Here is a 545,057-nt window from a genome sequence, read left to right as displayed (position 1 = left end):
ACCTGGTCTAAATCTTAAGCTAAATTGGAAAATTGCTACCCAATTCCAACCAAGACTCCAAACAGCACCTTCTTGTCACATCACAACTCTCTTTCATACTGACTAACGTTCTCTTTTGGAATTTTTTTAGTCGTGCCTTTGGGTGTTGAAGCAGATTTGACTGATGAGAGTTGGGATGACTTACTCCTAAACAAGAGCAGTTCCTTATTTAAAACGCTGGAAGCCAAGATAGAGGAAAACGTAAGCTTCCATCGTTAAAAATGATGTTAAACGTTTAACACTAAACAAGCAATAATGAGTTGCAACATAAGCATTTTTCTCCTTCTTTACATTATGTAATGTAACTTAAACACTGGTAAACTTCATCAACCTTAAAATGAAAAACTGAATGAAGCACGAGTTCGAGACGAAAGTATAACTTTATCCAAGCATAAATTGGTAAAAAAGTTTGACAGTAACTTAATATATCTAGCAAGCACTAGGTAAAGGCTAATCCACTTTCATCCAAATTAAAATCCACTTTATTATCTGTCAGTATTTTAGTAAGTACAGCAATTTGGCACTTATTTCTCTGTCACTTTGTACTATCTAGATTAAAAAAATGTATCCTGGGAAAGTGGTGAACATTACTTTAAATCAATGCAGGTAAGATTTGAATGAACCTATTCTAAAGAAACATCATTTTAATGAAAAATCGAGGGTCGCAATTTTTAGATACATTGCTATCTCCTCTTTTGAATACATTGCATTTCTTTTTAATCTTTGCAGAAAGGGAAGTGTTATTGTACATTTTACCATCACATTTCGTGAATTGGACTCTGATGAGTTACTCATATTCACGGATACCGCTGACGAAGATGGCAGGATAGCAGACTTAAAAGTTACATCTGTCTCTCTTTTGATAGCAGGAGGTGAGTCCTTTCCCATGGTTTTGATTGACTTGGTGTTGTTTGCGCCTGAGCACTCGTATCAATATAATTCCTCACCAAAATAGCTTTTAACTGCAAAATATCTAGAGGGTAAATCATCAAGTGTGATTTAATATGTGCGACGGTGGTACTTCACTCCACAATTTACGGCAAACTTAGTGCTATGAAAGCTCATTATCATGTCGTAAATCGAAGTGCTTTCGGCTGCCTTAATGGTTTTTTAGCACTGTTGGTCGCATTATGTTGACGCCCAATTTTGTTTGTTTATTTTTCTATCAAACGGAGGATATAAAACGTCGGTTTTTATGTAAAAACAGAAACAGCCGCGTATTTTAAAATGTAATTCAGTTCCTAACCAGGTTCCTGAAATAACCAAGACTTACCTGACAAGTGCCACGAGTGTTAAAGTTTTCTGGACACCAGTTACTGACGGCCCAATAGATGGATATCGGGTTGCCTTTCGTTCAATCAACGAGGGGAGCTGGAGGAAAGTCGCTGTTGATCGCAACACTACCACCCTACATAAAACGAATCTACAGGAAGGAAAAGTGTACAGGATTAGAGTAATGGCATTCAACAAAAGTTGGAATGGCCTTCCGGGAGAAGCTGAAGAAATTATGATGGAAGAGGAGGGTAAGCTTTTGCTTTCATGTTCTGCAAACGTTTAGGGAAAACAAATACCTCTTTATTCGGCACTAAAAATTTAACAAACACGGTTGCGAAACGGTAACATGAAGAAAAACAAAATCGCAAGAGTTTCCTTCTGGTTGCTTATTTACCCGCCATCCTTTAAGCCCAATCAAATATAAAAATGCCTTTCTAGCTGGTGCAAGTAACAAGCGAGCTGAACTTTGTTTGCATTGGTATTTTCTTATCAGTACCGAAGGTTGCTCCGCTTGTAAGTGTGGAGGACATGACATCCCCGCATTCGTTTGCAGTTTCATGGACACCTTTGCCAGAGGAGCATGTCATGGGCAGACTACTTGGCTACCGTATCACCTACAAAGCAGTAAAAGTGGCTGATGAAAGAGTATATAGCGAAGAGATGGCCACCATGACTGTTGATGGTCCAGACGTTCTTCACGCAAACATAACTGGACTAAAAAGTTACTCCTCTTACGTTGTTCAAGTAGCTGGCTTTACATCCAAGGGAAATGGCTTATCATCAGTCAAGGTGACGGGAGGTAATAAAAAGTGTATAATACATCAAAAATCGGTTATTTCCAATTTTCTGGGGGGAAGCAGATCCCCGTCGTTTGTTCAAACGGCTAGCAAAATTACATCGAAAGATTCCGTTGATAAGTTAAATAATGGAGCTTTTCCCAAGCAACATCCATTAAGTACTTTGAAGGCGAAACCTTGGTCAACAAATGGATGAACTATCCTTCAGCCCTATCGCAACCCAAATGTATGTCGTATACATTTTTACAGGAATTCAAATAAAGTAGTGCTCCTTTTTTTCAATCTAGAAATGAAAATATAAAAAGAGAATGTTGAACAACTCACTTTTTGAAGGCTGCGTGCCTTGCACTTAGCTCTGGCTTCACTATAATTGACAGTCAGTGACTCAAATTCATTTCTTAACAACAGATACCTGTCGTTGCCCAGCAGTATTCAACACCAACTGGGCGGAACTTCCTCCGTACGTTACCAAATCAGTCCACAGTCAGTCACCGCAAGGAATTATTGGCACTTTCGTGGAAGAAATGCTGTTGGAGTCCTGTGATGTATGTAAAGCTCATGGACACACGTCTCTGAATTTTAAGACTAACGACAAAGGAGGCGCAGCCCATAAGACCACTTTGAATGAAGTTGTCTCGGACGTTAACAATAAGACAGCGATAAGCTTTCCTGTCACAGGGGCCATGGATGATGACAAATTTCAAAGGTATTATGTATTTGTTCCAATGGTAGAGTCACCAGGAATCGCCTTCATCACAGTTGGCCAGAAGGATGGAAGTAAAAACATAGTCATATCGACACTGTTGAAGTATTTGCCGCTACACCTGTTTTGTTTAATGATGGCTTTCGTGGCTGGTACCATCATCTGGGCCCTGGTGAGTAGAGCTGGCCTTGTGCCTTCTTTATCCATGATGTGATCTTCATCCAAGTCACACGTGATAGTCAAACTCTTTCTAGTTTCTAGAGCTCCTTCAAATGGCGATAACCTGTCCACCATTTTCCCTCAAAAAAAATGGTCAGGTTGTTTTCTATTCGCAAGGAGACACGTTGTGAATTTTGGGTCTTTCTAAGAAAGCTTGGAATTCTCTGTAACAAACTGGAAAGACATTTAACTAAATCTATTATTGGGCATGTTTTTTCCTTCTTCCCTTACAGTACCTTTGCTTATTTTGCGTTTTTCTTTGATTTGTAGTTCCCTCCAGGCCTAAAGTAGATTTCCGCGAGCCTAAACGGATTTAAATTGCGTTATATAGTTGTGTCAGGTTGTTAAGAACTACTCTCTTCATAAGACTAAACAAAATAGCGATAAAAACCTCCCTAATGCCCCAAGAGTGCTTGCATTGAGTAATTCATATGCATTGCCCCAGTGGACGCAGTCTAAGTTCTTGGAGAGTCACACAAAGTACTTGCCATTTAGATATGCTCCTGAGCAATAATTACCAAAACCCACGTTTCTCATGTTCCCTTTTTTGTCATTTAGGAAACAACCCGGGATGACGGTTTCGCCCACTCATTCATCAAAGGGGCTTTTGAAGGATTTTGGTTTTCCTTTACTTCCATGACAACTGTCGGGTAAACCATGAAATTATTATTTTCACGATCACCAAATAACGAATAGAAAATTATCAATTTCGTTTTAGCCGTTTTGAAAAGTGACGAAGCAGAACATGAAAAAATAAATCAGTAACTTTCACGTTACTAAGAAGACTCTGAATTCAGTAAAACTATAAGATGATTTAGTGCATGCTCATATCATTTCGGATGCCTGCGGATATTTTGCCCAATTTAACTGTTCGGACTATTGTCACGTAATCTTTAAAGATTTCACAGGATTGGGTGATAGATTAAGTGTACGCGCAGGGCCACGTGCAATGAGAAAGTAACTCAATATCACGAAAGTTACAACGTTGCGGAGTGAGGAAGTTGCGTTCAAGTTTTTCTTGCGTTCGTTCCATACGGCACAAATAAAGGAACTCGAACAAGGTCTTCAATTACTTTCAGATCTCGACAGGAAGCCAAAATGAAGAGCAAAGTCTGTTGAGTTTGTTTGCTAAATCTCATAAATGTGTGTTTATTATCATTTATTTAGTTACGGAGATAAAGTGCTTGTGGGGTTCTGGTCAAGACTGTTCGCGGTGGCCTGGATTTTAACTGGCCTAGTTGTGGCTTCTGTACTTACAGGAGCACTAGCTGCCTCGCTGACATTCTACACGATAGAGAAAGATGTAATGTTGTACGGCTCAAAGGTATGTTAGATCTGAGCCTTTGTCATTACAATAAATAAATAAAAACAAATGAAAATCAGTGCACTCGAATCAACTACATTACAAGCCACAGAAATATCCTCTAGGTCCAGACCATATTAAGATAGGTGTTTTGGTTTTTATGGAGGGAGGAAATCGCTAAGTGCGGCAATCAAAACTCAGTTGCAACTGAGGAAACCAAAGGCTGTCTCCATTTGGCTTCTACTGTCTTGTTACCCTGCAAAGCCTGGATTTCAAAACATTAAACTACTTTTTTTCTAGTGAAGCCTGCGCAACAAATATACTTTCTGTTTCACAAAACCTTAATGCTGAGAGCATGTTCCAACAATAAGGCAGGTTTTCTACGAACAGAAATGACACCTTTAGCAAGCGAAATTACATTACATACGAAGTACAATGGAACTTACCGACTGTTTCGAGTTCAGAGTGGCCATAACTCAACAATTTTGGTTAGCAAAAGATGCCAGTATAAACATGGAGACTTCTTTTTTGACAAAGCACATGGCCGATATCCCGGATCTGGACGTCAAAATGTAGGCAAGCAATGGGAGCTACACTTGATGAGCAAATAATATAACATTTTCCTTTTTAGTTTTTTTATTTTCTTCATTTGGGGATTTTTCTTTGGCTTTCTTTCACTCTCACTTATCTGCCGCAGACAACGAACAGGATGAAATTAATAACTTTGATTTGAAATTTTCTCAAGTAAAAAAACAAAGGGAAACAAGCACGTCATTTTATTATAAGGCACCGTACAGGATTATTTAGAAGATGTAGCGGGGAAATGGTTTTTGACATATCTTTTTGGATTGCATTCATGTCAAGGTGACGGCTCTAACTGATTCACCGGCCCATAGACTTGGCGTCAGAAGAAATGCTCTCATCAGTGAGTAGAAAAGGTGTAAAATCTAAAGTTATGATACACGATGCGTGAAAACTGTGGAAAAAATAACGTATTTCGCCAACTAGTCGTTAAAAGGCAACATTACTTCTACAAAATTTTAAATTACGTGCATGGAGATCAGATGCCTGGCCACTGATACTATCAAACACTTTTTAAAGCAACAAAAAAAAAACTCAGAAATAATTTGCAATGTATTTTGGTTTAAATGCAATGGAACTTGACATTGAAAAAAAGTTGCAATTTAGTATTGACTGTTAAGTGAAAGGTACCTTAAAAGTTTGCATTTGTTACCTTCAAACATAGGACACCTCAAGATTCGTCTTCTAGAGTTCTAGGGGTCTCCATTTTATTGAGAGTTTGAGAGTTTGCCATTGCCGTTCCCTTTGTTTCACCAGGGCCACGAGACACTCTACAGGAAGCATATAAATCTCTTTGGCAGGGTGAAGTCAATGGACTGTTGTTAGATGCCTATATCGCCGGAAGTCACTCCATCAAGGATCTCTTTGCCCAGCAACTACGGGTCAAGGAAGTTATAAAGCTGCCAAAAGGGTTTGGAGTTGTCTTATCAGGAGAGGCCATGAGGCTGCAAAAGAGAGTTCGTGACTACATCAGAAGTAAGGCTGGACTTATCACCAAAATGATCGAGAACAGCACTACTCCATTACAGGTATACTTCAAACCTTCTAATTTCTAATAGCACCTTGGCATGTTTCCTTGTTGCTGGTCGCTTCATTCTGCTATTTAAGAACGAAATACACCAATAAGCTGTCAATCTTTGTTTCCTAGCAACCAGAAAAAAGTGAGGCCGAGGAACGGACTACAAAGCTGTTTTCTGTTGAATCCCTGTTATTTCATGAGGTACTTTTTGCTCTGTTGCAAGCACTTGGGGCTGCTGTCCTCTGTGGCCTCGTTTGGGAAGCCATCCATAAACTTCGAGCTCGAAGAAAAAATGCACTTCCAGGTAAGTCAGTCAGTCAGTCATTCAGTCAAATTGTTTTGATTTAACAATCAAACTGGGTGATCACAAATTCAGTTGACTGAGGACAGCTCATAAATCAGTCTTTGAGGCAGGCTTTTGGTCTGTCGCTCGATCGGTAAAAGAATCATACAATTAACTAGTCAGTCAGCTATTGGTTGGTTGATTGGTAGGTCGGTCAGTAAATGATTTAAAGGTTTCGTCATTCAGTAAACCATTCAGTCAAGCAGGACGTCAGTCACCCTTATTAATTATATTAATTTTCATGAGTCAAAACAGTAAGCCCACTTGTCAGTCTCTACCACTTACGGCAGTTTGTCAGCGAGTTAGTGATCAGTTCTATTTTACGATTGATATTAAACTAAAAAAGAAAGACTAGCATTCTTATTGATTCCTATCTTGTTCACTCCTCTAGAGGGGCATGGCCGTGCAAGACTGATGGCACAAAGAAATGAGATGCTAAAGACAGTGCAAAATTTTCATGACAGTTTCCGACAACTTTACTTGGATTTAACATATAAAAGTGTTCAGGAACTTCGAAATTTTGAAGAAGAACGAAACCGACGAAAACAGAGTCGGAAAAATACTTGCGATGGAAAATCGACTTCTTGTGTATGTTGAGTCATGACTAATAAGAACTCGAGCTGAATATTGAATGACAAGTTTATAATTCTCCCTGCTGAATTAAACTATTTATTGAAGAGACATCTTAGTGGGACTTTGTGATCGATGTTTGCCTTAGTTTAAAGCCATGATTGATGCCTCGATTTAACTTAGAATTCATTGTTTTTTTTCGGTTTAAGAATACTTGGTGGGTATTCACTCAAACTAAAAGTAAAAGTTGTCCTTTCAGACAAAGACAATATGTTCCTTTCCCACGGTTGACAAAAACATCGCAACGTCATCTTTTTACTTATTGGTATTGTTTTGTATCTTTATTTCTGAAAAGATTGTAAACAAGACTTTTGCCTTGGATCTAATCTATCTGAATGTTTTTCAATACGTATTTTACAGCGTAAATATTAATAAAAGTTTGATGAGATCAACTTGCATATTGATTACAGTAACCTATCAAGTCACCAACGTAGCGCATAACTTTACTTGGGAAATTCGCATGATTTTGTCTATCTTTATTTTCCTCAACCGTGTCGATGATTGATAAGTTTCGTCTTTTGGCAAATAATTCCAAGTTCAGTAATCGACCCTGACAACTTTCATCTTTGAAATTTTAATCCAATTGACTGTCGCACCAGAAAAATCCTAAAAACACGTACTGTTTAGTGCTGAATTCTTCTGTCCTCGAGGCTGATTTCAACGCCCGCCAAAACTGCATGTATACTGGAACATCAATTTTAGTAATTTCTGATGAATTTTCATTTCTATATATAAAATTAATTAACAAGAATACATGTTTTTATTCTGATGTCTGAACAATTTATTTTTCCAGATTTTTAAGTGGTTTCCACATTTCATACTTACATTTCTCCTCGAGTTTTCGATAATTCTACAGATAAAGGGTAAGTTTGTATAAAAAAGGAAAGTTTGAGTGTTAAATGAAAAATTTAACCAGCCCTTGTCAATATAAAGTCGTGTTTCAAAAATTAGTACAAACATCTGGCTAGGAACAATGGATAGTTTATTTTCATGAGTTTTTTTTCATTTTACCCGAAACCGGCTTTTGAAGCCAAAAAAAAAAGTGATGTAAGTTACCATTGACAAGGATCCGCCCATGTATGATATATATATCGGTGCATAAATATCTCGTCTTTTCTTATGATACCTTTTCTTGGATAAACTTGTTGGAAATATCGAAAAAAAAGTGAGTTAGAGTGAAATTATAATTAGGGCCATGCAACATGTATATGTCTTAGGTTCGTGCAACTATTTCACTTTATCGATGCTTTAAAAGGCAAGTAAAAATCGGCAAATGTTAAGTCCTAGATGGCTTTTATCCGGATACGCTTATCCTTTAGAGATGATTTCAGCTTTCTGAGCAACAATTAGGCATTTATTTAAAAGTATCTTCTAAAGAAAAGGATTGGAAAAAATCTTAGAAACATGAACAAATCAACAGACACTTAATTCTGCAAAAATAAAAATTCCCTAACTCAAACAATTATACTAAGTAACCAATACCACATGCAAGCTGCGTTTAAAAGCTATTAATGAGACGACTTCAAAAAATCGAAGGTTTACCAGTTTGGGGCGCATTGGTTAGAGTTTGTATTAAGCACTGTTGTCCAATCTTAATTTTTGTGACCCTTCCAAAGTTTCCAATAGATACACTTTACCAAGTTTATCTCAGTTTACATTTTGAGAGTCACCAAATATTTCTAAAGTCGGGACTCAAAATCTGTCTTGAAAATCAATCATAAGCACATAACGTCGGTTCACTCTTTTCTCGACTGAAAGGCCAACCATTTCCATCACATTTACAAATCTTTGTTACTACGGTAACGCATATTGTGTATAGAAGTGTTACCTTAGGTGTGTGTTACCTAAGTTATTTAGGGATAAACCTTTTTGCAGTTTCAAATCCTAGCTATTCAAAAGTAAACTCGTTTTCCCAAAAGATTTAAGAATCATTAAAAAAAATGGGACGGGCCGGAGACAGAGAACGAGAAGCAAAGTTTCCTAACACATGACCCCTCCGTCCTCTATTCCTCGCTTGCTCGGGGAAACGGATGGAAAATAAAAATGTGAAAAGGGGAAATTCTACCCTGACTCCATTCAGAATTTTACGCAATTTGATATTTCGTTGGCCATTGGATGTCAGTAGGCCTTCCCTAGGTTGCGACAGCACCCTTAAACTTCCAATCGAAGCCTTTAGAGTAATAAAGGAATTTTATTTTACCTTCCTAATCAACGACGAGTGAGAAAGAAAGAGGGAGTAAAATTGTTGTCAGTTTTATCTCACAGAATAAAACTTCCTCCCCAGCACCCTAACCTCCTACTTCCCTTTCCTTACCCCCTTTCACAACAGACCAACTCGCGACTGACTAAAGATTGACATAGATTGCAAAAGCCAACTTGAAAATTTGGCCTGCATTTGTTCAGGAACATAATTATATCAACAATGATTTAATCTGAAACCAGATTTCCTAGGACAAATGATCTGGATGGTTGTAAGGCCCCCAGGAACGTGCCCCTTCCTTATTGTGGTCTAGATGACCTTTGTTTGGCCAAGAGTATTCTTGCCTGTATTTATCAGAAACTTCAGTTAAGGATGCTGTTAGTTTTTCATCTGGAACTACCGTTCGATTTTCAACTCCACAAGGTTGAGAGCAACCTTAAAAGCAAGACAAGAAGAATTGACCTATACTCTTAAGCTGACTGAAAGCAACCTTAAAGAGGAATTTTCGATCTATTCATTGATAGTGCAAATTTAAGTTCAGACAGCTAGCTCAGATAGTTTAGGTAATTATCTTAGTCTTTTAAAACTACTGACCAATTTAATATTATTGATAACATGAAAATAGAATAAAGATGTGGATATTTTTTTGGATAAGTTAAATGGCTTAAGAGCTTTTTTTCCCATTTTATCTAATGCACAAACCTGCATCACAGGAATAAACTTCCATTTTTATGCACTGTATTGTTGTTTTATTAAGATAGAATCGGACCTTAACGGCTTGGAAACATGGAATGAACGCTTCCTTTATCACAAACCCAGCTGATGGAAAATTGGAGCGAAAAACCTTTAAAATAAATTACATGGGTGATACAGTTAACGAAGTAATAAATTAAGCTTTCAAAACGTTTTCAGACTTTATGGTCTGATCATCGAAACAAATTTTCATTGTTATTCAATTAAAAACCGATCTAAAAACAATATTCAGTTTAGTAAAAAAGGTTGTGGTTATTCATCGTGGTGAATAACAATAAAAGCTAAGTTTTCCGTTTGTCTCACGATGTAGTCACGTGTGAGGCAAACGGAAAACTTAGCCTTTCATATTCGGTTTAGTTGAGTCTTTGATCTGAACATTTCTTTTTGTGATAAGCGTTGAGAGTGCTGAAAGCTGACGGTGGAAGAACATTTATTTTATTGAATCAAACCTCTTTTAGAGAAAGATTGAGGCCCACCGATTGCATAAAACCATGGTTTTGGTGAGACCTCCGGTAAATAAATGGCCTCATAAGTAAAGGTGGTATTGGAAGAACGCAATAACAACCAATAAAACAAAACAAAAGTAGGAACGAACCAAGAAAAAGTCAAAATAAATACAAGTGAATTACCCGAGGCGCTTTATGGCCAGCGGTAGACCGCCGATAACTGGCTTTCGGACTGTGTCCCCGTGACAAATAGTAAGAGGCCTTGTTGGCTGCAGTAAAAGATAACCAATGTTTTTTGAAACCCCTGCAACAACGGCATCAAGCAAACCTTAGGAATTTCTTTTCCGTCAATCTCCTTGATATAACTTATCCATTTGGTTCCATCCTTAGTCTTTTCCGACTGAACTTTCAATTCCGATACGTCCACGCCTCCGCCAATCGATTGCAGTGCCACATGCGTCAAAGTGTTTTGTTTTCCTAAGAACACGTCCAACCATTTACTAGAGCCGGTTGAACGCCACGCCTTGGAGTCGTGTTGTTCGTTTAAGCGAACAAGATAAGGACCAGTGCTGCTGTTGAGTTGTGATGGGTTACTCAGGTAGTTGTCGGATAATATTTGATTTTCTAGACCTAATGGCGTAAAAGGAACGAAAGGTAGAGAAACATTATGCATTAGCTTATCTCAAAACGCTTCAAATCTCTATGAATCTCTTCATGTTTTGTTCAAGCTTTTCTCGAGTCGCCTTACGAAATATTTACTTTCGTAAGCAACAGTTGTATAGCGCATGTGGCGCGCCACTCAGCTATAGTTTTCGAGTATCGTTTGATTTTATGAACGAATTGGCTTGAATGGAACCAAAGAAAGAAAGTTCGATACTGCCATAACTTCTCTTAAGCCTCAAGTCACCTTAACTCGGATAAAATCCCTTGACTTTTTATCTAATTATCGACTTAGTATCCATAAAGAAAGTCGACCTTATTTACATTTTGCTTTATCCATTCTTATTGGCTATGAGCTAAAAGCCAACAAAGGTTTAAATCGGTTAATTTTATCGGAACTCTTATTCTACGAGGTCTCAGAGTGTTCCTCAAGTTTCCTCAGCGACAAAACTGATCTTACGACACCTTTTCAGCACTAACTCACCATGGTAATAAAAAACTTCCACCTGGTTTGATTAAAAATGCTAAGAGCCCGCTAAGTAATAACGAGTTTCATAAGACAATGAAACATTCCTCTGATCAAAAGAAGCCTCCAAAATTAGTTTAACGACTTACGGAATTTTGGTCCTCAAACAGATTGTAATATAATTAAAGAATGCCCACCTCCCCAACTCTGCTCAACAAGGCCTCCAAAAAAATATTCTCGGACACGTACGATAGTTAATGTTGGTCCCATACAATCGCACTCGGTATGAAATTCTGTAGTGCTCCAGGATGACTGGTTAGCGTAGTAACAACGTTTCCACGTTGCATGGTCGCGAATGAAATCAGGAAATACTTTGCGGAGCACCTTAAGAGATTTAAAGTCATCCTTAAGTATGTTTGAGGCTAAGACTGATAGAGATTAGAGAAAAATCACATTAAGATTTTAAAGGAAGTCGCCTTTTCAACAATATAAATGAATTCCGAAGCAAAAAACCTTGAAGACGTGAATGTTGCCCAGGCTAGCATTAGTAGATATTCCCAGGTCGCAAAAAACGTCTCCTATAACCAAGATTGACTTCTTGGAGAAAAGAAAAAATACAAAGTTTGAAGGGGAGGCTTGATGTAATTCAACTTCATGTGTCCTACACACTTTAACATAAGGTTTGTTACGCTTTTGTTTTTCTTTACTTGGCTTTGATACTAGTCTAAAAACATGTGCCACCCAAATGTAATACAAAAATTAGATGGAAGCCAACACCAATTGAGCTTGGCTTAATGGATTTTTCGCTCTGTCGAAGGGCTAACGTTGGCCCGGTCGATATAACAATTATCTTGTTTAACCTTTCACTGACGTAGCAACACAGTTTCTCACTCTCCATTAAAAGAATGTTTTCCGCGAATTCACTCGGCTTTACCTTCTTCACGTTCACATGGGTTGTCTGTTTTATGTCTCTTGTTTCTATTGTAAACAGTTTTTCTCCTTTTTTGTCGAATGGCGATAAAAAGTACCCTCGATCAATTTCACTGGGGTTAAAAAGAGTTCTGGCTGATCACAAGCGTTTAAATTTTTAAAAGAATTTGGAAGTTCTTTCCGGGATGCATAGGTGTCGTTCAACTTGACATGTTATGAAATGGCACCCATCTAACCTTCCTGTCTGCCTGGCCGAGAATGAAACCGTGAATTCATTTTCACCTCTAAGTTCTGAGGTCAAATTTTCCGCCAGAAACTTTCCTTGATCTTCGATCACAAAATATTTTTGGTCAGCTGATATCTGGGCTCCAATTAACCCGGCGCAGTGATTTTTGTTCTATTCGAAGCTTTTCAAGGAACTTGATTTGGTTAAATTTCCAGTAATACATCTCTAGAACAGACAAAAAAAGGACGATTCTTCAGCTTTTTTCAAAATATCCCCGAATTCACAAGTAGAAGAAAGCCTCAAACGAAACAAAAAACAAAACAGCTAACAAAAAAAAGGAAGAAAGGAAGAAAGAAAGGAAAAAATTGAAATATATCATTAATACATATATACATTTTTGGTAAAGAAAACTTAAGGAGAGAATGATGTTTAATATAGAACAAATGATACAGGCCTGATACTCCGAGAAAAAGAACTTCGAGTGTTCCCAATAGGAGTCGAACCTATGGCCTTCGATTAGTAGTTCGGACGCCCTACTTCTGAGCTATAGTTGGGGCTGGGCTGTTTAACGAGGTCCATGGGTAAACACTTCCTGCAGTCGCTTTGCTTACTCGTGAGCACTCGAACTCCATGCAGCTGTGTATTATCCTCTTTGTATTCGGCGTGACTTTTTCGCCAACGCCTATTTTTAATTTGTCGTCAGAAGATGCCAGTATATGAGCGACATTTGACACTTAATTTTGCGTTGGCAATAGTTGTAGCGCATGTGATGCCACCACCTGAAAGACGCATGAGATCTACGTAGGTAATATTTATGTTTCTATATTACGATTTTAATAAAAGGACAATGAAATGCTGGTGTCACCGCTCTTACCTCGCTAATCCATCAGATATCAAAACTCGGCTGGAATAGAGTGCGTACATGAAAGGGAAGTGCATCAGATAAGTCTCGAGGATTAGTACATTCAGTTCTTTTTTGCTATCGAAATATTTTGGAGGTAGGAGACCTCTATTCTTGAGAGTGATCCGTGTAAACTGATTCTTCTCTTTTGATTTACTTCAATGGCTAGTTTGAATAATCAATCAGTTTTCTCTCATGTCTTTAACTTATTGATTATTGAGTCTGCTTTTTGTTCAAATTTGTTTGTATTCGCGAGAATTTCGTCTTCGATAACAGAAATTCAATGCGAAACAATAATAAAAAAATGTATTTATTTAGTTGACTTAGTATAAATGTGCTCATGTTTGTATTCCAATTTTATCCTGTCATTTTTGTTTTCAATTATTTTTAAATTCGTTATATTTTTTTCAGATTTTATCTTCATTTATACCTCCACATTTACGCTATTCTTGTCTTCATACGAGTTTTTGCTTTGTTTGAACAAATATACTCTCTACTCGACGTGAATTCGCAATTCATTATCGGGCAGGAAATTGAACACAATAAGGCTGTTAATTTCTACCTCATTGTTTTGCAAGATTTTAATGATTAATGTTCGTGTCGAAGCAATACGGATTCAACACGATGTTTGCACTTTTATTAATCGAATTTACATAACGCGCGCATGCAAACCGTCAAAGGTCTTAACAGCATGTTTAACGCATTGGCCAATAGCAGGTGGCCGAGGCCCTTCACTGGTTAACATCTAATTGTCTCGGGGGAAACCAGTTTTTCCTTTATACATGAATAATGAATGGTTGGGGTTGTTTTTAGGCATCGGTAACGTACTGAAACAAAGTTAATTTCGAAGCTTTCACTTCACTTTCACTCAATCATCTTGGAGTATCGTCGTTTTTCCTTCTCCCAGCTTTCATGGTTGCTCTGGTAGTATGGAGGAATGAGTGATTCCACCTAATTTTTGCTAGTTGAAGACTATATAAGTGAAGCCTAGGTGAAGATTTTTGACCCGAGAGGAACACATCATGCCTTTGATAATCTCCAAATTGGTCACTTTGGTAAGTAGAGACGGATGCTACCTTTTTTCTTTATTACTAACAATTACAACCCAAATGTATAACTAATGAACATATCTTTTGCTACAAGAACATTCTTTCATATTTTCCTTATCAACTTAGGTGTTGTTTTATACCTTCTCGAAGATCTCCGCGACTGGAGGATCATTATGCTCAGGTATTGTTTTGTTTAGACTAAGACAGAATTTATCCTTACAGTATCAATACAATATCAACCAGATGAGTGACGAGAATAAAGAAAAATATCAGTTTGGGGATAATTAGTTGATCCAACACTAAATTTTCTGAACTAACATTATAAGATTTGTATGGTTGAGAGTAAGGAGAATTACAAATTTCATCTGTGAGTTAAAGGGTAAACATTAAAGTTTTTTATCGCTGAGGAAATATCAAATGTTCCTTCTATGAAATACAACTCGAAAATCTCATTTTTCAGATGAAAAAAAATCCAAATTTTTTTTTTTAAAAAATTGATAACAAAGTTCAATTTTGAGGTACACTTTAAATAACCATCTTTCGAGAAAAATTCATGATCCATTATCATTGTGAGCATATCTTTTCATGTCTATCAAAACATCTGGTACTCGGCATGATAAAAGCGATCGTGAAAAGAAAAAAGAACAGATTATTCAACAAAGAACCTTCCTAAGTTTATTATTAGCTTTTCAAACATGTTTGGTTTCTCCCTGTGCTTCTATGATTCAATAAAGGACATTGAGTCAAATATCACCTAAACTGAAAGTCTATTCTTCAAATAGTACTGTGCAAAAATGTTGGATGGTATCTTACTTATGGTATTAATATAGGCTGTATTTTGAGGGATGTTAGGTGGATCATTGACAAAATTGAATTTTTAGCCTAAAAAATGAAAATCCACGCACCATAATGGAAAACAGATAATTGCTTCCAGCCCAAACAAAACTGAGCTCTCCCTGTCAGCAATTGCCTACTGGAGTTTTTCGTTCTCGTTTATCATTCTTGACTAATTAAAAGATCCCAGGCGACGAGACTTAGACGCCTTTGTTCGTAACTGCATCGCCCTGATGCAGATAAAATAATGCCATATTTCCACACTTAGTAATACTTATCGCGTTAGGGGCCCCGATCTTTTTCAAGGAAGCTTAGAATTACAATTTTTCCAAAGGCACAAGTCTTAATTATCGCTAACATGGAGGCAAATTTCTCATTTGTCATTGATTATCAATTACTGGTCTTTTCTTTCAAACGTGACATCTACCCTAATTCTATGTAGAATGCTTAGAGCAGAATCTTCTTCCACCAAGAATTCTGTAAAATTCCAGAAATTAACTTCAACCATTACTCCATGGTTTTGGACCTGAAAAACTGACTTTTCGTCTTCGCGTAATACAACATTCTCATTAATTTTGCAGTCATCTTTAGTGAAATAATCTCTTGATATGGATTTCTTTTGGGGAAAAAAAAACATTTTCCAGAGTGATAATCGAACAAATTTTTCCTTACGCGTCAATTTAAGAACAGCATGACCTCTTGTATTTGCAATATCGTTAGTTCTGAAGTTGGTTTCACCGTGGAATATCAGTTTTTATTTCATTTTCTCGTATGTTTAGGGTCTCACCCATTTTACCAACTCAAAAGAGTCTTTGGTGCTATAGAGGGTTAAGGATTACCTCATACAATGGCATGATTTTAATTAGATATGAAGATTGCGGGAAGTTCAGAGAGCACAGAAGTGGCGTTTGAGTTGCCCGAGGTGCAGCCGAGATTCGCTTTCCAACAGAACTTCGGACTGTCAGGCGTGACATACACTGCAATCCGGGTCATCGTTATTTCCAAACGCTTGTATTTGATATCCGCTTCATCTTTTACAAAAATATTCGCGTACGAGCGTTTACCCTAGTGACTCAAGCTTCCACTGATAATGTCGAAAGCAAATGCAGCTTTTCCGAATTCCTCCAAGATCCTAATGAACACTGAATTCAAAATTGCCTGTTTTTTTAGATCATGACTTCAGTCTAGAATTTCCAAGCCGTCAGAAGTCTAAATCAGCGTATTCTACTGTCAAGATAAATGGAGACAAAGACATCGATGCTCTCACGATTTGCTTGTGGTTGAAACCGTCCTTGGGCTCGGATCTTGGACTTCTACGCTATTTTGATGAAGCGGGGTCCGATGTATATTTTGCATTGAGGCTAGGTTCTGTTGGACAGATATGGCTTTCGATCCACGGTGAAGATAGGTAATAAACAGAAATGTTTTTGCCACCTATACCTTGTCACATCACTTTTTTTAATTTTTTTTTTAATCCCTCTGCTCTCCGATTTAGTCTGTATTTACATTGGCTAATACTCCTGTGTAAGTGCATTAGCCCTGGGCTATTATTGTAAATTCCCTTGGACTTCTTTTCAATTTCCGTGGCAATAGTCATTGTCGGGCTCTATATCTCTATCTTTTTTTATCATTTATTTCTTGGGGGAATGTTTGGTCTCCGTCTTTAAAAACAAATCAGCTCGTCGTGGTTTGGACAAAGGTACTCTAGCCAAAACGAACTTGTTTGTGTTGATGTCGCTTGCGGACTCGATATGATGGCAGAATTGTCAGTAGCTTGTATGAATTTTTAATACATATATAGTATTATTGTAGAAAAAGAGTTTTCAAGAGTCAAAAGTTTATGAGAGGACCCAATCCATAAGCTGTTTTACCAACGCACTAATAATCTATTTTATAATAAAATGCTATAGCAGAAATGCTTCCTGCAAACCCACTACAATTATTTCTCACAGCAAAATACAGAAATTAACGCAATAAAAAATGGTTTGCCCTGAGGGTGAAATAAAAAATGATGACAAGGGTATACAGATGTCTCACAAAAAAGCATCCCTTACCAATTAATGTATTTTTAAATATCTCAGTCATATCTAGTTAGGTATAGCAAAGGTCGTAGTTTGAAACTCTCTAACCTTTTTTTTTCTTATGTCTTGTGTTCATAACGTGAAGCAAAGGAAAATTGACAATAGGCTGGTTTAGAAAATTTTGAATTAAGGACTCATTTACTTTTCTGAGATGATTTTTTTCCGCTCAATAGAGAACTAGATATCATGCCTCAAATCCAGAACGGCGAATGGCATGGACTATGTGTCACATGGAACAAAGATGATGGCCATTTTCTGATTTACTACGATGGTCGGTTAATTAGAAGTGAAAGTGATTTCAAATCCGGAAAATCATTTTCCTCGAAGAATACCTTTACTTTGGGAATCGGAGCGGAGGAAAAGTTTAACTACACCGGTATGTTAGGGCATGTAAATATATGGCCACGCATTTTGGAGCACCCTCTCCTTTCAGTTCTTTCTTCCAAGTGTGAGGTAGAACGCGGAGGACTTGTTTCTTGGCCTCAGTTCCAGAAGGATCTTCGTGGTGTTAATTTGGGAGAATCCTGTTCTTCTAATGGTAAGGGCAAACACAGTTAATAGCTCCTGCTTAAGGAGCACTTGATTTAACGTAAGGGTAGAGAGCTGGTGACTTGCATTATTTCTACCGACTTCTCTTGCGTACTGATGTCCTCTTCCTAGGCCGCGAAAATGCCAATGTATCTGTAACAGATCTCGACAGAAATATAAACAATATACTTCACTAACCCAAAACACTTTCACGATAGCTGTTTGATCTCCAGGAAAATAATTCAGTTTATAAAAAGATGTTAGTAGATTTTTTACTAGCGCAGGCCAAATTAAAAAGAAAAAGTATGGATCCTTACGAGAATCGGTCCCATTCTTTCCGATTCCGTGCTTTGTGTTTATTAAAATTTGTTAGCTTGTCAATAAAAGATTTAACAGCTCGTTTGCTCTAATTTAGAAGTTCGTATAACGCATGAAGTGAAGCACTGGAAGCTTAATGGAGAGGATCAAGATCTGAAGTAGGTTTTCTGATATATGCGAGCTTGACGTTATCCTATCGACGTTGTAGTCGTAGCTATTGACACCGCAACAATCTTTATCATTATAATAATAGTCGCCATCATTGTCCTCATAATTTTCATTATCACCATGATCATCATCATTATCAAATCATCTTTGCCATCATCTTTAAATTCGATGTCATCGTTCTCTCTATTTTCCTCTTCTTCCAGATCCTCTTTCGCTTTTGAATGCCTGTTTTCCTCCTTCCTCCTTACTCTATCTAACTTAGCTCGACTTCCCCGTTGTCGCTCCGTAAAAGCTGCTAAAATACCTCGTCATTTATAAATCCTCCTCTTTATCGTCGTTTCCTTTCGTATCCTTCCCTTTGCTATCAGTGGTTATTTAGTTTGGTTAATTTTTTTTCAATTTGCCATCTCATAAAACTCAATGTTGGAGGGGACATCTACCATCACCAAACTGGCACTTCGGTGTTAATGCAGAATGAATATTTCTCGTATTTTTAATCTCCATTTTTCTTATTTGCCAAGGAAGTTTACATCCTAAACAATGTTTCTCTATAGCCCGCAGTATAGCACTGTATTCTTGGAAGGTCGCCTTAATGGTCACAAAGCTGTTTATCTTGATCAAACAATGGCCTACATTGAAGCCCCACCTGTTTCTTTTGGCATGGCATTCACCATGACATCCTGGGTAAAACTTCTTTATTCCGCCCCGATCTACAGACCAATTCTCAGCGTCGAAACAAACAGCACAGATAAATTTTCCATCGGTTTTAATGCTGATAATCAGCTGCTGCTCGACAACTGGTCCCAGGGAGTTTACAACATCACAAAAAGCTATGCCTTACTTCCGGCGAACGAGTGGATCCACGTGACTGTAACCTGCAACCAAGATAGGGTGTTGTCGTTTTTTGTCAACGGAATGAAGGATATATCTGTAGCTGACGTATGGCAGGGTCCAAGAAGCGGCGCGTTCGAAATAGGCAGATACAAAAATATTAGTGAAGACAAGCATCGGTATTTTCATGGTTTTCTCAGTGATCTCTTTGTTTTTTCGAGAGCTTTGAAAGCAGATGAAATCGGACGATTGATGGGTAAGTGAGACCTGTTTGAATGTTGTTGAGAAAAATACCTCCAGGGCAAACGAACGGCACTCTACAATCCGACTACAATAAGTAGAGTACAAATAACGCGCGAATCGGATACAAATATCACACAATACTTGGACAGTTGGCTATTTCGCACTTTAAAAGAAATCTGTTTAACCGGTCGGCTGAGAGCGCTGTGTTTCTCTATCTGCTTCGGTTTTCCTGTCTTATAGTAAGTTCATATTATCGTTGTTTGTATTTTAACTCTGACTACCTAGCTACAGATTAACATGGCGCGATACTACACATAAAACCGTTTATCGATATATCTATGCACGAGCGACTTAGAAAAGCATAAAAATTTTGATTCTTTCGTACTCTTATCAAGGCTTTTCGAATCCTTGTACTTTCTCGAAGTGGAGCTCTGATGCTTTGACACCGCAACAAACACCAGTAGAGAAATATCGTTACAAATATTGCCCAGGCATTGGGGAATGTAAAGAAGTGCGAAAGTGGAAACCAGGTTTGTAAGAATAGAAACTATTCTTTTTTCATTTTTATATTGACCCATGCCTTGGATAATTTAGTAGAAAACTAAGGGTGCCTGAATGTGCTAGAAATAATTTCGAGCATTTTTAGCTGTTGTTTTATTTACGCGTCACAAATTAAGGCGAATACTCTGATTTATTTTTCGCAATAGTGTCACCGACTGGCCGACTGGCGGATCTGACAAACTGTCCGCCATACTGACAAGCTGACTGACTAATAGACAGATTGACTATCTGACTGACCGACTAACTTTCTAAATGAATGAACTGATCGATCCATTGATTATTTACCTGTAAATATACGTCGGTCAGAGGGTAGATCAGGGCGCATTTATTACGCTTGATTTCTCTTTCTTTATTGTTATTTTATACACAGCTGACTGTCGAGAAGTGCTGTTGTCGGGAAATAAGACCAGTGCTAAGTACGCGATAAGCCCCTTAAACAACCACGAAGAATTCGAAGTTTTCTGTGACCAGGAAACGCAAGGTGGTGGCTGGACAGTCGTTCAACAAAGAATTAATGGGTCACTGGGCTTCGATAGAACATGGGATGAATACAAAGCTGGTTTTGGAACGGTAGGCGGCCAATCAGAAATGTGGCTGGGTAATAATAGAATTCATAGCTTAACGACCCAGAAAACTGAGCTTTTGATCGAATTGAAAGCGTTCGATGGAACTGAAGGATTTGCCTACTACGGCCATTTTCACGTGGCTGGTGAGGATCTTTCGTATAAGCTATCTGTTGGCGGTTTTTCAGGGAACATTCCTGATAAACTAGGATTGCATAACACTTTTAACTTTTCGGTGACTGAATGCGGAGATGGAACTTCATCTTCGGGTTGGTGGTTCACTCCTTCTTGTGGCGAGGCTCTGTTAAACTCTGAGTATGGACATGAAACTGGTTCTATGATCTGGAGTGATTTTCCGTATACTGACGCGCATAAAGGCAAAATAAAGAAGACCACAATGAAAATAAGAAGGAAAGAAGGTAAAGTGTTATTTGAAGTTAGAATTCGTGATATACTTGTTACACTTAACTGTTTCTGTTATGAAATGAACACTTTAGCCTCTTTTGGCTAAAATGTTAAATTCCTGGTCGATGTTCGATGTAACCCCCGCCCTCACTCTACTAACTATTTCATTTTTTTAACAAATCCTTAGGGTATCCTGTTTTTATCACAAACTGGACAACATCAGCAATGCGTTCTCGCCAACTTATGCAATGATTAGCCTGTTTTAATTCATTTCATGAGGTGTTCAGCCGAAGGTACATGCATTTACCGAGAAGTCTATTATTTCTTTCCAGATCATTTTGGAGACTACACTCTGAAGTTCTCAGAGAGGAGAGAAACCTTAAGCATCGTCACCTTTCCAATCATCTTGACAGAGTTCCAGGCCTTTACCTCATGTCTCTGGTTAAAAGTGCGACCTCCAACAGTTCCTAGACCAATGAATCTGCTACGATATGCAGAACAGGACGGAAACTTCAGTATGGACTTAAGACCCGATGGCAAGGAATATAAGATCATTTTATCGATTTGGCCAAGGTAAGGAAAAAATTAATCAGAAGTACTAACATAATCCAGTAAAACTTGAGATGAGGAGCATGTTCATTCATCTCCTAGACATAAACAGTTCAAATTATTTGGGATTCGGGTGTCAGTGTAATGGGATGCAACTATAGCCAACATGAGATTGATTCATGTTACGTGCTTTCCCCCATCCCGGATTGTAAATGGATAATAGCACACTGTCGCGGTAACACGTGAAAAGAATTTGAAGGAAAAAAGAAAAAGGGGGGGGGGGGGAGGGGGCTGGAGAATAAATTGTTTATCGATATCACAACGTATTCGTGATCGAAACTTGGTCGTTAAAGTTGACGATAAATTAAAATTAGGGGTTAGCGAAAACGTCGCGCCGAATACAAAAAGGATGATACTTGGCTGCACGGAATTCGAGGCTCACGAGTAAGCAAAGCTACTGCAGGAAGTGTTTACCCATGGAACTGGAAGTTTCCTATAACTCAGAAGTAGAGCGTCCGAACTACTAATCGAAGGCCATAGGTTCGACTCCTATTGGGAACACTCGAAGTTCTTTTTCTCGGAGTATCAGGCCTGTGTCATTCATTTAATATTGAACATCATTCTCTTCTTAAGATTTCTTTACCAAAAATGTATTTTTATCCGAGAAAGTTGAATTCAACCTGAGAAGTGTTCTTAGATTGAAACCCTTAAGGAATTGTTAAACCGCTATGTATGTGTAAAAAGGTCCTTATGTTGTTAAACCTGGTAAATACGAAAACGTTCATGTCTGGGCATGTCAGGATAGAAATATTAAATTTATTGTGTGCGTTGAAGAAATCCTGTTTTCGAAACAGGAGAGATTGTGTTATTTCGTCAATATCGTCATATTAAATCTCGATATTTGCAGCACCCAAAGGTTTAATAAACAAGTCAAATATCCTTCTCTGGATGGAGGCTGGCATCATGTTTGCACATCCTGGACTTGCGTAGATGGACGAGGTGCAATTTACATAGACGGTTCTCAAACATCCTTCATTGACATTGGTAACGGGACGAAGTTCCCTGGTGGTGGGACAGTTTTCATTGGAAGTATAAATGTACTGGACCCGCCTCAGCTAGAAGGGGAGATCACATACATGAATTTATGGGATAAAGTACTGTCGAATGCTAGGATCGAATATCTCGCGCTCTCTTGCAGCGCTGAAGCTGGGAACGTTTTACAATGGAGTCTTTTCGCAGCCATGTCGGTGGGAAATATACAGGTCGTTCCCTTTTCTGCGTGCAGAGAAAAAGGTATTGTTCTAAAGTGCATTATCGTAGTCTTTTTATGTAACACTTATAAATACGCGCCACTGACGAAGCAAATAATTAGACGTCGAATATTCGTTCTTCTATAAATCAGAAAACAATCTGCTTCGTTTTACTCTCTGTAGCTTCAAAGCATTTGTACTAAGGAACAGAACCACACAGACGCCTATCCATAGTAAGCTCGTTTTTTCAATGCATCTCACCCCTGCGGAGTGTACTTTTCATTGTGCCTTTTTCTCAAAATCACAGTGAAAGCATCTGACTCCAGAGTCACTTGACACTGAGAATGGCTTTCATTCAGATTATAGGATTTCTGTTCAGGACTACCCTTACCACTAGGGCCGACAGTCTTAATGATATATTTCTCTTTTTTTCTTTCTTCCTTTCTTCATTTTTTTGCTGGCTGTTTTGTTTTTTGTTTCGTTTGAGGCTTTCTTCTACTAGTGAATTCGTGGATATCTTGACAAAAAACTAAAGAATGTCATCTGGTATTTCTAGTTGAAATTATTTCTTCCGCCATCATCCTTGTTTCTGTCTGTTCTAGAGATGTATTATTGGAACTTTAACCAATTAAGTTCCTTGCAAAGCTTCGACGAGAACAAAAATCACCGCGCCGAGTTAACTGGAGCCCAGATATCAGCTGACAAAAAATATTTTGTGATCGAAGATCAAGGAAAGTTTCAGGCGGAAAATTTGAGCTCAGAACTCAGTGGTGAAAATGGATTTACGGTTTCATTCTCAGCCAGGCAGACAGGTGGGTTAGATGGGTGCCATTTCATGCCATGTCAAGTTGGACATCATATGCATCCTGGAAAGAACTTCCAAATTCTTTAAAAAATGTAAATGCTTGTAATCACTCATAATTCCTTTTAATCCCAATGAAATTGATCGAGGATACCTCTTATCGCCATTTGGCAACTAGTGAATGATAATAATGGACAAAAAAGGGCAAAAAATGTTTACAATAGAAATAAGAGACATAAAACAGACAACCATGTTCTTTTATTAGGGAGTAAGAAACTGTGTTGCTGCGTCAGTGAGAGGTGAAACAAGATAATTATTTTATTGACCGGGCCAGCGTTAGCCCTTCGTCATAAAGCCAAGCTGAATTGATATTGATTTCCATCAATTTTTGTAGCACATATTGGTGACACATGTTTTTAGACTTATAGCAATGCCAAGTAAGGAAAAACGTAAGTGAAACAAACCTTATCTTAAATTGCTTAGGACACAATGTTGAACTACATCAAACCTCCCCTTCAAACTTTGTATTTCTACCTTTCTCCAAGAAGTCAATCCCAGTTATCGGAGACATTTCTGCGACCTAAGGATATCTACTAACGCTAGCTTGGGCAAAACTCGAACCTTTTTTTTTTCTTTCTGGAATTTATTTATATGGTTGGTAGGGAACTTCCTTTCAAATCTGTGTTTTCTCTCTAATCTCTTTCAGCTTTAGCCTCAAACATACTTAAGGATGACTTCAAATCTCTTGAGGTGCTCCGCAAAGCATTTCCTGATTTCCTTCGTGACCATGCAACGTGGAAACGTTGTTACTACGCTAACCAGTCATCCTGGAGCACTAAAGAATTTCACACCGTGTGCGATTATAGGGGACCAACATTAACTATCATACGTGTCCGAGAATATGTTTTTGGAGGCTTTGTTGACCAGAGTTGGGGAGGTAGGCATTCTTTAATAATATAAAAATCTTTTTGAGGGTCAGAACTACGTAAGTTGTTCAAAAACTCATGTTTAGCTGAAAGCCCAGAGGCGCTGTCGTAGCGCGTGTCGTTAATGCAAACGAGGTCGTTTGTGCCGTGTTTTACAAAGCAGTAAAGAGGCGCACGCTGCCATATCTGAAGAGCGAAATCATCTAAAAGACTAAAACTATTCTCTTGCACGGATAAACAAATGAATATAAACTTAATCAAACAAGAGCGTGCATGCACCCTTTAACAAGCATCTTCCATAGGAATCAAGTACTCTGGAAATAGTTTCATGATTTTTAAACGATTTATTGCCTACAGATTCTAAAGAATGTGTTTGTATAATATTTATGATGGTAAATTAATGATGAATATGTAAAAAACATGACTAACCAATGTAGCAAAAAGGGACCAGATAAAAACGCTCATGCTTTATCAAATTGTATTTTCGTCTTGTTCTTAGGAAAACCAGCAGACATTGGACGTCAGATAGAAGGATTCCTGTTCAGCCTGTCAAACCCGTTTAACCTGGCCCCTCGAGTCCTATCAATCAAGCATGACAAAGCATCCGGAAGAACAGATCCACTGCTTGGTCCAAGTTTTGGAGAAAGGGAACTTGAGCTCTTTGAAGACAAAAATGGCCGAATCATGGGATACAGCAGTTTGGGTGCTTCTTTTGATCTGAGGAATGTTTCATTGCCTTCTCATGAAACTCGTTATTACTTAGCGGGCTCTCAGCATTTTTATCCAAACCAAGTGGAAGTTTTTTATTACCATGGTGAGTTAGTGCTGAAAAGGTATCAAAAGATTAGTTTTGTCGTTGAGTAAACTCGAGGAACACTCTGAGACCTCATAGGAAAAAAGTTCCGATAAAATTAATCGATTTAAACCTTTCAATTTGATGGCTTTTGTCTAATAGCCATTAAAGATGGATAAAACAAAATATAAATGAGCTCGACTTTCTTTTTGGATAGTCAATAATCAGGTAAAAACTCAAGGGATTTTATGCGAGTTAGGGTGACTTGAGGCTTAAGATAAGTCGCGGCAATATCGAGCTTTCCGCTTTATTTAGTTCTATCTAAACAATTCGTTCATAAAATCAAATGATACTCGAAAACTATAGCTGAGTGGTTCGTCACATGCGCTATACAACTGTTGCTTTCGAAGGTAAATATTTCGTAAGGCGACTCGAGAAAAGCTTGACCGAAACATGAAGCGACTCATGGAGATTTTAAGCGACTTGAGATAAGCTAATGCATTGTGTGTCTCTCTCCCTTTAGTTCCTTCTACGCCATTAGGTCTAGAAAATCAAATATTACCCGACAAGTACCTGAGTAGCTCATCACAACTCAATAACAGCACTGGTCCTTATCTTGCTCGCTTAAACGAGCAACGCGACTCGAAGGCGTGGTGTTCAACCGGCCCTAATGAATGGTTGGAAGTGTTCTTGGGAAAACAATACACCCTGACGCACGTGGCTCTGCAATCGATTGGTGGAGGCGTGGACGTATCGGAATTGAAAGTTCAGTATGAAAAGACTAAGGATGGAATCAATTGGACAAAGTATAGCAAGGAGATTGACGGAAAAGAAATTTCTAAGGTTTGCTTGTTGCTTTTGTTGCAGGGGTTAAAAATCTTTTACTGCCGCCTATAAGGCCTCCTATTATTTGTCACGGAGCCACAGGACAACCGCGGTCTACCGCTGGCCATAAAACCTCCAACTGCCGTCTATTGAGCCTGCACGCAGGCTCTCGTGTTTCGGTTTCGCCTGAAAAGCTCTTTTTTAGCCCCAGCTGCCTGTGCTTTTCAATTTTTTGCTGTTTTTTTCCACTTTTTTGTTTTTCGTTCTTTCTTTTATTTGAAGGTAAATACATAGGGAGCTTTGAAATTGTTACAGGATTGATTTAGTTTTGCTTTAGCGTTCTGTGATCTTTCAGGAAACTCAAACCAGCCTCTCAACCAATCAGAGTCAAATCTAAAACCGACAGAGTCACTCACATTTTCTAGCGCCTCGGACAGTTCATTTGTATCTATTTCGACTTTTCTTGGTTTGTTCTCATTTTTCTTTTGTTTTGATTGGTTGTTCTTACGTTCTTCTAATATCACCAAAGGTGATACTGGAATAACGCAAAATAAATTATGGAGGCCGGTTATTTACACGAGGTCCAACCAAAGCCATGGCTTTACGCAATCAGTGGGCCCTAATCTTTCTCCAAAAGAGGTTTAATTTAATTAAATAAATGTCCTTCCGTCGTTAGCTTTCGGCATTTTGAGCACTGATCACAAAAAGAAATGTTTAGACAAAAAGATTCAACTTAACTGAATATCGTTTACGACAGGGTTTTGTTGAATAACGGCTAAACTTTGTTTAGATAATTAGACCATAATGTCTGAAAACATTTTGAAAGTTTAATTTATTACTTTTATAACTGTATCACCCATGTAATTTATTTTAAAGGTACTGTATTGCGCAAAATTCTAATTTCTTATGACGTAACAGATATAATTGTTAAGATTTTCTATCGCTAGACAGTGTTATGGACACCTAGAACCAATGGGTAAATATTTATCTTGATTTCTTTTGATATTATCGATATGAACTGAAACTAATTTGTTAACGCATTACTTTACAGATTTCGAATCTTCGATCCATATCCATGAATTTTGTCATAACATTCATCCGTTATTTATTGTAATAAAATATCGAGGTTTGGAACCTTTGGTATATTAAGAGAGTGTCTCTGTAAGAGCGGTCCGGTCGATTTTGCTTGAGACACTGATTTCGCTCGTTTCTTGTATGTTGTAAGACATTCATGTACCTATACTAAAACAACAATCAGTTTGATCGGATCTCTTTACTTTTCGGAGTTTTACGGAAATTAAATTTCACTCGAGAAAAGGCTTGTCGTGACACTTTTCAAGACTTTAATTTCATACAACTTTGGAGAACAATTTACAAAAAACTACGGAACTCAGAAAAAAACAAATACCACAGCCATATATATTAACTTTATCTTATCTATCGAGGCGACTTTCGTAAACATCACGTATCAATCAAGGAAACAGGAAGACTAGAATGACACCTTATCGGTTCGCCCAAATCACACACGCCAAAGCCGATCAAATTCAAGGTAAATTTTTGAAAAAGTGAGGCGTTCTTAACTGATCCAACTAACATAGCTAGGAAATAGTTGTCGTAGAAAAGGTAACTACGGAAAAAAACTTTGCGGCCCGACCTTTACGAGAACTTTATAACTCCGTGAACTTACCTAATTTTCGGTAATTTCCAAGTTTGGCCGCCATTTTGAGGGACTTGTCAACATGAAGCGTAACCGATATAAATCAAGCAGGTAGATCTAAAACCGTCAGAAATACATACGAAAGCAACTCAAATGAACTTTACTTTCAATTCAAGATTTGAAATTGTTCGTTAAACTTACCATCCCCATGCGACCATTTCTTCCAACAATTCAAACACTACGACCAGTGTTCGAATTCCCCTTGTCGATTCCACCGTAAGAAATAACCTGTGCCACCCAAGCTTCGACTCGAATGTGAAGTACGAATCAAATAACACAACTGCTTCATGTTCGCGGCAATATCACGCTGATATTTTGATTTTCCGATCGACAAGCACGGTGGTCAGGAATCGATCGGTGTGTTTACCTCATAAACGTGATCGCTGACCAGCCGCTGAGTGAAAACAGTAAAGCGCGGGGTGGGGTGGGTGGCGGGCTTATCGCCATAAGATATTCGAATACATGCTTAAAAAGCTTTAGGACTATCAGTCTAAACAATAAAGGCATGCTTCGTGGTACAGACAACTTTTATTTTATTTTCATAACTTTCTCCTTTAAATTAGAGCTGGTATTAAATAATAGAGTTAACAATATATTTTTAACCGGGGTACCCATGTAACCTTTTTGCCTGTCATCAGTGGTATAAAATAAAATGTCTTTTCCACCAGAACCTTTTATTTATGCCCCATTGCACGGAATGAACACTATACTTAGAATGTTTGTATTAAGTAATTTTTGCTGTTCCCACGAATGTATGCAAAATAATAGAGATTTGATTCATTCCACTGACACGTTCCTTTAAGTTATAGCGCGTGCAGGTTTTTCCTATCAAAAGTCGCGCGTGCAACACACCGGAATTGAAAATTCGTCGTAAAATCGCACGAACCTTAGAATGAGTGTAGGCAACTTTGACCTCTGGCGAGATGAAGTGGATGGTTCAAAGGACCCCCTGAGATTTTTTTCAGGACTAGAACTGAGATTTGTTTATAACTATGATAATCGTCATCAATAGCGGACGATGCTTTTCACCCATTGTTGTAATCATTATCGTTATCACGCCGGAAGAAGTATAAAGCCGGCATGTCGCCTTACCTAACTACACAGAAAATTGTTCTCTCTTTTGCTCCCCTTGGATCCTGGAAACTGTTACTATTAAGACGATCAACAAGAAAGCCTTAATAATTATTGAAACTTTTGATTAACAGAATGTAAGAAAAAATCGGTGGGGAGAGTTATTCGCCTATCTTATAACCTGAACGATAGTTTTCAATAAAACAAATACCCCTTAATTCAATTACCTTAGTTGTCTCGTGTTTAAAAGTGGCGTTTCTGGGGACCGAAGATTCTTCTCTGATTCTTCTTGTCTCAGCCAAGACTCACTATCATGAATGTCCTGAGACATATGCAAGGTAATTACATCTCTGCCTTGGATACGCTTCCTGACACCATCATGATCAGGATACTGACATGTTACCTTTGCACTTCTCCAAAACTTCCCCAAAGTGTGGCGATACCTATGGCAAATCCACTTTTTTTTTGTTTATCCTCCTGAGCGAGGTGAAATAGGCCAATCCTTGCCAAGATTAGTTCATTTTCACTTAAGACCTCTTTAGACAGGTGGCAGCTTATCAAATGATGTTTTACTTCGTCATTGCATTCAGACAGTCGTACCAAACCACTTAAGCCACGCGATCAACCAAAGTTTTTTCCATCTTTGCTATTCAAAAAGCAGTCCTGAGACATAATGAACGTCTCGCTAACGAACTACTTCTTCCTGTACTTGTAATTGTTTCCAACGCGATACAAGTTCGGGATCTAAAGGAACTCACTATAACTTTGTATACTCGATACGATTTCAATTTCCGCGTCAAAGGAGAAGCCTACTGTGGTCAGTGGCTACGCTCGTGAGGTAAAGAATGGGTTTGTGACCTTCTCACTCAATTGAAAGACTCGCGTCACTCTTATGAAATGGTTGAACGGAATACAGACTTCGAGCAGTCTCTTATTTTTCTTAAAGATAGTGAGGTCACGCGTATCCTGTGAGCATGGAGAAGCCGCTCCACGCGAGAGTCGTGTCTCGCGTCTCTGCCGCTCCACGCTCTCAGAGTTGGGCGAAGAAACGACACGTTATTTCTGGTGCGATACAAGAGGTTCAATTGTTATCTCGATTATTTAAACACATTTATTTACGTGGTAAAGATTTGTTTGTAAATCTATGAATTGATGCCAGTCCTATTTGGAACGAAATGTATTTGAAAGAAATCAAAGTGCTCTGTGAGCAAACTCGTGAATTGACACATGATTTTTTAGATTATGTTTAATGTTATCTGGTTTAGGGAATTTTGTGGTTGATTGTCATATTTAGAGTACGAGCAGTAGTTCAGTGTTCGCTAATGTAGCAAAGAAACAAAGTAACGTTGGGATAAGAAGGCATTACTATTGAAATGATCATGCTATTACATTTGACAAGGTGGATGATGTCATGTGTTTTAAACGTCTATCATTTTTGTTTCTGGTTCAAAAGAAAAGGTTGGAAGTAAATGTGGGAAAAAAGCGAAATTTACTGTCTTTCGTTGTAAATATTAGAAAATCAAGGCAATACTGTCTTAATGAAAACATTAACGATTCCCTCTTTATCAAATGAGACAAACGGGAACGAGTTTTGAGTGATATAACTAAGCCAAGCCTGCCACCGCCATTTTGGATCTCCGCCTGGGTAGATTTAAGTCACGTGCTAGGCAACGTATAATCAATAACAAGATAGAATTTCATTTCAGGCCTATTTCTCAATTTTGTGGTGTGTAACTTTCGCATTTTAGTACGTTGTATGTATGTTCAAATTGTCTTGAAACTTAAAAGAAAATTGTTCTTTAAAAATTCACTGAAAATCGGTAGCTAAAATTGTTTGTTTAGGTGTTATTTGATTTTCGTGTTGACTTGTTATTTCGTCAGTCGCCGGCATCTTTTGTTGCTTCACACAGGAAAAACACACGCGACCAAACGTAATGATCAATTTTGTCCTCAATCTCACGCCATAACAGAAAAAGCTTTTGAACATCTGTAAACTCCGAGTGCTTCGCAGTAAGTGATATTTTCAATGAATCTTCGGATTGTTTTCAAGTTCAAGGATTGTAAATTACAATTTTATGAAAAAACGAAGGTTGTTCTGTTATTTCAGTGTGAATCCTTGCTTGCCTGCCAGTCGCTGGCGCCGCTTGTTGAAACTAAAACGAAAAAAAAAAACTCTTTTAAGATTATCATTGGCTTCTTTTTCACCTCACCACTATTCTTAGCAACAAAGGTCGCCATTTCGTATGTTTATTGCTCGCCAAAAACTATCAAATGCACTCAAAAGCCTAAAATCTAAAAAAAGTTTACAGGTATCGACCAATCGAGCGAGCGAATGCCATTCCCCACATCGTATCTATAACTCGCTCTTGCGCATGCGCGCAATTCACGAGTTAAAAAGGAATACTAAGTAAAACAAAAGTTGTTTGCAACACGAAGCATGCCTTCACATTAAGACTGACAGTCCTAATGTTTATCATGATACTTTAATGCATATGTTCGAATGTTCCCAAAAATCTTCTGATAATCTGCCCGCACCCACTCCTCACCCCGCCCTCACCACTGAACCGTATTGTTTTCATTCAGCGGCTGGTCAGCGATCACGTTTATGAAGTAAATATGGCGATCGCTACCTGATCACCGTTCTTGTCGATCCGAATGTCAAAATACCATCGTGATATTGCCGCGAAGATGAAGCAGTTATGCTATTTGATTTGTACTTCACATTCGAGTCGAAGCTTGGGTGGCACAGATTATTTTTTACGGTGGAATCGACGAGGGGAGTTCGAACACTAGTTGTAGTGTTTGAATTGTTGGAAGAAATGGTCGCATGGGGATGGTAAGTTTAACGAACGATTTCAAATTTTTCCGCTTGAATTGAAAGTAAAGTTCATTTGAACTGCTTTCGTATGTATTTTTGACGATTTTAGATCTACCTGCTTGATTTATATAGGTTACGCTTCATGTTGACAAGTCCCTCAAAATGGCGGCCAAACTTGGAAATTACCGAAAATTAGGTAAGTTCACGGAGTTATAAAGTTCTCGTAAAGGTCGGGCCGCAAAGTTTTTTTCCGTAGTTACCTTTTCTATGGCATCTTTTTCCTAGCTATGTTAGTTGGATCAGTTAAGAACGCCTCACTTTTTCAAAAATTTGCCTTAAATCTGATCGGTTTTGGCGTGTGTGATTTTTGCGAACCGATAAGGTGTCATTCAAGTCTTCTTGTTTCCTTGATTGAAACGTGATGTTTAGGAAAGTCGCCTCGATAGATAAGATAAAGTTAATATACATGGCTGGGGTATTTGTTTTTTTCTGAGTTCCGTAGTTTTTTGTAAATTGTTCTCCAAAGTTGTATGAAATTAAAGTCTTGAAAAGTGTCACGATAAGCTTTTTCTCGAGTGAAATTTAATTTCCGTAAAACTCTGAAAAAATAAAGAGATCCGATCAAACTGATTGTTGTTTTAGTATAGGTACATGAATGTCTTACAACACACAAGAAACGAGCAAAATCCGTGTCTCAAGCAAAATTGACCGGACCGCTCTTACAGAGACACTCTCTTAATGTCCTAACACACCGTCACATTCGAAATCCATTGAGACGTGAACACGAAGATAATGGATCCAGAAAAAGCGAAAACAGACCGGAAGAATGCCAGAACAATCTTCACAAGGAAAAGGAATGAGCTGCTGAGATCTGTCCGCGACAGAAGAATAGCAGATGTGATTGAAGACGATTATGCTGAGCTCGTCAAAGCATGGAAGGAATTAGAAGGTAAACACAACGCCTATATAGAGCTCCTGAAGGATGACGAGATGAACACAGCAGAAAATTGGCTCGAAGAGCTACAAAACCTCTACACGGACGCGAGAAATTTAAAATTTGAATACATAGAAAATGAAACAAGAGCGCGCGCAGAAAAAGAACGCGACGAATCCGCAAGCAAAGAAAAGGAATGCATTCTCAACAAAAGGAACACTGCGCGCGCAGTCTTTGATGCCTTATATGGTAATGCTTCCCATACGATGGAAAACGAAAAGGTTACAACGACGCACATGAAAAGCTTGCAAAGTCAGCTTGAAGAGGCTTTTGTCGACTGTCAACAAAAACACGAAAAGTTAATCGAGCTCATTGATAAAGACTCCGCAGAACGAGACTTGCGGTGGATTTTTGACGTTCAACAACGCTACAGTGAAATTTCAGAGTTAATGGAAACCCGCGTCGATGAAAATGAAAGCAAAACCTTCATCAAATCCAATGACGGAGCAACCCTTAAGCTTACCACTGATGCCATGAAACCTAACAATATTCACCTAGAGAAGATCAAAATGCCGAGATTTGATGGCGAGTTAAGAGATTACCCCCAATTCAAACGAGACTTCGAGAAACAAGTTATGCCCAATTTGAATATTAATACCGCACCTTATACGCTAAGATCCTGCTTAGGAATGGAACCCCTTGCTCATGTAAAAAGCGTAGACGACGACATCCAAGCAATGTGGGAGCGACTAGACTCCAAATACGGCGATCCTGCAAAAGTCGCTGATGCCATCATCAATTCCATTCAGAATGTTAAATGTATTAAGGAAGGTGAGCACAAAAAGTTCATTCAATTCGTCAATGTCATTGAAGAAGGCTATCGCGATCTATGCAACCTAAAATTGGAGAAAGAGATAACTACAACTAGCTCGATCAGCATCATTGAGAAACGATTACCCCCTGACGTAATGAAAGAATGGGCGAGATTAGTCAGCAACGACACGAGCACCATTGATAAAACTGATAAGTTTCCAAGTCTATTGAGATTTCTCCTGAACCTGAAGAGAGCTCTTGAATACCAGAACGCAGAGTTACGCCTGAGCAGTGAAAAAATTAAGGGTTCCGTGAATCATACTGACAAGAAAGATGACAATCCAGTTGAACAACAACGAAATACCAAACAAAACAGGCAATGCCTAATTCACGAAAATGGTAACCACTGGACAAACGAGTGCCGAGTATACCTCTCCAAACCGATTGAGGAAAAGGAGAAGATTGTCAAGGAGAAGAGTGCTTGCTGGTCGTGTTTGAGACGTGGACATCGCTCGCAACAATGTCGAAGCAAACGAATCTGCAATGTCAATAATTGCAAAAGAACACATCACAGTACACTGCATCAAGAGAAGAAAGAAGAGCCCTCGCCCAAACAAGAAGAAACGCCACCTTCAGTTTCTGGCACGACAAGTGTATGCGACAGCACTGACGTTGACACCTGTTTACTTCAGATACAGAAAATACGAGGTCCAAAAGGTTGGGTTAATGTCTTGTGGGATAATGGAGCATCCCTTTCCTTTATTACAAATGCAAAAGCAGAGGCAGAGAAACTGAGAGGAACCAAAGTTCAGCTATCTCTGGTTAAGGTTGGAGGAGAGAATGAAGCCCTGATTTCATACAAGTACAAACTTCCTCTATTTGACCTACAAGGCAATCGGATTTACTTTGACGTGTACGGGATAGACAAAATCACTTCAGACATCCAGAACGTTAAGATAGACGGGATTGCAAAACACTTCAATAACATACCAAAAGAGGATCTTGTTCGACCCACTGGTACCGTCGATGTTTTAATAGGCTATGAATACGCCAACTATCATCCTCAGAAGGAGAAGAACGTCGACCACCTCCTACTCCTAAAGAACCGTTTCGGTAGATGCCTTGGCGGGACACATTCTTCAATCAAGAATATGAATGAAGAGCAACCTCTTAGAAACATCAGAGCTCATCATGTACGAGCAGTAAGAATCGAAGATTTCTACAACATCGAGAATCTCGGGATCAATTGCAATCCGCGCTGTGGAGGCTGCAAATGTGGCAAATGTTCAGTCTGAAGTAAAAACTACAGCATCAAAGAGGAGAAGGAATTAGCACTAATCGACAAGAATTTGAAATACGACGAAGAAAATAAGGTATGGATTGCTGGGTATCCATGGATCAGAGACCCTTATGAACTTCCTGACAACAAGCGCGTAGCATTCAGCATGCTCATGTCAACTGAAAGACGACTCATGAAAAATAAAGCTCACGCTGACGTCTATCAAAAGCAAATAGAAGATATGATTGCTAGAGGTGTGGCAAGAAAACTCTCCCAGGATGAGTTACAAAGCTATAAAGGACCAATCCACTACATTTCTCACCACGAAGTCCTGAAACCTGACTCAAAATCGACCCCCGTGAGAATCGTCTTCAACAGTAGTGCGAATTATATGGGACACGTCCTAATTGAGTATTGGGCCAAGGGTCCAGACTTACTGAACGAATTACTAGGAATCCTGATACGATTCAGAGAAAATGAAATCGCCATCATCGGAGACGTAAAGAAGATGTATCATACTGTCAGAACTCAGGAAATTCATCACCATACTCATCGCTTCCTATGGCGTGACTTCAATACAAGTCAACATCCCAATACATACATCATACAAAGGGTTTCCTTTGGAGATCGCCCCTTTGGGACCATGGCGACGCTGGCATTACGCAAGACAGCAGAGCGACTCAAACAGCAATACCCTGAGGCAGCAAACGTAATAATCAATAACACCTACATGGATGACCTTATCGAAAGTGTTCCTACGCTGAAAGACGCCAAAAAACTTGCCTCAGACATGGAGAAAGTTCTGATCACAGGAGGATTTCAGATTAAAGAGTGGATGTATTCCTATAACGCAAGCCATGTTCAATCAATCCTACCAGTTACACCCAACACAGCGACGGAAAAGGTCCTTGGTGTCGAATGGAATACTAACCAGGATGAACTTTGCTTCAAGGTCAAGCTAAATTTACAAGGCAAAATGAAAAAGAAGAATCCCAAGCCCATCGCTTGTGACGCTTTGACAAAAAGGAAGATCCTGTCACAAGTGAACAGCATATACGATCCACTCGGACTAGCAGGACCAGTTACTGTCAAAGCTAAGATCCTCATGAGACAACTATGGATAAGTGACCTCACCCTCGACTGGGATGATCCTATACCATCAGATCACACGAAAGACTGGATGATTTTCTTCGATGATCTGCCAGGAATGAATGAAGTGAAAATAAGAAGATGCATGAAAGCTCCTAATACCGTAGGAAATCCTATCCTCATCATTTTCTCTGACGGGTCGACAAACGCGTATGGCGCATGCGCATATGCTAGATGGAAACTGACAACAGGAGAATTTGATAGTCATCTCATCATATCTAAAAACCGCTTAACACCTGTAAAGAAAATATCCATCGATCGTATCGAACTTTGCGGAGCTGTACTAAGCAGCAGATTGAAAACAACTGTAACATCCCACTGTAGATACAAGTTTGAAAGAATCATCTATATTGTAGACTCGCAGATTGTCTATGCCATGATCCAGAAGGAGAACTATGGTTACAACACATTCGCAGCCGTTCGGGTGGGAGAAATCCAAGAAAACACAGATCCCGAAAACTGGTATTGGACAGAGAGCAAAAATAACATCGCCGACTGGCTGACCCGCGGAAAGAAGTCAAATGAAATTGGCATGTTCACTTTGTGGCAAAAAGGACCGGATTTCCTGAAGCTACCTGAATCTGCATGGCCAATCACACGTACTTATACACAACGGCATGCAAACGTAATCACTCATACCAAACCAGATGAAGCTGTAAACGATTCACTCGCAAAACGAATAATCATTGATAGGTTCTCAACCTACAATAAGCTTATCCATACAATCGCTCGAATTCTAGCAATGTATAATAAGACACACAAGATGACATTTAAAAATGCCTCAAGACCGCTCACACCAGATGATATCTCGAAGGCAGAAACATTTTGGATTCATGAAGCTCAAAAATCAATGCAACGTGACATAGATAAAGGGAAATACAAACGACTTTTTCCAAGGAGGCGCGATGATGGCATATACGTCGTAGGTGGCCGCGGTGAGAGATGGATCGAGATGAGTGATAACAAAACCGAGGTAATACTTCTGCCATATCAACATCGCCTCTCACGCCTTTATGCTGAGCATATTCACAGAAGAGGCCATCTCGGATTCCTCGCGACGGCCAGCAAGGTGAGATCAAGATTTTGGATCACGAAGTTGTTGAAACTAACCAAATTCATCAAATACAACTGCATTATCTGTAGAAAGCTTGAAAGAAAACCAGAAGAACAAATTATGGGAAAACTCCCAATAGAGAGGCTAAAACCCGCACCCCCGTGGAATTCCACTGCGATTGATTATTTCGGACCCTTCAAGATTAAAGACGAAGTCAAGAAAAGAACATTTGGAAAGGGATATGGAGTACTGTTCAACTGCATGGGAACCAGAGCTGTCCATATCGACATAGCTCCTGATTACAGTACTGACAAATTCCTAATGGTACTAAGAAGATTTGTATCGATCAGAGGATACCCTTCCAAATTGTATTCTGACAATGGCAGCCAATTAGTAGCAGCAAGAGCGGAGCTAAAGAAAGTCATCAACGACTTAGATAAGAAACCGCTATTAGAGTTCGGAGTAATGGAAGGATTTGAATGGAAGTTCTCATCAGCAGATGCCCCCTGGCAAAACGGTGTATCGGAAGCACTTATTAAATCCGTGAAAAAAGCAATCACATTAGCTATTGGTGAAAGCGTTCTAACCTTCTCCGAGTTACAAACCATTTGTTACGAAGCGGCAAATCTTGTAAATGAACGGCCAATCGGTAGACATCCTACATCAACAGATGATACCTATCTTTGTCCCAATGACCTCCTCCTTGGTAGAGCAACATCAAGAGTACCAAGTGGACCTTTCAAAGAGCCGTCCGACATCAAACAGCGCTTTGAACTTGTACAACAACTAACTGACTCATTTTGGCGGAAATGGACTCGAGACTACTTTCCAAGCTTATTAGTCCAACAAAAATGGCACACGGCCCAGAGAAACCTTGAAATTGATGACATTGTTCTTATCCAAGATTCTGACGCGAAAAGAGGACAATGGAAACTTGGGAAAATATCAAAAGTTTACAAAGGGGAAGACGGAAAGGTCAGACGAGCCCTCGTCGAATAAAAAAATCCCAAGCCTGGCGAAAAAGTGACCGAATACAAAGGGAAAGGCTTTACAACTATCGAACGACCAGTTAACAAGCTGATAACTATCCTACCTGCATCAGAACACAAATGAACTATCTCAAAACATTTTGGCAATAATAACTCTGAACTATTATGTGTAATTCTGAAATGATTTTTACCGAAAACTTTAAACAGTCTGTAATTGCCGGCGGGGAGTGTATTGCGCAAAATTCTAATTTCTTTGCGCATTATAATTTGATGACGTAACAGATATAATTGTTAAGATTTTCTATCGCTAGACAGTGTTATGGACACCTAGAACCAATGGGTAAATATTTATCTTGATTTCTTTTGATATTATCGATATGAACTGAAACTAATTTGTTAACGCATTACTTTACAGATTTCGAATCTTCGATCCATATCCATGATTTTGGCATAACATTCATCCGTTATTTATTGTAATAAAATATCGAGGTTTGGAACCTTTGGTATATTAATGTCCTAACACACCGTCACAGGTACTTCGCTTCAATTTTCCATCAGCTGGGTTTTTGATGAAGGAAGCGTTCATTCCATCTTTCCAAGCCGTCAAGGTTCGATTCTATCTTACTGAAACGAGAATACAGTGCATAAAAATGGAAGTTTATTCCTACGATGCAGGTTTGTGTATGAGATTAAAAAATGGAAAAAAAAGCTCTTAAGCCATTTAATTTTCCATAAATATGCACACTTTTATTCAATTTTCATGTTATCAATGATATTAAATTGGCCAGTAATTTTAAAAAGCCTGAGATAACTACCTAAGCTATCTGAGCTAGCTGTCTGAATTTAAATTTGCAATTTCACTATTAATGAATAGGTCACAAATTCCTCTCTTTAAAGTTGCTTTCAATCAGCTTAAGAGTACAGGTCAATTCTTCGTGTCTCGCTTTCTCTTTAAGGTTGCTCTCAGCCTCAGGGAGTTGAAAATCGGACGGTAGTTCCAGATGAACAACTAACAGCATCCTCAACCGAAGTTTCTGATAAATACAAACAAGATTACTTTTGGCCAAACAAAGGTCGGCTAAACCACGATGAGGAAGGGGCAAGTTCCTGGGGACCTTACAAGCATCCAGTCCATTTGTTCGAGGGAATCTGGTTTCAGGTAATCATCGTTGATAAGTGTTCCTGAACAAGTGCAGGCCAAATTATCAAGTTGGTTTTTGCGATCTTTGTTAATCTTTAGTCAGTCTCGGGTTGGTCTGTTGTGAAAGGAGGTAAGGAAAGGGAAGTAGGGGTTAGGGTGCTGGGGAGGAAGTTTTATTTCTTGAGATAAAACTGAGAACAATTTTACTCCCTCTTTCTTTTTCACTTCTCGCTGATTAAGAAGGTAATATAAAATTCCTTTGTTACCCTGAATACTTCGATTGGAAGTTTAAGGGTGCTGTGGCCTTGTCAGGATTTCATGCATTCGAGCTGATTGTGATACGTTTTATTTCTAAGGTCGATTTAAAGGAAGAAACAGAAGTAACATGTATTGCAACCCAAGGAAGGCCAACACACATCCAGTGGCCAACGAAATATCAAATTGCGTACAGTTATGAAGGAAATGACTGGAAGTATTTTGAATATAACAATGGAGTAAAGGTAGCATTACCCCTTTTCACATCTTTATTTCCATCCGTTTCCCCGAACAAGGAATGCGGGACGGAAGGGTCATGTGCTAGGAAACTTTGCTTCTCGTCCCCTATCTCCCGTCCCTGTTAGCTTTTTTTAAATGATTCTTGAATCTTTTGGGAAATTGAGTTTATTTTTGAGTGGCTAAGATCTGAAACCGCAAAAAGGTTTATTCCTAAATAACTCTTAGCGCGACATTTTCTACCTTAGGAATATGATGCAAATTCAGATCAACACATGGCAGGTACAAACTGGTTGGTTCCATCCATATATGGGAGATTTTTTCGAGTATATATCACTCAGTGCAATAAGGACTGCAGATTGCGAATGGAATTGTATGGTAGAAGAGATTCGAGCAATAGTAAGTCATCCAATACAATTTTCAAGCTTTCTGTACATTCTTTACCAAATATAGCGCTAAACAAAGAAACAAGAAAAGGACATTTTTGATAATTTTCACTAATCAAGGTAGCCTTTTTGCTTTCGACTTGGCCTCTGTCGTGACGACTTATACTGGCGTGGGTTTTTTTTTTTCTTAATGCAGATTGTGTTAAACTTTTCCAGCACTGGTGCTTTCCATATATGTTTGCGATTCAGATGAATGACGGTTATGCCATAACGAATTGCATCAAAAACCTTAGAATAATCTCAACTTTATCACTTACACCACGAATTCTTAAGCAAATAGCTGACACAAGTCATGAACTGCGTGATTGTTGCTTCTGCCATCTTATCAATTCAAGATCTTTTTGAAAAGAATTAGATGCATCACAAAAATGTTAGGAAACTGGATGACAGAAATTGATAATTTAACTATGTAACTGACCCTCACTAGAATAGGAATGCTGTTGGTTGCTACCTATGAGTTATCGTATGTTCGTTTGCCACAATTTCCTTTTGAAGGCATCTGCTGGTTTAAGAATGGCCTATGTTTCATCGTCCGACGTGGGCGATACCACATTTTCTTCGCCAAAGAAAACTATCGATGGGAAATACGCCATAAATTGATTGTAAACCAATGGTTCGAAGCCACTGTCACCTGGAAACCTCAAGAGGGTCTAAAATTTTATGTCAACGGTAATCTGGTAGCATCACATAAGAATCCAATGCAAATGAGCGTTTCCCCTGACCATGAACCGTTCAAGCTTCTCATAGCTTCAAAGGAGAATGGAGGTGGGTGGAGCAGAGCGACTTCTATTGATGATGTCGCGGTTTGGGGAATGGCGATGACCAAAGAGCAAATTAAACGCAAGTCTGAAGGTTTGTTTATAGTTTTCACAACCGCAAGCTTTCATTGAACGTATTCCCTCCTTTTCAAAACTCTTATCTGCCAATTGTCATGGAGACTAATCAGTTCAGGACAAATGTATTAGTATTGGCAGTTTGTCAAAGAAAACTTAAAGGTTTCTTACAGACTGATATTCCATCGGGTAGAAGGTCTCATACTACCGAGGAGAGTATAGAGCGCTTCTCGCTCGAGTTCCATAACAAGAAGTAGATAAAGTAAAAACATGCACACTGCTTCGAGCGAGAGAATGGAAATGAAAATATCATGATCGGCTTCAGTTTTTCTGCTAAAACCTACTAAACATGTTGAATTAAATAGCTGTCTACTTGCTATTTAATCTACTCTTGATATCATCATTCTACTGTTCCTAGTTCATTTCGACTTTGACGATAACTCTAGAGACTGGAAATCTTTACTAGATGGCACCAGTTCCTGGAAACTACACCAAGGATGCACTAAAACGTCGGGTACAGGGCCATGCGACGATGTTTCTAGAGGAGGTATCATGTACACTTGTTTGTTTACTTCTTTGTTCTTGCTTGTTTTTTGTTGCTGTTGTTGTCGTTTTTGTTTCAGATAATTTCCAGCTTTATCTGATTACGTTTTTCCACTCCTCTACTAAATCTCGCAGTTTTCGATTGTGCTGCTTTTAACTAGCTTGGAACGGGCCATATTTTACCGTGCATCGAAGCATTGAATGGCTTGCGTTTGGAGGGATTTTATCTATTGTATGGCAAAAGCCAAACAGCGAGGGGAACAAAACGTAAACGTAGGAATTTTCTATAAAGCCTCCAAACTGATGCACACATTTATCTTGAACCTCAGTTAACTTTATTTTGTTTCAAACGGTCAATACCAGTATAGTCAGGGAGGCAACGTCTTGACTGTCACAGGGAAACAAAATAAGGGCTCACTTTCCTTACCATGAAAAATGTAAAATTTGCATAACAGAATGAAGCAAAAAAACAACGACAGATTTCGCTCGGTGCGAGCTGTCTCTTCATGAGGATCAATCGGTACCATATAATTGACTTCGTTCAGTGTGTTACAACTGGTTTCTTTGTTTATTTGTTGTCTACAGGTCGCTATATTTATTTTGATGCCTCGCAATCTAAAGGAAAAGCCAGGTTTTCTACTCCCTACAGTATCCACTCTCATACGTGTCTGAAATTTCATTATCATATGACTGGTATGCATACAGGGAGGCTAAATGTTTATACGACAGATATCAGGGGTAAAGAACAATTGCTGTGGAGGCTCTTTGGAGAACAGGACAATATATGGAGAGAGGCCAGTATCCCAGTCAACGGTATTCATCAACAATATCAGGTACATTTTTTCGATTGTTACACTATGAAAGTGTTAACCACTGACCAATTAGGCCTTAGCTCAATTTTGGCCATTGCTTTTACCTGTTTAGAAAGCAGTTAAGATACTAAACGTACTCTCATTGGTCGATAGTGGCGTTTAGATGAGAGCATTTGAATGCGGTTGATAGGTTTTTTAGATAAATTTCTCATAAAAACGAGTGACAGGACTTTTCCTGTAGACCATTTGCCCAGACGAAGGGCTAACGCTCTAAACATCCAAACGTCAACTTTAAAAAAATTTTCCGGTGGCCAAATTATATTTTCCTGTCTAGCTTCACTGAAACACAAGGGGTGTTGAGAGAGTTCGAGAAAGTCCTGCTAGCCCACGACTGCCCATTGAGTTCGAAAAATTGTCCAGAAGTCTCCCAAATTTTGTGAGTCTAACATAAGCCGACCTGAATATAGATATTTCAACAAGTGCGTATATTCCGTCTTAGGTCATTTTTGAAGCGGTTGGTGGTCCAGATCACTTAGGAGATTTAGCAATAGATCAGATTGTGTTTACCAGAGAGTCGTGTGTCTTCTCGCCTTTTTCAGCAATGCCCCAGAATTCGTATCGCTCAGGAGTGGGTAAGTCACGTGTTGCTCTATTTTCACTGCATTTCTGATGTTTGCATCGTCTTATTTAGTGAGATTATGTTCTGGGAACGAAGAACCTCCTAAAAGTTGACTTTCTCCTAACAAGTGGTAGCTCAGTTAATAGTAGCGCCCGAGTATTATCTTTAAGACTTGGGTACGAATCCCTCAAAGCCTGAATTTCCTCAGGCTTTTCTCTTGCAATTCCTTCTATCGCTGCTCTTCAGTGAGGTTTCACTTTATCCTCTCTTTGTTTTTCTGTTCCATGGAAAATTCAAGATATTTTTTCATGTGAGAGTCAGCCTTCTAAACTAGAACTTCTTTTCCAAAGCGAAACTACTGAATCCCTGAAATAATGTATACTCAAGAACCCATGGCAGCTTATACAAAATTGTACGTAGGCTTGTCATGAAAATAAATAAAAATGGCCTAAAAATTCTGGCGTCTTTAACACACTTTTACTGTTCTCGTGATTTCATTTTTCGTAGTTATCACCTCCTCTATAGTTTCAATGGACACTATTTACCATCAATATCTTGGTTTGATGGTGGAAGAAGAAGGTTATGGCTCTTCCCGTTGGATTCCTTGTTATCGCGCTCTTGATAATGGCTGGAACGTTTCTACCTTTCACAGGCTCTGTGACGATAAAGGTCCTACCATGACCATAATCAAAAAAAGAAATAACGTGTTTGGGGGCTTTACTGAACGAAGATGGAGTGAAGGTACTTCATGAAGATTTTTTTTTTGGCCCTCTTTTAAAAAAGTAATTGTTGAATCATTTTTAGAGCAATTAAAAATATACCAAAAAAGCACCCAAAGAAGCTAATGTAGTATGAGATGAGACCACTGAGCCTATAAGACCTTCAGGCTGTCAGCCTGTGCCCTCACTGCCAGAGAACTACTCCCATTTCCAATTTCTAGGGGGAGGTTATGAGCACTGTTATTCCCCTTGGATGGGATGCAAGTCCCGCGTAACCTCCCAGCATTTATCCACTCCTTGGTGGAGAGAGATACTAATGGAATAAACTAAATGACCACTAAATGACCGCCATTAAACTCTCGCGTTGCAATGTTGTACTCTATTATTGTGGTGTCATTGTAACAAAATATGTTTACGTTATGAATTTTCAGGCCAGGACAATGACCACTCCAGTTACGATTTCCATTTTTGGCGCAAAAACGTTGCGGACTGTGTCAAAACCGCTATACTACCTCTCACGTCATCGCCAATTTCTAGTTTCACAGCCTCGTTTTGGATTAAAACCTCAGTTAAGTCACCATTAATAGTGTTCTCTATTAAGCAAACAGGCAGCCGCATGCATTTAAAACTGGATTCTACCGACTCATTCTCTCTTTGTTGGATCATTTCCGTTGGTAAATGCAAGTAAGTTGAAATTCCCTCATTGTTGTTTTTTTTTTTTGGATAACGTGACATGGCGAATTGTCCGAATTGTAGCAGCGACAGGGTCATATATTGTGTCGTAGCTCTTGAGTTTGAGACATCACTCTCCCAATGATTTCCTACACCCAAGGATATTAATAGGTACCAGTGAGTTGCCAGAGAAACCCAGCTAAATGTTGTTTAGTTGTGGTCTAACAACAGGGAAGGGAGAGTAGAAATATTTCTGGCTTCTGTATGTATGCAAACTGGGATACACGGCGACAGCTACGTATGTTGCTGTTTTGTGCCGACAAAAAATTTTAGCTGTTCTTTCATGAAAAAAGTTTCAGAATACGTCAATAATATGCCACAATTTCTACGTTACGCGGGCGTGCGATATCGTTTTTTTTCCTTTCCACATGAAGCCTTGCGTTTGACTTGCATCTATCTCATTTTTCACTCCTTTTTTGCAGTACCAACAAAGGCAGCATCCCCTTTGTGATTAACGATGGCTCTTGGCATCATATCACGGTTGTATGGCATGGCAGTTCAAAATCGTGGACGTTATTCGTAGATGGTGTGAACCGAGGAAGACAAACTAAAAACAATTGGAACGAATCCCTTGTGTTAAGCTCGGCTACTCTATTTATCGGAAGGAAGCCGAACAAAGATTCATCCAAGCTATTTTCTGGCAGAATTACTCAGTTTAACATGTGGGACCATGAGTTGGAGGAAGAAAAGATCACAATGTTAGCACGCGGTTGTAAAAGTGAACCGGGGAATATGATCCAGTGGAGCAACCTTAGGAGCAAAGTTGAGGGAGAGCTGAGGATTGTGGAGCCGTCTTCGTGTACGTATTCAGGATCCTATTCGCACCTTGTGCTGTTAACCAGTTTTACTGTGCCCCTTTGCTATTTCTCATAAACAGCCATTTCTACCAGCTACAACTCCAGGATGATCCATTTTTACCCCTAAAAGATATCACATTCAATATTGTTCCCTCGAGAAGCTTCTACCAATAGATAATTTCAATTAATCAGCCATTATCCTTAATCCTTTCATTAAAACTGTTGGTTCCCTTTGACAGTAATCCCTGTATTATATAAGATTTCTCTCCCCTAAACAGGGAATCCCTTCGGGTGGGCCACCCTGGGATATTCCGTCAAAGTAAGTTGCCTGAGGTTGCTACGATCTTTCTGAAGTAACCGACAAACCTCATCTACATGATTTGTAAACAACTATTCCATTTATAGGAAACATTTTAGTATTTCCCCGAAATTCAAAAATTCTGATAAGCAGGATACTTTTGTTTTTCGCCTTTTTCCCGTAATGGCATTGACATACATACTCCCAAGTACTATTGTACATATACTTTCATACTAAGTAATGGTATTTCATTGATCCTTTAATGAAACTCTTTCTCCCTTGAAGGGGTAGAGTAAGAATTTGATTCCAAAAATTCAGGAAACCTCCAAGCTTAGGGGAAAAAGATGAAATTAGCGTAACAGTAAACGGCCTTTCCCCATAAATCCATATGGCGCAATGTTCACGCCTTTGTAGGCCAGCAAAAGTCGGACAGCTGTAGGGTTAAGGCACATATCAATCTCCGTGTACAGGTTCGTCCTCGAACTACAGAACGGACACCAAAGCGTTCATCTTCTTATTAAACTACACATCTGATAGGACCCTCTTCAAAAAAAAAGTAAGCGAAGAATCATCGGCCTTTGCAATCTACAGCTCACCGTTCACTGGTCCAACCTTCGGAGAGTCTCCGTTTGATTTTCAGATAGGAATCCATGGCGACGTGAAGCAAGGGACGAGTCAACACGCTGTTTCTTACAAAGGAGATGGAAACTTTAACGGATCCAAACTGGAAACTCTACTTGCTGGGGCGTCAAATTTTAATGTTAACGATGTGGAGGTGTTATTTATAGCTCAGGGAGGTAGGGTTTCTGATGGATTTTGACTCCGTCTTTTAAACTGCTAATGATTGATCATGGCATAATTACATAGGGAGCACATGCATAAGAATAGTCCTTCACTGGCGCCGACATGTACTCTGGGAGCAGACTGAGATTAATGATTTTGTCAGTCTATTCTATAATGCCCCGATTTAAAAATTTTAGGCCTGGTTTTTCTCCATGGGTTCAAGCTAACAACATGTTTTCTTGAGCTACCCACATTTCAAACTGTCCTTCAACATTGCATTGCTTTTTCGTCCAATAAAAGGGAAATATTTTTCTTATTAAGTCACACGTGTAAATCAAGTGAGGCCAGGTATGCTACGATAATTTAGTTTACCGAGCCTTCGCCGATCTACGTCATCATCAGGGAATATAGATGGAAGTGAAGAGTATATTGGGCGAGGTGTTAGGCTAAATAAGAGGGGCTCAGCAGACAACAGGACAGGACAATGGCAGGTGCCGGTGTGTGGAAAGAATAGATAATGGTAAGATTTTAACTAGTTCGTCAAGATAAGAGAAATATTCCCTCTTTGGTCATGAACGCGAGATAATGTAAGCGAGGTTGTACTTTCTAGTAATTTATTATTCATGTAGTTTTTCATCGTTTTTCTTAAAGCGTCCCTGTGCTCTGATCATTGTCCAGTTTACCATTATTGTGACGAAATAACAGGCATTTGTCAATGTACAAACAAGGATCCTGAATTATGTCAACTCGGTAAGTAAGTGAGAGAAAGTGAGTGGAATCAGAAATACTTATCGTATTCACAGTTTTACTGGTCAGTACTTTTTAGTTTTTGTTGTTTTGGTTTTTTGGCTTTTCAATATGTTGTCGTGGCGAGAAAGGTTTGTTTACATGCATATAATAGAACTGAGATTAGTGAAGATGACAGTGATCATTACGGTTATGAACACTACCTATCAAAAAAGGATCCAGTCTTACATTGCGTTGCCACTGTTGTCATTTGGAAACTTTTAATCATGCATTATGCCTATATTTGTATGGGAGTTTGGATTTTGTTTACAAATTTTTGGATAAACGATTTTTCATCCTAAGTTGATCATTAATGATAGCGCAAGCAAAGACCAAATACCCTGCATCTGAAAATAAGCTTCGAGCTAATATTTCGAAGGTTCAACGTCACGTGGAGTGTTATTACCATCATCTTTATCGTTTCTATGCATCGTTACTGAAATTTGTCAATTTATCTTGTCGTTTCAGTAAAGTTTTACGAGAATTCTTCCCATCTGTGGTTGCTTGAATCAGTGGAAGATATCAAAGATCTCCGCGCACCTGGCTGGGGGCAAATTAAGGGAGGAGTTAGTTTTTCTGGCGATGGCTTGGTGACAGATGGAGTCAACGGTGAGGTGCTACTGAACCATGAGGGAGACACTTGCGCAACAAAGTCTGCTTATGCCAATTGTGATGATCCTGGTTTCACCGTATCGTTGTCATTAAAGCCTTGGTACAAAACCGACGGAGCGCGACAGACTTTTTTCAAATCCCGCGGCAAGTTCATTGTTTATCAGGAAAGAGGGAAGAAATCCTTGATTATCCGTGTGCAGGGTAGTGCTCAGTATTGTCTGAAAGAAATAGCGATGCCTGAAAAAATCTGGTCTCATTTGGCTTTCACGTACAAACCATCTGGGCCAAAAACACTTACAATTTATAGGAACGGGAAAAGAATCGATGAATTTGTCAGAGATGAAGGTTGTGAAATGGACGGGAAGCCAGAGTTTTCTTCGTCTAATATGTCATTGGGCTCTGAAGGAGGAGTGTTCGCCAAGGCTCATTATTTTCTCATTGCCATTTGGAGACAGGTTTTGTCTCAAGAAAGAATAGCACAGATTTATCGCCGCATCCAAGGTGAGAGGATCTCTTTCTACCCCAATAAATACTCTATTTTATTTTTGATATTTCTTTATAATTTGTTTCTTTGTTTTATCTTGGTGCTCTCGAAGAATGCTGATTTTTTGTTTCGAAATAATATGAAATACTATGAATATTAATGGTCACAAGTACTAGTCATGCGAGTAATCTGATAATAATTTTTTACCTGAAAGCACCTGTGAGCAGCAGTGGTAGCCGTGATCGTATAGTGGTTAGTACATTGCGTTGTGGCCGCAATAACCCAGGTTCGAATCCTGGTCACGGCACTTCTTGTTTTTATATATAATACGATTATCATTTTCTGGTCTTTGTTTTCTATTAATTTTTTCATATATTTCCAGCTGCGGTTATGTCTTCCTTCGTTTTGATTTTTGATGTCATGTTTCTTAGTTCTGTCTTCGGTCTTTTCCATCTTTCTTCCCTGTACTGCTTTCAATTTTCGCTTGTGACATTGCATCAAAAACGAGAAAACCATGAAAAAATTAAAAGTTTATTTTCTTCTTCTTTTCCTAATTTCATTTTGATTTATGTAAATTTTTGTGCATTAAAAAGAACATTAAATAGCATAACAAGGAAACAGTCTTTTTTTTTTATCTTTGACTCTCTTTTTCTTAGCCCTGTGGTACTTCATTTCCTACCTACATTGTGGCTTTGGTGAACTGAGTCCTTTCATAACGAAACCTTTAATCCCAGGAATATTTCAAATAAAAGAAAATCAATAGTATTCTGAATAAAAAGAAAAGAAAAGAAAAAAAGAGAGAAATAACACAACAATCATATGCTATCTTAATCATTACTTTGTATGGATCCATCGAGGAAACATGCTTTTTAAGCTTTTAAATTTGTGGAATGAGGCAGTTGGGACGAAAATTTGCTACCTCTATTCTGTCAGCACGAAGTTTTCATTTTAGTAAACCAAAACATGGAAATAAATTATTCCGTGTCTAGCCAATGCCCATTATTAGATTCCTAACCCAAATTTCACTGCAGATTTGGTTCCGCTACGTTGCCGAGTTGTGGCTCGAATAAAAAATCAGCCTTGGAATGAAGATCTTACCTCACCAGAAACAGATCCATACAGATCAATGAAGAATTACATCATAAGCAATGTGAGTTGAACTAAAAACCGCCCCATTCTAAATTAAAGAGCCTCGTACCTCGTGAAAGTGTTGTTACTTAGCAACAATTTGTATGGTTATCTACTCGCTTTTATCAAAAGAATTTAAAGCTAATGCAATCTTGCACATGCCGCTTAGAAAACATTACGTTATGCATAAAAGTGCAACGCAGAAGCTTTCATTTGAATCGTCACACAATGCACGGTTTTCCTATAATTCTATTTAATTCCCTATTTTATTTGTTCATAGGTCACCAGGTTTTATGAGGGAGTCCGGGTTTCTGTTAACGTAAACGAATTTAGGTTCGTATGGCTTCTCTACACACACGTGTGCATGCCATTTACTTATTTGAATAGGTACAACTTTAAATTTTGGCTAGTACAAGGAGGCTGCCGGCTAGGATAGGGTAAACAGGATTAATTCTGTACTCGAGCCAAGTGGCCCTCCAGGTTTCCCTCGCATGAAGCGGCTACTTGGAGCACTACTCCCACTTGGTTGGAATGCTAGTCCAAATTTTGGCGAATAGAAGGGGTCTGCCGGCCAGGATACTGATACTTTTATTTTTCCATGTAGGAACGGTAGCGTGATTGTAGATTTCACCATCGTTTATAACATTAGCGACTACAGATGGATTGAAAAACTTAAACAGAGCATATCATCCACGGGTCTTCTGTACAACATGCCTCTGGAGCTGGAAGAACTTACAGCTGAAAACGGTTAACAGTTGTATTAGTCAACTCAAAATTCCTGTAAAATTTTACTTTAGAGGTAGAAGGTCGAAGTGTGCTAATGTTTTAACGCCTTGGGGCTAACCTGCTCTATTTGTCGCCTCTTATGTCACGAAGCATAGCTTACATTGATATACATTTTGCGGCATTTTAAAATTACAGCTGATGAAAGTGCTTCAACAGACAAAATAAAAAGGAAAGAGATGACAACAGGCCATTGAGTATTAAAAATAACAACTTATTGAACCAAGAAAATGCGAGCAACTTGCTAGCTTGCCATTAGCTATAATAGTGCATCCGATTGGATGAGGTGGTAGAACGAGTGTTTTTGACCAATCCAAGAGCAGTTGAGAGAAACTGATGCAACGCCAGCAACAATAGATTTAAAATAGTTCAAGTAACTACAATTTAAAATAATTTAACTCCGACAGCGATAGTTTGATGCAGAACATTATATCCTTTCGTCAAGACGATATCACTTATAAATCACTTTTCGAAAGCATGAAAGAAGTAGATATTGTGTTCTAAAACTTTTGACTTGGATTACGCTGACTTTTTTCATGGACCGGCACTCAATTCAACGTGGCAGAAATGTGAAGAAATTATAATCAGCAGTATCACTAGCTTTACATTTTCTTTCTTCAGTTCCAGAAGTTGCCCCTACAAATGTAAGCGTGTTTCTTGTGGAAGATACAAGAATTCACATCAGATGGAACAATCTTAGCCTCCCACCGAGTATTTCCGCCATATTCCAGGGCTATAAGGTTTTCATCAGACCAGCGGGAAGCGCAGACGTCATAGTTACCACCGTAAATGACCTCGTTAACTTCGTTACTATAGAAGGACTAGAACCATTGGTAACGTATAACCTAACTGTGGCTGGATACACACAGAGTGGAGTTGGAAGGGAAAGCGAGAGTCTTTCTGTAACCACCACTTTAGGTAGAGTAATAAGTTTGGGGCTACGCTGTGCGCGTTTGAGCTCTGCTATTAATCAAATTATCCTTTCCCAATTATCTTAAATCATTTGTTTCGCTATTTAGATTTCCTTTAAACGTTTGGCCCCTAAGAGTGACTGGCTTCAAATTTCTCCTTTCAATATCACCTTAGAATCAAATATAAGGAATAAGGGAAATGATCACAAATTTTAAAGAAGTTCCTGAGTGTCCAACACATTTTCCCTGTCAAAACCATGGGAAATGTAAGTAGAACAGTGGGGAGAATATGAACACTAATACTACGGTGTAAAGGGTGAACGTGGGGAAGTTGTCGGTATTGTCCACTGTTCTTTATAAATGGTCCTCAAAGATGGCCCATGATCACACTTGGTTGTAGTATTTCGATTCCCTCAGCATGAATGGTCTGAATGTTTCGTGTTCAGGGTGCTCTTTCAATGAACGAAAAAATGTGCTCTGCTCGATATAAAACTCAACATATCCCAAAATACACATGTACTTACCACTTTTTTTTTTTACGAATAGATATGGGGAATACGAGTGACGTTAAATACTTCACAACAGCGGGGCGTAAGTAAACCTGAACTGATCGTATGGGCAGCTCGAATTAGCTCTTTGCGCTGCGAATTAGAATGTCAAAGCCCTGAATTACAAAACATTGCTAAATTTTGTTTCCGCTTGCGTCAGTATAGTTAACAATCCTCGCTCAAACGCGCGTTCAATATGCGATGGTATATAGCCAGGTTCGTTCTCTTCCCCTCTCCCGGCCAACAAACTATATTTCTATGCTGGAAAATAAGATCCTGTCTCCCTCTCCCCTCCCTTTCCTTGAGATTCATTCCCTACTCTTCCGAATGCCTTTAAAAAACATTGATGGGCGCACTGCATCCTTTTGTTAAATGATCTTTCCCTTAAATAATGCAAGGGCGAATATCAAAGGCTGTTTTGAAATCATAAATAATTGACTCCCGAAACTTTTCTTACGCTTCAACTCATGAAATCCCTACTTGTACAGAATGTCAAAGGGAGCATCTCCTGGGGTTCTCTTTGTTAAAGATGGACACCAAGCTCATCAGCCGATAACAGCTACCTCTTTAATCAGGGCAGTTTTGATATACAACGGGGTTTTGATAAAATGAAATAAAAAAACAAGGAGCTCCTTAGAAAGAAATTCAAAAGTAACGGAGAAGCGCAATTATGAAAGAACGTGTATCAGTCATGGTAAAATAGGACATTCAAGCTTTTGGCTGATCTTCTAAAACCTCTAGAATTGAGTTGCTTTACGATAAGGCCTCATTGGTGCGAAGGGTAAGCTAATGTCATTCTCTAGTTTAATATATATCCAGTGCTAGTTTTTTAAAGAACTTATTTATAGATATCGTCATCTGCTTTTTGAAAAATTAGGCCTTGGTATCTATACATTCCCTTTTATAACTTTCTTCCAGTAATGCGCTTTCCACCGATCGATGTGGTATGCCGCAATACCAGTTCCACTTCTATCGAGGTAAAGTGGGAGCCACCGTCTGCCGAAGTCAACAGCCTCGAAATTATTGGTTACGAGTTACATTTCAGGCCTCGCGGCCGTGTATCTGAGCTGTGGAGGACCTTCCGTACATGCAAAAGTATCTTGAATGCCACGGTAACATCATTGGAGAAATTTATGGAATACGACATCAGGGTGGCTACCTTCGACACAAATGAGCGCGGAAATTTTAGCAAAATTGTAAGGTGCTTTACGGATGAGGACGGTGAGTAAATATTTCATTGTTTTGCATATCGGTTCAAGTGACGCGTGTATTGCTTTTTTATCTCCCTTTTTTTGTTCAGTTTATTTTGCCATTGATTATATGCTGGTTTATTCACTCGTTAGCTTCGTCGCCCTTTGGCCGTTTTATTGCATATCATTTTTCTTCGTTCCTTTGTTCCTCCTTTAAAACTTGTTTATTTATTTCTTTCACCGTTTTTTTTTTCTTTCAGTTCCACTTGGTAGCCCTGTTAACATTTCAGCTCAAAACACAAGCTCTACAAGTATAAAAATCAGTTGGAAACCAGTCTCCGAAACTTTACGTCTTGGAATAATCAGCAAATATGTATTCAACATAACAAACTTATTGACAGGTGACCTAAGAACGGTAGTATTTGATGGATCAAGCTTGAGCGGTGAAGTAAGAAATTTGTCCAAGTTTCAAGAATACAGCATCCAAGGAGCTGCAGTTAACAGTAAAGGCCAATCAAATTTCACGAGTGCGATAACATGTCGCACGAGCGAAGATAGTAAGAGTGCTTCATTATTCAGAATCTACTTTAAGGAACCATACCCACTTGGTGACTAATGCGAAGAGAAAAAAAAAATTCCCTCCTAACACAAAATGAACAATAACCACCATGAAGACAGGAGGCTGAGCTCTCTAGCGTTAAAAAAAAAAAAAAAAGGAAAAAACAGTGGGGAGCAAGATATGATCAGTTTTACAAACCATAATCTTCCTCTGACGCCAGAAGTATTTCATTAATCTTAAATGTCCAAAAAAAGAACAAATTTGAATTTCTGACTTCTTTATCTTTAAATTTCAAGCCCCAGACATCCCGCCGGCAAACGTGACCGGGTACAACATAAGTTCTACGTCAATTGCGGTCGAGTTCCAAATCTACTCTGCTGAGCAACTCAACGGAATCATCCGCCATTATGTCTTAAAGATTTTTAAAGCCAATGCAGTGAATTCTACCGTGCGAACAGAGTTCTTTCCCACTCAGACAAAGAGAAAACAAAGAGAAGTCTCCAACACCACTTATAGTGTCAGGGTAACACTGGAGGATTTGGAAGAATACACCATGTATTCCATGCAAGCAGCCTTTTTTACTATCAAAAAAGGACCATATAGTGCTGTTTTCAATGTCTCTACGGATGAAGGAGGTATGATTAACTATGATGAAAATGTACAGTAGCTGTCTCTTGCCGGTACAGTGACACCAATCGAATTATTGTCATTTATTTTATTACTTATCTATTCTTTATCATATGCATTCAACTTCCCAGTTCAAAGCTTTGATGAGTACTATCCTCTCAGACCCTTAGATCCCTTAGAGTGACAATATGTAATAAAATAAATGACAACGAGAATCAGGGAAATGATCACCAACTAAAGAGGTTCTTGATTGTCAAAATGTATAGAGAACAGTATGGACAATATGCATATCGATGTTAAGGTCCGTTTCTTGTTAACAAAAGTCTTCAAAATTAACCCAGCTGTTGAAACATTGTTACCATTCACTACGCTACGTGTTGTCCTCACGCCCTCAACTAATCAAGTAACAAAATAAAACCAACTACATCGTAGTCACCCGCCTTTTCCTACGCTTCACGCAGTCAACTTGTTTTCGCTTATGTTCTCATTGCCTTCTTTTTATGGTGTTATCAGTTATTCTGAAATGCCCTTGTGTTTATTGTGTTTTTGGTTTGACGACACACTATCAAACTGAGCTCTGTATGAACGTGGAGTGGAGGCAAACGGCTCATCGTATAGTGAGGCAAGCATATTCCAACCTAATTTTATTCTCATGTTGTCGCAGTTCTTAAAGCTCCTCCCTATCGATTAACGGCATCCAATAGCAGTTCATCGAGCATCATGGTTCGATGGGAGCTTTTAACGCCAGCAAGTGTTCCTGGGATTTTACTGGGTTATGTGCTGCGGATAGAAAAAGCTGACGATTCAGATACATCAAACTTCACAGTATTTAAAATCGACCCCTTAATCAACCAAAAGAACGTGACAGAGTTAGAAGTTTATACACTGTACATTATATATGTAGCGGGATATACACGGAAAGGAAATGGTTCCTTTCGTGCGGCACAGAGCTGGACAGACGAGGGAGGTCAGTATAGTGCGACTCATAGATGAAATTGTTAGAATGACTGATCTGCTTATTATTGAACTGACAAATTACGGTCGTTTCAGCTACAGTTCGTTTCGCCTACCATCTGTTCGCCTACGTCCTAAACCCCGCACCATGACAATCATTGTATAAAACAGTTGATTCAATTGAAACAAAAATTGATGATATTCGAAAATTATCGCATGAAAATTTGATATCACAACAATGAATTCTTTAGTATAGGCCGCTCAAGTCGCAAGTCTGCACACATAACGCCTTAACTGTTCTCTACATTTTTAATTTATAAAGTCCCACCTCCTTTGGTATAGGTCGCCCGAGTCACAAGTAAACACAAAGCCGTAAACGGTGGTTTATTTCATCTTTATACTCAGTTTTTCTGCGAGGTTCAATAAGGACTTTTAAACAATTCAGTTTTAAAGCGTTGACATATAAATCGTAGGCGAGCTGACATATTGGACGTAGGCGAACAGACGGTAGGCGAAACGACCCGTAGGCGAGACGACCGGTTACCGAACTGACTAGCCCTTTGACTCTTAATTGATGGAGACTCGCTGAATTATTGGCCGATGAACAGACAAACCCGATAAATAACTGATTGAATGATTAGCCACCGACATCCAGTGAGCGAAAATACAGTTACTGATATCTTAGCGACAACACAAATATCGATGGTCATCGCTAACAGGATATTTGAAAAGACAATAAAAATAAAAGAGGTAATTCTGAACGACTTAATTTTTATGTGTAGCCATGACTAAAGTGCACTGTGGCTAAACCAGTCAGAACTTTAAAACTGCACCCCTGAGTGAACCTTATTGAAAAATTTCAGTGCCTCAAGGCCCTCCTAGCAACGTGACAGGAAGTCCTACTGGCACCAACAGCATCAAACTTTCTTGGCTGCCAGTGTCGAAAGAACTTCAGAAGGGCATAATCCGAGGTTACCAGGTAAAGATTTACGATGAAGAGGGAGAATATTTGCGAAATTCTACAATACTCAGCCGTAATCTCTCCGCATCTTTCGCGGGCCTTTACCAATATTCCAACTACAGTCTGAAGGTTCGAGCCTTCACCAGGAAAGGATTTGGTCCTTGGAGTTCATTGATCAATGTTTCCATCGGTGACCCAGGTAAGCATCAATCACAGATTTTCCCGAAAAAGGGGAAGAAAATCATGAAAAAGGGAAAAATTTTCTGGCGTCTCCCCATAAACATTTTTCATAACATCACCACCTCCGAGAAGAGCATATTACTATTTTCACGATAACAATCCGAAAATTCATTTCTTAAGGCTTCAAAAGCGTACAGAAGCTTGGCCAATCTTGGGACGCAGCCAGGGGGATCCTGGAATACCAGTGGACCTCCCTTCCCAATTTGTGAGAAAATGTTTTTTCCAAAGTAGATGACATACAAATTATGCTATCATTCAGCTTTTCGAAAACGCGTGAACTTAAAGAGTGTCGGCGGTATAAATCTAAGACATTTGGCTAACTCTTCTCGCTGCACGGTAACCAGCCCGTTGATACATAAGCAAGAGGATTAGTGCAAGTCTCTTCAAGGAAGGCGAGAGAAAATTTTTATCTGCGACCCTTCCTCCCCCAATCCTCCTCTTTGAGGCTGAAATTGAGCCTAGCTATCTTCTTAGAGGAGCAGACCAGGATACCTGAACGTTTACTCACCTACCTAAGCACTCAGCTTAAAAGAATCCAAATATTTCTGTCTTTCAGCTCCCCAAAAGACTGCCACGGACGTAAAGGCTCTGGGTACGAGCGCCTCCACAATTGACGTAACCTGGAGTCCAATCTCTGGGTTAGATGCGCAATCTGTTCAAGGTTATCGAGTTTTGCACTTCACCAGAGCTTCTCCGAGTCAAAGTAAGGTCACTGCAGTGGGCAGGAAGGACACTCATGTCACTATAACTGGCTTAAGTCCCTTTACTGCGTACGGGGTGCAAATTGCAGCTTTTAGCATAACAGACGGTAATTACACACTGCCAGTTTACGCCCAAACGTGGGAAGGTGGTAAGTATAGTTAAAATTAAATAATTTTGTTGGTCAGAAATGTCGATCAACCCGGTAAAAAGATTACCTTTTAAAACTAAAATCGCACTAATCAACCAGCCCAGAACTCTCACAAAGGATAAAAAAAGGAATGTAAATATATGAAAATAATATATGTGAACTGCAGATAAGGACGTGGATATCAAAGCAATCTTCTTGTGCAGTAGTAAAAATATGGCCTAAAAAAAAATCAGACTTTTACGGAATTTGAACCCATGACCTGTGCTATACCGGTGCATTGCTTTACCAACTGAGCTAGCAAGCCCACTGGGAGCTGGTCACAAAGGCTGTGATCAGTCGGGTTGACGGTCTTTATTATTCTGAAGTGATCCACAGTTGATATCATCACCATTATGATATTATTATTTCATTTGTTATTTTTCGTGCTCAATCGAATTTTATGTTCTTGCCACCCGCACATAAAATTCATATCTTCTTTCCGTCGTGTAATATCCTCCATTTATTGGCTGAGTGGACATTCCCTAATATTTCCCTAGCGGACAGGAGCGATATCCGATCCTGCATGTGTGCCATTAACAATTGCTCTTAAATCAGTTAACAAGTGAACAGTATGGTAGACTTTGGGTTCTAAGCTCGATATGCTACAATGTAGACATATGTTTCTTTAACAGGGTAACGAAAAACGCGTGTAGACAGGTTTAAAAACTTAAAGGTCTCCGCACATCTCCTTTCGAACTTCCAATGAATGACACCCCACTCCGCCTGCAGTCGTTTGGATACTAATTATTTCCGAAATTTCTTCGTAGCCCCCTCAGCACCTCCCTCCAACATCCGCGTGACTGCCTTCCATTCCCAAAGTCTCTTGGTGTCATGGCTCGACGTCCCCACAGAACACCGCAATGGCATAATCAGAGGATACCGCCTGACATATGCCAACGTCAGTAATAGAACTGGCCCAGTGATAACGGAAAGAGCCTACTCAGTGGTTTTGACTCAGTTGAGAAAAAAAACGGAGTACAGAATTTTACTTTGGGCGTTTAACAGTGCTGGAGACGGGGTGTCGGGCTCAGTTGTTGCAAAGACAGGAGAAGATGGTGGGTTTAAAAATCACCACCACCCCCCCCCCTCACCAAAATAATTTTTCTTCTTATAAAGAGTTGAAGAAGTATTTTCACACACACACACACACACACACACACACACACACATATATATATATATATATATATATATATATATATATATGTATGTATATATATATATATATATATATCTCTGTGAGTGTGCTATTCCTATCACTTACTGATATAGAAATGAAACGTAACCCGTCATGCACCTTTCCGTTCTTAGTACCAAGTCGACCGCCTTCAAAAATAATAGCAAAAAACCACACGAGTCTTGCAGAAATTCCCATTTCCTGGGAACCAGTCCCTCAAGAATTCATACACGGTCGTCATGTCGGTTACCGAGTAACTTATCAAGCTGTTTCTATTGGAGACCTGCCCGCGTATTTCGAGCCAGTGATGAGCATCGACGTTGGGAATGAGAACACTTCAATGATACTTCGAGATCTGGAACCACTTGTAGTGTATAAAATAACCGTGGCAGCCATATCGAACCAGGGACCTGGACCCAAGGGTGTCACATTTGGAGGTAGGTGGAGATAGACTTTATATATTTGTTTACCAGTCCCCTTCTGACTAGTAAAACATGGGTAAGGAACTCTGTAATAGACCCATCCCCACCCCCACCCCCTACCTGCCTTTTATGGGTGCAACGTCCATGCAATCAATTCCCCCTCCATCGTTCACTGGTGAGCTCTGACTATGAAGAGAAAGCCACCGCGCTAATCACGCGTGAAATTATACATAGCAAGATTGCACAAACGCCTTTATTTTCGCTTCCTTTGTCTCCATAGAAACATGCCGTTGCCATAAGCATCTAACGACAAACTGGAGAAATTACCCTCCCTATGTCAATCTGATCTCTTTAAGCAGTCCTGGCGTTATCATACCACGCCTTCTCGAAGAAGTAATCAATGAATGCTGTGGCGAGTGCCGTGCACATGGAAAATCAGAACTGGACTTCAGCCGCAGTGGAAAGAATGGGACTTCGGAGCAAAACAGGTCAGAGTATCTTCTGGAAAATATTGATAACCAGACGGATTTTTCCTTTCCGGTTAACGGCTACAGGTTGCAGAACAGTTACAGGGGAGGATTGGGGTATTCACCGTTTGTTGAGTCTGCTGGGGTGGCGTTTCTGACTTTCCAGGATTCCTCTGATGTGAAGCACGCCATGTTTGTAACGCTCATGGCGTGCTGGCCTGTTGTGGTGCTATCTTTGGTGATGGCTTATATTGCGGGGCTGATAATGTGGTTACTGGTGAGTTTTGACTAGTACATAATTTGATTCATATTGACACACATGCAGTGCTCCTTGTAAACGAGAGATAAGATTACAAAATTATTTCAACATATTGCTGCAACACATTTTTTTTCCTATTTTATTTGCATTTATTCAATTGTTTTTTTTTCATATTTTCATTGTCCGTTTTTTTATTTATTTCAAGGATACAAAATCTAATAATCAACATTTCCCTACCTCTTTTATCCACGGAGCCTGGGAAGGAGTGTGGTGGTCGTTCGTATCTATGACAACCGTTGGGTATGTTTCAGATCGACTGGTAATAGGAAATGATATAGTAATTGTTAGCAGGCTCAAATCGTTATATTGTCTAAATTGCATAAATCAAGCCTTTAATTCTATGACTGCATCCGCAATTTTCGTTTTTTATCCGTTGGGTAGTAAGTTAACCATTTAATAAATGTGCATGAAGATAACAGTTGTGACCTTTGGCTGTATTTTAGCGCCACACACAGCTACGTAGTGGTTGCAGATAAATTTACGATATTCAATTTGCATACAGCTAATAATGGCCAACTTTTGAGGGGGCCAAGATCCATGCACACTTTGTTCCCCATACTTGGGAAAGTTTAACTTTACATGTGGTTTAAAGATTGAGCCAAAACTATGTGGGGGTTTTCATGTCTCCCTCGCAGGGAGTTTAGCCTTAGATCTTGCCTACATAAGGTTTACTCAGTTTCCCATGTCCCAACAAATTTAAAGAGAGCCCCAGTGAAATTGTTTTTTTTTCCTTGTAGCTATGGTGACCGTTCCCCAATCGGCCAATTGGGTCGCATTTTTGCTGTGGGTTGGGTGTTGACAGGTCTCGTCATAATCGCAATAACCGTGGCGGCTTTAACAACAGCGCTGACAGAAATAACTGCACATAGCAAAACCACAATATATGGATCCAAGGTAGCTACTACCAGATTTAATAAGTCACCTTGTCACCTGGAGGAGTGGGGGTGAATAATTTATTTGGAAGGATCACACAGTTTTCAGGGGGGACGGGAGGGGATCAATCTTCGCCAACAGAGAATACTAGGGGAACTATGGAAAGTTGATGGCCAATGAGGGGTCACAAATTTCATCATGGCACAACCAAACCCCCTCTTTTCCTCTCTTAGGCGACAACTGTGACGGTCGTTAGTTCATGCAAGAGAAAATTAAATTATGAGACTGTGTCCATTTAAATACCCTTGTTCCACGGATAACTTGTCTCAATATATTTTGCAGAAACAAGGAATGTGCTCTCCGGGGGATGCTAGAGAACTTACAAAATAATGCAAAATCTAGTTTGATATTTCATTAAAATTATGATCTTTTAATTTTAGGTTGGAGCAATTCAAGGTTCTCCTGAATACTATCTTGGAATCAGACGAAATGCGATTTTAAACAAAGGTTTGAGTTAAAATCAATGTTTGGATTAACAAATATTCATTAACTTAGTAATTAGGAACTGCCATAGACTTGTCATATTTTTGACACACGAGACAAATCTTTTTTGATAGTTTTGTTCAAAAAGTTTCAATATAAACTGCCTGAAATGCTGAAAATGAGATTATATATAGTTTCGAATGATTGTTTTAGAGGATGACTCAAGTATTCTTATCAAATCACAGAGCGAAGTGAGCCAAAGTTTGTGTAATCACACGTTATAATTGCTCTCTCGAAACTTAAATAAAAGAAACCAGAGAAATACCCATGATCAACAGGTTGCACGCAGTCTTAATAAAATCTTGATTTGTATCGTCACTACGACCTAGCTAAAAAGAGTCTTATCTTCTCTCTTCAGAGAAAAACTATCACTCATTAGAAGAACTCTCCGACGCTCTCATCAACAGAGAAGTCGAAGGTATCCTAGTAGATACATACGCCGGTGGAATGCGCCAAGATCTCTTTTCTAAGCCTTCAATTCGAGTGACCCAAATCGTTGATTATCAAACCGCGTATGGGGTAGTCATAAGTGGAGATTCGATGCGCCTTAGAAAGTGTTTCCATGGTTACATGCGCTCGCATCAAGCAGAGATCTTTAAATATGTTGACCAACTTGTCGAACCTATAAAGGTAAGTATGAGTCTTAGTTACGTCTTTTACTGGGCTTTATTGAGATGCTTTTTAGCATCCTTTTAATAGCTAGAAAACTGTTACCTGCCCTTAATTAGTAAGCCTAAAAGAGGATGGGATTGCTTTCTAAAAGATAATGACTTCCAACACCATCATCTGCCTTGTCCCGCTTTCTCGCTCAACCGTTATTTCAATCATCCAATGGATATAAGCAACTTTGAAAACGATTTCCTCGTTTAACTGTCTTCATATGAAACCAAAATTTACAATTCTGTTTAAGAAATACTTCGAGGTTTTAGACGGCGATTTTGAAGACGATTTTTGTTCGAAATCAGAAGCCAAAATATGCACAGGAAAGATTCGCAATGCTATAAATGAAATAAAAGGACTCATATCAGCATAATGAAATCCCCCAGCGTTTTCATTTTCTTTTAACGGTAAGCATAATTTCTTTGGCGGTAATGAACAACTTAAATTGTTCTTACGCCACAGGGATCGGGACTGAGCGACAGGGAAGATATTCAAGATATCTCGACTGGTTTGTTTGACAAAGAAAGTGACCTTTATCAAAGCACACTTATCATTATAGCCGCTTGTGCAATAACAGCTGCTGCCCTGGGGCTGCTCTTTGAAGCAATCCGGAGACTACGAGAGCGGAAAAGAGTTCACGCCTGCGGTAAGCGATAACCAATTATACTGATTAGAACACATTTCGATTTCAAATGTTCTGAAACCAAACGCAAAATAATGTTAACTACAGTCGCCAATCATAACAAAAGAAATACCTCAAAGAGAAAATGGGAACTCAAAGTAGATCCATAAAACACTTCGCTAAACGCGAAAGGAGGCGAGAAAGTAATAACTCCTTAACTTTAAAGCTAAAAAAAATGTTTCATAGCTGTTAAACACGGTTAAAACGTTTTTCAATCAACAAAGCTGCTTAGATAGATGTTTTTCGACGTCGAATTTAGCATATTGAAAGGAAAGTTAGTGATTACTCGAATCCTTCGGAAAATTCAGTTTCCCAGTCACCTGTTTCTGATTTTCATTTCGTTAAACTTGGTTGACTTAATATGTTTTGCAAGTATGAATGGGTTGTGAGTCACAATCTATTTTTCTTACTTATTCTCGGTTGAGAGAGAAGGGAGGGAGGGGGGGGGGTGTGTTTCGAAACCAGCTGATTGAAGAGAATACGAAATTATAAATCCAACACAATTTAGATATATCTCCGACGTGCGCTTGGAATAGTGAGCGCTAACGCTTACGATCTTCTTACGCTCCGTGTTTGATTTGAAACCAGGGAAATTTTTTTTTAATGTCAAAAAGAGGCTACTTAGAAAATATCTCCCCTGCCACTCCCTTCAAGACAAAAATCGTTAATAAAGTAACAAAGTTTAGCTCACCGTTCAACGTTGTTTACAGGTTTTTCGACGGTGAAGGAAAAAAATATTGATGAAATGAAGTTACTTACGGAAAAATTCGTTCAACATATGGTAAAAACTCTAACTGAGATGAAAGCAAGACACATGAGAGAGTTACTGACCTTTGCAAAACTTACGCCACAGAGGAAGACCACGAAGTTGAATCGTAAAATGACCGGTTCTGCTACGCTGAGTACCAAAGACGTCGATGATATTTCGACGCTTTAAAGCACATGATGGCTAATATCTCAAGATGTTCAGCTTACCATGCATATATTGATCTAGAATGGAGAAAAGATAAACTAAAGTGTATTACTTGGTAGACGAAAATTTGCTTGGAATAGTTGCAAGCTAATTAAAAATGAGAGTCGAAATTTTTTTCTGCTTCCCTTCCATTCTAACTTCTGCAATGCCCATTTTCACCATCTTCGTTTACATCATCGTTGGGCATAAGCATTACATATTCACATTCCTATCTTCGCAGTATACAGGAAGTTTGTCACCACAGACCTAGATAAACGGCCTAGCCTGTCACTAGTCTGTTATAGCTCAGTGGCAGAGCATCCGAATACTAATCGGAAGGTCGAAGGTTCGAATTCGATTCCTATTCATCCCTGGGGACCCAGGAGATGTGAGTACATTTTAATTCAGGGCGGGAGAGTCCTTGGGGAAATTTTCTTACTGGGGCTCTTTTTCCCTGACTTAAATCGACTTACAACCCTTGAGTCTCGAGGATGACTCGTACAGAGAGTATTCGGAGTTCTTTTTCTCCGAGTATTCCTTTCTCATTAACTAAATAACACCTTTCTTTAGCTTTCATAAAATCAAATTAACTAGCTCTAACAGTAGTCTTGAACGTGATATTCAGTACAACGCAAAGGGGCAAACAACAAAACCTAGTTTGAAAACTGATGTTTCAGCATACATCGAAGATGCTCTTGGAAGAATGTATCGTTACATCGAATTTAGTTATGACGTATTTAATAATCAATATTTCAGGAAAATCGATCTCCTCATTCCTGTTTCTTAGGTATCCACATGTACGGATGTAATTTCTATATATCTTTCGCTTAGAACATTTAAATAAATATCGTTTTCGATAAAACAGAAGGAGAACAGTTGCTAACATAAACGGATTTTGTCCCTCTATTGAAGTAATCCTTTTAAGGTTTTCTGTAGATCATTCCATTGTGAGGAATTGGTAATCAGCGGTGTTCTTACTCCTTTTTAAAGTTATTTCAGGTAGTTATACATTATATGTTTAAAGCAAACAGTGGCGAGAACGATAGATTACCTCTGAGGCTGAAGCTTAATTCAAGAGTAGACTGAGGCTCAACAAAAATCTTTCTCTGTTATTCTTTTATTGACACACTGTCGAAATAAGGAATCGACTCGGTATTTTTTTTTAAACAAGTTCCAACCCCGCGAGTAACACTTACTGGCTAACCCCCGGTTCAAACCATTTACTGTTTTAGCACTTCCGGTTTCAACGGCCCGTCATGAACTTCAAGCTTGCGCAGAATCATGGTCTAGGGGACTCCCCCTTTTATTGCAAACAGAACCTAATACTTAAACAATAGCAGAGTCGGCACGTTTGCTGCTTCTAATTGCAATTTTTCGTTCCATAACATACCTGTCGAGTCTTATTTGGTACTTTATCAGTTATAGTGACTTTTATCAAGACATCTGTCTGGCAGATTGAGGAAGTAAGGTCTTAACACAGTCAAACGTCGCGTCCTTTTCGAATTCCCCTACAAATCTACAGGTATAAAGATCTACAGGTATAAAGAACGTTTCCGTGGTGTGACAGATTTTGAGTATGAGGTAAATATTCGAGCTTCTCCGTTAATATTTTCTCCTATTTATGTTATTAATATGTCCCAAGTTTCTCTGATTTCCGGCACAAAAGACGTTCCTGCATTTAACTGCTTAGAAATCGGATAGCTTTTACTTGAATCTGGCTTGCAGTTTATTGCCGATTCGCTGTACTGATATGCTTAAAGCTTAGCTTACATGTTACAGCTGTCCAATTCACAAAAAGTCGAAAATATAATTTGTATTAACCTCGGAAGGGGTTGAAAGGATTATTCAAAGTGTCGATTTAATGTGGTGATCGCGCTGATGATCGAAACATCAGTAGCGTTTGCAATCCATTTAAGATAAAGCATGATCGTGTTAAGAACTAGCTTTCGTGTAAGGCTTACTTTAAATTGTTTTTGTATTGTCGTTCACGATAGAGCTGTTGTAATTCCGCACGACGTGAGCATGACCGACAGTCAAATGCCCGTCGGTTGCTCGGGGGAAGGGGCGAGGGATATTGAAGCTTCGAATTGTCGGTGCATTGGTCGCCAGGGAGTTAAATGAAATAATAATTCCTAAGCATGCGTTGGATATGAGATGGTAGATAGCCCACGAGGGGTTAATTGGCTTTAATCATCTCATATCCTATAAGCGCGATTGGAATAATTATTTTATTAAAATCACCCTTAAATATAAATGAATCTTCCCAACTTTAGTGTGTAAACTTTATTTCTTTTAAGCCTACACTTGACTTCCAGTTGATATTATTGTTCGAAGCAAGCAATTAAATATATTAATTACCAAAAACTTAATTACTGGTATTTCATATTTGATTGAAATAAATTCACTTATTGAATTAATTCTTCCAAAGGTGAGTTGAGATGGGAAAATTTTCAAGAATTTATCAGCCAATGACTACAGAGGTATATCTTACAATCACTCATTGTCTTGGATTTTTGTGCTCAACTTGGCTAACTGTACTGTTTTTAATAAATGAAGTTTTTAAGGTTTTGATTTCTTTCTGCTATTATTATTGTTTTATTTATTTATTTTTTGTTGTTGTTGGAAAAGTATCCTTTCATTTTTTTCTCTGCTGATGAATTGTAGGACATTGAAGTCATTAATCCCCATTCGAAAATCAACAGTTGTTTTGTATAATGATGTGTCTCTAAGTATATAAACCACAAAGCAAAAATCCAAACAATGTTTGGGACAAACACAGCCTCTATTATTGCAAGATTACTAATTAACTTACATTTTCATAAATACACACTTCCTATATGATATATATGTGCAAATAAGAAAATAATACTCAAACATAATATTAAACTAAAAAACAAAAGGCTGTCTAGAAGAAACCCTGTGAAGATATTATGACAAGCAAAAAAGGTAATAGAGAGTTTGGAGGGAAGACAAATTGCTTCTAAGAATGCAAATGTTGTTTGTGTGTATCCCTTGCGAACTGAATTCCCAGTTTTCTGGGAATTCCTAGGAATTCCTAGGAATTCCTAGGAATTCTCAAAAATTCCCAATTATGCAAATGACCCTTGCAAACCGAATTCCCAGTTTTCTGGGAATTTCTGGGAATTCCTAGGAATTCCTAAAAATTCCTAGGAATTCCTAGGAATTCCTAGGAATTCTCAAAAATTCCCAACTATGCAAATTAACTCTGATTTAAAAAGCTTGGAATTACTGGGAATTTCTGGGAAAGGAAGACGCCAGTTTTGTGAGGACTTGGAATCCCTAGGAATTACTAGGAATTCTCAGCTTTATTTGAAGCAATTTTAATACCCTGAGGTCCACATAAATTCTAAGAAATTCTCAATACCTTGAATGTGAAGGTTTTAAGAAAAAGAGTAATTTCAGAGGCTTAAAACTTTGGCTCAATAAAAGGTATGCTATACAAAACTTACCAAGAGATATACATACATGTACATGTTTATAACTTAAAGATCATGAAATTTATTACTCAAACTAAGTTTTAGTAAATCTTGACATTAATATGGATTTTCTCATGAACCAGCTGTCAGTTATGTTAAATGGAAATTGCCAACTTCCACAACAATTAACAATAATTACATTGTTATCTTACTTCCCTAACCTACATTACTGGTTGCCTTTGTTAGAAAACCTTGGAACAGTCAAGCTCAGTTGCCTCAAACGCTGTCAGAGACTTTTTGTTGACAATACTTTTAGTAGAAATTTCATGCCTTAGACAAACAAATTCAACACCTAATTAATCTTTCTTTTTTCATGATTGTTGTTGCTGCTTTTTTTTCAGTTTTTTGCTCTATTTTCATGACTAATTGCTGTAATTTGTTTTGCTGTTTTTATTCTTACAAAATATTTTTGTAAGAAAAGGGGAACATTGACTACCTCTGTCCTGTCTGCATGCCAAATGTTTGCAAAGTGTGTGGATGATCCACAAGTATTGGAACTCTTACAAAAATGTTTTGTATATGTTCCAATACTTGTGGATCATCCACACACTTTGCAAACATTTGGCATGCAGACAAGACAAAGGTAGTCAATGTTCAATTTACTTTATTTGAAACTCTGATCTGAAAATATTTGTCAACAAGACTTGTTAGTAGTGAGAAGTACCAACCAAGTTTCCTTTCATAACTTAATTTCTTAAATGTCCCAATCACTGGATCTCCCAAAAAAATATTACATCTTTTTATTTTTGGTGCAAATTACAAGTCCTTCTTTATATAAAAATGAAAAGTGATAGTCACACTTCAATAATAACAGCTCTTAAGTTTACTTGTTGTTCTTCTCTGTCTGTCAGCTATCAACAAGATTGTTTTATACTTCGGGCAGTGCATAACTATTTGTGGACCAGAGTTCCAACGCACCTCTGTAATTGCATATAGCTACTCCTGTCTCTTGTACAAATGTTTCTCCTTTGTAAGACGCACTCTACTCTGTTGTCAATACTGCTTTAAGTTCATTGGAAACGACTGACTGAGGAATCGAGATGGCGGTGTTGGAACGTGTTGCTGAACGCTTGCTACGGTCAAGCTTTGTAGATTTAGGTACTGGTACACTGGGATCATCTATGTATCTCTTATACTTCCGAATGTGGTATCCTTCTTTTATAAGTATGAGGGTAAAAGACGATTTGTAGTCGCATTCAAAACTGTGATTGGCTTGTGTTATTTCTCACCTTGGCCATTAACACAACTCAAGTGAGTTTCGAGTCTTTGTTTCCTCGACAACTTTCGGCCACAAATCGTGCATTTGTAATACGATCGATTCTTTTCGATTATTTCTACATAGAGTGAGCTCACATCTTTATTTGTATCACCAAGCTATCCATCTTCTAGAAGCAGAGAACCGGTCGGAGAGGTCAGAATAAAGTTAGGCGCTTCTCTTAACACTGCAATCGGCAAGCCAGCGGATTCACTTTGCTAGCCAATGACAAGTCCTAAAAGATCCACGTGATCATGCCCGTGATCGGAAACAAAGAAGACTCCATTTGGCGCTCATCTTTGAATGTACTTTGGATCGGTTGATCGCTTTTCTCAACTGTTTTGCTTAATATAACATTTCTAAAGATAGCTTTTATTGTGGTTCAATGGGAAAACGAGAATAGCGTGAGTGTTGTAAAAGAAAAGAAAGTCGTTGGCGCCGTGGAGTTAAAAGAAGGGACAACAGTTGACATATTGACTGGTACAAACAAGGGTCGAGTGGCCATCTGTAAAGCTACGATTTTGAAAGTTTGTGGTGAGTAAAAATTGCGATATTCGTTACGTGATCAAAATCTTATAAAAGAATAGATGTAGCGGGTTGAATTAAGCTTACGTAACGCTCGGCGCAACTGAAACTAGAATAATTCTGAGAATCGAATCGGTCACTTGCATGCCGCAGTTTCTTAAGCTTATGCTTTATAATGAAATAAACCTATCAGTAAGGTTTCAAGATTCCTCTAGTCACGTTTGGGAACATTCAAGATTCATAATAGGAACTGTTATTAAACAAACCTTAGTACATAAAGAAGCCCTCCTTGGTAAAAACAAAATAATGTATTCAGCCCTTTTTTAGTAAAATCCATGAGAGAGATGTACTAACTCCAATATAAAAGTCACTCAATATAACAGAGATTTCTCAATTTGAGAATCCAATGAATGCCCTTTTCCTCATAGCCATCTTAAAAGCCTGGTCTGAGCTTTAAATATACATATTTTAATATATTATTTTTTTTCAAATTCAGATGTCAAGGAATCCAGATACAAAATGGTCAAGGTTCTTGTTGACAACCTCATTCAAGGCCAACTCATTGTGAGCCCAGGAAAAAAAATACAAACAGTACAAACAGCAGCTAAGTTTGCAGTTTAGGATAACTTTATTCTAATATATTGTTACAGTTACAACAAGATTTAAATCAAAAAATCAATTTTATTGGTCTGTAATTAGCCCCTTCACTCCCAAGAGTGCTTGGTTTTCAAATATAACTTAAGATATTGTATTTTATGGGAAAGAATCAACAGATTTTATTCACAATTTGTGTCAAACCAAATTTAATGATTGATTAGAACTATTTTATATGAATAGCTGTAATTGAGGATTAATCCGTATGAAGTTTTCAAGAAAAGAAAAATAAATCAAATCCCATCCTAATATTACCACACATTGATGTTATTTAATCAAAAATATTTTACATGTAAGCCTTAATTAAGCTTCTAAATAAATTTCATTGAATACTTGAATTTTAGCTGGGTTTTTTTTAATTTAAAGTATTTATTTTATATCATTAGCCTCAAATTTTTGCTTAAAATTCCCAGTAATTCTTAAACATTCCCAAAAATTCCCAGAAATTCCCAAAAATTCCCAGAAATTCCTAGAAATTTTTTAGATTTACAGCTTTTCAGGGAAAGTCGTTGGTTCTCTGAGTTGGAATTCCTAGGAATTCCAAGTCCTGTTGGCTATAAACTTGGAATTTCTGGGAATTTCTGGGAATTTCTGGGAATTTCTAGGAATTTCTAGGTTTTTAGAACCAGAGTTGTTATGGTTGGGAATTCCTAGGAATTCCTAGGAATTCCCAGTCCGAATTTACCGTGAAAATTCACACCTTTATTCCTAGGAATTCCTAGGAAAATCCTAGGAATTCCTAGGAATTCCAAAAGCCATTTCGCAAGGGTATGTGCTAACAAACTGGGCCATTGATCTAGGTTGTTGGTTCAAATCCCATTGAGGCCTGAATTTTATTTTTTTGCCTTATTTTCACCACTGCTTAAGTGGTGTTCATGACTGTGAAGATTGCTGTCATATTTACATCCATGATCAAGCTTACTATTTAGCAATAGCTGAATGCATATGTGTGATGTAACTCTCAGCAGTTTTTGTGGTCAGATTTACTCACCATTTGCTCAACCAGTAGTGGTTGAGATTTACTGATCATTCAGTGATCGATCATGTAGTAATTGAGATGCTGAATTAAACCTTTTGTGTTGTGCAATCTTGCCTATTTTGTGCCTCGACATTATTTCAATAACTTAACATGACATCATTGTACTTTTACTTGCAATATGGAACTTAACTAGTAGGGTAGGTCTGTTGATGCTAAATTGCTTGTACTTAATAAGCAAGCTTGACCACAATAGGCCATTTTACAGTTGTGTACTTTGATTTGATTTGGAGTGAGGCTAAAGGTAACCTTGTAGTGATAGAAACCAGTATCTAATTAGCATAATAACATGGCAGTTTCCATTTGAAAAGCAGCAAGATTTGTATCATAACAAGATCACCCTAAGCCTCACTCCTGTTAAAAGGCTCAGCAACCATTAGCCCACAGCTGTAAAATGGACTATTACAATGCAAAACTGTCCTTGTACCAAATTACTATTTTCATAATTTAAAAGAACATCACCCTATAATGGGTGATATTTCACATAAACTTAAGCTTGCAACATGAGATCTCACCTCAGCCTTATAGTATAGATTATTTAAATTTTTGCTGTAAACTATGAACTTGCTCCACACCATTGTTGAACTTTTGCCCATATCAGTCAAGAATGTATTTCATAAATCTTAAAATTTAATTGAATTTTGTTTGATAAATTATCTATCCTTAATTCTAGTGAATTGATCTTTTTTTAAAATAATTGTTTTGCTCCTTTCTCAGTCCATCAGATTGTTGTTATGGGTAAAATTGAATGTATCTTTTCCAATCTTAGAGGAAATTAGAGATACTAATAATAAGGTACTTAAATTAACTAATAGTATGTATTTAAGTTATTGAAATAATATTGAGGCACAAAATAGGCAAGATTGCACAACACAAAAGGTTTAATTGAGCATCTCAATTACTACATGATTGATCACTGAATGGTCAGTAAATCTCAATTGCTACTGGTTGAGCCAATTAGAGCTAATAGTAATTAACTATAATTGAGCAAATTTTTGCCACCTTTCTCTTTCTTCAGGCCAGAATAATGTAAAACAGAAACTTAAATGAACAGTAAGAAGCATCCTCTCAGGTTTGCAATGGCTATGGAAAGAAATCTAATCACAGTTCCATGTGAAAATGAGGACAGACCTGAAAAGGAAGATGCCCTGGACTTTGACGAGGACACCCTGCAAGGTACTCAGTCCTTGTCACAGTTAACCTTCAGATATCAATTCCATTGGGGAATTACTTTGAGACACAGAAAAGGATTTAAGACCATGCAAGCACTCAAAAGAATATTTGGGACAGTTCTTCACCCTTTGTACCCTAACATTGATGTGCAAGTTCCCTATACTGTTCTAAATGGTCCTTCCCTATAGTACTTAAAAGCAGAATTTGTTGAACAATCAAGAGCTTCTTGAGTTCACATTCATTCCTATAATTCTCATGACTTATTTAACGTTTGATAGAGGTTAAAGGGCCAATGCTCACTTTAATTAGTTGGCTAAATAAGTATAATTAAGGCCTTGAGTTGTCACCTGGATATCTGTTTTAAGAACTGTCTGCCTCCCCTTTTTGCATTAACTGGTCTACTCTTTTCCCCCAAACTCAGAAGACTCAAATTAAAGTCTCTTGTCAAGGTTTTGTTTGAGTAATTTAGTTTCTGATCTTTGTTCTTTACCCAATTTGTGAGAAGGTGAAAACTTTTACATGAATAAACTACCCACAGAACAAACCAGATGTCAAGACATTGACATAAGTCTTTGCTTATTTTTTATTTATTTTTTGCAGCCATCGCTGATGTTCATAGGAACCAGGGTAACGAGGCCTTCAAGAAAGGAGATTTCCTCAATGCTATCCACTTCTACATGGAAGGAATCAAGGTTGAATGCAATGACAAAGAACTACAAGCCAAGCTGTATAACAACAGGGCAATTTCACATTTCAAACTAGGTAAGAAGCTTAAATACACAGTTTTTTAGGGATTTAGTGGTTTCTATAATCAGGAATTAGTTCAAAAATAAGGTTTTTCAAAACAAATTACACTAGGATTGAGCCCTCAAATATGCATAGCAGTATGGTTACTTAATTCTTATCATGGCTCAAATCAATGAGTGCAGATGCACCACATTAGTACATTTTTAACAATTACCTTACATTTTTTGGGTTTACTTAACCTAAATAGCAATATTTATTTAAAAACAGGAAATTATCAGGATTCACTGAGTGACGCAGAAGCTGCCACTAAGTTACAGCCAACATTCCTCAAGGCAATTGCTTCAAGTTTTAAAAGACTGTTTTCACTCAACATGTATGTATTCAAAGGATGTTTGTAGCTAACCAATATCAATTTTGGTCTCTGTTTCTCTTCTTGGGCACTAATGAAAACATCATGTTGCCTACAGGAGCCACTGTCTGTGTTGAACTGAAGAAATTTGAAGAGGCCATCACTTGGTGTGATAAGGGATTAGCTGTATCCTTTGAAAAATCTTCAGTTCAATTTCTTGAGTAAACAAAGAGTCTTAATTTTCGACCTGACTTCTTATGGCAGAAAATACGAAATAGGGAATTACCGTAGTCTCTCAGTTATAAGGCGCACGGTTTTTACATGTGTCTTTTGGTGGCAAGTTAACGCTAAAATTGGGGTGCGTCTCATAGCGGAGTATCTTCGCGCAACAAAATATATCAAAAGATAACAATTTTAGCAGCTAAACAAGAAAGGAAAAGGACACTAAATGTTAATCATTGACTTTTCTTAGATTTGGTGGTTCTGAAAAGAATCGGGTGGCTCTAAAAAGAGCCGTTGAGTATGTTCGAAAAGAATCGTTTTTCCTGTTCGCTGTCTGTGTCGAACTCGTTCTCGTGTTCGTCGTCTTCCTCTCCTAAAGCTACAGCGGTGGTTTTAACAATATGTGTAAGATATAAATCTATTTTGTTCCTTAAAATTCGAACCAAAGAGAGGTTTATATACCCAATTAAGAAGCCCAACAAGTCACCGCGCTGACCTCTCGTCTCTGATGTGACCGTTGATTTTAAAAGCTGATATTGATTAAGTATACAGTAAGTACGAAAAGAAGATATTCTTAGATAAATTAGATTTTAGGATTATGTTTTCTAACTATTTATGTTAAGACAGGGTAATTTTCATGCTTATAGTTCCTATTCAGCTTTTCATTTTATTTTTTTCTGTTCAACAGTGCGTATTTCAATGAAATATTTTTGTTTGAAATAGTTGTTTACCTCATGTCTGTTAAATGTTTCTTATACACCTTAACGTAAAGAAGATCGACTACAATAACAAGATCCTGTTGACGTTAAAAACCCAGTCTGTCAAAGAACTAGCGGGAGAGTTCGTGGACGAAAAAGATCACGGTGGCCCTGATATTGCCTTCAACAGTTCAGGTGATATCGAGAAAGTCTTTAACAATTATCATGTAAATCTTAAAATTGCAAAAGAACGAGAAGACAAGGCTGGGGAAGGATACGCCTATGGGAGCCTCGGAAATGCTTTCGAACAAGTGGGAGATTTAAAAAAAGCTCTCTACTACTACAATATGTGTCTTCATATTGCAAAAGAAGTTGGAGACACGCCTTTGAAGGGTAAAGCTTGTGGCGGTCTCGGCAATACTTATCAAAAGCTGGGTGATTTCAAAAAAGCCGTAGAGTACCACAATTTGTGTCTTAAATTGTTTAAGGAAATGGGAGATGAGCGCAACGAGGGTGGTGCTTACAGCAATCTTGGAATTGCTTATAGATGTCTTGGTGATTTAAGAAAAGCCATAGACTACCACACTCTTCATCTTGAAATTGCCAAAAAAGTAGGAGACAGGCATAGTGAGGGTAGAGCTTACGGCAACCTTGGCAATGCTTATCACAATCTAGGTGATGTCAAAAACGCAGTAGAGTACCATAACCTCCATCTTGAAATATGTAAAGAAGTAGGCGATAAGCATGGGGAAGGTTGTGCTTATGGTAGCCTTGGTATTGCCTACGACAGTGTGGGAGATTTCAAAAAGGCTTTGAATTACCACAACCTTCATCTTGAAATTACCAAAGAAATAGGAGACAAACATGGGGAAGGAAATGCTTATGGAAATCTCGGCATTTCTTATTTCAGTCTGAGCGATATGAATAAAGCTATACACTGCCTCGAACTATGTATTGAAATTAGTAAAGAAGTAGGAGACAAGCATACGGAGGGCTCTGCTTATGGCAATCTCGGCAATGCTTATAAACGACTGGGAAATTTCAAAAAAGCCACACAGTATCACAACCTACATCTTGAAATTGCTAAAGATGTAGGAAATAAGCATCAGGAGGGTAGTGCTTATGGCAATCTTGGCAATGCATATGAATGTCTAGGGGATATGAAAAAGGCCATACAGTACCATAACCTAGATCTTAATGTTATGAAGGAAGTAGGAAACAAGCTTGGGGAGGCTAGTGCTTATGGAAATCTAAGCACTTCCTATAAGGGTCTGGGAGATTTCAGAAAAGCCATAGAGTACCAAAACCTACATCTCGATATTTGTAAGGAAGTAGGAGATAAGCATGGGGAAGGTGGCGCTTATGGCAATCTTGGCTCTGCTTATAAGAGTCTGGGAGATTTTAAAAAAGCCATAGAGTACCACGACTTACATCTTAAAATAACCGAAGAAATAGGAGACAAGCATGGTGAGGGTATAGCTTATGGCAATCTTGGTAGTGCTTATCAAAGTCTAGGGGATTCCAAAAAAGCTGTTGTGTACCACAAGTTACATCTTGATATTACTAAAGAGATAGGAAACAAGGATGGCGAGGGGGGTGCCTATGGTAGTCTTGGCATTGCTTATTTTAGTATGGGCGATCTCCAAAACGCTATAGAGTTCCATAAACTACATCTTGAAATTACCACTGAGCTTGGAGACAAACGTGGAGAGGGTGAAGCTTATTGCAATCTTGGCAATGTGTATCTCAGTTTGGGAGATTTCACAAAGGCTATAGAGTACCACAACCTTTTTCTTGAAATAACTAAAGAAATAGGGGACAGGCATGGGGAGGGTAAATCTTACGGCAGCCTTGCAAATGATTATCTAGCTTTGGGCGATCTGATGAAGGCCATAGACTTTTGCAATCGACAGCTCAACATTGCCAAAGAAGTCGGGGACAAATCATTAGAGGGAGCAGCCTACTGTTTATTAGCTTCCATTTTCGAATCTCAGGGCCGACTGCCAAAAGCCGTTGAAAATTACAAAGCCAGTATAGCGCTCTACGATGCTATGAGAAGCCTTCTCAAATCGAAGGATGAGTGGAAAGTTAATTTTAGAAATAAAGCTCAGATAGCTTATACGGGCTTTTGGAGAGCACTCGTGAAACAAGGTAATATAAACGAGTCCTTGTTTGCTGCGGAGAAAGGAAGAGCACAAGCTCTGATTGACCTCATGGAATACAGTTTTTATGATGGGGTAGGCCCGTCTGAAGAAGGTAATAACGATTTAGCAGTTTTAAAGAACCCTGCCGAAGAAGAAGATGAACTTTTGGAACTTTTAAGTTACCTTCCATTAAACACTGTTTTTCAGGCAGTAGACTATCCTGACGTTAGTCTCTGGGTAATCCTTCAAGGAAAAGAAATTCACTTCAAACAAAGCAACGTAGAACGCACGGTTTCAGAGAATGGTGGTCCTTCCCAGTCCTTTAAGGCTGTCATCCTAAATGCTTATGCAGCAATTGGTGTTAATGTAGATATAGCATGCGAGGATCGATCTTTGAATGCTGTGAGAGAAAGCCACTCAAAAGAGAACGAGAGGACTGAGGAGGAAAGCCCTCAACCTTCTGCCCAACAAGAAGATTGTTTGAGCACTTTGTATAACCTCATTATTCAACCAATCACTGATCTGGTTCAAGGCGATGAGCTAGTCATTGTTCCCGATGGACCCTTTTGGCTTGCTCCTTACGCTGCATTCAAGGATGCTGATTCCAAATACTTGTGTGAATCGTTCAGAATCCGACTTGCTCCATCTCTGACAAGTCTCAGACTCATTGCCAAGTGTCCAGATGATTACCACAGTAGAACTGGTGCGCTGCTTGTTGGAGATCCGTGGGTAACAGACATTCCATGGACTTACCCCAATGGAGAAAAAATCTTCAAGCAGCTCCCGTTTGCTGAAAAGGAAGTAGAAATGATCGGTGAGATTCTGAATGTCACACCAATCACTAGGAGACAGGCAACGAAGCGTGAGGTGTTGAAAAGACTCAGTTCTGTTGCTTTAGTTCACTTTGCAGCCCATGGGAGCATGGATACTGGCGAAATTGCTCTAACACCTGACCCAGAGAGATTATCCTCGCAAATCACCAAGGAAGATTTCGTTTTGACAATTGCAGAGGTGATGAACGCTCAACTTCGCGCCAAACTTGTTGTACTCAGTTGCTGTCACAGTGGTCGGGGCGAAATCAAGGCTGAAGGTGTAGTCGGCATAGCGCGCGCCTTTATGGGTGCTGGAGCTCGATCTGTTCTGGTGTCCCTGTGGGCGATTGATGACAAGGCTACTTTTGAGTTCATGAAATGCTTCTATCATCACCTTACGCAAGGAAAACGTTCAAGCGAATCTCTACACCTGGCCACGAAGAGTCTGAGGGAATCCGAGAATTTCAATAAAATCAAATTCTGGGCTCCGTTTTTGCTGATCGGCGATGACGTCACTTCCGAGTTCAGTGCATTGGAATGAGGAAATTTTGAATTGAAATCGCTGGTCGTTGAAACTGGAGACCTTCCAAATCGGCGGACTCAAAGGCGTGTAATATATAGTTTTTTTTCCTGTATTCACATTTTGTTTATTGTACTCACTACTTGTCAAAGCTTTAGTGTTTAACTTATAGTAATTTGATCGTGTCAATAAGACATTTATCCTTAATGTTGTGAAGAAATAAAGAAAGACCAACTCTGTGGACCAGTGGAAGTGTAACTATTTTTTGTTTGCTTTTTTACTTGCTTGCCAAGATTGCAAAATGTACCATGGCTCCTCTACCATGTCACTGACGATGTCTGTCACCAAAGAGACAGTCCACTCCTTTCCTCATTTTCTTCTTTTATAATTATGCATTACTAGGAATTTGGTCACCTTGCTTTTATTATTACTTTAGGGCCTCAGATTTTTCCCAAGCGAAGGAAAGATCCGCCATTTTTAAGAAAAGGGGCCGTGCACTAAACCTTGATGATTTCTCTCTATAGCACGTATGAATGACGTTTTCATATAAAGTGGTATTATCTTGTCAAATGGTGGGTTGTTGCTTTTTTTTTTTTAAGTAGAATCTAGTCCTTGTAAATTGATTCTTATTCTGTCATTGTCGAGATTGCCATTCTAAGATTTATTTGAGGAACTAACTACCACTGTTAATGTGACCGCATCTCAGACTTGTTAGATTCACTTAAATGAAAAGTATTGAAAATACAGAGAGTAAAATCTTAGAAACGAACACAATGACTATTAATTGCCTAGTGAGAAGACGAGAGAAATATTTCTCAAGCGTATTTACATTCTATTAAGGCTTGCCTAAGAGTTCATTTATATTCGATTTACTGGGCTATATTTTTTCCGATCCGATAAAGTATTGTGAGTAGTGATACCGTAGAAAAAAAAATTGTTACAGTTCCGAGGGATATTAGCTGTTTCGTTCAACCAAAAGGGGTTTGAAAATTTTAAATGTTTAATCAAAAACTCACTCATTCACAGTGAAGGTTTGAGAAAAAACTAAAGCAAAAGGATATAGGGCTTCTATCTATCTTTCAAGATACATAGATCCTGTTAAAAAAAAATTGTGCTTAAAGCCTGCCCAAGTATAATTTTAGAAATTCTGAATGTATCTTATTCAGATTTTAGGTTTTATGTTACACTGAGATGCAGGGGCCACGATGTGCAGGTAGGCCTGTTCTGTGGTCTAAAGTTTCAGATTTGCTGTATCCCGGCTGTTTGAGGGGAAATAATCTTAATATCAATCTCAACTTTGCATATTTTAGTAACTAGCATTTGTGTTTCTCTTGTAGTTAGTCTACCTTGTGTAAGTTTGACTATTATGTGACGTAGGATTTGGCAAATAAGCCTGGAGAGTTTAAACTAATTAAGCTTGTTTAACGTCACTGTATTAACGTGTAAAGTTGGATTTTCTTGGAATAATACTCAGTACAACTGCACAGTATATCAGTCATAGCTTTCGATTAACCCTTTTACTCCCGGGATCTCAATAGAAACTCTCTTCTCGTTTGATTAGAAATCGTTTGTGTTGCTATATTTATCAAACTAATATGCCCTAGTTAACATACATGAATACACCCATACACATATACATTCATATAACATATATATATATATATATATATATATATATATATATATATATATATATATGATCGCGTAAACGTGAAACTTAGAGTCAGAAAAGTCTCATTGATTTCTCCAACTTTCAGATATATAAATATATATATATATATATATATGTATGTATGTATGTATGTATGTATGCGTGTATGGGTGTATGCATGTATGCATGCATGTATGCATGCATGTATGCATGCATGTATGCATGCATGTATGCATGTATGTATGTATGTATGTAGGGAGGGAGTGAAAGGGTTCATCTTAGTTTCTTTATTAAGGGATTAGTCTTAGTGCAAGTGATTGCAGTTTCATGTTTTACTTAATTCTTTAGTTTAGTTACATTATACAACTCTCCTGATTATAACAGTTGTCTGATAATTTTGGTGTCTTAACAAATATACTGTCATTGTATTATTCTAATGATGCACAATAAATGGATTTAGAGAGAAAAAATCTTGAATGACTCCTACTGAGGAGGTGATAAAGTCCAGAGGCCTTAAAGCGCTAAGAGGTGCCACGAACTTCTTAGCCATGTTACGAATGCTCTACACCTGTTACCGCAATATTTTTTCGGTGGAGTGAGATGTGTGACGGAGGGGATTTGACAGAAACTTTCCTGAAAACTGCAACCTTATCTGTTTTAGTTTGGGCCTATCCCCGCGAAATGAAAACAAACAACGTAAATTTTAAAAAATACCGTAATTTTGCCTCTCTAGTGTTAATATAGAGGCAAAATATTGTCGTTCCTTCTCCTTTGTGCTTGTAAAATTTCTCGTTTGTTAGAAACATGCGCATTCATTTTGCCTCCGTGACGACATCCGTCTTTCGAGCTTGCGCTGTAACACACAGCATCATGGCCACTCACACGAGCAAATCGTTATGGAACTCGTATTTTTCCTTAAGTTTCAAGCTGATGGCTTCCTAAGAAATAGTTGCACCGAGACCTTCGTTGATTCTGGTCAATTGTTCAACTTTGAATTTATTTCAAGTTTTTCAGCCAACACTTCACGATTAACTGCTGTTAACTTCCGCAAAATACCTGGGGCCTATGTATAAGTATTTTAAAGGTTGAACTACGATCAAAAAGATCGAAAGATAACACAGCCTTCCCGTTCGCCATTCCTGTTCTCCATAAAACCGGAAGTTTTCCTTATAACTGAATTGTTTCCGGTTTCGTGACGCCCTGTTCGAATGTTCTTATCTTACCCTATTAAAATTTGAGAATTTTTCAAAAGTCTTTCCTAGCCATCTTTCGGTAATCAAGCACTGGCTAGTTTCTTTAAGTGCCTGTCGTCTATCTGCCTCGTATTTCTGTCGTTTCATTTCCCATTCGCGATAATGAAGCCATCGAAAAGAGGTCGTCCTGCAGGGATGGAGGGCTGCCAAATTATATGGCTCACTAAATAAATTTTTAGAAGCATGGAATGAGCGAAAGACAGCTTTAGAATTTGGCAAATAAACGAACAGCAAGTTCGCTGAGGCCCTGCTACACAGTATTTCGGATAAAATTAAAAAAGATAGCTCCTCTCTGCACTTATGTGGCCGTCAGACGGGGAAACGTTTACAATCAAACACACGCCTAATCCCATATAATTTTTGAGTGACCTTTCTCTCCCGGTGAAATAAAATTCAGAGATTCTTTTCTACAAAATTTAATCTCGGCAATGACACGAATAAAAACTCAAGCATTCGAACATCTCCGTCTCTCTGCGATGCGTTTGGACGTCCAGGGTCGATTCCATGTTAAACCTTTCGCTTTCGTATACTTTTGTGTCTGAGTAAGATATTGTATCATGTTACAATAAACAGTTGCTGTTGTCCTGTCTTACAAATTCTTCTATTTTGTCTTCGCTTCTGCTCCACAGACAGGAAACGTCGTCAATATACCTTTTCCAAACTAGCGGTTAAGTTCTACTCTAGGTTATAATACCCTTTTTTTGTTTTTCCATGAAAATGGTGGCAAAGGTAACTGCCGTTGTGGTATTCTTTGCCGCTTCGTGGGTTTGTGAGAGAAGGTTTTGAGCTCCCCGAAAATAACACTAACAACGGCGCGCAAAACACACTGACTGAGGGTGGCCCTTAAATCGTTTTAATCAATTCTGATTAGCTAAAGAGAACTTTTGGGAAATAACTAATTAGCCGGCGTGAAAGTCTTTTTCTTAGCCGAGCAAGAGAGCTTAACTTCTCTAAGTAAGAACGGAAAAGGATGCTACACATGAGGAAATAGAAAGGGGACGATTCAATATAAAAATTGTCTCAAGAGGAGGCCGTCGATTTCAAATTCTTTCATAATTAGACGGACCCATCCAAAGTAAGAGGCTAACAAAAAAAAATGGATTCAGGATCAAACAAGGATAGAGAATTGGGTTGAAGACCTCGAATTATAATCTTGAAAAATTTTAACTATAATTTTCGGATGGAAAACCTTGAGCGTCACACGTCATAACATGACAAGTTTGAGAGTACAAAAGAAGGCTTGGAGTGATTACAAGGGGCGGCATCTCATTATCATTGAAAACATACCAATACTTCATGAGCGAACTGGAGCAGTTCAAAGGATGTGCTGTTCATCTAACGATATGCAAGAAATTTAAACTAACCAAGATTTCAAGGGGTTGGTAAGGCGAGAAGAGACAAAAATGGGTGAATTTGATGAAGTAAATGTCATCGTGCTATCGTTCCGCTACCATTACGTCAAGAGCTTTAAAGTGAAAACATGGTAGTTTATCCTGTGTGGGGACATAATTATCTTAAGCTAGGAAATCGACGCCTCATTAGTCTTTTTATTGTATTGTTTGCAGCACCCGAGGGCAAAATGAAGCGAATCCTGTGCTCTGTTTGGATGGGCCCCTCTTTGCATTCGTGATGCCTGCTTAGATCCCGCGCAAGAAAAAAGAAATAATTCCTTCGTGAAAGCACCGTTCGGGAGTTTGTGCGGCTTCTTATCAATTTCAACTGAGATTTGGGACGTTGAATCATCGTCGTTTATTGTAAACCAATCAAATCAACTTATTTTTAAAGTTTTCGAATGAAGAACGAGCAAGCGTCAGTATAGTTACATCTCTTTCCCAACACTAGGAAGGAAAAGAGGCATGGCTCGTTCTTGATTCTTATTGGAGCGAATTATTTTTGCCCTACATTAAATACGTTATTGACTACGCTTGTTCGGTCAAGATGGATTGATATTGCCTCGTTCTATTGTGTGTCTTTGATAACCGATAATTTGTCTCGGTCCATGAAGACACAAAAAAGATTGAACTCGGCCATATCCAACCACTTAATTTGACTTCACGCTTGGTCAATAGCGCATATGCCTTGTTACTTGCTTCGTTTCGTGCCAAGCGGCGCGATTGGTACTAGTACGTTGTAAAATTAAAAAAAACCAAAAAAAAAAGGGTGTGCTTTTTTCCTTTAAATTCTTTTATTTATTCGGCGGAGAGTAAGATGCGATGTTACGAATGCACTACAAAAAAAATAGTTTATGAACTGTTATGAGAAATCGAGTCTCACACCTTTGGGTTCCTCGCTGCGATGTTTAGAATTCGAAAGGAGGCGAATGTTAACCTCGATTAAGAATTAAAGAAAGGCTTGAAAAATTTCTTCGTTATACTGCAGTTCTTAGAGAAAGAAAATGATAGCGAAAAAAATAAGTCGCCTTTGGGGATTACGGTTTTGTTTTAGAATAGTCTGGAGTTAAATGAACACTACAGTAAGCAGTGGTTAAGAAGATGTCTGAAGAAAAAAAATAAGGCCTGTACGGTAGTTTAACCCATGAACTCTGGGATACCGTTACTGTGCTCTACAAACTGAGCTAACAAGTCCATTAAAACCTAGTCATTTGCATGGTTCTTTATAAATCCGTAGAGGGATGAAGGAAAAAGAATGGAGTTATACGGAAATCTTTTTGAAAAGCTAAACCAGCTGTACACTTTCCAACACGCACGAATATTAGCATGGAAATAAAATTACAGTCAACCGTCTAAGGGTGGGATAATACATTACCATATGGACAACCATATTTTTGCAACTGCTTGTTGCTTCAGGGTTGTTTATTCTCGAGCATACGATCAGAGAATGTCGCACGAGCCAAAATGTCTACTAATGTGAACTGAATAAAGAATAAGTCACTGTCAGAGAATGTTGCACATACAATCCTACATCACAAGATGAGCTGAAAAATAATCAATCCGCTCGAGGATTCTACATTTTTTGCAGTTTGCTTGAGATCATTGGCGGTTACAGAATGTGAATATATGAATATGTTATGCATGAACTGTCGATGATTAATGAAGATGAGAGTGATCTTTGCAGTAATGAACACTACTTAAGCAGTAATGGAAATAAAGTCCGAAATAAGACCGGAAAACACTCAGGCCTGAACGGGATTTGAACCCATGACCTCTGCAATACCGGTGCAGTGCTCCACCAACTGAGCTAACAAGCCAACTGGGAGCTGGTAATTATGTTGGTTCGTGCAAAGAATAAAATGAGATCCACAAACACCTCCAAATATTCTTTAATCTTGATGATTCAGAAATACAGACTAAGATCTAAGGCCCTCCAACGAGTGAGATTTTCTAGATTTTTCCAAGACTCCTAAATCTACTGCGAAGTACTTTTCCGAATCAGATCAATCAAAACATAACGCGCTGTTATTACGAAACTAGATGGAAAAAGAAGAGAAACAAATCACGTGCGAGTAACGAATTCTCTTTTCGACAATTCGTAATAAAATGTACACATATGAGGCTCTCCGTGGGGTTCACCATAAGCCGTAAACGGCCAAAAATTCAGCCGTTAGGCGTAAAAGGTAACCGTTAGTCTTCATGAAATTTAACCATATAAATTTTTCATTTCATCGGCCAACAAATTTAGCCGTTAGGCGTTAAAATTGACAAATTTTAACCGTTAGTCTTCATAAAATTTAACCATAAAAACATTTCATTTCTTCGCAATCAAAATAAATAAATAGTTAGCTGTCAAACGCCCAATCGCACCTCATGGTTGACTTCCCATAACAGAAATTGTACAACGTCCCAATTAAGAGGGAGACATCACTTAAAGCTACAAATATTGATCCTAGATTCATGAGTACTTTGTTTTCAAGATAATGTTGAGCGCGCGCGCAATATTATAGTCTTTCCTAGAACTTCTTTGTTGATGCAAGATTCCCTTGATAATCATTTTATGATCTTCTGATAGATAATTTAAATTTAGTTTTTGGTCACCAAAATATTTTGCTCTTCATAATTTACTATTTCGCGCGCACGACATTCTATGCGTTCCTATGATTTCTTTGCTAATGTAAACTTGTTTTTTTCAAATATTCCCACCCACATTCCCCTTTGAAGCCATCCATGGAGGGACCATCAAGTACTTATTCTGCTAATAAGTGTCCTTTGAATGCAAGAAAAACGTTGAATTAATGTTGGGCCAAGTTACCATCTAAACAAAACAAACTTTCCTTGTAAGGAATTGAGTGTTTTACTAGTTTACAAAGATAGTTAAAGAGATAAGAAAAAATAAGAAATGTTCGGAGAGATGTGATGTCGTTTATACGTGCGCTCATTCGAATGTGGCAAGTCTTTATTCCCAATAAGAAAAAATAAAATCATTACGCTGACATTCAAAACCTGAATTATAATGCCTCATCAGACTATCAATAGTTGTAACGTAAACTCACATATAAACTTAATTAAAAATACTTACAGTTCGTTGAGGTCGTAATTTAAAAAAAACAAAAACAACCACACTGAGAAAAAACTAAATTCGAAACTATCTACCAGCTAGGACATGATAAAATATTTCACAAGGGGATCTTACATTAAAAAAAAGAAAATTCGATGTAACTTATCAAATGTCGTGCGCGCGCTCAACTGTAACTTGAAAACAAAATACCTAAGAATCCACGATCAATATACATAACTCTTTGTGATGTTTCCTTCCTGTGTGGGACATGATATAATGTCCATCATCAGCATGGGATGATTAGGCATTAAAAATGTTAATAAGTATTGTTTGGTTGTTATAAAAACATTAGATACTTGCAGCATTCCCCATATCACTATTGGCTCTCACAAGATCCGGGAATACAAAGTCTCGAATTTTTCTGAAAGTAACTTCACTAAGAGTGCAAGGTATTTCATCAATTCCACATCATCTTGGCAAGTTAAATGCAACTAGTCTACAATTTTAGGGCAGGTTCAATTTAGTTCAGTGACATTTCATCCTTTTCCTGAGCTTTCTTTACGTTGTCATGTCATAGTTCTTAGACAGAGTGGGTAATGAACGTAACTTAGGACTAATTCCGTGTTTAAAGTAACACTTTGTTTTGCTCCGATTTTTTTTAAAAGAAAAGCAGAAAATGAAGTGCTTTGTTGCGTTTCTGATGACTCTGGCGGTGGTGAATTCATTTCCCTTGAAAAATGATGAAGACTCTTCGTTGAAAAGGAAGGTAATGGCGGTAATACAAGAACTTAGTGTTTCAAATGGAAGCGTTTACGATACTTTTTTTTTATTGGAGTCTCGTAATCGATCTAGGATTTCCTTGGTGTTTATTCCTTACTCTTTCTTATGGATCCAAACAACAAGCCCTCCATATTTTTTTTTGTTTTTGGTGTGTCTGTTTTTTTGTTTGTTTTTTTTTTTTACTTTTTTTATGTGAGTCAAACTCAAACTTACTCACTCGATCGCAAAGAGCTCTGTCATGCTTAATACTCGTTCGGTACTCGATCAAAAGCCTTTGCTACAATCCTTCTTCGGTGTTGATTGCTTTTTACCACATTTTATTTTTTTTTTTAAAGATTTTGCGCCCAACTGCTTATCGCAGAGTATTAATTGGTAAGTGCAATTTTTCAACATTTTTTTAATGCTTTTTGCAAAGTGTGTAGATTTTTGATGTTTAACCAATGATGAATTCTCTCACTCTCTTGAATTTTAACTAACAGTTCTCGTTTATTGAATCTATTAATAAAACTGAGATAAACTTACTTTGCAGAAGCACTACACTGATGTGGGTTTGATGAATGCTTCAAAATTTGTGCAAAATGCGCGCAGGCCAGAAGAGCAAACTAATTACCCATATTTTATCTTGTATTACGTCAATGATTTGTTTCCTATTGTTACATTTTTCAGTGTAGTGCTATTTACTTCAACTCAACCTGATAATTTTCCAAGGAAATTAAAAAAAAAAGTTAAACTACTGATTCAGATAATGTTAATTACTTTTGCAGCGCCACGTCCGAATGACCCCAACGTTTACGGTGATTGGCCATGGACCAATGGTGGTAATACTATCGGTGGTTCCCACAACAACGGTAACTCAGGTTGGGGCTATCCTCATAACAATGGTTATTACGGGAAGAGGAATACTGGTTCGTGCATTCATTGATCGATAATTCTAATGGTATCCCTAAGTCGTTATGTTGTTGTTGTTGGTTTTTCCATACACAACCAGGGAGTTTTTTTTGCCCTAATACAATGCAGACTTTTTCCTGCTCTTAGAATGTGGTGGACAGCCTCTGGAGTTTTGTATGAGATGAACTATCCCGCCACCATCCCCTCCTCCCCTACGTCGCCTCTCCTCTCCCTCCCCCTTCACTTGCTTGCCCATACATCCATTCACTCGATTAATTAGTTATATTTCATTCTGTATTACGTCAGTAATTTGTTTGTTGTTGTTAGATTTTTCATTGCAGTGCTATTTACTTCAACTCAACCTGATAAATTTAAAAGGAAATTTAAAAAAAATTTTAAACTACTGATTCAGATAATGTTAATTACTTTTGCAGCGCCACATCCGAATGACACCAACGTTTACGGTGATTGGCCATGGACCAATGGTGGTAATACTATCGGTGGTTCCCACAACAACGGTAACTCAGGTTGGGGCTATCCTCATAATAATGGTTATTACGGGATGAGGGATACTGGTAAGTGCATTCATTGATCGATAATTCTAATGGTATCTCTAAGCCGTTATGTTATTGTTGTTGGTTTTTCCATACACAACCAGGGAGTTTTTTCGCCTCAATATAATGCAGACGTTTTGCCTGTTCCTATAATGTGGTGGGCAGCCTCTAGAGGTTTTGCATGAGATAAACCATTCCGCCACCATCCTTTTCCCCCTCCTCCCCTCTCCTCTCCCCCCTCCTCTCCTCTCCTCTCCCCCCTCCTCCCCTCTCCTCTCCCCCCTCCTCCCCTCTCCTCTCCCCCCCCCTCCCCTTCCCTTCACTTGCTTTCCATCTAACGATCCACCGACCCACTAGTCTGGTAATAGTCTGAAACGAAGTCGACCTCTTTATGTCAACAGGGGTACTGATAATTTTTTTTAATGGGACATTGATTGATATTTTAACTTGTATTACGTCAGTGATTTTTTTTCCTGTTGTTAGCTTTTTCAGTGCAGTGCTATTTGCTTCAACTCAACCTGATAATTTTCCAAGAAAATTAAAAAAAAAAAGTTACAGCAATTGATTCAGATAATATTAATTACTTTTGCAGCGCCACATCCGAATGACCCCAACGTTTACGGTGATTGGCCATGGACCAATGGTGGTAATACTATCGGTGGTTCCCACAACAATGGTAACTCAGGTTGGGGCTATCCTCATAATAATGGTTATTACGGAAAAAGGGATATTGGTAAGTGCATTCATTGATTGGTAATTCTAATGGTATCTCTAAGTCGTTATGTTGTTATGTTTTCCGTACACAACCAGGGAATCTTTTTGCATCAATACAATGCAGACTTTTTCCTGCTTCCACAATGTGATGGCCAGCTTCTGGAGTTTTGCATGCGATAAACCATCCCGCCACCATCCCCTCCTTCCCTACCTCCCTTCTCCTCTCCCTCCCCCTCCTTCCCTTCACTTACTTTCCATCCAACGATCCATAACCCCACTAGTCTGGTGATAGTCTGAAACGAAGTCGACCTTTTTATGTTAACAGGGGCACTGATAATGGGGCATTGATTGATTAATTTTAAATTATCTTTTTTGGTTTCTGTTTTGCCATTTCAGCTCTGTAAAGAGAATTCTACTTTTCATATCAATCTCTTACTTTTGCGAATTCTCTCACATTTCAGTTCCAGCCATGAACGACTTCGGAGAAAGAAAAGGTCAAGGTTCGAACGATATGGAAAAATATGAATGAGACTCGCCCTAACTTGTTCAGCTCCAATACGGAAAAAAATACACTTTTAAACTCGGTTTTGCAACAGTTGTTGATAATTATAACGATTCAGTTATATTCTGTAATTGCAAAGAACTCGAATAAAAGATTAAAACTGAGCGTAGCTCAATGTTTGCGTAGTTATTTTGTCCTCCTTAGAGGGAGAGTCTTATCGAGCTTGGTATCGGAAGGAGAGGTCAAAAAAGTTAAATAGAGATTATAGTTTTAAAATAGTATTTGAGGGCCAATTTCTCGTTTAATATTATACATGAACGCGCGCTTCTAATTAGCTGAAAACGAATGCATTCTCGTGTTATGCGAGTGCCAAGTTGTAACACGAGTGCAAATTACAAACAGTGCCCGCACGCTTTCAAACTTTCGACTGTGCATGTCTTGACTCTCTATGAAGTTTTTTCATGTGGATTATTAACAAGTAATAACATGATTTCTCTTGCAAGTTGGTGCAATAAGCACTTTTTCAAAGGCAACAAATTTCACTTCCCCTGCGGGCTCGTGCCAAAACATCACAGAGAGTCAAGACAGTGATACCCTCATCAAAAACTTGACTTGTTAGCTAAGTTCGTAGAGCACTGTACCGGTATCGTAGAGGTCATGAGTTCAAATCCTTTGTAGACCTGAATTTCTTGTTCCTCAGGCCTAATTTATCACTGCTTAAGTAGTATTCATTATTGCAAAGATCGCTTTCATATTCACCTCTATTTTTGTTGCAATTTTCAAGCTTCACCCGTAAATTAATGGTTGCGATGTAGTGTTAACTTAAATAATATTTAAAATTACAAGAGAGCTAATTGATGAGGTCTTGATGTAAGATAAAAACATATATTCAGTCGTCTTGAATTACGATATAGTTTGATGCCCAAAAACTTAATTCAAAATTGCCTTCAGGGAGGTCGTAAAACAGTTTACAAGGGGATTTCATATCAACAGACAAGTCGCAGAGAATGAATCGAATGTCGAGCGCTCTCAGCTGTTCCATGAAGAAAAAAATACTTGTGAATCCACGATTAACATTTCCAGTTATTGTTTTGTTTCTTTCCTGTGGGACACGATGTAGTTTCCATCATGAAAGGTGAAACTGTGGGATGATCTGGCAGCTTTGAGTGGTTTTGTACCCTCGGACGTTTGGAACTCATTCAATTCGTACCCACACTGTCATCCTCGATCATCCAGGTTTTTCGATTATTCGGATTTGCTTCAGAAGAAAAATTGTCGCTGGAGGAGCCCATCGATTTTAAATTCTTCTATAATTAGACGGACCCCTCCAAAGTAGGAGGCTACCAAAAAAAACAAAACAAAAAAGGCGCAGGATCAAACAAGGATGGAGAATTGGGCTAAAGACCTCGAATTATAATCTTGAAAAATTTTAACTAAACCTTTCAAATGGAAAGCAATGGGCGTCATATGTCATAACATGACAAGTTTGAGGGTCTATAGGAAGGCTTGAAATAAATGCCGGGGGCGGCATCTCATTATCGTTAAAAACATAGCAATACTATATAAATGAACTGGAGCAATGCAAAGGATTTGTTATTCATCTAACGATGTGCAAAAGAAATTTAATTTAACAAAGATTTCAAAGGGTTGGTAAGGCGAGAAGAGACAAAAATGGGAGGCATTTGATTAAGTGAATGTCATCGTGCTTTCGTTCCAATACCATTAAGTCAAGAGCTTTTAAGTGAAAACATGGTAGTTTATCCTGTGTAAGGAGATAATTATCTTAAGCTAGGAAATCGACGCCTCATTAGTCTTTTTATTGTATTGTTTGCAGCACCCGAGGGCAAAATGAAGCAAATCCTGTACTCTGTTTGGATGGGCTTGCTTTGATCTTGCGTAAGAAGAAAAACATTACTACGTGAACTGAAGCACCGTTCGGGAGTTTTTGCAGGTTCCTGTTGATTTCAACTGAGATTTGGGACGTTGAATCATCGTCGTTGATTGTAAACCAATCAAATCAACTTATTTTTCAATTTTTCGAATGAAAAACGAGCAAGCGCCATTATTGTTACATCTCTTTCTCAACGCTCGGAAGGAAAAGAGGTATGGCTCGTTCTTGATTCTTATTGGAGCGAAATATTTTTGCTCTATATTAAATGCGTTATTGACTACGCTTGTTCAGTCTAAATGGCTTGATATTAGCCTCGTTCTATTGCGTGTCTTTGATAACCGATAATTTGTCTCAGTCCATGAAGACAAAATAAAGATTGAACTCGGCCACATCCAGACACTTAATTTCACTTCACGCTTGTTCAATAGCGCATGTGTCTTGTTACTTGCTTCTTCTCGTGCCAAGCGGCACGATTGTTACTAGTACGTTGTAAAATTCAAAAACACGTAAAAAAAAAGGGGTTTGCTTATTTCCTTTAAATTTTTTATTTATTCGGCGGAGAGTAAGATGCGATGTTAAGAATGCACTACAAAAAAATAATAGTTTATGAACCGTTATGAGAAATCGAGTTTCACACCTCTGGATTCCTCGCCGTCATTTTTACCGCAGTGCATCCTACATGCTGAAAGGATCAGCGATATTCAAAGCGTCGGGTGAGCAGATAGAATTCGAAAGGAGGCGAATCTTAACCTCGATTAAGAATTAAAGAAAGGCTGGCAAGATCTCTTCGGAGCCCAATGCTTCGTTATGCATTCAGTTCTTGGAGGAAGAAAATAATCATGATGGCAAAAACAATAAGTCGCCTCTGGGGACTACGGTTTTGTTTTAGAATAGTGTGGAGTTAGATGACTAAGAGGGAGATTTTCGCAGTAATGAACACTAACAGTAAGCAGTAGTTAAGAAAATGCCTGAAGAAAAAAAATTAAGGCCTGTACGGTAGTTGTACCCATGACCTCTGGGATACCGCGGCTGTGCTCTGCAAACTGAGCTAACAAGTCCATTAAAACCATTAAAACCTAGTTATTTACATGGTTTGTTATAAACCCGAGGAGGGATGAATGAAAAAGAATGGAGTTAAACGGAAATATTTTTGAAAGGCTAAACCAGCTGTAAACCTTCCAACGCGCACGGAAATTAGCATAGAAATAAAATTACAGTCAACCGTATAAGCTTGGGATTACACATTACCATATGAACAACGATATTTTTGCAATTGTTTGTTGCCTAAGAGTTTTTTATTCTCGAGCTGACGATCAGAGAATGTCGCACGAGCCAACATGTCTACCTATAGACTTATTCTTTATTCATGTCTATGAATAAAGAATAAGTCATTGTCAGAAAATGCTGCACACACAATCCTACATAACAAGATGAGCTGAAAAATAATCAATCCGCTCGAGGATTCTACCCTATTTTGCAGTTTGCTTGAGATTAATGGCGGTAACAGAATGTGAATATATGAATATGTTATGTATGTACTTTTGATTAATAAATAAAGAGGAGAGCTTTCCCTCGACTTCCTCAATCTACTTGTGCGAAGTACTTTTCCGAATCAGATGCCAATCAAAACATAACGCGCTGACGAAAAAAAAACAAGCAACAAATCACATGCGAGTAACGAGTTCTCTTTTCTACAACTTGTAATAAATTGTCCAACAAGTACACATATGAGACTCTCCGTGGGGTTCACCATTAGCCGTAAAACAGCTAACATATTTAGCCGTTAGGCGTAAACATTGACAAATTTTACCCGAAAGTCTTCATGAAATTTAACCATAAAAACTTTTCATTTTATCGCAGTCGAAAGAAATAAACAGCTTGCCGTTAAATGGCCTATGGTTCGGCAGTCCACCCATCGAGCCCCTCAAATCTACCTTCTAAATTTAGTAACAATGCGAAGATATGAAGGCGGTCCAGTACCAATTATCATTTCTAACGCCCAATCGCACCTCATGGTTGGCTTCCCATAACAGAAATTGTACCACGTCCCAATTAAGAAGGAGACATCACTTAAAGCTACAAATATTGATCCTAGATTCATGAGTACTTTGTTTTCAAGATAACGTTGAGCGCGCGCGCAACATTATAGTCTTTCCGAGAACTTCTTTGTTGATGCAAGATTCCCTTGATAATTATTTCCTCTTATTTCCTCAATTCCTCTTATTACGAAACTAGACGAAGAAAAAAAACAAGTAACAAATCACATGCGAGTAACGAGTTCTCTTTTCGACAACTTGTAATAAATTGTCCAACAAGTACACATATGAGGCTCTACGTGGGGCTCACCATTAGCCGTAAAACAGCTAACATATTTCGCCGCTAGGCGTAAACATTGACAAATTTTAACCGAAAGTCTTCATGAAATTTAACCATAAAAACTTTTCATTTTATCCCAGTCGAAAGAAATAAACAGCTAGCCGTTAAATGGTCTATGGTTCGGCAGTCCACCCATCGAGCCCCTCAAATCTACCTTCTAAATTTAGTAACAATGCGAAGATATGAAGGCGGTCCAGTACCAATTATCATTTCTAACGCCCAATCGCACCTCATGGTTGACTTCCCATAACAGAAATTGTACCACGTCCCAATTAAGAAGGAGACATCACTTAAAGCTACAAATATTGATCCTAGATTCATGAGTACTTTGTTTTCAAGATAACGTTGAGCGCGCGCGCAACATTATAGTCTTTCCTAGAACTTCTTTGTTGATGCAAGATTCCCTTGATAATTATTTTATGATCTTCGGATAGATAATTTAAATTTAGTTTTTGGTCACCAAAATATTTTGCTCTTCATAATTAACTATTTCGCGCGCACGACATTCTATGCGTTCCTATGATTTCTTTGCTAATGTAAACTTGTTTTTTTCAAATATTCCCACCCACATTCCCCCTTTGAAGCCATCCATGGGGGGACCATCAAGTACTTATTATGCTAATAAGTGTCCTTTTACTGCAAGAAAAACGTTGAATTAATGTTGCGCCAAGTTACCATCTCCATGAAAAAAAAACTTTCCTTGTAAGGAATTGAATGTTTTTCTAGTGCATGTACAAAGATAGTTAACGAGGTAAGAAAAAAAAGTGAGAGAAGTTTGGAGAGGAGTTATATCATTTCTACGTGCGCTCATTCGAATGTGGCAAGTCGTTATTCCCAATAAGAAAAAAGAAAATCATAGCATTGACATTCCAAACCTCAATTATAATTCCTCACCAGGCTCTCAATAGTTGTAACGTACACCTATATATAAACTTATTAAAAGTACTTACAGTTCGTTGAAGTCGTAATATAAAAAAAAAAACTAATTTCGAAACAATCTACCAGGGGATCTTACATTAAAATTTTTTTTTAAACAAATTCGATATTACATATCAAATGTCGTGCGCGCGCTCATCAACTGCAACTTGAAAACAAAATACTTGTGAATTCACCATCAATATATACAACCCCTTGTAATGTTTCCTTCCTGTGTGGGACATGATATAATTTCCATTATCACCATTGGTTGATTAGGCACTTAAAATGTGAATAAGTATTGTTTGGTTGTTATAAAAACATCAGATACTTTTAGCGTTCCCCGTATCACTATTGGCTCTCACAAGATCCGGGAATACAAAGTCCAGACTTTTTCTGAAGGTAACTATCAATAATAAGATTGCAAGGTATTTCCACAGTTCCATACCATCTGGGAAAGTTAAATGCAGTTTGCCTGCAATTTTATGGCAGGTTTAATTTATTTCAGTGGCATTTCATCCTTTTTTCCGAGCTTTCTTTAATGTTGTCATTTCATAGTTCTTAGACAGAGTGGGTAATGAACACAACTTACGATCAATTCTGTGTTTAAAGTAACACTTTGTTTTGCTCCGATTTTTTTTTAAAAGAAAAGCAGAATATGAAGTGCTTTGTTGTGTTTCTGATGACTCTAGAGGTGGTGAATTCATTTCCCTTGAAAAATGATGAAGACTCTTCGTTGAAAAGGAAGGTAATGTCGGAAATACAACAGCTTTGTTTTTTTCAAATGAAATCCTTAAAGATACTTTTTTCACGTTTGGAGAATCTTTATTGGTGTCTCGTAAACGATCAAGGATATTGTTGGTGTTATTTATTAATCTTTTCTTATGGATCCAAACAACAAGCCGTCCGTACTGTTTTTGTTTTTAAGCTCTTTCACGCTAAAAGTCGGATCGGTACTCGATCAAAAGCCTTTGCTACAATCCTTATTCTGTACCGGTGTTGACTGCTTTTTGACCATATCAGTAAATTTTTTTGTTTTTTTAAGATTTTGCGCCCAAATGCCTATCGCAGAGTATTGATTGGTGAGTGCAATTTTTAAACATTTTTTAGTGCTTTTTGCCAATCGTCAAAAAACAGATTTTTGATGTTTAAGCAATGATAATGATGTCGTGAAGTTTAACTACATATACAGCTCTCATTTATTGAATCTGTTAATATAACTGATATCAACTTACTTTGCAGAAGCACCACACTGATGCAAATTAATTAGCCAAATTTCATCTTGTATTACGTCAGTGATTTGTTTGCTCTTGTTAGATTTTTCAGTGCAGTCCTATTAACTTCAGCTCAACTTTACAATTTTCTAAGAAAATTTTGAAAAAAGGTTACAACTATTGATTTCAGATGATGTTAATTACTTTTGCAGCGCCACATCTGAACGACCCCGCTCGACCAAATAAATGGAGCGTCAATGTTGATTGGCCCAATGGGGGTGTCAATGTCGGTGGAGGGCACAATAATGGTAATCACGGTTGGGGCGTCAATGTTGATTGGCCCAATGGAGGTGTCAATGTCGGTGGAGGACACAATAATGGTAACCACGGTTGGGGTGTCAATGTTGGTTGGCACAATGGGGGTGTCAATGTTGGTGGAGGGCGCAATAATGGTAACTCAGGATAGGGCTTTAATTTTGGTTCACAAGGAAAAAGGGATATTGGTAGGTGCATTACGGCATTTATCGATAATTCTAATGTTATCTCTCTGTTGCTATGTTGTTGTTGTTTGTTTTTCCATACACAATCAGGGAATTTTTTTGCATCAATACAATGTAGACTTCTTCCTGCTTATATAATGTGGTGGGCAGCCTCTGGAGTTTTGCATGAGGTGAACCATCCCGCCACCAACCCCTTCTCCCTTATCTTCCCTCTCCTACCCCCCTCCCTCCCCCCCCCCCCCTTCACTTGCGTGCTTATCCATCCATTCGATTGATTAGCCATTGCAGTCCCATTTACTTCAACTCAACCTCATAATGTTCCAAGAAGATTTTTAAAAAAGTTACAACCATTGATTTCAGATAATGTTCATTACTTTTGCAGCGCCACATCTAAATGACCCCAACGTTTACGGTGATTGGCCATGGACCAATGGTGGTAATACTATCGGTGGTTCCCACAACAATGGTAACTCAGGTTGGGGCTATCCTCATAACAATGGTTATTACGGAAAAAGGGATATTGGTAAGTGCATTCATTGATCGATAATTCTAATGGTATCTCTTAGTCGTTATGTTGTTCTTGGTGGTTTTTCCATACACAACCAGGGATTTTTTTTTTTTGCATCAATACAATGCAGACTTTTTTCTGCTTCCATAATGTGATGGCCAGCCTCTGGAGTTTTGTATCAGATAAACCATCCCGCCACCAACCCCTCCTCCCCTACCTCCCCTCCCCTCTCACCCTTCACTTGCTTGCCCATCCATCATCTACTAATCCCTAATCCATCCATCGATCCATCAACCCACTAGTCTGGTAATAGTCTGAAACAAAGTCGTCCTCTTTATTTCAACAGGGGCACTGATAATTGATAAATGGGACATTAAATAATTTTTTTTTCGGGGTCTTTTTCGCTATTTAAGCTCTGTAAAGAGAAGTATACTTTTCATATCGATCTCTTACTTTTGTGAATTCTCTCACATTTCAGTTCCAGCTATGTACGACTTTGGAGAAGGAAAAGGTCAAGGCTCGAATGATGTGGAAAAATATGAATGAGACTTTTCCTGACTTGTTCAGCTCCAACACGGAAAAAAAACTTTTAAACTCGATTTTGCAACAGTTGTTGATGATTACAACGATTCAGATATAATTATGTAATTGCAAAGAACTCGAGTAAAAGATTGAAATGGAGCGTAGCTCAATGTTTGCGTAGTTATTTTGTTCTCTTTAGAGGGAGAGTCTTATCGAGCTTGGTATCGGGAGGAGAGGTCAAAAAGTTAAACAGAGATTATAGTTTTAAAATAATATTTGAAGGCCAATTTCTCGCTTGATATAGTACATGAACGCGCACTTCTAATTGGCTGAAAACGAATGCATTCTCATTCAAATTACAAATAGCGCGCGCACGCTTTCAAAATTTCGACTGTACATGTCTTGACTTTCTATGAAGATTTTTCATGTGGATTATTAACAAGTAATAACATGATTTCTCTTGCAAGTTGGTGCAATATGCAATTTTTCAAAGACAACAAGTTTCACTTCCCTCGCGGGCTCGTGCAAAAACATCACAGAAATTCAAGAGAGCGATACCTTCATCAGAAACTTAGCTTGTTAGCTCAGTTCTTAGGGCACTGAATCGGTATCGCAGAGGCCATGAGTTCAAATCCTGTATAGTCCTGAATTTTTTGTTCCTCAGACCTTATTTTACAACTTGCCTAAGTAGTATTCATTATTGCGAAGATCGCTTTCATATTCACCTCTATTTTTGTTGTATGATTTTTCAAGCTTCACCCATAAATTAGTGGTTGCAAAGCTAACTGATGAGGTCTTGATATAAGATAAAAACCTGAATTCAATCGTCTTGAATTACGATATAGTTTGATGCCCAAAAACTAAATTCAAAAATTACATTCAAGGAGATCCTAAAACAGTCTACTGGGGGATCACAAATCAATAGACAAGTCGCAAAGGATGAAATGAATGTCGAGCGCTCTCAACTGTTGCATAAAAACAAAATACTTACGAATCCACAATTAACATTTACAGAGATTGTTTTTTTTTTCCTTCCTTTGGGACACGATACAATTTCCTTCATTAGAAGTTAAAACTTGGAATGATCTGGCGGCTTTGAGTGGTTTTGTACCCTCGGACGTTTCGCACTCATTCAATTCGTACCTATACTAACATCCTCGATCATCCAGATTTTTCGATTATTCGGATTTGCTTCTATGCTCCAATTTTCTTTTAAATATTAATCTGTCACATTCAAGTTCTCAAAAAAAACCTTTTTTTCCCCCATCAAACAAAACATGGGTAATGAAACTTCCGTTGGAACTGAATTTCTTCCGGTTTCGGAAGCTGTTGATTTTGTCAGAAAAAGTTTGACTTGAACTGAAAGAAAAGACAATGTCGACGCTATTTCATTGATGCGGCTTCGAAGAAAGATAGAATTGCTAATTGCTGCTAAATTCTGTTCAAATTCAAAGTAAGTATGCCAAGAAGGCATTATATTTCTAATTGAAGCTTTTTTGAAAATGGGTGAATAGTCATCAGTCTTTTATATTTGTAAATACATATGCATATAAATATGTTTTTTCTTCACATTGTTTCGTTTTTGATAACGTTTTTTAATTATTCTATTATTATTTCTCTAAAATATAAGCTAGTTTTACGTGGCTACTCTGAAATTCGGGTGTAAATAAATGATATGCATGTATCACAAGACGAAATCACATGTTTCCGTATTTCTGAAACGTGGCGGAAACATGCAACTCCATGTTTCCGTTATGTTTAACATGCACAAAAAGTGGTCCGGTTCCGTTGTATACGCAGCAACGGAAACGCGAGAAAACGTCACGAAACCGGTAACGGAAACACAGGTTATCCGTCGTGTTTCCAGAACGGTTTAACATGTTTCTGCCACGTTTCCGTTTACGGATTCTTACAATTTCGTCCTGTGTATATGCTGCGTCATTATTTTACAAACTTGATTTACCTGCACAATCAATATTTATCTTCGCTGGTTATTAATTTGAAGTTAGGTTCGAATTGTCTGAGTACGAAACTTCCCTCGGTACGAAACTATTAGATACCTTCAGGCATTAATTGTGCTAATTAGTAGTGATTGTCTGTTATAAAAGATTAGATACGTGTATAGCAATATCCATATTCAGTCCGTGCTCTTACGAAGCGGGATAACAGCGTCCAGAATTCATCACAAGGTAAGATAACTACTGGATCTGCTCTTGCTCAAGGCCAAGTACCCAGAGATAAATATATGTTATTTGCCGGCTGGGAGGTCCTTATGGTGAAAAACTGTGACCGAGGTCTTGAAAATGCTGCCCCAGACCGTAGGCCGAGGGCAGCATTTTCAACGCCGAGGTCACAGTTTTTCACCATACGGAGCGACCCTTAGCCGGTAAATAACATATTTTTTTTTTTTTAACTTGACGAAATTCATTCCGAAAGAACCCGAATGATTGAGGACTGTAAATACAGCAAAATCTTCCATAAACTGAACAGTGGGGGACAACATTTTCATTTGCGTAATGATAAAAGTGATTTAAAAGGCTCCTAAACAAACTTTGAAACGCTATTATACAAATATCTGTCACAATCTGACACCTTTCAATTAGAGAGCGCGTAAGAAAAGAAAAAAGCGCATGTAAATTTTTAAAAAACAACGAAACTAGTTTGGCAAGGACTATCACCACAATGTTTTCTTCTTAAACAGTCAATGACTTACGGAAAGTATTATTCACCCTCATCGACGATTAATTCATGTACGAAGATTGACCTTTTTTCATTAAGTAATCGGCGAGGAAAGTAATTGTAAGTAAATTCATATATTTTGTGTTGAAGTTGTGAGAGTTTGCTCGTTTGTTTGCTGCAATGGCGTGTGAAAATCTGGTCTTTCCTCCTCAAAAACTAAATTCGGATGATATACTCCAACGAGACACAAGGGGATTTCATGCGGCCTTTTCTCATTTAATTCCTTAAGTTTCTGTTGTGCAATTTACAATACAAATTTCCGAATTGAACGGACTTGAAAAGACTCACCGAGAGCGTATATTTGTTGCAGAACTGAAATTAAAACTTCGCACGCCTTTTCACTACGAACAAATTGTTTGAGAAAATTTAGACATTAAATGAATGAAAGTTCCATCGATCAGTTCAACTGAAGCCAAAAACCTTACGTTTTAACTCTCTAGGTACTTTTTGTGAACGATTAAAATCAATTGCAGACGGTTTTTAGGCCGCCTGTCAACCGACGTAATGACATTATTGCTTATACAAAAAAGTCATTCTGAAACGAAAATTTTTCAGTCGACCAAAGTGACTTGAGAGAGAGAAAAGAGAGGATTAATAAGTTATTTATCGGCTTGAGGTAGTGACCGACTTCTTTGCTTAAAAATACTGCCCAGCCGGTAAAACGAGATATATTTATGAAAAATAGCAACGAATGAAGGGATGTACTCGGCGACTCACGAAAGCGTTACCGTTGCCCGTGGGCAGAGATAGGAAAATACTGACCGGATAAAGAACCAATCGGATTGCAGGATTCGTTACCGTGCCCTCTGAAAAAAAAAAAAAAATAAAAGTGATTACTCATCTGACGTGTTTTATTATGATTTTAGTTTTCATAAACAGAATATGAAGCGCTTTGTTATGCTGCTGGTTACTCTGGCGGTGGCGAATTCATTTTCCTTGGAAAATGAGGAAAACGCTGCGCTGAAAACGAAGGTAATGTACTACCCCAAGAGCTTCGTGTGTTTCAGATGAGCTATCACGTTCATAGCGTTAACGACATTTATTTTCACATTTGATGCAACGTCAGAAATAATGCAGGAGTGTCTTATATTATTTCAACGGGTCTAAAAAAAACTATTGATTAATTTTTGGCCTTTTATTTCATGATGTAAACTGAATCAATCAAAAAGCATTGCGGTTTAAATGGCAACTTGGTTGTCGAAAGTAATCAGGTATTGCGTCGACTCTGACGAAGAGCTAACACTCGAAACTTCAGCTTTAGAAACTCTTTATGGAGATCGATTTCCATAAAACCAATTAATCATGTGATATCCCTCACCAACGCAGCAACACAGATTCTTTAGAAAAATTACCGTCTTTATTCGGGGATTGCATTAGCTTTGCTTCGCTTCTCCTTGTAAGTGGTCTAAGACATTTACCACAATCTATCAACCAATCAAATGCAAAACTAAAACCAATCACAACTTGTTATTTCCCGTTTATTCCCGCATTAGACAGTTTATCTGTTAATACCTCGAGTTTTCATTGTATTGTGTTGTGTTATTTATGTTGATTTCCTTTTTTGTTCTTGTTGTTGTTCCATGATACTCAATCAAGACATCTTCGCTTTAAGTCTTTCTTAGTGTCGATAGCTTTTAGATGATATCACTAAATCGTTGTTTATCATTACCACTAACATTGACAAGACCATTTTAATTTAAAGGTTCTGGGTCCTAGTGTACTAGATGCTGGTGATCGCAGGATCTTACCGAAGATACTCAAGACTGGTAAGTGCATTTCAACTTTTTTTCTGACACGGAGCAGATTTTTTTTTTAAAGTCAAAGTTGAACAAAGATACCCCCCTCCCCCCCCCCCCCCCCCTCACACACTCACATGTCGTTTAAGTGCAGTTCTTCTGGATTTGCAGAAGAAAAATTGGATCTATGAATGTAGCTGAGATAAACCTTCTCTCTAAAAGCACTGCACCGGTGTGAGTTTGACGCATAGATATCAGTGCTCCAAAAATTGTGCGTAACTCGCGCGGGCCAGAAGAGAAAACTATTAACCAATACTGCTACATCAGTAATTAGCTGTTGTTAGATATCCGTTCAAATTTGTTATTTTCAAAAAGAAAAATGGAGCAATAACAATTTCAAACGTTATCAATTACCTTTGCAGAAACACCTATTACCCGTTTCGCTCGACAAAGTAATGAGGACAGCAATGTTGGTCGGTCATCAATGGAAGCCAGTGTCAGCGGAGGACAAAAAAATAGTAAACAGGATTGGGGCATCAATGGTAAACGAGGTTGGGGCATCAGTGGTAGTTATCATCGAGGCAATTGGGGCGTCAGTGGTAGTTATCAGCGTAACAATGGCAAATCGAGAGTGGGCATCAGTGGTAGTTATCAGCGTAACAATGGCAAATCGAGTGTGGGCATCAGTGGTAGTTATCACCGTAACAATGGCAAATCGAGTGTGGGCATCAGTGGTAGTTATCAGCGTAACAATGGCAAATCGAGTGTGGGCATCAGTGGCGGATTGGGGAGAAACAATGGCCGACCGAATTGGCAAGTCGGTTTCAATTATCGAAAGAAATTTGGTAAAAATGGTTGTTGTTGTTGTTTTTGTACGCTACAAACAATCTCTCCTTGCGACGAAGTCCGTTGAGCGAGTCCAAAAATTTCAGTGAGACAAAAAAATGAAGTTAGCGCGCCGCGGGCAGTTTTGGGAGTGTGGTGCATCACTCTTTAAAACTCCCTTAACCCCACCCCCGTTGTTTATCTATCCATCCATCCATAAATCTTTCCATTCATCTACTAATCCATCCTTTCATTCATGCACCCAATATTCTGGTAATGGCTGGCAATTTCGTGATAAAAACAAGAAATCAGGGGTTTAGATAAGTAAGACCCCTTCTTATGGTTGGGCGCACTGATAATTGTCAACGCAAATTGAGTGCTTTTTTTGGCATTTAAGCTTTTTAAAGAGAGCCACACTTTTCAGGTCCGAGTCCCTCACGCTAGCGATTTTTTTTTCATATTTCAGACCCACGGGTGAACTACTTAGGAGGAAGTAAAGGTCGACGTCAGAACGGTATGAGAAAATATGAATGAAACCTGTGTTGTGCTGTGTAAATTAAATTTTATTTTCTTCATAAATTTCCAGTTCCATATCGATCTCTAATTTTGATCAATTCTCTCACATTTCAGGCCTACCTTACAACATTCGGAAGAAATAAAGGTCAACGCTCCAATGATATGGGGAATGTAAAGAAGAAAGTGTCTTAATTTGTTAAGCTTTAGTAAGAAACATAGCACAGACTCGATTTTGTAACAATACTTAATAATTCTAATGATAAAGAAATGGCAAAAGAAGCAAAGAAAGGATTACAAAGGAGCAAAGTTCGGTGTTTGCGTATTTATTTAACCCTTTATACCTTAGTATCAATATTCATATTCTCCTGACTTCTCTCTTTACATTTCATATGGTACCGACAAGGAGAATTTTATTGACAATCAGGAGCTTCTCAAATTGGTGATCATTTCCTTTATTCTCATGACCTTAATGTTTGATTCAGGGGTGAAATCGTAAAGAGAAATCAGACACCGGTCACCTTGAGGGGCAAAAGGTTAATGCTGGTTTGGGAAGGTCTTCGCGTATCTCCGAATTTAAAGGAACGAATGAACAAGTTAAATAGAGGTTAGGGTTTCAAAAATGGATTTGAGTGTAAGTTTTCGCCTTAAGGTCTCCGAGAGTTGCTTGCAGATGCTTATGAGGCTCTGCGTACTGGTTTATTCACAATTATGCCCCTCGATAAAAATTAAACTGATAAATATGGTTTTTCATCAGGGTTTAAAAGGCTTAATAACCGTATTTATTATATAGCTGGCGGCGCCCCTGGGAAATACGAAGCGAATCCTGTTTCCTGATTGGCTGCCTGAGTGGGTAGGATGGGCCCATCTTTCCCACTTTGATCTTGCCCCAAAAAAAAGCGCGTGGAGCGGACTTACAATGTTCGCAACCTTTGCACAATTTCGGCGCAAAAAGCGGCAGAAGACAGTTAAATGTCGCATATCGATGTTCAGTCCCATTACATTTTCTGCGCTGTTTCCCTCTAGCTGAGCATCATTGATCGTTATCTTTATGTCCCACATTTCCACAACAAAAACATTTAACATTCCTTGTGCTCGGGCCTCCTCTGTGATCCACCTTTCCACCCATACCATTAACCCTGTTACTTGCATTGCTTGCTCCTTCAATCGAACGGGCCTGTTACTCAGACTCTTCCATAGCACGGGCAATTTCTCTCAATTGTGGCAGAGTCAAGGCTTAACTCTTCTGAAGTAACTTTCGACGAAGTTCGTGTGACAAACTTACTAATAGCTTGATCACGAATTTACTACTCTACAGCGTTTGCGTCTCAAAATTCACAGGTTTGGGCTTTCTGTCTCAATCTGGTCACAAACTGTTTGACGGTTTCGTTAGTTTCACGAAAACAAAGCCTTTCGTACGGAACATTCGCTTACGCTTACGGTTTGAAATATTTATTTAACGTCGCCGTCGCTTTCTGGTAGTTATCCGACCCTCCTTCTTCGTTTAACATGAAATAAATATCTTGAACATCTAATCCAGCAGTATGCAGCAATAACGCCTTCTTCTGATCGACATTTCGAACTCCTCTTCCCTTTGCAAACCACTCAAAAGCTCGCAGTCATCTTTCCCAGCGTGCGGAGATACCAGCAGTTTCAGGGCAGTCAAATGGCTTTAAAAACTGTATATCGCTTAAATATACACTTGACATCTCGAACAAAAGCTACTTACGACCGTCCTCGTCGCCAAAATGTAGTGCATTTACGGATTTGACACAAACAGTAAAGAACACCTTTGAAAGGAATCCAACAAGTTGTTTTAATTATTAACATCGCAACACGCATGCTCCGATATACAAACAAGGGGGTGGAGAGGGTACAATTAAACATTGGCCGTTTTTATACTAGAGGACGCATTATCCGTCCAGACGGATAATGCGTCTCTTGTGGTATGCGTCTAGTGTAAAGACGGGACGAATAACAAGACGAACAACGAAAGACGAACGAGATATTCCGCGCGGCGAAAAAAAAAAAGAATGGGCACTAGTGTGCCTTGTTTGGCGGTAAAATTTAAAGATGGCGGCCGCGCTTGAACTTCTCAAATTTTTTTCCCGTAAGAGAAAGGCAGAACAAGAGTTTTTAGGTGACCAATATAGGCTAAAGGAAGAAATGGCAAAGAAACGTTTTCGTAGGGAGATGGAGTTCGAAACTGAAGCTTCACAGCCCGCTGTTATGTCAGCAATCGTGATTACAAAAAGCGACAGAAACGAGCGTGGTCCTGATGAGTTGAGGAACGGAAATTGGTGGACAGACGGATATCAAAACTGGGATGAAGAATCTTTCAAGAAAAGGTTAAGGGTGTCTCGAGACACTTTTGAATTTATTCTAAGCGAAATTAAAGACCTTATCGTGAAGGAGCCCACTCGCATGAAGCCTCACCCTACTCCGCCTGCTACCCAGTTGGCTTTATGTCTATACAGACTAGCACACGGGTGCACGTTTTTGACCGTTGGAGATCTCTTTGGGGTTGCAGAATCAACTGCTCACATCATTTTCCAAGACGTTTGTAAGGCCATTGTGGGATGTTTGTATGACAGATTCGTTTACCTGCCAAGAAATCTACAAGAGTGGAGTCAAGAACTGGAAAATTTTCTGGGAAATTGGGAGTTTCCTTGTGTTGGGGCGTGGGATGGGTTTCATGTTTACGTAAGCACTAAACTTAAGAACTTTTACAGTTACAAGAAGAGGTATTCAGTTACAAACATGGGATTCATTGGTTATAACAAGCGTTTTATGTGGGCTGCAGTGGGCGCCCCAGGATCCACACATGACTCTAGGCTTTTAAGAAGTTGTGGTATTTATTCTGACATCGAATCTGGTCACGTGCTTCCTAACAGGTCTTTGAATCTTGACCCTCATGGGGAGATTCCGTTTACCACTGTGGGTGATTCAGCCTTTCCCAACCATTCCTGGCTTCTAAAACTATACAAAGATGGGACAAGGGTACCTAAGCAAAGGTATTTTAACAGGAGACTTTGCTCTGCAAGGGTAGTTTCTGAACATGCTTATGGAATGTTAAAGGGGCGGTGGAGAATTCTCTACAAAAAGACAGAATGTCATTTAGACAACATTTCCCTCATCATCATGACCTGCATTGCTCTCCATAATCTTTGTATCCACCGAAGTGATCCCTGTAACCCCAGGTGGAGACTTCAGGTCAATGAACTCAATCTGATTCGAAATGGAGATGCCCAAGCTGATGATGGAAATACAACAAGAGAAGCCGTTGCCAATTGGTTGTGGGATATCAGAGAGGAAAGAAATGCAGCCCCTTGATTCTGTATTCAAATTAATAACAAAGGCAAAAACTGAGAAACTGAACTTTACTTGATCCTTAGCAGATTTGATGGAAAACAGGTTTTGTTACATGTAAATAGATTCAAATTTGATATTCAAAATATTTTTCAAACATTTTCCCTTCACAATAGATATAGGAAATAATATTTGTTGATACATTAAGTATGAACCAGAAGTTTTGCTTTCCTTTCATCCATTAGTGTAAAAATTACTGCTATTTCAAGTTATTTTAAGTAATCTGGAAGTAAAATATTCTTTGCTAAAGCAACCAAACAACTAGATAAACTGGTAAAAAGGGGGGAGTAGGACAAAATCATAGGGAGGGGGGTCAGGTTTATTTTTTTATATGAAAGGGGATGGATTATTCTTGAAGGCAGTATAAAATGACATGTACATGCTTAAGTAGTATTCATTATTGCAAAGATCACTTTCATATTCACCTCTATTTTTGTTGCAATTTTCAAGCTTCACCCGTAAATTAATGGTTGCGATGTAGCGTTAACTTAAATAACATTTAAAATTACAAGAGAGCTAATTGATGAGGTCTTGATGTAAGATAAAAACCTGTATTCAATCGTCTTGAATTACGATATAGTTTGATGCCCAAAAACTTAATTCAAAATTGCCTTCAGGGAGGTCGTAAAACAGTTTACAAGGGGATTTCATATCAACAGACAAGTCACAGAGAATGAATCGAATGTCGAGCGCTCTCAACTGTTGCATGAAGAAAAAAATACTTGTGAATCCACGATTAACATTTCCAGTTATTGTTTTGTTTCTTTCCTGTGGGACACGATGTAATTTCCATCATGAAAGGTGAAACTGTGGGATGATCTGGCAGCTTTGAGTGGTTTTGTACCCTCGGACGTTTCGAACTCATTCAATTCGTACCCAGACTGTCATCCTCGATCATCCAGGTTTTTCGATTATTCGGATTTGCTTCAGAAGAAAAATTGTCTCTGGAGGAGCCCATCGATTTTAAATTCTTCTATAATTAGACGGACCCCTCCAAAGTAGGAGGCTACCAAAAAAAACAAAAGAAAAAAAGGCGCAGGATCAAACAAGGATGGAGAATTGGGCTAAAGAGCTCGAATTATAATCTTGAAAAATTTTAACTGAACCTTTCAAATGGAAAGCAATGGGCGTCATATGTCATGACATGACAAGTTTGAGGAAGGCTTGAAATAAATGCAGGGGGCGGAATCTCATTATCGTTAAAAACATAGCAATACTATATAAATGAACAGGAGCAATCCAAAGGATGTGTTGTTCATCTAACGATGTGCAAAAGAAATTTAATTTAACAAAGATTTCAAAGGGTTGGTAAGGCGAGAAGAGACAAAAATGGGAGGCATTTGATTAAGTGAATGTCATCGTGCTTTCGTTCCAATACCATTAAGTCAAGAGCTTTTAAGTGAAAACATGGTAGTTTATCCTGTGTATGGAGACAATTATCTTAAGCTAGGAAATCGACGCCTCATTAGTCTTTTGACTGTATTGTTTGCAGCACCCGAGGGCAAAATGAAGCAAATCCTGTACTCTGTTTGGATGGGCTTGCTTTGATCTTGCGTAAGAAGAAAAACATTACTACGTGAACTGAAGCACCGTTCGGGAGTTTTTGCAGGTTCCTGTTGATTTCAACTGAGATTTGGGACGTTGAATCATCGTCGTTGATTGTAAATCAATCAAATCAACTTATTTTTCAATTTTTCGAATGAAAAACGAGCAAGCGCCATTATTGTTACATCTCTTTCTCAACGCTCGGAAGGAAAAGAGGTATGGCTCGTTCTTGATTCTTATTGGAGCGAAATATTTTTGCTCTATATTAAATGCGTTATTGACTACGCTTGTTCAGTCTAAATGGCTTGATATTAGCCTCGTTCTATTGTGTGTCTTTGATAACCGATAATTTGTCTCAGTCCATGAAGACATAAAAAAGATTGAACTCGGCCACATCCAGACACTTAATTTCACTTCACGCTTGTTTAATAGCGCATGTGTCTTGTTACTTGCTTCTTCTCGTGCCAAGCGGCACGATTGTTACTAGTACGTTGTAAAATTCAAAAACACGTAAAAAAAAAAGGGGTTTGCTTATTTCCTTTAAATTTTTTTTATTTATGCGATGTTAAGAATGCACTTCCAAAAAAGTAATAGTTTATGAACCGTTATGAGACTGATCGAGTTTCACACCTTTGGAATCCTCGCCGCCATTTTTACCGCGGTGCATCCTACATGCTAAAAGGATCAGCGATATTCAAAGCGTCGGGTGAGCAGATAAAATTCGAAAGGAGGCGAATCTTAACCTCGATTAAGAATTAAAGAAAGGCTGGCAAGATCTCTTCGGAGCCTAATGCTTCGTTATGCATTCAGTTCTTGGAGGAAGAAAATAATGGCAAAAACAATAAGTCGCCTCTGGGGACTACGGTTTTGTTTTAGAATAGTCTGGAGTTAGATGACTAGGAGGGAGATTTTCGCAGTAATGAACACTAACAGTAAGCAGTAGTTAAGAAAATGCCTGAAGAAAAAAAATTAAGGCCTGTACGGTAGTTGTACCCATGACCCCTGGGATACCGCGGCTGTGCTCTGCAAACTGAGCTAACAAGTCCATTAAAACCATTAAAACCTAGTTATTTACATGGTTTGTTATAAACCCGAGGAGGGATGAATGAAAAGAATGGAGTTAAACGGAAATATTTTTGAAAGGCTAAACCAGCTGTAAACCTTCCAACGCGCACGGAAATTAGCATAGAAATAAAATTACAGTCAACCGTATAAGCTTGGGATTACACATTACCATATGAACAACGATATTTTTGCAATTGTTTGTTGCCTAAGGGTTCTTTATTCTCGAGCTGACGATCAGAGAATGTCGCACGAGCCAACATGTCTACCTATGTGAACTGAATAAAGAATAAGTCACTGTCAGAGAATGCTGCACACACAATCCTACATAACAAGATGAGCTGAAAAATAATCAATCCGCTCGAGGATTCTACCCTATTTTGCAGTTTGCTTGAGATTAATGGCGGTAACAGAATGTGAATATATGAATATGTTATGTATGTACTTTTGATTAATAAATAAAGAGGAGAGCGATCCTTGCAGTACTGAACACTACTTAAGCAGTAATGCAAATAAAGTCCGAAATAAGACCGGAAAAAACTCAGGCCTCTACAGGATTTGAACCCATGACCTCTGCGATACCGGTGCAGTGCTCCACCAACTGAGCTAACAAGCCAACTGGGAGCTGGTAATTATATTTATTCGTGCAAAGAATGAAATTATATCCACAAACACCTCAAAGATTATTTAACCTTGATGATTCAAAGATACAGACTCAGATCTAAGGCCCCTCAACGAGCGAGATTTCTTAGACTTTTCCTAGACTCTCCTCAATCTACTTGTGCGAAGTACTTTTCCGAATCAGATGCCAATCAAAACATAACGCGCTCTTATTACGAAACTAGACGAAGAAAAAAAACAAGTAACAAATCACATGCGAGTAACGAGTTCTCTTTTCGACAACTTGTAATAAATTGTCCAACAAGTACACATATGAGGCTCTACGTGGGGCTCACCATTAGCCGTAAAACAGCTAACATATTTCGCCGCTAGGCGTAAACATTGACAAATTTTAACCGAAAGTCTTCATGAAATTTAACCATAAAAACTTTTCATTTTATCCCAGTCGAAAGAAATAAACAGCTAGCCGTTAAATGGCCTATGGTTCGGCAGTCCACCCATCGAGCCCCTCAAATCTACCTTCTAAATTTAGTAACAATGCGAAGATATGAAGGCGGTCCAGTACCAATTATCATTTCTAACGCCCAATCGCACCTCATGGTTGACTTCCCATAACAGAAATTGTACCACGTCCCAATTAAGAAGGAGACATCACTTAAAGCTACAAATATTGATCCTAGATTCATGAGTACTTTGTTTTCAAGATAACGTTGAGCGCGCGCGCAACATTATAGTCTTTCCTAGAACTTCTTTGTTGATGCAAGATTCCCTTGATAATTATTTTATGATCTTCGGATAGATAATTTAAATTTAGTTTTTGGTCACCAAAATATTTTGCTCTTCATAATTAACTATTTCGCGCGCACGACATTCTATGCGTTCCTATGATTTCTTTGCTAATGTAAACTTGTTTTTTTCAAATATTCCCACCCACATTCCCCCTTTGAAGCCATCCATGGGGGGACCATCAAGTACTTATTATGCTAATAAGTGTCCTTTTACTGCAAGAAAAACGTTGAATTAATGTTGCGCCAAGTTACCATCTCCATGAAAAAAAAACTTTCCTTGTAAGGAATTGAATGTTTTTCTAGTGCATGTACAAAGATAGTTAACGAGGTAAGAAAAAAAAGTGAGAGAAGTTTGGAGAGGAGTTATATCATTTCTACGTGCGCTCATTCGAATGTGGCAAGTCGTTATTCCCAATAAGAAAAAAGAAAATCATAGCATTGACATTCCAAACCTCAATTATAATTCCTCACCAGGCTCTCAATAGTTGTAACGTACACCTATATATAAACTTATTAAAAGTACTTACAGTTCGTTGAAGTCGTAATATAAAAAAAAAAACTAATTTCGAAACAATCTACCAGGGGATCTTACATTAAAATTTTTTTTTAAACAAATTCGATATTACATATCAAATGTCGTGCGCGCGCTCATCAACTGCAACTTGAAAACAAAATACTTGTGAATTCACCATCAATATATACAACCCCTTGTAATGTTTCCTTCCTGTGTGGGACATGATATAATTTCCATTATCACCATTGGTTGATTAGGCACTTAAAATGTGAATAAGTATTGTTTGGTTGTTATAAAAACATCAGATACTTTTAGCGTTCCCCGTATCACTATTGGCTCTCACAAGATCCGGGAATACAAAGTCCAGACTTTTTCTGAAGGTAACTATCAATAATAAGATTGCAAGGTATTTCCACAGTTCCATACCATCTGGGAAAGTTAAATGCAGTTTGCCTGCAATTTTATGGCAGGTTTAATTTATTTCAGTGGCATTTCATCCTTTTTTCCGAGCTTTCTTTAATGTTGTCATTTCATAGTTCTTAGACAGAGTGGGTAATGAACACAACTTACGATCAATTCTGTGTTTAAAGTAACACTTTGTTTTGCTCCGATTTTTTTTTAAAAGAAAAGCAGAATATGAAGTGCTTTGTTGTGTTTCTGATGACTCTAGAGGTGGTGAATTCATTTCCCTTGAAAAATGATGAAGACTCTTCGTTGAAAAGGAAGGTAATGTCGGAAATACAACAGCTTTGTTTTTTTCAAATGAAATCCTTAAAGATACTTTTTTCACGTTTGGAGAATCTTTATTGGTGTCTCGTAAACGATCAAGGATATTGTTGGTGTTATTTATTAATCTTTTCTTATGGATCCAAACAACAAGCCGTCCGTACTGTTTTTGTTTTTAAGCTCTTTCACGCTAAAAGTCGGATCGGTACTCGATCAAAAGCCTTTGCTACAATCCTTATTCTGTACCGGTGTTGACTGCTTTTTGACCATATCAGTAAATTTTTTTGTTTTTTTAAGATTTTGCGCCCAAATGCCTATCGCAGAGTATTGATTGGTGAGTGCAATTTTTAAACATTTTTTAGTGCTTTTTGCCAATCGTCAAAAAACAGATTTTTGATGTTTAAGCAATGATAATGATGTCGTGAAGTTTAACTACATATACAGCTCTCATTTATTGAATCTGTTAATATAACTGATATCAACTTACTTTGCAGAAGCACCACACTGATGCAAATTAATTAGCCAAATTTCATCTTGTATTACGTCAGTGATTTGTTTGCTCTTGTTAGATTTTTCAGTGCAGTCCTATTAACTTCAGCTCAACTTTACAATTTTCTAAGAAAATTTTGAAAAAAGGTTACAACTATTGATTTCAGATGATGTTAATTACTTTTGCAGCGCCACATCTGAACGACCCCGCTCGACCAAATAAATGGGGCGTCAATGTTGATTGGCCCAATGGGGGTGTCAATGTCGGTGGAGGGCACAATAATGGTAACCACGGTTGGGGCGTCAATGTTGATTGGCCCAATGGGGGTGTCAATGTCGGTGGAGGACACAATAATGGTAACCACGGTTGGGGTGTCAATGTTGGTTGGCACAATGGGGGTGTCAATGTTGGTGGAGGGCGCAATAATGGTAACTCAGGATGGGGCTTTAATTTTGGTTCACAAGGAAAAAGGGATATTGGTAGGTGCATTACGGCATTTATCGATAATTCTAATGTTATCTCTCTGTTGCTATGTTGTTGTTGTTTGTTTTTCCATACACAATCAGGGAATTTTTTGCATCAATACAATGCAGACTTTTTCCTGCTTATATAATGTGGTGGGCAGCCTCTGGAGTTTTGCATGAGGTGAACCATCCCGCCACCAACCCCTTCTCCCTTATCTTCCCTCTCCTCCCCCCCCCCCTTCACTTGCGTGCTTATCCATCCATTCGATTGATTAGCCATATTTTATCCTATATTACGTCAGTGATTTGTTTGCTGTTGTTAGATTTTTCAGTGCAGTCCCATTTACTTCTACTCAACCTCATAATGTTCCAAGAAGATTTTAAAAAAAAGTTACAACCATTGATTTCAGATAATGTTAATTACTTTTGCAGCGCCACATCTAAATGACCCCAACGTTTACGGTGATTGGCCATGGACCAATGGTGGTAATACTATCGGTGGTTCCCACAACAATGGTAACTCAGGTTGGGGCTATCCTCATAACAATGGTTATTACGGAAAAAGGGATATTGGTAAGTGCATTCATTGATCGATAATTCTAATGGTATCTCTTAGTCGTTATGTTGTTCTTGGTGGTTTTTCCATACACAACCAGGGATTTTTTTTTTTTGCATCAATACAATGCAGACTTTTTTCTGCTTCCATAATGTGATGGCCAGCCTCTGGAGTTTTGTATCAGATAAACCATTCCACCACCAACCCCTCCTCCCCTACCTCCCCTCCCCTCTCACCCTTCACGTGCTTGCCCATCCATCATCTACTAATCCCTAATCCATCCATCGATCCATCAACCCACTAGTCTGGTAATAGTCTGAAACAAAGTCGTCCTCTTTATTTCAACAGGGGCACTGATAATTGATAAATGGGACATTAAATAATTTTTTTTTCGGGGTCTTTTTCGCTATTTAAGCACTGTAAAGAGAATTATACTTTTCATATCGATCTCTTACTTTTGTGAATTCTCTCACATTTCAGTTCCAGCTATGTACGACTTTGGAGAAGGAAAAGGTCAAGGCTCGAATGATATGGAAAAATATGAATGAGACTTTTCCTGACTTGTTCAGCTCCAACACGGAAAAAAAACTTTTAAACTCGATTTTGCAACAGTTGTTGATGATTACAACGATTCAGATATAATTCTGTAATTGCAAAGAACTCGAATAAAAGATTGAAATGGAGCGTAGCTCAATGTTTGCGTAGTTATTTTGTTCTCTTTAGAGGGAGAGTCTTATCGAGCTTGGTATCGGGAGGAGAGGTCAAAAAGTTAAACAGAGATTATAGTTTTAAAATAATATTTGAAGGCCAATTTCTCGCTTGATATAGTACATGAACGCGCACTTCTAATTGGCTGAAAACGAATGCATTCTCATTCAAATTACAAATAGCGCGCGCACGCTTACAAAATTTCGACTGTACATGTCTTGACTTTCTATGAAGATTTTTCATGTGGATTATTAACAAGTAATAACATGATTTCTCTTGCAAGTTGGTGTAATATGCAATTTTTCAAAGACAAAAAATTTCACTTCCCTTGCGGGCTCGTGCAAAAACATCACAGAAATTCAAGAGAGCGATGCCTTCATCAGAAACTTAGCTTGTTAGCTCAGTTCTTAGGGCACTGAATCGGTATCGCAGAGGCCATGAGTTCAAATCCTGTATAGTCCTGAATTTTTTGTTCCTCAGACCTTATTTTACAACTTGCCTAAGTAGTATTCATTATTGCGAAGATCGCTTTCATATTCACCTCTATTTTTGTTGTATGATTTTTCAAGCCTCACCCATAAATTAGTGGTTGCAAAGCTAACTGATGGGGTCTTGATACAAAATAAAAACCTGAATTCAATCGTCTTGAATTACGATATAGTTAATGCCCAAAAACTAAATTCAAAAATTACTTTCAAGGAGATCCTAAAACAGTTTATTGGGGGATCACAAATCAATAGACAAGTCGCAAAGAATGAAATGAATGTCGAGCGCTCTCAACTGTTGCATAAAAACAAAATACTTACGAATCCACAATTAACATTTACAGAGATTGTTTTTTTTTTCCTTCCTTTGGGACACGATACAATTTCCTTCATTAGAAGTTAAAACTTGGAATGATCTGGCGGCTTTGAGTGGTTTTGTACCCTCGGACGTTTCGCACTCATTCAATTCGTACCTATACTAACATCCTCGATCATCCAGATTTTTCGATTATTCGGATTTGCTTCTATGCTCCAATTTTCTTTTAAATATTAATCTGTCACATTCAAGTTCTCAAAAAAAACCTTTTTTTCCCCCATCAAACAAAACATGGGTAATGAAACTTCCGTTGGAACTGAATTTCTTCCGGTTTCGGAAGCTGTTGATTTTGTCAGAAAAAGTTTGACTTGAACTGAAAGAAAAGACAATGTCGACGCTATTTCATTGATGCGGCTTCGAAGAAAGATAGAATTGCTAATTGCTGCTAAATTCTATTCAAATTCAAAGTAAGTATGCCAAGAAGGCTTTATATTTCTAATTGAAGCTTTTTTGAAAATGGGTGAATAGCCATCAGTCTTTTATATTTGTAAATACATATGCATATAAATATGTTTTTTCTTCACATTGTTTCGTTTTTGATAACGTTTTTTAATTATTCTATTATTATTTCTCTAAAATATAAGCTAGTTTTACGTGGCTACTCTGAAATTCGGGTGTAAATAAATGATATGCATGTATCACAAGACGAAATCACATGTTTCCGTATTTCTGAAACGTGGCGGAAACATGCAACTCCATGTTTCCGTTATGTTTAACATGCACAAAAAGTGGTCCGGTTCCGTTGTATACGCAGCAACGGAAACGCGAGAAAACGTCACGAAACCGGTAACGGAAACACAGGTTATCCGTCGTGTTTCCAGAACGGTTTAACATGTTTCTGCCACGTTTCCGTTTACGGATTCTTACAATTTCGTCCTGTGTATATGCTGCGTCATTATTTTACAAACTTGATTTACCTGCACAATCAATATTTATCTTCGCTGGTTATTAATTTGAAGTTAGGTTCGAATTGTCTGAGTACGAAACTTCCCTCGGTACGAAACTATTAGATACCTTCAGGCATTAATTGTGCTAATTAGTAGTGATTGTCTGTTATAAAAGATTAGATACGTGTATAGCAATATCCATATTCAGTCCGTGCTCTTACGAAGCGGGATAACAGCGTCCAGAATTCATCACAAGGTAAGATAACTACTGGATCTGCTCTTGCTCAAGGCCAAGTACCCAGAGATAAATATATGTTATTTGCCGGCTGGGAGGTCCTTATGGTGAAAAACTGTGACCGAGGTCTTGAAAATGCTGCCCCAGACCGTAGGCCGAGGGCAGCATTTTCAACGCCGAGGTCACAGTTTTTCACCATACGGAGCGACCCTTAGCCGGTAAATAACATATTTATTTTTTTTAAACTTGACGAAATTCATTCCGAAAGAACCCGAATGATTGAGGACTGTAAATACAGCAAAATCTTCCATAAACTGAACAGTGGGGGAGAACATTTTCATTTGCGTAATGATAAAAGTGATTTAAAAGGCTCCCAAACAAACTTTGAAACGTTATTATACAAATATCTGTCACAATCTGACACCTTTCAATTAGAGAGCGCGTAAGAAAAGAAAAAAGCGCATGTAAATTTTTAAAAAACAACGAAACTAGTTTGGCAAGGACTATCACCACAATGTTTTCTTCTTAAACAGTCAATGACTTACGGAAAGTATTATTCACCCTCATCGACGATTAATTCATGTACGAAGATTGACCTTTTTTCATTAAGTAATCGGCGAGGAAAGTAATTGTAAGTAAATTCATATATTTTGTGTTGAAGTTGTGAGAGTTTGCTCGTTTGTTTGCTGCAATGGCGTGTGAAAATCTGGTCTTTCCTCCGCAAAAACTAAATTCGGATGATATACTCCAACGAGACACAAGGGGATTTCATGCGGCCTTTTCTCATTTAATTCCTTAAGTTTCTGTTGTGCAATTTACAATACAAATTTCCGAATTGAACGGACTTGAAAAGACTCACCGAGAGCGTATATTTGTTGCAGAACTGAAATTAAAACTTCGCACGCCTTTTCACTACGAACAAATTGTTTGAGAAAATTTAGACATTAAATGAATGAAAGTTCCATCGATCAGTTCAACTGAAGCCAAAAACCTTACGTTTTAACTCTCTAGGTACTTTTTGTGAACGATTAAAATCAATTGCAGACGGTTTTTAGGCCGCCTGTCAACCGACGTAATGACATTATTGCTTATACAAAAAAGTCATTCTGAAACGAAAATTTTTCAGTCGACCAAAGTGACTTGAGAGAGAGAAAAGAGAGGATTAATAAGTTATTTATCGGCTTGAGGTAGTGACCGACTTCTTTGCTTAAAAATACTGCCCAGCCGGTAAAACGAGATATATTTATGAAAAATAGCAACGAATGAAAGGATGTGCTCGGCGACTCACGAAAGCGTTACCGTTGCCCGTGGGCAGAGATAGGAAAATACTGACCGGGTAAAGAACCAATCAGATTGCAGGATTCGTTACCGTGCCCTCTGAAAAAAAAAATAAAAGTGATTACTCATCTGACGTGTTTTATTATGATTTTAGTTTTCATAAACAGAATATGAAGTGCTTTGTTATGCTGCTGGTTACTCTGGCGGTGGCGAATTCATTTTCCTTGGAAAATGAGGAAAACGCCGCGCTGAAAACGAAGGTAATGTACTACCACAAGAGCTTCGTGTGTTTCAGATGAGCTATCACGTTCATAGCGTTAGCGACATTTATTTTCACATTTCATGCAATGTCAGAAATAATGCAGAAGTGTCTTATTTTATTTCAACGGGTCTAAAAAAACTATTGATTAATTTTTGGCCTTTTATTTCATGATGTAAACTGAATCAATCAAAAAGCATTGCGGTTTAAATGGCAACTTGGTTGTCGAAAGTAATCAGGGATTGTACCGACTCTGACGAAGAGCTAACACTCGAAACTTCAGCTTTAGAAACTCTTTATGGAGATCGATTTCCATAAAACCAATTAATCATGTGATATCCCTCACCAACGCAGCAACACAGATTCTTTAGAAAATTACCGTCTTTATTCGGGGTCTGCATTAGCTTTGCTTCGCTTCTTCTTGTGTGTGGTCTAAGACATTTACGACAATCTATCAGCCAATCAAATGCAAAACTAAAACCAATCACAACTTGTTTATTTCCCGTTTATTCCCGCATTAGACAGTTTATCTGTTTATACCTCGAGTTTTCATTGTATTGTGTTGTGTTATTTATTTTGATTTCCTTTTTTGTTCTTGTTGTTGTTCCATGATACTCAATCAAGACATCTTCGCTTTAACTCTTTCTTAGTGTCGATAGCTTTTAGATGATATCACTAAATCGTTGTTTATCATTACCATTAACATTGACAAGACCATTTTAATTTAAAGGTTATGGGTCCTAGTGTACTAGATGCTGGTGATCGCAGGATCCTACCGAAGATACTCACGACTGGTAAGTTCATTTCAACTTTTTTTCTGACACTGAGCAGATTTTTTTAAAGTCAAAGTTGAACAAAGATACCCCCCTTCCCCCCCCCTCTTTCCCCCCCCCCCCCCCTCAAACACTCACATGTCGTTTAAGTGCAGTTTTCAATTCTTCTGGATTTTGCAGAAGAAAAATTGGATCTATGAATGTAGCTGAGATAAACCTTCTCTCTAAAAGCACTGCAACGGTGTGAGTTTGACGCATAGATATGAGTGCTCCAAAAAATGTGCGTAACTCGCGCGGGCCAGAAGAGACAACTATTAACCAATACTGCTACATCAGTAATTAGCTGTTGTTAGATATCAGTTCAAATTTGTTATTTTCAAAAATTAAAAATGGAGCAATAACAATTTCAAACGTTATCAATTACCTTTGCAGAAACCCGTTTCGCTCGACAAAGTAGTGAGGACAGCAATGTTGGTCGGTCATCAATGGATGCCAGTGTCAGCGGAGGACAAAAAAATAGTCAACAGGATTGGGGCATCAATGGTAAACGAGGTTGGGGCATCAGTGGTAGTTATCATCGAGGCAATTGGGGCGTCAGTGGTAGTTATCAGCGTAACAATGGCAGATCGAGTGTGGGCATCAGTGGTAGTTATCAGCGTAACAATGGCAGATCGATTGTGGGCATCAGTGGCGGATTGGGGAGGAACAATGGCCGACCGAATTATCGAAAGAAATTTGGTAAAAATGGTTGTTGTTGTTTTTGTAGGCTACAAACAATCCCTCCTTGCGACGAAGTTCGTTGAGCGAGTCCAAAAATTTCAGTGAGACAAAAAAATGAAGTTAGCGCGCCGCGGGCAGTTTTGGGAGTGTGGTGCATCACTCTTTAAAACTCCCCTAACCCCACCCCCGTTGTTTATCTATCCATCCATCCATAAATCTTTCCATTCATCTACTAATCCATCCTTTCATTCATGCACCCAATATTCTGGTAATGGCTGGCAATTTCGTGATAAACAAGAAATCAGGGGTTTTTAGATAAGTAAGACCCCTTCTTATAGTTGGGCGCACTGATAATTGGCAACGGAAATTGAGTGCTTTTTTCGGCATTTAGGCTTTTTAAAGAGAGACACACTTTACAGGTCCGAGTCCCTCACGCTAGCGATTTTTTTTTCATATTTCAGACCCACGGGTGAACTACTTAGGAGGAAGTAAAGGTCGACGTCAGAACGGTATGAGAAAATATGAATGAAACCTGTGTTGTGCTGTGTAAATTAAATTTTATTTTCTTCATAAATTTCCAGTTCCATATCGATCTCTAATTTTGATCAATTCTCTCACATTTCAGGCCTACCTTACAACATTCGGAAGAAATAAAGGTCAACGCTCCAATGATATGGGGAATGTAAAGAAGAAAGTGTCTTAATTTGTTAAGCTTTAGTAAGAAACATAGCACAGACTCGATTTTGTAACAATACTTAATAATTCTAATGATAAAGAAATGGCAAAAGAAGCAAAGAAAGGATTACAAAGGAGCAAAGTTCGGTGTTTGCGTATTTATTTAACCCTTTATACCTTAGTATCAATATTCATATTCTCCTGACTTCTCTCTTTACATTTCATATGGTACCGACAAGGAGAATTTTATTGACAATCAGGAGCTTCTCAAATTGGTGATCATTTCCTTTATTCTCATGACCTTAATGTTTGATTCAAGGGTGAAATCGTAAAGAGAAATCAGAAACCGGTCACCTTGAGGGGCAAAAGGTTAATGCTGGTTTGGGAGGGTCTTCGCGTATCTCCGAATTTAAAGGAACGAATGAACAAGTTAAATAGAGGTTAGGGTTTCAAAAATAGATTTGAGTGTAAGTTTTCGCCTTAAGGTCTCCGAGAGTTGCTTGCAGATGCTTATGAGGCTCTGCGTACTGGTTTATTCACAATTATGCCCCTCGATAAAAATTAAACTGATAAATATGGTTTTTCATCAGGGTTTAAAAGGCGACTATAACTGGTTAATAACCGTATTTATTATATAGCTGGCGGCGCCCCTGGGAAATACGAAGCGAATCCTGTTTCCTGATTGGCTGCCTGAGTGGGTAGGATGGGCCCATCTTTCCCACTTTGATCTTGCCCCAAAAAAAAGCGCGTGGAGCGGACTTACAATGTTCGCAACCTTTGCACAATTTCGGCGCAAAAAGCGGCAGAAGACAGTTAAATGTCGCATATCGATGTTCAGTCCCATTACATTTTCTGCACTGTTTCCCTCTAGCTGAGCATCATTGATCGTTATCTTTATGTCCCACATTTCCACAACAAAAACATTTAACATTCCTTGTGCTCGGGCCTCCTCTGTGATCCACCTTTCCACCCATACCATTAACCCTGTTACTTGCATTGCTTGCTCCTTCAATCGAACGGGCCTGTTACTCAGACTCTTCCATAGCACGGGCAATTTCTCTCAATTGTGGCAGAGTCAAGGCTTAACTCTTCTGAAGTAACTTTCGACAAAGTTCGTGTGACAAACTTATTAATAGCTTGATCACGAATTTACTACTCTACAGCGTTTGCGTCTCCAAATTCACAGGTTTGGGCTTTCTGTCTCAATCTGGTCACAAACTGTTTGACGGTTTCGTTAGTTTCACGAAAACAAAGCCTTTCGTACAGAACATTCGCTTACGCTTACGGTTTGAAATATTTATTTAACGTCGCCGTCGCTTTCTGGTAGTTATCCGACCCTCCTTCTTCGTTTAACATGAAATAAATATCTTGAACATCTAATCCAGCAGTATGCAGCAATAACGCCTTCTTCTGATCGACATTTCGAACTCCTCTTCCCTTTGCAAACCACTCAAAAGCTCGCAGTCATCTTTCCCAGCGTGCGGAGATACCAGCAGTTTCAGGGCAGTCAAATGGCTTTAAAAACTGTATATCGCTTAAATATACACTTGACATCTCGAACAAAAGCTACTTACGACCGTCCTCGTCGCCAAAATGTAGTGCATTTACGGATTTGACACAAACAGTAAAGAACACCTTTGAAAGGAATCCAACAAGTTGTTTTAATTATTAACATCGCAACACGCATGCTCCGATATACAAACAAGGGGGTGGAGAGGGTACAATTAAACATTGGCCGTTTTCATACTAGAGGACGCATTATCCGTCCAGACGGATAATGCGTCTCTTGTGGTATGCGTCTAGTGTAAAGACGGGACGAATAACAAGACGAACTACGAAAGACGAACGAGATATTCCGCGCGGCGAAAAAAAAGAGAATGGGCACTAGTGTGCCTTGTTTGGCGGTAAAATTTAAAGATGGCGGCCGCGCTTGAACTTCTCAAATTTTTTTCCCGTAAGAGAAAGGCAGAACAAGAGTTTTTAGGTGACCAATATAGGTTAAAGGACGAAATGGCAAAGAAACGTTTTCGTAGGGAGATGGAGTTCGAAACTGAAGCTTCACAGCCCGCTGTTATGTCAGTAATCGTGATTACAAAAAGCGACAGAAACGAGCGTGGTCCTGATGAGTTGAGGAACGGAAATTGGTGGACAGACGGATATCAAAACTGGGATGAAGAATCTTTCAAGAAAAGGTTAAGGGTGTCTCGAGACACTTTTGAATTTATTCTAAGCGAAATTAAAGACCTTATCGTGAAGGAGCCCACTCGCATGAAGCCTCACCCTACTCCGCCTGCTACCCAGTTGGCTTTATGTCTATACAGACTAGCACACGGGTGCACGTTTTTGACCGTTGGAGATCTCTTTGGGGTTGCAGAATCAACTGCTCACATCATTTTCCAAGACGCTTGTAAGGCCATTGTGGGATGTTTGTATGACAGATTCGTTTACCTGCCAAGAAATCTACAAGAGTGGAGTCAAGAACTGGAAAATTTTCTGGGAAATTGGGAGTTTCCTTGTGTTGGGGCGTGGGATGGGTTTCATGTTTACGTAAGCACTAAACTTAAGAACTTTTACAGTTACAAGAAGAGGTATTCAGTTACAAACATGGGATTCATTGGTTATAACAAGCGTTTTATGTGGGCTGCAGTGGGCGCCCCAGGATCCACACATGACTCTAGGCTTTTAAGAAGTTGTGGTATTTATTCTGACATCGAATCTGGTCACGTGCTTCCTAACAGGTCTTTGAATCTTGACCCTCATGGGGAGATTCCGTTTACCACTGTGGGTGATTCAGCCTTTCCCAACCATTCCTGGCTTCTAAAACCATACAAAGATGGGACAAGGGTACCTAAGCAAAGGTATTTTAACAGGAGACTTTGCTCTGCAAGGGTAGTTTCTGAACATGCTTATGGAATGTTAAAGGGGCGGTGGAGAATTCTCTACAAAAAGACAGAATGTCATTTAGACAACATTTCCCTCATCATCATGACCTGCATTGCTCTCCATAATCTTTGCATCCACCGAAGTGATCCCTGTAACCCCAGGTGGAGACTTCAGGTCAATGAACTCAATATGATTCGAAATGGAGATGCCCAAGCTGATGATGGAAATACAACAAGAGAAGCCGTTGCCAATTGGTTGTGGGATATCAGAGAGGAAAGAAATGCAGCCCCTTGATTCTGTATTCAAATTAATAACAAAGGCAAAAACTGAGAAACTGAACTTTACTTGATCCTTAGCAGATTTGATGGAAAACAGGTTTTGTTACATGTAAATAGATTCAAATTTGATATTCAAAATATTTTTCAAACATTTTCCCTTCACAATAGATATAGGAAATAATATTTGTTGATACATTAAGTATGAACCAGAAGTTTTGCTTTCCTTTCATCCATTAGTGTAAAAATTACTACTATTTCAAGTTATTTTAAGTAATCTGGAAGTAAAATACTCTTTGCTAAAGCAACCAAACAACTAGATAAACTGGTAAAAAGGGGGGAGTAGGACAAAATCATAGGGAGGGGGGTCAGGTTTATTTTTTTATATGAAAGGGGATGGATTATTCTTGAAGGCAGTATAAAATGACATGTATTAAGGCAAAAATAGGAGGACAAACAACAACAACAAAAATGAACATGAAGTTCTTATATCAACTAAACAAAAACAGCACAAAAGAAATACTTAATTGTCATTCTTAAAAACCGAGGTTGGTTAAAAGCTTGAGACTGCTTAACAGTCTGATATGAATTATTGGCTTGAAATATTATGATGAAAGACTTGAACTGGTATTTTTACCTACTTGACATAAGTTTTTACATCATTTCAAGTCTTTCAATGGTATTTCCAACCAATTCATGACAGTCCAAAGCAAAACAGCCTTGGTTTCAAAGAATAACAAGTATTTTTGCTGCTTTTTTCTTGTTTATTTGTTGTTGGAACTTCTTGTTAACCTCATCCTCATAGAGGGCATACTGGGGCGGGGGTGGGGGGGGGGGGAGTCATAGCCTAAAAAATAACATTTATTTGAGGGGTGAGTCAAAAAGTAAATGAAAAATTTTCAGGGGTGGGTCAAGAATAAAACTTATAGCTTAAAAAAAATTCCCTCCCCCACCCTTTACATAAATAATGACCAGTCCCTAACCAATACATCCAATTCTATAGAAGTGTTATAAAGTTGTTGTTCCGTTAAACTTTGTAACAATGGTTTGTTTCAATTACAGAACAGTAATGATGTTAGTGTCTGGATTACTGGTTACATTTTGGTACCTTTATCACAACTGACAATAAATGGATTACAAGTAAACACAACTGCCTGTAATAACATGTCTGAGGTTTCAAAATGCAAGAGGGAAGCTCATGCCCCCTTAAATTCACAGTATTGCTCAATAAAGATAAGTGTGATAGAGGACCCTGTCTATAGAAAAGAAAATTCCACCACCAACTCCTCCATAAACATGAGTCCCCCACCGTTAATGGAACTCTTGCTAATACCAACGCATGGATCTTTGATCATTCTGGCTATCCATGTCTAAAATGTGGCTATCTTGGCTACCACTTGCCACTTGATTGGTTGGAGGGGTATGGCTATATGGCATTGGATTGTAATAAGGTACAAGAGGCTGCACAGGCATTGTTTGTTGCTGGAGATGCTGCCGTGCTCCTTGGGGTGGAGGATTTGAATATTTCATGATGATTTGAAGCATCTTTAGCTCATGCTGCCTATTCAATTCGGCTTGCTCTTTCTGAAAAGCAAGAAATTCAGCATGCCTTTCTTTGTCTGCTTCCATCATCTTTTCACAACGCTTTTGCTGTGATTCTCCAAGTGCGTGAAAACTCTTTGCGATCTCATTTATGGCCTGGGACTGACTTCTTACTCGTTTGTTACGACCTAATGGTTTTACGTCCAATGAATTTTTTAAAACTTTCCTTTTAACACCTTCGGTTCCACTCTCACTTGCGGAGGTTAACTCTTCCTCACCATCATCTTCCTGATAACTGCTATGACTTGTTTCTGTCTGCTCTTCGTCACTGTCTGTGTCTGAATTCTCATGAGACAAAACATCTCTTGCTTTGGAAGCAATTTCCAGGTTACCATGGGTGTCCGAAAAAATTGGATTTATGATTTTGTACCACTCAGGCTCTTCAATTGGTGACTTACCACTACCTTTCTTGATGCGATCCGTGTATTTACGCCATTGATCTTTTATCCACTTAAATTTCACTCGAAGCTTTTCAACATCAATTCTCAGATGAGTTAAAGCCTTTTTCGATTTAGACTGACGATGTTCTCTGTCATTTTCTTCTTTAAATTCTTCGGAGGATATGCGCTCCTCAAAGGCTTTCTTTATATCCTCGAAGACAGGTTTGTTTGCAGTCTTCTTCAACGCAAGCGTGTCCAGTTTGTAAGCAAACTCGTTTGTTTCGTCTGCCAGAACAAGGGCGAAGTACTTGAGCTCTGTTTCTGTCCATGGTCGACTTCGCTCTTTTGCACTTGGGAGTTACTACATCACGGGCGACGAGCGGGGATAGAAAAAACGACCCAAATACGAGTGGTCAGCGGTAAAACAACTTCAGTACCTCATATATAGACAGATCATTTGTAGTATCAGGAAACAATCGTGTTGTAAAGCCGAAGTGTAAACAGTCTACTTCGCTCACAGGCGGCCCAAGCTCCAGCTGTGAGATGATCATCTTGCGCAATAACAGTCATGGCGGAATTATAAGAGTTTGTATGGGAATATTTACGACCGCTCTAAGGTATAAAATAATACGTCAAATTCTCAAAAAAAATACCTCACCTTACTTTCACAGCGTATCGCTTGTTATATGACCACTTACTTTGATGAAAAGAACGCATTTTAGCGAGTTGTCCATTTCGAGGTTTTCAACGTTCATAAGAAAAGCCCAAGGCTGAACACTCCATTTCCGAACGCCTGATCCGAGAAGCGAAAAATCCAAGCTCAAAATGACCGGGCGGCCACAAATCCAACGCAGAATCCAAGCACATATACTGTAGTTTCATTCCAATTCACTAAAAACTCAATCTTCCCCGTGCAACCGACACTAAGTCGCAGTTTGCTTCAAAAATTTCCAGTTTAGAGGTTTCTAACAGCCCGCGGCCACATCAACCTTGACACACGACCGTTGAAAACCAGCTCGGTAACCCTACCTCCTTTTTGAACTGAGCCTCGCCGGGGACCATACCGTCAGTTATCGTCTATAAATTGTTTTAGAACCACGGGTCCCCTCAGTAGAAATCAATCAAGAGGCTATTGTTTCGATCGGCCAATCGGCCAATGATTATTTTCGGAGTCAGAGGAAAACCTTGGAAGGATTTGTTCCAGTATTCAATTTAGCTCTATCTGGACATACTTAGTTTAATGTTGCTAACAAGACAACTGTTATTTCGTTTCGTCCGCACAGATATCCAGCAACAATACTTACCACGATTTCCATTTCAGATACGAGTTCGAATTGATTACGTCCCTGCTGCAACCGTGGAATAGACTATTTTTTACCGTGGACATTTTTTCTTTTTGAAATTGAAAGGAAATTATCGAGATTTACGAGATCAGCTGTGCGGTTTGCAACTATGCCTGTAAATTATTTTGAATTTGTAAACATTTCCGGAGGCGAATTCGATTGGCCGATCGAAACAATAGCCTCTTGATTGATTTCTACTGAGGGGACCTGTGGTTCTAAAACAATTTATTGACGATAACTGACGGTATGGTCCCCGGCAAAGCTCAGTTTGAAAAGGAGGTAGGGTTACCGATCATTTTGAGCTTGGATTTTTCGCTTCTCGGATCAGGCGTTCGGAAATGGAGTGTTCAGCCTTGGGCTTTTCTTATGTACGTTGAAAACCTCGAAATAAACAACTCGCTTAAATGGGCTCTTTTCATCAAAGTAAGCGGTCAGATAACAAGCGACACACTGTGGAAGTAAGGTGAGGTTTTTTTTTTTGAGAATTTGACGTATTTTTTATTCCTTACAGCGGTCGTAAATATGCCCATACAAACTCTTATAATTCCGTCATGACTGTTATTGCGCAAGATGATCATCTCACAGCTGGAGCTTGGGCCGCCTGTGCTTCGCTAAATAAAATGTTAAGCAATTCAAAAGTGTTGATTATACATATATCTTTTACTGCTTTAATAAACAATGAAGGCATCGGTGGCATCCGAAAGGTACCAAGAAGAATTAAATGTACGTTTTGTAGTTGCAGAAAACAATCGTGTTGTAAAGCCGAAATGTTACCAAGTTACACTTCGCTACTTAAAAAAATAAAACAATTTTCCTCAAGCTTTAACTGGAACAATACTTTTAATGCTCTATTAACCAACGGAAGCATCGGAGAAGGCATTGGTGACACCGGGAAAAGCATCAAGAAGAATGATATTAACGTTATGTAACTTGTTGTGTGACGAAAAAAAGGTATCTTGACTTGTTCAAAGCATTAATCACAGTTGGCTTCCTTTTCACTTGAATTTTGTATCCACAACCTAAGATGAGAAATTTAAAATTTCTATCAGCTGAAGTTCTTTTACTGCACATTATATCTATTCAATCGCCCCCAATTCACGTGGAAAAAAGGCAAGTAGGAAAACACTGAGCTTCGAGAAACAGCCATGTTAAGGCTAATGTATTTACCATTCCTTAAATATTTATAATCAAGACCGCTCGTTTAGGAGACGTTTTCTCAAAAGATCCACACGTGCAAATAATTCTGTTTTCCGTTTGAAATGTTTTTCTTCCTATTCAATTGAACAACTGACTTAGCGTTTAAGCCGAGAAAAAAATCACAAAGTTTGAATTCTGGGATGTTGTCCACTGTTGGCTCCATCAAGTTACGATTCTGCACCATTGACGCTCGTGAAAATCTATCTACTACCAAGGACTGTATTTCTTATCTTACAAATTAAGGTCTGTACATGACATTAAGTTCATCATCTGGTTCATTGTTATAGTCAGCTTTAAAATTTAAACTCTACTTTTACTGACAAGAAGCCACCCTAAGGGCAGGTGAAATGTTGCGTAAGCGTCTCCGCGAAAGGCACATCCAGACAACTTGCATGGAAAAACTGGCCACAGCTATCGCACCCAAGCCAATCCTCTCCATCGTCGTCTTTGCAAATCTTACAGACCACGGTATTTCTCCTATAATTGAACAAAAGATATGGGACGTCAAAGAGAGTGTTGCGACGTTTAAGAAACAATGGTATTTGACACCATCAAAACTTACCAATCAAGGTCATCATAACACGAGCCAAATATGACAGACGTTATTCTTTCCCTTTCCATGTCCACATCGTAACTTCCATTGATATTCAACCCCTCACACAAACACCGAGCAAACTTAAAACAAACAAAGAGAAATTTAATACATTCGAAACCAGGAAGCAGTCCTATTAAAGTGAGCTTTAGCAAGTGATTATGCTACTCACAAGACATACAATCACACCACAGTTATAGCTATCGGTCTGTGTGTAATGTAGTGGTTCAACACATAGCCATGACTTGCAATTCCATCCCGTTTTGAGATCAGTAACGGCACTGCAGAGTCAAACAAAATACAGCAATTACATAAGTATGTTTTGTCTGCATGCATCAAAATAAAAAGGAAAACACTGAGTTGAAAATATTTCACCTGATGTCATCGATCAGTTCTATCAGTTTGCTCTTAGGAACTGAGTTGCTCAAAATGGTTTGTACACGTCCATTCATGGGATCGAAATAATATCTGGTTTTCTGCTTTCGACCCAGAACCTTTAAAACATAAGCAAGAGAGCGCTTAAAGATTTATTTATAATGCAAATTCCAGTTAAAAGGTTCTTGATTAAAGTGCGTTTATATTCAAAAAGATTATTATCGTAAGGTCCTAACCAGAAGTGTCCAGTGATTTCCCAGACTTGTTCATGGGTATAAATATTTTAGAAATCTGGGTAAAGTTCTCTCCTGACCAAAGCAAGCGAGTGCTGGAATGTCGCTTTACCATTTCAGCCATAGTTTTGTCTGCCACAAAAATATCTCGGTGGATTAAGGTCAGGCGCCACAGAACTGCTTCGATAACCTTTGAAAAAATTAAAAAGGAGAGCATTTCATGGAGGAAAGTTGTAGGGAGAAGACACTCTATGTTAATAAAAAAAAAAAAGCACCTTGTCCACAAGCCAACCAGGCTGAAATCCCGCTATTGCACTGTTAAAGTTTATATTTCTTTTCGTAACCTCTGGATGGATCAACCGGAAATCATGATACTTTTTTTTCGTCACGCACGTCACGCAGCTAGCTACAAACCATATATATAATTATTCTTGGTGCCTTTCCGAATGCCACTGACTCCCTCTCCGAAGCCTCCATTGTTTATTAAAGCAGTAAAAGATATGAGTTCAATCAACACTTTTGAAAAATTTCTTAAACTGTGAAGTAAACTGTTAACATTTCGGCTTTACAACACGATTGTCTCTGGAACAACAAATTATATGTCTCTATATGAAGTATAAAAGTTGTTTCACCGCTGACCGCTCATATTTGGGTCGTTTTTTCTATCCTCGCTCGTCGCCCGTGATGTAGTAACTCCCTTTGCACTTGACTCCGCCATGTTGTTTTCTTGGGCGGATAACCGCTGGCTTTTTTCCGACACGGTCTCATTTCTTAACGTTATTCGTCCGTTGCCCGTCTTTACACACAAAGACGCATTATGCGTCCAGACAAACTACCTTTCGAAGTGCGTCGTTCAAGACGTATTTCAAATGAAAGTTCGTCTAGACGTATAATGCGTCTTATGCCCGTCTTTACACGAGAGACGCATAACCGGACGAACGAACTACAAATGTTTGCCCAAGTTCGTCCAGACGGATAATGCGTCTCTAGTATAAAAACGGCCATTCAAAAACTCTACAATAATACTTTCCGTTCGATCATTGACTGTTTTTGAAGAAAACACTGTCGTGACAGTCTTTGCCAAACTAGTTTCGTCTTTTTTTAAAAGTGAACATGCGTTTTTTTTTCTCTTACGGGCTCTCTAATTGACAGGTGTCAGATTGTAACAGATACTTATGAAAATAATGTTTCAAAGTTTGTTTTGAAAGCCTTTTAAATCACCTTTATCATTATGCAAACGAGAATGTTTCGATGGAGCATCTCTCTTTAATTTGCGTCACCTCTATGACTCGCTCAAAAATTGTTCAGTTTATGGGAGATCTTGCCGTATTTACAGCCCTAAATCATTTGGGTTCTTTCGGACAGAATTTCGTTAAATTTTAAAAAATAAATAAACATGTTATTTACAGGCTAAGGGTCGGTCTGTATGGTGAAAAACTGTGACCTACGGCCTCGGGCAGCATAATCAAGACCTCGGCCGCAGTCCATACGAACCTCCAAGCCAGCAAATAACATTTACGTATTTCTAATAAAGTTCGGATATAACGCGTGCAGTCATTAGTTGAAAGAGCGTGCTCTATGAGAGTATAGAGCATAGAGCTGAGCTAAAGCTGTCACCCCATCTGCCAAATTGTACTATGTTTGACCTTTTCCGGGACTTCTCTCTGGCTTTTTTTCGTTAATTGAAAGTGAAATTTCGGAACAAGCGAGCCGGCAAGTAGCAACAGAAGAACCAAACAAAGGTTTTTAAAAAGGCCAAGCGCCGTAATTTACGTTATTATAACGTGAGCAGGGACAAAAATCCTCAAGGAGAAAACGAAATGGACAGTCCGAGTTTTAGAGGTTTTCACGCTTAGTTAGATGGCAAGCAAGCAAGATGGACAGTCCGAGTTTTAGAGGTTTTCACGCTTAGCTAGATGGCAAGCTTATGTACGGTAATAAAAATCAAACACAGCTAACACTCGTATAGTATGTAAAGTTTCCTGATCAAAAACAAAACAGAACAAAACAGGAATGATGAAAAAAATAACCAAACTGGAATAACTGTTAAAATTCATACTAATCATGCCGATGTCAGAGCGACTGCGATCACGCCGAGGTCCATCGCGGCTAGCTCATGATCGCGATCTTCGGTCATCGCAAAGCAAGCAAGGCTCAGGAACTACATCGGGCGCATTTCGAGTGAAAGAATAATAGCCTGCTCTGATATCCTCTCCGATGCGCTGTCATCCCGAGCGATCTTTATGTTCCGGTGAATTCGGCTGTCGTTCGTTCATAAAACACTCGCCTTGATCTGTTTGTTTTCTACTTGTCATGTGAAAAAACTTGCGTGTTTTTATAAGCCACAATTCGGCTGAGTTTCATTAAACATTTCACTTTAAGATTCTGTATTAGAGACTAAAAAACTTTAGGCTGAGGTGTTAAATTAGACCTGCCAAACTATTGAATTTAGTTTGTAAACTATTACAGAATGTGAACTATTGATGGTTTTTGAACTTTGATGATTTGACATTTTTGACAGCTTTAGTCTTGTACAGCCAATCGGATTATTTGAACCATTCTAACAAGGATTCTGATTGGCTTATTGTAGCATGCTTTATGAGAGTATACAGCATGCTGACGACACTGTTGTTCGCTTTGGAAATAAAGTTTGTTTTGAAAATTGAAAGTAATGCATGGGAGTTTGCTTGGGGAATTTAAAGAATTCTTTATTATAAAACAAATAAAGAAGCCTTAACTGTGCTGTTTTAAAACACTTAGGAAGCCAGTAGAGCACTCAAGAAGTGGAGAGAAACACAAGACGTAGTCGAGTGTTTCTCCCTACACTTCTTGACCTTTGTACACAAACGATATTTGTTTTCGTTGGTTACAAATTGCCTAAATTTATGTTCGAACCGTACAGGTACGAAACTATCTTATGTACGAAACTATTAGATAAGTGTTTAAGAGGTTCTACTAAATATTGTTTTCCATGTCAAGTATGTTTAAAGCAAGTATGATGAAAAGAATATTTGCATATATATTTCCAATTGCAGCATTTTTGAAAATAGGAGTATAGCTATAGGCCTTTTATATATGTTAATATATATATGCAAATAAATATTTTTTTCTTTCGTTTTTGATAACATTTTTATTTATTTCATTATTATTTATTATTATTAAAACACTTAGGAAGCCGGTAGAGCACTCAAGAAGTGGAGAGAAACACAAGACGTAGTCGAGTGTTTCTCCCTACACTTCTTGACCTTTGTACACAAACGATATTTGTTTTCGTTGGTTACAAATTGCCTGAATTTAGGTTCGAACTGTACAGGTACGAAACTATCTTATGTACGAAACTATTAGATAAGTGTTTAAGAGGTTTTACTAAATATTGTTTCCCATGTCAAGTATGTTTAAAGCAAGTATGATGAAAAGAATATTTGCATATATATTTCCAATTGCAGCATTTTTGAAAATAAGAGTATAGCTATAGGCCCTTTATATATGTTAATACATATGCAAATAAATATTTTTTTCTTTCGTTTTTGATAACATTTTTATTTATTTCATTATTATTTCTCGAAAATATTTGCTAATTTTATATAGCAACTCTGAAATTCGGGTTTAAATAAATGATATGTATGTATGTGTTGTGTCATTATTGTACAATCTTAACCTACGTACAAAATCGATATTTGTTTTCGCTAGTTACAAATTGTCTGAATTTAGGTTCGAACCGTACGGGTACAAAACTGATACACACTATCAGGCATCAACAGTGCTAATTAGTAATGTTTGGATGCTATAAAAGATTAAATACGTACATAGCATTATCCATACTCACTCCGTGCTCTTACGAAGCAGGATAACAGCGTCCAGAATTCATCTCAAGGTAAGGCAACGACTGGATCTGCTTTTTTTCTTGGTTCTGTATTATCTGACTTAATTCATGACTCAGTTCATTAAGTTATATTACGAACAAATTTAAAGGAGGTCAAATCTATTTCCATTCCTTCCTCTATTTTCTTCATACCTAATTCTTCGCCGTAGTCAGCCATATAAGAATTTAGGACTAATTCTGTGACTTAAGTAACCTTGGAGCCTGTGGTTTAAAATCAAGAATTTGACCCGTCTATTCCAACAAAGCGACCAAGAATGTTGCCGCTGCTCCCACATGGAATGTAAGTCTGTTGAAAGTTATCCCTTTCAGTTTTTTGGGGGTTCCAATGTTCCATATCTACGGGTAATCGATTTGTATTTAGTATTATGAAAGCGCAGAGCATCACTAAAAGGGATGTCTTCCCCATAAGCAAAATTCGGGATAGATGATCACATAGTCCTGGATACTTCAATGGTCACAACTTCAGTGAGAACTAAGTCAACCAAGTACCCAGAGATAAAAGTGATTACTCATCTGACGTGTTTTATTATCATTTTAGTTTTCATAAACAGAATATGAAGCGCTTTATTATGCTGCTGGTTACTCTGGCGGTGGCGAATTCATTTCCCTTGGAAAATGAGGAAAACGCCGCGCTGAAAACAAAGGTAATGTACTACCACAAGAGTTTCGTGTGTTTCAAATGAGCTATCATGTTTATAGCGTTCACGACATTTATTTTCACATTTGATACAATTTTCAATTAAGTGTCAGAAATAATGCAGGAGTGTCTTATTTTATTTTAACGGGTGTAAAAAAAACTATTGATTAATTTTTGGCCTTTTATTTCATGATGTAAACTAAATCAATCAAAAAGCAATTGCGGTTTAAATGGCAACTTGGTTGTCGAAAGTAATCAGGTATTGCGTCGACTCTGACGAAGAGCTAACACTCGAAACTTCAGCTTTACAAACTTTTTTATGGAGATTTCCATAAAACCAATTAATCATGTGGTATCCCTCGCCAACGCAGCAACACAGATTCTTTAGAAACTTACCGTCTTTCTTAATGCTGATTGCTTTTAGATGATATCCTTAAATCGTTATTTATTATTACATCTATTATTAACGAGACCATTTTAATTTAAAGGTTTTGGGTCCCCGAGTACTAGATGCTGGTAATCGCAAGATCCTTCCGAAGATACCTGTGATTGGTAAGTGCATTTCAACTTTTTCTACCGCTTTAGTTGTCACTTATGCAAAGTGTCACTTATGCAGTTTTTTTTTTTTTATGTCAAAGTTGAACAACGATAATCCTCCTCACTCACTTATAGTTTAAGTGCAGTTTTTAATTCTTCTTGATTTGTAGAAGAAAAATTGGATCTATGAATATAGCTGAGATAAACCTACTATCTGAAAGCACCGCACTGATCAGTGTGGGTTTAACGCATAGATATGAGTGCTCCAAAAATTGTGCGTAACTCGCGCGGGCCAGAAGAGAAAACTATTAACCAATACTGCTACATCAGTAATTCTTTGTTGTTAGAGATCGGTTCAAAGTTTTCATTTCCAAAAAGAAAAATAGAGCAATGACAATTTCAAACGTTATCAATTACCTTTGCAGAAACACGTCTTACTCCACAGAGTGCTTGGGACAGCAATGTTGGTCGGTCATCAATGGATGCCATTGTCAGCGGAGCACAAAAAAATAGTAAACAGGATTGGGGCATCAATGGTAAACGAGATTGGGGCATCACTGGTGGTTACAATGGAGGCAATTGGGGCCTCAGTGGTAGTTATGGGAGTAACAATGGCAAATCGAGTTTGGGTATCAGTGGCGGATTGGGGAACAATGACCCACCGGGTTGGCACGTCCGTCTCGGTTATCAAAAGAAATTTGGTAAACGTAATTGTTATTGTTGTTGTTGTTGTTGTTGAAGAGTACGAACAGTCCCTCCTTTCGGCGAAGTCCGTTGAGCGTCTCCAAAAAATTCAGTGAGACAAAAAAATGAAGTTAGCGTGCCGCGGGGAGTTGGGGAGTGTGATGCCTCACTCTTAAAACTCCTTACACACCACCCCCGTTGTTCAGCTATCCGTCCATCCATCCATCCTTCCATTCATCTACTAATCCATTCATCCATTCACGCACCCATTAGTCTGGTAATGACTAGCAATTTGTAAAAACGAGAAATCAGAGGTTAAATAAGACCCTTTCCTATAGCTGGGTGCACTGATAATTGGCAAAGGATATTAAGTGCTTTTTTCGGGTGTTTAAGCTCTTTAGAGAGAGCTACACTTTTCATGTCCGAATCTCTTACACTGGTGATTTTTTTTTAATATATTTCAGACCCACAGGCGAATTACCTATCGGGAAGTCAAGGTCGACGCCAAAACGGTATAGGAAAATATGAATGAAAACTGTGCTAACTTAATTGTTTCTTTTTTCAATTAATTTCCAGTTTTATATCGATCTCTAATTTAGGTAAATTCTCTCACATTTCAGGCCCACGTTACAACATTCGGACGAAATAAAGGTCAACGCTCCTATGATATGAGGAAATATAAAGAAGAAAGTGTCTTAATTTGCTAAACTTTAGTAAGAAACGTAGCATTTGGACTCGATTTTGTAACAATACTCAATAATTTTAATGATAAAGAAATGGCACTAAGGAGCAAACAAAGGATTAAAAAGGAGCAAAGTACGGTGTTTGCGTATTCATTTAAACCTTTACACCTTAATATCAATAATTATATTCTCCTGACTTTTCTCTCTAAATTTCGTATGGTACAGATAAGGAGAATTTTATTGACAATCAGGAGCTTCTCAAATTGGTGATCGTTTCCTTTATGCTCATGACCTTAATGTATGATCCAAGGGTGAAATCGTAAGGAGAAATCAGAAACCGGTCACCTTGAGGGGCAAAGGATTAGTGCTGGTTTGGGAGGGTCTTCGCGTATCTCCGAACTTATAGGAAAGGATGAACAATTTTAATAGAGGTTAGGGTTTCAAAAATGATATCTTAGTGTAAATTTTCGCGTTAAGATCTCCGAGAGTTACTTTCAGATGTTTATGAGGCTCTGCGTTCTTTAAGGTTCATACACAATCATGCCCCTCGACAAAAATTAAACTGATGAATATGGTTTTTCAAGCAAATCCTGTTTCCTGATTGGCTACCCGAGCGGGTAGGATGGGCCCATCTAGCCCACTTTGATCCTACGCAAAAAATAAAGTGCATGGAGCGAACTTACAATGTTCGCAACTCTTGCACAATTTCCGCGCAAAAAGCGACAGAAGACAGTCAAATGTCGTATATTAATGTTAGGATTCGTCCATTTTTAAACTTTCCCAGGCCTTGAAAATGATATTGTAAGATTGCATGACTTTCGAGGTATTTCCTAAACCGAAGAACCCTACATGATTTATATGTAAACAGAAGTGTGCTGTTAATCTGTTATAAATTGCACCTTAAAAGAAAACTGAGGATGGTTCATCGCGGGCTGGTAGGACAAATTCTAAACAGCTTTGTCTCTGCCACAATAAGGTTAAATACTTAAAAAAAAAATGTCTTTATCTGGCCTTGAATCATTACACATCCTAATTTTAAAAACGTTGCCATGGAAAAGAGCTAGTAGAAATAAAAACACAAAAAGGCAAATAAGGAGTCATTAGCATATAAATAACCTCCTCATGATCTAAAAAGTTTTTTTTTCTCTCTCATTTTTATTTTAAATCAACGGTGTTATCGACAGCAAGGATTTATTTCTCTCTAGGAGAAAGTTAGACTTCCTTAATCAAATTCCTCTTTGGCTTTTTCCCTTTTTTTCCAATACATTTCTAGCTGTTAGCTTTTTTCTTTTTCAACAATCAACAGTCACATTGTTATTCGAAATTTCCTCTAAAGATTGCCTTATTAAGTTCTGTGTGGCTTATTCCATTCTTTGAAATGTATTTTTTTTTAATTTCTGTCGTTTTCCATGACAAAAACGTTGAAATTTGAGGTAATTTTTCGCTGTTACAAAAAATCCCGTCTAACTGGCCAATGACGATGGAAAATTATGCTCTATAAATAAAGGCGAAAACATGAATAGAAAATTATGCAATGCTTGAAATTTCACACTTGTAATTCATTGAATAAACAGACGCTTCAAGCTGTATTGGGAGAAAACAAATAACTGCGTGTTTTCCCGCTGCTAAGCGAAATATTTTTTCCTTTTACCTCTCCAAGTCCACGATATATAAGATTGATTCATAGAGAAATAATAATTTATTCTTTGTTGCATGCAAAGGTTTCGTATAATTTCATATAAACCCAGAGACCTCAGGCTAAGTAATTAAGTACCTTGTATGACATGTTTACGGGGCTGCTGTAATACGAGTAGAACTCCTAATTTGGCCTGAATTTTGGGTTCACTATCTAAATCTTGGGTGTAAGAAGTCACTATTTATATTCTCTCGACACTGAAATCTTCAACATGGTGCGGGCGTTAGCGATACGCATGCAATTTCTATTTGTGCTATTAATAATTTTCGCTGTTCTAATTTCATATCATTGATAAAGAGGTAGCGCCCCAAGAGGAAATTAGATTCTCCCAATCAACTCCTGGTAGCCTGGCTTTTTTATATCTCTTAATTAATTTTTGTTTTTAACCTTTCTTTTTACAACATTTTTGTTAAGAGCAACTCTTCCCATTATCTATTGCAACATCGTTCGACGACCCAGTGATGGAATAATTGTGCACTGCAAATATTGGATAGCAAAACCAAATATGCAATGTAAATGAAGAGCTTCAAATTTCTCATTGTTAATTCATTGAATAAACTACATTTCAAGCTTTTGAAGCAAATAACTAGCTGTTTTCTTACAAGATGGTAATGCCTCGCTGGTGAAATGGTTCCTTTTTCCATTTTTTTTTCTCTATAAGACTGAGCCGTTCGGAACTTTATCCTATGTAGTAAGCAAAAGTTTAAAAAAAAAGTTCTTAAAACCCAATTACCTTGAGCCAAGAATAAACCTCGCATGAAATACATATGGGGCTGAAGTATGAGACGGGGGGGTGGGGGAATGGTGTGGGGTTCTTATTTGGCCTATATGGAATGTGCTGGAAAACTATTACGGTCTCAGGATACAACATTTGTGATTGATAAGCGGGTGTATAGCATTTCACTAAATAAAGCCTCTTGCAAATGCAACATCATTATTTAAAAAGGAAAAAAAAAGATTGACGGCGCAATCGTACTAAAATTGTTCTTAAGTGTCTCCCTACACCTTCTGTCTTGGATCCTATAATTAAAACTCTCTTTCGAGACCTGCTGTGTCTATTTTGGCCCCGGCGCTGATCGACGAGAGCATTTGTTGACCCATTGAGTAAAAACTGGGAAAGTTTACCATTTGTAACAGCTTCTCTTTAGAGTAAATTCATATCAATTGCTCGACAAGACTTTTATATTCGTTTAAATAAAATGCCACCTGCTGGCAGACAAGAAAAGCCACTTCAAGACACATCTGACAGATTTTTATTCGAAAGAACTTCCCCAATTCAATTAACAATTAATGTATTCGGCTAACGTCACCTCAAGGAGTTACGCTAAAATTTTAACTACCCGCTCTCCTGGTTAGAATTAACAATCTAGCTGCGATTCAGAAGAGGGGTTTTATATAGCAAAGATAATCTATTGAAATTTATAGACGATGTAACATCATAGATATGGCAATTTGCTGCCTACTCGAGGTAAGGTTTGTAACAAAAAATATGTTATGCAAATGTTGGAGAAGAACTTCCCGTGTCATATCTTCTAATCAGTCCGCCTTCGTGCGTCTTTGTAAACTAATAGACACACAATTCCATGGAAGAGTATTTCTTATCTCTTGAATCTTCGAAGGAGAATGTTGGCTCGACTATGTTTCATCACTCATTTACAATTTTTCTAACGTTCGTTTAGAATTAAATCCGAAAGAAAATTATTTCAATTAATTAGTATTAAAAGATAAGGTGTAACGAAAGTTCATCTCGATTCAATTTCTTTGAGAAGTAAAAAGTTGATAAATAGGCCAAGTTTTTTGTTTGTTCCTGTAAGAAATTGTGTTCCTTCCACCTTAGTTTTGCTTGTTAAATTCGCGGGAAAATGTTTATGTAGCTCTTTTTAGGAACATAAAATATTAACCACACGGAAAAATATCATCCTTTTCTTATGAATAGTTTAGAAAACTCTGCAATAATATGAAAGCAGTAGGTCGCCCATGTGGGTGCGTGCAGTATCATGGTATTACTCTGAGTATTTATGAATAACAAAAACCGTTGGTGATTTTAAGCTTAGGGTTAAATCATGCAATCTTTTCGAGGAACACAAAATGAAATCAGGCTTTCACAAGGAATATGCAGGGTGCAAACTTCTTAATTTTTATACCCCAAACTTGAATTTGTTTGACTCGACCGAAGACTGACGAACAGAGTAGTAAATGAAATTGATTCCATACAAAGGAATCGCTAAAGAAGTTTCAGGTGCAAAATCGCACGAGACCATTTCATCCACCGACCGTGAGCAGCTTTAGAACCAATTTTCAAAACGTAATAAGTGACGACTTGGAAATACGCAGTAGCTTTCATTTCAGTGCTCAAACTTTGGCGTTTCATTTGTTGTCTTAACGGTTTACAATACCTTGGACAACATTATAATCATCTCCATCTGAAAGGCATACACACTGAGTAGCTATCATATCATTGCAATGGCCACACATTGGGTTCCCTCATCAGACCCAAAGTGAGAACTTGAGCGCGTTAGATGCGACCAAAACTGCAGGTGGATCACCATTAACATAATTGCGATTAAGAGACCCGCCAAAAGCTTTACTAAAACACTTGTTCGACGGACTAGAATTATCATCCATTTCCCATTTATGCACAAGTTTCAAATTTCTTGCATTTTCAATAATTTATCTCCTGAACGAGTCTCTAACTTCATATTTTCAAAATAAAAGACAAAAAAAGTTATACTACTATTCGTTCGCCGTGAGAGTCTTGTAGAAACTTCCTGAAGAGAGAAAGAAATTAACGAAAAAATAAATATGCTTTTTTTGTGATTGCAATGCCAGAAACAAACTGAAGCTCATTTGCATCAAGACTAAATGTTAGGCAAGTTAAAAAAAACAGCCTTTTGAATAAAACTGATATTTTACAATGTTTGACAGAAATATATTTATGCAAATTTGAAATGTTGAAAGGCTCAAATTAAGTAAGCGCCAAAGACTATACATAACAGTCTTCCAATTCGCTCGTTCTAATTTTGAAAACCATGCCAAAAATTGAAATATAATACGCTTTGATTCGCAACTGTATCTCTTCCTATGGGAAAATTTTTGTGCTTCATTAATGTCACCTTTTTCAGTCATGGAAAACCTATTGCATGCAAATAAGAACTCTTTTTTCCGAGTTTCGAACGTGCGAATTGCTTTTAGGTGTTTTGCGAGACAACCAAGAACTCCTATCGCAACAGTCAAATTAAAAATACTCGCAATTAGCATCAAAATTTATATTTTTTACGTAAACTTATTTGAAAACAAATCTTTCCCATCAAGTTAGGTAGTAGGTCGTGCAAAGCACCAAAAAAATTATTTTTGGGCCCCGAATACGAAGGGCAAGATTGCTTAACTTAGAATTTTGGTTTCAAATTATACTTGAAAAGTCAACAACCTTTGTGTCTGCTTAAAAGCAGATGGCGCTCTTTTGCACGCTGGTGATAAATATTTTAATGACTCGAGAAGTTCGCTGACAAAAACACCTTCAATTTCGTTTGTTCTCAAAGAGAATTTTCACCATCCCTTAGAACGAATCCTTTGGGATCTATGTCTGGCCATACTCAATAAGTTTGTAATAATTTACTTAGCTCATCTGCATATAGGAGAGAAAATTTTAATAATGCTGACGTCTTTAGGCACTGACTTCGACATATACATTACTTAGCATTTTAATCGAGGAGGTTCGCCCCGGATAAGCTGTTTCAGTTAATGGTAGAAGGAAAAAAACCTCTATCCAAGAAACATCATAACTGCATCAGCTTGAATCAACTGTTAAAGGCTCAACGAAATATGATGTAAAGAAAACAGTCTTCACAGAGCTGGGTACAATAACAAAGATGCCGTTTACATACAACCTGCTGTTGCTTAAGTAACGACAGGACGGAAAGTTGGTTGAAATTTATAATGATAAGAATATCGTTATGACAAAGATGTGGCAGCAACTTATAGTTCTGGTAATACACTTGTCGATTGTTTTTGTTTTTTGTATAACCACAGAATGTTACGCCAATTTTTCCTAGAATATGATGAAACTCAGTTGTATATTTGCTCTTGACAGATCACCGCTTTTTTCGTGGTTATTCATCATGGCATTCAAGCTGAGATACAAATTGCCGGTAAGTTTGGCGTAGTGTAGTTAAGAACTGAAGCACAGTCAGCTTTTAGAAGAGAATGGCATTCTAGAAAGCCACATTAGCTTCCAAAACCAAGTTATTAACTTAGTAATATTGAGTCGTGGGTGAATTATTTATAACCTCAATAAGGTCTAATCTAAAATATGCAATTTTAGTGAAAAAGTTTCTCGATGCAACTAACTTGTAACCAAATGTTTCCCGCTTTTTCCATAATACTCTAGAAATTTTTTTTTCGCTGAAAATATTATGTGACTGTCTGACGTTTTCATGTCATTAATAATGGATAATTTTCAACCCTTCTTCACAAAGAGCATATAAAAGCGAATACAAGAAAGGTTTTTGATCTACAAAACCACTTCTATCACCAATTAAAACTAAAAACATTTTTACTTAAATTCGTGCTCGTCCTTTTATCGTTTTGTTGTTTGATCCTACTGAAATTCTACGAAATGAAATGGAGAACTTGAGAATTGTCTTTGCAATTGTTAATTATTGATTTTTTGCACTCTCGTGGAAATGTGTTATTTTCTACCAAGTTTTAACTCTGTTATATATCGGAAGGTAAACTTTACCTTCCGATATATAACAGAGTTATATGTACTCTTTAAAACCGTTTGAAACGGTTTTAAAGAGTATCCCCAGAAAATTCTCGAAAATTTGGCGAATTTCCAGTTGGTGAAAACGTCACTTCTTTTAATTAAAACGTCCCGTATTTCACTTTGGGTCAATACTAACAGGTTGTTTCATTAGTGACAGAAGATAATCGCTACTGTCTCTTCAATTGACAACACCTCAAACATAGCTTTTTCTTGTCGCTCTCAAAATTGAATTCCCTTGAGACCGGAAACGAACATATTTCAAATCCAAAGAGTCAATTAAAAAAAGAAAAGAAAAAAAGCGGGATATTGTGGAAAAAATTCCCCTCAAGATTTCAGCGGTTAGAATTTACGCTACTCTATGTCAAAAGTTAAATTTCTGCCTGTCCTTGATGAAAAATTTATAACTGTTAGCACATAAAAATGATTCACGGGAACATCACATCCCCAAACGATTGCTGGGTCCTAAGGCTTCTATTATACTTGACAAAGTCACGTTTCACCATGGGAAAATAGCCTCGTTCAATCTTGTGTTTTACGCGTAATGCTGTTAAACTAATTTTACACTTAATAAGCATGATCCCAAATCATGATCTTTATTTTTGCCATTTTAAAGTAAAGTTCTTAAGTCCTGAAAAGCATCTGCTTTTCATTACGTTCAGTTTTTATGAAAATTAAATTCATTATGCCCGCGTAGGGGCCAACATCACTTTTAATTTCGGTAATGAGTCTCTTTGCAAGGAAATATTGTGATATTTCGGATGACAGTCAATGCAAAATTACCCTCGCTCACTCAAGTGCTATTAGCAAGTATCCACCGCTATCAAACAAACAAATCGCCACATCGTCGCCTTAATTTTCGTAATTGAAAGAAGATAGTAAAGTAAACCGTTAAAAGTAAATTTTTCATTTTGTGTGCCACGAGCTAACCATTTCAATTTAAGCCGAGTCGACTACGAAAATGACATTGAGGATATTTCAGTGGGTTCTCGGCAAACTTGAACGGCACGTATGTCTAAAACACGTTTTTTATCGGGCTTCATTAGGCCTTCTCTGGTTGGCTAAACCTCGTGTTACCATCTGCTACGTGAGTAAACAACACATCCAAAAATGCAGAAAAAATATCTTTGACAGATGATGTAAAATTATTGAACACTGTTAAGGTTTGAACCTGGGAATATTATTGAAAAAAAGTAGGATATTGTGGAAAAAATTCCCGTCAAGATTTCAGTGGTTAGAATTTACGCTACTCTATGTCAAAAGTTAAATTTCTGCCTGTCTAAAACCTGGTGTTACCATCTGCTACGTGAATAAACAACGCATCCAAAAATACAGAAGAATATCTTTGACAGATGATGTAAAATTATTGAACACTGTTAAGGTTTGAACCTGGGAATATTATTTAATCGCAGTTCATCTAAGTCTGAGATCAGAAAAGAAAAAAAAAATCCCGATGACTTTTCTTTGAGGAACAACAACATCCGGAGCGGAAGTTCTTACCAGAGTCAAGTAAAAACCGTTAGTCGGTCAAAATTATAGAGGTCTGGGCCGGGTTGTTCAAAACACGATTAACTTCATGCGGGGTTAGTGTAAATTCTGAATTTAGTTCTGTGGCTTTGCAAAGGGTTCTGTCTTTTGTATTTTTCGATTCATATTATTCGCAATAATATTGCGATAAAAACTCAACAAAGTCTCAGTTCTCGTGCGCGCTCTTTTATATAGGAAATTGTAGCCAAAGGCAACTTGTAACCGTAGATTATAAATAATCCCCTTCCCCTAAAGCTATATTGTTTTCATTACAGATGGGGGTTTCCAAGGTTTTGAAAACGATACAAAAAAACTATCAGACAAAGAAACGAATTAGACCGGCTATGGTACCAGAAACTCTTTCTCTATTGTTTAAATTCTGATTTTAAAACATGGTTTCGGGCTCCGTTGAGTTACCGACACTTTCGAGAAACGGCCCCCTCGTTCGATGAAACTAATCGGTTGGTTTTTCCGAATGTTCTTTGACAGAGGTTAACCTATAGAAGTGTAACGGCAAAGAAAAAATTAGCCGTTAGGCGTAAAAAATTGACAAATCATAATTATTATTCGTAAAAATAATTTAACCGTCAAAATCTTTCCGTGAACTTGAACGGAAATAGATTAACCGTCAGCCGTGTAATGACCAGAATTTTAACCGTTAGCCCTAGAAGTCATCACCCCAGTGAGACCCTTTGGGTCTCTTATCGTTATATTTGTTGCAAACCTAGAGCAACATTCGACAGATGTATTTGGTTAGTTTCAATCCGTTGGCAAAGCAAACGTTTAGGCCTTCTGTGAATGATTCAACTGAGAGACAATTCTCCACTTAACTTTCATAATGAGCTTCGTTCAAGTTATCGAAACATATAACGTTGTAAACTAAAACAATACTTTTACATTCTTATCCAAAGGAAGCTCACTCGACCATCAAACATGCCCTTTAACTCCCATGAGTGACCAAGACAGAATTTCTCCTTACAATATCAATACAATATCAAGCAAACAAGAAATGAGAATAAAAAAAAAATATTAATTAAGGGATTATAAGTTGATCCAATACCAAATTCTCCAAACGAGCATTACAAGAATTGTATGGCAGACAGTAAGAAGAATTGCTAACGAGATCTTGGAAGTTAAAGGGTTAAGCAGACGATTTTTTTCCGTTTAGTTATTCTATACAGAAGTTAAGACACTTCAAAACTCTGAACTTTTTAATCAGGAGGAACTTTTTTAGCCAAAGTGGTTAGTAAAAACGCAAAGACCCTCTCCATTTGTGAATCGAGAAGAAGCGTTTGTATTTTGGACATTCCTGAAGTGGTTCTCTCAGTATGGGCAGATACTGACTAAAACTAATGACAAAATATAGACTTTCACCAAGTACGTCTGTTCCTGTGCGAGAAGAGCAAGGATATTCCACGGTTCCGCGTAAATAGAATGTTCCATCTTTATTTCAATCGATACAAAATTCCTCTATAGACCGTTTGAATATAGCCTTGGATTTAATTACATAGCTTTAAGGGGGAATAGAGTTGGGATCCGAGTCTCCGCCAACAGAGCATGAAGGGGGAACTAAGGAAAAGTCACTGCTTATTAACTGCTAATTAACAATTAACTGCTAATGACGGAGATCATAAATGGGGGATCAGGTACCCGACCTCCCTCCGACTTCCCTTCTCCCTTCTCCCCCTCCCCCCCCCCCCCCCCCCACCCAGGCGATAAATGAAGACCGACCCGGAATTGAAACATTTCACTCTTCTTCCCACTCCGATCTTAGCACCAAGCAATGTGACGGTTTACAACAAAACAGGCGATAGCTTGGTCGTCCAATGGAGTGAGGTAAAAGGAGATATCCTTGGTTACAGAGTGCGTCATCAGCGAAATGATACTCCTGTCGCCCTTGGCAAAAATGGAACATTGAGTAATAACAGCTCGATATTTGTTTGCAAAAAAGTAACGGCTGTGAAAATCGAAGAATTGGAAGTATATACAGACTATCATGTCGAAGTAAGAGCATTTAACAACGCAACTTTTGGGCCAAATGCTACCATTGCAGTTTTCCGTACAGATGAAGGCGGTGAGTAAGCACGTCCATATGTTGTTTCGCCCTGTCGCGAAAATCATATTTTTTTGCGTTATTTATTTATTAATTCATTTTTTTTAAGATAGAGAGTGCTTTCATTTTATCTGTTAAAAGTTTTCCTCGTGTAGCAATGCTTGTAATACACATTTGTTTGTTTGTTTGATCACTTGTTTCTTTTTCTGGAAGTAATGCAAGGCAACTTTGAGGACACCAAGATAAACCAAATAAAAATAACACACTTAATTGGCCCAGCTATCTCTTCTCAATATTTTACAATTTTAATTATTTATTGATTCTTGGTTTCAGTACCGACAAGTCCACCTGTTAATGTTAGTGCAAAGGCAGACGAGAAGAATGCTACTTTGATTTCGGTGCACTGGGGACAAGTCCCGCTAGCAGATCGTCGGGGTGAAATTTCCTTCTACTCAGTTGCTGTTATTGAACATAAAGGAGAGGAAATAATTATTCATGAGCTCAATGTGACTGGTTTCAACGCAATTATATCTGACCTCAAACCTTACACGTCTTATGACGTCACTGTAACAGCGTGGACTAGCAAAGGAGCGTCAAACGCCAGTGAGAAGAAACAAGTCCAAACCGCAGAGGCCGGTAAGGAGATTTTTGACAATGATAGCTAAAAATAAAACCAATATCAGGATCACGGAAAGCGGAGTGGAGAACGGTTATGGGGATTGAAGGACCAGAACCTAAGGGGAAGGAGAAGTAGCCTGCGTTGCTGACGGTCTGCGATTTTGGGAGCGAAGATTTTTGGTGGGTCTTTTATTTTACTCTCCGCCCTTGAAACCGCAGACCGCCAGCAACGCAGGCTACTCCTCCTTCCCCCTTGGTTCCAGTCCTTCAATCCCATAGTTTAAAAAGCGGACTATGGAAAATTGACCGCTGCCAATGAGGAGGAATCATTAGATAAGAACATAGCCTTAAGGGAGCATTACATAAATTTTATTGTGACACAAAGAAATTCCCCCGAACCCCAGGCAATGAAAAATTACCAGTCCCGAGGAATAGGACATGGGATAGGAGGAACGGGAATGGGGAACAAGAAACATGGAATACAATACAGGGAACGGCAAATAGATTAGAAAACAAAAATCGGAGAATGGGTGTGGGTGGAAAAAAAATGGAAAACGGTGATAAGAAGTAGAAGAATGAGGAGCGGGGATCGTAGAGCAGGGATCCGCAACGGAAAATCTCTTACTTTGATCATTTGTACTTGGCTTTGCTCCACCTTTATGACATTCGATCAGAATCCGCTCTCATTACACTTAGTCAGCTGTAAAACTCCCGTACCATTTCCATAGGAAATGAGCTCCCTTGGGGGAAATTAAACTCCCCCGTGGGCTTTGAGATCCCCATATAGAGCTATCACGATACAAAATCTTGAACTAAATCTTTAATTATAGGGAATTTCTATTAACTAAAACTAATTTCTTTGTCAGAAGTTTTCGGAATGTACAAACGTAAAAAAATATAATAATAATATAAACACCGATTTAAAATAACGAACTTGAAAATCCTAAGGAAAGTTTTCAAGATGGACAAACTGGGGTGACGGAGCGGGAGGGAGGATCTGCTTTGGGATACAAAACAATACTTTATTCAAGAGAAAAAAAAATTGTAAAAAGTCACTCGAAAGGGGATATTCTAGAGGTTAACCCTATACAAAGATTCCCCGTCTTAACTTTATGATCATTTTTTTTTCCTTAGCTCCATGCAATCCTCCGACGCACGTCAACATGTCGTATGACCCCTTCATGTTGAATGATATTTTTAACTTTACGTGGGAACCAGTGGAACGAAGATTAAATGGAATCCTTCGTGGTTATAAAGTGCGCTGGGAGCAAGTGAAATCGAGTGAATATTATATCAGAAATATTACCAACAGTACAACAAATTCATCAGCTTCTGACATCATAAGAGAAATCCGGCTAACAAATCTGAGTCTTTACACCAACTATTCTTTTGAAGTGGCAGCCATAACAGTCGCTGTGGGGAAATTCAGTGACAAGTATTATTTCATGTCACAAGAAGGAGGTAAGCATTTTCTAATTAATTTAGCAATTCATTTCTGGTGAATTCTTTTGTGTTTTGTCGTCTTGGCCGCGATGCGGATTTATCAAATCCGGTCGTATGGACTTCAAGAAAATCATAACGGCGAAGGCAACCGTAACCTGATAACGCCGGTAACAACACAGAAGATTTTTTAGCACATCCTTATGAGAGTCTTGTAAGCCTTAGCTTGTAATGTGTTGCATGACCACACATTTATTTTACCCTTTGAGTAATGTGTCCTTGACCGTTGTATGGGACTTAATTCTCGTCATCGTTAGTCGTGTTTGGGTTTGTCCTTGACCTTGCTTACAGTCCTTAACAGCGAGTTTTGTTCAAGTTTTAGTTCTCGAAGATTGGTTGTTGATCAACCACTTTGTTATTCATTTCTAGAAGAAGAAGCTAGAGTTGCTCTTGGCTACGCCTCGGGCAACTCTTACACATCTTTCGTGTTCTCCAAACTTCCTGCGTGCTTCATATCTCGATGAACGCACAGCTGTCGTATGAACCAATTGTTTTATAACATTTTCAAACCAATGGAAAATTTTTTCTCGAGGGATATGATTGCTGACGTCATGAGCGTGCACAATAGGAGTATGAAGCACGCTCGCGCAATTGAATTTGATTAGACAAATTTAATAGCTATGTTATGATGTCTTTTGAGATTAATTTAGTAACGTTCTAGAAAATATGTTTACTCTGCCAGGGTCAGTTGCCCCGAAAGCTCAAACATATCTACCGATAGGGTATTAAAGAGCGTGTACCTAGGGCTAAAAATAAGAGAAAGGAAGAGAGAGAGTCTCAGAGTGTGAAGTAAAGTTCATGATCAGACTCCTGGTACCTCCGTTTGTGCATGGTGTTCGAGCCGGTTTTTTCCCAACTGTCCAATATAATTCTAATGATGTTAGTTTGTAGAATTTGGTATCGGATCAACTTATAATCCCATAATAGATATCTTCTATGTTCTCATCACTTGTTTGCTTGATATTGTATCTATATTGTAAGGAGAAATTCTGTTATGATCACTTGTGCGAGTGAAAGGGTCAATTTGGCGTTTGTGTTTGCACCAAACTGCTGTCCAGCTGGCTGAGTTTATAGAGTGCGAAACGACTGGAAGGTCGAAGGTTTGAACCTTGCAAGGGAAAACGCACAGGGGCTCAAGCTTATCAACGAAAATGTATTCGCAAAAACATCTGTAAATGGTGAGACAAGTTAAACTTTCCGGCGAGGATCAAAACCCACCCGTTAAATAAGAGAGGGCGAAGCTCCCCTAACTCCTTCCCCCTGAGAAAGAGGTTGTAAAGTCAGCTCACCTCCTGTATCGTCTTTGGAGACCTCAAAGAACCCACACACTTATTCCAAAGAGCAGTGACATTTCTCTGCATTAGGGACATCTTCAGAAAATTGCCTTCAATTCTTCGAAGTTGGAAACCAAATAAAATTGAATAATCACTAATTCATCATTGTTTTCCTTCTCACAATAGTCCCAACAGCACCTCCAGGTAACGTACGATCTTACAACACAAGTTCGAGGTCAATTTTTGTATCGTGGACACAGCCCAACAAAAGCGAAATTCATGGGGTTCTTAAAGGTTACGAGATCTCTTACACCCCAGCTGATAACGCAAATGCCACGCGGAAAGTGATGCTATGTCATCTGAATACTTCATATGAGCTGACGTGTCTACGCATATTTACTTTGTATAACATCACGGTGGCTGCTTTCACCATAAAGGGGATAGGAAATGAGAGTCAATTGCTTCAGGTCTATACCGCCGAGGAAGGTACGTTTTAACTTTTATGACGTATGAATCCAAGTGATGTCAATTATTTGTAGCGTAATTCTGTTAAAGAGGTTACAGTATGCTTAGATTAATTCAGATGCAATGACATTCAGCTAAATTCACGCAAAGCAGAACAATATACGTACGTGGAACAAACAATGAAATAATTCTACGGGGTCTATCTTTCTCGTCTCCTGCATCTTCGTTGTACTAGTTGCCAGGGACGTTAAAGAAATTACACTCTTCGCGCAAAGAGAAGGCAACTTAGCTCCCAGTGGTGAGGTCTAGCATCGTTATCATTGATACAGGCCCACATTTAAACCGGCTTTAAGTGCCCATGACACGAAATTTTCTGTGTATTTATTTAGTTCAGCAAATGTACAAACCAATTCCGATAGAAAAGAAATTTTAAAAAAACTTAAAACTCAGTTTTGGCCCAAAAGTGTCACGTAGACCGGTGACTAGTTAGCGGGTGATGACGTAGGAAACTGTGAAAACTCTCGGTCGACACGCATAAATTACTCACATATCTTGTAATTTTGTATCAGTCAGCGGTGAAACACTTTTTAAAATGATGTTTGATAGCGATTTATAACTATCTTCAGCAAGCTCTACTCAGAGTTGTGACACTCACTTTCCAGCTTTCCTGACACTTTATTCCACGAGGATATTTTTATACGACATGTTTCATCAGGTTAACGGTCTGGCTATAATAAAGTTGTTAATGGTTACCAAGCTCTCTTTAAGTGATATAATGGTGTATTCAACACGAATTGTAAGTTGTAAGTGCTCGGCCGTAAATGCTTACTGTCTAGGGTTATCTGTCTTTGTAGCACCACAGGCACCCCCAGAAAACGTGACAGCAGTTGCTGTCAACGGCTCTAGTATAAGAGTGAGTTGGGGTCCTGTGCCAAAGGACAAACGTAATGGAATCATCACGTGGTATAGCGTTAAATTTAGATCAAGAACTCTTAAAAATGTCCCCAATGGAACTAGGCAAGTTCGTGGAACCCAAAATTCTGTGGTGATCGGAGACTTGGAGATGTTTGTCACCTATTCCTTCAGAGTGCAGGCTCGTACAAAAATTGGCAGAGGGAACTTCAGTGAACCTGTAAACCAAACGACTACTCAGACAGGTAGGAAAACCATAGTTTTAGCGCTCTACCGCTGAGCTATGTCACGGTTTGTGACTGAATTTACGTGTGGGTCTTCATTTCTGCTCGTGTGAATCCTACCTATCCTTAGCCATCTTTGTTCCTTCATTGTTTATCATTATCTCTTTTGAGTTTTTCCAATATCGTAAAATAATATTCTGTAGTCTTTCCAAAGTTGAAGGTACTTTTGCAAAGCGCAAAAAAAAATAGGAGGTGGAATATCGAAGCATATCACGCTCGCTTAAAGGCACTCTACAGGCTCAGTAGCTTAACGATGGCTATACCGATTTCGTTTTCACGAACGAAAAAACCAGTCATAACGATTAAAAATGGTAATAGGACTGAATGCAGCCCAATGCGGTCGGTAATCATACAAGTGATTAACAAAGTCGAACGACCCCGATTCGGGAGTCCGATCTGTTAAGCACGGGTATGATTACAGATCGAATTAAACGACACGAGATCTTGTTACCAATCAATCGAAACCATGACCGTTTTTTGGAAAGACTAATTAGACGTCGGTTTTATACATTTTCGTAAAAACAAAAACAAAAACAACCGTTAAGTCGGCGAAATGCGCGTACACGAGGCACACTGTCCACTTACGCAGGCAAGACGCTTAACTGGCCCATCACATTGTCCAATTACAAGCATGACGTGCACACTGTCCTATTAATGACAAAATCGGGCTGGTGGTAGCCAATCATGTTCGAGAATTTTGTTGTAATTTTCACTAATTAGTGATGAAATGAATGAAATAGATATGTACGCCATCGGTTATCTAACTTCTTCGGTGCCTGCGGTTCATGAGGGCCTACCGCAAACATGGTAGTCTTTCAGTTTCGCTTATGATGATTTTGTCAAATTACGTTGAGGAAAATTTTAAAATTGAACAGACCACGACAACATTTAGCTTATCATCAATCTTTACCGCAACAGCTAGAAAAACCCCAGAGAAGTGCTTGTACGTTTTTTGTAATTGCATAACTGATTTTATTTCGATACTTTTGCCTTTTAGTCCCTAATATTATCCTGCATCTCAACGGAACTCCTAGTAACTCGTCTATTAACGTGACATGGAAGGTAATTGACAAACCCTTTGGGTTATATACGCCTAATAAGTATGAGATAAAGTGCACAGTCAATGATTCATGTCAGCCTGGCAGCTGCTTAACAAACATCACATCAAAAATTTGGCATGAGTTTACAAATCTTCGTGGTGGCACTACACACAAGTTCAAAGTCAGGCCAATAGAATTATCTGCAAAGGATAGCACGGTGGTAAAGTATCGTAATGGAAGTTTCAGCCAACAAATCAACGTAACGACAAAAGAAGGAGGTAAGGATATTAACTGGAAAATAATTTGAATTTGATATTTATGATACTTGGTCAGACATTGGAGACCTTGGTTATAAAGATACAGTAAGAACAGAACACAGGCAAATGTAAGCAGTAGGCTACCTTCACTTTAAAACCCTTAGAAAACTAGAATCTAATTTCTTCTCAAACAATCATCCATGAATCATGAAATGTTAACTTCATGAACAAAGCGGATATGATAAGCAACATAAGAAGCTCTTGTTTCTCCAGCCAATTCTCCGAGTCATTACCACAGGAAATGTTCCGAAACAATTTGGATAATCTGAGTACAAGGAACAAAGGGTGAACACAATGGCGGCGTAGATTGTGCTTTGCTGATAATTCAAATTGTAACTTTCTTGTGAATGAGCAATGTGATAACTTTTTTGCTTCGTTTCTTTCTTTTTAATTTGAACTGAGTGTTATTTCGATCAGCCAAAATTTTCGTCTTTTTTGAAGCCGGTAACCTTTTGATCCCTAAAAGTGACCAGCATCTAATTTCTCCTTACAATATCACCCCTGAATCACACTTTGAGGTCATGAGAATAAAGGAAATGATCACCAACAAAGGAAGCTCTTGATTGTTAAACAATTTCTCCTCGTTAGGACCCTGAGAAATGTATGGAGAACAGTATGGAGAATATACATACTGATCTTCAGGTGTAAAGGCTTAAGAAAAAAGTTGAAGGGAGGAGTCATTCATATTTGGTCAAAATAGCCCATAACAAAATTAAAATTATTTTAGGGCGAGAATTGACCAGAAAATTGTTAAAATGTATTTTGCGTAATATCAAAGATTGAATTTCAAAATTAAGCATTTCGTTTACAGCGTCGTGATTTCACTATTGATCCGCAGTCTCTTTTCCGTTTATTTTTTTCCTCTTATCAGGATATCCCGGATCATGCCCATTACTACTTGGGTTACCATAGTAACACATAGCTACTTAAAAACACCCACAGTTTGTCAGTTGTAACTAAAAAAATGAGTTTTTTAGTTACAAAATCTCTATTATCAAATAAATGAACAGAAATAAGAGTAAGGATATTCCTGAAAATCTTCACTGTTGCTAAGGGGTTCCCATAAATCAGCCAGAGCTTAAGATGGACTTGTCTTGCACGCTTGAGATTCCAACTTTTTTCTATCAATCGTTTTTAAACATCAGGTTTTGTGCTATCAAGGCGCACGTATTAGGAAACGAACGTGTTGAAGACAGTTTCGTCTATTTACATTGCCAGGGCGGAAATTTTTTCTATGCAATCTTTTCCTGAATACAATTAATTATTTCTTGTTGCGTACTGTTAAAATGCTGTTAAACATTTTTTTTTCACCCAGCTCCAACAGGATCACCTTTAAATGTCACTGCAATCCCTCACAGCCAAAGCAGCATCAACATTACATGGAATGAAGTTGATCCATGCCACAGAAATGGGAAAATAACTGGATACAACTTAACAGTGTATAACAGCAGCTGGCATCGAATACGGGCTATTGATTTCAACGATACAACTCCGCGTGTAGGGATAGTGAAAAACCTCGTGTTCGCGAATTACAGCGTTCGAGTCAGAGCCTTCACAGCTGCCGGGAATGGACCTTTCAGCCAGTGGAAGATTACGACAACACATAAACCAGGTACGACCTGATAAAAAATGATAATTGAACTGAGTGGGTCATCAGGTGATTTTTTAGGGCATCGCTTGGTTGTTAAAGGGGGTGCAGTCGTCGTCAACAGAGTATAAGGGGGGGCTAAAACCAATGACAAAATATAAACTTCAACGGAGATCGTCTGTTCCTGTGCGAGAAGAGCAAGAATATTGCACAGTTCCGCGTAAATAGAATGTTCCATCTTTATTTCAACCATTACAAAAATGCCTCTATAGACCGTTTGAATATAGCTTTGGATGTAATTACATAGCTTTTAGGGGGAGTGGAGTTGGAATCAGTCGTTACCGACAGAGTAAAGGGGGAAGAACTACAAAAAAATGACTGCCGATGAGCGGGGAGGGGAAGGGTCGTTGGAATTTATAGAACCTTACGGGGGAGAGGGGGGAAATCGGGTAAATTTCCTCGTGACACAACCAAAAAAACGTGACGCAACCTAGTCCCCCCTTCCCCCCCCCTCCCCCCCCCCCACTCTTAGGCGATAAATTATGACCGATCTTTTATATACACATTTTACAGTGGCTATGAAGCAGTGACAAGCCACAGTATATCTTAAGTTAAACCAAGTTATACATCTTTGTTGTGGCTGGTTCTGATTTTCGACAACGTAAAAACGTAAACCGTATTTTGATCCAAGAATACAATTACAATAAAAACGATTATAGGAATAATGATAATTTGATTTTGATTGATCTCTTTCGTCTATTTTTAGCACCGAACTTTGTTCCACAAATTTTAAATGTCACAGCCACAGGAAATACAACCATCAATGTGAAGTGGAATTGCACAGGCATCCCAACTAGCGATTTCGCAGGATACCGTGTACAGTGGTACAACTCTACAACTTACCCTGAACCGAAAGACGTGGGCCGGCAACCCTGCGAAACAAACTTAACTGGACTCAAACCATTCACTGACTACATAATCAGCGTAGCAGCCCGTACAACACAACCCGGAAACTATAGCAAAGGGCGATCTGCTAAAACTCTCGAAGGAGGTACGTAGAGAATCTACTTGTTCTGGTAAATCTTGGTTTAGACTAAACAAATTCCCAATTAGTTACCGGAGGTAACCCAGGACGGCACTGATTTTGCTTCACTACACCCTGTGATTGACACGCGCCACTCTCTCAACCAATCAAAGGAAAACTAGAACGCCTGAAGCGCGTTAAAACGCACGTGACCAACATTGAGTTTCCATTAGCCCCCATCTCTCTTTTAATTGGCCTTAGTTAACTCGCACAAGTGATTAACTCCCCAAAGTATCCATACATTATTCAGTAAACAGGTAACGAGAATACTCGAACTTATCAGGTGGAAGTTATCTTGCTCTGACGCCAACTTCTCTTAACTACTTTGTAAGGAAATGTATAACAGCTAGAGGGGAGAATTGACAATCAGATCTTGAGAGTTAAGTGGTTAAGGGCCCAGAAATGTCTTCCTTTGATTGACACGAAGCCAAAGTTTCGAAATACCCCTAACCTGTTTTTTTTTTTTCTTTTTAAGTTTTAGTGTTAACTTAACGTCAATTAAACACGTTTCGATGACTTGACTTTTTTTTGTATTCACTCAGTGCCTGTAAAAGAGCCAGAAGTCAAAGTGGAAATCCTGGAATCTTCTTCAGTCTCCATCACTTGGAAACCAATTCCCGAACGTTTCCGCAACGGCATAATAAAGGGTTACCACATAGAGTACCACCCAGAGGAAGAAAACAAAACTGCAGTTCCGAAAGTAAACGAGTTAAATGAGAACTTCACTTTTCATATTCTCAAATCGCTGAGAAAATTTACGACTTACGCGATTAAGGTGGCCGCGTATACCAAAGCAGGAATCGGCCCGCTATTCATTAACACATTCAAGACGAGTGATGATTGTAAGTCCGTAGATTAAATGTTAGAATGGGGAACGGTAACTCGGGACAAGGGACAGGGGACAGAGGACGAGAGGGGAGAGACAGGAAAACGGTGGAAATGTGAAAAAAAGGGAAGCAAGGAAATCTGGGAACTCGAATTCGAATGATGGAAAGGAAAAGATTGAGAATATGGAATAGGAAATTTGGGACATAGGGAAAACAGAACCCAACACCCAATGTAAAATAGAGAACGGGGCTTCGGGGGTTCAGTGATGGGGAGTAGGGGACGAAAAACGGGAAACGAAGGGCTTGTGGCATACAGTTAAAATTAGTATTTTGAACACATTGTACATATCCCCATACCTAACCGTAATTTCAAATACCCTAATGATTCAATTTAGTGCTCGGGGCGCCTAATTTCTTTTAGTACCTCAAGGGAGGACGCTTACTCGAAACAGGGCGCATATTGGGACAGGGCGATTAGTTGGACAGCCCACTTATTTCTTTTTCGAGAAACAGCAGAATGTGAAACAAACCTTTGATGTTCAGTTAACTACGGACCACCTAGACTGGAAAACAGACTTGTCGTCCCTGGATCCTTCCCTTGCTAGAACCAATAGCCAAGAAATCGTCGCAATATTTTAAGACGGAATATTTCGTTTGATGGATCTGTGCACCTACGGCGACACGATAGTTGAGGGACCGAGACAAGGACCACTTTTTGTTAAAGGAGGATAGAACACGGTTGACCTCAACGTTCATGCACTCTAACAATAATAGTACTGAAACAGAATTGGGGCGTTGTTGGAATAGGGGCGCTTATTGGAATGAGGGTGCTTACTCAATAGGAGTGATTGTCAGAATAGGGGCGCTTATTAGAATAGGCGCGCTTATTAACGAAAACAAACTCGAGGGGAGGGCCCTTATCAGAGAGGGGGCGCCTATTGGAATAAGAGCGCTAAATCGAATCATCACGGTAAATTAACAACTAAATTGGCAAATAGCATAAAAATTAATATATAGGTGTGGCCATTTTCTGCTCGATGCTCTTGAAGGACAAAGAAAAGGACGGGGATTGAGAAACGAGAAACGAGAAATTGGAAGCGAGAAACGAGAAGCGAGAAACGAGAAACGAGAAACGAAAAAAGAAAAACGAGAAACGAAAAACGAGAAACGCAAAATTGGTAATGGAGAAATGGGTAACGATATACTTAGAAATTATTAATGCCTTAAACGTAGTTTTTATAGCATTCAGTTAAAAGGATTTCTCGTAAAAACTTAATTGATATGAGGATTCTTTAATTTATTCTTCCATATTTCATAAACCGGCATTCGTAAACGAGTAAATAAATGATAAGGATAAACATATCTTACCATCTATCATTTTCTGGACGATGCTCATAAAGTGCTGCTCAGACAACAAGATTGAAAGAATTTCTACATCCTGACCAAATCTTTTTTCTCATTAGTTCCCAGTGCAGCTCCTATAAACCTAACTGCTATCAACTCAGTCTCCCCACACGAAATCAAAGTAACCTGGAAACCAGTCCCCGAAGAGTACATGAACGGGGACTTAGTTGGTTATCAAGTGACGTATCAGCGAGTGAAGATTGGAGGTGTACCAATAGATTTTGAACCTGTTGGGTCCGTCTCTACAGGTAAAAATAATTCGTGGACTTTAAAGAATCTCGACCCTTATTCTGAGTACGAGATTACCGTCGCTGCCGAGACGAAGAAAGGACTGGGCCCCAGAACGTCAGCTTCATATGGAGGTAAGAAATTGATTGTCACCCTTCTTTTACTCATGCTCAAGCATGCAGGGTATAAAATAAAAAATAAAGATAAAATTATGATGATTTAAGCGTTGAGACATCAACTATGTAGCGCCCTTCTCTTCCACTATCTCCAGGGGCTCGTTTCTCGAAAGTCATTCGATAATAGCTGGTCTTAACCCTCTAATAATGTACATGAAAAAATTATGCACTTCTGATTGGCTGAAAAAGGGCGCATTTTCATATAACACGTTTACAGAATATCAATACCACTCATGATAAGGGTGTTAAGTATTATTATTTTCAAAACATCACAAATAAAACTACAAGGAAACAAACCAGAAAGGACTGGTTTGTGATCACGTCCGAACACAGTTTTCGAGCCATTTGATCACTCGTTTCATTCTCAAAATGCTGAAAGCATTTAATTTATATAAAACGAAACTGAAACTTAAACGATTCACCGTGAACCGTTCTTCTTTAAGTGCAATCACACTGTTACTACAAAAAGTCCACCGTTAGCGCCAACAGCCCCCCTTAATTTTCTTCCCTTTGTTCCTTTTTCCACTCAGAAACTTGTCACTGCGAACAAAATTTCACGACAAGTTGGAGGCGATACGAACCCTATGTTAATTTCACAGAAGACAATGAACCTGGTGAGATCATTCCGGTAGTTCTTCGTTCCATGGTCCAGGAATGTTGCGGAAAATGCCAGAGTTACGGAGAGGTAAAACTTGACTTCAAACGCAACGGCAGATCGAACACATCGGAGCGCCATTCTTACATGGATCTCCTACAAAATTTGGACGAAACCACTGATTTTACTTTCCCTGTTTCTGGTTACAAAGAACAAGACAGTTATAAAGGAGGCTACGGCTTTGCGCCAATCATCGAGTCCGCTGGTGTTGCTTTTATTGTTTACCCAGACACGACGCAAAACCAGAACACTATGTACCAATCAGTGCTTCTTTGTTTACCTGTTATGAGTTTGCCAATAGTTTTAGCTTACATCGCCGGTGTCATGATATGGTGTTTGGTGAGTAAAATTTAAAGCTAACTCTTCACGTTTTCTAACAGTGTTTTGTTATGGAACACTCTCTCAGAGGAAGCTGACGTGTTGCGTGACGGGACCAAATTACGGTTATCAAGGAAATCATCACTATCCGGTGCCGGGGAGGGCGTAGGGTATTGTTAAACATAGAAAAAAAAACATTTACAGGTGTTAAAAGATTGAACCGACATTTGGGACAATCCGATAATCCGGTTCTGTGCATTGTTACCCAGTACAGCTCCGGTGCGTAAACTATTGTTTCGGTGGGTTCAAAAAAATAGTTTTTTTCACAATTTGTTTCCTCTATCTTGGATTCAGTGGTTTGGGGTAAGTACGGTTTGACCTGTAGAAAACTTCATCATGCGTCCAGTAATTAAAAATTGTAGCAAACTTTTCAATCTTTATCTTAGTTATCGAGCGTACAGGTATCATTCCGATCATTACCTAAAGTGATTTGCTTTCTGTCATACATCCATTAGGAAAGAAGACATAATCCACAAGATTTTCCACCCTCGTTTCTTCTTGGGACCTGGGAAGGAATTTGGTGGTCGTTCGTTTCCATGACAACACTTGGGTGAGTTAAAGTCCTGGGCCCAGTTGGGCGAAGGGTGCCCAGTGGGGCAAAGCATGGAGAAACACTCTATTACGTCTTGTGTTTCTCCCTACACTTTTTTCGTGCTCTAGCCGCTTCCCACTAGCTTTACAACGGAACAGAGCACAGTCAAGGCTTCTCTATTTGTTAAATAGAGGAGGAATCCAAAATGAAACTTTTTAAAATTTCGGATTGGCGCCATCATGATCCTACTTCTGAGCAACTGCACCCAGATTTGTAGGAAGGAATTTGCAAATGCTGATCATTTATGTATATATATATATATATATATATAGGAAGTCTGCAAGTCGATTTTCGCGTGGAACAGTGCTCAATACGTTGAAGCAGAGCAGAATAAATATTATGAGAGGAAAAAACGACGCAACTACATATCCCGACAAGCCTGTTTCGTGAATCGCTTCACTCTTCAGGGGTTTAATTAAACGAATTATTGGAATTTACTTGCACGAGTTTATTAACTAACAATGAACGAGCAATTTTTATTACCGACGGGGCTTTGCCAAAAATTTTCTGTCATTTCTCTTTATAAACGAGTAAAAGTGCCATAAAATAGAAGGAGAGGTCGACTTGATGGCAAAAAATGTTATTACTAGATGCAATGATAAACTAAGAGGGAACAAAAAAGGCTAAGGGGGAGGGGGGTGGAGAATATTAATCCAATTAGCGCAGAGAATTAAATGTAATGGCAATGGTTTTCCTTGAATTCCTTAGGTATGGCGACCGCGCCCCTCTGAGCCACAAGGGACGGTCTTTTGCTATGCTTTGGACACTTACCGGACTAGTCATCATTTCCCTAACCATGGCAATGATCACCACAGCACTCACATCAATTACTCTGCAGAGTAAAATAAAGCTGTACGGAAGCAAGGTAATCAGCGACTTTCCCATTCTTGACAAACCTTTTATGTAGAACGCACCGATACATATAGCTTCCTATCATAATTGAAAAGGTTGCTGATAAAGATTCGTTCGAGCATCTCATCGTTTTTTAAGTATCACTTTTTCTCTGCCGTTCGCAACTCTGAGGAGAGCAGGAAAGGTAGTTCGTAAAATAAAATAAGGAAATTTCAGCTGCCTGTCGAAAGCCTGAACCACTAGTCTCAACAGATTCTTAATTAGGAGACCATAGAAAACACTGACAGGAGCCAAGTAATGGGCTCCTGCCAGTGACTAGATATTTTGCATCATTATGCTCTAAGATTGATTTTTAAAAAATCGCATAATCCTCTAATCCAACCAAAACCAATGACAACTTGGTCAACGGCATTTTCCCGCCCTTCAACCAGTCACATGGTCTAACTTTAAGTTGTCATCGGCCGTTAACATTTTCCTCTCTCCCTATTGGCCATTCTGATAATTTTGGTCTTCTTGTTACGTTTAAACCAGGAAAGATTTATGACGTTTCGGGGTCATCGTGACTCCATTATCAAGAGACTAGTTTAAAAACATGCAAATAAGGAAAGGTACAAGAATAGCATAAATTAGAATGAACGGCTTAAATAAACACCTTTGCGCGGATGGAATCCGTTTGCACGTTCAGTGTTGGCTTACGCATGCGAATATACAACATTTCATTAACAAGGCAATCAAATTTGCCGTTACATTTCGCGATGACGTTGAATTGCTCGATCAAGCGTTCAGGTATTTCACTATTGTGCTGGAGGTGGTAGTGTTTGTAGATAGAAGATGATTTCCTTTTGTGCCCTTCTACGCGATCGTGTAAGTGACCACGAGTATAGCCCACATACCCTGCATCACACAGGTTACATTTAAATTCATAAACGATACATTGTTGGTTAACAATAGGGGGCTTAATTTCGCGTTGCTTAAGCTGTTGATCGAGCTTAGGGCTAACGAACACTGGTTGGACAGTCACGCTTAACTTCGAGCTTAGACTGTTCAGTTGTTGTTGTACCTTTCCTTATTTGCATGTTTTTAAACTAGTCTCTTGATAATGGAGTCACGATGACCCCGAAACGTCATAAATCTTTCCTGGTTTTTTCTATGCCTTTGCTTTAGCAAATCCCTGCTGATCAAGTCTTGTTACGTTACTCAATAATCAAAGTAACTGAGTGATGATTTGTTTGAGTCTGCCTTCATTTCACTGGGAGGTTGGCAGGACTTTTCTAGACCGATCACAAAGCGAAATAAAGTAAAGTAAACACAGTGCAAAACGGATACCTATTGTTATTCTATAGTTCCACTAGGATACCATCCCTATAAAAAACAAAGTTAACGAATCATGGTATTAATCTTCTTCAGGTCGCAGCTGAGTTCAATTCTCCCGAATATAACGTGGCAACGAGACGAAATGCTAAGATTGATCCAGGTACCTTATCACAAAGTTAAATAACTATACATATCGGATAAAATGTAGATAAATGATATGGGATGGGTAACCGGTTCATCGCAGCCCCCCCCCTCTCCCACCCCCCCTTCGAAAGTTCATTGGCCTTCCCTGACGGTTCGCTGGTATGTATTTGCACTTCAGTGTGGAAAGAGGCACCACAATGATCCGAACAGGTCACAAACACGAACCTTTCAACCCAGAGTCCAGCGCGCCATGTGTTTAGCTACCAAGTTTTCACCAATCTTACTTACTTGGCTGTTCTTCGTAAACTTTCCAACTTACTTAATTTACGTAGGAGTAAGAATAAGCTAAGAATAGATTCAGAAAAATTATGTTGCGACAAAATTGTAACGTAAGAAAAAGATTGAATCGGATTGTAGAGTTCGAAAGTGGAAATTTCGGCAAATAATTTCGACGTGTTCCATTACAGGAGAACTTGTCTTTTTTGCGGAGAAATTTCAAAACAACTTTCTACGTATTGGGCCCTAACATCGCAAAAAATAAATTAAAAAATCATTCAAGTTTAGTTTTGATCAAACGTGAGCGTAAATAAAATAACAGTTTTTTTTATAACAAAACACAAGACACCTGATCTGAGGCCACAAAGAGTTACGAAGCACCATGTAGCATGAGTATTGTTTCCTTTCTCTTCAACATACGAGACTAGAGAACCGCCCTGTTCATTAAGAAATTGCATTTACCCCCCCTCCCCCCACGACAAAGCACTCCCTTTCCGACCCCTTCACCAAATAACTAAACACCATATGTTTTTGTTTCACTTTGAAGGGAAAGAATATAAAGGTGTCGATGACATAACGGAGGCACTTTTGAACAGAGAAGTCGAAGGGATTCTGGTGGATACTTATTCTGCGGGCTTGCGAAGCGATCTCTTCAATCGTCCCGGGCTACAAGTCAATGAGATCCTTGACTACAAGACCGCATACGGCGTGGTACTCAGTCCTAAAGTGACCCAACTTGGCAAGTGTTTCGAGCGCTACTTAACCTCTCACAGAGCGGAGATTTTCGAGATGATCAAAAGAAAAGCGAAGCCGATCGAGGTGAGCAAGAGATAGTCGCATAAGAATCGAAGCAAAGCTCTTTGAGTTGCGGTTCATCCCTTTTTACTTGATAAACTAAATTATCCCTTCAACCCCTTGGAGTGATTGGTTACTATTTTCTCCAATCAGTATCACCCCTAAAACAAAGATTGAAGTCATGAGAACAAAGGAAATGATCACCCACTAAAGAAGCTCTTGATTGTTAAACAAATTCTCTTTGTCAGTAACATAGGAAATGTATAGAGAACAGTATGGAGAAAATTTATACTGACGTTAGGGTGTAAAGGGTTATGGACGCAGTTTGACTGGTTCTTGCTTATGACGCCACTATTAACAATGTTTTAAAACAATTGGATTCCATGGTACCATAGGTCTGTTCCGTTGTTGATCAGAAAAAACGTCAAGATGTGATAATGACATCATTGACACTCAGCTGCGCCTCGTGTGAAACTTTTTATTCCCGCTTTTTAACGTCATCTGTGATGCAACACTGAACAAACACCCGGCAACATTGAGTCTGTTAGTTTAACTCCTTACACCCTAATATAAGTACAGGTATCCTCCATACTGTTCCCCATACATTTCTTATGGTGCTGACAAGGAGAATTTGTGTAACAATCAACAGCTTCTTTTGGTGCTGATAATTTTCTTTGTTCTCATAACCTTACTGCATGATTCAGGGGTGATCTTGTAAGGAGAAATTAGATTTTAGTCAGCCTTAGGGGTTAAAGGGTTAATTGTTGTAGTTTGATATAAGGTAAGGGTGGGAAATTCCAGGAGAATCATTTTATGGTAAACATACTTAGCATAATACATCCGAAGGTAAATAAAATATTGAAAAGCGTAGAATAGTCCCTAAAAGGCGATATTTCAACCGAGATAGGAAATCACTCATAAGAACTGCCCCTTGTCGCGTGTGGTATAGCCACACCTTTCATTTCACCCAACGTTTTACTAGAATTTATGTTTGCTCCGAACCGACTCAACAGTAATAATAACAACGATGACAACGATAACGATGACGATGTCTTTTTCAATGTTTTTTTTAGCATGAAATACTTCATTCCCCTTCAGGCCAATTTTAAAAGATTATTTTTGATAGTTTCGCAACCTTTTTTTTCTTTTTCTTTTTTTGCAAACTGGAGGTTTCTTTCAAGCGTACTCTGTATTGAGAAAACACCCTATCCCTTCATACAGTGGAAGGGAGAGCAATTTATCTTAGTGCAAGCTTAATCCAGGTTCCATTATAAACATGTTTTATTATGTTTCACTCTAGACTTCTGGCGCCAAGGAAACGCCCGAAGAAGAGGCATCAGGCGGTCTACTGGACAGTGGTTCTCCCACCTTCCTAAAGGCATTGAAATACGCATGCGTGTCGTTAGGAATTGCCCTTGTCCTGTCGCTCATATACGAGTGCATACGTCGTATAAGAGCAAGGCGAAAAGTTCACCAAAAAAGTAAGGATAACGATATCTTCTTCTGCCCTTAAAGGCAACTCTTAATTTTAAACTTTAATTTTCAATATTTTTCGGAACACCAAAAGGGATTTCGCTTTGCATGTCGCAAAGTAAACTGAAGAAAGTCGTCCTCGTTTACCACAAAACAAACAAACAAATGTAACAGACTGGTCATTATTTATCTCTGGGGGAGTCAGAGGATTTTATATGTGTCGCGATAAAATTTACCTGATATATGGCTCTCTTATAATCTTATGACCCCCCCCCCCCTTCCCCATCCCCTCATGGACGGTTAGGCGGCAGTCTATTTTCTATACTCCCCCTTTATACTCTGTTGACGACGACTGATTCCCCTCCCCATTCCCTCTGAAGACCATGTGACCCTGTCCGAAAATCTCTGTCTCACCCCTCCCCCCCTCCCTGCTCCATGCGATAAAAAAAGTATTAGTCCCTTAACCGAAAAGAATGAAAAATAGGCTCATCTGAAGCAACAAAACTAGCAATTAAAATCACTACTTTTTCTTCGAAGAGAGCCATAAAGCAAAGCTTCAAGAAGAAATGCAGACCCTAGTGGAAGAGTTTAACCAGCGCGTGCTGAAAGTTAAGATGAAATTGAGGGAGAAGCACATCAGACAAATCATCAAATATTGGAAGCTGCAGAAAAAATCGATGTGCTCGGCTGGGATGGAACATGAATGGCTAAGGATTTCCACTGCGTCCCCACACAATGGTGAACTCACTATATCTGAGATATAATCATCTGAGCTTTTTTAGATACGACAGAGCTAGTGTGACCCCTATAGCTTCCTATTCAAGAGAGTAACAACACGATGTTTTACGTAACTATTTTCTGACGTGCAAAGCTAGCTTCAACCTGAAAGTGGAAAATATTAGTTGGGCAAGACGGCTAAGGACGGAGAAAATTGCCACGGATTGCAAATATTCAAATCGAGTAATCATTAAGGACATTCCCTTGTTTCGTATCACGCGTCGTTACAAAAATATTGCATGTGCAAGAAATGGCGGGTTTCTGTTCGAGGCCATGGTTTTCATTTCTTTGTGTGGGTGTGTTTGTGTGTGTACGAGTGTGATGTTTCCATTTTTCACTGTAAATTGATAATCCTTCCTAAAAAAAAAAAAAGAAAAAAATTGCTCTATGAATGGTTGCGAGAAATCAAACCATTCTCTCCACCAACAAAACCAACTGTTTGACCACTAACGTTTTCCACATCGAGTTCTCACTGGCTTTTCAAAATATTAACCTTTCTTCTGGACAGCTTCAATGACGACTTTGATTCCTTATTTATGATGCTTCATTGAAATTAGAGCACTCTGATAACCAATGAGCAGAAGCGACTAACACATCCTGCGTGTGATGCGCTGTTTATCTTGATCAAATACTAAACCCAGTTTGATTCACATTCAAATCCCTTTGAGATAAGCAACCAACGAGTTTGGTACAAATTTCGCTGAAAGATTTACTTCAGATTAATGATATTTTCCGTGCAACTTTTGTCAAGGCTGTTGCTCTCATTTTACTTACGTAAATCAGATAGTTCTCCTACGTTTGTTAAGCATTCATCGCGATTGACTCGCGAGCAAGGTAAAAAAAGTATATACATGATTATCTTCCAGGAGGAGATTTGAACGACATTTTCCACTGAAAAACCTTAAAATGGTCTTGAATGATGAAAGATGACTCACTTTAGATAATTATTTTTAAATTAGCAAGAATCTGCTCAAATACCACATACCTCCCTTTTCCACATTCATTATTGTAGACAGTAGCTTACAGTCATTAATTAATCAATACGTGTGTCGTTAAAACAATAGAGAGTGATTACTACGGTTTATGTACATTTAAAAGGTTTAGTTGAGTTGGTAAGGAATAAGCTTTGTACAACAACAAGACACAAATGAACCTTTGTAAAAAATGTACGTGCAGTGTGACGTTAAAACAATACAGAGTGATTTCTAAGGTTTTTGTACATAAATAGGGTTTAGTTGAGTTGGTAGGAATAAGCTTTGTACAACAGCAAAACACATAGATGACACTTTATAAAAAATGTACGTGCAGTTAGTTGGAAAACAAACGTAGGATAAAGCCAAGTTAAAGTTGGGTAAAATAAAGTTATTTTGTGCTCAGCAAAAAGTGATTACTTTGTTTTCGCTGTTATCTGAGTATAGTTTACCAGAGACACGCCAATCAGTATTTCACGTTTTTATTTCCCAGCGGGTGGGGGAGGGGGGTGGCATGGGGTGGTGGAAGGAGGAAGCAGGAGGAGAAGAAACTAGCCTCAATATTTCCTAAATAAGGGGTGAACACGTAGAAAAAATAAAGCGAGGGTTTATTTCCACTGTTAACGAAGGGATAACACACGAACTGGACAGAATTTAGCTTCCAAAAGTTTCCTTCTTAGGGCATCGTAAGGATGCAACACAAAAACGAACAACTATAATAATAGTAATTGCCAAACAAAACAGAAAAAGGTAAGAATGACAAAATAAACAGCAAATACTTTCTTTTGTTTATCCCGGTGCTATGTAGCAATATTTCGGCTCTTCTTTATTAAGTGTCAATAAATAATTAAATTCAAACAAAAGAAACCTAGAAATGATAGTCTACTACAAACACTACAGTCGTGGAAAATAAAAAAAAAACAAAACAACAGGCATAGTCAAACATTTGGGTTCAATCTTTCTGCAGTCTACTTCGCAGCAAATGTTAAGTGTCGTCACGCAACGCCCGTTGCGTGGCAAGACCAACCAACGCCTACGCCTGCGAAAGAGACTGAACAAACTTGGACCTTAGTCCTCCGAGGAAAAGCGCTCACTTAAACTATTTAGACGTGAAAAAAGACTGAATTGTAATGCGTTGCTTTTTCTTCGGAGGCTCGTTTGTCGAGCTACCTAAATTTGAAGTCACGGAAGAGTTGCTTTCTCCATTTTGCAACTCTAACGCAAAATGATAGTCTAAATGTTCCGGCATGATGCATTCTGGAAACGTTTCCCCACATTTCTCGCATTTGCACAAATCTGTTTTGTCCCAGTCTACTTGGTTACAAAGATTCGCGCGGGTCCCACCAGTGGCGGACCCACCAGCAATCGCGACATTCTTTGATGTTTTTCTTCCTTGTACTTCATTGGTGGACACCCTTGAATCAGAGAATGAAGGATTTCCTCTCCTCTTTTCATCTTGCTGATTGTTTTTCAACAGTGACCGTTCAATCTCTTGCCGAATTTCTTGTGGTAAAGATTCTAACACCAAAGAATCGATCTGACAACCTAGGTAGGGATTGCAAGATCGTCTCTCACTATTTTGCTGCTTTCCTTGACATATATTCTTTCCTGATAAAAACACCTCTATGCCTTTCTTTTTTGATAGGCTACTACCACTAAGCTTTGATTCATCCACTTTTTTCTCATTATCTTTGCCTTCTTTATTATCATATCTCCGAACTCCGTCACACGAATTTTCCCCGCGCTGGCTCTGGCTAACCACACTGCCAGAAGCAGAAGTTCCATCACATCCCTTGTTTCCATCTAAACTCACGCCAGATAAATACTCGTCCTCCACGTTTTCAGAGATGACGTTGTCCGCTGAATTTTCCGCTTCTTCCAACTTGTTTTTCTTACTGAAAAATGAGCTTATTGACGGCGTACTGTTATGATCACTTATTTCTTCAAATTTGCTGGCTGACACGTGTAAGGTGACAATAGCTGGATACCTAAAGAGTTTAAGATACTTCCATCAAGCCAAACACCTCGTGTGGAGACTCTGATTTTGATTGCTTGTTTCGAGCAAGTTTAAATTGAATATCGAACGTTATGCGACATTGCATCGATTTTGCTTTACTTCGATCTGTGATTGGTCTAGAAAACTCGTGCCACTCTCTCAACCAATCACCTATCCCACCTGCGTTTTCCCGCGCTTTTTCGAGTTCTCATTGGCTCTTAAAAGTAAAATGTCACGATAAAATCGACGTGATCCCCACCCCACTCCATGGGCGGTCAATTTTCGATAATTCCACTCTATACTCTGTTGGCGTCAACTGATTCCCCGCTCCGTTCCCCTGAAAACCATCTGATCCTTACCCACCCTCCCCCTGATAACTATTGACAGTTCGCAAAATGGTTAAGAAATAAATAATTTTAATTTAATTTTTTACTTACCATGCATCAGTTTTGTTTTTCTTTAAAGAGTTGAATGGCAACAGCACATTATAAAGGTCCTTTGCAATTTGATCGGCAGTTGAATTTTTCATGTGGCAAGAACGAGTAGCAGAGGAGTTATTCTCAGTCTTGAAGCCGACACCCAATAACTTGGCCTCCCGTTTATTCTGTTGGGGAAAATAATGAATAAAATTTAAAGCGTACGCAAGATGATAGGAGACTTAACTAAAAATTTTAAGTTTGCAACTCTTCTGCTCTGAATATTCTCAGCAATTTTCAATAACTCGCAAGAGAAAGAGGATTGCTTTGATTTTGCTTCACACTGCTCCGAGATTTGTCCGAAAATTCGCTCCACTCTCAAGAACCAGTAAATTGCTACGATAAAACCAACCGCTCCGTGTAAACCATGACTAAAGATAACACGACGACCAATCCGAACAAAGGCAATATCACCACGAGCCAAAGCGAACGCAAAGCCAACTGCTTGAGGCACGTAAATCGCAGGAGATCAAACTGCGATTGGTTTTTCAATTTTGAATCGCACTGTTTGTAAGTTTTTAAACAAATTAAAGAGCAAAACAAAACAAAGTCAATGTAAACGCGGATGACGATCAACAATCAACTGAAATTGTTTAAAACAACTTTGTTTATTTAACTAATGTTGGGTCCGACGATATGAAGAATAATATTTTTTCTTTACCAATTCTGATTCTTTTGTGAGACGCTCGTGGAGTTCACCAGCCAGCTGATCCAACCAGTATTTTACCTAAAACGAAAGAAAAATCAGATGAAACCTCTAACATATCTCATGTTTAAGGCCTGGTCACCCACAGTCACTTTTCAGCTGGTCACCAATTCGCACCCTGCAAGCTACTCAGATTGTTGAAATTTGTAAATTTATCATTACTAATGAATCACTGGTTTTCAAAAACATTTTCTTAGAATTAATAAATTACCTTTTCTCCTGTTGCAAGCTTCCCCTTTCCGGGGAAATTCTTGCCGCATTCGATAGACTTCGGCAGCTGTCGAGGCCTAACAGGTTCGTGATCTATTCCACGACTTATTTCAGACAGCCACTCCCTAGCAATAAAAAAAAATGAAGGGGTTTTCTTCAATAACGCAAATAACAAATGAGAAAGCAGAGAGGAAAGAAAAGTCTTAAATTTTGACGACAAGCTTGTTTGATACCGTGGTATTAAGAGTGCCGATTTGAAGGATACATTTTTGTTCTAAAGTTTTGGGGCTTTCCGGACTGCCTAGATGTAGAGAAAGGCCGCAAACTACCATATGCTGCTTCTTAATCCACTCTTAATCCCCACGGTATCAACGAGCGCTAATTTATTCTTGTTTTCTCGTCACTATATTCCCACCAATAGTGTAGCTCCATTTTCTACATATCAACAAACGCACACAAACCACAATTCCTCCATTCGCTCTAACGAAGGGCAAACGCTCGAAACGTCAGCTTCGAAACTCTTTACGGTGGCCAATTTACGTTACCAACTCAGTTGTTATACTCTCCCACCGACACAGCACCACAGTTTCTGTAGAAACTTACCCACTTTGTAACATGTTAAGTTGCATTTCATTTGTTTTCGTTTTTTTACATGTACATGTATTATGAAAAATATTTACCCTGTCTTATCTCCAAAACGACCCTGTAACTCACTAAGGGAGTAGTTGGCCAAATCACTCATCTTTTCTGCATGTAAATTTGAGCGCACTTCCAAGCCAAGTTTGCCTCCCATATTACGGCTGCAAATGCACCAAATAAATTCAATAAATCGCTATCATTATTAATCGAAAATGTATGACTATTTCACAACATAGTGACTAAATTGACACTTCAAAAGGTCTTCTACAAAGACACAAAACAAAATTCCTAATTTGAAAACATTAATTGCTGTGTTAACTACTAATGCAACAAAATGGAATTCTTCATTGAGAACAGAGAACTCCTTGAAAATGCTTCTCACAAATAGAGGGAATCTCCCTCAGAATTACATTATGTATTGTCATCTTTGAAAAAACTCAATGGCAATATCTAAAAACAGTCTTTATCACCTAGGAGTGACTACCATATCATTTAAAATTTCAACTTAAAATCCTGTGAGGGAAGCCCCCATGCTCAACAAGATGCTAAGGATTTTAAATGAATGAAGAAGGCTGTCAATAAATTTTGAAGCTGTTACATTGGAGATTTCACCCACAGCAGTCTAAACCTTGCCCAAGTGTAACACTGCAATCAACATTGTGATTTTTAACATCAAATGAGCCCAGCCATAACAAGTATAACAGGCTACAGCACTTATTGAGAGCCCTGGCCTGGGTTGTTCAAAGCTGGGTTAAGATAAGCCAAGGTTAGTGTGAAATTTGATTGCAGTTCTGAAGGCTTTAAAAGAAAACTCAGTTCAAATATTTTTGCTCGCAACTTGATCATTGAATGGCCTAGAAAGGAATGGGGAAACTTTAACCTAAAAGACTTTTAAACAAAGAAATAAAGAGACCTGGATTAAAATTTAACACTGGGTTAGCCCTGATTGGCCTTCGAACGACTGGGCGCTGAAGAATTGTATAGAGAAAAGCCTGAAGTGACTTAATGGCTACATTCTGCTTCTGAATTGTCATTTCATCCCTTAAGCCAGACACAGAAGAAGAAATAAAAAGTTCTCACCAAATTAACCTATGTATTATTTCAAGCGCCCCTTCATATGATGCTACAACTCAGATACACCAGAGGTTGTTGGCTGAGTGGTCTGCAGCAAGCAGGAAAAGGGAATATATGTGAGGGGCTGATACAAGGGTACAGTGTGAGTTTTAAGATCTGGGGGAGTTACCATTCACATCCTAGTGTTAGCAAAAAGTACCCACCTCCCATTTACAACTACAAAGGATAGGAATTCTTCTCCCTGAATTTGTTACACTACATGTACATTTCAACTCAAATAACAATGACTAAATTCGCATCTAGCATATGTAAGCATTTTAATTCTTACACTTTTTTTATGGGAACTGTTTCATACAACTTTGGCACTGCACTCTGGGGTAAAAGAGTCTGCTTATCTGGTTTGTGACGTCCACCACATAACTTTGCCAGCATCTGATAATGAAAAAAACAACATTGATTGTTGATAGCAGTTGATGATAAATAACAATCCACAGGTCAACAAAAGGAGCAAATCAATTTTCTGAGAGTCATAAAGAATCTATTTCCTCCTCCGTTACATCTTCAGTGCAATTTATCTGTGTCATTGAGCCATGGGCTAAACCGCTGGCATTTTTACACCGAGGGCTCGGTTAATTCCTTGGGGTAATCTGTTCAGTGACCACGAAAGTCAAGCCGAAGAAGGTTCGGCTTCATTCGTTTCTTTTGACTTGAAGAAAGGTGCGATGTTTGCGGGAAGGACATTCAACCGATTTGAAAAGGGAAGGACAGTATCACCTCTGAATCAAATAGCGAGGTTAAGAGTACAATGAAAATGATTTTCCACTCATGAACTGCTGATTGTTTGGCTAATTCTCCTTTTCAGAACCATCAGAAAAGTAAAGAGAACAGTATGGAGAATATGCATTCTGATGCTAGGGCGAAAAGGGTTAAGAAAAAAAAGAAGCAAGGAAAACTGTAAAGAAACAGTAGAATATCTTCCATGTCTTAAAAAAATATATACCCCAGACAATCAAAATATGGCCAAAATATTCTGTGTATATGCTATTAATAGAATTCTCCAATATCTCTATGCTTTTAGGATACCCTTTCACTACCAGATCTCATTAGTAATTCTCCGCACTGTCTGCCAGGTAATCAATTCTTGTGATGTTTGTTCTGAGAGAATTTGGTATCTGGTCAATAAATAATTCCCTAATTGACATTTTGTTTTATTCTCATTACTACTCTGGTTGATATAGTATTGATATTGTAAGGGGAAATTATGTCTTGGTCACTTGTGAAAGGGTTGAAGCAAAGGGTTGTGTGTTCTGAATTCAGAAATAAAATTGGGAAATCTTTTTTAGGTTGGAACCTAGCAGAGAATAGCTCATTTTTGAGAGGTAAATTCAATTTCTCTGTTTGTTTTATATTGTTTTGTTCAGCAATTCTTGATATCCTACAGAAGAAGGGATCATGTAACCAAAAAAACATTTGTTTATAGAAGCCTCTAACCTTATTATGAGCAATCCCTGCTGAGCATGTGAATTGTGTCTCTTTTAGCACAGCTTTCCTCATTTCTGATACAATAATTGCACCAACTGCCAGCCTCCTAATGTTCCCATCATTTTGGAGAGAAGCTCTCCAAGCATCAGTATCTACATGTTTACCTTCCTGTTCATCTGCCATAAAACCTTCCAGAAATGTTGTTTCTGCAGACTTTTTTGCAATTTCATCTAGGCCCATTGTGCACATTCTCCTGTAAATCAATATGTGCATGCATTTATCACAGAGTGGAACACTGGATATTATGATTCAAGAGATTTGATTGGATCAGCCACTGGGATGGCCTTTTTATATTCACACACAAGACTTACATGTTGACATTTTCAGTCAAGTCTAGGTATGCTTCATCCACACTTGCCCTCTCACAATTGTCACAGAAGCGAGACAGCACTGCTATCACTTCTGCCCCTGCCTCACGATAATGCGTCAAGTTGGCTTTCCCACGTGCCTCTGGGACTCGCACCAAATTTATCTCAGGACACTTCTCTTTGGCCTCATCCCCTCGCATGCTTCTTGTCACTCCAAAATGACGTGCCTCGTAGCTAACAGCTATAATCCTGTTATAGACATACAGTCATGAAGTTAGTAAGTGTCAGCGCTATTTAAGAAATAGATTCCGTGTGGCTGTGCCTCTGTTCAGTAATGGATCACTGATAACATAAAAATGCAATAAGAAACAAAAAGTGTAACTCATGAAGTGCAGCTGATTATGTCACTGATGTTCTAATCACATTTTTTCATCTCCTGCAATTTTATATCATTTATATAATAAGCTCAGTTATACACGCATTCTGATTGGTTCTCACTTATGATCTATTGGAGGACAGAGGTAAAGATGACATCATCATTAAAACTTTTTTTAATTCTTTATTATATAAAACGAATAGATTCCAAGTTGCCGTGCATCTGTTCAGTAAAAGATCACAGAGGATGTCAAAATGTCAAAATGTGGTAAGAACATCAGCCTGTGACACACTTGGCTGCGCCTTGTGTGTCACTTTTTTGTTCTCACCACATTTTGACGTCATCTGTGATCTATTACTGAACAGACACACGGCAACTTGGAATCTATTTGCTAAACAGACCCATTGAAACATGGAATCTATTTGTTTTAAAAAATAAAAATGCTGTTTATTTTGTTAATGGTGCATTTATGCATCTGTGCTATAATAGATCATAAGCGAGGACTAATCGAAATGAATTTATTATTCAGCTTATCATATAGCAATATTGTTAAATAAAAGATCAATTTCTATTGCCCTTCATGAAATATTTTCATGTTGATAGTACACTGATGACTTTGGATATGGTGCGCTGTATAATCCTCAATTAAGTTTTTAATTATTCGGTTCCTGTTCTATCTGGTATTGTGTAGTTAAAATTACAGGAACTGGGTACAAGCACCCTTGAAAGCATAGTCCTTAACACAGACAGATAGGTAGAATGATGGAAAGAAACTCCATCAATAGGGCACTACCTTACAGTCTGGGAATGAACCCACACTACCTTCAGGACAAAAAAAGCTGGAGACAATAATCGGAGAGAAAAACAAAAAAAAATGGTTGATCACACTTAGACAAATTTAACACTAATCGTACACATGATGACAATTCACAAATTTATAAAAAAAGGAAAAAAAAACAATAAACCATATAATTATGATGAGTTGTCACAGTGTCTCTTTTTTATAAATGCTTTACTTAGCCCTTTACACCCTAACATCAGTAAACATTTTCTCCACACTGTTCTCTATACATTCCTATAGTACTGACAAGGAGAATTTGTATAACAATCCTGAGCTTCTTTACTTGGTGATCATTCTCTCTATTCCCATAACCTCAATGTTTGTTTTAGGGATGATACTGATAGGAGAAATTAGTTGCTAATCAAAAAGTGCCATTTATTGTTTTAATAAAACTCCATAAACTTCAATTTTCCTTTGGATTACCGGTGCTTTAACCCTTAACTACCATAAGTGACCAAGAATCTCTCATTACAATATCAATATATTATCAAGCAGACAAGTGATGAGAGTGAAGAAAAATATCAATTAGGGGATTGCAAGTTGATCCAATACCAATTTCTTCAAACTAACATCACAAGACCTGTATTGGCAGACAGTAAGGAGAATCACTAATGAGATCTTGGGAGTTAAAGGGTTATACAATATGTTTTTGACCAATCAGGTCACTTGTAGTATCTCAGTTATTGCATAAAAACTGTAATAACTTGATGTGTGCAATTCAGTTGTTAGTGCCAAAACTACACTACACTACACAAAAGCTGATCATTGAACTCATCAAAGGATAAGTTGTATTGAAGTGAATTAGCCAAGCAGCCATACTGTCCAACAATCGCCCTTTTTTGGCTAAATTGGATCAATACAACGCCACTTTAGAGTCGACGCACAGAATACAGACTCCGTCTTAACGTGGTCAAAAGGAGCGCTGTCTCAGTTCTAATATAAAAGGCTAATCCTTAAAAAACAAACACAAAAAAAAAAGACACAACAAATGGTAGCGAAATACCTCAATCTGTACTATATTGTGTATTGATACTGTTATATTGTTAAGGCTAATGGAAAAAATGTCAAAGCTATCATATCATATTATGTAATTCGATCGAGAAACTTCGAGGCAAATTTCTTATCTATCGAAAAAATTAATACGCAACGCCGCCCAGATGTATCAATGTATTGATGCAAAAAGGCTCCCAGATTTCACGGTTCAATACCACGCGAGGAATACTTAATCAAAAGAAATCTTTAATTGAGAAAATTTAAAATTCGCTTACCCTCCACCTTTCCATGTTTTATACTGAACCACAGCGCAAGGTTTGCCTCGCAATTCTGGATTTCGTCTTTGTTCGACTTGAACATAGAAGCAGTCCATATCCACCAGAGCTACAACACGATCTAAAGCCATCTGGCGCGTTAGTTCGCCGACAAAGACACCGCTTTGATGTTTTCTACAGACTCGCTTCCAACGTCGCGTCAACACATTTCGTGGCCATTTTGAATAGTTCCCGCGAAGTATTCGTGGGTTTCATACTAACTAGGGAGGGGTAGAGGATATTGAAAAAATAAATACTTCTCTGTGATTATAATAACGAGAATTTTAGGGAACAATTTTACAAGAATTATTTTACAAAGTGAATTTTTTAATTAATTTAGGACAAAAGTTATAGTGTTTAAATAACACAGAAGATGAAAATATGTCCGGTGAGAAAAGGGTCTTGAAAAAAAAAGTCTCACATCCCTACCCCTAATGGTTTCGTTCTCTAACTTTGTGGTCGCGATGCACTGTGGATTGTAAACAAAATGGCCGGAGCGGAAAGAAGGGTGAGTTAAATTTCAAGTGCAATATTTGTCGCTCTTTTTTGTTGTAATTGAAAGTTCCTTTGCAACTTCTGTTCACATTATTATCACATCGATGAGTGGCTCTTTACAATCACAGAGGATTTTAGGTTACACTGTTCTTTAATAGAAAACCGCCACCGGAAATTTGATCACGGAAGAATATTGGACGATATTTTATGCTCTTTGTTTTTGATATGCCTGAATGAATTTGGTCCAACTCAAATAGCGCTATTCCGTGAAAACAGGGCACTAAAATTTTTGGATAGAAAGCCAAGATGATCGACGTGAAATGCAAATGATCGATTTCCCAAGAGGATTGATGGAGTGTTCTAAAGAGTTGTTGCGAAATACAACAAACTCCTATTTAATATTAGGAAAGTTTTCGCATCTATCCGCGAATTCCCGCGTTGCATAGACGACTTTGATATTATGGGCGCCTTTCTAGAGACTTGATTAAAATGAGTAATTCTTTCATTAAAATGTAACTTTCACTTGGAATCATGTTACGATTTTGAAAGAAGTTATAATTGATTTAATCGATCCGCTTTTTGAATCAAGCAACATCACGAATGTAACCTATATCACAGCTTTGATTACAGCTGATCAGATGCAGTGACTAATATCCTAAAAAATTATTTATATACATACAGTTTCTCTGTATTTATCATCATGTATCGTGCCCCAGCTAAAGCCAATATCTGAATATTTTTGGCATTTATAACAAGTTACTTGTTAGATTATCTGTCACTAGACAACTCAGAAGTTATGTTGTGTATTAAGACCAATCGTAAAGGTACTAATGAAAGTTTACGCAGCAGTAAAAGTGTCGGTAAAGCGCCCATGAAGGTAATGTTTAATCAAATTTATGGATACTTTTGCATTTTCCATATTTCAAGAAATTTCTTTTGAGTCCACTTACAAAATTCTTTGCTTTGGGTCAGTTTTCATAGTTTTTCAAGTCCTTTCTTTTCTTAATGAAAGAATATATCACAGGTGTTAATTCGAAACAGCAGGTTCATGTCTTTTAAAGTATAAATTTTTTATGACGTTCATTGTAGCATTTTGATGACAGTTATGTGAGGCTAGTATCCTAAGAAAAATGTCGGTTGTCGTCCGTTGTTTGCCTTGTAATGGCATGGCCAACATTTAAAGTTGCACTCTGTAATTAAATTAAATGTATTCCTCTACAGTTCCTGACAGTTATGCTAATTTGCTGTATCCTTTCTGTTGTTTTTGGCATGTTTCTTCACAGCAGGCTTTTCTCTGCTCTTAATTTGTTATGTTAAGCAATTCTTAAGCTTGACAATGGTAGAATTGACTATCTTTTGCACTGAAACCAGCCCTTGAAATATATGACTAGAGAACAAACACTTTTTCTTGTAATTGTACATACTACAACATTCACCACAATACTTGAAAATTTGTTCTTGTGATTACCCTCTTCCTGACACAATTTAGAGATTTGCATTCCTTGCATGCCAAGTATTTATCAAGCTGTTTTTTGCTGTCTAGCTGAGACTCAAGGTTTATCTGGATGAAAGGCAGAAAGTGGCAGAAATATTTGTTACACAAGTGACAAAATGCAAAGATATAGTGCAAAGGTTACAACGACAGATCCAGGAGACTGATTGCTATCTAATAGAAGTGTGGCAAGGATGTGGTAGGTTTAGTGTTATTGATGCATATCTTTATAAACCTAAAATCAACTCCACCAAGCTAGTAACAGTTTTTTGGAAGTAGTTTTCATAGAGAATTGAAATGGCGGTACTTTTGCAACATTACTCTCTTTCATGCACCGTTTGCAGCAATATCACTCTGCTTTTTTTACAAAATTTGATGTGGCTCTCTGCCAATTTGTATATCTCTTCATGAATACATAATCACTGGTTAGATTTGTATATTTATGAATAATTTTCTATTTTTGTACTTATGTCTCCAGTAGATTGTTTTTTATAAAGAAATTGTATCTTCATTTTCTAACTACTAGCTATCAATCCATGAATTTTGACCAGTTGATGACGCTCAATATTTTTAATATCTGTTGCCAAATCGAAAATGATTAAATTAAGATACAGGAATGTGCTCAAAATTGGATTGACTCATTGGATAAACAATAGGAAAAGCATTTATTTGTTAATTTAGAAATATTGTAATATTTTAGCACATCACCCTGTTTTAAATAAATACAGCCTCTCCTTCAGCTAATATTCAATTTTTCAAATTAAGGAAAAGTTGCAGGTAAAATTTGTGATCAATAACAATTTTTTTTAACTTATCTATTTTTATGCTGCTGTAAAAAGGCTATAATACCTTGAAGTTTAATTTGTGTTTTGTAGACAGGATGTAAGCTACTTTTTGTTTCTTCCTCAGAACGTCTTGTACCTGATAGTGAGTCAATCTTCAGTACTTTACTTGAATGGGGAAGCGATCTGGAAGATGTGAAGTTTTACCTGCGACCAAGGGAGGAGATACCATCTTACTCACAGGCTGTTAATGGTGAGATATGTAATTTATTACCCTGAGTATCATTCACCCGGAGTTCTGCAGATCAGTTACATATTTGTGACCCTCTTTTGTCATTGTGGGAATAAAACTTGATACTTCACATATTTTTTTTTAAATTTTACTTCATGAAATGCTTTGAGTGCTTTAGGTTCCTTTTTTTGTTGTTGTTTTGTTTTGTTTTCATCTTTTCATTATCTAAGCCAGACATTCCATGAAATGTTTTATCTCTGAATGCTTTCCTGACTAAAAAAAACTAAATTCCAGAAACACTATCTCATGAATAAACTTCTGATATTGAAGTAAATACACCCTCTCAATTTAAATATATGGAAACATGTGATCCAGACTTAATATTTTTGAAAAAATATATTTTTTTAAGCCCAGTTTTCCCTGTTATTGTTAATTTTAAAAAATTGAAAATATACATGAAATATATGTGCCTTTTGTTTTCCCATCTTAAACAGACACTTTTAAATGAGAAAAGAAAAGGTGTATATGCTTCAGGTATTTTTTTTTTCAAGTTGCAATGTTTTTGAAAATGGGTGTCTACTTATATATTAGTTAGATATAGCTCTTTGGCATTACAAAGCTTTGCTTTCATGTCCAAATTGAGCGCTCTACTTAGGAGGAGTCATGTCTCACAATTGTGCATCCTCACTAGTTTATCTAGTTCAAGTCCTCTGGCATGGCTTGGAAGATACCACAAATGTGGGATCATTCGGGGTAACTTAATGCTTACACCTCCTTTCTAACATCAGCACTGCACTGAATGCCAAAACAGTACTGTCTGCAGTTATATATATTAGTCTTTTGAGAAGTGTTTTGGAAAAGTGGCACATGAGGTGCAGCAGAGTGCGTCACTGATGTTCCCATAACATTTTGATGTGATGTCTGCTGTGATCTATTACTGGCAGTAACTGTACAGACCCATGGCAACATGGAACCCATTTGTTTCGTATACTAAAAATTAAAGTAAAATGCTCATAAAGGTGACCTTAACTATGCATCTGTCCACCAAAAGGTCATTAAAATAAGAACCAATCCTTGTGTGTAGATTCAACTTCTTGACATATAATTCTACATCTGTATGGCCATTCAAAGTATGTTTAAAGTCATAAGCTTTGTCTTACTTTTTCAAATTTAGGATCAACAAGTCCAAGGGTTAATGGTTTTAAAGAGGAAACACCGCTTTCACGAGATGTGGTAAGAAAGACATCTCCATGAAAAAAAAAGATTGATGGAAAAATAATAGTAATTGTTAATTTGACTCTTAGGGTCAGGTATTCGAGCAAAGTTTAGCAGTTGTTTGACAAAACCGTGTTCTAAGCCATCTTCAATTCAGCCCAACCTTAAACTGAACTTTTACTGTTGTTAACAGTGCCAAGAGGTGCATAAGCTTATATAGGAAATTTATTTAATGAAATCAACTCTCACATAGAGAATCCCTAAGGCCCACTGCTTGCGTAAGACCATAATTTGAGTAAGACCTCATGTAAATACTGAAACCACCCTAGGCTTCCTGTAAATGATACACTTATAAGTTCTAACGTTCTGCAAAAGAAAATTTCCATGCCTATATCAGTCCTGTAATCAAACCAAGAGTCTTTAAGAGAAAATATTGTTGCCTTTTGAAGTAATACTGTCCAACTTAGTTACTCATTTTGTAAATTCATTTTTGTCTTAATCAAATTTTATCCTGCAAAAAAACTTTAAATTGTTTGACATTGCATTTTAAATAGAGAAGCCCTTTTAGAATGGAACAAGACTTCTTGGCTCTGCTGATACAGATCAACCCTTGAACTCCCATAAGAGACCAAGATATAATTTCTCCTTACAATATCAATACAATATCAAGCATACAAGTATTGAGAATAAAGGAAAGTATCAAAAAAGGTTCAAGTTGATCCAATACCAAATTCTCCAAACTTACATCATGAGAATTGTATAGCGGATGGTAAGGAGAATAACTGACGTGATCTTGGTAGTGAAAAGGTTAAACCTGTCCAGAGATTGTTATCTCATATATTTTTTTGTTTTTGTTTTTTGTTTGCTATGTATCAGCTTTTAGGCGGGAATAGAATATCGATTAGTGAACTGAAAGAATTCGCCGCCAGACAACAGCAGGAGATTGCAGCTAAAGAAAAAGAACTTAAAGCAAAGCAGGTTCAGTTTATGGAAATGAGACGGAAATTACAGAACAAACCTCAGAATCCATCTGTGCAGCAGTTGTCGGCTAAAGCCGATGAGCAGGAACAGCGGCTAAGAGAATTACGCCATGCGCAGGATCAAACAGATTCTTATAAACTAAGCAATGGTGCTTTGGGTACGTTTGGAATTTTAACCTTTTTATTATCTGCGAGTTTATTCTCCTTGCAAACTGATACACTTATTCTTGCATGTTGGTTGTGAGTGCTCTACAGATATCAAACGTTACTTTCCATCACAAGATTTTGCCTTCGCCCAAAATGAGCCAATCGGAACAAAAGTCGTGTTGAGAACCCATCCTATCCCAGAAGTCATAGAGTTAAGGGATTTTCCCGGTTTTTTTACGCGCCAAGCTGTGTTAGACTTAATGTCTGAGAGAATGAGAATATTTAAACCTTCAAACAGCCAATGAAATGCAAAGAGAGAAACCCTCATGTGGCTTTCCCCACGTTTTTTTTTTTTTTTTTTTTTTTCTTTTTACCAGTAGCATCTGTTGTGAAACATTATCAGCTTATTCGACGTTGTTACGCAGAAGTAGCTGTGGCTGATTTACTATCTCAACTTAACCAATCGAAACGACATCCCTAAATAGCCGATCAAATGCAAAGAATGAACTTCTCAAGTGATTGTTTCCCGCGCTTTTCACCTGTTGCAAGAATTGTAACGAATTCTAATTGACCTATCACAACTTTTCCCAGACAACAACTGTCTCTCTCTCTCGACAGTCGTTCTTAGCAACACTAACGATGAAATTGTCCTTATTTCAGCCGAGGAATTGGAAAATGTACGTTCCCATTTCATGGAGAAAGAAAAAGAACTAGCAATAGCAGTTGCAAGAGTTGAAAGCCTCACTCGGCAACTGGATAAACAAAGAAAGGGATGGTCTCAGGCAACTCCAAGTCGACAGAAAACGCACCAAGAGCTGGAACTAGAACGACTTCGAAAGGAATTGATGGTAAAAGCATATCACGTAATTGCTGTGCACCATTGTGACGCAAGTGTGCTCTGTTATTACTAGATAAATTGCAAAACACTTGTTTTTCCTTCCTCGATATTTCCTTCCACCTCTGCTAAAGAGTATTCCGTAAAATGATGACGGAAGTTTTACAAAGAACGGTCTCCATATTGGTGAAATGTCAATCGTCAAATGGGTGGCCGTAAACGATGACGTCAAATGGTTATGTCATCACTTGGTTACAGTCCCCTTTCTATCAATCTATATGCTAGTGCTCCGTCGCTCAATCGGATGGAGGCAGCCTTTCGTTTTTAAGACAATGATCTTATTTTGAATAATTATAACACAATACTATTGAGGTCGAGCTTTTTTCGGGTTGAAATGCCGTTTAAAAATTATCAGGGTAAGTATGGACAGAAGGTAGAAAACTTGCACCACCCTCTCGACAAATCAGATGACAAATAAAAAGCACTTGCGCCTTGATCGCCCGCGTTTCGCCCGCGTTTTTTGCGCGTTTTTTCTGCGTTTTTCTAAGTTTGCTTGATTTCCCTTTGATTCCTCAATTGGTTCATTGTGTTATTTCCCTCTCTTCTGATTGACTGTTGTGACTGCTTTTGCTTTTGGTTTTACGTTACTTAATTGAACTGCACCCTAATAGTAGCTTTTCCTTCTTATTTAGACGCGGAACGAATTGAATCATCAGCAAAGCGTACAGATACAATCCCAAAAACAGCTCCTCGCGGAAAAACACAAAGAACTGTTTGAACTTGAATCCCAAATTGACAGGCACTCCAATAATTTACGGCATAAAAGATCACCAGGTAACCACATCGCTGCTTCGAACCATCACGTCGTGAATGGGGTCTCTTCATCCACAGACGAACCAGACTTTTTGGAGATGGACTACAGTAGTCTAAGGACCTTCTCGAAACGACAGCATAAAACAAACAACGCCGAGTCTAAAAGCGGAACCGGAAATTCTGCTACTACTTCCGGTTCCTTTCGCAGGCGCGGTCGCAACGGCAGAAAATTAGAAACGTTGCTTGAAGTAGAAGAGGAAGTTTCTGACGGTCACGCAAGTAATAAATCGTCGACGGAAGACCTAACGCAGGGACCAGGTCCACCGAGAGCGTCACGCGTGACAGAGTTGAAATCACGTTTTGAAGCAGAAGGCGTGACGTCTGCAAAGATGGTAAATCGGTCTCCTAGTCCTGCTCGTCGCGTGGACCCCGAAGGAGTTGAAACACCTCCTAAAATGGCTGGTGTCGACGGTTTGCATTCAGTTAGTGAAAATCGATATTACAATGGAAGTGATTTATTTGACTATTCTTCCTTGAAGTCAAGACCTTCTCATGTAAACGAGGAGGAACAGATCTCCACTTCAAAAGAGGAGGCCCTTGAAGTTTCACCTTCGTCAGAAGCAAAACCTGAACCAGCACACAATGGCACGGAGTGTTCGAGTCCTAGTGATGGAGAAGATTTTTCTGGACACAGTTCTCCTTTGTCGGTTGCGTCTTCGTCCTCTTCTTCATCAAATTCGTCTACTTCCAAAGCTGCAGTCTTTGCAATTACGGGCATTGTGAAGAAGACGGGTAACTTTGCGCCCCAATCAGAGAAGCCGCAGTCCCAATACTCAGAATCATTTTCGCCTCAACGCGTACCCCAAGGACTTTCGTATTCAAACAAGTTTGAAAATTCTAGAGCTCAGCCAGAGCAGCCAGTTGGTGATGTTTTAACGCCTAAGAGTGACGATGGAGATTTTCCATTGCAAGCTCGCCTGGTTAAATCAGAAGGGTTTTCAACAAAAAATGAAAATATTGGCACCTCAGCACAACCGACGGTGCTTGATTTTTCAAGATCAAGAATGAAACCCCAACAACCAATACATGAAAGTGTTCAGAATAACCAAATGAATGGTAGGAAAGTCGAACAAAAGTTTTCCAGTCCACCTGAAGTAAAATCTTTAGCGACCAAACTTGAACAATTCAATGCAAGGAGTGCAAAACCAGCTACGGGTGCACAAATTGGAAGCGATAGAGGAAACGTTTCCAAACGGACTGAGCTGAAATCTACGGATTCTTCGGTTAAATCTGGAAAGATACAGTTGTCACGGCTTCGTTATTCGACAGGCACTTCAGTAAACAGCGCTCTGCCGCAACAAATTGTGATGGAAAACAGTGAATCAGAAAAAAACGTGAAGGATCTATCGTCAAAACTAAACAAGGAAACAGCCTTGATGGATGCTTCAGGGGCAAATAGGATGGAAAATTCATCGCATGCTTCGCTGCAACAGTTATCGCAAAACTCTATCAAAACAAATGGCCATGCTGAGAAAGAAGATTCGGTGGCGTCAATTAACGATTTTGGACGCTCAAGCGAAAAGGAAAGATCTGAAAAAACTTCAAACCGAAACGATGAAACTGATAGCTCAAGAATGTTCTATGAAAAACAAAATAATGATATCTTGCCTGTGGGTGATGCGCAAACCCCGCCATTAGTATTTCGACCAATATCTTACCGCGCGAAGAAGTCAGCTGGTTTGCAAAGTAGCGTCAGTACATCTGCCGATCGATCCGAACTCGGTTCTGCGATTTCTAATTCGGTATCCATTCGTGGCAACTCGTCTTCGCTTACGAAGATAACGGTAACGCCGTCTGCTTCGTATTATAATGCGAGAGATTCGAACATCCCCGAGCAACGTTCGCCTGTTCCGACGAGTAAACGATCTAGGTTTATGTTTCACAGCGTGACTCCTACTTCATCCGAGGGTGACACTTTACTCGGTGGCACTTTTAACGAACAAGAACGCAAGGAATTCGGAGACAATGGAAATTTAGACAAGGAAACTGGACTCACAAATACACAGATTGATAACAAGACACGAGAAAACACAGATGCTCGCCTAAATTCCAAACAAGTCGTTTCTTCATTCAATATACAGCTATCGAGTCGGAGTCAAAAAGCGAAACAAGGACTGGAAGAAATTTCTTCGGCTGAGAAAATTAGTAAATCAGATCAAGGGAAAGAAAATAATAAATCTTCGGAACTTGTCTCATCAAGAAGGAAAATCTTCGAAGGTAAAGAGCTTATTGTCGAAAGTGGTCGACCCAGTTCCAAAAATGAACGAACTAACTCCGAAAGAGACCGAGTACCTCCCGAAATCGGGCCATTTTATCACGACAGTGGTAATTTAAAACCCGAAAGTGGTCGACTTAGCTTCGAAGTTGGTAGACCAGATGTCGAAAGTCTTCGATTAAGTCGGAAAGGAGAAAGTGACGAAACGAATGAAAACACACCGATAGATTTATCTTCCGAACTTTCAAATTCTCCGAATGCAAATCTTCCCGATGTTACCAGAGTTGGTTTTCAGAAAAGCCAACTTGAACAAGCACGTTTTTCCAAAACTACGTTATCTTCTTCAGAAGATGGGATCCATGGGTTCAACGCTGAACTGAGGCCAAAGGATTCACATGATAAAAATGACACTCTTTCAGGAAACAATCAAGGTTTAAGAGACCTGGAAACAAAGGACCGGGTAACAGTTCAAGATTTCCCAGTTGATATCAATAATATTAACACAGTGACACCCTTGTCTGTAAACGGAGATATAGGACTCGGAAGTCAGTCAAATAACTCCTTATCAGAACTCGTCCAAGATAAGCGGAATATTGATGGTACCTCAAAGTTCGCGCTCGTGAATGGAGATGTACTTAAAAATTCTCCAGAAAACTTGTCAAGCGATTCTACTGAAAGTGCCGCTACGCTTGCGCAGAAGATTTCTAAAAAGAAGAAGCCGAGGCGCGTCAGCCTTGACCCTTATGCTGTATTACTGGACGCTGCAGTTGAGGGAGAACTGGATCTAGTAAAGCTAGTCGTTCGTGAGGTACTGTTTTGAAATATCTCATCTCCTTTTCTCTCCCTCTTTCTTTGTTTTATTTGTATCTCTTTATTTTTTCTTTATTAATTTTTTCTTCCTTCCTTTTTTTTCCTTTCTCTCTATTTCCCTTTCTTTCTAACTTTCGTTTTTTTTTCCCTCTGCCTTTTTTTTTCTTTCGTCTAACATGAGTTGTTTTAGGCTGCCTTCAACCATTAAAAGTGATTCATATGAAAGTTCTCCCTACAATTTCCATAGATTGTCCTATAAACAAGTAAGGAGAATAGACAAAATCATCACCCATGGGGTTTTATCTTGTCAGTTATAACATGGTATTCTCCTAAAAAATATACTTGGAAATGTACAGAAAGTAGAAGGGAGAATTTGAAATCGAACATGTGAGGTTTTGAGGTTAGGAAACTGACTAGCTTCATTATCATGTTTCTCAGGTGGATGATCCCAGTGAACCGAACAATGATGGTATCACAGCCCTTCACAATGCTGTTTGCGCAAGTCACGATGAAGTGGTTAAATTTCTCGTGGAATTCGGTGTGGATATCAACTCCCCAGACTCGCATGGATGGTACGGAGATGTTAAGTTTACCCTTAAATTTCAACTTATAGTTAAGTTATATCGCCGTTGATGACATGGAATAGAACGCAAGTCCCGTGGCCTTGGTGAAAATGGCGCTGTGAGAGTGAAACCGCAGTTTTATTGAGTGTCGTTTAACAACAACCAAAGTGATCACAGCAGCCAGTCATAGCAGATAAGAACCTTCCGAGTAGCCAACAAGAGCTTAAAGTTAAAAAAAAAAAAAAGAAAACAGACAAATGAAGTGTCTGAAGCGCGGGAAAGTCTAATGTTCAAATCTCCTAGTTCAAATCCTCTCTTTGAATCACGTTCGTGAAAGATTTTTACTTTTTCTTGAAAATATTTTACTTATGGTCCTCTTCTTTTCCCTTTGCACAGGACTCCACTTCACTGTGCAGCTGCCAACAACGCCACAGAAATGGCTCGCTTCCTGACTGAACATGGTGCGTGTATTTTTGCTGCTACTTCACTAGAGAAGAAAACTCCCATGCAGTGTTGTGAACGGGGTGTACCCGATTACTTTAGCTGTATGAAATATCTGAATGGTAAGTCATTCTCATATTTTGGAATGTTTATTATTATTATTATCATCATTATTTTTTTTGTTCGTTGTTTCATTATTTGTTTTTGGACGGAATGCTTTAATAATTAGAATCATGGAAAAGAGTTGAGTCCTCATCGTCGAAATCGTGATCAGAGTTTCTCAGAGGGTGTAAAACTGTCATTTATCCTCCTCCTTTTTATTTGTGTTAATGAGAAGGCGCTAGAACTAGTTCCGCGAAATTTGTGCAACTTTCTTGGCAATATCCAAATAAGACTTTTTTTTTCAGATTGTTATCGAAAGTAAATGTAGTTTGGGGACTGCTGTAGCTGTGTTTGACTAAGATTTATAATTGGTTCAGAAAACTCGTGCTGCACTCTCTACCGACAAGTTAAAAAACTGAAATCAACCACAACTTATTTGGTTTGTTCTTGATTTCCCGTGTGTGAGGCAGTTAAAAGCTCTCTCCTCCAAGGTCTTACTGATTTCCTGTGATATTTCCCTTTATTCTGATTACTTTGGGTATGGTGTTACGAAACTAATGGGTACGAGCTCTATTGATTCCGGATTAACGGATTACTTTTTCGGATTTTCATCATTGATCGCCCTTTTTCACGGATTTTATCCACCGATGTCGAAGAGATCTAAATTTTTCACCCGATAAAAAAAGATTCTTTTCTACCCATCACGGAATAGATGGCAAGTGGCATAGCCAATCAGATTGCAGCATTTATAATGGAACGCGTGTAGACCTATACCAAAACTGATTAGAATGGTTTCTATCAACACTGTCTTTTTCTCTCCTCATTCAGATGTTCAGGAAAACTTCGGACTCGTTAACGACGGTCGGGTTTACGCACTCTACACCTACACAGCTGAAAAGGACGACGAGTTGAGCTTCGAATGCGGCGAAGAATTACTGGTACTGACGCGGGGAGATGAGACGGAGAAGGAATGGTGGTGGGCCCGGAACAACCGCGAGGAGACTGGGTACATACCGAGAAATTTACTTGGGGTAGGTGATAATATCTTATGTGTGCTTGTTTCTATGGAAGGGCGGTGAATGTCTTTGTTTTGTTTCTTCTTGCTTGATCGCTCATGCTGCCCCAAAATCATCTCCAAATTGATGATACATCCAGGCTCTGGGTGAAGCCACCCTTGGAAATTCAAATACCTTTTCTTGACAACAATTTGAACGTAACCAAGAACAACCTGCCCTGTTGGGTGTGTCTGCTGTGGTCTACCCTGCGACCAGGCGCGTTTTTTTGCCTCTCTCTTTTCCTTTTTCAGGGGCACGCGATGGCGTAGCAGCACAAGAGTCAGTGGTCGGAAACACGTTCCGTCCACTCTTGTGTCACCGCACTATCCCCCCTTCCCCGAAAGATATGAACTCCTGATCGAGGGCTAACCACGGTCTTGATATGTGTTTAACAGGACATACGATTTTGCAACGTCTTGGACAGGATGTCTATCTAGACCTCAAGTCCTGAACAAGGCGTGAACATTGGCCATGCGCGGTTTTCATGCGCAGTACTAACATTTTTTTCATCTCATTCTCCGTAATTTGACTGAAGTGGCTCTGTGAAGCCGATATGTCAAAATTCGCGATGTATTGCACAGTTAGCGGTATGAGCAGATTTTGTCATCATGGGAATCAGGGCCTTCGGCTGCATTCCCTCCCCATCCCCACCCCTGAGCGCAAACCTTCCTTACGCACATTGTTTATAAAATGTTTATAATATTAAGGCTTTACATGGTTGATTCTTTTCTCACAGTTACGCCCCAGAATTTCGCCCGTTTGACGAGGCAAAAGAAACGCTAATCTAAAGAAGGTGAACTTATGTGCGTGAAATACAGTCAAAGACTAAAACAAGCTAGGACATATTTGGGGGAACATAACTTATATCACAAAATTCTTTTCAAGATTACTGCTAAAAACCATGAAAGAGGTTGTGCCTCAAAATCTGATTAGAAAACAGTGAGTGGTAAACTGTATCAGTAACTTAATGATAATAGTGTCTTTACATGCACAAATAGCAATTTTTTTTTCAAGGCCAGGTAGTAGCAGATTTGTCATTCTGTTTTGGATCTAGTGTTGAATCACTTTCGAATATTTATAGAAATAGTGGCTATTTATTTTTTAAAGAAGTAGAACTTAATAAGATTCTTTTTCACATCGACAATAGTTCAAAACACAAGCATAATTTTTGAGTGATGGTATTTGCAGAAATATATATTTAAATGATATTATTAATGAGTATGCATACTTCATATATTTGAGCACTTTATGATGGGTGACATGATAACAAAAACCTAATAATAAATATGTTGATAATTTATCTTGGACAAATTTAAGTTTCCGGGAAATTAGAGCTTAATGATAGCCAATTTCAGAATAGTTTATATAACTGAGTTTCCAAGATAGTGATATTTGTTGCAATGTCAACTTACTAGAAAAAGGTACATGATTATATCATTGAAAAATCAAGTTTGTGATTTCATTGTCAAATGTTTTTCTAAGACTTGAATCAACAATTTTTGTGAAAGAAAAAGTTATTTAACTAAAATTAGTGGCTTAGGTCTATAAACATTAAATTAATATATAAATGCACAAGTCTTCTCTGTTAGATTTTGTCACCAGTGCCCAGTCCTAACTCTCTCATTACCTATGACGTCACAAACTTATGAAGTCACATTTATGCCACCTGCACCTCCCCCTCTAATACTCCAACCCAACCCCTCCCTTGTCAAACTACAACCCTTCCTTTAACCCTTCAACTCCCATGAGTGACCAAGACGGAATTTCTCCTTACAATGTCGATACAATATCAACCAGGTAAGTGTTGAGAATAAAGAAAAATATCAATTTGGGGATAACTAGTTGATCACACACTACATTCTCTGAACTAACATGATAAGAATTGTATGGTTGACAGAAAGGAGAATTAAAAATTTGATCTGGGAGTTAAAGTGTTAAGACTGACCTCAACACTTTACAGTGAACAGATTGAAGTTTTATTCTGTTGTTTGGTAAACATTCTGCACAAGATTGGTGATATTTAAATGAGAACAAAAAATAACAGAAGTCACAACAACAAATAATTATTCCATTTGTTGTTGGTTCTTTTTCCAAAGCCTGGTCATCTGGAGCAGTTTAAAGTTAGGCATGTTGGCTTCATCGTCAGGAAAGATGTAATCATAGTATTCCTCCTACCCAGCGTCTGACTGCAAGGAAGAATATTTTTAATAGTGTCACAAATCTCCAAAGAAAAATATAAGATCTAATAAAGAGAAAAGAAAATTGTAGTGGGGCCAAAATTTTACATACGCGGCTACGAATTATTTTTGATAACAAGAACATTTGACAAATTGAAAACAGGATTGATATGTCACGCGACATTTTGGCTTAGGCAACGGATTGCGTGACGACCGACAATCGAAGTTATAAGAAGAAGTTTGAAGAGATTTCTTACTCCGTCGTCCGTTTGTACTTTTCTTCTCTTCTTTTCTCGGCGAGGCATCTTTATCTTGATTTTTTCTTGTGAGTTTTCGTCTCCATGTTCATCCTAAAGGATCAAAATAACAAAATTAAATCAGTTCGACCTTTCATAAAAGTTTCTTTATCAACCAATTTTAATAATACCTCGAACTCTTTATTTCCACGCTTCGAGTACCATCACTCGTTCTTCTTTCTCCTCTGCGTTTCTGAGAGATTTGCTGGCGCGTTCGTAAACAGTCTTGAAAAATAATATTTATAGTATGAGCAAAATGGAGAAAGATGATTCACATCTCAGAGGATTCGAGTTCACAGATTTTTTGACGGCATTTGAAGCAGTAGAAACTATTTCAACTTAAATGTTCCGCCATGAATCCTTTCCTACACGACAAATAAATTATTTCGTTGAGTTGTCCGCTTTGGGCTCTCCTCAAAGGTTCATCGGGCGTTGCGTGACTGTAGGTTTCCTACTCAGATGAACTACCATGGTCACGGTCTCGATCAAGAATATAGGATAGCCATTTTACATATCTTGCTTGTATGATAGTTTCATCGGTTGCTGTATAGGCCTCGAACTGTGCAAAACTAATCCAAACCTTTGAAAAGAAAATTTCAGGAGAATCACAGACGGAAACTAGAACTTTACACAAGGTAAGCGAATACGAGGAAACATGGCTGTACATTTGCTTCGACATGTTCGCGGTTAATTAATATCATGATGAAATTAACGACACAGTATATTTTTGCAAGGCACTGAAAACAATCATACTCGAATAGAAAGACGTAATGGAAATATCTGTTCTTGTACAAGAGATTCAACAAAATAGCAGAGATAGAATTTAGGGAAAAACAATGAAAAAATACAACCTTGACGTGTTGCGTTCGTTTTAGTAGCCTCTCATACGGATCTCGTGTTTTGTCGTACTCTTCCAAGTTTATCTCAAAATCTATGGAGGCTTTCCGCAAAACCTGAGAACAACAGAAACTACTGTTATTTACTTGTTGCTATATGTTTTAATATAACAGTTTGAACAAATAAACGAGGGGAATTAGGGGGGAAATTTCGTGAAAGCTGAGTACAAAAGAGGAGTCTTTTCCTCTGCTTAAAAAACTAAGTAACTTGGGAAAATATAGCAGATTAATAAATTTTTTCAGTTACAAAAAAAAAAAAAAAAAGAGAAAAAAGAGGAAGAAGAAGAGAGAAAAAAAGTAATTCGTGAATGCCGTGACCAGGATTCGAACCTGGGTTATTGCGGCCACAACGCAATGTACTAACCACTATACGATCACGGCTGCCAACCCCGCACGATGAAAATAAGGGAACAATATTAGATATTAAAATAACCTATCAACGTCATTTCCGTTCTGCATAGCTGATTCCATAGTTTTACATAACCTTCAAAGAAAAGGAACTTACATCGTGGACTCGTGCTAGAAACAAATTTTAAGAATACGAATTTTAACAGTCGAAAGGAAGTAAAGCATCTTCGCCAAAAATGATAAGCTGTGAAATTCTCATGAAAACATAACTTCCGGTTTTAATCCACAACTCCGTGGAAAGCACCACATGAATATTCATTTCAGTTCGGGCAAAATCACCTGAATTGCGAATGTCATTTCGTTTCACAACAATTGATAAAACGTTCGAATTAAAACATAAGGCGTGATTTCATAGATGTTGTGTGTTTCTTAAAAAGTTCACATCGTGAATTGTCTGTGAAAGAGTAAAAAAAAAAACCCATAGCGAGCTTGATAAGCCTCTGAAACCTCAAAAACGCTCACTCCAGAACCAATGGGTCTTTAGTCACAGTGATATACACCCCACAAAATCTTAAGTCAAATACTTTTCGGCATAGACTAAAAAATACTGCTTTAAGTACAGGATTCGATAATGGTTAAGAGGAAAAATTATGCAGGAATATATGTTTTTACAGCTGTTTGAAATGGCGTGCAAATTACCTTTCGACCTCTCTCGTAAAGTGTATGTCAGTGTTTTGTTCGTTACGGTGGTGGCGGAATGCGTAGATTTCGTCGTGTCGTACGGCGGTGAAAGTATCGTCAACGTAGCGTAACCAAAGTGGTATCGTCTGTCGGCAAGTCGAAAGGGCGCTTTCCTCGACGTTCTGCATCACAATTTCTGCTACAACAACAGAAACTGGAGACCCCATAGCTGTACCGTGTAACTGTTTGTAGTGTTTACCGTTGTACTGAAAATAAGTTGATGTCAGGCAAAGGTTTAGTAAGTCCATAATGTCCTCTGTCGGTAGCGGTAGAGGGTCGGTAGATTGTAGGATAGCAGTCTCAATAAATTGTAGTGCCAGTTGAAGCGGAATACTTGTAAAAAGCGATTTCACATCAAATGACACTAGTTTGTAGTCGTCAGGTATCTGTACAGTCCTAGTGGCGTTAATGAAGTCCTCGGTGGATTTTAGTTTGCGTCTGGAATTGTCGATGAGCGGTTGTAGTATTGTCGTTAGGTACTTGGACAGTTGGTATAGAACTACAGAGGGAAACAATAGGTCGCATTGGGAAACCAGGTTTGTGTAGTTTCGGCAGACCATAAACTTTCGGTGGCTTGTCGTTTCTCAATCGTTTGAGGGCATGTTGTTCGTCTTTAGTCAACGTAGTGACGCTGATTGTATAGTGAAAGCAATTCTACTCCTGACTAAATCCTTACTAGACTCAGGCAAAAACCACACAACTAGACTGACTGAACACAAATTAGCGACGAGGAAGGCGATGCCAACAATCACATTGCTGAACATCACCAACTTACGAACCACACTATTGACTGGGACTCTGCGCAATGCCTAACCTACAGCACCAACTACTTTCAACGAATGACCCTGGAAAGCTGGTTTACTAACTTGGAACAAACTCCCCTCAGCAGGTGCCAACCACTGGCGGCACCATACCAACGACTCACTCACGACATTAACATTACAAACGAACGACCTAACTTCACTAACGGATCCAAACCGACCAATCACGACTGACCTACGCCACTTGAGTCTTACAGCCAATAACATCACAGCAAAACTGACCAATCAGTTTACACAAACAGGACTAAGTTCATTCGACTGACAACAACCTTTCACTTAACTCTGATGATGACTTCCGCTCAGGTTGTCGAAACGTCAGTCACCATTACTGACAACAGTCCTTCTAAGGACTACACTCACCCGGACGATCAAACTACACTATTACATGTTACCCCCGGGTTCAAACCATTTACTGTACTTTTCACTGCCTTACACACGTGTTACGTATCTTATCACGTGACCTGGATCGGACCGTTTTCAAAATGGCCGTCGATTAAGCGACAAAAAAAATTTGTGGAAAATTTGATTTTGCACATTATATCGTGTATTTGCTCATTTAGCATTCTTTAACCTAAGAGAAATGTATTGGGGCCAAAATAAAGGAGGAAAATTTGGCGTCAGTTACCCTTTAATTTGATAACACATTGACACCTAAACCGCCCGTAACTGGCCATGCCGCGCACACGGTGGACTCACACGAGAGACGCTTTTTCCCACCCCCTTACTATGCAGAATTTGGTCCACAGACTCCTCTATTGTAAGAGGATCTATAAACCAATCAGAATCCGTCTTTTGCGCAGATATTTTGATAACTTTGGCGGATACTAAAAAGGGGCCACTTTATGCGTTTACAAGAAATGATCAAATATGAAAAAAGGGCGTCCGCGCGACCGACTTTCAATATTTTCAAGTCGGATTTTCCGTTCCTTACCGATCACGTTAGACCTTCTGGAACACAAAATAAAAAAAAAATGCTATAGAATACTCTGCTCGGAAAATGATTGACATCAAAGTCTTAAAAGCGACAAAATAATCTTTCGAGTCAACAACACTAGAATTCACTGAGGCGGTGCGAATTGGGGCCATAGAATGAAAACCAAACTTTCGGACTTCGAGCGATGCCTAGCGACATTATGAAGATTCTAAGACCTAGTAAATATTATTTTTGATTAAAGAGATGTCCAAAAAGTACTTTTTTAAGAGAAGACGTTGTGTCAAAACATAGAACTTTCAGAATTTTCAACATAAGGCTGCGCAATTTTCTGACCGTGCACAGGGGGCCCAAGCTCCAGCTGTGAGATGATCACCTTGCGAGATAATAGTCATGGCAAAACTATAAGAGTTTGTATGGGAATATTTACGACCGCTCTAAGGAACAATAAATGTAAGATAAATGCCTCACCTTACTTCCAAAGTACATCGCTTCTTATCTGACCGCTTACCATGTTGAAAAGCACCCATTTTAGCGAGTTATCCATTTCTGGTAGTAAGCGGTCAGATAACAAGCGATGTACTGTGGATTTAAGGTAAGGTATTTTTATTGAGAATTTGACTTATTTTTTTATTCCTTTAAGTGGTCGTAAATAGTCGCATACAAACTCTTGTAATTTCGCCATGACAGCTATTTCGCAAGATGATTACCTCGCCATCTGTGGCCGTGAAGTCAAGTAAACTACGATCTAAGCATGATGAATTCCATTTCGTGTGTTCCGTACACGCAAGAAATTCGCACGTTTTACGCTTCTAAAAGAAAATCAAGAACTGTTTTGGATAAAGCTTTCATACTGAAAAGTTCCTTTGCCAGTTTCGTCTTCTTTCTCACTTATAAATTTCATGTAACCCGCCTAGCCGTGGTCGAAAAATAAAACGCGTTTACATGCAATCTTACGACCCCGGGTGCTGGGGTGAGGTTTCTTGAGGTTGTTGTTGCGCTTGCAATTAAGGAGTTTGAGCAGAGGCGTTCCAAGCTCACATCTCGAATAAGAAGAAAGATTAATTCTCGGACAATATGTATTGATTCATGAAAGGGTCACGCGTTGTGTTACGCGGTGTCAGGTTACGCGTGTGTCCGTTGCAGTTTCTGGTGATTTCTTCCATGAGACGGCTAGGAAATGTACAAAGTCTTAAAACACACATGTTTCGCCTTTGAGCTTTTTGCCATGAACACAGCCCCGGCTAGGAGGGTTACCCCACCTTGAGACGTTTAAATGGCAAATTGTCACAGGGTTACCCTACCTGGCAGACGGGTCACCCCCCCTATCATGTAAACGTGATCAAGATAAAATAAGAAATTATATTGACAGGCGAGTTACCCCACCTAGGCGGGTTACCTCACCTACCTGGGGTTCCCCACCTCCATGTAAACAGGCCCTAACTTATTTTCAACGTAAGAAGCCATATATGCATATCAAGTTTTACTCTAAAAATCAAGATAAAAGATAATCATCGGTTTTTTCAAGTATTGTCTACCCCTATGTAAAACCACCAGCATCGATTACAGTTTAAAACTAAGAAGGACAATCCAACCGCAAAATACAGATCTGTTGCCTTGTTGTGAATCGATTGTGTTAAATGATCGTCCGGGTGAGGGTAGACCCAAAACGACCTTTGTTCTTGAACGTGACAGACCGTTTCGGCGTTAGCCTATCCAATAAGTCTTTACGCGCCTCGTTTGGCTTGACCATGCACGTAGCGGCGTGTTTTTGTTATTGTTGTTGTTGTTTTCTTTCCTTTTTTTTTTTTTTTTTAGCTAGGTGGAGAAGAACGATATGCGTGGCTGAACTGTTGGGAAGTAACATTCCCGCATCTATATCTATCAACTGATCATGCTCTTTGCCCTCGTGATTAAAAAAAAATACCCTCTGTCTCAGCCAATCAGCATTCAGTAATTTAACCCGCATGTGGTAACATTTATAAGGAGCGTGCCACGGTTTTTCGGTTGACCGACTTAGTCTATTCATCATAAGCGAGGAATTAACACTGACATAACGTTACAAAAAGGGTCAACTACGTCCTTGAATCTGATTGGTCACAAAAACTCAGCTGTCATGTACTCTGTTTTCTCGGAATCGAAAATTAAATCTTAGATTTCACAATTCGTCGTTTCATTAATTTGTACTTCAAGGCGATCATAATGGAACCTCTCGTGGAAAACCTCAAGAAACAAGTCACATGTTCAATTTGTCTCGATACTTACACAGACCCCAAAATATTATCGTGCTTTCACACTTTTTGTTGCAAGTGTTTGAAGGAACATGCAAGAAACACCCACAGACAAGGCAAATTCAGATGCCCTGAGTGTCAGGCGGAAATCGATTTACCTGAAAGCAATCGCTTCGACCGTTTGTCCACCAGCTTCATCCATAATAGTTTGTTAGGTCTCCTTGAAACGAAAGATCGCGAGGACTTGCTGAGGCCGCCATTTTGCTCGCAACACAAGAACGAAAGACTACGATATTTCTGCTCTTCCTGTGAAGCGTGTATTTGTCCTGTTTGCTTAGTTGAAGATCACCGAGGCCATGAGTTCGACGTTATTGAAAAAGCAGTGGAGGAGGATAAGAAATACATCATGTTGAACGTCGACACCATCAAGGAAAAGGCAAACTTGTCTCGAGAAGAGATAGGAAAATTTGAGAAAACCTCTGAGGATGTGGAAATGTTCATCGCAATCGCTAAACAAGAAGTGTCTGAGGCAGCTCAACACGTGATCACGAAGACGCGACAAAAAGAGCAACAGTTGTTAGAGTCCTTAGAAATGACACGTAGAAAGAAAATAGAGCTAATTAACTCGGCTAAAGAAGAACTGGAATCTCTGGTAAATCAAATGAACCAAGCGGCTGAGTTTGCAGAAAATCTCGTTCAGAGAAGCTCACCCTTGGATATTATACAGACCAAGACAGCTTTGAAGCAGAAATTCCAAGAGCTTCGTGGAGTTGAGATTTCAAGGCATCATCCGACAACATTTGTCAAATTTACCGCGGCATCTCAACACGACTTGAAACTGGGTTTTATTCAACACGACGAGAATGCGGCAAACGCAGCTAAATCAACCCTAGAAGGACTGGATCAAACTTTCCAAGCTGGTGTAGAAGCAGAGTTTACGTTGTGTCTAAAAACAGCAGAAGGAGAGATTTGTAACCAGGCCGATCTAAGAGAGCAAGTCGAATGGCTGATTAAACCCACCAAAGATGTCACAAACGTGACTGTTCAAGAAAGAGAGGACTGCAATCTTAGCCTGAAGTTTACGCCTAAGACGCCCGGCACCTACTGCCTTAAGGTGAAGATTAATGGCGAAAAGCTTTCCACCTCTCCGTTCACTTTGAAAGTGAAAGAACGTGAACTTGTCGTAGTCGGCGAATTGGACTTGAAGTTCAACCAAGGGCAGGAGTTCAAGGGACCCAATGGAATCGCCGTAAACAGGCAAGGCGACATAGCTGTTGTAGATTATTACGGAGACTGTGTTTTTGTATTCAATAAAGAAGGGAACTGTTTACACCAATTTGGAAAAGAAGGAACACATCCTGGACAATTCAAAAATCCAAATGGGGTGTCATTTTTAAACAACAACGAAATTCTTATTGCTGATCAATCAAATAATAGAATACAACATATAAATATCCAGACAGGATCTGTTGTAAAAACCTTTGGAAAAAAAGGTGAGAGAAAAGTACACTTCAAGACTCCACTTAGTATTTGCCTTGACGATACAGAACGAGTTGTTGTCACTGAATTATCCAACAATAGAGTTCAAGTAATATCAAAAGAGGGCAAAGCTCTATTCACAATAGGAGACAGTGGTCCAGAGAAACTCAGCACACCATACAGCTGCATTCCTTACAAAAACATTTTCCTGGTAACTGAAAGAGACAATCACGTCATAAAAGTATTTGATGCGTCTAAGACTTTCCTGTACAAGTTTGGCGAAAAAGGGAATCAAGACGGACAGTTCAACTCCCCCCGTGGCATGTGCTTAGGCGGCTCTGATAACCTTCTTGTCTGTGACTATTTCAATGACAGAGTTCAGCAATTTTCTTTGGACGGTCGCTTTACAGGCAAAACTACCGTTCCTTTACAAAGTCCATTTCAAATTGTAACAGCACCTGATGGGTGTATACTGGTCACAAGCCTTAAAGCTAAGAAAATATATATACTGAAGTGAATGTGTTACTTATCATCCAAATGCTGTATGCCAGCGGAAACTAGAGTCGAATCATTCATTTTCCAAGGTAAATTTCTTAACAAGTGGCGGAAACACTCCACGGTGTAAGTGCATCGTTAGCCTGCAAATACAGAGGAAAGGGGGTAAGCACAGAATTCGAATTGACTAATACACCATGAGCAGTCAGACATATAGGAAAATTGTCCTCAGAAAAGGAAACTTCAACGAGTCTAAAATAGATTTAACTTTTGTTCGTGAGGTCTGCCTTTCACTTCATCTGGTCAAATAAGAAGAGCAAACATTTCAGGAGGACACAGCCATTATCAGGGAAAAGAACTACCCCATGGTCTAATGCAATCTGGAGAAAACTCGACTGAAGAGAGCAAAAATAAGAAAAGAAAAAGACATATAATCAATAGGAACCTCACGCTTCTGTGCTTTGTAGCAGGAAGGGCATGGCCAAGTGGCTTCACCCTTTAACTTCAAAGATCCAATTAGTAATTCTCCCTCTCCGACTGCCATACATTTCTCAATAAATTCGACATGAGAATTTAGTGTGATATCAGAATACCCTCGGCTGATAAGTTTGTCTTTTCTCACAACCTGTCTACAAGATAACATGGGAATCGTGAGTGGAATTTACATGTTAATCACCTCTTGGAGTTTTAGGGCAAAGACAAGAGAATTTGGTGTCGTCTCAGAATAATACCCTCAGCTAATAAGCTTGTCTTTTCTCATAACCTGTCTTCAAGATACCATATTGGAATCGTAAGGAGAATTCGCACGTTAATCACCTCTTACAGTCTTAGGATGAGGGCACTAGAATTGAGATCTATCGTTCCCAGTTCCTAATCATCCACTCTAGCTCTCCATGAGATTTGTATCACAGAAGTCTTAAAAACAACTTCTTCCCTGTGCTTTCTAAACAGCCAACTAGTTTGTCCTAGTGACTAAATAGAACGAACTTTCTAACTTCCGCTTCGCGTCGTGGTTTCCTACGCTTATCTCGTGTTCTCCCAACCTCCCGCGTGTTTACATCAGGCTATGTAAACACGGAAACTATTATACATTTCTTCAAGATTGAATATGACAATAGGCAGAAAATTGATGAAAAAAACATGAATTAGAGGCAAAGAAGCTTAAAAACATTTTTAAGAACTACGAAGGGCGATAATTTCGTTGATTGATGAATATTTCAAGCACGTTTTGCGCTTTTCAACATTGCACATCTAAATCTCTCCCCGCCCTGAAGTTTTCGTTTCAGTTTCAGTAAAAGGCCATGAATTCTTTCCTATTTTAATAACAATAAACATGTCAAAAATAGCGATTTAAATCTCGCATACTTTATCATGTAAGTTTATTGCAGTTATTGATACTCGCAGAATTCATTATTCTAACAATTACCTTGACAATGGCGCCATGAAGACTCCGAAACGTCGGTTCATCTCGCTATTTTTTACGTGTTTATATATAACTAAATCTTTATTAAGAACAATAAAATTCAAACAACGGATTTTCTTAATATGAAGCTTTCAGACAAATATTCATTTACTTCTAAACGCAGTAGATAAACAGTTTAACTTTACAAAGAGGTCAACTAAGCCAAGGAAAGTGACAGGACAAAAATAGATCAGCTGACACGGACTTTGTTTTGTTTTCTAGGAATCTGAAACAATGGCCGTTTGTTCCAATATTTTTTAATTACTCTCTGTTTTTATGTAAAGCCACTGGCAAAATTGTTTTTTCACGAACGGGACATCGATGACAGTTTAGACTAAGACAGGCACTCCAACCGCAAAGGACAGATCTGTTGTCTTGTTGTAAATCGATTGTGTTGTTTGATTTGCATGATCGCCCGGGGTCGATCGCATTCGCACGGGAGTGTGGGTAGTGATTTGTTTTGTTTTTCTCTCGTACAGGGTTACTCAAACGCGCTCGCTTCGCGTTTACTCGCCTTACCAATGCTATCGAAAAAAGGTAAGGCAGCTAGGGAAAGATTAGCATCCCACTTGAATAGATAACTTGATGAGGTGACTTGCCAAAGAGAACCTTTCAAAGGACGAAGTCAAAACGGATTGCTACAAAGGAACTTGCAATGAATAATTTCGGCTGAATTCCTGAAGTTGAACAATGCGAGATTGTTTCTTCTCCAAAGGAATTAGCAACAAACATCACACACTGCTTCTGTTTTTCTCTTCTTTTTTTTTTTTTTTTTCAAATAATAATAAATAATAATATTATAATATTGTGGCTTTCTATTTCGCTAATTTTCTAACTTGAAGGTAAAGTTTTTCCCTCGTCATTTTAACCTTTTTTCCGAGCGGTTATGTGAAATTAACAAGGCGTGCAAGAGTGAGCCAGAGGCAAGGAAAGTTCCGATGCCCCGAGTGTCAGGCAGTGATCGATTTACCAGAAGGAAATCGCTTCGATCGTTTGCCCATCAGTTTTTTCCACAATAGTTTGTTGAGTCTCCTTGCCGTTCGACAAAGTGGTGATACAAGTAGCATTACTTGTTCCCAATGCAGGAAAGCTAACCCTCAGATGTACTATTGCTTTGATTGCGGACGATTCATGTGCCTGGATTGTTTCAATTCGCATCAAATGCTGAGTGCAACGTTTGAGGGACACAAAGTCACGCCAGTCAAAGACTTTAAAGGAGAGGATTACGAAGCACTACTGAAGCGACAGCCATTTTGTTCACAACAGTTCCACGAGAAAGAAATCACGCGATTCTTTTGCTCGCAGTGTCAAGTTTGCATTTGTTCAATTTGCATTGTCACGGATCATCAAAACCACAACGCCGTTTTGCTTGACAAAGCAGCACACGACGAAAAGGAAAACATCATGTCTGGTGCTAAGATCATCAAGGAAAAAGAAACTCAACTTTGTCAAGTCATCAAGGAGTTCGAAGAAACGATTTCTGAGCTTGAAAGAAATTTCACAACAGCCAAGCGAGAAGTCTCGCGAACAGCCTAACAAATGATCGTAGACATTCGACACCGCGAGCGAGAAGCGATTGTATCCCTGGAAACAACACGCGTGTCGAGACTTGAGAAGATTAACGCGGCTAAACAGGAAGTGGAATCCCTGGTAAAACAAGTGAGCCAAGCAGCTGAGTTTGCGGAGAATCTGGTGCAAAGAGGCTCAAGTTCAGACATCATGCAGAACAAAGAAGCTTTGAGGCAGAAATTTCAAGAGCTTGGCGAAGTTGAAGTTCCTAAACATCACCAGACTACATTTGCCAAATTCACCCCGGCATCCCTACAAGACTTGAAACTGGGATTTATTCGACTCAACAAAAATCCGGCAAACATAGCTAAATCAATTGTAGAAGGACTGGATCAAACTTTCCAAGCTAGTATAGATGCAGAGTTTACGTTATGTCCAAAAACAGCACAAGGAGAGATTGTTAGCCAGGCCGATCTTGAACATCAAGTTGAATTGCTGATAAAACCCACCAAAGATGTCACAAACGTGACTGTTCAAGAAAAAGGAGATGGCAATCTTAGGCTGAAGTTTACACCTAAAGTGCCTGGCTCCTACAGCGTTGAGGTGAAGATTAGTGGCGAAAAGCTTCCGACCTGTCCATTCACTTTGCCAGTGAAAGAACGTCAACTTAGCGAAGTCGGTGAATTGGACTTGAAGTTCAACCAAAGACAGGAGTTCAAGGAACCAACTGGAATCGCCGTAAACACACAAGGCGACATAGCTGTTGTAGATAATCTTGGAAACTGTGTTTTTGTGTTCAATAAAGAAGGGAACTGTTTAAAACAAATTGGAAAAGAAGGAGCAGATCCTGGACAATTCAAATATCCAAATGGAATGTCATTTCTAAACAACAACGAAATTCTTATTACAGATCAATTAAATCATAGAATACAACACATAAATATCCAGACAGGAACTGTAGTAAAAACCTTTGGAAAAAAAGGTGAGAGAAAAGGACACTTCAAGACTCCACTTAACATTTGCCTTGACGAGACAGAACGTACTGTTGTCACTGAATAACAATAGAGTTCAAGTAATGTCAAAAGAGGGCGAAGCTCTATTCACAGTAGGAGACAGTGGTCCAGAGAAACTCAGCACACCATACAGCTGCATTTCTCACAAAAACATTTTCCTGGTAACTGAAAGAGACAATCACGTCATAAAAGCATTTGATGCGTCAAACACTTTCCTGTACAAGTTTGGCGAAAAAGGGAATCAAGACGGACAGTTCAACGGACCTTGTGGCATGTGTTTAGACAGCTCTAATAACCTTCTTGTTTGTGACTATTTCAATAACAGAGTTCAGCAGTTTTCTTTGGACGGTCGCTTTACAGGTAAAACTACCGTTCCTTTACAAGGTCCACTAGGAATTGTAACAGCGCCAGATGGGAGTTTACTAGTCTCTTGCAAAGTAGCGAAGAAAGTATACATTCTAAGATAATTCTATGAATCATTCAAATGCTAAATGCTGTATACCAGCGGAAACTTTAGTCGAACAAATTTTTTTCTAAGCAAAATTTCTTCACAAGTGGCAGAAACGCTTTTAAAAAGGTGTAAATTGTTAAACGATAAAAATATAAGGGTTTCCTATATTGGTGTTGGAAAAACAAATGGAAATAACATATTTGTATAAGCCATTCAGTAAACATTATAATAAGCCAGTTGATCATTTCTTATTCCTTTTGGCGGTCTTACCTTACAGGTAGAGTTTGGTCACCTTTTCCTTATTGTGATCGTGAAATTGACATGGAAACAGATGTTTTTGCGTAAACTGCGGTTTGCGGCTAGATACCGGTATATTTTCATTATGTTGCTAAAAAAATAATTAATTACTAAGAAAATGACTCTACCCTATAAAAATTGATCCCGCACAAGAATTTCCTGGAAATAACCCTCCTTTATAGTTTATCCATTTAATATCCTCGTTTTTAGGCTAAATCCATGTCGAGTTCCCGATCAGGAAAATAGGTTTCAGTTTTTAATTTAACACGTTCGACACCTCTTTTTCTTAGAGGTGACTTAAGGTCTAAACATGTAGTACTTCTCATCTTCCGCACTGAATTTATAATTAGATAACTTATACGACCAGCACGTAGCTCTTTTAGGGGCGGTACCTTGGGAAGGCCCTTTCTTCTCCGAATTTTGTCTTTATTCTGTTGTTATGCAACAGCCTTCAAGAATAATTTTCTTATGGGATACCTTTTTAAGGATGATTTTGATTCTGTTACTAAGTTGATTATAATTTTTATATTGTCAATCTTGTTTTTGTTTTGCCCAAACTTGACTGTCAGACCAAGAAATTTAAGTTAGAAAGACATTTCGTGAAGCGTAAACACCGCGAAGGTAACTACTTAGCATGCGAACTCCGTTTTTGCGAGGCCCAACGTGATTCGCTATTTAAGTGTAAAAACATGACGAAGGTTAGAGACTGACAGCTCAGTAAGTGTCAAATTTGTAAACGGTGACCCACACTTTCCTCGAGAGATCAGAGCTAGTCCCCGTTGTAATAACTTGTGCAGTACGAAGGAATAAAGAAAGAGACAACAAGACTACGAGTTTAGAGTAATTTTTCTCTTAACAGAATGCATCGTTAGCCCTCAAATACAGAAGCCAAGGGGAAGGGGGGAGGGGGTAAGCACAAGATTGACTTCTGCCCAATAGCAGTCCGATATATAGGGAAATTATCTTCAGAAAAGGAAACTTGAACGAGTCTAAGATAGATTTATCTTTTCTTCGTGAGGTCTACTTTTCCCTTCATCTTGTCGAATAGAAAGAGCAGATATTTAAGGAGGACACAGCCATTATCAGGGCAAAGAACAACAACATGATCTTGATGTTATCAAGAGGAAATTTAACTGAAGAGAGCAAAGAAAAAGGAAAACAAAAAGACCTAATCAATAGGAACCTCACACTTCTGTGCCTTAGCTTGTACAAGAGGTCTCAAGTAGTTAGGTAAGAATGTCTCGATTAGGTATATTCTTTTCATTGAATGATGTGCAGTTTACCTATCCATGTCTTTTTCACCAATCATCTTCAAAGTGAATTTAAAGGGATTTTCTTGCTTCAGTTTTATTTGACTGGAAGTTGCAGAAAGGGCGCGCATGGCAGGTGGCTTCACCCATTTGACCTCAAAGATCCAATTAGTAATTCTCCCTACCGACTACCATACATTTCTCTATAAATGCGACTAGTGAATTAAGTGTGATATCAGAATGATACCCTCAACTGATAAGCTTGTCTTTTCTCATAACCTGTCTACAAGGTAAAATATCGGAATTCAGAAGGAGAATTTACATGTTAAGCCGTAAAGACGAGGTAACTTGGTGTTGTATCAGAATAATACCCTCAGCTCATAAGTTTGTCTTTTCTTTCTACAAGATAACATATTTAAATCGTAAGGAGAATTTACATGTTAATCACCTCTTAGAGTTTTAGGGTGAAGGCACTGGAATTGATGTCTAAAGTTCCCAGGCCCTAACCATTCACTCTGGCGCTTCATGAGATTTGTTTCTCAGAAGTCTTGAAAACATGTTCTTCCCTGTGCTTTGTAAACAACCAACTGGTTTACCTTAGTGACGAAGTAAGATGAACCTCTCTAACAATTTTGATGATATTTATGTTTGTACAACATACCCAATTACCTATCAGATTAATTAGCTGCCCTTTTTGTTACATTTACCAATGATAATCAATTGATACACTGTACACAGTCGCAGTAATTCCAGGTTCTTGACTTGTGCTGATTGCATGGAGTTTTAAGTTATACTCTATTAACTCTTCAAATCCTAACATCAGTGTGCAATTTCTCTATACTGTCCTCTATACGTTTCCAAGGAGAATTTGTTTAACAATCTAGAGTTTCTTTTATTGGTGATAATTTCCTTTATTCTCTTGACCGACCGAATAGTTCGTGAACGCGGCAGACAGTTTCGGCGTTAGCCTGTCTAATTAGTCTTTGCGTTCCTCGTTTGGCCTGATCATGCACATAGCGCCGTGTTTTTTTTGTTTTTGTTTTTTTTTGCGTAGTGGAGAAGAACGCTGTGTGTGACAAAACTGCTGTGAGGTTATAGCCCCGCATATGTGGCGGAATATTTCGTTTCGTTTCGGCGTTAGCCTGCGTGGAAGTAATTATTCCAGGAGAGTGTTGAGTTGTTCTCCGGTCAAAATTTGCATGTACTGTTTTGCAGGTTTTGAAACATTGTAAAAACAATCGACTCTTAAACTAGTCTTTAGACTCTAAACATTATGTTACTTCCGCTAATTTTTCTGAAACGTCAGTTACTTCCGATGAACTGAGTTTTTTTCAAGAGTCCCCTTACCAGGAAAATCAGAAAACTAAAACTATTCCAACTCCTGGGTTCAATGAAACTACGAAATGAAATATTCCGCCACGTGTGTCACACTATAACCTCCCAGTATTTTTGTCACGCACAGCGGTCTTCTCCACCACGCAAATAAACACACCACTACGTGCATGGTCAGGCCAAAAGAGGCACGCAAAGACTAATTAAACCGCTCACTTTCAGTTTGTTATAAACGCTTCCTTCTCCTATTTCATTTTCCATTGCATATTTTTCTTTTAATCTCTGTCGTTAATTCCTTTGCATATGTAATCGCAAAGACCTTCGATGCGCGATCCGGGCAATTTGGGAAAAACTTTAAAAAATACAAGGTGAAATTAATCCTTAATTGCCCGAGGGCACTTGCGAACACCTGTTTGTCACATAAAGAGCTCTATTTATAATAGAATATACTTCGCTATTCTATTCGAGGGGATTGCACTCGCGAGGGGTCAATACGTCCTTCAATGTGATTGGTCACAAAAACTTAGCTGTTATGGACTTGTTATGTCTTCGCGGAATCAAAAATTATTATTCACAATTGTCTGTCTGTACTCGTCGCTTGAATAATCTGTTCTTCAAGGCAACCGTGATGGAACCTCTCGTAGAAAACCTCAAGAAGCAAGTCACATGTTCAATTTGTCTCGATACTTACTCAGACCCGAAAATAATTTCGTGCTTCCACACTTTTTGTTGCAAGTGTTTGGAGGAACATGCAAGAAACACCCAAAACCAAGGCAAATTCAGATGCCCCGAGTGTCAAGCAGATATCGAATTACCAGAAGGAAATCGCTTCGACCGTTTGCCCACCAGCTTTCACCAAAATAGTTTGGTAGGTCTCCTTGAAACGGAAGATCGCGAGGCCTTGCTCAAGCCGCCATTTTGCTCGCAACACAAGAACGAAAGACTACGATATTTCTGCTTTTCCTGCGAAGCGTGTATTTGTCCTGTTTGCTTCGCCGAAGACCACCGAGGCCATGAATTCGACGTTATTGAAAAAGCACTACAGGAGGATAAGAAATACATCATGTTGAATGTCAACACCATTAAGGAAGAGGCAAAATTGTTTCGAGAAGAGATAAAAAAGCTTGAGAAAACCTCTGAGGATGTTGAAGTGACTATCGCAATCGCTAAACAAGAAGTGTCTGAGGCAGCTCAACACGTGATCACAAAGATGCGACAGCAAGAAAAACAGCTCTTAGAGTCCTTAGAAATGACGCGTCGGAAGAGAATAGAGCGAATTCACTCGGCAAAGCAAGAACTGGAAACTCTGATAAAACAAATGAACCAAGCGGCTGAGTTTGCGGAAAATCTGGTGCAGAGAGGCTCAGGCTTGAATATTATACAGACCAAGACAACTTTGAAGCAGAAATTTCAAGAGCTTCATGGAGTTGAGATTTCAAGGCATCATCTGTCAACATTTGTCAAATTTACCGCGGCATCGCAACAAGACTTGAAACTGGGTTTTATTCAACTCACCGAGAAACCGGCAAAAGCCGCTAAATCAACTATAGAAGGATTGGATCGAACTTTCCAGGCTGGTGTAGAAGCAGAGTTCACACTATGTCCAAAAACAGCAGACGGAGAGATTAGTAACCAGGCTGATCTTAACGATCAAGTTGAATTCCTGATAAAACCTACCCAAGATGTCACAAACGTGACTGTTCAAGGAAGAGAAGACGGCAATCTAAAACTGAAGTTTACACCTATAGTGCCTGGCGCCTACAGCGTTGAGGTAAAGATTAATGGCGAAAAGCTTCCGACCTGTCCGTTCGCTTTACCAGTGAAAGAACGTCAACTTGTCATAGCCGGTGAATTGGACTTGAAGTTCAACCAAGGGCAGAAGCTTAGGGGACCCACTGGAATCGCCGTAAATAGGCAAGGAGACATAGTTGTTGTAGATAATCTTGGACACTGTGTTTTTGTATTCAATAAACAAGGGAACTGTTTAAAACAAATTGGAAAAGAGGGAACAGATCCTGGACAATTCAAATGTCCCACCGGAGTGTTACTTTTAAACGACCACGAAGTTCTTGTTGCAGATGCGTTAAATAATAGAATACAACACATAAATATCCAGACAGGAACTGTTTTGAAAACCTTTGGAAAAAAAGGTGAGAGAAAAGGATACTTTATGGCTCCATGTTCTGTGCACCTCGATCACGCAGAACGTTTTGTTGTCACTGAATTGCATAACAATAGAGTTCAAGTAATGTCAAAAGAGGGCGAAGCTTTATTCACAGTAGGAAACAGCGGTCCAGAGAAACTCAGTACACCATACAGCTGCATTCATTACAAAAACATTTTCCTGGTAACTGATAGAGACAAACACATCATAAAAGCATTCGATGCGTCAAACACTTTCCTGTACAAGTTTGGCAAAAAAGGGAATCAAGACGGACAGTTCAACGTGCCCTGTGGCATGTGTTTAGACGGCTCCAATAACCTTCTCGTTTGTGACTCAAGCAATAACAGAGTTCAGCAGTTTTCTTTGGACGGTCGCTTTACGGGCAAAACTATCGTTCCTTTACTAGGTCCACGTCGAATTGCAACAGCGCCAGATGGGCGTATACTAGTCTCTTGCAAAGTAGCGAAGAAAATATACATTCTGAGGTGAATGTGTTACTATTCTAAAAATCATTCAAATGCTAAATGTTGTATACCAGCGGAAACAAAAGTTGAACAAATTTTTAAGGCAAAATTTCTTCGCAAGTGGCAGAAACGCTCAACGGTGTAAATGCAGTTAGCCTCTTGGTTTCTGTAGTTGAGGGCTTCAACTGCAGAAACCAAGAGAAGGGTAAGCACAAAATTGACTACTGCCCCATAGCAGTCTGATATATAGAAAAATTATCTTCAGAAAAAGAAACTTCAACGAGTCTAGGATAGATTTAGCTATTCTTCGTGAGGTCTGCCTTTCACTTCATCTGGTCGAATAAGAAGAGTAGATGTTTCAGGAGGACACAGCCCTTATCAGGGCAAAGATCCAATTAGTAATTCTCCCCACTGACGGCCATACATTTCTCTATAAATTCGACATGAGAATTTGATGTTACATCACAATAACACTCAGTAGCTGATAAGCTTGTATGTTCTCATAACCTGTTTGCAAGATAAAATTTTGCAATTGTAAGGAGAATTGACATGTCAACCACCTCTTGGAGTTAAAGGGTGAAGGCACTGGAATTGAGTTCTAGAGTTCCAGGGTCCTAACCATCCACTCTGTCTCCAAATGAAATTTGTTACTCTTTACTCCCAAAATCAGTTTGTTCCCAGTCCTTTGTAAACAATCAACTGGTTTGCCTCCGATAAGTTGAACTTTCCCACAACTTAGAAAATATTTATATGCATGTTTATATGACATACCCATTTAGCACTCAGGTGGATTTGTTTTCCTTCTTAATTCCATTTTACCAATCATAATCAACTGATGCACTGTACATACAGGTAGTAATTCTAAGAATAAACTGTACTTTTCTTTTTTGGTAGTTTTGTAGTTTGGATGATTAACAAATAGAGAAGCCTTGTCTGTGCTCTGTTCTGTTGTATAGCACGCGGGAAGCGGCTAGAGCACGAAAGAAGAGTAAAGAGAAACACTCGACTACGTCTCGTGTTTCTCCCTACTTCATGACTGCTCTAACGCTTCTAAGTGCTTTACAACAGAACAGAGCTCAGTCAAAGCTTCTCTATTTGTTTTATAATAAAGAATCCGTTAAATTCCCCACGCACTACTTTCAACTTTCAAAACAAACTTTATTTCTAAAGCGAACAGTGACGTCAGCATGCTCTATACTCTCATAAAGCACGCTACAATAAGCCAATCAGAATCCCTGTTAGAATAGTTCATAATAGTTCGGCAAATCGAATTTAACTGTTTCGCCTGAAGCCTTTTAGTCTCTAATACAGAATCTGAAAGTGAAAAGTTCAGTGAAATCCGGCCGAATTGTGGCTCATAAAAACACGCAAATTTTTTCACATGACAATTAAAAAACAAACCGTTCAAGCATGTATTTTATAAATGAACGACAGCCGAATTTACCGGAATATGAAGATTGCTTGGAATAACAACGCCGTAAAACTCGGCTGCAGTGACTGATGTGACCTTCAGCTCAACGCCACGGAAGGTAAACAGAGCATGCTCCTAGTTGTTCTCTCAAAGGACGGCCGATGTTATTTCTGAAGCTTATTTGACTGCGATGACCGGAGGTCGCCATGATGAACAAGCTGCGTTGGACCTCAGCATGACGCCAAAATGATTAGTATTAGTTTTAACAGTTACGCCAGTTTGGCTGTATTTGGCACAACGGATTGCGTGACGACAGACAACAAAGTTACTTGAAGAAGTTTGAAGAGATTTCTTACGTCGTCCGTTTGTACTTTTCTCCTCTTCTTTACTCGGCGAGGCATCTTTTTCTTGTGAGCTATCGTCTCCGTATTCGTCCTAGAGGATCAAAATGATAAAATTAAATCGGATTCGGACCTTTCAAAAAAAGTTTCTTTATTCATACATTTTAGAATAAAGAGTAGCGATATAAAAACATGACATGTCACCATCGTGAATAGGATTCGTTTCTAGGTTATTGCGGTATTAAACGCTCAGTCATAAGTACTAGAAGATCACGACTGTAAATCAGCCTCACGTTTAAATCACAGAACAATATTAGAATTTAAAGTACCCTATCAACGTCACTTCCGTTCTACATAACTGATCCATATTTTTAGGTAACCTTCAAAGAGAGGAACTTACACCACGTACGCTTCAAACAAATTTTGAGAATACGAATTTTAATAGTGAAGCATTTTCACGAAAAATTATGAATTGCGAAACTCTCGTGAAAACATAACTTCCGGTTTTAATCCAAGGTGAAAATTACAGTAATTAAGAGGGCCGCTAAATACGATGCCACTTAATACAGGTTCCACAAATTTGCATACCTGTCGAAGCTTATCCTAGTTTCGATGGCATAATAAAATTAAAGAGACCAGAAGTACTGTTACTCTTCCGAGATGGAATGGAAACACCACGCAGCTTTTCCCTCAGCCGCCGTTTTACTAACTTGACGCCTGGAGCTGGCAACAAATAAAACAGAATATGCCGTGCGTTAAGTTAACTACACGCTTCATTGTAATACATTACCTCGGGCATATCAACGAACGGTTGGTTGACAGCCAATTCAAACAGCGCACGTGCCCTGTCAGTATCACCAAGAATGGTTTCCAGTTCGGTGTACTAAAAATAGAAAAAAGGAGAAAACAGAGCAAAGGTTTCATTAAAAGCCGACTGCCAGCGGTTCACTATCGTCTTTTTACATATCTAACACATAGTCTCTTTTGACTGCTAAATTTAATAAAGATTTCGTCGGTTTAAGTTCGTTCCCTGGCTTGATCATTTATCAATATTCATGCCCTTATTTTACTGGTTTATTTGTTCATTCGTGTGTGTGCGTGGCCGGGCACGTTCTTTGGTTTCTTCATTCCCAATTCGATAACTTTCCGTTCGCAAGTTTTGTTCTGGTCAAGCTCCCTCTATAGTTAATTGGAAATGTTTACGGAAAAGCACACTTATAAAACAAAAACAAAAAAACAACTACTTCAACAACAACAACAGAAAACACTCTCTCCTAACCTTGACCCATGTAGTACAATCAGCAGGATTAGACTCCAGGAATTTCTCGTGCAACTTACGACAGCGATCAAATTCTCGAAGCTGTTAAAAGCAAAACGGATAAAAGATCTGCAAACAGTTCCCTTCTCGCCCACTTTTGAGCAAGACTACGCGCACCCGTTTCAAGTATTCATCCAGATAATGAAATCACGCATTACACTTACCAACGCTGTTTTTCCTTACCAGATTTGCATGGTTCTGTATGAAATATATTCATATGCTTGTTGAAGCTGTAAAGTCATTAGTGCAAGCTTTTGTTATAAGCAGAATCGACTACTGTAATGCAATATTATATGGTTTGCCTGCTATACACGTTAATAGGTTACAACGCGTTCAAAACGCTGCCGCCAGGTTACTGACCAATACACCACGTTATTCGCACATTACACCTGTGATGATTAATCTCCATTGGCTGTCAGTTAAATTCAGGATCATTTTTAAGGTAAATTTGTTGACTTTTAAAGCTCTCCATCCCTAGCGCCGGCATATTTTAGTGATATTATATCATTCAAAGGCGATTCTAATTATAATTTAAGATCAAATTTTAGTAATTTATTAGCTCACCCGGCAATTAGATCTGCCAAGACCACTGGGGACAGAGCTTTTTCGGTAGCTGCCCCATTTTTATGGAACTCTCTTCCGGAAAGTCTAAGAGCTGTAAGTAGTGTAAATATTTTTAAGAATTAAACAACTGAAAACGTATCTTTTTGAACAAGCATGCTGTAAATTGCGTGAACATTTTTAAACTATGTACTATATAGATTTTTCATCGCTTTTTAATTTATTCTTAATAAGTTATTGTTGTTTTCATTTTGTAATCTAACTATCATATTCCCTGGGTTTCTTTTAGATATTTTTTAATTTATTGTAAAGCGCATTAGATCATATAGTTATAATGAATTTTGCGCTATATAAGTATCAAATTTATTATTATTGTTATTATTATTGAACAAGCGTGAGGTCAAAATGGCTGGATATTGGCCGAGTTTTTTTTTTTTTTTTTACGTTTTTAGGGACTGAGACGAACTCTCAGTCCAAAAAAAAATTGAAAAAGAACGAGGCTAATATCCAGTCATCTTGACCGAACAAGCTTGGTCAAGAGAATTTATATTCTCTTGACTTAAACATTAACGGATTCATCGTATAGCAAAAGATTTCGCTTTGATGAGAATCAAGAATGACTTGTCTATTTCGAGAGCTGACAGTGAAAGCCAACTGTTTTTGTAGCACAATGAACCCAAGAGGGTCGTTTATTTTTTTTTTTTATGTATATGCCGACATTGTCGAAAAGTTACGAACTTTGTGAGTTTTCTTGCGCGGTATCAATACGGGGAATCCCGAGCGGGCGAAGGAGGGCTAATCTTGTCCGCCCAGGTATCCAATCAGAACATAGGATTCACTTGATCTTGCCCGCGCGCGCTGTTAGCTATATGATAAAGTGACTTATCATATCTAATCCCATTTCACGATCACAAGTCTCGACATGTTGCTTTTTTCCATGCAAGAGTCAAATGGAACTCTTGAGCTACAGCATTCAACACATGATGGTCAGTTGATGGTCTAATGAAACATTAATTTTTTTTTCCTTTAACCCCTTACGACGGGTTCATCAGTTGCCGAACCGAAATATCGGGAAAACATATATGCCACAGTCGATCTCAAGTTTTCATTTCATTTTTTGTCTTCATCTCCTCTCCCCTGCCGTGAGGGGAGAAAATTAATAGATAAATAAATAAATGAAAAAAGAAAGCTCAACATTTTCCTCTTATAGTCATATCTGAAACGTCAGCCTTTTTACCCTTCACGGTGGCCAATTTACGTTTTCAATTCAGTTGTTAACACTAAATTACCTAAGATAGATTTAACTATTCTCTGTGTGGTCTGCCTTTCCGTGATCTGGTCGATGAGAAGAGCAGATATTTCAGGAAATAACGCTGACAGATCGTTGCAAAAAGGTCTATTACATCCTTAAAAGTGATTGGATACAAAAACTCAGCTGTCATGGACTTTGTTCTAGCTTCTCGGAATCAAAAATTATTATTCACAATTGTCTGTTTGTATTCTTCGTTTGAATAATGTGTTCTTGAAGGCGATCGTGATGGAACCTCTCGTGGAAAACCTCAAGAAACAAGTCACATGTTCAATTTGCCTCGATACTTACACAGACCCCAAAATAATTTCGTGCTTCCACACTTTTTGCTGTAAGTGTTTGGAAGAACATGCGACAAAAACCCACAGACAAGGCAAATTCAGATGCCCTGAGTGTCAAGCGGAAATCGATTTACCAGAAGGAAATCGATTCGACTGTTTGCCTACCAGCTTTCACCATAATAGTTTGGTAGGTCTCCTTGAAACGGAAGATCGCGAGGCCTTACTGAAGCCGCCGTTTTGCTCGCAACACAAGAACGAAAGATTACGATATTTCTGCTCTTCCTGCGAAGCGTGTATTTGTCCTGTTTGCTTCGCCGAAGATCACCGAGGCCATGAGTTCGACGTTATCGAAAAGAGAGTGCAAGAAGATAAGAAACACATCATGTTGAACGTAGACACCATCAAGGAAAAGACAAAGTTGTTTCGAGAAGAGATTAGAAAACTTGAAAAAACCTCAGAGGATGTGGAAATGATTATCGCAATCGCTAAACAAGACGTGTCTGAAGCAGCTCAACACGTGATCATAGAGACGCGACAGCAAGAAAAACAGTTGTTAGAGTCCTTAGAAATGACACGTAGAAAGAGAATAGAGCAAATTAAATCGGCTAAGCAAGAACTGGAATTTCTGGTAAAACAAATGAACCAGGCGGCTAAATTAGCGGAAGGTCTCGTTCAGAGATGGTCTGGCTTGCATATTGTATCCAACATGACAACTTTGAAGCAGAAATTTCAAAAGCTTTGTGAAGTTAAGATTTCAAGGCATCATCCAACAACATTTGTCAAATTTACTGCGGCATCGCAACAAGACTTGAAACTGGGTTTTATTCAACTCACCGAGAAACCGGCAAAAGCCGCTAAATCAACTGTAAAAGGACTGGATCAAACTTTCCAGGCTGGTGTAGAAGTAGAGTTAACGTTGTGTCCAAAAACTGCAGAGGGAGAGATTTGTAACCAGGCCGATTTTCACGATCAAGTTGAATTGCTGTTAAAACCTGCCGTTGATGTCACAAACGTGACTGTTCAAGAAAAAGGAGACGGCAATCTTAGGCTGAAGTTTACACCTAAAGTGCCTGGCGCCTACAGCGTTGAGGTGAAGATTAATGGCGATAAGCTTCCGACCTGTCCGTTCACTTTGGCAGTGAAAGAACGTCAACTTGTCGTAGTCGGTGAATTTGACTTGAAGTTCAACCAAGGGCAGGAGTTCAAGGGACCAAGTGGAATCGCCGTTAACAGGCAAGGCGACATAGCTGTTGCAGATTACTACGGACACTGTGTTTTCGTATTCAATAAAGAAGGGAACTGTTTACAACAAATTGGAAAAGAAGGAGCAGATCCTGGACAATTCAAAAATCCAAATGGGGTGTCATTTTTAAACAACAACGAAATTCTTATTGCAGATCAATCAAATAACAGAATACAACACATAAATATCCAGACAGGATCTGTTGTAAAAACCTTTGGGAAAGAAGGTGAGGGAAAAGGACACTTCAAGACTCCACTTAGTATTTGCCTTGACGATACAGAACGTATTGTTGTCACTGAATTCAAAAACAATAGAGTTCAAGTAATGTCAAAAGAGGGCAAAGCTCTATTCACAATAGGAGACAATGGTCCAGAGAAACTCAGCACACCATACGGCTGCGTTCTTTACAAAAACATTTTCCTGGTAACTGAAAGAGATAATCACGTCATAAAAGCATTTGATGCGTCAAAAACTTTCCTGTACAAGTTTGGCGAAAAAGGGAATCAAGATGGACAGTTCGACGCACCCCGTGGCATGTGTTTAGACGGCTCTAATAACCTTCTTGTTTGTGACTCAAACAATAACAGAGTTCAGCAATTTTCTTTGGACGGTCGCTTTACAGGCAAAACTACCGTTCCTTTACAAGGTCCAAGTCGAATTGTAACAGCGCCAGATGGGCGTATACTAGTCTCTTGCAAAAATGCAAGTAAAATACACATTCTGAGGTAAATCTGTTACAATTCTATGAATCATTCAAATGCTGTATGCCCGCGGAAACCTAAGTCGAATACTTTCTTTTTTAAGGCAAAATTTTTTCACAAATGGCAAACACTCAACGGTGTAAATGCATTGTTAGCCCTTAGGGGGAGGGTAAGCATAAAATTGACTAATGGCCCACAAGCAGTCAGATATATAGGAAAATTATCCTCAGAAAAGGAGACTTAAACGAGTCTAAGATAGATTTAACCAGTCTTGTTGTGGTCTGCCTTTCACTTCATCTGGTCGAATGAGAAGAGCAGATATTTCAGGAGGACACAGCTCTTGTCAGGACAAAGAACTACCAGGTGGTCTAATGTAATCTGGGGAAAACTTCAAGAAAAAAAAAAAAAAAAAAAGAGACAATTAATAAGAAGCTCAAACTTCTGTGCCTTGTACAGGGGGTTTCAAATAGTTAGGTAAAAAGGTTTTCATTGGGTATATTAATCACCTCTTGAGTTAAAGGGTAAAGGCACTGGAATTGAGATCCAGAGTTCCCTGGTCCTAACCATCCACTCTGCCTCCAAATAAGATTTATTTCTCTATAGTCCCAAGGACATTTTGTTCCTGGAGCATTGTAAACAACCAACTGGTTTGCCTTCTATTGGTTGAACTTTTGAACAACTTAATGTATAATATTCAATATAAGCATGTTTATATGACATACCCATTTAGCACTCAGGTGGATTTGTTTTCCTTCTTAATTCCACTTTACCAATCATAATCAATTGATGCACTGTACATACAGGTGGTAATTCTGAGAATAAACTGTTTTTCATTTCCTGGTAGTTCTGTAGTTTGGATGAATAAAAATATGTTAAATATACTCATTGTATGAAATTTTCAGTCACACTCTATTCAGGGCTCATTACCAAATTAGTCTTGAGCCTCTATGAATCTTCAAAAGCTTTGCTCATATTTTCAATTGAGACAATCAATGTACAAAAATATTTGATCATTCAGGAACTTTTTCATCCAGGCTTAGAAAACAAGGGAATCAAGATAGACACCTCAACAGATCCAATAGCATGAATTAGGTCAGCTTCAAAATTATTTTTGTTTGAGACCATTGCAATGACCCTTCGACCCCAATAGAGTGACTAGCATCTAATTACCCCCCCCCCTTCCACATCAAATAAAGGAAATGATCACCAACTTGAGAAGCTCTTGATTGTTAATTAAAAATTCTCCATATCAACACCTTAAGAAATGCATATAGAGCAGTATGGACAATATGCATACCAATGCTAGCTTTAAAGGGATAACAGAGATCTATCAGCAATTTAGTTAAGAAAAATTTTCCAAGAAAAAAAAGTTAAACATTTAATTTCTTTATGAGGTTTACTTTGAATGGCAACAGATCCAGACGTGCATGTATGTTTCATTAGCAGTATAACCGTGAAATTATACATACATGCTCTGGAGTACGTGATTTCAAGTTCAACTCTTAAGTTTCCAATCACTCCATAAAAAGCCAGCCAAAGTTTTCAACCAAAGTAACTCATTCAAAATCCCTTACCCTGATAAACAATTTACCGATCAAAAATTACCTTCGACATGTAAATAAAAATTTTCTCAGAAACAGGTGAAAATTTTTTCGAATTCTGTTCATTTTTAATCATCTTTTTCAACTTTCTACTTATGGTGACTGCAATGGGCAAAACTACTGTTAGCAGTAGTAAAGAAACGGAGGTTATGACCACCAGGTATATCCTACTGAATATGCTGCGAACCTCTCCCCTTTTGATTTTAACCCTTTAACTCCCAAGATCTTGATTTTAATTTTCCCCTCTAGCTGCTACACTTGTTAATTAGTTGTGCAAATTTGTTGTTAGATCAAGATATCAACTTCTACCTGATAAGGTTGAGTATTCTCATAACCTGTTGGCTAGTTAATGTGAGGATAATGTAAAGAGAAGTTTCATGTTAATCACTTCTGGGAGTTAAAGGGCCAAGGGGTTAAAGCAGTGGTAATTAGAACAGAAATTCTCCTTCTGACAAATTATATGTCAATGTTTCCTGTGGACATGTGCTAAAAATTAGGATTTCATCAGCTGGGAGACTTGTATTCTTAAATGGAAGAACAGAAAATTCTCAGGAAACCTGCATGTACACAGATATACATGTATAAGCTCAAACATGTATTACCATACATAATTTTCCTTAAAATATGTAGTTTTCTGATGATAGGACTGAAGCAGTAAATTTTTTTTGCAAAACATAGCAGTGAGTAAGTCAAGAATTACATTGAATGCCAACATATGAAGCTGCCTCCAGTCTCATTTACATTAATTAGTGGGTTCTTTTTTGTGTTTGCAAAAAAATAAGAGGCTAATCTTTAGCCATCTTGACAGAACAAGCTTAGTCAATGACAGATTTACAACAGTATCATATGGCAAAAAAATTTAACCGAAAAACCGCGTGGAAACTGGGTACGTACCGAGAAATTTACCAGGGGTAGGTGAACACACCCTTTGTATACTTGTTCCTATGGGAGGCGGTAAATGTTTTTGTTTTGTTTCTGCTTGCTTGATCGCTCATACTGCCCCAAAATCATCTTCAAATTGATGCTTCATCCAGGCTCGGGTGAAGCCACCCTTGCCAATTCAAATCCCCCCTCTTGACAACAATTTGAGCGTAACCAAGTACAACCTGCCCTGTTGGATGTGACCGTTGTTGTCTTAACCTGCGACCAGGCGCGCGATGGCGTAGCAGCGCAAGAGTCAGTGGTCGGGAACACGTTCCGCCAGCCTCGTTCCGCCTACTCCTGTATCACTGCACCATTCCCCCTCTCCCGGAAGATAAGAACGCCTGATCGAGGGTTAACCAAGGTCTTGATATAAGATTTTAACAGGACGTATGATTTTGTAACGTCTTGGACAGGATGTCTCTCTAGACCGCAAGTCCTGAACAAGGCGTGAACGTTGGCCATGCACGGTTTTCATGCGCAGCAGTAACAATTTTTTATCGCATTCTCCGTAATTTGCCTGACATGTTATGATCAGATTTTTTCATCTAAGGGATCAGGGCCTTGGGACACATTCCCTCCCCACCCCCATCCCTTAACGCAAACCTTCCTTACGTACCCTTGTTTATGCAATATTAAGGCTTTACACGGTTGATTCTTTTCTCACAGTTACAACCCAGAATTTCGCCCTCTTGATGAGGCAGAAGAAACGCCAATCTAAAGAAGGTGAACTAATGTACATGAATTAAAGTCAAACACTAAAACTGGCAAAGACAAATTTGGGGCAAAATAATTTATGTCACAAAATTTTCCACAAGATTACTGCTAAAGACCATGAAAGAGGTTTTACCTCAAAATCTGATTAGAAAACAGTGAGTGGTAAACTATATCAGTAACTTTATCAATAATAATGTCTTTACATGCACAAATAGCAAATTGTTAATTTTTTTTTGAGGCCAGGTAGTAGGAGATTTGTCATTCTGTTTTAGATTTAGTGCTGGATCACTTTCGAATATTTATAGAAATAGTGGCTATTTATTTTTTAATAAGATTCTTTTTCACATCGACAATAGTTCAAAACACGAGCATAATTTCTTAGTAATGGTATATGCAGAAATATATATTTAGATGTCATTCATTAGTGAGTATGCATATTTCATATTTGAGCACTTACTGATGGGTGACATGACCAGCAAAACCCAATAATAAATATCTTGATAATTTATCTTCGACAAAAATAGGTTTCTGTGAAAACAGAGCTTAATGATAGCCAATTTCAGAATACTTTTTAGAACTGGGTTTCCAAGATAGTGAAAAATGTCAGCTTGCTAGAAAAGGAACATTGTAAAATTGAAAAATCAAGTTGGAGATTTCATTGTCAAATGTTTTTCTTAGACTTGCATCAACACTTTTTTAAAAGGAAATAATTTAATTAACTAAAAATTAATGGCTTGAGTTTATAAACAATAAAGTAATATATAAATGCACAAGTCTTGTCGGTTTGATTTTGTCACCAGTGCCCAGTCGTAACGCTCTTACTACCTATGACGTCACAAACTCATGAAGTCACATTTCTGCCACTTACACCTCCCCCTCTGGCACCCCTACCCCACCCCACCCCCTTTTCAAACTACAAACCACTCCTTTAAGAATGACTTCAACACTTTACAGTGAACAGATTGAAGTTTTATTCTGTTTTTTGGTAAACATTCTGCACACAATTAGTGATATTTATATGACAGCAAAAAAAAAAAAAAAAACCAGAAGCCACAACAACTACAAAAATAATTATTCTATTTGTTGTTGGTTCTTTTTCCAAAGCCTGGCCATCTGGAGCAGTTTAAAGTTAGGCATGTTGGCTTCATCGTCAGGAAAGATGTAATCATAGTATTCTTCCCATCCAGCGTCTGACTGCAAAGAAAAATAATTTTAATAGTGTTTCAAATCTCCAAAGAAAAATGTAAGATCTAACAAAGAGAAAAGAAAATTGCAGTGAGGCTAAAATATTATACACGCGGCTTCGAATTATTTCTGATAACAGCCACATTTGGAACAGAATCGTGAGCAAATTGAAAACAGAATCGATATGTCACGCGACACTTTGGCTTAGGCAACGGATTGCGTGACGACAGACGATCGAAGTTATTTGAATACGTTTGAAGAGATTTCTTACTCCGTCGTCCGTTTGTACTTTTCTCCTCTTCTTTACTCGGCGAGGCATCTTTTTCTTTATTTTTTCTTGTGAGCTTTCGTCTCCATATTCGTCCTAGAGGATCAAAATGATAAAATTAAATCGGATTCGACCTTTCAAAAAAAGTTTCCTTATTCATACAACCAATTTTAATAATACCTCGAACTCTTTCCAGGCTTCCAGTACCATCACTCGTTCTTCTTTCTCCTCTACGTTTCTGAGAGATTTGCTGGCGCGTTCGTAAACAGTCCTGAAAAATAATATTTATAGTACAAACAAAATGGAGAAAGGTGAGGATTCCATTTCACAGATTTTTTGATAGCATTTAAAGCAATAGAACTATTTCAACTTAAATATTCCACCATGAATCCTCTCCTACAGGAAAAATAAATCTTCCATTGGGTAGTTCACTCTAGGGCTCTTCGCAAAGGTTCATCGGGCGTTGTGTGACCGTAGGCTTTCCTCTTATGAACTACCATGGTCACGGTCTCGATCGAGAATGTAGGATAGCCTTTTTACACACCTTGCTTGTATGATGCTTTCATCGGTTGCTGTAGAGGCCTCGAACTGTGCAAAACTAATCCAAACCTATAAAGAGAACATTTCAGGAGAATCACAGAGGGAAACTAGAGCTTTACACAAGGAAAGCGAATACAGGGAAACATGGCTGCAAATTTGCTTCGACGTGTTCGCGGTTAATTAATATCATGATGAAATTAACGACACAGTACACTTTTGCGAGGCACTAAAAACAATCATACTCGAATAGGAGGACATAATGGAAATATCTGCTCATGTAAAAGAGATTCAACAAAATAGCAGAGATAGAATTTCGGGAAAAACAATTAAAAAATACTACCTTGACGTGTTGCGTTCGTTTTAGTAGCCTCTCATACAGATCTCGTGTTTTATCGTACTCTTCCAAGTTTATCTCAAAATCTATGTAAGCTTTCCATAAAACCTGAGAACAAAAAAAACTACAGCTATTCGCTTGCTGCTAGATGTTTTAATATAACAATTTGAACAATTCAAAGAGGGGGAAACAAGGGGAAATTTCGTGAAAGCTGAGTAAAAAAAGAGGACTTTTCTTCTGCTTACAAAACTAAGTAAATTGGGAAAATAAAGCAGCTTAATAAATTTGTTCAGTTACAAAAAATAATTCGAATAAGTAAAGATTTGGTAAAACATTTGACAATAAAAATCTGCGATAAAATATTATGAAGCATGACACGACGTTTCGACGTTTCCAGAACGTCATTATCAAGTAAACTAAAATAATAAAATCGAGTATATATATAATGAAGCGGTGAATAAATTACAAAGCGTTAAAAGTTAAACAAAGAGTTTGGCCCTAATGGAATCGCTCTGGGTGATTAAATTGGGCCTTATTGTTCTTATGTACAACATTTCATAAACAAGACAATCCCATTTCGTGCCACATTTTTTAAGCATTCTAAACTGGCTCTCATTGAGTAAGTCAATGTTCCCATGGGCATCTCTCAGGTGGCGACCAATGGCAGAGTATCGATGATCAGCAATGCGTTGAAACAAATGGCGCGTCGTATATCCGACGTAATTTGAATCACACAAATCACATTTAAAACAGTAAACAACGCTATGCTGATTTACGATGCGTGGCTTGATTTCTTTAAGCTTTAGGTCCTGCTCAAGTTTCTTACTGGTGTAGACTGGTTGTACATCAATGCCAATTTTTGAACTGAGATCGCGCATTTGTCTTTTGGCAATGTTCACTGAGACTTGATCTTTGAAAAGAATACTGACTCTTAAAGTTTCATCAGATTTTGTCTTAGTATCTGGTGTAGAGGAATAATCACATTTGTCGATAATAAAGTTCACCAAAGAACTAGGGTAACCAAGGCGATGAAACATAGATTTTAGATGCCTACACTCATCGACGAATGCTTGATGCGTAGAGGACAATTCCTTTGCACGATGAACCATTGTTTTGATAAGACACTTCTTGTAGCGCAAATAAAAAGAAAAAAAAAAAGAAAAAGGAAGAAGATGAAAAAAAAAGAAAAAAGCTTCGTGAGTGCCGTAACCAAGACTCAAGCCTGCATTAATGGCGATACAAACGTACCTTATACAATCACGGCTGCTAATCAGACTCACGAACAGAAATGATTAACACTATTAGTATTTTAAGTACTCTGTCAACGTCACTTCCGTTCTGCGTGAGTGATTCTCTATTTCTACATAACCTTCAGAGAGAGGAACTTACACCGCGTACTCGTGCTTGAAACAAATTTTGAGAATACGAATGTTAATAGTCGAAAGGAAGTGAAGCATTTTCACTATGATGAACTACTAACTTCTCGTGAAAACATAACTTCCGGTTTTAATCCAAAGTGAAAATTACAGTAATTAAGGGAGACTAATTCCGGACTTTGACAACCGACCGCTAAATATGATGCTGCTTAATACAGGTTCCACAAATTTGCATGTCTGTCGAGGTTTATTCTAGTTTGGAGAGCATAATTAAAGACCAAAAGTATTGTTACTCTTCCGGGATGGAATGGAAAGACCGCGCAGCTTTTCCCACAGCTGCCGTTTTACTAACTTGACGCCTGGAACTGGCAACAAATAAACCAGAATATGCCGTGAGTTGAGTTAAATACACCCTTCATTGCAATACATTACCTCGGGCATATCAAGCAAAGGTTGGTTAACAGCCAGTTCAAACAGCGCACGTGCCCTGTCAGTATCACCAAGAATAGTTTCCAGTTCGGCGTACTAAAAATAGAAAAAAGGAGAAAACTAAGCAAAGGTTTTAATAAAAGCTGACTGCTTACAGTTCACTATCGTCGCCTGTGAGGCCTCTCACTGCCTCAATCGAAAAGTGCTCTATTTGCAAGTTAACCCTTTCACTCCCATAGGGTGATCAACGTGTAACTTCTTTCTATAATATGAACACATGTTAGTATAATTACTCTCTAACACTCGGTTGAATTTTCTTTATTTCCGGGTTGAGCCCCTGTTACAATTTTTACTCTTAGGAGCTAGCCCAGTATTGATCTTATTCACCACAATTCAACTTATTTCTTTCGACATAAGTCCACACTATTCTACTTTGCTATATTCTCTCATTGAAAGATGCTGTGCACCAGCTTATAAAGGTGACACCAAAGATGACACTTCTAAGCTGTCAATCTTCTTACATCGCGATCGCTCCGTTTCAGCCAGCGAATCACGTTAGAGTACGTACGACAGTTCCTGCATACTAAGTGTGCACCTTCGAATTGTTTACTGAATCACAAAATCATCTTCTACCTTAAATTTCTTAATTTTACGGTTAAGATCGGCCAGAACAAAGACAAGATTGATAATATACAAATTATAATTAACCTATTGGCAGAATTGAAATTACGCTTGAAAAGATAGTTTTCGAGAAAATAGCCATACAGGATTGTTAAATAACAACAGAGTAAACAGAAAATTCGGAGAAGAAAGGGCGTACCCAAGGTACCGCCCCTAAGAAAACTACGTGCTATTCGCATAAGCTATATCATTACAAATTCAGTGCGGAGATGAAAAAGCATAAGCTATTTACAATCAGAGTCACCTTTTTAAGAAGAGGTGTTGAAGGTGTTCACTTAAAATTTAAGAAATATTCTGGAATCGTGAATTTGACTTAGAATTGGATAAAAAAAAAAACAGTCTGAAAGTAATCAATAATATAAGAAGCAGGAGTTTCCAGGAATTCCTGTGCGAGGCTAACTTTTACCAGAGAGATTTAAAACTAGAAAATTGACATAATTAAAAACATAGCTTATCACAAAATAGTACAACAAGATCTAATCACCGTAGAAACGGAGCAATTGTTTCCGTACCAAATTCACAACCGCAATAAGAAAAAGGTGAAAGAAATTGTACTTAGATGAGATCGCCAAAAGGAATAAGAAATAATCAACCTGTTTTATTATAATTTTTGTATCGAATGGCTTAAAGTAATATAATATTTCCATTCTTTTTCCCAACACCAATATAAGGAAACCCTTAAAATATTTCAGATTAAATATAGTCCTATTTTTATCGTTTAACACACATTATCCAGTAAACTCAAACTTATCAGGTAGAAGTCTATATCTTGATCTAACACCCAATTCTCCCAACGAATTTACGAGTAAAATGTGTTGCAGCTAAAGGGGAGAATTGACTATCTTATCTTGGGAGTTAAAGGGTTAATCTGTTACCTTTCCCAAACTATTCACGGTACTTTCCTTCTTCACATATCTTACACATAGTCTCCCTTGACTGCCGCACATTTAATAAACATATCGTCGGTTTAATTTCGTTCCCTTAGCTTGATCATTGGGAACCTTAAGCTAACCCCAACGTCGACAGCAACGAGGAAGTGGAAAAACAAAAGATCTAATGAGCAGAACAATAGCTCAGCTCGTGCGATTTAAAATTTGTACATTTCTTAGCCTTCCTCTACAAAACAACGACGTGAAATCACCAAAATTTGCGTGGTCTGAGAAAGGAAACTCCGACGGCAAATTATTTAAAATTCCATTTTGAACTCAACACTGCTTACATAAGTTATGCCGAAGTAAAGATGTAGTGCCGTAAGAGACAATAAACACGTCCAGCCATTTGCAAAATCTTAACTAAAAAGATAAATTCATTTCTTGATCGACGTCTCCCTCAGCGTTGCCGTCCTAACCGCCCAAGATCCCTGTTTGTTAATATTCATGCCCTTATTTTACTTGTTTTGTTTTTGTTCATTCGTGTGGGCGCGCGACTGGACATTCCTTCGATCCAGGCCTGCCTTCGATCGTTTGTTCTTACGTTTGTTTAATCAAACGTTTCTTAGTTTCTCATTCTCAATTCGATAACCTTCCGTCTGTTTTCAAGTTTTGTTCTTGTCAAACTCCATCTATAGTTAATTGCAAGTGTCAGAAAAGCACACTTATGAAACAATAATAAAAAACTACTTTAACAACATAAAACATTCTCTCCTAACCTTGACCCATGTGGAACAATTTGCAGGTCCCTAATAATATTCATGCCCTTATTTTACTTGTTTGTTCTTACGTTTGTTTACTCAAACGTTTCTTAGTTTCTTCATTCCCAGTTCGATAACCTTCCGTCGGCAAGTTTTGTTCTTGTCAAACTCCATTTATAGTTAATTGTGCGGCACTTATAAAACAATAAGAAAACAACTACTTCTCAACAACAAAAACATAAAACACTCTCTCCTAACCTTGACCCATGTGGTACAATTTGCAGAATTAAACTCCAGGAATTTCTCGTACAACTTACGACAGCGATCAAATTCTCGAAGCTGTTAAAAGCAAAACGGACAAAGAGGCAGAATTTGCATCACAAAGGGTAACTAGAGACACCGTAACGGAGTCGCAATTCGTGTCAGCTAAAAAAGTAACCAATATTTCTAAGAAACACAAAAAGTCGAGAAAAAGTAAGAATTGAAATGGTTAAGGAGTAGAAGGAGGAAGGCTTAAAAATTCACTTCGATAAAGATTTTTAGATTAAGGTCTCAACTCCTTAGAGTTCCTTTTCATAATCTTTCTACTCACCTGTAACTCGAGACCGATGTATTCTCGGAAGAGTCGGTCTTTGGGACATTTCCCGATCGCTGTGCCCTGTGACGAACACAAATAATACATTAGCAGAGCGTGTGTGAGACACAGTGGACTGGACTGGCAGTTCGGGAAGCTGGAACACGGATTGAAAGTTCCATACCAGGCCACTTTTTATGTTGTTGAATGGGGCCAGGAGAAAAACGATATCCCATTGTTTATGTCTTGATGAGACATAGTACCTTCCTCCATCTCCCTCCATTCAGTAGGCCTTAACCCTTTAACTCTCGTGAGTGACCAAGACAGAATTTCTCCTCGCTATTTCTTTACAATATTATGCAGACAAGTGACGAGAATAAAGAAAAATATCAATTATGGGATTACTAATTGATCCGATACCAAATTCTCCAAAATAACTTATTGAGAATCATTTGGCAGACAGTAGGGAGAATTACTAATGAGATTTTAGGAGTTAAGGGGTTAAATAAGTACAGGCGAGGATCCTCAGAAAATTGGAGGGGGAGGGGGGGGAGGTTGGAAGCCTACGATGAACTACCACATATCGAGGTGGAGTAACACTACTCATAGTAACTTCATTCTAAGAAATCCGCGATTATCTTCGCCGATGTAAACCATTAATTTCGTGGGAAGAGTCGTGGAACTCTAGCGCGCTAATGGATTAGGCGGATCGTGATTTTGTGTTCACAACAAATCTTTGCATTTCTACCAGCCAAGCTCGTTTTCGTTGGCATCAAGCCATCTAAAGTATTGTCCACTGCATTCAACTTTGCACCAAGCACCCTCGTAAGGTTTTCCCAAACAGTTCGCCGGTACCCAATCATACCTCTTGGTTCAGAGAGGCATTGTGAAAGTACCTGTCTTGCAGAAGAACACTTTGAAATGAATCGGGACGAAACAAGAATCAACACAATCTGATCTGCAAACGGTTTCCTTCTCACCCACTTTTGAGCAAGACTACGCCCGCCCGCCCTATCCATCCAGATAATGAAATCACCCATGACACTCACCAACGCCTGCCGCGCTGCCTTGAGATCATTCTGACGGATTTCAAACTGTGCATACAATAGCCAGACTTTACCGAAAGTGAACTGGAAATGAAAAAATAAAAAAACAGACATTCACTGCTTAATCTCGTTAAAAAGAAACCGAAATATATCCAAAACCTTGCTTATTCTTTTAAGAACAAATTAAAGACAACAAAATAATACTTAAATGGAAAAGCAAAGTTTCCAACAACATGAAAAAATCCTAGTTTAAGTTTTACTCTGTCAAGCCATATGAAGACGTAAAAGGATTATAGACTTGGGAACATTGTCCTGATACAACTATAAATTCCTATGGATACCCAACAAAGAAATGATTGGTTATTAGTTGGGAGAATTAGGGTTTCAGAAATAATCAGACAGAGTAGGGAACGTTGTAATGTTCAAGCAGTAGTATAGTACAGGATATAACAACCGCTACGCACCGCAAATAAGGTAGTTCTCAACAGTTGTTTACCTTCTTGTGTGGTATAAGATCCAAACATGCACGATACACCTGTCTTGTGCGGTCCATGTCCTGTAACAACAAGAATCAGACGGACACAAGAAAACTTTAAGTTTTCAATGTGGAATATATTTTACATCTGCACTTTGGAGAAGCGTTGGTACAAATTTTTAATAGTTCACTTGCTAAACTCTGGAACTAAAGGTCTGTGTGCGACCCTTAATTGTGTTCCGTTCATCACCATGCCACTTTAATTTTGTAGTGCTTCTTACCACCCGGGAGTACAAGTCCGAGTGGGTACTAGTGAACTGCCATGAAAACCTAAGGAAATGCTCAGGGAGGGGAAAGGGGTAAAAAAAAACCTGGGGAGTAGGGTGAACTAAGATGGACTAGCTTTCCATGGAAGGATATTGACAAAACCGCTCCAATCCACCTTGGGTAACAAACCTGGATTTAGATGACGAGGTGGCTTGCCAAAGAGAACCTCTAAAAGGACGAAGTCAAAAAGAATTGCTACAAAGGCACTTGAATAATTTCGGCTGAACGCCTGAAGTTAAACAATGCGTGACCTTGTTTCTTCTCGCACGGAATTTGCAACAAACATCACACACTGCTTCTTTTTTCTTTTCTTTTTGTTTTTTTCCATCAGCCCCCAAAACTATAGAAACAATCATCCATGTTAAAAAACATTTTTATGATATTTTTTAATTTTACTAAGTTTAATTTTACTAAGTCCTTTCCTGTGAAGTGACAAATTAACTTCACCTGGAAGCATTCTAAGGAAAAAAAATGAGGTAAGATAGGAAAACATAAAAAGTCGAAACCAAAGCCAAAACAAAGAGTTTGATTGGTCAGTGGCAATCAGTCGATACGGACTTTGTTCTGTTTTCATGGAAACCTAAAATGATATCTGCTTTCAAGCTACTGTATTAAGAGTCTCCTGACAGTCTAGTTTGATTCGCTTTGAAGATGGAGTCTCTTTTGAAAGATCTCAAGAAGCAAGTTACTTGCTCAATCTGTCTTGATACTTACACCGAACCTAAAACTATTTCATGTCTTCACACGTTTTGTTGCAAGTGTTTAGAGAAGCATGCGATAATGAGCCAGAGGCAAGGAAAATTCCGATGCCCGGAGTGTCACGCGGAAATCGATTTACCAGAAGGAGACCACTTCGACCATTTGCCCATCAGTTTTTTCCACAAAAGTTTGTCGAGTCTCCTCGCCGTTCGACAAAGTGGTAATGCAAGTAGCATTGCTTGTTCCCATTGCAGAAAAACCAACTCTCAGATGTACTATTGCTTTGATTGCGGACGATTCATGTGCCCGGATTGTTTCAATGCGCATCAACTGCTGATTGCAACGTTTGAGGGACACAAAGTCAAGCCAGTTGAAGACTTTAAAGAAGAGGATTACGAAGCACTACTGAAGCGACAGCCATTTTGCTCACAACAGTTCCACGAGAAAGAAGTCACACGGTTCTTTTGCTCGCAGTGTCAAGTTTGCATTTGTCCAATCTGCATTGTCACGGATCATCAAAACCACATCGCCGTTTTGTTCGACAAAGCAGCACACGACGAAAAAGAAAACATCATGTCTGGCGCTAAGATCATCAAGGAAAAAGAAACCCAACTTTGTCAAGTCATCAAGGAGTTCGAAGAAACGATTTCTGAGCTTGATAGAAATTTCGCAACAGCCAAGCGAGAAGTCTCGCGAACAGCCGAACAAATGATAGCAAACATTGGACAGCGCGAGCGAGAAGCGATTGTATCCCTGGAAACAACACGTATGTCGAGACTTGAGAAGATTAACGCGGATAAACAGGAAGTAAAATCCCTAGTAAAACAAATAAGCCAAGCAGCTGAGTTTGCGGAGAATCTGGTGCAGAGAAGCTCAAGCTCGGATATAATGCAGAATAAAGAAGCTTTGAGGCAGAGATTTCAAGAGCTTCGTGGGGTTGAAGTTCCAAAACGTCACCAGACTACATTTGCCAAATTTAACGCGGCATCCCAACAAGACTTGAAACTGGGTTTTATTCAACTCGCAGCTAAATCAACTGTAGAAGGACTGGACCAAACTTTCCAAGCTGGTGTAGAAGCAGAGTTTACCTTGTGTCCACACACAACAGAAGGAGAGATTAATAACCAGGCCGATCTTAACGATCAAGTTGAATTGCTGATAAAACCCACCGAAGATGTCACAAACGTGACTGTTCACGAAAAAGGAGACGGAAATCTTACGGTGAAGTTTACACCTAAAGTTCCTGGCGCCTACAGCGTTGAGGTGAAGATTAATGGCGAAAAGCTTTCTACCTCTCCGTTTCCTTTGGCAGTGAAAGAACGTCAACTTGTCGTAGTTGGTGAGTTGGACTTGAAGTTCAACCAAGGGCAGGAGTTCAAGCGACAAACTGGAATCGCTGTAAACACGCAAGGCGACATAGCTGTTGTAGATAATCTTGGACACTGTGTTTTTGTATTCAATAAGGAAGGGAACTGTTCAAAACAAATTGGAAAAGAAGGAACACATCCTGGACAATTCAGGATGATGTGTTATTTTTAAACAACAACGAATTACTAATTGCAGATCAAGCAAATAATAGAATCCAACATATAAATATCCAGACAGGATCTGTTGTAAAAACCTTTGGAAAAAAAGTTGAGGGAAAAGGACACTTCAAGAATCCACTTCGTATTTGCCTTGACGATACAGAACGTATTGTTGTCAGTGAATTCTCCAACAATAGAGTTCAAGTAATGTCAAAAGAGGGCGAAGCTCTATTCACAATAGGAGACGATGGTCCAGAGAAACTCAGCAAATCATACAGCTGCATTCCTTACAAAAACATTTTCCTAGTAACTGAAATAAACAATGAGGTCATAAAAGCATTTGATGCGTCAAACACTTTCCTATACCAGTTTGGCGAAAAAGGGAATCAAGACGGACAGTTCAACTCACCCCGTGCCATGTGTTTAGACGGCTCTGATAACCTTCTTGTTTGTGACTCAGACAATAACAGAGTTCAGCAATTTTCTTTGGACGGTCGCTTTACAGGCAAAACTACCGTTCCTTTAAAAGATCCACTTCGAGTTGTAACAGCGCCAGATGGGCGTATACTAGTCACAAGCTGTACAGCTAAGAAAATATACATTCTGAGGTAAATGTGTTACAATTCTATGAATCATTCAAATGCTGTATGCCAGCGAAAACTTAAGTCGAATCATTCAATTTTTTTGAGCAAAATTTCTTCACAAGCAGCAGAAACACTCAACGGTGTCAATGCATCGTTAGCCCTCAACTACAGAAGCCAGGGGGAAGGGGGTTAGCGCAAAATTAACTAACACCCCAAGAGCAGTCAGATACATAGGAAAATTATATTCAGAAAAGGAAACTTAAACGAGTCTAGGATATATTTAACTTTTCTTCAGGTGGTGTGCCTTTTACTTCATTCTTTCGAATAAGAAGACCAGATATTTCAGGAAGACGCAGACCTCATCTGGGCAGAGAACTATCATATGGTCTAATGTAATCTGGACAAAACTTCACTGAATAGAGCAAAAAAAAAAACCAAAAGAAAAAAAGACATAATCAATGGGACCTTAATTTTCTGTGCCTTGTATAAGGGGTTTCAGGTAGTTAGCTATAAAATGTTTCAATTAGGTATATTCTTTTAAATGAATGATGTAGTCTAGCTATCCGTGTCTTTTTCACCAATTATCTCCAAAGTGAATTGAAGGGAGTTTGCTTGCTCCAATGTTATTTGATTGAAAGTTGCAGAAAGACCATGGCCAAGTGACTTCACCCTTTGAATGCAAAGATCCAATTAGTAATTCTCCCCACTAACTTCCATACATTTCTCTATAAATCCGACAAGAGAATTTGATGTTACATCAGAATAACACCCAGCAGCTGATAAGCTTGTATGTTCTCATAACCTGTTTGCAAGATAACATTTTGCAATTGCGTGGAGAATTTACATGTTAATCATCTCTTGGAGTTAAAGAGTGAAGGCACTGGAATTGAGTTCTAGAGTTCCCAGGTCCTAACCATTTTTTGGGTAGTTTTGTAGTTTGGATGAATAAAAATATTTTAAATACTTGTGTTCTTGTGTTCAATGTATGCAATTTTCAGTCACACTCTATTCAGGGCTCGTTACCAAATTAATCTTCAGCCTTCATATTTTCCATTGACACAATCATTGTATAAAAATATTTGATCTTTCAGGAACTTTTTCATACAAGTTTGGAAAACAAGGGAATCAAGACAGACACTTCAACAGATCCAATTGCATGAATTTGGTCAGCTCCAAAAATTTTCTTGTCTGAGACCATTGCACTGACCCTTCAAACCCTAAGAGTGACCAGTATCTAATCCCCCCCCCTTCTCCTCCCCGAATCAAATAATAAGGTCACAACAATTAAGGAGGGAATCACCAACTAGAGAAGCTCTTCATTGTTAAATAAAAAGTCTCCTTGTCAATACCTTAGGAAATGCATAGAGAGCAGTATGGAGAATATGTATACTGATGTTAGCATTAAAGGGATAACAGAGATCTGTCAGCAATTTGATTTGGACGTCACGAACTCATGAAGCCACATTTGTGCCCCTTACACCTCCCCCTCTAATACTTCTACCCCACCCCCATCCCTTGTCAAACTACAAAACCACTTCTTTAGGACTGACTTCAACACTTAACAGTGAACAGATTGAAGTTTTATTCTATTGTTTAGTAAACATTCTGCACACAATTAGTGATATTTATACGACAGCAAAAAAACCAGTAGCCACAACAACAACAACAAATAATTATTCCATTTGTTGTTGGTTCTTTTTCCAAAGCCTGGCCATCTGGAGCAGTTTAAAGTTGGGCATGTTGGCTTCATCGTCAGGAAAGATGTAATCATAGTATTCTTCCCATCCAGCGTCTGACTGCAAGGAAAAATATTTTAATAGTGTTTCAAATCTCCATAAAAAAAAGGTAAAATCTAACAAAGAGAAAAGAAAATTGCAGTGAGGCTAAAGTATTATACACGCGGCTACGAATTATATCTGATAACAGCTGCATTAGGAACAAAAATCGTAAGCAAACTGAATACAGAATCGATATGTCACGCGACATTTTGGCTTAGGCAACGAATTGCGTGACGACAGACGATCGAAGTTATTTGAATACGTTTGGAGAGATTTCTTACTCCGTCGTCCGTTTGTACTTTTTTCCTCTTCTTTACTCGACGAGGCATCTTTTTCTTGATTTTGTCTTGTGAGTTTACGTTTCCATATTTGTCCTAGAGGATCAAAATAATAAAATTAAATCGGATTCGACCTTTCAAAAAAGTTTCTTTATTCGTACAACCAATTTTAATAATACCTCGAACTCTTTCCACGCTTCCAGTACCATCACTCGTTCTTCTTTCTCCTCTGCGTTTGTGAGAGATTTGCTGGCGCGTTCGTAAACAGTCCTGAAAATTAATATTTATAGTAGAAACAAAATAGAGAAAGGTGAGGATTCAATTTCACAGATTTTTTGGTAGCATTTGAAGCAGTAGAAACTATTTCAAATTAAATATTCCATCATGAATCCTCTCCTACAGAACAAATAAATCTTCCATTGAGTTGTCCGCTCTGGGGCTCTCCGCAAAGGTTCATCGGGCGTTGCGTGACTATAGGCTTTCCTCTTATGAACGCGGGCGTTGCGTGACCGTTGGCTTTCCACTTATGAACTACCATAGTCACGGTCTCGATCGAGAATGTGGGATAGCCTTTTTACACACCTTGCTTGTATGATGCTTTCATCGGTTGCTGTAGAGGCCTCGAACTGTGCAAAACTAATCCAAACCTATAAAGAGAACATTTCAGGAGAATCACAGACGGAAACTAGAGCCTTGCACAAGGAAAGCGAATACAGGGAAACATGGCTGCAAATTTGCTTCGACATGTTCGCGGTTAATGATGAAATTAACGACACACTACACTTTTGCGAGGCACTAAAAACGATCACACTCAAATAGAAAGAAATAATGGAAATATTTACTCTTGCACAAGAGATTCAACAAAATAGCAGACATCGAATTTAGGGAAAAATAATTAAAAAATACTACCTTGACGTGTTGCGTTCCTTTTAGTGGCCTCTCATACAGATCTCGTGTTTTGTCGTACTCTTCCAAGTTTATCTCAAAATCTATGTAAGCTTTCCATACAACCTAAGAACAAAAAAAAACTACAGTTCTTCGCTTGCTGCTAGATGTTTTAATAAAATAATTTGAACAATTCAAAGAGGGGGAAACGAGGGGAAATTTCGTGAAAGCTGAGTAAAAGAAGAGGACTTATATTAAAGTTCACACGGCAACCTGGTGGACAATCAGACATAGTTTGATGCTACTCTGGTTTACAGATTTAATGAATGTAACCAAGAAGTTACAACTCATAGACCCAACGTTTCGACACTCCTGTCTAGTGCCTTCATCAGGGGTGATCTAAATGCTGCAACAAGAGGTCCTTTTATATGATCACTAATTAGCGGCCTTTTTTTTTTTTTGGACGAGGTGTAAATAGGCGCCAGGAAGCAAACCGCCATCGTCACGATTTAAAGGAGCGTGGGTGGAGTTAATATGCCAAGCCTCCAAACAAAGGCGCTGGTGGTAACGCCCATTAGTGGTGACAATTTTAGAAGGACTTTTCCTCAGCTTACAATGATGAAAAAATGATGAACTACTAATTTCTCGTGAAAACATAACTTCCGGTTTTAATCCAAGGTGAAAATTACAGTAATTAAGGGGAGACTAATTCCGGACTTTGACAACCGACCGCTAAATACGATACCGCTTAATACAGGTTCCACAAATTTGCATATCTGTCGAGGTTTGTTCTAATTTCGAGAGCACAATTAAAGACCAAAAGTATTGTTACTCTTCCGAGATGGAATGGAAACACCGCGCAGGTCTTCCCACAGCCGCCGTGAGCCTGGAACTGGCAACAAATGAAACAGAATATGCCGTGCGTTGAGTTAAATACACCCTTCATTGCAATACATTACCTCGGGCATATCAAGCAAAGGTTGGTTAACAGCCAGTTCAAACAGCGCACGTGCCCTGTCAGCATCACCAAGAATGGTTTCCATCGTGCGGATTGTCTACGGAAAAAGCATTCAATGTACCTCTGAAATATTAAACTATAATATTGTGGCTTTCTATTTCGCTAATTTTCTAACTTGAAGGTAAAATTTTTCCCTCGTCATTTTTACCTTTTCTCCGAGCGGTTGCGTGAAATTAACAAGGCGTTTTTGATCAAAACACGACCGAGCGAAGGGTCTCGGGTGATATCTCTTTTACGCAGGCGCAAACTAAAAATGTACCGTCAGAATCAAAAAGAGGAACAAATTTCCTTTGTTTTGATATATAAAGTGTCGAACAAAAAGCAGATTTACGCTCGTCAAATCGCGTTTCAAAACAGCTTTATTTCCTCCTTTTGATTTTTTCTTATTTTGTAAGCGTGAAAGCAGTAGGAGAGGGATCGGGAAACTCAGAAAGCGCTTCGAGAATTAATCTGCCATCGTTTATTTACAAGATAAACAGGTAAGATTTGTGATGTTCGTTGAAATATGAATTCTAAATAAATGCCCCTTTTAAGCTTGTTCGCTGGATTTTTCGTAAACTTCCCTGATTAATTTTTCGTTTCAGCTTACTAATCTATACTACTTCAAAGCAATGTAAAGACAAAGACGGAGAACCATGAGTCGTTCCTTTCAACAATCGTAAACAAAGTGTTTGAGCAATCAGATATACGAGGTGTAATAATCAATAGCCGCATATCAGAAGTCTTCAGAAAGAAAGTATTCTGTCTTCAGAAAGCTGTCAAAAAAGCTAGTAATCGTGGAGGAAGGCAACTAAATGCACTTCTTAGCAAGTTGGAAACGGGTCCTCGGTATCGATTTAATATCATATCAATCTCAATATCATACAGTTTTGTATCTTTCTTCCGTGGATTCGCCTTTCTAACGAGGGTGTATGTTGAGTGTTCATTGCAAAATCGCTTTGTTTTTTTTCATTTCCCTCTTTGGCCTGTCTGCTATTTTGAAAATTCGTAACGGAGAGCATGCGCATTACGTGGGGTTAGTGGTTGCGTACACCTGGAACCGAGAAAAACAAATGTTCGTCGCACTGGGGAAAGAGTTTGATATGATTACAAATTCAGTGCGGAGATGAAAAAGCATAAGCTATTTACAATCAGAGTCACCTTTTTAAAAAGAGGTGTTGAAGGTGTATACTCAAAATTTAAGAAATATTCTGGAATCGTGAATTTGACTTGGAATTGGATAAAAAAAAAACCAAAAATCTGAAAGTAATCAATAATATAAGAAGCAGAAGTTTCCAGGAATTCCTGTGCGAGGTTAACTTTTACCAGAGAGATTTACAACGAGAAAATTGTCATAATTAAAAACATAGCTTATCACAAAATAGTACAACAAGATCTAATCACCGTAGAAACGGAGCAACTGTTTCCGTACCAAATTCACAACCGCAATAAGAAAAAGGTGAAAGAAATTGTACTTAGATGAGATCGCCAAAAGGAATAAGAAATAATCAACCTGTCTTATTATAATTTTTGTATCGAATGGCTTAAAGTAATATAGTATTTCCATTCTTTTTCCCAACACCAATATAAGGAAACCCTTACAATATTTCAGATTAAATATCGTTCTATTTTTATCGTTTAACACACATTATCCAGCTAACTCAAACTTATCAGGTAGAAGTCTACATCTTGATCTAACAACCAATTCTCCCAACGAATTTACGAGTAAAATGTGTTGCAGCTAAAGGGGAGAATTGACAATCTTATCTTGGGAGTTAAAGGGTTAATCTGTTACCTTTCCCAAACTATTCACGGTACTTTTCCTTCTTCACATATCTTACACAGAGTCTCCCTTGACTGCCGCACATTTAATAAACATATCGTCGGTTTAATTTCGTTCCCTTAGCTTGATCATTGGGAACCTTAAGCTAACCCCAACGTCGACAGCAACGAGGAAGTGGAAAAACAAAAGATCTAATGAGCAGAACAATAGCTCAGCTCGTGCGATTTAAAATTTGTACATTTCTTAGCCTTCCTCTGCAAAACAACGACGTGAAATCACCAAAATTTGCGTGATCTGAGAAAGGAAACTCCGACAAACAGCAAATTATTTAAAATTCCATTTTGAACTCAACACTGCTTACATAAGTTATGCCGAAGTAAAGATGTAGTGCCGTAAGAGACAATAAACACGTCCAGCCATTTGCAAAATCTTAACTAAAAAGATAAATTCATTTCTTGATCTCCGTCTCGTGTTGCCGTCCTAACCGCCTAAGGTCCCTGTTTGTTAATATTCATGCCCTTATTTGACTTGTTTTGTTCTTACGTTTGTTTACTCAAACGTTTCTTAGTTTCTTCATTCCCAGTTCGATAACCTTCCGTCGGCAAGTTTTGTTCTTGTCAAACTCCATTTATAGTTAATTGTGCGGCACACTTATAAAACAATAATAAAACAACTACTTCTCAACAATAATAACATAAAACACTCTCTCCTAACCTTGACCCATGTGGTACAATTTGCAGGATTAAACTCCAGGAATTTCTCGTACAACTTACGACAGCGATCAAATTCTCGAAGCTGTTAAAAGCAAAACGAACAAAGAGGCAGAATTTGCATCACAAAGGGTAACTAGAGACACCGTCACGGAGTCGCAATTGGAGTCAGCTAAAAAAGTAACCAATATTTCTAAGAAACACAAAAAGTCGAGAAAAAGTAAGAATTGAAATGGTTAAGGAGTGGAAGGGGGAAGGCTTAGAAAATCACTTCGATAAAGATTTTTAGATTAAGGTCTCAACTCCTTGGAGTTCTTTTTCCTAATCTTTCTACTCACCTGTAACTCGAGACCGATGTATTCTCGGAAGAGTCGGTCTTTGGGACATTTCCCGATCGCTGTGCCCTGTGACGAACACAAATAATACATTAGCAGAGCGTGTGTGAGACACAATGGACTGGAATGGTAGTTCGGGAAGCTGGAACACGGATTGAAAGTTCCTGACCAGGCCACTTTTTATGTTGTTGGATGGGGCCAGGAGAAAGCGATGTCCCATTGTTTATGTCTTGATGAGACACAGTACCTCCATCTCCCTCCATTCAGTAGGCCTTAACCCTTTAACTCCCGTGAGTGACCAAGACAGAATTTCTCCTCACTATATCTTTACAATATCATGTAAACAAGTGACGAGAATAAAGAAAAATATCAATTATGGGATTACTAATTGATCCGATACCAAATTCTTCAAAATAAAATGATGAGAATCATTGGCAGACAGTAAGGAGAACTACTAATGAGATCTTAGGAGTTAAGGGGTTAAATTAGTGCATGCGAAGATCCACAGAAACCTGGAGGGAGGGGGGGGGGAAGGGTTTGGAAGCCTACGATGAACTACCACATATCCAGGAAGAGTAACACTACTCATAGAGTCGTGGAACTCTAGTGCGCTAATGGATTAGGCGGATCGTGAGTTTGCATTTCTACCAGCCAAGCTTGTTTTCGTTGGCATCAAGCCATCTCAAGTATTGTCCACTGCAGTCAACTTTGCACCAAGCACCCTCGTAAGGTTTTCCCAAACAGTTCGCCGATACTCAATCATACCTCTTGGTTCAGAGAGGCATTGTGAAAGTAACTGTCTTGCAAATAAACACGTCACAATGACCCGGGACGGAACAAGAATCAACACAAACTGATCTGCAATCGGTTCCCTTCTCGCCCACTTTTGAGCAAGACTACGCCCGCCCATTTCAAATATTCACCCAGATAAAGAAATTACGCATTCTACTTACCAACGCCTGCCGTGCTGCCTTGAGATCCTTCTGACGGATTTCAAACTGTGCATATAACAGCCAGACTTTACCGAAAGTGAACTGGAAATAAAAAAACAAACAAACAAACATTCGTTGCTTAATCTCGTTAAAAAGAAACCGAAATGTATCCAAAACCTTGCTTATCCTTTTAAGAACAAATTAAGGACAACAAAATAATACCTAAATGGAAAAGCAAAGTTTCCGACAACATGAAAAAGTCCTAGTTTAAGTTTTACTCTGTCAAGCCATATGAAGACGTAAAGGGATTATAAACTTGGGAACATTGTCCTAACATAACACTAAATTCCTATGAGTACCCGACAAAGAAATGATTGGTTATTAGTTGGGAGAATTAGGGTTTCAGAAATAATCAGACAGAGTAGGGAACGTTGTAATGTTCAAGCAGTAATATAGTACAGGATATAACAACCGCTACGCACCGCAAATAAGGTAGTTCTCAACAGTTGTTTACATTCTTGTGTGGTATAAGATCCAAACATGCACGATACACCTGTCTTGTGCGGTCCATGTCCTGTAACAACAAGAATCAGACGGACACAAGAAAACTTTAAGTTTTCAATGTGGAATATATTTTACATCTGCACTTTGGAGAAGCGTTGGTACAAATTTTTAATAGTTCACTTGCTAAACTCTGGAACTAGAGGTCTGTGTTCGACCCTTCAATGTGTTCCGTTCATCACCATGCCACTTTAATTTTGTATTGCTTCTTTTCACCCAGGGGTACAAGTCCGAGTGAGTACTAGTGAACTGCCATGAAAACCTAAGGAAATGCTCAGGGAAGGGAAAGGGGTAAAAAAAAACCTGGGGAGTAGGGTGAACTAAGATGGACTAGCTTTCCATGGAAGGATAGTGACAAAACCGCTCTAATCCACCTTAGGTAACAAAACCCGGATTAAGATGAAGCACTTATACGAGTCAGTTTCTTCTGCAGACTTGATCTACATCTGCGTAGGCCAACAGCTGCAAAAATAGAACAAACCTTCGCCAGAAGTTCTTCGTACAGCGCATAGTTGATCCACAGGTAAATGTATCGTCTCCATAAACGCCTTTCCTCGGCGGGTGTCGTAAACTTCTCTCACTGTATCGGGATCTGCCTCACTTTCCATCAGACGAAGGTAATCAAACCACGCGTCGTAATTATTCGGATTTGTTTTCACCTCCTGGTGAATAAAACGAAAAATTGAAGGTTAAATGTACTAGTTGTATATGCTAGGTTTGATACGACGTAAAATGAAGCTGCATGCTACAGGCTTTCCCTTTAATACTTTTCTCTGGCAGTGTGGAGGAAAAATTGTGATACGTTTTTCCATGACATATATCGCCCAGCTCAACTAACTGAAATATCGGTTATTTAAAAGGAGACTTTTGAACGAAAATAAGTTCAAGACGAATTTTTCCCTTGTCCCTTCACAGATTTAAATCCCCGTCCAGAGCACGACAGACGTAGGAGCTTCACCGGAAAATTTATGGCTAGTGATTTGTATTCCTTTTCTCTCGCACGGGGTCACTCAAGCGCGTTCGCTTCGCGTTTTCTCACCCTACTATTGCTATATCGAAAAAAGGCAAGACAGCTAAGGAAAGATTAGCTTCCTGCTTGAATAGATAACTTGACGAGGTGACTTGCCAAAGAGAACGACTAAAAGGACGAAGTCAAAACGAATTGCAAAGGCACTTGAATAATTTCGGCTGATCCCCTGAAGTTAAACAATGCGTGACCTTGTTTCTTCTCACACGGAATTAGGAACAAACATCACACACTGCTTCTGTTTTTCTTTTCTTTTTGTTTTTTTCCATCAGCCTCCCAAAAATATAGAAACAATCATCCATGTTAAAAAACATTTTTATGATGTTTTTAAATTTTACTACACAGACAGTTACGGAAGGAAGATACCAGTTTCCTTGAGGACAATAGTCCATTTTACAGTTGTGAGCTTGGTTGCCAAGCCTTTGAACAGGAATGAGGCTAAGGGTGACCTTGCTATGATACAAACCTTGCTGCTTTTCAAATGCAAATTACTTTGTTATCATGCTAACTAGATACTGGTCTCTATCACAACAAGGTCACCTTCAGCCTCACTCCAAATCAAAGGCTTGGCAACTAAGCACACAACTGTAAAATGGCCTATTGTTGAAAACAAATTCTCAAGTCACGAGGTTTTAAGTTCTTCCTAATTTAATCCCTAACGTTTTTCTCGTATGCTAATTTCTAACGTTCACAAAAGCATAATTGTTATGAACTCTCTTGACACACGCTTTTCCAAGAATGTTTTTGAAGCCGTTGAAAAAACTCGCAGCACGTGTTTTATCGGGTCAAAAACCACTCGGCCACGCCTCGTGGTTTTAAACCCGATAAAACACTCCTGCTCGTTTTTTAAACATTGCTTAAAAACGCACGAGATAATCAGTTTAACGTTGCAAAAAGGTCAACTAAGCCAAACAAAAGTGACAAGACAAAAATAGATCAGCTCACACGGACTTTGTATTGTTTTCTAGGAATCGGAAACAAAGGCTGTTTGTTCCAATATTTTTAAAGCATTTTCTGTTCTTAGAGAAAGCCACCGACAGAATTGTTTTTCACGAACGGGAGATCGATGACAGTTTAAGACTAAGACGTACACTCTAACCGCACAGGACAGATCTGTTGTCTTGTTGTGAATCGATTGTGTTGTATGATTTGTATGATCGTCGGGGTGAGGGTAGACCCAAATACGACTGTTTCGGCGTCAGCCTATCCAATTAGTCTTTGAACGCTCTGCGTGACAAAACTGCTGGGAAGTTATAGCCCTGTATATGTGGCTGAATACAGTTAATAACGTTACACTGCTTCATTCAGTTGAATTCCAATCAGTAAACCGTTGCCGCAAACATAAAAAAGGCTCAATCAGCATTAAGTAATCATGCCCTCTTGATTACCAAAAAATCCCTCGTGATTAATAAAAAATGTCATCAGTCTCAGCAAATCAGCTTTCAGACATTTTGTGACAATATTTAAAAGGAGCCTTCCACGGTTTCAAGGTTTCAGCCCGACCGACTAAGTCTATTCATCTTACACGAGGAAATAACACTGACATAATGTTACAAAAAAGGTCAACTACGTCCTTGAATATGATTGGCCGCAAAAACTCAGCTGTCATTAACTTTTTGCTGTTTTCTCGGAGTTAAAAATTAAATCTTTGATTCCACAATTGTCTGTTTGTATTCGTCGCTTGAATAATCTGTACTTCAAGGCGATCGTGATGGAACCTCTCGTGGAAAACCTCAAGAAACAAGTCACATGTTCAATTTGTCTCGACACTTACGCAGACCCCAAAATATTATCGTGCTTCCACACTTTTTGTTGCAAGTGTTTGGAGAAACATGCAACGAAAACCCACAGACAAGGCAAATTCAGATGCCCCGAGTGTCAGGCGGAAATCAATCTACCAGAAGGTAATCGCTTCGACCGTTTACCCACCAGCTTTCACCAAAATAGTTTGGTAGGTCTTCTTGAAACGGAAGATCGCGAGGCAATGCTGAGGCCGCCATTTTGCTCGCAACACCAGAATGAAAGACTACGATATTTCTGCTCTTCCTGTGAAGCGTGTATTTGTCCTGTTTGCTTCGCCGAAGATCACCGAGGCCATGAGTTCGACGTTATTGAAAAGGCAGTGCAGGAGCACAGGAAATACATCATGTTGAACGTCGACACCATCAAGGAAAAGGCAAACTTGTTTCGAGAAGAGATAGGAAAATTTGAGAAAACCTCTGAGGATGTGGAAATGATTATCGCAATCGCTAAACAGGACGTGTCTGAGGCAGCTCAACACGTGATCACAAAGACGCGACAGCAAAAAAAAACAGCTCTTAGACTCCTTAGAAATGACGCGTAGAGAGAGAATAGAGCAAATTAACTCGGCTAAACAAGAACTGGAATCGCTGGTAAAACAAATACACCAAGCGGCTCAGTTTGCGGAAAATCTCGTGCAGAGAAGCCCAGGCTGGGATATTATAAAGACCAGGAAAATTTTGAAGCACAAATTTCAAGAGCTTCGTGGAGTTGAGATTTCAAGGCATCATCCAACAACATTTGTCAAATTTACCGCGGCATCTCAACAAGACTTGAAACTGGGTTTTATTCAACTCGCCGAGAAACCGGCAAAAGCAGCTACATCAACTGTAGAAGGACTGCATCAAACTTTCCAGGCTGGTGTAGAAGCAGAGTTTACGTTATTTCCAAAAACAGCAGCAGGAGAGCTTTGTAACCAGGCCGATCTTAAAGAGCAAGTTGAATTGTGGATAAAACCCACCAAAGATGTTACAAACGTATGTGTTGAAGAAAGAGGCTCATGGCTCGTGTACGACGACCTGACTGACGTCATTAGTTATTTACCTTCGTCACCGATTACAGTAGGCACATAGGGTACATAGGAACAGAGGCCCAGAAGAACAGTAGGTACAGAGGAACAGTAGGTTCAGAGGAACAGTAGGCACAGAGGAACAGTGGGCACAGGGGAAGAGTGGGCACATGGGAAGAGTGGGCACAGAGTAACAGTGAGCACAGAGGAACAGTGAGCACAGAGGAACAGTAGGCACAGAGAAACAGTGGGCACAGAGGAACAGTAGGCACAGAGAAACAGTAGGCACAGAGGAACAGTGGGCACAGAGGAACAGAGGCACAGAGAAACAGTAGGCACAGAGGAACAGTAGGCACAGAGGAACAGTAGGCACAGAGGAACAGTGGGCACACAGGAACAGTGGGCACACAGGAACAGAGGAACAGTGGGCACAGAGGAACAGTGGGCACAGAGGAACAGGGGCACAGAGGAACAGAGGAACAGAGGAACAGTAGGCACAGAGGAAAAGAGGAACAGTGGGCACAGAGGAACAGTAGGTTCTTGGTTTTTGCACCGCGATGCCTAGCTCAGAGTTTTTTATACTTCTTGAAAAAAATTTGCGCGTTTCTTTGCTACCTTTTGGCACTCAGGTAACATATACACATTCGATGTTAGTAAAAACGCTTAGAATGTATGTTATTGGGCGAGCCTTGCATCTTGACCCTTGTCCCCCGTGCCATCCATACATCTTGGGCTTCTTGTAAGGGATCTGGAGAGAAGGCAAAGCACATTTTCCTGAAGCTTATAATCTACAGTTAAACAACAAGAGACGTAATAACCGAAAGCTCAGGTTTGTAATAAAAAAGGGCAGACTTTGTTATTTGTGGATTTGAATTAGAAAATAATTTGTATGTATCAGAATTCAAGGGCGTAGGAAAAAAAAAGGAATTATTTATTTATTTATCTGCTTGTTTAAAGATTTATTGGCGAAAAGCGACTTTTACACATGCAAGAGTTTTTCTCTCATTGTATTGCTGCTATTTTTTCATCAAGAAGTCTTTGTGAATATTGCGCTATTCACTTTAAAACAGGAGTTTGAAACCCAGTCATCACAACGATAGTAAGAAAATGAAAGGCAAAAACAAAATGATCGAAATCCACCTTTTGGCCCTTTGAAGAGGTCCGCGAAAGTATTTGAAGTCAGTGTGAAACGTAGTCATTTCGGGTGAGTTTGAACTTTTGGGTTGATGAAGTGTTCAACGTCCTTTCAGTTCATTTAATGTTTGAGTGCTCAAAGCCACGTCTTTAGAGGTAGCCTGTGCGGCCAGACATGTAACAAAATCGTGAAGGGCTACTTTACCTAAGCTTGGTGAATAGTACAGACTGTTAAAAGGTCAGCAAAGGAGGACCATCAGAAGGTAACTTCCTTTTTGAAAATTTAATCAAATGACTTCAATCATTAAACTTTAGACAGAAAATCATGTCCTCTTCTCGCTGTACTAGAAGAGGACATGATTTATTCGCTCTTAGGAAAAATTGTTATGAAATAAAAAAGGATGTAAAAAAGAAGCCAATTTGCTTGACGACAATTTTATTTGGAGAACAGAACTGTAAAATGCGAGGAGCACGAGGTTATTGAAGAAATGAAATTAGGTCATAGTGTTACGGCCGGGAAAGACGTAAATCGAACGCCTAACATGCAACCCTTAAAATGCGATTAAAAAACGCGTAGTATAGCCATGGACATTACAAGTCTCGCCCTTTGCCTGTATTCACATTGTAACTAATATCAATTGTACCAAAGGTTGTCATAAATTGTTAACGTTTTTCCATGTTTCGATTTATTAAAATTCCCCCTGAAAACATGGTAAATGGCATTTCCGAGGCCCTAAAAATAATAATTTTCTGGAGGGCATGCCCCTATACCCCCTAGCTTCTTCGGCGCTCGTTTTTCTTTTGTTTTATGTGCGTGCCTAGACCGAAAAACCAGACTACGCCCCTGAGGATTGTCGACCACGGTGGAGCCTGTAGCCCTAAAGCAAATGATATGGGGCCCTAGAACTTTGAAATTCTCTCCTCGGAGGCCTGGAGCCCTTTCTTAATTTTAAGCCCGGATAGTTGGACAATCTATATTCTCTAGGTGATATTATATTTAGTGATCTCGTTATATGAGCTGCATCTGTTTTATTTTCCTCCTTAAAGAAAATAAAATTTCATATCCCCGATTGGGAATAACTAACAGAACAGATTACATGTAATACCGTATTTACTCGATTAAACGCCGGGCTTCGAATAAACGCCGGGTCTCCAAGATGGAATGTTAAATAATCCCCTTAAGTATTTATTAGACGAATAATGTACTGCAGATATAACGGAAAGATTTATTTCTGTAAAATTTAATGAAGAAAATCCATTGCTCCATGGATAAAGTGCTCAAGCAAGCTTCGGATTTCAAATAAACGCCGGGTCAACGATGCCAAGTTTAAAATAAACGCCGGGGGCGTTTTTTCGAGTAAATACGGTACCTGCCTATTAACCAAAAGACGGAATAGACAAAGTCCGAGAACAACTAATTTATACTTAATTTCGACACTGTTTTATATAACTCGTATAAACAGTATGATTTATCAGAAAATGAAACAAAAAATATGTTTAAACAGAACACGTTTTTCTAAAATTATTAATACGTTTTCTCGTCTTCAAGAATCATGGATCTTAAACGAATAACGCATTAACTCTGCCACAAATGTGTTTGCATTGTTTTTCATTTAAAACTGCTTCGTGTGGCTGAAAGTGCCACGTGCCGATGAGAAATAACGGTTTAAGCCATCGTGGGAAAACTGCGACCAAACTTCCTTCAATAATCACTGGCGATTAGTCCTTTGGAACGGGATTGGCCGTTGCAGGAAGATATCATTTTGTTATCTGCTTGTGCAAATTCGATTTAGTCAAAAAACCAGTTGTATTGGATTTGTTTTTTGAATAATTCCTCGTCAACCTTTAACTTGCCTTTTATTTCTTGTAGTTTCTTTGTTATTGCTGACGAGGATCTTGGACGCAGAGAAAAGACATTTTGATAAATTGTCACTTCTGAGCAGAATTCTATTATCTTGTGGTACTCTGCAAAGACCCTGTCCGGGGTAATATCTTGGCTTGTAACTAACAAGTACAAGAACAACGCTTCAATGACATACAGTTCGTCTTCAAACCAAATTATAGCGATGGGTTCTTCTGTTTTCTTTTCCATATATCCTTTGTCTGTCTGCTTCATATCTTTCTGAAGATCTTGTTTTTGTCTCTTTCTTGGTAGCGGACCAAAGATCCCTTTTTCTTGAGTTTTTCTACCAAACGGATTCGCGCACAAACGGCAGGAACACTTTTCATTGCAGCCTCGCAGATTACGAAAACAAGGACAGCGTGACTTATATTGTTTGCAGAATTCACTTTTCCCTGTCTTCCCTGGGTTTCCGCGACCACACGAGCACCCTGCCTCATGTTGAGGGGGAACGTCGGCCTCAACTTGCAAATGCTTGTCTGCCTCTTTGCTGGTTGCTTCAGTTGTAGTTGAATTTGACTGCGTGTGAGTTACTTCAACTGCCAAATTATAGTGTCCGCTGCCTCCATGATTATATGCGAGGTATATCGGAACTTCGGAAAGCACTCTTGTTCTAGGAATTATTTGTGTAATGGGATAATTTTCCATCGATGTAAAAATAACCAGCGGTATTTGCAGGATATTACTCATTGCCATTGGCACACAGTTTCCTAATTCAGAATCATAATGGCCTGGCCTAAGGAACTTCTGAGCTTCTGTATCATATGAATCAGTGGTGTTTGTTATCATAAATGGTTCGTAAAGGTGCCGATTGGGCCCCGTGAATTCTTGCACAATCAACTGTCTGAGAACGTTTATTTTATCCTCGTTAGACCTTTCCGTGCTGATACCGATCGATTTTAAGTACGTGATCAGTTTTGAGTTCCCTTGATTTATTGTTAGAAAAGAGCTTAAAGTGATGGAAATGCAACGTAGAAAACAGTCTCCATCTCCGGGCATCGGCAACTGTTGGAATTGAAATGCATTTAAAATGCTGTTTAACCTCTCGTCGCATTCTTCCGCGTCTGGCCTGGAGTAACGTGTACGTGATGAAAATAATAGAAGGCTCCGTCCAACACACTGAGTCACATTTACTTTCATTGTAGGTGCATCACATTTCGCTTGCAAATCTTGCGATAGGCTCTTCATATACATAGCATACTCCAGAACTCTATGATACGTGTCTTCTGTCGTGATCTTCGCATTGTTGTCGTTATCAGTCCCATATTCCTCTTCCTCGCTACTGCTATCCCCTGTTGAATCATTTTCTCTAGCATTGACTTCCGCGCCATCTTCCAAGTCATCGTCGCTAAAACTGTTTGGATTTTGAAACACTCCGGTTCCAAATACTTCTTCTTGATCCATCGACAAGTCATGGTACTCGGTGACTGGGACAGGAACTGCCGAATGACACGATCCTACCTTTTCTGATATTCGCCTTTCGTTCCACCTGTATAGGCACGTACCTATGCTTGCCACTGCTGTTTTAACACCAATTCTCCTTTTTTCTACACCTTTCCGGAGGCTTTTATGCATCGATTCCTGTCTACTTGTTCCTGCTTTTGGAGGGATCCCTTCCAAGCAACCTTTCTCAATATGTGCTCTTAACTTGTCCAATTGGTTACGGGCATTTTTTGAAAGTACCTTCTCTCCTGCAACTTCAAGATTCTCCCAGTTTTCCACAAATCTGTCTAAATTTGTCAACATTACTGAGCGAGAGGGCGTCGACTTCTTCCGTTCTTTCCCAATATCGCCCGGCATTCGGAAAACTAAACGAAATGAATCGAGGCACTGTCTTCTTAACGGGTGCCTTTTTTTAATTTTACTTGCGATGCGTTGTACAGCATGAAAGAGATCAAGTTTAACCGGAATAACTCCAAACACCCCTTGAAGGAGTAACCTCCAGGCGCAACAGTTGTCAATGGAAAATCCCTCTAAGGTAATTCCGCTTTTTACAAGCCTGTTCATAATTCCAACGAGTAAAGTCTTTACTCTTGCAAAACCAGTGCCTCTTGTTAATTGCCAAGCGAGGACAATGCCATCCTCGTTCATGACAGAAAACAAAGAGTCAAACTGACGAATCCAATGGCCATTTTGCCATATACCGACATTACTAGCGACCTTAAATGTGTGGTCAGAGGAGAGCCAACTGCCAGTAAACGATGCCATGCGTGCATTGTAAAGTTTTTCTTTTGTAAAATAATCGTAAACAAAGCACTGGCGAATCAGCTTCCTGTTAGGGTTTAACTGTGAAACCTGCGGCATTGTATATGCATTGTGACTCGCGTCGTTTGCTGCTTCACCCTCTGACGTTCTCATACTTAATATTTTTGATGTCCGAATGCGTACCTCGGTGTGATAACTACGCCACATCTCAGTTAAAAGTGTTTCCACATCCCTGTACCTCATTCCAGACGCAGTATGAACAATAATTAATCTGTATAAACGTCGAGTAATACCATACTTGTGCAAAAGAAGGAATGGGATCAGTTCAACCTGTTCAAACATCTTCAGAATTTGAGGGTCATGACTGATTATCCTGTGGTCATTTTTGCATGCGTACACCCTGCTTACGAGCAGAACATAATGTTCTATATCTGCAAGCCGCCTGGGACTGTTGTGTTTCCAATCTTTCCCATCTTTCCAACATCTAGGTTTCAGTATTTGGCCACAGTGAGGACAAGATAAGCTTCCATGAAAGTACTGTAGTAATGGATCCCAGATGATAATCCCAGGAAGAAACAAGGTTTCCACGTTATTTTGGTCCACAAAATAATGAATGGAGGTTGTTGCCGTTAGCTCTCCTTTCTCATACCTTTCTATAATTTTTGATATGGCATGTAACAGGTTGGGGGATAGTGGATTACCATTAGTTTCGCATGATACGAATATCAGCACCATGCAGAGTAACAGAACGCAGTACGGTTTTCGTAAAGATACATCCATCCTGGAAAGAGAAGAGAACAGGATAACAACGCTTATTATGGAAAACTCCTTACCGAAAGGAGCCCAGTATGTCACAATTTTTGATTTAATCACATTACTTCAGAATCCACTTGGATAGTATGTAATACATGGGTTATAACCCACCTACAGTTCAGCATTTATGGGATTTCTCTCTTCGATATCATACGGAGAAAGAGAGCGTGAATTCTATTAAATTCAAGATTTTTGGGGAAGAATCGACCCCTCCCTCCAGATGAACTCGTACATTCTGCGCACGATGAACTTGTGCGTAGCACAAGCTAGTCCTACTAATCTAAAATAGTCACCACTTTCCCTGAATGCTTTTCACCAGAGCGAAGGGGTTCTCCTAGGAGATAAATCATGTCTCGCTCAAAAACGCGAAATTAAAATAATTATATTTATTTATTCTGGTTGCTGAACAAGTTTAACTAAAATAAATAACAATGACAAAGTAAATTCGGAGAGAAATAAACCGAATAAAAAACATAACAGGCAAAAACAAAATAACAAGCAACAGAAACACAAACTTACAGAAATTTCCCGAGAAGTATTTGGCAAATAGCGCAACAAATGTGTCATGGATGATAAGCTAAATCCGAAAGCATTTTTCCTTTAGTCCATTCTCGGAGAGTTAGGAGCAGTCAGAAGGGTTGGGAAAATGTTACCACGAAAGTTTACAAGCAGTAAAGCACTTCAGTGCTTGTAAACTAACGTCGCGCGGTTTCCCGAGGATGCCTATTGCCCTTGCAAACCGTATTGTTAATATGGAGATTGTTTGCCGTTGGCAGGATTCAACAACTTTGCGGATGAAAAAAGAAATATATTTTTCCGCTAAGTTTGTCTCCAAAGGGTTCCTCCAATACCCTTCAAATTGTTACTCCTTTGCCAGAATCAAACTCCGACCATGATTGGATCAAACTTATACAGTGGTACGAAATTCAAGAAAATTTTTAATCAAATTGAAAAGAACGATTGTAAATGACGCCAGTATAGTCTACTTAAAGTTCTTTTAATTTTTTTAGAACTCTGGTAGAAATTCGTTTTTTTAAAAAAATCAGATGTGGTCTACAGGGGTGGTACATGGACCAGGGGTCCATGTTTGGTATGCGTCCTGATTGAAGGTATACTACAGACAAGAGACAATTTGCCACAGACGATGGCCAATGGTCAGAGAGTTAAAAACATATAAGATCAATTTCAAGCTAAAATAGCAAAAGATGCTTCCATCAACGATCGCTCTTAGTAATAGATTTCAGGTCTATATCGGTGATTGCAACGATGGTAGCGATCGCAGAGATCGTAGCGACCGTAGTGATCACAAGGAAACAGGATGGTATCCATATGATTGCTGAGATCCCTACATTAGCCACGATCACTGCGATCGCAACAGAAAGTTACATGTTGTAAAGTTGAACGATCCTCGCGTTGACCGACCGGTTTCCATATGCCCCACATGATCGCGACGGTAGACTAGATTGGAGTGAAGACCATCTCAGCAGTCGTATCGATCGCTTACGGAAGGATCGCTACGATTGATGCAATCGCTGAATACCACATTTACTCGAATAAGCGCCGCCCTCGATTAAGGACGTTCGTGCTAATTGTTTTTGCGCACACTACTGTTCCTCTGTGCCCACTGTTCCTCTGTGCCCACTGTTCCTCTGTGCCCACTGTTCCTCTGTTCCTCTGTGCCCACTGTTCCTCTGTTCCTCTGTGCCCACTGTTCCTCTGTGCCTACTGTTCCTCTGTGCCTCTGTGCCTACTGTTCCTCTGTGCCCACTGTTCCTCTGTGCCCACTGTTCCTCTGTGCCCACTGTTCCTCTGTGCCCACTGTTCCTCTGTGCCCACTGTTCCTCTGTTCCTCTGTGCCTACTGTTCCTCTGTTCCTCTGTGCCCATTGTTCCTCAGTGCCCACTGTTCCTCAGTGCCCACTGTTCCTCTGTGCCTACTGTTCCTCTGTGCCTCTGTGCCTACTGTTCCTCTGTGCCCACTGTTCCTCTGTGCCCACTGTTCCTCTGTTCCCACTGTTCCTCTGTGCCCACTGTTCCTCTGTTCCTCTGTGCCTACTGTTCCTCTGTGCCTCTGTTCCTCTGTGCCCACTGTTCCTCTGTGCCCACTGTTCCTCTGTTCCCACTGTTCCTTTGTGCCCAATGTTCCTCTGTTTTTCTGTGCCTACTGTTCCTCTGTGCCCACTGTTCCTCTGTGCCCACTGTTCCTCTGTGCCCACTGTTCCTCTGTGCCCACTGTTCCTCTGTGCCCACTGTTCCTCTGTTCCCACTGTTCCTCTGTGCCTACTGCTCCTCTGTGCCCACTGCTCCTCTGTGCCCACTGTTCCTCTGTGCCCACTGTTCCTCTGTGCCCACTGTTCCTCTGTTCCTTTGTTCCGCTGTGCCTACTGTTCCTCTGTTCCCCTGTGCTAACTGTTGCTCTGATAACGTCAGTCAGGTCGTCGTACACGAGCCATGAGCCGCAACTCTCGAATCTTAAAAATGGCGGGCACTTGGATCGACGACTAGTTCACAAAGAAGAGGTATTCATAGCCTCTTCTTTCGGCGTTGTTTCCGCGATACTTCGGCAAAAACTAAAAGCGGGCGAAGAAGAAAACTACAGTTGGTTGGTTGATGGCATCAACAGCCTAAATATTGGCCAAGATAATGAAGATTGCCAAACAGCGACTGACACACGTGACAACAACAAGGACAAAATTCATGACCCTGTACAAACAGTATTTGGAGTCGATTCAAGGTCAGCCATATCCATAGAGGATATCGAGAAGAGTCAAGATGAAAATCTTAAACTTAAGGCTGAACTTGAAGTTGCGCTTTCCCAGTTAGAGGCCCTTCGAGATGAGGTGAAAAACGGCGGTCAATCGACGCTGAGCTCAGGCACACAGGACCCGGCAAAGGACAACCCGGACAGTACAGTACAAGCGATATGTGGACCTTGATCGGCGATGTTTGCGATAAGTTCCAGGTGCCTCTTGCATCTTTATTCGCCGATCAGGTGGACCAGAATGTTGAAGTGGCTAAAGTGATGAGCGATATCGCAGAACAGCTGCTGAGAAATTAAAAAAGACCCGAAGCAAGCCCTGGAAGCAATTGACTGACTGAGTGTGATAAGGAAAGTAAACAATATTGTTGCACATGAAAAGTAACTAAGGAATGTTACCAAAGAACAATGCACGAGTAAGAAAAGTCTGGTTCACTTTTCATTTTTTCAGCAGATCTACTTGTTCATTATCTGGATTGAAATCACTGCGTTGAAGTCCTGGCATAGTTGTATGCCTGAGTGCTTCTGGGATATATAACATAATAAGTATTTTGGTTCGCACATGGTAAATCGAAGTTCTAGTGAGTGTTATATATCCTCTTTGGTTCACCCAGGTTGAAGTCCTGGTATAATTGTATGCCTGAGTGCTTCTGGGATATACAACATGAGCAGTACTTTTGGTTCGCACATGGTATCGAAGTTCTAGCAAGTGTTATATATCCTCTCTGGTTCACCCAGGTTGAAGTCCTGGCATAATTGTATGCCTGAGTGCTTCTGGGATATATAACATAACAAGTACTTTGGTTCGCACATGGTTTTGAAGTTCTAGCAAGTGTAATATATCCTCTTTGGTTCACCCAGGTTGAAGTCCTGGCATAGTTGTATGCCTGAGTGCTTCTGGGATATATAACATAATAAGTATTTTGGTTCGCACAAGATATTGAAGTTCTAGCAAGTGTTATATATCCTCTTTGGTTCACCCAGGTTGAAGTCCTGGCATAATTGTATGCCTGAGTGCTTCTGGGATATATAACATAATAAGTACTTTGGTTCGCACATGGTTTTGAAGTTCTAGCAAGTGTTATATATCCTCTTTGGTTCACCCAAGTTGAAGTCCTGGCATAGTTGTATGCCTGAGTGCTTCTGGGATATATAGCATAATAAGTATTTTGGTTCGCGTGTGTTGGGTAAGACATGGTTATAGCCAACTTCAATCCTCTGGTTGGCTATCTACCAGCTCATATCCAATGCGTACTCGTGGAATAATTGTTAAGTATTTCTGTTAGATTATGGTATGGGAGAACCTGGAAAGTGATGTTATTCCCTCACGATGCTACCTTTCATTACTATTATCAGAATACCCTTTCCATCATAGCGGCTATTCGGCTATTTTTTTAACGTAAGAATACCCTCTTTGAATGAACAAACAAATAATTGTTCAATAAGTTCCAAATTTATTCATCATCCAATTTTCTTTTTTTTTTTTCGTGGGGGGGGGGGGGGATCATTTCAAATAATATGGAATTGTAATACGGAAACGTGGTGCCGAAAACAAAAAGCAAAAGGGGGCGAGAACCAATGATTCAAAAAAACAAAAAAAAAACCGTAGCGTACTTATTCAACTTATGTAGTTCGGTCGATTAACACACTCGCAGGCATTCCTACTGATCGATAACGTTACCAAGTGTTTTCACTTCGCGTGTGAAAGCTTGCCTCAGTGGGAACTTTAGCATCATATAGTGGGTGGGAGAGAGCGGGCTTTGGATGTGTCCTATTTCAGTCGTGTACTGGTTGAAATAAAAGAAAATGCAGTATGATAGACGGCTGGCTTTTAAAATATAAAGTGTTGCGACTTCAGCCTGGGAAATTGTTGAATACACTGCGATAATTTCGTACCGTGTAAAACGACCCGAAGTGTATACTGTAAAATTCTGGTTAGATTATCTACCTGCAGACAAAACAATCCGGTTATAGGCCCCCCGATAACCCCGCTTCCCCCCTCTGCTGGATGACAGTGCTAACTGGAAATTTTGCTTTAATATGACTTTAAATTAAAAACGAATTTAGATCAACATTACCATGGCTTGTTTCTAAACGCTTTTCAATCCGCTAAACCTACCCAAAACCCTTTACAAAGTTTTATTATATGGCTGCGATAGCACGCGCGCTCAGATTGGTTAATTAGCGGTCCGTAATCCCCCGGTAAACGCCCACGGGCATAGCAAATTTTTTCCGCCACGGTTTTGGTTTACAAAACCTAGCGAACTTAGTGACTTTCGCTGAAAGGAACTTCGTTAAAAAAGCAAGGAATTGAACAAAAAACGTATCTCTTCTTTAACTATGCGTTCTGAAAAACATTTCTTTTCTGAATTTTATTATCCTGACGAAATTGTGACGGAAAATGAAGGCAATGTATAAGTTCACTCTATTTCACGCGCTTTACCTATTTGAAGCCATATTATAAAAAAAAACTTAATAACCTTGTTTGCTAGGGCTTTACTGTAAAATTCCATAATTTCGGGCTGAAATTTTGATTTATGGACCTCGCCCAGAGGCTCGGTTCATAAAGCAAAAATTTCATCCCTCAGTCTGGAATTTTACAGTTAAGCCCTCGCGATTAAGTAGTTAGTATTAGCCAAGGGCTTATAACCGAAATTTTACAGTATCAAAAATCTAACATGCTGAATTCGCACTACTTCACGGTTTAAACGGCTAAATTTCGCCGTCAAACTCCGCAACGTTCTCATTTTGATCGACATACGCGTTTCGTCTGTAGTCGTAGCGTGAGCGTTGCGTGCATTAATCGAAGGCAAAAGTCGTGGCGTCCGGTTCGTCCCTTGTTCATTTCAGGCAGACTTAAAAAAGGGGGAATTTCGCGTGAGTGTTAAAAATGACCCAAAAATGACGAAATCCGAGATTCGTTCAACAAAAAGGGTCTATTATACTCTTTCTTAGTGTCGATTTGCTGGCACGTACGTATTTGTCTGGCGGTTTACGGTCCAGAAAATAGAGCGGTTTCAGAAAAGGAAAGCTGACTTGGAAAGTCAGCAAATAAAGTCGGCTCGTCCGCTTTCGCTTTTGTTCCCGGCCTATTGATAAAAATCAAAGAGCCAAAATACGTCATTCACTCCAAACGTGGCATACATTCACTGACACGTTTTTAATTACCAAAATAGAAATTTTAATTATAAACGCACACTCTCGTTTCAGGATTATAACACGCTCGCGCGAAAGTTCGCACTTTCAGCGTAACATAAATGATCAGTAGCAGGGATATTGTTACAATGGAATGTTGCAAGCTGCTGGACGTCAAGCTGAGATCGTGGAGTAAAACTCCTCGATCTCAGCAGGATCCAAAGCTCTTTTTTCGGTTGCTAAGAACGTCTGGCTCGTCATGACAGCGCACGTGCCCTGTCAGTATCACCAAGTATGGTTTCCAGTTCGGCGTACTAAAAATAGAAAAAAGGAGAAAACAGAGCAAAGGTTTCAATAACAGCCGACTGCCAACAGTTCACTATCGTCGATCTCTCACTGCCTCGATCGAAAAGTGCTCTATTTGCAAGTTAACCCTTTCACTCCCATTGGGTGATCAACGTGTAACTTCTCCCTAAAATATGAACACATTATCTAGCAAACTTTTCGTACCAAATTCACAACCGCAATAAGAAAAAGGTGAAAGAAATTGTACTTAGATGAGATCGCCAAAAGGAATAAGAAATAATCAACCTGTCTTATTATAATTTTTGTATCGAATGGCTTAAAGTAATATAGTATTTCCATTCTTTTTCCCAACACCAATATAAGGAAACCCTTACAATATTTCAGATTAAATATCGTTCTATTTTTATCGTTTAACACACATTATCCAGCTAACTCAAACTTATCAGGTAGAAGTCTACATCTTGATCTAACAACCAATTCTCCCAACGAATTTACGAGTAAAATGTGTTGCAGCTAAAGGGGAGAATTGACAATCTTATCTTGGGAGTTAAAGGGTTAATCTGTTACCTTTCCCAAACTATTCACGGTACTTTTCCTTCTTCACATATCTTACACAGAGTCTCCCTTGACTGCCGCACATTTAATAAACATATCGTCGGTTTAATTTCGTTCCCTTAGCTTGATCATTGGGAACCTTAAGCTAACCCCAACGTCGACAGCAACGAGGAAGTGGAAAAACAAAAGATCTAATGAGCAGAGCAATAGCTCAGCTCGTGCGATTTAAAATTTGTACATTTCTTAGCCTTCCTCTGCAAAACAACGACGCGAAATCACCAAAATTTGCGTGGTCTGAGAAAGGAAACTCCGACGGCAAATTATTTAAAATTCCATTTTGAACTCAACACTGCTTACATAAGTTATGCCGAAGAAAAGATGTAGTGCCGTAAGAGACAATAAACACGTCCAGCCATTTGCAAAATCTTAACTAAAAAGATAAATTCATTTCTTGATCGACGTCTCCCTCAGCGTTGCCGTCCTAACCGCCCAAGGTCCCTGTTTGTTAATATTCGTGCCCTTATTTTACTTGTTTTGTTTTTGTTCATTCGTGTGGGCGCGCGACTGGACATTCCTTCGATCCAGGCCTGCCTTCGATCGTTTGTTCTTACGTTTGTTTAATCAAACGTTTCTTAGTTTATCATTCTCAATTCGATAACCTTCCGTCTGTTTTCAAGTTTTGTTCTTGTCAAACTCCATCAATAGTTAATTGCAAGTGTTCACAGAAAAGCACACTTATGAAACAATAATAAAAAACAACTACTTTAACAACATAAAACATTCTCTCCTAACCTTGACCCATGTGGTACAATTTGCAGGTCCCTAATAATATTCATGCCCTTATTTTATTTGTTTCTTTTTACGTTTGTTTACTCAAACGTTTCTTAGTTTCTTCATTCCCAGTTCGATAACCTTCCGTCGGCAAGTTTTGTTCTTGTCAAACTCCATTTATAGTTAATTGTGCGGCACACTTATAAAACAATAATAAAACAACTACTTCTCAACAACAATAACATAAAACACTCTCTCCTAACCTTGACCCATGTGGTACAATTTGCAGGATTAAACTCCAGGAATTTCTCGTACAACTTACGACAGCGATCAAATTCTCGAAGCTGTTAAAAGCAAAACGGACAAAGAGGCAGTATTTGCATCACAAAGGATAACTAGAGACACGGTAACGGAGTCGCAATTGGAGTCAGCTAAAAAAGTAACCAATATTTCTAAGAAACAAAAAGTCGAGAAAAAGTAAGAATTGAAATGGTTAAGGAGTGGAAGGGGGAAGGCTTAGAAAATCACTACGATAAAGATTTTTAGATTAAGGTCTCAACTCCTTAGAGTTCCTTTTCATAATCTTTCAACTCACCTGTAACTCGAGACCGATGTATTCTCGGAAGAGTCGGTCTTTGGGACATTTCCCGATCGCTGTGCCCTGTGACGAACACAAATAATACATTAGCAGAGCGTGTGTGAGGCCCAATGGACTGGACTGGCAGTTCGGGAAGCTGGAACACGGATTGAAAGTTCCTGACCAGGCCACTTTTTATGTTGTTGGATGGGGCCAGGAGAAAACGATGTCCCATTGTTTATGTCTTGATGAGACATAGTACCTCCCTCCATCTCCCTCCATTCAGTAGGCCTTAACCCTTTAACTCCCGTGAGTGACCAAGACAGAATTTCTCCTCGCTATTTCTTTACAATATCATGCAGACAAATGACGAGAATAAAGAAAAATATCAATTATGGGATTGCTAATTGATCCGATACCAAATTCTCCAAAATAAAACAATGAGAATCATTGGCAGACAGTAAGGAGAATTACTAATGAGATCTTAGGAGTTAAGGGGTTAAATAAGTACAGGCGAGGATCCACAGAAAATTGGAGGGAGGGGGGAGGGGGGAGGTTCGAAGCCTACTATGAACTACCACATATCGAGGAAGAGTATCACTACTCATAGTAACTTCATTCTAAGAAATTCGCGATTATCTTCGCCGATGTAAACCATTAATTTCGTGGGAAGAGTCGTGGAACTCTAGCGCGCTAATGGATTAGGCGGATCATGATTTTGTATTCACAACAAATCTTTGCATTTCTACCAACCAAGCTCGTTTTTGTTGGCATCAAGCCATCTCAAGTATTGTCCACTGCAGTCAACTTTGCACCAAGTACCATCGTAACGTTTTCCCAAACAGTTCGCCGATACCCAATCATACAGGCCCAGTTTTTAACAATATTTTCCATTCTTTGTAGTTATGATTTTATGTAAAACTTCAGTACTTGAATTGTAACCTGTTCAATGAACTGTTAAGAAAGTCTTTCAATTGTTGAGTACAACTTTCCACTGATATATAACTATCTTGACTTTTAGGTCAATACTGTATGCCAGAAGAAGGTGTGGAACTGTCTCCAAACTCAGAACTTTTAACAACAGAAGAAATTGTATCTTTGGCAAAATTATTTGTCAGGGAAGGAGTCAACAAAATCAGACTTACTGGCGGTGAACCTTTGGTGCGCAAGGATATTGTTGAACTTTGTGGTAAGATTGTTATAGGAAAAGACTTTTATAAGCTGCACAAGTCATATGTGAACAGGTTGTGCAGATAAACACCATGGTATAAGACCAGATTTTTTATTAGTTTATGTCTTAACAATAGTAAGCTAAGGGCTATTGAACTGATAGGGTCATTGTTAGTAATGATATTAATATTTTTTTATTAGAGCTGAACGCGAAAAATTCAAAAACATTTTAAATACTCACAAGACATTTGTTGAAGTTTATAGTTTTTAATTTAATTTAACCCTTTCACTCCTACAAGTGACCAAGACAGAATTTCTCCTTACAATATGAATACAATATCAAACAGGCAGGGGATGAGAATAGAGAATATCAATCATGGGATTATTATTAGTTGATCCAATACCAAATTCTCTGAACTAAAATCATAAGAATTGTATGGCAGATAGTAAGGAGAATTACTAATCAGATCTTGGGAGTGAAAGGGTTAATTAAGTTTATTGAGTTTGATTTGAGCAGTCCAGTCAGTGGTTCATAAGGAAGTTGGATTTGAAATGTGGAGGCCACATGTTTATACCCTCCTGCCTCTCAACTGGAATATTTTGCTTCTAAGAAGTCTTTGGGTTATCTCAAATCTTCAGCATGGCTTTGCAAGAAGCAAATAGTTACTCAATAATTAGTTGTTTAATGTAACATTAATATAATTTTGACTCTATTTATGATTGAACAGAGGAACTTGGAAGAATACAGGGACTTGAAACTTTAGCAATGACAACAATTATGGCATTACACTTTCAAGAAAGTTACCACAACTAAAAAAAGCTGGACTTAACTTACTAAACATCAGTCTTGATACCTTGGTGCCACAGAAATTTGAGTTTATTACGAGAAGAAAAGGTATGATACTAATCAACAGTCTGTTAACCCTTAGGATTAACTTACTAGCATTTATTCTCTCCTTACAATATCACCCTTGAATCAAACATTGAGGTCATGAGAATAAGGGAAATGATCACCAAGTAAAGCAGCTCTTGATTATTAAACAAATTCTCCTCGTCAGCTCCTTAGGAAATGTATAGAGAACAGTCAGAGCATTGAACTGCAATGAATTAAGAAGAGAGTACAGTACCATATTCTGTTGTTTGTAGCTTATAATTCATTCAGAGACAATTTTTTTTTTAAATTTTGTGATAACTCTTCATTTTCAATAGCTCGACAGCACATGTATGTTTTTTTCAAGGGACCATCCATTGATTGGTTGTGATAATTGATGTATAATTTTTCTAATTCTAGCATAGAGGTGGGCGAAGATGTGATGAATCAGTCAAGTAACTCCAAAAATTTTCCTTCATATGTTTCCTAGGCTGGCATAAGGTCATGGAATCCTCCTCATACTGGAACTTTCTCTTGCTTACGATCACGTCTTCTATTCCTCCTCTGTCTCCATATTTCTTCTCATGTTGAGTGTAGGCTTTGTATAGCTCCTGAAATACATGTAACATAAAATTAAACAAATAAGTACGAGGCAACTCCAGAATTAGAAGAAGATAGACCAAAGATTTGCTAGGCACAAGAAGACTTAGGGTCTTAGCTTAATTTTTCAAAAGGTATCGACAGCAGAGCAGCTCCTCTGAGAACAAGCATACACTTAATCCACACTTACTTCGCACTCCTCTTTTGGTAAGATTTTCAGAGCATACTGGAAAATGACCCTGACACGATCATGCTGTGTGTAATAAATAGAAAAAAAAATTAGAGGAAATAAGATTTTGCATTTGATATACCTTTCTACAACCCTGTGATGCAACCCAATCACAAGGAATCCCCAAGTATGATGCACTAAATGATACAACCACCATTGTGTTCACTCAAATCACTGTAGATTTGCTGTTCTTTTCAGAACAACTCAAGGGCTCTTTTCAGAGTCACCCAGTTCTTTTCAGAACCACCAAATCTAAAAAAAGTCAATAACTAACATTTAAAGTCCTTTTCTGGTTTTTTTTACTGTAAGTTCTGCTAAAATTGTGATCTTCAGATTTTGTTGCATAAAAGTACTTGGCTTTATAAGAGGCACCCCAATTTTAGCACTAACTTGCCGCCAAAAGACACGTTTTGCTTAAATAAATGTGCACCAAACATATGGTAAGTGTCAATTAATGCTCTCTTAACAACTAATTCCAACTACAAGTTATAACTCTTTCAAAGCCTCTATCCATACCTCTTTGCAGTTTTCTTCAAATTTTGCAAATGAAAGAAAAAGTTTCTCATCTGCATTTTCTTCCCCAAAAAACTCCACTGCTCTTTCATAAACATCTCTTGCACCAACTGAAAAAATACAAGATTTCTTACTACCAAGAAGTACATTGTATATTCAAATCTGTGGATAAAACTCCAAATATTATAATTGTGTCTATCATTCATTCTAACTAAAAGCTACAGAGTAGAGGCCTTTTGGTCGGTTAATGTAAAGAGATAAACTTACAAGATATTGTGAATAATTATCTTTCCTGTCTGCTATACAATTCTTATGATATTCATATAGAGAATTTGGTATCAGACCAAATAATAGTTTCCTAGTAATTGGTCTTTTCCTTTATTCTCATTACTGGTCTGATTTGTGGCAAAGATTGATATTGTAGGGAGAAATTCCTTCTTGGTCACTCATGGAGGTTAGAGGATGAAAACAATTTAAGATGATTCACAAATCATGAAATTAAAATTTACCTGTATTGGACTGTCGCTCCTCAAATTTAGCAAACTTCACCCAATTTTTCACCTCTGGATGCACCATTACAAATCTTTCATATATACTCCTTGCACGATCTACTTCCTTGTATCTGAGTTCCATGTTAATGTAGGAATGCCAAGCTTGTTCATCCAGCTCCCATTCCATCCATCGTTCAAATATCTGCCGTGCACCAGCAACATTAGTGAGCATCTCTTCCATGTAGGTGTACTTGTACCTGTTTTAAGTCATATAATACTGCTCTTAAGCTCTAAATCTTATTTCATAATGCAAATAATTTCTCCTCAGAATTTTGACCCAATATCCTGCAGACAGGTTATGAGAAGGGAGAAAGTTAACTGCTGGATGGTGATGTCTTCATGTTGATAAACCACAACATTCTCCCAACTAAATTTCAAGGAAATATATGACAGCTTGAGGAGAGAGCTTAAACATAAGATCATATTCTGAGAATGGGTTTAGAAGCCACAACAAAAAAATGACTATCAAATGTTTGCTTCATGCAAAGACACAAAATGAACATATCTAGTAAGATCAATTTTCTGCTGACAGTTTATCTTTGCCACAAGCACTTTTGATCACTCCTTGTTTTTACTGATGCAGATCAACTTGCACTTTACAAGTCAGAATACCCTCAACTATATACAGATCACTAAGAAGCACTATGTACTAACCAAAACTGGTTTACTCTTGGCAAGATGGTGACAGCTCTGTCCCAGATGTTTCGAGCATGGTTAATCTGGCGATGCCTGTGGAGGTAAAATTTTAATCTCAGATTTGAAAATGAGATGAATTAAGTCTCCATAGAAGACTAAGCCAAAAAGCTGGCACAGCATGCATGTATCTCTGAGTGGATTTTGTAAACACAAAGTAACTTATAGCATTGTTGTTCAGGACTCCAGAACTGTTCAAAGACTTGGCAACTAAGCACACAACTGTAAAATGGACTATTTACAAATAGTTTCATTAAGATACAATTTACACTTGTCAAACCAGGAACAGACTCACTTCATTTCCATCTCTGCATATTTCAGCCATATAGTGATATTTCTGTGGTCTACATCTAAAGCTCTCTCATAAACAGACCGTGCTCTGAAAGAGAGAAATCAAATGCAATCTTACTTCTAACCCCAGTAGGAAATCATAAATGTCAATCAAACAATAACTGCAGAACAGAAGAATAGATCAGAAATGTTTAATACTTTTAACTGTTTAACCCCAAGGAGTGACTAGCATCTAATTTCTCCTTATAATATCACCCAAGAGTCAAACATTGAGGTCATGAGAATAAAGGAAATGATCACTGAGTAAAGCAGCTCTTGATCATTCGACAAATTCTCCTTGTCATACAGCACTGAAGGAAATTTATAGAGAAAAGTACAGAGAATGTAGATATTGATTCTAGAGTGTAAAGTGTTAAAGTTCACCTTACTTCTATATATTTTTCCCTCTCAATTCAGCCAAAACAAACATCTGACACTTACACATCCAGTGATGATACAAAATTGTTTTCCAAGGGGCATGGAGTGTTCAGACAAAAAATGGAATAAACTATTCAACATACACCTAAATTTTCTGAATCTAAACACTTGCCTGATTACCCTGGCTTGTATTTAAAGCCCAAAATTTTCTGATACTTCTACCTCACTATTTTTAATCACCCTTAAAACCCTAAGATTGACCAGCATTTAATTACTCCTTACAGCAATACTGCTGAATCATTCATTTAGACGATGAGAAAAAAAGGAAATGATCACAAGCCTAAGTAGCTTTGATTGTTAAACAAATTCTCCTTATCTGTATTAAAGGAAATGTATGGGGAAGAGTAAGGAGAATTTGGATACTGGTGTTATGGTGTTCAAGTGGTTTATGCAAGATACATGTATATTCCATAAAGTGATAAATATTATACATTAATTCCAGTCCACAGGCACTGCAGAAACTGGACCTATTCAATCAAATAACAAATTCATCATCTACCTTTGAATTTCTCTTTGACTCTCCTCCCACTGAGCATATTTTAACCAGTTACTTATCACTGATCTGTTTTTACGAAGGCTGTCCTCAAATGCCTGACAAGATGGAAGACAAGAATCAGAGCCATAAATTCATGCAATTCCAAATTATTACTAACAATAGTTTGATTTCAAATCAGTTTAATTAAAACAACTCCTGATGAATCAAATAAATCAAACCTTTTTCAGGTCTTATTTCAACTACTAAGTTCATTAGTGTTTATAGTTGTTAGGATCTCTTATATTTGTTTCTTCACCACAGTGCACATATATAATTTTCATTATCTACAATCATTATTCATCACTTGGATGGTTTATTTGGATGCAACTTAATGACCAGCTCCCAGTTGGCTCAGTTGGTAGAGCCTTGCACCAGTATCGCAGAGGTCATTGGTTTAAATCCCATACAGGCCTGAATTTTTTTCAGGTCTTATTTCAACTACTAGTTCAGTAGTGTTTATAGCTGGGAGGACCTTTCATATTCATTTCTTCACTGCACTGCAGATATATGATTTTCATATATCTACAATCACTATAAATCAAACCTTTCTTTTACGAAGCTTGTATTCCTGTAATTCATCAGGATCACTGATCTTCTGTTTGGGAGGCTGAAAAGAAATATCAATTAGTGAGATGAATTATTTCAACAATCATCTTAAATCAGCAGACATTGTAGCCAGTAGAATAAATACTAGATAAATCTCATTCTCATCATGGAGAACCTAAAAAAAACCTAAAAAATTCTCTTAACAATTAATTTTGGTTGAGAATGGAGTGTAGTATCATATAATTAAAAGGAGTTTGAAAGAAAACATGGTTCTGAAAATAATGTTCTGGAGTAATTTCTCTCGTTACTTTGAGAATCTAAAATATCTTGATGTTTGGGCAACAACAGCTTTTCCAAAAAATTTGAAAATTAATTCCAAAGAATGGAACAATAAAGAATGAGCAGTATTTAACCCTTAAACTCCCATGAGTGACCAAGACAGAATTTCTCCTTACAATATCAATACAATATTAATTAGATAAGTGATGAGAATAAAGAATTTGGCAATAATTAGTTGATCCAATACAGAATTCTCTGAACTAACATTATAAGAATTGTATGGCTGACAGTAAGAAGAATTACAAATTTGATCTGGGAATTAACTTACTGGTGGAACTAATTCTAACTGTCTCTCCTTTGCTTCCCTCAAGAGTTGTTCAGCTGTGATCTGAACTGGTGCTGGGGCTTTATTCTTCACCTGAAAATATAAAGTTAAACAAAATTTATCTTTAATGGATAACACCAACTTCAGGTGCCTTACACTGGAGACAAGAATTGAGGCAGGAAAACTTGGTGATGTGTAGTACTGGTTGTAACAATTTGATAATCATATCAAGCAAAACAAGGAAGATTTAACTGCTTGAGCTTGGGATTAAGTTTGGCTGCAATACCCAAAGAAATTATCTGAAGCAGACACCCTCAGCAACTTCTGGAAAATTATTTTATAAGCTGATTATAAGCTCATGGCTGTGACAAGTATTAAATAAATTTTCCTGGTGAGTCACATGCTTCAATCTCATTCCAACAGAACGTATGAATTCAGTGAAAGTGAGCCCAATGGACCTTGATGCATATGCTTCAGACTTAATCTACTTCCCTACTCTAACAACCTTGTTACTTCATGTTTGCTTTCTTGATATCGCAAGCACGTAAATTCTCCCAAACAATTTACAATGAAATTTATGGTAACTAGAAATGAGAGTAACGATCCAGATCATGCAAATAAGGCTAGAAAACTTGCATTAACTCGCAATTTTCCTCTCTTCGATAACCTCAATTTGATCATTATTGAAATTACAGATCATCCCAGTCACCTGAACGAATTGTTGAAGAGTTTTTTTTACTTAAAGTCGTGGATCACGAAGTTTATACTCAAAGTCGAATACCGCGGTATTCAAACTTTGTCAAAAAAGTAGGAAATATTAACTCTTCTCAGTGCACGAATGAACAATGAAACTAAAAAGAAAAGGCTCGGATATGGGAAGATTGCGCTGCAGTAGCTTATCGAATCCTAAACACTCGTGTGCATGTTTTCCTGTCACTATTCAAACTAACTGTTTCAATTTCTCGTTAAAATCGTAAGATATACAAACCTTTGCGACTTTCGGAACCCTAGTCTTGGTTACACTCTGCTCTGATGATGCCATAATCCTTATTGAACTTGAAACTGAGCTAAAAAAACACAAAATATATGCCTTTTACTCTAGACGCGGCTCAGACCTGGGAATGAGGTTGCAAACGCTCACCGCCAACTTCGGTCGCTTTAGATCTGAATTGACAAATTCCCAAACGGGAGTTGTAAAATTTCGCTTTGCGTCCGTTTAGAGACAATGGAGATACAATTGGAGCAATTAGCATTGTTTCAAAGTGACGAAATGCTCTTTTCGTCGGTAAAGAGCGAGGGCTGCGTTTGCATATCAAAAGAGCGTGAAGTGTTCATCCGTAAGCTTATGAGCGTGAGCGTGCACCTACGTGGAGCGGGAATCTACAACGTATACTTAAGCTTTTCGAAAAGTAATTAGACTACCGACGTGTTATCTGAAACTGACGGCAATAACGGGCCAAAAAGGAAGGTAAAATTCCGCACAGCCCCACACTACATTATACGTTCAGTTCTTGGATAGAGTGACAAAAACAATACTTTACCATTGGGAAAACAGATTTGTTTTACGATAGTATGGGGCAGTACGGAAATTTTACTAAAATGAATATTTCTGTGATGTTTTGCTTTCTTGGCGAAGTTGATGGTCGAACCTCGCAAATCTGCCGCATTTGAGTCTTAACACAAATTGAAAACCCGGCATTTGAAAGGTAATTTAATTTTACATCTGACCGATTTTTAAACAATATAACCTAATCAAGATAACGCCACTGATTACGTCTATTCTTCTTCGATGAAAAGCGAGGCCGAAACAACAACGAACTACGAACAACAATATACAGAAAACCGACGCATACCGACAGACTTCTTGACGAATCATCCTACAACCCGACTTCCCACAAAGCTACGACTATCAAGACATTGACAAGACGAGCGCAACTTGTTTGCAACACACCGGACAGTTTATCTGACGAAAACAAGTACCTTGACCGTGTTTTTGACAAAAACAACTACAACACTGACTTCATTAGACGAAACACTCACAGGGTGACCGACACTACAGAGACTAACAGAGACTCCACATCTATCACGACTACAGCTACTATACTCTACATCAAAGGCACTTCTGAGGCTATCGCGCGGATCCTACAACCTTACAACATTCGCGTAGCTCACAAGCCTATCACTACTTTACGACATTTACTGACCAACGTTAAAGACAAAGACCAACCCAACAACAGACAGGGAGCGATTTATAAGATGGAATGCTCCGACTGCCAGGCCTCCTACATTGGTGAGACTGGCAGAAACCTTAACACGCGACTAACTGAACACAAACGATCTACTAGAAATGGCGATGTAAACAATCACATTTCTGAACATCACCGACAAACTAATCACAGAATCGACTGGGACTCTGCTAAATGCTTAACCTACAGTACAAACTACTTTCAACGACTGACTCTGGAAAGCTGGTTCACTAACTTAGAACAGACGCCTCTCAACAGATGTCAACAATTACCAGCACCCTACAAACGACTCATCAACGACGTGAACAAACCGACAAACAGACCTACAAACAACAGACGGATCGAAACCTATGGGCGGCCGTCACCACCAAAAATACAAGGATGTCAAATAGATCAGCAAATACATAGATGGCTTAAGGATCAGTTGCAGGATAGCATAGCTAATAAAGGAATGGCATGGCCAAATTATAGACAGTCTAGTTTTCCTTAGTGAAACAGAACACCCTAAACATGAATAGTTTAGCCAAATGAGAAACGGTCTAGTAGCCCATGTTGAGTTGGAACATGAGATTGTGAAATGGACTAGCTCAATTACGAATAGCTTAGCACTCATTTGCAATACAGTACTCAAACGGTGTAGCGTTGCGTTAAACGGTTCAGGGTAACGTCGAGTAGTACAGCCTACGCACAAACGGTGTAGCGTTGCGTCAAATGGCTCAGCGTAATGTAGAATGGTACAGCGAACACACATATGGTGTAGCGCTGCGGGAAATGGCTCAGCGTAATGTCGAATGGTACAGCGTACATAAAAACAGTGTAACGTTGTGTGAAATGGCTCAGGGTAATGTCGAATGGTACAGCGTACATACAAACAGTGTAGCGTTGCGTGAAATGGCTTAGCGTAATGTCGAATGGTGCAGCGTACATACAAACAGTGAAGCGTTGCGTGAAATGGCTAGGCGTAATGTCGAATGGTGCAGCGTACATACAAACAGTGTAGCGTTGCGTGAAGTGGCTTAGCATAATGTCGAATGGTACAGCGTACACACAAATGGTGTAGCGTTGCGTGAAATGGCTCAGCGTAATGTAGAATGGTACAGCGTAGACACAAATAGTGTAGCGTTAGGTCGAATAGCTTTGCAAAACATCAGACGCTCTATCTGAACATTAAATTGCTTAGTATTACTTGAAATATTTCGATGTTGTGGCGAATCGTCGTGGCGTGACGTGAAGGCTATGCCACTCCTTTGTTAGCTATGCTATCCTGCAACTGATCCTTAAGCCATCTGTGTATTAGCTGATCTATACGACATCCTTGTATTTTTGGTGGTGACGGCCGCCAAGGCATCTCGCCGAAACCACCAAAAATACAAACCGCAAATGGAACAGCGATCTGCTGGGGGCATGACGTCATCGAATATGAAGGCTGACACGAAACCATTACATGACGTAGCCGCTGTATGGAATAGTCTTCACTTCGCTTTGCCGTAAAGCAGAGCCAATACGGTAAGTTTCTCCTCTTTTTTTTCCCTGCCGATATTGCATTTATTCGTTTTTGTTCATGATAGTGTTAATTAAAATAGCGAGACTGGATTCTACCACGGTTTACCGGCCTCCCGGTTTACCACAGTTTGCACGTGTTGGTGAGCCTGAATTTTAATAGTATTAAGTAGTGTTATGATATGCATTAAATGTCGATTGCCGAGCTCTCAATTCTTTTCTTTTCTGACTCGCGCTTACTTTTCAAAGGGAGTTTAACCTCAACGGCTCTTTGAACATTGCAGGAGTACGTGAGAAGTTGGATTTTGTGTGTGCCCTGGACGCCATGGTAAGGAAACTGATATCCTTCATCTGTTTTGACATTCTTCAATCAAACGTGTAGTGTGTGCCAAAGGAACCTTTTTTCCGAGTTGGTTTTGAGCACATACATACCCTCCATGATGAGGCAGGTCTGCCTTAAAATTAGTAAGAAAACCTTCAGACATAAAAGAGGGTGGTAAAGGGAAAATGTGTTGAAAATATATCTAAGACATACTTAAAATTACTTCCCACCTTCGCGGGTATCCTTCGGGAAAAATTCGTTCGCGCGCTGGTTTCACAAAAATCCTAGCAAACTATATTTATCAGAAGAAAGCTTAATAACTGCAGATTACGATAAAAATATAATTTAAGCGACTTTCTTTTGAGGAAGTGTCAAGAGCCGGTAACGCGTGAAACGACCGAAGGTTCTTCCATTGAATTAATCGGGTATCGGATGCTGCATCATGAGCAAAATGGCTGCACAGTCTCATTCACAAGGCATCAATTAACAAAAGTGTGTCAGCGATATTCTGATTGGTTGTGTCGATATCGGCATCTTTAGTTGGAGTAGCTAAAAATATGCCAATCGTGTTGCGTAAATGGACGCCACAGGACAAATATTTCAAATATCAAAATTTCCCGACACACCTTCGTTTGTCATTATTCCTGGGATGTTTTAGCGAAATGTGACGAAAATCGGTCACATCTATATACCCTATAAATTCGCTCAAAGTAGTGGTATTCCTCCTAGAATCAAATGCCAGATTTTAGCTCATAAAGGTTCGCAAACAACTCGCGCCACGCCAGGAGATTATCTGGCCCCAGGAAACCGCAAACCAATAGGACAACGGGACCTCCTGGCGTCAATTACTATGGATCAAGATTTCGCGGTAAAAGTAACCCATTGCAAACTTTTTTTTCTTTTTTTATCTCGATTGCTCAGTGGAGCGTTGAGGAGGACAACACAATAATGAGCGAAGTGGTCAAAGGCAAAGGAAAAACCCGCTGCAAAAATTAAAAAACTGCAAAGCTGAGGGGCAAGACAACGAATCGACATACAGCTTTCGAAATGACGAGTCGAGGCGATTTTTAATATTTTTGTATCAAGACTAGTACTTGCATTAAAAAAAAGGAAACTTCGTTTTTAACATCATGTATGGCAAAAGTTGGTTAGGTGGCGTTCTCTTTGTTCGAAATCTGGGCGCCAGCGTGAAGCTCCGTTAGTACTAATCGCTTTCACAAAAGAATTTTGTTCCTTACTTGAAAGAGTGGTACTCTTTCTTTCTTCTTTGGGCCTGCATTTTTTTTCCTTTTTTTCTCCCAAGGACTTTCTTCCGCTGTTTATTTTTCCATGAGCAAAGATTTTTCCATAAACGAAGAGCTTCCACGTGTGAATTTTGGAAAGTGCGCGATGTAAACAAAATAGGGAAATAACATGAAAATCGAGCCTCAACATGAGCGGTTGCCGCGAAAATTCCCCCAGGGAGCTCACCCAGGTCCGAGATAATGACACTTTCCTGATTTATTAACTTGTATTTGAAAATACGTTTTTCTACATAGCTCGGGTGCTTTTAAAGATATCCGATATTTTTATCATGAAAACATTTGATGGAATGTTTGAATTCAGTTTTGTCAAATAACATAAAAATCGATTTTTTTAGGTCTCTGAAGGTAGGAAGTAACCTTAAACTCAGGATTTACAGCAAATTAAACATTCATTTGCCGTTTCACAGAAAATAATTTTACAAAATCACGCTTCACGACAAAAAGTTTCATATTTCACGGGGAAAACAAAGGCTGATCACGAGTCATGAAAATGCCCTTTACCGCACTCACAAAACCATTTGAAATGTACATTCTTAAAAGAATTGAAAAAGCGAGTAAGAGCTTGAATTTTAAAAGACACAAACTTTGCGGTAGCTTACGGGAGGAGCTTTCTTCCAGTTGATATGATTGTTTACTTACGCTGTAACCTAAAAGTTGTATCCGCGTAAGGTTTCAAAAAGCATTAAGTGTTAGATGATGAAATTAGCGGTAAAGTAAAAATTTTCGCTTGGAAGAGTGCCCGGGGGAGGGGTTACTCCCTTATGTGGCGTATACTTGCCGCTGGACAGGGTATTGTTCTCTGGCCTCTCTGTTTTGAACAGAATCTGAACTTGTCCGGGTATGAATAGGTCAGTGTTTGAAATCCTTTGCTGCACGCCTATACCCCTCCCCCTAGAGGAAGACATTTGTCTACATGGCTGTGTCCGATACCGCTGCATCAATAGGCTATCTGGCAAGACCCCTAAAAATTGTGTTCATTTCAGCCCTCCCCTTAAAGGAACGTTAAGCTAAGTTCTAAAGTTAAGCTTAAATATTTGAGACAAATTTTACCGATTTACCTTATTTAAAATTATCTCGAATTTCAGAACAATTCGAACGTCAACACCACTGTTGCTGAGTTGCTACAGCGAGCAGCCCAGATGATAAGCGATGGGAATACACACAGCACCCCATCGACGAACATCCCGGTGGCGGGCCCATCTAGCTCAGTTGTCGACGAGCACCGCAGGTTGTTCAATCGACAACTGGTAATTCATGGCTTCTTATTTCTCCCATCAGAGGTTCAATGCGCTGCAATGCGCTACGTCCACGCTTCTACCACAATCGCTAACACTTTGTACCACACTTGAGCATACGCGTAGCTTCGAGAGGGTCGTGCGGCAAGCGATGTACGTCAGTAAAAATGTCTCTGCACGGACGAGATCTCTGGCGTCGAGTTGTTGTGCTCTTTAGACCGTAGACCTTTTTTACATTATTTTAAACAAAAATGAAAACGTCTACCATACAGGTAACTCTGTTTGGCATGCTTGAACATTAAATCAATCTTAAAGGCTTTCGAGCTTTCTCGTTCTCAGAGGAACCGTCCTGTCTGGCTTATGAATCAATTTTCCTACGCTATTGCGTATTTTTCTTTTTCTACACCCGTATGCAAAAGTGTCCTTCGCCCGTTAGGAGCGACTTTTCTCTTTCATTTGCGGAAACTTTACCCGCGCCGATGCATTTCATTTTCACTTGATAGTATGTATTCCATACGATCAACTTCTCATAACATTCAGAAATGTACTCTGCTTTTATTGAGTCCTGCAAGAAAGGCATTAACAGAGGCATTTTCTCTAATTATATTTTTGCCACTTACAGAGGGTCCACCCTTACGCGAGCAGGCGGCAGAACCGCGTAACCAGTTCCTCCCATAGAGCACAGAGAGTCCCAGAAAATAGAGGTAACTGATGATCACAGATTTTCCTCTACATACGAAGGGCCTTTTGCAAGACCTGGATAGTTTGTAATTGACCCAATACCGAAAGAGATGTGTTGGCCACGGTCTGGAAAGATAAATTGAATCTCTTGTAAAAGTACAGCAACGAGGCCAAGAAACTAACAATAAATGTCATTTTCACGGAAATTTACGCACAATCTTGCGATTTATAGCTTAGCTCTCTCAAAATAAGTAGTAGGCACGGATGCGTTTCTCAAAACCCGGAAGACAGATCGGTTCCGATAGCGACTATTTGAGTCCATTTTCTTTCAAGTGGCGCTGTAGATTTTAGTCCCGTATAAACTAGCCCATCTTCTTAATCAAGTAAGTATTATACTTTCAAGCTTTAATAAACACCAAAGATTGACTGCATGAGAAAATAAATAGCTTTACGTAAGTTATCAGGACTTCTGGAACACTAGTCCCAGGGCCTACAAGCCAGGTATTCTGAGCTTGTTAACTTGAACTTTCCTTGCAGCCGGAAAAAGAACAAAGCAACAGCATCCTATGTTTAAAAACATTTTGAGGAGGTTTTAAAAAGTCTTAGAAATGAAGCAGTATTGATAAATGTTCCTCACCCCTTTTTGTCATTTAGTGGGGCTGACTTTGTGCATTCTATCGTTCACAGTATTTGTTGTCATCTCCAAGTTATTGGAATATCAACTTCCTCACGAGCTAATTCGCGTAAACATTCACATCTTCCTACAGCGGCTGTAGTTTCATAGGTTAATTGGAGTACTGTTGAGAGAAAATGCATTTTTAATTCGGTGCGCACTTGTCTGTCACTAGTCCTTCCACTAAGTGTAACCCCAAACATTGCAAATATCTTTAAAATCATGCATAAGTTAATCTGTATGCAGTATTGACCTTCTCTCTGAGGGAAAAATGACTGCTCAACTCCATTAGGATGACTTTTTTGATCTGTTAGAGGATGAAAACAGGATATTAATTAAAAGCAATGTTTACAACTTATTAAAAAAACACTACAATTTTCAACAGAAAAAACCATTACCAGAACTTTTGTTTGTCTCGCTGGGCGTGACCAGCTCACCGTTCCAACCAACCGCGAGAAGCTTTTATTAAAAGAAAATGGCCTTGGAGAGAAAAAGTTGCAGATCCCCACGAATGCATCGAAGGAGCAGGTCAAGGAGGTTTTGTACAAGTGAGTTACATAACTCTCAATCCACTAGCTTGCTTAAGATCTCAAGTTCCTTTTTTTCCTAGTCTTTTAGCTCCAGCCGTTTGTAAACCGATTTCTTTTGTTTATATTTCCAGGGCCATCCGTCCATTACAAAGTTGTGGCGGATTCGAAATGCTGTTGTGCGCAGACAACTCGCGCACTAGGTTACAAGTTGTGAAGTATGGGTCGTGCAATACCGACGAACTTAGGTGTTTGGGCATGGGCCGAGTTTATATTCGGCCCATACAAGTAGATATAACTTTGGGCGACATAGAGGATGATGATGAACATGCGGAGGAGTGTCTGCTTTGTAGGGAGTCTATCCCATTGCGCGGGATGCGAGCCCATATGGAAACGTGTCGGGTTTGTGTTTTGCTGGTGACGTTTTTTTGACTATTTCTGGGTAGAATATGGAGCCTTCTGCTAATACTTAATTTTTTTTGGAATAATTTTTTTGTAGGGTGAAACAAGGCCTACAGAAACATCCGACGATGATCTGCCGCCAGCATTTGGAGAGAGGGGGTAAGTAGAAGTGGTCGCCGCACTCGCATGGTGGTTATCGTTTCCACGCTTTTAGAAAGTACTAAAAGTTGTTTTCGGTATTTCACGTAGTTAGAAGTTCCTTTTTGTACGCATTGTTTAGCCTTAATTTCTTTAAAAAAACAGTGACTTTATACTTTATATTAATATTTAACATGGGGCATTGTGCTTAGCCTGAAGGTGGTCTGTATACACCAATATAATCAATATTTCAGAGAGGAAGAACGAGTTAACCCAGCAGAACTGCCCAATCAGCCTCTAAGTGGCACTGAGCAGAACTCACTGGAACTGCCAGAACAGCCTCCTCGTGGTACTGATCAGGCTTCAATAAGTCATGACGAAGCAGCCGCCAATGAAGAGTGAGTTTCTTAGCCATGTTAAAATTACCGATTATTTAGGTGGCGCTGAAAAGTTTCTCAAGTGCGTCTAAGGGAATGAAACGCCAATCCTGTATCGTTATCTATGCACTAACCGTGTGTACATCCATTCTACTCTGCTGTTGCCGTCATACACTAATTGACAGTTGATTGTAACATCATGAACATTACATGAAAACTTCTACCATTCCGCTAAAAGCCCCCTCAAATAGTTATTCCTCACTATCTACCTAGGGAACCTGTCCCGTACGAGGAGCATATGAGAAATGCTTTAGAGGAAACATTAACAGCTATGTAAGTACAAATTGATAGAATTATGCTTGGTACATTCTGCTTGACTGTCTTTTGCGTACCCTACAGTGTAGTTGGTGTTAGTGTGTATGAACTTTTGCTGTGATATCGTTTTAAGGGAAGGAAGGGGGAAATTAGGCGTCCGTCCAATGATATAATGTGCTAAGCACAACCTTTTATGTGCAGAGATCCGTTAGTTGATTTTACTACTTTGACTTTGGCACTCAACTATTAGTGTAAGAAGCTAGATACAATCGGGCCGACTGCTCGTTAGTAGACCGGTTTAATGCAGTAGTTACCGGCATACTTTTGGGAATTATTCAAATTTCACGGGCGTTACGCCTCTTTGATCATTTCAAATTTATTTCAGGGCTACTTGTGACGAGCCTGTTACAGTCTTAGGGGAGTTCAAGCGAAGGTTACAGCGAGGGCGAATGCTTGACCTTCGAAACGACTCTGAACTGTGTGAGGGAAAGACCACGGAGATATTTGTCTCTCGTTACCGCCTCTTCGATGATGCTATGGAAGAGATATTGAGGGATGATCCGCCAGCGATTGATTTCAGTGTACCTTTAGAGGTGATCTTCACCGGTGAGGGCGCTCAAGACTATGGTGGTCCAAGGCGGGAATTTTTGGGCATGGTGATGCGCGATATACGTGACAAGCTCTTCAAGGAAGAAGGAGGAGGCTACGTCATTTTTGAGAAAAAAGAAGCACTAGATAGGAAACATTATTATGGAGCTGGCCTCTTTTTTGGTAAATATGCAAAGCCTACTGAGAGACCTGTCTCATTTTCACTTGAGCACACAAGAATTTCAATTTACCTTTTTATTGCAGGTTTCAGTTTGTTGCAAGGTGGTCCTTTGCCTACTTTCCTTGCTGAAGACCAGCTTCAGCGAATCTTCAAAAAAGATGATTTGACTAATCTGGGGGAAGCAGAAACCCAATTTCGGGTAGGACTCGAGAGATTCGGACTCGTTGAGGTAAGATTTCACAGTGACCGGTTGTAACTGATGGTCTAGTCTTCACCCTTTACTTAGGCAAGAAAACCAAATTTAATTATGACTACAGTGGAACCTTACAATACCGACTCTCGCCAAATACGAACAGTTTCTCTTCAAGCGCTCCCGACGAAAAACCCCACACATTTCTTTTACAGGTGATAGGCAGTTGTTTAATCCCCTTAGGATCTCTGTAGTCTGGGAGCAGGTCTAAAAATGGCTGAAGAAGAATAGGGAGTGTATGTAGGATGCCCTCTCTTCTCTTTGATCCTCTCTTACTCACACAAGAGATTTGTATTCCCTTGATCTCTAACAATTTTACATAGATTCAATACTTTCCGAGGAAATGAATCTTGCTTTTCTCTTAATCTGTTAGCTCCTTCATGGGAAACCGAGTCTTTCATTCCTCTAACGAAAGACAGCAGTGCTGCCTATGACATACCCCAAACTGGTGAAACTGCTGGACCCCATGTTTTCCGACGAGGCCAGCAATCAAAGGCAGCGGGAAGAGCGAACATACAGACTCTTCCTGAATTACTTGAAAGAGGTGTCAGGTAACTGTCGTTCTCTTTTCTCTAGTCTAAGAAACATCACCGCTGGCTAGACAGTTGTAACTTTGCTTTATGCCAATCGAAATTTTCCACAGAGCGCGTAAAAAAGAACTGGGATTCAGGGCTTCATGAGTGCACTGCTAATTTTTGTGTTTTTCTCTTTTCAGCTGGAAGGAGGGTAGATGGCAATATATCTCTCCATAGCATTTTAAAGTTCGTCACTGGATGCGAGAACGAGCCTGTTCTGGGTTTCCAAATGAAGCCCTCTATTTGTTTTGATACGAATATGCCATCTTGCCTTCCTATTGGCAACACTTGTATTAGCAGGCTGACTTTGCCGATAGGTGAGAATGTATCAATGACCAAGGAAGAAGTGTTCTCTTTCTTTGACTACGCTTTCGCAAATGATTACTTTGGCCGTCTCTGAGTGAAACTACTGATTTCTGATTGATTCTCTTTGACAAGGTGTTTTTTAATTTATAAGTTGAATTTAGTTTACAGCAGCATTGTTGAGGCGAAAATTCGTATTCATTACACAAGCTTTAAAAGTCTAGTTAAAAAAAGAGCGCTAGTTTAGGCTGTACACCAAAGGGTCATTTGGTGCAACTCATACAAGCAATATTGTGTATATGTTTGTGTTTGCCCTTTATTGGATTCTGATTATGATGAAGATTTTAATAGCGTGGAAATGGGCCTGAGATGAACGAAATGAAAATACATTGAAAAGAACAAAGTTTATGTGTTAATGTTACCAAATACTCATCCAAACAAAAGTAAAGCGAAGGACGTTTATTGCGCAATTTTTTAAAGTCGTTACGTTTTCACTTACTATACTGTTTAAACGTCCCAATCGATACATTTTGGAAATAAAATGTTATCATTTATTTTATCTGTGTGCTGTCTATTCATAGTCAGACGTTACAACCTCTCACTATTTCAGCACCAGTTCCACTCAGCTTAGGTTGGGGTTATCGCAAGCTGACATCGCAGATTACGATAGGATACATTATGAGTGATGCCAAGTGTACTCATTTTCCCGGTGTAACCGAAATAAACAAAAAACAACACATTGTCCAACGAAATAGAAAAGTAAGATGATAGGATGGGGGGGGGGGAGATACTTTAACGTAAGTGGCGTACACTGGTGCATTAAAGAAAATGTTAAAACCTAGGTTTTCAGACGATTCATCGTTTCCAGTGCATGCAGATATGGTGTAATGTCCCATGGATCTTCGCCTTGGACTTCTGACATGCTTGCCTCAAAAATCGTAAACGACTCAACATCTAACGGACACCGTGTCGGTGGGACGACAACCTCATTCTGTAGTGCATCATCTGTGCCGTCATGAAAGTAAGCCGTAGGATCCACACCGTATCCCTCCAAGTCCCTCTGAAATATAGTTGAAAGGAGATTCAAATACCGCAAAGCATTGGTTATGACTGCCTTAAATTAATTTTGCAAGCAAGGAATCTTGGCATCGTTTCGATCGTGATCTATATTTAAATTGAAGGGGTGGTTAATTAAAACTCAATATTTAGTAGAGGCCACTTGAGATTGTTCACCCGTGTGGCTTTAATGCTTGGGGAACTGTGTCTGTCATATGCATTATTGCGTTTACCTGACTAAGGTTTTGAAAGTATTCTGATGCCACAATACCACTTTCTTCCGCAATTTCCTGCATCCCTAGTATGAACAGTTGTAAAGGACTTTTGTTTCTTGCAGTACGTATTTTGTGGTTATTCCAGGATAGCGCAAATTTTGAAAGAGCCTCGTTGATTATTGGGAGATAAGTGAAGTGAAGGCAAAATAGATGCCCTTCGTTGTCCGGATCGAGCTGACCGCATGCTTCGAGAGAAAGGAAAAGGTCGTAAAATGAGGATAGGACTAACTGGTACACATCGCGCCAGAGTCTTTCCATACGCGAGTTGTGCACGCTTCGTCCGGTGATGTAACTCCCTCTTCCGGGCCCTCTTGCTGTATGGTTCAACATGTAGTGTGCCACGTCTCTGTTTTCAACTCCCATGTCGCCCCTGACTCGTGATGGCAATCCCCATTCAGACACCGCACCCTCAAAGAGACGCAAGACTGTGACAGACTTGTTATTCGTATCGCACTTAAGAGTGGTAATAGAGTGGTAAACCGAAAGTATATGAAGGGGGGGGGGGAGGTTACTCCTAAAACAAATGGTGCAAAGTTATTGAGACCTGAATTACAGCAACAATTATGTAATCAAAATAGTGAGATAAGTGACAGCTACCGTATCAGTTTGTGATTCCCGTCCATATGCCAGAGGGCCAGTGGGGAACGTACGTTATACACTCGTCTACGGATGGCATTCATAGACCTTAGCCTCCTGCCAATGGGATCGACTCTCTTTATGGCACTCCTTAGTCTCCACCTCTGCACATGTACACCTTGCGAAACAAGGTAACCCTCGATTGTTTTGCAACCTGTCAACAAAAATAAGGGTTTTAATTTCAAGCACCCTGTGACACAGTAGTGAAGTTAATGCCACTTGTCGTGCTTTCTTGAATTCTCTGTTTAGAGGATACAAAGTGTGTTTCTGATATGCAAAATTTTGTGTAAACACTAAGGCGGGCTTAAAAGTTCTTGCCTGTAAGTTGATTACGTTTTGAATCAATTTACTGGAAGAGAACAGCATACGGGATTTTCAGAAACGGTCTTGAGTGTACGTCTATACTAAAATAAGCATGTTTGCGCTTGCCAAGTGTGATAATGTCTACGTTTCTTGAGGTGTTCAAGCAATAACGCGTATCGGCCGAAAAGGTTTAATTAATTTATGCAATCTGAAAGAAATAAAGGCAAACGAGAAATTTTCCCAATCCAGATGTTTATCATGTCTAGTTCCAGAGGAATAAATTGTTGCGTCATTATGTACTGGTTCTCAAACTATTTTTACCAAGCTAAGGGCAAAAAAATCTTTATTTTTTGACTTAACATGACCGGCCACAGCCTCAAAATTTTTATGAAGACTTACTTACCCGATCTAGGGAAATTTGTCATGATACGCTGGATTAAAGAATCCAGAAAATCGTCCTCTATGTCACTGTAGCGGGACTTGTTCGTCAACTCGTACTCGGCCATACGGATTTCAATAGTTCGCTTGCTAACCCCAAGCATTAGAGCCATGTCTTTATACGTGAAGTTGTTCTCTAACAAAGAGATAACTTGTGTTCATAAAAGAAAACACAGTCCTTTGAGAGTAGATAGTTTACACTGAAAATTGAATGAAACCTTCAAAAGGTGAACTCACTAAAGATGTTATGAATAACCAAAAAACGTGGTTTGGCGAAACCTATCAACTCGAAAAAAAAAGCACCCACTTCATATGGGGCATATATGGATAATTTCAAATGTGTCTACCTTATTTTCATTTCAAATTTTCAACCTCAAAATGGTAAAAGCACTTTTTCCTCCTTACCTCTGAAAAATAGCAGCTGCTTCTCGGAAATCGCAAACTTAGGTCTTCCTCGGCGACTTGCCTCACTCACTGCTGGTGCTTCATACCCACGAAAAGGCTCTTGTTGATGCAAGTTTACGTTCAGGTGTGTACGAGCTTGATTGATTAAGTCAACCGCATCTAAAGGAATGTCCCCATTGATCAACGCTGCCTCGTAAAGAACCTCCAGTCTTAAAACAGTATTCTCTGAATCACCTCCACGATTTCCGCCTTTTTGTATATATTCAGTTATTTCATTTAGGGAATCTGATAAATGCTGACGAAAGTCCATGACTCTTAACAGTACTGAAGGACAACAAACAAAGATACCTGTGAAGAAAAAAAATTCCTAAGATGGAGACGAGCCACTTATAAAGCAAGCACTAATTTTTTTTTCTTCTTTGCTTTTTCATCATCTGGAAGTTTTCTTTGCTTAGCCCTAAAGGCAAGAAGAGAAACGTTACAAGTCACGCAACTCTAGTTAATATATCTAGTGTGTATTGAACTCAGTCTGTAGCAATAATAATAAAAATAATAATAATAATAATAATCACAAAAATTAATAGTTGAGGTACAGAAATGTAAAAATAAATAAAAATATAAATAAATATGTCTACCGAAACAAACGAAGAAACAGCAAGATGTCCTGTCAATTGTCTGAATTATGCAATAGTTTTTATTCAGCAAGTTGCGACTGTAACAGATCGAACGGTAAAACTCGACCTAGAGTTGTAGAATTACGTACAACTACGTGCATTACGATGTCCGCACTAGCCTTCCTTAATACGTGATGACTACGGAATGGGAAAGAGCACTGGGAAGATAAGTATGTATGCGCGCAAAACCAACTCAGAAAAAATATTACCCTGACAAACACTATTTTTGGAACGCGAAAAAAACCCCTTAACTGTTTCCGGTCCAGACATGTAATCTACGTTTGATCGACAAAATAAAAATGGAACTTACTTTTACTATCACTGCACCCAGGAAAAAAATTAATAAACAAAGCAATATAATGTACACCTCTTTAAAATAATAAATATAAACAGTCTTCTATGAGCTTACTGTTATCGTCCGGCACACCAGTTAAAGCATTCCGATATCACTTTGATCGAAAAATGTCAAAACAGATCAAGGATATCAGTTTACTTACCATGGCGTCCAGGGCACACACAATATTCAACTTCTCACGTACTCCTCCAGTGTTCAAAGAGCCGTTGAATTTGGACTCTCATTGAAAAGTAAGCGTGAGTCACAGAAAGAAAAGGGAGTTCGACAATTGACATTTAATGCACGTCATAACACTTCTTAATACTATAAACATATTCAGGCCCACCAACACGTGCAAACTGTGGTAAACCGGGAGGCCGGTAAACCGTGGTAGAATCCAGTCTCGCTATTTTAATTAACACTATCATGAACAAAAACGAATAAATGCAATATCGGCAGGGAAAAAAAAGAGGAGAAACTTACCGTATTGGCTCTGCTTTACGGAAAAGCGAAGTGAAGACTATTCCATACAGCGGCTACGTCATGTAATGGTTTCGTGTCAGTCTTCACATTCGATGACGTCATGCCCCCAGCAGATCGCTGTTCCATTTGCGGTTTGAATTTTTGGTGGTTTCGGCGAGATGCCTTGGCGGCCGTCACCACCAAAAATACAAGGATGTCGTATAGATCAGCTAATACACAGATGGCTTAAGGATCAGTTGCAGGATAGCATAGCTAACAAAGGAGTGGCATAGCCTTCACGTCACGCCACGACGATTCGCCACAACATCGAAATATTTCAAGTAATACTAAGCAATTTAATGTTCAGATAGAGCGTCTGATGTTTTGCAAAGCTATTCGACCTAACGCTACACTATTTGTGTCTACGCTGTACCATTCTACATTACGCTGAGCCATTTCACGCAACGCTACACCATTTGTGTGTACGCTGTACCATTCGACATTATGCTAAGCCACTTCACGCAACGCTACACTGTTTGTATGTACGCTGCACCATTCGACATTACGCTAAGCCATTTCACGCAACGCTACACTGTTTGTATGTACGCTGCACCATTCGACATTACGCTAAGCCATTTCACGCAACGCTACACTGTTTGTATGTACGCTGTACCATTCGACATTACCCTGAGCCATTTCACACAACGTTACACTGTTTTTATGTTCGCTGTACCATTCGACATTACGCTGAGCCATTTCCCGCGGCGCTACACCATATGTGTGTACGCTGTACCATTCTACATTACGCTGAGCCATTTGACGCAACGCTACACCGTTTGTGCGTAGGCTGTACTACTCGACGTTACCCTGAACCGTTTAACGCAACGCTACACCGTTTGAGTACTGTATTGCAAATGAGTGCTAAGCTATTCGTAATTGAGCTAGTCCATTTCACAATCTCATGTTCCAACTCAACATGGGCTACTAGACCGTTTCTCATTTGGCTAAACTATTCATGTTTAGGGTGTTCTGTTTCACTAAGGAAAACTAGACTGTCTATAATTTGGCCATGCCATTCCTTTATTAGCTATGCTATCCTGCAACTGATCCTTAAGCCATCTATGTATTTGCTGATCTATTTGACATCCTTGTATTTTTGGTGGTGACGGCCGCCCATAGAAACCGACCAATGACTGTTAACAAACTCTACATGAGTCTTCCAGCCAATCACATCACGGCTAAACAGACCAATCACGTTCAACAGACCAGACTTTATAACATCATCATCATCATTCCCACCGAGGTCAAAAGATTTTTTCTTTGCCTCGTGTGGTTCCCTGTTTCCCTTTATTAAGGCTATCGCCCAATGGGTTATTCATGGGTTTAAATAGCACTTTAATTTACACTTCAGAGTTAATTCTCTGTTTCACCATTTGTGTTCCCAGTGCTACGCGGCACAACATTCATATGTACCCTTACTTTCTCTTCGCCGCGATTCACCATCCTAAATCGTCCCCGACTTTCTCTGTGCGACCTCGTAGCTCAGTCGGCAGAGTAACGGTAGATCTAATCCGGAGGTCGTGGGTTCGATTCCCACCGAGGTCAAAAGATTTTTTCTTTGCCTCGTGTGGTTCCCTGTTTCCCTTTATTAGGGCTATCGCCCAATGGGTTATTCATGGGTTTAAATAGCACTTTAATTTACACTTCAGAGTTAATTCTCTGTTTCACCATTTATAACATCATCGACTGACAACTATTCCTTACTTGACTCTGAAGATGACTATCGCACAGATAGTCGAAACGTCAGTCACCAACAACAGTTCTTTTCAGAACTACACTCACCCGGACGATCACACTACACAAACTACAAGAAACAATACTTTCGAACACTGCGTACACGGGGGATTACATGATTGACAGTCGGATTGACAGGCCTGCGTGAAGTTACGCATGCTCTCTTTCTCTTTTCTAGCTTATTTGCATTTTCCCGTGCGACGTTTTTCAATGGGCGCGATTCTGTAATGTGCTCGGAAATTTGATCTGCATAAGGATTGTGTAACCCTGGCGCTTGTTAAATTCACATATTCTTATTACTGATTTGCCGGCCCATTTAATTGAGAATATTGCGGGAATCTGAGGGAGAGAGATTTTTCTGTAACAATTTCAGAATACTGTATTGAATCCAAACTTGGGGAATTAATGTGAGTCGAAAATTTTAAATTCTCAGCATTGGCGTGGATAGTACAGTGATAGGTCTCTGTTTATTTAATGAATGAAAACTGATTCACATCTCCAATAGCAAGAGTTCCATCGAGAGATTATGTTTTAGACTTAACTGTCCACCTGGAGAACGATGCTCTCAAAGAACAAAGAGGATGATTCTAACACCTCTAACAAAGATACTTTCGAAACACTCCAGATTCGAAAGTCTAAATGGACTCCCCCAGAGGGCCAGTTCTCATCTTTAGATTTTTTCCTCAAAAAATGTCGCCACGATATCAACAAACTTAAATTCCATCGTAACACCAAATTTTCCAATCTTTCTTCGGAAGAGTGGTCGGCACTAAAAAGTCTAAAAAAACGCAAAGACATTGTCATTAAGGCGGCCGACAAAGGCGGTGCAGTTGTTGTTTGGCGGGCCGACCTCTATCAAAAAGAAGCTTTGCGGCAACTTTCTGACACCTCCTTTTATGCTAAAGTCGACAAAGATCTCACTTTAATTAACCAAAACATTGTCAAAAATACGATTAACGATCTCATAGCTAAACAAGAATTGCCGGCCACTGCTAAAAATCTCATCAGTACTACTCCTAGAACTTCGTGTATTTACTTTTTACCTAAAATCCACAAATCTAACAACCCAGGTCGACCCATCGTTTCTGCCTGCAGTTGTCCCACTGAACTTATTTCCAGCTATTTAGACAAAATTATGGCACCTATCGTCAAAACTCTACCGTCTTACATTAAGGACAGCCAACACGCACTTGAAATTTTTCGTGACTTTAGTTTCCTCGACCAAAACAAACTTATTTTCACCATGGATATAATATCTCTTTACACTGTCATTCCCAATGACGAAGGTCTCCGGGCCCTCAAACATTTTTTCGATCAACGCACTGTTAAGGAACCTAGCTCTGAAACACTACTCCGTATGGCCGAACTAGTACTCACACTCAATTGCTTTTCATTCGGTGGTAACTACTACAAACAAACTAATGGCGTGGCCATGGGTACTAAAATGGGACCCAGCTACGCCAATCTTTTTGTAGGTTTTATCGAACATCAATTTTTTAGCCAATACCACGGCCCAAAACCTCAACTCTACGGCCGCTACATTGACGATTGCATCGGCGCTACCTCCTCTACCAAAGAGGAGCTCACTCAATTTATAACCGCCGTCAATTCCTTTCATCCGGCTCTTAAATATACCTGGGAAATTTCCGACAATTCTTTGGCTTTTCTAGACATCAAAATTTCAATTGAAGGCAACGGCTTATGTACTAGTGTTTACTACAAACCTACAGATTCACATAGTTACTTGTTGTATTCATCCTCACATCCATCACACGTCAAGAACTCCATACCTTTTTCACAGTTTCTCAGACTTCGTCGTTTATGTAGTGACGACTCTGATTTTTCCGAAAAATCAGAGGCAATGTGCCAGTTTTTCGATAAACGCGGCTATCCTGTTTCTGTCGTTCAAGTGGGCTACCACCGTGCCCAACAAATCGATCGACAGTCAGCACTACAAACGGCCGAGAAGGAGAACACGGATCGCATTCCATTTATTATTATTATTATTATTATAAGTCTTTATTAAGCACTCTAAACAACAAACGTGTTTAGTTACAATGACATGAAATCAGCAAGTATAAAACTAATAAACTAACTAAATTACTAACTGAATAACTAATAAGAGAACAAACATCTATTAATAAAGGTCCTTTTGAAACGTTCAGTTCTGACAAGCGGGAGAGTATAATTATGGCGCCTCTTACGTAGCGTATCCATTGTTCGCTCTGGTGGCAAAAGGTCATCTAAAGCTGTTGGAAAATCGCTGTCGGTGATCTTGGCCCACAACTTCTTATCTTTTAGAATAATAATATTTTCAATCGAAAAAAGCTCTTTACAGTAGCCAAGCTTAAAAGCTCTCTTGAACAGCCTGTCTATGCGACTCAGATACTTATGATAGTACGCGCAGCCCCATACTTCTACAGCATATGTAAATATAGGTAGAATAAGACTGATAAAGAGAAGATGAAGATGATCGAGCGGCAGTCCATAGAATTTACAAACACGTAAGATGTACAGACGACTACTGGCTTTCGATATAATATTATCAAAATGTAAATCCCAGTTACACGGATCAGATTGAAAAGTTACACCCAACAACTTCAGACATGGTTTACGCTCTATAGAAACCAGAGGAGCAGGTAAGGCCTTAGTGGATTTGCCTCTAAGAAGCATCTCCCACGTTTTCTTGAAGTTTAGTTGCATACGATTAGCAGATGTCCATGCGACGATCGATCGGACCTCCTCAGCTGCTAAATTGCCGTTATTAGCCAGCGATTTTACTGGAATACTTAATGTTAAATCATCAGCATATTTCACAAGTAAATTCTGATTTGGTAGAATGGCCTTCATTGACCATAATAGAAAATAGTATAGGGCCTAAAACTGTCCCCTGAGGGACACCTCTATTGATATTTACTCTTACATTTCACCCTCACAACCACGCAGTTAAATCTATCATTCTTAAAAATTTTAAATTACTCCAAAACGATTCAGAGACTGGCACTATCTTTTCGCAACCCCCACTTATTTCATTCAAACGTGACAAAAACATAGGCAACTTTTTAGTCAGGAGTTCATTTCAAACCAATGACCAATCTGGAACTTTTAAATGCGCTCGCTCACGATGCAAAACTTGTCCTTTCATTCACAACGTACAGAAAATATCGGGACCCAAAAGATCCATTAAGATCATTGATCACTTTACGTGTACCTCCGCCAATGTTATTTACTGCATAACTTGCACTTATTGCAATAAGTTATACATCGGCGAGACAGGAAGACGACTGGGTGACCGATTCCGAGAACACCTTCGCGATGTGGAAATAAATGACAAGGACGCATCCAAGCCAGTCGCTAGACACTTTAATCTTCCTTATCATTCTAAACAGCATATGGCAGTTTGCGGCCTTTCCTTACATCTAGGCAGTTCGGAAAGCCGTAAAACACTAGAACAAAAATTTATATTTCAAATCGGCACCCTTAATCCCCACGGAATCAACGAGCGCTTTTCATTCAACTAATTTATTCCTGTTTTTTCGTCATCATATTCCCACCAATGGCGTAGCTCCACTTTCTACATATATATCCATACACAACCCACAATTCCTCTAATCGCTCTGACGAAGGGCTAACGCTCGAAACGTCAGCTTTTTTACTCTTTACGGTGGCTAATTTACGTTTTCAACCCAGTTGTTAACACTAAATTACCTTCTATACTCTCCCACCGACGCAGCACCACAGTTTCTTTAGAAACTTACCCCTTCTCAAAGAACAAAACCGGACAAGAAGTAGTGGCAAGGAAAAGAGATACCCTTTTTCTGTCTGGGTGTCACGCAATTGCAAGTGCCAACAACAGTTTTTCGTTTCCAAAAAATATCTCCTTACATCAGTCAAGTAAATCTGCAAACATCGAGTGGAATCTATTGCAAACTGTTGATGATATGGTTCTGAAACTGGCCAATTTTCTTTGTAAACTTCAGCTAGTTTGAGATCCATTCTGGATTGTTTTGAGTTTGCATTATACCTCTTGCATCACACCTCTTACTAAGCTAAGCTTTGCAGATATACTAAGCACGGCATGATGAATCCAGCAATCAAGTTGACTCCATGTTAACAGTTTTTTGTTTGAGTTAGATTCTCAATATGACTATAGATGAATCTGAGAAATATAAACAAAAATGTACAGTATGTTACCTAGAAGGATTAAAACCCCCCTCCCTCTGATAAGCCAATCAATTGTCTCATCAATTACGTTAAACAATTTTATTGTTACATTTATGTGCTATTAAGAATGTACTAGTTAATGATGTTCAATCTGGTAAACTATACTTGCTGTTAGCTACAAAGTATAAGTTATATAGTCAAGTTTATTAGGTACATTTGTTGTCAGTAATGTAAATTAAATTCCAGGCAAAATGATTTTTAAGGTGCTTGATTTTCTCAAATTTGTCCTTTGTGGGAGATACAATTATGATTATTCTCAAAAACAGAGAAATACAGATGAAACTAAGTGTCAAATCATTTTAACTTTAAATCATTCTACATTCTAAACTACAGTATACCACAGGAAAAGAAGGAATTTAGTCAGGGCAAAGGATTCCCTTCTATTATGGATGAGATCTTTGTCTGAGTAGTTTCCTGAAAGTACTAATATGTGTTCAATTTTGTTGATACCAGTTATTGTTAAATTATCAATCAACAGATTATTTCCTCAAGACAAAGCAAATATTTCAAAGAGCAAGAAATTAGACCTCTTTCAGACTTCTTAACTGACAAGTTTGGAAGACATCACACATATCTTAGAATTTCACTGACAGAAAAATGCAATCTAAGATGTAAGTACCAAATGTGCATTTATTTACATATTTTTGAGAATGCCTCTGTGGTAATAGAAGTTTAGTATCCTGAGGTTGCAATCACAGGTTTTCTTTCTATAAACACAACCTTTTTTTAATTCTGCTATACCTTTTCTAAGAATAAACACTCGCTTAAAAGCAACATGCATGACTGCACTCGCATGCAGTGTTAATCAAAACTCAACTACATTCAGGCCCAGTTTTTAACAATATTTTCCATTCTTTGTAGTTATGATTTTATGTAAAACTTCAGTACTTGAATTGTAACCTGTTCAATGAACTGTTAAGAAAGTATTTCAATTGTTGAGTACAACTTTCCACTGATATATAACTATCTTGACTTTTAGGTCAATACTGTATGCCAGAAGAAGGTGTGGAACTGTCTCCAAACTCAGAACTTTTAACAACAGAAGAAATTGTATCTTTGGCAAAATTATTTGTCAGGGAAGGAGTCAACAAAATCAGACTTACTGGCGGTGAACCTTTGGTGCGCAAGGATATTGTTGAACTTTGTGGTAAGATTGTTATAGGAAAAGACTTTTATAAGCTGCACAAGTCATATGTGAACAGGTTGTGCAGATAAACACCATGGTATAAGACCAGATTTTTTATTAGTTTATGTCTTAACAATAGTAAGCTAAGGGCTATTGAACTGATAGGGTCATTGTTAGTAATGATATTAATATTTTTTTATTAGAGCTGAACGCGAAAAATTCAAAAACATTTTAAATACTCACAAGACATTTGTTGAAGTTTATAGTTTTTAATTTAATTTAACCCTTTCACTCCCACAAGTGACCAAGACAGAATTTCTCCTTACAATATGAATACAATATCAAACAGGCAGGGGATGAGAATAGAGAAGAATATCAATCATGGGATTATTATTAGTTGATCCAATACCAAATTCTCTGAACTAAAATCATAAGAATTGTATGGCAGATAGTAAGGAGAATTACTAATCAGATCTTGGGAGTGAAAGGGTTAATTAAGTTTATTGAGTTTGATTTGAGCAGTCCAGTCAGTGGTTCATAAGGAAGTTGGATTTGAAATGTGGAGGCCACATGTTTATACCCTCCTGCCTCTCAACTGGAATATTTTGCTTCTAAGAAGTCTTTGGGTTATCTCAAATCTTCAGCATGGCTTTGCAAGAAGCAAATAGTTACTCAATAATTAGTTGTTTAATGTAACATTAATATAACTTTGTACATATTTATGATTGAACAGAGGAACTTGGAAGAATAGAGGGACTTGAAACTTTAGCAATGACAACAAATGGCATTACACTTTCAAGAAAGTTACCACAACTAAAAAAAGCTGCACTTAACTTACTAAACATCAGTCTTGATACCTTGGTGCCACAGAAATTTGAGTTTATTACGAGAAGAAAAGGTATGATACTAATCAACAGTCTGTTAACCCTTAGGATTAACTTACTAGCATTTATTCTCTCCTTACAATATCGCCCCTGAATCAAACATTGAGGTCATGAGAATAAGGGAAATGATCACCAAGTAAAGCAGCTCTTGATTATTAAACAAATTCTCCTAGTCAGCTCCTTAGGAAATGTTTAGAGAACAGTCAGAGCATTGAACTGCAATGAATTAAGAAGAGAGTACAGTACCATATTCTGTTGTTTGTAGCTTATAATTCATTCAGAGACAATTTTTTTTTAAAATTTTGTGATAACTCTTCATTTTCAATAGCTCGACAGCACATGTATGTTTTTTTCAAGGGACCATCCATTGATTGGTTGTGATAATTGATGTATAATTTTTCTAATTCTAGCATAGAGGTGGGCGAAGATGTGATGAATCAGTCAAGTAACTCCAAAAATTTTCCTTCATATGTTTCCTAGGCTGGCATAAGGTCATGGAATCCTCCTCATACTGGAACTTTCTCTTGCTTACGATCACGTCTTCTATTCCTCCTCTGTCTCCATATTTCTTCTCATGTTGAGTGTAGGCTTTGTATAGCTCCTGAAATACATGTAACATAAAATTAAACAAATAAGTATGAGGCAACTCCAGAATTAGAAGAAGATAGACCAAAGATTTGCTAGGCACAAGAAGACTAAGGGTCTTAGCTTAATTTTTCAAAAGGTATCAACAGCAGAGCAGCTCCTCTGAGAACAAGCATACACTTAATCCACACTTACTTCGCACTCCTCTTTTGGTAAGATTTTCAGAGCATACTGGAAAATGACCCTGACACGATCATGCTGTGTGTAATAAATAGAAAAAAAATTAGAGGAAATAAGATTTTGCATTTGATATACCTTTCTACAACCCTGTGATTCAACCCAATCACAAGGAATCCCCAAGTATGATGCACTAAATGATACAACCACCATTGTGTTCACTCAAATCACTGTAGATTTGCTGTTCTTTTCAGAACAACTCAAGGGCTCTTTTCAGAGTCACCCAGTTCTTTTCAGAACCACCAAATCTAAAAAAAGTCAATAACTAACATTTAAAGTCCTTTTCTGGTTTTTTTTACTGTAAGTTCTGCTAAAATTGTGATCTTCAGATTTTGTTGCATAAAAGTACTTGGCTTTATAAGAGGCACCCCAATTTTAGCACTAACTTGCCGCCAAAAGACACGTTTTGCTTAAATAAATGTGCACCAAACATATGGTAAGTGTCAATTAATGCTCTCTTAACAACTTATTCCAACTACAAGTTATAACTCTTTCAAAGCCTCTATCCATACCTCTTTGCAGTTTTCTTCAAATTTTGCAAATGAAAGAAAAAGTTTCTCATCTGCATTTTCTTCCCCAAAAAACTCCACTGCTCTTTCATAAACATCTCTTGCACCAACTGAAAAAATACAAGATTTCTTACTACCAAGAAGTACATTGTATATTCAAATCTGTGGATAAAACTCCAAATATTATAATTGTGTCTATCATTCATTCTAACTAAAAGCTACAGAGTAGAGGCCTTTTGGTCGGTTAATGTAAAGAGATAAACTTACAAGATATTGTGAATAATTATCTTTCCTGTCTGCTATACAATTCTTATGATATTCATATAGAGAATTTGGTATCAGACCAAATAATAGTTTCCTAGTAATTGGTCTTTTCCTTTATTCTCATTACTGGTCTGATTTGTGGCAAAGATTGATATTGTAGGGAGAAATTCCTTCTTGGTCACTCATGGAGGTTAGAGGATGAAAACAATTTAAGATGATTCACAAACCATGAAATTAAAATTTACCTGTATTGGACTGTCGCTCCTCAAATTTAGCAAACTTCACCCAATTTTTCACCTCTGGATGCACCATTACAAATCTTTCATATATACTCCTTGCACGATCTACTTCCTTGTATCTGAGTTCCATGTTAATGTAGGAATGCCAAGCTTGTTCATCCGGCTCCCGTTCCATCCATCGTTCAAATATCTGCCGTGCACCAGCAACATTAGTGAGCATCTCTTCCATGTAGGTGTACTTGTACCTGTTTTAAGTCATATAATACTGCTCTTAAGCTCTAAATCTTATTTCATAATGCAAATAATTTCTCCTCAGAATTTTGACCCAATATCCTGCAGACAGGTTATGAGAAGGGAGAAAGTTAACTGCTGGATGGTGATGTCTTCATGTTGATAAACCACAAAATTCTCCCAACTAAATTTCAAGGAAATATATGACAGCTTGAGGAGAGAGCTTAAACATAAGATCATATTCTGAGAATGGGTTTAGAAGCCACAACAAATAAATGACTATCAAATGTTTGCTTCAAAGACACAAAATGAACATATCTAGTAAGATTAATTTTCTGCTGACAGTTTATCTTTGCCACAAGCACTTTTGATCACTCCTTGTTTTTACTGATGCAGATCAACTTGCACTTTACAAGTCAGAATACCCTCAACTATATACAGATCACTAAGAAGCACTATGTACTAACCAAAACTGGTTTACTCTTGGCAAGATGGTGACAGCTCTGTCCCAGATGTTTCGAGCATGGTTAATCTGGCGATGCCTGTGGAGGTAAAATTTTAATCTCAGATTTGAAAATGAGATGAATTAAGTCTCCATAGAAGACTAAGCCAAAAAGCTGGCACAGCATGCATGTATCTCTGAGTGGATTTTGTAAACACAAAGTAACTTATAGCATTGTTGTTCAGGACTCCAGAACTGTTCAAAGACTTGGCAACTAAGCACACAACTGTAAAATGGACTATTTACAAATAGTTTCATTAAGATACAATTTACACTTGTCAAACCAGGAACAGACTCACTTCATTTCCATCTCTGCATATTTCAGCCATATAGTGATATTTCTGTGGTCTACATCTAAAGCTCTCTCATAAACAGACCGTGCTCTGAAAGAGAGAAATCAAATGCAATCTTACTTCTAACCCCAGTAGGAAATCATAAATGTCAATCAAACAATAACTGCAGAACAGAAGAATAGATCAGAAATGTTTAATACTTTTAACTGTTTAACCCCAAGGAGTGACTAGCATCTAATTTCTCCTTATAATATCACCCAAGAGTCAAACATTGAGGTCATGAGAATAAAGGAAATGATCACTGAGTAAAGCAGCTCTTGATCATTCGACAAATTCTCCTTGTCAGCACTGAAGGAAATTTATAGAGAAAAGTACAGAGAATGTAGATATTGATTCTAGAGTGTAAAGGGTTAAAGTTCATCTTACTTCTATATATTTTTCCCTCTCAATTCAGCCAAAACAAACATCTGACACTTACACATCCAGTGATGATACAAAATTGTTTTCTAAGGGGCATGGAGTGTTCAGACAAAAAATGGAATAAACTATTCAACATGCACCTAAATTTTCTGAATCTAAACACTTGCCTGATTACCCTGGCTTGTATTTAAAGCCCAAAATTTTCTGATACTTCTACCTCACTATTTTTAATCACCCTTAAAACCCTAAGAGTGACCAGCATTTAATTTCTCCTTACAGCAATACTGCTGAATCATTCATTTAGACGATGAGAAAAAAAGGAAATGATCACAAGCCTAAGTAGCTTTGATTGTTAAACAAATTCTCCTTATCTGTATTAAAGGAAATGTATGGGGAAGAGTAAGGAGAATTTGGATACTGGTGTTATGGTGTTCAAGTGGTTTATGCAAGATACATGTATATTCCATAAAGTGATAAATATTATACATTAATTCCAGTCCACAGGCACTGCAGAAACTGGACCTATTCAATCAAATAACAAATTCATCCTCTACCTTGGAATTTCTCTTTGACTCTCCTCCCACTGAGCATATTTTAACCAGTTACTTATCACTGATCTGTTTTTACGAAGGCTGTCCTCAAATGCCTGACAAGATGGAAGACAAGAATCAGAGCCATAAATTCATGCAATTCCAAATTATTACTAACAATAGTTTGATTTCAAATCAGTTTAATTAAAACAACTCCTGATGAATCAAATAAATCCAACCTTTTTCAGGTCTTATTTCAACTACTAAGTTCATTAGTGTTTATAGTTGTTAGGATCTCTTATATTTGTTTCTTCACCACAGTGCACATATATAATTTTCATTATCTACAATCATTATTCATCACTTGGATGGTTTATTTGGACGCAACTTAATGACCAGCTCCCAGTTGGCTCAGTTGGTAGAGCCTTGCACCAGTATCGCAGAGGTCATTGGTTTAAATCCCATACAGGCCTGAATTTTTTTCAGGTCTTGTTTCAACTACTAGTTCAGTACTGTTTATAGCTGGGAGGACCTTTCATATTCATTTCTTCACTGCACTGCAGATATATGATTTTCATATATCTACAATCACTATAAATCAAACCTTTCTTTTACGAAGCTTGTATTCCTGTAATTCATCAGGATCACTGATCTTCTGTTTGGGAGGCTGAAAAGAAATATCAATTAGTGAGATGAATTATTTCAACAATCATCTGAAATCAGCAGACATTGTAGCCAGTAGAATAAATACTAGATAAATCTCATTCTCATCATGGAGAACCTAAAAAAAACCTAAAAAATTCTCTTAACAATTAATTTTGGTTGAGAATGGAGTGTAGTATCATATAATTAAAAGGAGTTTGAAAGAAAACATGGTTCTGAAAATAATGTTCTGGAGTAATTTCTCTCGTTACTTTGAGAATCTAAAATATCTTGATTTTTGGGCAACAACAGCTTTTCCAAAAAATTTGAAATTAATTCCAAAGAATGGAACAATAAAGAATGAGCAGTATTTAACCCTTAAACTCCCATGAGTGACCAAGACAGAATTTCTCCTTACAATATCAATACAATATTAATTAGATAAGTGATGAGAATAAAGAATTTGGCAATAATTAGTTGATCCAATACAGAATTCTCTGAACTAACATTATAAGAATTGTATGGCTGACAGTAAGAAGAATTACAAATTTGATCTGGGAATTAACTTACTGGTGGAACTAATTCTAACTGTCTCTCCTTTGCTTCCCTCAAGAGTTGTTCAGCTGTGATCTGAACTGGTGCTGGGGCTTTATTCTTCACCTGAAAATATAAAGTTAAACAAAATTTATCTTTAATGGATAACACCAACTTCAGGTGCCTTACACTGGAGACAAGAATTGAGGCAGGAAAACTTGGTGATGTGTAGTACTGGTTGTAACAATTTGATAATCATATCAAGCAAAACAAGGAAGATTTAACTGCTTGAGCTTGGGATTAAGTTTGGCTGTAATACCCAAAGAAATTATCTGAAGCAGACACCCTCAGCAACTTCTGGAAAATTATTTTATAAGCTGATTATAAGCTCATGGCTGTGACAAGTATTAAATAAATTTTCTTGGTGAGTCACATGCTTCAATCTCATTCCAACAGAACTTATGAATTCAGTGAAAGTGAGCCCAACGGACCTTGATGCATATGCTTCAGACTTAATCTACTTACCTACTCTAACAACCTTGTTATTTCATGTTTGCTTTCTTGATATCGCAAGCATGTAAATTCTCCCAAACAATTTACAATGAAATTTATGGTAACTAGAAAGGAGAGTAACGATCCAGATCATGCAAATAAGGCTAGAAAACTTGCATCAACTCGCAATTTTCCTCTCTTCAATAACCTCAATTTGATCATTATTGAAATTACAGATCATCCCAGTCACCTTAATGAATTGTTGAAGAGTTTTTTTTTACTTAAAGTCGTGGATCACGAAGTTTATACTCAAAGTCGAATACCGCGGTATTCAAACTTTGTCAAAAAAGTAGGAAATATTAACTCTTCTCAGTGCACGAATGAACAATGAAACTAAAAAGAAAAGGCTCAGATATGGGAAGATTGCGCTGCAGTAGCTTATCGAATCCTAAACACTCGTGTGCATGTTTTCCTGTCACTATTCAAACTAATTGTTTCAATTTCTCGTTAAAATCGTAAGATATACAAACCTTTGCGACTTTCGGAACCCTAGTCTTGGTTACACTCTGCTCTGATGATGCCATAATCCTTATTGAACTTGAAACTGAGCTAAAAAAAACACAAAATATATGCCTTTTACTCTAGACGCGGCTCAGACCTGGGAATGAGGTTGCAAACGCTCACCGCCAACTTCGGTCGCTTTAGATCTGAATTGACAAATTCCCAAACGGGAGTTGTAAAATTTCGCTTTGCGTCCGTTTAGAGACAATGGAGATACAATTGGAGCAATTAGCATTGTTTCAAAGTGACGAAATGCTCTTTTCGTCGGTAAAGAGCGAGGGCTGCGTTTGCATATCAAAAGAGCGTGAAGTGTTCATCCGTAAGCTTATGAGCGTGAGCGTGCACCTACGTGGAGCGGGAATCTACAACGTATACTTAAGCTTTTCGAAAAGTAATTAGACTACCGACGTGTTATCTGAAACTGACGGCAATAACGGGCCAAAAAGGAAGGTAAAATTCCGCACAGCCCCACACTACATTATACGTTCAGTTCTTGGATAGAGTGACAAAAACAATACTTTACCATTGGGAAAACAGATTTGTTTTACGAAAGTATGGGGCAGTACGGAAATTTTACTAAAAGGAATATTTCTGTGATGTTTTGCTTTCTTGGCGAAGTTGATGGTCGAACCTCGCAAATCTGCCGCATTTGAGTCTTAACACAAATTGAAAACCCGGCATTTGAAAGGTAATTTAATTTTACATCTGACCGATTTTTAAACAATATAACCTAATCAAGATAACGCCACTAATTACGTCTATTCTTCTTCGATGAAAAGCGAGGCCGAAACAACAACGAACTACGAACAACAATATACAGAAAACCGACGCATACCGACAGACTTCTTGACGAATCATCCTACAACCCGACTTCCCACAAAGCTACGACTATCAAGACATTGACAAGACGAGCGCAACTTGTTTGCAACACACCGGACAGTTTATCTGACGAAAACAAGTACCTTGACCGTGTTTTTGACAAAAACAACTACAACACTGACTGCATTAGACGAAACACTCACAGGGTGACCGACACTACAGAGACTAACAGAGACTCCACATCTATCACGACTACAGCTACTATACTCTACATCAAAGGCACTTCTGAGGCTATCGCGCGGATCCTACAACCTTACAACATTCGCGTAGCTCACAGGCCTATAACTACTTTACGACATTTACTGACCAACGTTAAAGACAAAGACCAACCCAACAACAGACAGGGAGCGATTTATAAGATGGAATGCTCCGACTGCCAGGCCTCCTACATTGGTGAGACTGGTAGAAACCTTAACACGCGACTAACTGAACACAAACGATCTACTAGAAATGGCGATGTAAACAATCACATTTCTGAACATCACCGACAAACTAATCACAGAATCGACTGGGACTCTGCTAAATGCTTAACCTACAGTACAAACTATTTTCAACGACTGACTCTGGAAAGCTGGTTCACTAACTTAGAACAGACGCCTCTCAACAGATGTCAACAATTACCAGCACCCTACAAACGACTCATCAACGACGTGAACAAACCGACAAACAGACCTACAAACAACAGACGGATCGAAACCGACCAATGACTGTTAACAAACTCTACATGAGTCTTCCAGCCAATCACATCACGGCTAAACAGACCAATCACGTTCAACAGACCAGACTTTATAACATCATGGACTAACAACTATTCCTTATTTGACTCTGAAGATGACTATCGCACAGATAGTCGAAACGTCAGTCACCAACAACAGTTCTTTTCAGAACTACACTCACCCGGACGATCACACTACACAAACTACAAGAAACAATACTTTCGAACACTGCGTACACGGGGGATTACATGATTGACAGTCGGATTGACAGGCCTGCGTGAAGTTACGCATGCTCTCTTTCTCTTTTCTAGCTTATTTGCATTTTCCCGTGCGACGTTTTTCAATGGGCGCGATTCTGTAATCTGCTCGGAAATTTGTTCTGCATAAGGATTGTGTAACCCTGGCGCTTGTTAAATTCACATATTCTTATTACTGATTTGCCGGCCCATTTAATTGAGAATATTGCGGGAATCTGAGGGAGAGAGATTTTTCTGTAACAATTTCAGAATACTGTATTGAATCCAAACTTGGGGAATTAATGTGAGTCGAAAATTTTAAATTCTCAGCATTGGCGTGGATAGTACAGTGATAGTCTCTGTTTATTTAATGAATGACAACTGATTCACATCTCCAATAGCAAGAGTTCCATTAAGAGATTACGTTTTAGACTTAACTGTCCACCTGGAGAACGATGCTCTCAAAGAACAAAACCGGACAAGAAGTAGTGGCAAGGAAAAGAGATACCCTTTTTCTGTCTGGGTGTCACGCAATTGCAAGTGCCAACAACAGTTTTTCGTTTCCAAAAAATATCTCCTTACATCAGTCAAGTAAATCTGCAAACATCGAGTGGAATCTATTGCAAACTGTTGATGATATGGTTCTGAAACTGGCCAATTTTCTTTGTAAACTTCAGCTAGTTTGAGATCCATTCTGGATTGTTTTGAGTTTGCATTATACCTCTTGCATCACACCTCTTACTAAGCTAAGCTTTGCAGATATACTAAGCACGGCATGATGAATCCAGCAATCAAGTTGACTCCATGTTAACAGTTTTTTGTTTGAGTTAGATTCTCAATATGACTATAGATGAATCTGAGAAATATAAACAAAAATGTACAGTATGTTACCTAGAAGGATTAAAACCCCCACAGGAAAAAATACCAAAAATCCAATCTCTTTTTTACTTGGTTTTTCCCTGGATTCATCAATATCCATGTTCAGATGAAAGCCAAGTTTGGATTGAACCTGGATTTTTCTTGGATTATTTTGTTCAGTATCGAAAATCAGTGATTTTTCCTGCTCTGGATATTAAAAAACAGGCTTCAACCTGGATTTTTAGAAAACCAAGAGGCTGCACTCTGTTTTATTTATTATCCAGGTTTGGTAAATCAGTTTGGATTACTAAATATCCTGATTGACAAACACCAAATCTGGATAATTTACTTGCCAAAACTGGTTTTTTCCTGAACCCAAACCTGGATAAGAGTAAAAACAACAGTGGAATTTAACAATCCATTTTCTTTGTTATCCAGGTTTGGTAAATCAGTCTGGATTACTAAATATCCTGATTCACAAATGCCAAATCTGGATAATTTACTTGCCAATTATGTTTTTTCCCAAATCCAAACCTGGATAAAAGCAAAACCAACAGTGGAATTTAACAATCCTTTTTCTTTGTTATCCAGGTTTGGTTAATCAGTTTGGATTACTAAATATCCTGATTTACAAACACTAAATCTGGATAATTTACTTGCCAATTATGTTTTTTTCCCAAATCCAAACCTGGATAAGAGTAAAAACAACAGTGGACTTTCACAATCCTTTTCTTTGTTATCCAGGATTGGTAAATCAGTCTGGATTACTAGTATCCTAATTTACAAACACCAAATCTGGATAATTTACTTGCCATGCAGATGGCTTTTTTCCAAACCCAAACCTGGATAATAAGCAAAATCAAGAAATAATGTAACAAACCTTCATTATCCAGATTTGGTAAATTACTCTGGGTTTTTAGAGAATTACATGTATACCAGTTAACATAACCTAAATCTGAATGTGTTTGCCTCTCCTAATTAATCCAAAGTTCTGTTCCACCTTCTTGAAGAATATCCAATAATTAATGGAAACAATAAAGATTACTGAGTGTATAAAATAGATACACCCCACTATAAAATTAAGGTGTGCTGAACAGTGTTTAGGCATCTTTCCAAGCAGTGCCAACCCATTCTCCATCAACAATGGACACAATGCTATTGAAATGGATTGTCTCCTTCCTTTGTGCTACACTGACTGCATTGGAGGCTTCCAAATTCCTCTCAAATTCTAAGTGGGATATTTGGGTTCGGTAATTCACAGGTTTTCCATTGCAGGAACTGCAGCAACAGAGAACATGAACTGTTTTCTTGGCAGAACAAAAGCAGAGAGAGGATAGCTGTCCTTTTCCTCCCTCCGCCATGTTTGCAGCTTGAATTACAAGCCAGACAGCGGTGTCATTCATTAATGACACTTCAGGTGTGTTTACAAGAAGTAACATTTGTTTTGAACCAATCAGAGCGAATCACGGCACGGCAAAAATAGCGGGAAATATTACTGCTAGTGCATTGTGTCATGGCGGCTGTTCGGGCGAAGACGTATCGTTCTTCTCTAAAGGCAATGGTTTCCTCCCCAGTTTGTGATGAAGAGGAAAATTCTGACCTAGATTCATCTTGCAGCATATTATCGGTAGATGAGAGCGAGAATAGTCCACCTCAATCTCAAGTGACGCCAGTGATGCTAAAAAAAACTACGAGCACGGGTTTTACTCCGAGCGTGGTGGCCATGGATCAAAGAGAAGATGTCGAAGATCCAAGAGGTAAGTTCCCGCCAAAACAGTTTTGCTTTCTGACTAATCAACTTCTTCTGCCCGGTTCTTAGTTTCTTTTGTTCTTGCTTTTTTTTTTCAGACTGGGATGTTCAGCGTGTCAAGGTCTGGGCAAAAGCGCTATTTAATGATGAAGGCATAGCTAGAATATTGTAGGAAGAAGAAATCGAGGGGCGTACACTGCACTCTGAACGCATCTTGTCCGATGCATCGATGGACAACCTTGGATTATCAACAATTGGAAAGAAGGACAAATTTGCCACTGCCGTCCAGGATCTTTTCGGTAAATTTATCAAAGTCACAATAATGATAATACAGTCAGTTTTTATTTTTGTGATTTCTTCAAGTTCTGAATAGACCCTTTCACGGTTTCTGGCGCCATCTTTGTTGTGGGCAAAATTTACAGCCAATGTATGGGAAAAGTTAGGAGTTCGAAGCACAATAATTTAAAGAAAATTAACACTCTGCAATTTCTATGAATAACAAGGTAAACGTACCTAGCAAAAGATTTAATGGGTTAAATGTGAAGGACACATACATGCTGGGAAGCGAGAAATCGCATTTCTAGTTTTTCATACAAATGCTCCTAAACTTCTTCGCGCTAACGGCGGCTCAGTTTTCAGACAAATGTATGTAAAAACAAAATCCTTATGTTTTTCCAGCGAGTTTACATTCCTCAAATTTGGTCAGTAAACTCTTTTACCCGGTATCTTGAGTTTGTAATTAAAAAATATTTCGGAATTAGAATTTTCCGTGAATTATTAGACATTAGATTGCTCACTTTTCCCATACATTTATTGTAAATTTTGCTGTGTTTGCCCCCAAACAAGATGGCATCAGAAACCGTGGAAGGGTCTATTTTGCTTATCTGCAAAACAAGGTGACATTTGCAAATATTTTGTGCATATATTGTGTTCCCATAATACCAAACTGGTTTAATTAGTTTATAATCTAGAGGTGCTTCCAAAAACTACAGCAAAAAATACTGAGATATACCAAAATGGTTGCTTCTTCTTGCTGATATGCATGCACTACTTGAGACTGGAGACCAACTTACTTTGAGTGAGATTGCACCGTTACATTTAGTTAACTTTCCAGTGAGTTTAAAACGAAAACTGAACGGTCTCATGCCGTAATTAAATACACAAATTCATAAGTTTTAAAGGAGAGTATAAATTACAAACCTGTACCTTTTCTGCAGGGCAGAAAAGACCTTGTTTCCTAATGTAATGAGAATTACATGACAGTTGGGAATTTTTCTACAGGCAGTGTTGTTAATCACAAGCGAAAAAAATCCAAGCTAGTGTGTACAGAAAGGTTTGAAGATATCGACAGAATTCTTACAAACAAGGAAAAGCACACATTGACCTCTTTAGACCGCAGTGTCTACAATACGAAGTAAGTTGGATTAAAACATATTGATGCCCCAGTTGTGTTGTGATTTTCCTTAGGTGACCTACAAACTATTGATTCTCTTTGCTATTAACACATCCATGGAAATGCTGAAAAATGGTTTCATTTGTTAGAGTTAATCTTATTCCCTTTTATAGGTGTTATGCAGAAAGAAAGAAAAAAAGTTCAGTTGTGATAGAATTCTGGATACCCTCATAATCTCATTTTGCATTCTTAGGAAGAAGAAAATCATTGCTTTTGCTAGGACTGTCTGGCCTGATGATCAACCCACCCCTTGGTTTAGAAACAGTGCAGAAAATTCAAAGAAGCTCCAAGAGATAACGAAGCAGTTGGCTGAAGATGAATCTTACACATTCCCCAGAGCAGGCTTAGGAATAAAAGCCATTGATGAAATTATTAGAAAGTACATGCAAGAGAGAAGGCTGTCTTAAAGTTTTTGAATAGGTCTCCTTCCAATTAAGGTATGACGGAAGAAAAATTGGTGTTTCTGTTCCAAGTGAAATTGTGTACAAACCATCAATGCTAACCCCAATAAAGTATATATCGTCTGAAAGCTATTTTTGAATTTTGTCTTAGTCATATAGACCATAATAAGCAATGTCAACATTTTGTTTGTGATTCTGACGTGCAACATTTGGTTTATTCCTGAGCATGTTTACATGAACACCTAAACTTTAATGTGGAATTTGATCTACACATATTGGTTTAAGAAACAGTGTCTCTGATTTTTCTTTTGATGCTCCATTTTTTAAGAATTTTTAACTTAAAAGAGGAGTTTATAGTGCTTTTTCAATTTTACAAAATAATGGAGCAATAAAAGAAAAATCTGAGACACCGTTTTTTAGACCAATATATGTAGATCAAATTCCACACAAAAGTCTAGGTGTTTCTTGTAAACGTGTTCTTGAATAAACCTAATGTTGTACAACTTCAGAATCGCAAGCAAATGCTAACATTGCTTATTATGGTCTATATTATCAAAACAAAATCCAAAAATACAATCTATACTCAATTATCTTTCAGACGATATACTTTATTGGGGTTAGCATTGATGGTTTGCACACAATTTCACTTAGAATGCAAACACCTGAATTTTCCTTCTGTGATACCTTAAGAATGCATTTTGATGTTTAAAGCCAAGGAATGCTGTACAGGTGTGTGATAGGCATGTCCATGTAGTGGCCTTAAGATGAACATGTACAGGTAGCACTGAGCTTATTGGCTGGTTTATTGTATAATTAAATGTTTGACCGTTAAAGGAATACTTGGACTGCATTCTTTATTTTCTTTGCTGTTATTGACTTCGATAAGATGGAGATCTCATTAATCTCAGACTTGACATAAAATGTTTCATACAGGGAGGTGCCGTAATCCTTGGCTGGGTATACCATTTATTATTCATGGGTATCCCATAAATCCCTGACTGGTGGTGATCTCATTTTCCAAACATGGAGATCTCATAATATTTCAGTGATTTGTAACGACATTTTCCAAACATGGAGATCGTGTGTATCCCAGATAGGTTATCTTATTTTCCCAACCTGGAGATCTCACAAATTTGATACTGGTTATTCCATTTTCCGACAATGGAGATCTCAAAAATCCAAGAATGAAAATGTAATTTTCCAAATATGGAGACAATATTAATCCTTGAATGGATTTTTTATTTGCCAAGCCTGGAAAATGGAAATAATATCCTGTTCTGGATAATTTACTATCCAAAGTTGTATTTTTTATTAATCCTCTCCTGGATATTGCAATTTCCTTTTTTTTCCAGTCCTGGCTATATAAGTTTGCCAGGCTTGGAATTTGTCTTAACCCTCACTGGATATTTCTTGATAAACCAAACTTGGGGAAGTTGCATTTTCTCCAAACTTGGTTTTTTCTTGAAAACCAGGAAATATCCAGGCGAAAACCAAGTAAAAACTGGATTGGATTTTTCAAATTTTTTCCTGTGCCCCCTCCCTCTGATAAGCCAATCAATTGTCTCATCAATTACGTTAAACAATTTTATTGTTACATTGCTCGACAGCACATGTATGTTTTTTTCAAGGGACCATCCATTGATTGGTTGTGATAATTGATGTATAATTTTTCTAATTCTAGCATAGAGGTGGGCGAAGATGTGATGAATCAGTCAAGTAACTCCAAAAATTTTCCTTCATATGTTTCCTAGGCTGGCATAAGGTCATGGAATCCATTGACTCTGCTTTAGAGCTTGGCTATGACCCAGTTAAGGTAGGATTAAGGTTAAATATAATGTGGCAAAAGTGACAAAATAATTTTGAGGATTACCGGCATTTTAACACACTATGGAATAAATCAAATTGGCTGCAGCCTGGAGCCTTGTCTTTCACCTACTACAGATAATCACAAGTTACAACCCTTTAACTCCCATTAAGTGACCAAGATAGAATTTCTCCTTACATTATCAATACAATATCAAACTGACAAGTGAAGAGAATATAGAATATCAATTAGGAGATTATTAGTTGATCCAATTTTAAATTCTCTGAACTAGCATCACAAGAATTATGTGGCAGACAGAAAGGAGAATTACTAAATAAATGAGATCTTGGGAGTGAGTGGTTTAAAGAAACACTCTAGTTATCAATTTCTCCATCAGTATTTTCAAGTTTTAATTTTTTTGTTTATTATGAAAGGTGATTGGCTGCGTGTGACTAGCTCAAGATAAATCAAGAAATGAAGTATACCTAACATAATAGTGACACTTTGTTAGATTAATACAGCTGTAAGATATTTAATGTCAATTTTTGTGTTAATTGCCTTATGTGATATTTCCACCAGGTGAATTGTGTGGTAATGAGAGGATTGAATGAAGATGAAGTCTGTAACTTTGTGGAAATGACACAGAATAAGGTAGAACTCAAAATATGTTATTTAATGTATAGTAGTGGGTAGGGATTATTATTTATTTAAAGGGTATCTAGTTGGTTGTAAAAGCATTCAAGGTAAATTGTGCAGAATAATTTAATGTTTTAACCCTTTAGCTCCCATAAGTGACTAAAACAGAATTTCTCTTTACGATATCAATACAATATCAAGTAGAAAAGTGATGAGAATATAGAAAAATTTCAGTTTGAGGATTATTAGTTGATCCAATACCAAATTCTCAAAACTAACATCACAAGAATTACTAAAATGAGATCTTGGGAGGTAAAGGGTTAAATGAATCAAATTATTAAAAATTTTTGAAAATGTAAAAAAGGTTTAAGATCAGTATTTCACTGTTAACTCATATGTAATTTTTTTTATCATACCAGGTTATAGATGTGAGGTTCATAGAATACATGCCATTTGATGGTAAGTTCAATGATAATGTATTTATTATTAATATAAACCCTTTCACTCCCAAGATCTCATTAGCAATTCTCCTTACTGTCTGCGATACAATTCTTATGATGCTAGCTGTGAGAATTTTTATTTTGGATAAACTAATAATCCCCTAATTGATATTTTTGTTACTCTCGTAACTTGTCTACTTGATATTGTATTGATATTGTAAGGAGAAATTTTTATCTGCTTACTTATTGGAGTTTAAGTGTTATTTTTACAGTTAAAAGTAAAAATGAGACACTAGTTAAGTATTAATTTAATACTGATTTTAATTATTGTGGCTGCTTTTTCTCAGGTAACAAGTGGAACTTCAAGAAGTTTGTTCCATTCAGTGAGATGTTGGAGAGCATATCTCAGAGATGGCCAAATGTTGAGAAGGTGTCAGACCATCCTAATGATACCTCAAAGGTATGAAAAGTATGGCATATTGACTGGCAAGTTGCTTTTAGTTAGTTAGTCAGTCAGTTCATTTAATAGTTTGGTTCCTCAGTCACCCATTCAGTTGGTGAAACAGTCAATCAGCCAGTTGATGACTGTCAGTCTGTCAGACAGTTGATGCTTGGTATCTGACAAAGGGCTAACACTTGAAATGTCAGCTCTGGAAACTATTTATGGTAGCCAATTTAATTTATCAACTCAGTGGATAAAACCAATTGAAAGTATGCAGATCATTCAATGCTTAAAGGAGGCAGTCAAACAACCAATTGATCAGGCTGTCCATCTGCAAAAAAGCTGGTTCTTAGCTAGTGAGCCCTTTGTTTAGTCTGTAGTTAGTTAGTAAATCCATCTGTCAGTCTGTCAAACAGATGGTTTGTTAATTAATTAGATGCATTTAGTTGGTAGCCAGTCAACTGTTAGTTGGTCAATCAAAGCCTTCAATAAATTTTGAAATCTTTGTACTATCATGCTGTGCAATCCTACATTACTTTTCAATGTAACCTGCTGTTAAAATGATCCTTCTTTGTGTATGTTTTGCTCAGGCATACAAGGTTCCTGGTTTTGCTGGTCAGTTTGGGTTTATCACCTCCATGAGTGAGCATTTTTGCGGAAGCTGCAACAGGCTGAGAATCACAGCAGATGGGAATTTAAAGGTGCATTGTTTTTTTCAATTTCATTCCTGTACTTTGAAGATTCAACATTAAATTTATTGCATTCCATGTAGATGACTGTAGGCATCTTATGAACATTATTTTTATTATTTGCTTTTCATTCATATTCTCAAGGTTTGTTTGTTTGGTAACTCTGAAGTATCTTTACGAGATTCTCTGCGAGCAGGAACCAGTGAAGAGGAGCTTTTAGAGATCATCGGTGCTGCAGTAGGGAGGAAGAAGAAACAACATGCAGGTGTGTATACAAGAAGGAGTCATGAATATTACCAACATTGTCAGATGATGCATTTAAACTGAGAGTTGCAGACTGCAACAGATCAGTCCTGTGAGCCAAGTGGACTACAAAATGAGAGATTATCTCCAGTCTGATTTCCATAGCATTAACCCATAAGAGTGATTAGCATCTAATTTCTCCTTACCATATCACCCCTGAATCAAACATTAAGGTCAGGAGAATAAAGAACTGATCACCAATTAAAGAAGCTCTTGATTGTTAGACAAATTCTCCTTGTCGGTACCCTAGGAAATGTTTAGAGAACAGTATGGAGAATATGCATGAGGATGTAAAGGGTTAAGTTTTCAATGAGTAGACAACATAACTATTCTTCCCCATGGAAAGGATGTAAGATTTCCATGACAATTTGACAATACCCATTTATACTCATTTAGAGGGAATAAGAGCACTGTAAGATTAGTGGTTTGCCTTGTTCAAGAACAAGACTTGATTTTACCTTTTAACTCCCAAGATCTGATTGTTAATTCTCCCCTCTTGCTGCTACACAATTCCTTGTAAATAAGTTATGAGAATTTGGTGTAAGATCAAGATAAAACTCCTTTTTGATAAGTTTGAGTATTATTGTGAACCTTTTGCTAGAAAACATATGAATATCATAGGAAGACATAACATGTTAATCAGTTCTTTTTTTTTTTTTTTTTAACAGCTTTATTGACCACAACACATGTTACATGTTAGTTCTGGGAGTTAAAGGGTTATTAAGCAGACAACAAAGTGACTGTTGTTTTAATTTCAGAACAGTACTTTGTTTGCCATGCAACGAACAGTACTTTTGTATCCTGTTAGCAGCATAACCATATTTTACTCAGTCTAGCAGTCTCACCATTTACACTATTGAAACTAACTGTTTATCACTGTCTCCTCTCACAGGAATGTTTAACATCGCTAAACAAAAGAATCGCCCAATGATTCTCATTGGCGGGTGACAACCAAACAGGTAAAATTTTTTGGGAGGGGTATATTTCATTTTCACTAGTGTGGCTTGTAATCCCCTATTTGCTCTACATGCTAAGGTTAGTCATGCAGTCTGTCAGTAAATTTTTTTTCAATAATTCAGGCAGTCATTCCGTCAATCATTAGTTAGTTATCAGTCAGTTGGTCAGAATCAGGTAGTCGTTTGTCAGTGAGTCAATTGGTCAGTCAATATATCATGAAGTTATTCAGTGAGTCGGTCACTTATTCTTTCAGGATAATTTGGTTTCATCAACTGAGTTGATAAATGTAAATTGGTCATAGTTAAGAGTTTCAAAGCTGACGTTTTGAGCATTAGCCCTTTTCTGCTCGAAAACGTCAGCTTTGAAACTCTTTACAGTGGCCAATTAATATTAACTAATGAATTCAGTTAATAAAACCAAATTACCTTGTTATACTCCCCTACAAACACAGCACCACAGTTTCTTTAGAAACTCACCCCCTTTACGCACTTATTCTTTCAGTCAGTCACTCATTCAATAAGTCTGTGAATCAGTCAGTCAGCAGTTAATGGTCCAACCAGTAAGTCAGTATTAAAATCAAAATTGAATCTATTGGGAATAGAACCATGGACTTTTAGATGTTTGGTACATGTTTCAGTCCTAGTGTCTTTAAACTTAGTGTTCTATAATCTTTCCCACAGAAACTACATCCATTTTCAGATGTACAAGAAGTATGTGGCATGGCAGATGAGCCAGGTTTTTATGGGTTATACTACTTAAAAAGTAGAGCAATTTTTATTTGAATAATCAGTGTTTGCAGTACTTTTGCTCTAGCTGACCAGCTGCTCTAAATTGAAAAGAGCTCTAACTAACTGTAAACACCAATAGACAGAGGTGCACTGGCAGATAAGCAGCACTGGCAGTAGCCCACACCGGCAGATGAGCTGCACTGACTGATAAGCCTAATGAAAATGATTAACCCTTAACATGCTAATTTTCTCCAAACTATTTTCTTTACATTTCTTAATATAAGGTGCTGACATGACCTCAATGTTAAATTTGGCGGCAATACTATTAAGAGAAATCAGATGCATGTCACTCTAAGAGTGTAAAGGATTAATGTGTTAGTTTGCTTGAAAGACTTAGGAATTTTCATAAATTGTGTTTTTCATAAAATTTCATAAAAAGAGTAAATTTATGCAAATTTGCAGCACATTTTCAAGATGTTCTTGCAGAAGAGCCGCACCCTTATTTGTTACAAAATTTTTGGGTGTGGCTTACCATATCCACCAGTGTTTTAATTTACATTAGTTTGCTATTATAACAAGGTAAATACTATCACAAGGATAGTTGATGAATCATTTATGCAAAAAGATACTGAGGTGTGTAAATGTTTTTTATGTAACTGTTAAATGACGATTCAAAATAGTCCACACATTTAGTGATCGTTATATTCGTATAAAATATAGGTGTACATATCTGTGGAAGAAAATAATTATAGTGTAATTGTATTGTCACTCGAACACATTGATATTGAATGTACATTGCATATATCTACTCAAAGTATATGTTAAAAATTATGGAATTAAATTTATCTCGCCCAAGGGTTCTTACGTATATGCAGACAGAGGAATCATGCATGCATTTGACAAGAGTAAAACACATGAGTTGTGAACCATCATCCTTTAATGATACTGTTAATTATGAAATAATTGGTTAATGTTTTGAAAAAATATTATTTTTCTGTCCTCAAGCAATGTTATGTGCATGTGTGAATTTAAGATAGTGAATGATATTTTTTTGAAGGATGCAGAGTCCTTACGGTTATCCCTTTACACCCGAACATCAGTATGTATATTCTCCATACTGTTCTCTATACATTTCCTAAGGTGCTGACAAGGAGAATTTGTCTATTAACAATCAAAGCCTCTTTATTTGGTGATCATTTACTTTATTCTTCTGACCTTACTGTTTAATTCAGGAATGATATTATATAAAGAAACTAGAAGCTAGTCACTCTTATGGGTTTAGGGTTGATGCACTGGCCAGGGCCTGGTTGTTCAAAGTCTGTTTGGCACTAACCCAGGGTTAAATTTTAATCTGGATTTCTGTATAATTTCCTCGATTCATTTTAGGAAATCCAATCATCAAATTGTAGTCAAAGGATTGTTACTGAATTTTCTTTTAAAGCTTTCAAATCTGAAATCAGATTTCACAATAACCCTGGGTTATCTTAACCCAGCTTTGAACAACTAGGCCCTGGACTCTGGATAGAGAGGTCTGGGTTCCAGTCGTGGTTCTGTCACACCGTGAGAGCACTCCAGGTCTAAGTCAATCAAAGTACAAACATTTTATATGTTTTAACTCATTTACACTTGTTAATTGACTAGTTAGTATTCATAATTTAATCAAAGAATTTTTACAAAGTGAGTATTTTTCTTACTATCTATCACAAACTTGTCAGAAAGGCATATATTTTAAGTTATATACCATGATGATATTAATATTATTATTATCAAGATCATCATCATCATCATCGTTACTATTATTATCATTATTGAATTTTGAGGAAAAAAATTATTACTAGGAAATATATGATTGTAATTTGTTTGTGTGAAATGAAAACCTCAAGGATTAAAGTTTTGAACAGGCGGAAAATTTATTATTGTAATACAGCCTGCACGTAAAGTAGGTACACTTTCTAACGAGTAAGGGCTAAATTTTTTTTTTCGCCCTCCCTCGCTAAGGCAAGCCACGCACAGGCTGTGCCTATCATAAGTAACAATCAGATCTTGTGAGTTAAAGGGTTAAGATGTACTTTTAAATAAAATGAAACTACACTGAACTCTGTTGCCATTGATAATTTTAGAAATAACGTTCTTATGTCTGATGATAAAAAAATGATCTCTTTAGGATTAGAGCGATCTCTATTTATCTAACTGTTGAAAATATTTGAAACTACACTTGTTGTGCTTTACTTCACTCTGGGATTACTCTGAAAAACGCGCGCCGCCATCTCGACCTAACGGTATTCCAATCAGATGTAACAACGAATCCGCCATACTCAAACTTAGGGTGCATTCCTTTAGGAGGATCAGGATTTGGATTTGCGATCTAAGATCACACAGATCACGGTGCATGAAAGGAACGGAGTTTTAGACGAGCTCTCAGAGAATTCCAAAAAGTGCGCTATTTTAAGACTTGCGTATGCATGTGGGTTACTGAGATCTTCCCTGAATGGCTCATCTAACTGCACGGGCTTTTAGCGCGCACAATTTTTCTAATTAGCACTATTCATTAGAAGCACATTTTTTCATGGTAAACTCAAACGATGGAATTAAAACAGAAGCAAGTGATTATGATATGGATACTTGGGAACCCTGAATGCCTGCGAACAGTGGCCGATCGATTTAATATTACAAAATCGATTTTATTTCGTGTTTATCGCAGAATTTGTGGAGCGATTGCCAACAACCTTTCCGGTCAATTTACGAAGCACCTATTTGTTTGAAATTGAGCACCGCTGGGCAAAATGATTAATTTCGGATCCTTCACCCAAAGGAATGCGTTGGATCAGTGATCCAATGATCAGTCTTTAGATCACGCAGATAAGTGATCCGATGAATCCTTGTCCAGAGTGGATTTGATCGATCACTGATCTGAAAATGGATTTGCTCGAAAATAACGTTACAGATCAGAAATCCTGATCCGGATTCTCCCAAAGGAACGCACTCTTAAATTGCCAGTCACGCTTTCATCTGTCCCTTTATCATACATTAATAATTTATCTTTTCCTGATGCCTTAGATGTTATTATTTATTGTTTTGTTTTTTTGTTTGTTTCTCTTGTTGTTGTTCTTTGCTGCCTTCGTTGTTGTTATTGTTTGGCTTTTTTGTTTGTTTGTTTGTTTTGTTTTGCTTTTTGTTTTTAACTCTAAAACCATTCTTAAATTCCACTGTTATTTTACGTAAGCTGGAATGACAGCCGTGATCGTATAGTGGTTAGTACATTGCGTTGTGGCCGCAATAACCCAGGTTCGAATCCTGGTCACGGCACTCATAAAACAGTTTCTTTTTTCTCCATCTCCTTTTTCTTCCTCTCATTTTATTTCTACCCCAGTAAATGCTCTATGTTATTTTTAATTTTTTTTTAATTGTTTCTTCGTTCTCTTTTGGTGCTTTCGAAGAATGCTGATATTTTGTTCCGAAATGATATGAAATACAGTGACTGTTAAATATCACAACTGCTTGTCGAGTGAGTGATCTGACAATGTCTATTTAACAGCATCCTGTGAACAGCAGTGGAAAATGTTTGAAAAAGTGAATGAAGATAACTAAAAATTTGAATGAACGGCAAGGGTTGACTTCAGGTAACTAGAGAGTGGAGTACTCAGCTCATTCTACTTCTTTATAGCTGATATTATTCACGATTCTATTCTCTTTCGCAATTATTCTATGCCTGTCCTCGTTATCAAAAGCAAAGACGTCATGAAAATAATCATAAGACAAATTCACCAAACTGGAGAGGCACGTGGCAAATTAGGTGCAGGCGTGCTCATGCTTTGTGGCAGAACAGTTCACACGCACGCTCCATGTCCTCCCAAGAGCGAGCGCGCTACATTGCTGTTAGGCCTGTTCCAAACGTCGTGCTACTGCCGTGCCGAACTCAAATGAAATAGTAATTTCGATTTAAGCACGGCAGTAGCACGCCGTTTGAAACCATTAAGCGCGGCACGGCTGAATTAGGTTCTGCACGACTACTTAGCGCGGCAGGCTTTGTCGTGCCGCACGGCAGTAGCACGACTTGGTTTCAAACGTTGTGCTACTGTCGCGCCGAACTCAATTCATAAATTAATTTAACGGATTTTGCATTATTTGCATACTATTACGCATGCGCACTAATAAAAAAAGACAAATCTGCCCGTTTTGCCCGAAAGCTTGAGAGAAGAGGAATCCGACGGTGACAATAAATTGCTTAGGGTTAGGGTTAGGGTTAGGGTTTGGAAACGCCGGCACGATCGTAATACAGTAACTTGCTGGCTCTCGTCAAGGGAAACCAGAAGAAGAATAAATGAAAAAACTTTCAAAAGTAATCCTCTCCTTGCAATAACAGTATTCAATATGGACTGTTGCATTCGCCTGCGTTGCCTTCTGGCATTTAAAATTGTCTTAAACAAAACAAACTTCTCGCGCTCTTCGTTAAGGTTTCCCTCCGCCATTTTGGATGGGGCGATACCGCTGGATGGATGGTTTGTTTTGTCTTTTGAATTTGGCGCGACTGCATTAGGTTCGACGTTTGAAACCGCTGCCGTGCTATCGTCGTGCCACTGCCGAGCCAAATTCATTTGAGTTCGGCTCGGCAGTAGCACGACGTTTGGAACAGGCCTTAGAAAGCTCATTTTGTGAGCACTCGTTCTGGTGTCGTGGATGCACTATTCCTCGGACGGGGCTCAAGAGTTTTTCTTCCAAACGTATTCCTCGGACAAACCAGGAGGGAGAGTAGAACGGAAAACATTGGAACGAGTTTCCGTTTTCATTTTATCCTCAAGGATGTCTTGTGTCTTTAATGCGGAGCGGACTCGTCAAAGAGGACTACTGAAAAAGAAAAATTTACGAAGAGTAAAAATAGACATTAGTTAATAGTAAGAAAAAAAAGTGCTGTGACCAGGATTCGAACCTGGGTTATTGCGGCCACAACGCAATGTACTAACCACTATACGATCACGGCTGCCACTACAGCTCACAAGATCCTTTCAAATAGACAAATCATGTCCAGAATGTTTTCAAACAGACAAATCATATGTATCCTGGCAAGAATAGAGTCAATTAACTCCATACCTTCTCCCAAACACATTCATACTTGCAGGAGATTATAAATTTCTGTATCTACTAACGCCACTGTTCTTACAGTGATAGTTCAGTGCCAGTGTTCCTCTGGTCAAGGACAGAGGAACATGCTGAGTGGCAGCCAATCACGTCCTGTACATTAGGAATCTTCGACCAATCACATCCACTCGATTTCAATAAACCAAACGAGTGGATGTGATTGGCCAGTTTGTGAACTACACGTAACAACAACAGATCTACAGCGCTTCGTTCTCTAACTTTTGAGGACGCGATTTAAAAAGTCATTCAGGGGAGTGTGAGATCAACAGAGAAATCGCGTTTCTAAGATGTTTTATAAGACTGTTTAGAGCAGTAAGCTTCCAAAAATTGTTCTTGGAAGAGGTGTACATGCTCGATCGTTTTGCCTTCGAGGTTTTTCTTTTTGTTTATATCTTTTCGCCATTGATCGCGAGAATGCCGAAGTTTAGACTTCTTACCAAGAGAGATCCGACGCTTGGCTACACAAGAGAAGTGGATGAGGTGTTCAAGAAGAATTCTGAGCAGCAGGAAAAGTGAATGCTCCGCAACTTGATTTCTCATTCTCCCGAAGAGGTAAACTTAAACAATTCAGATTTGTTACTTTAATGTTTAAAAAAATATTTAAAGAGCCGATCAAAAAAGTCAGGAGTCACGCTGAGAAACGTTCTCAAATGCCTTGTTTGTGATCTACGCGTGCATTAGGCTCCTACCACGCGCCACGTGTTTAAGCGTGATCATGCACTCTTGCGAGAGGGTTGCGCTAAGTGTTTCTATACTTCAAAGTTCACTGTTTGAAAAATACAAATTTTTTGCATCAATTGTCTGTAATGAACATAGAAGTATAGAGGTGCATAAAGCATCGCTCTCCTAAGTGTCCACGATCGCCCTTGAATGTGTGGTGCGCGCTAACAGCCTGATGAACGCGTGGGTGACAAGCGAGGCATTCGAGAGCTTTACTCAGCGCGATTCGTGTCGTTTTGCCACATTTCCCTGACACAAGTCTCAAAATTCCTTAACAGAGACAAAAAATTTACTCAAAAACAGCTCCAGAGTAAAGTGCTTCATCAATCGCCAAACAACCTCTATGACAGCCGTAAAGGCAGTCAAATGGGTGAACATATGCATGTAACCAGTCTTTTGTGACTGATGAAAGTAACACTTCCTCTTGAATTCATTCCTTAGAAGAAGAGTTTGAGGAACTAACTATTCCTTCTTGCCTTGCGGGCGGCATGTGCCTCTCTAAAGGAATCCCCTTTTTTCCACAGAGAGCTTACAGAGAAGAATGGGCGCCTTCCTTGGTCGGGAAGGCGCCCATTATTCTCTGTTTTGGATCCCGCAGCAAAAGGGGATTCCTACACAGAAGTACAGGCAGTCCGCAAAAAGAAGAATATGAAATACATAATTAAGTGAAAATTCGTTTTTGGAACGCTGTTGAAAAGTATAAAACAAAAACAAAAAACAAAAGAAAAAGATTGAAAAAAGGCAACAAACTTTCCCTCTGCTTTATTAGGGGCTTGGGACCTTCTAGCAATTGCGCTAGGCAGCATTAAAAGTTTGAAGATTTGAATTTATGATGGCATTTCCTCCACCAAGGGAACCATTGCCCAATCCTCAGGGGCTAGTTGCCCACTGAGGGAGCCAGGTTAATTGACCGCCACCCAGCACTCGGCGTTGTTCAAGCAAGCTTGAACGGAAAAAAAAGTTAAAATAAATAAACAAATAAACAAAAATTATATAAGTCAATCTGTCTTCTTCTTTTTATATCCTTTGTTGTTTTTAAGGTTTTCCCTCCATGTCTCAAAGCTCTCGGTCATTGTGTTACAATACCAGTTTCCAAAGTATTGTTTATGATTTTCAGGGTCTTTCTTCTTTCCACACTTGGGGCAAACCATGTTATACAAGGATCGCTTACGACTACTGCTTGTCTTTGGTTCCTGGGTAGTCCTTGTTTCATCTTTTTGCTTTGGGTTTGCTGATGGTTGAGATTGAGACTTTTGTTGCCAAGATTGAGGCTGATGGTGTTGTAGTTGTATTTTGGATTGTATTGGAACAGGGGGAAATCTTCTAACTACTGTTGGTGGCTGTAAGAAAGTAACAGGAGGAACAGGAGCTGGAAGAATTGGTATCGGTTGGCAAGCTTTTGAAGTTTGACCTCTGAGAATGGCTGTCCCTGTGGCATTGGTTGGTAATACAAATTGAAAGGGCACAGGATAGTTGACTTGTGGCAGAGACGGAGGCAGTGGTATGGCTGCTGGTAAAGGTGTCTTTGATGCTGCTGGTTCAGTTCGTTGAGGTAGTCCCTGTTTAAGTATTTCTTGTTCTTTCTTCTTTTGTCTCTTGATATACCACTGACTTAATGTTGTTTGGTTTATATCTGGTAGCTGAATCTGTGTCTCTCTCATCACCATGCCATTGTTCATAACACGTTCTTGTATGCCTCTGTAGTCTTTACACACAAGAGACCAACGGTTTGTTGTTTTTTTCTTTGATTTCTCTGGCCCAGGATACAGATTACACAGTTGAGATATAATTGCCTCAGTGTACCTGTTACAATCTGGCCATTGGGCTGAAGCTCTGTTGGAGCCTAGAAAACATCTTAAAGAAAGAAAAACCAAATTACATGAAAAAAGAGTTCTGTGTGATATTTACAACATTAGCCGTACAGTAGCTCACCTCCTAGTACTGTCCAGCCCTGGTACAACATTGGTACTCCTTCTCTTTGGAGCTTTAAGCTTTCCCTTCACCAGTGTAGTGCGCTGTCGTGGAGCAAATGTTGTTGGTTGTTGGTCATATTCATGAAGGCTTTTCCACAGTCTGATGATTTCTTTGGCTTGTGTATTGGACAAGGCCATATTACCCTCTCTCAGAGAAACCAAATATGCTGCTAAAGCCTGAACTTCTCCATATCCCTGAATGTTGTCAGGCCCAGCAGAGTCCTATGAACAAATTAATTGTAATAATTCAGAGTTTACTTCCTGATTCCTTGTATAAAGTACTACAAAATAATACTATAAACTTACCTCTGCATCACTTCCAGCAAGCTCAGCAGAGTCTTCATCAGAAGTACTGGCAGCATCTGAGTCTAAATGTAAATTCACATTTTCAGTTTAAAATTCAGGAAAGGCAGATTTTGTGTACAATGCACACTTACCTCTTTCATTACCCAAAGGCACAGTAAACACCTGCTCTGCAGGTGCAATTGTCTCATCTTCATCTTCATTAAATCCTTTATCTATTTGGTCTGGGTTAACATCTGAGAGAGGTTCTTCCTCCTGTTGTATCATATCTTCATCTTCTAGGGTGTTGTCCTTGAGAATCTCACCAGTCTGATTGAAGAGATACTCAACTCCTATCATTTCACCTGTATAGATTCCAATATTCTGAACATTGGGCTTGACTTTCTTACCAAGGACATCTTCACTTAGCTCATTCACAGCATGTATTAATAATCCATTGTAGCTTTGAATGGTCCTAATTCAGTACTTGAAACTGCAGCAGAAGAATGATCAGAATTCCATCTCATCAGGCCATCTAACAAGTAAGCTTGAAAATGAATGTCACTTGCTGAAGTACCTAAAATAAATGAAAACAGTGTTATAGACTGTAGTATTTGGGACATGTTAAGTTTTTTACACAGATATTGTTGCCTGGTATGAATCTATTAATATGCAGGTGGAATGACTCCAAAGATGTTGAACCTCTTGCACATCTATAAGTTGGAAGTTGGACACCACCTTTAGTCAAGACCCCGGTTTTTGTATACAGTTGCACCCCCTCAGGGTCCTGGATGCATGGAATGTGGTTCTTTTGGTTGTCCCATATATTTCCCATACGCAGGTCTTGTCAAGCAAAGGTACTCCAGTAGTATCACATCCCTGGGGACCAGTAAATGTCAGTAATAGATCGTAAATCATTATCGTAGTGTCAACAATTCCCCGAGTTCTCCTACGGCAATGTAGAGCCAATTCTCTCCGTGTAATCTTTTCATTAATGGCTGCATCAGAAGGGTCAGCAACACCTTGAATCTGCAATTCACCTCTTTTGGCAGACTTCAATAAATCCAGATCTTCTTTGCTCCATTGGAAGATGCATTGTGATAGACGACCGACAAACACACTATAGAGTGGATGGGCCTCTGTGTTACATCCAGCAGAAATTCTTCTCATAAAGTGCCAAATATCAAGGCGGATCACTAAATTGTCCCAGAGTGAGAATAGCTTCTTAGCCGTGCCAGTGGAACAACAATCTCTGTCAACATAAAGGACCTCAGGAGGTGAGACACCAGCCAAAGAATATCTTCTCATTAGTCCATTTGCCATGTTTTCCAACCCAGTTCCTTCATTGACAGTCATCACCGACATGAGCACTTGTCCATTTTCATTTCCAACATTAGTGGCCCAGGAAGCAGTACCAGCACTACCTCCTGCAAGTTTTCTCACAATTTTCTTAGTAGAGTTCATTTTCAATATTCTTCCATAGACAGAGGTGATGGATGCTTTAACATAGTCCATTCTGGCCATGATGTCTAGGGCATACACTGTGAGCAGCCACTTGTACTTTGGCACTGGTACAAATTCTGGAGGCTCTTGAAAGTTAAGGGGACCAGTGAGCCCACTTTCGAATGCATTGGCAAAGTATTTGCAGTCAGTCAGATACTGGGCTGATTTTTGGAGCCACTTTTCACTGTGCTCTTCAGTAAGCTTCTTTTGTAATTGGGTTGAGCTGTTGCCAAGGCCCCTGTTTCTCAACAGTCTAATAACTCGGACATCACAAGCATACTGGTAGGTTAACAAAACTGGGAACTGAAGTTGATGGCCAGTATCCAGTTGTTTTATAATCTCAGGGCTCCAGCTGATAACCTTTCTCTTGCAATGCCTACACTCTAAGTACTCCGCAGCAAGGTTATAGTTGCTGTCAATGTCTATAACTTGCTTCACAGTACTGTATATCCCAGCACTGGTGAGTAGTTTCCTGTCGCAGCCTTCTTGTGGGCAATACAGAGTGACTTTCCAAAGCTTGTGTGGCATCCAAAGTAGCAGCCGTTGTGCAAAGTATCTGTCAAGTCGAGATGGTTGTGTGCTTATAAGAGATGGCTGAGGGGGATCCCACCATAACTTATTGACCCTAAAGAAGAGTAAATACACTGTAGTTAGAAAAGACTGTAATAGTAAGCTTGTATATAACATAAAGTAAACCAAGTCAAGAGAGCCCCGCTGAAGGCCCAAACCGAGGTTGTGTCCAATTAATGACATGGGAGGGAGCGGAAAGTAAGAGGTAAAAGCTGTTTTTACTAGCGACGGAGCTATTCTAGGTGGAAGTTGGCATGTTCTCCTGAGAGATTTGAAAGACTCCATTTCGTGCGTTTTGAAGGGTGTGCACTGTTTCGGTGCAAAACCAACATGACAGTTTTCCAGTGGCGGCTAAACACGTTTAGACTCTCCGTCTCGTATAGAGAACAGAAGCATATCCATGCCGAAATAGTCGTCCAGCAGTTTTATAATCACAAGTAATACAGTTACTTTGCTTCAAAATTTTTAATAAAAATAATATACATGGAAAAGTTACGCGCTTCTGATTACACCCCCGTCCCACACCTCTTCCTTACGAGCAAGAGATCGTGTTTCGCATTTGCGCAAGTTCCACGTGCTGCAAGAAGTTTGCTTTGTGCTCGCTTTGTGTGCTGCTAAATCAGGCAAGATTATGGCTTTTAAATTTCCTGTTCTTAAGGCCAAGACCATCGACTGTTCAGGTCTTCCAGTTCATGATTTCAAGTGTTTGACAAACAAGGAAATCATTGGTAAGGGCGCTTATGGTGCTGTGTTCACTGCTAACTGGCAGACTGTTCCTGATGCGGGTAGGAAATCGGCCGCTGCGGAGAAAGTCGTCGTTAAGAAATTGCTCGGCGAGGACATATTGGATAAGAAAACGTTTATAAAGGAAGCAAGAATCATTCAAGAGTTGAAACATCCAAACATTGTGAAGTTCAAGGGAATCTGCAACAACCCTTCGCCCTTATTCTCGAGTTCCCGCCCGCCGAGTGTAAATAATCCATTTCGCAAAATAAACATTTTTCGGAATTACTACATTCAATTAGCTTGGAAATTACTACATTAAGGAGGAGGTGACCAAGATCTTTGAGAATATACTATAATGTAATGTTTAAATGTATTTTCGTGACATGAAAGAGGTCACGCAAAATAGCAACTCTCCTAAAATTACTATTTTGCGAAATATATTTTAATACGGTTTAAGAAATGAGAGGAGGCCAAGATGTTCGGTGATATACTAATTTGTAATGTTTAAATGTATTTTCGTGACGTGAAAGAGGTGACGTTGTCACCGCAGGGTGAAAATAGTCCATTTCGCAAAATAGTAACTCTCCTAAAATTACTATTTTGCGAAATACATTTTAATATGGTTTAAGAAATAAGAAGAGGCCAAAATCTTCGTTGATATACTAATTTTTAATGTTTAAATGTATTTTTTTATGACATAAAAGAGGTTACGTTAGTCACCGCTGGGTAAAAATTGTCCATTTCGCCAAATAGTAACTCTCCTAAAATTACTATTTTGCGAAATACATTTTAATACGGTTTAAGAAATTAGAGGAGGCCAAAATCTTCGTTGATATATTAATTTGTAATGTTTAAATGTATTTTCGCGACATGAAAGAGGTCACGTTGTCACCGCAGGGTGAAAAATTCCATTTCGCAAAATAGTAACGCTCCTAAAATTACTATTTTGCGAAATGAATAAAAATCCTTCTTGTTAATGAAGGATTACTCCAAATTCCTTGTGAAAGTTTTCTTTACCTTGTTAGAAATTATATCTGCATTATTCCTTTAGTTTTGTTCTATCTCACCTGATTTCGTTTCGTTTCGTTTCGTTTCGTTTCGCAAAATAGTATAAGCCAACTGTTTCGCATGAAGCCTTTTAGTCTCTAATACAGAATCTGAAAGTGAAAAGTTCAGTGAAATCCGGCCGAATTGTGGCTCATAAAAACACGCAAATTTTTTCACATGACAATTAGAAAACAAACCGTTCAAGCATGTATTTTATAAATGAACGACAGCCGAATTTACCGGAATATGAAGATTGCTTGGAATAACAGCGCCGTAAAACTCGGCTGCAGTGACTGATGTGACCTTCAGCTCAACGCCACGGAAAGGATATCAGAGCATGCTCCTAGTTGTTCTCTCGAAGGACGGCCGATGTTATTTCTGAAGCTTTTTTGACTGCGATGACCGGAGGTCGCCATGATGAGCAAGCTGCGTTGGACCTCAGCATGACGCCGACATGATTAGTATTAGTTTTAACAATTACGCCAGTTTGGCTGTATTTGGCACAACGGATTGCGTGACAACAGACAAACAAAGTTACTTGAAGAAGTTTGAAGAGATTTCTTACGTCGTCCGTTTGTACTTTTCTCCTCTTCTTTACTCGGCGAGGCATCTTTTTCTTGATTTTTTTCTTGTGAGCTTTCGTCTCCATATTCGTCCCAGAGATCAAAATGATAAAATTAAATCGGATTCGGACCTTTCAAAAAAAGTTTCCTTATTCATACATTTTAGAATAAAGAGTAGCGATATAAAAACATGACATTTCGGCGACGACATGTCACCATTATCAAATGCAAATTATAACAAGATAGTGAACGTTATATATACAATAGTAAGTGACAAATTACATTAGAATAAACGAGGCGGGAATAAACAAAAGAATGGAAACATATTTTAAATAAACAGTTTCGCTGGAATGGAGTCATTTTGAGTGTTCAGAGTTGGTCTCTTTTTCCTTATCAAAAGCATCTCGTAAATAAGGCACTGCTCGTGAAGATTGGTAGGTCTTTGATTGTGTTTATCCTGTAGGTGTTTACCGATGACGGAATACTTATGCTCCTCGATGCGCAGGTGGAGGTGACGGCTCGTGTAGCCTATATAATTCGAATCACACGAATTACATTGAAATTCATACACAACGCATTGTTGGTTTACAAGTTCATACAACCAATTTTCATGATACCTCGAACTCTTTCCACGCTTCCAGTACCATCACTCGTTCTTCTTTCTCCTCTGCGTTTCTGAGAGATTTGCTGGCGCGTTCGTAAACAGTCCTGAAAAATAATATTCATAGTACAAACAAAATAGTGAAAGGTGAGGATTCGATTTCACAGATTTTTTGATAGCATTTGAAGCAGTAGAAACTATTTCAACTTAAATATTCCACCATGAATCCTCTCCTACAGGACAAATAAATTCTTCCATTGAGTTATCCGCTCTGGGGCTCTCCGCAAAGGTTCATCGGGCGTTGCGTGACTGCGGAAAAACTGCGAGTGTCGTGAATAGGATTCGTTTCTAGGTTGTTGCGGTATTAAACGCTCAGTCATAAGTACTAGAAGATCACGACTGTAAATCAGCCTCACGTTTAAATCACAGAACAATATTAGAATTTAAAGTACCCTATCAACGTCACTTCCGTTCTACATAACTGATCCATATTTTTACGTAGCCTTCAAAGAGAGGAACTTACACCACGTACGCTTGAAACAAATTTTGAGAATACGAATTTTAATAGTGAAGCATTTTCACGAAAAATGATGAATTGCGAAACTCTCGTGAAAACATAACTTCCGGTTTTAATCCACAGTAATTAAGAGGACCGCTAAATACGATGCCACTTAATAAAGGTACCACAAATTTGCATATCTGTCGAAGCTTATCCCAGTTTCGATGGCATAATAAAATTAAAGAGACCAGAAGTACTGTTACTCTTCCGAGATGGAATGGAAACACCGCGCAGCTTTTCCCTCAGCCGCCGTTTTACTAACTTGACGCCTGGAGCTGGCAACAAATAAAACAGAATATGCCGTGCGTTAAGTTAACTACACGCTTCATTGTAATACATTACCTCGGGCATATCAACGAACGGTTGGTTGACAGCCAATTCAAACAGCGCACGTGCCCTGTCAGTATCACCAAGAATGGTTTCCAGTTCGGTGTACTAAAAATAGAAAAAAGGAGAAAACAGAGCAAAGGTTTCATTAAAAGCCGACTGCCAGCGGTTCACTATCGTCTTTTTACATATCTAACACATAGTCTCTTTTGACTGCTACATTTAATAAAGATTTCGTCGGTTTAAGTTCGTTCCCTGGCTTGATCATTTATCAATATTCATGCCCTTATTTTACTGGTTTATTTGTTCATTCGTGTGTGTGCGTGGCCGGGCACGTTCTTTGGTTTCTTCATTCCCACTTCGATAACTTTCCGTTCGCAAGTTTTGTTCTGGTCAAACTCCCTCTATAGTTAATTGGAAATGTTTACGGAAAAGCACACTTATAAAACAAAAACAAAAAAACAACTACTTCAACAACAACAACAGAAAACACTCTCTCCTAACCTTGACCCATGTAGTACAATCAGCAGGATTGGACTCCAGGAATTTCTCGTGCAACTTACGACAGCGATCAAATTCTCGAAGCTGTTAAAAGCAAAACTGATAAAAGATCTGCAATCGGTTCCCTTCTCGCCCACTTTTGAGCAAGACTACGCCCACCCGTTTCAAGTATTCATCCAGATAATGAAATCACGCATTACACTTACCAACGCTGTTTTTCCTTACCAGATTTGCATGGTTCTGTATGAAATATATTCATATGCTTGTTGAAGCTGTAAAGTCATTATTGCAAGTTTTTTGTTATAAGCAGAATCGACCACTGTAATGCAATATTATATGGTTTGCCTGCTATACACGTTAATAGGTTACAACGCGTTCAAAACACTGCCGCCAGGTTACTGACCAATACACCACGTTATTCGCACATTACACCTGTGATGATTAATCTCCATTGGCTGTCAGTTAAATTCAGGAACATTTTAAGGTAAATTTGTTGACTTTTAAAGCTCTCCATGGCCTAGCGCCGGCATATTTTAGTGATATTATATAATTCAAAGGCGATTCTAATTATAATTTAAGATCAAATTTTAGTAATTTATTAGCTCACCCGGCAATTAGATCTGCCAAGACCACTGGGGAAAGAGCTTTTTCGGTAGCTGCCCCATTTTTATGGAACTCTCTTCCAGAAAGTCTAAGAGCTGTAAGTAGTGTAAATATTTTTAAGAATTAAACAACTGAAAACGTATCTTTTTGAACAAGCATGCTGTAAATTGCGTGAACATTTTTGGACTATGTACTATATAGATTTTTCATCGCTTTTTAATTTATTGTTAAATATAATTTTGTTTTCATTTTGTAATCTAACTATCATATTCCCTGGGTTTCTTTTAGATATTTTTTAATTTATTGTAAAGCGCATTAGATCATATAGTTATAATGAATTTTGCGCTATATAAGTATCAAATTTATTATTATTGTTATTATTGAACAAGCGTGAGGTCAAAATAGCTGGATATTGGCCGAGTTTTTTTTTTTTTTACGTTTTTAGGGACTGAGACGAACTCTCAGTCCAAAAAAAAATAGAAAAAGAACGAGGCTAATATCCAGCCATCTTGACCGAACAAGCTTGGTCAAGAGAATTTATATTCTATTGACTTAAACATTAAAGGATTCATCGTGTAGCAAAAGATTTCGCTTTGATGAGAATCAAGAATGACTTGTCTATTTCGAGAGCTGACATTGAAAGCCAACTGTTTTTGTAGCACAATGAACCCAAGAGGGTCGTTTATTTTTTTTTTTTATGTGTATGCCGACATTGTCGAAAAGTTACGAACTTTGTAAGTTTTCTTGCGCGGTATCAATACGGGGAATCCCGAGCGGGCGAAGGAGGGCTAATCTTGTCCGCCCAGGTATCCAATCAGAACATAGGATTCACTTGATCTTGCCCGCGCGCGCTGTTAGCTATATGATAAAGTGACTTATCATATCTAATCCCATTTCACGATCACAAGTCTCGACATGTTACTTTTTTCCATGAAAGAGTCAAATGGAACTCTTGAGCTACAGCATTCAGCACATGATGGTCAGTTGATGGTCTAATGAAACATTAATTTTTTTTTTCCTTTAGCCCCTTACGACGGGTTCATCAGTTCCCGAACCGAAATATCGGGAAAACACATATACCACAGTCGATCTCAAGTTTTCATTTCATTTTTGGTCTTCATCTCTTCTCCCCGCCGTGAGGGGAGAAAATTAATAGATAAATAAATAAATGAAAAAAGAAAGCTCAACAGTTTCCTCTTATAGTCATATGGTACGTGAACTGATTACCGAGGTAGAGTGAAGCCACAGAGGGCTAGAAATGCAATATCCCAGGTTAAAATTGAATAAATCAAGATAGTCATTCTAAAAAATGAACTCAAATGCTTCATTCAAATTAACTGACACTGAATAACACTGATGTGCAGAGCTTCACTAACACTACTGATAGTAACACTTTTCTTCTGGATTAACATGTGACACAGCGAAATTCAAACCGCTCTAAAATGGTGCATCACTACCAACAACTTTAACACGAACGATAACATCAACAATAGCATGCTAGTTTATCATCAATTGTAGTCAATTTCTTTTCCAAAAAATTCTAATGCATACGTACCAATCGAGTTCATCCACTTGAACTTCCAGCCAAGCACTTTGGACTGGAAATGATTTTCTTCAGCTCGATCAATAGACCGCCTAAAGGACTATACATTTTTAAAAGGCTTCGAGCGCTGATTAAACAAGACTTCAATCCACCAGAAACATGAAGCCTTAAAAGAAATCGTTTCAGACGTCAGACGTTGCACGTATATGCACAGGCGGCCCAAGCTCACGTCTCGAGAAAAAGCCAATGATGAATTCATGAACGCGTCACGCGTTGTGTGACTCGGTGTTAAGTTACGGGAGGAACCGTTGAAAATTTGAACACGTTATAAGGCATAGTATGGGGAACGACATATGGTCGATTTACAACGATAAATATTTCGAAATCTGAATATTTTACATGTAAAATCAATAAAAACTTACTCATGCCCTGTGTATCCGTCGTAGTTTCTAGCGATTTCTGCTGTTTTAAGCTTGCTTTACCATCACTGTTATCCATGTCAAAAGACGAAGTGTAAAATATTCAGATTTCGAAATATTTATCGTTATAAATCGACCATATTTCGTTCCCCATACTATGCCTTATAACGTGTTCAAATTTTCAACGGTTCCTCCCGTAACTTAACACCGAGTCACACAACGCGTGACGCGTTCATGAATTCATCGTTGGCTTTTTCTCGAGACGTGAGCTTGGGCCGCCTATGGTATATGTGGCATGCATTACAAGCAAACAGGATGGCCCATGACGCAAACACTATTTATAAAATTTTTTTCTAGAAAATAAGTCGATGTCGACATCTGAAACAAACTGAACCTCCATCAGCTTATCACCGTCATTGGTTATACCATTTCCACTTCATTTTGTTCGGCTTCCATGCCTGTATGTCCCTTAGCTATATCTATGGCAATATCCGTGTCGTCACCAATGCGGACGATACTGTCAGGTCCACTTTTTGCGTCAGTGTCACCCATTTCAAAATCAACGACGTCCTGCTTTATATGCATTTTATTTGCATAAATCCTCGGAAATTTCTCCTTCTACTGGGTCACTTTTTCACTAGTGTGACTAATGTGACATGTATACTGGTCAGCGGTTTTTTGGTGCAACAGCTGTCACTTCAACATCTCAATGTGGATGTCCGCCATAATAGCAATGCACTGAAGGAGTTAAACGATTGCTTTGGAGGCTTATTACATTTAGGACCAAACGTTATCACATTTAGGACTTTATTTCATTTAGGACAGTTATTACATTAAGGGGGGATTCTACCTAAAAAAAGTGCATTTTTTCAAATAATTGTAGGAATTTAAGTTTTGGTCACAACTATCTAAAACTATATATCACTGGAAAGCTTATGAACTATATTTTTCAAAAAAAGGTGTTATGTCACACCTGCAGCAAATGTAACCTGACACCGGTCATTTCAATTAACAACTTGTAGTGTCTCACCTATATGTACTTGAGTAAAGATTGTTAGAAACTGTTTCAATGAAATACCAATATTTTGCTGTTATTCTAAAGAATATTGAATACTTGTTGGGATGAGTGAAGGATTTCAAGAATTTTTTAAATTTGACATCACAGCACTGGTGTCAAGTTACACATCTAACACATGATCACTATTTGTTTAATCATTTCTTTTGAAAGACCTCTATGGCATTTTCCTTCACTCATCCCAAATAACTCAATTAGATCAGCAATCCCTAAAAATTTCAGGTCCATAGCTCTCATACTTCTTGAGTAATCTTTTCTCAAGTATTAAAAAATACGTTTTGAGAAAAAAAGGCCTAAAGTTACAAGATTTTAAAATTAAACACCTCCTGTATTCAAATTATGAAGTCAATGAGTAGCCATAAGTTCAAATATAATTAGGATAGGCAAGAGCAAGAGTTAGAATGCCCCAGCTTCATATGAAACATCTTCTTTTTCACGAAGAGCTGCTTCTCTTTGAGTACGGATAAGCTGCAATCCCTGCCGGCGCTTCTTCTCCTTGGCCGTTGCCTGCTTATCAGCTTTCCGAAGCCTTGAATTATCTCTTAGTCGAAATGCATCCTCAGTAAATGCACCTCCAGGAATTGAAAGCCTTTCCATCAATCTTTCTCTGCTTTCTGCACCTCTGTGGAAGTGGCAGACTGCAGACGCAGCAGCACACCGGACAACTTTCACTCCATGGTGTTTATGTTTGGGACACCGGACCCAAACCATTGCGTTGATGCTTTCATTTGGGTTCTGAGTTTTTCCTCGTACACATCTTTCTTTGCCCATCCTTTTCTGCACATGGCCTACACAATCCAGTTTAATAACTTCACAGTCATCATAGGCATGTTGAACAGTGTTAAAGGCCTTACTGTCCCCGTCTGACACCATCCATTTGTACCTCATGTTATGAAGTTCGATGGATCTATTCCAAAGAACAGAAGCTCCTTCTGCTTCCATAGCAGGTGAACTTCCTTCGAAGTTGATGTCACAATCTCCAGATGCAACATGCTCCCTCCTCCATTCTTCAAACTCTTCCACATTCCCTTCACATTGTGAGTTCTTTAGGGAGCACTTACGGCAAGATTTAGACATCACGTGATAGTCTAAAACTTCTCCTGTGTCAATTGAGATGACGAAAACAACACCTGTTAGTGATGTGAAACCTCTTTTGGCCCAAGTGCCATCAAAGCTAACAGCAGCATCAATTATTGTGGTGCTGTCTGAGATGCCATTTTCCTCCATGATTAGCTTTCGGAGCCTTTGGCCTGCACCTTTTAGTTCTTCTTTTGCTTCACTTTCCAGTGCTTCCAAAATTACATCAACTTGCTTGTAGTAAGCAGCTCTTGACAAACAAGGCATGTTCATTATCGCACAGAAAGAAGAGAGTCCGTCGTAGCCACTTCCAGTTTCTATTGAGTGGTAGACAGCTCTCCGGTTGACATCAAATGATTTGCCTTTCTTGGCAAGGTTGGGTGATGTCTGCCAAGGAGTACTTTCATCACAAGAATTGCAGTGAATGGAGAGATCTGACATCAGTCCATAACGGCTAGCGGTATTTTCTTCAATAGTAAGGTCTCCTATATTAAAAACATGACGGAAAAGGATGCTATTAGCTATAGTTACTGAACCAAACAGAACCACAATGTTGGAGCATTAGTTCACACCTCCATAAATGTGTACAAGTGTTGCAGTGAAGAAAGATCAGAAAAAATGATTAAACAATAATAAAACTCCTTTTCTGCAAATAATTCTAACTATCGTTTTTCTTTAGGTTCAAGGGGCTGAAAAGCATATTTATGATGTGTGATATTTTTCTCACCTTCTTCGCATTTGTGTAAAGTTGAGAGCACAGAAGAGAAGCTCTTTAGATCAACGAGCCTGTATCCTTTTTCTACCTCAGCTACCTCGAAAACTTTTTTGTTTTCATCAGAACTTGAAGAAGACTCATCTTCTGAGCTCTGGAATCTCATCTTCTTCCTTGAAGAACTAGGAAGCTGATCGCTTTCTTCGCCAAAATCTGACAGATCAGACTGATCGTGCGAAGTTCCTGGGGTCGGTTCGTTTGGTTCACTCTTCCTGTTGCAACCGCTTTTCTTCAGTAATTGCGCTTTTTTACGATCTCCTCCATGCCCCTTTCTTTTCCTAGTTTTCCTGTAAACGGTTCTTTTCTTCTTTCCAGTCATTCCAGCACAAAAGAGACAAAAGGAGTTCAATATTTCGCAATACACTGTGACAACTTTCACACAAAAATCTCTCACTCGTCTCCAGTGTTACTCTTTCAATTTCTTATTTTCCCCTTCATGTAAGATAGCACAAGGATTCTAAGGGGCGTTTCGGGCTTGTTTGACATATTTTGAGCTCCAAACAGGCTGGTAAACAAGTAAGAAACAAAAAATGCTGTTTTGGTTGCCATGGAAACGAGATTTCTATTTAGATACCTCTTCTTTTCTAACGTAATTTCTCATTTATATTTTAAAATTTTTCGGTAAAAACGATCGTCAGTGTAAAGTCGAATAGTTGAACCTCGCATTTCTGAAGAAAACAAAAAAACAATATTTTGAGCTAATTTCAGGTAGAATCCCCCCTTAAGGCCTTCAACAAACACGACAGTCTTTCCGTGCCTCGTTTGGCCTGATCATGCACGTGACGGCGTTTTTTTTTTGCGTAGTGGAAATGAACGCTGTGCGTGACAAAACTGCTAGGACGTTATAGTCCCGCATATGTGGTGGAATACAGCTAATAGCGTTACACTGCTTCATTCTGTTAAATTGCAATCAATAAATCGTTGCCGCAAACAGCAAAAACACTCAATCAAGTAATCATGCCCTTTTGATTACCAAAAGTGCCCTCGTGATTCAGAAAATAAATTGCCCCCTGTTTCAGCCAATCAGCATTCAGTAATACCTCCCCCCCTCTCCCCTCCCCCCCTTCTGTGATAATATTTAAAAGGAGCGTTGTACGGTTTCCAGGTTTCGGCGCACAAAATTGGGGTAAGCACCAAATTGACTTATGCCCCATGAGTATCTAGCGACTGGTTTGGATACGATTCCGAGAACACCTTCGCGACGGGGAAAGAAATGACAAGGAAGCTAGACACTTTACTCTCCCTAATCATTCAAAACAACATATGGCAGTTTGCGGGCTTTCCCTACATCTAGGCAGTTCGGAAAGCCGCTGAACACAAGAACAAAAATTTATCTTCCAAATCGGCACCCTTAATCTCCACGGTATCAACGAGCGCTTTTCATTCAACTAATTTATTCATGTTTTCTCGTCACCATATTCCCACAAATAGCGTTGCTCCATTTTATGCATATAAACCCACACACGACCACAATTCCTCCAATCGTTCTGACGAAGGGCTAACGCTCGAAACGTCAGCCTTTTTACCCTTCACGGTGGCCAATTTACGTTTTCAATTCAATTGTTAACACTAAATTACCTAAGATAGATTTAACTATTCTCTGTGTGGTCTGCCTTTCACTTGATCTGGTCGATGAGAAGAGCAGATATTTCAGGAAATAACGCTGACAGATCGTTGCAAAAAGGTCTATTACATCCTTAAAAGTGATTGGTTACAAAAACTCAGCCGTCGTGGACTTTGTTCTAGCTTCTCGGAATTAAAAATTATTATTCACAATTGTCTGTTTGTATTCTTCGCTTGAATAATCTGTACTTCAAGGCAATCATGATGGAACCTCTCGTGGAAAACCTCAAGAAACAAGTCACATGTTCAATTTGTCTCGATACTTACACAGACCCCAAAATAATTTCGTGCTTCCACACTTTTTGCTGTAAGTGTTTGGAAGAACATGCGACAAAAACCCACAGACAAGGCAAATTCAGATGCCCTGAGTGTCAAGCGGAAATCGATTTACCAGAAGGAAATCGATTCGACCGTTTGCCTACCAGCTTTCACCATAATAGTTTGGTAGGTCTCCTTGAAACGGAAGATCGCGAGGCCTTACTGAAGCCGCCGTTTTGCTCGCAACACAAGAACGAAAGATTACGATATTTCTGCTCTTCCTGCGAAGCGTGTATTTGTCCTGTTTGCTTCGCCGAAGATCACCGAGGCCATGAGTTCGACGTTATTGAAAAGAGAGTGCAAGAAGATAAGAAACACATCATGTTGAACGTCGACACCATCAAGGAAAAGGAAAAGTTGTTTCGAGAAGAGATTAGAAAACTTGAAAAAACCTCAGAGGATGTGGAAATGATTATCGCAATCGCTAAACAAGACGTGTGTGAAGCAGCTCAACACGTGATCATAGAGACGCGACAGCAAGAAAAACAGCTGTTAGAGTCCTTAGAAATGACACGTAGAAAGAGAATAGAGCAAATTAAATCGGCTAAGCAAGAACTGGAATTTCTGGTAAAACAAATGAACCAGGCGGCTAAATTAGCGGAAGGTCTCGTTCAGAGATGGTCTGGCTTGCATATTGTATCCAACATGACAACTTTGAAGCAGAAATTTCAAAAGCTTTGTGAAGTTAAGATTTCAAGGCATCATCCGACAACATTTGTCAAATTTACTGCGGCATCGCAACAAGACTTGAAACTGGGTTTTATTCAACTCACCGAGAAACCGGCAAAAGCCGCTACATCAACTGTAGAAGGACTGGATCAAACTTTCCAGGCTGGTGTAGAAGCAGAGTTTACGTTGTGTCCAAAAACTGCAGAGGGAGAGATTTGTAACCAGGCCGATTTTCACGATCAAGTTGAATTGCTGTTAAAACCTGCCGTTGATGTCACAAACGTGACTGTTCAAGAAAAAGGAGACGGCAATCTTAGGCTGAAGTTTACACCTAAAGTGCCTGGCGCCTACAGCGTTGAGGTGAAGATTAATAGCGAAAAGCTTCCGACCTGTCCGTTCACTTTGGCAGTGAAAGAACGTCAACTTGTCGTAGTCGGTGAATTTGAATTCAAGTTCAACCAAGGGCAGGAGTTCAAGGGACCAAGTGGAATCGCCGTTAACAGGCAAGGCGACATAGCTGTTGTAGATAATCTTAAACACTGTGTTTTTGTATTCAATAAAGATGGGAACTGTTTAAAACAAATTGGAAAAGAAGGAGCAGATCCTGGACAATTCAAATATCCAGCTGGAGTGTCATTTTTAAACAACAACGAAATTCTTATTACAGATCAATTAAATAACAGAATTCAACATATAAATATCCAGACAGGATCTGTTGTAAAAACCTTTGGAAAAAAAGGTAACAGAAAAGGACACTTTAATACTCCACTTAGTATTTGCCTTGACGATACAGAACGTATTGTTGTCAGTGATTTCTCTAACAATAGAGTTCAAGTAATGTCAAAAGAGGGCGAAGCTCTATTCACAATAGGAGACAATGGTCCAGAGAAACTCAGCACACCATACGACTGCGTTCCTTACAAAAACATTTTCCTGGTATCTGAAAGAGACAATCACGTCATAAAAGCATTCGATTCGTCAAACACTTTCCTGTACAAGTTTGGCGAAAAAGGGAATCAAGACGGACAGTTCAACGGACCCTGTGGCATGTGTTTAGACGGCTCTAACAACCTTCTTGTTTGTGACTCAAGCAATAACAGAGTTCAGCAATTTTCTTTAGACGGTCGCTTTACAAGCAAAACTACCGTTCCCTTACAAGGTCCACTTCGAGTTGTAACAGCGCCAGATGGGCGTATACTAGTCACAAGCCTTGTAGCTAAGAAAATATACATTCTGAGGTAAATGTGTTACAATTCTATGAATCATTCAAATGCTGTATGCCAGCGAAAACTTAAGTCGAATCATTCAATTTTTTTGAGCAAAATTTCTTCACAAGCAGCAGAAACACTCAACGGTGTCAATGCATCGTTAGCCCTCAAATACAGAAGCCATGGGGAAGGGGGTTAGCGCAAAATTGACTAACACCCCAAGAGCAGTCAGATACATAGGAAAATTATATTCAGAAAAGGAAACTTAAACGAGTCTAGGATATATTTAACTTTTCTTCATGTGGTGTGCCCTTTACTTCATTCTTTCGAATAAGAAGAGCAGATATTTCAGGAAGACACAGCCCTCATCAGGGCGAAGAACTACCATACGGTCTAAATGTAATCTGGACAAAACTTCACTGAATAGAGCACCAAAAAAAAGCAAAACAAAAAGAGACATAGTCAATAGGGACTTCAATTTTCTGTGCCTTGTACAAGGGGTTTCAAATAGTTAGGTAAAAATGTTCCAATTAGGTATATTCTTTTAAATGAATGATGTGCAGTTTAGCTATGTATGTCTTTTTCACCAATGATTTCCAAAGTGAATTTAAGGAGATTTGCTCGCTCCAATGTTATCTGATTGGAAGTTGCAGAAAGACCATGGCCAAGTGGCTTCACCTCTTGAATTCAAAGATCCAATTAGTAATTCTCCCCCACTGACTGCCATACATTTCTCTGCAAATCCGACAAGAGAATTTGGTATTACATCAGAATAACACCCACCAGCTGATAAGCTTGTATGTTCTCATAACCTGTTTGCAAGATAACATTTTGCAATTGCGTGGAGAATTTACATGTTAATCACCTCTTGGAGTTAAAGAGTGGAGGCACTGGAATTGAGTTCTAGAGTTCCCAGGTCCTAACCATCCACTTTGCCTCCAAATGAAATTTGTTTCCCTTTACTCCCAAGATCCATTTGTTCCCAGTACCTTGTAAGCAACCAGCTGGTTTGCGTCTGGTAAGTTGAAATTTCTCACAACTTAAAAAATATTTATATACATGTTTATATCACATACCCATTTAGCACTCAGGTGAATTTGTTTTCCTTCTTAATTCCATTTTACCAATCCTAACCAATTGATGCACTGTACATACAGGTAGTAATTCTAAGAGTAAACTGTACTTCATTTTTTGGGTAGTTTTGTAGTTTGGATGAATAAAAATATTTTAAATACTTGACTTGTACTCATTGTATGCAATTTTCAGTCACACTCTATTCAGGGCTCATAACCAAATTAATCTTCAGCCAATATGAATCTTCAAAAACTTTGCTCATATTTTCCATTGACACAATCACTGTATAAAAATATTTGATCATTCAGGAACTTTTTCATCCAAGTTTGGAAAACAAGGGAATCAAGATAGACACTTCAACAGATCCAATTGCATGAATTTGGTCAGCTCCAAAAATATTTTTGTCTGAGACCATTGCAAAGACCCTTCAAACCCTAAGAGTGACCAGTATCTAATTAACCCCCCCCCCCCTTCCCCCCCGAACCAAATATTAAAGTTACGACAATTAAGGAGGGAATCACCAACTAGAGAAGCTCTCGATTGTTAAATAAAAAGTCTCCTTGTCGATACCTTAGGAAATGCATAGAGAACAGTATGGAGAATATGCATACTGATGTTAGCATTAAAGGGATAACATAGATCTGTCAGCAATTTAGTTTGGACGTCACGAACTCATGAAGCCACATTTGTGCCCCTTACACCTTCCCCTCTGATACTTCTACCCCACCTTCACCCCATGTCAAACGACAAAACCACTTCTTTAGGACTGACTTCAACACTTTACAGTGAACAGATTGAAGTTTTATTCCATTGTTTGGAAAACATTCTGCAAACAATTAGTGATATTTATAGGACAGCAAAAAAACCAGTAGCTACAACAACAACAACAAATAATTATTCCATTTGTTGTTGGTTCTTTTTCCAAAGCCTGGCCATCTGGAGCAGTTTAAAGTTAGGCATGTTGGCTTCATCGTCAGGAAAGATGTAATCATAGTACTCTTCCCATCCAGCGTCTGACTGCAAGGAAAAATATTTTAATAGTGTTTCAAATCTCCATAGAAATATATAAGATCTAACAAAGAGAAAAGAAAATTGCAGTGAGGCTAAATTATTGTACACGCGGCTACGAGTTATATCTGATAACAGCCGCATTAGGAACAAAAATCGTAAGCAAATTGAAAACAGAATCGATATGTCACGCGACATTTTGGCTTAGGCAGCGGATTGCGTGACAACAGATGATCGAAGTTATTTGAATACGTTTGGAGAGATTTCTTACTCCGTCGTCCGTTTGTACTTTTCTCCTCTTCTTTACTCGGCGAGCCATCTTTTTCTTTATTTTTTCTAGTGAGCTTTCGTCTCCATATTCGTCCTAGAGGATCAAAATGATAAAATTAAATCGGATTCGACCTTTCAAAAAAGTTCCTTATTCATACAACCAATTTTAATAATACCTCGAACTCTTTCCAGGCTTCCAGTACCATCACTCGTTCTTCTTTCTCCTCTGCGTTTCTGAGAGATTTGCTGGCGCGTTCGTAAACAGTCCTGAAAAATAATATTTATAGTACAAACAAAATAGAGAACGGTGAGGATTCCATTTCACAGATTTTTTGATAGCATTTGAAGCAGTGGAAACTATTTCAACTTAAATATTCCACCATGAATCCTCTCCTACAGGAAAAATAAATCTTCCATTGGGTAGTTCACTCTAGGGCTCTTCGCAAAGGTTCATCGGGCGTTGTGTGACCGTAGGCTTTCCTCTTATGAATTACCATGGTCACGGTCTCGATCGAGAATGTAGGAGTAGCCTTTTTACATACCTTGCTTGTATGATGCTTTCATCGGTTGCTGTAGAGGCCTCGAACTGTGCAAAACTAATCCAAACCTATAAAGAGAACATTTCAGGAGAATCACAGACGGAAATTAGAGCCTTACACAAGGAAAGCGAATACAGGGAAACATGGCTGCAAATTTGCTTCGACATGTGGCGGTTAATTAATATCATGATGAAATTAACGACACAGTACACTTTTGCGAGGCACTAAAAACAATCATACACGAATAGAAGGACATAATGGAAATATTTGCTCTTGTACAAGGGATTCAACAAAATCGTAGAGATAGAATTTAGGGAAAAATAATTAAAAAATACTACCTTGACGTGTTGCGTTCGTTTTAGTAGCCTCTCATACAGATCTCGTGTTTTGTCGTACTCTTCCAAGTTTATCTCAAAATCTATGTAAGCTTTCCACAAAACCTGAGAACAACAAAAACTACAATCATTCACTTGTTGCTGCTAATCAGACTCACAGAAATGAGTAACACTGTTAGTATTTTAGTTAGTAGTTAGTACTCTGTCAACGTTCTGCGTGAGTGATTCTCTATTTCTACATAACCTTCAAAAAGAGGAACTTACACCGCGTACTCGTGCTTGAAACAAATTTTAAGAATACGAATATTAATAGTCGAAAGGAAGTGAAGCATTTTCGCTAAAAATGATGAACTACTAACTTCTCGTGAAAACATAACTTCCGGTTTTAATCCAAGGTGAAAATTTCAGTAATTAAGGGGAGACTAATTCGGGACTTTGACAACCCACCGCTAAATACGATGCCGCTTAATAGAGGTTCCACAAATTTGCATATCCGTCGAAGTTTATTCAGGTTTCGAGAGCATAATGAGAGACCAAAAGTATTGTTACTCTTCCGAGATGGAATGGAAACACCGCGCAGCTTTTCCCACAGCAGAAAAAACAGAATATGCCGTGCGTTGAGTTAAATACACCCTTCACTGCAATACATTACCTCGGGCATATCAAGCAAAGGTTGGTTAACAGCCAATTCAAACAGCGCACGTGCCCTGTCAGTATCACCAAGAATGGTTTCCAGTTCGGCGTACTAAAAACAGAAAAAAGGAGAAAACAGAGCAAAGGTTTCAATAACAGCCGACTACCAGCGGTTCACTATCGTCGATCTCTCATTGCCTCGATCGAAAAGTGCCCTATTTGCAAGTTAACCCTTTCACTCCCATTGGGTGCTCAAGGTGTAACTTCTCCCTATAATATGAATACATTATCTAGCAAACTCAAACTTATCAGGTAGAAGTCTATATCTTGATCTAACACCCAATTCTCCCAACTAATTTACGAGGAAATGTGTTGCAGCTAAAGGAGAGAATTGACAATCTTATCTTGGGAGTTTCAGGGTTAATCTATTGTCTTTAACGAATTATTATTCCACGGTACTTCACCTCTTTTACATATCTTACACATTGTCTTCCTTGACTGCCAAATTTAATAAAGATGTCGTCAATTTAATTTCGTTCCATAGCTTGATCATTGAGGACGTTAAGCTAACCCCAGCCTCGACAGCAACGAGGATGTGGAAAAACAAAAGATCTAATGAGCAGAACAATAGCTCAGCCAAATTCAAAACTGTGATAAAAAAACAACTACTTTAACAACAACAACAGAAAACACACTCTCCTAACCTTGACCCATGTGGTACAATTTGCAGGATTAAACTCCAGGAATTTCTCGTACAACTTACGACAGCGATCAAATTCTCGAAGCTGTTAAAAGCAAAACGGAAAAGAGGCAGAATTTGCATCACAAAGGGTAACTAGAGACACCGTTACGGAGTCGCAATTCGTGTCAGCTAAAAAAGTAACCAATATTTCTAAGAAACACAAAAAGTCGAGAAAAAATACGAATTGAAATGGTTAAGGAGTGGAAGGGGGAAGGCTTAGAAAATCACTTCGATAAAGATTTTTAGATTAAGCTCTCAACTCCTTAAAGTTCCTTTTCATAATCTTTCAACTCACCTGTAACTCGAGACCGATGTATTCTCGGAAGAGTCGGTCTTTGGGACATTTCCCGATCGCTGTGCCCTGTGACGAACACAAATAATACATTAGCAGAGCGTGTGTGAGACACAATGGACTGGAATGGTAGTTCGGGAAGCTGGAACACGGATTGAAAGTTCCTGACCAGGCCACTTTTTATGTTGTTGGATGGGGCCAGGAGAAAACGATGTCCCATTGTTTATGTCTTGATGAGACACAGTACCTCCCTCCATCTCCCTCCATTCAGTAGGCCTTAACCCTTTAACTCCCGTGAGTGACCAAGACAGAATTTCTCCTCACTATATCTTTACAATATCATGTAAACAAGTGACGAGAATAAAGAAAAATATCAATTATGGGATTCCTAATTGATCCGATACCAAATTCTCCAAAATAAAATGATGAGAATCATTGGCAGACAGTAAGGAGAATTACTAATGAGATCTTAGGAGTTAAGGGGTTAAATAAGTGCATGCGAAGATCCACAGAAACCTGGAGGGAGGGGGGGGAGGGGTTTGGAAGCCTACGATGAACTACCACATATCCAGGAGGAGTAACACTACTCATAGTAACTTCATTCGATGTTAACCACTAATTTCGTGGGAAGAGTCGTGGAACTCTAGTGCGCTAATGGATTAGGCGGATCGTGAGTTTGCATTTCTACCAGCCAAGCTTGTTTTCGTTGGCATCAAGCCATCTCAAGTATTGTTCACTGCAGTCAACTTTGCACCAAGTACCCTCGTAAGGTTTTCCCAAACAGTTCGCCGATACTCAATCATACCTCTTGGTTCAGAGAGGCATTGTGAAAGTAACTGTCTTGCAAATAAACACGTCACAATGACCCGGGACGGAACAAGAATCAACACAAACTGATCTGCAATCGGTTCCCTTCCCGCCCACTTTTGAGCAAGACTGCGCCCGCCCATTTCAAATATTCACCCAGAAAAAGAAATTACGCATTCTACTTACCAACGCCTGCCGTGCTGCCTTGAGATCCTTCTGACGGATTTCAAACTGTGCATATAACAGCCAGACTTTACCGAAAGTGAACTGGAAATAAAAAAAAAACAAACAAACAAACATTCGTTGCTTAATCTCGTTAAAAAGAAACCGAAATATATCAAAAACCTTGCTTTTCCTTTTAAGAACAAATTAAGGACAACAAAATAATACTTAAATGGAAAAGCAAAGTTTCCGACAACATGAAAAAGTCCTAGTTTAAGTTTTACTCTGTCAAGCGATATGAAGACGTAAAGGGATTATAGACTTGGGAACATTGTCCTGATACAACAATAAATTTCTATGAGTACCCGACAAAGAAGTGATTGGTTATTAGTTGGGAGAATTAGGGTTTCAGAAATAATCAGACAGAGTAGGGAACGTTTTAATGTTCAAGCAGTAAAATAGTACAGGATATAACAACCGCTACGCACCGCAAATAAGGTAGTTCTCAACAGTTGTTTACCTTCTTGTGTGGTATAAGATCCAAACATGCACGATACACCTGTCTTGTGCGGTCCATGTCCTGTAACAACAAGAATCAGACGGATACAAGAAAACGTTAAGTTTTCAATGTGGAATATATTTTACCACTGCACTTTGGAGAAGCGTTGGCACAAATTTTTAATGGTTTACTTGCTAAACTCTGAAACTACAGGTCTGTGTTCGACCCTTCATTGTGTTCCGTTCATAAGCATGAAACTTTAATTTTGTAGTGCTTCTTTCCACCCGGGGGAGTACAAGTCTGAGTGGGTACTAGTGAACTGCCATGAAAACCTAAGGAAATGCTCAGGGAGGGGAGGGGGGTAAAAAAAAAAACCTGGGGAGTAGGGTGAGCTAAGATGGACTGGCTTTCTATGGAAGGATAGTGACAAAACCGCTCTAATCCACCTTAGGTAACAAAACACGGATTGAGATGAAGAACTTATACGAGTCAGTTTCTTCTGCAGACTTGATCTACATCTGCGTAGGCCAACAGCTGCAAAAATAGAACAAACCTTCGCCAGAAGTTCTCCGTACAGCGCATAGTTGATCCACAGGTAAATGTATCGTCTCCATAAACGCTTTTCCTCGGCGGGTGGAATATTGGCGATGGCTCTTTCGTAAACTTCTCTCACTGCATCGGGATCTGCCTCACTTTCCATCAGACGAAGGTAATCAAACCACGCGTCGAAATTATTCGGATTTGTTTTCACCTCCTGGTGAATAAAACGAAAAATAGAAGGTACTAGTTGTATATGCTAGGTTTAACACGACGTAAAATGAAGCTGTATGCTACGGGCTTTCCCTTCAACACTTTTCTCTGGCAGTGTGGAGGAAAAATTGTGATACGTTTTTCCTTGACAAATCGCCCGGCTCAACTAACTGAAATATCTGAAATTTTTTCCCTTGTCCCTTCACAGATTTAGATCCCCGCCCAGAGCACGAAAGACATAGGAGCCTCAACGGAAAATTTAACGGTCGCGCATACAAGGGACTGTGGGTAGTGATTTGTATTCCTTTTCTTTCGCACGAGATCGCTCGAGTGCGCTCGCTTCGCGTTTTCTCGCCCAACAATTGCTATATCGAAAAAAGGCAAGACAGCTAGGAAAAGATTCGCTTCCTGCTTGAATAGATAACTTGACGAGGTGGCTTGCCAAAGAGAACCTCTAAAAAGACAAAGTCAAAACGAATTGCTACAAAGGCACTTGAATAATTTCGGCTGATCCCTTGAAGTTAAACAATGCGTGACCTTGTTTCTTCTCACACGGAATTAGCAACAAACATCACACACTGCTTCTGTTTTTCTTTTCTTTTTTTTATTTCCATCAGCTCCCCAAAAATATAGAAACAATCATCCATGTTAAAAATCATTTTCATGATATTTTTTAATTTTACTACACAGACAGTTACGGAAGGAAGATACAAGTTTCCTTGAGGACAATTGTTGAAAACGAATTCTCAAGTCACGAGATTTTAAGTCCTTCCTGTGAAGTGACAAATTAACTTCACCTGGAAGCATTCTAAGGAAAAAAAATGAGGTGGGAAAACATGTAAGTCGATAAACCAAAGAATGAGCAAGTATAAGGCAGAGTCCAAATGAAGATCCTCAAAAGTTAGGAGGAAATTTTTCACAAATTGCCAAACCGTGACTTTGAGAAGAATATCACTTTGAGGTTTAAAAAAGTCAGCCAAAACAAAGAGTTTGATTGGTCAGTGGCAATCAGTCGATACGGACTTTGTTCTGTTTTCTCAAAAACCTAAAAATGATATCTGCTTTCAAGCCATTTTATTAAGAGTCTCCTGACAGTCTAGTTTGATTCGCTTTGAAGATGGAGTCTCTTTTGAAAGATCTCAAGAAGCAAGTTACTTGCTCAATCTGTCTTGATACTTACACCGAACCTAAAACTATTTCATGTCTTCACACGTTTTGTTGCAAGTGTTTAGAGAAGCACGCGATAATGAGCCAGAGGCAAGGAAAATTCCGATGCCCGGAGTGTCCCGGAAATCGATTTACCAGAAGGAAACCGCTTCGACCATTTGCCCATCAGTTTTTTCCACAAGAGTTTGTCGAGTCTCCTCGCCGTTCGACAAAGTGGTGATGCAAGTAGCATTGCTTGTTCCCATTGCAGAAAAACCAACTCTCAGATGTACTATTGCTTTGATTGCGGACGATTCATGTGCCTGGATTGTTTCAATGCGCATCAACTGCTGATTGCAACGTTTGAGGGGCACAAAGTCACGCCAGTTGAGGACTTTAAAGAAGAGGATTACGAAGCACTACTGAAGCGACAGCCATTTTGCTCACAACAGTTCCACGAGAAAGAAGTCACACGGTTCTTTTGCTCGCAGTGTCAAGTTTGCATTTGTCCAACCTGCATTGTCACGGATCATCAAAACCACATCGCCGTTTTGTTCGACAAAGCAGCACACAACGAAAAAGAAAACATCATGTCTGGTGCTAAGATCATCAAGGAAAAAGAAACTCAACTTTGTCAAGTCATCAAGGAGTTCGAAGAAACGATTTCTGAGCTTGATAGAAATTTCACAACAGCCAAGCGAGAGGTCTCATGAACAGCCGAACAAATGATAGCAAACATTCGACAGCGTGAGCGAGAAGCGATTGTATCCCTGGAAACAACACGCATGTCGAGACTTGAGAAGATTAACGCGGCTAAACAGGAAGTAGAATCCCTGGTAAAACAAATAAGCAAAGCAGCTGAGTTTGCGAAGAATCTGGTGCAGAGAAGCTCAAGCTCGGATATAATGCAGAACAAAGAAGCTTTGAGGCAGAGATTTCAAGAGCTTCGTGAGGTTGAAGTTCCAAAACATCACCAGACTACATTTGCCAAATTTAACGCGGCATCCCAACAAGACTTGAAGCTGGGTTTTATTCAACTCGCAGCTGAATCAACTGTAAAAGGACTGGACCAAACTTTCCAAGCTGGTGTAGAAGCAGAGTTTACCTTGTGTCCAAACACATCAGAAGGAGAGATTAGTAACCAGGCCGACCTTAACGATCAAGTTGAATTGCTAATAAAACCCACCGAAGATGTCACAAACGTGACTGTTCACGAAAAAGGAGACGGAAATCTTACGGTGAAGTTTACACCTAAAGTGCCTGGCGCCTACAGCGTTGAGGTGAAGATTAATGGCGAAAAGCTTTCTACCTCTCCGTTCCCTTTGGCAGTGAAAGAACGTCAACTTGTCGTAGTTGGTGAGTTGGACTTGAAGTTCAACCAAGGGCAGGATTTTAAGCGACAAACTGGAATCGCTGTAAATACGCAAGGCGACATAGCTGTTGTAGATAATCTTGGACACTGTGTTTTTGTATTCAATAAAGAAGGGAACTGTTCAAAACAAATTGGAAAAGAAGGAACACATCCTGGACAATTTAAATATCCATATGATGTGTTATTTTTAAACAACAACGAATTACTAATTGCAGATCAATCAAATAATAGAATCCAACATATAAATATCCAGACAGGATCTGTTGTAAAAACCTTTGGAAAAGAAGGTGAGGGAAAAGGATACTTCAAGACTCCACTTCGTATTTGCTTTGACGATACAGAACGTATTGTTGTCACTGAATTCAATAACAATAGAGTTCAAGTAATGTCAAAAGAGGGCGAAGCTCTATTCACAATAGGAGACAGTGGTCCAGAGAAACTCAGCACACCATACAGCTGCGTCCCTTACAAAAACATTTTCCTGGTAACTGAAAGAGACAAACACGTCATAAAAGCATTTGATCCGTCAAACACTCTCCTGTACAAGTTTGGCGAAAAAGGGAATCAAGATGGACAGTTCAACTCACCCCGTGGCATGTGTTTAGACGGCCCTAATAACCTTCTTGTTTGTGACTATTTCAATAACAGAGTTCAGCAGTTTTCTTTGGACGGTCGCTTTACAGGCAAAACTACCGTTCCTTTACAAGGTCCATTTCAAATTATAACAGCGCCAGATGGGCGTATACTAGTCACAAGCCTTGTAGCTAAGAAAATATATATACTGAAGTGAAAGTGTTACTATTCTACGAATCATTCAATGCTGCATTATGCCAGCAGAAACTAAAGTCGAATCATTCATATTTTAAAGCAAATTTCTTACACAAACAGTCTTTAGAGAACAACCTGTCGACAACGACCTTTTCTACAAAAACTTGTTCTAGCAACAATTTTATCAACAAAAATGTTACGGGTTCCCAGGATTAAATGCATATCTCAACAAATTGTTTGATAATAAAGGCATATTTCAAAGAAGCGTCGCCTGTACGTAGACTGCTCAAAATTTGTAAATTTAGTCCTTCACGAGTGTGGAACAATCTTTAAGACCGAATCTGACAGTAGACAGAAAATTGATGAAAAACAAGGGGAAGAGGGAAAGAAGCTTTAAACACATTTATAAGAACAATAAAGGGCGATAATATCGTTAAATGATGAGAGTCTCTCAAGCACGTTTAGCGCTTTTCAACCTTGCTTACTCTAAATCTCTCCTCGCCATAAGGCCCCGAAGTTTTCCTTTCAGTAACAAGCCATGGATTATTTGCTATTTCATTAACAATAAAACTCAAACAACGGATTTTCTAACAATAAAGCTTTCAGACAGATAGATATTTACTTTTAAAAACGCACGAGATAATCAGTTTAACGTTACAAAAAGGTCAACTAAGCCAAACAAAAGTGACAAGACAAAAATAGATCAGCTCACACGGACTTTGTGTTGTTTTCTAGGAATCGGAAACAAAGGCTGTTTGTTCCAATATTTTTAAAACATTTTCTGTTCTTAGAGAAAGCCACCGGCAAAATTGTTTTACACGAACGGGACATCGATGACAGTTTAAGACCAAGACGTACACTCTAACCGCACAGGACAGATCTGTTGTCTTGTTGTGAATCGATTGTGTTGTATGATTTGTATGATCGTCGGGGTGAGGGTAGACCCAAAAACGACTGTTGCTCGTGAACGCGACAGACCGTTTCGGCGTTAGCCTATCCAATTAGTCTTTGAACGCTTTGAGTGACAAAACTGCTGGGAAGTTATAGTACTGCATATGTGGCTGAATACAGTTTATAACGTTACACTGCTTCATTCAGTTGAATTCCAATCAGTAAACCGTTGCCGCAAACATCAAAAAGGCGCAATCAGCATTAAGTAATCATGCCCTCTTGATTACCAAAAAATTACTCGTGATTAATAAAAAATGTCATCAGTCTCAGCAAATCAGCTTTCAGAAATTTTGTGATAACATTTTAAAGGAGCCTTCCACGGTTTCAAGGTTTCAGCACGACCGACTAAGTCTATTCATTTTACACGAGGAAACAACATTGACATAACGTTACAAAAAAGGTCAACTACGTCCTTGAATGTGATAGGCCGCAAAAACTCAGCTGTCATGGGCTTTGTTCTGGCTTCTCGGAATCAAAAATTATTATTCACAATTGTCTGTTTGACTCGTCGCTTGAATAATCTGTACTTCAAGGCGATCATGATGGAACCTCTCATGGAAAACCTCAAGAAACAAGTCACATGTTCAATTTGTCTCGATACTTACACAGACCCCAAAATATTATCGTGCTTCCACACTTTTTGTTGCAAGTGTTTGGAGGAACATGCAACAAAAACCCACAGACAAGGCAAATTCAGATGCCCCGAGTGTCAGGCGGAAATCAATCTACCAGAAGGTAATCGCTTCGACCGTTTACCCACCAGCTTTTACCAAAATAGTTTGGTAGGTCTTCTTGAAACGGAAGATCGCGAGGCCTTGCTGAGGCCGCCGTTTTGCTCGCAACACAAGAACGAAAGACTACGATATTTCTGCTCTACCTGCGAAGCGTGTATTTGTCCTGTTTGCTTACCCAAAAACCACCGACGCCATGAGTTCGACGTTATTGAAAAGGCAGCGGAGGAGGATACAAAATTCATCATGTTGGACGTCCAGACCATCAAGGAAAAGGCAAACTTGTTACAAGAAGAGATAAGAAAATTTGAGAAAACCTCTAAGGATGTGGAAACGATTATCGCAATCGCTAAACAAGACGTGTCTGAGGCAGCTCAACACGTGATCACAAAGACGCTACAGGAAGAAAAACATCTCTTAGACTTCTTAGAAATGACGCGTAGAGAGAGAATAGAGCAAATTAACTCGGCTAAACAAGAACTGGAATCGCTGGTAAAACAAATACACCAAGCGGCTGAGTTTGCGGAAAATCTCGTGCAGAGAAGCCCAGGCTGGGATATTATAAAGACCAGGACAACTTTGAAGCACAAATTTCAAGAGCTTCGTGGAGTTGAGATTTCAAGGCATCATCCAACAAAATTTTTTTTTAAATTTACCGCGGCATCCCAACAAGACTTGACACTGGGTTTTATTCAAATCACCGAGAAACCGGCAAAAGCAGCTACATCAACTGTAGAAGGACTGGATCAAACTTTCCAGGCTGGTGTAGAAGCGGAGTTTACGTTATGTCCAAAAACAGCAGAGGGAGAGATTTGTAACCAGGCCGATCTTAAAGAGCAAGTTGTATTGCTGATAAAACCCACCAAAGATGTTACAAACGTATGCGTTGAAGAAAAAGGAGACGGCAATCTTAAGCTGAAATTTACACCTATAGTGCCTGGCCCCTACAGCGTTGAGGTGAAGATTAATGGCGAAAAACTTTCCACCTCTCCGTTCACGTTGGCAGTGAAACAACGTCAACTTGTCGTGGTCGGTGAATTGGACTTGAAGTTCAACAAAGGGCAGGGGTTCAAGGGACCCAATGGAATCGCTGTAAACAGGCAAGGCGACATAGCTGTTGTAGATAATCTTAAACACTGTGTTTTTGTATTCAATAAAGATGGGAACTGTTTAAAACAAATTGGAAAAGAAGGAGCAGATCCTGGACAATTCAATTGTCCAGCTGGAGTGTCATTTTTAAACAACAACGAAATTCTTATTACAGATCAATTAAATAACAGAATTCAATATATAAATATCCAGACAGGATCTGTTGTAAAAACCTTTGGAAAAGAAGGTAACAGAAAAGGACACTTTAAGACTCCACTTAGTATCTGCCTTGACGATACAGAACGTATTGTTGTCAGTGATTTCTCTAACAATAGAGTTCAAGTAATGTCAAAAGAGGGCGAAGCTCTATTCACAATAGGAGACAGTGGTCCAGAGAAACTCAGGACACCACACAGCTGCATTCCTTACAAAAACATTTTCCTGGTAACTGAAAGAGAAAATCACGTCATAAAAGCATTCGATTCGTCAAACACTTTCCTGTACAAGTTTGGCGAAAAAGGGAATCAAGACGGACAGTTCAACGGACCCTGTGGCATGTGTTTAGACGGCTCTAATAAGCTTCTTGTTTGTGACTCAAGCAATAACAGAGTTCAGCAATTTTCTTTAGACGGTCGCTTTACAGGCAAAACTACCGTTCCTTTACAAGGTCCACTTCGAGTTGTAACAGCGCCAGATGGGCGTATACTAGTCACAAGCCTTGTAGCTAAGAAAATATATATTCTGAGGTAAATGTGTTATAATTCTATGAATCATTCAAATGCTGTATGCCAGCGAAAACTTAAGTCGAATCATTCAATTTTTTTGAGCAAAATTTCTTCACAAGCAGCAGAAACACTCAACGGTGTCAATGCATCGTTAGCCCTCAAATACAGAAGCCAGGGGGAAGGGGGTTAGCGCAAAATTGACTAACACCCCAAGAGCAGTCAGATACATAGGAAAATTATATTCAGAAAAGGAAACTTAAACGAGTCTAGGATATATTTAATTTTTCTTCATGTGGTGTGCCTTTTACTTCATTCTTTCGAATAAGAAGACCAGATATTTCAGGACGACAGAGCCCTCATTAGGGCAAAGAACTATCATATGGTCTAATGTAATCTGGACAAAACTTCACTGAATAGAGCAAAAAAAAAAAAAAAACCAAAAGAAAAGGAGACAATTAATGGGACCTCAACTTTCTGTGCCTTGTACAAGAGGTTTCAGGTAGTTAGCTATAAAATGTTTCAATTAGGTATATTCTTTTAAATGAATGATGTAGTCTAGCTATCCGTGTCTTTTTCACCAATGATCTCCAAAGTGAATTGAAGGGAGTTTGCTTGCTCCTATGTTATTTGATTGGAAGTTGCAGAAAGACCATGGCCAAGTGACTTCACCCTTTGAATGCAAAGATCCAATTAGTAATTCTCCCCACTGACTTCCATACATTTCTCTATAAATCCGACAAGAAAATTTGATGTTACATCAGAATAACACCCAGCAGCTGATAAGCTTGTATGTTCTCATAACCTGTTTGCAAGATAACATTTTGCAATTGCAAGGAGAATTTACATGTTAATCACCTCTTGGAGTTAAAGAGTGGAGGCACTGGAATTGAGTTCTAGAGTTCCCAGGTCCTAACCATCCACTCTGTCTCCAAATGAAATTTGTTTCTCTTTACTCCCAAGATCCATTTGTTCCCAGTCCCTTGTAAGCAACCAGCTGGTTTGTGTCTGATAAATTGAAATTTCTCACAACTTAGAAAATATTTATATACATGTTTATATGACATACCCATTTAGCACTCAGGTGAATTTGTTTTCCTTCTTAATTCCAATTACCAATAATAACCAATTGATGCACTGTGCATACAGGTAGTAATTCTAAGAGTAAACTGTACTTCATTTTTTGGGTAGTTTTGTAGTTTGGATGAATAAAAATATTTTAAATACTTGACTTGTACTCATTGTATGCAATTTTCAGTCACACTCTATTCAGGGCTCATAACCAAATTAATCTTCAGCCAATATGAATCTTCAAAAACTTTGCTCATATTTTCCATTGACACAATCACTGTATAAAAATATTTGATCATTCAGGAACTTTTTCATCCAAGTTTGGAAAACAAGTGAATCAAGACAGACACTTCAACAGATCCAATTGCATGAATTTGGTCAGCTCCAAAAATATTTTTGTCTGAGACCATTGCAAAGACCCTTCAAACCCTAAGAGTGACCAGTATCTAATTAACCCCCCCCCCTTCCCCCCCGAACCAAATATTAAGGTCACGACAATTAAGGAGGGAATCACCAACTAGAGAAGCTCTTGATTGTTAAATAAAAAGTCTCCTTGTCAATACCTTAGGAAATGCATAGATAACAGTATGGAGAATATGCATACTGATGTTAGTTAACAAATAGAGAAGCCTTGGCTGTGCTCTGTTCTGTTATAAAGCACGCAGGAAGCGGCTAGAGCACGAAAGAAGTGTAGGGAGAAATACGAGACGTAAGTGCTTTATAACAGAACAGAGCACAGCCAAGGCTTCTCTATTTGTTTTATAATAAAGAATCCATTAAATTCCCCGAGCATTACTTTCAATTTTCAAAACAAATTTTATTTCCAAAGCGAACAACAGTGTCGTCAGCATGCTCTATACTCTCATAAAGCACGCTACAATAAGCCAATCAGAATCCCTGTTAGAATGGTTCAAATATTATGATTGGCTGTACAAGACTAAAGCTGTCAAAAGTGTCAAACCATCAAAGTTAAAAAACCATCAAAGTTCACCTTCTGCGATAGTTTACAAACTAAAATAGTTTGGTAGGTCGAATTTAACACTTTTGCCTGAAGTTTTTAAGTCTCTAAAACAGAATCTTGAAGTGAAATGTTCAGTGAACTTCAGCCGAATTATGGCTCATAAAAACACGCGAGTTTTTTCACATGACAAGGTAGAAAACAAACTGTTCAGGGCGAGTGTTTTTTGAATGAGCGACAGCCGAATTCACCGGAACATGAAGATCGCTCGGGATGACAGCACCACAAAACTCGGCTGCAGTGACAGATGTGACTTTCCACTCAACGCATCGGAAAAGATATCAGAGCAAGCTCTTATTTTTTCACTCGAAAGGCGGCCGATGTAGTTTCTGAGGCTTGCTGTGATGACCGGAGATCGCCATGATGAGCGAGCCGCGATGGACTTCAGCATGATCATATTCGGTCAGACATCGTCATGATTAGAATGAATTTTAACAATTATGCCAGTTTGGTTATATTTTTCATCATTTCTGTTTTGTTCTGTTTTTTTTTTTGAACACTGAACTTTATACACTATACGAGCGTTAGCTGTGTTTGATTTTTATTACCGTACGTAAGCTTACAATCTAACTGAGCGTGAAAATCTTTAAAACTCGGAATGTTTATTTTGTTTTTCCTTTGAGGATTTTCGTATCTGCTCACGTTTTAATAACGTAAATTACGGCGCCTGGTATGTTTACAAACCTTTGTTTGATTCTTCTGTTGCTACTTGCTAGCTCGCTTCAGTTCCGAAATTTCACTTTCAATTATCGGAAAAAAGCTAAAAAGAAGTCCCGGAAAAGGTCGAACATAGTACAATTGCCAGATGGCGTGAAAGCTGTAGCTCAGTTCTATGCTCTATACTCTCATAGAGCACGCTCTTTAAACCAATGACAGCGCGCGTTATATCCGAACTTTATTATAACATTAAAGGGATAACAGAGATCTGTCAGCAACTTAGTTTGGACGTCACGAACTCATGAAGCCACATTTGTGCCCCTTACACCTCCCCTTCTGATACTTCTACCCCACCCCCACCCCTTGTCAAACTACAAAACCACTTCTTTAGGACTGACTTCAACACTTTACAGTGAACAGATTGAAGTTTTATTCTATTGTTTGGTAAACATTCTGCACACAATTAGTGCTATTTATACAACAGAAAAAAACCAAGTAGCCACAACAACAACAACAAATAATTATTCCATTTGTTGTTGGTTCTTTTTCCAAAGCCTGGCCATCTGGAGCAGTTTAAAGTTAGGCATGTTGGCTTCATCGTCAGGAAAGATGTAATCATAGTACTCTTCCCATCCAGCGTCTGACTGCAAGGAAAAATATCTTAATAATGTTTCAAATCTCCATAGAAAAATATAAAATCTAACAAAGAGAAAAAAAAATTGCAGTGAGGCTAAAGTATTATACACGCGGCTACGAATTATATTTGATAACAGCCGCATTAGGAACAAAAATCGAAAGCAAATTGAGAACAGAATCGATACGTCACGCGACATTTTGGCTTAGGCAACGGATTGCGTGACGACAGATGATCGAAGTTATTTGAATACGTTTGGAGAGATTTCTTACTCCGTCGTCCGTTTGTACTTTTCTCCTCTTCTTTACTCGGCGAGGCATCTTTTTCTTGATTTTTTCTTGTGAGCTTTCGTCTCCATATTCCTCCTAGAGGATCAAAATTATAAAATTAAATCGGATTCGACTTTTCAAAAAAGTTTCCTTATTCATACAACCAATTTTAATAATACCTCGAACTCTTTCCAGGCTTCCAGTACCATCACTCGTTCTTCTTTCTCCTCTGCATTTCTGAGAGATTTGCTGGCGCGTTCGTAAACAGTCCTGAAAATTAATATTTATAGTACAAACAAAACAGACAAAGGTGAGGATTCAGTTTCACAGACGTTTTGATGGCATTTAAAGCAATAGAACTATTTCAACGTAAATATTCCATCATGAATCCTCTCCTACAGGACAAATAAATCTTCCATTGGGTAGTCCACTCTGGGGCTCTCCGCAAAGCTTCATCGGGCGTTGCGTGTCTGTAGGCTTTCCTCTTATGAACTAGCATGGTCACGCTCTCGATCGAGATCGGGCGTTGCGTGACTGTAGGCTTTCCACTTATGTACTACCATGGTCACGGTCTCGATCGAGAATGTAGGATAGCCTTTTTACACACCTTGCTTGTATGATGCTTTCATCGGTTGCTGTAGAGGCCTCGAACTGTGCAAAACTAATCCAAACCTATAAAGAGAACATTTCAGGAGAATCACAGACGGAAATTAGAGCCTTACACAAGGAAAGCGAATACAGGGAAACATGGCTGCAAATTTGCTTCGACATGTGGCGGTTAATTAATATCATGATGAAATTAACGACACAGTACACTTTTGCGAGGCACTAAAAACGATCATACACGAATAGAAAGACGTAATGGAAATATCTGCTCTTGTACAAGAGATTCAACAAAATCGTAGAGATAGAATTTAGGGAAAATCAATTAAAAAATACAACCTTGACGTGTTGCGTTCGTCTCAGTAGCCTCTCATACAGATCTCGTGTTTTGTCGTACTCTTCCAAGTTTATCTCGAAATCTATGTAAGCTTTCCACAAAACCTGAGAACAACAAAATCTACAATTATTCACTTGTTGCTGCTAATCAGACTCACAGAAATGAGTAACACTGTTAGTATTTTAGTTAGTAGTTAGTACTCTGTCAACGTCACTTCCGTTCTGCGAGAGTGATTCTCTATTTCTACACAACCTTCAAAAAGAGGAACTTACACCGCGTACTCGTGCTTAAAACAAATTTTAAGAATACGAATGTTAATAGTCGGAAGGAAGTGAAGCATTTTCACTAAAAATGATGAACTACTAACTTCTCGTGAAAACATAACTTCCGGTTTTAATCCAAGGTGAAAATTGCAGTAATTAAGGGGAGACTAATTCGGGACTTTGACAACCGACCGCTAAATACGATGCCGCTTAATACAGGTTCCACAAATTTGCATATCCGTCGAAGTTTATTCTAGTTTCGAGAGCATAATTAAAGACCAAAAGTATTGTTACTCTTCCGAGATGGAATGGAAACACCGCGCAGCTTTTCCCACAGCAGAAAAAACAGAATATGCAGTGCGTTGAGTTCAATACACCCTTCATTGCAATACATTACCTCGGGCATATCAAGCAAAGGTTGGTTAACAGCCAATTCAAACAGCGCACGTGCCCTGTCAGTATCACCAAGAATGGTTTCCAGTTCGGCGTACTAAAAATAGAAAAAAGGAGAAAACAGAGCAAAGGTTTCAATAACAGCCGACTACCAGCGGTTCTCTATCGTCGATCTCTCACTGCCTCGATCGAAAAGTGCTCTATTTACAAGTTAACCCTTTCACTCCCATAGGGTGATCAACGTGTAACTTCTCCCTAAAATATGAACACATTCTCTAGCAAACTCAAACTTATCAGGTAGAAGTCTATATCTTGATCTAACACCCAATTCTCCCAACGAATTTACGAGGAAATGTGTTGCAGCTAAAGGGGAGAACTGACAATCTTATCTTGGGAGTTAAAGGGTTAATCTGTTACCTTTCCCGAACTATTCACGGTACTTTCCTTCTTAACATATCTTACACAGAGTCTCCCTTGACTGCCGCACATTTAATAAACATATTGTCGGTTTAATTTCGTTCCCTTAGCTTGATTATTGGGAACCTTAAGCTAACCCCAACGTCGACAGCAACGAGGAAGTGGAAAAACAAAAGATCTAATAAGCAAAACAATAGCTCAGCTCGTGCGATTTAAAATTTGTACATTTCTTAGCCTTCCTCTGCAAAACAACGACGTGAAATCACCAAAATTTGCGTGGTCTGAGAAAGGAAACTCCGACGGCAAATTATTTAAAATTCCATTTTGAACTCAACACTGCTTACATAAGTTATGCCGAAGTAAAGATGTAGTGCCGTAAGAGACAATAAACACGTCCAGCCATTTGCAAAATCTTAACTAAAAAGATAAATTCATTTCTTGATCGACGTCTCCCTCAGCGTTGCCGTCCTAACCGCACAAGGTCCCTGTTTGTTAATATTCATGCCCTTATTTTACTTGTTTTGTTTTTGTTCATTCGTGTGGGCGCGCGACTGGACATTCCTTCGATCCAGGCCTGCCTTCGATCGTTTGTTCTTACGTTTGTTTAATCAAACGTTTCTTAGTTTCTCATTCCCAATTCGATAACCTTCCGTCTGTTTTCAAGTTTTGTTCTTGTCAAACTCCATCTATAGTTAATTGCAAGTGTTCACAGAAAAGCACACTTATGAAACAATAATAAAAAACAACTACTTTAACAACATAAAACATTCTCTCCTAACCTTGACCCATGTGGTACAATTTGCAGGTCCCTAATAATATTCATGCCCTTATTTTACTTGTTTGTTTTTACGTTTGTTTACTCAAACGTTTCTTAGTTTCTTCATTCCCAGTTCGATAACCTTCCGTCGGCAAGTTTTGTTCTTGTCAAACTCCATTTATAGTTAATTGTGCGGCACACTTATAAAACAATAATAAAACAACTACTTCTCAACAACAATAACATAAAACACTCTCTCCTAACCTTGACCCATGTGGTACAATTTGCAGGATTAAACTCCAGGAATTTCTCGTACAACTTACGACAGCGATCAAATTCTCGAAGCTGTTAAAAGCAAAACGGACAAAGAGGCAGAATTTGCATCACAAAGGGTAACTAGAGACACCGTAACGGAGTCGCAATTGGAGTCAGCTAAAAAAGTAACCAATATTTCTAAGAAACACAAAAAGTCGAGAAAAAGTAAGAATTGAAATGGTTAAGGAGTGGAAGGGGGAAGGCTTAGAAAATCACTTCGATAAAGATTTTTAGATTAAGGTCTCAATTCCTTGGAGTTCCTTTTCATAATCTTTCAACTCACCTGTAACTCGAGACCGATGTATTCTCGGAAGAGTCGGTCTTTGGGACATTTCCCGATCGCTGTGCCCTGTGACGAACACAAATAATACATTAGCAGAGCGTGTGTGAGACACAATGGACTGGACTGGCAGTTCGGGAAGCTGGAACACGGATTGAAAGTTCATGACCAGGCCACTTTTTATGATGTTGGATGGGGCCAGGAGAAAACGATGTCCCATTGTTTATGTCTTGATGAGACACAGTACCTCCCTCCATCTCCCTCCATTCAGTAGGCCTTAACCCTTTAACTCCCGTGAGTGACCAAGACAGAATTTCTCCTCACTATATCTTTACAATATCATGCAGACAAGTGACGAGAATAAAGAAAAATATCAATTATGGGATTGCTAATTGATCCGATACCAAATTCTCCAAAATAAAATAATGAGAATCATTGGCAGACAGTAAGGAGAATTACTAATGAGATCTTAGGAGTTAAGGAGTTAAATAAGTACTGGCGAGGATCCACAGAAAATTGGAGGGAGGGGGGAGGGGGGAGGTTCGAAGCCTACGATGAACTACCACATATCCAGGAAGAGTATCACTACTCATAGTAACTTCATTCTAAGAAATTCGCGATTATCTTCGCCGATGTAAACCATTAATTTCGTGGGAAGAGTCGTGGAACTCTAGCGCGCTAATGGATTAGGCGGATCATGATTTTGTATTCACAACAAATCTTTGCATTTCTACCAACCAAGCTCGTTTTCGTTGGCATCAAGCCATCTCAAGTATTGTCCACTGCAGTCAACTTTGCACCAAGTACCATCGTAACGTTTTCCCAAACAGTTCACCGATACCCAATCATACCTCTTGGTTCAGAGAGGCACTGTGAAAGTAACTGTCTTGCAAAAGAATACGCCACAATGACCCGGGACGGAACGAGAATAAACACAATCTGATCTGCAAACGGTTCCCTCCTCACCCACTTTTGAGCAAGACTACGCCCGCCCGCCATTCATCCAGATGATGAAATCTCCCATGACACTCACCAACGCCTGCCGTGCTGCCTTGAGATCCTTCTGGCGGATTTCAAACTGTGCATACAACAGCCAGACTTTACCGAAAGTGAACTGGAAATGAAAAAATAAAAAACAGACATTCACTGCTTAATCTCGTTAAAAAGAAACTGAAATATATCCAAAACCTTGCTTATCCTTTTGAGCACAAATTAAAGACAACAAAATAATACTTAAATGGAAAAGCAAAGTTTCCAACAACATGAAAAAATCCTAGTTTAAGTTTTACTCTGTCAAGCCATATGATGACGTAAAGGGATTATAGATTTGGGAACATTGCCCTGATACAACACTAAATTCCTGTAGGTACCCGACAAAGAAATGATTGGTTATTAGTTGGGAGAATTAGGGTTTCAGAAATAATGAGACAGAGTAGGGAACGTTGTAATGTTCAAGCAGTAATATAGTACAGGATATAACAACCGCTACGCACCGCAAATAAGGTAGTTCTCAACAGTTGTTTACCTTCTTGTGTGGTATAAGATCCAAACATGCACGATACACCTGTCTTGTGCGGTCCATGTCCTGTAACAACAAGAATGAGACGGACACAAGAAAACTTTTTCAATGTGGAATATAATTTACCTCTGCACTTTGGAGAAGCGTTAGCACAAATTTCTAATAGTTCACTTGCTAAACTCTGGAACTAGAGGTCTGTGTTCGACCCTTCATTGTGTTCCGTTCATCACCATGCCACTTTAATTTTGTAGTGCTTCTTACCACCCGGGAGTACAAGTCTGAGTGAGTACTAGTGAACTGCCATGAAAACCTAAGGAAATGCTCAGGGAGGGGAGAGGGGTAAAAACAAACCTGGGGAGTAGGGTGAACTAAGATGGACTAGCTTTCCATGGAAGGATATTGACAAAACCGCTCTAATCCACCTTAGGTAACAAAACACGGATTGAGATGAAGAACTTATACGAGTCAGTTTCTTCTGCAGACTTGATCTACATCCGCGTAGGCCAACAGCTGCAAAAATAGAACAAACCTTGGTCAGAAGTTCTTCGTACAGCGCATAGTTGATCCACAGGTAAATGTATCGTCTCCATAAACGCTTTTCCTCGGCGGGTGGAATATTGGCGATGGCTCTTTCGTAAACTTCTCTCACTGCATCGGGATCTGCCTCACTTTCCATCAGACGAAGGTAATCAAACCACGCGTCGTAATTATTCGGATTTGTTTTCACCTCCTGGTAAATAAAACGAAAAATAGAAGATTTAATGTACTAGTTGTATATGCTAGGTTTGACATGACCTAAAATGAAGCTGCATGCTACAGGCTTTCCCTTTAACACTTTTCTCTGGCAGTGTGGAGGAAAAATTGTGATACGTTTTTCCTTGACATATCGCCCGGCTCAACTAACTGAAATATCGGTTATTTAAAAAAGAGACTTTTGAACGAAAATGAGTTCAAGACGAATTTTTTTCCCTTGTCCCATCACAGATTTAAATCCCCACCCAGAGCACGAAAGACATAGGAGCCTTACCGGAAAATTTAACGATCGCGCATGCAAGGGACCGTGGGTAGTGATTTGTATTCCTTTTCTCTCGCACGGGGTGGCTCAAGCGCGCTCGCTTCGCGTTTCCTCGCCCTACTATTGCTATATCGAAAAAAGGCAAGACAGCTAAGGAAAGATTAGCTTCCTACTTGAATAGATAACTTGACGAGGTGGCTTGCCAAAGAAAACCTCTAAAAGGACGAAGTCAAAAAGAATTGCTACAAAGGCACTTGAATAATTTCGGCTGAACGCCTGAAGTTAAACAATGCGTGACCTTGTTTCTTCTCGCACGGAATTTGCAACAAACATCACACACTGCTTCTTTTTTCTTTTCTTTTTGTTTTTTTCCATCAGCCCCCAAAACTATAGAAACAATCATCCATGTTAAAAAACATTTTTATGATATTTTTTTAATTTTACTAAGTTTAATTTTACTAAGTCCTTTCCTGTGAAGTGACAAATTAACTTCACCTGGAAGCATTCTAAGGAAAAAAAATGAGGTAAGATAGGAAAACATAAAAAGTCGAAACCAAAGCCAAAACAAAGAGTTTGATTGGTCAGTGGCAATCAGTCGATACGGACTTTGTTCTGTTTTCATGGAAACCTAAAAATGATATCTGCTTTCAAGCCACTGTATTAAGAGTCTCCTGACAGTCTAGTTTGATTCGCTTTGAAGATGGAGTCTCTTTTGAAAGATCTCAAGAAGCAAGTTACTTGCTCAATCTGTCTTGATACTTACACCGAACCTAAAACTATTTCATGTCTTCACACGTTTTGTTGCAAGTGTTTAGAGAAGCATGCGATAATGAGCCAGAGGCAAGGAAAATTCCGATGCCCGGAGTGTCACGCGGAAATCGATTTACCAGAAGGAAACTGCTTCGACCATTTGCCCATCAGTTTTTTCCACAAGAGTTTGTCGAGTCTCCTCGCCGTTCGACAAAGTGGTGATGCAAGTAGCATTGCTTGTTCCCATTGCAGAAAAACCAACTCTCAGATGTACTATTGCTTTGATTGCGGACGATTCATGTGCCTGGATTGTTTCAATGCGCATCAACTGCTGATTGCAACGTTTGAGGGGCACAAAGTCACGCCAGTTGAGGACTTTAAAGAAGAGGATTACGAAGCACTACTGAAGCGACAGCCATTTTGCTCACAACAGTTCCACGAGAAAGAAGTCACACGGTTCTTTTGCTCGCAGTGTCAAGTTTGCATTTGTCCAACCTGCATTGTCACGGATCATCAAAACCACATCGCCGTTTTGTTCGACAAAGCAGCACACGACGAAAAAGAAAACATCATGTCTGGCGCTAAGATCATCAAGGAAAAAGAAACCCAACTTTTTCAAGTCATCAAGGAGTTCGAAGAAAGGATTTCTGAGCTTGATAGAAATTTCGCAACAGCCAAGCGAGAAGTCTCGCGAACAGCCCAACAAATGATAGCAAACGTTCGACAGCGCGAGCGAGAAGCGATTGTATCCCTGGAAACAACACGCATGTCGAGACTTGAGAAGATTAACGCGGCTAAATAGGAAGTAAAATCCCTAGTAAAACAAATAAGCCAAGCACCTGAGTTTGCGGAGAATCTGGTGCAGAGAAGCTCAAGCTCGGATATAATGCAGAACAAAGAAGCTTTGAGGCAGAAATTTCAAGAGCTTCGTGGGGTTGAAGTTCCAAAACATCACGAGACTACACTTGCCAAATTTTACGCGGCATCCCAACAAGACTTGAAACTGGGTTTTATTCAACTCGCAGCTGAATCAATTGTAAAAGGACTGGACCAAACTTTCCAAGCTGGTGTAGAAGCAGAGTTTACCTTGTGTCCAAACACATCAGAAGGAGAGATTAGTAACCCGGCCGACCTTAACGATCAAGTTGAATTGCTAATAAAACCCACCGAAGATGGAAAACGAAAAAGGAGACGGAAAACTTACGGTGAAGTTTACACCTTAATGTGCCTGGCGCCTACAGCGTTGAGGTGAAGATTAATGGCGAAAAGCTTTCTACCTCTCCATTCCCTTTAACAGTGAAAGAACGTCAACTTGTCGTAGTTGGTGAGTTGGACTTGAAGTTCAACCAAGGGCAGGAGTTCAAGCGACAAACTGGAATTGCTGTAAACACGTAAGGCGACATAGCTGTTGTAGATAATCTTGGACACTGTGTTTTTGTATTTAATAAAGAAGGGAACTGTTCAAAACAAATTGGAAAAGAAGGAACACATCCTGGACAATTTAAATATCCATATGATGAGTTATTTTTAAACAACAACGAATTACTAATTGCAGATCAAGCAAATAATAGAATCCAACATATAAATATCCAGACAGGATCCGTCGTAAAAACCTTTGGAAAAAAAGGTGAAGGAAAAGGACACTTCAAGAATCCACTTCGTATTTGCTTTGACGATACAGAACGTATTGTTGTCAGTGAATTCTCCAACAATAGAGTTCAAGTAATGTCAAGAGAGGGCGAAGCTCTATTCGCAATAGGAGACAGTGGTCCAGAGAAACTCAGCACACCATACAGCTGCGTCCCTTACAAAAACATTTTCCTGGTAACTGAAAGAGACAATCACGTCATAAAAGCATTTGATGCGTCAAAGACTTTCCTGTACAAGTTTGGCGAAAAAGGGAATCAAGACGGACAGTTCAACTCACCCCGTGGCATGTGTTTAGACGGCCCCAATAACCTTCTCGTTTGTGACTATTTCAATAACAGAGTTCAGCAATTTTCTTTGGACGGTCGCTTTACGGGCAAAACTACCGTTCCTTTACACAGTCCATTTCAAATTATAACAGTGCCAGATGGGCGTATACTAGTCACAAGCCTTGTAGCTAAGAAAATATGTATACTGAAGTGAATGTGTTACTATTCTACGAATCATTCAAATGCTGCATGTATGCCAGCAGAAACTAAAGTCGAATCATTCATATTTTTAAAGCAAATTTCTTACACAAACAGTCTTTAGAGAACAACCTGTCGACAACGACCTTTTCTACAAAAACTCGTTCAAGCAACCATTTTATCAACAAAAATGTTACGGGTTCACAGGATTAAATGCATATCTCAACAAATTGTTTGGTAGTAAAAGCATATTTCAAAGAAGCGTCGCTTGTACGTAGACTGCTCAAAATTTGTAAATTTAGTCCTTCACGAGTGTGGAACAATCTTTAAGACCGAATCTGACAGTAGACAGAAAATTGATGAAAAAACAAGCGGAAGAGGGAAAGAAGCTTTAAACACATTTTTAAGAACAATAAAGAGCGATAACATCGTTAAATGAAGAGAGTCTCTCAAGCACGTTTAGCGCTTTTCAACCTTGCTTATCTAAATCTCTCCTCGCCATAAGGCCCCGAAGTTTTCCTTTCAGTAACAAGCCATGAATTATTTGCTATTTCATTAACAATAAACTCAAACAAAGGATTTTCTAACAATAACGCTTTCAGACAAATAGATATTTACTTTTAAAAACGCACGAAATAATCAGTTTAACGTTACAAAAAGGTCAACTAAGCCAAACAAAAGTGACAAGACAAAAATAGATCAGCTCACACGGACTTTGAATTGTTTTCTAGGAATCGGAAACAAAGGCTGTTTGTTCCAATATTTTTAAAGCATTTTCCGTTCTTAGAGAAAGCCACCAGCAAAATTGTTTACACGAACGGGATATCGATGACAGTTTAAGACTAAGACGTACACTCTAACCGCAAAGGACATATCTGTTGTCTTGTTGTGAATCGATTGTGTTGTTTGATTTGTATGACCGTCGGGGTGAGGGTAGACCCAAAAACGACTGTTGCTCGTGAACGCGACAGACCGTTTCGGCGTTAGCCTATCCAATTAGTCTTTGAACGCTCTGCGTGACAAAACTGCTGGGAAGTTATAGTCCTGTATATGTGGCTGAATACAGTTAATAACGTTACACTGCTTCATTCAGTTGAATTCCAATCATTAAACCGTTGCCGCAAACATAAAAAAGGCTCAATCAGCATTAAGTAATCATGCCCTATTGATTACCAAAATATCCCTCGTGATTAATAAAAAATGTCATCAGTCTCAGCAAATCAGCTTTCAGAAATTTTGTGATAACATTTTAAAGGAGCCTTCTACGGTTTCAAGGTTTCAGCCCGACCGACTAAGTCTATTCATTTTACACGAGGAAACAACACTGGCATAACGTTACAAAAAAGGTCAACTACGTCCTTGAATGTGATTGGCCGCAAAAACTTAGCTGTCATGGACTTTGTGCTGTTTTCTCGGAGTTAAAAATTAAATCTTTGATTCCAAAATTGTCTGTTTGTATTCGTCGCTTGAATAATCTGTTCTTCAAGGCGATCGTGATGGAACCTCTCGTGGAAAACCTCAAGAAACAAGTCACATGTTCAATTTGTCTCGATACTTACACAGACCCCAAAATATTGTCGTGCTTCCACACTTTTTGTTGCAAGTGTTTGGAGGAACATGCAACAAAAACCCACAGACAAGGCAAATTCAGATGCCCCGAGTGTCAGGCAGAAATCAATCTACCAGAAGGTAATCGCTACGACCGTTTACCCACCAGCTTTTACCAAAATAGTTTGGTAGGTCTTCTTGAAACGGAAGATCGCGAGGCCTTGCTGAGGCCGCCATTTTGCTCGCAACACAAGAACGAAAGACTACGATATTTCTGCTCTTCCTGTGAAGCGTGTATTTGTCCTGTTTGCTTCGCCGAAGATCACCGAGGCCATGAGTTCGACGTTATTGAAAAGGCAGTGCAGAAGGACAGGAAATACATCATGTTGAACATCGACACCATCAAGGAGAAGGCAAACTTGTTTCGAGAAGAAAAATGGTGAAACAGAGAATTAACTCTGAAGTGTAAATTAAAGTACTATTTAAACCCATGAATAACCCACAGGGCGTTAGCCCTAATAAAGGGAAACAGGGAACCACACGAGGCAAAGAAAAAATCTTTTGACCTCGGTGGGAATCGAACCCACGACCTCCGGATTAGATCTACCGTTACTCTGCCGGTACGCGGTACAACATTACGGCACAACGCGGCACAACATTCATATGTACCCTTACTTTCTCTTCGCCGCGATTCACCATCCTAAATCGTTCCCGACTTTCTCTGTGCGACCTCGTAGCTCAGTCGGCAGAGTAACGGTAGATCTAATCCGGAGGTCGTGGGTTCGATTCCCACCGAGGTCAAAAGATTTTTTCTTTGCCTCGTGTGGTTCCCTGTTTCCCTTTATTAGGGCTAACGCCCTGTGGGTTATTCATGGGTTTAAATAGCACTTTAATTTACACTTCAGAGTTAATTCTCTGTTTCACCATTTGTGTTCCCAGTGCTACGCGGCACAACATTCATATGTACCCTTACTTTCTCTTAGCCGCGATTCACCATCCTAAATCGTTCCCGACTTTCTCTGTGCGACCTCGTAGCTCAGTCGGCAGAGTAACGGTAGATCTAATCCGGAGGTCGTGGGTTCGATTCCCACCGAGGTCAAAAGATTTTCTCTTTGCCTCGTGTGGTTCCTGTTTCCCTTTATTAGGGCTAACGCCCTGTGGGTTATTCATGGGTTTAAATAGCACTTTAATTTACACTTCAGAGTTAATTCTCTGTTTCACCATTTGTGTTCCCAGTGCTACGCGGCACAACATTCATATGTACCCTTGTTTCGAGAAGAGATTGGAAAACTTGAGAAAACCTCTGAGGATGTGGAAATGATTATCGCAATCGCTAAACAAGAAGTGTCTAAGGCAGCTCAACAAGTGATCACAAAAACGCGACAGCAAGAAAAACAGCTCTTAGAGTCCTTAGAAATGACGCGTAGAAAGAGAATAGAGCAAATTAACTCGGCTAAACAAGAACTGGAATCGCTGGTAAAACAAATACACCAAGAGGCTAAGTTTGCGGAAAATCTCGTGCAGAGAAGCCCAGTCTGGGATATTATAAAGACCAGGACAACTTTGAAGCACAAATTTCAAGAGCTTCGTGGAGCTGAGATTTCAAGGCATCATCCAACAACATTTGTCAAATTTACCGTGGCATCCCAACAAGACTTGAAACTGGGTTTTATTCAACTCACCGAGAAACCGGCAAAAGCAGCTACATCAACTGTAGAAGGACTGGATCAAACTTTCCAGGCTGGTGTAGAAGCAGAGTTTACGTTATGCCTAAAAACAGCAGAGGGAGAGATTTGTAACCAGGCCGATCTTAAAGAGCAAGTTGAATTGCTGATAAAACCCACCAAAGATGTTACAAACGAAAGCGTTGAAGAAAAAGGAGACGGCAATCTTACGCTGAAATTTACACCTGTAGTGCCTGGCCCCTACAGCGTTGAGGTGAAGATTAATGGCGAAAAGCTTTCCACCCCTCCGTTCACGTTGGCAGTGAAACAACGTCAACTTGTCGTGGTCGGTGAATTGGACTTGAAGTTCAACAAAGGGCAGGGGTTCAAGGGACCCACTGGAATCGCTGTAAACAGGCAAGGCGACATAGCTGTTGTAGATAATCGTGGACACTGTGTTTTTGTATTCAATAAAGATGGGAACTGTTTAAAACAAATTGGAAAAGAAGGAGCAGATCCTGGACAATTCAAATATCCAGCTGGAGTGTTATTTTTAAACAACAACGAAATTCTTATTGCAGATAAATCAAATAATAGAATTCAACATATAAATATCCAGACAGGAACTGTTTTAAAAACCTTTGGAAAAAAAGGTGAGGGAAAAGGACACTTTAATACTCCACTTAGTATTTGCCTTGACGATACAGAACGTATTGTTGTCACTGAATTCTCTAACAACAGAGTTCAAGTAATGTCAAAAGAGGGCGAAGCTCTATTCACAATAGGAGAGAGCGGTCCAGAGAATCTCAGCACACCAAGCAGCTGCATTCCTTACAAAAACATTTTCCTGGTAACTGAAAGAGACAATCACGTCATAAAAGCATTCGATTCGTCAAACACTTTCCTGTACAAGTTTGGCGAAAAAGGCAATCAAGACGGACAGTTCAACTCACCCTGTGGCATGTGTTTAGACAGCTCCAATAACCTTCTTGTCTGTGACTATTTCAATGACAGAGTTCAGCAATTTTCTTTAGACGGCCGCTTTAAAGGCAAAACTACCGTTCCTCTACAAGGTCCACTTCAAATTATAACGGCGCCAGATGGGCGTATGCTAGTCACAAGCCGTAAAGCTAAGAAAATATACATACTGAAGTGAATGTGTTTCTATTCTACAAATCATTCAAATGCTGTATGTAAGCGAAAACTAAAATCGAATCATTTTTAAGAAGAAATTTCTTCACAAGTGGCAGAAACATTCAACAGTGTAAATGCATCTTTAGTCCTAAAATACAGAAACTAAGTGGAGGGGGGTAAGCACAAAATTGGCCCATGACCCATACACCGAATTCATAAATGGCGGCCGCGCGGAAAGGCCTAGTTTCGAATACATGAAAACGAGGCTCTAAAAGTATTTATTCAGTTCACTGTGGCGTCATCTTCGGCAAGTTCGTCGGATAGCGTTGTTATTCTCACAGAAGATGAAGGAATTACTCCTTCAAAAATTGAAAAGTTCTTGACCTTTTTAATAGCTCTTTCTACTTGAATTCTCAGTGAAGCAGTATGCTGTGTCTTAATCATATCCTCAGGTGACATCTGATCCGACATTCCCAAGAAAGGGGGTATATCGAGAGAGATACCCAGGGGAAGTATGTCTTCAATGGTGAAACCCTTTTCAGCCATTATAGAGTCCCATGTAGAAAAAGGGAGGTTTAGAAAACCACTGCGCTCAACCATTTCCCTGTCTGATATGATGGCTGTGTACAACTGTCCAATAAACGAGAAGGACCCCTTGGGTGAAATATCTTCTAATCCCTTCAAAGAGGTATGATGTTTATAAGAACTAAACAGTTCACTAGTTTAAAGAAGACTACTTGAAATTCCGCTGCGAATCTCTGTGCACTCAATGATCACTCTTATTGAAGGGTACTTAGCCTTGAAATCCTTTAGCATTGTCTCATCAACAAGTTTTCTGGATGGCCAAATATTTAGCTGGCCAAGTTTTAAGTACATGAAGTTGATCCATGTAATAAAAATTCGACTGACAGTCGACTGAGGAATTTGAAATAAGTTGGCTAGATGTTGTTCAGCAAAACGTTGTCTGAGTCTACAAATTGTGAGAAAAAACTCATCTAATGGTTGTAAGAATCTTGTCCTTCCCTGCTTTCCTAATTTCTCACTATTACTATTAGACTTGACAGTCTTTTTACCCTATAACCAATAATTGATATTTTCTCCATTGGTACCAGGGTCCAGGAATTCAAATAAAGCCATCATCGTTTAGAAGTTTGGAAAAACAGTGTAAAATGTTAGAAGTGAAGTGTTTGTTTTGATATTTTCAAGTGAAAGCAGTGTTACGCATGTCTCATTTAGATCACAGCATTTTTCTTCCAAGAACGAAACCTCTTCCTCCAATTTCTTGTTCTTGGATAACAATACAGCAATCTGGTCCTCTAGTTCATAAATTTTGGTATCCTTCACGGATTGACGCTTGGGGAAATAAGAATCTGGTTCTATCACTGGAGGTTGTAAATCGGTCGTTGTTGTCGATGAAAATGAAGATAATGGAATTACGATAGAAGTTCCAACAGTTTCTAGACTTCCTTCCTGCAGCTTCTCAATCAAAATTTATTTCCTATTTGTCAAACGAGGAGTAGGCGGAGGTCGTTTTCGTGAAGAACTTCGTTTCCACGCAAAAATTGAGGGTACTACTCCCGGTTTTTAAGACACCTCGTGCGTTAGAGTAGTCTTGAAAACTTCAGCCTTAAAATGCCTTGAGAAAACCTGGGTGGAATTTGATACAGAGAAATTCTTCCCAAAATCCCTTGTTATTGCGTGAATCCACTGTTTTCTCGGGTTTTTTTTTCTGAGTTCTTATTCACAAGAAAAGACTTCTTACGAGGTTTCAAAACTCCAAAACTTTCATATAGTCTCCCAGACATTCTACCATGAACAATGTTAAACAAAAGAACGCCAATATTCTGAGTTTGAAGTACCGTGAAAAGCATCTGGATATAAAGTTGCCCTTTCGTTGAGAGGCTTTTTCGACCTCGTTTTCATGTGTCCCGAGAGGGCGCCATTTATGAATTCGGTGTATGAGCAGTCAGACATATAGAAAATTATATCTTTCGAAAAGGAAACTTGAACTAGTCTAAGATATAGATTTTACTTTTCTTCGTGAGGTCTACCTTTCACTTCATCTGGTCGAATAAGAAGAGCAGATAATTCAGAAAGACAGCCCTTATCAGGGCAAAGAACTACCACATGGTCTAATGTAATCTAAAGAAAACTATACTGGAGAGAGAAAAAAGCAACAGAAATAGAGACACGATCAATAGGAACCTCACATTTCTGTGCCTTCTACAAGGGGTTTCAAGTAGTTAGGAAAAAATGTTTCAAGGACCAAATGGCTTCTCCCTTTGACTTAAAAGATCCAATTAGTATAACTCCTCACTGATTGTCATACATTTCTCTATAAATCCGACAAGAGAATTTGGTGTTACATCAGAATAACACCCACCAGCTGATAAGCTTGTCTTTTCTCGTAACCTCTCTACAAGATAACATTTTGGAATCATAAGGAGAATTTACATTTCAATCATCTCTTGGATTTTAAGGGTGAAGGCTCTGAAATCGAGATCTAAAGTACCCAGGTCCTAAGCATCCACTCTGGCGTTCCACGAGACTTATTTCTCAGAAGTCTTAAAAAACAACTTCTTGCCTGTGTTCTGTAAACAACCGACTAGTTTGTCTTGCGGACTAAATAAGATGAACTTTCCAACAATTTTGATGATATTTATGTCTATAAAACATATCAAACTAGCGATAAGGTTCATTTGTTGTCCTTTTTGTTCCATCTACCAATCATAATAAATTGATACACTGTACATTCAGTCTCAGTAAAGCTTGGAAGCAAAGGTATTTCATTTTTTTGCTTTGGTAGATGGTTAGTTTAGGTGAATAACAATATGTTAAATACTTGACTTCTACTCATTGCATGCAATTTTAAGTTAAACTCTATTAACCCTTAAAAACCTAACATCAGTGTGCAATTTCTCTATACTCTTCTCTATAAATTTCCTAAGGTGCTGCCATGGAGAATTTGTTTAGCAATCTAGAGTTTCTTTCATTGGTGATCATTTCCTTTATTCTCTTTACCTTAATGTCTAATTCAGGGGTGAAATTGTTAAGAGATATTAGATACCAGTAACTCTTGGGGAAGAGGGTTAAGTATCTATTACTAAATTCATTTTCAGCCTGTCTGAATTTTCAAATCACAGCATGAAAACATTTCATCACGTAGGAACTTTCTGACCCAAGTTTGGAAATCAAGGGAATCTAGATGGATACTTTAAACAGACGTCATGGAATAAGTGACGTTGGCTCCTAGAATCTTTTCTTTTTGAGACCATTGGACTAACAGAATTCTGTCAGCAATTTAGTTTAGTTGGTCATTTTCTGAGCCGAAACATTTGATTACTATAAGTAATCCACTAGTCCAGATGGGTTCAGACACTATTTTTACTTTTGGGTCAATGGTTTTTTAATTTGTTTTTTCACGTTTTTTTGTTTTGTTCTTTTACATTGGAGACATCTTACACAAACAGACTTTAGAGAATAACCTGTCGAGAACGACCTTTTCTACAAAAAATTGTTCAAGCAATAACTTTATCAACAAAAATGTTTCGGGTTTACAGGATTAAATACATTTCTCAACAAATTGTTTGTTAAGAAAAGCATATTTCAAAGAAGCGTTGCTTGTATGTAGACTGCTTAAAGTTTGAAAATTTAGTCCTTCACGAACGTGGAACAATCTTAAAGATTAACTCTTACTATACACAGAAAACTCATAAAAAAAAGAGGGTGGGGAGGGAAAGAAGCTTTAGACACATTTTAAGAACTACGAAGGGCGATAATTTCGTTAAATGATCAATCTTTCAAGCACGTTTTGCGCTTTTACACTTTGCTTATCTAAATCTATCCCTGCCATAACGCCCTGAAGTTTTCGTTTAAGTAACAGGCCACGATTTCTTTCCTTCTTTTAAATAACACATTGACAACTAAACCGCCGATAACTGCCCATGCAGCGCGGTGGACTCGTGACGGAGACACTTTTCCCCATACCTCCCCTACTAAGCAGAATTTTGTCTCCAAACTTCCTATGTTGTTAAAGAATCTACAAAGCAATCAGTATCTATCTTCTGCACCGATATTTTAATCAATTTGGGGGGGGGGGGGGTAACAGAAAAGCGTCATTTTAAGCGTTCACAAGAAATGATAAAATATGGAAAATTTCCGTCCGCACGTCCGTCTTCAATATTTTCAAGTCGGATTTTCCGTTATTTTCCGATCATGATAGACCTTCTGGAACACAAAATGGAAAGCAAAAATGCTGTAGAATACTTTGCTCGGTAACGAATGGACATCAAAGTCTTAAAAGTCAACAAAACCACTGAGTCAACAACACTACGGTTCACTAACGCGATGCGAATCGGGGCCGTACTTTCGGAATTTCAGGCGAGGCCTAACGACATTATGAAGATTCCAAGGCCCGGTAAATATTATGTTTGAGTAAAGGGATGTCCAAAAAGTATCGTTTAATCGAAGATTTTGAGTCAAAACGTAGAACTTTCACAATTTTTAACTTCACGCTACGCAATTTTCTGGCCGTGAAGTCAAGTAAACAACGATCTAAGCATGATGAATTTTGTGGGTGTCGTGCACATAAGAAATTCGCAAGTTTTTCGCTTTTAAAAGGAAATTAAGAACAGACTAAGAATTTTTTGAACGAAGCTTTCATCCCGAAACGTTCCTTGGCCACTTCCGTCTTATTTATAAAGTTCATTAATGAGACCTTTTCAGACACTGACAAATTTGCATATTCACTTTAAAATCTGATCCGCATACTTGTCTCCACACGTGCAAAGACATTTACCGATTCTTATCGTTTATCTTGATCTTTAGAGTAAGGACTTCTATATAAAGTTTTCAGTCCGATACATATTTATTTCAAGACGCAATAGATAAACAACTTAACTTTACAAAGATATCAACTAAGCCAAGGAAAGCGACAGGACAAAAATAGATCAGCTGACACGGACTTTGTTTTGATTACTAGGAATCTGAAACAATGGCTGTTTGTTCTAATTTATTTTTAAGTACTGTCTGTCCTTATGTAGAGCCACCAGCAAAATTGCTTTTCACGAACGGGACATCGATGAAATTTTAAGACTAACACGGACAATCCAACTGTAAACGACGGATCTGTCGTCTCGTTGTGAATTGATTATGCTGTCTGATTTGTAGATCGTCCAGGTGAGGGTGGACCCAAAAAACGACCGTTTTTCGTGAACGCGACAGACCGTTTCGGCGTTACCCTGTCCAATTAGTCTTTGCGTACCTCGTTTTGCCTGATTAGTGGCAGAAGTAGCGGAAAACAGTTCATAACGTTACACTGCTTCATTCAATTTAATTGCAATCAATAAATCGTCGCCAGAAACAGCAAAAAGGCTCACTAGAAACAAGTAATAATGCCCTCTTGATTACCAGAAGTGTCCTCGTAATTAGGAAAAAAAATTGCCTTTTGTCTCAGCTAATCAGTATTCAGTAATCTTGCCCTGCATGTAAAAACATTTAAAGGAGCGTGCCACGGTTTCAAGGTTTCAGCACTACCGACAAAGTTGATTCATCATAAACGAGGAAATAGCAGATGAGGATGCAAAAAAATTCAACTACGTCCTTGAATGTGATTGGTCATAAAAACTCTGCAGTCACAGACTTTGTTCTCTTTTCTGTTTTTTTTTTTCCGAAATTAAACCTTAGATTTCACAACTATCTGTTTGTATTCGTCGCTTCAATAATCTTACTTCAAGGCGATCATGACGGAACCTCTCGTGGAAAACCTCAAGAAACAAGTCACATGTTCAATTTGTCTCGATACTTACACAGACCCAAAAATAATTTCGTGCTTCCACACTTTTTGCTGCAAGTGTTTGGAGGAACATGCCAGACAAAACCACAGACAAGGCAAATTCAGATGCCCCGAGTGTCAGGCGGAAATTAATCTACCAGAAGGTAATCGCTTCGACTGTTTGCCAACCAGCTTTCTCCATAATAGTTTGTTAGGTCTCCTTGAAAGGGAAGATCGTGAGGCCTTGCTGAAGCCGCCATTTTGCTCGCAACACAAGAACGAAAGACTGCGATATTTCTGCTCTTCCTGCGAAGCGTGTATTTGTCCTGTTTGCTTAGCCAAAAACCACCAATGCCATGAGTTCGACGATATTGAAAAGGCAGCGAAGGAGGATACGAAATTCATCATGTTGGACGTCCAGACCATCAAGGAAAAGGCAAACTTGTTACAAGAAGAGATAAGAAAATTTGAGAAAACCTCTGAGGATGTGGAAACGATTATCGCAATCGCTAAGCAACAAGTGTCTGAGGCAGCTGAGCACGTGATCACAAAGACGCTACAGCAAAAAAACCAGCTCTTAGAGTCCTTAGAAATGACGCGTAGAAAGAGAATAGAGCAAATTAACTCGGCTAAACAAGAACTGGAATCGCTGGTAAAACAAATACACCGAGCGGCTCAGTTTGCGGAAAATCTCGTGCAGAGAAGCCGAGACTGGGATATTATAAAGACCAAGACAACTTTGAAGCAGAAATTTCAAGAGCTTCGTGGAGTTGAGATTTCAAGGCATCATCCAACAACATTTGTCAAATTTACCGCGGCATCGCAACAACACTTGAAACTGGGTTTTATTCAACTCACCGAAAAACCGGCAAAAGCAGCTACATCAACTGTAGAAGGACTGCATCAAACTTTCCAGGCTGGTGTAGAAGCAGAGTTTACGTTATGTCCAAAAACAGCAAAGGGAGAGATTTGTAACCAGGCCGATCTTAACGATCAAGTTGAATTGCTGATAAAACCCACCAAAGATGTCACAAACGTGAGCGTTGAAGAAAAAGGGGAAGGCAATCTTAGGCTGAAGTTTACACCTGAAGTGCCTGGCGCCTACGACGTTGAAGTGAAGATTAATGGCGAAAATCTTCCGACCTCTCCGTTCACTATACCAGTGGAAGAACATCAACTTGTTGTAGTCGGTGAAGTAGACTTGAAGTTCAACCAAGGGCAAGGGTTCAAGGGACCAATTGGAATCGCCGTAAATAAGCAAGGCGACATAGCTGTTGCAGATTATGATGGACACTGTGTTTTTGTATTCAATAAAGAAGGGAAATGTTTGAAACAATTTGGAGAGAAAGGAAAACATCCTGGACAATTCACAAATCCAGTTGATGTAACATTTTTAAACGACAAAGAAATTCTTATTGCAGATCAATTCAATAATAGAATACAGCACATAAATATCCAGACAGAAGTTGTTGTAAAAACCTTTGGAAAAAAAGGTGAGGGAAAAGGACACTTTAAAGTCCCACTTAGTATTTGCCTTGACGATACAGAACGTATTGTTGTCACTGAATACCATAATAGAGTTCAAGTAATGTCAAAAGAGAGCGAAGCTCTATTCACAGTAGGAGACAGTGGTCCAGAGAAACTCAGCACACCATACAGCTGCATTCCTTACAAAAACATTTTCCTGGTAACTGAAAGAGACAATCATGTCATAAAAGCATTTGATGCGTCAAACACTTTCCTGTACAAGTTTGGCGAAAAAGGGAATCAAGACGGACAGTTCAACTCACCCCGTGGCATGTGTTTAGACGGCTCCAAAAACCTTCTTGTTTGTGACCCAGACAATAACAGAGTTCAGCGATTCTCTTTGGAAGGTCGCTTTCGCGGCAAAACTACCGTTCCTTTACAAAGTCCACTGCACATTGTAACAACGCCAGATGGACGTATACTAGTCACAAGCTTTAAAGCTAAGAAAATATACATATTGAAGTGAATGTGTTACTATTCTACGAATCATTCAAATGCTGAATACCAGAGAAAATTAAAATCGAATTATTTTTATGAGGAAAAATTTCACAAGTGGCAGAAACACTCAACGGTGTAAATGCATCGTTAGCCCGCAAATACAGAAACCAGGGGGAGGGGGGTAAGCACAAAATTGACCAATACACCATGAGCAGTCAGACATATAGGAAAATTATCTTCAGAAAAGGAAACATGAACGAGTCTAAGATAGATTTAACTTTTCTCCGTGACGTCTGCCTTTCACTTTCTTTTATTTCGGGAAGACACAGCCATTATTAGGGCAAAGAACTACCATAGAGACATAATCAATAGGAACAGCACACTCCTGTGCCTTGCATAAAGGGGTTTTAAGTAGTTTGGTAAAAATATTTTATGGCTTGCTCCAATGTTATGTGATTGGAAGTTGTAGAAAGAGCAACGCCAAGTGGCTTCACCCTTTAACTTAAAAGATCCAATATGTAAATCTCCTCACTGACTGCCATACATCCAACAAGAGAATTTGGCATTACATCAGAATAATACCCTCAGCTGATAAGTTTGTCTTTTCTCATAACCTCTCTACAAGATAACATATTGGAATCATAAGGAGAATTTACATGTTAATCACCTCTTGGAGTTAAAGGGTGAAGCCACTGGAATTGAGATCTAGAGTTCCCAGGTCCTAACCATCCACTCCATGAGATTTGTTTCCCAGAAGTCTTAACCCTCTAAATTCCAGATTAAATTTGTAATTCCCCTTACTGACAAACATACAATTCTTATAATGTTAGTTCAGAGAATTTGGTATTGGATCAACTAATTACCCCCAAATTGATATTTTTCTTTGTTCTCATCACTTATGTGGTTGATATTGTATTGATATCGTAAGGAGAAATTCTGTCTTGGTCACTCATGGGAGTTAAAGGGTTAAAAACAACTTCTTTCCTGTGTTTTGTCAACAACCAACTAGTTTGCCTTAGTGACTAAATAAGATTAACTTTCTAACAATTTAATAATATTTATGTTTGTACAATGTACTCTTTTAGCTATCAGCTTAATTTGCTACCCTTTTCATTCCATTTACCAATCATAATCAATAGATACACTGTACAGTCCCAGTAATTCTAGGTAGCAAATGTAATTTTTTTGGGGAAGATTTTTAGTTTGGGTGAATAAAATGTTAACTGAAGAAATATGTTAAATACTCGACTTGTACTCTCTGCATGCAATTTTAAGTTAAACTCTAAATGGTGCACTGTAAACAACCACCTGGTTTGCCTCCAATAAGTTGAACTTTCTAGCAATTTATATAATATTTATATGCATGTTTATATGATATACCCATTTAGCACTCAGGTGCATTTGTTTTCAATCTTAATTCCATTTTACCAATCACAATCAATTGATGCTCTGTACATACAGGTGGTAATTCTAAGAATAAACTGTACTTCATTTTTTTGGTAGTTTTGTAGTCAGGATGAATAAAAATATTTTAAATACTTGATTTATACTCACTGTCTATAATTTTCAGCCATACTTTATTCAGGGCTCATTACCAAATTAATCTTCAGTCTGTATGAATCTCTAAAAATGTCGATCCTATTTTCCATTGAGACAATCACTGTACAAAAATATTTGATCATTCAGGAACTTTTTCATACAGGTTTGGAAAATAAGGGAATCAAGATAGACACTTCAACAGATACGATTGTATGAATTGGTCAACACCAAAAATATTTTTATCTGAGACCATTACAATGACCATTCAAACCCTTAGGTGACCAACATCTAATAATCCCCCCCCCCCGAATCTGATATTGAGGCTACGATTGATTGTTAAATACAGTCTCCTTGTCAACACCTTAGAAATGCATAGAGAACAGTATGGAGAAAATGCAAACTGATGCAAGTGTTAAAGGAATAACAGAGGTCTATCAGCAATTTAGTTTAGAACCATTTTCCAAAGGAAAAAAAATGTCAATATTTGATTTCTTTATGAGGTCCACTTCGAATGGCAACAGATCCTAATGTGCATGTATGTTCCAATAGCAATGTAACTAGGAAGTTATACATATTGCTTGTTCTGGAGTATGTGATTTCAAGTTAAAATCTTAAGTTTTCAGTCACTCACACAATAGCCAGCCAAGGGTAACCATAATTAATTTTCACCCTGTGAGAGAGTTTTCAACTGAAATAAATCATTCAAAATCCCTTACCCTGACAAATAATTTACCAATCAAAAATTACATTCGACATGTAAATACAAATTTTATTGGAAACAGGTAAAAATTTTGATTATTGCATTTTTTTGATAACCAAAAGTGCACTCGTGATTAAGAAAAATAAAAGTGCCCTCTGTCTCAGCCAATCAGCATTCAGTAATTTTGTCCCACAGGTGATAACATTTATCCACCTGAGTGAACTAGGAACCTGCCCTCTCTGACTTTAAGGAGTTAAAGTAGCAGTGATTAGGGCAGAAAATCTCCTTCAGACAATAAGTCAATGTGTCTAGTGGACATGTGCTGAGAACTAGGATTTCATCTACTGGTAGACATGCACTCTCAAATCATGGTAGAATATCAAATTCTCAGGGAGCCTGCATGTATATAGATATACATGTATAGCCTCAAATATGTATTATGATACATATGATACATAATATTCCTTAAAATGTGTAGCTTTTGATGATAGAACTGAAGCAGTAAATTTTTCTATTGCAACATGGAAAAGTGTTAATGTTAAGAATTACATTAAGTGCCAATATATGAAGCTGCCAACAGTTTCATATATATGTTATTGGCCAGGTTCTTTTTTCATGTTTTGCAAAAAAAGAACAAGGCTAATTTCCAGCCATCTTGACTGAACAAGCTTGGTCAATGATGGATTTACAACAGTATCATATAGCAACAAAAATTTAGCTTTGATAAGAATCAAGAAGGACTTGTTTATTTGCATACTACGGGAAAGAGAGCCAACTGTGATGGTGTGTGCCTACATGTATTTTTCATTTAACAAATTTAAGAATGATCTGATGTGAGAGGTTTACAAAGATGACTAAATATCAAAACTCTCAGTGACATGAGATGTCAGAAAGCTGTAAACTTTGTACATTTTGTAAGTCCACTCCATACAATATTTTTCCTTGTGTGGGATCAAAGCAGGCAATCTGAAATGGGCCTTGCCCACTCAGGGAGCCAATCAAAACACATGATTTATTATCACTTGCCCAAGGGTACTACCAGCCATATAGTGCAACAGTTTCACTGTGATTAACAACTACATCCCTACATGGAGGTTGGATGCCTGAGACATCCAGGAGCCTCTACTATTGTCAGCCAGCTCCTATATGGAGACTGCTCCCATGGCTGGCAAATCCTGGCAACCCAGCTAAGAGCCCCCAGGCAAGAAAGGGAAAACTGCCTGGATGATGAGGTACCACTTCAAACAACACCGCAAGTTCACACTCAAAGCACACAAAAGATTGCTTTAAATGAAGAGCATATGGAATTCCGACACATGCGCTATGCAAAAACTGCTGACTACTAAGGAATGCTGATGCTCTTTGTTGTTAACTCTGTTAAATTGCAGTAAACTGCATCTAATAAAAAACAGTTGTTACCATTTATTAATGAGTTTGACAAACCTCCTCATACTGGAACTTTCTCTTGCTTACGATCACATCTTCTATCCCTCCTCTGTCTCCATATTTCTTCTCATGTTGAGTGTAGGCTTTGTATAGCTCCTGAAATACATGTAACATAAAATTAAACAAATAAGTACGAGGCAACTCCAGAATTAGAAGAAGATACACCAAAGATTTGCTAGGCACAAGAAGACTAGGGGTCTAAGGTTAATTTTTTAAAAGGTATCAACAGCAGAGCAGCTCCTCTGAGAACAAGCATACGAATAATCCACACTTACTTCGCACTCCTCTTTTGGTAAGATTTTCAGAGCATACTGGAAAATGACCCTGACACGATCATGCTGTGTAATAAATAGAAAAAAAAATTAGAGGAAATAAGGTCTTGCATTTGATATACCTTTCTACAACCCTGTGATTCGACCCAATCACAAGGAATCCCAAAGTATGATGCACTAAATGATACAACCACCATTGTGTTCAGTCAAATCACCGTAGATTTGCTGTTCTTTTCAAAACAACTCAAGGGCTCTATTCAGAGTCACCAAGTTCTTCTCAGAACCACCAAATCTAAAAAAAGTCAATGACTAACATTTAGTGTCCTTTTCTGGTTTTTTTTTTTTTAACTGCAAGCTCTGCTAAAATTGTGATCTTCAGATTTTGTTGTGAAAAAGTACTTAGCTGTATAAGAGACACCCCAATTTTAGCACTAACTTGCCACCAAAAGACACTTTTTGCTTATATAAATGTGCGCCAAATAACTGATAAAAGATGGAAGTGTCAATTAATGCTCTCTTAACAACTTATTCCAACTACAAGTAATAACTCTTTCAAAGCCTCTATCCAAACCTCTTTGCAGTTTTCTTCAAATTTTGCAAATGAAAGAAAAAGTTTCTCATCTGCATTTTCTTCCCCAAAAAACTCCACTGCTCTTTCATAAACATCTCTTGCACCAACTGAAAAAATACAAGATTTCTTATTATCAAGATTTGAAGTACAGTCATGTATATTCAAATCTGTGGATAAAACTCCAAATATTACAATTGTGTCTATCATTCACTCTAACTAAAAGCAACAGAGTAGAAGCCTTTTGGTCAGTCAACGTAAAGAGATAAACTCACAAGAGATTGTGATTAATTCTCTTTCCTGTCTGCCATACAATTCTTATGATATTAGTATAGAGAATTTGGTATCAGACCAAATAATAGTTTCCTAGTAATTGGTCTTTTCCTTTATTCTCATTACTGGTCTGATTTATTCTGTATTGATATTGTGGGAGAAATTCCTTCTTGGTCACTCATGGAGGTTAGAGGATGAAAACAATTTAAGATGATTCACAAATCATGAAATTAAAATTTACCTGTATTGGACTGTCGCTCCTCAAATTTAGCAAACTTCACCCAATTTTTCACCTCTGGATGCACCATTACAAATCTTTCATATATACTCCTTGCACGATCTACTTCCTTGTATCTGAGCTCCATGTTAATGTAGGAATGCCAAGCTTGTTCATCCGGCTCCCATTCCATCCATCGTTCAAATATTTGTCGTGCACCAGCAACATTAGTGAGCATCTCTTCCATGTAGGTGTACTTGTACCTGTTTTAAGTCAGATGATACTGCTCTTAAGCTCTAAATCTTATTTCATAATGCAAATAATTTCTCCTCAGAATTTTGACCCAATATCCTGCAGACAGGTTATGAGAAGAGAGAAAGTTAACTGCTGGATGGTGATGTCTTCATGTTGATAAACCACAAAATTCTCCCAACTAAATTTCAAGGAAACATATGACAGCTTGAGGAGAGAGCTTAAACATAAGATCATATTCTGAGAATGGGTTTAGAAGCCACAACAAAAAAATGACTATCAAATGTTTGCTTCAAAGACACAAAATGAACATATCTAGTAAGATCAATTTTCTGCTGACAGTTTATCTTTGCCACAAGCACTTTTGATCACTCCTTGTTTTTACTGATGCAGATCAACTTGCACTTTCTAAGTCAGAATACCCTTAACCATATACAGATCACTAAGAAGCACTATGTACTAACCAAAACTGGTTTACTCTTGGCAAGATGGTGACAGCTCTGTCCCAGATGTTTCGAGCATGGTTAATCTGGCGATGCCTGTGGAGGTAAAATTTTAATCTCAGATTTGAAAATGAGATGAATTAAGTCTCCATAGAAGACTAAGCCAAAAAGCTGGCACAGCATGCATGTATCTCTGAGTGGATTTTGTAAACACAAAGTAACTTATAGCATTGTTGCTCAGGACTCCAGAACTGTTCAAAGACTTGGCAACTAAGCACACAACTGTAAATGGACTATTTACAAATAGTTTCATTAAGATACAATTTACACTTGTCAAACCAGGAACAGACTCACTTCATTTCCATCTCTGCATATTTCAGCCATATAGTGATATTTCTGTGGTCTACATCTAAAGCTCTCTCATAAACAGACCGTGCTCTGAAAGAGAGAAATCAAATGCAATCTTACTTCTAACCCCAGTAGGAAATCATAAATGTCAATCAAACAATAACTGCAGAACAGAAGAATAGATCAGAAATGTTTAATACTTTTAACTGTTTAACCCCAAGGAGTGACTAGCATCTAATTTCTCCTTATAATATCACCCAAGAGTCAAACATTGAGGTCATGAGAATAAAGGAAATGATCACTGAGTAAAGCAGCTCTTGATCATTCGACAAATTCTCCTTGTCAGCACTGAAGGAAATTTATAGAGAAAAGTACAGAGAATGTAGATATTGATTCTAGAGTGTGAAGGGTTAAAGTTCACCTTACTTCTATATATTTTTCCCTCTCAATTCAGCCAAAACAAACATCTGACACTTACACATCCAGTGATGATACAAAATTGTTTTCTAAGGGTACGGAGTGTTCAGACAAAAAATGGAATAAACTATTCCACATGCACCTACATTTTCTGAATCTAAACACTTGCCTGATTACCCTGGCTTATATTTAAAGCCCAAAGTTTTCTGATACTTCTACCTCACTATTTTTAATCACCCTTAAAACCCTAAGATTGACCAGCATTTAATTACTCCTTACAGCAATACTGCTAAATCATTCATTTAGACGATGAGAAAAAAGGAAATGATCACAAGCCTAAGTAGCTTTGATTGTTAAACAAATTCTCCTTATCTGTATTAAAGGAAATGTATGGGGAAGAGTAAGGAGAATTTGGATACTGGTGTTATGGTGTTCAAGTGGTTTATGCAAGATACATGTATATTCCATAAAGTGATAAATATTATACATTAATTCCAGTCCACAGGCACTGCAGAAACTGGACCTATTCAATCAAATAACAAATTCATCCTCTACCTTTGAATTTCTCTTTGACTCTCCTCCCACTGAGCATATTTTAACCAGTTACTTATCACTGATCTGTTTTTACGAAGGCTGTCCTCAAATGCCTGACAAGATGGAAGACAAGAATCAGAGTCATAAATTCATGTAATTCCAAATAATTACTAACAATAGTTTGATTTCAAATCAGTTTAATTAATCCAACTCCTAATGAATCAAATAAATCAAACCTTTTTCAGGTCTTATTTCAACTACTAAGTTCATTAGTGTTTATAGTTGTTAGGATCTCTTATATTTGTTTCTTCACCACAGTGCACATATATAATTTTCATTATCTACAATCATTATTCATCACTTGGATGGTTTATTTGGACGCAACTTAATGACCAGCTCCCAGTTGGCTCAGTTGGTAGAGCCTTGCACCAGTATCGCAGAGGTCATTGGTTTAAATCCCATACAGGCCTGAATTTTTTTCAGGTCTTATTTCAACTACTAGTTCAGTAGTGTTTATAGCTGGGAGGACCTTTCATATTCATTTCTTCACCGCACTGCAGATATATGATTTTCATATATCTACAATCACTATAAATCAAACCTTTCTTTTACGAAGCTTGTATTCCTGTAATTCATCAGGATCACTGATCTTCTGTTTGGGAGGCTGAAAAGAAATATCAATTAGTGAGATGAATTATTTCAACAATCATCTGAAATCAGCAGACATTGTAGCCAGTAGAATAAATACTAGATAAATCTCATTCTCATCATGGAGAACCTAAAAAAAACCTAAAAAATTCTCTTAACAATTAATTTTGGTTGAGAATGGAGTGTAGTATCATATAATTAAAAGGAGTTTGAAAGAAAACATGGTTCTGAAAATAATGTTCTGGAGTAATTTCTCTCGTTACTTTGAGAATCTAAAATATCTTGATTTTTGGGCAACAACAGCTTTTCCAAAAAATTTGAAAATTAATTCCAAAGAATGGAACAATAAAGAATGAGCAGTATTTAACCCTTAAACTCCCATGAGTGACCAAGACAGAATTTCTCCTTACAATATCAATACAATATTAATTAGATACCGTATTTACCCGCAGATAGGCCGCACCCGCGTATTGGCCGCACCCCAAACTTTCAATGGTTTTCATGGGAAAAAAAAAATTGTTGAGGTCGAGTACCAGGATAAATAAAGCAAAGTTTGAAATCAACAACAGCTGATGTGTATCAAGTCAAGTTTATTTTTGCAATAATTCCTACACGAACGTGAAAATATTCAAACTAGAAACTGAAACGCCTATTCGCTAACATTTTATATACAAAATAATCTTAATTAAAGATAATTTTTTCGAACAAGTTTCTGTCCTTATATGTACAAACACGAGTAAAGTGAAGCATAACCCATGTAAACACGTTCGCCAAAATCATAAACAAGTTGTAATCTGTTAACAACTATTAAGATATTTACATGAAACTAATATACATTCTGTGATGAACTTTTCAATCGATAAAAGCTACACAACAAAGTTTCATTGTTGTCCGATCAAAATTAAAATCCATTGAAATCACCTTCATCAATGTCACTTTCACCAAAAATGTCACGTTATTCTTGTTTGTTCAAAATCGGCGATTTCTTATTGCCTGATCGAGAAGTGTCAAACGAAGACGACAAGTTTGCAGTGGCTGTTTATGAAGAACTTGGCATCGATGGGAAGAAAATTGTTGGACATTTACCAATGGAATTCAGCAGAATTGCATCCTATTTTATAGAAAACGGTGGTGAAATTTCCTGCAAAGTGACTGGAAAAAGGAAGCAGTCGAAAGGCCCACGAGGAGGAATGGCTATTCCGTGCAAGCTGTTTTGGACATCTTCAAACAAGAGACACATTAAAAAACTTGATGCGCTCATTGCTGCAGAGAAAATCAAGATTCTTTGAAGATATGGACTTCGCGTTTAGTTGTATGTGTTGTAAGTTAGGAACAATTTAAAGCGAACATTAAAACGCCAATTTACTGTACTACCGTAAGTTCTTGTGCATATTAATGAGGTGTCAAAACGCTTGTACCCGCGTATAAGCCGCAACCCCAATTTCGTTCCCATTTTTCCGGGAAAAAGGTGCGGCCTATCCGCGGGTAAATACGGTAAGTGATGAGAATAAAGAATTTGGGGATAATTAGTTGATCCAATACCGAATTCTCTGAACTAACATTATAAGAATTGTATAGCTGACAGTAAGAAGAATTACAAATTTGATCTGGGAATTAACTTACTGGTGGAACTAATTCTAACTGTCTCTCCTTTGCTTCCCTCAAGAGTTGTTCAGCTGTGATCTGAACTGGTGCTGGGGCTTTATTCTTCACCTGAAAATATAAAGTTAAACAAAATTTATCTTTAATGGATAACACCAACTTCAGGTGTCTTACACTGGAGGCAAGAATTGAAGCAGGCAAACTTAGTGATGTGTTATACTGATTGTAACAATTTGATAATCATATCAAGAAAAACAAGGAAGATTGTAAACTGTTTGAGCTTGGGATTAAGTTTGGCTGTAATACCCAATAAGATTCCCTGAAGTAGACACCCTCAGAAACTTCTGCAAAATTTTATTCGCTGATTATAAGCTCATGGCTGTAACTGGTATTAAATAACACTTCCTGATGAGTCACATGCTTCGATCACATTCCAACAAGACCTATGAATTTGATGAATGTGAACCCAATGGGCCTTGATGCATATGCTTCAGACTTAATCTACCTCCCTACTCTAACAACCTTGTTACTTCATGTTTGCTTTCTTGATATCGCAAGCATGTAAATTCTCCCAAACAATTTACAATGAAATTTATGGTAGCTAGAAAGGAGAGTAACGATCCAGATCATGCAAATAACGCTAGAAAACTTGCATTAACTCGCAATTTTCCTCTCTTCGATAACCTCAATTTGATCATTATTGAAATTACAGATCATCCCAGTCACCTGAACGAATTGTTGAAGAGTTTTTTTTTACTTAAAGTCGTGGATCACGAAGTTTATACTCAAAGTCGAATATCGCGGTATTCAAACTTTGTCAAAAAAGTAGGAAATATTAACTCTTCCCAGTGCACGAATGAACGATGAAACTAAAAAGAAATGGCTCGGATATGGGAAGATTGCGCTGCAGTAGCTTATCGAATCCTAAACACTCGTGTGCATGTTTTCCTGTCACTATTCAAACTAATTGTTTCAATTTCTCGTTAAAATCGTTAGATATACAAACCTTTGCGACTTTCGGAACCCTAGTCTTGGTTACACTCTGCTCTGATGATGCCATAATCCTTATTAAACTTGGAACTGAGCTAAAAAAAACCAAATATATGCCTTTTACTTCAGACGCAGCTCGGACTACAACTCGTCCGACGCATTGAAAACGTTTTAGTACCCAGTCCCTTAAGGGCCAGGAAAATTATTGAAGAATTCTCAATATGGCGGGTGCAAATGTGATCAAGTGTTCCATTCGCTGTTTTTGCCCCTCCAGCGCCGGAAACACGAGGGTCAGATTCTGTAGAATTGCAAACGCTTTTCTAAGACGACAGCATACAAAGCCCATGAAAGATGACAATGTTCAGGACGTATGTTCAGCTCAATTTCTCATATATTTATTTTGCGCTGCTCGGAAATTTGATCTGCATAAGGATTGTGTAACCCTGGCGCTTGTTAAATTCACATATTCTTACTACTGATTTGCCGGCCCTTTTAATTGAGAATATTTCGGGTATCTGAGGGAGAGAGATTTTTCTGTAACAATTTCAGAATACTGTATTGAATCTAACCTTGGGGAATTAATGTGAGTCGAAAATTTTAAATTCTCAGCATCGGCGTGGATAGTACAGTGATAGGTCTCTGTTTATGTAATGAATGACAACTGATTCACATCTCCACTAGCAAGAGTTCCATTGAGAGATTATGTTTTAGACTTAATTGTCCACCTGGAGAACGATGCTCTCAAAGAACAAAACCGGACAAGAAGTAGTGGCAAGGAAAAGAGATACCCTTTTTCTGTCTGGATGTCACGTAATTGCAAGTGCCAACAACAGTTTTTCGTTTCCAGAAAATATCTCCTTACATCAGTCAAGTAAATCTGCAAACATCGAGTGGAATCTATTGAAAATTGTTGATGATATGGGTCTGAAACTGGCAAATTTTCTTCGTAAACTTCAGCTAGTTTGAGATCCATTCTGGATTGTTTTGAGTTTGCATTATACCTCTTGTATCACACCTCTTACTAAGCTAAGCTTTGCAGATATACTAAGCACGGCATGATGAATCAAGCGGTCAAGTTAACTCCATGTTAACAGTTTTTTGTTTGAGTTAGATACTCAAGATGACTGTTTATGAATCTAAGAAATATAAACAAAAATGTACATTATGTTACCTAGAAGGATAACCCTACCCCCCTCCCTCTGATAAGCTAATCAATCATCTTATCAATTATGTTAAACAATGTTATTGTTACATTTATGTGCTATTAAGAATGTACTAGTTCATGATGTTCAATCTGGTAAACTATACTTGCTGTTAGCTACAAAGTATAAGTTATACAGTCAAGTTTATTAGGTACATTTGTTGTCAGTAATGTAAATTAATTTCCAGGCAAAATGATTTTTAAGGTGCTTGATTTGCTCAAATTTGTCCTTTGTGGGAGATACAATTATGATTATTCTCAAAAACAGAGAAATACAGATGAAACTAAGTGTCAAATCATTTTAACTTGAAATCATTCCACATTCTAAACTACAGTATACCACAGGAAAAGAAGGAATTTAGTCAGGGCAAAGGACTCCCTTCAGTTATGGATGGGATCTTTGTCTGAGTAGTTTCCTGAAAGTACTAATACGTGTTCAATTTTGTTGATACCAGTTATTGTTAAATTATCAATCAACAGATTATTTCCTCAAGACAAAGAAAATATTTCAAAGAGCAAGAAATTAGACCTCTTTCAGACTTCTTAACTGACAAGTTTGGAAGACATCACACATATCTTAGAATTTCACTGACAGAAAAATGCAATCTAAGATGTAAGTACCAAATGTGCATTTATTTACATATTTTTGAGAATGCCTCTGTGGTAATAGAAGTTTAGTATCCTGAGGTTGCAATCACAGGTTTTCTTTCTATAAACACAACCTTTTTTTAATTCTGCTATACCTTTTCTAAGAATAAACACTCGCTTAAAAGCAACATGCATGACTGCACTCGCATGCAGTGTTAATCAGTACTCAACCACATTCAGGCCCAGTCTTCAACAGTGTTTCCCATTCTTTAATATGATTTTATGTAAAACTTCAGTATTCAAATTGTAACCTGTTCAATGAACTGTTAAGAAAGTCTTTCAATTGTTGAGTACAACTTTCCACTGATATATAATTATCTTGACTTTTAGGTCAATACTGTATGCCAGAGGAAGGTGTGGAACTGTCTCCAAACTCAGAACTTTTAACAACAGAAGAAATTGTATCTTTAGCAAAATTATTTGTCGGGGAAGGAGTCAACAAAATCAGACTTACTGGCGGTGAACCTTTGGTGCGCAAGGATATTGTTGAACTTTGTGGTAAGATTGGTATAGGAAAAGACTTTTATAAGCTGCACAAGTCATATGTGAACAGGTTGTGCAGATAAACACCATGGTATAAGACCAGATTTTTTATTAGTTTATGTCTTAGCAATAGTAAGCTTAGGGCTATTGAACTGATAGGGTCATTGTTAGTAATGATATTAATATTTTAATGATTAGAGCTGAGTGCCAAAAAATGCAAAAAATGTTAAAAACTCACAAGACAAACGGCATTAGCTTTACATTTGTTGAAGTTTATAGTTTTTAATTTAATTTAATTTAAGTTTATTGAGTTTGATTTGAGCAGTCCAGTCAAGTTTTTCATAAGGAAGCTGGATTTGAAGTGTGGAGGCCACAAGTTTATACCCTCCTGCTTCTCAACTGGAATATTTTGCTTCTAAGAAGTCTCCAGGTTATCTCAAATCTTCAGCATGACTTTGCATAAAGCAAATAGTTACTCAATAATTAATTGTTTAATATAAACTTAATATAACTTTGTACATATTTATGATTGAACAGAGGAACTTGGAAGAATAGAGGGACTTGAAACTTTAGCAATGACAACAAATGGCATTACACTTGCAAGAAAGTTACCACAACTAAAAAAAGCTGGACTTAACTTACTAAACATCAGCCTTGATACCTTGGTGTCGCAGAAATTTGAATTTGTTACAAGAAGAAAAGGTATGATACTTATAAAACAATCTGTTAACCCTTAGGAGTGACTAGCTTTTACTTTCTCCTTACAATATTACCCCTGAATGAAACATCAAGGTCATGAGAATAAAGGAAATGATCACTAGCTCTTGATTGTTAGACAAATTCTCCTTGTCAGCACCTTAGGAAATGTATAGAGAACAGTATGGAGAATATGCATAATTGACATTAAGGTGTAAAGGGTCGAATAATAGTCAACTATTCATGATAAATGTAATTTTGTAGGGTTAGAAAGTACAATCAATTCTTCTCACCACTGAGCAATCATGACAAAGTCAGAGCAATGAATTGCAATTAATTAAGAAAAGAGTATTAATAGTTCCGTATTCTGTTGTTTGTAGCTTATGATTCATTCAAAGACAATTTTGTCAAAAATTTTGTGAGAACTCCTAATTTTCAATAGCTTGACAGCACAATGTATATTTTTTTCAAAGGACCATCCACTGATTGGTTGTAATAATTGATGTAAATTTTTCTAATTCTATAGCACAGGGGCTGGTGAAGATGTGATGAATCAGTCAACTAACTCCAAAAATTTTCCTTCAAATGTTTCTTAGGCTGGCATAAGGTCATGGAATCCATTGACTCTGCTTTAGAACTTGGCTATGACCCAGTTAAGGTAGGATTGGGGTTAAACATAATGTGGCAAAAATGACCAAATAATTTTGAGGAGCCAGCATTTTAACACAATGGAATAAATCAAATTGGCCACAGCCTAGAGCCCTGCAAATGATCACACTACAACCCCTTAACCCCTATTAAGTGACTGAGACAGAATTTCCTCCTCACATTATCAATACAATATCAAACTGACAGGTGAAGAGAATATAGAATAAAGAATATCAATTAGGGGATTATTAGTTGATCCAATACCAAATTCTCTGAACTAGCATTGTAAGAATTATGGGGCAAACAGTAAGGAGGATTACTAAATAAATGAGATCTTGGGAGTGAGTGGTTTAAAGAAACACTTAAGTTATCAATTTCTCTGTTAGTATTTTTGAGTTAAATTTTTTTGTTTACTATGAAAGGTGATTAGCTGTGTATTACCATTCAAGATAAATCAAGAAATGAAGCATACCTAACATAATAGTGACACTTTGTTAGATTAATGTAGCTGTAAGATATTTAACGTCAATTTTTGTGTTAATTTCCTCATGTGATATTTCACCAGGTGAATTGTGTGGTAATGAGAGGATTGAATGAAGATGAAGTCTGCAACTTTGTGGAAATGACACAGAATAAGGTAGAACTCAAAATATTTGTTATTTAATATATATAGTAGTGGGTAGGGATTATTATTTATTTCAAGGGTATCCAGTTGGTTGTAAAAGCATTCAAGGTAAATTGTGCGGAATAATTTACTGTTTTAAATGAATCAAGTTATTAAAAATTTTTGAAAATATAAATTAGTTTTAAGATCAGTATTTCATTGTTAACTCATATGTAATATTTTTTTATCATACTAGGTTATAGATGTGAGGTTCATAGAATACATGCCATTTGATGGTAAGTTCAATGATGATGTATTTATTATTAATATAAACCCTTTCACTCCCAAGATCTCATTAGCAATTCTCCTTACTGTCCGTGATACAATTCTTAGGATGCTAGATATGAGAATTTTGTATTGGATAAACTAATAATCCCCTAATTGATATTTTTGTTACTCTTGTAACTTGTCTACTTGATATTGTATTGATATTGTAAGGAGAAATTTTTACCTGCTCACTTATTGGAGTTTAAGGGTTAATACAGTTAAAATTAAAAATGAGACGCTTGTTAAGTATTAATTTGATACAGATTTTAATTATTGTGGCTGCTTTTTCTCAGGTAACAAGTGGAACTTCAAGAAGTTTGTTCCATTCAGTGAGATGTTGGAGAGTATTTCTCAGAGATGGCCAAATGTTGAGAAGGTGTCAGACCATCCTAATGATACCTCAAAGGTATAAAAAGTATGGCTTAGTGACTGGCAAATTGCTTTTAGTTAGTTAGTTAGTCAGTCAGTTCATTTAATAGTTTGGTTCCTCAGTCACCCAGTCAGGTGGTGAAACAGTCAATCAGCCAGTTGATGACTGTCAGTCTGTCAGACAGTTAAAGCTTGAGTATCTGACAAAGGGCTAACACTTGAAATATCAGCTTTGGAAACTCTTTATGGAGACCGATTTAATTTATCAACTCAATAGATAAAACCAAGTAAAGTATTCTGATCATTCAGTGCTTAAGGCAGGCAGTCAAACAATCAATCAGACTGTCAATCTGTAAAAGAGCTGGTTGTTAGCTAGTGAGCCCTTTGTTTAGTTTGTAATCAGTCAATAAATCTGTCTGCCGGTCAGTCTTTCAAACCGATAGTTTTTCTACCAATTAGGTGCATTTAGTCTGCAGCCAATCAACTGTTAGTTAGTCAGTCAAAGCCTTCAATAAATTTTGAAATCTATGTACTATCATGCTGTGCAATCCTACATTTATTTACTTTTCAATGTAACCTGCTGTTAAAATGATCCTTCTTTGTGTATGTTTTGCTCAGGCATACAAGGTTCCTGGTTTTGCTGGTCAGTTTGGGTTTATCACCTCCATGAGTGAGCATTTTTGCGGAAGCTGCAACAGGCTGAGAATCACAGCAGATGGGAATTTAAAGGTGCATTGTTTTTTTCAATTTCATTCCTGTACTTTGAAGATTCAACATTAAATTTATTGTATTTCATGTCGATGACTGTAGATAGCGATTTAAGCATTCCACATGCTGGGCATCTTATGTACATTATTTTTATTATTTGTTTTTCATTCATATTCTCAAGGTTTGTTTGTTTGGTAACTCTGAAGTATCTTTACGAGATTCTCTGCGAGCAGGAACCAGTGAAGAGGAGCTTTTAGAGATCATCGGTGCTGCAGTTGGGAGGAAAAAGAAACAACATGCAGGTGTGTATACAAGAAGCAATGAGTTGCAGACTGCAACAGATCAGTCCTGTGAGCCAAGTGGCCTACAAAACAAGAGATTATCCCCAGACTGATTTCCATAGCATTAACCCATAAGAGTGACTGGCATCTAATTTCTCCTTACCATATCACCCCTGAATCAAACATTGAGGTCAGGAGAATAAGGAACTGATCACCGATTAAAGAAACTCTTGATTGTTAGACAAGTTCTCCTTGATGGCACCCTAGGAAATGTTCAGAGAACAGTATGGAGAATATGCATGAGGATGTAAAGGGTTAAGTTTTTAAAGAGTAGACAAGATAACTATTCTTCCCCATGGAAAGGATGTAAGATCTCAATGACAATTTGACAATACCCATTTATACTCATGTAGAATAAGAGCACTGTAAGATTAGTGGTTTGCCTTGTTCAAGAACAAGACTTGATTTTACCTTTTAACTCCCAAGATCTGATTGTTAATTCTCTCCTCTTGCTGCTACACAATTTCTTGTAAATTAGTTATGAGAATTTGGTGTAAGATCGAGATAAAACTCCTTTTTGATAAGTTTGAGTATTATTGTGAACCTTTGGCTAGAAAACATATGAATATCATAGGAAGACGTTACATGTTAATCAGTTCTTTTTTTTTTTTTTTTTTTAACAGCTTTATTGACCATAACACATGTTACATGTTAGTTCTGGGAGTTAAAGGGTTAAGCAGACAACAAAGTGACTGTTGTTTTAATTTCAGAACAGTACTTTGTTTGCCATGCGATGAACAGTACTTTTGTATCCTGTTAGCAGCATAACCATGTTTTACTCAGTCTAGCAGTCTCACCATTTACACTATTGAAACTAACTGTTTATCACTGTCTCCTCTCACAGGAATGTTCAACATCGCTAAACAAAAGAATCGCCCAATGATTCTCATTGGCGGGTGACAACCAAACAGGTAAAATTTTTTGTGAGGGGTATATTTCATTTTCTAGTGTGGCTTGTAATCCCCTATTTGCTCTACATTCTAAGGTTAGTCATGCAGTCTGTCAGTAAATCTTTTTTTCAATAATTCAGGCAGTCATTCCATCAATCATTAGTTAGTTATCAGTCAGTTGGTCAGAATCAGGTAGTCGTTTGTCAGTGAGTCAATTGGTCAGTCAATATATCATGGAGTTATTCAGTGAGTCGGTCACTTATTCTTTCAGGATAATTTGGTTTCATCAACTGAGTTGATAAATGTAAATTGGTCATGGTTAAGAGTTTCAAAGCTGATGTTTTGAGCATTAGCCCTTTTCTGCTCAAAAACGTCAGCTTTGAAACTCTTTACAGTGGCCAATTAATATTACCTAATGAATTCAGTTAATAAAACCAAATTACCTTGTTATACTCCCCTACAAACACAGCACCACAGTTTCTTTAGAAACTCACCCCCTTTATGGACTTATTCTTTCAGTCAGTCACTCATTCGATAAGTCTGTGAATCAGTCAGTCAGCAGTTAATGGTCCAACCAGTAAGTGAGTATTAAAATCAAAATTGAATCTATTGGGAATAGAACCATGGACTTTTAGATGTTTGGTACACGTTTCAGTCCTAGTGTCTTTAAACTTAGTGTTCTATAATCTTTCCCACAGAAACTACATCCATTTTCAGATGTACAAGAAGTATGTGGCATGGCAGATGAGCCAGGTTTTTATGGGTTATGCTACTTAAAAAGTAGAGCAATTTTCATTTGAATAATCAGTGTTTGCAGTAGTTTTGCTCTACATTGCTCTGTGATTGGTCTTAAAAACCTTATGCCACCTTCTCATCCAGTCAGATGCAGAACCAAAACAAATCCAGACTCATTGATTTCACTAGTGCTTTTCCAGGCCTCAAGCAAGGGGCTTGTTTTTACTTTGAGTTTGAATTTGTTCATTGTGGTATTTCACATCCCTTAACCAGCTGCTCTGATAACTTTTGGTTTTAATTCAGTGTCACTAAATTGAAAAGAGCTCTAACTAACTGTAAACACCAATAGACAAAGGTGCACTGGCAGATAAGCAGCACTCACAGTAGGCCACACAGGCAGATGAGCTGCACTGACTGATAAGCCTAATGAAAGTGATTAACCCTTAACATGCTAATTTTCTCCAAACTATTTTCTATACATTTCTTAAGGTGCTGACATGACCTCAATGTTTAATTTGGCGGCAATACTATTAAGAGAAATCAGATGCATGTCACTCTAAGAGGGTAAAGGATTAATGTGTTAGTTTGCTTGAAAGACTTAGGAATTTTCATAAATTGTGTTTTTCATAAAATTTCATAAAAAGAGTAAATTTACGCAAATTTGCAGCACATTTTCAAGATGTTCTTGCAGAAGAGCCACACCCTTATTTGTTACAAAATTTTTGGGTGTGGCTTACCATATCCACCAGTGTTTTAATTTACATTAGTTTGCTATTATAACAAAGTAAATACTATGATAATCACAAGGATAGTTGATGAATCATTTATGCAAAAAGATACTGAGGTGTGTAAATGTTTTTTATGTAACTGTTAAATGACGATTCAAAATAGTCCATACATTTAGTGATTGTTATATTCATATAAAATATAGGTGTACATATCTGTGGAAGAAAATAATTATAGCGTAATTGTATTTTCACTCTAACACATTGATATTGAATGTACATTGCATATATCTACTCAAAGTATATGTTAAAAATTATGGAATTAAATTTAACTCGCCCTAGGGTTCTTACGTATATGCAGACAGAGGAATCATGCATGCATTTGACAAGAGTAAAACACATGAGTTGTGAACCATTGTCCTTTAATGATACTGTTAATTATGAAATAATTGGTTAATATTTTGAAGAATATTTTTTTTCTGTCCTCAAGCAATGTTATGTGCATGTGTGAATTCAAGATAGTGAATGATTATTTTTTGAAGGATGCAGAGTCCTTACGGTTATCTCTTTACACCCAAGCATCAGTATGCATATTCTCCATACTGTTCTCTATACATTTCCTTAGGTGCTGACAAGGAGAATTTGTTTAACAATCAAAGCTTCTTTAGTTGGTGATCATTTACTTTATTCTTCTGACCTTACTGTTTAATTCAGGAATGATATTATATAAAGAAACTAGAAGCTAATCACTCTTATGGGTATAGGGTTGATGCACTGGCTAGGGCCCGGTTGTTCAAAGTCTGTTTGGCACTAACCCAGGGTTAAATTTTAATCTGGATTTCTTTATAATTTTCTTGATTCCTTTTAGGAAATCCAATCATCGAATTGTAATCAAAGGATTTTTACTGAATTTTCTTTTGAAGCTTTCAAATCTGAAATCAGATTTCACAATAACCCTGGGTTATCTTAACCCAGCTTTGAACAACTAGGCCCTGGACTCTGGATAGAGAGGTCTGGGTTCCAGTCGTGGTTCTGTCACACCGTGAGAGCACTTCAGGTCTAAGTCAATCAAAGCACAAACATTTTAAATGTTTTAACTTATTTACCCTTGTTAATGGACTAGTTAGTATTCATAATTTAATCAAAGAATTTTTACAAAGTGAGTATTTTTCTTATTATCTATCATAAACTTGTAAGAAAGGCATATATCTTTTATGTTATACCATGATGATATTAATATTATTATTATCAAGATCATCATCATCATTATTATTATTATTATCATTATTGAATTTTGAGGGAAAAAGTTTTGAACAGGCGGAAAATTTATTATTGTAATACAGCCTGCACGTAAAGTAGGTATACTTTCTAACGAGTAAGGGCTAAATTTTTTTTTTCGCTCTCCCTCGCTAAGGCAAGCCACGCACAGGCTGTGCCTATCATAAGTAACAATCAGATCTTGTGAGTTTAAGGGTTAAGATGTACTTTTGAATAAAATGAAACTACACTGAACTCTGTTGCCATTGATAATTTTAGAAATAACGTTCTTCTGTCTGATGATAAAAAAATGATCTCTTTAGGATTAGAGCGATCTCTATTTATCTCACTGTTGAAAATATTTGAAACTACACTTGTTGTGCTTTACTTCACTCTGGGATTACTCTGAAAAACGCGCGCCGCCATCTCGACCTAACGGTATTCCAATCAGATGTAACAACGAATCCGCCATACTCAAACTTAGGGTGCATTCCTTTTGGAGGATCAGGATTTGGATTTGCGATCTAAGATCACACAGATCACGGTGCATGAAAGGAACGGAGTTTTAGACGAGCTCTCAGAGAATTCCAAAAAGTGCGCTATTTTAAGACTTGCGTATGCATGTGGGTTACTGAGATCTTCCCTGAATGGCTCATCTAACTGCACGGGCTTTTAGCGCGCACAATTTTTCTAATTAGCACTATTCATTAGAAGCACATTTTTTCATGGTAAACTCAAACGATGGAATTAAAACAGAAGCAAGTGATTATGATATGGATACTTGGGAACCCTGAATGCATGCGAACAGTGGCCGATCGATTTAATATTACAAAATCGATTTTATTTCGTGTTTATCGCAGAATTTGTGGAGCGATTGCCAACAATCTTTCCGGTCAATTTACGAAGCACCTATTTGTTTGAAATTGAGCACCGCTGGGCAAAATGATTAATTTCGGATCCTTCGCCCAAAGGAACGCGTTGGATCAGTGATCTAATGATCCGTCTTCAGATCAAGCAGATAAGTGATCCGATGAATCCTTGTCCAGAGTGGATTTGATCGATCACTGATCTGAAAATGGATTTGCTCATAAAGAACGTCACAGATCAGAAATCCTGATCCGGATTCTCCCAAAGGAACGCACTCTTAAATTGTCACTCACGCTTTCATCTGTCCCTTCATCATCCTTTATTAATTTATCCTTTCCTGATGCCTTAGATGTTATCATTTTGTTTTTTTGTATGTTTCTCTTGTTTTTGTTCTTTGTTGCCTTCATTGTTGTTATTGTTTGGTTTTTTTTTTGCTTGTTTGTTTGTTTTGTTTTTAACTCTAAAACCATTCTTAAATTCCGCGACTTGTTTTACGTAAGCTGGAATGACAGCCGTTAGTACATTGCGTTGTGGCCGCAATAACCCAGGTTCGAATCCTGGTCACGGCACTCATAAAACAGTTTTTTTTCTCCATCTCCTTTTTCTTCCTCTCATTTTATTTCCACCCCAGTAAATGCTCTATCTTATTTTTAATTTTTTTTTAATTGTTTCTTCGTTCTCTTTTGGTGCTTTCGAAGAATGCATATATTGTGTTTCGAAATGATATGAAATACAGTGACTGTTAAAGATCACAACTGCTTGTCGAGTGTGTGATCTGACATTGTCTATTTAATAGCATCCTGTGAACAGCAGTGGGAAATGTTTGAAAAAGTGAATGAAGATAACTAAAAATTTGAATGAACGGTAAGGGTTGACTTCAGGTAACTAGAGAGTAGAGTACTCAGCCCATTCTACTTCTTTATAGCTGATATTATTCACGATTCTATTCTCTTTCGCAATTATTCTATGCCCATCACTACGAAATTACTGCCCACTGACCTTAGAAAATTTCATATTGCTCAGTCCAGGCTTTTTATTGCGCGGCCGGTCTACTGCGCAAGCGCTGTAGTGTGAAATGTTTGAAACAAGATGGCGGACCCAGAGGGAAGGTCGAGTGTAGACTTAGAAGATTTCAAATTTATTTCTTTACTCGAGTATTCGGCGGATAACAGAAAAGTTAGTCGGAAAAAGCACTTACTGAATGCCCGTCAGGAACAATTTTTCTTACCCGAAGGACACTGTTCGTGTATTTTATGGGAAAAAAGTCCGAAGAAATCCGAAGAGAAACATGTGGGGATATTGTTTCTTGGAGGAGCTAGATACAATGAGCCGTCCACATGGGAGTTAGGGAATTCCCTTACTCTAATGGAATTCATTTTATCCAGTAGTGATGTTGAAATTAATTCTTGCAATGTGTTTGGACCCGATAAATTGAGAGGATCATCTTTGTTTCCCTTGAAAGGGAGTACGCTGATCAACGCACGGTCAAAGTTACCGCCTGATCCTGAGGAGTATGTTTTGCTTTTGTGGGGAGGGATAGATACGAGAACCATGACATGTACGAATGAGCTGATGAAAATAAATGTTACTGCTAAAGACAAGCAAAATAAAAGGACAGCAAGTGGTTCTAAAAAGATGCCTGAGTCTTTGAATTTTGAAATAGACTTGACTGCCTTAACTGGGAACAAAACACCTTCAACTGAAGGTTCAGCTTTTCAAATGGGAACAGTTCCTTCCCCAAGAACAGGGCATAGTTTTACTACAATTTCAAGTAAAAGAGCCATTCTGTTTGGTGGGGTCACCTTAGAAAACCGCCTTGAGGGTGTGGACAATATCTTTAGGCAATCATGTAAGAATGGAAGGCTATATGCCTTCAACATTATGGAGAATTCTTGGACATGCTTGCCTGAGGAAATCCCTCCAAGAGCTTATCATGCTGCAGTGTTTCGGTCAGCAACAAGCACTCTTTACATTGCCGGGGGTATTCAACTGGCTGATGACCATGCAGTTGAGTATTGCAGTATTCATGAAGTTACAGCAGTAGAATTTAACTTTGCCACAAATACAATTTTGTCCTCTTCTGTACAATTTCCCATGGTTGCACCACAATATTTGTCCTCGCAGGCTGCCACAATTTGTGATAATATCATCCATATTTTTGGTGGCTATCAAGCTAATGCTAGAACAATTTCTACTAAACCAAATCAAAGTTCATGTTTGTTTGTACTTGATGTTGACAAGCAGGTCTACCTCAGCAAGACTGCAAAACCTGAACATGCCACTGCTGGTCACAGTATGTTCCTGTTAGACAGTTCAACTTTTTTAATTTGTGGGGGGACTAAAAAGGAAATTCTGTTGTTTACAAAAACTATACCTCAAGCTGATAACTGTGATTAATCAGCTGCAGCTCCCTCTGAATTCTCACTGGCATTTCCACTTGCAGAGGGGCTGTTGTCAGGTTCATGGGGCCTTTTTTTTCTTGGGCTTTGTCTTAAATTAAAACAGCAAATTGGGCAACTTCCCTCTTTCACATAGGAATCATGAGTCAAAAACACACAACATTCACCTTTGTCACCTGGAAACTTTAATTGACGATCGTTTCTGTTTCTCGATTTCTTGAAACGTTCAAGCTTTAAAATACAGCATCGACACAGAGACGGTGGATGCATTTCTTCACTGTCGTTGCTAACATCTAACCCATCAACTGCTTGGAGCTCCTTAGAAAAGTTACAGCAAGCTTCGGTTTATGTCTACTTGTGGCTGGATTTGTATAAAAAAAGTTCCCGCATCGCCGACAAAACGAAGCCAACTTTTCCTTGTGACACTTGACGTCCATCTTGGACGGAACACTCTTAAACCACCAACCTTTTTCGTGAAATTAAACTATGTTCACGCGTGTGCACAAAGTAAAGAAACCACTTACTTTCCTCCAGAGAAGTCCAAAAGCAATGTAAAAGCTCGAAACCTAACCGGCATGGACCGGCAAGGTCGTTAAAACACAGATAATTTTACCGTTTACAATCTTTCGATCTAGCTTCAGCTGAAAATTTGACGAAAGCTTAAAAAATCTAAAACAAACCGCGAACAACACTTCAAGGAACTTTTTACACGAAAACAGCCACGCTGAATCGATTGGAAACAACTGCGCATGGTTATAAGGCTCCATTTCGCTTCCAGTCTCTTCGCGCATGAATGACGCAGCGAAAAGGAAATTCGGCCGCGCGTCAAATAACAACAATGGAAGACTGAAACGAGCTAATTTGCATAAATGAATATTTATAAGGACTTTTCATAGTGCCCATCCTCGTTATCAAAAGCAAAGAAGTCATGAAAATACTCCTAAGACAAATCCACCAAACTGGAGAGGTACGTGGCAAGTTAGGTGCAAGCGTGCTCATGCTTTGTGGCAGAACAGTTCACACGCACGCTCCATGTCCTCCCAAGGGCGAGCGCGCTACATTGCTGTTAGAAAGCTCGGAAAAATTTCCGCACAGCCCCATACTTAATTATGCATGTACATCTTACTGGTGATACACTGAATAATAAAGCCCCATATATGGATGTATAATGATGTATGGGGCTGTGCGGAAATTTTGCCGAAAGCTCATTTTGCGAGCACTCGTTCTAGTGTCGTGGATGCACTATTCCTCGGACGGGGCTCAAGAGTTTTTCTTCCAAACGTATTCCTCGGACAAACCAGGAGGGAGAGTAGAACGGAAAACATTGGAACGAGTTTCGGTTTGCATTTTATCCTCAAGAATGTCTTATGTCTTTAATGCGGAGCGGACTCGTCAAAGAGGACTATTGAAAAAGAAAAATTTACGAAGAGTAAAAATAGACATTAGTTAATAGTAAAAAAAAAAAAAGTGCCGTGACCAGGATTCGAACCTGGGTTATTGCGGCCACAACGCAATGTACTAACCACTATACGATCACGGCTGCCACTACAGCTCACAAGATGCTTTCAAATAGACAAATCGTGTACAGAATGTTTTCAAACAGACAAATCATATGTATCCTGGCAAGAAGAGAGTCAATTAACTCCATACCTTCTCCCAAACACATTCATACTTGCAGGAGATTATAAATTTCTGTGTCTACTAACGCCACTGTTCTTACAGTGATAGTTCAGTGCCAGTGTTCCTCTGGTCAAGGACAGAGGAACATGCTGAGTGGCAGCCAATCACGTCCTGTACATTAGGAATCTTCCACCAATCACATCCACTCGATTTCAATAAACCAAACGAGCGGATGCGATTGGCCAGTTTGTGAACTACACGTAACAACAACAGATCTACAGCGGTTCGTTCTCTAACTTTTGAGGAGGCGATTTAAAAAGTCATTCGGGGGAGTGTGAGATCAACAGAGAAATCGCGTTTCTAAGATGTTTTATAAGACTGTTTAGAGCAGTAAGCTTCCAAAAATTGTTCTTGGAAGAGGTGTACATTCTCGATCGTTTTGCCTTCGAGGTTTTTCTTTTTGTTTATATCTTTTCGCCATTGATCGCGAGAATGCCGAAGTTTAGACTTCTTACCAAGAGAGATCCGACGCTTGGCTACACAAGAGAAGTGGATGAGGTGTTCAAGAAGAATTCTGAGAAGCAGGAAAAGTGAATGCTCCGCAACTTGATTTCTCATTTTCCCGAAGAGGTAAACTTAAACAATTCAGATTTGTTACTTTAATGTTTAAAAAAATATTTAAAGAGCCGATCAAAAAAGCCAGGAGTCACGCTGAGAAACGTTCTCAAATGCCTTGTTTGTGATCTACGCGTGCATTAGGCTCCTACCACGCGCCACGTGTTCAAGCGTGATCATGCACTCTTGCGAGAGGGTTGCGCTAAGTGTTTCTATACTTCAAAGTTCACTGTTTGAAAAATACAAATTTTTTGTATCAATTGTCTGTAATGAATATAGAAGTATAGAGGTGCATAAAGCATCGCTCTCCTAAGGGCCTATTTACACGGTACGACTTTGTCGCATGCGACAAGCTTACGACAGGCTTACGACACGAATTGTTTCGTGTAAATCAAACCTACAACTCGCTTACGAATCTTAAGTCATGTCGTAGGCCTGTCGTAAGCTTGTCGCATGCGACAAAGTCGTGCCGTGTAAATAGGCCTTAAGTGTCCACGATCGCCCTTGAATGTGTGGTGCGCGCTAACAGCCTGATGAACGCGTGGGTGACAAGCGAGGCATTCGAGAGCTTTACTCAGCGCGATTCGTGTCGTTTTGCCACATTTCCCCGACACAAGTCTCAAAATTCCTTCACAGAGACAAAAAATTTATTCAAAAACAGCTCCAGAGTAAAGTGCTTCATCAATCGCCAAACAATCTCTATAATAATAATAATAAATAAGATCTTTTGACAGGGAGCCCACGTCACAAAGTGTGGTTTTCAGTGAGGCCCTGCATAAATCTAACGTAAGGATAACAGAAAATAAATGACAGCCGTAAAAGCAGTCAAATGGGTGAACATGTAACCAGTCTTTCGTGACTGATGAAAGTAACACTTCCTCTTGAATTCATTCCTTAGAAGAAGAGTTTGAGGAACTAACTATTCCTTCTTGCCTTGCGGGCGGCATGTGCCTCTCTAAAGGAATCCCCTTTTTTCCACAAAGAGCTTACAGAGAAGAATGGGCGCCTTCCTTGGTCGGGGAAGGCGACCATTCTTCTCTGTTTTGGATCCCGCAGCGAAAGGGGATTCCTACACAGAAGTACAGGCAGTTCGCAAAAAGAAGAATATGGAATACATAATTAAGTGAAAATTCGTTTTTGGAACGCTGTTGAAAAGTATAAAACAAAAACAAAAAACAAAAGAAAAAGATTGAAAAAATGCAACAAACTTTCCCTCTGCTTTATTAAGGGCTTGGGACCTTCTAGCAATTGCGCTAGGCAGCATTAAAAGTTTGAAGATTTGAATTTATGATGGCATTTCCTCCACCAAGGGAACCATTGCCCAATCCTCAGGGGCTAGTTGCTCACTAAGGGAGCCAGGCTAATTGACCGCCGCCCAGCACTCGGCGTTGTTCAAGCAAGCTTGAACGGAAAAAAAAAAAAAAAGTTAAAATAAATAAACAAAAATTATATAAGTCAATCTGTCTTCTTCTTTTTATATCGTTTGTTGTTTTTAAGGTTTTCCCTCCATGTCTCAAAGCTCTCGGTCATTGTGTTACAATACCAGTTTCCAAAGTATTGTTTATGATTTTCAGGGTCTTTCTTCTTTCCACACTTGGAGCAAACCATGTTATACGAGGATCGCTTACGACTGGTGCTTGCCTTTTGTTCTTGGGTAGTCCTTGTTTCATCTTTTTGCTTTGGGTTTGCTGATGGTTGAGATTGAGACTTTTGTTGCCAAGATTGAGGCTGATGGTGTTGTAGTTGTATTTTGGATTGTACTGGAACAGGGGGAAATCTTCTTACTACTGTTGGTGGCTGTAAGAAAGGAACAGGAGGAACAGGAGCTGGAAGAATTGGTATCGGTTGGCAAGCTTTTGAAGTTTGACCTCTGAGAATGGCTGTCCCTGTGGCATTGGTTGGTAATACAAATTGAAAGGGCACAGGATAGTTGACTTGTGGCAGAGATGGAGGCAGGGGTATGGCTGCTGGTAAAGGTGTCTTTGATGCTGCTGGTTCAGTTCGTTGAGGTAGTCCCTGTTTAAGTATTTCTTGTTCTTTCTTCTTTTGTCTCTTGATATACCACTGACTTAATGTTGTTTGGTTTATATCTGGTAGCTGAATCTGTGTCTCTCTCATCACCATGCCATTGTTCATAACACGTTCTTGTATGCCTCTGTAGTCTTTACACACTAGAGACCAACGGTTTGTTGTTTTTTTCTTTGATTTCTCTGGCCCAGGATGCAGATTACACAGTTGAGATATAATTGCCTCAGTGTACCTGTTACAATCTGGCCATTGGGCTGGAGCACTGTTGGAGCCTAGAAAACATCTTAAAGAAAGAAAAACAAAATTGTATAAAAAAAGAGTCCTGTGTGATATTTACAACATTAGCTGTACAGTAGCTCACCTCCTAGTACTGTCCAGCCCTGGTACAACATTGGTACTTCTTCTCTTTGGAGCTTTAAATTTTCCCTTCACCAGTGTAGTGCGGTGTCGTGGAGCAAATGTTGTTGGTTGTTGGTCATATTCATGAAGGCTTTTCCACAGTCTGATGATTTCTTTGGCTTGTGTATTGGACAAGGCCATATTTCCTTCTCTCAGAGAAACCAAATATGCTGCTAAAGCCTGAACTTCTCCATATCCCTGAATGTTGTCAGGCCCAGCAGAGTCCTATGGACAAATTAATTGTAATAATTCAGAGTTTACTTTCTGATTCCTTATATAAAGTACTACAAAATATTAACTATAAACTTACCTCTGCATCACTTCCAGCAAGCTCAGCAGAGTCTTCATCAGAAGTACTGGCAGCATCTGAGTCTAATAGTAAATTCACATTTTCAGTTAAAAATTCAGGAAAGGCAGATTTTGTGGACAATGCACACTTACCTCTTTCATTACCCAAAGGCACAGTAAGCACCTGATCTGTAGGTGCAATTGTCTCATCTTCATCTTCATTAAATCCTTCATCTATTTGGTCTGGGTTAACATCTGAGAGAGGTTCTTCCTCTTGTTGTGTCATATCTTCATTTACTAGGGTGTTGTCCTTGAGAATCTCACCAGTCTGATTGAAGAGATACTCAACTCCTATCATTTCACCTGTATAGATTCCAATATTCTGAACATTGGGCTTGACTTTCTTACCAAGGACATCTTCACTTAGCTCATTCACAGCATGTATTAATAATCCATTGTAGCTTTCTGGTCCTAATTCAGTACTTGAAACTGCAGCAGAAGCACGATCAGAATTCCACCTCATCAGGCCATCTAACAAGTAAGCTTGAAAATGAATGTCACTTGCTGAAGTACCTAAAATAAATGAAAACAGTGTTATAGACTGTAGTATTTGGGACATGTTAAGTTTTTACACAGATATTGTTACCTGGTATGAATTTATTAATATGCAGGTGGAATGACTCCAAAGATGTTGAACCTCTTGCACATCTATAAGTTGGAAGTTGGACACCACCTTTAGTCAAGACCCCGGTTTTTGTATACAGTTGCACCCCCTCAGGGTCCTGGATGCATGGAATGTGGTTCTTTTGGTTGTCCCATATTTCCCATACGCGGGTCTTGTCAAGCAAAGGTACTCCAGTAGTATCACATCCCTGGGGACCAGTAAATGTCAGTAATAGATCGTAAATCATTGTCGTAGTGTCAACAATTCCCTGAGTTCTCCTACGGCAATGTAGAGCCAATTCTCTCCGTGTAATCTTTTCATTAATGGCTGCATCAGAAGGGTCAGCAACACCTTGAATCTGCAATTCACCTCTTTTGGCAGACTTCAATAAATCCAGATCTTCTTTGCTCCATTGGAAGATGAATTGTGATAGACGACCAACAAACACACTATAGAGTGGATGGGCCTCTGCATTACATCCAGCAGCAATTCTTCTCATAAAGTGCCAAATATCAAGGCGGATCACTAAATTGTCCCAGAGTGAGAATAGCTTCTTAGCCTTGCCAGTGGAACAACAATCTCTGTCAACATAAGGGACCTCGGGAGGTGAGACACCAGCTAAAGAATATCTTCTCATTAGTCCATTTGCCATGTTTTCCAACCCAGTTCCTTCATTGACAGTCATCACTGACATGAGCACTTGTCCAATTTCATTTCCAACATTAGTGGCCCAGGAAGCAGTACCAGCACTACCTCCTGCAAGTTTTCTCACAATTTTCTTAGTAGAGTTCATTTTCAATATTCTTCCATAGACAGAGGTGATGGATGCTTTAACATAGTCCATTCTGGCCATGATGTCTAGGGCATACACTGTGAGCAGCCACTTGTACTTTGGCACTGGTACAAATTCTGGAGGCTCTTGAAAGTTAAGGGGACCAGTGAGCCCACTTTTGAATGCATTGGCAAAGTATTTGCAGTCAGTCAGATACTGGGCTGATTTTTGGAGCCACTTTTCACTGTGCTCTTCAGTAAGCTTCTTTTGTAATTGCGTTGAGCTGTTGCCAAGGCCCCTGTTTCTCAACAGTCTGATAACTTGGACATCACAAGCATACTGGTAGGTTAACAAAACTGGGAACTGAAGTTGATGGCCAGTATCCAGTTGTTTTATAATCTCAGGGCTCCAGCTGATAACCTTTCTCTTGCAATGCCTACACTCTAAGTACTCTGCAGCAAGGTTATAGTTGCTGTCAATGTCTATAACTTGCCTCACAGTACTGTATATCCCAGCACTGGTGAGTAGTTTCCTGTCGCAGCCTTCGTGTGGGCAATACAGAGTGACTTTCCAAAGCTTGCGTGGCATCCAAAGTAGCAGCCGTTGTGCAAAGTATCTGTCAAGTCGAGGTGGTTGTGTGCTTATAAGAGATGGCTGAGGGGGATCCCACCATAACTTATTGACCCTAAAGAAGAGTAAATACACTGTAGTTAGAAAAGGCTGTAATAGTAAGCTTGTATATAACATAAAGTATATCAATATGCAATAACAAAAAGTAGTAAAGAATAGTAAGAAATAATAATAATAAAAGAAATAAATAGTCACACATAATTAAAAAATATATTTTTTCATATCTACAGTAATACTGTAATGGCTAATGATAAAGAGTTCTTAAATTGTTCTCAAACATTTATTGCATTGAAAAAAATAACAATCAATATGTTGGTTCACCTGCTAAAGTCCAACTTTGCTTTTCCCTTATTGTTTGTTGTAAATAAGGCCTGAGACACCCACAGGTGGTCAGCTTTAGGTAATGTCTTAAGCCATCCATCTGGGAGTAAGGAATGTTCTGAAGAATAACATACTTTCATCATTAAAAGAGTGAAATATTAATAACATTTGATACAAAAACTTGTACCTTCATTCCTAACACTGCTGGGAAGGGCTACTGAAGCTGTTAGTCCTTGCTCTGGCTGAGCCTCAGGCATTTCAATTACTTTTGGTACTAGTGGCACAGGCTCTTCTAGTTCAGGTGCTTGTATTGATTGAGATGCATCTGGTGTAGGCTGCTGACTTATATTTGGCTCACTGGTTGGTTGGACTACAATGAAAATGCAGAACATTATTTCAGAACACATCTTAAAACAGAAACAGTTAGTAATACCTAAAATTTGAAATATTACCTAAATTCTCCTCTACTTGGTCAGCAAAGGTACAAAGCTCCTCATCATCTACATCTTTAGTAATTGTTGATGTAGATGTCACAGTGGCAGATGGTGTCTTTGGTTTTCTTTTTCTCACTAATACAGGGATGGTAGGTTTGAACTTTTCAACACCTATGGTTGATGCAACCTGGGACAAATATTTCTCGGTGCTTCTGTACCCAGATGCCAGACCAGCTGCCAGGGGGGAGACAACTTGTTTTGATGCAGAGTTTTGGCTTGGTTGTGGGGAATTGTGTTGCTTTTTGGCCTCTTTATCCTCCCTCTGCTTTCTCTTCAGGGCCACAACATCACGACCCTCTTGAAAAGATTCCACATACTTCTTTAAGGCAGCTTTGTTTTGACTTATAGGAGAGTTGGTCACTTTTTCATTGCGAATGTTGTCAACAAACCAACCAATGTAGCCAAGAGCGTTTTCCAGCATCCACCTGAAGGACTGGCCACGATATTTTCCAAACTGGAGCAAGTACTCTCCTTGAACATCAAGTTCATTTTGAACATCCCCTTTTCTCTTCTTAACAGTTTAACAATTTGACCTGAACGTAATAGTACAGTGATAACAGAGATTAGGTTTAGATTTAGTCTTTCTAAAAGCAAAGGAATACGAAGAAACTATCATCACAAAATGAACAAGAATTTTTTATTAAGTCATAACTGTGAACTAAATAAGAATTCGTTTCTTAATCGAGTATCTTAGCGTAGGATAGGTTTTTAATAACGTCTGATTGTAACATCGCTAAGTTTTATTATCACCAAAATTTATAAGCCACAAGCAATTCAGTTTTACTGTAATCGTCGCAAAACAAGACAAGAGTCCGTCTTAACGGCTTCGATACACACAGGGCTAATATACAAGGCTAATATCACGAGGTTACAGTTAAATAAACCAACTAAACGATTTTTCGTGGATCGAAAATACCATTATGCATGAATAATTCGGGCTATTTGTCACTGTTACCTTGTTTTTTTATTTTTTTCTTTATCAGGCGACCTGTGGAATATAACCTGAACTTGAGGTGACCCGTATATTTAAATGACCTGACCTTTCGCCTCGCCGCTTCAATATCGGTAAGAACAAATCGGTCTTAAACTTTTAATTGTTTTGTTTGTGTTTAAGTCCTCAGAGTATAATGAAGCAGTCGGTCTTAATTGATGTTTTACTAAACAAAACAAAAGCGATAAGCCGTGCCGGTTAGGACTTTAACAATTGGCTTTTTGAAATTTTAATCTAACAATTCTAAATTGTTTAAGCCTACCTCTTCGGGAGGTTTATTAATGACCTGGTCCTGCTGCTCCGAATTCCTCTTGAAAACCTCGTTCGCTTCTCTAGTGAAGTTAAGCACCAAATCCCCATTGCTGAAACGTCTAAACTTCGGCATTCTCGCCATGGCTGAAAGATATAAACAGAAAGAAAAACCACAAAGGCAAACGACAGAAACGAAAACAATCGAGCGCGTACGTCTCTTCTACGAATATTATTTGGCGGAAAAAGTTCTAAACGGATTCTTATAATACAGATTAGAACGCTCGAAGTTTTCGTTGATCTCTCGCTCTTTCAATGAATTTTTTTGATCGCTTTTTCGAGAATCCTACCTTCTGATTTAAAATCTCAAAGGTAAGAGAACGTTCTGTTGTAGATTTGTTGTTCTTGTTAGTTCAAATTGGCCAATCACATCTACTCGTTTGGTTAATTGAAATCGAGTGGATGCGATTGGTCACCTTAATGGATATCGAGTGAATATGATTGGTCAAAGATTTCCAAACGAGTGGATGTGATTGGCTCACTCTACAGAGAACATTAGCCTGACCGCAGTGGTCGGATACACGTACTGGAGTGTCAGCCAATCACATCCTGTACATTGGGAATCTTTGACCAATCACATCCACTCGATTTCAATTAACCAAACGAGTGGATGTGATTGGCCAATTTACGAGCTAACAACAACAAAGCTACCACGGTCGCTCGCTTATTTTAACATTTTGAATCGAAACGTGGGATACTGGAAAAGCGATCAAAAAAGTTTATTGAAACACCACAGGCGGCCCAAGCTCACGTCTCGAGAAAAAGCCAACGATGAATTCATGAACGCGTTGTGTGACTCGGTGTTAAGTTACGGGAGGAACCATTGAAAATTTGAACACGTTATAAGGAATACTATGGGGAACGAAATATGGTCGATTTACAACGATAAATATTTCGAAATATGAATATTTTACACGTAAAATCAATAAAAAATTACTCATGCCCTGTGTATCTGTCGTAGTTTCTGGCGATTTCTGCCGTTTTAAGCTTGCTTTACCATCACTGTTATCCATGTCATGACATGGATAAGCATTAACTAATACCCAAACCAAACCTCTTCAAATTTCATGATCAGTATAGCCACTTCAGTCTGATTTTTCTTTTTTTCTAGAGTCTTAATTGATGTTTTATCAAAAAAAAATAATAATAAACTAAATCTACAAGCCATGCTCTGGACCTTAATGATTGGCTCTTTAATTTTTTTTAAAACATTAATATGACAAATCTAAATTGAACGGCTGTAAATATATGAAAGTCATATATTTGAACTGCGGATAAAGACATGAACATGAAAGCGATCTTCAAAAGAAGGGCTGAAAAAAAAATCAGGACTGCACAGGATTTGAACCTATGACCTCTGCGATACCAGTGCAGTGCTCTACCAACTGAGCTAACAAGTCAACTGGGAGCTGGTTACCGTGATAAGCCGCAAATTGACTTCTGATTCCCCCGAAGAGATTGGAACCGACGCAGTTACCAGCACCAGCATCAAGTTGCGGCGCATTCACTTCTCCTGCTACTCAGAATTCTTCTTGAACACCTCATCCGCTTCTCTTGGGTAGCCGAGCGTCGGATACCTATTGGTAAGAAGTCTAAACTTCGGCATTCTTGCGATCGATGTAAACAGAAAGAAAAACCTCCAAGGCAAAACGATCGAGCATGTACACCTCTTCCAAGTATAATTTTTGGCAGCTAACTGCTCTAAACAGATTCTTATAAAACATATTAGAACACACAATTTCTCTGTTGATCTTGCACTCTTTGAATAACTTTTTAAATCGCGCTCTCAAAAGTTAGAGAACGAACCGCTGTGGATCTTTTGTTACATGTAGCTCACAAATTGGCCAATCCCATCCACTCGTTTGAAAACGAGTGGATGTGATTGGTCGAAGATTCCTAATGTACAGGATGTGATTGGCTGCCACTCAACGTGTTCCTCCGTCCTCTACGAGAGGAACACTGGCATTGAACTACCACTGTGAGAACTTATAATCTCCTGCAAGTAGGAATGTGTATGGGAGAAGGTATAGGGATAATTGTCTCTATTTTTGCTAGGATGCATATAGTTTGTCCGCAAGGAAACATCCTGTACATATGAGCAGCAGTGGCAGCCGTGATCTTATAGTGGTTAGTACATTGCGTTGTGGCCGCAATAACCCAGGTTCGAATCCTGGTCACGGCACTTTTTTTTCTTACTGTGCACTAACCCCTATTTTTACTCTTTGTAAATTTTTCTTTTTTTTCTTACTTAAATAAAATGTTAAACTTTGCCATCTGCGATTAGTTTTTAATTCTTCGCCTTCCTCAAACTTCCGTTCCTATTTGATTACTATGTACCTGTTTACACCTGTCTTCACAACTGAGAAACTTTATTATTTCAAAGTTCAATTTTACGGCACTTTTTTTTTTCTTACTATGCAGTGCTATCTATTTTTACTCTTTGTGAATTGTTCTTTTTAAACAAACAAAAGCTATAAGCCATGGTCTGGACCTTAACGATTGGCTCTATAAAAATTTTTTTTTAAACATTTATCTAACAAATCTAAATTGTTTAAGTTTACCTCTTCGGGTGAATGAGAAATCAACTTGCGGCGCATTCACTCCTTCTGCTGCTCAGAATTCCTTTTGAACATCTCATCCGCTTCTCTTGTGTAGCCAAGCGTCGGATCTCTTTTGGTAAGAAGTCTAAACTTCGACATTCTCGTGATCGACGGCGAAAAGATATAAACAGAAAGAAAAACCTCGAAGGCAAACCGATCGAGCATTTACACCTCTTCCAAGAATAATTTTTTTGGCAGCTAACTGCTCTGAACAGAGTCTTATAAACCATATTAGAACACACGATTTCTCTGTTTATCTCGCACTCTTTGAATGACTTTTTAAATCGCGTTCTCAAAAGTTAGGGAACGAACCGCTGTAGATGTGTTGTTGTTACATGTAGCTGACAAATTGGCCAATCACATCCACTCGTTTGGTTAATTGAAATCGAGTGGATGTGATTGGTGGAAGATTCCTAATGTACAGGATGTGGTTGGCTGCCACTCAGCATGTTCCTCCGTCCTCGACCAGAAGAACACAACTGAACTACCACTGTACGAACAGTGGCGTCAATAGTCACAGAAATTTATAACTTCCTGCAAGTATGAATGAATGTGTATGGGAGAAGGTATTTTTGCCAGGATGCATATGCTTTGTCTGTTTGAAAATCTGCTGAACATGTGAGCAGCAGTGGCAGCCGTGATCGTATAGTGGTTAGTACATTGCGTTGTGGCCGCAATAACCCAGGTTCGAATCCTGGTCACGGCACTTTTTTTTCTTACTATGCAGTACTATCTATTTTTTTCTCTTTGTACATTTTTATTTTTTTCCCGACTTCAAGAAAACTTCGAACTTCGCCATCTGCGATTAGTTTTTAATTCCTCGTGTTCCTTATTCTTCCTCGTTCCTGTTTGGTAATTATGTACCTGTTTAGATCTCTCTTCACAACTGAGAAACTTTACTATTTCAAAGTTCAATTTTACTGATATTTAAAGGAAATTCTTAGTAAGGAATACGGAAATGACTTAAAAATATGACCCCGTCACACAGATTTGTTTTTTTTAATTATTGCCGGAAAATGTTTGGAAGTTAAATGTGAATGAAAATGAATAAAAATGTATATGAAAGGCAAGGGTTGACTTCAGGTAACTAGTGAGTGTGAGCATTCTACTTCCTTATAGTTGATGTTATTTACGATTCTGTTCTTTTACAAAAAGCCCGTCCTCGTTATCAAAAGCAAAGACGTCATGAAAATAATCATAAGACAAATCCACCAAACTGGAGAGGTACGTCATACTTTGGCAGGACAGTTCACACGCACGCTCGATGTCCTCGGAGGGGCGAGCGCGCTACATTGCTTAAAGAAAGCTCATTTTGCGAGCACTCGTTCCAGTCTCGTGAATGCACTATTCCTCGGACGGGGCCGGGCTTGAGAATTTTTATTTCAAAATGTATTCCATGGACAAATAAGGAGAGAGAGTAGCACGGAAAACATCGGAACAAGTTACGGTTTGCGTTTTATCATTAAAGATGTCTTGTGTATTTAATGTGGAGCGGACTCGACTAAGGGGCCGGGACTGTTGCCTCTCCGTGAGAAAACGGGACAAAGAGAGGAATTCCTTTATAATCGCATTCTGCTTCATTCAACCTATTTTCCAGTGGACTGGATATAAACACATTTAATTGTAATGTGAATTTTGAGACTTGTGCTCGGGAATTGCAGCAAAAAGTCAGGAATCACGCTGAGAAACGGTCCCGAGTGCCTCGTTTGTGATCCACGCGTGCATTAGGCTCTTACCACGCGCCACGCTTTCGAATGCCTCGTTTATGATTCACGCGTGTATCAGGTTGGTACCACGCGCCACGCGTTCAAGCGTGATCGTGGACTCTTGCGAGAGGACTGCGCTAAGTGTTTCTTTACTTCTAGGTTCACTGAAGACATTTCCTGCAAAATTGTTTGAAAAACTACAAAGTTTTGCATCAAATGTCTGTAATGAACTTTGAAGTACAAAAGCGCATCGAGCATCGCTCTCCCAAGAGTTCGCGAAAGAGTCCACGATCGCCCTTGAAAGTGTGGCGCGCGCTAACAGCCTGACGCGTGGATGACAAGTGAGACATTCGAGAGCTTTTCTCAGCGCGACTCGTGTCGTTTTGCCACATTTCCCTAACACAGGAATCACTGAAAAACAGTTACGGAGTAAAGTACTTCATCAATCGCCAAACGGTCTCTATGACAGCCGTGAAGGCATTGAAATGGGTGAACATGTTCCATGTACATCACCAACGATGCCAAGTGACCGTTTTTTGTGACTGATAAAAGTAACACTTCCTCTTGAATTCATTCCTTAGAAGAAGAGTTTGAGGAACTATCTATTCCTTCTTATCTTGCGGGCGGCCTATGCCTGTCTAAAGGAATCCCTTTTTCCACAGGAAGCTTACACAGAGACCAGGAGTTAGCCATTCACATCCTGTACATTAGGAATCTTCCACCAATCACATCCACTCGATTTCAATTAACCAAACGAGTGGATGCGATTGGCCAATTTGTGAGCTAACAACAACAAATCTACCTCGGTCGCTCTCTTACATTTGAGATTTTGAATCGTAAAATGGAATTCTGGAAAAGCGATAAAAAGTCATTGAATGAGTGCGAGATCAAAAAACTGTCGCGCTTTCTTATATCGTTTATAACAATCCGTTAGAGAAATTTTTGCTACCAAAAGATATTCATGGGAGAGGTGTACACGTTCGATCGTTTTGCCTTTGAGGTTTTTCTTTCTGTTCATATCTTTCAGCCATCGATCGCGGGAATGCCGAAGGTTTGACTTCTTACCAATTGAGATTCGATGCTTAGCTACACAAGAGAGGCAGATGAGATGTTCAAGAATAATTCGGAGTTATAGTATACAGTGGACCTTACTCCGAGTAACAGGATAAGTGAATGAGCTACCGATAAGCTTAATTTAGAATTTTCAGATTTATCCACTCGTTTAGATATCCACTCCGAATGGTCGGAGGAACATGCTGAGTGGCAGCCAATCACATCCTGTACATTAGAAATCTTCGACCAATCACATCCACTCGATTTGAATAAACCAAAACGAGTGGATGTGATTGGCCAATTTGCGAGTTAACAAAAACAAATATACAGTGGACCTTCTTATGGGCCCCTTACGTACTCTCACTTTTGAGGGATGGAATTTGGAAAAGCAATCTAAAAAGTCATTAGAAGACTGTGAGATCAACAGAGACATCGTTTGTTATCATATGTATCATGAGACCCTGTTTAGGGCAGTTATAAGCCAAAAGTTATTCTTAGAATCAGTGCACGCTCGATCATTTTGCCTTCGAGGTTTTTCTTTTCGTATATATCTTTCAGCCATCGATCGCGATAATGCCGAAATTTAGACTTCTTAACAATAGAGATTCGATGCTTGGCTGCACAAGAGAAGTGGATGAGGTGTTCCAGAAGAAATCGTAGCAGGACAAGCAAATGAGTTGCAACTGATTTGCAAATTTCCCGAAGATAGGTACCGATTAAACAATTTAGAAGTTTTATATTTAGATTTTTTCAAGCCAATTGTTATATTAAGGTCCAGACCACAGCTTAAAGCTTTTGTTTTATTTTGTTAAACACCAATTTAGACTAACTGCTTCACTGCACACTAGCTGTATACCCTGAGGGCTTTTAAATATCATGGTATAAAGCAAAAAGTAAACAAGATAAAAAATATCATACTGAAGTGGGTATTATATTGATCAAATTTTATGAGGTTTGGTTTGATGATTGGTTTATGATGTTTGCAAGTAGAATGATAATAGCAAAAACACATTGAGTCTTTTTTTTAATCAACTGCAGGTTTTTGTTGTTGCAACATCCATTACTAAATTTCTTTAATACAGAATAAGTTTCGATAACTTTTTTCCAGTTTCTTCAACATCATTCTCTGTTTCTGGAGCACAAATAAAAGAAACCTGAGTTACAAAAAGAGTAATAAATTCTGATTCAATAAATTTGAATATATGAGTAATAGTTGTTGTTTCCACTTGTAACAGGATGGTCCAGCTGAAGATAGCCCTGAGGTGGAGTGACCTTGACTGTGGCAAAGGTGACTTAGTAAACTTAAGCATTTGTTAATAGTCTTGGCCTGTAATTCTGATGATTGCAGTTTTTTTATGGTAATTCAAATGTCAGTCCTTATACAGGAATGTACCTTCCATATGACCTGTGCAATCACTTACCATGAGATAACTGAAAGAAAATGTTATTGTGTTTGGCATTGAACTACCATTGTAAGTACAGTGGCATCAGTAGTCTCCAAAATAAATGATTTCCTGCAAGTATGAATGTATGGGAGGATGTGTAGGGGTAATTGACCCTATTTTTGCAAGGATGCATAGGTTTTGATGATTGTAGAGTGTATCTTTTGGCTTTCAAGCTTTTTAACTTTGCATTCATGGGAGCTGTGTAGCATTTTTATTTATTTGTACCTTAAGCATTCAAAGGAGTAGCAAGTGAGTCTGCAACCTGATGTCCTTTGTTTACAACTGTATGATTATATAATTTTTCTGGAATTCATGTTTTTACTTTGACCTTACTCCTCCCCTTTCATGTTTAGGGGCACATAGGATACATGGTTGGGGCTACTTCTACTCACGTCACACAGAGGATAGCATTTCTTCCCTGAATAGTAGGACAACAAGCACATCTGTTGCCAAGGACAAATTGAAAATCAAAGAATCAATGAGTTGGTTGGTCTCTGCAGTCCCTCCCAGTCAATATACAGCATGCAAGGCTCCCCATGAACTGGCTATAAAGAGAGTGATTCTCGCTTTTTCATCTTTAAGAAAGACATCATATAAAAATGGAAACTATCTAAACAAAAAGCCATGTTGGACACTCGCTGAAGAGAATGAAATTGCCTTTGTTTGCCAACTTTAAAAGTTGTACTCCATATGCTCAGTCTTTAAAGGACTCTGCTGAAAATTGCTTATTCCATGGAAAGAAGAGGATAAAATTAGGAAAACAGAGTTCTAGGGGTCAAGAGGCCCAATTCCATGTTCTTCAGTACACATCCCATAGTTTCATGCAAATGGCTTGGACAATTCTGCCTTTAGATGGGGAAAATGGCAGAGGTCCAGTAGTCTTTGTTTTGTTTTTAAAACTTTGATGGTCCCTAAAAACTGATAGGTTATCACAAAATAAATATAGAATAGAATTAAATATGGAAAAAAAATAGTAATAGGTCATGTGGCTCAGTTTGTTGTTCTTCAGTCCACACGTTGCATAGTTGAAAGGATATCCCTTGGACAATTCTGTTTTTAGATGGGGAAAATGGCAGAGGTCCAGCAGCCTTTGAATTTTTTTTTGTTTTGTTTTTACAAATATATGGGTCTTAAATATCTGAAAGGTAAAATAGAGAGGCTCTTAATTTTAGGACAAACTCTCCTCGTCAGCGCTAGCACCTAAGGAAACGTTTGTAGAAAATTATGGAGAATATGCATACTGATGTAAGGGTGTAAAGATTTATAAATAAGTACTGCTTTGCACACTGAAACTATTTAACACCCTCATCTCTGAAGCATTCAAAGTAAAGCAAGGGGGAATTAAGGCAAAAAGTTTACGCGCAGAAAGACAATGAAATTTAATCGCTGCAAGAGGTAAAAACTACGATGGCCCACAAGGGACTCGCTGCAAAGAAAAAGAAACGCTGCAAACAAAAAAGTGAACGCTGCAAACAAAAAAGTGAATGCTGCAAACAAAAAAGTGATCGCCCACAAGGGACTTGCTGCAAAGAAAAAGAAACGCTGCAAACAAAAAAGTGAACGCTGCAAACAAAAAAGTGAATGCTGCAAACAAAAAAGTGATCGCTGCAAATAAAAAAAAGTGATTGCTGCAAACAAAAAAGTGAATGCTGCAAACAAAAAAGTGAATGCTGCAAACAAAAAAGTGATTGCTGCAAACAAAAAAGTGATTGCTGCAAACAAAAAAGAACAGATCATGCGTGCGCATTATGCCCGAGGGACTGGATAGAGTTTTGCTCGTCTCCAGAGCCTACGAGTATTTCCCTCCATTTTTCCAGCATAATCTCGACACCAAAATAACGATTATCGTTATTTCTAAATTGGCCCTGAAGTAACGAATAGCATAATTTCGGTGCATGTTGAGACCTTCGGGCTCGAAGCTTGGGAACTTGTATCCAGGGAAAGATAAAATGGCGGCTTACGGCGGCGAAGGAAATCTCAATAGTTTAATATTTTAGCGTGAAAAGGCTTGGGTGTTGCGATCTGGTTCTCAAGTAAAAAAAATCACGGTCTGCAATGGCACTACCACCTTTTGAACAACAATAAAACATTGAAACGATGGTAAAAAGCAGCAAGTTTCGAAGTCTCAACGAAACATGGGTAAGCTGAGTTTCAGTCAAATATCATGACATTTGGGATGTAATTTCGATACCGAATAAATAGTTCTACATGGTTATATACGCATAGGATTCTGTTGTGTTCACGTGAAGGCCATTTCAGCCATTCCTGCCACTTGTAAGTGGTAGGAAATAAAATAGATGCATACTTGTTTCGTATTTTAGCCCTGTGAAATCACAAATTTGATTTATTTCTTCTTTGTTTTAGGTGGTCATTACCCATTATTTTTGGAAGTCGATGCTGATGAGAAAGAAAAAATGTTTACGATTATTTCTTCTCTCGAACATTTTACTATTTAGGTACCAAATAATCTTGATACTGAAGATCATTGCATCTTATTATGAAAAAATTACCCTTGATTGCTTTGTCAACTGGAATAAATAATGTAATATACCTTGTGATTTGTGGGATTTTCACAAGTAAACTAGAAATACTTGAAGAGGGTAATGATGTACTTAATGCAGAGCATTTGGTACAAAGTCTGCTTTGCTGTAATCTACCTGAAGGTGCTTTTTATATGCTAGTAACACTTGCACAGCCCAGTCAAAATGTTCTTTAGTAGTAGACAAGATGGCTGTTGTAATTATAGGCAGCAGAGGCCAAACCTCATCCTGAAAAGCAGTCTGAAAGGTGTGAAGTCAGTGGAAGATACTTCATTGTAGGCGGCCAAATTGCAGGCTGTCAGCCCATTTTGAGTGAGTAGTTAAACTCAAGATCGGCTATTTTAACTAATTTTATTGAGAGCCAAATCCTGCAAGGCTTATATTCTGTATTAATTTGAATTGTTACTTTTATGTTTCTTATTTTGCAGTAAGTGGGCTTGTTGTGGCCATTTTTCTCTCAAACATTTTTTTCAGCCTAGTCAAAATGTTTTTTAGAAGTAGGCAAGCTGGCTATAGTAATAGAAGGTAGAGGCCAAACCTTGTCCAGACTAGACGCCTAACAAATGTTCTGTGTGGACAGCCAAATCCCTGGTTACCGGCACATTTTGACTAGGCTATTTGTTATTTAGCTACTAAGTAATCTTATTATTAAAGATTACTGCATTCCTTTTTAATAATTTGCTGCCAATTGTATGCTGTATATAGCTTATGATTTGTGTGATTTTCAAGAGTAAATTAGAAATACCTGACGATGGTAATGATGTACTAGATAACGTACTTGATGCAAAGCAATTTTGGCACAAAGTGTATGCCTTGTCCTCAGGTGAATTTAACATGCTAATAAGATTTGTTATTCAAATAATATACATCAACTAGAATGGGAATATTGAAAGAAAAATAATAATATTTAACCATAACAAGTTTTGGTTTTATGTCCAAATTAAGCACTTAGTTGAAGATCACTGCACTGATCAGGCCACGAAGGCCAAAAAAGTGCTGTCTGCGGTTAGTTTAATTTTTGTCATTTCTATTGATTTATTTCATTTATCAATGTTTCTTTGAGTTATAATTCATTGACCTCTTTCAATAGTGCAGGTTCGCTCATGTAACCTAATCCCACATGTATGTATGTACAATCTCAGTTGAAATTTTGAGTGGCAGGCAAGGTGGCAATAGTAATAGGCAGCAGAGGCCAAATCTTGTCCTGAATAGAAGTCTGACATGTGTGAAATTGGCAGCTATTTCATTGTAGGTGGCCAAATTGTTGGCTGCAACACATTTTGACCTGGCTGATTGTGTGTGTTATGTATGTGTTCTTCTTTTTAGGTGTTAAACAGGTCTAAGTACTGAAAAAAACTTCTGTGATAACTTGGTAGTCTAAGATGTAAAAATTTTTAATAATAAGGTAAAGCTTGATCATTCTTAAGAGTTTGCATCTGTTCTAAAAGTTTTGGGGAGAGTTAGGGGAGCATTATTTATACAAATGTATTTAAAAAGTAACAAAAAAATAAAAAGAACTAGGGCAAAATCCCAATTTGCTTTAAAAGTTTATTTTATTAAGAGCATAATTCTGGAGATAGCTTGGGATTTGTGTGATTTTCACAAATTGTTAGGTTGTTATGTAAACTTAATTTAAAGGAACCTTGTTAATTTTCAGCTTCAAGAACAAGTACATAATTGCAGGAAAAGCTTGAAGCTTGAAAAATTGACTGATGAAACTGGAACAGATGTCATGAGATTTGTACAATAGGTTGGCCTGGGAGGGACCAAGAATTAAAGAATTCATTGATTCTCTTACACCTTTTGTCTGCATAGTGTGCTTCTGTAGAGCTTAGTTATTGCTGTAGAAAACTTTTTTGGAGGGCCCCTGAGATCACTCACTTTTAAGCTAGTTGCCCCAAGGGTTTCATGCTGGAAAAATGGAGGGAAATACTCGTAGGCTCTGGAGACGAGCAAAACTCTATCCAGTCCCTCGGGCATAATGCGCACGCATGATCTGTTCTTTTTTGTTTGCAGCAATCACTTTTTTGTTTGCAGCAATCACTTTTTTGTTTGCAGCATTCACTTTTTTGTTTGCAGCATTCACTTTTTTGTTTGCAGCAATCACTTTTTTTATTTGCAGCGATCACTTTTTTGTTTGCAGCATTCACTTTTTTGTTTGCAGCGTTTCTTTTTCTTTGCAGCGAGTCCCTTGTGGGCCATCGTAAAAAACACTGTCGATGATGCCTGACGATGCAGTGGATCGGCGAGAGCTCGGAGAGATGAAACGAGATAAAATTTCAATACAAAAATTATCACAACGATTGATTCCCACTCAGACTCTTGTGTGTGCTCATTAAAAGACGATAGAAACGTTTCACCAGATTTAATTACCGTAGCTTTATTTTATTTGAAATGTCTTCTTGTTTACCGCACTCAAACTAAGAAGCTCCACACTTATCAACGGGTAAAAAATACGAAAAATAAGTTACAGAGTACCTTCATGATGCACAAGATTGGCAGTCATTTCGTACATTTCGTAGAAAAGATGGCTCGTTCTTCACATGCTGATGATCATTTTAAACAGTTTGGAATATCACTATTGCAAGTCAGATGGAAATCTGCTCGTATTCGTCCGCCATATTGAAAACTTATACTCAATACGCACGCTCTCTGAAGGATACCGCTGGAAATTCCTTTACTCAATGGCAGATAACGTCATAACGACGTTTGGAAAACGTTTTGATTACGTTTAAATGGTGTTTTGCAACAACAGCGGAAGTACAAAACTGATTAGTTTTAAACATTCTCGAAAAGTAACTGATTGGTATAAATAGCAAGTCAAATTTTGTTATCATGAAGATGTTTACATCGGGAAGTTATAAGGTCTTGTTGGGTTATTGGTTGGTAAATTTGTAAAGGGAGAATGGAAGCCCTGAAATGGAGAAACGGACTAGAGCTCAAAATATATACCAATGATAAATGGAAATAATATTGACTTCAAAGAGAATGCGTGCAAGTCTTGAGCATTGTTCTTGTCTAGCACGGAATTTACATATGGGATGCAGAAATGTCAGACTTTTTAACCAACTCAAACTCATCATGTTCTTGTAAAAAAATTCAAAAAAAATGTAGAAAAATTTCAGAAGTCGCTCAGTAACATGGACAAAAGTGTATGCATGTATACGGAAGTGTTCGCCTTAATTAAACGCATGCGTAGTGGGTTCGTCGGAATCCTAAAAGTCCCTAGAGGTCAACTTCGATCTTGTCCCACTTGGTTGAGCAACAAACAATAGATTCTTATATATACGAAAACAGACATATTGCATAAACGTGCTCGCTTAACGGCAGCACATATACTAAAATTGGAACGATACAGAGAAGATTAGCATGGCCCCTGCGCAAGGATGACACGCAAATTCGTGAAGCGTTCCAAATTTTTTCTTCTTTGCGGCAGAAATATATTAAATAAACTATATGAACTTCACTGCCGCTTTTTGCAACAAATTACAAAATATCATTTTCAAGGCATTACTTCGCTAAACAGACGATTGAATGGCTGTAATAACTCGTAAACTAGTATTTTGAATCCAAATCGTCGCTTCTTCCGTGAAAAATTGCAAATTTAGGCCGAAAATGTAAAAAAAGAGTGAAAACACGCATAGAGCGACACTCTCGAAAGAGTCCACGATCGCGCTCGAATGCGTGGCGCGCGCTAACGACCAAACGCACGCGTGGATCACATATGAGGCATTCGATTCGAGTGCCTTTCTACGCGCGGCTCCTATCGTCGCTTTTGACCCTTTTCGGCACAACAACTAAAGAGTTAAGTGCTCCATCAAGGGCCAGTTGTTAGCTGTGACAGTTGTAGAAGCACCCAAATTCTAGGAAAATGCGTTTACATGTTCCATGTAAATTCATGGATCGCCATCGACGTCAAGCAACCAATTTTCTCTGACTGATGAAAGGAAGGTGTTTTCAAATCCATGCCTTAAAAGCAGTGTTGGAGGAACTGCAAAAGTTGTTGCGATGAAAGTACCAGGGGCAAATCTCTCTTCAGTGATTCAGGACGTTCCGTTCAATCGATCGAAGGCTCGATCGCTGAGGCCATCGATAGTACCTTTCAACCATAAAAATAATCGTCGTAGCTCTGATTGCATTCACCTGTGACTTTAGTTGCGACTTGAAATTGAGAATCTGTAGAGGAATACAAACTTCGGACTCTCGTGAATCGTGTAAGGATTTATGCAATCTGAAATTTATGGAACAACGTATGGACAAATTAAAAAGATTTAAATCATTAGTTAAAAGAAGGAACGAAGAACGATAACTAACAAGAAACTCGAACAGATACATCACATAACCGAGTAAACCACGCGTTCGATAACGATTGTACAAGCTAGCTATTGAGTAATTTCACCAAAACCCTGACATAAACAGTCTAAATAACAAAGCGTGCAGAACAATCAATGAAAATGGGGATAGTAATAAACTTACTTCATGACAAGATTCCATAGGTAATCTAAAAAGCGAATGAAAAGGGACAGTCAGAAGAACGTCAAGAAATGGAGAGCTAATATTCTAACAGATTAAAGTAAAGGCGTATTGATAACCTTATTTCAGACTCAAGTTACGATTCAAAAATCAAAGATTAAACATATTAAAATCAATTTCATCGAGGTAAAAATGTCACGCTATCGCTGTCGCATCGAAATTGTATTGAACGTTTTCGTTGGGTGAAAAATCATTGGATCTTTTAATCAAAATTAGACGTGCACATATTAAAATTTAACCACTATTTTGTGACCACTTTTAACCACGATCAAGGGCCGCAAGCGCCTTTGGTTCCACATGAAAACAGACTAAAATTTGCGTGACAAGAAGTTAGTCACGACCGGCACGACCATGGAAGGCGCCCATTCTTCTCTGTTAATACCTCTCTTGAGGTCCCCATGGCACAGGTCACGCGCAAAGCGTGACAAAAGCAAATCAAGTTATTTTTATGTGAAAATACGTCCAATGGAAGCTGTTGAAAAGTGTATTAAGCAAATAAATGAGAAAGGATGAGAGAATCCTTCAAAATTTCATCCTGCTTTACTATTTAGCAATTTAGCCTTTAAACTCTTTACGGTGGTCAATTTACGTTTTCAACTTAGTTGTTAACACTAAATTACCTATTTAGCAATTGAGCCGGGAAGTCCTGAATCACTGGAGATTTCTCAAATCTCCAAACTCCCATCACAACAACTTGTTGACTTCCTCAAACTCTACTTTTAAGGAATGAATTCAAGAAGAAGTTTTCCTTTCATCAGTCAGGAAAAATTGGTTACTTGGCATAGTGGTATGGTAGATTTGAAATAACCAAACGAGCAGATGTCATTGGTCAATTCTTTCTACTGAGATCCCAACAGAGAAGAATTGGTGCCTTCCTTGGTCGAGGGAGGCGCCCATTCTTCTCTGTTTTGGATCCCACAGCAAAAGGGGATTCCTATATAGAAGTACAGGTAGTCAGCAAAGAGAAGAATACAGAAATCACGTTTAGCAGGCTAAAATTAATGCAAATATACATAATAAAGTGAAAATTCCTTTATGGGAAGCTGTTGAAAAGTATAAAACAAAAGCAAATGAAAAAATGCAACAAACTTTCCCTCTGCTTTATTAAGGGCTTGGGACCTTCTAGCAATTGCACTAGGCAGCATTAAAAGTTTGAAAATTTGAATTTATGATAGCATTTCCTCCACCAAGGGAACCATTGCCCAATCCTCAGGAGCTAGTTGCTCACTGAGGGAGCCAGGCTAATTGACCACTGCCCAGCACTCGGCGTTGTTTAAGCAAGCTTGAATGGAAAAAAAGTTAAAATAAATAAACAAATAAACAAAAATTATATAAGTCAATCTGTCTTCTTCTTTTTATATCCTTTGTTGTTTTTAAGGTTTTCCTTCTTTCTCAAAGCTCTCGGTCATTGTGTTACAATACCAGTTTCCAAAGTATTGTTTATGATTTTCAGGGTCTTTCTTCTTTCCACACTTGGGGCAAACCATGTTATACAAGGATCGCTCACGACTGCTGCTTGTCTTTGGTTCCTGGGTAGTCCTTGTTTCATCTTTTTGCTTTGGGTGTGATGGTTGAGATTGAGACTTTTGTTGCCAAGATTAAGGCTGATGATGTTGTCTTTGTATTTTGGATTGTAATGGAACAGGGGGAAATCTTCTTACTACTGTTGGTGGCTGTAAGAAAGGAACAGGAGGAACAGGAGCTGGAAGAATTGGCATCGGTCGGCAAGCTTTTGAAGTTTGACCTCTGAGAATGGCCGTCCCTGTGGCATTGGTTGGTAATACAAATTGAAAGGGCACAGGATAGTTGACTTGTGGCAGAGACAGAGGCAGTGGTGTGGCTGCTGGTAAAGGTGTCTTTGATGCTGCTGGTTGAGTTCGTTGAGGTAGTTCCTGTTTAAGTATTTCTTGTTCTTTCTTCTTTTGTCGCTTGATATACCACTGACTTAGTGTTGTTTGGTTTATATCTGGTAGCTAAATCTGTGTCTCTCTCATCACCATGCTATTGTTCATAACACGTTCTTGTATGCCTCTGTAGTCTTTACACAAGAGACCAATGGTTTGTTGTTGTTTTCTTTAATTTCTCTGGCCCAGGATGTAGATTACATGGTTCAGATATTATTGCCTCTGTGTACATGTAACAATCTGGCCATTGGACTGGAGCACTGTTGGAGCCTAGAAAACATCTTAAAGAAAGAAAAACCATATTAAATGAAAAAAGAGTCGTGTGTCATATGTACAACATTAGCCGTACAGTAGCTCACCTACTGTCCAGCCCTGGTACAACATTGGTACTTCTTCTCTTTGGAGCTTTAAACTTTCCCTTCACCAGTGTAGTGCAGTGTCGTGGAGCAAATGTTGTTGGTTGTTGGTCATATTCATGAAGGCTTTTCCACAGTCTGATGATTTCTTTGGCTTGTGTATTGGACAAGGCCATATTTCCCTCTCTCACAGAAACCAAATATGCTGCTAAAGCCTGGACTTCTCCATATCCTTGAATATTGTCAGGCCTAGCAGAGTCCTATGGACAAATATAATTCAGAGTTTACTTTCTGAATCCTTATATAAAGTACTACAAAATAATACTAAAAACTTACCTCTGCATCACTTCCAACAAGCTCAGCAGAGTCTTCATCAGAAGTACTGGTAGCATCTAAGTCTAAATGAAAATTCACATTTTCAGTTAAAAATTTGGGAAAGGCAGATTTTGTGGACAATGCACACTTACCTCTTTCACTACCCAAAGGCACAGTAAACACCTGCTCTGCAGGTGCAATTGTCTCATCTTCATCTTCATTAAATCCTTCATCTATTTAGTCTAGGTTAACATCCGAAAGAGGTTCTTCCCCCTGTGGCATCCTATCTTCATCTTCTAGGGTGTTGTCCTTGAGAATCTCACCAGTCTGATTGAAGAGATACTCTACTCCTGTCATTTCACCTGTATAGATTCCAATATTCTGAACATTGGGCTTGATTTTCTTTCCAAGGACATCTTCACTTAGCTCATTCACAGCATGTATTAATAATCCACTGTAGCTTTCTGGTCCTAATTCAGTAATTGAAACTGCAGCAGAAGCATGATCAGAATTCCACCTCATCAGGCCATCTAACAAGTAAGCTTGAAAATGAATGTCACTTGCTGAAGTACCTAAAATAAATGAAAACAGTGTTATAGGCTGTAGTATTTGGGACATGTTAAGTTTTTACACAGATATTGTTACCTGGTATGAATTTATTAATATGCAGGTGGAATGACTCCAAAGATGTTGAACCTCTTGCACATCTATAAGTTGGAAGTTGGACACCACCTTCAGTCAAGACCCCAGTTTTTTAATACAGTTGCACCCCCTCAGGGTCCTGGATGCATGGAATGTGGTGCTTTTGGTTGTCCCATATTTCCCATACACGGGTCTTGTCAAGTAAAGGTACTCCAGTAGTATCACATCCCTGACAAAGTAAATGTCAGTAATAGATCGTAAATCATTGTAGTAGTGTCAACAATTCCCCTAGTTCTCCTACGGCAATGTCGAGTCAATTCTCTCCGTGCAATCTTTTCAATAATGGTTGCATCAGAAGGGTCAGCAACACCTTGAATCTGCAATTGACCTCTTTTGGCAGACTTCAATAAATCCAGATCTTCTTTACTCTATTGGAAGATGCATTGTGATAGACAACTGACAAACACACTATAGACTGGATGTGCCTCTGTGTTACATCCAGCAGCAATTCTTCTCATAAAGTGCCAAATATCAAGGCAGATCACTAAATTGTCCCAGAGTGAGAATAGCCTCTTAGCCTTGCCAGTGGAACAACAATCTCTGTCAACATAAAGGACCTCGGGAGGTGAGACACCAGCCAAAGAATATCTTCTCATTGGTCCATTTGCCATGTTTTCCAACCCAGTTCCTTCATTGACAGTCATCACTGACATGAGCACTTGTCCATTTTCATTTCCAACATTAGTGGCCCAGGAAGCAGTACCAGCACTACCTCCTGCAAGTTTTCTCACAATTTTCTAATTAGAGTCCATTTTCAATATTCTTCCTTAGACGGAGGTGATGGATGCTTTAACATAGTCCATTCTGGCCATGATATCTAAGGTATGCACTGTGAGCAGCCACTTGTACTTTGGCACTGGTACAAATTCTGGAGGCTCTTGAAAGTTAAGGGGACCAGTGAGCCCACTTTTGAATGCATTGGCAAAGTATTTGCAGTCAGTCAGATACTGGGCTGATTTTTGGAGCCACTTTTCACTGTGCTCTTCAGTAAGCTTCTTTTGTAATTGCGTTGAGCTGTTGCCAAGGCCCCTGTTTCTCAACAGTCTGATAATTCGGACATCACAAGCATACTGGTAGGTTAGCAAAACTGGGAACTGAAGTTGATGGCCAGTATCAAGTTTTTTATAATCCCAGGGCTCCAGCTGATAACCTTTCTCTTGCAATGCCTACGCTCTAAGTACTCCGCAGCAAGGTTATAGTTGCTGTCAATGTCTACAACTTGCCTCACAGTACTGTATATCCCAGCACTGGTGAGTAGTTTCCTGTCACAGGCCTCATGTAGGCAATACAGAGTGACTTTCCAAAGCTTGCGTGGCATCCAAAGTAGCAGCCATTGCGCAAAATATCTTTCAAGTCGAGGTGGTTGTGTGCTTATAAGAGATGGCTGAGGGGGATCCCAAAATAACTTGTTGACCCTAAAGAAGAGTAAATACACTGTAGTAAGAAAAGACTGTTTACTGAAAAACACTCTTCAATGTAAAAATAAGTGAACTATATTTTTCTCACAAAAAATAGTAAGCTTGTATGTAACATAAAGTATATCAATATACAATAATAAAAAGTAGTAAAGAATAGTAAGAAATAATAATAATAAAAGAAATAAATAGTCACATATAATAAAAAAAATATATTATTTTTTACATATGTACAGTAATATTGCAATGGCTAATGATAGAGTTATTCAACTGTTCTCTAACACTTATTGCATTGAACAAATAAAAATCAATATGTCGGTTCACCTGCTAAAGTCCAGCTTTGCCTCTCCCTTATTGTTTGTTGTAAATAAGGCCTGAGACACCCACAGGTGGCCAGCTTTAGGTAATGTCTTAAGCCATCCATCTGGAAGTAAGGAATGTTCTGAAGAATAACATATTTTCATCATTAAAAGAGTGAAATATTAATAACATTTGATACAAAAACCTGTACCTTGATTCCTAACACTGCTGAGGAGGGCTACTGAAGCTGTTAGTAATTGCTCTGGCTGAGCCACAGGCACTTCAACTACTTCTGGTACTAGTGGCACAGGCTTTCTGGTTCAGGTGCTTGTATTGATTGAGATGCACCTGGTGTAAGCTGCTGACTTATATTTGGCTCACTGGTTGGTTGGACTACAATGAAAATGCAGAACATTATTTCAGAACACATCTTCAAACAGAAACAGTAATACCTAAAATTTGAAATATTACCTAAATTATCCTCTATTTGGTCAGCAAAGGCACAAAGCTCTTCATCATCTACATCTTGAATACATGTAGATGTAGAAGTCACAGTAGCAGAAGGTGTCTTCGGTTTTCTTTTTCTCACTGATACAAGGATGGTGGGTTTGAACTTTTCAACACCTGTAGTTGATGCAACCCAGGGCAAAAAGTTTTTGGTGCTTATGTGCCCAGATGCCAGACCAGCTGCCAGGGGGGAGACAACTTTTTTTGATGCAGAGTTTTGGCTTGGTTGTGGAGAATTGTGTTGCTTTTTGGGCTCTTTATCCTCCCTCTGCTTTTTCTTCAGGGCCACAACATCACAACCCTCTTGAAAAGATTCCACATACTTCTTTGAGGCAGCTTTGTTTTGACTTATAGGAGATTTGGTCACTTTTTCATTGCGGATGTTGTCAACAAACCAACCAATGTAGCTAGGAGCGTTTTCCAGCATCCATCTGAAGGACTGGCCACGATATTTTCCAAACTGGAGCAAGTACTCTCCTTGAACATCAAGTTCATTTTGAACATCCCCTTTTCTCTTCTTAACAGTTTAACAATTTGACCTGAACGTAATAGTGCTGTGATAACAAAGATTAGGTTGTTAAGTTGAGCAATGGAATAAAAGACCCTTCAGGGTAAGTCTTTCTAAAACCAAAGGAATACGAAGAAACTTTCATCACTAAATGAACAAGTATTTTTTTTTAAGTCATAACTATGAACTAAATATGAATTCGTTTCTTAATCGAGTATCTTAGCGTAGGATAGGTTTTTTATTAACGTCTGATTGTAACATCGCTAAGTTTTATTATCACCATAATTTAAAAGCCACAAGCAATTCAATTTTACTGTAATCGTCGCAAAACAAGATAAGATTCCGTCTTAGCGGCTTCGATACGCACAGGGTTAATATACATGGCTAATATCACGAGGTTACAGATAAATAAACCAACTAAGCGATTTTCCGTCGATCGAAAATACCATTATGCATGAGTAGTTCGGGCTATTTCTCACTGTTCGCTTGTTTTTTCAATTTTTTTCTTTATCAGGCGACCTGAAGTAGAATATGACCTGAACTTGACGTGACTCGTATTTAAATGACCTGAACTTTCGCCTCGCCGCCTCAATATCGGTAAGAACAAATCGGTCTTAAACTTTTAATTGTTTTGTTTGTGTTTAAGTCCTCAGAGTATACAATTAAGAGCGCAATGAAGCAGTCGGTCTTAACTGATGTTTTACTAAACAAAACAAAAGCGATAAGCCGTGCCGGTTAGGACTTTAACAATTGGCTTTTTGTTGACAACTACTTCTGAAGACTTTCAAAAATGGCCGAAAAATCAAGGGGTCGTTCTTGCTCTGAGCCTTTCAATTGTTTAAGCCTACCTCTTCGGGAAGTATGCTAATGACCTGGTCCTGCTGCTCTGAATTCCTCTTGAACACCTCGTTCGCTTCTTTCGTGTAGTTAAGCACCAAATCCCCATTGCTGAAACGTCTAAACTTCGGCATTCTCGCTATAGCTGAAGCTATAAACCGAAAGAAAAACCTCAAAGGTAAACGACAGAAACGAAAACAATCGAGCGCGTACGTCTCTTCTACAAATATTTTCTGGCTGAAAAAGTTCTAAATATAAATTATATCTTATAATACAGATTAGAACGCTCAAAGTTTTCGCTGATCTCTCTCTCTCTCTCAATGAATTAGAATCCTCCCTTACTAGATAGGGAACAATCTATTATAGATTTGTTGTACTTGTTAGCTCAAATTGACCAATCGCATCCACTCGTTTGGTTAATTGAAATCGAGTTGATGTGATTGGTCAGCTGAATGAATATCCAGTGGATGTGATTGGTCAAAGATTTCTAATTCAGTGGATGTGATTGGCTCACTCTACAGAGAACATTAGCCTGACCGCAGTGGTCGTGACTAACTTCTTGTCACGCAACGTTTAGTCTGTTTTCATGTGGAACCAAAGGCGCTTGCGGCCCTTGATCGTGGTTAAAAGTGGTCACAAAATAGTGGTTATATTTTAATATGTGCACGTCTAATCTTGATTAAAACATCCGATGATTTTTCACCCAACGAAAACGTTCAATTCAATTTCGATGCAACAGCGATAGCGTGACATTTTAACCTCGATGAAATTGATTTTAATATGTTTAATGTTTGATTTTTGACTCGTAACTTGAGTCTGAAATAAGGTTTTCAATACGCCTTTACTTTAATCTGCAAGAATATTAGCTCTTCATTTCTTGACGTTCTTCTGGCTATCCCTTTTCATTCGCTTTTTAGGTTACCTTTGGAATCTTGTCACGAAGTAAGTTTATTACTATCCTAATTTTCATTGATTGTTCTGCACGCTTTGTTATTTAGACTGTTTATGTCAGGGTTTTGGTGAAATTACTCAATAGCTAGCTTGTACAATCGTAATCGAACGCGTGGTTTACTCGGTTATGTGATGTATCTGTTCGAGTTTCTTGTTGGTTATCGTTCTTCGTTCCTTCTTCTAACTAATAATTTAAATCTTTTTAATTTGTCCATACGTTATTCCATAAATTTCAGATTGCGTAAATCCTTACACGATTCACGAGAGTCTGAAGGTCGTATTCCTCTACAGATTCTCAATTTCAAGTCGCAACTTAAGTCACAGGTGAATGCAATCAGAGCTACGACGATTTTTTTATGGTTGAAAGGTACTATCGATGGCCTCAGCGATCGAGCCTTCGATCGATTGAACGGAACGTCCTGAATCACTGAAGAGAGATTTTCCCCTGGTACTTCCATCGCAACAACTTTTGCAGTTTCTCCAACACTGCTTTTAAGGCATGGATTTGAAAACACCTTCCTTTCATCAGTCAGAGAAAATTGGTTGCTTGACGTCGATGGCGATCCATGAGTTTACATGGAACATGTAAACGCATTTTACTAAAATTTGGGTGCTTGTACAACTGTCGCAGCGACTAATTGGCCCTTGATGGAGCACTTAACTCTTTAGTTGTTGTGCCGAAAAGGGTCAAAAGCTACGATACGAGCCGCGCGTAGAAAGGCACTCGAATCGAATGCCTCGTATGTGATCCACGCGTGCGTTTGGTCGTTAGTGCGCGTCACGCATTCGAGCGCGATCGTGGACTCTTTCGAGAGTGTCGCTCTATGCGTGTTTTCACTCTCTTTTTATTTTCGGCCTAAATTTGCAATTTTTCACGGAAGAAGCGACGATTTGGATTCAAAATACTAGTTTACGAGTTATTATAGCCATTTAATCGTCTGTTTAGCGAAGTAATGCCTTGAAAATAATATTTTGTAATTTGGAGCAAAAAGTGGCAGTGAAGTTCATATAGTTTATTTAATATATCTGCCGCAAAGAAAAAAAATTTGGAACGCTTCACGAATTTGCGTGTCATCCTTGCGCAGGGGCCATGCTAATCTTCTCTGTATCGTTCCAATTTTAGTATATGTGCTCGGGAGCACGTCTATATAAAAGGTCTGTTTTCGTATATATAAGAATCTATGGTTTGTTGCTCAACCAAGTGGGACAAGATCAAAGTTGACCTCTAGGGACTTTCAGGGTTCCGACCAACCCACTACGCATGCGTTTAATTAAGGCGAACACTTCCGTATACATGCATAAACTTTTGTCCATGTTACTGAGCGACTTCTGAAATTTTTCTGCATTTTTTCTGAATTTTTTTACAAGAACGTGATGAGTTTGAGTTGGTTAAAAAGTCTGAAATTTCTGCATCCCATATGTAAATTCCGCGCTAGACTAGAACAGTGCTCAAGACTTGTACGCATTCTCTTTGAAGTCAATATTATTTCCATTTATTATTGGTATATATTTTGAGCTCTAGTCCGTTTCTCCTTTTCAGCGCTTCCATTCTCCCTTTACAAATTTACCAACCAATAACCCAATAAGACCTTATAACTTCCCGATGTAAACATCTTCATGATAACAAAATTTGACTTGCTATTTATACCAATCAGTTACTTCTCGAGAATGTTTAAAACTAATCAGTTTTGTACTTCCGCTGTTGCAACACACCATTTAAACGTAATCAAAGCGTCGTCATGTCAGGAATTTCCAGCGGTATCCTTCAGAGAGCGTGCGTATTGAGTATAAGTTTTCAATATGGCGGACGAAGACGAGTAGATTTCCATCTGACTTGTAATAGTGATATTCTAAACTGTTTAAAATGATCCTTAGCATTTGAAGAACGAGCCATCTTGTCTACGAAATGTACGAAATGACTGCCAATCTTGTGCATCATGAAGGTACTCTGTAACTTATTTTTCGTATTTTTTACCCGTTGATAAGTGTGGAGCTTCTTAGTTTGAGTGCGGTAAGACATTTCAAATAAAATATAGCTAATTAGATCTGGTAAAACGTTTCTTTCGTCTTTTAATGAGCACACACAAGAGTCTGAATGGGAATCAATCGTTGTGATAATTTTTGTATAGAAATTTTATCTCGTTTCATCTCTCCGAGCTCTCGCCGATCCACTGCATCGTCAGGCATCATCGACAGTGTTTTTACCTCTTGCAGCGATTAAATTTCATTGTCTTTCTGCGCGTAAACTTTTTGCCTTAATTCCCCCTTCCTCTACTCTGAATGCTTCAGAGATAAGGGTATCAAATAGTTTCAGTGTGCAAAACAGTACTTATTTTTAAATCTTTACACCCTTACATCAGTATGCATATTCTCCATAATTTTCTACAAACGTTTCCTTAGGTGCTAGCGCTGACGAGGAGAGTTTGTCCTAAAATTAAGAGCCTCTTTATTTTACCTTTCAGATATTAAAGACCCATATATTTGTAAAAACAAAATTAAAAAAATCAAAGACTGCTAGACCTCTGCCATTTTCCCCACCTAAAAACAGAATTGTCCAAGGAATATACTTAAAACTATGCAACGTGTGGACTGAAGAACAAGGAACTGAGCCACATCACCTATTACTATTTTTTTCCCATATTTAATTCTACTCTTTATTTATTTTGTGATAACCTATCAGTTTTTAGGGACCATCAAAGTTTTAAAAACAAAACAAGAATACTGGACCTCTGCCATTTTCCCCATCTAAAGGCAGAATTGTCCAAGCCATTTGCATGAAACTATGGGACGTGTGTACTGAAGAACATGGAATTGGGCCTCTTGACCCCTTGAACTCTGTTTTCCTAATTTTATCCTCTTCTTTCCTTGGAATAAGCAATTTTTGGCAGCGTCCTTTAAAGACTGAGCATATGGAATACAGCTTTTAAAGTTGGCAAACAAAGGCAATTTCATTCTCTTTAGCAAGTGTCCAACATGGCTTTTTGTTTAGATAGTTTCCATTTTTATATGATGTCTTTCTTAAAGATGCAAAAGCGAGAATCACTCTCTTTATAGCCAGTTCATGGGGAGCCTTGCATGCTGTATATTGACTGGGAGGGACTGTGGAGACCAACCAACTCATTTATTCTTTGATTTTCAATTTGTCTTTGGCAACAGATGTGCTTGTTGTCCTACTATTCAGGGAAGAAATGCTATCCTCGGCATGGCCTGAGCAGAAGTAGCACCAACCATGCATCCTATGTGCCCCTAAACATGAAAGTAAATGTAAGGTCAAAGTAAAAACATGAATGTCAGAAAAATTATATAATCACACAGTTGTAAACAAAGGACATCTGGTTGCAGATTCAATTGCTACACCTTTGAGGGCTTAAGTTCCACTAAATAAAAAATGCTACATAGTTTCCATGAATACAAAGTTAAAAAGCTTGAAAGCCAAAAGATACACTCTACAATCATCAAAACCTATGCATCCTTGCAAAAATAGGGTTAATTACCCCTACACCTCCTCCTATACATTCATACTTGCAGGAAATCATTCATTTTTGGGACTACTGATGCCACTGTACTTACAATGGTAGTTCAATGCCAAACACAATAACATTTTATTTCAGTTATCTCATGGTATGTGACTGCACAGGTCATATGGAAGGTACATTCCTGTATAAGGACTGACATTTGAGTTACCATAAAATAACTGTAATCATCAGAATTACAGGCCAAGACTATAAACAAATGCTTAAGTTTCCTAAGTCACCTTTGCCACAGTCAAGGTCACCCCACCTCAGGGCAATCTTCAGCAGGACCATCCTGTTACATGTGGAAACAACAACTTTTACTCATATATGCAAATTTATTGAATCAGAATTTATTACTCTTTTTGTAACTCGGGTTTCTTTTATTTGTGCCCCAGAAACAGAGAATGATGTTGAAGAAAATGGAACAAAGTTATTGAAACTTATTCTGTATTAAAGAAATTTAGTAATGGATGTTGCAACAACAAAAACCTGCAGTTGATTAAAAAAAAAGACTCAATGTGTTTTTCCTATTATCATTCTACTTGCAAATATCACAAACCAATCATCACACCAAACCTCTTCAAATTTGATCAATATAATACCCACTTCAGTATGATATTTTTTATCTTGTTTACTTTTTGCTTTATACCATGATATTTAAAAGCCCTCGGGGTATACAGCTAGTGTGCAGTGAAGCAGTTAGTCTAAATTGGTGTTTAATAAAATAAAACAAAAGCTTTAAGCTGTGGTCTGGACCTTAATATAACAATTGGCTTGAAAAAATCTAAATATAAAACTTCTAAATTGTTTAATCGGTACCTATCTTCGGGAAATTTGCAAATCAGTTGCAACTCATTTGCTTGTCCTGCTGTTACGAATTCTTCTTGAAAACCTCATCCACTTCTCTTGTGCAGCCAAGAATCGAATCTCTATTGGTAAGAAGTCTAAATTTCGGCATTATCGCATCGATGGCTGAAAGATATATACGATAAGAAAAACCTCGAAAGCAAAATGATCGAGCGTGCACTGATTCTAAGAATAACTTTTGGCTTATAACTGCTCTAAACAGGGTCTCATGATACATATGACAACAAACGATGTCTCTGTTGATCTCACACTCTTCTAATGACTTTTTAGATTGCTTTTCCAAATTCTATCCCTCAAAAGTGAGAGTACGTAAGGGGCCCATAAGAAGGTCCGCTGTATATTTGTTTTTGTTAACTCGCAAATTGGCCAATCACATCCACTCGTTTTGGTTAATTCAAATCGAGTGGATGTGATAGGTCGAAGATTTCTAATGTACAGGATGTGATTGGCTGCCACTCAGCATGTTCCTCTGACCATTCGGAGTGGATATCTAAACGAGTGGCTAATTCTGAAAAATTCTAAATTAAGCTTATCGGTAGCTCATTCACTTATCCTGTTACTCCGAATTATTCTTGAACATCTCATCCGCCTCTCTTGTGTAGATAAGCATCGAATCTCAATTGGTAAGAAGTCAAACCTTCGGCATTCTCGCGATCGATGGCTGAAAGATATAATCAGAAAGAAAAACCTCAAAGGCAAAACGATCGAACGTGTACACCTCTCCCAGGAATATCTTTTGGCAGCAAAAATTTCTCTAACGGATTGTTATAAACGATATAAGAAAGCGCGACAGTTTTTTGATCTCACACTCATTCAATGACTTTTTATCGCTTTTCCAGAATTCCACTTCACGATTCAAAATCTCAAATGTAAGAGAGCGACCGAGGTAGATTTGTTGTTGTTAGCTCCCAAATTGGCCAATCATATCCACTCGTTTGGTTAATTGAAATCGAGTGGATGTGATTGGTGGAAGATTCCCAATGTACAGGATGTGATTGGCTAACTCCTGGTCTCTGTGTAAGCTTCCTGTGGAAAAAGGGATTCCTTTAGACAGGTATAGGCCGCCCGCAATACAAGAAGGAATAGCTAAGGAATAGCTAATAGCTCCTCTAAGGAATGAATTCAAGAGGAAGTGTTACTTTTATCAGTCACAAAAAATGGTCACTTGGCATCGTTGGTGATCCACATGGAACATGTTCACCCATTTAGCATTTCAATGCCTTCACGGCTGTCCTAGAGAACATTTGGCGATTGATGAAGCACTTTACTCCGTAGCTGTTTTTCAGTGATTTCTTTGTCTCTGAGAAGGAATTTTTAGACTTGTGTTAGGGAAATGTGGCAAAACGACACGAGTCGCGCTGAGAAAAGCTCTCGAATGTCTTGCTTGTCATCCACGCGTTTATCAGGTTGTTAGCGCGCGCCACACTTTCAAGGGCAATCGTGGACTCTTTCGCGAATTCTTGGGAGAGCGATGCTCGATGCGCTTTTGTACTTCAAAGTTCATTACAGACGTTTGATGCAAAACTTTATAGTTTTCCAAACAATTTTGCAGGAAATGCCTTCAGTGAACCTAGAAGTATAGAAACACTTAGCGCAGCCCTCTCGCAAGAGTCCACGATCACGCTTGAACGCGTGGCGCGTGGTACCAACCTGATACACGCGTGAATCATAAACGAGGCATTCGAAAGCGTGGTGCGTGGTAAGAGCCTAATGCACGCGTGGATCACAAAGGAGGCACTCGGAAGCGTTTCTCACCGTGATTCCTGACTTTTTGTTGCAATTCCCGAGCACAAGTCTCAAAATTCACATTACAATTAAATGTGTGTACATCCAGTCCACCTGGAAAATCAATCGAATGAAGCAGAATGCGCTTATAAAGGAATTCCTCTCTTTGTCCCGTTTTCTCATGGAGAGGCAACAGTCCCGGCCCCTTAGTCGAGTCCGCTCCACATTAAATACACAAGACATCTTTAAGGATAAAACGCAAACTGTAACTTGTTCCGATGTTTTCCGTACTACTCTCTCTACTTATTTGTCCGTGGAATACATTTTGAAATAAAAATTCTTAACCCCAGCCCCGTCCGAGGAATAGTGCATTCACGAAACTAGAACAGGTGCTCGCAAAATGAGCTTTCTTCAAGCAATGTAGCGCGCTCGCCCCTCCGAGGACATCGAGCGTGCGTGTGAACTGTCCTGTCAAAGTATGACGTACCTCTCCAGTTTGGTGGATTTATCTTATGACTATTTTCATGACGTCTTTGCTTTTGATAACGAGGACGGGCTTGGAATAATTTTTGTAAAAGAAAATAATCGTGAATAACATCAACTATAAGGAGTAGAATGCTCACACTCACTAGTTACCTGAAGTCAACCCTTGCCTTTCATTTACATTTTTAGTCATTTTCATTCACATTTAATTTTCAAACATTTTCCGGCAATAATTAAAAAAAAACAAATCTGTTTGACGGGCCATATTTTAAGTCATTTCCATTTTCTTTGCTAAGAATTTCCTTTAAATATCAGTAAAATTGAACTTTGAAATAGTAAAGTTTCTCAGTTATAAAGAGAGATCCAAACAGGCACATAATTACCAAATAGGAACGCATATCAAACTCATGGGGTACAAATAGTCTTAACATGAATATAGCGACCACGCCCAGTTCAACGCCCCACTCAAATCGAGTGTAATTTTCGAATATTTTACCATCGTGCGAATTCTCTACGGAAAAAGCACTCAATGTACCTCTGAAATTTTAAACTATAATATTTTGGCTTTCTATTTCGCTAATTTTCTAACTTAAAGGTGAAGTTTTTCCCCCGTCATTTTTACCTTTTCTCCGAGCGGTTGCGTGAAATTAACAAGGCGTTTTTGATCAAAACACAACCAAGCGAAGGGTCTCAAACGATATCTCTTTTACGCAGGTGCAAATTAAAAATGTACCGCCAGAATCAAAAAGGGGAACAAATTTCCTTTGTTTTGATATGTAAAGTGTCGAATAAAAAGCAGATTTACCCCCGTCATTTTTACCTTTTCTCCGAGCGGTTGCGTGAAATTAACAAGGCGTTTTTGATCAAAACACAACCAAGCGAAGGGTCTCAAACGATCTCTTTTACGCAGGCGCAAATTAAAAATATACCGCCAGAATCAAAAAGAGTAACAAATTTCCTTTGTTTTGATATGTAAAGTGTCGAACAAATGGCGTTTCAAAACAGCTGTATCTTCCTCCTTTTGATTTTTTCCTGTTTTGTAAGCGTGAAAGCAGTAGGAGAGGGATGTGGAAAATCAGAGAGCGCTTCGGGAATTAATCTGCCATCGTTTACTTACGAGATAAACAAGTAAGATTTGTGAAGTTTGTCGCAGTATGAAGTCTAAATAAATGCCTTTTCTAAGCTTGTTGGCTGTATTTTTCGTAAACTCCCCGATTAATTTTTCGTCTCAGCTTACTAATCTATACTATTTCAAAACAATGTAAAGACGAAGACGGAGAAAACCATGAGTCGGTCCTTTCAACAATCGTAAACAAAGTGTTTGAACAATCAGGTATACGAGGTGTAATAATCAATAGCCGCATTTCAGAAGTCTTCAGAAAGAAAATATTCAGCCTTCAGAAAGCTGTCAAGAAAGCTAGTAATCGTGGCGGAAGGCAATTAAATGCACTTCTTGGCAATTTGGAAGCGGGCCCTCGGTATCGATTTAAGGTGTATTACAACGAGGTTGATGTGCATCAGCTTAAAGATGAGAACAGCCAGTTTAGGGGAGAAAAAAGAAAATTAGAAGAATCGTTGGTACAGGAGAAGGCAAAGCGATTGCGAGTAGATGAAAAAGCCCGAGAAGCTCTCGAGAAAGCTGAGAAGAAAGGGGCCTTCTACAAGAAAAAATTTATTCAATTGGCCAAAAAAGTGATTAAAAATGGGAAAAAAGGTAGAGGCCCTGCTAAGAAGAAGTTTAATGACTATTCTAAGCACCATCAAAAGAGAATTAAAAACCAACTGAAGGACGAGTGCCAAACTACACTCTCTTTTCTTGGGCTGTACAATTTTGTTGCAACCAAAATTGAAGTCCTCAACACTGAGACTAATCAATATGAAACTTTCAATCTTGTTGGAGAGGGAGAGCTACCATTTACAGAGTCTGACCCAAAGGCCCTTGATAATGATGACATTGATAACATAAATATGTGGCTCTACCTCAAAGATAAATTCAATATTTCAAATGAGGCCTGGCATGAAATTGCCATTAAGGCCAATGGTCTCCCCAATACATATTCCATCAAGAAGCGAATTAATGAGCTAAACAGTAAATGGAACTTGAAACCAACACCAGGAGATGCTGAAGGTGTTCAGTTAGGATTTGCAGAAAGTTTGCAAGAGCACATTGTTAGGCTTCAGAAGAATGGAGAAATCAATGATGGAGAAGCTATTAAGATCAAGCTTAGCGGTGATGGTACAAATATTGGAAAGCGGCTTACAGTTGTCAACTTCACATTTACTGTTCTCAATGAAAAGGATGTGGCAATGGCTGAGAAGGGAAATTATGTACTTGCTGTTATAAAAACTACAGAGACATATCATAATCTGAGAGACAGCCTAGCAGACCTTCAAATGGAAATGTCAAACTTAAAGGAGATAAGTGCAAATAACTGCACCTATAAAATTGAATACTTTTTAGGTGGAGATTTGAAATTTTTAGCACTGGTATGTGGTTTAGGCAGGGCAAATGAGGATTATGCTTGTGTGTGGTGCAAGTGTCCCAGGGAGCAACGGTGGGACACAAGCAAAACATGGTCAATTAATGACCCCAAATTTGGTGCTAGAACTGTTGCCGAAATAGCAAGGTTTTCCATTGAAAAGAAATTTAACTGTAAGGCACAACCATTATTTGATTTTATACCTATGGACCATGTCATCATAGATACATTACATCTTTTTCTGAGGATTTCAGATGTTTTGATTGACTTGTTCATAAGAGAGCTGAGAAGAAGTGATGCTATTGAGAAAAAAAAAACCTTCTCTGATGGATTCCCGAGAGATAAATATAAACACATGGCCTGTTACGAAGAATATATCACAAGTATGGGAATCACTTTTAATTTTAGAATCAACAAAGAGAGCAAAAAGCTGGAATATAGAGATCTTACTGGACCAGAAAAGTTGAAACTCTTTCAGAATACAAACATTCCTATGCTTCTCCCTCATTGCAGTCACAACAAAGACATACAAGTGATCTGGGCTAAATTTATGGACATAATTGGTGATTTGAAGCTAGATTTTACATCTGAAGAGGGTATTCTTGAACTGCAAAGAAATATCAAATCATGGTTTGAGCACTTTCTCAAAGTTTACCAAGCAAAAGATGTCACTCCCTACATGCATGCACTATGTTGTCATGTTCCTGAGTTCCTGTCTCTTTATCAGAACATAGCATATTACACACAGCAAGGCTTGGAAAAATACAATGATAGAGCTTCTAAAGATTTCTTCAGATCCACAAATCACAAAGGGGTTGATGCCCTCAAACAACTGTTTCTGAAGAAAAACAGGATTCAGTTCCTGGAGGCAGCAGGCTATGAAAGGGTTAAGAACACCTACAAATGCAATAACTGTTCAAACAAAGGCCACAACATCAAGACATGCACATCTTCATGCAAAAATTGTCCAGCTCCAATTTGCTGTGCACATCTTGTGAAGGAAGGTGGCAAATGGATTCCCAGATGTCAGCTTCAATATTAACCAGAGTTAGTTTAGTTTTAGTAAGTTTCGTTAGTTTTATGTAATAAAATATGTCATTTGGTTTTTGAGGAAGGATTTCCTGACCTGATCTTGCCTTAGTTTGATCATAATGTTACTCAGGATCAAAACATTTAATACTTCTAGTACCCTTAAATATCACCTTTAATTTCTTTGCCAAAATAGGTCATTTTACAGTTTATTCAGTAACCTGGCCCATGAATTAACTAGCTTGTATTAACACAAGAAAAGCAAAGGGGTTTGTATCAAAACAAGGTCACCAGCAACCTCACTTCCAGCCATAAGCCAGGTGACTCTGTAAAATAATGTAACTGTAAAATAATATTGGAACTTTTGATTGTGAATCTCAAGTTTTTGGCCAAGATGCTACACAGTGTTTTAACAATGGATTGTTATTTCATCTGTTGGCATGGCAGTTGTTCCTGTTACCATCACCTCTCACAAACTGAAATGTAATAAAGTTGCTGTTTTCAACTTCTGTTCTAGCATATTGTTCCCCGATGAGCTTGTATTCAATGATTGGACTTCTTTGTCCCAGCCAATACTTAATAGTTCCTGGAATTACATAGGCAAAATCTCCAGCTAGATTTAAAATTCGTTCATCCCACTTCAGCCCCAGATATGAATCAAGCACCCTATTTGACTCCAATTGGTAAACCATCTTCCCTCTTTGAAGAACGCCGGGCAAAACACTCCCAAGACCTTCCATGAAAACATCTTGGTCAACATTAAGGTCTATGTTTATATCAGGGTCCTCTCGCCGTCCAGACCAAAGCTTTTTCTTTATTTCACGAGCAAGTTGGCCATGGAACGATTCTTTTCTATCCTCTAGAGAGCTTTCCGATGGAATGAACAGCTTTTCGCTGCGAACAAACGGAAAATATCCTGATCATCCATCGGCCCCGAAGGGTCTCCATTCATCGAAGCATGTACTATAGCCAACGTAATGAATTTTCAACCTCTTGTTGTTTTTGTCAACCTCCCTGATCTCAATATCATACAGTTTTGTATATTTCTTTCGTGGATTCGCCTTTCTAACGGGGGTGTATGTTGCGTATTCATTGAAAAATCGCTTTGCTTTCTTTATTTCCCTCTTTGGCCTGTCCGCCATTTTGAAAATTCGCAACGGAGAGCATACGTATTACGTGGGGTTAGTGGTCGCGTACAACTGGAACCGAGAAAAACAAATGTTCGTCGCGCTGGGGAAAGAGTTTGATATGGGAAGATTAAGGAACGCAAAGAATTAAAAACAAATCACAGATGGCGAAGTTCGAAGTTTTCTTGAAGTCAGGAAAAAAAGAAAAATTTACAAAGAGTAAAAATTGGTAGTATTGCATAGTAAGGAAAAAAGGAAAAGTGCCGTGACCAGGATTCGAACCTGGGTTACTGCGGCCACAACGCAATGTACTAACCACTATACGATCACGGCTGCTACTGCTGCTTACATGTACAGCAAGTTTTCAAACAGACAAAGTATATGCATCCTGGCAAAAATACCTTCTCTCATTCACGCTCATACTTGCAGGATATTATAAATTTCTGTGACTATTGACGCCACTGTTCGTACAGTGGTAGTTCAGTTGTGTTCTTCTGGTCGAGGACGGAGGAACATGCTGAGTGGCAGCCAATCACATCCTGTACATTAGGAATCTTCCACCAATCACATCCACTCGATTTCAATTAACCAAACGGGTGGATGTGATTGGCCAATTTCAATTAACCAAACGAGTGGATGTGATTGGCCAATTTGTCAGCTACATGTAACAACAACACATCTACAGCGGTTCGTTCTCTCACTTTTGAGAACGCGATTTAAAAAGTCATTCAAAGAGTGCGAGATCAATAGAGAAATCGTATGTTGTAATATGGTTTATAAGACTCTGTTTAGAGCGGTTAGCTGCCAAAAATTATTCTTGGAAGAGGTGTAAATGCTCGATCGCTTTGCCTTCGAGGTTTTTCTTTCTGTTTATATCTTTTCGCCGTCGATCACGAAAATGCCGAAGTTTAGACTCCTTACCAAAAGAGATCCGACGCTTGGCCACACAAGAGAAGTGGATGAATGTTCAAAAAGAATTCTGAGCAGCAGAAGGAGTGAATGCGCCGCAAGTTGATTTCTCATTCACGCGAAGAGGTAAACTTAAACAATTTAGATTTGTTAGATTAATGTTTAAAAAAAATTTTAAAGAGCCAATCGCTAAGATCTAGACCATGGCTTATACCTTTGTTTATTTTATTTTATTTTTTTAATAAAAGTCGGGAAAAAAAAAGAACAATTTACAAAGAGTAAAAATAGAAAATACTGCATAGTAAGAAAAAAAAAATGCCATGACCAGGATTCGAACCTGGGTTATTGCGGCCACAACGCAATGTACTAACCACTATACGATTACGGCTGCTACTGCTACTCATACGTACAACAAATTTTCAAACAGACAACTCATATGTGTCCTGGCAAAAATACCTTCTCCCATACACATTCATACTTGCAGGAAATTATAAATTTCTGTGACTATTGACGCCACTGTTCGTACAGTGTTAGTTCAGTGCTTGTGTTCTTCTGGTCGAGGACGGAGGAACATACTGAGTGGCAGCCAATCACATCCTGTACATTAGGAATCTTCCACCAATCACATCCACTCGATTTCAATTAACCAAACGAGTGGATGTGATTGGCCAATTTGTCAGCTACATGTAACAACAACACATCTACAGTGGTTCGTTCTCCAACTTTTGAGAACGCGAATTAAAAAGTCAAGAAGAATTCGGAACAGCAGGAGGAGTGAATGCGCCGGAACTTGATTTTTCATTCCCCCCGAAGAGATAAACTTAATAAACAATTTAGATTTGTTCGATTATTGTTAAAAAGAAATTTTAAAGAGCCAATCGTTAAGGTCCAGACCATGGCTTAAAGCTTTTGTCTATTTTTTTTTTTTTTTGATAAAACATCAATTAAGACTAGCTGCTTCGCTGCAGTCTTAGCTATATGCCCTGAGCGCTTAAATGCAATTAAACGGAAAGTAAACAACACCAGCAAAATCACTCTGAAGTGGCTATTGATCATAAAATTTGAAGAGGTTTGGTTTGGGTATTAGTTTGTGTAGAATAATGGTAGGAAAAACACATGAAATTGTTCTTTATCAACTGGAGGTTAATTAGATCTCGGATTTTACATACAAGCTGGACAAGTTTAAATTTATTCATTTATTACAATTGTTTCCTCATGGTTTGTTTACATGAAAAGTAACTTATAGCTTTACAGACGTTGTTGTCCCAACATCTTTCATTAAGTTTCATTTAAGACTGAATATGTTTCAATAACCTTGAATGAATGATGAAAGCAACCCTGCTTAAAAACATTCGCCATAGAAGAAATTGTAAAATTTTAAGGCAAAGTTAAGCCTTTTTTTAATGTTTTATAAATGTTGCTAATTGCCTGGAGCAATTTCCAAAATGAATGAAAAATGCCCTCTGTCTCAGCCAATCAACATTTAGTGATTTTCCCCCCTACATTATTGTATAGATAACATATAGATTTAGCCAAGTTAAAAAGCAAAGCTATGGTAAGTTTATTTTTCAGCCCCTCACTTTATTGGCTGTGGAAGAGTTTATTCAAGTGGAATTTAGGGACAAATCATAAATTATTTACATGGGGCAAGGAGTCATGGTCTTTTAAGTAATAAGAGGGCAGGCTTTCCTTTCATCTTTTAACAAATAAGGAGGATATCATCTTTTCATGGGTGCAGTAGGCAATGAGAGTGGATGAAACAATGATAATGACTATGTTATTTGTGCAAATATCCAGATAAAAAGTAGGATATGATCTGCACAAGTCTCTTGTTTTAATTGTTCAACCTATCATGATATTCTTGCCTTGTGTATCATGTGGATGCTGAATAATTTAAACTTCATCTGTCAAAATACCAAAAAAACTCTCAATCTATATGCGCTTAAACATTAAAGGGCAGAAAGAAGGTCAAAGTAAAAAAATTAATTCAAAAGGAGAGTGCCCAATAATTTCAGTCCTCACTAAAGGAGGGTTCATTCCTTTTCAGATTCTTGCCTTTTTTAAACTTGCATTATCTTGTGAAAAATTACTCTTATCAAAGGTTCTTTTGTGGAATGAGTATCAAAATTAGTAAGGAAAACAACAAAGCTTGATTGAGAGTATTTAATGTCATCCAAATAACATTACATGTTACAATGTGGTAATCACAGCAAAATGATATAATCACACAATTCCAAACAAAGGAAATCAGGTTATAAACTTGCCTGCCACAACTTTTGAGGGCTTAAGTTAAAAAGAAATAAATATGGTAAACAGTTACCATGAATACTAAGTTGAAAGCTTGAAAGCTGAAAGATATACTTTACAATCATCAAACCCTATGCATCCCAGCAAAATTAGGGTCAATTTCTGCCATATCTTTTCTTTGCATGCATGCTTGCAGGAAGTCATTACTTTTTGTGACTACTGATGCCACTGTATAGTAAATGACTGTACAGGTCATATGGAAGGTACATTCCTGTATAGGGAATGATATTCCAATTACCTCAGCAAACTCTCATCATCAGAATGACAATCCAAGATGCCATTACCGAGTGCTCAGTTTTCTCAAGTCACCCTTGCTACAGTCTAGCTCGCTACATTTCAGGTCCATCTTTACCTGGCCACTCTGTAGCAAAACAACAAATGCTACCCAGATATTCAAATATCAAACCATGATGAAACAATAGTAAGAGATGGATAATTTAGAGTAACCCAGTTTGAATGTAAAATCCCAAATCTAATCAAATTACAGTTGATTATGAAAAACCTCGATGTGTTTTTCTTACCATTATTCTACATATACATATTACAAACCAATCACCAAACCATACCTCTTGAAATTTCATGATCAATAGCCAGTTCAGTTTGATATTTTTGATGTTGTTTACTTTTTGTTATGTACTGTTTAATAGTATTCAAGCTCTCGAGGTTTATAGCTAAGAGTACAATAAGGCAGTTACTCTTAATTGATGTTTTATTAAATAAAACAAAAGCTTTGAGCTGTGGTCTGGACCTTAACAATTGGCTTTTAAAAATATTAATCTAAAAATTCGAAATTGATTAAGCCTATCGATACCTGTCTTCGGGGGATTTGTAAATCAACTGCAGCTCATTCTCTTGTCCTGTTGCTCCGAATTGTTTTTGAACACCTCGTCCGCTTCTCTTGTGTGGCCAAGCATCGAATCTCAATCGGTAAGAAGTCTAACCTTCTGCATTCTAACGATCGATGGCTGAAAGATATAAACAGAAAGAAAAACCAAGGTAAAACGATCGACCGTGTACACCTCTTTCAGGAAAATCTTATGGTAGCAAAAATTGCTCGAACGGATTGTTATATTAGATATAAGAAAGCGCGACGGTTTTATTGATCTTACTCTTTCAACGACTCTTTTGATCGCTTCTCCAGAATCCGACTTTTCGATTCAAAATCTCAAATGTAAGACAGCGACCGTAGTAGGTTTTGTTGTTGTCAGCTCGCAAATTGGCCAATCACATCCACTCGTTTGGTTAATTGAAATCGAGTGGATGTGATTGGTCGAAGATTCCTAATGTACAGGATGTGATTGGCTGACACTCCAGCAGGTAAGGCGCCCATTCTTTTCTGTAAGTTCCCTTTGGAAAAAGGGGATTCCTTTAGAGAGGCACAGGCCACCCGAAAGACAAGAAGTAATAGTTAGTTCTATATACTCTTACTCTAAGGAATGAATTCAGGAGGAGGTGTTACTTTTATCAGTCACAAAAGACTGGTTCCTTGATCACCCATTTCACTGCCTTTACGGCTGTCATAGAGAACGTTGATGAAGCACTTTCCTCCTACGCTGTTTTTCAGTGATTTCTTCGTCTCTGTGAAGGAATTTCGAGACTTGTCTTAGAGAAATATGGCAAAACGACACGAGTCGAGCTGAGAAAAGCTCTCGAATGTCTCGCTTGCCATCCACGCGTTCATCGGGCTGTTAGCGCGCGGCACATATTCAAGGGCGATCGTGGACTCTTGGGAGAGCGATGCTTTATGCTCCTCTATACTTCACAGTATATTACAGACATTTGATGCAAAAATTTGTATTTTTTCAAACAATTTTGCAGGAAATGTCTTCCGTGATCTTAGAAGCACAGAAAAACTTAATGCAGTCCTCTCGTAAGAGTCCACGATCGCGCTTGAACGCGTGGCGCGTGGTAAGAGCCTAATACACGCGTGGATCCGACACGGGGCATCCAAGAGCGTTTCTTAGCATGACTCCTGACTTTTTGCGGCATTTCCCGAGCATGAGTCTCAAAACTCACATTACAACGAAACGTGTGTACATCCAGTCTACCTGAAAAATCAATTGAATAAAGCAGAATGCACTTATAAAGGAATTCCTCTTTTTGTCCCGTTTCTTTACGGATATCGAGGCAACAGTCCTCTTTGTCGAGTCCGCTGCGCGACACAAGACATCCTTGACGATAAAACGCAAACTGTGACTCGTTCCAATTTTTTCCATTTTACACTTTCTCCCAGCTTTTCAGAGGAATACATTTTGAAAGAAAAACTCTTAAGCCCCGTCCGAGGAATAGTGCATTCACGAGACCAGAATGAGTGCTCGCAAAATGAGTTTTCTTGCAGCAATGTAGCGCGCTCTCCCTTGCGAGGACTTCGAGCATACGTGTGAACTGTTCTCAAAGTGTGTGCACGCTTACACGTATCTGCCACCTGCCTCTCCAGCTTACTGGATTTGACTTGTGATTATTCTCATGACTTCTTTGCTTTTAATAACGAGGACGGGCATGGAATAATTCAAATTAATTTCGTAAAAGAACAGAATCGTAAAAAATAGCAACTCTAAAGAAGTAGAATGGGCTGAGTACTCCACTCACTAGTTACCTGAAGTCAACCCTTCCCTTTCATTCACATTTTAAGTCAATTTTATTCACTTTTTCAATCATTTTCCATCAAGAATTTAAAAAAACAAATCTGTTCGATGGGAACATATTTTAAGTCCATTCTATTTTCCTCTCCAAGAATTTCCTTTAAATATCAGTAAAATTGAACTTTGAAATAATAATGTTTCTCAGTTGTGAAGACAGATATAAACAGATACATAATTACCAAACAGGAACGAGGAAGAATTAAGGAACGCGAATAACTAAAGACTAATCGCAGATGGCGAAGTTCGAAATTTTCTTAAAGTCGAAAAAAAAAGAAAAATTTACAGAGTAAGAAAGAAAAAAGTGCCGTGATCAGGATTCGAACCTGGGTTATTGCGGCCACAACGCAATGTACTAACCACTATACGATCACGGCTGCCACTGCTGCTCCCACGTATTGAACGTGGTCAAACAGACAAGTCATAAGCATCCTGGCAAAAATAGAGTCAATTACCCCCATACCTTCTCCCATACACATTCATACTTGCAGGAAATTATATATATTTGTGACTTCTGACGCCACTGTCCGTACAGTGGTAGTAAAGTGCCATTGTTCCTATAGTCGAGGACGGAGGAACATGCTGAGTGGCAGCCAATCACATCGTGTACATTAGGAATGTTCGACCAATCACATCCACTCGATTTGAATTAGCCAAACGAGTGGATGTGAAATTTGGAAAGGTGATCAAAAGTGTGTGCGACATTACGTGTTCTAATATGTATTAAAAGACGTCGTTTAGGGCAATTATCTGCCAAAATTATTCTTGGAAGAGGTGTACACGCTCGGTCGCTTGGCTTTTTTCTTTCTTTTTATATCTTTCTGACATCGATCGCGCGAATGTCGAAGTTTATACTACTTACCAACTGAGATTCGTTGCTTGGCCACACAAGAGAAGCGGATGAGATGTTCAAGAAGAATTCGGAGCGGCAGAACAAGTGAATGAGTCGTAGCTGATTTGCAAATTACCCGAAGACAGGTATCGATAGGCTCAAACAATTTAGAATTTTTAGAAATATTTTAAAGAGCCAATTGCTAAGGTCCAGACCCAGGCGGTGTGCGCACTCCGATTGCGTTGGATTGTGGTAGCTTCGTTTTCAATATGGCGGAGAAAGCAGCAGAAATCGGCAGATTTTGACTGAACATTCCGTAAAAGTTAGGCCGTTCCTTTTTCCTCTCACCATAGGTAAATGTAATTTGATTTATTCTGAATGTGTAAAAGTATTTTTTGTACGTACTTGTCGCGTACTCTATGATTCCCCGGGACAAACGCAATCACCCTTTTTCAGTAAGTAATCTGAGACCGGTTATCGAGAAGGTCAAATTTGATGTACGTCGTAGTTTGGAGCCTTTCAAAGATTTGGATGGCCGCTTTGATCCTTCTTCAACAGCTCAAACCAAACGCTCTCAAACGCTCTCCAACATGTGTTTCACGCATTTTAAGTGATAGTGTTTGAGACCGATGATAGCCAAGAAGAGGTCTATTGTTGCGTTGCACAGCGTTACCATCGTATACTCAATTGTGTTGTAAATCTATTTTCCTAAGTAAAAGGAAATTTACTAATGGCGAGTGTTGTATGGTAAATCTACTATCTTGATCACTGAATGAAGGAAAGATGAATTAAAGCAACGAAAGGAGTCACTTGACGAATAAATAACTCCACGATGCACACGGCGACACGCCGGATAAGCAGGAAAACAGAAGGCAGTCGATGGTTAAAAGGTGTTGATTGGCTTGTGCGACTTCTGCCATTCGCTTGCGCTTTTAAATCTTCTGACCTGAAAGCTTAGCTGTTATTAGGATATCTTTTAATGACTTTTGTTTGCGATGTGATAATAAAGGTTAGTTTTAAGGGGTCATTTCTCCATCTATATGTTCTTCGTCTTTGTGCGCGCTATTTTTTTCGTTTTCAGGTATGCTGTCTCTCCCGCATAAAATAACTCCAGAGATACGTTTCTCAAAACCTTATTCTCGGTATTCTTTATTCTTTAAGCATATTTGAAACTCTGTACGTTTTTTATTAAACGTTGAGCGCGACGAATTTGGTCGTAGGAGGCGTAAGGCTTCTCCTTTCGCGAATCCCGCATTTACGCCTGTAAGTGTATGACATGAAAAGTAGTTCGTGAATTAGAAGATCGCTGTCTCTTTGTAATGCATTTGCATGTCATGGGTCGATTCCCCGTTAAATAAATCGCGAATTTGATATCATTCACACAGCCATCGGCTGTGAGTGTAACTGCTCCTAATGGGCAAGACTGCAATTTCAATTCTTTCTGAATCTCTTCAGTTGCCTCCCAATAACGAATTTGCCACAGAGGAATGACACTTTTTAACTTTCGAAGGAACGGCAACAGCCAGTGAATCTCCATTACATTCTCGCTGCCACCAGAGATGTTCACGTGACAGAATGCAAATGACTTACTTTTCGTTTTACGACCATGATGCAACGCAATCAGAGTGCGCACACCGCCTGCGTTGAATGGTGTGTCGCAACGGAAGTACCAAACAGATTTGTTTTAAACATTCTCGAGAAGTTACAGATTGGTATAGATAGCAAGTGAAATTTTATTATGGTGAAGATGTTCACATCGGGAAGTTATAAGGTCTTAATTGGGTTATAGGCTGATAAATTTGTAAAGGAAGAATAGACGCTCTGGACTAGAGCTCGGAAAATACTTACCAATAATATATCTAGATTATATTCACTTCAAAAAGAATGCGTACGAGTCTTGAGCATTGTTCTAATCTAGCACAGAATTTACTCATAGGATGCAGAAATCTCTCAAAATCGTCACGTTCTTATAAAAAAATTCAGAAAAACTTGAGAAGTCGCTCAGTAACATGGACAAAAATTTATGCATGTCTGCGGAAGTGTTCGTCTTAATTAAACGCATGCGCAGTGGGTTGGTCGGTAACCCTTAAAGTCCCTAGAGGTCAACTTTGATCTTGTCCCACTTAGTTGAGCAACAAACAATAGATTCGTATATACAGGAAAATATGACTCATGCACTAACGTGCTCGCTTAACGGCAGCACATATACTAAAATTGGAACGATACAGAGAAGATTAGCATGGCCCCTGCGCAAGGATGACACGCAAATTCGTGAAGCGTTCCAAATTTTTTGTTTTTTGCGGTAGAGATAAATTAAATAATCTATATGTACTTTACTGCCGCTTTTTGCTCGAAATTACAAAATATTATTTTTAAGGCGTTACTTCGCCAAACAGACGATTCAATGGCCATAATAACCCGTAAATTAGTATTTTGTATGCAAACCGTTGCTTCTTCTGTAAAAAAATTGCAAATTCAGGCCGAAAATGTATAAAAAGAGTGAAAACGCGCATAGAGCGAGACTCGCAAGAGTCCACGATCGCGCTCGAATGCGTGGCGCGCGCTAACGACCTAACGCACGCGTGGATCACATACGAGGCATTCGAGTGCTTTTCTACGCGCGGCTGCCGTCTTAGCTTTTTAACCTTTTCGGCATTTCGCGTCGAAAACATTGCTCGAAATTCCTTTGTATAACAACTTAAGAGTTAAGTGATACATCAAGGGTTAACTGCTCGCTGTAACAGATGTAAAAGCCCCCACATTTTGTAAAATTCGATTACATGTTCCATGTAAATTCATCGATCGCCATCGACGTCAAGTAACCAATTTTATGAAGACTGATGAACGGAAGGTGTTTCAAATCCATGCCTTAAAGGAGTGTTCGAGGAACTGCAAAAGTCGTTATGATGAAAGCCCTTAGGGCAAATCTCTCTTCACTGATCCAGGACGTTCTGTTTGATTGATCGAAGGCTCGATCGCTGAAGCCATCGATAGTACCTTTCAATCATAAAAAATCCTGTGGGAAGCTTGATAGGAAAGAATATCCTCGTAGCTCTGATTGCATTCATCTACGACTTAAATTGTTGTTCTACTGAAATTAAGAATCTGTAGAGGAATATGGACTTCGGACTCTCGTGAATCGTATCAACCTGAAATTTATGGAACAACGGATGGACATATTAAAAAGATATAAATTATTATTTGAAAGGAGGAACGAAAGACTTAGAAACATCACCGAGTAAACCACGCGTTCGATGTCGATCGTACAAGCAGCTATTGAGTAATTTCACTAACACCCTGACATAAACAGTCTAAATAACAAAGCGTGCAGAACAATCAGTGAAAATGAGGATAGAAATTAACTTACTTCGTGACAAGATTCCAAAGGTAACCTAAAAAAGGAATGAAAAGGGACAGCTAGAGGAACGTCTAGAACTGGAGAGTTAATATTCTAATAGATTATAGTAACAGCGTGTTCAAAACCTTATTTCAGACTCAAGTTACAGTCAAAAATCACACATTAAACATATTAAAATCAATTTCATCGAAGTTAAAATGTCACGCTATCGCAGTTGCATCGAAATTGTACTTGAACGTTTTCGCTGAGTGAAAAATTACCAGATGTTTTGATTAAAATTAGATGTAAACAAATTAATATTTAACCACTATTTTGTGACAACTTTTCACAACGATCAAGGTTCGCAAGCGCCTTTGGTTCCACATGTAAACAGACTAAAAGTTGCGTAACAAGAACTTGATCACGTCCTCGATCATGAAAGGCACCTATTCTTCTCTGTTGGGATCTCAGTGGTAAATATTGACCAATCACATCCGCTCGTTTGGTTGTTTCAGAATGTCACTGGTCAAAGTTAAAAAGTGATCTGTTGTCTCTGTGAAAGAATTTTGAGACTCACTTTCAGGAAATGTTGCAAAGCGACAGTAGTTACGCTGAGAAAAGCTGTCGAATACCTCGTTTGTGATCTACGCATGCACGAGGCTGTTAGCGCGCGAAACGCATCCAAGCGCGAACGAGTATTTGCAAGAGCGCCGCGCTATGCGTTCGATACTACTAAGTTCATTACAGACATTTGAGGCCAATTTTTTTCCGGAGTACGCAACTTTTCTATAAAACTAAACAGAAATCTCATAGAGTTTAACTGTTTCAGTGTAAAGTTCTGTATCAAGGGCCAAATGTCCGAAATTAAAAGCAGTCACTGAAAGGGTGTTCATGTCACATGCAGATCAGCACGATGCCAAGTAATCAATTTTTTTCTGACGGATGAAAGGAAAACTTCCTCTTGTATTCATACCTCAAAAGTAGATTTGGAAAAACTCGACAAGTTGTTGTGATGGGAGTTCGAAGATTTAATAAATCTCCAGTGATTCAGGGCTTCCCAGCTTAATTGTCAGATAGGTAATTTAGTCATGAAAACGTAAATTGACCACCGTAAAGAGTTTAATTTAAAGGCTAAATTGCTGAATAGTAAAGCAGAGGGAAAATTTGTTGGATTTTATGATCCTTTCTCCCTTATTTGCTTAATACACTTTTCAACAGCTTCCATTACGCGCTTTGCGCGTGGCTTATGCCACAGGGACCTCAATAGAGGTCTCAACAGAGAAGAATGTACGCTTCCATGGCCGAAGGAACATGCAGGGTGTCAGCCAATCACATCCTGTACATTAGGATTCTTCGACTAATGACATCCAATGGATTTGAATTAACCAAACGAGTGGATATGATTGGCCAAACTGCGAGCCAACAACAACAACAACAACAACAAAAACTGTACGGCGGTCGCTCGTATGAGCCCCGTACGTTCTCTTACTTTTGCGGGATGGAATTTGGAAAAGCGATAAAAAAATTCATTAAACGAGTGTGAGATCAACAGAGACATGGTTTGTTGTCATATGTATTATAAGAGTCTGTTTAGAGCAGTTATAAGCCTAAAGTTATTCTTGGAAGAGTTGTACACGCTCGATCGTTTTGCCTAATTATTTCTTTCTGTTTTTATCTTTCACACATCGATCGCGAGAATGTGGAAGTTTACGCCTCTTATCAATTGAGATGCAATGCTTGGAAATACAAGAGAAGCGGATGAGATAATCAAGAAGAATTCGGAGCAGCAGAACGAGTAAATGAGCCGCAACTGATTTGCAAATTCCCCGAAGACAGGTAGCGGTATCCTTTAGAGAGCGTGCGTATTGAGTAGAATTTTTCAATATGGCGGACAAACACATACATTTGTCGATCTAATTCGCGTAAGTGGTGTTGCAAACTCTTCGAAGTTCCAGAAAACTTCGAAAACCAGTCATCTTGTTTACAAAATGGCAACCAATCTTGTACATCATAAAGGTATTCTGCATTTTTCTCTCTAATTTTATATCTGTTGGTACTTAATTTATATCAATTTTAGGTCTGCGGTGGAAAGATGACTACAATTTCAAATGAAGAATTATTGTGTGAATCAGACATTGACGTTTTGTCGTCTGTTTATGGGAGCACACAAGGGTGTTAATGAGAAATCAATCGTTTTGGTATTTTTTGCTCTGAGCTCAGGGTTCAAAATAACAGCCGGCTGCGGGCGGCAGCCGGAACTTTTAGCACCCTTGCCAGCGATTTTTCACCGAAGAAGTAGAATTTTATGGAAAATATGATGGCTATTGATCGTCCAGCTGAAATAAAAGTCGCTGTCATGTTATGGTGAACATTTCATATCAGACAATAAAGCAGCTAAGAAATGTTTAAAAAGCTTTTTGAAAACGTAAACGAGTGTAAAGTTTCGAAATTTGAAGCATGCTATAAGGAGGATTTTTCTTTACAGTATTCAGCTTTCTACGTATTTGTTCAAGCGTGAACCATGCAAGTTTGTGTCACACCGTCACATTACCTTGGTTATGTTTCTGCACGTACATATTACCTTAAATCAAGATTGATTTTCCACCAAATCCTGTTTAATATCGTTTGTAAAGCCTTCTCACGCGTTCAAAGTTAAGTTGGAGCTTGACAGTATGGATTTCCTATAGCTGTGAATGGAGAAGTGCGACAGTTTGTCTAGACAAAGTTGTGTATTTCACACTTGAACAAACACCAAAAAATTGAACCGTTCACTAGGCTGTGTTAGAAAGGGAATTGCTGCAGCAAAACATGTTGATCAAAATAAAGATTCTGATGCTGAAATTTATTATTGACATCTTGTAGAAAAGGTTGTGGTTATTCATTGTGGTGAATAACAATAAAAGCTTAGTTTTTCGTTTGTCTCATGATGTAGTCACATGTAGATGACATTATTACTACACGCGCAGGGTCAAAGAGGCAATTCATGTAAGAATTCACCCTAACAACATCAACAGGGGTAGTGGAATAGAAATTCCAGAAGCGTGGATGTCCACGATTAAAAAAAAAACACAACAACAGGAGAGTCGTGTGACAGCAGACTGCCGAGGGAGCAAATCACTGAGTGAACAGCAAGGATTGAAATGCACCAATCAGAGCTGTTTGAAAAACAACTAATCACAGCAGAGCATCATGCTTTATAAGATCACATATGACCAGTCGACCTCATCGCCTGAAGAAGACTAGCAGTATGCAGTCGAAACGTCGCGATTTACATCACACATGACTACATTGTGAGACAAATGAAAAAATTAGCTTTTATTATTATTGACAGTCAGGGAAAAAAATGAGCCTTGACAAAAGCCTACAAATTCATGCTAAAAACTGAAAAATTATTTTGAACTCTGGAGCTTGCAATTTTTACCTTGTTTCATGTCTCCAAGCTTGTCCCCGTACAATAATACTTTTCTCTATTCTTGTTGCTACAGAGATCAGGGTTTAAGATGGATTCAGCTTGATCAGCTTCAGCTTGACCAGTCCTTTAGAAACAATTTCAATTTTTTTGAAGCCTTATCTTTTCAGGATCAATTATTCTATGATTACAAAAATGTGCATGCAAATTCTTTTTTACATAAATGCTGTTTCATCATCTGTTCTAGGAATCTGCAAAACCCTGCATTGGTGGACCTCCAAAAGAGTGCTTTGTTGTTTTCAAAGGGATTCTCAACAGTTTAATTTAAGAACACCATCTAGTGTTTTGTTCAACCCTGCACAAAGTCAGCACCATACCACATCAGAACTAGTTCAATGCATTAAAACATTTCCACCTGGATTACCTTCTTCTTTTTATAAGAATTTCAGAACTTGTTCAAGGCAGTTTGTACGTAGCTTTTGCAGTAAAAGCTCAGGGATTGACCTGCAAAATGAGGCTTCAACATCCCAGAAAAACGACTCTACTTCAAAAATCACAGGAGTTGCCCCAAAACTCAGTCATGTTGACAAGCAAGGTCATGCACAGATGGTTGATGTGGGTAGCAAGACAGAAAGCAGCAGACTTTCAGTGGCAACAGCTAAAGTGTATTTGGGTCAAACAGCATTTAACCTTGTGAAAGAAAATAAGATCCATAAAGGTGATGTTTTGACAGTAGCACAGTTAGCAGGGATTATGGCATCTAAGCAAACACCGAATCTAATTCCATTGTGTCACAATATTCACATCACTCATGCAGAGGTCAATCTAGAACTCGATGAAAAAAAGTTGGCAGTGTGTATCACAGGATCCGTGAACTCTGTTGGAAGAACAGGAGTTGAGATGGAATCTCTGACAGCAGTGACTGTTGCGGCTTTGACTGTGTATGACATGTGTAAGGCGGTTTCACGTGAAATTGCAATTTCCGATATCAAGCTTGTGAAGAAAGTTGGAGGAAAAAGTGGTGATTACATTGCAACTTGAAAATGCATTCACAGTGGCCCTCTCACTACAACAGATTCTCAACAACCATTTGCAACAGAAGATTACAGGAGCAATGTCAAAACATGCTTTACATAGTTAAAAATGTTGTTTTTTTGTGAGAGTTATTTATCAGAGAGATTCACAGTTATTATTATCGCTGATTATTAATTTGGAGCAGGTGGAGTAATTTGTACTTCACTTGGTTTGCATATTGCAAATGAAAATGGATCAACTAAAGAAATAAACAAAAGCCTCGTTGAATAATGATGAAATTATTTTAGGTTAAAGTGATTAAAAACTCATATGTGTACTTTTCTAAATGTATTCTCATTTTTCTAGTGACCTTTATTTACTGTCTGTTTGGAGTCAAAATTCCTGTGGAATTCCATTTAAATTCTTGTTCTTGCTAATTCAAAGTATTGCTCATTTATTTGTAGGTACAAAGCAATCTTTTTTCTTTTTAAAGAAAAGTCAAGACAAATAATTAGCAAGCAACTTCTTCATAAAGTTCTAGTATCTTTTGACTCCTTAGAGTGACTGGTATCTCATTTCTCCAAACAACTTCATCCTGAATCAAATATTAAGGTCACTAAAAAAAAAAACAAACTGATTACCACCCTGTAGAAGCTCTGGATAGTTAAACAAATTCTCCTTGTCAGCACCTTAGAAAATGTATTAAGAACAGTATGGAGAATATGCATACTGATCTCAGGTTGCAAAGGGTTTCAAAAAGTGATGAGAAGGGACTTTAATTTGCTGTGGGATGATATCTCGATGTAACACCAAATTCTCTGAACTAAATAGCTGGGAAATGTATAGTAATTAGATGGGAGAGTTACTTATCAGCCCAAGGGAGTTTAACCCTTTACACCCTAATATCAGTATGCAAACTCTCCCTACTGTGCTTTATACATTTCCTAAGGTGCCAGCAAGGAGAATTTGTTTAACAATCAAGAGCCTCTTCAATTGGTGATCATATCCTTTATTCTCATGACCTAAATGTGTGATTCAGGGGAGATGATGTAAGGAGAAATTAGATACTAGTCGCTCTTAGGGGTGAAAGGGTTAAGGGTCAGATGTTTTTTTTAGAAGTAAATGGCTGACAGAAATGGTGGATATCTATATAGGCAAAACTGTTACATTTTTACAAGGTATTATTATTATTATTATTATTATTATTATTATTGATTAAATCTTTACAAATGGCAGTGAGAGTTCCAATAATTGGCAGAAGATTGCTAATACCTGGCTTTTATTAAATGGAAACTCTGTCAAACAACACATTATTCATCTTGAGAAAAAGTCTACATTTCGCGTGAGTGTATTTTCTTTAAAGATAAAGACGCAAATGTGGGAGAAGTAAATTGCAGTCTGCTTATACATTTCACCGTCGTTTCGAATTTTAACGGTTCCTTCAACATTGAGAGCAAACTCTTCTCACGGAGTAGAGCTGTACGACCATTTCTTGCGCTCAGAAAGTGGACTGATTTCGAAATCATTTTTAGCGTCTGTGTATTTTTTCCCATATTTCTGTTACGAAATTATCTCCAATACCGCTTATTACTGAGTGGGCGAAAGCCGAACCATTTTAGCCAGCAGGAAACATGCCAGTAGTTTATCTTCAGTTCTCTTTTAACGTTTTTTTTCTCATCTTAGAGGAGAGCAGATATAATTTATCTTACATTACTGGCATACACCACACAGGTGAATAGTGTTTTATGCCCACGCTGATTGGCTAGTTCAGAAATGATTTGCAAGTACTATTCACGTACATCCGAGCAGCCGGAGAAGACAAAATCGTGCGTCAAAAATTTAATTTCCCACCATTTTACAGTATATTGTTTGGAAAATAATAATTTTTTGGTTTCTGTGTGGTATTTACTAAAATAATTTTACACCTCAGTGTCGGTGAAAGTGGTGTATATTTACCCTGGCGATTCGCAGCTTGGTAAATATCCACCACTATTCACCTCCACTTCGGTGAATAATTGTCTATTATTATAGCTTATCTCATGGGTGAGATATTGAGGGGATCTTTAGAAATATGCATTAAGGTACTCTCTCGCGTCATAACAGCATGCACCTGGAAGTACATCCGTCATGTAAGATATACTGTATTTCATAGACCACCACCCACTTTAGAAGTCAGAAGCTGTCGAGTGAAAGAACGTGTTGAAATAGACGCATTTCAAAAGGCTTTAACATGCGAGAAATTGTGCACATCCAGGCTGGCCAATGCGGAAATCAGATTGGCGCAAAGGTAAAATTTCTTGTAAAATATATATTTTTCTTTTCCTCACGAAATTCATTCGACCGGTTGATGGGAATTTTGTGATTGAAACCCAGTATTTATTTCCGGATCGATTTCAAAGTTAAACTCGCGCAGTCTTTTGTAAATGCCGTTCCTAATTTTGTTGTACATATTATACAACAGCAAAGGGTATATAAATCTCGTCATAAATAAAATTTTTTGGTCGATGGTAAGCCTATGAAATTTCATACAGAAACTGACTTCATATGTAAATTTCACCACAGAAAGTGATTGGTTACTCTATGACATCTTTCACTGCAAGCATACATTTTCAAATTCGATACAAGTAATTGTTCATCTCAGACGATTTTGTAAAAATAACAAGAATAGGGAAAAGCTCCTTTTTTTCTTTTTTAGTTGCCTCTTTCTTGACTGTTTATCTCGCTACTAAATTTTTTACCTTATCGACCGATTATGTTTATTTCAGTTTTACCACACCCATAAAATATGTTCTTCGAAAAAATAATTAATCAATAAAAATATTTTTATCATGCAGTCGAAATTTCACAATTTTTTCCCCATACTTTGATTCAGTACTACTTCCATATTGTAATTTTTCTTGCTGAGTACGTAATTTTAAACCTGTTTGTTCTCACTCTCCATTGAAATAAGTTATGTATCTGAAGAATAAAAGCAAACAATACTAAATTTGAGGATTTTGCGAACATGCTTTAGTAATGGTTGCGACAACCAAACGAAACTTTCAATTTGAGCTAATGTATTATTTTGCATTTAATCTTGCGTTCTAGATTTGAGTACCACGATTAACAAAAGAAAAAGCATTATCATAACTTCATGTTTTGTTTTTCTTCAGCTGGAATTGACATCGTTGTTGAAGCCTTGAAAATGAAATGTTTCTTTTTAAAATCAACAAACCAGCTTTGATCTTGCAGGGCTCGGATGATATCTTCCGTAAATGACTCGCGCCGTATATTTTTCAGTTTTGGGAAGTGATTTCTGAGGAGCATGGAGTAGATCCAACTGGATCTTACAGCGGGGACTCGCAAACACAACTCGACAAAATTGACGTTTACTACAACGACGCCACAGGTAAAAGTACCAATTAAAAAACATGAAAAATTTAGAATCTTTTGTATAAATGGGAGTAGAGATTATGTAGAATTTCTTTAGTTAAATCCCACCGCACTGAATGAATTTTACCTATAACAACAAATGAGACTTTTGAAGGCTTCCGAAGTCTGAATCCTTTCTTATCTGCCTTGGATCTGTTTCGAATGAAATTCTGATTTTGTTCTCTTATACAATATAAATAATAACAGGTTGCCAAAGTTACTTCAGGATTTTCTTTATTTCAGCTTTCAATTGTTCTCAATCATTGATTTATGGTCACGTTTTAAATCAATTACCCCTGAAAAGAAATTTTTAAACGTCGGAAACTCATTTACTTCTCATTAATTATTTTCCATCTTTTTCTTCAATACAAGCGTGCATAGCATAGATATATCTCCCTGATTGATTTCTCGGTCTAGTCCTCTTATTACATATGCAATTTTCGCTGAATCTTTGAAACAAAGAAATATTACATTCTGAAGCTTTTGTTTATTTTAGATGTGAAAAAAGACTCTTAAAGGTCGCTTGTTGTTCCCTTAAGATTTGAAATTTTATAAATTCACGGCTATGTTTGTTTTTATCGAAATCCCTTTAAAAGCCGAAACATTCCCAAATGAATTTATTTGGCAAACATTTAACATTTCATCGAAATGTCACTGGTCAGCTCTTAATCATATCCTGTTTTCTTTGTCTATTACTCTAAGCATTCTATCATTAACACAGCAGGTGTCGGTCTTACATCAAAACTTATTCGCTTTTCAGGAGGGAAATATGTCCCTAGAGCGATTCTCGTCGACTTGGAGCCCGGCACTATGGATTCTGTGCGGTCTGGAGTGTATGGACAGCTTTTCCGACCTGACAATTTTGTTTTCGGTGCGGATTTTGTTTTCTCTGAAGTTATTTCGCCTTCTGTGAGGTCTTATTTTTTATTCAAATTATTTACAAGCCATCACATGTATCACCTTTTATTTATTTATACCATAAAATTGTCGTAAGTCGCTAAAGCTTAAATGCGAAGAAAAATGCGTTGTCGTACTGGAAGAGATGAAAATTATTTTTTTACATTTCTAAGTGATGCTGTAAGTCAAAATATAAATTCTCACTACGATCGCTGTATTTTTCTTTGGATGTTATTTTGGAGAATTTTCAATCACGTTGGGTAAATAATTCAAGTGATACATTTAAGGACTTTAAGTTTTTGTTGTAGACGAAATAAGCGAAAGTTTTTTGGTTGGGGGCAAAATCGTCCATGAAAGTTTTATTACTTGATGAGGAAAAATGAATTTCAAAAAAGCTTAAATGATGGCCACAAAGTCTAGTGGAGAAAATTTCATTTCTAATTGTTTTTTTTCTTCTGTTTTTTGTTCAGTTTTGATTTTGCCGTCGCTGCTAGTATTTGTCGTCCTCGCTAGCTGTTTTATTTATTTTTTAATTATTTAGAAGAGTTATTTAAAACTTGGTCCTATTCTTCCGTAGGTCAAAGTGGCGCGGGAAACAACTGGGCCAAGGGTCATTACACAGAGGGAGCCGAGCTAGTGGATTCAGTTTTGGACGTGGTCCGTAAGGAGACTGAAAGCTGCGACTGCCTTCAGGGCTTTCAGCTGACTCACTCACTAGGAGGGGGAACTGGGTCGGGCATGGGTACATTGCTCATATCTAAGATCCGCGAGGAGTACCCGGACAGGATCATGAACTCGTTCAGCGTTGTACCCTCTCCAAAGGTACGCGTAGGAAGTGTATTATTTTCGCGCGCGCCATTTTTTTTCCCTTCCATTTTTTTTTCTCATCCCACTGATTGAAAACCTTGATCAGAGTGCTAAATACTTGAGTAGCTGGACTTCTACCCTTGTTTGTGCTCAGTGACCATTATATTTGGTCGGGCGGTTGTCTCTATATGCGCAAGATCGACGTAACACCATCAACAACCGATGAAATGGTAAAAAAAAAAAAAAAAAAACCAAACGAAAGCGTAACCACCGGTCAAAATTTAATAGTAACAGGGTGCCCTTCCATGATCGACAACCTTATATAAAACTTCTTTAGATGAACTATAAAGACAACTGGAAAACTAGATTAATTTTGTTGAATGCGAACATTCAAGACAGCTCCTTCTTTTTAGTTCTTCCAAACGCCATAGTCTCAATTTGAACCAAAGTTTATTGAGATACAGCTAACAACAAAGGCTACAGCGATTCCTAATCTATGATCACAGATATCTTGGACGTGTTGAACTGAAGACATGACCTTTTAACAGGTCGATCTATCACAGTTTCTCTCGCAGATCACGAACAAACCTGCGCGCAGGGGCTTAAGGGCACGAGATGGTGGTACGCCTCCAGCTTTGTCTTATCTTTACTTCCTTGTAAATGGCATCCTGGCGGCAGCCTCGGCGGGGATTCCTTTGATTTCACACCTTGAGCTCCCAGTGATTTTATATTCCCGATCTCTCTGTGATTTCATACTCTTGGGATTCTCTGTTTTAGTTTTTTCTTTAACACTCTTGGGCTTCCTGTGATCTTACGCTAATGACCTCCCCTGCGACTTCACACCATGTTATTTTTCATTCCTACGCTCTAGTAATCTCAACCTCTTTTATCAGAATTTCATATCTTATCGTTTTCCCTTTACAGGTTTCGGACACAGTCGTGGAGCCTTATAACGCTACACTGTCAGTGCATCAACTCGTTGAAAACACCGATGAAACTTACTGTATCGATAACGAGGCCCTGTATGACATCTGCTTTCGAACCCTCCGACTTGCCAATCCTACATACGGGGATTTGAACCATCTGGTGTCAGCAACGATGAGCGGTGTAACAACGTGTCTGCGGTTTCCTGGACAGGTTGGTCAGCGTCACAGATCCGAGTATTTTGTTTTAATGTTTCAAATGTTGATGGAGGATGTACTTCTTGTACATTTTCGAATCTGGCAGTGTTAAAGCAAAGAGATTAAGTTCTTTTGTCCAATCTATGAATGCAAATCGGTAGATTACAAAATAATCTACGGAATTTTATATGTTTCTGCTTCGCCAATTCTTCCTTTAAATTTTAAGTTTTGCTTCCGTGGTCATCTTATTCGGCGCTTGTACTCCACTGAAGCATTCCCGCACCACGGATAATACGTAAAGAAAATTGTAAGCCTGGGACAAGGGAAAAAAAATCTTAGCCTCCCCTTCCATCCCGACAGAAATCGAACCCCGGAAATTGACCAATGTGTCCTGATGCTCTACCAGTGAGCGACAGAGTTTTCGATGGTGAGCTACATCAGATACTAGTAGCATTATTTCAAGTGGGCCAGTTTGCAGGGTTCCACTCTCTTGGCTTGAGCTTCTCTTGATATGGAGTAATTCAAGTTTTTCGCAATGCATATCACCGATTAATCATTCAAGTTTTAAGTAAGTAAAATTTCTAACCTTGCGCTCATTTTAGTTGAATGCTGACCTGAGGAAGCTGGCGGTCAACATGGTCCCATTCCCCCGCCTTCATTTCTTCATGCCAGGGTTTGCACCGCTGACCAGTCGCGGTTCACAGCAGTACCGTGCCCTTACTGTACCGGAACTGACCCAGCAGATGTTTGATAGCAAGAACATGATGGCTGCTTGTGATCCCAGGCATGGCCGTTATCTCACCGTAGCAGCAGTGTTCCGAGGCAAGATGTCCATGAAGGAAGTGGATGAACAAATGTTGAACGTCCAGAACAAGAACAGGTTTGTGGTGGAGAGCCATTGTTATCGAGAAATAGCTATGCTATTCTTTTTATTTTCTCTCGTATTTTTATGAACACGTGTAAACAACATTGTACATTAAGGAGCAGTCATTATGTTCATCGCATTTTTTTTCCTTTTTTTTGGAGGAGGGGGGGTCGGAGGATTTTTTAGGTCACGATAAAACTTAATTGATTCCCCAATAAGGCTTTGTAACCTCGTTACTATCCCCCCTCATCGGCAGTTAATTTAACCCCCCCCCCCATCCCCCCGTTTATACTCTGTTGGCGACTACTGATCCCCCTTTTGTTCTCCCTGAAAACCATGTGATCTCCCCAAAAATTCACTGAACATCCCCCCCCACGATGGTAACTGGTCCCCAGTTCATTCTCACAGTGCGTCTCTCCACCCCCGTGGGTACAGATGAAGAGTCAGGGGAACTTAAAGACTTGCTAGCGGCGGGGTTAAAAGAGATAGGGACTGCCTAAAAAGATTAGAATTTCGTTCGGGCTGATAAGATATACCTCAAGACACTTCGTGCAATTGAAGCTTTGGGATAAGCTCCGGCAGATATGACTCAACTCTCCTTTGATCCAATTTGGGAGTATCTGATGGAAGATGTTTTTTCTATTTCTTGGTATCTTTCTTCCTAGTTCATACTTTGTTGAGTGGATTCCGAACAACGTCAAGACTGCTGTTTGTGATGTTCCTCCTCGCGGGCTCAAGATGTCCTCCACGTTCATTGGCAACAGTACTGCGATCCAGGAGCTGTTTAAAAGAATCGGAGAACAGTTCACTGCTATGTTCAGGCGCAAAGCTTTCTTGCATTGGTACACAGGAGAAGGGATGGACGAGATGGAATTTACTGAGGTAAGAGGGAGGGGAGTGAAGTGGGGTTTGAGGCTTAGAATTTCTTCCAGTATGCCTCTATGGTTTGGTTTCTTAGTGAAGAATATAAAGAGTTCACGAGTGGGCCGCTGCCATAAATGTAAATAGTATTTAATTGATCTGGAATTAAAAGGATGTTCTTTACTTCACTCTGTGATTGGTAACGGAATCTGGAACCTCGTGTTTAATTATGGTAGAGCACTTGACGTATTTTACGAACCAGTGAAAATAATGGTGTATCTGAAGTTAATCCTGTTTAAGCATATCAAAGAGAAAAAAAACAAAACAAACAAGAAAAAATTTTCCGCATCGTCATTTCTTTGTTAGCACGGATGAGATTTATGCCATTTAATTTATAAAAGCGCATAATTGGCATCGAGAAGTGGTTTCCTTGAAATGTAGTTGTCGTTGCAAATATAAGCGGAGGTCAGACGCGCGATTTAAATACTAAAAATTCCACCGGAAGTGAACGTGTGTAGATGTGGCAGCCGTGATCGTATAGTGGTTAGTACATTGCGTTGTGGCCGCAATAACCCAGGTTCGAATCCTGGTCACGGCACTCTCCGAAATTTTTTTCCTATCTCCGGGTTTTTTCTTTCTTTCTTTTTATTTTCTGTTTATCTTTTATAATTGGTCTGTGCAATTTACGTTTGTTACTTACGATCCGTTTTGCTATTCGCTTTTAGCATCCCGAATCATTCCTTTTGGTTTATTCTTTATTTACTCTTCCTTTTTCCGTTCCCTAGTCATAGAAACTATTATTTTAAGATTTCCCTCTGATTAAAGGGTTCCCTATGACGATGAATGACTCAAAATACGAAAATATACCCATCTAACCTGACAAACCTCCTCTCAATTTTTAGGCCGAGTCCAACATGAATGACCTAGTGTCTGAGTACCAGCAGTACCAGGACGCCACGGCCGAGGAGGAGGGAGAATACGACGAGGACGAAGGCGACGACGAAGAGGAAGCCGAGTAAATATCGACTCCACATCGATTTGAGTAACGCTGACATGCAAAAACTTCTTTAAGATTTAAGCGGAAGAAATCTCTTTATAGCGCTTGCGAGTTCTGTTTGCTCGCACTCTAGCCTGTTTGTACTCTGGCCTACATGTAGTCGTAACCTCCCCTCCAAGAAGAACGTTTCTCCTTAGGGGAGGGTGCGGCTACACGTAGGCTAGTAGTATTCTTGATCTCACTTTTTTGACCCTTTAACTCCCATTAGTGACCGGTGACCGCGACAGAAATTCTCCTTAAAATATCAATACAGTATCAAGCAGACAAGTAATGAAAATAAGAAAAATATCAGTTAGGGGATAATGAGTTGATCCAATACCAAATTCTCCATACTAAAATCACAAGAGCTGTATGACAAAAAGTAAGGAGAATTACTGATGAGATCTTGGGAGTTAAAGGGTAAATGCTTCAATCAGTCTTTGATAAAAAGATTGTCTATTGGTAATGTTTTTATTGAGGGTGTAGTTGCTAGCAATTCCCTAACTTAAATTTAACTTTAAAGCCCTAATTTTAATTGACAAAATGACAAATGGTGTCTTAAAGATTTGTAGAATCAGTGCTCAGCTCTAACAATTGATTTTTTTAAATTTCTTAATTAAGATGGGAATCGTCTAATAAAATAGAAGAGACACTAATTAGGAATTTCGATACGGGAAGTAAATCTTCAATTCAGATCAACAAGCTAGGGTCTGAATTTATCAGAACTAACACGAATATGACTATGATCATGATCATTTTTTGTGAGATTTAAATTATCTCTTTGATCGAAAATAGCTTTCTCTTGACTTCTTGAAGAAAACAAGATTAAAGGAATCAAAGTTTTAAGCATCAGGAAGGTTTGTCTGAAGTCCATGTGTGCATTAAATTCGTCACGCCACACCACGATCAATGCCAATTTTTTTGTCCCAACAGTGAGGCGAAATGAAACAATTTTGGATTAAACCTACTACACAATTCCCTCTTAAGTACCAGCTTGTTCCCTATAATCCTATGAAACAAGCTTTTTTGGTTTTGCACGAGCCACTGCCTTTTCTTGTTTTGCACGTGCCACTGCCTTTCAAGTTTTCTTTTGCACGTGCTGAATTAAAATGCAAATTAAAAGCTGTGCGGTGTGAACAGCGCGCAGTTTGGTGCTAAAACGGAGAATCTTCAGTGATAAATTATTTGGGCTATTCAAAGTTAGTGAAACCGGAGATTTCATACAGATGTAAGTACAAACTGACATCCCCAGCGCCCCGGTGTGGTCGCTCATCCATTCGCACAATAGCAGTTTCAGACGTAAACAAGTTACCTTTATTTTAAAATTCGATTTTATTTACATACCAAAACTGTACACAATATATTTTTATAAACTCCGGAGGACGTGTATGGGTAAAAATTACAAATTTTTGTAATTACACCCATTTATTTGACAGGTTGGAAAGTTTAAAAAATCTTTCCAGCTGGAGCTTTGTAAAGAGAAATTACCTCAGTTTTCCATTTAAAGATCGTCCTGAAAAAGCCTAAATAGTAGTTCATCTAATGTTAAATTACCTTTCTACATTAAGGTCGCTCATTTTGAACGATCCTCCTTGCACTTAAGATCGACTCTACATTTTTAAATACATTCGAGTTTATTCAGGCTTACAGTATATTAATTTACACTTCGTGGAATCGTTACTCGTAAACCAAGGTACATTTCGAAACTATTGTTTATATCTATGAAATTCACCAAAATCTTTAAGTATTCCTCCCTTTCGTCAACTTGATCCTTATTCGTAAATAATATTTAAAAATTGAAAAGCGGTCGTTTGTCGAACTTTCTCTTAACAAGTAGAGTTTATTAACGTACGTCTGGCTGAGATAAGCCCTTTGTAACACACTGACAACAAAGCAATCACGCATGCCGCTGCAATCCAACATTACAAAGTACCTATATGGCTGCTATGCGATAAAACGAGGTTTATTTTCAACTGGAAGAAGCCATTTATCTCCAAGACTGATGCGAGTAAAACAATTTTTCAATATTTCTGTTTTCAGGTAAATCTTTCGCCCCGAGATTTTGCAAATTTCTTTTTTGGCGGTACCAAAATGTCTTTTGTTGCAAGTAAATGGCCAACATTGTATTCTGCTGACTTTGAAGAGTCTGAAATCATTAACGCATGAACTACCAAACAAACGGAGTTTTCTGACTTGTCAATAAACGTTCTCTCTATAGGGAAAAATAATAATATTATTTTCACATAAATGTTAAAAATATACTTCTGTTTGAAATGTATAAATACCGTAATAAGGCTTACAAAGAAATATAAAATAACTTAGCTCTTTGATAATGAAAATATCTCTAGAAAATTATGACAATGCTGGCATTCTTTTTGTGTGATCTTGTCGATACGTAGGTGAGAGATATGAAACGAGTTTCCATTGAGAATAGTAACTACGCCGGCCAAATGTTTTTCCTGACCAAACGATGGTGGATCCAAGTTAAAATATACTATAAAATACACGCTTACATCATTATACAATACAAAATGTCTTGATGACGTCAACAGTTTCACACTTGAGTGGTCCGTTTATCGAATGACGTCACCATCATGATACTTGACTTGCAGTCTGTAATTCGCTTCTGGAGGTTATTGTTTTCCACTTCTAACGCATCTATAAAACGTGGATCCTCCCAACTGAGTTCTTTCTCGGCTCTCACTGCAAGACAACGAAACATTAAAGTTGTAACCACAGTACACAAATATGTACCAATAAAAGTTGAACGACAAAGTTTGGTTTTCCAAACCTAACTGCTAAATTTAAGCAATTCCAGCGAAAGACGAGTTATTGAGCTTAAGTTAAGAAATAATCTTCTCTTCTTCGTTACAATACATGAAATGATTCAGTTTCATCGTGATTTTGTTAAGCAAGACCATAGCTAACTAACAGATATCTAGAAAATTTTTGGTTATGCCGCACATTGATTGCTAAAGAAAACTTGCGCCACTCTTGAAACCAATCAAATGCAAAGCTTAAATCAAACGCAATGTGGTCACCCGCGTTTTCCCGCGCTTTAAGTAGCTTGCCTATTTTTACTTTGTTTCCTTATTGGTCAATGGTGATCTTTCTTCCGATTGGCCATTGTAATAACTTTGGCGAAGGTTTACCTTCACGTGATAGAAAACAATCCACCTATATTAAGTTTCCGGGCTACAGCAGCTTTCGTTATCAAATTTGCTTTGCTAACGGAGTCAGTGTCAGTGTATAATCGGTGGCGTGTCCTTGAGCTATAAGTTGCAAATAAGAGTTAGCCCCTTATTTTTCAATTTAGAGGGAAAACTTACGTCCAAAGCTCCATCTCTGGTGTTCATCGAGCAATCGATTCTTGGCCGCTGAGAATTCTTCCTTCAAATGTCGCTGTCTCTGTCTCAGGGATGCAATGCGGGTTTTTCTCTGTTCAGAATCTTCCCACTAATGAACAAAAGGAAACGTTATTGGATAAGTATATAAGAGAAAGCCGACCCGACAGACCAGAAGTAAACGAACGAATGGTAACGAACACACGAGCAAACAAACTAACAGACATGAACGCGAAAAAAAAAAGAACCAACAAACACGAACGCACGAACAAACGAACGAACAGACACGAACGCATAAGCGAACGAACCAACGGACACGAACGCACGAACGAACGAACGAACGAACTTTGGTACGAAGGAGTGAGCGAACTGATAACGACAGAATCATATACATACAATCAACAAATTCAGTCGAAGAAACGGAAGTAATAAATAGTTTTTACCTGAAAGTCATCGACTTCGTAAACCTTGATCTGAACCGGCTCAGATGACTTCCTCGAAAACCAACGCCTAGGAGAATATTTTCGTGCACTGGATCCTGGTGAAGCAGAACGACTTCTACCTAAATAATGGAGATAAAAATAATATAATGTTAACAATATTAATAAGGTCTATGACGATGTTCCTGCTAGCAATTTAAGGTGCGCAGGTGTACGGAATTACAGAGCAGTTTTCTTAGAGGGATTAAACCTTTCCGAAACTTTGTCAGGTCAAGCTAAACAAATATTTTCAAACGGCGTATCCAAAAAAAATCCACGTTGTTATTGGTTCTGTTCAGCTTTGTTCTACTATTGATCGAGAAAATTGGTGCCACCCCTCAGTTTACCAATCAGAAGTAAATCTAAAGCCAATCACAACTTGTTTATTCGCGTTTTCTAGCGCTTTCGGAAGTTTGCTTGTATTTGCTTCAATCTTACATGGATTTTGACAACCAGCTTTGCCCTAATTTGCGGATGTGAAAACTCTTTATTCCGGTTTCACAACAGTCAGTCGGCATGAAGATCCCTCAAGTGGATTCGATACCCAATAAATTCCTATCAGAAATTAATGAGAGAGCTCCCAACCAAGTTTGAAAATGTAAAAACATCTTATTTCGTACCGTTGCTTAGCAACCTTTGACACTATACCACGACTTCTCACCTTTTCGTTTCCCACGACTCAGACCTTTTTCACTGCAACTGTCACTTGAGGCGTGACTTGCATCGTTGCGCATGCTCTCGTAGCCACTGCTGCTGGCTGCATCGGATCGAGAAGATACTGAAGGAATAAGGAAAAAAGAGAACGAAAAAATAAGTTTCCTTTTCTCTTTTCTTTCAATTCGATTAAAACGCAAAGCAATTTGTGTGAAGTAGAAATTATTGTGTATAGACTGTTACAAAACCAATTTTACGACAAAAACTTCATTTTAAGAGCAAAACTTGCCAATTGATCGAGGTTCATGTGAGGATTGATATGCTTTTCATAATTTTAAGTCCTTTACACTTACACGACTTAAGTCTCTTCAGCGACCGACTTCGTCCGCGAGGTCCTGGGGAATCTCCGATGCTACTGTCGCTAGCGTGACCGCTGCTGTAGCTACTGCGGTCTCGTCTGAAAGAAAATATGGCAATCATTAGAAGTTAACTAATGATTAATAAACTAAAGGTTTCAAAAATACAGAAAGTCAATTGTTAGTTGCTCATAATAAAACGATTGACCGTTACCTTATCGTCAAGGGCCCCATGAAACAATTAATGACTGATGAAAATGCACGGCAATGCTACCGTATTGTTTCACTCCGCTTTGTGATTTTCCGTCTCGGTCGTTTGTTTTTCTTTATTTTTGGAAAACTTGCGTCAATTTCTCAACCAATCAGACTCAAAACCAAACTTTGGCGCAAGTTGGCCAAGCATGATTTTGCGCGTTTTTCCTCCACCTTTTGTTTTTGAAGCTTGCCCTAATGCCTTTCCTTAGTTCCTTGCCTAAAGGCCACGCTATATAATTCCTAGTTATTGGTTCTCACCCGAAAAATTTAAACCTCCTTGTCTTTTCGTTCCTCGATCCTACTGCAACAGGTGTTGAGGGCGCTGGCATTTCGTCTGCTGTCAGATCTCCGGTTGATACCACGGGCTCATTGGCTACCCAAACTACGTCTGTGCTTTCTGTTCTAATGCTGTTATTACCATCCTCCGTGCTAGATGACATCAGCGCCAGAGTTGATGCGTTTTGTGTTTCTGCACTCGTTGTAAACGTGGCCACAAATTCTCCAGATAAGCGGTATTGACGGTTCGCTCCAACCTGAGTGCCGTCTGCACTAGGACGCGGTTGGGACGCGGTTGCATCGCAGCCAGGTATTGTCGCCACGAACTCACCAGATAATCGGTAAACGATACGCGGTGGTGCGCAGCGGTCGTGAAAACGCGCGATGAATTGTTCCTGTGGCGCATAAGGTGTCTCGGGCTGAAGTGGAATGCACTGTATGATCGGTCGTTCAACAGTTATTGAAATGGTGTTATTAGGCTTGGGAACCAAAATATTAGAAGACTGTTTGTCTTTGGTAGAGGGCTCATCAGGTTTCTCAAATTCTGCGTCTGACATCTCCGAGCCACAATATGTGAGTTTTACAAAACTTGATACAGAGCTGATAGAGGTTCTGTCGCTTCTTCTGGTTGGACTGTTTCCTGCTCTGACAAAGTGTTCAACTCTGTCGCTATCTTTCCAGGAGATTCTCTCTGAGAAGGAAGAAGTAAAAATATCTGAGTTCTCCATATCGCAATTCTCTATAACGCAAGGCTGTTCGAGGTTGCTGGTTTTGTGGAAATTGTTATTTTCGTCCTCGCTTCCAAGAAAAGTAACGCTAGTTTTCACATTACCAACAGAGAATGATGAAAGCCTCGGGTTTGCCGGATCAAAATGTGATCTAGCGGCGCTCCGACTCGGCGTGCACCACGGCTCTGTCTTAGCCGTCATCGAACTGTCACTCGACTCGTCCTCATCCTTCGCTCTGCAGCGATAAGGTGCGTAGTCGCTGTCATAATCTTTTTCGCCCTTATACCGCAACTTGGGACTAGAAATAAGTCTCGCAGTTTCAGTGCACGTGCGTTTCTGCGGAACAAGAGGAGGCAGAAGCATATCGTTACCCGAAGTATCGCACGAAGCCAGCGGAATGATACGTCGGTTTGGCTTCGGGCGCGGTCGGCGATACTCAGGATGCTGAGGGGCTGGGCGAGCGTAGCGCGAAGAGAATTTTTCCCCTTCGCATTCTCTTAGTTGTTCGGCGACGAATTTTTGAAGAAGCGAGCGAAGGTCCCCTTTGGTAGTTGTATTCGTGATGTCTTTCATAGGAATGTTCTCTTTGTCTCCTTCCACACGAATAGTTGTGTTCCCATCGTCGATTTCAACACTGACGATGCTGTAACTGCAACTGGCTCGGTTTTTCCCAAAATTCGCCGAAGCCTGATTCAGATTGGACTCAACCGACGGAAATTCTGGTATCGGAGAAAGTGTTTTACTTTTAAAAGACTTCGACACTTGAATATCCTCGAGTTCATCCTCGGTGGAGGACGACTGGGGTGAAGGAACGAGGCGGTAGAACATTTTCATCGGTGTTCCGAACGTGTAACTGCGTGTTGCATCTGTATCGGACTCCGCCGAACTTTCGTCCGAACTCGGCCGATGGGTCTGTTTTTGCGGCACGACTTTCTCGACCACAGGCTCAGTGCATCCTTCGTCTATATTCTGCAAGCTTTCTTCGAGCTCTGGGAAAAGAACATCATTTTCACTTCCAGTGAAGTTTCTTTCTAAATGTGAATCAACGTCGATATCATATTCTTCCTCTTCGCAAAACGCCTCAGCTATGATCGCATCGTCGGCGAGTTGTTTTCCCCAATTGAGTTCGGTGTCGTCGTAGGAGAAATCGTCGGAGCTCGCCTCTCGGGTCTCCTCAAGGACGTAACACAGGTCGGGCGTGTCCGAAACCGGTGAGTGGGGTTGACAGTTTTCAATAAGTTCTGCAGTTGTGTCGCCACTTGCTTGATTAGCCTTACCCTCGAAATGATGCAAAACTTCGTCATCACAGACATCTCGTTCAAAATCGAGCGAAGTCGTGGAGACGTTTGCAGTGTTAAAATGATGGTGTGTGATGCCATCTTGCCTGGACATTTCGTAGTCATACAAATCCTGCTCAGCATCGAGCGACTCCATCGATTTCGATTGGATTTCGTTCACAGCTTCGCATGTTAAGAAGGAGAACGATGGCGCTTTGGCCATAACGATACTCTCCGCGTCCGAAGACTCACTTGATGTCTCCGGACTCATAACCCGCGTTCTCAGCTTAGCATCCTCGCCTGGAAAGCTTTGCACCGGAATGACAACAGTGCTGTTACGAGAATTCATACTTTCATCAATGTCTAAGTTGGGACTCAATCCAGATGGAATGATCAGTGTGTTGACGGCTGTGGCTGTTATCGCAGATATTTCCTTGACAACAGGGTTCTTAAAAGTGTCGTTTTCTTGCCTCTTGCTCCTTTTCACGGAGCCTTTGTGTGATGAATCCGAAAGACTGGAAGAACTTCCTTTTTTTTCTAAAAGTCTCTTGCGGCTCGATGCCCGGCTTTCGGGTATGACCTCGATTTCTGTTTCGTAACACGATTCCTCGGTGTATTCCTCGCTAAATTCCCTTCCTTCTCCTTCTTCTCGTTCAGAAAAGATTTCTTCCTTTCCTCTGTCCTCGTAAAGACTACTACTATCCTCGTTGCCTTCGACCTCACGTTTCAACCCGACGTCTTCGTCGTTATCCTCCGCTTCTCCGTTCTCGATTGCTTCGAGTTTCCGCACTAGGGACCTTGTGCTGCTGGACACACTTGATTTCCTAATTGGGAGCCTTGTCGGTGGGCCTTCGTTGTCTGTGAGGTCCCGGTCACTTATGGCTCCGTCGGGACCCACGTAAATTACAGTATCACACGACTCTTCGCCTGTGCTCGAATTGTAGTCGGAACTACCCGGCTCACCGATCGGGCAATCTTCGCGGAGTTTCTCGTTTAAAGCTGTGGTCCGAAGCCTCGGTTCGGCTGTCCGAAGTCTTGGTTTACGGATTCGGGCTTCGTCGCAAGAACTTTCTCCGCCGGATGAGCTTGTACTCGATCCCTGAAAAAAAGAGCACAATAAATCAAACTTGGAGAATCAAAACAACGGAGCAGATAAAAGAAACAAACAAAAAAACAAAGCTATTCAGATATCTTCTTTTCAGATTTTTGAGATAGTTTTTCGAGTGACATTGTTTCTCATAACTAAAAACTTTTACCCGATACCTAAAAATTAGAAATGAGTTACACGAAACAAAAAAATATTGTCTATAAAACAATCTAGTTCATTCCTTTAAAGAATATTACACAAATTGGAGTTCATTGGAAAATATTTAAAGTTCCTCGAGTATACCAGCTTTGATTAAATGTACACTTTGCTTTTATTGACATGGAAATCAGTTGACAGCGTGCGGCTTCCAGAATGTTCAAAAGTTCGAGTTCGGAAAAAAAAAAAAAGAAGAAGAACAGAAAGCTTTTATTTGATATGTTCTCTATTGTACTAAGTTTAGATCAAGTTTCACATAATCGTATAATTTTATTATTACTGTATGCTGCACATGTGATGAAATTTGTTATGTATTTTCCAACACGATATAACTTAGTTACTTATTGATGAGTCATGAATGGTCAAAGAATGGGATAGATTTCGCTATCCTTGTCCAAAAATGTTATTTGCTGCATTGCAAGCAACTTTCGGCTTTTCTCAAAGCAATTTTATAAATTAGAATCGGTAGATCTTATCATATAGGAACAGGTATTAGCTTGAGTGTGTTTTTACATGTGACCTAAATGTATAGCTAACAGTTATTGTTTTGAGGGAAGAAACTGTGTGTGCCGAGAAATGTTTTCTCCAACAAACGACAGCGTTAGATTATTGTGTAACTCATGCGGTTCTCGACGTGGCTACGAATTTCTTCAAAATTGAGACAGTTTATAGAAACCACAGGGCATAAGAATTCAAGCCGAGAATTAAGTGTTTTCTCGCCCCGGGGGTGAACTTAAGAAAGAAAACAACTTTGATGTAAATCTAATATTTAAGAAGGATTACATGAAAAAACTAAAAAGGTCTTGAGACTTCATAAGTGTGCTGACAATGCTGAACGGCTTCGTTTGAAACTCAGTGTCAACCAAGTTTAATTCTTTTCCACTTTTTGCTTAATGGATGTATTGAATACTTGCTTCACAAAACGTTTTTAAATTTTCTCCACAGGACGTCTTGCACGCAAACTTAATGCATCTTTGAAGAATGTGTTGGCACTGAATTTCATTTCAAACTCTTAAAATGGATCGGCATTTGAATTTCTTTATCAAATTTTGTAATATTTCGCGACAACGGGCGAAAAAGGCATTTTTCTCTGTACCCGTTCGTCAAGATTAGCAACAGTTTAATTTACATCGTAATCGCTGAGATTTTAATCTGATATCTTATCAGCGAGTTAATAACCTTCGAGAGAAATCAAGTAATTTGCTGTCATTTGTCCTCTGTTCGGAATTGGAAAAATTTGAACGAGAATTTTCGGACAACTCAAGAAGAACAAAATCGCTAGTTTTCAAGAGATGCGTTTTGCGTTTATTCAAAAGCTTTACCAAAGTTTCCTTCTGTTCACGAAGAAACACTTGATAAGATTATCGCATTAGGAACAAAGACATAATACGTCCCACGAATTTGCTACAGGTTGCCTAATTACAACCAATTTGAATTTAAAGTCGCTCCCATTTGATTTTGCAGATTGAAATCTTCAAGATTCCTTGAACAAGTTGTTTTAAGTATCCCTTTCTCCCGCTGGTTCGAAGACTTCAGTTTGATAAAAAATGAATACAAGATTTAGTCAGCTTTGCAGTCGCTGTCCACGTTACTCCCTACCTAAGGAACTTAAACATTGTACTTTACATATGATATCGTAGGTTTGTCGTGATACACAAACAACGTTGTAAAAACGAACTCTCTTGATGCACAGACTTCAGTGTAGGTCTAAATTGTACCAAAACAATCCACCACGGGAGAACAAAACATAAATAGAAAATCTATGGGATTTCAAATTATGTTTGTGCCGCAAAACCACATTTCGTGTAATGCAATAATGTTACAGTCATGTTAACACTTTTCTGAGCAGAAAATGGACAAATTTCATTTCATTTCACCAAAGGAAGGCGAGTAATGACCGCTGTTATTATCAGTTTCCCTGATATAGTAGGCAACGTGCACATTTTGGATTAAGGCGGCAAAATCTCTCTTCAGTGTGGCTAGAATAGTTACTTTAAGTAGCTTGATAGTGCTGAAGAAAATCTTGATTTTTTTGTCATGTAATTCAATTCTCACCAAAAATTTCTCTTACTTACCAAAAGTTGAAAGAAGCCCCTAAGAGTGTCACCAGAGTCGCGGTATGATAATCACGAGCGACTGAAAACGCGGGTGGGTATCAATACCCTTCGCTTATCACAGCGTTTGTTAGCAAAATTTCTTTGAACCAATCACTTTAGCCGAAGGGAGGTATTTCACTTGAAAAGAACTTTTGAAGCATGGAGGAATTAATGAAAAGGACCCATAAGTAAGAAAGAGAGATAACCTGTCTTTTGTCTCCGTCATATTAAAGGCGAGATTAAGAAACCACAAAAACCAATAAATGTGAAAAAAAACGACAAATATTTTTGTCAATTAAACACGACCTTTAGATAGAACTCAGTTGATTCTATCTAATCTCAAGCGTAATTTAATGGGATTAAAACATGTAAACAACTATGAAATAGATACAAATTTGAAACCACTCCTGTGTGCTTTTTCATTAGCAACGTAGCATAAGTTGACAGTTTTTAATTGAAGGATCGTAATCCAGTGATGTTTGGAAGTGATCGTTAAAACTTCGGTCAATAATTGAATGGTCCGTGATAACTCGCTAACACACTCTACCTCCTACGAAATTAGATGTTTGGCCGCTATCGCTGAGGATATATTATGAAACGCTATGTTTGGTCGTTCTCGTTTCTTCTTTGGGCAGCACTCAGAAAGTTTGTTTCAATTTTGCTACGTCGATCAGTTGAACAGAAATGATAATTTGAGAAACCATAGTTACCTTTCCCTTTCGCTTTCGCAGACGGTGAAGCCTGGTGGCTAGTTGTACAGTGGCCAGGGTTTCAGCGTAAAATGGAAGCGAGGGTGACACATGCGCAATCATTGTCGTTCGACATGATGTGTTTCCGATAGACTCTTGGAGCATGCGTGTTATTTTGCTTGTCCTATAAGGAAAGACGAACGTAAGACATGATTGACAGGACAGATATGTCAAAAAATTCAAACGCTTAACGATTGCTTCTTTTTTATATACAGTTAACTCAAACATGATAAAGTTATCAGCGAATACCCGACATTCTCCGGATCAAATTGCCTAAAATCGAGTGACCTACTCAATGTAAAGTAATAGGATCACTGCACCTGTGTGGCACGTGCTTGGCGCCATTTATGAGAGAAATGATGACGTTTCCCAGCCCCGACAGCGACATGCTGCTAGCACCTCCATCTTTTTTGGACCCAGTGTACCCTTCACAGCTGGCGAGATCGATCAAATGTAGCCGGGAGCGCCCTCCGTGAACTGGGAAGAGGAAGTATAGAACACAGTTGCCGGCGAAGGAACATTCACAGAAGAAACGAAAGTTTTTAAAGGTAGCATGTAGAAAAGAAAAACTTTCTTGATGAATAGCTTAGTAAGTAAGAATCTTCAATTAGTAGTAAGCCCGAGAAGACAAATTGAGGGCCAACAAAATAGAACTAAAAAATTGAACATACGATACTTTTAAGTATCGTGTGTTCAATTTTAAAAAGAGCACTTCAGAGTGAGTATTAATGAGATAATCTCTCCACAACAAAGCTTGCAGAAACAACTGTTTTATTTTAGCAAGATGGTCTAATAGTCCAGTATTGACCATAAGAACGGTCTGACAAGTCTCAAGCTGTCTTTGCCACTGACTGTATTACTAAAAATGGTAGCACAATACGCCATAAAAATATTTTTAATCAGTTGCGATGGTGATGTATGCGCATAAGAAGGACCAGCTCGCATATTGAGCACTTACCTCCCCCAGCATTCTTAGAATTTTTCTCGACACGGTACTGATAGATATGCACAGTGAAAAACATGTGAGAATTCAGGCTTTCTTCCCACTCTGTGTTTTCGCCTGAGAAAAAAGCAGAAGGTTGTGAGCAAAAATGGTAAAAATGTAAAAACGATGTTCCCGGGTGTGGGCGTGGAGTACAATTCTGGACTTCATAATATGTCTATCGTAAAGTTCCCAGAGAACTGCGGCAAGTATTTCCTACCTTCAGCTTTGTTATTTACTGGTCTGGTTCTCGCGGCCAGAGCCGCATCCAGATAATAGGCTGCTTTTTCAGCAGAAGCTACTCGAAGCTCGGTAGGATTAATTTCCTGTAAGGATGAGAAAAGCAAGACTTCTGTCAATGGTGCACAACATTGCATTCCCTCACAAACTCAAAGGAAATACAAAATAAATTTCTTAGGCGGGTGACCTTTAACTAATTGAAAATGTTTTTTTTTCTTCGGTTACTGAGATGATTTTGACGTGAATTCTATTCAAAGGCTTTCCTTTCTCGTTCGCTTAAACGCTAGCATTTCTCAGCATCATTTGAAGGACTGTGTTTAGGATAATTTGTAATTATTACCTGATCTCCACCATTGCGATCTTCACGAAGGAACACGCTGGGACTTGGGTCTACGGAGCCATTTTCTGGTCCTACGTGATAAGAGAATAAGGAGGACGTGAGGGTCATCGTCATCGTTGTCATCATCATCATCACCATCATCATTATCATTATCATCGTCACTTTAATTGACGTCCACGCCGTCGGTATTACAATCAGCCCCGAATAAAGTCAATCTCTCATTGCTGTAAAGATTAAGCTTACATTACCTGATGCTTGTTCAGTGAGCAAATCCCGAACGGTTTCCGAGCGACCGACGATCTCCACTGCTGAGACACGAACAGAAAATCTCGTCCCAGTTCTACAAAACAAAGGAAGACAACAAAACTCACATGTTTTCATTGATAATCCTCCTTTCCATGCACTTGCTTTGCATTTCCTCGTGAATATGCTTAGGCGAATTTAGTGTTCTGTAAACATAACACGCTCTAGTTGAAGCATTTGATGCTCTCATAGCGAGGCTGCAGGATGATGAAGTAATATTACAAGGGGAGATTGTGAATGAATCGCTAATAGTAGCAAAGGGGTCAAACGCCGTTGATCCAAACTTTTCTGATTTAGTTATACTTTCTAGAAAAACCGCAACAGTGTCTTACTTTTGTTTCTGTTCGCTAATCAGTCTAAATAACCACGACAGAGCACAAGGGATCAGCCCCAAAGTTTGTTCTTTTTCGTCTCTACCAACCATGGTGTTAGTTTTACCTGCAAGAGAGAGCCAGAAAACGACACAATTAGCCCTGACAAAAGTGGCTTTAATTTCGTTTTGCTGATTACCGTAAAAGTTTACCAACCTAATCCAGCATGGCCGTACGAAAACAAACAGCCCTCAGAGCCACCAACGACTGCTTGAAGAACGTCAACCAAAGAACCTGAGCACACTTCAACCTGGAAACAAAACAATGCACGATTTTGAGTCATTCAAAGAGGATTGCTTGTTACTACTTTAACTTTGTGATTAAACCCTTCTAAGTGACTATTTTAGTGAGAGATCCTGAGCCTTTCCACACTATGGTTTTTTTTTTTTTTGCTATGCTGTACGAGGGGATGTAATTTTAAGTCCGTGGTTGAAATCTTAGCGGATAACGATTCCATTGAATGCTACTGAGCAGTTCCTTTATATGGTACTTTTCATCATGTTGTGCGTTCTAAATTTCAGTCTGTGCACGGGAGGCCAGTGCTATTCAGTTGGAAGCTATTGAGCAGTGGCACTGTTTATGATGATGCACGAGGTGGTTCTAGCTTTTAAGTCTGTAGATGAAACTCCAGCGTGTCGATTCAAATGAAAATTACGGAACAAATCTTGCGTGGTTAACTTCATCATGCTGTCCAAGTTCGGTCTAACTTCCATGTTGACGAATGAGTCGAGTGTATTGTGTAACAATCAAGAATGCCCCTCTCACCTGAGTGCAATCCGACTCAAATATCGAATCGAATGCAAACATCTTTGGCGCAGCCACACCCATCTTCCTATGTGTTTGTGACACGTGACCTACTGTGCTCGGATCATACAGTGTGACTTGTTTCCGTTTCTGATCCACCTTCATAAAGGACCCAGTCTCTCCGGGAAATGACGGGCAGATTCTTAGCATCACTTTGACCTTCAGAGGAGAATTGGAGTTTGTGAGAAAGTTGACCAAACAAACACAGGTAGTGAGACTTGGTGTGAGATCTTACTTAAAATTAGTAAAAATCACTTACGTAGCGTAGCTTATCTTGCTTTCCTCAGTATGAAGCGAATAGGGAATGTACCCCAACTTCCTGGGCTGGATACTTGTCGATCCATCCCAGGTAACCCCAGAAATCCGCAAAGTTATCTAACTGCTACCAGTACACGTCCACATTCTTGAGTAGAGTGGGGCACGGCGAGAATAATGAGACTTTCCCAACAACATAATGCAAATGACTCGGCAAAAGCTCGACCCAGACCTCTTTTTTAGTTCTCTCTTATTAGTGAAACTAATACATCTACCTTTCCATCCGTCCTCTTTGTATGCATTTTAAGCAGGCCAGGTGGCACAGCCGGACTCGATATTCGAAGCACTTCCTTGTAGTTTGAAGGAAAAGGGTACGGTTGAACCTCCTTGTGCGCATGCCTTGATGGTGTCAGTTCGATCATTGGGGTGGGGTGGTATGGTAGCGCTTCTTGTTTGTGGCTGTGTCCCTTTTTGTGCTTCTTTTTAGAGGACAGTAACTTTTGAGCGGCTCTGAATTGATTATAAAATGTTCAGCTATGTCAGAAATAATTGATAAGCAACTCCTTACAATTTCAATACTTTATCAAATATAGGGTCGATAAGAATGAAGAAATTTATTAATTAGACGATTTTTTCGTGATAGATATTATGAGCTGAATTATACACGCAATTTGATTGGTTGTTATTTATGATCGATTGGAAGATAGACGTTAGATGACGTCACTTCTAAGATAAGTTTGCTTCTTTCTTATAAAAAACAAATTAATTTCATGTGTGTTTGTACAGTGATAGATCACAGAAGATGTCAAAATATGGCAAGTAAGTAAATGACACACTCAGCTGCGCCGCGAGTGCCACTTTTTCGTCCTGACCACATTTTGACATCATCTGTGATTTATAGCAGAACAGCAACATGACGCGCAGCAACATGGAATCTATCGTTGAGTAGCACCGCATTCATTTAAACTAACTTGCAGAAAGGCTGGGAGGAGGAGATACAAAGTATAGTTGGCGAGAGTTAAAGGCTAAAGCTCTAAAGTACAAAATATTGAGCAGCCAAGCCTGCGCTTACAGACATTTTTTATCGGCGGACACTTACATTATCACGCTACATTTTCCCCTCTCGGCCAAAACCATACAAAACTTAAATGGCTTTATTGAACGTGCATGTCATCAGAGAATCTTGACTGTCATTTATCATTCAGTTTTTTTTTTCTTGAGAGACGTAGGTATCAAGAGGCGTCGATTGAATGAGATTAATTCGGAATGCCATTTGGAATAAAGTGCCGATGACCACATATACTGTGGGTGCGAGAAAAATCATAATAATTGGATTTGTTCTGTTAATAGATGACTGTGGAAAAAGCCGCAACGCGTATAAAGGGATCTGATCGTTTCCAATTCATTGGCCATTATCTATTTCAGCTTGATTGATCCCTCGTGCAGGCTTGACTTTTGACAATCTTAAGATGCTAGAAAAGGAAAAGGTTAGAACTTCTTGACATGAAAGAAGCAGACAAACCAAAAGCATAGTAGATTTAAGATGTAGTAGATTAGCGCGGATTACAAATTTACAGTTACGGCAAATGAAATTTTTCGAGTTGAAAAAGTTAAGTTCTCAAAATTTTCCTTGCAAGAAAATTATTCACGAGGTTTCGAAGCTTAGTTGGTAGTCATTAAGAGGCACGGGGTCGAGGCTTGTCGAAGTCTGGGGTTTCTCAGGCGTCTTTTTCTGTAACTTCTTAATTTGCTGTTTTGTAAATTGTAGAATGCACCAGTAGATCAAGAAGTAAGTCACGTTATCTCTAGAACCCTAAATCTCTATGGGAATCCATTTAGGAAACAATGGAAAGTCATGATTCATGATGAAAGTCATTTATCTCTCTTTTAAAGTTATTAAAGAACGAAACACCTTCAATACAGCCAAAAAACTACTATCAAACATTTGATCCTTAAGAGTGACAAGCATCTTATTTCTCCTTACAATATCACTCTTGAGTCACACATTGTCATGAGAATAAAGGCAATGATCATCAACAGAAGAGGCTCTTGATTGTTCAAGAAATTTTCCAAATCAGCACCTTAGGACATGCATATAGTCAAGTATGAAGAATATGCATGTTGTTGTTGTTAGGGTGTAAAGGGCTATCAAATATGCATTATAATGCACGCATTTCAACGTCAATCAATGCAACACTGGAGAGATTGAAGACTTAGTTAAACAGGAAAACGCAATGATTAGCTGAGGGAAACCCTTCACTACACCATAAAGGAATGGCATAAGAGTTGAAAAGAGTTTTGACATAGAGAATGTAAATATTTAGAAACGATTAAGCAAGATTAAAAACTGTGATATCCTTAAGAAATATGAACAAAGGTTTCGATTTCGCGCGTCAGAATTACTTGAATGTAATCAACACAGTGAATTTGGTAGATTGATGTGTCTCAGTTCCGTGTTTAGAGAAAAAAGTAAAACTTACGTTGTGTCTCAGTAACAATGTGGAAAAGCTGTACATTTAATGACTGATAGGTTGGCAAAAATAAAGTCCAGTGTTCCTAAATATAGTAAATTTTGTAAAACAGTTTTGTTTTTCTTCACACGCTATAGCCCTAAAGGTACACGGCGATGTTTTTCAAAGGGACACTTTTTTTAATTCTTGACGAGAAACATGGTTTGAATGGGACAGGTTAGTCAGATATTTTCTTCAAAAACTTTAGACAAGTTTCTTAACACCATGCACCAACAGATGTGCCGCAAAAGGCAAGAGTCGAAGTTTTGAATAAATCAAACTAGTTCAAGGTTGGATAGAAACTCTGAAGATGCCTGTCAAACGACGCATGTAACATGGAGTAAATAAAACATACGAAATAACACTGAAATCAACATATTGATACGACCTACTTTTAAAAAATAGACGCCACTCGCGTGCAAGCACGTGATGACCGGGCATGCAATACCGAAACTTATCAAACCCTCTCATAAAATATACAAAGTAAGCTACCTGAGTCTTCCTAGGACCAATTCTTGTTTCGACGTTAATGCCTTAGAGGTAGATAAACAGGTTAAACTCAAAGGAAATATTTCTGCCAAGTTGTGCCCTTGCTTACTTCGTACTACGTTCATTTCGGCAACGTCGAAGCGAAAGAACGCTGGCTAAAGAATTTGGAGTGCAGTGAGGATTTGGTATTCTGCTTCCTGTGAGGCTGCCAGAGGACGGATGCAATAAAATTCACTGACAATTTGTTTACTTAACAATGTAAAGAAGCTATGACCAAAACACAACACAGGCGGGTTTTGGAGGCGGGACATGCCGATCCTCGTTGACTTTGAGAGGAATGTCAACTGACAGTTTATATACAACAGAGGACACTTTAGGTAGAGTGCATTCCTTCAATTTTTGAAGTGAATGGCTTTCAGACAAACTTGTTTAGCTTAGTATTTTCCAGCCCGGGGAAGTGCAACCGTATCGCCAAAAAAAAAATTGGCGAGCTTAAGATTTTCGTGTCAAAACGTTTCAGATTCCTTTAGGCGAGACGCGATAAGTACATTGACTTCTCTCCTACCGCACTCGATGAAAGAGTCGCTAAAGTGTGAAAAGCGTTTGGTGTTTTTCCGGAAGCATGTTTATCAAAATAAATTCTTTTAACTATACACATGATGTGTGCAAACCATTATTTCTGTTAAATAGTCTCTTTTGTTTAGTTCTGATTTAATTAGAGTTTCCTACTTCCTCTGTAAACATAAATTTAGCCAGATAACCTTTTCTAGAATCTGGAATCTTGAATAAGACACTTTGACGAAGGCACTTTCAAGAAAACGCAGCAGTACAATAACATGGCTTTGTTAAAAAACTCTTTGAGCCACAGTATTAAAAATGCTACACTTAACTATCACAGACAGTTTTCCTTTATCAAGTTTGTTAATACGAGCTAAATCGCGTGATTTTATAATTATCGTTACTCAAAGGATAAGTGTGGTTGATAAAACTATTTACAAACTTAACCAGAAAAATTCTTTGAAATGCTTTACGACAATTCATTTCCGCTTAAACAGATCAAAATTTTGACAGGTCCTTCATCAACAAAGAGCTTTTAAAATCTTTACGAGTGAGATTACAGATTGACAAAAGGTAGTGTCTAATTTATTTGAACAAGAGACAATATCTGATTGATGGACTTAAGCACTTGGTTTTAAAAAGTTTGAATTTGAACAACATATGAGAAAGTCTCTTTCAAAGGCTGAGGGACCTGCATAGCAGTTTCATAGGATTAATTTCGATTATCATAAATAACTAAAGTTCACTGGTTTCTTTCTGTGGTTGAAAGAAAATGGCACTTTGGAATATTATGGGATATTTCTGAACTTTAACGTTTCAGGTTAATATGTGTGTTATTCAAAATTGCCATTCCAGGTGATTTGAGTTGGATTTCATCAAATTAAAATCAAAGTAATAGGTAAGGCCAATCAGAGCAGAGAAAAATTTGAATGAGCCAATGGGAACGTACATAACTCGACGTAACAGGCGCGGGAAGACGCATGTAACACAGCGGTCATACGTCTGCGCATGTACAAATGTCGTTATGGCGAGGTGGAGTATTTTCTTTCAGAACCAAGTTGTTGTATAAGAGTTATGGATGGTAAATTCACAGGATACCCGTAATTTAATAAGCTTTGTGCTCGAAGAGTCTCGATTTTTCTTTTTCCCTTAATTTTTTCCCTCTGCTCAAATTTATAAACGTTTCAACTTTACTTCACACATTTTGCGTGACAGTGTTAATAACTTTTAGTTTTCCTTACAAAATTTGCGCGGGAAATCAGCGCGCGGCCGGCCAAATTCCCTTGTACATGCCCGACGTGTGACCGCTGTATTGACGCCAGTGACCAAATCACTCCTCATTATAGCTTTTCGTCTCATTGTTTAAGAAGATGACGCGGATTTTTTTCTTTTAAGCAAATGGTAGAGCTTGTTAAAGTAAAACTAAAGAAATTCCGGAATGCTTTCGGAAATTAAATTAATTACAAATTCCCATCACGTGGTCTGTGCTGCATGATAAAAAAAGTCACAACCCACCTTGACAAAAACGAAGAACTAATGGCTGCTTCTTCCGGCTTCACGTACATTACGCCACCTCGATCGTTTGTTTCCATGGCGACCCCAGCTTGAAGGCGCTGCTTGTCCGCCCGCCTTATGAGCTGGTCAGCGTTCGGTCCCACCATGTATCCGGGAATGTTATAATAAGCGAGAAACTGAGATTCCTCCAGAATGTTTACCATGGCGATTGCTTCTCGTTTCAGTTGGTTCAAGCCTGTGGCGCAAACTTCACACTGGTCGTTTTTCCATGATTTCATCTGAGTCTCCGGAATTCGGATCTGGTCGAAGATTCTCGCGGAAAAGGAGCCCTGTAATGTAAACAAGATGAGGTTTATGAGTGAGTTTACAAGAAGACCAACCATAGCCATTCGAATCACATGTTATAACCGTTGCGTTAGTGACACTTCAATGACTTCCTACTCCCCACTTAAAAAAACCGTAGCCAGTGGCAAATAATTTCCACGGGCTGGAGAGGAAACACGAGTTCCTCGTTCCCGTCAGACTTTATAGCTTACCTTCCTATGCTTTCCCCCCGAGTTCCCCGCCCGGCTATGCAACATTCGTTTGACTCACCGTTCGAATCATGTTATATCTTTCGAGTTTCCCATATCGGCTAATTTACATTACCAAGATTCCCCGTTCATGCCATGGTACATCTCCCAAATTCCCTGTCTCGGTTAACATATATATCTTAAACTCCCAGTTTAGGCCATGCTCGATTCCCCTAGTTCCCAGGCCCGTCTCGGCTACGCTTCATTCTCCGGATTTCCTATGAGCCATGCGACACTCCCCCACCCACCCCACCCACGCCCCTAAGAAACTGCTGTCCTTGTCTTTGCAGGTCGCATCCATTGGGTTGCCCTTTCACTGAGCTAAGCGGAGACTCCATGCGAGTGAGACTATCTACCAGGTTGGCAATTTCACTCCTTGCCTTTCTGTACCAGGGTCTATCGAGAAGCTCTCTCGTGTGATGACGAAATATATCATCGTAGACGACTCATAAGAAGTTGGTCTTACATCATGTTATACCACTATTCTCTGCGCCTCTCTGCCCGACACTGCATTGAGATCGTAAGGAAAGCTTACAAAATGTTCTCTCCTGGGGAATTAAATGGATGGCAAATTTACCGAGTGCCTTGTTAAAAAACTCGGTACTCTATAGTTTTTCCTGTTTTGGCATCGTGACATGCATTTAAGCAGATTGCTAAGGAACGTTAATTACAACCTCCTTAAAAAGCAGTCTTCCGCAAAAGCTTTTAGCAGTATAATCACATTCATGCACCCCAGGTAGCAAACCTTTTCCGCTCCCTGAATAGAATTTGCCGAGGGTTTCTATTTTTTGCTAAGTTCTCGCTAGAAACCTGCACCGTCATTGCGTTCAATTAATATCGAACTACGTCAATATGATGCAAGTGGAAATTACTATGTTATTCTCTCTGGAATTGCTCGTGAAATTATCAGTTTTGTGCCTATAACAATGGTCATGAATGCAGTTTGCTTTCACCGGTTTCGTTCCGAGAATTACAGTGCTATCAAAACAATTCGTCGATAATACTCGCAAAATTGTTGCGTTAGTTCACTCCGGAAATGGTTGTGAAATTACTCATTACAATCTTTTCATAATGCTTAATCATGACATACTGCATTTATTAGTATTCCGATACAGAAAATATTAGTTGTAAAAGCTAGCTTTGAAAAGTAATGTTTTACAATTACATCAGTTAATGGAATGGTGTTTATTTCATTCATAATTCTTATGCCAGAGTATATCAGGAAATGGTGTCTGTAAATAGCAATTTGGTAACTGAACAAATTTGTAATTTGAAATTGAGCCGAACAACAGATCCAGAATCTATAACAAATGTGTTGCCAATGAGAAGCGTTTCAATCAATATTTCGTCTTCATTTCAGAATTCTGAGAAAATTTTCGAAATAAAATTAATTGCTTTAACATATACATCCTCACTGATTTCAAATGCTGTTGAAATTGTTTTATGAGGTGGCCGATCACGTTAAACCTCCATATTTCAGAGAATCTCAAACACTGGAGACGAGAAATACTTGTTCAGACTCAAAATACCTTTGATTACTTAACCTGGCACTATCGTCTTTAACAACACAAATGCAAATAAATCTGTACTGCAAAACAAAAACTTCTTTAGAATTTAAAAGTGGATAATTGCTTAAGGCGGGAGGCAAAGTTTCAGATGAATGGCAAAACTATTTGACCTTGAGTCAACTTTCCATTCAAAACATTGGTTATATCGTGATGTTATAACTCGAACTGAAATTTATCGAATGGGAATGTGATATCGTGAGGCGTGGAATCCTTATTGCACGCACTGAAAGGCAATATCAAGTGATATATTTCGGGCACAGAGTCTTTTATTTTCGTCAGCAACATCGCGTGACATTACAAGAAAGTTGGCTAATATAATTGGTTTGGATGGAAACAACTGTTATGGATTCGCTCCAAACCGGAAATAACAAGACGAAAATGCAAGCGAATGTAGTGTGCAAAAAACAATCGTGCGTATAGATGACAATATAATCTTTTGATAGTAAGGAGCTTTATAAACCGAAACTTGCACATTCCTATGATAAAAATCCACGGCCTTTCAGCGCTATCCACACTCAACATGAGATTGAAGAATTCTTTGACAGAAAATACACTTTGGCGATCACAGATTTTTTCAACTTTGTTTTGCTCTTGTAAAGAAAAATTTAGGGCTAGTGAAAGTTAAACTGCTTTGAATCCGGAAAGAATGCTCAGAAAGTTTCTGTTTTAGTGCATATTTCAGCCCTTAACATTTCTACATTCAAAAAACCTCAAAACTAAATTTACAAAAAATAAAAATTAAAAAAATACGAGTCTCACATATATACATACACACGTTTCAAGAATTCAGTTTATGTCAAATGAAATACTCCAGGATCTCATGCAAAGACATAAAAGAAGGAATTTTCCATTTACAGCTCAATTTAAAGCAGCGCACGAAAGAAGTACTTTCATTAGAAACTGCGCAACACCAATTGTATCATTCTTAAATTTTGAAGTTTGAACCACCAACAGTGCAGCATGAGAAAGTATTATATATTATGAGCCTTACTTAAATATGATAACAGATTGGATCTTGAGTTTTTACCCACTATGATCTGAGAGCACAGCTGAAGATAAATTGATATCTATCCATTGCAACATTTCAAATGTTTAGATTCGAACTAGCACGCAGTTAGTTAACATAAAACACGAACTTTTCACCTTTTCGACGAACATTTTTGCTTCCATTTAAAATATGCTTTTGTTTCGCCTAAGTCACAACATACCAGAGCTAGTTAAGGCTACGATAGCACCCAAATGAAAGGGCCCAATATAAGGAGGTTTTTCTTTGACATACCTTTTTTCTTGTTCGACTTCTACCTATCTGAGAAATTCCTATACGCTTCGTGTCCTTAAAAGTTATAACGATGTTAATTTTGATGCGTCGTACGTTTTCGTAGCCTCGATTTAGTTCATATGGCTCGAAGCGCGCTTACACATCCAGTGATCTTCATGCTCTATTTACCAGCAAAGCACTGAATCACTTTATTCAAGTACTCTTGTCATACAAAGTAAATTAATCACCCTTTATCAACGAGGTGTCAAAGAACTACTTTGTCTATTAAATTAAGGGCGACCGGAGTCCAATCCTTCTACGTGCCCTGGTCAACGCTCGCGCGGCACTCCGCCATCTTAACTGCAGAAAACATCATTATGCTTTGTAAAACTTTCCGGGTTCAGTCTTAGAAGCTCGGGTATTGATTCTAGGCGTGTCTATGCATTCCTCCACTTCATTGATTGATCTAAACATTTTTAGATGACGTAAATACGAAAAACTGCTTTTGTATGTGAACAGTAAAACAATTTCCCCGTAGGGTCCTCGTGCCAGAATATTCCTTGATGCGCATCAAACGTGCAGATTTAACAATTAACGGCGTCCAAAAAATGATAGTTTGCTGTCTCAGCTTTTCCTCCATTTTATGGCCATACTCTTGCATAAGTATCTCCTCGGCTTGAGAGACAGGAGAATTCTCGTAAAGTAGCGTTTTTGTGTGTTTTAAGTGACAGAAATCGTCTCGAACCGAGCATTATGCAAGTTAGGATGTTTACCAAATCAGCATTTTCTTTCGTTGTTTGTAAACATGGAGTCGCTCTTCCGAGATTTTACGTCAAAAAACCGCAGCCAAATGCGACTATGGCTATATTTCCGTTCCTTTATTCGCTTAGACACACAAAGAAATTTCGTCAAAGTGCGGCCGCCTACCAAAAAGTTGCGGAACTTACTCGAGCGTATATTATATATCTATAAACAAGCACGCGTTCAAATGAAACGCTCTAAACATTACGTTAACCTACCTCTAAACAAATATTACACATAAACCGGAGAGAGATGCTTCCTTTATGAGCTGCTCTTAAATTTAATTAAAAAACATAAAAGGTTACCTGAGTTGAAGGCGTCACTTCTTGTCCAATCTAGATGACTAAAAAAAAATTCCCACTTTGCATATTGTCTCGAAGTCGTACTCTTCGGTCCAAACGGTACCGTTCAAAGCGCATGCACGGAACTTCAAGATGACTTTCGAAACTTGCCAAGAGTTTGAGTTTTATCACTCCTAAACTTGTACGCTCTGACCAAACTCAGATGCAGCGAAAGTTTGAATGTAAACGAGGAACTTAAGAGACTATTAACTCTAGCACTTCGATCTACGTAAGAAGTTCACGCTCCAGCGAAACTCTATAAAACATGAAGAGGTTCTCGAACACTTAACGAACACAAAGCACTTATATACCTCTTTACTTCCAAAATATATAATATTATACATCTTTACTTCCAAATATATAATATTATACCTCTTTACTTCCAAATATATACTATTATACCTCTTTACTTCCAAATATATAATATATTGAAATATATAATATATTTAAGTAGCAAACGTTTTGTTTTAACTACATCATTGAGGTTTAAATAAAGCGAAAAGCAAACTAGACCCGCGAGAAAATTCTTGATTGGAAGTGTGTGCAGTAGTAAGTTTCAGCCACCATTTAAATATTTGCGTGCATGCAGAGAACGACAAAGTCCAAAGCTCTCTGACTTATCCTCGGGCAAATTTGCTCATATTTCAACTTCGTAACATGTGTCTGCACGCGAGAAATTTTGCAAAAAAGCTGACTCTCAAATAATGCGGATATTTTCAATGGCTTTAACACCACAAATGTTTCTCTTAACCGAGATGTTATCTACAACAGCAATTTAAAAATTTATCGACGAAGATATTACCCAAACAAAATGTGTCTAGACAAATGTTCGAAAAGACAATTTGAGCGTTTGAAACGCTGTCACGAGATATTTTTCTCTGAGTTTGTGGTTTGGGTCCGGAAGGAGCAAGTGCCGGAAGTGAAATTCAAGTCCTCCCAAAATACTCAACGCGATATTGAATCCTAGAAAGACCACTTTGTTTACTACATTTGGACACGCTATTTTGGCGACGAAAATGAATAGAGACCTTGACCTCGAATCACCGGATTCTTAGACTAGCACAACTATAAGAATGTAGGTGATGTGGGAAGCTTTGTTCTGTTCTTCGTGAGCAAGAACTGTGCATAGTTGTTTTTACTCGTGGTAATTGAGATGTGCCATTCTCGGAAAAAGAAAAAATAGCTATTGTCTATTTGTCTGTGTCGCCAAGTAGATTTTAAATAGAAAGAAAGGCGAAAAGCTAACATACTTTTCCCGCCAATTTGACGCTTGTTTGTGTGCCCGCCAGTAATGTAGAGATGCTTATGTTTGTTGGCGCGTCAAGAATCAACGCATGCGCTTTTCAAACCATGGAATTCGAAGAGATAACTCTCCAGTGAAGGCAAACAAAGCGAGTGACACAACTATCTGCAGCCGTTTCGATCTAACATGTGCAGCTGAGCTTTATCTCTTTAAAAATTGTAGATTAATATTTCCAGGGGAATCAATTCGAGTGACTCGAATTCATGCAGCAAATATCTTTCAAGCCCTGTTTGAACAGACTGGGAATGGCGGAAACACTTATTGATGTAATTTGATTCTTTCATACAAATTATACATTAAAAAAGCACAAAAAGACTGGAGCAGCAAATACGTTGCTTGAATATCTTTTCTGAAATACCACGGCGTTTAATCATCCAGTCAGCTATAGCCTTTAGAAGTTTGACTGTTGTTGTGGATGGTCAAATCCTGTTCGAAGCGAATACTCAACTACAGTTGGAAGGAAATGTGTGAAATTACATTCATTTTCCTTTTGAGCTTGTAAAAACTCGCTTTGAGCCGATCTGGTTAAAGTTCATCATTTAAAGGAAGTGATAATTGGCAAGTTTAGAAGAAATATCAAGTGAAAAGGATCTTATTTATACAAAGTGATCGATTGAATTTCAACAAATAGAGAACTTGTTCTCTATGGGGCAACGAATTTGCAACTTTCGCCAGAAGATTTGCGTGAAGGAAAATTTCAGTTTTGAACTGATATGCCGCTAAAAACATGTTGAAAAATATTGTATTGTTAGCCAACAGCTGATGTATTTAAGTTGTATTGACAAATTATATCAATAGGCTTTGCTCAATGTTTACAGAATTAGCATTTTCAACAGCTATCAACAGACAGCGATTTAATCAAATTATTTCCAGAGTGTTAATGACTCTCTGAAAATAAGTGGTAATGTCTTCCTTTTTTTCATAGTTGAGACAATTTGTTGGTCTTGGCAAACATTTATGGCTTAGTTTCAAATAAAAAAGTGTCATGGGAAACATTGACCCCCAAAGAGTGACTAGTAAATACCGATTATCACTGAGACCACATTCTGTAAATTTTTGCCTTAAACATATGCTGTGCGACGAAATATTTAAATGAAATCTTTCCGCATTTATTCTTTTTTAAGTGGGTTAGGAAGGGAGATTTGGGCCATTTGACGAATACCACATTAAAACGAAGCCATTTTATTTCAGAGAAATTTAAAATTGTTCCAGAAATCGCAGATCTTAAGTTCTTGGAAAACTGGTGTAAACATTGCATAGAGATATACAATTCTTTGTTTGTGGAAAAAGCAATTTCCAAATGGTTTTCGCACCTTTTGATATTAATGAAATAAACATTTAGAACCCGTGAAATGAGTGCAAGGTACCCGCAGCGTTTTACAGATAAAGGACTAAATTGTTTTCAAATCAAAAGCAGTTGATGATAATTTGGTATAAATTTAAGTGACGTGAGTAGGTGGACTTAGCTTATCGACTGAATATCTAAACCAGAAAACATAGGGCGTGTTACCTTTTCACAAGCTACTGTTTAATTTTATAAATTGTTGTGAACATCTTTCGTCCTTTTTCAGCGTGATCGAAAATTTCTCGATCCATTGTTCGCACCTCTCTCCGTTACGACTGACTCCAAAACTTTTTGCCTCTGATTTGCTTTCAGCCCTTTCGAGGTTTGTTTAAAAATTAAAATGGTGCTAATTTATATATATATTTCATGAAGAGTGGAGAAGCCTTTCGTCAACTTTATGTTATGAAGAGGTTAGCTACCGATTTCTGAAAATCACTCGAGTGACCCCGGATCTGCTTTCTTGTCACGGACTTAAACTCGAAAGAGCTCTAAAGCTGTAAAGCGTATCGAAAAACAAATGCTGTTTTCACGAAACAACAGAAACCATTTAACCACAGCACAAAGAACAGGAAAGCTAAAACGTCAAGGCCGTTTTGTAATTAATACCAATTAGGAACACAGTCTCCGAAGCTATTAGCTGCTTTCACGTTTTGCTGCAGCAAAAGAAAAGATCGTAATACCATTCCAGGGAGTGCTTTTGACCTAATAATTATATCAACGTCGTTTTGATGATCAGAGCATTATCTGTGGTCAGCCAAAACTATTTTAATTTTGGGAAAATCAATTTTGTATCTTAGGTAAAACACGCAACATTGACAGAAAAAAAAAAACACGAAAAAACCAAACGACTTCAGAATTTCTAGCTTTTCAAAGAAAATGCTGTTAGTAGATATTTTTTTAAGGGTCTTATAAAATCAACTTTTAATGGGCTGATCTCTAAAGTACCCATTTCCAAACAAATGTCTGTTTGATGAAAATTCAAAAAGTGCACATTTCTTTGTAAATCTTCGTAGTATTTGCTAGCTTACAATTCTCGAAAAGTGCTGTAGAAATATAGAGAGATCATGATCCCCGCTTGAGAAACATTGCAGCTAAACAGTTGCGCATCCGCTTGGAATTGAAATATTAACCGCAAATTAAGTTTTATCGGTGACTTTGTGTTTGAGATGATAGCACTCTTCTCAATTTAGCTCGATACTTTATCTCAAACGATAGGAGGTCTACGAAGTCATTCCCGACCCAGGATTCGTGACGCCGTCATTGTCTAGAGAAAACAGAAACACGATGAGCTGGCAGCCTTTTACAAAAGGCCTTAAGTACTGCCAATATGTGATGTTCGACCAGATAGGCTCAAAAATGCGTTATTATACTACTGTACTAGACGGTCGGCGCCAGTATCCAGCAACGCGTTTGTCTAAAATATGATAATTTACCATGACCGCTTCGTACATGTGGCGAGGTACAAAAAATATCTACACGAATCTCTTAAAAAGTGTGCGCTCCGAACATTCCGGAGTAATATCATTCGAAAGTGCTTAGCTTCGCAAAGTTTTGTTGTAATTTTGTTCAAAGCAGTGTATTGGAGAGCGTTTCAGAAATTTAACGACGTTTAAAGCTCTTTTTTTTCCGTTTTAAGAAGTGAGGTATGTTTCCAAACCGTGGGTTTGAGACATTTATTTGTAAATATCCCACTGCGTATCAGTGATCAGAGCATTTCTACACGCTAAACAATAACTGGAAAGTTTTAAAACAGAATAAATTGTTGGCAGTGCAAATTTGCTCTCTGCACGAAAAAAAAAAATTCAAATTCTCGAAAGTTTTGCCATTGTACACTGGTCGAAACAAAGAATCATTCCCTGCGAATGTGACCAAGGATAAAAGGAACTGAAACAAAACCTTGATCCGGCGAAAACTTAAACGGAGAACATCTTACAAAGCTTTATTCGGTGTACAAAGCGCGGCTACAATGTTCGCAGTAAATATCGACTTCCCGCAAAGCATAAAACTAAGAATCCAAGCCAACTTTTCCGAGCCACAAAAGAAGTGTTTAGCTGTCTCAAAGTTAGATTTTGTTGGCCGAGTCATTGATAGCACAGGCCAGAATGCACACGTAGACTTCGTGAATTTTAATATTCGGCTTTCATCGAAACAGATTTTTATATCATTGAATCAGCTTCTGCTCTCAATTTTGACCAAGTAGCAGGAGCTTTCTCAGGACCAACGTCAGCATACACGAAAGCTAGAAATCCTCTGGATTGATTCATCTTAATTTTGTAAATATATATTTAACTTGGTTACAATCTGAAACTTATTTAACAATTTTTGGTGTTAGATTCGAAATATATTTGAGTTTTAAAGCGTCAAATAATCTTCCACTTCTCTATGATACAGAACAGGCAAGTTTGTTTGTTTTGGGTTAAGTGATAGTAATGTACCAGTCAATACATTGGATTCTGTCATTTGTTTGAAATCCTTACATCTCCAGTTTTTGGTCTCCAAGCAATGAGTTTTGCGATTAAAACTTGCAAGAGATCAAAAATAGGCCAAGAATTATCTCATGGCGATTTCAAATATATATCTATGTTTTAAACGAGGCACACACATTAGGAACCAAAACGCAAATTTCACAGACCTGTGATATCCCGCACTTTCCGGCGCTAGATAAATCTTCGTATAGCCCGCGTCTGCGCCAGTTATTTTTGTCAAACCTGTCCAAGCTGCCTCCGTAATAAGGCCAATTTTCCATGCTAGCTATCGTCCGCGAACGTTTAAAATTTTAGCGACTCGGCAAGTGCATAGTTAAACGGTCGAACAGATATGAATAGAACTGGTACAACCCTCGCTACAATACTAAAGACCTTGGGTAATTAGATTCGTATTGTTCAATGCCGTTCGCCAATAATCACGAAGCAATTTACACGCGGAAACTGAGCACGTCACACAAGGTTACTCGCCAAAGACTAAACCAACAATATTGTTTGCGATAAACTTGATATGGCTCTTTCAAAGTCGACGGTTTGTAAAGAAGAATATTTTATTCGAAACCAAAACATATTACGTAGAACAAAGAGTGTTTTGCGACGTTCGAATAGGGTAAACCCGCCTATATCAGTCAATGTTTTTTCAACAAGATAAGAACGTTAAAGAAGTATTAAAACATTCTCTCTAACAGATAATCAGTGAAATCCGCTTAAAGCTTTTAGAGCAAAGATTTAAACAAAAGAAACTTCTTTCTTTATTGTTAAATTTCGTTCCTTTAAAACTCAAAATTAGCAGCCTTGAAATGATGGCATTTTCCTTGACTACTCTACCGAAGACCGTGGACGATTTGATTCTTAAATACACATAAATACTGTCTTGAGAAGTCAAAGACTTGTATATCTAAACAAAATTCAAGAGGACTTTTAAGCCAAGCAGATAGTTATCGCCTATTTGAAGGGTGGCGAAATATAATGTAAATCCATTAGCGACTTAGACAAAGTGATAAAAATGTTCCGTCCGTTGGAGGATAAAAACTTGGTCATTCTATGCAAAAACCTTGTGTTCTTTCCTTACACTCGTCGCACGTTTTCAACGCGTGGCATACACAAAAGAACTTTATTTTAGGTTGTAAGCGTCTACGAAACCTAGATTTGTTTTTGGGGAGTGTTAGATTCATTAACTATCTTTTGATCATCCCTGAGCACAAAAGCGAAAAGTAAACTAATGGCCAAATTATCAAACTAACTCTTCGAAACACGCGTGTCAGATGCAACATGAAACTCGAAGAGACTCATGCTTTCCGGGTTCGGTATCTTTGAACTGAAATGGTCGATTTTCTTCAAAGAAAAGCGCTTCAGTCTTTTAAAATTTAATTTCGTCCGCTTGAAACTTATTTGAAAGCTCTGACAGGTTTTAATGAACCTTACAGCTTTAACCGGATACTGATAAAAAATTGGTCAACATTTTCCGAGTTCGAAAGTAATGGCAAATTACAGTGTAATACAATTTTCTTGTCGCCGGTAAGCTCTTTAATCCAGAAGAATAATATCATAAATTACTTTACCGTAATTTCCTGCAATAATTTCTTTTTTAGGCCATTGACAATCGGAGTGAGCACAATGGTTATGGTTGCCATTAGCAAGGGAAACAAAGACACAGAGGAGTTTCCCAGAATTTCTATTTTTACTTGTTGAACCAATATCACTACACTATCTAAGAAAAAAAATTTCATCTTTAAATTCGGAACACGACGATAAACGTTTCCACAAATAGCTGGAAGAAGGTGCTTTAGTTTATATCTGTTAAACAAAATATTTCACTGAATAGAGGGTAATATTGGAGGTGTTTTAGCCAATGGTAAAATCTTAACAAATAAACTGTCCTGAAAGCGCAGGTTGGCAGGCATACAATATCGTTGATTCACTGTCTGCGAAATGCATTAGTAATGTCAACTCATATCCATGGCTCTTCTGTTTGTTGTTGAGAGAACACATAATGATCAAACTCACAAACTAATCGGAAGGATTTCCTTTCTGACAAAGGCAAGCCAAGCCGACATTGGTAAACAAAAGAATATTTTGTGCAATGGCCTCAAACGTTTCCTATGGGAGCAACCTGGCTATAAGCAAATGGTACCCTTTGAATTTTTTTAACGAGCGAAGATAAAAAAAAAAAAGCTGCACCAATTGAAAGCAGAAATGTACATTCAAACCAATCGCCGTAGGTTTTATGCTTGGAAAAGAATAGAATCGCACAAAAAGAGGATAAAATGAGAGAGAAATTGAATAGATTGTACGCTGTGTACAGTTAGCAAGATCGATTTCCATGGCAATCACTATGAGCTACAACATCCCATAAACAATAATGTACTGGCCGACGTTTTCTAAAAGCGCGCTCAATGGCACGTTGCACTAGAAGATAGTTGTAATTTAAGCTTCCATTTTTAACTTATCGGAAGGGCAAATGTTCATTTTTCACTATCACCAAATGTACCACAAGAACGTGCTTGGAGACCGTTTACTGCTTCGCGATCTGAATCGCACTTGAACACCTTGAGAGACGTCTCGTGCGACATGATAAATCAGGGGAATACAAAAACGATGCGATCGTATGGCGCAGTCTTTTTCTTTTATTTACAAAACCACGCTTGTGGTTTTTGCAAGCAAGTCTGTCTGCAGTTAAAAGCGATTCGTGCCGCGTGAATAAACAACACCACGAAATGTGCTTGTAATTACAAATGGTTTTTAAATACAGTCTTCACTGTCTCCACTAACTCCTCTTTGTTTTCTCTTCGTCTTAAACAAGAAGTGCTGCTTCGTAGGCCAAACACTGAATTTTTACCCTATAAAAGTACCATTTGAAAACCATTTTCACTGAAGAGTTTTCATCACCTTGTACAACGTAGTAAATATTACGACATGACAGTACTGCTCAGACGCTTCCATTTGAAAGGTCAAACACAAGGATTTCATGTTGACAGACTTTCTGAAAATGCTTAACTTGCCTCGCCCATAAATTACCATAGCAAATGAAAGAAATGTTTAGTAACTTTCAGTTGAGTAACACACCAAGGTTTCACCCACAAATTTTAAATACAGAATCACTTTTCACGGCATTAAACTACTTCATGAAATAAGGGGGTAAGTTTCTAAAGAAACTGTGCTGCTGCATCGGTGGGGGGCATTTCAAGAGAGAACGATGAAAAGCTAACAATCGAGACGTCTTTAGTAATTCTTTACGGCGGCCAATTTACATCATCGAGACAGCTGATGAAACCAAATATTCTACTTCGTGATGGTACCGCAAGGTAGCTTTCATTCGATTTATACTTCATTTTTTTTCATAACATTTATTCTCCAATGAGTAAAGACGCAACAGTAAATTCTACCGGCCTTGCAGAGACATTGTTGGCAGGAACAAACAAAGAGGGATTTATTTCCAAATTTACACGCAGGAATTTTTTTCTTTTTCTGGGTGGAATGGGAGAGGATAATATAGCACAGATCTCTTTGTCTCAATCTCCATTGAAAAAGCGTTTCCATTTTTAAGTAACTGATATCTACACCTCTGTTCCTTTCTGGCTAAAAAACATAATTAATCCCATGTGCTCTCTGTACTGAGTCGAAGTTTGCTTTGAAGTCATTTGGATAAATGAAATTTGACATCGGAATTTAAAATCCAAACTGGCGAGAAACTTTCTCTTTCCGTGACTCATTTAGACACAAATGCCTTTTTAACTGCCCTTCGCAGCCTCGATAGCGGTCAAGAATAAAGTCCGGTTTTTCGAGCAATATAAATTACGAGTCAATTATGAGTAATACAGAAATTCCAATCTTCTCTCAAAAGGTTTCAGGTGAACTGTAAGTTTTCTTTCCCTTAAACCCTTTGACTCCTAAGAGTGACTAACATCTAATTTCTCCTTACAATTTCACTCCTGAATCAAGCATTATGGTCACGAGAATAAAAGAAATGATCACCGACTAAAGAAGCTCTTGTTTGCTAAACAAACTCTCCTTCTCAGCACCACAGGAAATATGTAGTGAACAGTATGGAGAATATGCATATTGATGTTAGCGTGTTAAGGGTTAATAAACTCTAAGAGAAATTAGCGTACTGAAGATAAAACACGAGCAAAAGGCTTGGTTTTGGTGCTAGCTGATGTCCGCTGGTATTTCAGTTTCATTATCTCGTTTGCGAAAATATTATACTCTCATCTGACATCTGAAAACCTGTTTTTTCAACATCCCTCGAAGTTTCATGCTACGATGCGACCGGAAGCCACGCGGAAAATTTACACCCTGATGTGCTTTGAAACATATTTAAGTTGTTGGTATGTTTACGAGATCATCACTGCGGAAATGTTTGACACAACGTCAAGGAAGCAGCAAAATATTTTAATGAAATATCCATCGTACTTCTGAATATGGGAACTTGGGTACATTCATTTAGACTAATGTTTGCAAGCACATCCTTGTAAAAAGTTCATACTGTTTGAACATCAGCAGGCTTTTCTTTCTCTGTTTATTTAAGAACAGCGTGTTTTCCTTTTTCTCGTTAGTTTTGTGCAAACGTTATGTCGTTATCTCAATATTTATGGCCTTCAATAACGCTGAAAGATGCTGAATACGTGATAAGGCCCAGAAGTTACTGTTAAGTTGCAAACCTGGCGGAGATTTGTAAAGGAAATTCCCCCATTAATTGCAGACTCTTATGAAAGGTATTCGCATACAGATCATATTTTTTAAATCTACAACTCATCAAGTCGGACCGAAATTTTTAAAATCTGCCTCTCAAAATCTTAATTCAAGTTAGATTTCTCAAAGCAGCTTAATTTCCTTAACCGCTTTTAACATTGCAGTACCTTATTTTAAAATTTAGCTATGAAAAGTTTTTTACATATCTGCAAATCTTTTAAGATTTGCAGATATGTTAATAATTTTAAGGTACCACCAAAGCAAGGAAAAATTTCTCAGGTCCTTCAATTGACAGAAATGAAAAGGTTGTTTGCTTTGGCAATTAACAAGCACTTCGTGATTAATATCATAACAATTGATGTATAGCGCTCATTCACTCAACAGATTATGTAACACTTCCAGCTGGTAGACCTAGGAGTTAAATTTCGCTCCAAACACGAATTTTTAAGTGTAGCGCTTTCAAACTTTTGCCGGACCTTTACACTGAAATAACTGTTACGAAATGAATTATTGAGTTGTCTCAGTGATGAAATACGCAAGAATGTTTATGGGGCCAGCATATAAAGTTATCATATTTGAGGTTTCCTGTCTCCAGAAGCGTTAATTCAAGTTTGGCAAAATTGTGCGCGTTCTTTAAATTACTTTGCACTTGGACAGAATTGTCGGAGGTAGTGAAATGATTAGCAGTTCCTCACATCACCTTACATTTTTGTCACCTCATCGGAAATGTTAACGAGTAAATAAAAAGTAATTTTCAGACATAATCAGTTGTGAAAAATTCACAAGCAAGAATATAACATTTCAGTAACTAAGGGTGAAAGCTGATTTAAGATTCCAACCCGCAGAGCAATGGTTTCTGAACAAAAATGTAATCGTAGTTTGTAATCTTACCGCATTATTCTTGAGCCTTCGATCCTTCTGCAAAACACCTTGGATTTCTGGCAAAATCATCCTCATAACTTGCCTCTTCAATTCTACCAGCCGGTTGTTGCATTTTTCACACCAAACACCAAGTTCTCGAGGAATTTCGTTCGGCTTCGTGGAAGTCCGAGAATGGCGAGGAACTCCCGAAGCACGCATGTCGGAAATCTGAAAAGAAAGGGAAATTTTGCTTCTGTAAGCTTTTTCAAAATTGCTACAGGACTTCAAATGGATTAATATCCTCGATAACACATTTACCTGTGCAGCTAAGCGACTTATACCTTCGATAAACTATAACAAACCACTGCGGCCGGGGAGTATAAATCTGTATAACATTTTCAAGAGAAATCCTTCGCTAATCCTCATTCACTAAATCGCGTCAAAGCCGTAAACCATTTATTGGTTGGTTTATCTCCCAGCCCGCAAGAGCAGCTCTCCGTTAAGTCGGTAATCAGATTTTTGTTTCTCTCTCGAGTGCACCGCTTTTGGAGTAGTAACTTGAGCTTGAAAGGAAAACGTTTTCAATTCCTTTTGAGAACATTTCTTGATAATTATCGGGTGATGAAAGGTTGTGGTACACTGCAGATGTTGTCTGGCAGGACGTCTTGGGCTGGTCACGATAGAAACGGACAAAACATCACGCCATGATAAATCTCACGTTGAATTTAAATGGTTTTCCTCGAGCCAAAGAAAGCAATCAAAATCAAGTCTTAGCAAGATCGTTCACTAACAGAAGAATCTACAGTCGGCCTTTTTTTTCTAACCACAACTCTCGACAAGATTCATTTCGCTTTCAGCACCTCCGAGCCCGACAAAAATTTAACGTTACTAATGAATAGCGCAGAGAATTTCAAAATATCACAGCGACCAGCCAGTTTTCTTCAAGTTCAAAGATTTAACACCTTCAGGTAGCTGAGTAATCCTTATTTTATTAATGTTGCGTGGCTTGTCTTTATATGCTCGCTTGCGATGACAATAGGGTTTTTATGCTTTATTTCTCAATTTTTCCCATACATCCTTGCCACAATTTTTTCATCTACGCGAGAACAAAATGCCTTGTAGTAAAAACAACATTTAAGTTTCGTTGCAGCTTTCTCATCCTAAAATTCTCTGTTTATATTATGGATATATCAAGGAATAGCGATAAACCATATGGCCAAACGCTCTTTACCACAGTCGCAGCTCATAAAACAGTATTCGTTCGTCAATACTAACGATGCAGAGTTGTTCAAAAAGTGAGAAAAAGGAGAACTCAAGCTCTCCTTACGAAGAAGAAAATACATAACCGAAAGAAAACCTCGTCTACTTTAAGAAATTGCTAGCTGGGGTGAAACAAATGAAAACAACGCAGTTTGTGGGCAGTCCTTCTTTGTCTAAGTTCTCTAATGAAGATAAAAAAAATATATCAATAGGTCGTTTAGAGGAAGTGATTAATTAGCTTAGACCGGAAGTTATCGAAGCATGACGTCTGCCAAAAATAGTCACGCCAGTTATAACACGGGTGTCGGTGACCACGACTAATAATTACAAATGCGCTCAACAAAATTCCCTAGAATGCAAGACGGTAAGTCGTAGTTATAACACTTTAGTTGAGGAACACCATACATTAGCTTTTTGAATGCAAATCATTGGACAGGCTCTCTAACTATGTTCTGTCAATTTCGTGTGAACAGAAATAACTCGGGGTTGCGGTTGTCTCAGTGCGCCTTGGCAGACATTTCACAAAAAGCCCTTGATTGCTGCAGACAAAGGAGAGCGAAGTTGTTTTTCAAAGGTCATGAGAGCCAATTAAATTCACAACCTCGTGGAAATTTCTAGCATGGCAATAGGTTTCTCATTTCTTTCATTCGCTCAGGCAATACAACAATTTTTTGAACAGAAAATCGAACCAGAATGTATTTTTTCACTAGAACTTATTCTGTAAACAAAAACATCGAGGTGAAGGCATGGAACGTTGAAAAAATTAGAGTTGAAATGTTACGCTTTATTGACCAGAGCGAGTGGTAATTTTAGCTCTCAAATGATCTCAAAACAGGTAGCGATGAACGACTACATTATAATTTTGACAAAGAGAATAATTGCGATTGAGGCTTTTTGAGGGTATCACTATATCTTCTTAGAACAATAGATTTCAAGGAGCTCTGTCAGGAGGTTGTTCCTTTTTGTCGCATATTTGTCAATACTACTAATTGAGAGCCGTCGGAGTTTTGATATCCACTAAACAAATTTGCGTGACTAAGAACAAATCGCGAAATCTTTGTGTTCTCGCTTCCTTGGGCGTGACCTTACCACACCCCACAGTTGCCTAATTGAGGGCGTTGAAGTCTGGATTGCTGAAACGATACAAATTGTGTTCTCAAAGATGGACGCCACTTCGAATTCAGCCCATTTACCGGAATAGAAGTTGAAAGGTCGTGCCTTCTTCAAGTCGGTAACCGAGATAAAATTTCCCAAACGAACATTCTAGTCACCGAAATGAAATACAAGCTCGTTAAAACAAGCTAGAATTTCGTCATAAACAGAAGGCAAATTATGTCGCGCTGACTGGTCTCATGTGAAGAGTTCTTTAAAGAGCGGGAAAAAATTCAGGCACATTGGCACGCGTATTGAAGATAACTAATCTTTAAAGAATCACTGCATACCCATGATACAACGTAATGTTGTAGCTCCCTCGTGTTAATTAACTCATGTAGTTTCCGATCGCAGAGAGAGAGGGAGAAGGTTCGTTTAAAACAGTAACTGACACTTTAATTAAGTCTCGACCATTTATTCTTACGAGATTTCCTGTTACCCTCTTTACTCACAAAGAGTGAATGAAATCTAAAATTGTAGTTGATTTTGTCCTGTCATTAATTACATGTAGATAAAGAACTAAAAAAAAAATTTATCGATGAGGAAAGTAACATCAAATACAGAGCAGCTGTGCTTGTTGCTTTTCGGAAGCAACGAACAAATTTTCATTCCTTTTATTTCAAATGAAAGTGCATTTTTTTAGTTTTTTCATTAAGGAAAATTGAGACACTGAACTCTAAGAGTTAATTATCTTAATCATTTAGTAAAAGAGGATTAAGTTTGTTGCAAGTCTACCATGAGATTTTTTTTTCTTTTTCAACGAGAACTTTAGTTTTCCAAGCGGAAATCATTCAAGAACCAGAGAGGGTGAAAAAACAGATAGAAAGATTGACGAACAACGCATTTATCTATGGCAAAATAAATACGATGAATGAACTGTCAATTACGAGAAGCGCCTTGAATGAAAGACTTGTTTTAAATGACATGGCACCTGAGACGTGATATGAAAAAGTACAAAATACAACTGCGGCTCACCTTTGCGCCTCAAGAGACGAGCTTGTTTTGATTTGCGTGAACTTATTTTCTCAAGAAAGTTTAGTCATTCACTTCGAGAAGTGTTAGTTCCAATTCAAGTTAATAAGGAAATAATAAACGATGCATACATCCTTGAACTTTAAAAGCGGCTGAACAAACAACAAGATTAAGTTCAAGTATGCGATTTGGCACACGCTGCTATGATAATAACATACCGGGAGGTATCAAAGTCAAGTGGAGATGAAAGAGAGAAGAAACGCGTCTGTGAAGAATCTAAGGATAATTAATTAATTTTTCGCGACTATTACGTTATAAAAACGAATATTCATGGGCTAAAATTTTAAAAAAATTCGCGTTCAAAGGCCTCCGCTTTCCCCACCTGTGGGGAAAAAAACTGCTCCCCCAACCCATCCCATAGTGGTGTTAGTGGTCGATCTCCCCCCTTTCAGTATTGGGCATCACTAAGCCATCCCACAGGCCAAGGATCTCCCATCGGTTCTTAGTCAGTTTGAAATTTTCAAGGAATATCAGCTATGTGTTTGAAATTTCTTTTGGTTTGACGATTGTTCTCTCCCCCTTTTCTACCCTAATGTCTATTTACGTATGTCTGGGTGAAAACAGAAACTACAGCTATGTATCATTTTGCTCATATTACCTACGGATGACGAAGCATTCTTGGGCGCTGATATTTCTGTTTATGCCGTATACAGCTACATAAACGTTTAAGGCATCCAAAGATTTTCAAATTGGTCATATTTCAAAATGAATTTTCCAAACGAACACCGCGCGTTTCAGTTGAAATGTCCTCTGGAAATCCGATTCGCCGCAACGCTTGCCAAAAAATGTCAATATTTCCACTCAAATTCAAGTTTTTCCCCATTTTTTCCAAATGTAGAATGCTTTCTCCAAAAGCAATAGAATAACCTCAACTAATATTTTCACAGATGGATAAACAATTGTGGTTATGAAATTAGATAGAACTTTCAGTGCGGTTTACAATTCTATTTCAATTACTTGCTAATCTAATTATGGTGTGCTTTTTTCACTTCTGTGAAGAGTGGCAGTACAAAAGGTTTGAAAAGGCCTCCAGCGATGCGGAGACCTTTAGTGCGCAGTTTACAGGCTATCCTTTTGTTCAGTTTGGGTGGCATATGATTGACCTTTGCCGAAGAAAAGGATGTGGTTGGAGCATTTACCTTTGAACGAATGGAAATTTAACCTCTGTGGGAAAAACGCAGTTGGTGTGAGTACAAACGTGCTGCCGCCAAAGTTCGATGCATTTCATAAATCTTCGCGACGATTGGTCGATAAGCAGGCGTTATCATACGACCAGCCTGATACCCTCAAGTCCTTCAACGGTATGAATCAGGACAAGAAACAACTGACTGCAGTTTTCGATTAACGAAGTGTGTAAAAGAAAACCGAGCCTATCACTTAATTGTTTAAAAAGTTGCTTTTCTTGTATAATCTTACGATATTTCCTGTTGTGTTCCACGAAGGTTATTTAAGGTCAAGGTACTCTTTACTTTCCTACCCTCCGGCGAGAAATATGAATTTTGTCCCCGCAAATTGAAGGAATTTTGAGGCGTGGCAACCACGGAATGTAAAGGTTTTCTCCAAACGTTTATTGCGTGAAAGGACATTGAACAATTTTTACTTGACGTAACTCCAAATGGCTTTAATTCTGGATGCCTGACTGAATGGAAATTTAATCATCCTTGAAAAAAAATGCTGTAACGATAGCGTATTTGTATGCAAGCTAGACTAAGTCGTATTCCAATAAAAGTTTTATTCAAGAAAAAAAATTGAATATTACTAAGAAAATTGAGGACTGCTACAAATTGCCACGGATTCGGAAAATTAAGAAATATGAGACCGCCATAAAATGATCCCAGAGCGAAGATACATGTATACACGTCTTACCACCCGACAAATGACTGTTTGCAACATACACAACTGCGGTATAATTCAAAAGTCCCGGATTGTTCATTGACAGGAGCACGTAATCTAATCCCAAATATATAACCACGATGAAATTAAAGTAACGTTAACAACAAGCAGGTTTGTGCAGTTTGATTGGTTTTTCTTTTTAGGCCATACGAATTAGCTCAAAATTAGTTAGACTCCCTACTCCCGACAATTCTTTTATTTGTTTCTTTATTTCTGGTTTTGCGCAATCCAATATGTAAAAGCAAAAAAAAATTGTCCCAAGTTTTGGTGAAGCTAGTTTGAAAATCCTTCATTAGGTCAGAACGATTCTCCTGAGAAACCAAAAAAGGCTCCGAAACTCGTGTTTTTACAGATGTGCGCCAACACGAGTATAGGTTGAGGGGAACCAACAAGAGCATTGGTGCGTTCTAATTGGCAAGCCACATGCTCCGCCCCCTTATGGGATAATTTATGAAACGGGTTATTCGGGCAGACTGCACCTGAACAGAACACGGTGCCATACAACAAAGCTTAACTTTGCAAGACAGCCGAGTAAACCTCAAAGGGTTACAAAAAACAGAATGTTGGCAAAATAGTACCACTTAGAACTAAGTACATTTTCGCCGTAAAAGAGCCGGAGAATATGTTTTAAAACTTTAGGAACAGAATGCTTGTATCTTAGTGAGCGATTGAGAGGGCGAGAGAGAATCTAGGAGACGCGAGGTTGCCGAGATCGGAATCGATATCTACTCGGTTGACATCGATAAGACATCGCCGGCCGACCAAAACCGGGAACATCAACATTCATAACATAACACATCACTGTCATCTTTTGTTACTGACAGCTTTTAAGTTGGTGCTAAACAGCCAATACATCTGTTTCTCTGGCGACAATTTGGCGACATGAAAGGAAAAAACGTGCAGGTAATTACTAATCCGAATGATTGTTGCACGAATTCTCGAAAGATCTACGATCAATTTTAAGCTTTCCAGGTCCTAATTCGGAATCGAGTTCTAAGCTTTGATATGCATTAAATTCCGTGAGCAAAGTGAATAAATAAACGGATTTTTTTCCAACACCGACAAATTTGTGGTTGCAAGTAAAAGATAAGCGTGGCGTTTCCTATTTACGAACCGCAGTTGGATTTTAAAAATCACTCCCTTTCAAAGAGAATAGCGAAAAGATTCCTTATACAAAATATGAAACATTTTGGAGTCACGATTTTAGTAAAATGGCTAACAGCTTGGCCAAGAGTCGAAAACCTAACTTTCCAAGCGCGAGATAACACCATCAACTCCTGTAACAGTATACGTTACAAAACAAACCTCCAGGGTTTGTTCCATTTGAAAACCATAACATGTAGAGAGTTTTGTAAGCTGACTTACTTTAAGCGTCCTTTCCGTGAAGTGAAGGCAATTTTGGTTTTTGCTAGAACTCTTTCTAACTGTCCTTCGCGCTCTAACCCGCTGGCCTTTACATTGACGCTCTCGCAACAGACACCACTTTCCAAGACTTACGTGATAAGAATGCAACACAACTGCTTGTTATCAGAATCTCGAGCCTACATGTCCAATAATATTTGTTTATCTTTTCACAATTACGTTTCAATCGCCCACACTCGACCTCGAAAAACAACTCGTTAAAAGTAAAAAAGGGAGTGGCCATATGTCAACCCCGATTGTTGTCGCCACAAACTGACGCAGTTCAAAAATATGATACGCAAAACCTTTGTTGCATCTCTTCGCATCAAAACTTTTACCTACCAAAACATTTCAAATCATTCTGGTGAGAGCCTTTACATTAGTAATTTCTCGAGTCAATGGCAGCTTATCCAGACTATCCAGTGCTTTTCCGGTTATCCACAGACAGGTTATTCATGGGGATTAGTGTACTAAAGTTAGAATACTTGAAAAGAAGGGAAACTCATTAGGAACTATTGAGACAGGAACGTGATAAGTTGTCAGCTTAAAGTTTTCTTTTTCAGAGATAGCGGTCATCAAAGAGCTTTAACAGACATTTTCTTTGTAGGAAGGTGCTGTATTGTGAAGTGCGAAAGGTAAACGTGAACGACTGAATTCAGTAGCAATGTGATTTTATTGAACTAATCACGGTGAATATGTTAGAAAAATATGAACCATCAAAACCACATGCATAAGAAAAAGCCGCATATCATACATAAAGATTAACAGCTTAAAATCGTGCATAAGAGTGATTGCGATATTTTTTTAACAAGTTCGTGAGCAAAGGCCTTGTCATAGCAGACGATGCCAAGAGAAGTGCATCAAAAAAGCTTTAACGGGAAAAGCTGCACTGGTACACTTGAGTCTTAACAGCACCCTTCACAATCATGGGTAACGTGATTAGCAGCACCAGTTGAAAGTGTTGCTCAGAGGTTCTCATTTGAATGGTCACAAATCTCTCAGACAAAATGTTAGACCCATTTAACAGCATAATTACAGTAGCACATGAAAGAAACAAGTAGCAGCTCCCATTTGAATGATTACATATAAGTGTTGTACCTTCATTTTTACCACGAAAGCTGCCCTTGATAGCACAAGAATCACACACGAAAACCCAGATGCATTTTCAAATAACGGTCATCCTATCACTCATATTCTCTTCATTTTACTTCTCCAAACAACCTCACACGGAACATATCTGAAGGTCTAACATCTATACTTTTTTTGATGTGCACGTATTTCTGTTGAGAAAATCTCGAGGATAAAATTAGCAAATGTTATTTTCAAGCATTTGTGGCGGGCCTTGGTTGAAAAGCATACCGACCTCTTGTAAGCAGTCAAAACAGAGCAAAGGTTATTCTGCGAAAACATGGAGATAAAATCAGTCTGATTGTGCCATACACTGGTATTTCTTAAATTTCTCCTTTTGGGAAAGCACAACTTAGCGAGCACAGAGAGACACATTTCTAGAGCCTCAATCTAAATTCATGCAAACGAAACTGTATTTCAACTTAGCGCAACACTACATGAAACGAAGGTTTACTGATGAAAAGGAAAAGTACAGCGGACGTCATTACAACTGCATAATGATGACAAATGTGTAACTAGTGTTGATAACAAAACATTCCTTTTCATGTCCCTTGATAAACAAAGTCCTTACAAGGAAAAGTTAATATAGTCAAACCTATATTAAGCGGTCACCCACGGGGAATAGCGGTTAATAAAGGTGAAAATTACAGTGATAAAGGGGAAAGAAATTTGGGACTTTGACTTTTTAACACCGGGTGACCGCATAATACGGTGTCGTTTAATACAGGTTCGACTATATTTCCTAGAGCTTTGAATGGTAGTAACAAGATATTCCAGCGTTGGATCACCCTAAGGCCTAAAGGTTAAACCTTTAACCCCTAAGAGTGACTTGCATCTAATTTCTCCCTACAATATCACCACTGAACGACACATTAATGTCATGAGGATAAAGGAAATGATCACCAACTGAAGAAACTCATCAGTGATTGTTAGACAAATTCTCCTTGTCAGCACCTTAGTAAATGTAACAGTATGGAGAATATGAATACCGATACTAAGGTGTAAAGGGTTAATTTAGATTACGAGTGAAGTAGAAAGTTAGGGACTTTTATATTCTTAAATTTACTGGAGTTTAACCCACTGAATAACGACGATTAATTCACCGAAGATTGTTTGCGAATTCCCATATGCCACTTTGGGAGCCTGAAGCGCCAGAGCAAAATCCTGACACCTTTGAGTTACTTGGGCTCTGCACGAAGCCCAACATGCTATCCACAATTATTTCGTTTGCATGTGAGGAACATAAATTTCACAAAGACTGATACATGAAGGTGTAGCAAGAGATTATCCTCTTCGCTACACGATCGTCGGAGCATCTTGAAAAACTTAGCCCGGCCAAACTTCTTATGTTTGTCATTTGCAATGCATGTCAATCCAAAGCATCTGTTATCATCCTCAAAGCCTAGTGCTTTTCCATCCTACTGAAATAATACTTTGTAGTTTCCTTGACTATAAAGATAAATTTTCATCTTGGAACAAAAACAAATCAAAACTGTGTCGTGACGTAATGCAATGCTATTTACTCATTTAGGACCACACTTGACGGAGAAAATTTTGAGCGAAGTGACAACTGATAGCTCTAAAAATACGCTTTGTAAGCAGTTGATAGAGGCCCCAACTATTGTGTTAATTCTTTATGATTGAAGACACGATCGATAATTTGATGACATGAGAATCATTGCTACAACAGATGCAGAAGGGAGATTTTTTTGTTTGTCAATTATGAGACGGCCAAATTTTCAATTATCGCCAATTCCCATTCTTATCTCAACATGTTCTATTCATTATATTCCTTGAGTCAAGTTAGTTCCAGTTGCCTCTCTTGTTGGTCTTGATTCTGTTACTACTTCTATGAATCAATTTTATTTCATTTCAACGCAGCGAATACAACCCGTCTCGTTTATTAAAGACTTAACCATTTTAGCGTTAGATAGGTTTAACTCGCCATCAATAACCTGGGCTAATAAGTTAATGTCTACAAGCCCTAACTGGCCTTCCCCTAACTGGCCTTCCAACTTCTTTGTTCCTGAATCCCAACTTTTACGTCTTGAAGCCTCGGGACTATACTCGTAACATCTATCCTTGGACCTCACGCGGAAACCTTCCAAAACGTTGACTGTGGTGTACGTTCGTTGCAAAGTTATTGAATTCAGGAAACTAGGTTCACTTCTCTATCCAAATTTTCAATACCGAATGAAATGGTCGCTGATATTAATACATTTATGTATGAAGGCCATTACAGATCAATATTTAGACGCATCTAGAGTTATCACTGGTTTGGCAATGAGTCAATTCATTTTACGCGACTGAAAAAAAGGAGTGGCTGGGTAGAATCCACTTAACGATAGCTTATTGTCCAAAGATATTTTCCGTGGACAAGTATGGAAAGACCTCAGACGTCTAAGTGCAAACTTTGCCGAAAAAAAAACATCTACGTACGCAAAGGAAATACGGAGACACCTGTGGTGATATTTCTCCAATATGGGTTTTGATCGGTGGTGTACTATGCAGATGCCGCAGAAATATATTGATTTAAAGATTTATGAGCGGTAGCCAGTGAATATTTGTCGTTTCGAAGTTGCAAAGTCTTCATTTATGGTATTTTTCATGGCAAATGTATGAGAAACGATATATCTGATAAGCTATCAGACTGCTATCAGATTTAAAGATCATTTCAGCCCACACAAGTGGAAGGAAGTAATTTCGTCAGGTAAAAAAGTACAGATTTAAGATATGTATGAGGTGTCTCGGATGGGCTTGGAGTGGAAACCGGCAAATTCCACCACGCTTTAATCTTCACTTGGTAATAAAGTGTTCGGGAAAAGGCTGACCTGGAAATTCAAAAGTCATCTTTTTAAATAAATTCGAATTCACAGGTATGACTTCGACCACATCTGAAACAAAGGAAACTGTTGATAGGCGATTAGATCAAGATCCTAAAACTGTTGTCGCCATGTTATTATACGACAGTCTGTGTAATTTCGAAATTCCAGTCGCCGATGGCTTGCTGGTGTGGAGTCAGCTTGATACGTTTTACAGATGCTATTTTTAAAACCAATATCATAAATTATACAATTCTAAAGAGGCAAAGTCTAGGTTTTTTTCGCCTGATTAGTTTTGTGGTTTCCCTTTGTAAGCCGGATTGACCACCACTTCCTTCCCGAGGGAGTGTGGGTGAGGGCGAAATGTTCCGTTCATTATTTACACATGAAATTTATTTGAGAAATAAAACATTATTGCACGCGTTGTTCGTCATGTACAACAGTACATTGTGTTCCTTAGAAATAACCTGACAATGTTTGGGGTATTCAATTTCTTAACGTGAAAAAATTGGGATTCTTTTTACCTCTTCCTTGCAAGGAAAGCAACAAAAAGAGCGTCTTAAAAATTTGCGGTTGCGTCCGACAGGAAAAACAAAAAGACCGCGACAAAAAGAGCAACGACAGTAAATTTTTTTACCGCATGCAAGCAAAAACAGTACCTTAACGACCACGAAATACAGGAAATCTCACAAAAAAACACCACGGTCTTACGTCATCGCCCACGGAAACCTTAAATCCATCGCAACAAAAGCTGTTTATTCCGGCTCGAAGTTTCGGCGTGTAACTGAACTACAGTGCTTCCAATTCATCACGTTTTTTGTCATTTGTTAAGAAAACCAAATTACCTCCAGCGAGAATAAAACCACAAACATTAATTTGATAGGAGAAAAAAACACTTAAATGACCAGAACCGACAAAAAAGGGTTAGGGATAATTATGGCCAAGGAAGAGTCTGAGCCACCAATTGTACACCGATTATTTTTTCGCAGACATGATGCGACTGGTAGGTGACTTTCGTGCCCCAGAAAATATTGAATAGCCCTGTTTTGTCTACCGAGTATTTTGAGAGGGTTAACACCCCGGATGTAGGCGATGAAGCGTGATTAATTGCTGAGAAGGCCATGGGTCGGTTTAGAGAAGATTCATGCGATAAAATGACCAAAGAGTTCACTTATTGTATTGAATCTACTCATTATTAAAAATTACAAATATATCTAGTATCACTTCAGATCTCTATGTATTGTACCAAGTTTTGCCGGTCTTCATTCGAACTTTTCGGGCGGATTGATTGTTCCTTTCTCTATTTCGTGTGACTTACATGAAAATACCTTGTTTATATTTATCTAAGCAGCGTGGCTTACCAAACAAAAACGTGCAAAGAGACTTAAAGGTCTAAGAAATCCATCCCTGTTATTGCCGATTGTAATGGAGACATTAAATGATTCCATCCGTTTCTAGTCAGCCATTTCTCTTTCCAAATAAGAGATACTGGTATTCGCTTGTTATTTCATAAACTCTTGTTTATAAACCGCTTTGACGATTTAACAGCGTAAACTATAAACTAGCTGAACTAATTTAAAGCTCGAATATATTGCAAAAAAAAAAAACCTCTCCAAGGTCACCGTAAGAAGAATTACGCGTTACTTACCAATCTAGAGATGAAATTCCTCTAATATTCTTCTGCTTTACTTCTACCAGCGTTGTCAGCGTGTTCAGTCGCGGCAATTGGTGGCCTCAAGAGATCATTTCTTGCGGAGAAAGCTATAGAAGGAAATAGGGTTACAGTACCTTGTCAGTCCACCAAGAATTTCCGTGTTCACACATAAAATCACCATTCCTAGAATGTTTTTTATCTTGTCACCTTACGTACTTGAAAATCAATCAGTCTTAAATTTTCTCCTTGATGGTTTTCCATGGCCAATTGATAATATCGATGGCTCCGTTTTGGCTAACCACAAAACCTTAAGACTCAAAGATTTCACTCTTCCAACTAGTGACGACTGGTTTTTAGGCGAGAATCTAGCGTTACATGATGATAATATCACCACTAGTATCATTATTCCTGAACTCTTATTTCTTGTTTGCTTGACGGTGTATTAAAGCGTTTAAATTGAGTGTCGTAATAACAAAGGAGAAAAGGAGAAAATGAGAACTCAACGTAAAGACAAGCAAACTGACTGAAGCGCGGGAAAACGTGTGTGACAAGTCGCAATCGGCTTTAGCTTCGAATTTGATTGGTTGAAAAAGTGGCGCGAGTTTTCTGGACCAATCACGCACAGAGCGAAGGTGAGCTTGTGATAATAATAACGCTTGCAGATATCTTATTTTGAAGCTCGCTAAAATTCAGACAGAGTTCAGGGGAACTCGGCGTGTGTAAAGTACAGGATTCGGAAAACTTTAGGACTTACCCATCCCATATAATTTACTAACTTCTACATTATTAAGGCAGAAACACAGATGACTAATCATTGACGAGCGAACTTTTCAAGTTATAAATCCCTTTTGAACAATTTTCCGCAATTTTAGATAATAGCTTAAATCGGTTTTTAAAAAAAAGGAAATTACATGACTAAATTTCGTTCTACGTAAATGTGTTATTCTTAGTTAATCCTCCTGATAAAAGCTAATAGAATTTCGTGAAATAATTCTATGGTGCACTTCTAAATTTAGAAAAATTTCAGTTTTCCATTAGTCTAATCCATGCTTTACAATCCAGATTGAATTAGGTGTGTGAAGCGCATCAGCATGAAAAATTTTAAAACACATCTCGTTTAATGCCGTAAGACCAGGATCAAATCTGTTGCAGCCGCCAATCCCAAAGAAAGAAGGATCACTAGGAGCAGACGAAAACTTTGAATAAATGCAAGGAAACTGCTTGGAGTGCTTAGAAACGCGTGTGACCAAGTCGCAGAGACGCATACGAAAACAAGTTTGCATGCACAAAATCATAGTTTAAATTGTTAATTTTCTTTAATCACCCGCTCTAGTTTGCAGAAGGATTTATTAAAAAAGGTCATTGTTTATGTTTACATGTTGAATCGATTAAAGCAGAGAATGCTTTTGCCAAATTTTTCTCCCTTTACCTGATTCAGAAAATTGTATTTTGGCCAGTACAGGAAAACGAAAGATAATTTGTTAATCAGGTCATTTTCAAGTGTGTTACCAAGACTGCCTTGCAGAAAGTAAACCTCTTTTATCTAAGTCGTGTGATCAAGGTACAAAACATCATTGTCTTCTACTTAGCTAAACAATGTTAAACACAGATGTACAAAGATTGCAATGGGCAAAGCGATTAAAATATTTAATTCAGCTGCCTCTTTGTCTCTTTGCACATACCTAACGATCTACTGATAAATCTGATCAAAAGTCTTTAAGACCGTTTAAAAATATTATTGAACTGAATTAGTTACCATGCTTCCTGTTTTGCATGAGTAGTTTTTTCATCCCCATGGGATTTCTTAAAGTCATTTTCTTTGCTTTCATATGCATACGGCAACATCTTTATCGAATTCTTTCTTATAAAAAGAGTTAGCAAGTAATTTGGCCACGTTTGAGACGGTGAGCGTTGCAGGAGTATCAAAACAATACTAGCTTAAAGAAGCTTCCTCGCTTTCATAGAAGTGACCTTTTCGAAAGTTGATCTTAGAAGCACCAAGACCTCAAATCGATAACAAGCGAAGTAAAAACCACTGCGAACAATAGATTGAATAAGAGAAATTTACCCCCTTCCTAGCGAATACAACTAATTTTCTTTTCGAAACGAGTGAGACAAACCTATAGGAACTTGCCACCGAGAAAGTTGCGCCAAACTTTTCATTGTTCCGCGAAAGCGAAAATCGCCTCTGAAAGACAGTTGATCGGTATCTAATACTCTTGACACTCAAAACAACATCACTTTGAAAAGATGTGAAGATATAAAACCTTCTCTGGGTCAATATTGTGTTTCAGATAGGAGTTTTATCTCAGGTCTTATATAACACAACATAACTAATGATTTACTACTCTCTGGAAAAGAGCTGTTTACTCGTAGAATAGAAGAATGTTTATGCACCTCATAAATGCTAAATCCATTCAGATTCTTTCATTGTTTGTTGCGAGTAATGTTTAGAAAGTTGCAGCCTCAATCAAGTGATCAGTGCAGAATTTATGTTTGTGCAATTCTCTTACCTTTTAAAACGTGCCGTGCTCGTGTCAACACGAAAATATTTCGAGGTATGCATTTCGCGGCAATGTCAAGCATCAAAGGTAGTCCGAACAATTGTTCGAAATCTCTTGACACATTATTCAGCTAATGTTCTTTTCGAGTAATCCCTTTACACCACAAGAACAACAAACCTGGATGACGTAGTCCAATAAAAAAGCTTGAATAACATCAGTTGAACATTAGTTAAGAAAACGTGCGCACACTTCCAAACAGAATCGCAAAAACGCCCGCGACATAGCAACATAGTCGCTGCTCTGTCAAGCGCTTTGATCAAATTAAAACGAACCAATTTCGGTCGACCTACGTGAAGCAGGCTTTCCGGCCATAAGAAAAACTTGTTCTATGGTTACGACAATTTCCGCTGTCGGCTTAGTTTGAAAGAATTCAAACAATGCAGTTGGTAAAATCTTTGTTGGCTAAGTCCGAAAGCAGGGTTTAAAAAGGCAGTTCATTAAGGGTCGTTTTCGGGGTGTACATTTAATTTTTTCCTCTTTCAATCGCGATATTTTAAGAGTACTCAATACAAATGCGTGACTGCAATTACAGCCTTATTTGTACGCTTCCTTCCAAAAACAAGGAGAGCGGCTAATTATGACAAGCGATTCATTAATTTTGTTTTCTTAATTTGCGAACTATTTACAGTAGTAACTCGTGTTTAAATGATTCAAGAAAAGAATACTAAAGTGAAACTTTTTCAATTTACTAATTACCACTGAATATTATTGAAGAGGCTGCATGTACAATTAAACCAGCCGGATGAAACGTCTTAAATCCTGTGGTTTTTGGAGGAGAGATTATCAGCCCTACAAGTGTGCCGTCGGAAATTTTCGGTCGTATGTAAAAGCCCTCTAAATAAGGAGAAACAAATGAAAATTTAAAGAAATACATGATTACTTTTAAAAGGGTACTCCAACTATCTGGGTCAGTCAGGTTTACTGATGAATTTGGAAAGAACTGAATCAGGTAAGCCCTGGATGAATGAAATTTTGATAATAGCTCAATTACGCTACCCTTGCGTTCTTCCTCCAAGAAAGATTAAAGAACACCGCATTTAAATTTCTCGTGGGTGTTCGTCAACGCGCAAGAGAGCAAAACTAGACAAAGTGAACCGAGGCGCGGAAGAACTCTTGATCTCGAAATCAAAGGTTCTTTTTTCCAACTGAGGACAAAGACTTCCGGACGTACGGACATTCATGTTTTAAATTTTCTGGTGGCGTTGATAAGGAAAACTCCGCTTTCGATGCGCCTTTAGACCACCTTCATGCAAGGATACATATTCAAGGTCGAGTGTACTATTTTCGCCAAACAGAGTCTTAGACGACAAAAATTTCATGAGCCAAGCTCTCAGTGTTCATTCGAATTTATGTCGACTCGACTGACGGAAACGCCTCTCTTTGCTTAGAAGCCAAAATTTCATGAGATACAAAGCTTAATTAATCTTTTACCCCTAAAAGGCTCCCATGTGTCTTTTGCCTTTGCAGACACCGGAATTTATGTGCATCCAAAACCACTGAGGCTTTCATTAGCACTTCGACGAGCGAAATTCGAGTCGCGCGAAGTATGAATATGAATAAATTTCGTACGTAGGCTTACTTGAAATACTCACACACTCTCACCAATTAATCATGGAACAGTAAATCTTATTAAAAGGTTAAAATCTTTATTAAGTCTTTATTGATTAACGCGTTAATGAAAGTTGCCAGTCAAAGAGACGTCGTTGAACGAGTCTGCTAAAATAAGCTGAGCTTGGCTTGAATCAAAATTGTTGATCTTTTCAATTCAAATTAACCCCACGAGTAATCCAAATTACGCCATTTAATTGATTAATTAATACATATATGTCTACATACATATATATATATATATATATATATATATATATATATATACATATATATTTATATATATTAGCAACTAGATAATTCCTACCACCACCTTAATTGATGCAAGTCAGCGTTTAGAAAAGACAATTTTAGTTCTTCTGCTTAACCGGGTGGGTGTACTACACAGACTCAGCGAGCTTAAGAACAATCAAAAGAAAGATGGTGAAATTTGAGCGCGATCGTCGAATAAAGCAAAATTATTTGGAACATAAAGTAGGCATAAATTGGTCTATTTGTAGTTCACATTCCTCGGTAAGATGTCTTTCTTGAATCAATCCTTAGCTATTTTCTGACACGTGGGAAAGGAAACTTGTTAACTTATTTTATCATCTTTTTTTAGTTTGAACGTATCCATGTTTTTCCTAATCCACTTTTAAATTTCAAATATAAAGAAATCATCAAACCCGCATTCTTCCTCAGCCCCATAGCTCAGTTTACGTTTTCTTGATTTTGTGGGTGAAATTTAGAAATTTCCACTGATATATATATATATATATATATATATATATATATATATATATATATATATATATATATATCACGAATCGAGTTACAAGTGTCGATAATCCTTGTCTCTTTTCCGCTTTGATATTACTCAACAAAATATCTACGAAGTAAAACCCTTCGGTTTAAGTTATTACATCAAATCAAAGACATAGCTTTTGCGAAAGATAACACTATGAGCTATCTTGATAAAGGAGAACAGAGACTATGTCGGAAAAACTGAATTGCAAAATATAATTTTTCTGGTGCCTTCTATACCGCATTCAACTTGAAGTATATATTGACTGTTGCAAGATCCATCTTTGTTAAATGGTAATACATTTATATCCTAAAAATGCTTGCCAAGACCTATTTCTATATTTGTTTATATTGTTTTCCTTGTTAGAAAAGTAATTTTTCTCGCATTTCTGATTGCAGAGTGAATCAGAATCAAAATATCTGCAAAATTTACTATCGCCATTACTGTTAGCCATCACTTAGACAAGAATTCGCTTCGTCGTCTCGGTCACACACTTAAATCGAAGGAGTCGCTAAAGCTGTAATCCTTATGCTTTCATTGGCCATTTTCCAAACTGGATTACCGGTTGTGAGTACCCTAAGTGCCGTAAAATAATCCTCGTCTAGACATCCTCGAAAATAGTTTACAGGGCTTGTAGGCATTTTATCCAATCGTCGAAAGGAAGTGCCTGTTGACAGACGTTGAAGATTACGTCGCCAAATTCTACCTGGCGCGACCACGCAACTACAGTCTACATAACACACTGAGTGTTTTTCCGGTTTCATTTTGCTTTGCATCTTGCTATGTTCCGTGAAATTTCAGGACTAAAGAGTTGAGACGGAAAGGAATTTCAGGCGAATCAAGAGAAGAAACTTCCTCTAGAAATTGTTGAGCGTAAAAAGGATAACGTCACGGTTACTCTGCGTGACAAAAATACTTCCTGTTTTTTCCTCTCTGTGTTCGGTCGTTAATAGGACTGTCACGCAGACTACGTGTACGTGACGGTTTGGGAACGTTTCCCACATTGATCAATCCGCGTCAATCTTTTCCATTTTTCCTCGTGTTTATTTCTACCCCTTTCATTTCTTTCGTCTCACTTATCTAAAATTGCGTAGTCTACTTCAAGTTTAAGTCCCTGAAGACAACGATTCAAAACGACCTACCTTCTTTAATGAGTAACCTTACATTCAATAAAAAGCAAAATGAAACATTCCCCTCACCTAAATGACTTATGCAAAATAAGATCTCCGTGTAAAAATATGTGAGGAAGATCTCTCGTAAAAAAACAACAAAAACAAAACAAGCATGATTTTCCTGCCCATCAGGGTTTCTTGACACAGTGAATCCTTCAAAGGAAAGACACACCCACAAGTTTTTTAAAGGTGCATTTGAGATGCAAACCAGTTCATACGAGCGTGAGAAAAAGAAAATATCTGAGTTCCCTGGGGTGGGAGAATTCACGTCTCTAGAAGCTGAGTTAAGAAAATTAGAGGTAGCTCTTACATTGCGCATATGTGGAAAGCATTCGGCATACGTTAAGGATTATCCAAAGTAATGTCGAAAGCGTTCTGCGAGAAAGATGTTGTTGTAGGTCGTCTAATTAAGAAATATGTTTGTATTTCTAAAGAGTCACCGATCTATATGCCCTACTATGGTTTCCAAATGATGGTCTGCAGCGACAAAAATGGTATGAGCTACACAGCTACCCAGTCATATAAATTGCTAATCCAATAGTTGACGGAAATAAGCGAATGGATTTCCATTAAAAAAATTAGAAGGTTTCGATGGTTCTCGATTTTTTGAAACAAATCTCCTAACTTATTTTCGTTTATCTTTCTGTTTTTGTTTTCTCCCACGCTAAATTTAGATTTTCGTGATTATAACCCTTTGTGAAATAGTGGATGAATTTTCAGAGCTCACAAAAGTTGATAATTTTATTCCATCATACCATTTAAAAGAATTCTTAAAATTATTTAAAGTTATGTTTCACAATTATTTTAAAGACCAGTTCATGCAAATATTTCGTGAAGGCCTCAGAGTAAAGTGGCTGTTTCCGAAGATCTCAGACCAACGAAAAAAAAAACTTGGGAAAATTTAGCCTATGAAATCCTTAAAGAAGAAAAATAATGAAGAAAGATAATAAGTCTAAAAGCGGAAGTCTATTTCTACTTATTCATTAAGCTAATAACTTATCAAGGTATTTACCTATTAATCTGTCGCGCTATTTATCCATCAATCTATTTTTTAAAAAATGTTGTTGCTTCTGTTTAATTCCATTTCATCTCTTCTGCGTCTGATTTGCCGCGAAACAGCGTACTAAATTCGCAATTTAAAATTTAATGGCAAGATTGCTCAGGGTCAAGCTGTAACCAATTTCCATCAGGCAGTAGTGACTAGTTGCCGGGAGTTCCCATCGATGAAAAATGTTCTACCGAAGCATGTTGTTGCTTCATCTATTTTTTTCTCATCACATTTCATGCAACGGGTCTATTTTTATTTTCTGAGGTATAGACCTCCGCTCGCACGAACCTTATGGATACGCGGAGCGATGTTTTGGCCCACGATAGGTTTATTTTTGCAAAATTTTGCCCGCTTCATTGATAATTCGTGACAGTTTGCATTTACTTTTATTCCAAACATCACATGAACAAAGGTATCCATCCGATAATGGTTTTAAGAAAATTCAATCGTGCGTTCGGCTCTAGAATCGGAATAATAAATGTTGCTACCATCTGCTTCATTAATTTATTTTGAAGAAGAATAATTATTTTAGAAATCTTTCAACGACTGTAAAATAAAAAGTTTTTGAGAAGGAAAAATCAATGCACATCCTGCCGAATTTTATCCCAGGGTTTCCCGGTGGGAAAGCTGTTTAGTTGCACGTAAGATGTCGCAAGTTCCCCGTGGGGTTCTCACACTCACAGCTAGGCTAACTGATGAGAACGGAAGTTTTTGACAGTTTATATTATGTCTAGCACTCGTTTGTCAAATGCGTCTCATTGTTGCAACGAATAGTGTTAAGTGTTGTACAGCAGAGGTCATTGGGCATCCTCGTAAACGCTAAAATTGCTCATAAAGTCATTGTTATTTTAACTGGATAGCTACGGAAACCATTTATAATCACTAGTACATGTTGGACATGCAGTTGATGAATAGAAAATTGTGCAAGCAAAATACAAAACAACTTGAAATGCAAAAAAACCTCGTGACGTTCTGTTCGTGGGTGTTCCACTTTAGCTTTTCCTCCAAAAAGCATTTACCTAACTTACGAAATATATCTTAGGTAAAAAGCCAAAAAAATACATGATGGGATTAACATTTCCTTCTTTTCTCAGACCATTTTTGCTGAGTTAATGAATAAATATTGCAAATTATGATGAATTCATGACATGGATGATATTATTAACGACGACCACGCTGTCTGCAATGGCAAGTTGTTTTGAGCAAGTTGTTTTTGTAGTTTATATGCATGTATTCAGATTTTGCTGGCCTGAAGCGATTAAGAAACTGGTCTGTTATGTTATTCCTTTCAAGACCCTTGAAATAAATATATCAGTAAAAAAAAATTTGTTCTGGTTCACCGTTGTCTTATAGACAGCAGGAACATGTGTTTTCAATTCGAGCATTGCACCAAAGTCTTCCGGAGGTCGGCATGAACAAAATTTAAGTTTTTTAAGATTTTAACTGAACTTACTAAGCTTTGCAATTATATTTTCCAATTTCATCACCTTTCTTTCTTTCATTGTCTACGTTTATAGAGGGTGGTCTTGGCAAATTGAATAGCTCTGTGCATAAGACAATTAAAGCTAGTTCCCTCGCCGATTTCAGTGTAGGAACGAATTTGCTGTAGTTATTTTTTAGCCTTTCCTCGCGGGCGCTTAGTAAATTCACGATCATTTCGAAGCTCAAATAAATTTTATCTGTCGGTTTTCATTACACGAAAACGAACGAGGCTTTCTGGCTAAAACCAAGCTCTCGTGTGATCAATTTTTCTTTTATAAACATTTAAGTTGCTAAATCACACTTACTTCTTTCAGTGCAGTTTTCCTCCACTTTATTCACGTTGGCTGAGTGCGTGATAGGAATAATATTCACTTTTCTTTGACTTCTCTCGATCTGGTGATAAACACAGTGATTTTCTACAGTAGAAACCTCTGATAAATGAGCCTGGGTATTCCAGGCGCCAAGGGCGGTCCGAATCGATTTGAAGTCAATGGTAGTATGTTCTGTAATTAACCTTATATGTTAATCACTTCACAGGGTCAATTAGGCAATGAACAATTGTGACCAGATCTGACAGGTCTGAGTGGCAGCTGAAAGAATGAAAGCAAAATAAAAACTATGAAGTGGGACTCGTTCAAAAACGTCAAAAGCGTCTTTAATTTTTTAAAGAGGCTATGAGCCCATCGCCCGCTAGGAATATTTAGTTTTAATTTGATAAATCGAAAAAATAGCCAGGTTCTCGAGAGTATTTCCATAACAAATTTATTTGTGGGCAAATACGAGCGACTTTTGTAATTGATTCGAAAAATGAGGTCAACCATGTTTAATTTGATTACTGACAGAAGCTGAGATGACAACACTGACTTGAAATTATTGCAAGAATAATTTTTCTTTCTTTAAAACCGAAAAAGACAAATTTTTACTAATTTTCAGGCTTAGAATTAGCAATTAACATGTAACATTTTATTAGCCAGGATGAACTTCAAAGTAAACTAAAGGTCAAATACTATTTACATAAGACCGGAGTTGCTTAGCAGAGTAAAGCGTTTTCCAATTTAATAGCTTACTCTATCTAAACAGTTTACCCAACGATACCAGCGCTTTCAAAATAAAGATTTTATGGAGACAATACAAATTTCTAATCTTCTCAAGCTACTTCAGAGGTCTGTGACAGACGCAGAAACTTTATAATTTTTCTGCGTTCCTTTGACTGAGAGAAAATAAAAATACCTATTATGATTTGCTTTGTGTAAAATCTCTTCGTTAAAATTCCATATATTTTGGTGCACGCAGCTGACCTCAACGTCGCATGCGTGAGGGAATCCACATCAGCTATTCCAACAACCACAAGAAGGTAATTAGCGAAAAACATATCATTGTTAGATTGAAAAGACGAAATTTATCTTTTAGTGACCCGCAACCAATTCTGTTGACATTAATTTTCAGGATTAAGACAACATTATCCCGTGAAACTAGTGAATCCGCTTTTCGTTTCTCATTTCTCTGGATGAAAATATATATAATAACATGCAATGATAAAATGATATATATTATATATAGCATGTAATAATAAAATATATCCAGTAAAATCACTTCTAAGCCTGGGGCTGTGTTTTTTTCGTAAGGTTCTAACCAGAATTTATAACTAAACTCAAACTGTATACATCATCATGAACAATGATGCAACAGGTGAAATTTCCCTCCAGCTTGATCTCCTATATTTGAAGAATCTGAAGAGCGTAGTCTTAAAACAAACCTTTCGGTAATATTTTTTCCTCTTTCTTAGCTCCTCTCTCTTTTTATCATTAGATGTCTCTCTCGCTCACTTTCTTTCCTTTTTTTTCTTTTTGAGTTAATCTGAATAGATGAGGAATTACTTTCAAGAACAACAAAGTGAAAAATATGCCGGCGAATTGCAGATGTTGAAATTGTCGACATGATAATTTAACAAACCTTTTGATGTGACTTAGCTGGAAAAATCTAAAAAATCATTCGTTCGAACAGAAATTCTTCAAAAATTTATCGAATAAGCTTTTAAAAAAAGGTTAACTGCAAGCCAGCCAACTCAATCTTTAGAGCTTTATTCAATTTTGTTTCGTTTAGTGTACGTTCCTTTTTTCCGGCCATATTTCCGCTTTAAGGCTTATATCCAAACTTTGAACGCAAAACCAATTCAATTATTTGTTCTTTTGTACACATTGAATGCAAAGGAAAGGCAGGGGGGAATAGAATAGATTTTTTTCTGTAAGCGAAAAAAAAAAAAAAAAAAAAACGGAAGGCCGGATCGAATAACAGTTATTTGGAAAAATTATACTATTGTTCGTGGTCAGTAAATGTCATTCAAAGTTTAACGAAATTTGCGACTTAAAGGCTGTTAACTGTCATTGCAATTAAATCTTATTCAATTTATTTCAATCATTATTCACGTTCTTCAAATGATACCCTTGATATGCGCTTGTTACTTACGGAAGTTTTCGATAAATATCAGACCTGATCTCCGTGCAATATGTGCCCTAATGATCATAGTTTTGTCTCCATATGGCGCGCTACTTAGCATTATTGTAGATTAAATTTAGTCCATTGAAGAATTACTACCGTTCCATCATTATTTACATGATTCATGGTTTACAAACCGCGCATATAATAGGACCTATAGGACCTTTCGTCTGTTAATCATCTCGCCATTCGAAATAACTACAGATCAAACAGTAAATTGCGTGTAATCTCGCTTAAAAGATAAAATATATATAATTATAAGTTCCACAAAACCTCGCTTGAAAATAAAAATTTTTCCGAAACGTATTGCCCGGACAGCATTTTCCCTTTTGAAGCGTTGGCGACGCGTTATTTTCCGTTAAACGAGCGTTGGTTTTTGCGTGAAAGAGTGAGAATGGTCAGCAATCAGATTATGAATTCGTTCGAGGAGGGCCAGTAAGGATAACTTTGCTTGATGGGGAGCCGTATTGTCTGCGTTGAAATGATAGTCTCTAATCCAATTAATCAAATTGAGCATGGTTTATTAATCTTATCGTCACGTACGCTGGAATAATTTTTACGCTGGAGCAATCAGACGTTCTTTTTTTGGCAGGCTTCATTCTGTCATTTGATTTTTGATGAGAATTCGATTATGCAAAAGTCGGCGGACGGACATCATACATAAGCGGCTAATATCAACGAGCGCCTAATCGCAAGCTAGAAGCACTTCTTATTTAGGCGGGATTTTTTTCAATTAATATTTGATATTTTGTTCCTTGTCTTAAAATACTAGCCTCGACTTCTGCAATGTCTAGTTCTTCAAAATTTTTGGAATTGTTTTTGAAAGAGCAGGAAACGAAATGAATGATTTGTTAGAATCTGAATGGACTTGTTTTTAGGTCTTCTGTAAGGTACATAGCAATTTCATTAATTTCCCATTTTTTGTGTTTCTTCCTAGTCGAAATGCGTGAAAAAAAAATGCGTGGGAAAATTGGAAAAAAAAAACACGTGTACCGGCTCTCTGAACTTTCGGTGGCGCGAGAGAAAAGAGATTTGATCATCATTGAACATCCCGCATTGAGAGTTTGAATGAAAAATTCATCCATCTTGAAAAAATATTCCACTTTATTATCTGCCAAGGTAGTCCTAGGAAAAACCGAGCGTTCTGATTAGTCTTACTTGGTCCGAATCTTGCCATTAGGACCGTCTTCACGGAAACAGTCATGAGCCGCGTATTTTGTTCGCGAAAGCCAGCAAATTCAAAATAAAAAAAGTTTGGTACGAGTGCCATATCATAAACTACTCAATAACCTCGCTTGATCGAGCCTTAATGGAGGATATTCGGTCGTTTTTGTGCGGATCTCGTCACGCTTTGGCCGTACTCCCGCGACTTCGGGCCTAGTACAGCCCTTAAGCTCGGTTAGTAAGAAGTTGATACATTTTTCAAAGGCCATTTTTTTCCTTCTTCGTATCGATATCGTCCATGAAGAGCCAAGAGGCCGCTTTAATAAAAAATTCTTACTCAGCAAATGATTCCGGCATTACTTTTTAATTACAAGGAGAATAAGTAACTTCCTAAAAGCAGAAAAAAACTGTCACAACATTTCAATAGGGATGAAATAGAAACGGAAAAAACACAGAGAAACGAAAACTGAAAATACAGTACATAAAGTGCGAAGCTGAAATGGTGAACAAAAGCGGAGTAAAAAAACCTTTGAGAAAGCGAGTAAATGAACTAGTGCGATGTGCTTTAAAAGAAAATAAAGAAATTAGGGCTGGTTTTTCCTTAAGAAGAAGTCGGTGTTGTAATCTGAAGAGCAAGTGAAACGATCTGGTGATAGATCAGACCGACGGAACCGGAAGATAAGTATTGATGGCATCGCCTACGATCCAGTAAAACTGTATTGTCAGATCTGGAGTCGTAAACTATCTGATGGCCTAGGAACAAGCCTATGTACAGCCGCTCCCTGCTCTCTAAAAGAAAAGAACAGGCATTGTGATTGGTTGATTCTTCTGCTTCTGCTTGCGACGCCGACAGTCTAGTTGTAATTAGTTCATGAGCGTCGGAGCCATAAGCAGAATCAAGAGAAAGTAAAACCGTTCGGATTCTTCCGACTCCGAATACGTCAGGCTTACGACTCCGATTTTCGATTTTGACTAGGTTGGAAGCACTCTTACGACTCCGACTCCGTCACCGGTGAAAACTAACCTTCAAAAATTGGCCACGATAGTCCATACACTTAATTTTCTTGTCAAATATTACGTGTATGATAAGTTGTAAGAAATCGTTTTAATAAGAAATAAAAAGGACTAAATTCTGTCATACTGACAATAGATTTAAAATGTTTTTGTGGATAAGCAGCTCATTTTGCAACCGTTTCTTGCAGCTGAAATAAATTTTAAAACCCAAGAATAGGAACACTGTAATTTAAGCTTCCATGGTTAAAATTCTCAGACCGATGTGAGTTATAATTATCACGGCGCACAATTGGTTTGTCTTGGCATTTTCCGTAGTTGACACGAAAAATGCAAGTAAATTGCTTCCGCGCTCTTTTTCCCGATTCAAGGAAATGTTCCTTCAGCTGAAGTCAGTATAAAGCAGAATAAAAAAAAAACGAAACAAAACAACTCCAATTAAAGAAAAGAGCTTTTGACGAAAATAAACTTTTCGCAAATACATCTACGATTCAGGACGAAAAATCGAAGAAACTGAAAACGCCCTTCTCGAGAAATGTTCAGATTTTTTCGTTGATTTTGATCATGGAAATCCATCTATCATCAATCTCCCTCTCCCTAATAAAATATGACTTCCTGCTTTTTGTGAAGCATGCTATATTTTGAAATTCATGTGTTTGATCTTTTGACACTGATATTCAGACAATTTCTTGTTCCTGTTTGGAAAGCCATTTCGAAAAAACTACAACAGATTGTGGACAATCCCTTAACAACTTTAACTTGAATGCACACTTTGTCCAATAGCAAAGCTATCTCAGGCTAGATTACATTTATTACACGTATATGTGCCAAACACGCCTTGTCGCGTTTACGTGGTTTGTTTGCAAAAGCTATCACGCGAACCTGACGCGCTTTTAGCGGAATATTGTTTGATTTGTATGAACGCTCGCGGGCATCAAGATTGAATGATATGTCTCCATACGCTTTGATTTCTTCTCGTTTTTTTAACAAGAGTCTCAATGAAAATAAACTCTCGAGCGTTACTAAAATGCAAGCAATTTTTTTCTTTTCTTTTTGAATTTCATTTTATCCTTTTTAGCAGATTGAAATTTTGAGTTGAAGAGGTTAGGTAAAGAAAGTTTAACAATCACCTGAGGTGAACCGCTTCAAGGGTCATCCAAGTTGTTAAAAGCTTTTTCGAGAGCAGACTTTATTCAACCGAAATATAACAGGTAAATTTGCATTTGATAATCTGATTGGAAACTGATTTCTCATGATTAAGACTGTAACGTTTTTATTAAAATCAGTGGGGAGAAACAAACAAGAAAGTTCAAAAGCAAACATTGGTTTCTATATTGCAGATCAATTTAAAACGATCAGAAATTTAAACTTTCTCACAATATTGGTTGAAACAGATTCTTCATTCTATAAACTTAAAGGAAAGAAATCTTTTCCTTCGAAACACGTGGTGTTTCTTCTATTCAAATATCGCAAATGGTGACAATGTGAACAAATCTGAGCTCGACACAAAAAATTATTCAATATTTTAGAGTTTATATAATGTATAACATTAAACAAAACTTGAATTTATCTTTATACAATTTTCTATTTGATTGGATCTGTAGGTTGCCGTGGTTTAAAAGCCATCAAGTACTCAACATGTCGTAGATTCGAGATAAATAATGAAGAAATAAAAAATCGGTTTAAAATGTCTAAAGTGGGATGTGAGTCGATATGAATCTCCCTTCGCCACAAATAAAAACAGCTCTTGAAAAAAAGAAAGAAATCTGAGCAGTTAAATGTTAGACCAAAAAATAATGGTTGCCCATACCTTGTATATCCTGCCTTTGTAGTAAAATAAAGCACTCGTTTGCCAGAATGTAATATCTTATTCTAACTTGGAAACCTTGAAACAAGAAAATTGCAATTTAAAAGCATTAAATCCATATCATATTTGCAAGCCAGAAAAAATGACGTAAAAATGTTCAAGGCGAGTCGTTTTGTTTGAAATTGGTCTCGGTATATTGCTTCTCTCGACGAGAAAATAAAATAAAATGAACAGGTGGAAACTGTCCCTCGAGGAGCTAAGTAAATTGATTTTAGCAACATTTCTCTTTTTCCGGCATGTTTTATTCTACACCGCGTTAAAATAAATCAGCCTTCTTCTTTTCCGCAAAGCCGAAATTTGCGAAATGCTTCAGGCTCACTTGACAATTCCTTTCATATGCAAATTGTACGAAACGAGAGAAAGAAAAAGAGCTCTAAAGTTGACGCGTTTTCGACACATCGGATTACTTTTTCCCTTTGAAATGAAGTCTTCAAATGAAATGCCACTTACGTTTTTTGTCCATAGCTATCGGCAATCAATTTATAATTTAGAAAGACAGCTAAGGTATAAAGCCAAAATTTTCTACAGTACAAATGGCAGAAAGTGATTTCTTTGACACGTATCGTACAAAAAATTAAACATTTTTAAACACATCACGATGAAAAAACAAATTGTAGTAGCAAAACTTACCAGGTTTTAAAAGTAGCAAGATCAAATATCATAAGATGTATATTTCCACTTTCCCGCATAAGAGATTCAGACGAAGTCCAACTTAGAAAATACAACAAAAAGAGACTCCCCGCTGGGATACACCTGTGATCTATTACTTTGAGAGACTCCTTACTTCTTAATGTTCGCGTTTTTGCTCGTAAAACTCTAACAGAAGCTTTATCAGTGACCTAGTACTCTATCAAGAATTCTTTTTTTAAAAACACGCGGACATGCGGTTAGAAACAATGCAGATTTGTGCACCTTTCAAAAACCAACCTTGCGGTCTACAGCGATGTGCGCGCCAAAATAATTGGACCTTTTGTTATCAAATTATGTCCTCAACCGGAGAATAATTACCATACACAAAACAACTCGAAAACTTGTCAAAGATTAGTTTACAAATGCGAGAGATATAAGCCAGATTAGCAGCTCCTTAATCTACGGATAATAAAGTAAGACCGTAAGTGTCTTTGACCCGAAAATTGAGCTTACTAAGTTATGATAAGAAGATGCGTCTTAATCGAATGGCCGATTTTTACAGCTCGCGTGCGCTTTTTTCAACTTTCAACTAATTGTCGTGCAATTACAACACGCGTGGTTTTCAAATGAGAATTTGCTGAATTGTTCATGGAAGAGTTACTTTCTATTAGTTCGGCGCAGAGAATTAAGATTACTGTGCGAAGTCTGATAACTATCAAATATTCTTCGGATAATTCTACCATTGGCTGATTACTTCAGATCAGAGATCTGCTCGGTTTAATTAAAAGTTCTTCTTTTTCGGCATTTCGTAATTAAAGTTAATTGCAATCAGTGAAAAAAGAAAACGTGAGACTTTGATAACAATTTATTCTGTCAGTTGATATTCTCGATTAGTCCTTAAAAACCTCGTGAGATCAATTTTTTCCAGAAATCGAGGAAAATTTTTCTTTCCAAATTGAGCTGATGCTAATATCGATAAAAAGTTCTTTAAGTTTTTTCAAATTCAGCAAAAACTTGCGTTCCTTTCGCCGATTAAAAACAGTTCAGCATTGTTTATAAACGGAAGCTCGGAATACAAACGATTTTAAAGATCAAACTTAAAATTATTAGTCATTTTGTGTATTAAAAATATTTTGAGATAACATCGGGACCTACTAATCTGGGTTAAGTTTGTTTCGAAATTGCCAGTGTTATGTTGCTTTGTTTGGAAAACCTCCTGAAGGAAATGAAACAAATCAAAGCGATCGTGGATTGAATCTTAAGCCAACAGCTGATCGTGGGAAACGAAACGTAGACCGCCCCTTCTTTTTGCTGGGTAAGGAGCGTGGGGTGAGATAACGACACGCAAGTGGTTATGGTTTGGTTATGGTTCACGCGCATGCGTGAGTAAGAAAATAAAGTTTAGTTGTCTTAGTAACGTCTAGGTTTCATATCAGACAACCCTGTTAAGTGTTAATCAGAAAATATATTTCATTTGTTTTATTTGCTTCTTAAAGACATCAAATAGTAATGGAATTTATTTTCAAACGCTTTGATTTTCCCCCTGCATGTTGAGTAAGATGATGTCTTCATCCACAATTAAAAAAAAAGTTGCAGAAAAGATGCATGTAAAATCATGCTTTGATGGGATTCGGACCCATGCCTTCCAGTTACTGGTTGGGCACTATTACCAACTAGGCTACGTAGCCACCTATTTGGAGCGAGGTAAATTTAAGTCCGTTGTTCATTCCATTAAGGAATCGAATCGGGTTAGATCTCATTCGCGCGCGACAAGGTACAAATATGGTAGCCAAGTTTACAGTAGCCTGCTGAACAGGCTTAAATTGATGCATTTTTTAAGGACAATTTTCTAAGGATGCAAGCGCATAGCGGAGGCAAGCTCTTAGCGGAGGCAAGCGCTTAGCGGAGGCAAGCGCTAGCGGAGGAAAGCATTGGCGCAGGCAAGCGCTTAGCGGAGGCAAGCACTAGTGCAGGGAAGCACTTGCGGAGGCAAAAAAATAAATTTGGTGAATGAAAGAAAAAAGTATTCGCCTTAACGACTTGAGAAATTGCTAGGACGTTAAAAATTTGCGATCTCAGCATTACAGAATCAGCGCGAGATTCCGCCTGATATTTTGATATTCTCAGTTTCCCTGACAACGCGGTCTCAATCTGTAGCGACTCGACTCTACCTCTCTTTCTAAACCAAGACCTTAATGCACCTTGATCCCCGTTTCGCCTTCATTCTCTTGAAAGAAAGATTTGCTGTGGCTCCTATCCAAAGTTTTGTTTGTAGTGACTGCACAGGTTACCCAATCTCTCAAGTTCGTGTGATTCGTTGAAGATTGACACAAGAAGCTTATTTTAGCGATTGCTATTCTGAAGTCCAAAATGGTGGTAAGATAAGACAGTCGGAGCGATAAAACAGTTTCGGAGCGTTTCCAGCAAGTTCACTATAAGCAAAATTGCATGGTGTTGTAATGGTGGCTAACAAACAAACTCAGAATTCCAAAGAAAACTCCCACATTTTAAATTCACCACCAATTCTAATAGCTCACTCTGAATTGATTCGAATTCGTGCATGAGCTTTACTTCCAATTTTACAAATTCCACTCCAATTCTCAAACTTTACTCCAAATTCGAAGAGCTCACTCCGAATTCTAAGCTTACTTCAAATTTTAAACGCTCACTCCAAATTCTAAAATTTTACTCTGAATTCGAAACGCTCACTATGCGATTCTAAACGACTCCACTCTGTATTCTAAAGGTTCATGTATTGATCATGTATCATTTATTTATTTAAAGAAGAAGAAATATAAGGTTTACAAAACTTCATGTCCTGCAAATAGCTACAATGCTAATCTAGGCAGGACAAGACTTTAACTAAAGGCGTTATTAAATTACATAAGAAAAAAGAAAAGAAGAAATACAAAAACATACAGAAAGAAACACCTTACATATAAATTCAAGTACAAGGGATTTTGTTATTTGAAAAAGACTAAAATTACAACTAGAGGTATATACAATATATCAGGTTAACTTCACAAAATATTCTATTAAAAACTTAACATTCAAATAATTATCTTCATTACCTAGAACATTAAGGAGTAGTAATTTAATTTTTTTACGAAAATTAGAAACGTTGAGAGTCTTAACAGAAAGTGGAATAGAATTCCAAATAGACACACCGGTTCTAGTAAAAGATTTTTTCATTTTTTCAGTTCTAGAGAATTTGACAGAGAAGCATTCTTTTGCAGATAATCGCGTATTATAATAATGTTCTGTATTGATTTTCGCAAACTTATCGAGAAGACTTTTAGGAGTTGTCTTAGCATGAACGTCATACATTAAATAGCTTAACTGTTGAAAGAACAAAGACTGCAAAGGAAGGCAGTTTGATTCAATAAAAAAAGGGATTGCATGGTCTCTGGGTTTAGAAAAATAAATCAAACGCAGAGCACGTTTTTGCAGAACAAGTATTTTATTGAGGTAGGTCTGTGGACAGTTGCCCCATGCACAGATACCATAATTTAAATAAGGAGAAATAAGTGCATGATATAAATTCAAAAGAAGACGCCGTGGAATGTAATGCCTCATTTTAGCAATTATTCCAACCGATCTACTAATTTTGTGACAGATAAAGTCATTCCCAGTACTAAACTCCGTCTACTTTGGAAAAATACAGCTTTCAAAAGCAAATGTGAACAAAGTTGAGATGAAGCATGATCTCCCGGTGAAGCTGTTTGCCACGAAAATTTACGCCTAACGGAGATTATGACGCGTTGATGGTTTATAAAACTTTTAAACAAAAATGCCTTTTTCCCAATAACTCGGGCGCGTTTTAGGATTTTAACTTCAATTTTTGGAAAATAGTTTGAATTATTTATTGAATATATTCGAAAAAAATTTGACTCAGTTTCCGAGGCTTTGCAGTACAATTCTTTTAAAAGTAATAAAAAAGTCAATAACAACGATAAAACATTTGAAATAGGTGTTACAATCATGCCAATTTACAAACGTTGGGATTATGGGATTCCAAGGACAATGTAGCTTTCATGAAAGAGTGATCGTATCATTAGGGACTTGGATATTGCCATTTTAATGTTTTTCGCAATTTATGGGGACTTGATGCACTGAGGATCTCAGTTCAACAGAAATTTGGGAATCACCTCCTCGCAGGATAAGTAAATAGATAACATAACGAGAGAATCATCATTTTCTCTTGATAGCGTAGATACCCGTACCCCCCCCCCCCCCCACGCCCGATGAGGCTTCCACGGTCTTGCTGGCCCCCTAAGTCACTATTTGCAGCGTTTCCAATTTCTGAAAAACTTTCTTTATTTAAAATTTTTGCATTAAAAATAAGAATAACGACCTTAATCCAAGAAATATAAATATTACTCTTGTTCTTTAAGCCAAACAGAAGAGGGGTCCTGTACTGATAGGAGCGGAGCCAGATAACCTTCTTTCAAACTGGTAGATTATACGGAATCGTACAATCCAAAAGGGAAAAAAAATCAGGTTCGTTCACGATTTAGATTGAAGAAATGTTAAATGGTTTCCGTGTTTACATAGCCTGATGTAAACACGCGGGAGGTTGGGAGAACACGAGATAAGCGTAGGAAACCACGACGCGAAGCGGAGTGGTTTCCAGCTTATCGAGTAATGAAAGAGGAACGAAAACTAATGAAAGAGGAACGAAAACCGTGTCTACATACGCTCATGTAAAATGGTTTTATGGCCAATCAAAGCGCGCGTACTATTTGAATTATTTTATAATACTTCTACATTCCCCAGTTATCTGCTTTTTATGCGCCTTTTTACCGCCCAATGTGTCACCCAGAGATTTATGTGGTCAGCAGATTGCTCGCTAAAAGGCGGGTCTTCCCAAACATGGCAGACGAAGCATGTCTCTTCCTGCATCACCTCACCAGACTTAATTTTTGTTAGAAGCCTTTTTCCTTAACGTGGATTCTAGCTGAAGCTGGTGGTATGGCAAACCTTTACCTTGAATTTGATGAGGACGCTGGGAACAAAACTCATATTATACCGAAATGTTACGACGTAAAAGATGTAAACGCAAATTCCTCACAGAGGCAGTTGTTGATAAATTACATGGCAAAAGATGGAGGCATTCCCGTCAATTTTGGGTTGAATATCTTAGGATGGATGGTAAGCGTCGTGTCTGATCTCTATGCTATGCTTTATTGTCTTAATTTTTTGCCTTGCTGTACATTCTATTACTTTTATTAAAACTATCCGGTCTGATGAAAATGAAAATGAAAAACGAAAGCATGTAAATGTAGTCGCTCATATTGACAGTTTCGTTAGATCAGATTGGAGGTCGTTGTATCGATGCCCGATTCTGAGTAATTTCACCGAATGGTAGTCTGAAAAGCTCTCTTGTATTTTTAGTTTTATTTGAAAGTATTTATTCTGAGATTTGTTTGTGTGCGAGACAACATTTTTCGACCTTTCGACCAGGCAGCCGCGCGTAGGATTTAATAACAAAAAAAAACAATCACTTTCTCTGTTCCCGTATACCTTGCAAATGCTGCAACTTTAGGGAAGCAGAAAATTATTTCAAACTTCTTTCCGATGGAGATAGATGATCATTCTGCAGCAGTAAGTTGACAAATTATATTATGGGCATGGTGATTTGTAAGTCCTACATGTGTTTTCAACCTGCTCGTCTCTCTACTTGATGTACTATTGCATAATATTATGTTAAGTACTCCTTTATATCGAAATTAGAATTGAAAATAGCGATTTTATGCGGTCATTGGTTAGAATATCAGACAATTTGGTTCAGAAAGCGGGCAGTTTTTCAAATCTTTGTCCCAAAAGACTTCTCCCTTCTATTCGATTCCTTTGTTGTTGAAATTGAAGCAGGTGAATTATGCCGGCTACTGCTCATTCATTATGCAAAAATAATTTTGTGAGTTATTACTTGTTTGCCGAAACATGCATCAAAATATATTCTTCTCTTAATGATGTACAATAAATTTCTTTAGGGAGTTGTCGGTTCAGATTTTTCATACATATTTACAAGTATACTTAAATTTTTGGTATCAATGTTATTGTGTATACTTAGGAAATACAACCAAAAGATTTATTTCCCTTCAAATTGTTTTGACTATTGAAAATTGCTGTGAACATGATTTGATAATGCTTTCCTTATTTTTATCTGCATGGTTCTGAAATGCCATCATATAATTTGCTAATTTTACTACAAGTTCCTCGGTTTTGAAAAAAGATATCTGGCAGCTGTGAAAGATGAAATTGAGCTTTTCTCTTTTCTCTTTTTTTTTATGTAATATAAACATTTTATATTGAAGTGAGGTCAGCTATAGTTAAAAAATAACAAAAACAACAAAAATAAACCCGACAATATGAGAAATTATTTTTTTCTTTTCAAAGTACAGTTGTTATTTGGTTAGAAGATGCACCAGAAAAAATTCTCCTCTCAAGGAAAATTGATGTCAAACGCAGGGTGTGTCTTATGATATATGTAATTCTTTACAATTTTTTCCTTTCTTTTGTGTTTGAAAAGTGATAATGATATCACCTCCTACAAATACGTTTACAGACAAGGTCAATATATTTTTCCAGACATGTCAGTAAATAGAGGATGCATGCATTTTATCTTTGAGTGAGAAATATGAACAAAAGATTATTATTGAGTTAGCCTTTACATTTATGGAATCAGCTTTTTCTTAATATTGAACAGTTGCATTATTTCAGCATTTTCTGCAATTAATGTAATTTGGTCTCTCAAACCTAAAGGCCAGTTGTAAATATAACTGTTGCCTCTCATACTTAATATTATAACTTTGGTAACATTTCTTAATTTTTTTAAACCTGTGCATTTCTTTTGGTACATTAGTGAATTCAAAACAAGTGACCCATCAAAAGTTGATGCAAGCAAAAATAAAGGGGTTGGATATTGGTGTCAAAGTGTGGGGTTGTACTGTTTTAAAAAAAAAGGGAAAAGCGGACTTTGAGAGAACTTTTTGGCTGTAATTTCCAAAACTTTTATGTTGAAAGAATCCACTGAACAGTTAATATCAAAAACTAATGGCTTCATTTATTTTTAGCCATTGGTATACTGTAATATCTACAGTCTTATATTGTATTTCATTCTTTATTCACTACAGTTTATTACAGATGATTCTCTTACTTCATTTTTTTAGTTTGTAATACATTAGTGATTGTCATTTGTTTCATATATGAGCCATTGGCTCTAAGTCTAAAAGGCAATCTTATCCCATGTTATGGCTCTAATGTATTGACTGATTGATTGGAGCAGACAAATTCATATTAAATTCTGCAAGTGGTAAGGTATTGTTCTGTTTATTGTACAGATATTAATTACAAATTTAAATCAAACACAGTTTGAAACACCTTTTAAAACTACTGAATACAGAGATCATTTGCACATTAACTTAACTTACAGAAAAAGTGACTTCAACTTCCATCATAATATAAAACAAGCACTCTTAAAAAAAAAACATTTTAGTTCAAAGTTAATTGAATTCAACCTTGATAGTGTTTAGTATAGGTTTTTGTTTACTTCATGTCAATTTGCTCAACTCTGCAAGGTTTTTTGGAGAAAAATTTTCAGAGCTGTGGTGTAATTATCATGTTTTTTGTTATAGATTGTTTTCATCTTGTTCTGTGTCATTCGCCGACTTGTGTGGGATTATGGAAGACTAGCTCTGATACAGAAGGAAGACCAAGGGTATGTATAGTATAATTGTAATTTTAGTAAAGGACAATTATTGCACACTGATTTTTCAAATAACCATTTTGTGATTGTGACACAGATTTCGATAATAGTAACATAAATACTGTCATGTCATGTCCAGGAACATTCAGTGAAAGCAAGCCATGTGAGATTGTTGTGGTTCTTATTTTAGATGGACTGAAATGTTCTATGGATCAAGGCAAACATCTGAGGAGGGACGTGCAAGTCAGGAAGGTGGTATGAATGCTGCAGAAACTGTTGAATTTCCAGCTGTCAAAAGCAAGGTTTGTATTTTGTTACAAGCGTTATGCATGTAGGAAATTTAACCAATTTAACCCTTTAACTCCCAAGATATCATCAGTAATTCTCCTTTCTGTTCACGATATAGTTCCTGTGATGTTAGTTTGGAGAATTTGGTATTAGATCAACTAGTAATCCCCTAATTGGTATTTTTCTTTTTTCTCATCACTTGTCTGCTTGATATCATAAGGAGAAAATCTATCTTGGTCACTCATGGGAGTTAAAGGATTAATGGGATTTGCTAACTGGTAGGGAAATCCTTTTAACTTTTGAATTTTGAAGAATTCCAAGCAATTTTCGGCAGTAATAGGAGGTGGTACAGGTGGTAAATTTTACCAGTGACTGCCTGAAAATCAGAACACTGGTGTTTGACTTCCTCTATCTAATAGCTATCCTTGGTCCCTTGGTTTGACATTGCCTCTTTAATTGTATTGTATGGGCTGGTCCTAAGAAAAAAATGCTGCTTTTAAAAGTGAAAAAAAAGTTTGAAAGAGTGCTTTCTTGCAATTAACATGCTCAAAAAAACAGCTGTGAAAAGTAGAATTATTGCTGGGAGTGAAATCTTGCAATTGCTGTATAGAATCTATTTTACTTCAAGGTCCATAACTTAAAATTACTCATAAATAGGGGTTCATTTGCTCAATAAATAGCAAGAAGGAACTTAGTTGATCATTAAGCAAAGGTATTGTAATCAGTTTTGTAGATTTCCAAGCCGTATATTTACATGATGTTTGAAATCCAAGATGGCAGATGATTGAAATAATTCTTGGAATTGATGTGTTTTCATGCACACGCCCAACAGTGAGACTGCCCTTTTTAACCAATTTGCCTAGTTTGTACATTTTGTTTAGTTGAAGTGAATCAGCTTGTTTCACCATTTTGACCAGTAGAAGCAATTCAGCTAGTTTGTATTAGTTCAGTTAATTTGACCATTTTAACCACTTAAAGAAATCGAATCAATATCATGTTTAATTCATATTGCATTAATATATCCTTGTTTTCAGGGTCTTTTTTCATGGATCCCTGTGTTCATGAGAGTGACAGACGACCATATCCGTCTGAAGTGTGGTGTAGATGCATTTCAGTATATAATATTCCAGAAGCACCTTATAGTTTACAGTGTGATCATATTCTGTCTGTCCATTGGTATAGTCCTACCAGTCAATTACACTGGAACCAATGGTAAGTGGGCCATGAGTGAAACATGAAGCTTAGGTACATGTCTTCTGTTTTAGTAAGGAATGAAAGGGGTAAGTTTCTAAAGAAACTGTGGTACTGCATTGGTGGGATAGTATAACAGGGTAATTTAGTATTATCAACTGAGGTTAATAATACTAAATACCAATACTAAACCATTCGCACTGACGCTGGAAATTTTGACATCAAAACTCTTTACAGTGGCCAATTTACATTATCAACTCAGTTGAGAATGCTAAATTATTCTGTTTTAGCAACTCTTTTCAGGGTGGGGGCAGGGGGGGAGATATGGAATCTGTTCAACTGATTCTCTTTTATTCACAGTCACTACAAAGGCCATTTATATCCTGAGATTAATTAGTCTCAGTCACAGAATCTGTACATTGATGATGAGAAGCCACCTATATTTAACCCTAAGAACACATCACCATAAAACTCTGTTGGTAAAGCATTGTGTGGATAACACCAAGGGCCTGGGTTTCAGACCTGGCCAGGTCATTGTGTTGTGTTCTTGGTCAAGACACTTTCCTATCACAGTGTCTCTCTCTACCCAGGAGTACAAATGGGTACCGGTGAATTGTCAGGGAGCCTGATGTAATGCCAGGGGTAAGCCTTGTGGGGGGGGGTCAGGGTGGTGATACTCCTAGTTACTTTAGGAATCTGGGATCTGCTTGGGCTGGGTGGCTACTTGGCTTGAGTACAGACCTATCAGTAAGCACAACACTTTTTGCTTAACAAATAGAGAAGCCTTGACTGTGCTCTGTTCTGTTGTAAAGCATGCAGGAACAGAAAAGAGCACAGTCAAGGCTTCTCTATTTGTTTCATAATAAAAAAATATGTTACATTTCCCACGTAATACTTTCAATTTTCAAAACCAACTCTATTTACAAAGCAAACAACAGTTTCATCAGCATGCTCTTTCAACCAATGACAGCGTGCGTTATATCTGAACTTTATTATAATATCACTTACCAGTACCTGCTGGATAGCATTATTCACCCATTGAACAATTGGGCATAAGGGTCGAACTTGATGCGGAGTGTGAACATCCAAATTGGATAGAAGAGTAGGAGAAGCACACTGAAATTATAATTTTAATATTTTATTGGGGTTCCAGAGCCAAACAAGAATTCTTTTGGTGCCACAACAGTGTCTAACCTGATGGCTAGCTCCAGTGTCTTCTGGCTTCATACAGTTTTTGCAATTATTTACACTGTGTTAATGGTGATTGTGTTGCGGCATTTTACCAACCTGTTTGTATTTGAGAGCCATGATGATTCCAAGAAGACAATCATGATGACTAATGTACCTAAAAATGTGACAGCTGACTTGATCATGCAACATTTTCGGTGAGAAGTGTAAAGATGTTACAAGTGTTTAAACTTTTAACTCCTAATATCTGATTGTTAATTCTCCCCTCTAGCTGCTATTCATCTCCTTGTAAATTAGCTGTGAGAATTTGGTGTTAGATCAAGGTAACAACTTCTACCTGATGAGATTGAGTTTTCTTATCACCTGTTTGATGGATAATTTATGGATATTATAGGGAGAAGTTACAGGTTAATCACTTCTGGGAGTTAACAGGTTGAGTTGGGATGTCGCTAATAACTTTTTTCCTCTAGAATATTATTGTTTCACCTAAAATTAAAGTAGCTTCTCACAATTTTCACAGTGACTAGTAAACCCTCTCACTCCTAGTGACCAATGAAGAATTTCTCTCATTATTTTTAACACATTGTAAAGCAAAAGTGATGAGGAGAAAGAAACGCATAATTTCATAATACAGCTTGATTGGACACCAAATTCTCAGAGTTACAATTCTATGAAATATACGAAAATCGTTGAGGGGGAACAATTTTGAGATCCCAGGAGTGACTGAGTTAAGCTTTTTTTCCTTCGCGTCTGTTGTTTGGCCTTGCTATGCATGAAGTTCTGATAGTGTGTTGCGTGACAAATGCAAACAAAGGCCAGTAAGGGGACTATGTTAAGAGCAAATTCATTGATGAAAAGTTGTCTGTTTATTGGGGTTTTTTCTGAGGTTAAAGGTGTTGTTTCTCTCGATTCTCAGCCGTTTGTTTTCCTTCCTAGGTAATCGTTTTATTGCCTGTGTTCTAAACTTGTCAAACTAATATTTGTTGTCTCTTTCGAGGTAAAAATACGTCAAAACGTTTCATAGCGACTTAGCGTGCTTTCACAGTCAAGCGTTTGACTCAGGAAAAGAAAATCCATGTTGATATAAATGTATCACAATTTCGACAGAAAAGGACTTTTTTCTGCTACTACAAACAGGTTGAATGATTTTGGGCGAATTAGCAAAGGAGATTGGGGGCGAATTTGCAATGGGCGAAACCTCCAGTTATCTAGAGAGAACGAAAAACCTGGCTTGTATACGCTCTCGCATTGAGCGTTTGGATCATAGACTATTGGATTCGTTGGTCATAATCTCTCTTGCATTTCTCTAGGGAAATCTATGGTGAATCACAAGTCCTTGAAGTTCAAGTTGCATTTGACTTTGTAAAACTGAAGCAAGCGCAGAGAAAAGTTCTTGCCGCTCAGATGGGTAGGGAACACTGCGAAGAACTTCTTCGCAAGACTGGGGAGAGACCGTTAACCACAGTCAGCACCAACAAGCTGTCTCCATGTTGCCACTGCTGTGGCGCCAGTCACGTGGATGGGATTGAGTACTTTACTGAAGAAGAGGAAGATGGGAAAGTCGAAGCTGATGAACAGAGGCAAAAGCTGAAGAGTCTGGGAATAGCTTTTGTGACATTTGAAAATGCAAAGATTGTTCAGAGGTACAACAATTCTAAATTAATGGAAGCTAGTGTAACAGACCTACTTATCAAGATGTGCTTGGATGTTGGTCATGCTGTTTTTCTGTTATTGACCGAGATGGTATTAAGCAGGAAAAAATTCTCAGAGTAACAACAGCAACATTGCCAACATTCTGCTAGCGTGCGAGCAAGCTCTTAATATTAGTGTGCAGCACGCGGGAAGGTTGGAGATGAGTCGAGGAGAGCTTGGTTAGGGGTCTGACACTAATCAGTGCCAGGCCCCCTGCACACCTCTCGCCGGCTCGCTCTGCTCCAGGCCTCATACTTTCCCGCGGGCAGGCAAAGAAACCCTCGTGCCAAACCGCTGATAATGACGGCCAGCTCGCAGGCTAATATTCAGCCTTATAATCCATCAAATATTTTTTGCTTGCGTGATTGGTCGAAGGGCGGTCACAGTCATATGACTATCGCTTAAGGTATTATCTTACAGTATAGGGAACAGGGCGGTCCGACTCGCCGAACAGAGAGAATTTCGTCAGTTCAAGACGTCGAAGGAAAAGTCGCAAAGAAAGTACTTTTGCTTGAAATCAAAGAGCGAATTATCGCTTGAAATGTAAATAAACATCGGCCGAAATTGACATAAAAGCCATATTCCTTCAAATTGACGTGATCAACCAATTAGTCACTTTTCATTGAATAGGCCAAAAAGTACGCTACCATCGCCAGAGTTCGTTTTTGCTTGTCCTCGCTCTGACGCAGAACTGGGAACAGGTTAGGCGTTAACATTATCAACTCAGTTGATAAACAAATTTATCTTTCAATACATCCCACAGAAGCAGAACCACAGTTTCTTTGGAAACTTATCCCCTCTTTTTTTCATTTTTCTCTGCCTTGCAGATGTCTGAAAGACTTCAACACAATCAGACATGGAAGTCCAGAATCGTCTGTGTCACGGAGGATCTTTTCAGACCACTGGAATGTGTCGCAGGCTCCATTAGCTGGGGACATTATCTGGGAACACCTTTCCGTAGACAATGAGAGTTGGTGGGTCAGGGCAGTTCTTATCAATACATTGCTGTTTATCTTTGTCCTATTTCTCACCACGCCGGCTGTGGTACTGTCTACTTTGCAAGAGTTGGAGGCCAGTGTCGGTGAGCAGTTTATTTTTCCAAACTGTTTATTCCTTGAAAAAAAAAAGAAGGCTGTCTTGTCTTGTCTAGGTTTGGGTGACTGTATTTTCAACATTATTTAGCTAAAACAAACACGAGGAGTTAAATACAAATTGAGAAGTGAGAGCTGTTTCAGTTTTACAGCTTCTTGGTCAGTACCTCATGAAAGTATTGTTCAGTAGTTGTCATTTAAAAGGTTACAAACTGCGGTTTTAAGTACAGACCTTTTACATCATGATAATCAATTATTCACCGAAGTGGAGGTGAATTATTGTTTTAGCATATATTACACACCGCAAAAGATAATTTATCTCTGTTACTGATTGCGAAACTTGTCGGAAATTAGAGTCTTGACGCGCCATTTTTGTCTTTTCGGCTGCTCAGAAGTGAATAGTACTCGCTTATCACTAAGAACTCGCCTATCAGCGTGCAAAGCATTAGTCACCTGACTAGTGACATGACTAATGAATAATATTACTTGAAAGTGCTGCTCAATCCTTCAGTAAAAGTAAGAACTACCTTTCACTTCTTTCAGAGTTCTTAGTCTTCTGACAACAAGCTGAAATAAGTTACAGAGTTATCCAGTGATCGTTTTTTATCTTTCTTTCCCAAACTTTTCGTAGAGAAAAGCAATCCAAAGCTCGCTGTCCCTCCGAGTCCATTTCTCACTCAGTTCTTGCCCACTATCTTGCTGTGGAGTTTTGCGGCGATCCTTCCAGCGGCTGTGTCGTGGTCAAGTTATTTTGAAGCCCATTGGACAAGGTACGGTACGATTTTGAAGGAAATGCATGCTAATGTTTGGGAGTAACGGTTGAAAGCGAGTAATTACGATGAATAACAGCGAGTAATAATGAGCGTAACGTTTAATACAGGAGCAATCGTTAAAGGTGAACTACCATTTCTCTCAATCTTGAAGACTTCCTAAGCCTGTGGAAACTCTTGTTCACATTTCATCAAATATTTAAAGTTGGTCTAAAAACGCTAAAGGGCAAATTGCCGGAAGGTCATTTTTTTTGCCGTTTGCCATTTGTCACGGAGATACAAGACGGAAGCCGGTTACCGGCGGTCTACCGCTGACTATAAGACCTCTAACCGCCGTCTGTTTAGCCTACGAGCCGCATTCGTGTTTGGATTTAGCCTTACGGCTCCTTTCAGGGCTGTAGCTGCCGATAACGCCATCGGCAGCCTCTTATGGAAACCTTTCTTAAAACGGACTGCTTAAAGTCTAGACCCACATCTGAAGCGACTTTTTCGTGAGACAAACGATTATACTTCGCAACCAATTACTTACTCTATCTACAACCGAAAACTGCCTTTTTCGGAACTCCCCTCTCTTAAAGCACCGCACTTCGTGATGAGAATCTTTTTTGCCCTTAAAATCGTTTAACGTTTTAAATTAAAAGTTTCAATGTGAATTCCTTGTATGGAGGAAGATATTTGGAGGTTTTGCCCCATTGCAAGTTTGCCCCTGCCACCTTTGAGTGTTTCTGCCCCCACCCTAGGTAAAACAACTTCGCACCGACCTTTACCAGTTCTCTCCAAAATCTTTCATGTCATTCCTGTAGAAATCATATTTTCATCAACATGCATTTTTTTTCTGAGTCAAATGCTTGACCACGCTAAGTCGCTATGAAACGCTTGGCTCAAGGACATGTGGGCATGAGTATTTTAATAAACATACTCATATGTTGCTGGGCTCAGCGTATTCAAAAGCTGCGAAATACATAAGTTGTCCTTTGCTTGAGAATACTTGCAAATGAAAATTTTATATTGATATTTGCACAATAGAAATTTGATGAATTTAATATTAATTTAATAAATTATTTGTTGGCAGCCAAAGGGGCCATTATTGTTTAGTTTGTAGCTAGAAGTAAGAAAGCCCTTGATGTTGTATCTTATCTTCTTGCAGGTCAAAACTTGAGCATTCTGTGATGGTCAAGACTTATATCTTTTTAATGTTGATGTTAATTATTCTTCCGTCTCTGGCTCTCACCAGGTAAACAATTAAGCTGAGCGATATGTGGTTTTTTTTAAAAGACTGTTAAAACCGAGTTCACCGTTGCTTCGATTGTGAAGAGTATTTGTACTTGAGCAGTTTTTAGCTGAACGTCGAAAGTGAATCAGGATTGCATTTCTTGCGGATAACTACATTTCGGGATTGGTCGAGAAAAATCGAGGTAATTTGGTATTATCAAATGAGTTGATAACATGAGTTGGCCACTGTAAAGAGTTTCAAAGCGGGCGTTTCGAGCGCTAGCCCTTCCTTAGGGCGAATGACGAAGGGCTAACACTCAAAACGTCAGCTTTGAAACTCTTTACGGTGGCCAACTCATGTTATCAACTCAGTTGATAATACCAAATTACTCTGCTATACTCTCCCACCGACGCAGCTCCACAGTTTCTTTAGAAACGTACCCCCTTTATTCATTTGTCGAGAAAAATCGAGTCAACCAATCAGATGCAAAAACTAATGCCCTTTGCGGCTGGTTCACGCGAATTTTCCCGCGCTTCGGGAAGTTTGGTCGTTTAATTAACTGCTCTAACTTTTCCTTTTCTCGTTAGAAATTTTCTTGTGTTTTAACTGAAAACTGTGCAGTAGTTTGACACAAAATTATTGGGTGACGTGGTGAGCTAATATTGAGACGTATTTAAGACAATCTTCCTGGCTCATCTCGTCCTTGGTCTTTGTGTTCTGTCCATTGGCAAGACACCTCACCCTCGCAATCGCGCTCCCCACTCGGGAAGGTTAGGGCTCTAGTCCCTATTAGGGGTAAGGTGGGGGATCATTGCTCTCTGGCAAAAGCGAGCAAATATAAAATTCAGGTGACGACCGGTGCTGCGTAATTTGTTGGAAGGGAGGCATGCGCATGCTCGGGGCCTAAGATGAAGTGTCTCTCGTCTGCCAAAGTTCGGGCTGAGCCAGGAAAATTTTTCTCGCCAATTTCTATTGCCTCGCTGCTCCAACAGAAATCATGATAAATTACTGAGGGAACTTGGAATTTGATCAAGAGAAATGATAACTTAGGTTTTTCACTTAAGAGAGCGGACGGTTACTCAAATATTTTTGCTGTGTTTTTGCTGCAGTGCGGATGCTTTGTTTCATTTGACGCTTGGAGGACGTTTGCCCGAATTCCAAAGTAGACTAGCGTGAGTATAAAATGCCGATTAATTTTTTTCTTAGTAGTATATTTTAAGGAGGAAATTGAAAAGAGTTCCTGAAATTAATCCTTTTTCTCCGTCGAGGTGAATACTTTGCAACTTCTCCTCACCACGTAAACACATCATAAAGTTCACCGATAGTTAGAATCAAGGAAGTTGTCGAGTGGAAAATATTGACACAATCTGATAACAAATTCTCTCAACTAACATTTACCTAAGTATATGAACGTTATGTCTGCTTAAATCTCAGGTTTAACAAGTTTCTTCAAAACATATATTGTAAGGTTTGATCGTATCTTCAAAAGGAAATCGTTTTATCAAGTAATTTGAGCACCTCCAGGGGTTTCAGTAAGACTAGAGCCTGCACGGAGGCTAAACAGACGGCTAACAGACGGTTATGGAAACCCGTGTACTCTTGTAACAGTTTAACTGATTTAGTAAACTTAGCTACAGCAAAAACGGGAATATTTTCACGACTTGGTCAAGTGTTTTATCTTTATACCTAGCAGCACTTCTTACTGTCTCGATGCAATAATTTCCTCTCGTTTTGAAAAATGAAGAACACACAAGGAAAGGTGAATTGTCAGTTGACAGTAAAGGGAGTTTTTCTGACAGTAACAATTTAGTGTCTGTTGTGATCTTACGGATAAAGGTTGTTCTGAAAAGAACTCGCGATTGTCGGTGACTGCGATCAGTGATGATTTCCGCTCAGGTGGTCGAAACGCCGATTTTTGTCACTGAAAAGAGCCCCCTTTCTCTTAGGACTACCATCACCCTCGACTAGGACTGAGCTTTTCTCTTAACCACGTCTGATTGCTCTCTGTTCCAGTTGCGTATTCTTACCCAACAATGGCGCGTTCTTTGTCAATTATCTTGTAACATCAGCACTGATTGGAACCGCGCTGGAACTGTGTCGCTTCCCCGAGCTAGTCTCTTATGCAGGAAGTATGGCTTGTGCACGAAACGAAGGAGAGAAAAGGCTTGTTCGCAAGGTCAGTGGACTCTTAGACCTATGTTACGGTTGTTCTTCTCGCAATATTCAGTTTCGTCGCCTTTTTTTTTTTTGTGGTTTTGCCCCGTACAAGACTTCTGTCAAATTGAAGGAAAAACAACTTATGATCACCGGAAGGCATAAAAGTATTAGGTGAGTAGTGTAAAACTGAGGAAGAACGGGGTTTTTGAAGTGTGTGAAACAAACTTTGTTAGGACTCGTTTGAAGTCAACAAGACCTCCGTTTTCGGTTTTTTTCAGGGAATGAATCTCTAAAACTTCCTGTTTTATCACTCTTAAGAATCGTACTACATGCAAGTTTTTGTTCTGACACCAGGGTTGTTTATTTTACCAGGAAGCCGTGCGTGAGTTTGCTTATGGACAACAGTACGCCTGGATGTTAGTTATCTTTACTCTAATGGTTGTTTTCTGCCTCACCTGTCCTCTTGTCACGCCATTTGGTAAGTCACGCAAAACATTTTCGTCACGTTTGTAAACGTTTATAATGGCTGCACTGCATACAGCCTGCGAGCACGAGCGGCGAAACCCATGAACGAAGCGAGCGAGTGAGAGCCTCTGTTGAGCCAGACCACTTACAGAGCATATAGAAATAAGAACTATAGGGGTCAAAACTATAGATTAGTCATCCTTCTGAGGATGCAGTTGAAAATGTGTTGTCTTGCTCCTTCCGTTTCCAGCGAATTCACTCAGTACACAGTCTAGAAGAGAACGATTCTTCAATCACGATTGTGAAACATCTCGAGGCGTAATTGTATCAATTTCCAGTAAAGCCTCTTTACAGTGTTTTACTCTGATTTTAGCCATGATCTAACTGCTCGCCACAATATTATTTTTTTTAACCAGTGTTTTCATTATTTATTCGCAGGTTTACTTTACTTGGCCATGAAGCATTTAGTCGATCGATACAATCTTTACTTCAACTATCGCCCTCCGGCTTATAACTACGTGGACAGCAATGTACATCACACTGCTGTGACGTTCGCCGTCATTTCAACTTTCTTTCTGTTGCTATCGCTGTTATTTTACTCCTCTATCAGACTAGGTAAGTACGACACGTCAGTCTAATGTCTGCCTTATCAGAGCAATTTTCAAATGAGTGTCGAAAGTGATCCGGCATTGCGAAATTTATCACTTCACTCTGTGATTGCGCCAGCCTTTCAACCAATCAGATGAGGAGTAAAACCAACCGCGACTTGTTCACCCTGCTTTCCCGCGCTTTAGGAAGTTTACTTGTTTTTACCTTGAATTCTCGTTCCTCGCTCCTTGTGATATTTTAATTTTGTTGCAATTGACTTTTTTGATTTCGTTGGTTTTGGTTTTCGACATTCGAAAAACGCTCTTCGACCCCGTGAGTTAAGAGTCGACTCGCTGGACTTAAAATCAAAAGACCTGAGTTGGAACCTTGGGGCCCAGCTTCCTGGCCTCTTTTTTGCTTGCGTCATTTACCTTGAATATCAAGACGTTGGTAGTTTTTAAATTTAAAGAGTTGAAAATATCAGGAAATAAGTAGAATAGACTGATAATTGAGCAACCGTGATACTATTCCTTAGATGTAACTATTAAATTATCAGTGGTGTCAAGTCCACAAGGTAATCGTGTTTTGGTTTGAGCAAAACAGTGCCTTTCTGAACCCACCAAAGTAACTTTTTTGCGGCGAGTTCGCCGCTAGTTCGCGGCCAGTTCGCGGCTAGTTCGCGGCTAGTTCCATTCATTATTACAACTGTTGTGGTAATTCGCTACTGGCTGACAAATTATTTAATCAGTTCAATGTCGATAGACATCGAATGATATTTAGAAGAATTTTTCAGAAAATAGTGTTATACAATATTTTTACCTCTTGTTTTGCCTGTCGAAGACAACTTTGATTCACGGAAATCCCTGTTTTGAAAATATCTAACTCGAATCCATCAAATTTGTGGAGGAAACCAAACTACAGTAATGTGATCAAGTTTTAATCACACAGTTTTGGTGTACATCATTCCCTAACCTTTATAACGAAATTCTCATACCTTCCCATTGTATACGGTTTGCATGGAAACCTATCAATGTCTCGCGAAACTGTATTAATTCCCTAGTTTCCTTGGTGACACACGCATCAAAACCTGCGTGAAAAATTCCCTACACTACCCCTACCGAACACGGTTTCCCTAGAAACCCCCACTGCTTCGGAAAACTTCTTCGTCTAACGTGTTTGATTTTGCATAAGGCGATCGCCCGCGATCATTTCTCGTTACACGAAGCAATTGTTTTAAAAATTGGTGAGTTGGCAGTTTTATATGCTACAAACTTGCAAGCCGAGATAACATGACTGCGCTGTATAACTAAGGAGTAGTTTTTCGGTGTGGGTTACTTGGATGGATTGGGATATGGGACAATTTCGTCTGCTTTCGGAAAACTTTGGAAGTAAGTATCTACGGTAAAAGTTAGGGCAAAGGCTCTAGAAGATTCGACTTGGGTCCATAGTTATCTGTGGTTTTAATTTTTCTTTCGAGATAAATATCTTTACACGTTGCAACTACGCATTTGCCTTTGAAAACTTGCGATCAAACGTCCGCCTTTGGCCGTGAAAACGATATCTTTTCTTTGAATTTCTGAAGTGTTCCTGTAATCCTCTGTATCACTGATAGGAAAACTTTTAAAATTATGTCAAATATAAAATTTACTCGTTTGTCGTATTTCAAAAACCTTTATACTGAAAGCTTGTTAAAGATCGTCGATGGTTAAAGATTCTAGCCATATTCCTTAAATTAGCTTGGCGTTTCTTCGGCAGAAATTCGGGTAATCAGACCTGGAAATATAATTTTATTTTTTAAAATTTCACCCCTCATAAAGCGCATAGTTGAGCGAAGTAGTGGTCATTAAGGTGAAATATTTGATCTAATTTGGAAGAGATATTGCAAAAAGTTATATTAAACAAAACTTCTTTGTTTCAATCGTACCTTTTGTGTTGAGAAACCACTTTAAGCGACTAAACGTCTTTGTGTATTTGATTTCGAGCGTAATGTCGGTAGCAGTCTTTGGGGCAAAATTGGAAATGGCAGGTTAAGGTACTGCAGAAGATATCTTCAATATGACGAAGATTTATTTGAAAACCATTAATTGGAGCTAATACGATTAAAAGCAAACTGTTATGGACTGCTTTTTCTCAAAGAAAATGTGAATCAAGCGGGCGGAGAGAGGCTATTTGAGATTCACAGTATTTTTCATTGGGAAAAAGAACATTATAACGATGCAAGTAGTTTGGCTTTTAACTTTAGAAGTTAACCCTAAGGGTAAGTTGTATCTAACTACTCTTTACAGTATTATTTTTGAATCACACATCAGGGTTTGGAGAATAAAACAAATGATCACCAACTGAAGAAGCCCTTGATTGTTAATCAAATTCTCCTTTTCAACATCTTAGTTAATGTATAGAGAACAGTATGAAGAATATGCATACTTATCTTAAGGTGTTAAGGGTTAGGCAGGTTGTAACTTAGGTCACTATGTCTCCTTTGAGTGTTTTCCCAACATTCCGCGCGGGTTATTACGCCGGTAAACCGAGAGCAAGTGCGGTCTCCTGTTTAAACAGAAATCACCAGCACACAATCTAAATGTTTCACATCAATCTGGAAAAAACAGTTTCAAAAAAATCTCTTGTTCATAGCTGAAGACACAATGCTTAAAGCCAGACGGCAAGAGAGTCAACTTTTTTTTTACCTTTTCTTCAAGCTTCATGTTTAACCTCGTTACTGAGCCTGCGTTCATACGTCCACAAACACAAACCCGAAACAATTTTTTCAATACAGTTTTTACCACTTATTCTCTCTCTCGTCAGGTATCAATGATCCCCAGACCGTTTTTACCTTGGTCGTGGTGTGTATCACAGTTCTGCTTCTCTTAGCTCGAGTATGCTTTGGAATGTTCAAGAAATTTGGACCTCACAAGGTAGTTGTCAGACCTTATTTAGTTGATAGAACGTTGTTGTTGTTGTTGTTGATATTTACGTTTTGTTTTTCTTCTTTTTCTCAGGAATACCTCTCGACAGATGCGGAACTCAATGGAGCTGATGTTTATATTCCTGTAAGTTCCGCTGTTTTTGTTTGTTGGTATTTGTTTGTGTGTGAGTGTTTTTTTCTTTTGTTTAATGAATGGAAGGCCTCCGTTAAACCGAAAGACTGACGAAGGGTTAACGCCCGAAGCGTCAGCTTTAGAAACTCTCTACGGAGGCCAATTTACATCATCAGCTCAGTTGATAAAACCGAATTATCCAGCAAACAGTTGATAAGAATGGAGAGACTTAATAACCTGATAAAACGCCAAGTTCTCCTGACTAATTTACAAAGAAATTGAAATCACTTAGAAGGGAGATTTTCAAGCCAGACCGTGGAGGTCTGAAGGCTGCTTCAAATCAGGGGGGTCCATGACCGTTGATGTGTCATTGCACTAGCTAAGGAATCAAGTGTTGCGTGACATCATATCATTCACCATGTCCATTGTTGCGTTACAGGAAGCTTATCTTCCGCCAGTCCTTCAAACAACGCGTGAAATGAAGGCCACTGGTAGTGGAAGTGACAACGTTTCTCCTACCCAGCTCACCAGGCGGAAGACCTACGGCGCGACTCAGAATGACCATGTGATCGATACGTCACAACTGACACCCAGTTCGGAAACTGTTGTGACTTTTGATGACGAGGACCGGCACTAAGTCTAAGGTTCCAACCGTTGGGAAACATTTAGATATTTATTTTGTTTGCCTATCTTTCTATATAAGGTAGATCATTTGTGAATTTTTCTTTTTAGTAGAATGGATTCTTCTCCAGTTTGTTGGCTAAGAATTACAACCACTGGATTTTAAATATCACTGGAAACTTTCGCTGGCGTTGAAATGAGCACTTTTTTGGTTGTAACCCGGAAAGTTTCATTTTGCCTGGTGCTTTTGTTAGCCGTGAAATTGTAATGATGAATTTAAGAAATTGGCTTGTTTGAAATGCATGCCGTACCTTAATAAGCGCCTGGAAATATTGATGCTTTCAGTCGTAAATAATTTGAGTTGTATTTTTCTTAATATTTTACAAACAATGTTAACCGTGATCTTTTTTGTTTCAATAATCGTTTTCTTAAGATCAAGTCTTTTGGTCTCAATATTGGAGAAGGTTCTGTGTTAAAGAGGCATGTTAATACTTTGTCTCTGAGAAGCATACTAACAAGATATTATTGAGTATGAAAAGACTTTGTGGCGGAGAAGAAGTTACTACAGATAGGGGACTGAGGAGCGATGCTCGTCTCAGGTTTTGGGCGCATTTTAGTAGTTTCTTGTAAATTCCTAAAGAACGGCAGCGTTGTTCAAATGCGCCGCATAATTTAACTTTGAGTTAAACTTATTTATGTAAAGTAGGTTAGCAGTATCTACAGAAATGATATTTTTTTAACTTTCTTTAGAGGAAGTTTTAAATGTGTAGCGTAATGTTCGTTATTCTTCGGAGATCTTCGGAACTTCTAGTATTGTAAACTCGGAAATTGGGTGTCTAATTCAATGGGTTGTTTAAATTAGTATTGCTATTATACTTATTGACATTTTCATTAGGAAATCAATTTTGAATGATATTTTGTGCAAGAATAAGTCATGCTTAGACATTTTGATAAACATCTTACAAGATGGCTTACTTTGGGTCGCTCCTAGAATTGTTTCAAAGTACTTAAGAAAATATTTGTCAAAGTAATTTGTTTCGTTATTTTAGAGACAATTCACGTTAATTTTAATTAATCTAGTGGATATTTGAGGAGCTAGTTTTGGAATTTAAGTTATTGACAATCGCGACCTGCGAAATCCACTTAAATAAGCAGAGACAGTTAATTGTAAGATAGGTTTGTTTCGACTCCCATTGCCGTCGTCAATTTTCGTTAGTGTTTGTAAAAGTTAACTGATTGTTGATTATTTCCCTATAATTTAGAGCTCTACGTTTCCGCAAGATTTGAATTTAAAGGCATCATCGAGACAGGCGCATAAATTGTTTTCTACTTACTTTTTACGTTTTCCACCTCTAGAACGGTTATATGAATTAATGGATTGACTGATCTGTGTTTGGTTCTTCTGAAAATCAGACTAGGAGCACGAAGGGTACTGAGCCGGGGGGGTCAGCAATAGACTTCCGTTCTTTAGATCTCTCGGGCGTTTTTCCGCCCTAGTTGTTCCTACAACCCCAGCTCACATGCGTGGATCATTTTCTGAAATAGTCATGAGTGACTGTTTTTTCCTTTTGTTATTTACACACAGACAAGCAGACATTTAGTGATTAGGACTTGTTGCCAAGTTGGGCTATTTAATTCTTGTAGTAGAAAGACTCAAACCCGGGACTTCAATTATTTGAATAATTATTCACTGATTAGTTTCTGATTATTGTGTAGCTACTATACATGGTGCGCTCAGTGAACTTCATTGTAGAGTTCTTGATGAATTAATCTTGCCTGGTGAAAAAATAAAGTATTAATCTTAAAAGAATAGTTTTTAGAAGTCCTTGTTGGTCTGTTGGACCTAAAAACTCGTAAAATTATATTCAAAGATCGTGCGCGGTATGATACACCTGAATCCACTAGAGTTTCCAAGTCGACGGCCGCTCTGTCGACCACCCGCCATCTTTGAAACAGCCTGAGAAAGGGACGAAGTTCGGCTGAGTCTGTCTTCCACGGGACCATGCAAGTCACACACACACACAATACTTTCGTATCCAAATATGATACAATAAAAATAAACAGAATATATCAATAAAAGATGTAGAGGAGTACTAGCTGCCCCAAATAACCGTAAGGGCTAGAAGAAAAGGGCAGCTATACTTGGGTAATTTATCTAATACAATGATTTAGGTCAAATACAATACACACAAACACACAGACATAACATACACACACAAAGACATGCACATTCAAGGTCATACAAACAAGATCAAAAACGCTGTGAAAATCAGAGTAAAGAACGACGGAAGGCTACGGAAATTATTAGTATTTTTCAATAAGAATTAGCTTAAGGTTTTTCTTAAAACTTTTCAAAGGAAGAAGCTTTATGTGATCACTTATATCATTCCATACTTTAGAGCCCTGAAATCTTATATTGAAAATTCCATAATTTGTTCTGACTTTTGGAATAGCATAGAACATTTTACTAGATAATCTGGTATTATAATTATGTATCATCCAAACAGAATTGAAGTAAGGATCAAAAACAGGAGGTAAAAGATTATTATGAAACTTGTACATAAATACTGCCAGTTGAAAGGTTATGATGTCAAACTTTACAACATTTAGATCTTTAAATAAAGGACTTGAATGTTCGTTATAACTAGAGAAGGTGATTATTCTTAAAGCTTTCTTCTGTAATATAAACAAAGGTTGCAAAGTTGTTTGATAGGTATTACCCCAAGCAATTATGCAGTAATTGAGACAAGGCTCAACCAGAGCATAGTACAGGCTAAGTAGTGTTTTAGTACTTAAGAAATAACTTAGTTTAGAAAGAATGCCTATACTTCTCTTGATTTTTTTAGAAATATTAGTAATGTGCATCTTCCAACTAATATTGTAATCTATGTAAACTCCAAGGTATCTAATGGAAGTTTCCTGGGTCAACATCTGATTGTTTATAGATAAAATGACCTGTTTGGGCAATTTTATTTGAATTGGATGGAAAATAACAAAGTTTGACTTATCAATATTTAATGAAAGCTTATTTGCACATAGCCAAGTAAGAACTTTCTCAAGTTCAGAATTAATCAAACTTTCAAGCATCGTTATATCCCTATGCTGAAAGAATAAATTTGCATCATCTGCAAAAAGATGGAAATCCAGAAGCGTTGAACAATGAAAATCATTTACATAGATTAGGAATAAAAGTGGTCCAAGCACTGACCCTTAGGGCACACCACAGGAGACTGTCTGAGTGTCTGAAGTGATAGCACCAAGAGAAACAAACTGAGATCTATTACTTAAATATGAAATAAACCAGGTCTTAACAACACCTCTGATACCATTATAGTCAAGTTTTGTGAGTAGAATTTAGTGATTAACAGTATCAAAAGCTTTGCTAAAGTCTAGGAATATTCCACAAGAATAATCATGGTCTTCAATGGCTAATTGCACTCGGTTAATAATACAAAGAACTGCATGATCAGTTGAGTAGTGAGAGCAAAATCCAAACTGTTTACCATAAATAAGTTGTCTCATGTTAAGAAAGTCAATTATCCGCTTGTACATAAGCTTTTCTAACAATTTATTAAAAACAGAGAGTAGAGAAATGGGTCTATAATTATTTAAGCTTGTCTGAGATCATGTCTTAAAGATTGGGATTACTCTAGCCATCTTAAATTTCTCAGAGACAATTCCAGTAAGAAAAGATGTATTAAATATAGTCTGTAAAGGACCTGATAATTCACCCTTAAGAATCTTAAGAATATCAATAGGAATGCTGAAAGGACCCACAGCTTTACTAGCATTGAGTTTGGCTATTTCTACTTCAATTTCATTTGCAGTCACTGGAGCTAAAAACAAACCATCACAAATTGGAGGTGACATGAACTTCCTAGCAATTTGAGTAGCACTAGGAATGGAGCTAGCAAGATTACTACCTATATAAGTCAATGTTCATTCTTTGTAAAGAAAATTTGTTTGCAACGGTACATTGCTATGGAAAAATGTGAGAGAAAGAGAACCGTGATAGAACAGAAAGTGTCAAAATACATTCAGTGTAAATGACGAGCAGCCATTGTGGGATGATTTTTCTGTTCCTTCCAAAACTCATTAATAATTCATGAGGCTAACAGTTTATCAAGACATCGATAAAACGTCACGTGTATGACCCTTTGTACCTGGTTATCTATGATCACTCTGAGAAATCCGGTGGAACTCAACTCTAGAGTTCTTGATGGATTCATTTTGGCCGTTGAAAAAATAAAGTATTAATCGTAAAAGAGTAGTTTTCAGAAGTCCTTGTTAGTCTGTTGGACCTGAAAACTCGTCAAATGATATTTAAAGATCGTGCACTATATGATACACCTGAATCCACTGGAATTTTCCAAGTCGACGGCCGCTCTGTCAACCACCCGCCATCTTTAAAACTGTCCGAGAAACCCCTGGGGACGAAGTTAGAATGTCGGCTGAGTCTGCCTTCCACGGGATCATGCAAGTCACTGTTCATTGTTTCTCCCCGTGATGTTTCACCACTCTTTGATCGAAGTGACCAATGATGAAACGTTATGTCATAGTGTCCGCGAAAAAGCCAATAGATGTCAATAAGACCAATACTATCGCATTAGTTTTACTGAACTCGCTATCGAAATGGGTTGATACAAGCTTCTATTAAACGAAGATAAAATCTCTTAATTAATTAAGGAGGTAATTCGCACAATCATTCATCAGAGGTGACCAATCTTGGCGAATACTTCGAGGATTTCCATTTCGTTTGTCGTGGCTTGCTTGATCGATTTTTCCGAAGTCGAGGGTAAGTCGCACCGTGCACTTTAGCTAAAATAATCGCTTCAGTAAGCTCAAATCTTCATATATCCTTGCTTTTACTATTGTAAAACAAATCTGTTTTCCCAATGACAATGTATCGTTTTTGTCATTGTTTTCTCTATCCAAGAACTGAATGCATAATTTAGTATGGGGCTGTGCGGAAATTTTGCCTCCGGCATATAACCAGTGAAAAAAATTTTTGATTCGATCAATACCGTAAGCAGTTCGTCTTTGAAAAGTCTCAGCTTCTTTAGTATTGGCCGCTCAGGTCACAAGTCTACATAAATAACGCCTTAACTATTATGTGTTTTTTTTCATCAAGCTAAAGTAAACACAAAGACCGTAGACGGTGGTTTATTTCATCGTAATACTCAGTTTATCCGCGAGATTCAACAAGTACTTTTAAACAATTCAGTTTTGAAGCTTTTACATGTGAATCGTAGGCGAACTGGCATATTGGACGTAGGCGAACCGACTCTAAACGTAGGCGAACAGACGGTTGGCGAAACGACCAGTGGGCGAAACGACCGGTTACCTGGTAAACATGTCCATGGTTCAACAACAACGATATAGCCTGTGACAGGAACGGTTTCCCTCCAGACTTTGGAACTACTCGTATGTGAAGCTCATTATTCTTAATGTTACTTAAAACAGAAGTATTGTTTTGTTTTTAAATTTTCAATTTTGTCAATGCTGGGATCTAGGACAATGCGATTGCCCGACTTCAGAGAATCGTGTACTCGTGTTAGAAAATCGCGCCTCTCTCCATTTTGTTTAATACCTCTACACTTTAACCATCGCTGTAGCTGCTCTACAGTATAATTCTCCGGGTCGCTCTTCAACTTTGATCCAGGTACACCGTCGTTTTCAGTTAGAACAGCTATATTTTAAAGGCTAGACGTCGAAGAAACTGAAGAAATATTCAAGTTCACCGCCATTCCACAACTCAACATGTTGTTTGTTTGTCTGAGTCTCGCGGGGGATCTAATTTTCTGACCAATGATGAAACGTTCTAAGCTGTAGTTAATTTCTGCAAACAAACCCGTCTTTTATGGACTCAGTACTCTCTAGGATGTTACGTACCTCGATATTGCTTGAGGAACT

General features: G+C 38.4%; 42 protein-coding genes, 10 long non-coding RNA genes, 13 other non-coding genes and 7 pseudogenes across 97 annotated transcripts in view; 45 read left to right on the top strand and 27 right to left on the bottom strand.

Annotated features, from left to right (window-relative positions):
- LOC149034524 (uncharacterized) overlaps positions 1-258 on the top strand; it is a 4,636-nt gene extending 4,378 nt beyond the window's left edge. Inside the window, exon 4 of the mRNA XM_089194883.1 lies at positions 131-258. Coding sequence (XP_089051009.1) covers positions 131-258 — 128 coding nt within the window. The remainder of the gene's footprint in view (positions 1-130) is intronic.
- Positions 123-7,227, top strand: LOC113664427 (uncharacterized). Its single transcript, XM_089193540.1, has 12 exons — positions 123-240; positions 593-645; positions 769-911; positions 1,278-1,562; positions 1,808-2,113; positions 2,520-2,986; positions 3,592-3,683; positions 4,201-4,357; positions 5,201-5,261; positions 5,675-5,946; positions 6,066-6,240; positions 6,671-7,227. The coding sequence occupies exons 2-12, from the start codon at positions 602-604 to the stop codon at positions 6,874-6,876; spliced, it is 2,208 nt and encodes a 735-aa protein (XP_089049666.1). The 5' UTR covers positions 123-240; positions 593-601; the 3' UTR covers positions 6,877-7,227.
- Positions 7,228-14,455: 7,228 nt separating this feature from the next.
- LOC113664428 (uncharacterized) lies at positions 14,456-63,872 on the top strand. The gene is made up of 47 exons (XM_089194882.1): positions 14,456-14,546; positions 14,667-14,721; positions 16,545-16,782; positions 17,629-17,993; positions 18,399-18,459; positions 19,024-19,556; positions 19,939-20,073; positions 20,475-21,086; positions 21,405-21,645; positions 22,529-22,914; positions 23,474-23,683; positions 24,380-24,610; positions 25,099-25,413; positions 25,916-26,235; positions 38,575-38,716; positions 38,998-39,200; positions 39,539-39,682; positions 39,923-40,073; positions 40,616-40,972; positions 41,372-41,500; positions 42,082-42,329; positions 42,808-42,940; positions 43,435-43,668; positions 44,078-44,330; positions 44,753-45,177; positions 45,944-46,270; positions 46,908-47,006; positions 47,511-48,155; positions 49,170-49,288; positions 49,547-49,599; positions 49,871-50,013; positions 50,671-51,042; positions 52,427-52,729; positions 52,959-53,255; positions 53,554-53,892; positions 54,549-54,851; positions 55,702-55,998; positions 56,596-56,889; positions 57,696-57,983; positions 58,240-58,542; positions 58,808-59,271; positions 59,459-59,553; positions 60,051-60,207; positions 60,627-60,693; positions 61,088-61,359; positions 61,852-62,035; positions 62,782-63,872. Exons 1-47 carry the CDS (start codon positions 14,514-14,516, stop codon positions 63,006-63,008), a joined length of 11,802 nt encoding a protein of 3,933 aa, XP_089051008.1. The 5' UTR covers positions 14,456-14,513; the 3' UTR covers positions 63,009-63,872.
- On the top strand, positions 35,016-38,575 carry LOC149034523 (uncharacterized). Its single transcript, XM_089193787.1, has one exon. It carries the CDS (start codon positions 35,016-35,018, stop codon positions 38,049-38,051), a length of 3,036 nt encoding a protein of 1,011 aa, XP_089049913.1. The 3' UTR covers positions 38,052-38,575.
- Trnah-gug (transfer RNA histidin (anticodon GUG)) lies at positions 48,374-48,445 on the top strand. Its single transcript has one exon. It is a non-coding gene; the product is annotated as a tRNA-His (tRNA).
- A 440-nt stretch (positions 63,873-64,312) lies between the features above and the next one.
- On the top strand, positions 64,313-76,822 carry LOC113664438 (uncharacterized). The gene is made up of 6 exons (XM_089192958.1): positions 64,313-64,604; positions 71,009-71,166; positions 71,764-71,925; positions 72,178-72,255; positions 72,378-72,445; positions 73,257-76,822. Exons 2-6 carry the CDS (start codon positions 71,037-71,039, stop codon positions 76,674-76,676), a joined length of 3,858 nt encoding a protein of 1,285 aa, XP_089049084.1. The 5' UTR covers positions 64,313-64,604; positions 71,009-71,036; the 3' UTR covers positions 76,677-76,822.
- Positions 65,462-69,292, top strand: LOC149034522 (uncharacterized). Its single transcript, XM_089194881.1, has 3 exons — positions 65,462-65,503; positions 68,141-68,309; positions 68,797-69,292. Exons 1-3 carry the CDS (start codon positions 65,462-65,464, stop codon positions 68,919-68,921), a joined length of 336 nt encoding a protein of 111 aa, XP_089051007.1. The 3' UTR covers positions 68,922-69,292.
- A 7,110-nt stretch (positions 76,823-83,932) lies between the features above and the next one.
- On the top strand, positions 83,933-86,014 carry LOC113664443 (uncharacterized). Of its 2 annotated transcripts, XR_003445633.2 has the most exons (4): positions 83,933-84,460; positions 84,677-84,777; positions 85,127-85,163; positions 85,556-86,014. It is a non-coding gene; the product is annotated as an uncharacterized LOC113664443 (long non-coding RNA). The 2 variants fall into 2 exon arrangements; XR_016182735.1 differs by having other exon boundaries at positions 83,933-84,777.
- Positions 86,015-86,126: 112 nt separating this feature from the next.
- Positions 86,127-87,614, top strand: LOC113664444 (uncharacterized). Its single transcript, XR_016182882.1, has 3 exons — positions 86,127-86,254; positions 86,826-86,966; positions 87,409-87,614. It is a non-coding gene; the product is annotated as an uncharacterized LOC113664444 (long non-coding RNA).
- Positions 87,615-94,624: 7,010 nt separating this feature from the next.
- Positions 94,625-95,516, top strand: LOC149034521 (uncharacterized). Its single transcript, XR_016182868.1, has 2 exons — positions 94,625-94,820; positions 95,332-95,516. It is a non-coding gene; the product is annotated as an uncharacterized LOC149034521 (long non-coding RNA).
- Positions 95,517-97,437: 1,921 nt separating this feature from the next.
- On the top strand, positions 97,438-101,497 carry LOC113664442 (uncharacterized). The gene is made up of 6 exons (XM_089194653.1): positions 97,438-97,564; positions 98,981-99,086; positions 99,817-99,880; positions 100,273-100,695; positions 101,142-101,189; positions 101,306-101,497. The coding sequence occupies exons 2-6, from the start codon at positions 98,997-98,999 to the stop codon at positions 101,332-101,334; spliced, it is 654 nt and encodes a 217-aa protein (XP_089050779.1). The 5' UTR covers positions 97,438-97,564; positions 98,981-98,996; the 3' UTR covers positions 101,335-101,497.
- A 7,946-nt stretch (positions 101,498-109,443) lies between these two features.
- On the top strand, positions 109,444-112,011 carry LOC113664445 (uncharacterized). The gene is made up of 4 exons (XR_016183170.1): positions 109,444-110,147; positions 110,492-110,782; positions 111,200-111,292; positions 111,804-112,011. It is a non-coding gene; the product is annotated as an uncharacterized LOC113664445 (long non-coding RNA).
- A 1,934-nt stretch (positions 112,012-113,945) lies between these two features.
- Positions 113,946-117,861, top strand: LOC149034520 (uncharacterized). 3 transcript variants are annotated; one of them, XM_089194656.1, is made up of 7 exons: positions 113,975-114,035; positions 115,447-115,552; positions 116,282-116,345; positions 116,757-116,954; positions 117,000-117,062; positions 117,506-117,553; positions 117,670-117,861. In XM_089194656.1, the coding sequence occupies exons 2-7, from the start codon at positions 115,463-115,465 to the stop codon at positions 117,696-117,698; spliced, it is 492 nt and encodes a 163-aa protein (XP_089050782.1). In that variant the 5' UTR covers positions 113,975-114,035; positions 115,447-115,462; the 3' UTR covers positions 117,699-117,861. The 3 variants fall into 3 exon arrangements, with proteins under 3 accessions (XP_089050781.1, XP_089050782.1, XP_089050783.1); XM_089194657.1 differs by having other exon boundaries at positions 116,757-116,970; positions 117,016-117,062; XM_089194655.1 differs by having other exon boundaries at positions 113,946-114,035; positions 116,757-117,062.
- Positions 117,862-124,844: 6,983 nt separating this feature from the next.
- On the bottom strand, positions 124,845-127,314 carry LOC149034519 (uncharacterized). Of its 4 annotated transcripts, none has more exons than XM_089194652.1 (7): positions 127,239-127,314; positions 126,603-126,789; positions 126,367-126,485; positions 126,164-126,272; positions 125,962-126,074; positions 125,721-125,876; positions 124,845-125,221 (listed from the first exon to the last, which is right to left on the bottom strand). In XM_089194652.1, exons 3-6 carry the CDS (start codon positions 126,441-126,443, stop codon positions 125,732-125,734), a joined length of 444 nt encoding a protein of 147 aa, XP_089050778.1. In that variant the 5' UTR covers positions 126,444-126,485; positions 126,603-126,789; positions 127,239-127,314; the 3' UTR covers positions 124,845-125,221; positions 125,721-125,731. The 4 variants fall into 4 exon arrangements, with proteins under 4 accessions (XP_089050778.1, XP_089050775.1, XP_089050776.1 ...); XM_089194649.1 differs by lacking the exon at positions 127,239-127,314 and adding an exon at positions 126,875-127,225 and having other exon boundaries at positions 126,712-126,789; XM_089194650.1 differs by lacking the exon at positions 127,239-127,314 and adding an exon at positions 126,875-127,224.
- Positions 127,315-130,417: 3,103 nt separating this feature from the next.
- Positions 130,418-133,159, top strand: LOC113664441 (uncharacterized). Its single transcript, XM_089194648.1, has 6 exons — positions 130,418-130,473; positions 131,021-131,126; positions 131,608-131,671; positions 132,082-132,357; positions 132,805-132,852; positions 132,961-133,159. The coding sequence occupies exons 2-6, from the start codon at positions 131,037-131,039 to the stop codon at positions 132,987-132,989; spliced, it is 507 nt and encodes a 168-aa protein (XP_089050774.1). The 5' UTR covers positions 130,418-130,473; positions 131,021-131,036; the 3' UTR covers positions 132,990-133,159.
- A 2,849-nt stretch (positions 133,160-136,008) lies between these two features.
- On the top strand, positions 136,009-163,417 carry LOC113664439 (protein sidekick-2). Of its 2 annotated transcripts, none has more exons than XM_089194647.1 (19): positions 136,009-136,187; positions 138,810-138,867; positions 142,783-143,082; positions 143,395-143,697; positions 144,814-145,140; positions 146,640-146,939; positions 147,773-148,075; positions 149,112-149,432; positions 150,787-151,083; positions 151,826-152,110; positions 152,686-152,985; positions 154,434-154,736; positions 155,309-155,772; positions 156,267-156,361; positions 157,112-157,268; positions 158,663-158,729; positions 159,537-159,808; positions 161,085-161,265; positions 161,795-163,417. In XM_089194647.1, the coding sequence occupies exons 1-19, from the start codon at positions 136,164-136,166 to the stop codon at positions 162,019-162,021; spliced, it is 4,584 nt and encodes a 1,527-aa protein (XP_089050773.1). In that variant the 5' UTR covers positions 136,009-136,163; the 3' UTR covers positions 162,022-163,417. The 2 variants fall into 2 exon arrangements, with proteins under 2 accessions (XP_089050773.1, XP_089050772.1); XM_089194646.1 differs by lacking the exon at positions 136,009-136,187 and adding an exon at positions 138,162-138,705.
- Positions 163,418-163,781: 364 nt separating this feature from the next.
- Positions 163,782-172,686, bottom strand: LOC113664446 (DNA polymerase eta). Its single transcript, XM_027180041.2, has 9 exons — positions 172,442-172,686; positions 169,960-170,205; positions 169,598-169,841; positions 168,435-168,538; positions 167,074-167,193; positions 166,395-166,518; positions 166,139-166,204; positions 165,439-165,605; positions 163,782-164,993 (listed from the first exon to the last, which is right to left on the bottom strand). Exons 1-9 carry the CDS (start codon positions 172,570-172,572, stop codon positions 164,105-164,107), a joined length of 2,091 nt encoding a protein of 696 aa, XP_027035842.2. The 5' UTR covers positions 172,573-172,686; the 3' UTR covers positions 163,782-164,104.
- A 251-nt stretch (positions 172,687-172,937) lies between these two features.
- On the top strand, positions 172,938-186,289 carry LOC113664436 (uncharacterized). Of its 2 annotated transcripts, none has more exons than XM_089194641.1 (11): positions 172,938-172,988; positions 174,519-174,666; positions 175,377-175,502; positions 176,656-176,714; positions 177,573-177,834; positions 178,484-178,671; positions 179,351-182,554; positions 182,995-183,128; positions 183,516-183,682; positions 184,491-184,693; positions 185,454-186,289. In XM_089194641.1, the coding sequence occupies exons 1-11, from the start codon at positions 172,968-172,970 to the stop codon at positions 185,478-185,480; spliced, it is 4,539 nt and encodes a 1,512-aa protein (XP_089050767.1). In that variant the 5' UTR covers positions 172,938-172,967; the 3' UTR covers positions 185,481-186,289. The 2 variants fall into 2 exon arrangements, with proteins under 2 accessions (XP_089050767.1, XP_089050768.1); XM_089194642.1 differs by lacking the exon at positions 172,938-172,988 and adding an exon at positions 173,625-173,852.
- Positions 186,290-186,670: 381 nt separating this feature from the next.
- On the bottom strand, positions 186,671-189,797 carry LOC149034517 (uncharacterized). Of its 2 annotated transcripts, XM_089194645.1 has the most exons (5): positions 189,134-189,797; positions 188,042-188,143; positions 187,322-187,770; positions 187,152-187,244; positions 186,671-186,903 (listed from the first exon to the last, which is right to left on the bottom strand). In XM_089194645.1, exons 1-2 carry the CDS (start codon positions 189,733-189,735, stop codon positions 188,122-188,124), a joined length of 624 nt encoding a protein of 207 aa, XP_089050771.1. In that variant the 5' UTR covers positions 189,736-189,797; the 3' UTR covers positions 186,671-186,903; positions 187,152-187,244; positions 187,322-187,770; positions 188,042-188,121. The 2 variants fall into 2 exon arrangements, with proteins under 2 accessions (XP_089050771.1, XP_089050770.1); XM_089194644.1 differs by having other exon boundaries at positions 187,322-188,143.
- On the bottom strand, positions 188,396-188,467 carry Trnah-gug (transfer RNA histidin (anticodon GUG)). The gene has a single exon. It is a non-coding gene; the product is annotated as a tRNA-His (tRNA).
- A 3,218-nt stretch (positions 189,798-193,015) lies between the features above and the next one.
- On the top strand, positions 193,016-196,509 carry LOC113664448 (E3 ubiquitin-protein ligase TRIM45-like). The gene has a single exon (XM_089194643.1). It carries the CDS (start codon positions 193,130-193,132, stop codon positions 195,152-195,154), a length of 2,025 nt encoding a protein of 674 aa, XP_089050769.1. The 5' UTR covers positions 193,016-193,129; the 3' UTR covers positions 195,155-196,509.
- An 842-nt stretch (positions 196,510-197,351) lies between these two features.
- On the top strand, positions 197,352-199,716 carry LOC149034516 (E3 ubiquitin-protein ligase TRIM45-like; annotated as a pseudogene). The gene has a single exon (XR_016183169.1). The product of XR_016183169.1 is annotated as an E3 ubiquitin-protein ligase TRIM45-like (transcript).
- Positions 199,717-202,548: 2,832 nt separating this feature from the next.
- LOC113664437 (E3 ubiquitin-protein ligase TRIM45-like) lies at positions 202,549-205,960 on the top strand. Its single transcript, XM_089194617.1, has one exon. It carries the CDS (start codon positions 202,979-202,981, stop codon positions 205,097-205,099), a length of 2,121 nt encoding a protein of 706 aa, XP_089050743.1. The 5' UTR covers positions 202,549-202,978; the 3' UTR covers positions 205,100-205,960.
- Positions 203,036-208,814, bottom strand: LOC149034515 (uncharacterized). 2 transcript variants are annotated; one of them, XR_016183161.1, is made up of 4 exons: positions 208,709-208,814; positions 208,106-208,186; positions 207,617-207,709; positions 203,036-206,920 (listed from the first exon to the last, which is right to left on the bottom strand). It is a non-coding gene; the product is annotated as an uncharacterized LOC149034515 (long non-coding RNA). The 2 variants fall into 2 exon arrangements; XR_016183160.1 differs by lacking the exon at positions 208,709-208,814 and having other exon boundaries at positions 208,106-208,234.
- A 1,428-nt stretch (positions 208,815-210,242) lies between these two features.
- LOC113664451 (tripartite motif-containing protein 2) lies at positions 210,243-213,117 on the top strand. Its single transcript, XM_089194618.1, has one exon. The coding sequence runs from the start codon at positions 210,243-210,245 to the stop codon at positions 212,265-212,267; it is 2,025 nt and encodes a 674-aa protein (XP_089050744.1). The 3' UTR covers positions 212,268-213,117.
- Positions 213,118-216,425: 3,308 nt separating this feature from the next.
- On the bottom strand, positions 216,426-236,073 carry LOC113683934 (crooked neck-like protein 1). Of its 5 annotated transcripts, none has more exons than XM_089194629.1 (11): positions 235,893-236,073; positions 235,365-235,424; positions 234,872-234,952; positions 233,922-233,987; positions 233,588-233,668; positions 231,053-231,148; positions 230,118-230,219; positions 229,791-229,855; positions 229,388-229,478; positions 216,935-217,027; positions 216,426-216,672 (listed from the first exon to the last, which is right to left on the bottom strand). In XM_089194629.1, the coding sequence occupies exons 2-11, from the start codon at positions 235,419-235,421 to the stop codon at positions 216,550-216,552; spliced, it is 855 nt and encodes a 284-aa protein (XP_089050755.1). In that variant the 5' UTR covers positions 235,422-235,424; positions 235,893-236,073; the 3' UTR covers positions 216,426-216,549. The 5 variants fall into 5 exon arrangements, with proteins under 5 accessions (XP_089050755.1, XP_089050756.1, XP_089050757.1 ...); XM_089194630.1 differs by lacking the exons at positions 229,388-229,478; positions 229,791-229,855; positions 230,118-230,219; positions 231,053-231,148 and adding exons at positions 217,112-217,202; positions 217,476-217,540; positions 217,812-217,913; positions 219,614-219,706; XM_089194631.1 differs by lacking the exons at positions 229,388-229,478; positions 229,791-229,855; positions 230,118-230,219; ... (3 more) ...; positions 234,872-234,952; positions 235,365-235,424 and adding exons at positions 217,112-217,202; positions 217,476-217,540; positions 217,812-217,913; ... (3 more) ...; positions 223,545-223,625; positions 224,038-224,097.
- On the top strand, positions 224,494-227,227 carry LOC149034514 (E3 ubiquitin-protein ligase TRIM45-like; annotated as a pseudogene). The gene has a single exon (XR_016183156.1). The product of XR_016183156.1 is annotated as an E3 ubiquitin-protein ligase TRIM45-like (transcript).
- LOC149034513 (crooked neck-like protein 1) lies at positions 228,711-229,356 on the bottom strand. Its single transcript, XM_089194638.1, has 2 exons — positions 229,212-229,356; positions 228,711-228,948 (listed from the first exon to the last, which is right to left on the bottom strand). Exons 1-2 carry the CDS (start codon positions 229,257-229,259, stop codon positions 228,826-228,828), a joined length of 171 nt encoding a protein of 56 aa, XP_089050764.1. The 5' UTR covers positions 229,260-229,356; the 3' UTR covers positions 228,711-228,825.
- Positions 236,074-246,565: 10,492 nt separating the features above from the next.
- LOC149034512 (uncharacterized) lies at positions 246,566-249,873 on the top strand (annotated as a pseudogene).
- A 1,340-nt stretch (positions 249,874-251,213) lies between these two features.
- Positions 251,214-254,226, bottom strand: LOC149034511 (crooked neck-like protein 1). The gene is made up of 3 exons (XM_089194637.1): positions 253,419-254,226; positions 253,087-253,167; positions 251,214-251,505 (listed from the first exon to the last, which is right to left on the bottom strand). Exons 1-3 carry the CDS (start codon positions 253,506-253,508, stop codon positions 251,449-251,451), a joined length of 228 nt encoding a protein of 75 aa, XP_089050763.1. The 5' UTR covers positions 253,509-254,226; the 3' UTR covers positions 251,214-251,448.
- Positions 254,227-254,271: 45 nt separating this feature from the next.
- On the top strand, positions 254,272-255,625 carry LOC149034510 (uncharacterized). Its single transcript, XM_089194636.1, has 2 exons — positions 254,272-254,589; positions 255,299-255,625. Exons 1-2 carry the CDS (start codon positions 254,433-254,435, stop codon positions 255,382-255,384), a joined length of 243 nt encoding a protein of 80 aa, XP_089050762.1. The 5' UTR covers positions 254,272-254,432; the 3' UTR covers positions 255,385-255,625.
- Positions 255,430-261,743, bottom strand: LOC113664452 (crooked neck-like protein 1). Its single transcript, XM_089194624.1, has 10 exons — positions 261,469-261,743; positions 260,484-260,573; positions 259,875-259,937; positions 259,295-259,386; positions 258,323-258,406; positions 257,989-258,063; positions 257,293-257,531; positions 256,787-256,893; positions 256,232-256,294; positions 255,430-256,052 (listed from the first exon to the last, which is right to left on the bottom strand). The coding sequence occupies exons 1-10, from the start codon at positions 261,520-261,522 to the stop codon at positions 255,858-255,860; spliced, it is 1,062 nt and encodes a 353-aa protein (XP_089050750.1). The 5' UTR covers positions 261,523-261,743; the 3' UTR covers positions 255,430-255,857.
- A 2,526-nt stretch (positions 261,744-264,269) lies between these two features.
- LOC149034509 (uncharacterized) lies at positions 264,270-272,656 on the top strand (annotated as a pseudogene). The gene is made up of 12 exons (XR_016183158.1): positions 264,270-264,554; positions 266,938-267,099; positions 267,710-267,791; positions 268,827-268,989; positions 269,103-269,370; positions 269,468-269,529; positions 269,763-269,906; positions 270,159-270,218; positions 270,586-270,971; positions 271,053-271,198; positions 271,593-271,770; positions 271,935-272,656. The product of XR_016183158.1 is annotated as an uncharacterized LOC149034509 (transcript).
- Positions 272,542-273,881, bottom strand: LOC149034508 (uncharacterized). Its single transcript, XM_089194635.1, has 2 exons — positions 273,387-273,881; positions 272,542-273,157 (listed from the first exon to the last, which is right to left on the bottom strand). Exons 1-2 carry the CDS (start codon positions 273,789-273,791, stop codon positions 272,936-272,938), a joined length of 627 nt encoding a protein of 208 aa, XP_089050761.1. The 5' UTR covers positions 273,792-273,881; the 3' UTR covers positions 272,542-272,935.
- A 30-nt stretch (positions 273,882-273,911) lies between these two features.
- Positions 273,912-276,691, bottom strand: LOC149034507 (uncharacterized). The gene is made up of 3 exons (XM_089194634.1): positions 275,211-276,691; positions 274,771-274,941; positions 273,912-274,218 (listed from the first exon to the last, which is right to left on the bottom strand). Exons 1-3 carry the CDS (start codon positions 275,518-275,520, stop codon positions 274,022-274,024), a joined length of 678 nt encoding a protein of 225 aa, XP_089050760.1. The 5' UTR covers positions 275,521-276,691; the 3' UTR covers positions 273,912-274,021.
- Positions 276,692-282,982: 6,291 nt separating this feature from the next.
- LOC149034504 (molybdenum cofactor biosynthesis protein 1-like) lies at positions 282,983-305,135 on the top strand. 2 transcript variants are annotated; one of them, XM_089194628.1, is made up of 12 exons: positions 282,983-283,309; positions 283,678-283,845; positions 284,558-284,722; positions 298,792-298,853; positions 299,424-299,495; positions 299,900-299,939; positions 300,268-300,380; positions 300,953-301,063; positions 301,196-301,316; positions 302,247-302,313; positions 302,992-303,021; positions 303,324-305,135. In XM_089194628.1, exons 2-10 carry the CDS (start codon positions 283,689-283,691, stop codon positions 302,300-302,302), a joined length of 897 nt encoding a protein of 298 aa, XP_089050754.1. In that variant the 5' UTR covers positions 282,983-283,309; positions 283,678-283,688; the 3' UTR covers positions 302,303-302,313; positions 302,992-303,021; positions 303,324-305,135. The 2 variants fall into 2 exon arrangements, with proteins under 2 accessions (XP_089050754.1, XP_089050753.1); XM_089194627.1 differs by having other exon boundaries at positions 282,984-283,309; positions 302,992-305,135.
- LOC149034506 (crooked neck-like protein 1) lies at positions 284,495-292,228 on the bottom strand. Its single transcript, XM_089194625.1, has 11 exons — positions 292,211-292,228; positions 290,717-290,795; positions 289,731-289,820; positions 289,123-289,185; positions 288,543-288,634; positions 287,575-287,658; positions 287,241-287,315; positions 286,549-286,787; positions 286,043-286,149; positions 285,489-285,551; positions 284,495-285,309 (listed from the first exon to the last, which is right to left on the bottom strand). The coding sequence occupies exons 2-11, from the start codon at positions 290,768-290,770 to the stop codon at positions 285,115-285,117; spliced, it is 1,062 nt and encodes a 353-aa protein (XP_089050751.1). The 5' UTR covers positions 290,771-290,795; positions 292,211-292,228; the 3' UTR covers positions 284,495-285,114.
- On the top strand, positions 295,377-297,877 carry LOC149034505 (uncharacterized). Its single transcript, XM_089192966.1, has 3 exons — positions 295,377-295,485; positions 296,468-296,600; positions 296,833-297,877. Exons 1-3 carry the CDS (start codon positions 295,416-295,418, stop codon positions 297,044-297,046), a joined length of 417 nt encoding a protein of 138 aa, XP_089049092.1. The 5' UTR covers positions 295,377-295,415; the 3' UTR covers positions 297,047-297,877.
- A 1,138-nt stretch (positions 305,136-306,273) lies between the features above and the next one.
- Positions 306,274-306,345, top strand: Trnah-gug (transfer RNA histidin (anticodon GUG)). The gene has a single exon. It is a non-coding gene; the product is annotated as a tRNA-His (tRNA).
- Positions 306,346-307,945: 1,600 nt separating this feature from the next.
- Trnah-gug (transfer RNA histidin (anticodon GUG)) lies at positions 307,946-308,017 on the bottom strand. Its single transcript has one exon. It is a non-coding gene; the product is annotated as a tRNA-His (tRNA).
- A 238-nt stretch (positions 308,018-308,255) lies between these two features.
- On the top strand, positions 308,256-405,293 carry LOC113679624 (uncharacterized). 3 transcript variants are annotated; one of them, XR_016183166.1, is made up of 4 exons: positions 308,256-308,727; positions 402,852-403,586; positions 404,113-404,165; positions 404,676-405,293. It is a non-coding gene; the product is annotated as an uncharacterized LOC113679624 (long non-coding RNA). The 3 variants fall into 3 exon arrangements; XR_016183167.1 differs by lacking the exon at positions 308,256-308,727 and adding an exon at positions 390,327-390,637; XR_003447008.2 differs by lacking the exon at positions 308,256-308,727 and having other exon boundaries at positions 397,327-403,586.
- On the bottom strand, positions 308,757-312,050 carry LOC149034503 (uncharacterized). Its single transcript, XM_089194622.1, has 4 exons — positions 311,306-312,050; positions 311,175-311,236; positions 310,828-311,090; positions 308,757-310,749 (listed from the first exon to the last, which is right to left on the bottom strand). Exons 1-4 carry the CDS (start codon positions 311,508-311,510, stop codon positions 309,894-309,896), a joined length of 1,386 nt encoding a protein of 461 aa, XP_089050748.1. The 5' UTR covers positions 311,511-312,050; the 3' UTR covers positions 308,757-309,893.
- On the bottom strand, positions 321,034-323,764 carry LOC149034502 (uncharacterized). The gene is made up of 2 exons (XM_089194621.1): positions 322,992-323,764; positions 321,034-322,749 (listed from the first exon to the last, which is right to left on the bottom strand). Exons 1-2 carry the CDS (start codon positions 323,353-323,355, stop codon positions 321,584-321,586), a joined length of 1,530 nt encoding a protein of 509 aa, XP_089050747.1. The 5' UTR covers positions 323,356-323,764; the 3' UTR covers positions 321,034-321,583.
- Positions 324,420-328,088, top strand: LOC113664449 (E3 ubiquitin-protein ligase TRIM45-like). The gene has a single exon (XM_027180043.2). It carries the CDS (start codon positions 324,861-324,863, stop codon positions 326,886-326,888), a length of 2,028 nt encoding a protein of 675 aa, XP_027035844.2. The 5' UTR covers positions 324,420-324,860; the 3' UTR covers positions 326,889-328,088.
- Positions 328,708-333,969, bottom strand: LOC149034501 (crooked neck-like protein 1). The gene is made up of 11 exons (XM_089194626.1): positions 333,769-333,969; positions 333,237-333,296; positions 332,741-332,821; positions 331,751-331,816; positions 331,418-331,498; positions 330,733-330,825; positions 330,084-330,185; positions 329,749-329,813; positions 329,383-329,473; positions 329,208-329,300; positions 328,708-328,945 (listed from the first exon to the last, which is right to left on the bottom strand). Exons 1-11 carry the CDS (start codon positions 333,913-333,915, stop codon positions 328,823-328,825), a joined length of 1,002 nt encoding a protein of 333 aa, XP_089050752.1. The 5' UTR covers positions 333,916-333,969; the 3' UTR covers positions 328,708-328,822.
- Positions 335,083-341,970, top strand: LOC149034499 (E3 ubiquitin-protein ligase TRIM45-like; annotated as a pseudogene). Its single transcript, XR_016183155.1, has one exon. The product of XR_016183155.1 is annotated as an E3 ubiquitin-protein ligase TRIM45-like (transcript).
- LOC149034500 (E3 ubiquitin-protein ligase TRIM45-like) lies at positions 338,649-341,970 on the top strand. The gene has a single exon (XM_089194616.1). The coding sequence runs from the start codon at positions 338,649-338,651 to the stop codon at positions 340,770-340,772; it is 2,124 nt and encodes a 707-aa protein (XP_089050742.1). The 3' UTR covers positions 340,773-341,970.
- On the bottom strand, positions 343,897-375,712 carry LOC113666889 (crooked neck-like protein 1). The gene is made up of 21 exons (XM_089194620.1): positions 375,506-375,712; positions 374,521-374,610; positions 372,851-372,913; positions 372,271-372,362; positions 371,305-371,388; positions 370,972-371,046; positions 370,280-370,518; positions 369,769-369,875; positions 369,201-369,263; positions 368,923-369,021; positions 349,807-350,007; positions 349,284-349,343; positions 348,792-348,872; positions 347,762-347,827; positions 347,428-347,508; positions 345,994-346,086; positions 345,336-345,437; positions 345,001-345,065; positions 344,573-344,663; positions 344,397-344,489; positions 343,897-344,134 (listed from the first exon to the last, which is right to left on the bottom strand). Exons 1-21 carry the CDS (start codon positions 375,557-375,559, stop codon positions 344,012-344,014), a joined length of 2,022 nt encoding a protein of 673 aa, XP_089050746.1. The 5' UTR covers positions 375,560-375,712; the 3' UTR covers positions 343,897-344,011.
- On the top strand, positions 350,717-353,596 carry LOC149034498 (E3 ubiquitin-protein ligase TRIM45-like; annotated as a pseudogene). The gene has a single exon (XR_016183157.1). The product of XR_016183157.1 is annotated as an E3 ubiquitin-protein ligase TRIM45-like (transcript).
- Positions 354,293-357,891, top strand: LOC149034497 (tripartite motif-containing protein 3-like). Its single transcript, XM_089194639.1, has 3 exons — positions 354,293-355,125; positions 355,447-355,454; positions 355,981-357,891. The coding sequence occupies exons 1-3, from the start codon at positions 354,653-354,655 to the stop codon at positions 357,522-357,524; spliced, it is 2,025 nt and encodes a 674-aa protein (XP_089050765.1). The 5' UTR covers positions 354,293-354,652; the 3' UTR covers positions 357,525-357,891.
- LOC149034496 (uncharacterized) lies at positions 357,785-358,987 on the bottom strand (annotated as a pseudogene).
- Positions 362,289-366,776, top strand: LOC113664450 (E3 ubiquitin-protein ligase TRIM45). The gene has a single exon (XM_089194619.1). The coding sequence runs from the start codon at positions 363,244-363,246 to the stop codon at positions 365,266-365,268; it is 2,025 nt and encodes a 674-aa protein (XP_089050745.1). The 5' UTR covers positions 362,289-363,243; the 3' UTR covers positions 365,269-366,776.
- Positions 375,685-385,376, top strand: LOC113664454 (molybdenum cofactor biosynthesis protein 1). 3 transcript variants are annotated; one of them, XR_016183159.1, is made up of 13 exons: positions 375,686-375,857; positions 377,171-377,303; positions 377,669-377,836; positions 378,359-378,523; positions 379,114-379,175; positions 379,731-379,802; positions 380,026-380,065; positions 380,390-380,502; positions 381,084-381,194; positions 381,355-381,475; positions 382,359-382,425; positions 383,103-383,157; positions 383,629-385,376. XR_016183159.1 is itself a non-coding variant. In XM_089194623.1 (13 exons), the coding sequence occupies exons 1-11, from the start codon at positions 375,711-375,713 to the stop codon at positions 382,412-382,414; spliced, it is 1,188 nt and encodes a 395-aa protein (XP_089050749.1). In that variant the 5' UTR covers positions 375,686-375,710; the 3' UTR covers positions 382,415-382,425; positions 383,103-383,132; positions 383,629-385,376. The 3 variants fall into 3 exon arrangements, 2 of the variants coding, with proteins under 2 accessions (XP_027035850.2, XP_089050749.1); XM_089194623.1 differs by having other exon boundaries at positions 383,103-383,132; XM_027180049.2 differs by having other exon boundaries at positions 375,685-375,857; positions 383,103-385,376.
- Positions 389,856-389,927, bottom strand: Trnah-gug (transfer RNA histidin (anticodon GUG)). The gene has a single exon. It is a non-coding gene; the product is annotated as a tRNA-His (tRNA).
- Positions 392,078-396,751, bottom strand: LOC113679633 (uncharacterized). Its single transcript, XM_089193786.1, has 8 exons — positions 396,177-396,751; positions 395,912-396,094; positions 395,725-395,842; positions 393,984-395,458; positions 393,491-393,910; positions 393,360-393,421; positions 393,012-393,274; positions 392,078-392,933 (listed from the first exon to the last, which is right to left on the bottom strand). Exons 1-8 carry the CDS (start codon positions 396,637-396,639, stop codon positions 392,078-392,080), a joined length of 3,840 nt encoding a protein of 1,279 aa, XP_089049912.1. The 5' UTR covers positions 396,640-396,751.
- Trnah-gug (transfer RNA histidin (anticodon GUG)) lies at positions 399,629-399,700 on the top strand. The gene has a single exon. It is a non-coding gene; the product is annotated as a tRNA-His (tRNA).
- Trnah-gug (transfer RNA histidin (anticodon GUG)) lies at positions 400,753-400,824 on the top strand. The gene has a single exon. It is a non-coding gene; the product is annotated as a tRNA-His (tRNA).
- Positions 405,294-405,993: 700 nt separating the features above from the next.
- LOC149034494 (uncharacterized) lies at positions 405,994-408,659 on the top strand. Of its 3 annotated transcripts, XR_016183163.1 has the most exons (4): positions 405,994-406,461; positions 406,687-406,778; positions 407,069-407,174; positions 408,520-408,659. It is a non-coding gene; the product is annotated as an uncharacterized LOC149034494 (long non-coding RNA). The 3 variants fall into 3 exon arrangements; XR_016183164.1 differs by lacking the exon at positions 406,687-406,778; XR_016183162.1 differs by having other exon boundaries at positions 407,069-408,659.
- A 1,515-nt stretch (positions 408,660-410,174) lies between these two features.
- LOC149034493 (U6 spliceosomal RNA) lies at positions 410,175-410,283 on the top strand. The gene has a single exon (XR_016183247.1). It is a non-coding gene; the product is annotated as a U6 spliceosomal RNA (small nuclear RNA).
- A 6,130-nt stretch (positions 410,284-416,413) lies between these two features.
- Positions 416,414-418,438, bottom strand: LOC149034492 (uncharacterized). The gene is made up of 4 exons (XM_089194880.1): positions 418,251-418,438; positions 416,859-417,420; positions 416,599-416,780; positions 416,414-416,529 (listed from the first exon to the last, which is right to left on the bottom strand). The coding sequence occupies exons 1-3, from the start codon at positions 418,371-418,373 to the stop codon at positions 416,686-416,688; spliced, it is 780 nt and encodes a 259-aa protein (XP_089051006.1). The 5' UTR covers positions 418,374-418,438; the 3' UTR covers positions 416,414-416,529; positions 416,599-416,685.
- Positions 418,439-418,728: 290 nt separating this feature from the next.
- On the top strand, positions 418,729-423,526 carry LOC149034491 (uncharacterized). The gene is made up of 4 exons (XR_016183168.1): positions 418,729-419,181; positions 419,427-421,133; positions 421,653-422,454; positions 423,101-423,526. It is a non-coding gene; the product is annotated as an uncharacterized LOC149034491 (long non-coding RNA).
- LOC113679634 (U6 spliceosomal RNA) lies at positions 420,231-420,332 on the bottom strand. The gene has a single exon (XR_003447010.2). It is a non-coding gene; the product is annotated as a U6 spliceosomal RNA (small nuclear RNA).
- LOC149034490 (uncharacterized) lies at positions 421,814-423,664 on the bottom strand. The gene is made up of 3 exons (XR_016183165.1): positions 423,525-423,664; positions 422,945-422,997; positions 421,814-422,436 (listed from the first exon to the last, which is right to left on the bottom strand). It is a non-coding gene; the product is annotated as an uncharacterized LOC149034490 (long non-coding RNA).
- A 7,013-nt stretch (positions 423,665-430,677) lies between these two features.
- Trnah-gug (transfer RNA histidin (anticodon GUG)) lies at positions 430,678-430,749 on the bottom strand. Its single transcript has one exon. It is a non-coding gene; the product is annotated as a tRNA-His (tRNA).
- A 2,725-nt stretch (positions 430,750-433,474) lies between these two features.
- LOC113679630 (uncharacterized) lies at positions 433,475-435,107 on the bottom strand. The gene is made up of 2 exons (XR_003447009.2): positions 434,444-435,107; positions 433,475-433,993 (listed from the first exon to the last, which is right to left on the bottom strand). It is a non-coding gene; the product is annotated as an uncharacterized LOC113679630 (long non-coding RNA).
- Positions 435,108-436,576: 1,469 nt separating this feature from the next.
- Trnah-gug (transfer RNA histidin (anticodon GUG)) lies at positions 436,577-436,648 on the bottom strand. The gene has a single exon. It is a non-coding gene; the product is annotated as a tRNA-His (tRNA).
- A 2,637-nt stretch (positions 436,649-439,285) lies between these two features.
- LOC149034487 (U6 spliceosomal RNA) lies at positions 439,286-439,394 on the top strand. Its single transcript, XR_016183246.1, has one exon. It is a non-coding gene; the product is annotated as a U6 spliceosomal RNA (small nuclear RNA).
- A 2,910-nt stretch (positions 439,395-442,304) lies between these two features.
- LOC113679625 (uncharacterized) lies at positions 442,305-446,174 on the top strand. The gene is made up of 2 exons (XM_027196590.2): positions 442,305-442,456; positions 444,097-446,174. Exons 1-2 carry the CDS (start codon positions 442,429-442,431, stop codon positions 444,888-444,890), a joined length of 822 nt encoding a protein of 273 aa, XP_027052391.2. The 5' UTR covers positions 442,305-442,428; the 3' UTR covers positions 444,891-446,174.
- An 818-nt stretch (positions 446,175-446,992) lies between these two features.
- Positions 446,993-454,717, top strand: LOC113679629 (tubulin beta-2B chain). Its single transcript, XM_027196598.2, has 8 exons — positions 446,993-447,150; positions 448,143-448,251; positions 449,035-449,145; positions 449,749-449,993; positions 450,903-451,115; positions 451,702-451,979; positions 452,630-452,846; positions 453,728-454,717. The coding sequence occupies exons 1-8, from the start codon at positions 447,094-447,096 to the stop codon at positions 453,842-453,844; spliced, it is 1,347 nt and encodes a 448-aa protein (XP_027052399.2). The 5' UTR covers positions 446,993-447,093; the 3' UTR covers positions 453,845-454,717.
- Positions 453,352-453,423, top strand: Trnah-gug (transfer RNA histidin (anticodon GUG)). The gene has a single exon. It is a non-coding gene; the product is annotated as a tRNA-His (tRNA).
- A 457-nt stretch (positions 454,718-455,174) lies between the features above and the next one.
- LOC113679628 (uncharacterized) lies at positions 455,175-517,461 on the bottom strand. Of its 7 annotated transcripts, XM_027196593.2 has the most exons (22): positions 517,138-517,461; positions 516,451-516,525; positions 510,275-510,559; positions 501,306-501,418; positions 489,000-489,197; positions 473,746-474,074; positions 468,949-469,183; positions 468,380-468,577; positions 467,771-467,864; positions 467,576-467,681; positions 467,189-467,280; positions 466,941-467,011; positions 466,581-466,686; positions 466,337-466,438; positions 465,699-465,855; positions 465,340-465,502; positions 459,208-462,329; positions 458,692-458,795; positions 458,346-458,462; positions 457,649-457,767; positions 457,191-457,317; positions 455,175-456,564 (listed from the first exon to the last, which is right to left on the bottom strand). In XM_027196593.2, the coding sequence occupies exons 5-22, from the start codon at positions 489,186-489,188 to the stop codon at positions 456,416-456,418; spliced, it is 5,580 nt and encodes a 1,859-aa protein (XP_027052394.2). In that variant the 5' UTR covers positions 489,189-489,197; positions 501,306-501,418; positions 510,275-510,559; positions 516,451-516,525; positions 517,138-517,461; the 3' UTR covers positions 455,175-456,415. The 7 variants fall into 7 exon arrangements, with proteins under 7 accessions (XP_027052394.2, XP_027052393.2, XP_027052395.2 ...); XM_027196592.2 differs by lacking the exons at positions 510,275-510,559; positions 516,451-516,525; positions 517,138-517,461 and adding an exon at positions 503,825-504,097; XM_027196594.2 differs by lacking the exons at positions 501,306-501,418; positions 510,275-510,559; positions 516,451-516,525; positions 517,138-517,461 and adding an exon at positions 495,672-495,841.
- A 4,520-nt stretch (positions 517,462-521,981) lies between these two features.
- Positions 521,982-540,954, top strand: LOC113679626 (mechanosensitive cation channel TMEM63B). The gene is made up of 16 exons (XM_089194609.1): positions 521,982-522,288; positions 524,775-524,857; positions 525,036-525,147; positions 526,168-526,345; positions 527,478-527,709; positions 528,823-529,155; positions 530,032-530,285; positions 530,927-531,065; positions 532,213-532,299; positions 533,388-533,450; positions 534,292-534,454; positions 534,808-534,913; positions 535,339-535,515; positions 538,291-538,400; positions 538,485-538,535; positions 538,963-540,954. Exons 1-16 carry the CDS (start codon positions 522,109-522,111, stop codon positions 539,158-539,160), a joined length of 2,466 nt encoding a protein of 821 aa, XP_089050735.1. The 5' UTR covers positions 521,982-522,108; the 3' UTR covers positions 539,161-540,954.
- Positions 540,955-545,057: the final 4,103 nt, after the last annotated feature.

Source organism: Pocillopora damicornis, chromosome 14, assembly GCF_964200805.1.
Source record: "Pocillopora damicornis chromosome 14, jaPocDami1.2, whole genome shotgun sequence".
Taxonomy (NCBI): domain Eukaryota; kingdom Metazoa; phylum Cnidaria; class Anthozoa; order Scleractinia; family Pocilloporidae; genus Pocillopora; species Pocillopora damicornis.
This window is presented reverse-complemented; position numbering and strand designations above follow the sequence as displayed.

Bases quoted from the DNA above. Each gene is read 5' to 3' on its own strand.
- LOC149034505 (XM_089192966.1), top strand. From the start codon at position 295,416: ATGGACAACCTTGGATTATCAACAATTGGAAAGAAGGACAAATTTGCC. The intron at 295,486-296,467 runs GTAAATTTATCA...ATTTTTCTACAG, and splicing joins TGCCGTCCAGGATCTTTTCG to GCAGTGTTGTTAATCACAAG. The intron at 296,601-296,832 runs GTAAGTTGGATT...TTGCATTCTTAG, and splicing joins CGCAGTGTCTACAATACGAA to GAAGAAGAAAATCATTGCTT.
- LOC149034507 (XM_089194634.1), bottom strand. From the start codon at position 275,520: ATGGACTTTCGTCAGCATTTATCAGATTCCCTAAATGAAATAACTGAA. The intron at 274,942-275,210 runs GTAAGGAGGAAA...TCTCTTTGTTAG, and splicing joins GCAGCTGCTATTTTTCAGAG to AGAACAACTTCACGTATAAA. The intron at 274,219-274,770 runs GTAAGTAAGTCT...TTTTGTTGACAG, and splicing joins GACAAATTTCCCTAGATCGG to GTTGCAAAACAATCGAGGGT.
- LOC113664450 (XM_089194619.1), top strand. From the start codon at position 363,244: ATGACGGAACCTCTCGTGGAAAACCTCAAGAAACAAGTCACATGTTCA.
- LOC113664427 (XM_089193540.1), top strand. From the start codon at position 602: ATGTATCCTGGGAAAGTGGTGAACATTACTTTAAATCAATGCAG. The intron at 912-1,277 runs GTGAGTCCTTTC...AATGTAATTCAG, and splicing joins CTCTCTTTTGATAGCAGGAG to TTCCTAACCAGGTTCCTGAA. The intron at 1,563-1,807 runs GTAAGCTTTTGC...TTTTCTTATCAG, and splicing joins AATTATGATGGAAGAGGAGG to TACCGAAGGTTGCTCCGCTT.
- LOC113664454 (XM_027180049.2), top strand. From the start codon at position 375,711: ATGGCGGGTGCAAATGTGATCAAGTGTTCCATTCGCTGTTTTTGCCCC. The intron at 378,524-379,113 runs GTATGATACTTA...AATGTTTCTTAG, and splicing joins ATTTGTTACAAGAAGAAAAG to GCTGGCATAAGGTCATGGAA. The intron at 380,066-380,389 runs GTAAGTTCAATG...GCTTTTTCTCAG, and splicing joins AGAATACATGCCATTTGATG to GTAACAAGTGGAACTTCAAG.
- LOC149034508 (XM_089194635.1), bottom strand. From the start codon at position 273,791: ATGGGAGTTGAAAACAGAGACGTGGCACACTACATGTTGAACCATACA. The intron at 273,158-273,386 runs GTAAACGCAATA...ACTATATTTCAG, and splicing joins ACTTTCAAAACCTTAGTCAG to AGGGACTTGGAGGGATACGG.
- LOC149034504 (XM_089194628.1), top strand. From the start codon at position 283,689: ATGCCAGAAGAAGGTGTGGAACTGTCTCCAAACTCAGAACTTTTAACA. The intron at 300,381-300,952 runs GTATGAAAAGTA...TGTTTTGCTCAG, and splicing joins ATCCTAATGATACCTCAAAG to GCATACAAGGTTCCTGGTTT. The intron at 301,064-301,195 runs GTGCATTGTTTT...CATATTCTCAAG, and splicing joins CAGCAGATGGGAATTTAAAG to GTTTGTTTGTTTGGTAACTC.
- LOC113664428 (XM_089194882.1), top strand. From the start codon at position 14,514: ATGCCTTTGATAATCTCCAAATTGGTCACTTTG. The intron at 22,915-23,473 runs GTATTGTTCTAA...TGTCTGTTCTAG, and splicing joins TTCTGCGTGCAGAGAAAAAG to AGATGTATTATTGGAACTTT. The intron at 38,717-38,997 runs GTTTGTGTATGA...TTTCTCTTTAAG, and splicing joins AGTTTATTCCTACGATGCAG to GTTGCTCTCAGCCTCAGGGA.
- LOC113664452 (XM_089194624.1), bottom strand. From the start codon at position 261,522: ATGGCATCATCAGAGCAGAGTGTAACCAAGACTAGGGTTCCGAAAGTC. The intron at 260,574-261,468 runs GTTTGTATATCT...TTATATTTTCAG, and splicing joins GGGTTCCGAAAGTCGCAAAG to GTGAAGAATAAAGCCCCAGC. The intron at 259,387-259,874 runs GTTTGATTTATA...CCATCTTGTCAG, and splicing joins ACAAGCTTCGTAAAAGAAAG to GCATTTGAGGACAGCCTTCG.
- LOC149034520 (XM_089194655.1), top strand. From the start codon at position 115,463: ATGAAGTGCTTTGTTATGCTGCTGGTTACTCTGGCGGTGGCGAATTCA. The intron at 115,553-116,281 runs GTAATGTACTAC...TTTAATTTAAAG, and splicing joins ACGCCGCGCTGAAAACGAAG to GTTATGGGTCCTAGTGTACT. The intron at 116,346-116,756 runs GTAAGTTCATTT...TTACCTTTGCAG, and splicing joins ACCGAAGATACTCACGACTG to AAACCCGTTTCGCTCGACAA.
- LOC113664436 (XM_089194642.1), top strand. From the start codon at position 173,772: ATGTTGTGTATTAAGACCAATCGTAAAGGTACTAATGAAAGTTTACGC. The intron at 176,715-177,572 runs GTAAGAAAGACA...GCTATGTATCAG, and splicing joins CACCGCTTTCACGAGATGTG to CTTTTAGGCGGGAATAGAAT. The intron at 178,672-179,350 runs GTAAAAGCATAT...CTTCTTATTTAG, and splicing joins GACTTCGAAAGGAATTGATG to ACGCGGAACGAATTGAATCA.
- LOC113679633 (XM_089193786.1), bottom strand. From the start codon at position 396,639: ATGCTGGAAAACGCTCTTGGCTACATTGGTTGGTTTGTTGACAACATT. The intron at 395,843-395,911 runs GTACAAGTTTTT...GTTATTCTTCAG, and splicing joins CAGCAGTGTTAGGAATGAAG to AACATTCCTTACTCCCAGAT. The intron at 393,422-393,490 runs GTAAGTGTGCAT...ATTTACTATTAG, and splicing joins GCCTTTGGGTAATGAAAGAG to ACTCAGATGCTGCCAGTACT.
- LOC149034506 (XM_089194625.1), bottom strand. From the start codon at position 290,770: ATGGCATCATCAGAGCAGAGTGTAACCAAGACTAGGGTTCCGAAAGTC. The intron at 289,821-290,716 runs GTTTGTATATCT...TTATATTTTCAG, and splicing joins GGGTTCCGAAAGTCGCAAAG to GTGAAGAATAAAGCCCCAGC. The intron at 288,635-289,122 runs GTTTGATTTATA...CCATCTTGTCAG, and splicing joins ACAAGCTTCGTAAAAGAAAG to GCATTTGAGGACAGCCTTCG.
- LOC113664442 (XM_089194653.1), top strand. From the start codon at position 98,997: ATGAAGCGCTTTGTTATGCTGCTGGTTACTCTGGCGGTGGCGAATTCA. The intron at 99,087-99,816 runs GTAATGTACTAC...TTTAATTTAAAG, and splicing joins ACGCTGCGCTGAAAACGAAG to GTTCTGGGTCCTAGTGTACT. The intron at 101,190-101,305 runs GTATGAGAAAAT...CTCACATTTCAG, and splicing joins TAAAGGTCGACGTCAGAACG to GCCTACCTTACAACATTCGG.
- LOC113664446 (XM_027180041.2), bottom strand. From the start codon at position 172,572: ATGGCTTTAGATCGTGTTGTAGCTCTGGTGGATATGGACTGCTTCTAT. The intron at 170,206-172,441 runs GTAAGCGAATTT...TGTCTATAACAG, and splicing joins AAAACATGGAAAGGTGGAGG to GATTATAGCTGTTAGCTACG. The intron at 168,539-169,597 runs GTTAGAGGCTTC...TTTCATTATCAG, and splicing joins CAGGGATTGCTCATAATAAG to ATGCTGGCAAAGTTATGTGG.
- LOC113664437 (XM_089194617.1), top strand. From the start codon at position 202,979: ATGGACTTGTTATGTCTTCGCGGAATCAAAAATTATTATTCACAATTG.
- LOC149034502 (XM_089194621.1), bottom strand. From the start codon at position 323,355: ATGACTGGAAAGAAGAAAAGAACCGTTTACAGGAAAACTAGGAAAAGA. The intron at 322,750-322,991 runs GTGAGAAAAATA...TTTTTAATATAG, and splicing joins TTTACACAAATGCGAAGAAG to GAGACCTTACTATTGAAGAA.
- LOC149034492 (XM_089194880.1), bottom strand. From the start codon at position 418,373: ATGCCGAAGTTTAGACGTTTCAGCAATGGGGATTTGGTGCTTAACTAC. The intron at 417,421-418,250 runs GTAGGCTTAAAC...TCAAATTGTTAA, and splicing joins TTAGCATACTTCCCGAAGAG to ACTGTTAAGAAGAGAAAAGG. The intron at 416,781-416,858 runs GTAATATTTCAA...TTTTCATTGTAG, and splicing joins CCAAATAGAGGATAATTTAG to TCCAACCAACCAGTGAGCCA.
- LOC113664449 (XM_027180043.2), top strand. From the start codon at position 324,861: ATGATGGAACCTCTCGTGGAAAACCTCAAGAAACAAGTCACATGTTCA.
- LOC149034519 (XM_089194649.1), bottom strand. The intron at 126,075-126,163 runs GTGAGTAGCATA...GTTTGTTTTAAG, and splicing joins GTGGTGTGATTGTATGTCTT to TTTGCTCGGTGTTTGTGTGA. The intron at 125,877-125,961 runs GTAAGTTTTGAT...GTTCAATTATAG, and splicing joins TGTTATGATGACCTTGATTG to GAGAAATACCGTGGTCTGTA.
- LOC149034501 (XM_089194626.1), bottom strand. From the start codon at position 333,915: ATGGAAAGTGAGGCAGATCCCGATGCAGTGAGAGAAGTTTACGAAAGA. The intron at 329,814-330,083 runs GTAGTATTTTTT...TTCTCTTTATAG, and splicing joins AACGAACGCAACACGTCAAG to GTTTGGATTAGTTTTGCACA. The intron at 328,946-329,207 runs GTAAGAAATCTC...TTTTCCTTGCAG, and splicing joins AAGTACAAACGGACGACGGA to TCAGACGCTGGATGGGAAGA.
- LOC149034510 (XM_089194636.1), top strand. From the start codon at position 254,433: ATGCCAGAAGAAGGTGTGGAACTGTCTCCAAACTCAGAACTTTTAACA. The intron at 254,590-255,298 runs GTAAGATTGTTA...ATGATTGAACAG, and splicing joins GGATATTGTTGAACTTTGTG to AGGAACTTGGAAGAATACAG.
- LOC113679625 (XM_027196590.2), top strand. From the start codon at position 442,429: ATGGCAACCAATCTTGTACATCATAAAG. The intron at 442,457-444,096 runs GTATTCTGCATT...CATCTGTTCTAG, and splicing joins CAATCTTGTACATCATAAAG to GAATCTGCAAAACCCTGCAT.
- LOC149034497 (XM_089194639.1), top strand. From the start codon at position 354,653: ATGGAACCTCTCGTGGAAAACCTCAAGAAACAAGTCACATGTTCAATT.
- LOC149034523 (XM_089193787.1), top strand. From the start codon at position 35,016: ATGCTCATGTCAACTGAAAGACGACTCATGAAAAATAAAGCTCACGCT.
- LOC149034522 (XM_089194881.1), top strand. From the start codon at position 65,462: ATGGGAAAATTTTCAAGAATTTATCAGCCAATGACTACAGAG. The intron at 65,504-68,140 runs GTATATCTTACA...ACATTTCTAAAG, and splicing joins ATCAGCCAATGACTACAGAG to ATAGCTTTTATTGTGGTTCA. The intron at 68,310-68,796 runs GTGAGTAAAAAT...TTTCAAATTCAG, and splicing joins TACGATTTTGAAAGTTTGTG to ATGTCAAGGAATCCAGATAC.
- LOC149034503 (XM_089194622.1), bottom strand. From the start codon at position 311,510: ATGATAGGAGTTGAGTATCTCTTCAATCAGACTGGTGAGATTCTCAAG. The intron at 311,091-311,174 runs GTAAGTTTATAG...ATTTGTTCATAG, and splicing joins TTGCTGGAAGTGATGCAGAG to GACTCTGCTGGGCCTGACAA. The intron at 310,750-310,827 runs GTGAGCTACTGT...TCTTTCTTTAAG, and splicing joins GGGCTGGACAGTACTAGGAG to ATGTTTTCTAGGCTCCAACA.
- LOC149034517 (XM_089194644.1), bottom strand. From the start codon at position 189,735: ATGGTCTGCCGAAACTACACAAACCTGGTTTCCCAATGCGACCTATTG. The intron at 188,144-189,133 runs GTAATTTGCACG...TGTTGTTCTCAG, and splicing joins TTTACGAGAGAGGTCGAAAG to GTTTTGCGGAAAGCCTCCAT.
- LOC113664451 (XM_089194618.1), top strand. From the start codon at position 210,243: ATGGAACCTCTCGTGGAAAACCTCAAGAAACAAGTCACATGTTCAATT.
- LOC113664438 (XM_089192958.1), top strand. From the start codon at position 71,037: ATGAACAGTAAGAAGCATCCTCTCAGGTTTGCAATGGCTATGGAAAGA. The intron at 71,926-72,177 runs GTAAGAAGCTTA...ATTTAAAAACAG, and splicing joins AATTTCACATTTCAAACTAG to GAAATTATCAGGATTCACTG. The intron at 72,446-73,256 runs GTATCCTTTGAA...AACGTAAAGAAG, and splicing joins GGTGTGATAAGGGATTAGCT to ATCGACTACAATAACAAGAT.
- LOC149034513 (XM_089194638.1), bottom strand. From the start codon at position 229,259: ATGCCTCGTCGAGTAAAGAAGAGGAAAAAAGTACAAACGGACGACGGA. The intron at 228,949-229,211 runs GTAAGAAATCTC...TTTTCCTTGCAG, and splicing joins AAGTACAAACGGACGACGGA to TCAGACGCTGGATGGGAAGA.
- LOC113679628 (XM_027196593.2), bottom strand. From the start codon at position 489,188: ATGCGTGCTTCGGGAGTTCCTCGCCATTCTCGGACTTCCACGAAGCCG. The intron at 465,503-465,698 runs GTGCAGTGATCC...CTTTCCTTATAG, and splicing joins GCCAAGCACGTGCCACACAG to GACAAGCAAAATAACACGCA. The intron at 457,768-458,345 runs GTGAGAAGTCGT...TCCATTATTTAG, and splicing joins GAGTCGTGGGAAACGAAAAG to GTAGAAGTCGTTCTGCTTCA.
- LOC113679629 (XM_027196598.2), top strand. From the start codon at position 447,094: ATGCGAGAAATTGTGCACATCCAGGCTGGCCAATGCGGAAATCAGATT. The intron at 449,146-449,748 runs GTGCGGATTTTG...ATTCTTCCGTAG, and splicing joins ACCTGACAATTTTGTTTTCG to GTCAAAGTGGCGCGGGAAAC. The intron at 452,847-453,727 runs GTAAGAGGGAGG...CTCAATTTTTAG, and splicing joins ACGAGATGGAATTTACTGAG to GCCGAGTCCAACATGAATGA.
- LOC113664439 (XM_089194646.1), top strand. From the start codon at position 138,673: ATGACAAAGATGTGGCAGCAACTTATAGTTCTG. The intron at 152,986-154,433 runs GTAAGTCCGTAG...TTTTCTCATTAG, and splicing joins ATTCAAGACGAGTGATGATT to TTCCCAGTGCAGCTCCTATA. The intron at 158,730-159,536 runs GTACCTTATCAC...TTCACTTTGAAG, and splicing joins AAATGCTAAGATTGATCCAG to GGAAAGAATATAAAGGTGTC.
- LOC113679626 (XM_089194609.1), top strand. From the start codon at position 522,109: ATGGCAAACCTTTACCTTGAATTTGATGAGGACGCTGGGAACAAAACT. The intron at 529,156-530,031 runs GTACAACAATTC...TCTGCCTTGCAG, and splicing joins AATGCAAAGATTGTTCAGAG to ATGTCTGAAAGACTTCAACA. The intron at 532,300-533,387 runs GTAAACAATTAA...TTTTTGCTGCAG, and splicing joins CCGTCTCTGGCTCTCACCAG to TGCGGATGCTTTGTTTCATT.
- LOC149034500 (XM_089194616.1), top strand. From the start codon at position 338,649: ATGGGCTTTGTTCTGGCTTCTCGGAATCAAAAATTATTATTCACAATT.
- LOC149034511 (XM_089194637.1), bottom strand. From the start codon at position 253,508: ATGTATTATTTGTGTTCGTCACAGGGCACAGCGATCGGGAAATGTCCC. The intron at 253,168-253,418 runs GTGAGTTGAAAG...TGCTTTTAACAG, and splicing joins ACATCGGTCTCGAGTTACAG to CTTCGAGAATTTGATCGCTG. The intron at 251,506-253,086 runs GTTAGGAGAGAG...TTCTATTTTTAG, and splicing joins ATTGTACCACATGGGTCAAG to TACGCCGAACTGGAAACCAT.
- LOC113664441 (XM_089194648.1), top strand. From the start codon at position 131,037: ATGAAGCGCTTTATTATGCTGCTGGTTACTCTGGCGGTGGCGAATTCA. The intron at 131,127-131,607 runs GTAATGTACTAC...TTTAATTTAAAG, and splicing joins ACGCCGCGCTGAAAACAAAG to GTTTTGGGTCCCCGAGTACT. The intron at 132,358-132,804 runs GTAAACGTAATT...AATATATTTCAG, and splicing joins CGGTTATCAAAAGAAATTTG to ACCCACAGGCGAATTACCTA.
- LOC113683934 (XM_089194629.1), bottom strand. From the start codon at position 235,421: ATGGACCGCACAAGACAGGTGTATCGTGCATGTTTGGATCTTATACCA. The intron at 234,953-235,364 runs GTAAACAACTGT...TTTTATTTCCAG, and splicing joins ATCTTATACCACACAAGAAT to TTCACTTTCGGTAAAGTCTG. The intron at 230,220-231,052 runs GTAATGTATTGC...TTTTGTTCTTAG, and splicing joins CTTTGCTTGATATGCCCGAG to GTTGTATGGAAAGCTTACAT.
- LOC113664448 (XM_089194643.1), top strand. From the start codon at position 193,130: ATGGAACCTCTCGTGGAAAACCTCAAGAAACAAGTCACATGTTCAATT.
- LOC113666889 (XM_089194620.1), bottom strand. From the start codon at position 375,559: ATGGCATCATCAGAGCAGAGTGTAACCAAGACTAGGGTTCCGAAAGTC. The intron at 372,914-374,520 runs GTAAGTTAATTC...ATTTCTTTTCAG, and splicing joins AGTTAGAATTAGTTCCACCA to CCTCCCAAACAGAAGATCAG. The intron at 345,438-345,993 runs GTAATGTATTGC...TGTTGTTCTCAG, and splicing joins CTTTGCTTGATATGCCCGAG to GTTTTGTGGAAAGCTTACAT.